This window comes from Neofelis nebulosa, chromosome 13 (genome assembly GCF_028018385.1).
Source record: "Neofelis nebulosa isolate mNeoNeb1 chromosome 13, mNeoNeb1.pri, whole genome shotgun sequence".
NCBI lineage: Eukaryota > Metazoa > Chordata > Mammalia > Carnivora > Felidae > Neofelis > Neofelis nebulosa.
The window spans coordinates 56,827,758-57,312,269 of record NC_080794.1 but is presented as its reverse complement, the minus strand read 5'-3'; the positions used below and the strand labels follow the sequence as shown (position 1 = coordinate 57,312,269).

At 39.2% G+C, this 484,512-nt stretch overlaps 4 protein-coding genes, 1 long non-coding RNA gene and 1 other non-coding gene across 17 annotated transcripts; 1 reads left to right on the top strand and 5 right to left on the bottom strand.

The window, feature by feature from the left end:
• Positions 1-40,568: 40,568 nt before the first annotated feature.
• On the bottom strand, positions 40,569-44,324 carry LOC131493080 (uncharacterized). The gene is made up of 2 exons (XR_009252449.1): positions 43,595-44,324; positions 40,569-43,136 (listed from the first exon to the last, which is right to left on the bottom strand). It is a non-coding gene; the product is annotated as an uncharacterized LOC131493080 (long non-coding RNA).
• A 6,682-nt stretch (positions 44,325-51,006) lies between these two features.
• LOC131493079 (uncharacterized) lies at positions 51,007-54,264 on the bottom strand. Its single transcript, XM_058697165.1, has 2 exons — positions 52,759-54,264; positions 51,007-51,168 (listed from the first exon to the last, which is right to left on the bottom strand). Exons 1-2 carry the CDS (start codon positions 53,546-53,548, stop codon positions 51,047-51,049), a joined length of 912 nt encoding a protein of 303 aa, XP_058553148.1. The 5' UTR covers positions 53,549-54,264; the 3' UTR covers positions 51,007-51,046.
• A 25,570-nt stretch (positions 54,265-79,834) lies between these two features.
• On the bottom strand, positions 79,835-138,430 carry MARCHF5 (membrane associated ring-CH-type finger 5). The gene is made up of 6 exons (XM_058697164.1): positions 138,299-138,430; positions 119,980-120,182; positions 94,215-94,345; positions 84,035-84,218; positions 83,737-83,903; positions 79,835-82,771 (listed from the first exon to the last, which is right to left on the bottom strand). The coding sequence occupies exons 1-6, from the start codon at positions 138,331-138,333 to the stop codon at positions 82,655-82,657; spliced, it is 837 nt and encodes a 278-aa protein (XP_058553147.1). The 5' UTR covers positions 138,334-138,430; the 3' UTR covers positions 79,835-82,654.
• Positions 138,431-138,544: 114 nt separating this feature from the next.
• On the top strand, positions 138,545-334,263 carry CPEB3 (cytoplasmic polyadenylation element binding protein 3). Of its 11 annotated transcripts, XM_058697158.1 has the most exons (13): positions 138,736-138,901; positions 139,538-139,623; positions 170,844-170,957; positions 171,183-172,192; positions 208,624-208,783; positions 218,301-218,357; positions 235,829-235,852; positions 249,968-250,135; positions 252,270-252,359; positions 279,407-279,525; positions 294,086-294,200; positions 304,164-304,345; positions 328,416-334,263. In XM_058697158.1, the coding sequence occupies exons 4-13, from the start codon at positions 171,194-171,196 to the stop codon at positions 328,641-328,643; spliced, it is 2,142 nt and encodes a 713-aa protein (XP_058553141.1). In that variant the 5' UTR covers positions 138,736-138,901; positions 139,538-139,623; positions 170,844-170,957; positions 171,183-171,193; the 3' UTR covers positions 328,644-334,263. The 11 variants fall into 11 exon arrangements, with proteins under 11 accessions (XP_058553146.1, XP_058553141.1, XP_058553143.1 ...); XM_058697160.1 differs by lacking the exon at positions 139,538-139,623; XM_058697162.1 differs by lacking the exon at positions 170,844-170,957.
• LOC131494214 (U6 spliceosomal RNA) lies at positions 154,729-154,835 on the bottom strand. The gene has a single exon (XR_009253260.1). It is a non-coding gene; the product is annotated as a U6 spliceosomal RNA (small nuclear RNA).
• A 23,492-nt stretch (positions 334,264-357,755) lies between the features above and the next one.
• BTAF1 (B-TFIID TATA-box binding protein associated factor 1) lies at positions 357,756-477,822 on the bottom strand. Of its 2 annotated transcripts, XM_058697151.1 has the most exons (38): positions 477,520-477,822; positions 463,801-463,924; positions 457,077-457,191; positions 454,001-454,147; positions 446,107-446,270; positions 443,519-443,655; positions 440,030-440,159; positions 439,703-439,771; positions 438,534-438,623; positions 437,788-437,883; positions 437,515-437,691; positions 436,078-436,218; positions 434,706-434,830; positions 432,095-432,215; positions 413,350-413,454; positions 412,026-412,175; positions 411,568-411,710; positions 411,125-411,299; positions 409,461-409,664; positions 399,177-399,603; positions 397,804-397,994; positions 396,386-396,539; positions 396,198-396,307; positions 393,988-394,189; positions 392,832-392,980; positions 385,414-385,566; positions 385,064-385,185; positions 384,786-384,953; positions 375,446-375,523; positions 375,188-375,317; positions 372,779-372,920; positions 372,560-372,690; positions 370,524-370,649; positions 368,789-368,941; positions 363,287-363,498; positions 361,671-361,830; positions 361,122-361,292; positions 357,756-359,313 (listed from the first exon to the last, which is right to left on the bottom strand). In XM_058697151.1, exons 1-38 carry the CDS (start codon positions 477,531-477,533, stop codon positions 359,170-359,172), a joined length of 5,550 nt encoding a protein of 1,849 aa, XP_058553134.1. In that variant the 5' UTR covers positions 477,534-477,822; the 3' UTR covers positions 357,756-359,169. The 2 variants fall into 2 exon arrangements, with proteins under 2 accessions (XP_058553134.1, XP_058553135.1); XM_058697152.1 differs by lacking the exon at positions 463,801-463,924.
• Between the last annotated feature and the right edge of the window lie 6,690 nt (positions 477,823-484,512).

The window sequence follows — 484,512 nt, the reverse complement described above, 5'->3', positions numbered from 1 at the left end:
TTGGCCCAGGACCATTCAGGAAACACAGATTCAAATCTCCACTCTGATCTTTAAACTCTAGACCTCATTGTTCCATTTCCTATAATAACAGCTACCAAGTCCATTAACATACTGTGGGACAGAGTACAAAGGCATTTGCTTTTTTTTTTTTTTTTTAAGGGCATTGGCTTTTGCATTTATATGAAACTTCACCATTTTCACATGCACCTTCTTACTTACTATCCCAACCTTTGCCTGTTTTGGAGAGACTGAGACCAGACCTCACAGTTGAGGCCCCAGTCCAGTCCACCATGGTTTCCACTCTGCTGGGCCACCTTGTGGCCAATATTAACTACTGCCTGCAGGGTCTGCCTATCAGGGTTGATCCAGACCCATGCCCCCTGGCCTGCTAAACCCTGAAATCATTTCAGGCTCTCCTGGTGTCCCTGGAGTGATGAGAGTATCTGGAATTCTTCAAGAAATTCAGAAAAGGGGTGTGAAGAGTAGTAGTCAAGTTCACCTGTGGCCCCACCACATTTAGATCATTTTTTGCAGTCTTTTTTCTGTGCGTAGAGGAGGGGGTCATATATTCAGTGTCACAACTTTTTCCTTCAATAGTCTATAATGAAATTGTTCCACATAGATACTCCTGAGGCAAAAATGTGATCTTGGTTTTTTTTGTTGAGTGTTTGGTGTCCTGTACTGTAGTTTATTAAATCCTCTTTGTAGGATGTTGAAGGTGTTTTCAAACTTTGATCCATGATCCTTGTACTGAATATGTGTGTGATTTCCTGGTTATTTCTTTAAATTGCTGGGTTATAGAATATGAATATTAACCTTTTTCAAAAATTTTTTATCTATAGAAAAAGTTGTGAAAATAATACAATAAATTCTCATGTATCGTTACCCCATATTCACCAGTTTTATGCCTGCTATGTATTGCTCCCTCCCTCTTTTAAGTAGGTTGCAGACATCACGGCTCCTTACCCCTCGGTTTGTCGCCAAGTATATAACAAAGTCCGTGTGTAGTAAGGAATTTGGCCTGACCCAAAGGAAGCCCCGGCCTTTGTCCCCTTTGTATTTGTTTACATACAGTATGCTGGTAAACTTGACAAATGAGATAGATAAATTTCTTGAAAGACACAAATTACCAAAACAGACATGAAAAGAAATAGAAAGTTTGACTATCCCCGTATCTGTTTAAGAAATTGAATTACTGTTCTTCCCACACAGAAAATTCTAGGCTCAGATGTCTTCATTAGTGAATTCTATCAAACATTTAAGTATAAAATTATACCATCTTACGTAACATTTTAGAAAACAGGAAGAAACCCTATTAACAAAATATTAACAATTTGAATCCAGCAATGTATAAAAAGGAATTTTTATACAGTTGATTTTCAAATATACAAACCTTATTTGATGACAAAGTGAGGTTTTCTCAGGAATGCAAGGTAAGTATAATATTTGAAAATCAATTAGTATTGTTTACCATAGTAACAAAATTGAAGGAAAAAACATTTAAAAAGTTCAGTAAAAGCATTTTGCAAGGTTCATCATAAAAGCTCTCAGCAAATGAATAGAAGGGAACTTTTTCAATGTAATAAAGGAAACTTATAGAATACCTACTGGTAACATCATATTTAAGGATGTAATATTGAACACTCCCCCACCCCACCCCAAGACCTGCACCAAGATGAGGATGTATGCTTTTAAAATTCCTAAGGGCCAAAAAAAAAAAAAAAAAAAAAAGCTACTACTACTACTAATTTAAAAGGTTGCAGGAGATAAATCAACATTAAATCAATTGCGTATCAGGGCACCGGGGTGGTTCAGTCGGTTAAGTGTCTGACTCTTGATCTCAGCGCAGTTCATCATCTCATAGTTTATGAGTTCAAGCCCCACATTGGGCTCTGCGTTGGTGGCACAGTGGACCATGCTTAGGATTCTCTCTCCTCTCTGCCCCTCCCCAGCTTCTTGTGTGCTCACTCTCTCTCAAATAAACGTAAAAAAATTTTTTTCAAAAAAATCATTAGGAGTAAATTTATTCATTTATTTTTAAGAAAGTTTTTTTTTTAATTGTTTAACGTTTATTACTTCTTAGAGACAGAGCATGAGTGGGTGAGGGGCAGAGAAAGAAAAAGGGAGACACAGAATAGGAAGCAGGCTCCAGGCTCTGAGCTGTCAGCACAGAGCCTGATTCAGGGCTTGAACTCGCAAACTGGTGACCTGAGCCGAAGTTGGACACTTAACCAACTGAACCACCCAGATGCCCAGGGGTAAATTTTTTTAAATATGAAAACCTGTACACTGAAAACTTCAAAACATTACAGCAAGAAATGTTTAAAAGACTTAAAGAATATATGTGTCACATCCAAGGATTGGAAGACAGTATATATATTTTTAAGTTTGTTTATTTTGAAAGAGGGAAAGAGAGAATCCCAAGTAGGCCCCATGCTGTCAGCTCAGAGCCCAACATGGGGCTCAATACCATGAACCAAAATCAAGAATCAAACACTTAATCGACTGAGCCATCCAGGAGCCCCTGGATGGGCTCTCTCTCATTTTGAGATAGCACAGCCGGGGAGAAGCAGAGGGAAAGGTAAAGAAAGAATCCCAAGCATGGTCCACACTGTCCTGTGGAGCCTAATACTGGGCTCAAACTCACTAACCCAAGATCATGACCTGAGCTGAAACTAAGAGTCGGACACTTAACTGAGTCACCCAGGTGCCCCCAGTAAGACTGCTTTGTTTTGTGTATTTTTGAGACAGTGTGTGTGAGCAGGGGAGGGCAGAGAGAGAGGGAGACACAGAATACAAAACAAAATCCTCAGGCTCCAGGCTCCGAGCTGTCAGCACAGAGGCCAACGCAGGGCTCAAAGTCAACAGACCACAAGACCATGACCTTAGCTGAAGTCAGACACTTAACCGACTGAGCCACCCAGATACCCCTCTAAGACAGTATTTTTAAGGTATCTGTTCTCCCCCATTGATTCTAAGCAATGCTTACCAAAATCCCAGCAGGCTTTTTGGGCAGATATTTATGAATTGATTTTGAAGTTTACATGGACATAGCAAAGAATCTTGAATAGCTAAAATAATTCTGGAAAAGAAGAACAAAGTTTTTCTCTCTGATAGCAAATATTACATAAAACTATAGTAATCAAGATAGTGTGGTATTTGGCTAAGGATAGACCTATATATCAATGGAAGAGAATAGAGAGTGTACAAGTAGATCCCCAGGTTGATTTCAAATGATTTGACAAAAATGCCATGGAAATTCAATGGGAGAAAAACTGTCTTTTCAACAATGGTTGAACAATCAGATATCTTTATGGGGGAAAAAATTGAACCTCAAATCTTACCCAACAGTATATACAAAATTAACTCAAAAAAGATTTAAACAAAAGCTAAAAATATAAAACTTCTATGGGGCAACATAGAAGAAAATATTTTTGAAGTTTGGTAGACAAAACTTTCTTAGAGTGCAAAAGGCACTAGCCATCAAACAAAAAATGGACAAATCGAAGCTTTTCAAGTTTGAAAACGTCTTCTGTTTAAAAGATACACATAAAGAAAATAAAAAGCGACTGACTGGGAGGAAGTATTTGCAACACTTGAAGTCAGACAAAGTACTTATATATAAGAACACATAAGAAGAGCGCCTGGCTGGCTCAGTCAGTGGAGCCTATGACTCTTGATATCCAGGTTGTGAGTTCAAGACCCATACGGGGTGTACTGATTACCTAAAAATAGAATCTTAAAAAAAAAAGACTACATAAGAAACTGTTAAAATCAGAAGATAAAGTTCTGGTAAAAGAGTCAAATAGATTCTTCACTAAAGGAGATGTAGTCAATGGTCAATTTGTACATGGAAAGACACCCAACACCATTAGTCCTCAGGGAAATGCAAATTAATACTGATAGGCGAAGCAAAACTACAGAGAGAAGATCAGTGAGTGCCTGAAGGCTGTAATTAGGAGGTAAGATCAAAGGACATAAAACTTTTAAGAGAAATGGAAATGTTCTATAAAAACAATGTTTCTATAAAAAGCGGGAAGACGTATTTTTGAAACAACCAAAATGAGACAATTCCATGCAGACTAGAAGAACTAAAATGAGAAATACTGACAATACCAAGTGAGGGCTTCTAGTGTGTTTGTTTCGTTGTTTGCTTTTGGGGTGTGTGTGTGTGTGTGTGTGTGTTTAGAGAGAGCACAAGTGGGGGAGAAGAGCAGAGGGAGAATCTTAAGCAGGCTCCATACTCAGTGCAGAGCCTGCTGTGGGCTCAATCCCACGACCCTGGAATCACGACCTAAGCCAAAATCAAGAGTCAGATGCTCAACCGACTGAGTCACCCAGATGCCCCTCTACTGCGTATTTTTAAAAAACAACAAAATATTTATTTTCCTGCTATGGAGTAGATGCACTTGTTCTTGTAGCAAAAGGTCATATTTTGGAGAATATTTTGGAGCAGCTTTTGACAAATGTAAGGTATGGTGAGTTAGAGTTGATAATGGAAATATTTTATTAAAGTTAACATTAGAAACCAAGTGTTAATAGTTCCACTTGATGAAATGGCTGATAGGAAGATATTTTAGGGACAACTTGAAATTCTGTAGGTAGTACTCAAAATGGTTTGTAAGGCAAGTGTGTTACAATTATTCTAAATACCCTATAGGAGATTATTAGCCAAAGAAATCCTGCTGTGAAGTCTTTTTTGTAAAGGGAATGATATGTTTCAATACTTAGAATAATCACTTTCAGTCTCTTTTACAAGTTTAAAATTTTATTTTTTATCATAGAAGGCTATATCTGTATGTGCTAGAAGTCATTTAGCAAGTACTTAACAAATACTATTTATTTATTTTTAATGTTTATTTATTTATTTATTTATTTTATTTTAACGGTTATTTATTTATTTTTGAGAAAGAGCAGGAGCAGAGGAGGGCAGAGAGGGAGATGGACAGAGAATCCGGAGCGAACTCCACACTGACAGCAGTGAACCCGATATGCGGCTTGATCTCATGAACCATGAGATCATGACCTGAGCTGAAGTCAGACGCTCAAACAACGGAGCCACCCAGGTGCCCCAAGGCTGTTAAAATCGAACTTTCTGGGCTCAGACCTTGTTTGCAGCAACATGGCTAAACCCACCAAGAAGGTCAGAACTGTCCGTAAATACAGGACCTGTTAGGGTGCCTCCCTCAGGAAAATGGTGAAGAAGATGGAAAAAAAGCCAGCACACCAAGTACATTTGCTTCTTCTGTGGCAAAACCAAGATGAAAAGATGAGCTGTGGGGATCTGGCATTGTGGTTCCCGCATGAAAACCATAGCTGGTAGTTCCTGGACCTACATCGTCATTTCTGCCATCATCAGCTCTTTCCCTGGCTCTCAGTAGTGAACAAAATCTGTTTTCATCACTTTAAAGCCCGGCTTCATTTATCTTTGACAGCCTCATGGTATGGACTTCGATCTTCAGCCAATCATGGGAATCTAAATTCAGATACATTATTTCTATGCAGTTTATACACCAACTTAGTAGTATAACGATTGATGGTTGCCAGTCCTGCGAAAACGTAGGGCAGTTTGGCTAGTGGCCTAGGAAGTGTGTGGCTCAAGAATGCAATTTTATACTCAGACTTAATTCCCTGGTATTATGACTCCCCATATCATTTGAGGACTCTCTTTGTCCTTGGATGATCATTCTTAAACGTATTTGACTATGAGTGACCATTCACAACACTAAAAATCATTCTTGAGATACCATATGCACATGGATTATTTGTTTTAAAAAGTTACAACTCATCTTTGAAATTTTAATAGGAAATAGAGATTTTAAAATCTAGTCTAAGATAAAATATGTGGGAGTTTCAAGACATACATACCATTGATTGAGGAAGATTCAGTAGACCAGAGGTTGGAAACTGGCCTGTCACCTGTTTTGTCAATGAAGTTTTGTGAACCACAGTCATGCCCATGATTTACACTGATATTTATTTACATTACATTATGCCCATTTACTTATGATGACTTTCAGGTTATGATGTCAGAGCCTAGCAGTTGTGACAGAAACCCTATGGTCTGCAAAGCCTAGATACCACGTGGCTTTTTACAGAAAAAGTTAGCCAGCCCCTGCGATAGACCAGCCATCATAAAGATGCCAGTTGCTAAGTGTCGTGTATACACGAGGTGCCAAATGTGTGTGTTCATCATCAGGTGGTCTTTCCTGCCACTTCCTGGCGTATTCTTCTGGATTAAATGAGGTAGCACCACAGCGTCTGGCACACAGGTATGTTTATTGAGCTTTATTGTTTATTGAGTTTACTATCTCAGGTGTGGCACACTTATTTTTAAAGGCAAATTATGACAAAGTGAGAGGAATGACCTAAAAGTATAATATTTTAAAAGGAAATTTCGATTAAATGTTAGCAGTGCTAACAACATCTGTTAATTCAAAACATCACTATCTGTGGAAAATGTTTTGGGAAAGCACTGCCCTAGGTCCTTGCTACTCAAAGTATGGGCATCACCTGGGAACTTGCTAAAAATGTAAGGATCTTGGGCCCTACCCAAGAATACTTTTATTAACAATAATTAATAGTTATTAGTCTGCATTTTAAAAAGAAGCCCAGGGGATGGGGTGCCTGGGTGGCTCAGTCTGCTGAGCGTCCGACTTTCAGCTCAAGTCATGATCTCATCATTTGTGGGTTCGGGCCCCGCGTCGGGCTCTGTGCTGACAGCTCAGAGCCTGAAGCCTGTTTCGGATTCTGTGTCTCCCTCACTCTCTGCCCCTCCCCTGCTTGCATTCTGTGACTCTCTCTCTTGAAAATAAATAAAAACATTAAAAAAAATTTTTTAAAACGAACAAGAAACCCAGGTGAGTCATCTGTACAATGAAGTTGGAGGAGAACTACTAGGTTTGTGTCATCTATGAAAACTCTCCCACTGAGGCGAAAAACACAAGGAAGATTTAATTTTCATAAAACTATTTTTTTAATATCCTATTTTGGTTTTTTTTAGCTTTTTTACTGAATTGCGTAAAAATGGTATATAGCTCAATGAATTATCACAAAGTGAACACACCTAGGTAATGACAACGCAGGGCAAGAAATATATCATCCTTTCTTTCCCCTTTGCAGTCACTCTCTCTCTCTCTATTACCTAGAGTAGCAACCATTTTTGTCTTCTTATGGCCTAGATTAGTTTTGCCTGATTTGGGCTTAATATAAACAAAAAAAATTTTAAATACGCGTCTGATTTTGTACAACATTGCATTGGTCATATTTACACATCTATTGTGTGTAGCCATAGTTTTTCCACTTTTATTGTTATATAGTATTCCATCGTATGACTATATCATAATTTACTTACCCATTCTATTGAAGGACATTTAGGTTTCAAGTTTAGGGTTACTTATAAATAACAGTGCTATAAACATTTTTTTTTGAGAGAGAGAGCGAAAGTGCATGCACATGCGAGCAAGCCAGCAGGGGAGAGGCAGAGAGAGACGGGGAGAAAGAGAATCCTAAGCAGGTCCATGCCCATCGTGGAGGCTGACCAGGGCTCATCCTGTGAGATCACGATCGGAGCTGAAATCACGAGTCGGACACTTAACAGACTGAGCCACCCAGGAGCCCCTGCTATAAACACTCTTCAACATGTCTTTGGGTCCACGGGGGTGCATTTCTGTGGGTGTCTCTAGGAGTGAAATTGCTACGTTGTGTACGCATATTCGACTTTAAGAGACGCTGCCAAACCATTTTCCAAAGTGGTTGCACCAATTTACACTCTTACCAGCCAGGTGTGAGAGTTGCAGCTCTTTGCCATCGCTTGGTATCGTCAGTCTTTCCAATTTGGGCCATTGTGTTGGGTGTGGAAGGTGTGCCCACTGCGGCTTGAGTTTTTATTTCTTTGAATATTAATGAGGTTGAATCTCTTCATATGTTTACTGACTATTTCAAGAATCCCTTTTGTGAAGTCTCTTGCCAATTTATTATCACGTTGTCAGTCTTTTTCTTAGTGAGTTATAGGAGTTGTATATATTCTGGTTATGAGCTCTTTTGTCTGTTAGATGCCTTGCAAGTATTATTTCTTACTTCTGGCTTCCCTTTCACTTTTTTCATAGTATTTCTATTTCTAATTGTTTTCAGTCAGAGTCAGAACCACCAGTCAACCACTGCCAGCAGCAAACTTGATCTTTTTTTGTTTTTAGGTTTATTTATTTATTTTTAGTAATCTCTACAGCCAATGTAGGGCTTGAACTCACAACCCTGAGATCAAGAGTCGCATGCTCTTCCAAATCAGTCAGCCAGATGTCCCAGAACTTGATCTTTTTAATAACTGAATTTTTTATCAGTAATGCATGTAGCATGATGAAGGCTGAGCTGCTATCCATGGGAATTAGTTTGAGAAGATTTTTAAAAAGATAGCAAGCTGAAAACGAAGATGATTCTGGTAATGTAAGATTTAAGCAAAAAGATGAAAGGAGGGGCACCTGGGTGGCTTGATTTCAGCTTGGGTCATGATCTTGTGGTTTGTGAGTTCAAGCCCCAAGTCGGGCTCCACACTAACAGTGCGGATGGAGCCTTCTTGGGATTCTCTCTTTCTCTCCTTCTCTCTCTGCCCCTCCCTCATCCCAATCTCTCTCTCTCTGTCTCAAAAATAAGTAAACATTAAAAAAAAAAAAAAGATGAAAGGAAAAGCAGGGTCTGAGAGGGCAACTACGATATTCTAGGACTCTGTGTTCTTAGGGGAGTATTATCACTCACGGGAAGAAAAAAATGCTCATTTAAATTTTTATTTTATTTTATTTTAGAGAGAGAGGGAGAGAAAACCAGCAAGTGTGAATGGGGGAGAGGGGCAAAGGGAGAGAGAAGAGAGAATCTCCACACTGAGTTTGGAGCCTGACATGGGGGCTTGATCCCACAACCCTGGGATCATGACCTGAGTTGAAATCAAGAGTCGGACCTCAACCAACTGAGCCACCCAGGTGCCCAAGAAAAAAAATACTCATTTTAACAAGTTCTTGAGAGAATTAAATGAGAAAATATGTAATAAAGTTTTCAGCAAATACCTAACATCAAAATCAGATTGAAACTACCAGGGACCAATCTGATTTTGTGTGTGTGCACATGTGTCTTTTCTCAGCACATTCAGCCTCTTACACAGAGTAACACAGGAAGTAATTTAGACTTCTTATATTCTTGGCAACACTTGCCACTTTCCCCTCTGGAAGGTGGGAAAAGGTCTCTGGAAGAGTACAGAATAGATTACCTGAATAGATTACTCTTTTTCCTTTATGGAAATTTTATAGGAGGAATGTCCAGTATTTACCAATTTACACAATTTACAGCTTCTCTTCCTCCGTGGTTCTTAACTTTAGTTGCACATTAAAAAAGTACCTACATATCTTTTTTTTTTTTTTTTTTTTTAGATTTTACTTTTAGGTAATATTTATACTCAACATGGGGCTTGAACTCATGACCCCAAGATCAAGAGTCACATGCTCTACCAACTGAGCCAACCAGACACCCCACCTACATATCTTTAAGAAATACTGAAGGGGCACCTGGGTCCGACTCTTGATTTCAGCTCAGGTCATGATCCCAGGGTCATGGGCTCAAGCCCCATGACAGGCTCTGCGCTGAGCATGGAGCCTGCTTGAGATTTTCTTTCTTTCTCTCTTTCTCCTTCTCCTTCTGCCCTTCTCCCCCACTCACACTAGTTAGCTCTCTCTCTCTAAAATTTAAAAAAAAAAAAATTCTGAAGCCTGGTCCTTTCCCAGGCCGGACTGAATTGGTCTGGGGAGGAGCCTGGTATCCTGATTGTTTATAAGCCCCACTGGTGATCCTGAAGTGCAGCAGGCTTGAGAACCATGGCTGACGTTGCAAAGATGGGTTTGTCCGCCAGATGGAGACAAAGCACTTCTCTGTGCAAAGGCTCCACACATATAAAGCCCATTCTCTGACTTTACATCTGTACCAGCTCCAATTTATGTAATGTACCAACCAGGGCAAACATGTGGGAAGATAGGTAAAATTATCCATGGTACCGTTGCTTGCCAACCAAAGATATTCTTGCCACCACTGGGGAAAATTCCAGGAACCAATTTAAAAAATAACATGTGGCTAAAAATATATTCTATTCCCCCAATTACCTGAGCTAGCATCTAGAAATATGTTCTATCCTTTCTGAGTTCATTTTAATAAAATAGACCATATGAGCCGACACCAAGACTGAAAATAAAAAAGGATAGGAATACAATAATAGAGTGGAAATTTTTGAAATATGACCACCCCCAAAATTACACAAATAGAAATTGACATCCGTATGAGTAAATTAGTTTAAGGTATGCTCACAGGATTTTAAGAAATATGTAGATATAATAATGTAACTTACATTTATTCCTAAGTCTGAAATACTTGATTGGCAAGTCTTGGCTTTCATTTCTCCCATCTCTGAGCTCTATCATAGAAGCTTTAAAAGCTACAGGCTTGTTTGCTGTCCTCTTGTAGCTGCAGATGGTCAGTGAGATGTAGGTAAAAACCAATGAGGAGGGCTTCCCTTCCAGAATAAAACGACAAAGACACAATACAAGAAATTTCTTTTCTCCCTTATTCCTCCTTGTTCCTGCCCCCATCTTCTTGGGGATACAGAACTTGTAGGTGAAACAATTATCACTGTCCGTGAGATGACAAGTATGAAGACAAAGACAAGATAACTAAGGAAGACAGGCAGGAGGAGCCTGGATCCTTCCTTGATGAACATTATCTGAGCCAAAATGCATAATTGAATGTATTACCTGACTATAGAGTAAATGTTTTCAAAAGAATGAGCTAGAAAGTCTAGGAAATCCCCCCACCCCACTTGGCATAGCCTGAGATTTCCTCAGGGTACCACCAGATCAAAGCACACAGAACCCTGCTGTGACTGAACACACAATCAACAGAATAGAAAAAATAAACCAAAGAGTAATAGGCAACAGGTGTTTATATCAACATAGGCCTAAGTTGGTCTTAAGGATAGATGACTAACAACAGTATCTAGTTGGGAAAAGAACTGGGAAGGAATAAGATTTCTACATTTGATTGAGCAGAATGACATTTTGCTATTTGATGGCCACGATATTCAGGACAATTATTCTTCGGCCCAGAAAGGGAGGATTTCATGGAGGGCATTTCACAGAATTCAGGGGCTGTTTAGAGAACCCTCAGGCAAAATAGGGGGGAAGACATTATAGGCATATAATAGTGCCTTGGGAAGGTCATTAAGGCACAGGTGGGCCCTACCTGGGGCACAACCTTGAAATGTGTCCCTGAGCTGTGTCATATGCCAGCTCTGTGAGCAGCCCAGGGGGCAGTGACAGTGTATGTCTAGAAGACAAAGGTAATTGACTAGGAAGGAGGAGGAAGTAAATCCCTTTAAATGTGTAACAGTCATGAGGGTTGGTCCCTGAGGCTCTTCTCACTTTCATACTTTATTACTTGCTAGAAACTCACATCTTTATATCCAAACCTATTCTGACCCCAAGATTCAAACTCATTTCCTGCTGCCTCTGATTATCCACACCAGGATCTTTTCAGACTGGCAGTATCCAGAAGGGAACTCATTCAATTGGTGTCTTTTTTCCTGTATGCTCCCATTCTCATTATATAGATAGATAGATCCTATCTATCTATCTATCTATCTATTTACCACTATTTAATTACTACTTACTGTGTGCTGACTCTGTGCCACCCCCAGAGCCAGTGCTGGTGACGCCAGGGCCTGCAGACCTCACGTGGTTCTGCCCCTACATTTTCAGTCCAAGAGGTAGGCTGCTACTGAACAAGTAAGCACACAATATTGACATATTTCAATCTGTGATGACAAAGGAAGGCGCACAGGATGCAGTCTGAGATTAGGGGAACTTTATGTCTCTTTCGGCAAAAATTTCACTCACCTGGTCACCCAAGCTAGAAAACCAGGCTTCATTCTTACCCTTCCCTCTTACCATTCATACACAACCAACCACATCTCTCCTATTTGATCTTGTAAATATTTCTCAAACCCCAAACCTCTTTCCCTTCCTGATTACTCTCGGCAAGACTGTCTCTGTCTTCTGTATGGACCATGCACCGCTGATGCCAGACTTTGTACACTTTTCCCCTTGCCCTGCACTCCACCCCCATCCCTTCCCAGACTGCTCCAGACAGCGTTATCCAAAACCTACATCTGACCGTGCTGTATTTCTGCCTAAAGCTTTTCTAGAGGTTTCCCATTTTATGTCAAAAATCAACCTACTTTTTAAAAATTAATAGATTTTATTTTGGGAAGAGTAGTTTTAGGTTCATAGAAAAATTGGGCAGGAAGTACAGATTCCAGAATATTCCATTCTCCCCATTCCACCCCCAACATGATTTAGTTTATTATTAACTTCTCACATTAGTGTGGACATTTGTTATAAGTGATGAATCAGTATTGATTCATTATTATTAATTAAAGTCCAGAGTTAACATTAAGGCTCACTCGTTTGTGTTGGATATCCTTTGTACAAAGAGTTTTTGTACAAACACGTGTCCATCATTACAGAACCAAACAGAATAGTTTCACTACCCTAAAAATCCCGTGTTCTACCTATTCATCTATCCCTCCCCAGAACCTCTGTCAACCACTGATCATTTTCTATCTCTAAAGTTTTGCCTTTTCCAGAGTGTCATAGTTAGGATAATACAGTATGTAGTCTTCAGAATGGCTTCTTTCACCTAACAATATACATTTACGTTTCTTCCAAGTCTTTTTTTGGCTCAATTTCTTTTTGGTTCATTTCTTTTTATTGCTGAATAATATTCCATTATTGGATGTACCACAGTTTATCCATTCACCTGTTAAAGGACATCTTGGCTGCTTCTAACTTTGGGAAATTATGAGTAAGACTGCTGTAAACATGCATGTGCAGCTCTTTGTGTGGAATGAGTTTTCATCTGGGGAACTACCAAAGAGCATGACTGCAGAATCATACAGTAAAACTATGTTTAGCTTTGTAAGCAACTATTGATCTAGCTTCCAAAGTGGCCATCCTCTTTCACTCTTCCCACCAGCAATAATAGAGCTCTTGTGGCTCTATTTTCAGGCCAGCATTTGGTGTTCTCAGTGTTTGGATTTTAGCCATCCTAATAGATGTATACAGTATCTCATTGTTTTAGTTTGCAGTTTCCTGATGACATTTGATGTTGAGCATATTTTGATCTGCTATTTGCCTTTTTTTGGTAAGGTATCTGCTCAAATGGTTTGTCCACTTTCTTTTCTATTTTTAATGTTTATTTTTGAGAGAGGGGACAGAGTGCAAGCCAGGGAGGAGCAGAGAGAGAGGGAGACACAGAATCTGAAGCAGGCTCCAGGCTCTGAGCTGTCAGCACAGAGCCCGATGCAGGGCTAGAACCCATGAACTGTGAGATCATGACCTGAGCCGAAGTCTGACGCTCAACCGACTGAGCCACCCAAGCGCCCCGAGGATTGCTTGTTTTCCTATTACTGAGTTTCAAGAGTAGTTTGTACATTTTGGTTATAAATCCTTTACCAGATATGTGTTTGGCCAGATATTTGCCAGATATTATTACCAGATATTTTCTCCCTGCCTATAGGTCGTCATTTCATTCTCTTAATGGTGTCTTTCACAGAACAGACAGTTTTAATTTTAATGCAGTCCAACTTATCAATTTTTTCTTTCATGAATCTTGTTTTGGGTTTTGTATGTAAAAAACTTATTGGGGAGTCTGTGAGTTCAAGCCCTGCATCGGGCTCTGTGCTGACAGCTCAGAGCCTGGAGCCTGCTTCAGATTCTGTGTCTCCCTCTCTCTCTGACCCTCCCCCACTCATGCTCTGTCTCTCTGTCTGTCAAAAATAAATAAAACATTAAAAAAATTAAAAATAAAATAAAATAAAATAAAATAAAATAAAATAAAATAAAATATAAAAAACTTATTGCCAGCCAAGGTCACCTCAATTTTCTCTATACTATCATCCAGAAATTTCTATATTTTACAGTATGAAGTATGGTTCATTTTTAAATTTACTTATTTTTTAGTAATCTCACCAACATTGGGTTCAAACTCATTACTCTGAGATTAAGAGCCACATGCTTTTTCGACTGAGCCAGCCAGGTACCCAGTATGGTTCATTTTTAGCTAAATTTTGTCAAAAGTGTAAGGTTTGTGTCTAGATTCAGATTTTTTGGCATGTGAATGTTCAGTTGTTCCAGCACCATTTGTTGAAAAGACTATCCTTCTCCATAGTATTGCCTTTGCCCCTCTGTCAAATACAAGTTGACTATATTGATGTGGCTCTGTTTCTGGGCTCTGTATTCTGCTGCATTAATCTATTTGTCTATTCTTTCACCAATACCACACTGTCTTGATTAATGTAGCTTTGTAACCTCTTGAAATCAGTAGTGTCAATCTTCCAACTTTATTCTTTAATATTGTTGGGGGACACCTTAGTGGCTCAGTCAGTTAAGCGCCTGACTTTAGCTCAGGTCATGATCTCAGAGTTCGTGGGTTTGAGCCCCATGTCAGGCTCTGTGTTGACAGCTCAGGGCCTGGAGCCTGCTTCAGATTCTGTGTCTTTCTGCTCCTTCTCAGCTCTCTCTCTCTTGCTCAAAAATAAATAAAATGTTAAAAAAAATTTAAAAAAAATTTTTTTGGTTATTCTGGATCTTTTACCTTTTTGTATAATCTTTAGAATCAGTTTGTTGTTATTCACAAAGTAACTTGCTAGGATTTTGATTGGGATTGTGATGGATATGTAGATGAAATTGAGAAGAAGTGATATCTTAACAATATAAGTCTTCTTATCCATGAATATGGACTATCTTTCTGCTTATTTAGAACTTCTTTGATTTCTTTCCTTAAAATGTACAGAACACTTCACCCAACAACAGCAGAATATACATTCATCTTAAGTACAAATAGAACGTTCTTCAGAATAGATCATATGTTAGTTCACAGATCAAATACCAATAGATGTTAAAAGACTGACATCATACAGAGTATCTTTTCTGATCACAAGGAAATGAAACTGAAAATCACTAACAGAAGAAGAAAGTGGAAAACTCTCAAAGGTTGAGGAAGAAATCACACTGGGAAATTAGGAAATATCATGAGACAAATGAAAATACAATATACCAAAAATTATGGGATACAGCACAACAATGCTAAGGGAGAAAATGATAGCTGTAAATACATATATTAACAAAGAAGAAAGACTCAAATCAATCACCTAACTATACACCTTAAACAATTAGAAAAAGAAGAGCAAATTAAGCCCAAAGATAACAGAAGGAAGGAAATAATAAAGATAAGAGAGGAGATAAATAAAATGAGAATAGAAAAACCATGGGGCGGGGGGGGTGGAGAAAAAGAAATGGAGAAAATTAACAAATCCAAAATTTGGTCCTTTAAAAAGATCAACAAAATTTGTGGGCATAGAGTTGTTCATAACATTCCTCTGTTATCCTTTTAATGTCTGTGGGGTCAGTAGCAATGGCCTCTTTTTCCTTTCTATTAGTAATCTGTGTCCTCTCTCTCTTTTTCTTGGAAAGGAGCCAGTAGCTTGGCTAGGTTTATTGATTTTACTGATCTTTTCAAAGAACCAGCTTTTGGTTTTCTTGATTTTCTCTATTAATTTCCTGTCTTCAATTTCATTGATTTCTGCTCCAATTTTTTTTTTCTGCTTCAATTTTTAAAAATTTATTTTCTTCCATTTACTTTGGATTTAGTTTGCACTTCTTTTCTAGTTTATTAAGGTGGGACTTAGATGATAGATTTTAGATCTTTCTTCCTTTCTAATATATGCATTCAGTGCTATAAATGTCCCTCTAAGCACTGCTTTTGCTGCATCCCACAGATGTTAGTAAGTTGTATTTTAATTTTCATTGAGTTCAAAAAATTTTTTAAATTTCTTTTAAGACTTCTTTGACCCGTGTGTTGTTTAACCTTCTACTATTTAGGGATTTTCCAGCTAGCTTTCTGTTATTAGTTTCCAGTTTAATTCCATTGTGTTCTGAGAGCATGCTTTGTTTGATTTGTATTCTTTCAAATTTGTTAACATGTGTTTTATGCCCAAGAATATGGTCTATCTTGGTGACTGTTCCACATGAGCTTGAGAAAAATGTTATTCTTGCCCTGGTTGAAGTAGTCTATAAATGTCAATAGACCCCATTGATTGATGGTGCTGTTCAGTTCCTTCAACTGTAGGCTTACTGCTTTTCTGCCTGCTGGATCTGTCCATTTCTGATAGAGGGGTGATGGAGTCTCCAACTTTAACAGTGGATTGGTTTATTTCTCCTTGCATCTCTACCAAAACTTGGCTTAGCTCTTTTGATGCTCTATTGTTAGGTTCAACCACAGTAAAGGTTGTTATGTCTTCGTGGTGAATTGACCCCCTTTTCATTATGCAATGCCTCTCTTTATCCCTGGTAATTTTCCTTGCACTGTCTCGGTCCCGGAAGCCCTGCACTTGGCCACTGCAGAGTCTGGCCTCGGAAGGCTCTTCATCCCTTTTCAAAGGAATGGATTGTCCCTCTTTGTCTGAGGTTGTTTTAGATGACCTGCTGTCATAAACAGAGGAACAGCCAGGAACCAGTCATGAAATGTCAAGTATCAGTGTCAGAATTCCAGGCCTTAATCGCGTCCACATCCACTCCCAGAGGGGTCTTTCCCCTTGGCTTACACTCTCCACGTTCTGCAACCACCGCTTGCAGTTCGGCCCAGAGTATTTTTACCTTCAGTGGGCAACTTGCAATGAATTTTTCGTTGTGCAAAGTGCTGGCGCTTCAACGCCTTCTGCAACTCCGCCAAACTCCGCGGCCCTGAGTTCCCAGTCCGAGAGCTGAAGCTGCCGCCAAGAGGACATCTTCATCTGGGCGTGAGGCGGGCGGGCGGGCAGGAGGGCGGCGGGGCCGGGCCTCGCGCCCCCTAGCGGCGGTTAAGGATATTGATACGTTATGAAACCGCCATTGAGAAAGCCAGTCACCCTGTGGATGTCCACCAGAAACCATTCAATTATCGCAGAAGGACTGGATCTTATTTTGGGTACCTACCTGGCAATCTGTTTAACATTGGAGAAAGAGGTTGAATTTTTAATATACTCTTTACCAAAAAAGTGAGAATAACTAATTTCTAGCAATGAGGCTGCAAGTCCAGATTTGTGGGTGGCATTTTGACGTGATTTACTGAGGCACTGAGGTTTTAAGGTGCTGGGACGTGGGCTTAGACTTTGGAGCCAGACAGATGGGTTTGAATTCTGGTCAGACATTTATTATTTGTGCTACCTTAATGCCAATTTCTTTATCTTTAAAGGATGGCTCAATTATGTCTATGCAAAGGGCAGATCGATCTTGGTGAATAATAGTGGACTATTATCAAATTAATCAGATGGCCACCCCAATTTAGCTGCTGTTTCAGATGTCTTTTCACTGTTGAAGCAAACTGGCACATTATTTGGTGCCTAGTAATATCTAAGTCGGAAATAATTTACCTCCTGAATGTTTGCTTATATATATAAATAATACATGTCATTGTAAAGAATTCAAAACATAGGGGCGCCTGGGTGGCGCAGTCGGTTAAGCGTCCGACTTCAGCCAGGTCACGATCTCGCGGTCCGTGAGTTCGAGCCCCGCGTCAGGCTCTGGGCTGATGGCTCGGAGCCTGGAGCCTGTTTCTGATTCTGTGTCTCCCTCTCTCTCTGCCCCTCCCCCGTTCATGCTCTGTCTCTCTCTGTCCCAAAAATAAATAAAAAACGTTGAAAAAAAAAAGAATTCAAAACATATAAATATAATCAGAAAGAAGAAAGTAAAGGTAGCCTGAAAACTACATCCTAAATTACTCACCAGTATTCAGGGAGCCTAGTGGACAAGAGGGCCAGGGGGTCTCACTGTCTGGTATGCAGATGCTCACTTGTTGCTGTTTTCAGCTCAGCTTGCTGACTGCATGGAAAGCCTTGGGCCCTGAAGTCCAGAGCTTCATTTGTTTGATGAACATCTCCAGAGAGTAAACCTCCAATCTTCTGCCAGTGGGGAATGAATATAGGCTTCTAACCACTCCGTATTCATACTTCCAGGGACTCCCCTGATTTTTTACCCACCTGTTCTCTCCCACCACCTCCACCCTACCCCCACCCCATCCAGGGTCCCTGGTGCCTCCAGTTCCGAGCTTGAGAGGGGCCGGCTGCTGCTGTCCTGGGCTTTGGTTTCCTCATGTTTGCTAAAAAGTCACTACTCCTACCTCTTGCTTCCAAAATGTTATTGCGGTTGTCTCCTTGCCACTTCTATTTACCCTTGTGGTTTGACCTTTTAATCTAAGTTACAGGCGGGAGTAGAGGTAAATGTTCATGTCCATTTTCTGATGATTAGAGGGAAGTGTTTCAAAATTCGTATGTTTTAGTTCATTATTTAAGTGTAATCCGGTGCCCTAGATCCCTTAGAGCAGAGTAACCATTTTACTGTGTGTGTGTATTGAAGATAAGAAGGCATCAGTGCTAACTTGGATGCTTAGTGGAAACTTAATTTTATACTATTACTTAATGACAGTTTTAATCTCCCTTACTCCTTTCCCCTCATATTTTATACATAGTTAAGTTTTGAAATCTATCCTTTCACATATTGACATAAAATCTATGTCAAAGTTTTTTTCTTTTCAGGAACAAATAGAACCTGCTTTGCCTCGAATGTAAAATTTTTTCAACATACAGTAAGACCTCTTTGTTAAACATGTTTTTGTCCTACTTACATTAAGAAAAATTAAACCTTAGGGCTCAGTCAGTTAAGTGTCAGACTAACCAGCTCTTGGTTTTGGCTCATATCATGATCTCATGGTTTGTGAGTTCAAGCCCCACATCAGGCTCCATATTGGTGGCACAGGGCCTGCTTGGGATTCCCTCTCTCTCCTTTTCTCTGCCCCTCCCCTGCTTGCTCTTTGATCTCTCTCAAAATAAAAAAAGAAAAACTAAACCTTAAAAGCTAAGAAAAAAATTGTAAAGAAAATAAAATTTATCAAAGCTCTCACAGATGGAGAGTTATAAAAATAAATCTATAATGATTTCCATTTTTATTCCCCATTTCCTTCTGATAGAATGTAAAAGTGCTTATGTCCATTTATGTCTGTAGTCCAAACAAATAGACCCAACCAATGTTAAGTGCCAATTTAATTCAAATATAGTTGTTTGTTTATTCCAGATTCTCTTAGGTACAAATAATAGAAATGTCTCTCAAACTAACTGGTATTAAAAAGTAATTTGTGGGGAGCCTGGGTGGCTCAGTTGGTTGAGCTTCCAATTTTGGCTCAGGTCATGATCTCACCACGGCTTGTGAGATCAAGCCCCGCATCAGGATCTGTGCTGACAGCTCAGAGCCTGGAGCCTCTTCAGATTCTGTGTCTTTCTCTCTCTCTCTGTCTCTCTCTGTCTCTCTCAGCCCCACCCCCACTCACACTCTGTCTCTCAAAAATAAATAAACATTAAAAAAAATTTTTTTTAAAAAAAGGTAATTTGCTGGAATACCTGGGAATTTCAAGGGTTTACTCAGCTCTAGTAAGAGTTGGGTCAAGGGGGATGTCAAATGATATTGTCAGGATTTGAGTGTTTATTCTATCACAAATATTGTTTTATAAAATTTTTATATGCTGTTGACAATATTAAAACAAATATCTAAACAAGTGTTTTCATTTAAGGTGGTTCCCTCAGGAGAGTAATTTTTCTCTTGAATTTTCCTTCTGGTAGTGTGCATTAGAGCCACAGAAGGAAATCAGTCTGGTAATCTCCTAATCATAGGACATTTGCTGGGCCCCATCCGATACACTTTTTCTTATGGACAATTGTGTGTATATTGTTTTAAGGCTGCTTAGCATCCGCTGGCCCTTGTATGTCATTGTTGAAAATGACAAATGCTTCCTTCCCTAGGTTCCCTTGCAGCTACAGCATGGTCAGGTGACTTGCATTGACTTGGAAGCAGGAGCTAGGGACTCAAAGAGGTAGGGACCGGGAGCCTCCCCTTGGACTGGGTTCCTAGGGCAGTCGTGGCCACGGGCCCGGGGTGGGATGCAGGGTACAGTGCTGGAGGGGTGGATGGTGCAAGCTGTAGAGTCTTTGCCTCGCTGGTGGTGGTAGGGATGTCCACACCTGATGAGTTGTGCCATGCGGTAGTGGGCATTGATCCGGTGTTTCGTAGAACCTGACTCTCCATGCACACGGGCGATTTGGTGATCCGCTCAGTATCATGGTCATAAACCCCTTTTCTGCCGAAATCAATCTGAATTAGTTTCTGTTGCTTACAGCTGAGACCATGAACCGACGGGCCTCCTCCTCCTCTGTGATGTGTCTCCTTTAGCTCTATACTGCACAGTCTGCATCTTAGATGACTTCTTTTGGCCTCTGCTACTTGGCCCTTCTGATATTAGCTGGAAGAGGGGGTCTGGGAGAAGAGATAAGAGGATGGAAGGCCATACTGGGCCTGGGAGGCAGACGGCCCTGCAGGAGGCCCCTGGGAAACCAAGCCCCGAGGGCTAATTCAGCAAGTACAAGCTGCCAGTCACAGGGCCATGTTCCTCTTCACCTTTGCTTCCACGACCTTGGTCCAATCCACCATCTCCACTCACCTGGATCATGGCAATATTTCCTGGTACTTCCCCACTTCTGCCCTGGTCCCCTAAACACTTTAGCAGACACAGGGATCCCACTGAAACATCAGTCAGCTTAAGTCAATTCTCTGTGAAAACTCTAGTGTCTCCCGATTCCTCTCAGATGAAGTCTTACAGAGTCCCTTCCCCCACCCAAATATTCTTTTACTTTCTGTTCGATCCTCAGGAGAACCTAAGTGCTGGAGGGACGCTGGGTGGGGTGGGGCCCTGGCTGGGGTGCCCCAGGAGCCAGGCCATGCCCTCCTGGACCTGTTGGAGCATCGGGGAAGTTCCACAGCGCAGGAGTAGGCAGGGCGGGGAAGGGGAGCCCTAGATCTGAGCCTTATTTCTCAAGGACAGAAACAGCCGAGAAATAACGAGGGATGCGGCAGCCACCAGCCGGCGGCCATAACCATCCATTCCGACACCAGGAGCGAGGCTAGCAGACCGGGGGCCTCGGTGGCCGCTGGCCTACGGCCTCCAGCGCGCACAGTGGGGCCTTCCTTTTGCACCGGGAGGCTCCCCACTGTCCCCGGTTGCTGGTGTCGCCGCCACACGCAGGGAGGGAGGCGACGGGGCCGCCCAGCTGGGCTCCCTCAGCCTCGTGCGCTCTCACTGGCGCCGTGTCTGTCCCCCCGCAGGGTCGGCTGCCCTCCGCACAAGGCGGCAGAGACGACGCGGCAGAGGAGCAGCGCCCCCAGGCTGCGGTGTGGCCGTCCCCTCCCGTCCCGGCGGCCGCCTCCCGAAGCGGCTCGGGAGCCCCGCGGAGCTGTCACTTCAGTCACCTCCATCCTGCACCTGCAGCGCTGGGAGCCCCGCGCGGTCGCCGGGGGGGGTCTTTCCCTCGGTGTCACCAGCTCCGCGGCCGCGCCGGGAGCGAGGTGTCTTCCCTCTGTCTTTGCTTTCAGGTTCTTTTAGGTTCCAACCGGCCACCCTTGGACAAAGGTTCCTCCTAGAGATTTGAACTGAAACTTCCCGAAGACGCCCCCAGTAGCCCCCTGTGGGCAGCGGCCCTTGAGGGGAGAGGCCAGGGTCTCAGGGCAGAGGCTCTGGGTCTAGCACCTGCTGGGCTGCCCAGCGTGGGGCCTTCCCTATGGACACCGGGTCTCCACCATCCCTACGACAGTGTGGGTAGAGGGGAGGCCACCGGGACCTGCTGGGGGGCCGTGCTGGACGGTGGTTCCTCGCGGGGGACTCGGCAAGGGCGCAGCCCAGAGGCCTGCCTGGGCCTTGGGTTCCTGTAGGGGCCCTGAGGGACAGTGGCGGTGGCAGAAGCGGAAAGCCTCCGCCCGGGACCTCGGCTGGCTTAGGTTGTCTTGGCCGTCCTGCATGGAGGCCTGGCCCAGGCCGCTCTCTCCCAAAGTGAGGAATTCCTGCCCGGATTCCTGCTGGTGGAGAGGTTGGTGACAGGGCAGGGGGGACAGGGTGGTCTTCCCCTCAGGCGGGTAGGCAGAGACCCCTGTGCGTCCCTCGGAGGTAGGGACAGGAGCCGCTGTTGGTTAGATCAGCTGAAGGCTCAGGCTTCAGGGCGGGAGGTCGCCCTCGGGTCTCTCACCCCCCGGGAGCAGGTAGGTGGCCATCGCCTCATTGCACTTCTGGCCTGTGAGTCCCGGGTCTCTCCTTCTGGGTGTAACCCACGGGCACACTGAATTCAGCCAGCCCAGGTCCTTGTAGTCACAGAGGGGCTCCACCTGGGCCTTCAGGCCCTCAGATTCATGACCCACAGTAACCCACAGAGTCTTCCTAGTATCCCCCACCTGCCCCTCTTACCGGGTGGGAAAGAGCAACTTCTCCAGCAGATTTTCACCTTCCACGGGCTAGAATGGAAGGTGCTGTGTTCTGCTCAGCACCGGCTGGCATAGCTTCTTGAAGCTCTGTCCCTCAAGAGGCAGAAATGTGTTGGCCCGTGTGTGTTGAAGGACTCCCTGGACGAGCGGGGGGCGGCACACGGGGGCTGCCACAGAAGGCATCCGGCTTGTTGGAAAAGGTGAGCTTGTTGCTGAAGCCGGAGTTGGCAGTCGCGATACTCATACCTGCATCTAAGGGCAGGTTTTCTGCCTTTAAGTCTCTATGGACAGTGCCTGTCATACTTAGTGACAGGCACGGACCCCTGGTGACAGTCTGCGCAGAGGACGCTATGTGATGGAATCTGCCTTCAGCCTCTTCTCTCTCCGACTGCCGTGGGCCACCGGGTGCTCGAACACCTCTCCTCCACCAGTGCCCCTCCTCACGAGGCCGGCAGTTTCCGCAGCCCTGGTCACTTTAAGTGTTTTGCCGTGTGGAGGTGATCTGCCCTTCACGAGTCCTGCTTTGTGGGGTAGTCTCTGGAGGCTGGTGGAGTTCTGTGGGGTCTCAGCAGTGATCTTCATGGCCATCGTTTTCCCGGTCAGGACGTGCTGGGCCAGCCTCACCGCAGCCCTGTTACCCTGGCCAATGGCTTGAGGACACTGTTGTCTGAGTCTCTCCTCGGCAGAGGTGACTGAGAGGCCCCACAGCATGTTGGGCTTAATGCTGCACTTGGAGTCAAGGTGTCAAGGTCGGCTCACATTTGGGAAAAGCTGGTGACAAGGTTGGTCCAGATCACCTCAAAAGAAAACCAGTTCGAAGTTCTCCTGAGGAACTGATCTTGGTAATGGAGTCAAAATACGATGACAGGATGGGGCGCCTGGGTGGCGCAGTCGGTTAAGCGTCCGACTTCAACCAGGTCACGATCTCACGGTCCGTGAGTTCGAGCCCCGCGTCAGGCTCTGGGCTGATGGCTCGGAGCCTGGAGCCTGTTTCCGATTCTGTGTCTCCCTCTCTCTGCCCCTCCCCCGTTCATGCTCTGTCTCTCTCTGTCCCAAAATAAATTTAAAATGTTGAAAAAAAAAATTAAAAAAAAAAAACAAAAAAAAACAAAATACGATGACAGGCAAAAATAAAGAAAAGAAAATATCAACAAACTAAAAAAAAAAATTGAGTAAAAAGAATTTAAAAATGATAACAGTAAAAAGAAAAGAAAAAAAAAGAATGGGGCAGGGGGGAGGAGCCCCCAACAACCAAAATAGACCAAAATACCAAGGAGAAAAGAAGCTAACTTTGGTCGAAGTCCTTGACGTCACTGAAAAAACAGCTTCCTGAGCTGGTAGCAATAACCTAGGCCCAACTAGGGATTTTTTTTTTTTTTAATTTTTTTTTTCAACGTTTTTAATTTATTTTTGGGACAGAGAGAGACAGAGCTGAACGGGGGAGGGGCAGAGAGAGAGGGAGACACAGAATCGGAAACAGGCTCCAGGCTCCGAGCCATCAGCCCAGAGCCTGACGTGGGGCTCGAACTCACGGACCGCGAGATCGTGACCTGGCTGAAGTCGGACGCTTAACCGACTGCGCCACCCAGGCGCCCCATGGGATTTATTTGGTTATTGGAATTCCAAAAACAATAGCTCCATATGAGATCATAGGAAGAAACAGATCTGTCAACAAGATTGGGTGGGGATCATCCACGGTGACCTCACTTTTTGGTCCCAAGTGAGACCTTTGACTTTTAAAATTATTGAGGACCCCAAAGAGCTTTGTTTATATGGGTTATGGCTATTGATATTTATCTTACTAGAAATTAAAACCTGTGGGATGTTCAGTGCCTTTTTATTTCTAGATTGAAAAGCTACTAATTTTGGCTTTTAAAGAGCTTACAATGTCTACATTTAAAATATTCAATCCCTTTTTCTTTAAATTATTTCAAAATGGTACCACAACTTAACGGGTGTCATGATCCTGTATAAAAATGTTCTGTTGGATAAGATACAATAAGGTATCTGTAATGCTGAGGGGAAGATAGCTGTCATCATGTATTTCTTTTATAGTTTTCCCATTTCTTGGGAGTAGATTCTCACCCAGGAGCTGGAAAACTCACCATGTCAGTTTCAGTGTCTTTAACCTTAGAGGTTGCAGGTGTGAGCTGAGAAAGCACATCTTGTACTCTTTCTTTTCCAGGCAACAATACCCATACTCTGTATTGCTTTTATTCAGCATGGGATGGGGGATAGGGGCATCTGCATGGTGAACATGTCATTGCTTACCTTTGAGAAGGGAACTAAGATGCGTGATTTTTTAAAAAAATGTTTTGGGGCGCCTGGGTGGCTCAGTCGGTTAAGCGTCCGACTTCGGCTCAGGTCATGATCTCGCGGTCTGTGGGTTCGAGCCCCTCGTCGAAATAAATGTTAAAAAAAAAATGTTTTATTGAAGCGTAATATACAGAAAAGTGCACACATCATCAGTGTGACACTTGGTAGCTGTTCACAAATTGAACACATGTACTTAACTAGCATCCAGATCAGGGAACAGGACATTATTAGCTCTTCCCCAATCTTCCATCCTCCTTTCCAACGACTTTCACAGTGGTAACCAACAATCTGTCCTCTACCAGCACAGATTAGTTTTGTTTGTTTTTGAACTTTACATAAATGGAGTCACAGGATTTTTTGTGTCTGCTTCCTTTGCTCACTATTTTTGTGAGATTCATCTGTATGGATTACTTTGTTATTTTAAATGCTGTATAGTATACTACCCATTGTTTTTGCTGTTACTGAGCCTTTGGGTAGTTCTCAGTTTGGGGACGTTAAGAATAGTGCTGTTGTAAAAAAAAATTTAAAAAAAAAAAAAAAAAAAAGAAAGGGGCGCCTGGGTGGCGCAGTCGGTTAGGCGTCCGACTTCAGCCAGGTCACGATCTCGCGGTCCGTGAGTTCGAGCCCCGCGTCAGGCTCTGGGCTGATGGCTCGGAGCCTGGAGCCTGTTTCTGATTCTGTGTCTCCCTCTCTCTCTGCCCCTCCCCCGTTCATGCTCTGTCTCTCTCTGTCCCAAAAATAAATTAAAAAATGTTGAAAAAAAAATTTTTTTTAAAAAAAGAGAATAGTGCTGTTGTGAACATTCTTGTTCCAGTCTTTGGTGAACATTTACATGGTTTTCTGTTGGATATATACCTAGAAATGGAATTGATTGCTTAAAAGGTATGCATGTTTTGAGTTTTAGTAGACACTGTGCCAACTTACTCAACCACCAGCAATATATGAGAGTTCTTACCTCTCTAATAACTAGTATTGTTTGTCTTCTAATTTTAACCTTTCCATGGGTGTGTGATAGCGTAGCATTGTGGTTTTAATTTGCAGTTCCCCATGATTAAGGAAGTAGAAAACCTTTCATATGCTTATTGATCATTTCCTTTTCTGCAAAGTGCTTGTTCAAGGCTTCTGCCCATTTTTCTATTGGGTTGCCTGCATTTTTCTTATTGGTTTATAAGTATTCTTATATAGTTTAGGCATAGATTCTTTGTTGGATATGGCCTTGTAAGTAGTTCCCTTCCTCCCCATTCATCCCTGTTACTCTCTGATGCCATCTCCTGCTATTTTACCCATTGATCATCCTTTTCCAGCCATTGGCTTCTCATTCCTTGGGAACTTGCTCTGCCCCAGGCACACTCCCACCTCAGCTTTACACTAGTTCCCATCTCTGCCTGGAATATTCTTTCCCAGAGATTCACATAGGTCTCTTCCCCATCTTCTTCAAGTCTTTGCTCCACTGTCCCTTTCTTGTTGAAGCCTTCCCTGATCTACCTATTAGGTCTCACAATACTCTTCATACATCTATCTGCCACCCTTATCCATCACTTAAAAAAAAAAAAAAAACAAACTTTGTACCAACAAAATTTTCAAACATATATAAAATTAGAATAGTATAAAGACCTTTCCTCATGTATCTATTATCCAGATCAACAATTAGCATCATTTTGCAATCTTACTTCATCCATAACTATTTCAGTCTATATCTTTAACAGATGAGTACTTTTTTGAGGGAACACAATCATCACACCATTATCAAATCTAACAGAATTAATAGTATCATATAATGTTAAGCTACATTCAAATTTCCCAGTTGTCTCAGAAAGGTTATAATTGATATGTTTGAATAAAGGTCCACTCAGTCGGTTAAGCGGCTGACTTCGGCTCAGGTCATGATCTCATGGTCTGTGAGTTCGAGCCCTGCGTCAGGCTCTGTGCTGACAGCTCAGAGCCTGGAGCCTGTTTCAGATTCTGTGTCTCCCTCTCTCTGACCCTCCCCCATTCATGTTCTCTCTCTGTCTCAAAAATAAATAAACGTTAAAAAAATTTTTTGAATAAAGGTCCAAAGTACACACATGGCTTTAAATTGCTTCCATGGCAATATCACCATCCAAAATGCTATATATTTTACATATTTTTTGCTTATTGCCTATCTCTCCCAAATGAACACCAACTCCAAGTGAGGAAGATTCGGGTTTTGTTCTTTGCTAATTCTTCAGCACCTAGTGGTCTTGAATAAATGTTTGTAGAATGAATGAACACAGTTGGCAACATGGACCTAACAGCCTAAAGAGTATGCGTGTTAATCTGTTGCTTTCCAGCTCTAAAACTTTGGACAACTTCGTGAGCTTCAATTTTCTTATCTGTAAAATGGGCCTAATGCTGACTCTGCAGAACTATTATGGCAATTAGACAAAGTATGTGTACAGTGCCTGGCATCCAGTATACTGTTATATTCATTGTAACTGCCTTTTTAAGGCATAAGCAGATGAAATGTGTCTATAAGGAATTTAAGGAATTAGGCCTTGCCCAAAGAGGTCTGGCTTTTGTCCCTGGTTCCTGGGAGGTAACCTTTAAACCCTTAGAATTTCCCAACTGTCTGTTATTCATGGTAGGCCCCTTAGCTCATCCCTGATAGTTTATGCTAAGGTGACTCATAGTAGGCTGCTTAGGCCATATGATATGAATCTGACCTCCAGGGAGTGGAGCAGGGCTAGAGACTGAGCTCGAATCTCATGGGCAATTAGTCACTCATATAAGGCCCCAATAAAAATATAGACACTGAAGCTTGGGTGAGCTTCTCTGGTTGAACACAATATCAATGTTAACACCAGGAGGGTAATGCATTCTGAGGACGATGGAAGCTTCACATTCAGAACCCTCTTAGACTCTATGTGTCTCTTCTTTTGGATAATTTTGATCTGTATCCTTTCCCTGAAATTAACTACGAGTATAATAGCTTTCAATGAGTTCTGTGATTTCTTCTAGCAAATTGTTCAACCTGAGGGTGTTTTTGGAAACCTGAACTTGTAGTTGGTGTCAAGGCAAGCAGGACACCTAGGTTCTAGTCCAGGCCCACTAACTGGCTGTGTGAACTAGGACAAACCATTTGGCCCCAATGGCCTCAATTTGCTCAAATGTTAAATGAGGAGGATAAACCAAATGATCTCTTGGTTCCTTGTTAAATGAGGTTCTTTTCTTCTCAGTGAGTATATGTCTCTGTCTCTCACATGCAAATACACACACACACACACACACACACACACACACCCCTGTGTGCAGAAGCTAGTCATTGTTGGGTGAAGGCAATAAAAGTCCCTCTTCCTGGAGCAGTTGAGTTGAGCTGACCTGATGAATTAATGAATTGACTCTTTCCTGTTCCTGGAGAGAGTCAGCTGTGTTTGCTTCCTGGGTTGACAAATGTATGCAGATGCTGGGACCACAGGGCCATTGTGACTAATGAAGTGCACTGTGCTTTCTTCACATGCCTCCTGAGGCCCTGCACAGAGATTTGCATCACACCAACCCTCCTGACCCCACCTCCTCATCTATCTCATCTTTTCCCTCCTAGTCTCCCGCTCATCTTCCACATCTCACTTAATGCCTTGAGGGAAGAGGGGCACCTAGGGTTTCCCTGGGAACCCCAGCTACTCCAGAGCCAGGATTTAAGTCTTGCATATTATAACACCTGCTACCAATCCTTGAGTACTTGCTATTAGCCAGGCAGAGCCTTTTCATAATTCACGCATTTCATCTTCTTAGCCCTGAGGGAGAGAGATTATTATCCTCATTTTACAGATGAGGAACCTGAGGCCAAAGTGGTTCAACAAGTAGCCCAAACACACTCAAAGAAGTAAATGTGAATTCAAATCTGGTGGATCCCAAAGTCTTATTCATTCTGTTGTTCTTTGGGCCTCTTTGACAGTGGGGTGGCAGACTTGAAATTGGAGCTGGTATGGTATGGGAGGTTGATTCCCGTCCCAATTTTTTCACCTCTCTGTATCCACATCTTTGGTAGTATCCTTCCATAATGGCCTCACAAGTTGCTTCAGCCAACAGATGGTGGCAGAAATGCCAGGTATAAGCTTAGGTCTCCAGAGCCCTTACATACTTATGTTCTCTCTTTCTTGGGTCTCTCTTACCACCTACCAGAGAATAATGGAGCACATGAGGGGCAGCCCAGTCGTCTCAGGCTTGTGGGCCATCTAAACCAGCCTGCAGACCTGCCTAAACGCAGGAGAAAACTCAACCACAATCAGCAGATCTCACAGCTGATAACAGTTGCAGAAATGATCCCAGTCAAGACCATAAGTACCACCCAATGACCTATAGACTTACTTGTGGGCAATCATAAATTCTTATTGTTTAAAGCCATTGGGTTTGGGGTGATTGGTTATGTTGCAATAACTAACTGAAATATGAAGAAAGCCTAGTTACAAAATTCAATTTTTTTAGAGCAGATAGAACTTCTAAAGTCCTTAGTTCCTCTGATTTCTTCTCTGGGCCCTTAACATTCCCCTTCCGTGTGTTTCTTTATACCATGTCTCCTCCAACTCAAAAGTAACCCAGCCCCCGGCTGGCCATTGAGATGAATGTTCCAGTCTTTCTGTACTCTACTTGTTAGCCTGCATGTCCTTCCTGCTCCACAGTAGGTCACCCTCCTCTCAGAAGCCCATGGTATTTCCTTCTTTTTAAGGCTGAATAATAGTCTGCTGTATGTATATGCCACATTTTCTTTATTCATCTACCGATGGCCTCTATAACTTGGCTATTGTGAACAGTGCTGCAGTGAATGTGGGAGCACAGATACCTCTCTGAGATTTCACACACAGATGAACCTGTGGACATTATGCTACCTGAAATAAGCCAGTCACAGGACAAATCCTGAATGATTCCACTTACATGAGGTACCTAAAACAGTCAAAATGATGGAAACAGAGAGTACAATGGTGGTTACCAGAGGCTGAGGGGAGGGGAGAATGAGAAGTTGTCATTCAACTGGTATAAAATTTCACTTATTCTGGGGCACCTGGGTGGCTCAGTCAGTTAAGCGTCCAACTTCAGCTCAGGTCACGATCTCGCTGTCCGTGAGTTCTAGCCCTGCGTCCAGCTCTGTGCTGATAGGCCAGAGCCTGGAGCCTGCTTCAAATTCTGTCTCTCTCTCTCAAAATAAACATTTAAAAAGTTTTTTAATTAAAAAAATGTGCTAAGAAGGTAGATCTCTTAATTGTCCTCGTCACAAAAACAAAACAGAATAAAACAAAAGGACACGAAGTGATTGTGTGTCTTATTACTTTGATTATGGTGATGGTTTTGTGGATGTGTGCCTATGCCCAAACTCATCAAACTGTATACATTAAATATGTGCAGTTTTTTATATGCCAAATATACCTCAAGGGAGCTATTTTAAAAAAAAGAGAGAGATTGGGGCGCCTGGTGGCTCAGTCGGTTAAGCGTCTGACTTCTGCTCAGGTCATGATCTCACGGTTTGTGGGTTTGAGGCCTGCATCAGGTTCTGTGCTGACAGCTCAGAGCCTGGAGCCTGCTTCAGATTCTGTGTCTCCCTCGCTCTCTGCCCCTTCCTGGCTTGCACTCTCTCTCTCAAAAATAAATAAACATTAAAAAAAAAAAAAAAAAAGGAAGCAACAGCCCAAGAAACAGGTGAAGCCAGTTCTGTCAGCACCACCCTATGCTGTGGGCTTTCAATAAATTGGCCTGTTGGTTCATAGGAAACTGGTGAAGCTGTTTCTCTTCCTCTCATCTTTAGCGTTGGGGAGACAAGGGTGGCTGCTGGAGAGGATACCAGAGTTCGAGGAGCAGCAGCCTAGGAAGCAAGGGAAGCACCGTCTCCTTCTCGGCCTTCAAGCCTGGGCTTCGGTTCCACATCCTGCCTCTGGAGGCCCTGCTGGAAGTAAGTGCTGCTCTCAGGGCCCTGAAAGTAGCTGGTGGCCTAGGCCTCTGGATCAAATCCCACTTCCTCCCTGTACTTGTAATCCCTCCCATTCTTTCTGGGTCAAGGAACCCCCATTGCCTCAGATGTACCCTGACCACAGGTTCCAGAACTGCCAAACTGTCTTCTTCAGAGACCTTTGAGCTAAAGCAGAAAGTGACATCACATTTCAATAGGAGCCCTCTGGTTTTTGGTCTGCAAGGGAGGGAGGGCAAAGCAGGGAGGAGACCACTTAGGAGGTGGAAGATAATGGCGCCTTAGATTTGCCTTGGGCCAGGAAGGGGCCAGCAGTGCAGGGAGGTGTGGCTGGATGGTGGATATGTTTTGGGAGTAGAGCCAGCAGGATTTGCTGATGGATTAGCCCTGGGGAGTAACAGAAGGCTTCAAGATCTGGGGACTGAACTGACTGGAAAGGCGGAAGTTAACAGAGGTGGAGGAACGGGAAGAGCAGGTTGGGAAGGGTTGGTGGGGAGATAAGGAGCTCCCACAGTTGGCCTGGGAATCCAGAAATCAAAGCCCTGATACCAGTTCTGCCAGGCACGTGTCACAGCGCTTACTAATCACTTCTATGGACTAGGCCCTCTTATTGGCACTGGAAACACAACCTTCTGTTCTTGTTGCTGCGGCCCCAGAGTGCAGATTCAGTCCTTGCTTTTCAGATGAGAGGAAGTGGGCTCAAAGAGGTTAAGTGATCTGCTGCCTGGGGGGCACATAGCAGAAGAGCCAGGGCTCACACCCAGTGCTTCTGACTCCAAAGCCCCTGCTCCTGAGCAAGTGCAAAACCGCCTCCTGATTCCTACGTTCCTGTGACTTGCTGGATCTAATTAAGGGGTCAGTGGGGTAGATCGCCATGTCCTGACTCTGTAAATGTGCCTGATGTGGACCTACGCCTCCCCGTCTGAATGAGGACGTTTAGTGCTGACACTTAGTGCTCCGGCTTTGGGAAATAGCTGTGGTGAAAAGCAGGACAAGGAAAATGCCAAGATGACCCACATTCTCAGCTTGAGAATATTGTGATGTATTATGAATGGGTCCTTCTGAAGTCTGGTTTGAACACCTAGTTAAATAATTCATTCTCTGATATGAGGCATTTTGAATGATAGGCTCTAATGGAATAACATTATTTCTTATGAATTGGAACATTCCATTAAATAGGATATTATATTCTTTTCTGCCATCTCTAGCTTTCTCCTTGTGGGGGGGGGGGGGAACAATCCTAGGTTTCTCTGGAAAGCAGACGTTCCCAAGCCCCTCACAGGGGTTTTTTGGTCATTAATTAGCCAATCTTACTGGGAACAGGAGGGGAAACAGAATCTTGTAGCAGGATTTTCACTCCTACATTGAGACCCGACCGTCGGTAGGGAACATGTGTTCAAGATTCTGGTCTCTGGGCTGGGAGAGACCTCTGTGTGAATGCTGGATCAATGGCTTACTAGCTAGGGAACCTGTTACAGGGACCTTGAGAAAACAGTTCCCTTGTGAGTTATTTAAAAGTGCATTGTTTACTTTCCAAATCTTTGTGGAATGCCTACATTTTCTGCTGCTTTTGCTTTATAACTCCATTCCATTGTGGCCGACAAACATACTTCCTGTGATTTCAATTCTTCCGTATTTACTGCGACTTGCCTTCTTTATCCTGTTGCTGTTATCCTGCAGGATGCTCTCACTGTGCTTGAGAAGAGTGTATGTTCGGCTGTCACTGGGGATTCTGTAATTGTCTGATCAGGTTGGAATGTGTTGTATGCGTATCCTCACTGATGTCCTTTCCGGTTGTTCTAGCTCTCATTTCAATTGTCAGCTTTTGTTTCCCCGCATGTTGTGAGTCTTTATTATTAGCTGTGTATACAATTATAATCATTTTATCTTCTTGATGTAGTGACCCTTTTATTATGATGACACGTCCCTCTCTGTTTCTAGTATTATTTCTTAAAGTTCATTTTGTTTGGTATTAATATCGCCATTCCAGCTCTCTTTTGGATGCTGTTTGCCTGGTGTATCTTTTCCCATACTTTTTACTTTCAAATTATTTTTTAATTTATTTAGTTATTTTGAGAGAGACAGAGAGAGACAGAGAGAGAGCACACACACGTGTGAGCAGGGGAGAGACAGAGAGGGAGAGATAGAATCCCAAGCAGGGTCTGCATCAGTGCAGAACCTGACAGGAAGCTTGATCTCACAAACTGTGAGGTCATGACCTGAGCCAAAATTGACCTGATGCTTAACTGACTGAGCCACCCAGGCACCCCTCAAATTATTTGTCTTTAAAACAACAGTGTGTTTCTTCTATGGAGCATGTGGTTGCTTTTGCTTTTTTTTTTTTTTAATGTTTATTTATTTTTGAGAGAGAGAGAGAGCGTGTGAGTGGCATGGGGTGGGGGGGGCAGCAGCAGCAGAGAGAGGGAGACACAGAATCTGAAGCAGGCTCCAGGCTCTGAGCTGTCAGCTCGGAGTCCGATGTGGGGCTCGAATCCATGGACCCTGAGATGATGACCTGGGCCAAAGTTGGATGCTTAACCGACTGAGCCACCCAGGTGCCCCAGATCTTGCTTTTTTAATCCAATATGAGAATTCATGTCTTTTTTTTTTTTCTTCAGTTTATTTATTTATTATTTGAGGGAGAGAGAGAGAGAGAGCATGTGCAAGTGGAGGAGGGGCAGAGAGAGACAGGGAGAGAGAGAATCCCAAGCAGGCTCTACACTGGGAGCCTGATGTGGAACTCAGTCTCATGAACCATGAGATCATAACCCAAGCCAAAATCAAGAGTCAGATACTCCACCAACCAACTGAGCCACCCAGGCACCCAGAGAATTCCTGTCTTTTGATTGGGGTATTTAGTCTATTCATATTTAATGTAATTATTAATACAGTTGAATTTTTAATCAGCCACTTTACTATTTGGGTTTTTTTTTGTATGTATGTATATGACTCAGAACATGCAGGGAAACAAAAGCTGACAATTGAAATGAGATATTTTATGTATTATGTATTTATTTTGTATATATTGCTCATTTTCTGACTTTTGTATTAAACGAATATTTTTAGTGTATCTTTTTAATTCTTTTGTTGGCTCTTTCTGTTGATTTTTTATTTTTACTTTTTTAAATGTTTATTTATTTTTGGCGGGGGGGGGGGGGACACAAGTGGGGGAGGGGCAGAGAGAGAGGGAGAGACAGAATCTGAAGCAGGCTCCAGGCTCTGTGCTGACAGCTCAGAGCCTGATGCGGGGCTCCAACTCACAAACCGTGAGAACATGACCTTAGCCAAAGTCAGATACTTAACCAACTGAGCCACCCAGCCTCCCTTAAAATATATTTCTTTGGATTATTTTCTCAATGGTTGCTCTAGGACAGTGGTTCCCAACTAGGGGTGGTTTTCTCTTCCAACCTGGACATCTGGAAATATCTAGAGACTTTTTTTTTTTTGCCACAGCTGGGGGATAGGGGTATGCCCCTAGCAGGAAGAGGTAAGGAATGCTGCTAAATATCCTGCAATGCAAAGGACAGCCTATCACCACAAAGAATTATCTGGGCCAAAATGTCAATAATGCCAACAGTTACAATACACATCTTAATGTATCACATCTGCTTACAATTAATACTGACTTAATTCTGGTAAAATATAGAAATTATATTCCTGTAAAGCTCCATTTCCTCCCCCTCCTTTGTGTTATTGTCATTAAAAAAATTTTTTTTTTAACATTTATTTTTGAGAGACAGAGAGAGGCAGGGGAGGGGCAGAGAGAGAGGGAGACACAGAATTCGAAGCAGGCTCCAGGCTCCAAGATGTCAGCACAGAGCCTGAAGCGGGGCCCAAATTCACAAACCACGAGATCATGACCTGAGCCGAAGTCGGGCGCTCAACTGATTGAGCCATTGTTATTGTCATTTTTAATACATCTATATATGTTATGAATCCAACAATACAGTATTTTTGTTTTTATTTTATTTATGCATTTTCAAAAATATTTATTTTTGAGAGAGAGTGTGAGAAGGAGAGAGACAGAGAGAGAGCATGGGGGAGGGACAGAGAAGGAAGGACAGAGGATGACATGAAGCAGGCTCTGTGCTGACAGCTCAGAGCCTGATATTGGGCTCCAACTCACGAACCGTGAGATCATGACCTTGAGCCAAAGTTGGATACTTAATCAACTGAGCCCCTAGGCACCCCTATTTATGTATTTTTAATACAGCTTGTATTTCTTTTTTTTTTTTTTTAATTTTTTTTTTAACGTTTATTTATTTTTGAGACAGAGAGAGACAGAGCATGAACAGGAGAGGAGCAGAGAGAGAGGGAGACACAGAATCTGAAACAGGCTCCAGGCTCTGAGCTGTCAGCACAGAGCCCGACGCGGGGCTCGAACTCACGGACCGTGAGATCATGACCTGAGCCGAAGTCGGACGCTTAACCGACGAGCCACCCAGGTGCCCCACAGTTTGTATTTCTTGAATAATTTTGAGGTATAACTTAGGTCCCACAAAGTTTACATGCTTAAAGTGTATAAGTCAATGGTTTTATTACATAATTATATTCTATAAGAAATTAAGAGGAGTGGGGCGCCTGGGTGGCGCAGTCGGTTAAGCGTCCGACTTCAGCCAGGTCACGATCTCGCGGTCCGTGAGTTCGAGCCCCGCGTCAGGCTCTGGGCTGATGGCTCGGAGCCTGGAGCCTGTTTCCGATTCTGTGTCTCCCTCTCTCTCTGCCCCTCCCCCGTTCATGCTCTGTCTCTCTCTATCCAAAAATAAATAAAAAACGTTGAAAAAAAAATTTTTTTAAATAAAATAAAATAAAATAAAAAAAAAAGAAATTAAGAGGAGAACAGAAAAGAATTTATATTGATATACTCTTTTAAATTTGTCCATATATTTAACATTTAGGGAGCTCTTCATTTCTTCCTGTGGATTCTACTTACTTACCCTGTGTGAATTCCTGTAAGCCTGAAGGATTTCTTTAGTATTTCTTTCTACTAGCAACCAATTCTCTCAGATTTTCGCTTTCTTTTGTCTTCATTCTTACAGACTAATTTTGCTGAATCCCTAATTATTTGTTGACTTCTTTTTTGTACTTTATGCCATTTCACTGCCTTTTGGCCTTGCTTCTGATGATCTCAGTCATTAATTATATTCTGGTTCCTCTGTACATAATGAGTCTTTTTTTCTCTTGTTGCTTTCAATATTTTCTCTTTGTTTTGGCTTTGAGCAATTTGCCTATGATGTTTCTAGCTATGGACTTTTTTGTGTTTATTTTGGGGTTTATTGAGATTTTCGTAAAATTTGGAACGTTTTTGGCCATTATTTCTTCAAGTATTTAAAAAAAAATTTTTTTAACGTTTATTTTTGAGAGAGAGACAGAGACAGAGCACAAGTAAGGGAGGGGCAGAGAGAGAAGGAGACACAGAATCTGAAGCAGGCTCCAAGCTCCAGGCTCTGAGCTGTCAGCACAGAACTCAACGTGGGACTCAAACCCATGACCGTGAGATCATGACCTGAGCCAAAGTCAGACGCTTAACCGACTGAGCCACCAAGAAGCCCCTCTTCAAGTAGTTTTTATGTATCTCTCTCCTCTCTCCCTGGGACTCTCATCACATATAAACTGGTTTGTTTGATGTTTGCACAGGACTTTGAGGCTCCATTCATATTTCTTCATTCTTCCCTGCCTCCCCCCAGCTTTGTTCATCAGATTGGATATTTTTTATTGATCTATTTTTGTTCAGTGATTCTTCCTCCTGCCCTCTCAAATCTGCTATTGAACCTATCTGGTGAACCAAAAGTTTCATTTTGGCTATTTTACTTCTCAACTCTAAAATTTCCATTTGTGGGCGCCTGGGTCGCTCAGTCAGTTGAGCTTCTGACTTTGACTCAGGTCATGATCTCACAGTCTGTGAGTTCAAGCCCTGCATCAGACTCTGTGCTGACAGCTCAGAGTCTGGAGCCTGCTTTAGATTCTGTGTCTCCCCTCTCTCTGACCCTCCCCCATTCATGCTCTGTCTCTCCCTGTCTCAAAAATAAATAAACATTAAAAAAAATTAAAATAAAATAAAATAAAATTTCCATTTGTTGGGACACCTGGGTGGCTCAGTCGGTTCAGTGTCTGACTGCAGCTCAGGTCATGATTTTGCAGTTTGTGAGTTCGAGCTCCATGTCAGGATGTGTGCTGACAGCTTAATGCCTGGAGCCTGCTACAGATTTGGTGACTCCCTCTCTCTCTGCCCCTCCCCGGCTCATGCTCTGTCTCTGTCTCTCTCTTTTGTTTTTTGTTTTTTTTGCCAATATATGAAGTTTATTGTCAAATTGGTTTCCATACAACACCCAGTGCTCATCCCAAAAGGTGCCCTCCTCAATACCCATCACCCACCCTCCCCTCCCTCCCACCCCCCATCAACCCTCTGTTCTCAGTTTTTAAGAGTCTCTTATACTTTGGCTCTCTCCCACTCTAACCTCCTTTTTTTTTTTTTTTCCTTCCCCTCCTCCATGGGTTTCTGTTAAGTTTCTCAGGACCCACCTAAGAGTGAAAACATATGGTATCTGTCTTTCTCTGTATGGCTTATTTCACTTAGCATCACACTCTCCAGTTCCATCCACGTTGCTACAAAGGGCCATATTTCATTCTTTCTCATTGCCATGTAGTACTCTGTTGTGTATATAAACCACAATTTCTTTATCCATTCATCAGTTGATGGACATTTAGGCTCTTTCCATAATTTGGCTATTGTTGAGAATGCTGCTATAAACATTGGGGTACAAGTGCCCCTATGCATCAGTACTCCTGTATCCCTTGGGTAAATTCCTAGCAGTGCTATTGCTGGGTCATAGGGTAGGTCTATTTTTAATTTTTTGAGGAACCTCCACATTGTTTTCCAGAGTGGCTGCACCAATTTGCATTCCCACCAACAGTGCAAGAGGGTTCCCGTTTCTCCACATCCTCTCCAGCATCTATAGTCTCCTGATTTGTTCATTTTGGCCACTCTGACTGGTGTGAGGTGATATCTGAGTGTGGTTTTGATGTGTATTTCCCTGATGAGGAGCGACGTTGAGCATCTTTTCATGTGCCTGTTGGCCATCCGGATGTCTTCTTTAGAGAAGTGTCTATTCATGTTTTCTGCCCATTTCTTCACTGGGTTATTTGTTTTTCGGGTGTGGAATTTGGTGAGCTCTTTATAGATTTTGGATACAAGCCCTTTGTCCGATATATCATTTGCAAATATCTTTTCCCATTCCGTTGGTTGCCTTTTAGTTTTGTTGCTTGTTTCCTTTGCTGTGCAGAAGCTTTTTATCTTCATAAGGTCCCAGTAGTTCATTTTTGTTTTCAATTCCCTTGCCTTTGGGGATGTGTCAAGTAAGAAATTGCTACGGCTGAGGTCAGAGAGGTCTTTTCCTGCTTTCTCCTCTAGGGTTTTGATGGTTTCCTGTCTCACATTCAAGTCCTTTATCCATTGTGAGTTTATTTTTGTGAATGGTGTGGCAAAGTGGTCTAGTTTCAATCTTCTGCATGTTGCTGTCCAGTTCTCCCAGCACCATTTGTTAAAGAGACTGTCTTTTTTCCATTGGATGTTCTTTCCTGCTTTGTCAAAGATTAGTTGGCCATACGTTTGTGGGTCTAGTTCTGGGGTTTCTATTCTATTCCATTGGTCTATGTGTCTGTTTTTGTGCCACTCTGTCTCTCAAAAGATAAATAAATGTTAAAAAAAAATTTTTTTGATTTCCATTAGTTTTGTTTTAATCTAGTTGATATTTTTGATTGATATTCATTATTCACTGAATTATTGTCATTATATTTTCTTTTAATTCTTTAAATGGTTTCCTTTAATACTTTGAGTATATTCAAAATTGTTGCTTTGAACTCTTTATCTGCTAATATCAACATTTGGGCTTATTGAGAGTCAGTTTCTTTTTTTAATATTTATTTTTGAGAGAGACAGAGACTGCATGAGTGGGGGAGGGGCGTAGAGAGACATAGAATACCAAGCAGGCTCCTTGCTGCCAGCACAGAGCCTGATTTGGGACTCAAACTCACAAAACTTTGAGATCGTGACCTGAGCTGAAACTGAGAGTCAGATGCTTAACTGACTGAGCCATCCAGATGCTCCTCTTTTTTTTTTTTTTTTAATGTTTATTTATTGTTGAGAGAGACAGAGAGACAGAGCATGAGCAGGGGAGGGAGAGAGAGACAAAGATACACAGAATCCAAAGCAGGCTCCAGGCTCCGAGCTGTCAGCCCAGAGTCTGTTGCGGGGTTCAAACTCATGAACTGCAAGATCATGACTTGAGCTGAAGTTGGACAGTTAACTGACTGAGCCACCCAGGCACCCCCAGAGTCAGTTTCTAGTGAGAGCTTTATTTGCTTTGTGTGGAGCACATTTTCCTGTTTCTTTGTATATTTTGTAATTTTTTTTTTTTTTTGTTTAAAGCTAAAGAACATTTAACATATTATAGCACCTAAAAATTCTGATTTTTTTCCCCCTGAGTTCTTCTTCTTTTTTTCTGAGTGCATCTTTTAGTTTATTTGTTTTACTTTATTTTGGTTTGGTTTTAGTAACTTGCCTGGAATTAATCTGCAGAATCTGTTTTCCTTACAGCATATAGCAACTGACGTCTCTGCTCAGTTTTTAATTCTTAGTTTTAGCCTGCCTTCCTAAGGAAACTCCTGTGTCTATATAGGTTAGTACTTAGCCATTGATTCAGGCAGACATTGTGTTTAAACGCCTTGAACTCATAACACATTCACCCTCGAGCACTGTTGGGTCAGCGTATGGGGGTGGAGAGAGCACTCAAAGTTCTGGCAGTTCTCAAATCTGCCTTGGTTTTTACATTTCCGTTCATGATTTCCTAAACATGTGTGTAGTTTCCCAGTCAACCAGAGAGATATAAGATCTTATTTAGGCCTCTTAATGCTCTATCATTTCCAGAGTCTTCCTATGAAATTTCTGGCTGATGCAGCACTCATCACAACTGAGACGACAGCCATAGGTCAGTAAAGCTACAGATTTTCTATGTTCATTTTCTACTGAGCTTGCTACTTTCACTGACAGTGTTACCAGGCATGGACTCCTCTCTCCCTACCAACTCCAGTTTGTCCCTGCTGGCACCCAAACTGGTTTTCAATCCCTGTCCTGCCCTGGTAAAACAACTGCACCTGCCTGGCTGGGTGGTGGGCTGAAAGTAGTCCTAGGCAAGAAGGCTGCAGCTTCCTGTTATTCTTACACAAAGTTCCAGCAGTTCTTTATGAATAAATATCTCTCAATTTGTTGTTTGCATGTGGATGGTTTCCAGAGCCTTGACATGATTTGATAATTTGATTTTGATAATTTTGTCAGTTGTCTTAAGTTTATTTATTTATTTTGAGAGAGAGTAAGAGAGAGAGGAGGGACAGAGAGAGAGGGAGAGAGAGAATCCCAAGTAGGTTCTGTGTGGCTTGAACTCACGAACCGTGAAATCTTGAGCAGAAATCAAGAGTTTAACCTACTGAACCAACCAGGCGCCCCTATGTCCAGTTTTATTCTTGTGTTTTGGGAGGGAAGATTGCCTAGTTTTTCATATTGTCATAGCTGGAAGTCTTATTTCTGTACATTTTAAAGTTTTTATAACACTTTTTTTTTTAACATTTATTTTTGAGACAGAGAGAGACAGAGCATGAACGGGGGAGGGGCAGAGAGAGAGGGAGACACAGAATTGGAAGCAGGCTCCAGGCTCTGAGCCATCAGCCCAGAGCCTGACGCGGGTCTCGAACTCACGGACTGCGAGATCGTGACCTGAGCTGAAGTCGGACGCTCAACCGACTGAGCCACCCAGGTGCTCCCATTTTAAAGTTTTTAATACCTGTGGTCAAACTGATCTTAAACAGGCTTTACTTCTGTAATGCCCCGATTTCGATTCCGAGAGACCACCAAGGAGCCGATACCGATGCAAATGCACGAGGGTTTATTTGCAAGCTGGAGCTTGGGCCCAAGTATACCTGACACAGCGGAGCAGGGACTTGGACCCCTAGGTTAAGAGGCATAGCAGTTTTATAGGGGCCAGTGGCCAATGAGATTGTAACACACACAGAAAGTTGCATAGTCATGTCAGTCCACACGCAGGTGGCCAATTGAATTACAATTTACCCTATAGTAACTGTTTGAACTAGCCTATCACTCTGGTCAGAATTGGCGCGCAAGTTTGGTGGGCAAAAGGCGGGGTTTATATTCTTTGACGGTTAGGGGTTCTGTATTGACTAGGGTGGGGGAGTGTCTTAAGCAATAAGTAGGTCATGTGGAGGTTATACATGAGATGGTGGGTGTAGTACAAAATGGAGTTAGTCTTGCTCTGCTTGTCCAGGGGTAGGGGATTTTTGTTAAATTCCTTGGGTCCCACATTCCCCCCCTTTTCTAGAGGATCCTATGTAGGACCCAATCATGGGTTCTGGGTTTCTGTCGAGAGAGTCAGTGGTTGGTATTGTTGCCTGAGTACCATGAGTTGAACCGTATTGACTCGGTCCCTGACAAAAGCCACTAGTCTATTGATGAGGCAGGGCCCAAAGGTCAGAAGGAGGAGAAGGATGATTAGGGGGCCGGCTAGGGAGGACAATAAGGTAGTCAGCCAGGGGGAATGATTGAACCATGATTCAAACCATCCCTGTTGCTGCTCTCGCTCTCATTTTCACTTGGCTAATCCTTCCCTTACCTTAGCCATTGGTTCTCATACTATCCCTGAGTGGTCAGTGTAGAAACAGCACTCTTCGTTCAGGGCAGCGCAGACTCCCCCTTGTTGTAGAAAAACTGGGTCTAATCCCCTCCTATTTTGGAGCACCAGTTCAGACAAAGACGTTAGGGATTCTTGGAGGTGGGAAATGGAGGTTTCTTTGCGTTCTAGGTCTATATCGATGGCAGCTCTAAGGCTACTGTAGTGGGAGGCCTGGGTGGCTAGTGAGGCAATACCTGTCCCTGCGCCAGCCAATCCAATTCCCAGTAGGGAGGCGATGGTGATAGCGGAGATGGGCTCCCTTTTATTTCGCCCGTGGGTATCTGCGCTCTTCCACTGAAGTACCTGCTCATCTGAATGGTAGATGATTCTAGGGAGTAGCTGAGCCAGCACACAGAAGCCCCCAGTTCTGTTTATAACCTGACCATGAGCGCAGGGAGTTAAACCCTCGGAATAAGCCTACCAACTGTCTTGGGGTGGTAGATAATACCCTGTATTATTTATAGACTGTGTAACGTTGCACAGAGCCTGGTGGTGGCGTGGAGGAGTGCCTATACAGGGTCCCTGACCTAACACGGACTGCAAGGTGAGGCCTTTACTACCAGGCTTTTGGTTCCACCTGCAACCATTAGGGTCCCTGGTCGTGTTATATTGACCCATTATTGCTATACCCTCATAGAAGGGGGGGCGGACGTCATTGCACAGCCAGCAGGATCAGGTTAAGATTGGGCTTAGTTGTGTTGAGGAATTTGTAAGCCTTGGACATCAGGGCGCAAAGAGGGTGCTGAGAAGGGTCGAGGGGGAGGAGAGGGGAGAGGAGAGTCAGGACTGGGGTGCCCCCACTGGAGATGTTGTGGGCAAGATTCAGAGGGGGTGCTGCAGGTGTTGCCTGAGGTTGAGGAGGCACTAGCACAGTGTTGGGACCTATCCCTTGGGTCCGACTTTTCGGTTTCTCTAGTTGTCTGATCATGAATAGGACTCTGTTATCATACCTGCTTTGGTGAAGCTGGAGTCCCCACGGAAGTCCTACCCCCCAATTTGTTTCTTGTTTCCCAGTCTCCGTGAAGGAAATGGTGACTGGATTACAGTAAGGGCATTCCGAGCATGAGGGGTGCGTAGTATTCAGTTGGATTTTTATGAGGCCCAATGGGTTTTGTGACAGCCAATTGCATGTCCCAGTTTGTTTGCAACCCTATGTTTTGCAGAAGTAGTCCATCCAGCCACCGCATTTGGAGGCCTTATTATGTCAGACTGAAAGAGGGCCGGACACACGTAAAAACAGGTATCTCGGAGAGCCGTCTCGGCCCTCTCGGTGCCACATCCTGGTATTCCTATTCTGCCTTGGTGCCAGGGGTCCTGACTGAATAGTTCACACAAGTCGATAGTCAGATTAGGCCACCAGGTCCCTCTAGGGTGTAGCTCTGACAGCTGGGTTACTACCTGATTAGAGCTTGGGGTGATGATTTGCCAGGTTAGATTAAGTGGTTAGTGGGGGTTGGGTTGGGTTTAGCCACGAGGGGATACAGCGCAAGTAATATTAGCGGGGTAAGTGGGAACGACACAGCCTTAGCTTTAAGGGATTGTCCTTGTTGGGCTGACTCTTCCATTCTGGAACAAAGTCCTTGAGGACGGCGTGTGGATCAGCTGGCCAGACGTGGGTGTAGTGGACCCAAGAAGTTATTCCATCGACCTTGAGAGCGGTGGGCGTGGTCACGATCACAATGTAGGGTCCTTTCCAGTGAGGTTGGAGTGTCTGCTGTTGGTGCCTCCGCACGTACACCCAATCGCCTGGTCGATATCAATGGGGGTCAGGAGGTGGCCCGGTCTCATAGAGGGGTCTTCAGCTTAGGCCACACCTGCTCATGGGCTCTTTGTAACATTTGGAGGGAGAAAAGAAGCTGTTGGTCATTGAACTCAGCAAGCACTTCGGGTTCAAGCCAGGAATGATAGGTGGGGGTATACCAAACATGATTTCGTAGGGAGTCAGTCCCATCTTATATGGTGAGTTTCTCACCCTATATAGGGTGAAGGGGAGGAGAGTGACCCAGTCCCCGCCAGTCTCCAAGGCTAATTTAGTTAAGGTCTCTTTTAATGTCCTATTCATCCTCTCTACCTGACCTGAGCTCTGGGGTCTGTAAGCACAATGTAATTTCCAGTCTGCCCCCAGTATTTGTGCTACTCCCTGTGTTACCTTAGAAATGAACCCCGGTCCATTGTCGGATCCGATTCTGGCAGGAAATCCATACCTTGGCAGAATGTCCTCCAGCAGCTTTTTGGTCACGATTTGTGCTGTTTCATGCTTGGTGGGGAATGCCTCTGTCCACCCTGAAAAGGTATCTACGAAAACTAGCAGGTACTTGTACCCATACTTTCCAGACCTTACCTCAGTGAAATCTACTTCCCAGTATGTTCCTGGGTGGTCTCCCCTGAGTCGGGTTCCGGGGTTAGACCCATGGGTGGTGGCGTTGGTTAGCTGGCATGCATGACAGCTTGCCACGATCTGCTCAATCTTTGCACAAGAGTCCTTAATAATGATCTTAGCATGTCGTATGAGGTCTTCCATCTTTCTTGTTCCCATGAGTACTCCGATGCATTTTGGATAGGACTTGTCGTCCTAGTTCCTCTGGCAGGATGATGCTGGAGTCTGCGGCCCTCCACCAGCCATGCAAGCATTGGGTCATAGGCAAGCGTTTAATCCGTTGTTAAGTCAGTGTCAGTATAGTTGGGGGTGTCCGGCAGGGTCGGTGCCCCCGGATCGGGTAGCGTGGTTGTTAAAACCTGGGTCACCGAAAGGGCCGCTTCCTTTGCTGTTGGGTCGGCTAGCCGGTTTCCCCTGGCTACTGGTGTGTCTGCTTTTTGGTGGCCTGGACAACGGATGATAGCTAGCGCCTTGGGCAGCCAGAGGGCCCTTAGGAGCTCAAGAATCTCTGTTTTGTTTTGTTTTTTAATTTTTTTAAATGTTTTTATTTTTATTTTTGAGACAGAGAGAGACAGAGCATGAATGGGGGAGGGTCAGAGAGAGAGGGAGACACAGATTCCGAAGCAGGCTCCAGGCTCTGAGGTGTCAGCACAGAGCCCGACGTGGGGCTCAAACTCATGGACCTCGAGATCATGACCTGAGCCGAAGTCGGACACTTAACCAACTGAGCCACCCAGGCACCCCTCTGTTTTGTTTTTAATAGTCTTTCCCTCTGCTGTCAGAAGCCCTCTCTCTCTCTCTGTAAAGGGCTCTGTGGATATGAGCGGTGGCAAAGGCGTACCTGCTTTCGGTGTAAATGTTTATTCATTTATCTTCTCCCATGGTTAGTGCCTCGGCCAGGGCGATCAGTTCTGCCCATTGAGCTGATGTTCCGGCTGCCAATGGCTCTGCCCAGATGATCTCTGTCTCTGTGGTTATGGCTGCCCCCGCGTATCTGATTCCTTCTCTGACAAAACTGCTGCCATCCGTATACCAGGTGGTGTCCGCATCCGGCAGTGGCTGGTCCCGAAGATCAGCCCTGATTCTGTGCACCTGTGCCAAAATCTCTTGACAGTTATGCAGAGGGGGGGTCCCAGTCTGGGTTAGGGAGTAGCGTTGCTGGATTCAGGGTTGTAGGTGGCTTGAATAAAATTCTGGTGGGGTTTAGCAGTAGGCTCTGATAATGGGTCAGATGAGCATTGCTGATCCAGCAGTCTGGGGGCTGTTTGAGTACCCCTTCAATAGCATGTGGGGTGGTAACGTATAGCTCTTGCCCCATGGCTAGCTTGTCTGCGTCCTTGACCATAGTGGCCACTGCGGCAATAATTTTTAAGCATGGGGGCCATCCAGTGGCCACCGTGTCCAGCTTTTTAGAGAGATAAGCTATGGGTCTTTTCCAGGGACCTATGTACTGGACAAGGACCCCTTTTGCCACCCCATCTTTCTCGTCTACATACAGGTAGAAGGGCTTGGTTAGGTCAGGCGACCCAAGAGCTGAGGCAGACAGCAAGGTCTGTTTAAGGTCATTAAAGGCCTCTGTCCATTCAATATTTTGTTGGTGCCTGGTGGCCTCATAGGGGGGTCTGGCCATCTTGGCAAAACCTGGAATCCATAATCAACAGAACCCTGCCGACCCCAGGAATTCACTTACCTGATGGACAGTTTGCAGCTGTGGGATCCTTAGGACGGTTTCCTTCCACACATCCATCAACCATCTGTGTCCATCCTTTAATTTGTACCCTAGGTAGCTCACCTCTGCTCTGCAGATTTGGGCCTTTTTGGCTGAGGCCCGGTATCCTAGAGCCGCTATAGTCTGGAGTAAGTCCTTGGTGCCTCGCAGGCAAGTGTCCTGGTCCTCCACCGCCAGCAGGATATCATCTACATATTGCAATAAGGTCAAATGAGGGTGCTCAGAACGGAACTCACCCAAGTCTTCATGTAAGGCCTCATCAAAGATGGTTGGTGAGTTTTTGAATCCTTGTGGTAGTCGAGTCCAGGCGAGTTGGCCATTGATGCCTTTCTCGGTGTCCGTCCATTCAAAGGCAAAAAGGTCTTGGCTCTTGGGTGCTAAAGGCAGGCTGAAGAAGGCATCTTTTAAATCTAATACTGTATACCAATTTTTGTCTGGAGGCAAGGTGGAGAGGAGGGTGTATGGGCTTGGGACCGTGGGGTGCACATCCATGACTCGCCGGTTGACTTCCCTTAATTCCTGGACTGGCCTGTAATCGTTAGAGTGCGGTTTTCGCACCGGCAGCAAGGGAGTGTTCCATGGCGATTGGCAGAGCCTTAATATGCCTGAGTCTAGTAGTCGCTGTATGTGGGGCGTGATTCCCGTTCGCACTGCGAGAGGCATGGGGTATTGGTGGACCCTGACAGGGTCTGCCCCTAGTTTTAGTTCTATGTATATAGCCGGTCAGTGTCAGGCCAGCCCAATTCCCCCAGTTTCTGCCCATGTCTGGGGAAATTCCTGTAGCCAACGGTCAAAGTCAGTCATTGGGGCTGGGGGCGTCTGGTGGAGACGATATTCGTCTTCCAAACTCAGGACAAGCACCTGAATCAGTTGCCCTTCTTTGTCTAGGATTTTTGCCCCTCCGGGGTGGAAGCAAATTTGTGCCCCCATCTTGGTGAGCAAGTCCCAACCTAACAACCGGTAGGGACATTCAGGGATGACCATGAAGGAGTAGGATACCCGGCCCATGAAGAGGTCCACAGTTCTTCAGGTAGTCCATGAGTACTGTTTGGTCCCCATGGCCCCTTGCACCCATGAGGACTTGCTTGCCAATTTCCCTGGGGTTATAATAAGACCGAATGTTGTGCCCCAGTGTCCACTAGAAATTCAACTGGTTGCCCCTCCACTCTGAGAGTTACCCTGGGCTCAGGGAGGGGTACTGAACCCCGACTCCTCTAGTCCAGGTCCTCCATCTCCAATATCTTGGCAGGGGCCTTAGATCTTTTGTTAGGGCAGTCTTTCACCCAGTGGCCCTCTTCCTTGCAATAAGCGCATTGGTTTTTGTTTAGTTTAGGGCGCTCCTGTCGGGGACCAGGGCCATCCTCCTTACCTGTCCTTGAAGTCAGCTTCTTGAGGTGCCTCCGTTTTTCCTGTGGGTCATCCATGGTTGTAGCCAACAGGATCTTAGCCAGATTTCGGGTCTGTCGGTCGCTTAGTTTAGTCTGTTGCTCCTCCGGGCTTTCTCTATTATTGTAAACTCTTTCTGCTACTATTATTAAGTCCTGCAGGCTCTTCTCTCCTAGCCTCTCCACTCTTTGTAATTTCGTTTTGATGTCTGGAGCGACCTGATTAACAAAAGCCATAATTGCAGCTTTTGTTTCTGGGGCTTCTGGGTTCATAGGGGTGTACTGCCTAAAAGCCTCTGTGATTCTAAGAAGGCTGCTGGACTCTCATCCTTACCTTGTCTTACATCATATACCTTGGCCAGATTAGTAGGCTTGCCTTGAGACCTGCCATTAGAGTCTGGCGGTAGACCTGGAGTCTCTCCTTACCTTCAGCTGAGTTGTAGTCCCAGGTAGGGCGGGATAAGGGGAAGGCAGCGTTTATGAGGTATGGGTTTTGAGTCGGCTGTCTGTCCTTTCCCAGGACAGACTTCTGAGCTTCCACCTGTATTCGTTCTCTCTCTTCAGTGGTGAAGAGAACCTGCAAGAGCTGCTGACAGTTATCTCAAGTAGGCTGGTGGGTAAAGAGAACAGTATCTAAAAGCCCAATTAAATCTTTAGGGTTATAGGAGAATTTTGCATTTTGAGTTCTCCAATTATATAAATCACTGGTGAAGAACAGCCAATATAACATTGGTTGTTCTCCAGACTCGTTGGGAGGCCCCATGGCGTGGAGGGGAGGGGCGGTGGAGTTGGCCGGCCCCATATTTGAGAGTGGGGCCACCAGGTGGGTCCGTCCACGTGTCCCTGCTGCTGGCCCACACACAGGAATTCCTTCATCAGGGAGGGGTGGTGCCCCTCCTGCAGCCCCTGGTGTTTGCAATGGAGGGGCGGAAGGGGGAGGGCGAGCCTGGTAGGGCAGCAGATGAATCAGGTCCTCCGGAGAGGAATCCTGCAAGACCAGATAAAGGGGCGTTTTGGCCTTTGTGTCAGTCTCCTCGGCTTTCTGCAGGGCTAGAATCTTGGTAGGTCCTGCTTTGGGGGCTAAGAATGGTGTTAGCCAAGAAGGGGGGTTTTCGATCATGTCCTGCCAGACCAGGATGTAGGGCACCTGGTCAGGGTGGCCATCCGGTTTGTCCTTGAAGATTACGGCCTTGACCTGCAAAATAATAGGTAGGTGGAAAGTTCCTTCTCAGGGCCATCCCACGTCAAAGGTTGGCCATTCTGATATGCAGTAAGTCTGAAATTTCCCTTTTCTTATGTCTGTGCTCAAATTATGAGCCCTTTCCTTAACGTCCGAGAACTGGGATAGCATAAGAGACGGGGGTAGTTTGGGTCTGCCCCATTTCAATCCACACCAAGACACAAACAGTTATGACAATTAACAAGGACACAATAACACGGACAAACGTTCTAATGCAGCCGCGGAGACAAAACAGAGAGTAAAACAAAGGACTGGCTGTCTGTAATGGCAGCCGGCCCTCCTCACAGATGAGGACTTCGTCCTCCTGGTGGGGGCAAGGGACTTCTCCCAAGACCCCCGGTTGACGGCTCGCTAGTGCATCCGCTTAAGCCAATGCTGACCCAAAGACTGTTTGGAATTCCTACAGGTAGAGATACAGTATAGAGCTCTCAGAAAATATGCGCGCGAAAGGTAGAAGAAGTTGAGTGCACTCACCAGACGTGGGACCCTCCGGGTGGGGTCCTGGGGGGGGGGGTCTCTCGAATCCCGGACGAGCCCCCAAATGTAATGCCCCCGATATCGATTCCGAGAGACCACCAAGGAGCCAATACCGATGCAAATGCATGAGGGTTTATTTGCAAGCTCGAGCTTGGGCCCAAGTATACCTGACACAGCGGAGCAGGGACTTGGACCCCTAGGTTAAGAGGCATAGCAGTTTTATAGGGGCCAGTGGCCAATGAGATTGTAACACACACAGAAAGTTGCATAGTCATGTCAGTCCACACGCAGGTGGCCAATTGAATTACAATTTACCCTATAGTAACTGTTTGAACTAGCCTATCACTCTGGTCAGAATTAGTGCGCGAGTTTGGCGGGCAAAAGGCGGGGTTTACATTCTTTGGCGGTTAGGGGTTCTGTATTGACTAGGGTGGGGGAGTGTCTTAAGCAATAAGTAGGTCATGTGGGGGTTATACAGGAGATGGTGGGTGTAGTACAAAATGGAGTTAGTCTTGCTCTGCTTGTCCAGGGGTAGGGGATTTTTGTTAAATTCCTTGAGTCCCACACTTCTATCACCAAGATTTTAAAGGACAAAAAGATAGACTTTTACATTTTATATTGGTCTTAGTTATCCAGATGTTGCCTAATACTAAAGGTGACATTTCACTTGGTTTTAGTAGTAAAAGTCATTTCCTTTAACGCAGAATTGTTATACATTTAGCAGTTTTTAAAGACTTCGTGTAGCATGAACAGAAAATAGAGAGCGACCTAAAAAGTTTCAAATAGTCATAAATAAATAAACATTGCTTCTTGCTTTTTCTGCCCCCACCTTGGTCTGTATCTCTTCAGTTTCCATGGGAATAATTACACTGGCTTAAGTTCTTTCGAGAGATTGGGACGAGTAAGAAGTGAGTGTCTTTAAAAGGTCATATCTGGCTCTACTAAGGTTTGGTGAAATGAATCCAGATTTTACAAGACAAATTGGTTTTGGTAGTGTAATGATATGTAATTTTTAAAAGTTTTTAAATGTTTATTCATTTTTTGAGAGAGAGACAGAGAGACAGAGACAGAGTGTGAGTGGGGGAGAGGCAGAGAGAGAGGGAGACACAGAATTTGAAGCAGGCTGCAGGCTCCAAGCTGTCAGCACACAGCCCGTGGTGGGACTGGAACTAGAGAACTGTGAGATTATGACCTAAGACGAAATCAGACCCTTAACTAACTGAGCCACCCAGGCGCCCCAGTTTAATGATATTTTAAAGATAATGCATACATAATAATTTTTTAAATCTCAAACAATACCAAAAAAAAAAAAAAGAAAAAAAGAAAGAAAGAAAGAAGGAAAAGAAAGAAAAAGGATGTTGTAAAGAGTCTTTCCTTCAACCTTGACCCTCGACTATTGTGTTTCCAGTTCCCAACCCCAGGGGCAAAAAGATTACCAATTGTTTGCATTTTCCTTAGGAAGTATACCAGGTAGATTCAAGAATGTCAGTGAGTATATTCCTTTTTTACACAAAAGGTAATATTTTTTTGAATTTTGCACATTTTTAAAATTTGAAATAATTTCAAGCTCAAAAATAAAATTGTAGGGGTGACTGGTTGGCTTAGTTGGTTGAGCGTCTGTTATGCCCAGAATTCGTGATCCCCAAAGACCACTAGGGAGCCGAATCCGATGCAAAAGCAAAAGAGCCTTTATTCGAGCTAGCTCGAGCTCAATCCCCTACCTGCACCGACGCAGCGATGAGATACCAGGGAGAGAGAGTGAGTTTCAAAAGCACAAAGGTTTTATTGGGGCCTAGGGGCAGTTGGTGAGGTAATGGCTGTGGCCTCAGCCGATTGGCTGGGGAAGGGTTGGAGTCCTGTTACGCAGGTCGCTGGGCGTGTTTTGATCAGGAAGTTTGAACAGGTGAGCGGGAGGTTACTCAAGGGGAGGAGGCGTGGTCTAGGTGAAGGACACAGAACAAGATGGAGTCGGCCAGCACAGGCCCGCCCTTTCATTCCCCCCTTGTCATGTAGCTTAGGGACCCAATCATGGGACCGGCTGCATTTATAATGACAAGGGGAACAGAGTTTGGAGGTTTACGCAAAGTTCTGGGAAGCAAGTTTCCCTGGGGTGGCTCTGGGAGGTCTGATTAAGTATTGTCCCTGAGCTGGTGTCTATGATCTGCCAGGTGATGTTTTGGGGGGTGTGGGGACTCCCGGCAGCATGAGCAATGACAAGCAGAGTTAACAGAGTTACCAATATTAGGTGGGTCAAATGCGCTGTAGCTTGAGCTTGAGTGGGTTGTGTTGGTCCCGACTGATGGCCCATCACGTGACGAAGTCCTTCCAGATCGAGGAGGGGTCCGCTGGCCGAACGTGGGTGTGATGGGCCCAGGTCGCTATGCCGTCTACTTTGAGAGTTATCAACACCATGATGTAGGGTCCCTTCCAGCGCGGCTCAAAGGTCTCTCAGTGGTGTCTCTTGACGTAGACCCAGTCTCCCGGCCTGTACTGATGAGGTGTCGCGGTCAGGCCAGCCTCGTAGATGGCACAGAGGCGTGGCCAAATGTCCTCGTGCGCCCTCTGGAGCCCTCTCAAGGAAAGAAAAAGTTCTTGATCTTTAAACTCAGCAATAAGTTCAGCTTGAAGGCTGGGAATAACAGGGGGTGGCCTGCCAAACATGATCTCGTAGGGAGTAAAACCCAGAGTGTAAGGAGTGTTTCTAACCCGGTAAAGGGCGTACGGTAGGAGAGTCACGCAGTCCCCGCCAGTCTCCATGGTTAATTTGGTAAGGGTCTCTTTTAGGGTTCTATTCATTCTTTCTACCTGTCCTGAGCTCTGGGGCCTATAAGCACAATGTAATTTCCAGTTTGCCCCCACCGCCTTGGCTACTGCCTGTGTTACCTGCGAGATAAAAGCTGGTCCATTGTCTGATCCTACCATGGCAGGAAAACCATACCTGGGTAAGATGTCTTCTAGTAGCTTCTTAGCCACCGTCTGAGCCGTTTCATGCTTGGTTGGGTATGCCTCCACCCAGCCAGAGAAGGTGTCTGTAAATACTAAAAGATATTTATAACCATACTTTCCTGGTTTGACTTCAGTGAAGTCGACTTCCCATTGGGCTCCCAGTCTGGTGCCTCTGAGCCTGGTTCCTTTTTTATTTGATGTGGCTCTCGCGTTGGTGAGTTGGCAGGTCTTGCAGGCAGATACAACTTGCTCTATTTTGGTGTCCTGTTGGTGAATCTTGATTCCGGCATGTCAGATTAAGTCTTTTAATTTTCGGGCCCCCATGTGAGTAGACCGATGCATGTGCTCTAATATTGAGACTCCGAGCCGGTCTGGCAGCATGAGCTCCTTGTTAGGTTTATACCACCATCCCTTTATCTCCTGGGCCATGGGGAGTTTCTTGATCTGCTGTAACTCCTCCTGGGAGTATTTGGGCTGGTCTGGTAAAACTGGGTCTCCTGGGTCCGGTAGTTGTATGGTCATGGTGGGGACTGAAGTAAGGGCTACTGCCTTGGCTGCCTGGTCAGCCTTTCGATTACCTCTAGCTACTGGGTTATCAGCTTTTTGGTGCCCTTGGCAGTGGATAATGGCTAGCTTGGCAGGAAGCCATAAGGCTGTAAGCAGGTTAAGTATCTCCTGCTTATTTTTTATAGTCCGTCCTTCTGCCGTCAGTAACCCCCTCTTGGTGGTTCCTTTACCTTTTCTTGCGTCGTCTGCCAGCCGCCAGAGACGGCGGTCTCGTTCCTCGGGGAAGTCAGCAGTGATAGCTAGTAGTATTCTGGCCAGGTCTTGAGTCTGCTTACTGCTGGCAGCTGCCATGGCGCGAGCCTGCTTGTCCTCAGGAGGCTCCCGGTTGTTATATACCTTTTCGGCTACCACCAGTAAGTCCTGCAGACTTTTTTTCTCCTAGTCTATCTATTTTCTGTAATTTCTCCTAATGTCTATGGCCGATTGGTTTACAAAGGCCATGATAACAGCTGCCTTGCTTTCCGGAGCCTCTGGATCCATGGGGGTATAGGTACGGAATGCCTCCATGATCCGTTCTAAAAAGGCAGCCGGAGATTCATCTTTTCCCTGTTGTACATTTCCTACCTTGGCCAAATTGGTTGGCTTTCTAGCAGCCATTCGGAGACCCCCCATTAGAGTCTGGTTGTAGACCTGGAGCCTCTCCTTACCTTCTGCCGTGTTGAAATCCCACTGGGGCCGAGTTAAGGGGAAGGAGGCATCTATCTGAGCCTGGTTGGTGGTGGGATTCCCATCTGCGCCCGGAACTAGTTTTCGGGCCCCATTGAGGATTCTTTCTCTTTCTTCAGTCGTGAACAGGACCTGCAAAAGCTGCTGGCAATCGTCCCACATGGGCTGATGGGTAAAAAGAACAGAGTCTAATAAATCAATAAGCCCTGCCGGTTTCTTGGAAAACTTAGGATTCTGAGCTTTCCAATTGTAGAGGTCACTAGTGGCGAAAGGCCGATAGTGATGGGGCTGATTCCCCTCCGCGTCTGGGGGTCCGGTGGCTCGCAGGGGCAGAATAGTGGAGTAGGCAGTGGAGGCGGATTGCTCCCTCTGAGCCCTTTGTCTGGTAAAGGGCAGGCTTCCCACTGGAGCGTTTCCGCCTCCCGCTCTTGGAACAGCGTCTGCCTCCCCCGGAGGGGGAGGATGGTGTTCTTCCGGCATCCTAGAGGGGTTATACGGGGGAGGAAAAATTAATTCTTCTTCAGTACCCCCCTGTAAGACAGGGTAGAGGGGTGCTGAAGGCTGAATAAGACTTTTCTTCTTCTTTGTCCCCTGCAAAGCAAGAATGGGTTTTGGTTCCGGAGGGAGCGGGGCTAGGAAGGGCTTAAGCCAAGAAAGTGGGTAGAGGGGTAGTCTGAGTCTGTCCCATAACGTCCGTCCAGTAAGTCCACAGAACAAAACAGAGAAACACAAAAACAGACAGAGGGCCCCTAGAAAGTCTTCCAACTCCATGGAAGCAAAACTGAAAGCTAGCTTAGACCTTTGAGGGGATTCCACGTCCCTCCAGAAGGGAGAATTGGAACGTCTTCCGAAACTCCCGGCCCGTGGTCCTCCAGTGCGTCCACTTAGACCGCGTCAGGCACTACCAGAATTAAATGAGCCCACACAGAAAAGACAGAACAAACAGACAGACACTAACCGTGGCCAGTCAGGCTCTCCGGGTCGGGGGTCCGTCGGGGGTCTTGGGGATCCCGGACGAGCCCCCAAATGTTATGCCCAGAATTCGTGATCCCCAAAGACCACTAGGGAGCTGAGTCCAATGCAAAAGCAAAAGAGCCTTTAATCGAGCTAGCTCGAGCTCAATCCCCTACCTGCACCGACGCAGCGATGAGATACCAGGGAGAGAGAGTGAGTTTCAAAAGCACAAAGGTTTTATTGGGGCCTAGAGGCAGTTGGTGAGGTAATGGCTGTGGCCTCAGCCGATTGGCTGGGGAAGGGTCGTGGCCTCGGCCGATTGGCTGGGGAAGGGTCAGAGTCCTGTTACTCAGGTCGCTGGGCGTGTTTTGATCAGGAAGTTTGAACGGGTGAGCGGGAGGTTACTCAAGGGGAGGAGGCGTGGTCTAGGTGAAGGACACAGAACAAGATGGAGTCGGCCAGTGTAGGCCCGCCCTTTCACTTTCAACTCTTGATTTTTGGCACAGGTCATGATCCCAGGGTTGTGGGATGGGTTCTCTCTCTCTCTCTCTCTCTCTCTCCCTCCCTCCCTCCCTCCCTCTTCCCCCTTCCCCTGATCTTTCTCTCTCTCTCTCTCTCTCTCAAATAAAAATAAATAAATAAAATTGTAGGGGTGCCTGGCTGGCTTAGTTGGTGAAGTGTAAGACTCTTGATTTCCAGGTTGTGAGTTGGATCCCTACGTTGGATTTAGAGATATTTAGAAAAATAAAATAATAGATAAAAACAAAAAAATTATATAAGTAGTACAAGAATTCTTGCACATCCTTTCTACAGCTTACCCATAGGTTCACATCATCTGTAACCACAAAGCAATGATCAAAACCAGGAAATTAGAATTGATACAACACTATTAGTAATCTGACTTTATTCAAGTGTTTCTGATGATCTCTTGAATTATATTAATCTGGCCCAGGATCAAATTCAGGATTATACGCTGCATTTAGTTTTCATGTGTCCTAATTTTCTCCAGTCTTGGAGAGTTTCTCAGACTTTTTTGTCTTTTGTGACCTTGACACTTTGAAAAGCACTGTCCAGTGATTCATAAGGTATCTTTCAATTTAAGTTTACATGTTTCCTCATGGTTGAGTTCAGATTATACATTTTTTTAAATTATTATTATTATTATTATTTACATTTATTTATTTATTTTTGAGACAGCACAAGCGGGGGATGGGCAGAGAGAGAAGGAGACAGAATCCGAAGCAGGCCCCAGGCTCTGAGCTGTCAGCACAAAGCCCAACGTGGGGCTCGAACCCACAAACCATGAGATCATGACCTGAGCCAAAGTTGGATGCCCAACCGACTGACCCACCCAGGTGCCCCAGGTTACACATTTTTTTAAAAAGGATACCACAGAAGTTAATTTGTATCTTTATCATTGTATCAAATCAGAATGCCAAAACCTAATATTACTAATGATGTTAACTTTGAACTGTTAGATAAGTGGTATCTGCCATATTTCTCCACTGTAAAGTTACTACTTTCCCCTTTGCAAGTAGTAAGCATCTTATGAAGAAATACTTTGAGATTATGTAAATATCATACATTTACCTACAAATTTTAGCATCCATTGATAATCCTTGCTTGCAACAATTATTACTATGGTATTTGCCAAGTGGTGATTTTCTATTTCAATCATCCCTTGAACTTTTTTTAAAAAAATGTTTTATGTATTTTTGAGACAGCATGAGCAGGGAAGGGGAGAGAGGAGGACAGAGGATCTGAAGCAGACTGCCCTGACAGCAGCAAGCCTGATGTGGGGCTCGAACTCAAAAACCACAAGATCATAATGTGAGCCGAAGGTGGACACTCGACTGACTGAGCCACCCAGGCACCCCATCCCTTGTACATTTTTAAATTGGCATTCTATTATAAGGAAAAATTTTCCCTTTTCCTGCATTTTAAAGTTTATCCAACTACTTTTTTTTAAAGTTTATTTATTTATTTTGAGAGAAAGTGAGAAAGCACACAAGCAGGGGAGGGGCAGAGAAAGGGAGAGAGAATCCCAAGCAGGCTCTGCACTAATAGCGTGGTGCCTGACATGGGATTCAAATTCACCAATCATGAGATCATGACCTGAACAGAAATCAAAAGTCTGATGCTTAACCGACTGAGCCACCCAGGCGCCCCTATCCAACTACTTGTGTCACCAAGGACTTGTACTTATTTTACTGTGAGCAATAATCCATCGCCATTATTACTCATTTCATTGCTCAAACTGTACCCAGATTTGGCCATTGGGAGCTCCTTCAAGTCATCTCCTGACTCTCATTCTTTGTTCTCTTTTAAGTCCCGATAATTTTGAATAATAATTAGGATATTGTACATTTACACTTGACAATCTCTAAAGCAATTTCACAATTCTGTCCTATGATGCTTGTCCGATGAGATTTATATTACTTCACCACAAGATAGAATTAACTGCTTGTGCCATCCAAGCCTCATCAAGGACAGGTCTGCACCCAGCTACCCGCAACCACAGTCCACTGGACCAGGGATGGGTACTTGACTTAAACAGCCATTTCAAAGACCAGCTAATATTTTATAACTTATTACATCCTTGCCCTGATGGGCACAAAATGATCAATCAAATATCCTCTTCTAAAGTTGATTTAAGAGACTGGAAGTGTTATGGTTAGTTGTCGGGCACTCAAACTGGAAGGTAAGGGGCTCAGAGAGAAAAGAACGGAGGAACACAGAAGCAGAAACCACCCAAGAGACACACTCACACTGCCCCCAAGAGAGGCAAACAGAAAGAAAAGGTTCCCATGAAGCCCTGCTTGACCTCACTTCCTGTGCTTAGCTTCTATGTGATCTTTCCGTCTTCCCACTCAGTATCTGCACATACACATTTTACCTGATGTGGCTTGGGTAAACTTTGATTTCATGTATCCAGAGATTGTGGACTAGAACAAACCCATTCTAAAGTGGAAAGCCAGGCCTTGAGGTATGAAGCACCTTGTTCTGAATTCCACAGCTGGTTGGCTACAGAACTAGAACCTGAGTCCCAGACTACTGCTCTGTTCTCAGCAAATCTGTAAAACAACTTTCAAGGGTGGTATTTTAGAACACTTTCAAAGTTCTGATTGTATTCCTCTAACCTACAAAAGAATGAAGAAACATGAAAGGCATTTGAGCCCATGTTCTGGGATGGGAATTTTCCTCTGCTAAATCTCATCATAAATGTTCTTTACCCAAAAGATAACCATGGATCATATTAATTATCAAGGTTCAGAGAGAAAAAGTTGTTTTGAAAGATTTGATAGGTTCAAAATATTTCTATGCTAGTGATTGGCAAGAGAAATGTTTTGATTTCTAGTATTGCCAAAGCTTGTCTCCCTAAGTAGGATCAAAGTCGACAGAATTTGCCCCCTGCCAACCAGCCCTGATGCTTGTCTGACAGAAATCTGGGTAGACAGGCTGCAGTGAGGTACATCTTAGAGTCCCAGGGCATGGCATGAGCCCCAATTCACCCTTCCCAACTTCCCCCACAGGATCAAGCAATATCACTACAAAACAAAACAAAACAAAAAATAGATGAGAGCAGCAAGTCATGGTCCCAAACGGGCTCTGAACCCTTCACAATCATCTCATTCTTACTCCGTAAGAAGTAAGAAAAAAAAATCAGATTATGAAAATCTCCTCAAAGTTGGGCTGGAGTAGGCCTAATAAATCAGACCTCCTTAAACCATGGTGGCAGGATAGGGAGATTTTAAGTAGACTGTCTATTTTGCTCAGAACCCATTTCCCCAACATCATTATTATAATAACTCCAGAGAGATTAAGCAGTTTGTCCAAGGGGCCCAACTAATAAATGGGACTTCTAAAGCCTTAAACATGCTCTTAACAACTACACTGTATTTATTGTACCAGCACTAGCCAAAGCCCTACCAAAACAACCTTCCTTCATTTTAGGGAATAGGGATAAGTGATGTGATGACAGCACATTTGTTTCCAATCCTTTTCCTGTACGTACACATATTTTGTATTTTTATAGATATTATGGTGCCTACCATAATATGTAGCCTCCTTACTCAACACCATATCAGTGTTTTCTCATAGAAAAACGTTTCAGACACTATTTCTTTCTTTTTTAAATTTTTAAATTTTTACTTTTGAGAGAGACAGAGTGTGAGCAGGGGAGGGGCAGGGAGAGAGGGAGACACAGAATCCAAAGCAGGCTCCAGGCTCCGAGCTGTCAGCACAAAGCCTGATGTGGGGCTTGAACTCACAGCTGTGAGATCATGACCTCAGCTGAAGTCAGATGCCCAACCGACTGAGCCACCCAGGTGCCTTATTTGTTTTTTTTTTTAAGTTTTTTTTTTAATGTTTGTTTGTTTATTTATTTTGAGAGAGAGAGAGGTGTCAGCAGAGGAGGGGCAGAGAGATAGGGAGAGAGAATTCCAAGCAAGTTCTGTGCTGCCAATGTAGAGCCCAACATGGGGCTCTATCCCACAAACCTCGAGATCATGACCTGAGCCGAAGTCAAGAGTCAGTCGCTCAACTGACTGAACCACCCAGGTGCCCCCAGACACTATTTCTAATGGCTGTATAATAACATCCCCCTAGAGGATGGTCCCTCTTTCTTGATTGTCAGTCTCTTTTGATGACTCAGAATATTTCTCTCTTAGCACTTGAATACTTTTTTTTACTGTTTTATTTTGAAATATATGGAAAAGTCCAACAATGCTATTGTATAGTTTAACCAACAATCAAAGGTGAGCTCACTTATAACAATTTCCCAGGCCAAGAATCAGATAATAAAGCAGCCCCCAGAATCCACTGTGTCTCCCTCTCTACTCCAAACTTTCAGCTACAACATCTTAAAAGATGGGTATAATAATGATGTTCATGATCTAATTACTTTGCACCACATTAGAGGAGCAACCTTTGTCCAAAAAGGGACAAATTGTTTTCCTGGGCTTTGCATATAGCTCAGGGGCATCTGATCCCCCAGAATTTGTTAAAAATTGCACATCCCTTGACAGTCATTCAAACACCATAGCTTTTGCCTTAACACTTTCCGCTTAGACTCACTGGCTTTCAAGTCATTTCTAATGACCATCCTCAGATGCCTAGATCCACTTGTCCTGCAGTCTGATCTTGCGTGCCTAAAAATAGCTTTATTTTATGTTTTACCCTGACTTTTCACATCTCCCTAGAGGTCTCTCATCTGGGCCCTTACTCCTTGTTTAATTACCTCTGTCCCAGAACCTCTGCCGGGCAATTCTACCTTCTCCCATAATGCAAACATTAACCCACTTCAACATCCACTAATTGGAACTTCTTTTCCTACCCTAGCCAGACAGGGTACTCTCAAAACCACATGGAAAAGGCACACACACTTTTGTCATGCTTCTCCACTCCTGTATGTACGTTCTACTTAGAGAAATGATGCTCTGGAATTATACCACTGGGGGTTATTGCATCCAGTCCTGAAGACCTTTTGATCTTTTAGTATTTTTTGTTATGGATCTAATACTCCTGGGAGTGTGACTATAATACACCGTCACCACCCTGCAGTACCATAGAAGGAAGCAAATTGAGCTCAGTGTGCTGCTGGAGGGGTCACACTGCCCAAGCTCCTCAGAGAGGACAAACATTGTAAATGTCAGACAAAAAGCTGCAGTGAAACCAACCATGGAAATAAAAATATCAGGGACAGAGTAAAAGTAACTATGTTTTTCAGATAGAAAATAAAAACAAAGAACATCTGTTAATACTTTGGTAACATTCAACGTAGGAACTTAGGACATTTCTCCTGGTATATTGATATTGGTCCTGCCTGGTCCCCTGGGCCCACCCATGCTTTTGAGTCTTCTTTGGTCAAATGATCTTTAGGCCATGGTTGGATGAGGTTTCATCCTTGTTTACTCATTATTTGAAAACAGTGTCCAAATTAGAGTCCTTCCTCCCTGGCAACCTCTTAGCTTCTTTCCATTGTTCTCACTCTGGCCCCAGCTCTTCTCCTCCATATTGCCTCTTCTCTTGCTTGGTTCAAAATTTGGAGAAGAGAATTCTCAGGAGAGGATACATAAGAGTCACCAGAGTCCCAAGAAAGGTAGTCAGATTTGGTTGCAAGTGACATTAATCCGACCTAAACAGGTTTAAGCAACAAAGGTATTGTATTGGCTCTCCTATCTGAAAAGTCCAGGGGAATTTCTGACTTTAAACCCACTTGGCTCAGGGGCTCAAACAAGGTCATTTATGCCTGGCCTCTCTCTATCTCTCAGGTCTGCCAGCCTCTGGGCTGGCTCCATTAAAATGAAGGGCCTTACCTCACACCTCCCAACTCTATCTGTGGCTCACGCTGAGGCACCTCACAGTCAGTAACTGAGGTTGGGAAGTTGATATAATTTAGATGTTCTAGACCTGGGCCAGCCTTGCCCAAACCTGAGAATGGAGAGGAATGACTCTCCTTTTGGTACATTTTACAAAGATTGGGGAATGAAAGCTAACAAAAAAATCCAACAGATGCCTACTGCATAGGCTTAGCAATAAGCATACCCTAGGAAAGTGATTTCCAAGCTGTAATCCATGGGCCAACTATCAGATTCATCTGGGTTCTTGTTTTGGGTGTGTTTGTTGTTTGTTTGTTTTTAAGGCAGAAGCTGAATCAGAATATCTGGGGATAGGTTGTGAATTACTGCTGCAATTCATAACGTTCCTTCAGGACCAAGGATAGCGGTCTACATGCCCTACTCTGAACAGACCACCGTGAGTCTGTTATGCTCACCCAGGAGAGGCCTGGGGGGAACAGGGGATAGGGTTCCAGGATAGGAAGAAAGTCTCCAAAGAGGGCCTCCTCTGTAAAAGCCACTTGCTAAGGCAATGCCAGATGAAGGGATGTAAAGCTGCTCATTCCGGAGCTCAAATCTTACTTTTACTGTTCAGAGCCTTTGTGCTGCAAAGCCTGGTTCTTGCTATGTCCCTTGGCAACTGGATTCAAAGTCTTACAAAACTTTAATCTTCATCATCCCCCAATATAGCAATAAATCTACAGCTGCTCCTTTTGAAAGAGGCACCACTGAGAAAAGAATGCAGCTGCTCGCTTAACAGTCCATCTTTATCCAAAAAGTTGTGTAAGAGTGGGGGAAAGGTTTTAACATTCATTAGTTTAAAAAGATCAAGGGTGAGGCACCTGGGTGGCTCAGTCGGTTGAGCATCTGACTTCAGACATGATCTCGCGGTTTGTGGGTTCGAGACCTGCATCGGGTTCTGTGCTGACAGTTCAGAGCCTGGAACCTGTTTCAGATTCTGTATCTCCCTCTCTCTCTGCCCCTCCTCTGCTCACGCTCTGTCTCTCTGTCTCCAAAATAAGTAAACATTAAAAAAAAAATTTTAAATAAAAAAAAATTAAAAGATCGAGGGTGTTCTAGCAGAGGCCTCTCTCAGATCTCTCAGATGTCAGAAGCCCCTAAGAAAGCAAAGCTAGAGTAAAAAACCCTGACCTACTGCCGCCAGGAACTGTCTGTTCACAGGTCCTGAGGATGGATAGGAGGTGGCACTTTGGTGGAGACCAGCTTGTGCTGGAATTCCAGGGATGCCTTTTATGGATCTCCTAGAGTCCATTCCTCACTCATCCTGCTCACTGTTAGAAGCACCCCAAGTTTCCTGTTGAGAAATTGCGTCTTCCCCAGGAGGAAGTTGATCAGAGATTGGATGTTTTTTAGGGGCTCTGCCCAGTGCTTCCCAAATTGTGGCATGCACAGATCTGGGCAATCTGTTGAAATGTAGATCCTGATGTAGAAGTCCAGGGTGGGGACTGAGATTCTGCATTTCTAACAAGCTCTCAAGTGATGCTGAAGCTGCTGGCTTATGTATACATTCTAAAGTGCTTGGCAGTCAGGTGATTCCAGATTCTGGAAATCAAATCTGAGTTGAGTGTTGAAAAGCTTGGCAGAGCTGAGGCCAGACCTTCCTGCTCTTAGACTTGGTTCCTGCCTCTGCCCCTTGTCACCCGCAGGATCCTGCCTGCTTCTGGTCCAGGCTGTCCAGCCACCCCTCCGACCCTGCTGCCAACATCCCTGCCTAAAAAATTCCCTTCCCTTCAGTCAGCCAGCTTTGGTTTCTGAAGGATGCAAAACAGAAATCGCATATGATGTGGTTTCTGAGCCTCTGTTTCCAAGCTATAAAAGTTTCCCAAGTTATAAGCTTCTCAAGCTTCCTTATAGTTTTCCACACTGTGAAAGAGGTAGAGAATCCCCAGTGAGAAGATACTCATAATACTAAAGTGACTAAGACGCAGGCTAATCTCTATGAGGTCCTAAGTGGAGCCCCCCCCCACTCCCACCCTGCAAGGAACCCTCACAGCTCTGCCTCCTCTTCAGGCTCTGCTAGGGCCAAGTAACACATTAGGATAAAAGAACAAAGGAAGCTATTAAAACTTTCAGTTAAGAGATTGATTTTTCTAATTGCCAGTTAATCTCTTTCCTGGTGGGCCTCAGAAGGCCTATTCACTCTTATTTAAAGCACAAATTGTTTGGATTTTCTCATGTAAATAGTTTAATTTAAAATTCTTCACCTGTGAGGGGTGCCTGGGTGGCTCAGTCGGTGGGGTGTCCGACCTTGGGTCATAATCTCCTGGGTTTGTGGGTTTGAGCCCCGCGTTGGGCTCTGTGCTGACAGCTCAGAACCTGGAGCCTGCTTCAGATTCTGTGTCTCCTCCTCTCTCTGCCCCTCCCCTGCTCATGCTCAGTTTCTCTCTCAATAATGAATAAACGTTAAAAAAAATTTTTTTTTTAAATAAAATTCTTCACATGTGAAAAAGCACTTCCATTAACTGACATGTCAGGTAGAGGAAGTGTCTTTTTAAGTGGTAATGATATAAATTTTCTTAAATAATTACTATTTCTCAATTTACCCTGTTTTTGCTTTCTTGAAAAGTGATAATTACTATAGGATTATTTATTAATCTTATTGATAATAAAAATTAGGAGCCAATACTTAATGAGTACTTAGGTGTGCCAAGTAATGAGCTAGCTGTGTTATCTATGTATCCCAGTCTCTCAGCATAGAGCCTGGCCTGGAGTTGGTCCTTAGCCAAGGATGAAAGGTGAATGAGTGCCGTATAAAATCTAGCCACAATGTAGACTCTTAGACTTGTGTTCTAATCTTGATGCAACTGTTGACTAGTTTGTTGGCCTTGGCTGAGTTACTACACCTCACTCAGCCCCGTTTCCTCACCTATAAAATGGGCATAATCATAATTATATTTAGTTCTCAGGATTTTATAAAGATTTAATAAGGTGACATAGGTGAAATGCTTACTGAAGTGCTTTGCACATGGCAATAAATGATAGGTATACAAATTGCATTTCTCCTTCAAATTTCCAGTTTTAAGATGAAGAATAAAAGACATTTCTTTCCCAACCCTTGTAAATCAATCCAGAACAAAATGAAACAAAACCAATGAGGAACAAAACCACAAAATGCATCTTTGATGAAATTGTAAATCCAACTACTCTGTATGAGTTCTGAGAACAGAAAGCAGATAATGGAGTGGTAACTGATTTAGCAGGGTAGAGGAAAGGTAAAAATACAAGAACTTGAAGAAGGGAAAACTAATGAGGGAGATTGAGAGACAACACCTCAGAAGACAGGGATGAAAATAAGGTCAATTTGAGACTTTACAAAAACCATTTAGACTAACACCACCTGTAGCAACCAGGCAAATCTCCCTCCTTCACTTTCACAGGATATTAGAGGTGTATTCTTTGGAGGAAATTAACCTGAGAAATTCAGGACTGAAGAACATTAAGCACATGGAAAGCAGCAATGAGTACAGTAGTAAGGGCTAGATGACAAATGGGAAGAGTAAAGGACAGACTGCTGTCACTGGTGAAGGAGAGCCCTAATTTTCTCCCTTACCTGCTCCTGAGAACACCAGTAGCCTGGTGTGTTCAGGCCTGACTAGATTGGAGGACTGTTTTGGAGAAACACCGAATGGCCTGAGATAAAAGATGTAGAATATTAGATTGGATTGTTGGTCCCAGTTCTTGACTCCTGTGTAAGAAAGTTCATCTCCTCATTCATGTGGTCTCATGGTAAGTAGAGTGTACTGTCTCACTCTTCACTTTGAATTTGGCTGTGTGAATTGCTTGGCACTGTTAGCAGACATGAAATGACCAGAGACTCGAGAGAGGCTTGCATGGTTGGTTTGCTCTCTTGGTCCCCTGCTTTACCATGAGACAAATGCATACCATGGTCTGAGGAGGATGAGAGACATGGAGAGCAGACATGACTACAACCCAAGGCTTGGAATCAAGCCCAGCACAACCCAGCCTGCAGTTGGAAGACACAAGAAATAAATGCTTGTGTTATATGCCATTGCAATTTTGTGGTTGTTTATAGGGGAAAGAAGCTGACCAATACAGACACTGACTTATGGAAGTCCTCCCCAAAAGCTGGCTTCCTACCTTTTCACTACACAGGAAGGGGCACCAATTGACAAGCACCTCCCATCCCCACACTTCCAGTCAGCTTTTCAATACACTAATTTTACACTTTATTTATCTATTTATTTATTTTAAAGTAAGCTCTATATCCAGTGTGGGGCTTGAACTCATGACCCCAAAATCAATAGTTGCATGCTGTATCTACGGAGCCAGAGAGGTGCCCCTAATGCATTAATTTTAAATATGAAAAACAGCCAAGGATCACCACCCATTCAAGGAAGAGAACTCAGAGGAAACAAAGCAATGCAGAGAGCAGAAAAATCATATTTTAATAGCTATAATTAATATACTTGGGGAGATAAATATATCCACAAGACAAGGGCAAAGACAGGATGTTATTGCTATACGGAAAAAAAGATAGAAATTCCAGGGAATAATAATGAAAGAGTTCTTAGAAACTCAAAATAGGATAATCAAAATGAAAATTGCAGTAAAAATGTTGGAAGTCAAAGCCAAGATACCCTTTGTTTTTAATTTTTTAGAAAATGTTTATTTATTTTGAGAAGGGAGAGAGGGGCAGAGAGAGAAGGAGCAAGAATCCTGAGCAGGCTCTGCACTGTCAGTGTAGAGCCCAGTGTGGGCTCAAACCCACAAACTGTGAGTTTATGACTTCAGCTGACATCAAGAGTCAGATGCTTAACCAACTGACCCACCCAGGCACCCCAAAGCCAAGTAACTCTTGATAAATAGTTAGATCGGGAGAAGATAAGAAAATGAGAAGATTGATTCAGGAAATTCAATGCCTGACTAATAGGAATTGCAGAAAAAGTGATCAAACAAAAAGGAGAACATTATCAAGAAATGATTCAAGGGGTGCGGGAGGCTCAGTCAGTTAAATGACCAACTCTTGATTTCAGTTCAGGTCATGATCTTGCAGTCATGAGATCAGCCTCATGTGGGGCTCTGTGCTGGGCATGGAGCCTGCTTAAGATTCTCTCTCTCCCTCTCTCCCTCTGTCCCTCCCCTGCACAGGCTCTTGGAAGGAAGGAAGGGAGGGAGGGAGGGTGAGAGGGAGGGAGGGAGGAAGAATGGAAGGGAGGGAGGGAGGAAGGGAGGGAGGGAGAAGAAAGAATGGAAGGAAGGATTCAAGATTGAAAAGGCCACCAGGTGTCGATCATATGGTCACAAAACTTCAGAATACCGCAGATAAAAAGATACTTTTCTAAAAGCATCTAGAGAAAACACAGGTCATGGTCAAAGGATCAGGATTTGATGGTATTGGCCTTTTCAACATCAGCATTAGAAGCAAAACACAATGAAGTAATACCTTAAATTTCTGCAGAAAAATGATTTCTGAGCCAGAATTCATTCAATCAAGTGTAAGCGCAAAAACATTTAAAAACATACAAAGTTTAAAAAATTTTCCTTTTACTAGATGTACTCTGCTTTAAAAAAAAAAATACAAGACATAAAGAAATGAAGATATCACCAGATCAAGGAAATAGGAATCTAGTGCCAGGGCTGCCTAAATGGAGCTTTTGTGTGAACCATAAACAACTCTCCCTTCTGTAAGGATGAGTTAGAAAAAGGGTCCCCTGTAGCCAGTTGCAACTGCTAGGATGCACAGGTTGGTAAGCTAAGGAAGAACTAAATTTCTACCTCATTGCCCCCTCAGCTGGGCACAAACTGAGGATTTACCAACATGGAGAGTGAAATCCCAGGATTTCAGTTGTGGCAAGCTAAGATAACAGGCCTTCTAGTTTGGAGCAGGAAGACAAAAGACTCAAGGAGAAAAGTATCTAGGAAAAGAATGGAAAGAATATATTTGGAAGAATGGAAAACATTACTGATAGGCATGTGGCAGGTAGTATAGAATTTGAGTAAAATTTTTAATAACTATATACAGGGTCAGGCAAAAAATAAAGTTTTTGCTTACTTCTCAAATAAAAGAGGCAATTATAAACTATAGGAAAAAATAAAGGGATAACAGAAAAACCAAGGTATGATTCAGTAAATACATTTATGTAGTCATAATAATGTGATATAACTATATATTGGGGGGATGAAGAGAAGGGGAAAAGAAAGTGTTGGCTTTTTTGAGAGAGCTAATTCCTATACACCAGAGTGAGAAGTCAATAGATAATGGTTTAAAAAAAAAAAAAAAGATAAAACAAGAAATGGCTGTAGATTATTTAGAAATATGGGGGTGCCTGGGTGGTTCAGTTGGTTAAGTGTCTGACTTCAGCTCAGGTCATGATCTCACAGTTCATGAGTTTGAGCCCAGCATCGGGCTCTGTGCTGACATGAAACCTGAAGCCTGCTTTGGAGTGTCTCTCTTTCTCTGCCCCTCCCCAGCTCTCTCCCTCTCTCTCAAAAATAAACATTTTTTAAAAATTAAAGAAGAAATATGAGGGATATCTGCGTGGCTCAGTCAGTTAAGCATCTGACTCTTGATCTCTCAGCTCAGGTCATGATCTCATGGTTCATGAGATCAAGCCAGCTTGGGATTCTCTCTCTCCCTCTCTCTCTCCCCCTCCCCCTCTCTCCCTTTCTTTTTCTCTCTCAAATAAATAAATAGATAAACATAAAAAAAAAAGAAATATAGAGGTTGATGCCAGGAGAAGTAGCTGAAATGTTGAGGATCTACCTTGGGGGAATGAGACTTGGAGATTTGTTTTTTTACAGATATAACCATGGGTTACTTTGATAAAAATAAAAACTAATTTTAAAATTGATTTTCAGGAGAAAAATTGATTTCCAGGTCCAGATGTGAAATAACTGCATGTGGTAAGCTATACCTGGAAATATTTTTTATCAAAGTGAGGACCTACAGTTGTCAGGCCAAACTCTGTGCACTTGCTCTCACCAGGACTTTAGGCAAACAACATATTTTTTAAAATTATTTTTAATGTTTATTTATTTTTGAAGGACAGAGGCAGAACCTGAGCAGGGGAGGGGCAGAGAGAGAGGGAGACACAGAATCTGAAGAAAGCTCCAGGCTCTGGACTGTCAGCACGGAGCCCGATGCGGGGCTCGAACTCACAAGCTGTGAGATCATGACCTGAGCCGAAGTCGGATGCCCAACCGACTGAGCCACCCAGGCGCCCCGGGAAAAAAACATGGCACCCCATGCTTTATGCCTTCTACTTTTTGATAGCTCAGCACTTCCTGGGACTCTAGAGGACTCCTGTGGGCCACTGGGTGTCTAAATGTCCCTATTAGCAATTCCACATGTATACAATATACAATATACATGTATCACTGGTCAGAGCCTAGTCCTACTTCTTTAATTAGTTTCTGGGCCTCGAGGAAGCCCATAAAATTCACTTTGACTCATAATCTAGTTGACTACTGGATTAAAAATCACCGTACAGAGTCCTCAGAAGAATCACAAAATGTTTGTATTGGGTAAAAATGATAAATGTAGTATTATTGAGTAATGTATGAAGGAAGGAAAACTTTTTAAAAGATAAGTCAGTTTGTCTTTAAGAACTCATTTTGAGGTTAAGATGGTAGATGTTTTTTAAAATTATAGTTAAAACCATTTGGGGGACCTAGAGGGAGTAGTTTGGAGTAGCTTTGAAAAGAAATGATCAAAGAGGGGTGATGAACTGATTAAACAGGGTTTGATCAGAAAGTTTATATTTCTGATTAATTACTATAAAAAGGAGAGCGAGGACCATTAATTCACAAATAATTACACACTGGTGTGAACAACCAACCAAATTAGGGCCAGGAGCTACTGGTGAAAGAAGAGAGTATAGCAAAGTCTTCAAAGCCTCTTAGAAGTCTTTCAAATAGATAAATTAAATTAATGGCTATATTAACTAGAAGTTAGAGGTTCCTTGTAAAATAGACCACAAGCTCCATAAGAGCAAAGGTCATGTCTTGTCTCATTCATTGCTGGAGCGTACAGGAAAGCCACATAATTATTTGTGGAATAAACGAAATACAATATTTGCTCTAAATGCTATTTTTTCTGGGTTAGTAATACAACTACAGGATTTTAATTGTATGTATATCAATGGATTCCTTTTTATATAGAAGTGAAGAAATAGGGTTATAATTCAACTGTCTAAATAATAAAAAAAATTGGGGTTTCTTGATTATTCAGCCAAAGCAATCAAATCCTTGCCACTTATTAACCCTCTTTTGTAGCAGTCTGAGGACCGAGGTAGCACATTAGTTGTAACCTTAACAACCTTTGTCAAACATTATATCACTGTAATGATGTACTACCATATACCCACCAGCATGGCTAAAATTAAAGACTGTTGATTGAGGTCAGGATAGGGTTGCCTCTGAGTGGGGGATGTATTAACTGGGAAGAGAGCTTTTTTCTAGGGTGATAGAAATGTTCTGTGTGGAGTGGATATTGGTCACACAGAGGTTATACATGTATAAAAATCCACTGAGTTGTTACCTTTAAAAGTTTGCATAATTTATTGCACCTACTTATAACTCAAAAAATGGCCTCAAATTCAAAATCATAGATATGTGGTAGATTTCCCAAGGAATGATAGAACAGGCAGAGGGAGGTGAGTAGAGCATTTAATGTATTTAATTTCCATGTTCTCTGTTGCTAAATTGAGAGAATAAAAAGTGTAGAAACTAACAGAAGACAAGTACATCTGGAATTGGTTCATAAATGAGCCATCTAAGCAAAAAACAGTTGAAATTGTACCTCTTCGTCTCTGAAGACTTAAATACTTGTTCTCCTCTGTCCTGGAAGACCAACTAACTGAAAAAATTCCCTAAGAAGGAGGCGGTTTTCAGAATGCCCATTTATTGAGCTGCAGTGAGAATTGAAGTTCCCATATGGACAGACCTGCATACTTGTGGCCTTATAATCAGCACATTCTGGCCTAGTGATCAAGCTACAGGGAAAGACAAACAGATGATTTTATTAATTCACCATGGGTGTCATCAAGGCCAGGCTGGGACATCCAAGATGTAGGTAGCATCTTCTTAAATTTTTTTTTCAACGTTTTTTTATTTATTTTTGGGACAGAGAGAGACAGAGCATGAACGGGGGAGGGGCAGAGAGAGAGGGAGACACAGAATCGGAAACAGGCTCCAGGCTCCGAGCCATCAGCCCAGAGCCTGACGCGGGGCTCGAACTCTCGGACCGCGAGATCGTGACCTGGCTGAAGTCGGACGCTTAACCGACTGCGCCACCCAGGCACCCCGGTAGCATCTTCTTTAGGCTGGTCTCTGCAGGCCTCAGAGAGCTGTATGGTGCACATGTCATCAGAACAAGAACTGCTGGATAGCTCCAAGTGTATTAGCCTCAGGCTGAGGGGCCCTTCTTCACCACAGGGATGCCCTTAACAATGGAACCAGAAATACTTGAAGTCCACCCCCTGACACCCCCCATCAATGACTAATGGCTGTCACTCTGTGTCTCAGTTATTTATTGCTGGGGGGAAAAAGTCCTCTTTTATTTTGTCAGGAATTTTGGGTGTCAGGAATTGAGGGAAGGGCCCAGCCACATGTGTTGTCTCTGATCCACATGGCATTAGCTGGGACAGGTTGGGGCAGGCAGGGCTGGAAGATTGATTTCCAGAATGGCTTCGTAACTCACATGTCTGCCACCTGTGTGCTTCTTGTTCTCTCCCATCCGGTGTAGCATCTCTCCATTTAGCATCTTACCCTGTACAGATTCTCTACACAGGTTGGGATGAATTTGAGGTGTGTGTGTGTGTGTGTGTGTGTGTGTGTGTGTAATAGGAAATATTTAAGTTGGAAATTCAGTGAAGCAATTTGCAATATGGGCTGGAGATATAAACTCGGGAATTATTATCATATTATAGGTGGCCAATCTTCTAATAGATGGTCAGGAGTTTGGATGTGTTTACTTAAATGAAGAAGCCCTAGGACTCTGCCCTGAGGCTCTTCAACACTTAGAGGCTGGAGAGATAAAGAAGATCCAACAAAGGAGACTGGAAATGAGCATCCAATGAGGTGGGAGGAGAATCAGAAGTGTGGTACTCCAAAAGGCAAATGAAAAAAGTCTTTCAGGATGAAGCTATAACATTGTCAAATATTTCATGTAAATTCAGTAAGGTGAGGACTAGGAATTGAGCATTGGATTTAGCAATGAGGTAACTAATGACCTTGATTAGGATAGTTTTGGTGAAGGGGCGCCTGGGTGGCGCAGTCGGTTAAGCGTCCGACTTCAGCCAGGTCACGATCTCGCGGTCCGTGAGTTCGAGCCCCGCGTCAGGCTCTGGGCTGAGGCTCGGAGCCTGGAGCCTGTTTCCGATTCTGTGTCTCCCTCTCTCTCTGCCCCTCCCCCGTTCATGCTCTGTCTCTCTCTGTCCCAAAAATAAAAAATAAAAAATAAAAAAAACAAAAAACAAAAAAAATGTTGAAGGATAGTTTTGGTGAAGTATGGGATGTGGGGTTTAGGTAAAATTGTGATTGAAGTGGGTTCAAGAAAGAAAGAGGCAAATGTCTATCAATGGATGAATGGATAAACAAAATGCAGTATATTCATACAATGGGATATTATTCAGCCATGAAAAGAAAGGAGTACTGAAACATGCTATGACACGGATGAACCATGAAAACAGGCTAAGTGACAGAAGCCAGACACAAAAGGTCCCATATTATAAAATTCCATTTAAATGAAATCTCAAAAACAGGCAATTCCAGATAGAAGTTAGATTAATGGTTTCCAGGGACCAGAGGAGGAGGAATTTAGAACTATTAGGTACAGGTTTTTGGGGGGTAGATAATAGAAATGTTCTGGAATTAGTGGTAGTGTTTGCAGAACTTCATGAAAATACTATATGCTTCAGTATAAACCACTGGGCTGTACACATTTAAGTGGCAAATTTTGTGTTATATAAATTGAATCTCAATTAAAAAATTCTAAGGGGTGCCTGGGTGGCTCAGTCGGTTGAGTGACCGACTTCAGCTCAGGTCATGATCTCACGGTTTGTGAGTTCGAGCCCTGCATCGGGCTCTGTGCTGACAGCTCAGAGCCTGGAGCCTGCTTCTGATTCTGTGTGTCCTTCTCTCTCTGTCCCTCCCCCGCTTATGCTCATGCTCTGTCTGTCTCAGAAATAAACATTAAAAAAAATTTTTTTTAGCTTTAAGTACATACTTTTTATTTTTTTTTCAATATATGAAATTTATTGTCAAATTGGTTTCCATACAACACCCAGTGCTCATCCCAAAAGGTGCCCTCCTCAATACCCATCCCCCACCCTCCCCTCCCTCCCACCCCCCCCCCCCCCTCAACCCTCAGTTTGTTCTCAGTTTTCAAGAGTCTCTTATGCTTTGGCTCTCTCCCACTCTAACCTCTTTTTTTTTTTCCTTCCCCTCCCCCAAGGGTTTCTGTTAAGTTTCTCAGGACCCACCTAAGAGTGAGAACGTATGGTATCTGTCTTTCTCTGTATGGCTTATTTCACTTAGCATCACACTCTCCAGTTCCATCCACGTTGCTACAAAGGGCCATATTTCATTCTTTCTCATTGCCACATAGTACTCCATTGTGTATATAAACCACAATTTCTTTATCCATTCATCAGTTGATGGACATTGAGGCTCTTTCCATAATTTGGCTATTGTTGAGAGTGCTGTTATAAACATTGGGGTACAAGTGCCCCTATGCATCAGTACTCCTGTATCCCTTGGGTAAATTCCTAGCAGTGCTATTGCTGGGTCATAAGGTAGGTCTATTTTTAATTTTCTGAGGAACCTCCACATTGTTTTCCAGAGTGGCTGCACCAATTTGCATTCCCACCAACAGTGCAAGAGGGTTCCCATTTCTCCACATCCTCTCCAGCATCTATAGTCTCCTGATTTGTTCATTTTGGCCACTCTGACTGGCGTGAGGTGATATCTGAGTATGGTTTTGATTTGTATTTCCCTGATGAGGAGCGACGTTGAGCATCTTTTCATGTGCCTGTTGGCCATCCGGATGTCTTCTTTAGAGAAGTGTCTATTCGTGTTTTCTGCCCATTTCTTCACTGGGTTATTTTTCAGGTGTGGAGTTTGGTGAGCTCTTTATAGATTTTGGATTCTAGCCCTTTGTCCAGTATGTCATTTGCAAATATCTTTTCCCATTCCGTTGGTTGCCTTTTAGTTTTGTTGCTTGTTTCCTTTGCTGTGCAGAAGCTTTTTATCTTCATAAGGTCCCAGTAGTTCATTTTTGCTTTTAATTCCCTTGCTTTTGGGGATGTGTCGAGTAAGAGATTGCTACGGCTGAGGTCAGAGAGGTCTTTTCCTGCTTTCTCCTCTAGGGTTTTGATGGTTTCCTGTCTCACATTCAGGTCCTTTATCCATTGTGAGTTTATTTTTGTGAATGGTGTGAGAAAGTGGTCTAGTTTCAACCTTCTGCATGTTGCTGTCCAGTTCTCCCAGCACCATTTGTTAAAGAGACTGTCTTTTTTCCATTGGATGTTCTTTCCTGCTTTGTCAAAGATTAGTTGGCCATACGTTTGTGGGTCTAGTTCTGGGGTTTCTATTCTATTCCATTGGTCTATGTGTCTGTTTTTGTGCCAATACCATGATGTCTTGATGATTACAGCTTTGTAGTAGAGGCTAAAGTCTGGGATTGTGATACCTCCTGCTTTGGTCTTCTTCAAAATTACTTTGGGTATTTGGGGCCTTTTGTGGTTCCATATGAATTTTAGGATTGCTTGTTCTAGTTTTGAGAAGAATGCTGGTGCAATTTCGATTGGGATTGCATTGAATGTGTAGATAGCTTTGGGTAGTATTGACATTTTGACAATATTTATTCTTCCAATCCATGAGCAGGGAATGTCTTTCCATTTCTTTATATCTTCTTCAATTACCTTCATAAGCTTTCTATAGTTTTCAGCATACAGATCTTTTACATCTTTGGTTAGATTTATTCCTCTTATTAATTTTAAGAGAATTGGGGACACCTGGGTGGCTCAGTTAGCGTCCGACTTTGGCTCAGGTCATGATCTCACAGTTCGTGGGTTTGAGCCCCGTGTTGGACTCTGTGCTGACAGCTCAGAGCCTGGAGTCTGCTTCTGATTCTGTCTCCTTCTCTCTCTCTCTCAAAAATAAACATTTAAAAAAATAAAAAAAAAAAGAATTGGAGGGTAGAATCAGGGCAAAGTTTGAGTAGCTTTGCCGTAAGAAGAGTAGAAAAATGACAGTGTCTAGAAGGGGAGTGGGTCATTTTTTTTTAAAGATGGAAATGTGTGTGTGTGTGTGTGTGTGTGTGTGTGTGTGTGTACACATGTGTCCATATGTGTTAATATTTCATTAAAAAGGGAAAATTTTCTTAGATGGCCTTGGATAGGAACACTGTTCAATATAAGAAGAGGAAAGGTAGATTAAACTATATATGGGTGAGTGTAGGTATAGTATAGAGTTATGTGTAGATATGTACTATATATGGATGAGTGTAGATGAATGTAGATATAGACGTCTGCAGTTGTGAAAGATTTGGAGGAGTTAATGGGTTTTCTTCTGACTGCTTCTAATTTCTCAATGAAGCAGGAGGCAAGAAGAAAGATCATTAGTTGAGAATGAAGATGGTCAAGGAGGTGTTAGAGATTTTAAAGAGAGAGAAGAAAGTGTGAGGAGGTCATCTACTGGATGTGAGATGCTGAACAGACAGGCAATTATAAGATAGTCCCTGTTTCCTTACATCTTAACCCATACTTTTAGATAGCAAGAGTTTTGAAAATTTTTTTTTTAACATTTATTTATTTTTGAGACAGAGAGAGACAGAGCATGAACGGGGGAGGGGCAGAGAGAGAGGGAGACACAGAATCGGAAACAGGCTCCAGGCTCCGAGCCATCAGCCCAGAGCCTGACGCGGGGCTCGAACTCACGGACCGCGAGATCGTGACCTGGCTGAAGTCGGACGCTTAACCGACTGCGCCACCCAGGCGCCCCCCTTTTGTTGTATTTTAATGGTTAAATTTTTCATGTTTAAATTTTTGTTCCATCTGGAGTTTATTTTGGTAAAGGGAATTTCCAGATGGCTACCAGTTGTTCCAAGACCATATCCTGATTAATCTATCTTCATTTTTACTGATTTACATGCTACCTTTTTCATATACAAAATACCCATTTATATTTGGGTCTGTTTCAGGACTTCCGGTCTTTCCAATGTTTTGTTCATTTATATGACAGAACCTAAGGTTTAAAGGTTCCCTTTTTCATATATTTGAGTATATGATGCTGGAATGTCAATACTACTCTCCTTTTTCAGAATTTTTCTAAAGACACTGTGTCTATGTCCCTTTCTTCCCATCTGTCAAGTTCATATTTATATTCCAGGATCCACCTTTAAGAAGCTCCACTTCCTTGCTATCTCTGTAACTCTTGTCATTACACTTTTTACTCTGTATTGGGATTTATGTTTTCCTTTCTGTCCTCTCTACTAGACTGTGAGTTCTATGAGGGTAGAGGAAATGTAACCCGGGGTAATTAACTTAAAATTAACAATATCCAAAACAGGGTTACCTCAGTTACCTCAGTTGTAGTATAAGTTATGATATAAAAACAGTATATTTGGGTTGTTATGAAGATTAAATGAGTTAATACTCATATCTAGATCAGTGCCTGGCATATAGTAAGCAATAAATGTTGGATACTACCATAGTCATCAGTATTATTAATTCTTTATTTTTTAAAATTTATATCCAAGTTAGCATATAGTGCAACAATGATTTCAGGAGTGGATTCCATAATGCATCTTACCCATTTGGCCCATCCCCCTCCCACAACCCCTCCAGTAATCCTCTGTTCTCCATATTTGAGAGTCTCTTATGTTTTGTCCACCTCCCTGTTTTTATATTATTTTTGCTTCCCTTCCCTTGTGTTCATTTGTTCTGTGTCTTAAAGTCCTCATCTGAATGAAGTCATATGATATTTGTCTTTCTCTGACTGACTAATTTCACTTAACATAATATACTCTAGTTCCATCCACATACTTGCAAATGGCAAGATTTCATTCATTTTGGTTGCTGAGTAATACTTCATTGTATATATATATATATATACCGCATCTTTTAAAAAAAATTTTTTTTAACATTTATTTATTTTTGAGACAGAGAGAGACAGAGCATGAACAGGGGAGGGTCAGAGAGAGAGGGAGACACAGAATCTGAAACAGGCTCCAGGCTCTGAGCTGTCAGCACAGACCCCGACGCCGGGCTCGAACTCATGGACCGCGCGATCATGACCCGAGCCGAAGTCGGCCACTCAACCGACTGAGCCACCCAGGAGCCCCTATACCGCACCTTTATCCCTTCATCCATCAATGGACATTTGGGCTCTTTCCATACTTTGTTTACTGTTGATAGTGCTGCTATAAACATTGGGGTGCATGTGCCCCTTTGAAACAGCATACCTGTATCCTTTGGATAAATACCTAATAGGTCTATTGCTGGGTCATAGGGTAGTTCTATTTTTAGTTATTTGAGGAAACTCCATACTGTTTTCCAGAGAGGCTGCACCAGTTTGCATTCCCACCAACAATGCAAGAGAGATCCTCTTTCTCTGCATCCTCACCAACATCTGTCATTGCCTGAGTTGTTAATGTTAGCCATTCTGACAGGTGTAAGGTGGTATCTCATTGTGGTTTTGATTTGTATTTCCCTGACAATGACTGATGTTGAGCATTTTTTCATGTGTCTGTGAGCCATCTGGATGTCTTCTTTGGAGAAGTATCTATTCATGTCTTTTGCCCATTTCTTCACTGGATTATTTGTTTTTTGGGTGTTGAGTTTGATAAGCTCTTTATAGATTTTGGATACCAACCCTTTATCTGATATGTTGTTTGCAAGTATCTTCTCCCATTCCATTGGTTGCCTTTTAGTTTTGCTGATTGTTCCCTTTGCTGTGCAGAAACTTTTTATTTTGATTAAGTCCCATTTGTTCATTTTTGCTTTTGTTTCCCTTGCCTCCAGAGACGTGTTGAGTAAGAAGTTGCTGCGGCCAAGGTCAAAGAGGTTTTTGCCTGTTTTCTCCTCGAGGATTTTGATGGCTTCCTGTCTTACATTTAGGTCTTTCATCCATTTTTGAGTTTGTTTTTGGTGTATGGTATAAGAAAGTGATCCAGGTTCATTTTTCGGCATGTCGCTGTCCAGTTTTCCCAGCACCACTTGCTGAAGAGACTCTCTTTATTCCACTGGATATTCTTCCCTGCCTTGTCAAATATTAGTTCACCATACATTTGTGGGTCCATTTCTGGGTTCTCTATTCTGTTCCATTGATCTGAGTGTCTGTTTTTGTGCCATAGTATTATTAATTCTGAATTTCCTGTGCCTAGATACTAAGTTTTCAAGAAATATTGACTCAACGAATGAATGAATACATAAATACAAGAAATGAGTAGTTAAGCCTTTGGGATATGTTAATTCCCTGCTTTAATAAGTTCTATCCATTTTTATGGGCTGATAACTTTGCGTCAAAACACACTCATTGTGTACATTGCTGGACAAAACTAGCTGCAAAATGTTCTATCAGGAATTAATCTTATGGGATGCAAAATCAGCCCAATAAGCATTTATTGAATACCCAAGGAAGAACCACTTGAGGGAGATGTAAAATTACTTCTCAAAAAACAATCATATCAATCTTTAGAAAGAAGAAACTATTGTCATACAGCTCAAATATTATCTTCAAAGAGAAACAGAGTCCTATTTGATTTTCAGTACTGTCCTCAATGGCAAAATTTAATTTTTAATTACTTCAAACATAATGTAACGACAGGGGTGCCTGGGTAGCTCAGTCAGTTAAGTGCCCGACTTTGGCTCAGGTCATGATCTCAACATTTGTGACTTTGAGCCCTGCATTGGACTCCATGTTGACAGTGCAGAGCCTGTTTGAGATTCTCTCCCTCCCTCCCTGCCCCTTCCCCTTATGTGCTTGCTCTCTCTCAAAACACATAAACTAAAAACAAAACAAAAAAACCCAATGTAGCTACATAGTTAGAAAAAAAAGTATAAAAGGTAACAGTAAAGACTCTCTCTCCACCTCAGCCTGAATCCTCTCAGTTCTCAAATCTTCTATAGACTCGTTTTCTAATGTGTCCTTCCAAAGATTTTTTTAAAGGAATAAACAAATGTTTATATAATTTTCCCATCCCATTTCCTCCTAGTGGTAATATATTATAAGCACTGTTCTACATCTTTTAAAAATATATATACATTAGAACTATCTTCATATCAGTAGGTAAACAGCTTTCATTCTTTTTTTATAGCTCTGTAGTATTCCATTATGGATGTTCCCTAATTTATTCAACCAATTCCATACTTAGACATTTGATTCCATTCTCATTATTAAATATACCATGAACAACAAATAACTTCATAGACATATTGCTGTACTTAGGTGCAAATATATCTTAAGATAAACTCCTGGAATTGGAACCACTGAGTCAATGAATACATATATTTGTAATCTTAACAGATACTAATTGCCTTCCATAACAATTTTTATAGCCTAGCCAGAATATATGAAAATGGCTCATTTATCATCCTGGATGTTATGCTGTTAAATCACTTATGGACCTTTCTGTGAATCAAATATATCAGGATTGTTTCCTTGTGGTAGGGGTGGGGCAGAGTGTCAGAGATTGACTAGGAGGGGCACAAAGAGGGGCGTTGGGTACATTGCCAACTTACTGTCTCAGTTGCAAATCCACCCTTCTTTGCCCAACTTTGTGACTCTGAAACTGGATCCTGTAAACATTTTTCCTTTGGAACATTAGGCTTTTTCAACAGAAGGCACAGGAGTGACAGCACAAGGCTGTTGTGTCAGGAAGACTCCTTCCTTCTAGATTCCAGCCTCCATTATGACCTTTTAAACATTGGAGCTCAGCAGCCTGTACATGTCTAGTTGCGTCCTCCGGCCTCTCTATCCCCACCAACTCAGCTTCTCCACACCAGTTCCCACCTGCCCTCTGGCAAGTTCCTCTGAAACAACTGTGGTAGCCGCACCCTTTTCAAAGTGTCTGAATCTCAGCCTTTTAGGAAAAGAGACCCTCCTTCAGCTTAGAAGCAGTAGCTGTTTTGCCCCTGCTACTTTTCTTTAAAGTTGTCTTCATTTACTTCGTATCAGCTAACAATTTTTTATATTACATTTTTCTTGTTCAAATAGCTGATGTGATTTCTGTCTGACTGTACCCTGGCTGATGTGTTACATGTGATCATCTTGCAAAAATTCGACTTCTACTTAAAAATTGTGCACTTTTGCAGGTCTTATTTTTGGTATACAATTATCTGAATTGGTAAATACACAGATACATACAAATACACTGATAAATGTGTATTACTGAAGGATCATGAACATATTACCTCTTAGTTCCTGTTATAGATCGTTCCTTGCTAATTTTAAGCTAGAGACAGTCCATATTTAAACAGGGCACATTTTTTTTTTTAATTTTTTTTTTAACGTTTATTTATTTTTGAGACAGAGACAGACAGAGCATGAACGGGGGAGGGTCACAGAGAGAGGGAGACACAGAATCTGAAACAGGCTCCAGGCTCTGAGCTGTCAGCACAGAGCCCGACACGGGGCTCGAACCCACAGACCGTGAGATCATGACCTGAGCCGAAGTCGGACACTTAACCGACCAAGCCACCCAGGTGCCCCAACAGGGCACATTTTCTAAGGGTTCAAAGTATTCCACAGTTGTCTTAGATTATACTCTTAAAAATTAAATATCTCAAAGTAGTCTTATTCTCCATTTTACCCCAGGACTTGAGAATGTCTGGAGCATAGAGGAATTCAACAAACACCTGGTTAAGTGTAGTATATATTGCAGACATACGGTAACCTTAGCAGGCTGTTATCAGGAAGAGGCTTAAATCCACATGGGGTTGACCAGAATGACAGCCTAACCTCTGCTGCCTGTCCAAAGCTTCTACAGACATTCAGTTGCAAACCCTTTCTCTCTTCCCTTTGCTCAGAATCTTTGTTCCAGGAAGGCAGTTAAACAAGACATTTTATCACTCTGCCATTTCTAATGGGTGTATAGGGTGGCAGGTCAGAGAAGAGGCAACCCTGAGATCCCAGGAGACCAAAGGAAGGTTATGGGCAAACCAGCCTCTACTTAAATTGGCACAGATTGTTGCTCTGTATATCAAACTGTTGTAGAATGTTACCTCACTTAATTCTAATAACCAGGGATAGGTTTTATGATCTTAAAGTAACTTGCCACACAAATATCAGGATATGTATCTGGGACTGTCTGTCGTTTCTCTTTTGCTAGTCTCTCAGATGGGGGCAATGAAATAACCTAGGGAAAAAAATCTCCATGGATGGAAGGGCCTTTATTTGATGTACTCATTCTAGAAGATTCTAACCTTCAGAAACTTAAATTCTTAGTATCTCAGAGGAAGCAACTTTTTTAACGTATCCCCAGCCCACTTGAATACACTTTAAGATACCCTGCAGCATGAGACCACCCACAGTTCTTGTGTGGTTGCTTGTCTAATCATAGTGCAAGTGGCTGAGGGGGTATATATTTTAAAAATCAGAATGTAGTTGGAATTTGGGCTAGCTTACTTGCAAAATTAAGACAATTCCTCTTCAGTTTTTAAAAATTCAGATTATTTTTACTAGAAGTCTCACTGACATCTTGGTAACTAGGATAAAAAAAACCTATATAGGTGCAGAATTAACATTTTTGGAGTTGTGCAACAGACAAAGTACACCTAGAGAACATAAAAATTCTTTATTTAACCTAATCCAGCCAGTATTGATAGTCTGCTATATTAAAAACAAGACGTTTAAAAATTACAGCACAGTTAGCAAGGCAGTGACTAATTAAGTCACCAAATTTAATTTTATATTCTTCACAGTCATTTGATAATCATGTAATGAGGAACAATATTTTCGGCCACTTTGGAGATAAGTTAACTTCTGCAAAGAAGAGAATTCTACTAGTTGTCACTGAATTTTATAAAAGAGGTTTAAAACATTAAAGTTTATAGAAATAACACAGTAAAGCAATGTGAAATTAAACAGGAAAACACAAAATATACCCACCCATCCCCAAAGTCTGTGACATCCCGTTAATCTGTCCCCTAACACCATTCTCTTACCTCTCCTTTCCCTTTTCATAGAGCATGAACAGACTAACAATTAAGAAACAGCTACTGCTCTGTAGGGGCTATTTCGAGCCTAAAGTGCCTCTATTCCTTTAATTTCTCAGTTAATCCTAGAAATGGTCTTCTGAGATAGAAGTATTACTTGCATTTCAGAGATGAAGAAAACTGTAGCTGAGAGAAAGCTACTTGGCCAAGGTATACATCCAGTTATTAAAAGCAGAATCAGAATTGGAACCCAGGTCCATCTAACTTTAGTCAGCCCATGCTCTTCTATTGTTCATGGTGGTGCAAGCCACCTTTCTGAAGACTGGTACACAGAACTTTCTGAGCGAAGGTTTTTGGGATTTAAAAGTCTTCAATTCCAGGGCTAGAGGCCACTCTGGTCCCCAGGCACTTGCAATTCCCTCCCCATAGCTCTAGAAAACCCTCCCTGCTGCCCCCAAAGGATTAGAGTTGTTTCCTTGGCCCTCAAGAACCCTGATGCCAATAAACCCAAAAGCAGCTACTCCCCCCCCACCCCCCCAAGATCTTGGGCATGAAAGTAGTAACTGGGGAACAGTGTGCTTGTATAATTTTATTAAAGGTTGCCTAAAAGCTGTTCTATATAACAAAATTATGCAGGAAATATCTACTATGTCTTTTTATATTGAAAATTAAAGAAAAGCCAATATATTTTATAATTACAGCAATATAATCTAAGTTATTTTTATATATACTCATAGATTTTATATTTCCCCTTTACAACTGCAGCAGTGTTCTTAATAAGGCTCACTGTCAGTCAAATATTCCCTTCCTCCCAAAATAATTACAACTCTGAATGTTCAACAGCCATTCACATAAACTTTATAAGACAGGATTAAGACATTCATACTATAGAAAGGTACCAGTCTTAAATTACTAAAGTTAACATACATTATTGCAATCTAACATAGCTCAATCTATATTTGCTACACTCCTAAAGAGAAGTGGCCATGTATCAGTAAGGGAAACGTTTATTATTGTCATGCATTATATACTGTGAACAAGAAAATAAATAGGGTTTTTGGAACTATCTTTTAAAAATTTTAGTTAATGAAAATGACTGCAAGACCATTCAGATTGAACATTAAAAGGGCCACTATTAAAAATGGCTTAAAATAAATAATTGCTTTTTAAAAAATGAACATAAAAACTAGTTAAACAGTGATTAAGGTGCTAGCCTCATCAACACGACAAGCAATTAAAATCTAAAAACATTAGTATTGGATTTAATAAATGGACTTAAGCCAAAAAACAATAACCTCAATATTTACTCAAGACTTCTTGTTTTCATAATGATCTTCTTGCTGACTGATATAAAAACAAAGAGCTCAAGTAAACCTCACCTTGGTTTACTCACTGCTGGTTTTCTATCTGTTGAAACTAGATGGTAAACTGCATAAAAGCAGAAACCAAATCTGTCTTGCTCACCACTGTATCCCACAGCACTTTGTACAATGCCTGGGCAAATAGGAGGTGATCAACAAATACCTGAATAACTGAATCAATGAAAGAGAAGAGTAAAATAACTTTATTGATTTTTTTTTGCAAACCGTTCTCTGTGCTCAAACTACTATAAACTGGCAGCTCTAATTTCTAGAAATATGGATTTAAAAACTGTACTCCAGTGATTGAAGGACCTGACGACTCTCTCCCTTTCTCTCTCTTACATGCATGCACGCGCGCACACACACACACACACACACACACACACACGACTACATGAGTCAAAATTACATTATGAGCTATGAGATGTCGACATTATATAAATAAAATTTAATAGTGAAAAAGTGATTTGGAAGCCCTGTGAATTTTTACCCTACACATTTTGGAGGACGTCACATGGGTTAAGAAAAACACAACAAAATTGCATTTGTTCAGATAATCATTTGAATGTTTACATACATTTTTGGTTTGTTATTTTTTATAACTAATTTACATTTCCTCATATTAACATATATTCCTGTTTAGCATGTAATCAAATTATGCCAGTGAGAAAAATCCTCATAGTACCTTCATTGAGTTGCTGATTCTAAGAAAACACTGAACATGAACATGTACAAAAGAGGCATCTGAATAAAACAGCATGTGCATTTTTAAATATTTGCACAGTTTGATCTTTACATTTCTGTCTGGAGAAAATATGAACAAAACCCAGGTCTACCATGCTAAGATAATGGTTCAGATGACTGCCATAAAAGAAGTACATACAAAACAATGAAAACAAATCACAACCTTAGGTTCCGTGATTACTGAGAGGATTTCCCCCGCCCTAAGTGCTTTATTCTATTTCTTAAAAATATGAGCAGCAGCTTATCATAAGTCTCCACTACTGTGCATTAATGATGGAATCAACAACACAACAGACTCATAAGGATGATAGGACTGCAGAACAACTAGAAGTCACAGTTTTATGCTTCTTCTTGCTCTGGATAATTTAGAATTTTGCGGTGTGCCTGACGTAAATATTGCTGTTGTTTGAAGTAAACCTTGAATGCTCCTTTTATGGCAACAAAAGCAATTCCACCCTAAAATAAAAATAAAAAGCTTTTTATAATGCAGATTTAGAGAAACATAACATAATTTTACTTAGATCAGAAACGACATAGCCATTGCTGCTAATTCAGATGAACGCAAATGAGACAGTTCTCTTTTCTACTTAGGGGGTAAGACAGGCAGGATCACTACACTCAACAGAGATACCTTCCCTGTTTTTTGTTTTTTTTTAATATTTTTTTATTTTGAGAGCAAGAGAGAAAATCAAGCAGCCTCTGTGCTGCCAGTGCAGAGCCTGATGTGGGCTTGATCCTACGAACCGTGAGATCATGACCTGAGCCGAAATCAAGAGTCGGAGACGCTCAAATGACTGACCCACTCAGGTGCCCCCTTCCCTGTTCTCCTATTGAGGTAATCTTCTCTCCACTTAGCTTGACGTCCATTCTGATATAGCAGGGAGAAGGCTTGGGCACATGTGCAGGCTATCAGAGAAGGGAAGTGGGAGGAATAACAATGATAGCAAATAATACAAGGGCGTATTATGTGCTAGCACTTCAAATGAACTATTTAATCCACCACATAACCTTGATGTAGCTACCAATATGATCTTCATTCTACAGGCACAGAGAAGTGAAGAAATTTGATTTAGGTTTCTCAGCAAGGCAGTATCTGTGATAGGATATGAACCAGGCAGTCTGATCCTAGAGCTGAAGCTATTCACCAAAATCTTGTTGGCAAGGATGGGTGTGATAATTCATGCCTATTCTAGGAGAGACATCACCTGCAGCATAGTTCCGGAAGGCCAGAAGTAATGCAATGGATCTTCCCCTCTTTCTTGCTATTGGATAACAGTGGGGATCAAATAGAACTTCAAGGCACAGAAGCCACAGAATGAGTATTTATGAAGTCCCACTGTTTTGTTTTTTTTTTTAAACACAGTTCCTTCTCTTTTGTATAGTCACGTGGAAAAAAAAAAAAGGTATTAAAACCATCTTACCAAGATTGTCCTTTGTAAATTAGAGTTAACACTACTGAACATCAGTTTACCAACTATTGTTGCGATAGTAGGAAAGACAAGGGCTCCACACAAAATTCGGGTAGCAGAGACGTGATCTGCTAAAGGATTAGCCTCAGCTGGAATTCGAGGAACAGGACAACCAATCCCTGTTAGGGGGAAAAAAGAAATGGAGGTATTAGTGCTAACAAATCACAATAGCTAAAATATCTTCACATGTTAAGATTCTTCCACAAGGTTAACCTGGTGTGCTCATTATAACCACAATTCAGGGCCTTACCTGGAAATATACTGTTCAAAATTTGTAGTTTATTTGAGTATTTGCGCCATAGTCTAAGCACGTAGTCTTCCCAGCGAATCATCTTGCCTAATATCAGCATGACAGGAATAGTAGGAAGTCCAATTAAAAGGAATAAAGGATCAGCTCTTTCCATAACATCCAGACCTTCTTTATGGCCTACAACCTGTGAAACAAACAGCATTCACTAGAATAATTTCCTTATCTAATGAAAGGCTGCATGCTTGAGGGGCGCCTGGGTGGCGCAGTCGGTTGAGTGGCCGACTTCAGCCAGGTCACGATCTCGCGTCTGTGAGTTCGAGCCCCGCGTCGGGCTCTGTGCTGACAGCTCGGAGCCTGGAGCCTGTTTCCAATTCTGTGTCTCCCTCTCTCTCTGCCCCTCCCCCGTTCATGCTCTGTGTCTCTCTGTCCCAAAAATAAATAAAAAACATTGAAAAAAAAATTTAAAAAAAGAAAAAAAGAAAGGCTGCATGCTTGAGCTGAATTCATTTTAGAGGAAATGGTAAATTTTGAAATAAAAATACAAAAAGTTTTAAAAATATATCAGAAAGTTATCAGTCCTGATTTATTTATGTGTCTCTCATTCAAAGGAAAAAAACCTCCTTCTTATTATATTGGAATAAAAGCTTTAAAAAATAGTGGGGTGCCTGGGTGGCTCAGTCGGTTAAGCATCCAACTTCAGCTCAGGTCATGATCTTGTGGTTTGAGGGTTTGAGCCCCATGTTGGGTTTCTTGCTGTCAATGTGGAGCCTGTTTTGGATGCTCTGCCTCCTCCCCTGCTCATACTCTCTCTCTCTCTCTCAAAAATAAATATTGAAAAAAAAAAATGGTTGGGGGCACATGCACCCCAATGTTCATAGCAGCACTATCAACAATAGCCAAAGTATGGAAAGAGCCCAATGTCCATTGATGAAGGGATAAATATGTGGTATATATATATATACAATGGAGTATTACTCGGCAATCATAAAGAATGAAATCTTGCCATTTGCAACTATGTGGATGGAACTAAAGGGTATTGAAAGACAAGTATCATATGACTTCACTCATGAGGACTTTAAGATACAGATGAACACAAGGGACGGAGGGAGACAAAACATAAAAGGCTCTTAAATATGGAGAACAAACAGAAGGTTACTGGAGGGGTTGTGGGAGGCAGGATGGGCTAAATGGGTAAGGGGCGTTAAGGAATCTACTCCTGAAATCATTGTTGCCCTGCTAATTTGGATGTAAATTAAAAAAAAAGGTTGACCCACATTGATTACATTTCAATAGAGGGAAAGGGATTTCTGGTTATTTTATTCCTTTTATTTGATATGGTTAGACTAGGCTATAATTCTAGGTCCTGTTTGTCCTCCAGCAGAGCATCTGTTTTTCTGCTCTTCCTACTAGGGTAAGCATAACCAAGGGGCAGAACCAGCCTTTAGGAGATGGCCCAAAAGTTCACTTCTCTTTGGTTCTTTCTCCATACTCAGTGATCTCTGGTATAGAGTGATTTTTCTGGCTGGCTAAATGCTTGTTCTACAGACCAAATTCTGCTAAAATTCAATTCTAAGATCTACATTTGAGTGACTGCAGTTTTTGCTACAGGTTCCAGTCATTTTTCTGATCTAGGAACCCTAGGGTATCCTAACTCTAGGGTAATGAAGCTAAAACAATCCTTTCCCTCTCATCTGGGTTTCAGGGTTATTTCTCCACTGGTTTAGATCCCAGAGGGCAAGAAGGATATGATTATTTTTTTTAAATGTTTATTTATTTTTGAGAGAGAGAGTGAGCACGAGGGAGGGGCAGAGAGGGAGAGAGAGAATCCCAAGTGAGCTCTGTGCTATTAGCTCAGAGCCCAGCTCAGGGTTTGAACCTATGAACCGTGAGATCATGACCTGAGCTGAAACCAAGAGTTGGTCACTCAAATGAGCCACCCAGGCACCCCAGGATATGATTCTTACTTGTGAATCTCCATACATTCCCCTCCCAGGAAAATTCTTTTTACTCCATCTTGGCCTTATATTTCTCTCAACATCTCCATTTTATTGGTGAGCTTCTTAGTTTTAACTGGAGAACTTCCCTGAAAATTCTCTTTCAAATGTCTCAAATGATCTTCCCTTTAGCCAAAGTCTCAATCGCTTCCAAATTAAACCTATTTCTCTAAAGGATTATTTTTGGCAGTTATGACAGAAGAGGACGATTTCAGAATCTTGGGCTTTTAGCCCACCCAGGTATCACAGTGAGGACAGCTTGCTAGGAAGACACTACTATAAAAACTCCAAATAGTTTTTCTGATCACACTTGAGGAGTAAGCCATGAAGAGAGGACTGGAAAGAAACTGTCTCTTTGAAAGCGAGGAGGTAAAAGGAAGGAAGGATAGGCAAGAAGGGAAGGAAAGAAAGAAGGCAGGGAAAACTAAAAGTGCCAGGTATACTCAGGAAACAAGCTCATGAAAAAGTAAACGGGTTTTTTTTTTTTTTTTTTTTTTTTTCTTCAAAAACGAGATGCTCTTCCCGCGTCAGGCTCTGGGCTGATGGCTCGGAGCCTGGAGCCTGTTTCCGATTCTGTGTCTCCCTCTCTCTCTGTCCCTTCCCCGTTCATGCTCTGTCTCTCTCTGTCCCAAAAATAAATAAAAAACGTTGAAAAAAAAATTAAAAAAAAAAAAAAAAAAAAGGGGCGCCTGGGTGGCACAGTCGGTTAAGCGTCCGACTTCAGCCAGGTCACGATCTCGCGGTCCGTGAGTTCGAGCCCCGCGTCAGGCTCTGGGCTGATGGCTCGGAGCCTGGAGCCTGTTTCCGATTCTGTGTCTCCCTCTCTCTCTGTCCCTCCCCCGTTCATGCTCTGTCTCTCTCTGTCCCAAAAATAAATAAAAAACGTTGAAAAAAAATTAAAAAAAAAAAAACACGAGATGCTCTTCATGTCAACTATCATAGCAAATTTTTTTACTACTACATAGCAAATTTTTCACTACTACAAGGACGTGTGAAATAAGGTCAAGCTGAGAATGGTAAGAACAAATTGAAATTCTAGACAACACACTCAATCCAGGTAAAAATATTTTATAAGTACATGGAGAACACCAAAATGGATGCTTTAAAATCTGAGCTAGGGATATAGTCCAGGTTTGTGCTTCATTATCTAACCACAGTGTAATATTAAAAGGCAGGAGGCCAGCCTCTTCTCAGTGGCCAAAAACCAGGTATAGGTATCTAACATTCTTCTGTCTCCTTGTAGAAACTTGACACCTTGTATGTGAAGGATGACTGTTCTGAGTTGCCCTAAAGTGAAAGAGTCTGGTTCACAATACAGTTGATCCTTGAACAACATGAGTTTTGTATATAACTGGTCCACTTATATATAACTTTTCTTGATTTGTCAGTGCCCCTAATCCCCATGTTGTTCAAGGGTACACCATATTTCATAAACCCTAATCCCATACTAGGGACAAATGTGGATTAGCCCAGAGATTGTGTATTTACCTATGCTTTTTGAGGAATATTTCATTTTTATATCATTTTATTTTTTTTTCTTTTTTAATATTTATCTTGGAGAGAGAGAGAGCACAAGTGGGGGAGGTTCAGAAAGAGAGGTAGACACAGAATCTGAAGCAGGCTCCAGACTCTGAGCTGTCAGCACAGAGTCGGACAAGGGGCTTGAACCCACCAGCTGTGAGACCATGACCTGAGCCGAAGTCGGAGGCTAAACCAACTGAGCCACCCAGGTGCCCCTCGTTCTATTATTTTCAGTTTAATCACATATAAAGTTACAACTAAATGTGATTTAAATATTCTCAAAGTGCTAGCAAATAAATTCAGAAATCTGAAAAATCCCTTTTGTGGGTTATGCTATTTTTAAACTTTGGGGTTTAGAAATATAAAGCAGAGTGAATATTCAGGTAGAGACTATAGTAAGGCACAGTTTATTTCTCATGGGTAGTGGTAAAAACCTTACAACCAGGTATCTCAGAGTGAGGAAACAAAAAAGGAAATAGGGCAAACTGAGCAAAAGGTCCACTGCCCAATTTCTTATACCTAAAGTCGACAGAGATGCTTTATACTCAAGCTGGGCTCACCATGCACGCATACCTACATGCATTCATTCAACTGAATACTGACTGTGTGCCAGAAATAGGCCTAGGTGTTGCGGATAAAATGGTGAGCTAAACAGATGTCTTTTGGAGAGGAGAGAGACAAATCAAACAAGCATGCAAATATAAATGCTAAAATGGAAACAATAGTGTAACTATAGTATACCCCCTGCTACTATAATCAGACTCAAGGGCAGTAAATGAGGACTGAGTAAAGCAATGGGGCTGATTTAACTTTGGTCAAAACAAACCCAGCATACCTTGTGTATCATCAGGAACATTCTGGTTTTATGCTCCAAGATTTCAAAACAGGTTATTTTTAAGACTTCAATTTGGGGGTGAGATTCAGGAACTATAGAATGTCTTCTCTAAGAATTTGTTATCTGTGTATAAAATAAAGGCCTAGGAATTGTAGGTTTAAAGAAAGGTTTGTTGGGGCGCCTGGGTGGCTCAGTCGGTTGAGCGCCGACTTCGGCTCAGGTCACGATCTCGCGGTCCGTGAGTTCGAGCCCCGCATCGGGCCCCTGTGCTGACAGCTCAGAGCCCGGAGCCTGTTTCGGATTCTGTGTCTCCCTCTCTCTGACCCTCCCCCATTCATGCTCTGTCTCTCTCTGTCTCAAAAATAAATAAACGTTAAAAAAAAAATTAAAAAAAAAAAAAAAAAAAAAAAAAGAAAGGTTTGTTTCTCTGCTTGAGGCCTAAAAGCTAGTTCTTCATATCCAGGAGTTCACCAATGTTGAAAGGCTAAGAGTTTTAACCTGATCTTTTTTTTTTTTTTTCTAATTTTAGAGAGAAAGAAGAGTGCAAGTGGGGGGAAAGGGCAGAGGAAGAGAGAGACTTTAAAAATTACTTATTTATTTATTTACTTACTTACTTACTTACTTACAGAGAGAGAGACATGGGAAGGGCAGAGAGAGAGGGGGGCAGAAAGAAAGGGAGACAGAATCCCAAGCAGGCTCTGCACAGCTCAAACTCACAAACCATAAGTTCATGACCTGAGCTGAAACCAAGAGTCAGCTGCTTAACTGACTGAGCCACTCAGGTGTCTGAGAGAGAGACTCTTAAGCAGGTTCCATACTCAGTGCAGAGCCTAACAAGGGGCTCAATTCCATGGGATCATGACCTGAGCCAAAATCAAGAGTCGGATGCTCAACCGACTGAGCCACCCAGGCACCCCCTAATCTGATCTTTTAAATCACCTCCTTTTAGGACCCTACTTTTATTTTTTAAATTATTATTATTATTATTTTAAAATCTACCTTTTTTTCCTAAGTTCATTCACTTATTTTGAGAGAGAGAGAGAGACAACAAGCATGGGGGAAGGGGCAGAGAGAGAAAATTCTAAGCAGGCTCCCGCACTGTCAGTGCAGAGCCCGATGTGGGGCTCGATCCCACAAATTATGAGATCATGACCCAAGTAGAAACCAAGAGTCGGACGCTTAACTGACTGAAACACCCAAGTGCTCCTATGGCCCTACTTTTAAATGGGAGAATGAACAGTGATGAATTAAGAGGTTTTCTTAGTCAGACTTAAGGATAGTTAAGTGTAGTATATGAGTTAAGAACTGACAATGCTTATGGGGGTTATTTTTACACCAGAGGGAAAAATGGAACGGAAATGGACATGAAGGTGGTTGTTCCAGAGTAAAATGTTCCCACTGCCTGTGGAACAAAGTTTCACTTAAGGAGCCCTAGATTAGGGACAGGGGTCCTAACGCTTCTTCCTTACTGTGTGGTATTTGAACACGTAAACTTGCCAAATCTGTAAGCTAGGAATAATTAATAGTATCTAGATCACACGATTGATGCAAGGTTTAAAAACATCAGTGCTGGAAGGTGTTTAGCCCAGTGCTGAGGGAAAAAAGTTACCTATCACATTGTCTTTTCTTTCTTTTTTTTTTTTTTTTAAACGTTTATTTATTTTTGAGACAGAGAGAGACAAAGCATGAACGGGGGAGGGTCAGAGAGAGGGAGACACAGAATCTGAAACAGGCTCCAGGCTCTGAGCTGTCAGCACAGAGCCTGATGCGGGGCTCGAACTCACGGACCGCGAGATCATGACCTGAGCCGAAGTCGGCCACTTAACCGACTGAGCCACCCAGGCGCCCCTCACATTGTCTTTTCAATAAAAAGATAAACAGAAGGTCTCAAGTTCCTCACAACTAATTGGGATTGAACTTAAGACTGGCTCGTGGAGAAATAAATGGGAAAAGAATAGTGGTCTGATTCCTTAACCTAATATACTTGTACTTTAGAGTAGTCGGAGAACAAAAGAAAAAGAAAACCGTCAAGGGTTAAAAAGAAAACCCTAGGGGCGCCTGGGTGGCGCAGTCGGTTAAGCGTCCGACTTCAGCCAGGTCACGATTTCAGCCAGGTCACGATCTCGCGGTCTGTGAGTTCGAGCCCCGCGTCAGGCTCTGGGCTGATGGCTCGGAGCCTGGAGCCTGTTTCCGATTCTGTGTCTCCCTCTCTCTCTGCCCCTCCCCCGTTCATGCTCTGTCTCTCTCTGTCCCAAAAATAAATAAAAAACGTTGAAAAAAAAAAATTAAAAAAAAAAAAAAAAAAAGAAAACCCTAAATACTGCTGATGGTATAAGTGGGGCACATTCCCTAACAAATATGCTCAGAAAGGTAAAAGTCTTCCCAATACAATTAAATCATATGATACTACCTATCTACCGTCTGTAATCTACTGTAATCTCTCTCATTCAGGGTTTAAAAAAAAATCTTTCCAAGTACCACAGTGTATATGAAGATTATTTCTAAGTGGTAACACAAAATATATGTATCATCATAATTTTAGTCTTTTTCTTTACCATCACCATTAACCAACATGTTCATTTTTGTCTCCTTGCTTGTATCTCCTCTACAGATCCAAATTATTGCCTTCAAAAGTCAGCTCCAGACTTACTTTCTATGAAACTTCAAACGATCTTTCATTGTACTGAATTAAAATACTGTTTATGTAGTCTTCTGTACTCTTCATATTTGTTTACATAATGTTATAACTGTTCTCCAGTTGTTCACTTATGTACACCTGGTCTTAGAACTATATTCCTTGGGCCTGGGAATCATTAACAAATTTCTTTTAAGATTGAGCGACGCTTGGAGTCTCTGGGTAGCTCAGTTGGTTAAGCGTCTGACTCTTGTACAGTTAGTGGCTTTAAGCCCCACATTGGGCTCCATGCTGGCAGTGTGGAGCCTGCTTTGGATCCTCTCCCTCTCTCTCAAATTAAAAAAAAAAAGATTGAGTGAGCCTAAAATCTTTCCTCAAAAAGAGCCATCCTATTTCTTGTAGTCAATTAGGTATTAAGAGAAATCACTCAATCTCATGGGGCCTTAGTTTCCTCATCTGCAAAAAAATATACATATACATCCGTATTGTACATTCAATAATGTATATATCTGCTCTAAGTTTTTGTGTCTTCGTCAGTACTAGTGAATCACCTAAACCTCCCTGAACTAATGATGTACTCATTAATCAAAACTGGAGTTTTAATTTATTTTATTTAATTATTGCAGAGAATATAATCAAATAAACCTGCTACTACCTGACAGAACTAGTCATATAAAAAAAAACCCACGATATTTATGAAAGCCCTTTAAGTATTAGTCTCTGTGTATATGCTATAACAGGAATACCTAAGTGTAAGACAGTCTCTACTTTCAAGGAAATTACTTTTTAAAAAATATTTGAGAGAGAGAGAGCAAGAGAGAGTGTGAGTGGGTGCAAGCAGGGGAGGGAAGGAGAGCGGAGAGAGAGAATCCAGTGCAGAGCCCCACGTGGGGCTTGATCCCACAAACTGTGAGATCAAGACCTGAGCCAAAATCGAGTCGGACGCTTAACCAACTGAGCCACCCAGCACCCCTCAAGGAAATTACCTTCTAATAGGAAAAGCAAAGGGCTGAATATAGGAAAAATTAAATAACTTCAGTAATCTATATCAATATCACTTGGTCAGCACACGATTTGCTGCCATTTAAAGAATGACAGTGGCAGGAGTTGTCTGGTTAGTTTCAGGAGGGAAAAGCAGCTGAACTAAGCCTGAAAGGAGTTCAGATTTGGAGAAGTAGAGAAGGGAATGGAGAGACAGGTATGAAGCAGGGAGGGTGGCAAAAGTCAAAGGACAGAGGTAAAAAACTAAACAGGAGCAAAAGGATAGGATGCAGGGGACAGCCCAATAGGCCTCAAAGTAGAATGAAGTAAGACTATGAAGGATTTGGCATAACAAATCAGGTCAAGGAAATAGAATCTTTTTTTTTTTTTTTTTTTTTAAACGTTTATTTATTTTTGAGACAGAGAGAGACAGAGCATGAACGGGGGAGGGTCAGAGAGAGAGGGAGACACAGAATCGGAAGCAGGCTCCAGGCTCTGGGCCATCATCAGCCCAGAGCCCGATGCGGGGCTCGAACCCACGGACCGTGAGATCGTGACCTGAGCCGAAGTCGGACGCTTAACCGACTGAGCCACCCAGGCGCCCCTAAATAGAATCTTTTTTAAGTCAGTGGTTCTTAATCTTTTTTTTTTTTTTTTAATTTTTTTAAACATTTATTTTTGAGACAGAGCATGAACAGGGGAGGGGCAGAGAGAGAGGGAGACACAGAATCTGAGACAGGCTCCAGGCTCCGAACAGTCAGCACAGAGCCCGACGTGGGGCTTGAACTCACGGACCGTGAGATCATGACCTGAGCCAAAGTCGGACGCTCAACCGACCGAGCCACCCAGGCGCCCCAGTGGTTCTTAATCTTTATCCATTACACTCATGACAAATGATGGTTTACTATATGTAATTCATTCTAGTGACTATATCCAGATTTTGGGGGTATCCTCAACGCTTCATGAAGAAACCTTGCAATACTGTTTCACCATGACTAAACAACCAGAAAGGCTACTTACTATGGACCTGGCATAGGCAAGTTATGTGCAATTTCTAGAATATTACATAGTCTGTAAACTATTACTGAGTTACTTATGAAACACTTACCCAATCTAACTGCTGCATAGGAAAAGTCCTACTTAAGACAGAGGAGACAGCTTGGAGTAGATGTTGCAGGGATTATTTTAGGAAGATTAATTTGGAAGGATGGACTGACAGAAGAGAATGAAATTAGAGAAACCAATCAAAAGGCTCCTTTAGCCATACGGTATGATAGGGGAGTGACAACAAAGTCAGGTGTTATAAAGACTGTAGAAAGGAAGCTACGGATATAAGATATCAAAATGGAAACTGCTTGGATTTGGTCAGTGGACTGGAGATAGGGCTACGAAGCAGAAAGTTAAAGGTAATCCTAAGAATGTAGGATATAAACTGAGTAGATGGGAAAATGATAGTAGCAATCAGAGGTATAGAGAAACTATAATATTATAAAATATAAATAAATTTAGGTTTCAAATTGAGGAAAAGACTAGTTTGATTTCAGAAATCCTGAGTGTGAAATCACAAGTGGTCACATAAGGACAAGGGTCAAGCTGCAACGGCAGGACTGCTTTTGAGGATAGAATAGGGCAAAAGATGTAGATCTAACCATAAAAGGCACACAGCTGATAGCTGGAAATCATTAGGGAAAAAGTATAAAGAGAGGAATCAAGGGCCTGGGACTAAATCTTGAAATTTAAGTCTAATAATCTTCACCAATAGTTATTGATTGTAGCAAAAAATGGGAAGTAACTAATTTCTAATCAACAACAGACTGGTTAGTAAATTGTTCTAATTCCATATGTAGAATGGTATGCAGATTTCTCCATACTTATAAAAAGGCGGGTGTAGTTCTAATATGCTTCCTTTTAGGGGAAAAAAAAAATGTTTGTGTGTGGGAGAACAAATTTATTTTTTCTTGCACATGCACAAAGAAAGTCTAGAATATATTACATAACTAATATAAATGGCTACCTGGGGAAGTGAGGGGGAACCTGGGCAAATGGACAGGAGTAAGAAGATGACTTTTCACTATATAGTTTTTTTTAATAGATTTTCTTATTTTTAAGCCTTGAGAATATTACTTGTTCAAAATAATTTTTAAAACTCCTAACAGAAATCTAATAGATCTTCACATTAAAAGTAGTATCACTGAATAGAGTAAAATACTGAACCTGCATCACTGTCACTGCTCCATAAGTCACAGCTGTCCAATAGATAGAGCCAACCATTATTCCCGCTGCAGCAAATGGACACGCTTTTGAGATCAGTCTATCTGCAAGATCCAAGACGTAAACAACTGGACCTATAATAAAAGAAAGTAATATTTCAACACAAGACAGATATTTAAAAAATGACTTGTTCAATATTTCCCAATCATCTAAAATGTTGTTATGAAGTTGGATGTTCTGATGCTTTAGAGGTAACTGTTATAAATGTGATGGGAACCTAGATTTGAATAAATTTAGAATTTCTCAGTTGTCTTGATGAATAGCTAAGTTCTGCTTCCTAAATTCTAGGAAATAGCTTCTTCAAATTTTTATCTTTATCAGTAAATCAAATAAAGCCTCAAACGCAGCTGCTTCTTATGAAAAAAATAGTTCTCTTACTTATTTTATTCACACTGGCTACTGCAGAATGAAATGGCCATTTCAGAACAGTTCCTGCCCATAATTATATTCTCTAGTACTTGGTAAAAATATCACTTCTTTGACTTCACTCATTACTTCCTTGGTGCAATATGTGAAGGTAACCAATGCTATTTTCTTGTAGTTATAAGAAGTCAATCTATCTTACGTTGATGTTTCAATATGCAACATTTAGTTGAGTATTATTCTCTACAAACATTTTCCCCCCAAGTTTTTATTTAAATTCTATTTAGTTAACATATAGTGTACTATTAGTTTCAGGAGAATTTAGTAATTCATCACTTACATGTAACACCCATCTAACAAACTTCTTTAATGATCACCATGCCAGTTTTTAGGACATTCCAACAGCTGTATGTGCCAATTATACTTCTATTATTAAATGCTTACTGTGAAATTTGGCTACTACCTTTCTCTGTAAGTTATTTAGAATAGCTATATTTGGAGGTATTCTAGACTGCTTTTAAGCCCAATACAATTTAGCTCCAGAATTTTTCAGAATAGTGAAAGGGTCTCAGGACTGAATTAGAACAAGGCCTAAAGAACTGAGTATCTGAGTTTAATCAAAGAAATATAAAACCTTGATTTAGTAATCATATTTGTTGAATACCCTCCACATACAAACTATCACTTGAGACATTTTCTTAGAAATGTGTAAGAATTATTACCTACCTTCTGAGGGCTTACAATCTATGAGGATGCTGTAGAATGTAAAAAATTATTTTTATTGTAGAAAGAAATTAACATAGCAATATGAGATAAATTAAACATGTATGAACAAGCATCGATCTATAGAGCCTTGATCAATACTTCCCCTGATGGCTAGAGCCAGTAACATTACTAGTCACTGTAAGAGAGACCCCATTGTGAAGTAGAAAGAACATTGGGAGCCACATTAAAGGACCTATGATTTCAATTTAGTGTATTTACTATCTCCTCTAACAATAGTTAGCACTTCTTAAGTCTACATGATACCAGCTGCTGTGCCCCAGGCATTACATGCATCATTATTCAATCTTATAATGTATAGTTTTATCCTTAAAATATACAAATTTGCTAGGTTAAGTTTAAAACTCCCTCAGAAGGCACAATAGAAGTCATTTTAGTGAGTCACCAAAGATCTGTCAAATGCTGGTACTAAAAGTTAAAGACCATAAAGTATATATAAAACCTCCACACTTCAACTTTCATATTCTCTACTGATAATCCTTTAATCAAAAATTGAAGCCACAAAAGAACAAGTCCAGACTCTCCACAGCACATGCAGCCACCACCAACATCACACCTATCTGATGTCAATCCCTCCACTGACATACCAGATCCCATCTCTTGCCAACTCAAAGCCACAGCTCCAGCAACTGTTTCCTACATCATTTCCTCTCTACTCTTTGTTGGAATGTTTCCAATCAGACATATTGTTTCTTCTATCTTAAAAAAACCCAAATTCTTGTCTTGATCTTTCTTCCCCCACTGCTTGATCTTTGCTCCCTTTACAAAATTCCTCAAAAGACTCATCTGTTTTCACTCTCCTTCAATTCTCCTCTTGAATCCACTCCACCAAAATTGCTCATAATGGTCACTAACAACCTATGAACAGCTGAATGCAAAAGGGAGGACTATTTGGCCTAACAGAAGTATCTGACATGGATATTCCCTTCTTCTTCCTCATATATGGTTCTTCGTTGTACTTCTAGGACATCATCATCTTTTGGTGTTCTTTCCATCACCAGTCATTAACTTTTCAGTCTTCTTTCTTGGTTCCTCCTCCTCTTCTTGACCTCAGTGAAACCCACCCTGCCAATTTCTACCTCATGATACTATTTACTCTGCATTATTTTTCTTTTTTCCAAAGCGCTTACCACCTAACATACTCTAATTTACTCATTCTATTTCCACCTGTGAGAATAGGGGCTGGGAAACTATGGGCTAGGCCAAACCCAGCTGGCTGCTTTTGTAAATAAGGTTTTATATGGAACATGCCACGTGCAAAAGCCTAAAATATTTACTGTCTGGTTTATAACAGAAAAAGTCTGCTGACTTTTGAACTAGAATATATGCTCCAAAGGGAAAAATAACACTTTTGTTTTGCTCATTGATGAATCCCAATTCCTATGATTCTAAATATTTGAATTCTCTACTAAGGTACTTATGTAAAACTATGTCATGAAAATCTTTCTGTACCAAGCCCAAGTTAACTATAGGGCTATTTTCTACCGAGTCAGAATCAAAATTGGTAAGGAAAGAAGGTATTTTGCATGCTTCCAATGTAACTCCTTCTTCCCTCTTTTCAACAGGGTACATCCATTAGTAGATAGGATGAAGCAATATAATTCCTAACATGGTAGTCAATCACTATCACTTTTATCTATCATGAGCATGGACAATTTAGAGATGTTTGAATTGTCTTCCTTTAAAGATTTCAGAAGGTTCAATTTTCTTCCTGAATCCACGGGTGTGAATTCTTTTTGTACAAGCAAAACAAACAAAAAATCCACTTACTTCTGGAAATTTTCTACTCATTCCTTGGGTCATATACAAAAGATGTGCCAGATTACATGAAGACACTGGCTGTGTTTCATAGTCCTTATTTCCAGTTTTTCTGAAATAATCTTGTCTAATCTTTTGTCTTTATTTTTCCTAAAACTCTCCATGCTCTTCCAGATAGACTAGTCCAAGAATAGTTTAATAAAGATAAATGCCTAATAGTAAACATACCAACAGAACAGTAAATTGCCATGCAGGGGAGGTATTTCTTAAAGATTATCTAGGCAAGCTATTTAGTGAGTAAGAACAATTACTGAATTTCTCTGGATGACAATCCCTGAGTCACTCTTCTTACTAGGAAGCTTACCATATGCTACTATCTCATAACTTGGGATCGAAAGAGAAGTTACTAGATTCTTCTTACTGTCAGATTATAGCACAGAGAGTAGTGGGAAGTGAGGAAAGGCAAGACTAGCCATTTACAACCTCAATTCTAATGAAGAGGAAGAAGAGTAAATGCACATCACATAAGTTAAATACCTAAGGGCATAAAAAGACTTCAATATTTTAAAAGGCATTTTGAATTTTTAATGTCTCAGTGGGCTTCACCACTTACTTTTTTTTTTTTTTCACCACTTACTTTTCAATGTACTGTATTTACACAATGGATGGCAATTGAAGAAGCTCTGTATAAATGTAAGTTTTGAAAACCCAATAATTTAAAGGGCACTAGGGAAGCTCGCAATTAAGAGAGAATCTATTGCGAATTCTTTTGTAAAATAAAGAAGCTTTTGTAAAGAAAATAACTACACCCTAGTATTCTGGATAAATTCAAATTTTCACATTTCAGATATGAATGACATCAAACAGCAAGCTGAGACCTAATGGAGAAACTCTTAAGTCCATGTCTACTGAAAAATAAGTAATCAGTTTTATCTGGAAGACACTGCAAAAGGAGATTTGTTGCACCAGTGATTTAAATTCAAATTCATGTATGCATGGTGTTAAAGGTACATCTTGGAAGATAAGAAATTAATGACTGAAAGGCAGAAAATACTTAGGGCTCAACATCTATGGGCACTGCTCACTGTAATACCCAGAATTCCCATGGCCTTTCTCTGGGACAGAAAAGTATCCTTAAAAAAAAAAAAAACCTCTGACCAATTCTTGAAAAATAATTTCTACATGTTGCCAGAATGCTATAAAGTTTCTAACACAGAACACAATTTAATGAGAAAAAATAGATGTTTCACAAGATAACCTTGTATAAATTCCTGAGAAGATAATAGCTTTACTGAACTCCAAAGTTTCTGTTAAGTGGCCAATAGTTCATAAAAGAGATTTAATAAGACAGACTGTTTGCAAAAGCTATTCAAGTTTCCAGGTTTTTGTTGTTGTTGTTTTTGTTGTTTTGCTCTGCATTGAACTAGTTTTGATCTAGACCCAACTTAAATGCCAACTTGCTAAGCCAAAACAACCTCACCTTCAGCTTCAGAACCATCCAGAACTGCAGATTTTGGAGGCCACCAAGAGTCCAACAATATAGTCCTAAACTCTCCTTGCTCCAACTCTTCTTTTTGTTGTGTTCTATTTCTGGAATGTCCTGTCCCTACTTTAAGTCTATATGAAACCCAACTTCCCAATGAAAACTAATCTAACCTGACAGAGGTTGACTAATTGCTCTACCCCACCCTGTTCATGTCCCATGAGGCTTCCTTTAATACTATCCCATAAAATGCACTTACCCCTTTGCTTGTACATAATGTTAGTACTTTATGTTCTTGTTCAATGTTTGTTCAGTTGTCTCAATATCCTTATGTCTGTCCATGTCAGCATCATCATAGATTGAAAACTCCCAGGGGGCAGGGGCCAAGTCTGTTTAACTCGTTTTGTACAGTGCCTAGGATAGAACCATGTACAGATAGGTGCTTAAAAAAAATGCTTTTGATGATGATTGGTATCACTCTCAGGGACTCTGTAGGCCACAGCTATCTCAGCACATGGTACTTGGCAGTACATTAGGGCACTTTGGCCTGTTGCATAGGATATTAAAATATAATGGCATAGGACCTAGCTGCAGCACTCTGTGGCAAGTATTTGACTCAATCCATTGTTAAAAAAGGTCCTTTAATAGGGGTGCCTGGCTGGCTCAGTGAGTGGAGCGTGCAACTCTTGATCTTGAGGTTGTGGGTTCAAGTCCCATGCTGGGTGTAAAGATTACTTAAAAATAAAATCTTAAAAAAAAAAGTATATGGTCTCAAGTCAACAAATGTGGATTTTATTGAAGACATGAAGTAATACCACAACAACCATCTCAGAAGTTAAAAGTATATGGAACTCCTGATGGGACAGTAAAGAAGTTTAACTCTTTCTCACTGTTTTAAACATTAGACTTCAGAGGCCAGGTTCAAGAGCCTCAGAAAGCTTATGTAAATGTCATCTTTGATTGCTCTGCTGGTAGGGTGAGGTTTTACCAATTTTATGCAGGAATAAATATCCTACAAACTCAGGCTATCAATTATTTTGCTTAGTAACAAGAAGTTAGACATTAAATTGTAAACAGGTAAGAATGTTGTTGGGCAATTTTTTAGACAACCAAACTAGTAATAATTGGCCCCAAATCCTCAAAACAAAACAAAACAATGCTGAGGAATAAAAGATCCAGAGTCAAAGCAGATGAGTACCATTCCTGTGTGTGTGTGTGTGTGTGTGTATATATATATATATATAGCATAATACCATGAATAGTAACTAAAGATCATAGTAATTCTTAATTACATAGTCTATGCCAAAAGAAAGCTTAAATTTATCCTCATAAGAGAATAGCCCATAGAATTCATTCGTGGGCTATAAAGTCAACTACTAAGTACCTATTAAGCACCTACTGTACACATAGCATTCTACTTTGCATTAAAATAAATGTAAATGAAATTTATACACCAGCCTCTGCCTCCAAGGAGCCTCCAATCTAGTTAAGGACAACCAATAAATACACATTAAACAACTGAAGAACTTTAAGGAAAATTTAGTATATGTACATTAGTATGCACAGACTTTACAGATACGTGAATGAAATTTCAAGTAAACATTATAGGGGGATGAGGATTCAGAGTTTTTCAATTGATATATACATGTGTATTTTACTAATTAACAGAAGTGAATCTTAGAAGTCTATGATCTGAAAAGGGGCATTCTAAAAGACCTTCTAACTGGGGCAAAAGACTTTCTTCAACAGGTTTATATAGTTTTAAAAAGCTAGTATACCAGTAATATCAGGGTTAATTGACAGAAACCCTGACTAGGGTTCAAAGATGCTGACACCCTTATAGGAAGGAAGTTCCTGATGACAGACATGCTAAATGAAAATGAAATTTCAGGAAAATTAATCTTATAATAGATTATTTAAAGTCAATAAACTAGAATAGAATCCGCCAAGATTTTGTATACAAACCAAATGCAAAGAAAAAGTAACAATCCAGAGAAAGTAACAATCCAGAGAAACTTAATATAAAGAGACAGCTGAATTAGGAAAAGATCAAGAAACATCAGAGAAAATGCAATGTGGTTTTTTTTTTTTTGAGAGAACAATGACTAAGGTATTAAATTCTTTGAATTTCAAAATAAAATGTTGAAAAAGTTCTTTAAGGTGTGATAAAAGAAGCATCACCATCAATTATCATTAGTTAATACATAAAAACAGATGGCAATATTGATTATGCATATACTATGCCAAAAATTACTAATGAGAAAACTACTTTTTAGAGAATAACAAAAGGTTATCATAAGATTCAGGTAACTATAACCCTGAGGAAAGTCAACCTGATATTACTATTTCATTTTCTTCTTCCCTTTATATAGAAGCTCATATTAGGCTTCTTAGAGCCAACATAACAATGTGGTCATAAGAATTTGGTAGGGTCTATTGTGTGAATTTGTACAAATTGGTATCCCTGGACCTCAATTTCTGTATCTGTTCAGTAAGGCTATTAACTACCTCAGAATTTATGTGAAAATCAAGATAATGCATTTGAAGTCTTAATATAGTGCTTAGTATTACATAGTAACAACCAATGTCAGCTATTAGTTCTTTCAAAAATGGCAAACTAAGTTAGATATGAGAACTTAGAGACAGGAGGTATAATCCAAGACAGATGTATGAGGAAAAATTTATGGCATAAGGTTCTAGTATAAAAATAAGACTCCTTCAGGAAATTCTCAAGTAAGAAATAAAGGATAGATGTGCTTCAAGGTCTGGGACAAGGTTGGGGGGAGGACAATTCACAGAGCCAGGAAATCTGGGAATGAAGACGGAGATGGAGGATATAAGGCTTACAGAATTTAGATCTATAATGAGTATTTTTTTTTTTTTTTTTAATGAACTCATCCATGGTTCAACCAACACTGGGACTCATATATTTTTAATTTTTTTAAATTAACTTTATTTACTTATATATTTTGAAAGAGAGAGGGGAGAGAGAGAATACCAAGCAGGCTTTGCACTGCCAGCGCAGAGCCTGATGGCAGGCTTGAACTCAAAAACCATGAGATAGTGACCTGAGCCAGAGTTGGACACTTAACTGAGCCACCCATGTGCCCCAGTAATTACTTAAAAAACATTTTTTAAACTTTTATTCATTTTTTGAGGAACAGAGAGAACATAAGTGGGGGAGGGGCAGAGAGAGGGAGACCCAGAATCCAAAGCAGGCTCCATGATCCGAGCTGTCAGCACAGAACCCAATGCGGGACTTGAACCCATGAGTTGTGAGATCATGACCTGAGCTGAAGTTGGACGGTTAACCGACCGAGCCACCTGGGCACACTGAGTAATTACTTTAAAAAAAAAAAAAAAAATTCTATAATTATGTTTTGGACCTATAATTCAGCTATCTGTATTTATATGCAGTGTGCACTCAGAAAGTCTCACTCTGTTCAAGATGCTTCTTAAAAAAAAAAAAAAAAGAAAAAAAAAGATGTTTCTTAAAACTCATCTACTTTTAAATCTTCGGTAACAAGACGGGAAGTGATTTGCATCCAGTAAATGCAAAGAAATCCTGTTTTGAAGGTATCCTAGTCATTTGCCTCATAAGAGGGTATATAAATGAGAGCCAAAGAAGACCTAATGAGTACAAAGTATAACTACAAACTTTGAGAACAGGAAGTATTCAAAGACTGAATCACTATGGAATGGAATTTTTGTTTTTAAATTCATTTTGATACAAAAGCAAAGTAACTTGGATACAAAAGCAAAGTAAAAATAAACACTTCTCTAATGGCTAAGTGTAAACATTACTAAGAAACTTATTAATATGAAGTACCTGAATTCTTAAGTCTATAGACTGGTTTTCAAGTAGTGAAATAAGCCAACAATATATTTTATGAGAGCATCTGGAAAAGTAACAGGTTGAATTCATGTGAATAATACAGGGCCACATGTGGTTATAGGAAAACGATGTCCCTATTAGAGAGTAACTGATAGCTTAGGAAATATTAGAAATTGAAATTACCATAAAATTGAAGCCTTGAAAAAATTTAAAAACACTAATGCTTATTTTATAGCACCCTTTTGCAATCTATAGCATTCTTACTTGCTTTACAATGGTTCAGCTATCTTATAAAGACATATAAATTAAAACTATGAGATTATCTTTCCTTACCTAACAGATTGGCTAAAATTTTAGTTTGTCAACACATTCTATTGGCAAAGCAGTGAGCAAACAGTACACTACGGGTGAATATATAAGTGGTATTAATACCTACAGAGAGGAATTTGGCAATATCTAGCAAAAGTATACATCCAATTCACCCTTTGACTCAGCATTCCTTTCTCAGTTCATCTTTCCATAAATATTCCAAACTAATAAATGAAGAAATAAAGAATTGCAGTATCATTCTTCTGTATCACCTAAAAAAATAATAGATCTAGAGGCAATGAATGAAAAAATTACCAATCTTTGCTAAAACCAGTAGGTAGAAGCTGATAGGGAACCTAATCAGATGCATCAGGTTGATAATACCTGTATGCACCGATTATAGTTTTACCATAAAAAGGACTACACGTTTTTTTTCAGGTTTATTGAGATATTTTTGGCATACAACAAACTCAAGGCATACAATGTGATGATTTGATATACATATATATTAAAAAAAATTTTAATGTTTATTTTTTGAGAGATAGTCAGAGACACAGTGTGAGTGGGGAGGGGCAGAAAGAGAGACACAGAATCCAAAGCAGACTCCAGGTTCTGAGCTGTCAGCATGGTGCCCAATGCGAGGCTCAAACCCATGGACTGTGAGATCATGGCCTGAGCCAAAGTCAGACAATTAACCGACTGAGCCACCCAGGTGCCCCTGATATACATATATATTACCAAAATAAGGTTAATACCTCAATCCTTTTTTTTTTTTTAAATTTATTTTTGAGAGAAAGAGAGACAGAGTGAGGGGGAGGGGCAGAGAGTGAGGGAGACAAAGAATCCGAAGCAGGCTCCAGGCTCTAAGTTGTCAGTACAGAGCCCAATGGGGGGCTTGAACCCACCAACCGTGAGATCATGACCTGAGCCGAAGTCAGATGCTCAACCGACTGAGCCACCCGGGCGCCTCTCAGTCCTCTTAATTACCATTTTTGTGTTGGTAACATTAAGATCCACTCTCCTAACTGTAGTTAATCATAGTCACCGTACTGTGTATTAGATCCCTGGAACCTACTCATCTACTAGATGAAATTTTGTACCTTTTGGCCAACATCTCCAAATATCCCTTATCCTTAGGCAATCACCATTCTACTATTTCTATGAATTTGGCTATTTTAGATTCTACAGGTAAGTGACAACATACAGTACTTGTCTTTCTAACTTATTTCATTTAGCATAATGGCTTAAAGATTTATCCATGCTGCTGCAAAAGGCAGGATCTCCTTTTTTAAATTTTTTTTTTCAACGTTTTTTATTTTTGGGACAGAGAGAGACAGAGCATGAACGGGGGAGGGGCAGAGAGAGAGGGAGACACAGAATCGGAAACAGGCTCCAGGCTCCGAGCCATCAGCCCAGAGCCTGACGCGGGGCTCGAACTCACAGACAGCGAGATCGTGACCTGGCTGAAGTCGGACGCTCAACCGACTGCGCCATCCAGGCGCCCCAGGATCTCCTTTTTTAAACAGCTGAATATTTCACTGTATGTATGTGTGTATATATCTGACTTTTAAAAAATTCTTTCATCTCGTGATAGACACTTAGGTTGTTTCCAAGTCTTGGCTACTATGAACAAAGTTGTGGTGAACATGGGGGTATAGGTATCTCTTTGAGACCCTGATTTCATTTCCTTCAGATATCTGCTTAGAAGCAGGGTTGTTGGATCAATGGTAGTTCCATTTTTTATTTTTTGAGGACTCCACATTGTTTTCCACAGTGTCCACACCAATTTACATTCCCATCAACAGTGCAATGCATAGGAGTTCTCTTTTTTTTGATAATAGCCATTTTAACAGGTGTGAGCTAACATCTCATTGTGGTTCTGATTTACATTTCCCTGATGATCAGAGATGCTGAACATCTTTTCATGCATTGGTTGTATATCATCTTTGGAAAAGTCTGTTCAGGCCTTTTGCGCATTTTAAAATCAGATTGTTATTTTGCTATTGAATTGTATGGGTTCCTTATATACTTTGGATATTAACCCCATATCAGATAGATGATTTGCAAATATTTTCTCCTATTCCATAGGCAATTGCCTTTTCATTTTGCTGATTGTTTCTTTTGGAGTGCAGAATCTTTTCAGTTTGATACAGTCCCATTTGTTTATTTTTGCTTTTGTTACTTGCAGTTTTGGGATATCCAAAAATCATTACCAATGTCAAGGAAGCTTCCCCCTATGTTTTCTTCTAGAAGTTTTATAGTTTCACTATAAGCCTTTACTTAAATACATTTTAAATTAATTTTTATGGTGGTATTAGTAAGATGGGGTCTAATTTCATTCTTTTGCATGTGAACATCAAGTTTTCCCAACACCATTTATTAAAGAGACTATTCTTTCCCCATTGAGTATTCTTGGCTCCTCTGTCAAATATTAGTTGAACATCGTTTATTTCTGGGGTCTCAATTCTGTTCCAAGAGGCCTATGTGTCTCTATGACAGTACCATATTGTTTTGATTACCACAGCTTCATAATAAAGTTTGAAATCAGGAAATGTGGCGCTTCCTTCTTTGTTCTACTCAGGATTGCTTTGGGCATTTGGGGTCTTTTGTGGTTCCATACAAATTTTAAGATTATTTTTTCTACTTCTGCAAAAAAGGTGACTGGGATTTTGGCAGGGATCTCTACTGAGATAATTATAATCATGATTTTTATCTTTCATTCTATTAATGTGGTGATTCGCACTGATTTACAGATGCTGAACTATCTCAAGGATAAATCCCATTGGGCCATGGTGTTTGATCCTTTTAATGTGCTGTTGAATTTGGTTTGCTAGCATTTTGCTGAGAATTTCTGCATCTATATTCAGCAGAATACTGGCTTGTGGTTTTCCTTTCTTGTAAGCCTTATATGGCTTTGATATCAGGGCTCATAAAATGAATTTGGGAATTTCTCTCCTTTTCAATTTTTGGAACAGTTCAAGAAGGACTGGCATTGATTCTTCCTTACATGTTTGGTAGAATTCACCAGTGAAACGATTTTGCCCTGGGTTTTTCTGTTGGGGGGTTTATAATCTCCTTGCTGTTGACCTGTTCACATTTTCTATTTCTTCATGATTTGGTCTTGTTAGATGGTATATTTCTAGGAATTTAACCTTTACTTCTAGGTTATCCAATTTGTTGGCTACAATTGTTCATAGAAGTCTGTCAGGATTCTTTGTATTCCTGACATGTCAGTTGTAATATGTCCTCTTTGAAAGACAACTACACATTATATGCCTCAGGTTGTGATGTAGTAAGAAGTACACAGGACTATGAAATATTCTTGCAAAAAAAAAAAAATCGTATTTAACTTCACCGATGAGATCTAACCACCATTATAAGAAATGTAAGGGATACAGCAACATATTACCCAAGTACTCTTGGGCCATAATAATAAAATCCATAAAATGGGAAATTCTATGATGATAAATTATTTTTTTTTATTTAATGAAAAAATTACAAGGGAAAAGCTAAAATACTGGGGTTTACAAGTCACACTAGGCCTGAGGTCCATACAAAGCTGGAGAGCTGACTCTAAGGGTTATATGAACCATGAGTGAAAGGGTAAACCAGAAAAATCCACATGACAACAAAGTGAGCCAACAAAGAAAACTATCTTATCTTCAAGAAAAGTAGGGGCCGCCCGGGTGGCTTGGTCAGTTGAGCGTCTGACTCTTGGTTTCAGCTCAGGTCATGATCTCCTGGTTCATGGGTTTGAGTCCCGCATCAGGCTCTGTGCTGACTGTATGGAGCCTGCTTGGGACTCTGTCTCTCTCTCTGCCCTTCTCCAGCTTGCTCACTCTCTCAAAAATAAATACATTAAAAATTTTTTTTGCAAAAAGAAAAGTATGATGAGGACAGTTTCTTCTAAAAATCTGTAACCATAGTCAACTGGCATGCAGATTTCAGGTTAGAAATCTGTCTGTGCTAAGGGAGAAATCCCAAATGCAAATCCTTTCTGGAGTTCTTTCACCTTCAGGATATCCAGTCCACAAATATGAACACAAATGTGCACCTAATTCCCACACTCAAGAGAAATGAAGCATCATGAACAAGAACCAGAAGAAAACAACAGTTTAGGTTACCAAAGACTTTAGATAATGGAATTATCAACCCAAACATAAAAAACTATAAAATAAAATACAAAGTAACTTATAAATGAACAAAAAACATGAGACTATAAACAATCACCAGGTGCATTAAAAAAAAAAAAAACTAGAACTTACAGAAAACAAAACCCCTTGCAGATTATGAAGAGAGAATTTAAGAACTGGGTAACAGTTAAGAAGAAATTATAATGCTGTAGCACAGAGACCAAAAGACGAAAATCCATAAAAGAAAATAGAAATGTCTAACATTAACTCTAATCAGAGTTCTAGAAGAATGGGCGGAAAAAAAGCATAGGGGTGCCTGGATGGCTTCGTCAATTAAACTTGCAACTTTGGCTCGGTCATGAGCTCATGGTTTGTGGGTTCTAACCCCACACTGGGCTCTGTGCTAACAGCTCAGAGCCTGGAGCCTGCTTCAGATTCTGTGTCTCCCTCCCTCTCTCTCTCTGCCCCTCCCCTGTTCATACTCTCTCTCAAAAATAAATAAAACATTAAAAAAAAAAATTAAAAAAAAGAGGGGCACCTGGGTGGCTCAGTCCATTAAGCATCTGACTTCTGCTCAGGTCATGATCTTGCGGTTTGAGTCTGAGCCATGTGTTGGGCTCTGTGCTGACAGCTCAAAACCTGGAGCCTGCTTCAGATTCTGGGTCTCCTCTTCTCTCTGTCCCTCCCCTGCTCATACTCTGTCTCTCTCTCAAAAAATGAATAAACATTTAAAAAAATAAAAAAAAAAGAAAAAAGCATAAAACCTAAAATTTAGTATGGGGGGACCCAGTTAAGGGTCAAACTCTTGATTTTGGCTCAGGTCATGATCTCATGGTCTGTGAGTTCAAATGCTGCATCAGGCTCTGTGCTGTCAGCAAGGAGGCTGCTTGGCATTCTCGTTCTTTCCCTCTCTCTCTGCCCCTCCCCTGCTTGCTCTCTCAAAATAAATAAACTTAAAAAAAACTGCTACAGGGGAAAATACAGTATCAGAGGGAAAAACACTTCAATCCGGAAGATGGCCAAGAAAAGGGAGAAGGGAAAAGTAGAACAAATGGAACACACAAAATGTGACAGTAAAAACCCAACTCTATCAGTATCACAAGAAGTGTAAAAACACAGAACTGAAAATAAAAGGATAAGGAAAGATAAACAGGCAAATACAACATCATCAAAAAAAAGCTGATATATAGGAGGAAAAGAGTAACTTTACAGTGGAAAAACCTGACAAACACCATCTTAGCCAGATGACCAAGGTCAGTATCACCAGTGATAAGTAACGTTGATGGTATTTGTCTTTGCTATGATATGATGAAAATGGCACTTCTCTGTGGTCTTGTTCCCTATAACGCATAACCTCAACAGACAATGGGAAAAACATCAAACAGATCTGAATTGGGGGACATTCTACAAAACATCTGACCATTACTTCTCAAATGTGTCAAGGTCATCAAAAACAAGGAAAAGTCTGAGAAACTGTTACAACCAAGAGAAGCCTACGGAGACATGACTAAATGTAATGTGATATCCTGGAACAGAATGAAGATATTAGGTAAAATTAAGGAAATCTGAATAAAATATGGACTTTAAATTAATAACAATGTAGCAGTATTGGTTAATTATAACGAATGTACCACAATAAGACATTAATAATAGAGGAAACTGGATGTGGGATGTATGGGAACTCTGCTATTTTTATAATTTTTCTATAAATCAGAAACTGTCCTAAAAGTTGATTTAAAAAAAAGATGTAGCTATGTCTATTCTATATTATCATGTCTATATTATACACAAGTGTAAGACAAAAAAAGCATTATTGTAGATAAAATAGTCATTACTTAATGATAAAGTGTTGAACTCACAAGGATATTTTATTTCTAAACCTGAGGAGTAGGTGAACAAGTGATGGTTTATTAGTCTTTATTTCTCATATGTAGTTATGATATAATCTTTTTCAACAAAATATTTTATAATAAAAGAGAAAAAAATACCTGAGTGAACAGTCTGCTGAGCTTTGATCAATGTTAAGGCAGCAGATATAATTAGTTCTGTATATTGATAGCAGCATGCTGGCAAAGGCAATGGAAAAGCGGGCACGCCAATACACTGTTGGGAAGATTAAATAGGTATAATCTCTACAAAAGCCAATTTGGTGATATCTATTAATGTTATAAATGCATGTACTCTTTGACCCAGCAATTCTACTCTAGTCATTTATTTTAGATATATTTGCATGTGTGCATAAAATTATTTCACAGCTGTTTATGACAGCACTGTTTGTAGTAGTAAAAGATTAGAAACAGCCTTTATGCCCATCAACGGAAGACTGTTTATATAAATAATCACACATCTGCGATGGAATATTATATAACTGTAAAGAAAGAAAAAGCTCTTTATACACTAATATAAAGTGGCATCTTCCATATATTGCTAAGAAAAAAAATACAGAACATAATATATAGGGTATTTGTCTAGAATATTTTGACATATAATCTAATTGTGCTCAATATTGTGTTTGCCTCTTCATATTTACTCATCTTTCTCCACCCTGCTTTGCGCACAATTCGGCAAACTGCATCTTCCAGGCAACCCTGTCCTCTAGCTTCTGATGTGTCTGAACAGTAAGTAGAATGGCGAGAAAATCAGAGGGTGGTAAAAGTGCTTCCCTCACTCTAGGCAGTTTGTATTTCTTTCTCTAAGACCATAGATCCTGTTAAACAGCTTCTGCTAAAGCTCTTGTCAAGTTCTGTTAATAGCTTCCCTTCCCTGCACTTTCAGGCCTAGGAGTGGAAATAGTTTCACACAGTTGCTGATCCTTGGGTATTTTCCTATCTCTTGTTTATTTTTTTAACTCTATCCTAATATTTATAGCTTTTCAAGGATGGGGTGAGGTGAGGGAGAGAGAAGAAGGAAAAAAAGAGAAACACTGAGACTTCTAACAATGGTTGCCTCTGAGTAAGAAACTTACCAGCATTTTGGCTGGTGAACGTGGTAAAAAGACTTTCATTGCACACCCTACTCTTTTGAATTTGGTCCATGAGAATGTATTATCTAGAGGGAAAATATATAAAGTAAACTGAAACATTTAAAAGACACAAAAGAAAATACTAAGAGATACTCTCGTTGGGGTATCTTTTCTTTCACACATTTGCTATCTTTTGCCGTGTCCAGCAGGGTAAATGTGGACACAAAGAAAAAAGAGAATAGATCTTTTGGTGCAAGCATCTAGCCATCATTTTGCTTCCTGGTCATGTTTCTCCTTCAATTCTAATAGCATCAAATCACTGAAAATAATAAAAATAATTTATTAGCAGTATCTCAAGTAAATTCAAATTCACACCATCCCTATTCCTTCTTACAGTACCTGAAACTACTTCTTATTCATATGTGACCTGGTAGCTGACTCACTGAGTGACAGTAACAAGAAATTCAGCAGTTTAAAATCTTGGCTCCTTCACTTACTTGCTAGAAGCCCACGGGATTCTATTAAATAAATTTGCTGAATTTGTTCTTACCTAACTGTGCAGAGCTTTTGAGAAGTTTAAATAAAAGAGCATAGGCAAAGTGACAACAAAGTGTCTGGCAAATAGTAGGAGCCTGTTAGCAAATGACAGCTATTGATATCACTATTATTATTGTTAATAAAGTAACATTACAAAATAAATTTTATTTGGTAGGTTCTCTAGGAAAGGTTTCTCCCAGGAGTCATCCTTCATCATCCGTAGTGAATATCTTTCCCTAAGTTTTACACTTCACTTAATATTTGCTAACTACTTTTTGAGGGTGACTGTTATCTTCAACTCTATACAGAAGTTTGAATTAATGTTTACTTGAGAGTAACAATAAAGAAGAACAAAACTAATAAAAATTTAACTTGAGGAATCTAAGGGGGTGCCTGTCTGGCTCAGTTGGTAGAACATAATCTCAGGGTCCTGACTTCAAGCCCCATGTTGGGCATGGAGCCTTAGGGGAAAAAAAAAAAAAAAAAAAAGTAATCTAAGTATATACCAATAATATACTAAGACATAAAATAGCAAAGGTGGCAACACTAACATCAGTTAAAATCAACTTTAAGACAAAAATTATTAGAAACAAAAAAGGAAACTTAAAATTTTTTTTTTTTTTTTTTTTAGCGTTTATTTATTTTTGAGACAGAGAGAGACAAAGCATGAACGGGGGAGGGTCAGAGAGAGGGAGACACAGAATCTGAAACAGGCTCCAGGCTCTGAGCTGTCAGCACAGAGCCCGATGCGGGGCTCGAACTCACAGACCTCGAGATCATGACCTGGGCCGAAGTCGGCTGTTCAACCGACTGAGCCACCCAGGTGCCCCAAAAAAGGAAATTTTATAATGGTAAAAGGGACAATCCATCAGTAAGACAGCACAATTTGGAACATATATACATCTAACAATAAAGCCTAAAATAAATAAAGCAAAACGGACAGAACTGGAGAAACAGACAATTCAACAATAGTCGGAGACTTCAATATCCCACTTTATTTTAAAAGAAAAAAAAATTTTTTTTTAATCTTCATTTTTGAGAGACAGAGTGTGAGTGGGGGAGGGGCACAGAGAGAGGGAGACACAGAATCAGAAGCAGGTTCCAGGCTCTGAACTGTCAGCACAGAGCCCGACGCGGGGCTCGAACTTATGAACTGTGAGCTCATGACCTGAGCTGAAGTCAGATGCCCAACCCACTGAGCCACCCAGGAGCCCCAATATCCCACTTTCAATGAAGGATAGGTAAAAGATCAACAAGGAAATAGAGAATATTTGAAAATACTATGAACCAAACGAGATATTTACAGAACACTATACCTAATAACAGAATACTCATTCTTTTCAAGTGTACATGGAACATTTGCCAGAATAAATCATGTTAGGGCATAAAACAAACCTTAATGTATTTAAAAGGACAGAAATCAAAGTATGGTTTTGTATCAAAATAGAATAAAATTAGAAGTCAATAGCAGAAGGACACTGGCAAGTTTATAGGTATGTGAAACTTAGAACAACACACTCCTAAATAATCAGTGAGTCAAAGAAGAAAGCTAAGCAGTCCTTAGACGGAAATTTATAGCTGTAAATGACCACATTAAAAAAGAAGAAAGATCAAGAGAACGGGAAGACAAGCTACAGACGGAGAAACAATATTTGAAGACATAACTTGATAAAGGACTTTTGTCCACAATATACAAACACTTAAAAATCAATAGAAAAGAATCTGATTTTAAAAAGATCAAAATATTTAACAGACACTTCACCAAAGATATAAGATTGTAAATAAGTACATGAATAGATGTTCTATGTATCATTAGGGAATTGCAAATTGAAACAATGAGATACCACTAAACATCTATTAGTATGGTGAACATCCTAAACATTGACAACACCAAATGCTGACAAGGATACAGAGCAACAGGAACTCATTGCTGGTAAAAATGCAAAATTTCAGCCACTCTGAAAGGCAGTTTGGGTTTCTTACAAAACTAAGCATATTCCTACCACATGATCCAGCAAACATGCTCCTTGGTATTTACCTAAATCAACTGAAAACCTGTGTCCACACAAAAACCTGTACATAGATGTCTACTGTTATTTATTTTTGAGAGACAGAGCATGGGTGGGAAGGGCAGAGAGAGGAAGACAGAGAATCCAAAGCAGGCTCTGGGCTGTCAGCACAAAGCCTGATACAGGGCTTGAACCCACAACCATGAGATCATAACATGAGCCGAAGTCAGATGCTTAACCGACTGAGCCACCCACGTGCCCCTACTGTAGCTTTATTTTTAAATGCAAAACCTGGAAGAAAGCAAGATGTCCTTCAGTAGATGAATGGATAAATAAACTGTGTACATCCAGACAATGGAATATAATTCAGTGCTAAAAAGAAATGAACTATCATGCCATGAAAGACATGGAGACATTTTATATATATTACTAAGTGAAAGAAGCCAATCTAAAAACGCTAATCTAAATGCATCCCGTATGATTACATTTATATGGCATTCTGAAAAAGGTAAAAATATGGAGGTAGTACAAAGATCTGTGGTTCCCAGCGGATAGGAAGGAGGGAGAGATGAATATGTGGAGCACAGGGGATTTTCAGGGGAATAAAAATATTATGTATTATACTATGATGTTGGATATATGTCATTATACATTTGGAAGAATATACAACCATCAAGCAAATCCTAATGTAAACTATGGACTTTGGGTGATAATAAAGTGTCAATAATATAATGAAGTATCACCAACTGTGACAGATGTATCACTTTGGTGAAGGATGTTGATAATGGAGAAGGCTATGCATACAAAGACGCAAGGAATATAAGGCTATCTCTGTACCTTCCTCTCAATTTTGCTGTGAACTTAAAACTGCTCTAAAAAATTAAGTCTACTAAAAAACCAAAAACTTAAACCAATAACCTAACTTACTTTAAGAAACTAGAAGAGAGGAGCACCTGGGTGGCTCAGTTGGTTGGGTGGCTCAGTTCATGATCTCATGGTTCCTAAGTTGGAGCCCTATGTCAGGCTCTGTGCTGAAAACTCAGAGCATGGAGCCTGCTTCAGATTCTGTCTCTCTCTCTCTCTCTCTCTCTGCCTCTCCCCAGCTCACACTTTGTCTCTCAAAAATAAATAAATGCTGGGAAAAAAATTTAAGAAACTAGGAAAGAAAAGCTAACTAAACCCAAACCAAACAGAAATAATAAAGACTAGTGTGGAAACACATGAAATAGAAAATGGAAAAATGGAGAAAAATCAATGAAGCCAAAATTTGGGTCTTTAAAAAGATCAACAGGGGCGCCTGGGTGGCTCAGTCGGTTAGACGTCCGACTTTGGCCCAGGTCACGATCTCATGGTCCGTGAGTTCGAGCCCCGCATTGGGCTCTGGGCTGATGGCTCAGAGCCTGGAGCCTGCTTCTGATTCTGTGTCTCCCTCTCTCTCTGCCCCTCCCCCGTTCATGCTCTGTCTCTCTCTGTCTCAAAAATAAACGTTAAAAAAAAATTAAAAAAAAAAATAAATAAAAAAATAAAAAGATCAACAAAACTGACAAACATTTCACTAGACTGACCAAGAAAGAAGAAAAAGATTCAAATTACTAAAATCATGAACGAAAGGGGGGACATTGATATTAACCTTACAGAAATAAAAAGGATTATAAAAGAATACTACAATCATATGCCAACAGATGAGATAATCTAGATGAAATAAATTCCCAGAAAGACACAAATTACTGAAACCGACTCGATAAAAAAATAGAAAATCTGAACAACACTTTGTAAAGTGAAAAGATTGAACTAGTAATCCAAAAACTTCCTATAAAGAAAAGCCCAGGACTATATATGGCTTCACTGCCACCAAACATTTGAATTAATGACCAATCATTCACAAACTCTTCCCAAAAAAAGTAAGAGGAGGGATCACATCCCAACTCATTCTATGAGACCTGGATTATCCCAAAACCAAAACCAGTGAAAGCAATCACAAGAAAACCACAAACAAATATCCATTACGACTACAGACAGAAAAATCCTTAACAAAATACTAGCAAACAAAATTCAGCAATATCTAAAATGTATTAGGGGTGCCTGGGTAGCTCAAGCAGTTAAGCATCCAATTCTTGATTTTTGCTCAGGTCATGATGTCACAGTTTGTGAGATTGAGTCTCATGTCAGAGTCTGCTTGGGATTTTCTCTTTCCCTCTCTGTCTGCCCCTCCTCCACTTGCTTTCTCTTTCTCTCAAAATAAACTAAAAATAGGGAAATAAAATGTATTAAACCACGATCAAGAGGAATTTGGGAATTTGTCCACGAATGAAAAGTTGGTTTAACATATGAAAATCAATCACTGTATTATACCATAATAATAAAGGAAAAAGAACACACAATCATCTCAACAGACTCAGAAAAAGTATTTACCCTTGCATGGTAAAACCATTTCACAAATAAGGAAAAGAACATTCTCAATTTGATGAAAGCCAGACGAAAAGCTCAGAGATAACATACGTAAGAGCAAAAGACTGTTTTTCTCCTAAGATTAAAAACAAGACAAGGATGTCTGTCCTAAACGAAGTACTGGAGGTTGCAGCCAGAGCAATTAGGCAAGAGAATAAAATAAAAGCAAACAGACTGTAAAAGAAGAAGTACAACTCTTTCTATTCACAGATGACATGATCCTGTATAAAGAAAATGCAAAGCAATCCACTTAAAAACGATCAGAACCATTAAATGAGTTCAGCATAGTTTTACGACACGAGATTAAAATACAAAACTCTATTTTGATACATCTGAATAACCAATCTGAAAATAAAATAATTCAATATATATAATACAGCATCAGAAAGAGTGAAATACTTAGGAATAAATTTTATAAAACAAAAGACCTGCACACTGAAAACTATAAAAATGTTGAAAGAAAGAAAAAGAATCTAATGTGAAAGTCTCTGGTACTCTCCTGGGTATCAAGAACTCTGCCCTTTGAACTCTTCTGTTTGGCTAAACAAGAGTACTACCTGGTCTTAAACTTCATGGATATGCTTTAATAAAAGACAAACCTTTTTTCAGCTGGTATCCCCTTCATGTTTTAAAGTAATGTTTCTTAAATTTAACATGTACATAACTTATCTGATGATGTCATAAAAATGCAGATTTTGATTCAAACTGGGGATGGGTGGGAGGAGGGGCCGAGGTTCTTCATTCCTAACAGCTCTCAGATGATTCCAATATTGCTGGTTCTCAGACCACACTTCTAGCAGTTTTTAAGTAATTGCATACATGCAACCGGCCTAACTCACTAGGAGAAAGAAACCATAAGATGGGTGGCAAATCGTGAGAGGAATGAGTCTGATGGATCTTTTAAGGTTTTCATAACCAAACACAATATATTCCCTATCAGTAATTAACACACACTTGCCACCACCCCTCCATTGTGGCCACCACTGATGCAGCTAGCCAGCTAGACTGAGGCTAAATCCATATAAAACTTATAAAACCTGTTATACAAAGATCATCCCACAGAACTTTAACCGTCACCTCTTACTCTGCATTTTTTCTCTAGTATTCCTTTGTCTAGTCAGTGTCTCTCACGTGTTATTTGGAGACCAGTGGTATAGTCCCAGGAGATTACTCTATCAACTGGTCTACAGACAATTTGATGAAAAAGTAAAAATTTTGATCACCAAACATTTCCCAAATTTGAAAAGATAAGGACTTTAAAGAAAATTCTTTTAAGTCTTTAACTGTTATGTTTCCAGGGTCACACATACTCTACAAGGATACTTAAGAGGAGACTGTTTTGGCTAACAAAGCTTCACATCATGAGAACTGTTCACATTGGTTAAACATGTATTTTGTTATTATTATGTGTTAAATCTCAAATTTAAGAAAAAGAATCAATGCCTCAAAGGTTCACTGAAGAGCAGAAGTGATAAAAATACATTTAACTCAGAATGTCATAAATGATAAATGATATACTATCAGAGTTTAAATAATGTGTTCTTGGAATGGACTGTGGCCAGTGAATTAGAATTAGTTTGCACAGAAGACCTCCTTGTTCCCATTGTACTGTGACACATTATTAAACGGGGACTGAAACATTATAAAACAGGGACGAGACGCCACTGAAGCATTCACAGAATTTTCAACCACTCCAGCCTGCGATCAAAGCCTGCATTATGAATTTTGTCACTGAAAACAAAGATAAAAACTGTAGTCAAAGGAACTTCCAACTTACTTTAACAAAAACAGGCATAAATGGTTAGTGAAACATTAATCACGAATATGCTAAAAGAAAACAATCTGCTGGCAAAATTCTATCATCAGATGACACTACTGGACATTTATGTTTGGTACACAGTAAGAACAATTACTATTACAGATGTATATTCTTAAATATTTTGTTTTATGGCTGGAAGAAACCACTAGTGTTCAGAATATGAATCAACTCATGGCATATACACCATGTAAATCAAGAAATATATGCAACTTTTAACTGATTATCAGTGAAAACATGAAACAGAAGGGATTTTCTTTTAACCAACAATTATTTTTGAACCTTGACTTGAAAAGGTATACTGGGATCAGTATGGCCAAGCAAGAGGACTAGCCATGTGTATAACAAGAGTATGGCACCTGAAAGCCAATTCACACACGGCTTCATTTATCGACAACAGCTGGCATTTGCCAGTAAGCTGCCTATTCTTGAGTTAGTGTTAAAAACTGCATGGCTAAATGGGTAAGGGGCACTAAGGAATCTACTCCTGAAATCATTGATGCACTGTATGCTAACTAATTTGGATGTAAATTAAAAAAAAATGTTACAAAAAAAATTGCATGGCAAACTATGAATATAATTCAAACTGCAGCCCTTGAGCAGGTATCTTCAGCATGTTATCTCGTCAAGAGAAAAGAATGCTAATAAAAACTATTCAAATGAAGTATACAAACTTTTTTTCACGAAAATGACAGTCAGTAAATAACTTCTACGATTATCTGTGGTTTACTCAAGTGGCAGATCTCCATGGCCAACAGTAGAGTGAAGAGCGTGAACTTGTCATTTGAGGGCAAAATTCTTAAGGTATATTAAGAGCAAATCATGATACAAATGCCTCAACCAAAAGAAGTCTGACCTTTCCAACATCTAGCCATTTTCTCTCCTTGTGGCAGAAAAAAATCAATGTCTTAGTATTAGGTATACCTAACAATCATATTCAATCATCACGCTAGACCTAAAAACTTTTTTTTTTATTTTTTTTTATTTTTTTATTTTTTTTAAATTTTTTTTTAAATGTTTTTTATTTATTTTTGGGACAGACAGAGACAGAGCATGAACGGGGGAGGGGCAGAGAGAGAGGGAGACACAGAATCGGAAACACGCTCCAGGCTCCGAGCCATCAGCCCAGAGCCTGACGCGGGGCTCGAACTCACGGACTGCGAGATCGTGACCTGGCTGAAATCGGACGCTTAACCGACTGCGCCACCCAGGCGCCCCAAGACCTAAAAACTTTTTAGAAATGAATACAACCAAAAGGAGAGATTTACCAGTGCTACCTTCCAAAATGAAATATTCAGTGTCACTGCTGAGTGCCACTCATTTGTCAACTCAGTGCCTCACCTAACACTGTATGTAGTTTTCGATGAGAATTCCTGTAATAATTTTTGTATCCATCCAAATATAAATATCTAAAACACCTAACAGAATCATCCTATACTTCCTATTCCCAAAAACCTATAGTTGAAAAGTGAGATTAGTAGAATTAAAGAGTTGGAAAAAAAAGTTAAATATGAAAGCTTAACTTTGATTTTAGTGAGCTAGGTATCAGTATGGTGAAAGAATACAGCAGTAATTAATTGCTTTTCCTGATGTTTAAATTACTTTAGAATACTGCTTTAATATTATTAGTTGACTCTTAACACCGGTTTGACCTGCATGGCTCCACTTATAAGTGGATTTTTGGGAATAAATTCAGTGTACAGTACTATAAATGTATTTTCTATCATAATTTTCTTTTTTTAATTTTTTTTTCCAACGTTTTTTATTTATTTTTGGGACAGAGAGAGACAGAGCATGAACGGGGGAGGGGCAGAGAGAGAGGGAGACACAGAATCGGAAACAGGCTCCAGGCTCCGAGCCATCAGCCCAGAGCCTGACGCGGGGCTTGAACTCACGGACCGCGAGATCGTGACCTGGCTGAAGTCGGACGCTTAACCGACTGCGCCACCCAGGCGCCCCACTATCATAATTTTCTTAACATTTGCTTTTCTCCAGCTTACTTTATTGTAAGAATACAGTATATAATACATACAGCATATAAAATATATGTGAACTGGCTGTTTATGCTAGCAGTAAGGCTATGAGTAGATAAGTTTTAGGGGAATCAAAAGCTGTAGGTGAATTTTTGACTGCACAGTGTTAGTACCCCTAATGACTGTGTTCAAGAGTCAACTGTATAATGGAGATGTGTGACTTACTCTTTTGTCTTTATTTAAAATCCATGGTATATTTGAAGACCCATCATGTGGTCCACAAATTCTAAATGTTTGAGAAACACTACTTTCTCTACTACTTTCCTTTTATAAGAAGCTATTATTTCTTCCTATGAATTATGCTAGGGAAATTTTGTTTACCCTTATTATTAAACTTCTCACATTAGAAAAGCACTTCATTATCTGCATTTACATTGCCTATTTTTATTTTTTTTTTAAAAGAGGGTCTTACTTCAGTATGTATAGCCTCTAGGAAAAACAAATCTAATAATTATTTCAATTTCTCCTTGAACCCTACTCCCCTTGAAAGTCATTCTTTCCATCTGACCTTCCCAGAACCTGAACTGCCTTCATATACCTATTATAGCCAAGGTGATATTAAAAATGTTTAATAACTGGTATAAGCTAAACACCAGAGACACCATAATCACGTGGCTGTAATGGAACGTGGTAACTAAATATCAGCCTTACTTACAGCTTCCTTTAAATCATCTGCTCTACTTTTTTCAATGCTAGCCCCATTCTAAAAGATCTCTGGTTATTACTTCCCTGCCCAAGTTGCAGAAAGAAGAAAGTAGTTTTCATGAAGGATAACCACATAAATTGGAATCCAAAAATGAGATTAACACTGTCTATTAAGTCTTTAACTTCCCTTTTATTCCTTAATAGAAGAATTAAGGATAAGTATTAGAAAGAACACATTGTTGTTTTCTTTCTCATACATCAATGGTCTCCAAAGAATAAGGCTCTTCTGGTCAGCTCTTTATTATAGTTTTGTTATTTGATTTTATCCACAGAGTCAGATGTCCCAGTTTTTTATCCACTCAACCAACATAAAAACATTTAATACACAGACAAATGGGTGGGTTTGAGGATATATTAAGGATAATGTAAACTATTAGCAAAACAAAAAAATAACATTTAGAGAGGAGATAACAGAAAGGGAATAGAGAAATTTGCAAAAAAGCAAAGAGACGGGTCACTTTTAAATAAACCTGAGATCATAGAGTTAAAAAACAACATCACATATATCTTTGTTGTTTTTCATGATCTGCTTACCCAACTTTGGAAAAACTATTAAGTATTCAGCATTGCATTGAGGACATGCCACTCTGGCTGTACTGTTTCCTCTTTGTTTTTCATCTACCCAACGCTGTAGACAAGCCTGGTGAACCCATTTTGTAGATCCTCTGCACCTGCATGGTCTCACCCATTCAGCTGTTCTATCATCTTCATCAGTGGCAAAACACACCCAGCAACTTCTGTAAATTAAAGAGAAATAATGACGTTATCTTTAAGACCCCAGCCTCCCTTCCACCGTAGCACTCACTTAATGAGATAAGCCTACTATGTTATAATATAGAACCTCTACTTTACATTCAAATACCAAGGTGACAAAACAATCAATAGATTTCCAGTTGGAGTTTCTTCTTTTTGGTTTTTCCTTATATTCTTCTGCAGAATCTTGTTTTCTGAATTTTCCTTTTATGTAATTCCATCTTTCCAATAATTCTTCACCTTCTCTTATGAATCAGAGTGCAAAAAGACAACCCTCAAGCTGCTTTTGTTTTAGAAGACCCTAATAATTCTTTGGGTAAGCACAGAAATATGTGAAATTCAGTGTTTTCCCCACTTCAACAACACTAAACCTCTTCAACTTGGAAAACTAAAGGATTATACAAATAATTTCACTATGGTCTCATTCAATTTTCAATGGAGGGGAAAAATAATTTCTCTTTCTGGTAAAGAATGACTATGTGAAGAGGGAAAGATTATTAAGTCTTAAAAAAATAAAGGGGGAAGAGATAAAGACATCAGAATAAACTGTTTTAGGATAGTGATATAGTAAATTTGGGCCTACATGTTTCAAGTATGAATGACTTTCTTTTTTCTGTGGAGTTATATTTATTATATTTGAAATCTAGAAGTCTCAACTCTGAGATGTTTATATTAAAAATGCAATTGAGACGGTTAATTTTAAAACATATTCCAGGGGTGCCTGGGTGGTTTAGTAAGTTAAGCATCCAACTCTTGATTTCAGGTCAGGTCATGATCTTATAGGTCCCTGAGATTGAGCCCCACATCAGGCTCTATGCTGACAGCTTAGAGCCTCCTTGAAATTCTCTCCCCCTCTCTGCCCCTCCCCCACTCACAAGTGCTCTTTCTCTCAAAAATAAATGAAACTTTAAAAAAGTTAGAAAAAAATGTTTCCCATTTTGCTTTTCTTAGAGTGTGTGCACATGTGTGCAAGTGGGGGTGAGGTGCAGAGGGAGAGAATCCCAAGCAGGCTCCTTGCTCAGCAGGGAGCCTGATGTAGGGTTCTATGCCACAACTCTGGAATCATGACCTGAGCCAAAAATCAAGAGAAGGCTCAACTGACTGAGCCACCTAGATGCCACCCCCCCCCAAATTTGGTTTTAAGAATACCTGAAGTCTAGGGGCACCTGGGTGGCTCAGTCACTTGGGCATCCGACTCTTGATTTCGGCTTAGGTCAAGATCTCAAGGTTTGTGAGTTCAAGCCCTGGGATGGAGTGTGCTTGGGATTCTCTCTCAAATAAACTTAAAAAAAGAGAGAGAAAGTACCTCATGAAGTCTAATTTTTTCTTGTGGAATTAGGTTGCAATTCATTATTTTTTCTCCCAATTGACACAAGTTGGCACTGATTTTCATTAGGGCAAATACAGTTTAACTCCATGAGACCATTCACTTCTCCCCGCCCCCACTGAAGTGTGTACAATTAGAAACTGCTAACTGAAGCTTGTTATCTACTGTGCACTTAAAAAAATTTTTTTTTAACATTTATTCATTTTTTTGAGAGAGAGACAGAGCGTGAATGGGGGAAGGGCAGAGAGAGAGAGGGAGACACAGAATCCGAAGCAGGCTCCAGGCTCCGAGCTGTCAGCACAGGGCCTGATGCGGGGCTAGAACTCACAAACCGCGAGATCATGACCTGAGCTAAAGTCGGCCGCCCAACTGACTGAGCCACCCGGGAGCCCCTCTACTGTGCACTTTAAAAAATGTTTTAATGTTTATTTTTGAAAGAGAATGAGAGAGTGCACAGGCACGTGTGCACGCACAAGCAGGGGAGGGGCAGAGAGAGGAGACAGAGAATCCGAAGCAGGCTCCAGGCTCCAGAGCTGCCAGCACAGAGCCTGATACGGGGGCTCAAACCTACCAACAGTTGAGCTCATGAACTGAGCTGAAGTTGGACACTTAACCAACTGAGCCACCCAGGTGTCCATCTACTTTGCACTTTTCATTTAATTAAATAAATTGCTTCTGTCAGAACTAGCTTAACTATGCTCAATGGGAAAGACTAGTCAGGTACTGTAGATTCATGAAGTCTCCAGTCCTTGTAGAACAACATATATTTTAACTGGGTGCTCCAATTAAAAACTTCCAATTAGAACAGGTAAGAAAACTTCCTATTTTTTTTTTTTTTTTTTAAAGTAGGCTCCATGCCCACTGTGGGGCTTGAACTCATGACCCTTAGAACAAGAGTTGCATGCTCCACTGACTGAGCCAGCCAAGCACCCCAGAACAGGGGAAAAATACTTAATTCATAGCAACATCCAAAACTGTGACTTTATTCAGCTTTCAAATTCAACCAGGTTTCATACGACCTAGGTAAAAATGGGAGGTAGGCAGTGTTTGTTTAGCACCATGACCCACCTCAGTCAAGCTGTCTCAGCCCTCATACTACCTTATGGTTATCTAAAAGTGCCCCTTCCTCCTCTCCATCTTTTAAATTTTATTGTGGGGAAATATACATAAAATTTACAACTTTTAAGAGTATAGTTCAGTAGCATGACGTACATTCTTACTGTTGTACAACCATCGTCACTATCCACAGTTTGGGTATAACTATATAATTTACAAAGTTTTGCATACATTTCAAATGACAAGTATAAGCAAACAGACTTGGTTAACTGAGGTGTTACAATATATGTGCCCCACAACTGAGGAAATTTTGTATTTGTTTACCTCTGGGAAATGAGATATACAGTTGTGATAACAAAACAGGCATAATACCTAGAAACGTTCTAGGTTCTTCTAAGATTTTCATTTCAACAATGAGCAGCATATGTAGCTAAGTACATCTAGACCAGCATAATTAATCAGCATTAAGGTGAATCGAATAAACCCAATTTCAGTCACCAGGAAAAAAATAAAACGTAAAAATATATCTCCTCAGAACCTTAGTACCAGGCTGAACCAAACGAAATTGCCTACATTCATCTGTTTTAGACCTACATAAATGGCAATCTCATATTTCAATTTAACGCAATTACTTGTATAACTATATTCCCCATAAATTCTCGTCAGTGTAAGTTTATCTTTCTTAAACATTTTTTAAAGTTTATTTATTAAAAAAAATTTTTTTTAATGTTTATTTTTGAGTGAGAAAGTGAGACAGAACGTGAGGGGGGAGGGCCAGAGAGAGGGAGACACAGAATTGGAAGCAGGCTCCACTCTGAGCTGTCAGCACAGAGCCCCACGTGGGGCTCGAACCGTGACCTGAGCTGGAGTCGGTGGACACCCAACCGACTGAGCCACCAGGTGCCCCTTATTTATTTATTTTGAGAGAGAGGGAGAGTGCTCGCGCAAGAGTGAGCGAGCGCACAAGCAGGGGAGGGGCAGAGAGACAGAATCCCAAGCAGGCTCCGTGCTGTCAATGCAGAGTCTGACAGGGGGCTCGGCTCGATCTAGCCAACTGTGAAATCGTGACCTGAGCTGAGATCAAGAGTGGGACATTCAACTGACTGAGCCACCCAGGTGCCCCTTTCCTAAAATTTTATTATGAAAAATTTCAAACTTTCAAAAAAAGCTGAAAAACTGTTCAGTGACTACCCTTTTTCTCAATATCTACATTCTACAATTCTTATAATTTTGCTTTATATGTCCTTTACTCCATATTCATTTATCAATCTTACTTTTGATGTACTTCAATGTTGAGGCATCAGTATATTTCACTCCTAAACACTTTTACAGTTTTACTTTTTAGAAGGTACTCAACTGACATTTAAAGCAAGCACTTTCGGATGTTTTCTAATTTCACAACTATGGTAGATAAGGTAGTTGAACGGTGATTTACAGTGGAAACTCATTAGGAGTTAAACCTAATAAGAATTGTTAACACAAATAACCTTGTTTTGTTTGATTCATAGTGATAGTATACAGTTTACAAATTTGGGTTTTGAAGCTAAGCCTCATACAGATTAATTGAAATTATCTTACAGATGAGATATTAAAAGAAACCTTATTGATACCAATACTCTCAAAAAAGTGTGCCTGATTTTCAACATCTACCATCTTACCACATCCATTTTCTCTTTATTTCAACTGTTAGTGTTAATCTGATGATGGTCATTTGAGATCAAATAGGAAACTTCTGATAACACTAAATCACTTCATCTAAAAATTATAGTTTAGATACAGATAAATATGAAATGGAAATTTCTAACAATAGTAGAGACATTGCCAGCAACATTTACTGAGTATTCACTGGGTCCATGTGGCTGCACAAATAAAATAAATGGAAGATTGTATCTATTTGGAAAATCCTATAAATTAACTGGGGTCACATCCAACAAACAGAAGATTTAATAAGGTTCCAGAGATTACCATAGGCATACCTTAAGGAGAAATTGAAGGATCAATTTGGATAGATCAGAGAAGGCTTCAGGGAGGAGGGATAGTAGAAATTAGCAAAGGCAGGGACAAATGATTACAGAGATTCTTGAAACAAAGTTTCCTGGACCAGCAGTTTCAAGATCACTTGGGAACTTGCAAATTCTCTGGTTCCACCCCAGATCTACTTAATCTGAAACTCTGAAGAAGCGCCTTGAATTCTCTGAAGGTGATCCTGAGGTAAAGTTTGAGAACTGATGGTATAGAAAAATGGCAGGTAGGGAAAAAAAAAAAAAAGGCAAAGAGATTGGTGAAAGCAAACCATTATGAAGGAGACATTTACTAGATTTGCTTAAGTCAGAAATAAGCGCTTTTTTCATATAAATAACAGTATAGAACTATGTATGCTGACAGTGCTCTTGCAACCATGGTGAATTCCTAAAAACCGGCCGGACTTTCTGCAAGAAGTGTTGCAAGCACCAACTCCATGAAGTGACACAGTACAAGGAAGGCAAAGATTCTCTTTATGACCAGGAAAAGTGGCGTTTATGACAGGAAGCAGAATGGCCATGGTGGGTAGCCTAAGCCGATTTTCCCGAAAAAGGCTAAAACTACAAAGAAGACTGTGCTGAGGCTTTAATGTGTTGAGCCCAACTGCAGATCTAAGAGAATGCCGGCTATTGAGAGGCAAGCATTTTGAACTGGGAGGAGATAAGAGAAAAGGGCCACATGTCACATGGTCCAGTTCTAAGCTTCATATTTTAAAATCTTGAGGTTATGTTCACTTCAAAAAAAAAAAAAGAAAAAAAAAGTAACACTACAGAAAATGCTAATTTCTAAAGAATTTATTGATTTACAACCTTACTACATATAGGAGTTTACTCTATTTAATTTGGAAAGAACATCAGTCTGTGATATAAGGGCCAGATAGATGGGAATATATAACCATATAAAAATAAAAATGGTTACATGAATGTTTTTAGGCAAACAGTCTATATTATATAGGACAGAGTTACTAGTCTTCAGGGTTGGAAAAAAGGAGGGGAAGGAACAAAATATGAATGTGTATGAATCCTTTTTTTCCTCATTTAAAAAAAAATTTAATATTTATTTATTTTTGAGAGACACAGAGTGTGAGCAGGGGAGGGGCAGAGAGAAAGGGAGACAGAATCCGGAACAGGTTCCAGGCTCTGAGCTATCAGCATAGAGCCGGATGCGGGGCTCGAACTCACAAACCGCGAGATCATGACCTAAGCCGAAGTCGGACGTTTAACCAACTGAGCCACCCAGGCGCCTCTTTCCTCATTTTTTAAAAACTTCTGATAGACTGACCAGGAACAACAGCTGAGCAGGTCTTATAATTATGCTTTCCCTCTCTGATTCCCCATATCCTACTCCCTTTTTGGTGAAATCTATTTCAGCTATTTATTCTCTAATTCTCTGCCTTCTTTTAGTGAGAAAAAGAGGGGACTGAAAATGACAGGTTTATTCTCAAGATCTTAGAATGAGAGAGTAGAAGCTTATGGTTTAATGTACAGCACAATTTCTCCTCTTTTTAAGGAACAAACAATGTCCCACCCTTCCCTCTAACATCAGTCCTGTATGTGGTTTAGGCAGTTAGTCCTCCCCTATCCCCAGCTCCAGGAAAAGTAATCCTTAGACTGGTTTAAGGGTGTATCCTAACTCCAAATTATAGTGATTGGAAGACTGGGCCCAAGAAGCTGGTATTATCAGAGTGAATCTTAGAATTTTTGCTGGGAAAGCTGGTACACAGGCTTTCTCTTTTCTACAGAGCTTTAAGGCAGGAAGGTGTGAGGCTAAATGAAGGTGTAATGCTATTACTGCCAAGAGAACCACCATGTGCAGCCTAAAGAAACCAGAGGAAGCTGAAAGATGGAAACTGATGGCTTTGAGACATGGATCAAGCTGTGCTTAAAGCTAAATATACTCTTACACTGTTCACTTACATAAAGCTGTGTGTGTGGTTTTAAGTTTAACCAGTCTGGGGCAGATTTCCCAACGGGTGCGACTCAAACAATCTTGATAGTGTGAAAAATTAGATAGAAGAGATGGCCCCAGAACAATCATAGGATATAAACTCCAAACAGCTTTTATAAATACACAGTATTTTTTGTCAACACCTTTGTTCTCTACTGTTCAGAACTTGAACAGATAAGTCTTAAATACACCTAATTTCTACTGCAAGTACTTTGAATCTTGCAAGCTTTTCTATTTTTTACACTGGGCAAAATACGTTCTTGATTTTGCTACTGGATCAGGTCATTTTTTAGATAAACACAGATAAAAAAGATAAAACCCAATATGTTCAAATTAAAAATTTTTACTGATAACACCATAATATTTACATTCAGGTCAATATAACAATTCTACTTGAATTCAAGTTATTACAATTTTAATGTTATGAATTATGGGATACATTTTGAATATCCTAAAAGGTGAGAATAACTGGCTCTTTCCCATTTCAAAGGACAAAGCCAAAATCTTTTCGAAGTCCACACCCTAGAAAAGGTTGTAATTTCAGACCAAACTTTAAGTTTCTTTTTCTTTTTTTACTGTTTATTATTTTTTTTTTTAATTTTTGAGACAGAGATAGAGCATGAACAGGGGAGGGGCAGAGAGTGAGGGAGACACAGTATCTGAAACAGGCTCCAGACTCTGAGCTGTCAGCACAGAGCCTGACGTGGGGCTCGAACCCACAAATTGTGAGATCATGACATGAACCAAAGTCGGACGCTTAACCGACTGAGCCACCCAGGCGCCCCTCTAAGTCTCTCTTTAAGTCATTCCCCACCCACCTTCAATCCTCCAATCTCTTAGAAAGTGGTATTCAATGTGATGCACAAACATCTTTTGAGAATTTACTAGAAATACAAATTCTCAGGCCACCCAAGACCAACAGAATCAGAAACTCTCGGGGAGGGACCTGATACTACATTTAAAAAATATCATTCAAAAACATTTTAGGGGAGCCTAGGTGGCTCAGTTGGTTAAGTGTCCAACTCTTGATTTCAGCTCAGGTCATGATCTCATGGTTTGTGAGTTCACCCCTCCCCCACGCTCTGTGCTGGCAGTGTGGAGCCTGCTTGGGATTTTCTTTCCACAACCCCCCCCCCGGCCCCTCCCCCACTAGAGCACTCACCCTCTCTCTCCAAATAAACTTAAAAAATTTTTTTTAATTTAAAATTTTTATTGTGGTAAAATACACATAAAATGTATCATCTAACTATTAAAAATTTTTTTTAATGTTTATTTTTGAGACAGACAGAAAGCAAATGGGAGAGGGGCAGAGAGCAGGAGACACAGAATCAGAAACAGGCTCTTAGGCTCTGAGCTGTCAGCACAGAGGCTGACATGGGGCTTGAGCTCAAAGGACACAAGATCATGACCTGAGCCGACGTTGGACGTTTAAGGCATCCAGGCACCCCACTATTTTTTTTTTTTTTTTTTTTTTTTTTGAGAGAGAGAGAGGTAGGGGGAGATGGATAGAGGGAGAGAGGGAATTTTAAGCAGGCTCCATGCTCAGCGCAGAGCCTGACACACGGGGCTCAATTCCGTGACCGGGAGATCATGACCTGGGCCAAAATTAAGAGTTGGACACTCAACTGCCTGAGCTACCCAGGCACCCCCCACCCCCCATCTTAACCATTTTTAAGTGTGCAATTTAGTGGTATTAAATACATTCACAATGTTGTACAACCATCACCACCACTCATCTTGTAGCTCTTTTACCTTGTAAAACTGAAACTCTGTACCTATTAAACAACTCCCCAATCCTCCTTTCCCTAGTCCCTGACAACCACCATTATAGTGTCTTCATGGTTTTGACTATTCTAAGTACCTCAAATAAGTGGAATCATCTAGTATTTGTCTTTGGCTTATTTCACTTAGCATAATGTCCTCCAAGTTCATCCATGTTGGAACACACTGCAAAATATCCTTCCTTTTTAAGGCTGAATAATACTCCATTGTATGTATATACCACATTTTGCTTATCTGTTCATTGTTCAATAGATACTTGGGTTGCTTCCATATTTAGCTACTGTGAATAACACCGCTATGAACATGGGTGTACAAATATTTGAGACCCTGCTTTCAATTCTCTGAGGTATATGCCCAGAAGTGGCACTGTTGGATCACACAGTATTCCATTTTTAATTTTTTGAGGAACTGCTGACAGTGTAACAAGCCCTACAGATGATCACAATACCTAAAGTTTGAGAATCTCTGCTATAGTCATTCCTCTTTATTCTTTTAAGCCTCAAATACTGTATTCACCATAACACAGAAATGAAATTTCATTTTATACCCAACATAAAAATTTTAAAATTATTTGGTTTTTAATTTAAACCACTTCTCAGCCTTTTGGCTAAGATCAAGTGTGGTTTTTAATTTAAACAAGAAGTAAAATGCTCAAGATTTTTTTTTTCTCCTAAGGTAAAGAGCTAGCTAAATGTGGGGAAAAGACTATGCAACTTCAAGGTGTTCTATAACGGAGCAAAGAACTTGGGGTGTGGAGCCAGACTGTTCAAGTTCAAACCCCTGTTTACCACTTATTATAGGTGTAACAACAGAATCTCTTGTATTGTAAGGCAGGGGTTCTTAATCTGGGGTCCATGAAAATTTATCCCAGAAAATTTGGATGGGGAAAGAAATTACATCTTCACTTTTGCTAACCTCTAAATAAAATTTAATTTTCCTCCAATGATGAATGTAAGCAAACCATAATAATATTAACAGTACAGCAATTAGAAATTACAGTATATTGACCAGAAATTTTCATATTATTTTACAGCTACCTGTGCAGATCCCAAAATAACATTTACTCATTGCAAATCTGAATGTAGTTATCAGATCAACCAATACAGCTTGTATTTTAAGGTATTAAATAAAGCTCATATTACTTTATCAGATTTTTAACAGGTTGATTGGTTTCATTTATTTTCCTTTTTTGTTTGTTTGTTTGTTTGTTTATTTTTGAAAGAGAGAGAGGGCAAGTGAGGGAGGGGCAGAGAGAGAGTTGCAAGCAGGCTTCACACTGCCAGTGCAGAGCCTGACACAGGGCTTGGACTCACCAATGAATGATAAGATCACGACCTGAGCTGAAATTAAAAGTTGGGTACTTAATGGACTGAACCACCCAGACGCCCCTCATTTCTGATACTATGTATTTTGTGTTCTTTTGTGTTCTTTCAAAACATTCTGAGCAGGAACCCAAAACTGCACACTGTTTTGTCTCACGATTAAAAGTTTCACACCCCATGTATTCTGAAACAGGAACTGTACCATCAAGAAGAATAAAAATCCCTTTATGTGTCTGTTCACACAAGTGGAATGGAAGTTAAAGTATCTGAATTCATCAAAAGATAAAACCACAATCACAACACATTACCAAAGGGTAAAACTGAAGGGAAATACACTCCCATCAAGCATATACATGCCATCCCCTTTGTCTCTGATATTCAGAAACTCCCCAAGAGTAATTATTTCCATCTTAAATAAACAAGGAAACAAAAGCCTAGAAAGGCTAAGTAATCTGCTCAACGTCTTACAGAGAGGCACGTAGGCAACCTAGGCCTCAACTCCAAAACATTAGCTTTCTTCACTGCATCATGCTGCCATATGTATAGTGAATTCTGAGAAATGTTTCCACTTCTTATTTCATAGAAAATTATAGCCAGTACAAGAAATTGTTTCATTTTTTCTAAGGTACTTTTAAACAGCCATAAGGAGCTTTCACCAGAGATCTAAACCCCTTCCAGTCTATTTCACTGTGCCATATAAATATTATGTCTCATCAACTGATGTTGATACAACTGATACAACAGTTGTATCATGTAAAGGACTGCTACAGAGTCTAGAGAAGAGGGGAAAAATATTTCTGAGATGGTTAGAAAAGCTTTATAAATGAGGCAGAACCTAAAATGGGTGTTGAATGATGGATGGGTAGAACTTTGAAAGACAAGATGCTAAAAAGAACATCTTGTGTTCAGAGGACAGTGAGCAAATCAGTTTGGCCTGGGCAACAAACATGTATGTACTATTATTAGTTTTTTCTTCCTTTTTAAGTAGGCTTCATGCCCAGTGATGTCCCAATGCAGGGCTTCAATTCACGACCCTGAGATCGAGACCTAAGCTGAGATCCAGTTGGATGCTTAACCGACTGAGCCACCCAGGTGTCTCTGTACATACTCATTCTTAAAGAGAAGCAAAGGTTTAAAAAGGTAGTTGGTGCCAGCCATAAACTCAGTGTCTTAAACATAATAGGGAGCACAATACATATGATTATGAAGGGTCTTGAAGGCCAGGCCAAATAATTTGAACTTAAGCTTAATAAGCAATAAAATACAGGTGGTTGAGCAAATGAGTTGGTTCTTTAAATTGTGCTTCTGCTGGGGCGCCTGGGTGGCGCAGTCGGTTAAGCGTCCGACTTCAGCCAGGTCACGATCTCGCGGTCCGTGAGTTCGAGCCCCGCGTCAGGCTCTGGGCTGATGGCTCGGAGCCTGGAGCCTGTTTCCGATTCTGTGTCTCCCTCTCTCTCTGCCCCTCCCCCGTTCAGCTCTGTCTCTCTCTGTCCCAAAAATAAAAATAAAAAACGTTGAAAAAAAAAAATTTTAAATTGTGCTTCTGCTAAGATTATTCTAAGCACTGATATGTCATAAAGGATGAAAAGAAAGACACCGATTCAATAATGTATCCAAGGTACCAGACCTTTGTGGGTAAAAGGGATAGGAAATAGTTTCCATTCTCAACGAACTTCCAGTTAAACATGCATGGTGGTGGTGGTATCAGGTGTGTGTGGAAGGCTCTAAGACATGGGATAGATGCGTTAACAAAATTATAATACAATGTGATTTTCTATAATAAATGCACAAAAGTTCTATGGAAACACAGGAAGGAGTAACTCACTCTGTCTGAAGGAGCTGTGCAATGCTTCAAGGTGATATTTGAGCTTAAGCTTAATATTCTAAAGAAGAATTCTTTAATTCTAAAGAAGGGTAAGAGTTAGCCAGGTGTTAAAAGGGAGGAAGTCATCTAAAACAAAAATAAGGAAATGACATTCAGAGAACAATGTAGTGGAATGCAGAAGAGTATGATTAAGGTAGGTTGAGGCTGAATTACATTAATAGATCTAAACCCCTTCACTAGATCTTGAAAGTTTACATTTTATCCCATAGGTGATGTAGACTGGCAGGTTTTGAAGCATGGAAATGATGTGATTATAATTATGCCTTGGCCAATCCTGGTATCACACTAAGTCAAACTAGAAGAGAAAAAGTAGAGCCAGAGAAAGAAGAATCTACAATATCTGATGAGTGAATCTGGAGAGAAAGAAGCAAAAAGAAAAAAAGTGGTGGACTAGAAGGATGGGGTCTAATCAAAGAACAAAAATTGGGAAGAAAAGTAAAAGCCAGGGAAATATCAGTTTAGACACATTAAGGTGTTAGTAATAACATGTATATACAAATGGGAATGTCTATTGGCCAGCTAGGAAAGAGACACTAAAATGTGGGAAAGCGGTCAGGAATAAAGAAGCTCATCTGGGAGTCATTCAAACAGAGGTGAAAGTGAGATAATAAGTGGGTACACTTCAGAGAAGAATGGTAAGTGTGGAGGCTTAAACCATACTTATGTGATTGAAGGGAGAAAAGGTAATATATGAGGGGAAAATAAGCAAAAGATAGAAAAATAGTACAGTATAATAGAATATAATTTCAAGAAGTTAGAGGGTGGTGGTAATCAGTTTCAACTTTATTACGCATATACCGAGGATACGAAGACCAAGTAAAAACGATATTAGATTTACTGATTAAGAAAGTATTAGTGATCTTTAGTATACTTTTAGTAGAGCTAAGAAAGGGGAATGAAAGTCAAATTATAAGGAGAGCTAAAGAAGAGAAAATAAGGACCTAAATATCATAAACAGGGGAATGGATTAAGAAAAAAAGAATGTCAATCCAATGAATATTATATATACATTCTCTTTAATTGCTGGGTATCATAGAACTCAAAACTGTATTTAAAAAAGCAAATTGTAGACTGATACATTCAAATTTTAGAAACAAAATCACGAATTATATATGGTATACCTGAAAACATTAAACAGGGGCATCTGGGTGACTCATAGGTTAAGTGTCTGACTCTTGATTTCAGCTCAGGTCATGATCTCATGGTTCGTGAGTTGGAGCCCCATATCAGGCTCTGCTGACAGTGTGGAGTCTGCTTGGGATTCGTGCTCTCCTCTCTCTCTGCCCCTCCCCTGCTCTCTCTCTCAAAAAATAAAATAAACTAAAAAAAATTTTTTTAAATAAAAGCATTAAACAAAGGAGCCTGGAAAAATATAAACCCATTTATAAGAGTGAAATGGGGATGGGGAGAAGATATGGGACTGATGAGAGTAGTCAAAGGAGATGTTTTCTGTAATCCTTCCACTTTTAACATACAGATGAAAGCAAACATAACTAATTGCTATGGTTTTTAATTCCAGGTATTGGTCTGTTAATTGTCAAAATGGGATAGAGATGTGACTGAAGAGATACCAACTGACACAGAAAATGAGAAATTGCTTTAATGCAAACTAAGAGATAATTATACAAATCTGAAAATAATATGGCATGTTCCTATCAGAATAGTCTACATCTTCTAAAGGGATGTACACTTTTGGTTGATAACGCTTTTAGAGTGAGGATTCTAATTCACTTTGTAACTGCAGGAGAGGGACGGGGAACAGATTATTCTCCCTGCTTTCCCTCCCATCTGACTGTTTTGGGACACCGGCTAAGTGCCTTGCCTACTCACCAGGTGCCAAGTAAGTGATGTAATACAACATCAACAAACTCCTGAGTATTACTGTGAGATGGAGTATACTTAAGTCAAGTTTTCAGAAGGATCACTCAGTAGGCCCAAGCTTCAAATACAAGATCCATTCCTGCAGTTTGTTACAATATTCTTTGTACTCTGTATACATTTAATCCTAATTTTGAGAAACATAAGAGAAATCAAGAAAACAGATGGTGACAGAGTAATGATATAAAGGGTTTGAGTTTATAAACTTTTCTATTTTTTAATGTTTATTTTTGAGAGAGAAAGAGAGAGAGAGAGAGAGAGAGAGAGAGAGAGAGAATCTGAAGCAGGCTCCAGGCTCTGAGCTATTAGCACAGAGCCCAATGTGGAACTCAAACTCATGAACCACGAGATCATGACCTGAGCCGAAGTCGGATGCTTAACTGAGTCACCCCAAAGGCTCCCCAAAGGGTTTGAGTTTATAAATGCTTATAATTTCAAGGCAATGATTTGTGATCCTAAATCATTCATGATACTAGAAAACCACCCCCTTTCCACTACTCTCAAAAATTGCTTGCCCACAACAACTTAGTTTTTTTAATGTTCTTTAAAATTTATTTTTGAGACAGAGAGAGAGTGGGCAGAGGATACCAAGAGGGCTCTGTGTGGACAGCAGAACCTGATGTGGGCTCCATCTCGCCAGTCGTGAGATCATGACGTGAGAAGTCCGATGCTTAACCGACTGAGCCACCCAGGCACCCCTACCCACAGCAATTTAAAAGATTCAATAATAAATTTACACAGGACATGTGCTTATTGTTACCAAAATGAAAGGCAATCAAAATATCTATATATACTCTTTTCACCTGCAAATACTGCAATAAAATTTATCAAGATAAATAATTGCTAAATTAAATTTATTCACAAAGGACAAAGCAGTTCAACTTCAGCTATTAATAAGTTGCCATTGGGGAGCCTGGCTGACTCAGTTGGTTAAGCGTCCGACTTTGGCTCAGGTCATGATCTCATGGTTTGTGAGTTCGAGCCACACATCAGGCTCTAGGCTGACAGCTTGGAGCCTAGAGCCTGCTTCTGATTCTGTGTCTCCTTCTCTCTCTGCCCTTCCTCTACTTGTGCTTGGTCTCTATCAAAAATAAATAAATGTAAAAAAAAAAAAAAAGTTGCCATTAGTTAAAAAACCCTGAAAGACTAAGTAGTATAAACTGAATACACAATCCATGTTACAATGAAACACAATCTTCATTTAATTTCACAGTTTATTGGAACAAACCTCACTAGAATTTAAGCTCCATACGAGCATTTTCGGTTATGTTTACTACCAAGGATCTAGAGTGGTACTGGGTATATGTAGGCACTCAATATTTACTATATAAATTCAATAAATACAAATACTTAATAATTCACTATCAAATACCTAACTTTTAACCTAGAGGCAAAAAAAACAACTTATGCGTTGCACACATTTCCTTAGTCTTCTCAAGGACAAAATCTGCATCAGAAAAACAAACATATAGGCAGGTTTCGGAGCTAAATTCTGTCCCTCAAAAACTGCCACCGGGGCACCTGGGTGGCTCAGTCGGTTAAGCGTCCGACTTCGGCTGAGGTCTTGATCTCACGGTCTGTGAGTTCGAGCCCCGCGTCAGGCTCTGTGCTGACAGCTCAGAGCCTGGAGCCCATTTCAGATTCTGTGTCTCCCTCTCTCTCTGCCTCTCCCCTGTTCATACTCTGTCTCTCTCTGTCTCAAAAATAAATAAACGTGGGGCGCCTGGGTGGCGCAGTCGGTTAAGCGTCCGACTTCAGCCAGGTCACGATCTCGCGGTCCGGGAGTTCGAGCCCCGCGTGAGGCTCTGGGCTGATGGCTCGGAGACTGGAGCCTGTTTCCGATTCTGTGTCTCTCTCTCTCTCTGCCCCTCCCCCGTTCATGCTCTGTCTCTCTCTGTCCCAAAAATAAATAAAATACGTTGAAAAAAAAATTAAAAAAAAAAAAAATAAATGTTAAAAAAAAAATTAAAAAAAAAAAACAAAAAACCTGCCACCCAAAAACCAATTATAAGCCCTAATAGGTTGACATATTTTAATCTGTTGGGCCTGTCAGTATTCCTCAAATGAATCAATCATCTTTGTTTTTTTTTTTTTTTTTTCAACATTTTTTATTTATTTTTGGGACAGAGAGAGACAGAGCATGAACGGGGAGGGGCAGAGAGAGAGGGAGACACAGAATCGTAAACAGGCTCCAGGCTCCGAGCCATCAGCCCAGAGCCTGACGCGGGGCTCGAACTCACGGACCGCGAGATCGTGACCTGGCTGAAGTCGGACGCTTAACCGACTGCGCCACCCAGGCGCCCCTGAATCAATCATCTTTGTATTCAACTTGTATGCAGGGCCAGCCCACATTAAGATGACAAATATAAAGGAAGGGGGGGGGGGATTGCCACAACTGTTGGTTATATGAGAATCTTAAGCACCTTCTGTGTGCCTAATACATAAAATAGCATTTTACTGTTTTATAAAGTGCTTACACGTGTTCTCATTTGATAACATCCTGTGAGGTAGGATATTATTTTATAAGTGAGGATGGATAGCCTCAGATTTAAGTGCAAAAATTCACATAGCTGGTAAATGGCAAAATGAAAATTTCAAGATCACTGTCTCTAAAGCCCAAACTTTTCTTCAGGAATCTCTACTCTTACCATGAAACAATCCCTTAGGGTTTACAGCAGTGGTTTTCAACCACATCAGAAACACCTGGAAAGCTTTTAAAACTACAGATGCTCAGGCCCCATCTTTCAGAAATTTGTGATCTGATTGGTCTCGAACAGAGCTAGGCATCCATCCATAGTTTAAAATGCTCTCCAGGTGATTCTAACGTGAAGCTTGGTTGCAAACTACTGAGATAATAAAAGTCTTCGTCATCTTAACCTACCTTGAGGTATGTCAAAAAGGTACAAAAGATGAAGATAAGCCAATATTATAGTCATCACCTTCAATAAACGGAGTCAGAATTGCCAAGTTTCCGTTGAGAAGTTCTGAATGCCTTATGAGCACTCCTTGGCTTTTTACTTCTATGGAAATCTCTAAAGAGTGTATGAAAGCCAGGTCACTTTTGCACACAAAAATCTTTCTAAAAGTCACCTATGTAAGAGTGAAAGCACCAGACACTCAAAGGAAAAAAAAAAAAACAAAACTAAGTACAACATATCCCGCACCAGAATAGGGTCTCATTTGATTGAACTGGCAGGGGCGCCTGGGTGGCTCAGTCGGTTGAGCGTCCGACTTCGGCTCAGGTCACGATCTCGGGTCCGTGAGTTTGAGCCCCGCGTCAGGCTCTGTGCTGAGTGCTCAGAGCCTGGGGCCTGTTTCAGATTCTGTGTCTCCCTCTCTCTCTGACCCTCCCCCGTTCATGCTCTGTCTCTCTCTGTCTCAAAAATAAATAAACGGTAAAAAAAAAAATTGATTGGAACTGGCAGTGGACACAGGTGGTCTTCTCTGGGCATATGTTAGTAGTCCTACGCAATTTGCCAGTATGCTGAATTAGAATGAAGGAAAAACCTGCTAACTTATCACACCCTGAGGCAACTGGGGAAAACGACACAAAAGTTCATGCATTTGTTCATAAAACAAATATTTACTGATGACCTACTGAGTACCAGGCTCTGTTCTAGAATTTAAGATAAATAATGAGAAAGTTTCTGCTTTCTAGGAGCTTATAAAACTACTTATATTAAAAAAGGGGTTAGTCAATACAACCTGACAACCCGACCTGAATGCTGACCTTAAACAAAGCTGAATTAATCACTGGGTCACCCCTAACTGAATAAAGTCCACAATATGATTTTTATCAATTCTGGTGTCTCAAATTCTAAGCTCCAAAGGAAATGTCTGTTCTGTCACTCTGGGAGGAGATGTACTCTTGGGTGATTTTCGTTCTGGGTGTGGCTGATCCAAACAGCATTTAACTGGGTATAATCTCAGTTAAGGGAGGCCTTTCATTTAACGTCTTATTGGTAGAACTTTACTCTGTACAAAGAACTGTACCACCTGCTTAACAAGGTGGCAAGTGGTCTGACAATTGTAAGCAACTGCAAACATTATGTATTAGCCTGTAATATTCCCAGGACTTTAAGACCTGGCGAGGGAGAAAGGTGGATTGAGTCTCCAAAAACTCATGGAAGAACCCATGAACTAGAATTTGAACAGCAGAGGGCGGTGCAACCGACTTCGCAAAAAAGAGTTTTACTGTCTGGAGCCCCCCAGGAATGGGCCACTGGCCCCAGTAAAAGACGAAACTTTCTTAGTGAACTCAACGAATCATAAAATGTGCTAACTGTTCAGTGTTGTACTCATGTGGCTGTTTTCCACAACCTCTATTCTGGCCGTTAAAGCTCCCTTGCGGATACTCTTGCCCTTCCAGTTTGGGGGTGGGGATGGGATGGGGGAAAGGAGGAATAAAATCAGACTATCAGGCTTCTCAAAAGAATGCTTACTTACCCTTGGTTTTTGCAAAGAGTCTTAAAATCGTAGGGGATCATTCCCCTGAAAGATAGTCTGGTTGTTGTTGCCGGTGACATCGCTGGCAAACACGTTACAACATAGTTTTGGGGGGAGGGGAGGGGAGGAGTGTAAGAAACAGAAAAAGAAACTAACGCCGTGGGTTAACCCAAACCCCCCTCACTTGAAAAGGGCGTTCCAACAAAACTCGACGCCACTCCCTAAGTTTCGCTTTAAGTCTACGCATCCGAGCCGCCCGCTCTGTCCTCCCCGAGCACGGACTCCAAACTTTCTGCCCCTCACACGGCCCCCCGGCCGTGGAACTCCTCCCGGCACGCCGGGCTCCGCTTACGGAGAGCCTCGAGGCCGGGCGCGGGCAGGACCAGCGCCAGACGAGGGTCTGCGGCTCGCTTTCTCCCCCAAAGCTGCCCGTACCTGTCTAGCATCTGCTGTAGGGCTTGGTCCGGCATCTTCGGCGGAGCCGGCGCACTCGGCCCTCCCCAGTGGACCTGGTCAGGGCCGGGCCCAGGGACAATAGCACTGAGAGGCGGCGGAGTAGGCCTCAGTCCGGCGGCAGCCGCGAACCCGCTGCCCAACCTCCCGGGGTGGCTCCGCGAGCCCGGAGGCGGCGGTGCGCGTCCTGCGGGCGTCCGGAGGAGGCGGTGGAGAGCGAGGAGGAGGAGCCTGGGGCGGGGAGGCGGCAATCGCGGCCCGGGTTCCTGCCCGTCGGCCCGGGGTTCCGGTCCATGGACCGCGGGCGCCGAGTTGCTGCTGGCGGAGGAGCTACCTCTGTGAGGTAAGAGTCACCGCCTCCGTGCGCGCCGGGGTCACGACGCAAGGCGGCCCAGAGCAGCCTGGGAGATGTAGTCCTCGGACCGTCCCCGCTGGAGGCTGCACAGCCCGCCCCGACCACCGCCGCCGCGCCCGCAGCCGCCCGGCCGGCGCCCTCCCGTTTCCTTCCTCCAGGGGGAAAAATGTCCTTCGGGCCGCTTTCCAGGAAGCAGCAGGATGTGCCTCTCCACTGTCAGTAGCAACAAGGTCAGCCCTCCCTGCCTGTTCTTTTCTCAGCTCTTGCCCTCAGGTGGGACCGAGCCAGGTGAGGGGAGGGGGCTGAAGGGCCATTTCTCTTCAGGGTCCCCAGCCCTGTTCGCGGCGTCGGGGCGGGCCGTGGAGGGGGTGGGGGTGGCAGAAGTGCCTTCGGAAGCCCTCGGCGCTGGGGCCAGGCTCTGCCGCGTCTGAGCTCGTTTTGGGGAGTTACACAACCCCCGCAAGGGGACGGATGCACTGGTGCGGGAGGTTATTCCCAAGGGGGCGTGGGGGCCGCCTTAACCAGATGGTTCCCACCCGAGTTTCTCACTGTGTGTTTTGGGGGAGTGGTGGGGGAGAAAAGATTATTCTCTCCCTCTCTAAGAGCCTTCTATAATGTGCTTGGTCTTTCAAGGGCTCGCCGACAGTCTCCAAATGGAACATGTTCGTGAATAAACAGCTCTTGCTTACTCAGCTGTGGGTTGTCAGGGGTGTTTGTTTCTCTCTGTGCTGCTGGTCACTGTTAACCATTTAGAGTCGCTTTGACACCTCCAAGCAGGTGGATGTGTGTGTGTGTGGGGGGGAGGGGGTGGGAATCGAAAGGGAAAAATCATCAATCACTAGATGGGTTATTCTCTGACGCTCTAGGGACAGCTTTGGCGGGAGGAAAGAGCTGTTGGCTAAAACGAATGCGTCTTTTGGACGACCTGTGGCGTTCTCCAGTGCTGTGATTGGTAGGACGTCTGGGTAGTTTTCCCTTGATTATGCCTAATTTCTGCCGCAAGATGTTTGATTTGTCTTGCAAGATGTTTGATTTTTCTTTAAAGTTAAAGTGTGTTTTTTACGCTCTTTTTAAATGTGGAATTTTACAATCAGCTCTTAATTGTTTCAAGTTTGCTTCCTGAATATATTTGAACTAGAGTGTACACTGCCAGAAAAAACAACAACAACAACAACATGTGAACAGAAGTTTATTTGGCCTCCAATTTCTGAAAGATGCTTTTATGAGAGGCTTTGGGAATTTACATGACTATTTATAATTAACGATTCACCTTTTTCTCACGAAATGTAAAACAGGCCCCCGCTAGTGGAGGGAAATAAGAATTTAACTTACTCAGGGTTTTTGGTATTTTAAATTCCTATTTATTGCTCCTCCTACTGGGTAAGCCTTCCCTTACTGTGTATTTATCTCTTAAGTAGTTATGCACCGCAAGGAGATGGATGTATATATCCTGCTCAAAAAATAGAATTTAATCCTAGCATATTGATTAAGTAGGCTAGCGCAAACTCCCATCTAGTTTTATGATTTACGCTAAAAGGAGTTCTCACCTCATTTTGGAATTTATATTTGAACCCCCACTTACAAAGTAATACGATACAGTCTGTTCATAACAAAGCTGTGTGCAGATTAACATTATCTTTCAAAAGGGTTTTATATTAGAATTTTCATGAAAAGTCTGTTTCCTGGCTGTGTCAAAAATCCTTCAAAATAGAAAAAAATATAAACGTTACTCATCTTAAAAGTGATTAGCATGTGACCTAGTAATTCCACTCATTGTTATTTATCCAAGAGAAATAAAAACACGTCTAGACAAAACTTGTATGCAAATTTTCATAGCAGCATTTTTCCTAATAGCCAAAAAAGTGGAAACAACCTAAATATCCATCAACTGATGAAAGGATAAATCAGATGTGGTATATCTATGCAATAGAATGTTATTAGATGATAACAAGGAATGAAGTTCTGATTCTTGCAACATGGATGAACCTTGAAAACGTAGGCTAAGTGACAGGAGCCAGTCACAAAAACCACATATTTATTGTATGTTTCCATTTATATTAAATTTTAAAAATAAAAAAATTCATAGACAAATAAAGTAGATTAGTGATTACCTAGGGCTGGCGCGGTGAGAGAGAAAAGGGGAGAGACTGCTAATGAGTACAAGGTTCTTTTTGGGGTGAAGAAAATGTTCCAGAATTTGAATGGTGATAGTTACACAACATTGTGAATCATATCCCAGTTTAAAAAATAATATAAAACAAAATTAGATTCTAGTGATGATGGTAAGCTCTTTATACTAAAAAAATTGAATTGTACACAATATGGGTGAATTTTATGGTATGTAAGTTATATCTCAATAAAGCTGTTAAAAAAGTAATTAGCTCCATATAAAATGTTCATAAGGACATCTCATGATTCTTTACTATAGAGTTTTAATTTTTAAATATATTTTAGTTAGTATGGGTAAAAATCATGATTGATAAAACTCATGAAATAAATTAATTCCTTGTATTTGAAATGGGTGACACGTATAACCTAAATTTCAATTTGTCTGTCAACTTTGTTTTCCTCAGCTCTTGGATTTAAAAATAAGACTCAGAATAATTGGAATTACAATTTAGTCTCTGATCTTGAAGGAAAAAAGTCTTAATTACTTAGATCTGAGTCTCACCAGAGGGGGGAAAAAGTTGAAATATACTGCATTTTATATAGGGTTAGAGGCTTGTGGTAAATGATATTCAGGCAAGAGAGTTATGGAATCCTAGAGAATATGGAATATATTAATAATTTTGTAATGGGTTTAGAATAAGCTGAGTACAGAAGTGCTCTAAATATGTCTGGAAATTTAAAATAGTATATTACTTTAATGTTCTTCCATCACCCTTGTTTTGAACTGTCTGCCAAAGGGGCTCTGGAGATATTATATGGAGAAATAGTATAAAATAAACAAGTGCCCTCCAAGGAGAGTTGTCATTTGCTAAATTTGGTAATAAACTGCAGGCTGAGTCCACATTACAGGCCAAAGAGAGTTCTTCATTAATTCACTCTGCACATATTTACAGAGGACTTATGATGTGCCTAGGTACTCCAGTAGCCAATTAAACTACTGTTTTAAGAACATACAAACTCCCTAATGATGCTTATACTAAAAAAATAAAACAAGGTAATTACATATGAAATATTACATAATGATATGTGGCATCATATAATGAAGTACCAAATGAATAGCGTGGAAATATGAAGTGATTTAGAGGTTTAGAGGCATCTGTTAGGGGCTGGTGTATTAAAGAGAACTTTATGAAATAAGGGCAATTTAGGCTCTACCTTGTAGCAGTAGGAAGAATTGTAGGTGAATAAGTGAATTGTAGGTGTATGTAGATGAGGAGGTGGAGAAGGGTCTTGGGTCTGGATAAGGATGAAAAGATGTAGAGAGAGGAGTTAACCTCTGTTATTGTAGGTCTCTGTTGAGTGAGAGTGAAAAATACACTGTTTGGCTAAGTAGGGAATAGATAAAAAGGCCTTGAATCTATTCTTTCAACAAATATTTATTGAACGTGCACTATTTATGTGACAGGCACGAATAAGATAGGCACTGGGGATACAATAATGAGCAAAAGCAAGCATATTGCTTACCTTTGTAGAGTTTATAGTGAGAGAGAATCACATCATTTTTTTAAATTTGCAAATGTACATAGTGTTACGAGAGATTATAGCTAGGGAATTGACCTAGATAGGGAGGTCAGGAAAGTGTCTCTCAGGAAGTGTCCATTATGCTGAAACCTGAGGAAGAGCAAGAGTTAACTAGAGAAGAGGAGGAGGAATGAGCAATCCAGGCCAAAGAACAGCATGTGCAAATATCCAGGGAAGGAAAGGCCTGTGATGAATGGGGGGCCCTGAAACAAAAAGGGAACTTGGGGCAGGATGAGACCAAAAAGGTGAATCAAGTGATAGAAAATGAAGAACTTTGTAGACTAATTTGAGGAATTTTGCCCTTATCCTAGAATCCTGCTGGGAGGAGTAGTTTAGATATAGGAAATCAACTTTATTCTTTAGGAATAGAGAATGGGAAGTTAACTTATGGTTCTTAAGCCTGCTGTGAGTCAGAGACTCACCCTGGAAATTCTGATGTGCCTTGTCATTGTGCCCAATTAGCTGTTTTGTTTTGTTTTGTTCTTTAACAAGTTCTGTAAGTGATTATTAGACCACTGGTATCTGAGGAAATACTGCAGTGGGTGGAGAGCCTACGTTTAAGTCTTAGCATTGCCACTCAGAAACTCAGCAACTGTGGGCAGGTTACTGAATCTCTTTAAGTCAAGTTTCCTCATCTCCAAGGGAAAGAGCTGTAGCATTTACTTCATTGGATTGCTGGGAGGATTAAATGAGAAAATTCATTTAAATTGTTCAGTACGGTGCTGGGCACATGGTAAGAGCTCTATTGGTGTTAGCTCTTAATCATTACTAAAAGTTCTTGAATAAAGGTGAGAATGATTTAGGGGGATTAATTTTGAAGTAGTATGCAGGATGAATTGGAAACAAAGACAAGTTAGATCTCAGTAACTTGGCCATGGTCTGGAACTGTTTTCAAAAGTTTACTTTAACACAGCTATTAGTTCTTGAAGATCCTTGGATAGGCTAAGTAGTTCTTAAGTAGATAATGTCTCTAAAGGACTTTTATGGGGGGGACTTTGGTCCCCAGAGTACATCTTACTGGCTTAGAATCTATAGGATTACTTTGAATTGGCTTAATTCTGGACAGAGGCTTCACTGGCCCTTGTAGTGGACAGCCTAAAACCTATTTATCTTTATTTGCTGCTTAGAGAATAGAATCCTAACAGCTTATATCCACTCTAATGCAGTAGATGTTTACAAAGAGTAAATAATTTTACATAATATCATCATGCACTAACTTGCCTTCTTCACTTCTTCATAAATATGGTGGAAGACCCATTACTTTTCATTATCTTTGCTTAAATTTCTCTTTGGGTTATGTGTCCCTGGGATATGCAATGGTGTGTCAAAGGTAGACAAAAATCACAGATAACTTGTCACATATTCCCTCTTGTATCCCTCTTGTGTCCCTGAAGTATCAGTTTTATGAGAAAATGTACATATAATGAATTTTCTTCATTTTCAAACAAACATGGATGTCATAGAGCAGCAGTTCTCAAAATGTGGTCCAGCAGATCCCTAGGGCTACTTGAGGTCAAGATTATTTTCATAATAATACTAAAACATTATTTGCCCTTTCACTGCATTGGCATTTACTTTGATGGCACAAGCAATGATGGATGAAACCTCTTGTGCCTTAACACCATTAAAGGCATTGGTACTAACCTGTACTAATGGTTATATATTTTTCACCACCATGCACATGCAGTAAAAACAAACCAAAAGTTCACTTAAGAATGCTCTTGATTAAGCAGTAAAAAATATTTGATTAAATCGTGACCCTTACATACACACATCTTTAATATTCTGTGTGATGAAATGGGAAATGTGCACACATCTGCATCCAAATATGATAGTTGTCTCAGAGAAATACAAATGATTGAGATGCAAACTGAACTGGCTGCTTATGACAGACTATTTTTACCTGAAAGACTGACAATAAAGAATTTAAACTTTTGTGCTATAAAGAATACTGTTAAGAAAATGAAAAAAAAAAAAAAAAGAAAATGAAAAGACATCCCACAGAGTGGGGAAAAATTTTGGAAATCATGTGTCTGAAAAGGGACTTGTATCTAGAATACGTGAGATTTATTACAATTTAATAGTAGAAAGGCAAATAGCCCAATTAAAAAATGAACAAAAGAGCTGGATAGACATTTCTCCAAAGATATACAAATGGCCAGTAAACACATACAGAGATATTCACCAACCATTAGAGAGATACATTACCATTAACCAACATTAACCATTAGGGAGATACAGTTCAAAAAAAGGACAAATGTTGGTGAGAATGTGAAGAAATTGGAGTTCTAGTACACTGCCGTTGAGAAGGTAAAATTGTCCAGCCACTTTGGAAAACACTCTGGCAATTCCTCAAAAGGTAAAACCTAGTTTCCATATGACCCAGCAGTTCCACCCCCAGGTATATAACCAAGAGAAGTGAAAACATGCCTACATAAAATCTTGTACGTGAACATTCATAACAGCATTATTCATAATAGACAAAAAGTGGAGCAGCCCAATGCCCATCAATTGAGGAATGGATAGATGAAATGTGTTGTGTCCATGCAATGGAATATTGTTCAACAATAAGAAGGAATGAAGTACTGATACATGCTACAACATGGATGAACCTTGAAAACATTACACTAAGTGAAATAGTTCCAAATAGCACATGTTCTAGGATTCCATTTCATGAAATGTTAAGAGATAGAAGATAGATTATTGGTTACCTAGGACTATGGCAGATGGGGTCTTGGGCGTGGTGACATCTAAGGTGTGCAGGAGGTTCTTTCTGAGGTGATGAAGGTGTTCTAAAATTGATTGTAGTGAGGATTGCAACTCTGAATACGCTAAAAGCCGCTGAATTGTATACTTTAATTGGATGAATTACATGTGTTTGTATTATATTTCCATAAAGCTGCTATTTAAAGTAACACCAGATCAGGGGCACCTGCTTGGCTCTGTTGGTAGAACATGCAACGCTTGATCTTGGGGTTGTGAATTCAAGTCCCATGTTGAGTGTAGAGATTACTTAAAAATAAAATCTTAAAAAAACATCAACAATGGCACTGGATACTAAATGTACTCTTGATCTTGGGGTTGTGAGTTCAAGTCCCATGTTGAGTGTGGAGATTGCTTAAAAATAAAATCTTAAAAAAAATAATAATGGCACTGGGTGTTATATGTAAGATGAATCACTAAATTCTCCTGAAATCAATATTACACAGCGTGTGAACTTACTAGAATTTAAATAAAAACTTAAAAAAACAAAAACAAAAACAGAGTTTACTCATTTCTTACTGTTTTTTTTAAATGCTGTTTTTTGAAATGATTATTTTTGAGGGCTAGAGAGCACAAATGTGCACATAGGGGAGAGGCAGAGAGAGAGGGAGAGAGAGAATCCCAAGCAGGCTCCATGCCGTCAGGGCAGAGCCCTATGCAGAACTTGATCCTACAAACTGAGACCATGACCTAAGCTGAAATCAAGAGTCGGACCCTTAAGCAACTGAGCCACCCAGATGCCCCTCCTTATTATTGGTTTTAAGAGCTCTTTATACATTCTGGACAGAAGTCCTCTATGAGAGATGTGTTTTTATAAAGTTTATTCTTCCAACTCACATCTTTTTCACAGGAATATTTTTTGAAGAATAGGAAATTTTAATTTTGATGAAGAAAATATATCATTTTTTTCTGAAATAGATCACGCTTATAGCATCAGGATTAAGTATTTTTTAATTCAAATGTGAATATATTCTATAAAAGGGGAGTGTTCTTAGAACACTGAATTTGGTATCAAACAGATCTACTTAAATAGGAAGTGAGTAAATAGATACTCTGACCTTGAGTAAATTGTGAATGTCTAAGCTTGTTTCCTTGATATAAATCTTTGGTGTAATATCATGACTCCTCTATGGAGTTTCTGGCAGGATTATAGTAGAAAATAAATGAAAAGGAGGAAAGAGTGTTGAACAAAACTAAATAAATAAATAATTTAAAAAATTATGAAATGACACCAGATAAAACCTTAAAATCCATTATTAGTTGGCTGATTTAATAACATATGACACACCCATAGAACATAATAATATATAGCTGAGCTATTGGAACAAATGAGGTATTTCTATACAGGCCATAAGGAAAAGTTGCCAAAGATTTAGTAACCATCAGTTAGGATTTTTTTGTTGTTGTTCCACAGAAATCAACTACATAATTCAGCCTTTTAGGGGACATTTGCTAATGTGTAGAGACATTTTTGATTGTTACATAAGGGGATTTTACTAGCATCTGATGGGACCAAGGATGCTGCTAAATGTACTGTAATACACAGAACAGCCCCTCACAACAAAGAATTATGTAGCTCAAACTGCCAGTAGTGCTGGGGCGCCTGGCTGACTCAAGTCAGTGGAGCCTGCAACTCTTGATCTTGGTTTGTAAGTTCAAGCCCCATGTGGGGTGTAGGGTTTACTTAAAAAATAAAATCTTAAAAAAAAAAAAAGTGGTGCTGAGGCTGAGATATTCTGAACTAACTTAACTGAAGGGAAATTCGTTGAAAAGATATGAGTTGCTTAAGGCAAGACCAGGCTAGGAACAGTGAAGTAGGAGCTACACCAGAGAATATTGGTAGCAAAACATTCCATGTTTAAATGGGTACAGCACTGGAATGAATAAACTACAACTGTTTTTATTCTGCTCACAGTTCAGAATCTAAGGAGGGAGGATCTAATCAATGTTCCTTGCCACTTGGCTAAGGGCAGGCAGTATACTGTAAGTGAATGAAGGCAATTCCTCAAAAGGAAGTACATTCATTAGCAAATACTTATTGACCATATGTTTATGTTTCAGGTTTTATTTAGGTGCTGTGGATAGAGTAGAGCAAAAGAAATGAAAAGATCCTTGTGGAGTTTATATTATTAAGAGGCTAAATCAGGGCAAATCTTTAAGTAATAAAGAAGGTAGAATAGTTGCCAAACATCAAAACCAATAAATACTACCTATATATTAAGTGAAAAAAGCAGGTATTATCCCACTTATTTTTTTTTTTAATTTAGGATGTATATGTAAGATTTCTAAAAGGATATATAGGAAATTGTTTTTTGTTTTTTTTAAATATTACCTCTGGATAGTGAGACTGAATATGGGGAGAAGAGTCTACTTTTCATTTTATTACCTCATAATATTTTCCTTTTCACCATGAACATGTATTTTATAGTTAAGGTTTTATTTAATTAGATTAAAAAACAACAGAAGAAATCATTGCAGGTGAAGGATGATTAAAAGCTTTTAAAAAAATCACAATATTGTGGTGCTCTGCTTATTATGGAAAAGCAGAAAGGAAGAAAGAACATCTGACTGGAAAGTGTGGCCTGTAATCATTTAACAAATATTTATTGAACACCTAGCTGCCTTAAATCTTTTTTGGAAAAGGTGGAATATAAATATCAAACATCAGCCATGTGTGAGGCACACTGTGAGGTGCCGTATCTGGAACAGGATTGAAATTTGAAAAAGATCTGACAGCTGCCCTCACTGGTGCTTGTTGGCATCTACTTATTGACCACCAAATATGTGGCATGTGCTGGACCCTTTTTATACACATCATTTCAAATCCTAACAGCAATCTTACCAGATAGGTATCTAGGTCTCCCATTTCACAGATGAGAACATTGAAAATTGGGAAGATGAAGTCATAGCAAATAATGGCATAGCTGACATTTGAATCCCAGTATATCTGACTTTACTGGAGAACAGTGTGTGAGTATGTGAATAGTTAAATAACAAGTAAAAAGGAAAGTAAAAAAGCAATCACATGACTACCCTTGGTTAATTTTTGAAGAATTTTACAGATAAGTATTCCAGGAGCTGAGAGATGGAAAAAGAAGTTGCTCATATTTGGAGCAGTCTGGGCAGGTTTCCTAGTTGGAGGAGTGGTTTGAATTGGGTCTTGAAGGAGTATATAAATATGTGAAGAGAAAGGCAGCGTGTCAACTTTTACTGAATGCCTGCTCGAGGCTAGAAACATCTCATCTCAGCCCCATATCCCCATTTGAGAGATGAGGAAACAGAGGCCTCACCTTACCTCCACCCCCTGCCAGGGACAGGCAATTAATAGGCATTAATTTTTGGCAATTGGATAGGTGAAAAGAGAAATTTGTTGTTATAGCCAAACACCTCTATTTTATAGCTTCTGGCTTTTAGTCCTGGGTAAGATGAGTTAATGGTAGAAGAGAAAGTATACATAATAAACTAATAGACCAGGATATACCCTTTTGGGAGAGTAGATATTCAGCGTAAGTAGTTTCCCTCTACTTAGGGAGTTTTAGGCCTTTATGAAGGTGTTCTATCTAATTTGAGCTTCTACAGCTGAAATCTCAACTTGGTAAGTCTTAGGAGGGTCATCCATTCAATCATTTATTCAACATTTCTTGAGCTCCAACTATGTACCAGACACTGTAAGAGATATTGGGGATACAAAGATATGAATAATACATGGTTACACTGTTTTTATTTTATTTTATCTATTTATTTATTTTTTTTTTTGAGAAAGAAAACAATGGGGGTGGGGAGAGGTACAGAGAATAGAGGGAGGGAGAGAATCCCAAGCAGGCTCTGCGCTGGCAGTGCAGAGCTCAAGGCAGGGCTTGAACCCATGAACCTAACCATGAGATCATGACCTGAGCTGAAATCAAGAGGCGGATGCTCAACCAACTGAGCCACCCAGGTGCCCGTATTACACTATTCTTGTCATCAGGCTGCTTACAATTTAACGGAAGAGACATGTAGTCATATATACAATATATGGAAATGTGAATCAGTATTTTTGTACATACTCTGAAAAACCTAGGAGTCCTCCTTGAGTCATTTTTCTCCTTTACCTCATCCTCCTACCCCTCAGTCAGTTACAAAATATGGTCCATTTATCTCCTAAATATTTCTCAAATACATTTATTTCCATTCTTTCTGCCTTCACCTCAGTCCTGTTGACTGTGTTCTCTTACCTTGTACTATTTAACAGCCTCAAATTGCCTCCCTGCATTCACTTTAACCCCTCTCCCCCTTCAACTGATTTGACAATTGGCCTTCTAGTCTGCTCTTTCTTCCTTTGACTCTCCAGTAGAGTGACTTTTTAAGAAATGTAGAACTAAAAAAAAAAAAAAAAAAAAAAAGGACTGATCATGTTATCTGCTTAAAATCTTTCTGTGGGTTGTTTAAATCCTGGTGAGAAGGAGCCAATGGAAAGCATAAATTTAAATTTAGCAATTTTGGAGAAAAGGGGAATAATCTATATATTGTACCTTCTAGAATCTAAGCTTCATGAGGGCAGGGACAGGGACCCTATCTGTTCAATGTATTTTCAAAATTTTTATAAATGTTTATTTATGTTTGAAGGAGAGAGACAGAGTGTGGGGGGTGGGGGGGAGAGGCAGAGAGGGAGACAGAATGTGAAGCAGGCTCCAGGCTCCGAGCTGTCAGCACAGAGCCTGAAGCAGGGCTGGAACTCACAAGCCATGAGATCATGACCTGAGCCTAAGTGGGAAGCTTAACTGACTGAACCACCCAGGCGCCCCTGTTTTGTTCAATATTACATCCCCAATGTCTGGCACAGAGCCTGGCCCATGGCATGTGTTCAGTAAATATTTATTCAAAAAAAGCAAGACACTTCTAAGGCTAGAATGAACCCTGTAATGTTTGGTTGGAATTGGAGGTATCAATACAAACTTATGATTTTATAGATATAAATAGATCTACACAGAGGTATGCATACATACACTTTCTAGCTCTATCTGCTCAGAGAACCTGAAGCAATGACACCCCAGAACCAGTGAATATATCTAGTGGTATCTCCAATAAAGGGAACCCAAGCTCTTTAGAGAAATTAGCTCTTTGCTAATTCTAAACTGGCTCAGGAAAAGTACATGAGCCTGGAAAATCTGCGGTGACAGAAAGTAGGGATGTGCTCAAAAAAAGATGGGAGCATGTCAAAAAGACCTAGGAATCAACTTGAAGGGATTCTAGTGGAATAGGGGACATTTTGAGTAACAAAATACTAATACTAATGAATCATAACTCATGGAATAAAATATGAATCCATGAGTCATTACTGATAAAAATAAATGACTAAATCAGGGGAGAAGGAAAAACTCTTCCTTAGAGTAGCATTCCAGATAATGTAGAAGAGTTGATAAAGAGCACAGATTACCATTTGCAAACACCACAGAAATAATTGATACAGGCAAGAATCATTAATGGATGCTAAAATTACTGGGTGAAATTATGTTGGGAAACAGAATATTCACATAGAAAGTGTCTTCCCAAAGATATTTAAGTAAAAAGTGAATAATAGCTTTACAGTGGAGAAATCTGGCAGACCCTACTTTAACCAAGTGATCAAAGTTAACACATGGGACAAATCCACACCCTGTTCCTTCTGAAATGATGCACTGAGCAGGACACAGTATCCCTTTTGTGGTATTATTGCCAAAAATGTATAGCCTGAATTTGATCACGAGGAAACATTAGATGAATAATAATTGAGGTACATTCTACCTAATAACTGGCTGGTGCCATTCAACAGTGTCAGGGTCATGAAAGATAAAGGCTGAGGAACTATCCCATATTAAAGGAAACTAAGGAGACGTGACAAGTGAAAGTGTGATCCTGGATTGGATTCTTAGAAGGGACATTAGTGGGGTGATTGGTAAAATAAGGTATGCAAATTATGTAATGAATCAATGTTATATCCTGATTTTGATAATTATACTGTAGCTATTTAAATTGTTAACATTTGGGGAATATGGTTGAAAAGTATAGGGAAATTATTTTTTATAATATTTTTGCAATTCTGAAATTATCTCAAAATTAAAAGACGAAAAAGACCAAAATAAAATCCTACTTGTAATGGTTTTATATTGCCCTTGCTTACTTACCAGTTTCCCTTACTTACCTAAGCTCTAGAATGCTGGCTGGCTACTGGCTTTCTTCCCTAGTTCCTTGAGTACAATGTGCTGCCTCCTCTTCAGAGCCTAAAGGTAGGAGGAACCTTGGTATTCTTTTTGAATGGAACACACTTCTTTTGAACTCTTTAAGGCTCAGCTTGTTTACTTACACAATATATTTTTTTTAATTTTGGAGAGGGAGAGAGAGGGCACGAGCTGGGAAGAGGGGCAGAGGGAGAGAGAGAGAGAATCTTATTTAGACTCCACACTTAGCGAGGAGCCCAAGGTGGGGCTTGATGTAGTGCTCAATCCCATAACCCTGGGATCATGACCTGAGCCGAAGTCAAGAGTTGGATGATCAACCGACTAAGCTACCCCTCAGCTTGCTTACTTTAGAAAACATTTTGACCCCCAATCCATGTCCTGACATCATATGGTTTCATAACATCTGGTACTTTTTCATGGCATTTTTATCACAGCTTCTATGAAATTATTTATCATGATATTGACAAAAGCCTACTCACTGGAAATTAATGTTTATAAGAGATGGAGGGATTGTGTCTTCTTGCCTAAAGTTATTTACCTAAAGCCTTACAGTGACTATTTGAGGAATTAATACAAGTTATGAAGTGGAACATTCCCATATCCCCTGTAACAACTTGGATGAAATTGGACACAGGAGACATTTTAGGTTTGAGGAGATGAACATGGGGACCAGAATTGGTGGCAGTGACAGGAAAGGATAGAGGAGTCTTATCACAGAAGGAGCCATATGACTTGATAGAAGGAAGAGTAAAAATTGATGCAAATTTAATCACCAACTGCATAAAGGTACACAGTTGAAATGGCACTTGAGTCACTTTTCCAGCAGTATGTTTTAAAAGTATGTTCCTAAATACTGGAACATGAAGTCTGTTTATTTAAATTTTTTTTCCTATGTTTATTGAGAGAGAGAGAGAGAGAGAGAGGGAGGGGCAGAGAGAAAGAGGGAGACACAGGCTCTGAAGCAGGCTCTGAGCTGTCAGCACAGTGCCTGAGATGGGGCTCAAGCTCACAGACCCTGAGATCCTGACCTAACCTGAAGTCAGACGCTCAACTGCTCAACCGACTGAGCCACCCAGTTGCCCCAAATTCTGTTTATTTTTAATAAAAATGTTGTGTGCCCATGGTAAAATATTACATAATAAAAGTATTTTAGTGAAAATACTAATTAGCACGCTAATTAGTATATTTGACACACTAAATTTTACTAGAGTATTTTAATTAAAATACGGTATACCCATGTTAAATTAATACTATGCACCACGACAAACATTAAACAGTAAACCGACTACATGAGAATACCTGAATGTCCCTCTGTAGTGGATGTTGTGATGCTACAACCGAGATCGTCTCTTCATAGGGAAGGTGCTTATCACATAGCTGATGGGAATATTGGCTCCTGGTGATGTGAAGCTTTGCTTTGTTTTGTTCTTACTGGGCATTGCTTTAGGATGCAGGGAACTGCCTCACTCTAGGTTATGCTCCTGGGAGCCCACAGCCAGTGATAAGATGCAAAGACTTAGCTTCCTTGCCTCATTTGAGGACAAGTCTGAGGGCTGTCTCAGCTCCAGAGCTCATCACAAGATGGACTGAGTACTCAGTTGTAACCACTTTGGGGGTCAGTGTATCTCTCTGACTCTTCCTGCCTTCCTTAGTTCATTGCACGTATATTTTTCAGTTGTGTCCTATCCTCAATAAATCATTTGCATGCAAAACTTGGTCTCAGAATCTGTCTCCAAGGAACTCAACCATTGACACTGTCTCATCTGGCTACCCCCTAAAGGTTGCCATCATTGGAACCTCTTTATGTATGTGTCTGGATCATTCCCCACCCCCGGTTTCTAAAAAAAGTCTCGAGAAATATACAAAAAGAGTACCCAAAGTATAGGTACAGCTTGATGAATTTTCAAAATTTAGCAATATTTTTATTAGAGAAAGAACAAGGAAATGATTTTGGATAGTGTGAGAACCACTTACATTTACAACTTCCTTGTGATGGGAATTTTGAGAGAGAGGGGTGTGTTGCCAAGGGAAGTTGGAAGTTTCTCAGATTTTTAAAAGAGCAGTTATCTTTTGGTTGACTGCAGTGCTCTCTGAAATGAGAGGAACATTCTAAGTCTACTTTATAATACATTTAGGTGAAAAGGGGAAAATAATGAATATGAGGAATCAGAGGAGAAACTGTGAATCATTTTACTAGGAAGAGAGTGGTAAAGATGATCTTCCTGAAAGTCAAATATCTATAAATCAAAAATGTCAAAATATTGCTAAAAATTTGAGTAACTAAGATTTTCCTATGAATCAAACTTAATACTATTTATAGCTCAACCTAAGTTCTTCATACAACTCTTTTGATTTTAAAGTAAAATTTCAAGAATCCATCCATGATTTTGTTCATCAGTGATAAACATAGCTTTCACTGAGGGTGTTAAGTTCACTTTCTATCTTTACCACCACCACCCTCTTTGCTTGCCTGGATGATACAATAGCTGGCCTCCTAATCAACTATTTCTTGGTTTCCACTCTTTTTTTTTTTTAACTTTAAAAAAATTTTTTTAATTTATTTTTGAGATAGAGACAGACAAAGCATGAACAGGGGAGGGTCAGACAGAGAGGGAGACAGAATCGGAAGCAGGCTCCAGGCTCTGAGCTGTCAGCACAGAGCCCGACGCAGGGCTCGAACTCACGGACCGTGGGATCATGACCTGAGCCGAAGTCGACGCTTAACCAACTGAGCCACCCAGGTGCCCCTTGGTTTCCACTTTTATCCCAAATGCAATCTGTTCTCTACAGAGAACCACAGTGGTCTTTTTAAAAGCTTAAAGCAGATCATGTTACTGCCTTACTTAAAACTGTCCAGGGATTTCCCATCACACTTAGAAAAAAATCCAAAGTCTTAACTTAGTCTAAAAGACCCTACATGATCTGGCTCCTGCCTACCTTTCAGATCCCATCTTGTACCACTTTCCTCGTTGTTTACTTGCCCTCTAGCTACAGTAAATAGCTGTTCCTCTAAAACAGGTCAGAAAACTAAGGCAGGGGCCAAATTTTGCCAGAGGCCTATTTTTATACTGCCAGAGGACTAAGCATGATTTTACATTTCTAAAGGATTGTAAAACAACTGTAACAACTGGAACAAAACCAGTTATATACAGGAGAACTTCTGTGATTTACAAAGCCTAAAATATTGACCATGTGGCTCTTTTACAGAAAAAGTTTGGCAATCTCTGCTCTAGTCTTATTCCTCCTCCATCAGGATCTGTTCATTAGCTGTTCCCTTTCCATCCTATGCCACCAGTCTTTGCTTGGATGGGTCCTTTTAAATTAAGGAGCAAGTTCAATTCATGGAGACCTTTAATGAGAGAATCAGATTCTCTCAATCACATCACCTTTTTCTTTCTTTTTTTTTTTTTAATATGGAACGCTTCACGAATTTGTGTGTCATCCTTGCGCAGGGGCTATGCTAATCTTCTCTGTATCGTTCCATTTTTAGTATATGTGCTGGCAAAGCGAGCAGACGTCACCTTTTTTCTTTATAGCACTTACATTTATCTGATACTTTCTTATTTATTTTTATTTTTCCAACAACCATTCCTTCCTTCCCCTATGCAGGAAGATCTTTTCTTGTATACAGCTTTTGAGCCTTCTTGATCTTGTATTTAGATGGAAGAGAGCAATTGTGAATGCTGGGAGCCTACTACATAATAGGTGCTCAATAAATGTGTTGAATGGATGAATTTGCAAATTATTTCTGTAAGTGAAATTTAGGACTTTTTTTTTTCCTTTGTCCTCTCTTTTGTAGGGAGTACCTGCAGTGCAAACAGCAACTAAGAGCCACTTAATTTTATTTATTTTTTATTTTTTTAATTAATTAATTAATTTTTTTAATGTTTTATTTATTTTTGAGACAGGAAGAGACAGAGCATGAACTGGGGAGGGTCAGAGAGAGGGAGACACAGAATCTGAAACAAGAGCCACTTTAAAATGGAGAGGCAGGGGCACCTGGCTGGCTAAGTGGGAAGAACATGCAACTCTTTGATCTTGGGTCATGAGTTTGAGCCCCACACCCCATGTTGGGTGTAGAGATTACTTAAATAAATAAACTTAATAAAAGGAGAGACAAAACAAGGTCTTTCCCTTAAGAGATTAACTCTTTTCCTCCTCTGCTCTCCCTAGGAGAGGCCATTGCTGGAAGGGTGTGGGATGTTTCAAAGGGATGTCCCAAGGACTTCTTATTTAACAAAGAAAAAGGGCACCTAGGTGTCTCAGTCGGTTAAGCATCCAACTCTTGATTTCAGCTTAGGTCATGATCTCATGGTTTGTGGGATTGAACCCCACATTGCGTTTTGTGCTGACAGCACGGAGCCTGCTTGGGATTCTCCCTCTCTCTCAGCCCCTCCCCTGCTCTCACTCTTTGGGCCCCTCCCCCACTCTCACTCCTTCTTTAAATAAATAAATAAATAAATAAATAAATAAATAAATAAAGTAGAACTTTTCTTCCTTTCATCTGTTTCTTTTAAGAGAGGAATTTTTCAGAATAACAAGACTAATTGAGGTCTCATTCTCTAAGATACTCTCAGGCTTTTGGGTGAAGATGGGTTTAACATTAAAGGAGATGGTTTAACATTAAGCTGAGCCAGGCCTGGGCTCAAAAGAAAAGCCAAGAATGCTCTAATAGGGCTTGTTCTAGGTGATCATATGGAGGAGAAGGATAACTCCAGGTGCTGGATTCTTCTGGAGTTTCTTTAAGATTGTCTGATCACATGTTTTCAGTTTTGGTTTGGAAAATACACAGTCACTAAAGGAAGAAGCAATGGGAGGCAGAAGCCTGATTGTAAAGAAGAAAAGGTGGGCACTGGAAGTCCTCTGGGTGTGGCAAGAGGTAAGGGATAAGAGTTAAACTTTAGAGCTTGAGTTTTAGAATCAAAATAGACCTGGGCTTATTCACTGACTGGATATGTCACCTTGGGCAAATTATTTAGCATTTCTAAGCCCTGCTTTCCTTATCTGAAAAATGAGTATAATGATAGCTTCTGTCTTTTTAGAGTTATTATGAGGATTAACTGATAAGGCATATAAAATGCTTAGCTAGATGCCTACATAGACTAAGTGATCAGTTAGTATGAACATCATCATCATTGTCATCACCAAATGATGAAGAAATTCTCTCAATCCACTAATTTTGAAACTAATAAAGAATAAAATCTGTATCCTATAGCAATTTAAGGATATGTCTCACTGTACTCGGCTTCCATGGTAGAGAACACAGGATATAGAAAGAGGTGGGCTATGAAATGTCTGGATAACAAGATCAGTGTTGCTACAAGAAGCATGGGCTTAACATAGGTCATTTGACTCTCAATATTAAGTGGAAAGGAGACAAATCTGTACTTGAATGTAGATATTCCAGGTAAACCTGTCTGCCTGTCAGTATTAGCTTTGGATTTCATACATTGACCTTTACTACTTTACAGTTTATTAAAAATGCCCTCATACACACTAATATAATTCTGACTTAGGTAGGGCAGCCATTGTTATTATCCCTATTTAATTCTAGAGGAAACAAAGACTAAGAAATTGAGAACATAGGTTTTAGAATCAGATTGTGCGGTTTGAATCCTGGCTTCTTCATTTCCCAATGGTATAACCTAGGGTAAGTTACTTGGACTTCTCAGAGTCTCAGTATCTTCACCTGTGAAATGGGGATAATGAAGGTACATAATCTCTTAGGGTTGTGTGCAGTTTCTCATCATGTAAACAAAGTACATGGCAAGGCAAATAGATGTGCCTAATATTTGTTTTTGTTATCTCCCAGGGCCAGGCACCTAACAAGTGGTAATTCTGGTATCTAAATTTAGATAATTGGATTTCATATCCAATGTCCTTTCCATACACGACCTCCCATAATATTAATAATGTTGATTCCCTGCCACTGTGATGATGTACAATCCATTAACATTAGGGCAGATGGTCCAATTTGTTTTTTCAGAAGTGATGGGAGATCCATCTATAGTATCCCTCTTGGTACAGTTGGCACACTTATCTGATTCTCAGTTTCCTCAGTGAGAGAACAGTTATGGCCTTAGGACAGAGCTACACCAAAAAGCTCTAGATTTTGGTTCAGCTGTTTGCAGCAAAGCGCTGAAGATACTAGTCTGACCACATGAGAAGTCAGAGAGCCTGTATTAACTGAACCAAAGGGAGACTTGTAGTGTAGTTGAAAAAGCATGCACCTAGTGAGTTGGAAGACTTGAATTCTAATTTAGATCCACTACTTATTAACTATATCTTGAAACGTCTTTGAGCCTGAGTTTCCACATCTCTATTTTGTATTTTTTCTAGCTTTATTTAGGTACAATGGACATCTACATGTTTAAAGTGGGGATTCCAACAGTTATTCTTGGGGCTGTCACCTGGTCATACAGTCCCTTTATGGAAATTAGGAAAAGGTGCCTCTTCTTCCAAGCAGATGCAGCTTTACATTAAGGTTCATGAGCTGAGTGAGCAGAACATATACTAGATTTCATTCTCCACTAGCCTTCTGGTGCATTGCACAATGAGGGACCTCTGCTGTCTCTCCACTGCACAGGGCCGTTAACATCAAGTGAGATAATAAAGGTGAGGAAGCTTGGTAAAGTGTAATCCCGTCTGTCAATGTAAGGCAAATCCTACTTGGTTTCAAATATTAGGACCCAAGGGTTACCTGGGTAGATATACTGACCATTGCCCTTCCCTTTGTTTCGATGATCCCTCTGATCACTAACTTGTACAGCACCTATAAATTACTGGCTTTTAAAGCAGAGATTATGGCAAAGAAAGGCTTTCTACATCATTTTCAGGCCTAGACCGGTCTTGCTCTTGAGATCCCTGAAGACTAAAATCAGGTTTTTTTGATGATTCATTCTCTTGAAGACATGCTGTTTTTAGAACACCCTAGAGTGGGACTGGGTCTTGCCCATGGGTGGAATTTGGAATCCTTTGGTTAGAGCTTATCTCTGGTTTTCAGGCAAAGGTCATTGTATAAAAGGCTTGTATCAATGGGAGAAAGAAAAGTTGCTGAGCCACAGTTTGCCCTCTTTTCACAGCTTTGAAGCCCAAGCTGTGTTCTGGGCTCTGTGGATCAAATAGGACAAGAGGATCTGCTTTTATGAGTCACTAACAAAGAGACAGCTTTAGAGTCAGACAAACCTGAAATTAGGTACTAGATCTGACATTTACTAGTTTTACAACCTTGGGGAGGTAAATCACCTTTCTAAGTTTCCATTTGTCATCTGGAATTAGGGATAGTAACAGTATTTATCTAATGGGTTTTTTACGTGGATTAAATGAACTAATACGTGGAACGCACTTAGCATTTTGTCTAGCACACAGTATGTGTTACATAAATGTTAGCTTTTATTACTGAGCTCCCTGCAAAATACCAGACTTTGCCATGCCTTCCACCAAGAAGCCTAGGGTTCAAGTTGGGGATTAATATAATTATACCAGAAAAGATAAATAGAAATACAAAGCAACAAATGTGTGATACGGATAGGAACTGATGTTAGGAACTGGTGTTTGAACGAGGCTGTGAAAAAAGGTGAGATTAAGATAAGTAGAAAGGATGAGGAGGGCATTCCATATGGGATCGGTAACAACAGTAAGCTTCAGGACCCTGAGTAGACCAACTTGCCTGGAGAAGTGGGGATAATGCTATCTGGGAACATAGGTTGGGATTAGAAGAAGAGAATCCTAAATATAGGGTAAGTGTTTGACTCTTGTTCTATAGATAATGATGAGTGACATGACGAACCTTGTGCATGAAAATGTCTAGCAGGTGTTTGGAAAGCTCTTGGGAAAGTGCTCAGAGCCAAAGCTAAAACTTTGGGGATAGAAGTTGAAACTGGCAGCCAGCTCCTTGAGAGGTGCCTGTTGATTACATTTAATGAGGGTGGCTTTTGAACAGCATTTAAAGTGAAATGGTGAACCTGTCAGATTTGAAGACAACTTAAAACATTAATGGGGGTAGGGTTTGCTTCTCTGAAGTCTTCTGAAAGTACATGTGGCCTGTCAGAATAATTTTTTAAAATGGAAATTTGAAATATAAAATATAGTTATTATAGGGAGAGAAAAATGACCTGTATAAAACTTAACCATATTTCCTGAAATATTTTCAGAGGGTTCTTATGACTGAGTAACCATGACAAGAGTAGGAAAATGAATAAGCTCTAGTTGACTAGAGGGAGGGGTGCTGTATCATATCAGTTTATAAAGGGAGATGACATTGTAGTGAGGGGACTCAATTTGCAGTTCAGTAAAATCTAAAAATAACGTGGGATACTTTTTTTTCCTTTTAATATAGTTGACACACAATGCTACATTAGTTTCAGGTGTACAACATAGTGATTGGACAAGTTTATACATGGTGCTGTGCTCACCACAAGTGTAGCCACCATCTGTCACCATACAGGCTACTACAGTACTATTAACCATGTTCTTTATGCTGTGCCTTTTATTCTTTATTCCTGTGACTTTTATTTTATGCCTTTATTCATTCCATAACTGGAAGCTTGTACCTCCTACTCCTCTTCACCCATTTTGTGGGGCACATCTCTTAAGAGTACAAATTTAGTTATTCCATAAGTTCACAAATTTTTTCTTTAAGATTTTATTTTTAAGTAATCTCTACACCCAACACAGGGCTTGAGCTTACAACCCCAAGATCAAGAGTCACATGCTTTACTGACTGAGACAGTCCGGTGCCCCAAGTTCACAAATTTTTGATGCATAAAACTTTTTATATAAAAATACGTAGGCCACTGTGCATTATTTAGACCTAAGATGAATACAGATACATAATATATATATGAACATTAGAATTTTTTTAATGTTTATTCATTTTTGAGAGAGTGACAGAGCGCAACTGGGGAAGGGGCAGAGAGGGGGAGACACAGAATCTGAAGCAGGCTCCAGGCTCCGAGCTGTCAGCACAGAGCCCAACGCAGGGTTCAAACCCACGAACCATGAAATCAAGATCTGAGCCAAAGTCAGATGCTCAACCAACTGAGCCACCCAGGCACCCCTTTAAATTGAGGTATAACTGACTTAGAACATTATATTAGTTTCAGGTGTACAAAATAATCAGTATTTGTACATGTTGCAAAATGATCACGATAATAAGTTAACATCCATTACCACACATCATTATAATTTTTTTTCTTATGATGAAAACTTAAAAAGATTTTTTTAATGTTTATTTATTATTGAGAGAGCATGAGCATGGGAGGGACAGAGAGAAGGGGAGACAGAATATAAAGCAGGCTCCAGGCTCTGAGCTGTCAGCACAGAGCCTGATGTGGGGCTTGAACTCACAAACTGCAAGATCATGACCTGAGCCAAAGTTGGACGCTCAACCGACTGACCCACTCAGGTGCCCCATCTTATGATGAAAACTTTTAAGGTCTACTCTCTTAGCAACTTTCAAATATGCAATGTAGTATTATTAACTATAGTCACCATGTTGTACATTACATCCTTAGGACTCATTTTACAACTGGAAATTTGTACTTTTTTGTCCACCTTCATGAATATTCAGTTTTAAAATAAAATTAATTACAATTGAAGTCTAGAAACGTAGGAAATATAGATGAAGGCTGTTGATGTTTCTTTTTCTTTAATGGAATACATGTGCATACACATTGGCATGACATTTGAAATGGAATCTCCAGCTAATAATCATAGGCTCTAAGTATACAGACTTATATGTAATATTTCCTTATCACATGAAGGTATGATGACGAATGACAAAATATTGAATATACTGGGATGCTGAAAGAGACTTAATTTTATTTGACATATCAAAAGAATAGAAACTTCCACATTAGGTTATTATCAGAACAGTAACTATATTCTTTGTTATATACACTAATCATGCACTGTTTTCATATTAGAACTTAATTTCTGTAGGAACCATAAACTTCAACCTTTTAAAAATAATTTGTTAATATGTATCAAAAGCCTTAATGTTCTGCCTTTCAAACAAGTAATTTTTTTCTTTAGAAATATGGCTTAATGTAACAATTTGAAACAGTGAAAATTTGTAAGCAAACTAAATGTCCTGTAATAGGAGAAAGAGTAAATTAACTCCACCAAATTTTAGTATGGAGTATCTTCATTAAATGTTATAATGTCATCAAACCTAGTGTTTTTGAAATACTTTTAATGGCAAGAGAATTTCTCTTCACCTAATGTTAAATAAGTGCTTTCAGCCTCTGTAAATTGAGCTAAAAGAACTTTGTTCTTTGATTTGGTCAACAAACTTTTATCTAATAAACTTTTATTTTATCTCTAAGTTTTAGGCCCAGTGCCTGGCTTACAAAGATGAATAGAGTCCTGATCTTGAATCTTTTCTAGGAAGGATAGATGTACAAATAAATAATTATACTAAAGCATGAAGAATATTTTAATAGAGGTATGTTTGTATTATGGAGGGATATAAAGGAGGGAATGGGCAATTCTCACATGGCAAGGGAAAGCCTCAAAGAGGTTTGAACTGGGTTCTTTTGGGTGAGTAAGAGTTGGTTATCAAGAGGTAGAAAGGTATTTCAGGCAGAAGGAATATGTGCAGAGGCATTATGGTAGAAGAGCTTGGCCCGTGCAGGGACCTGTAGTAGTTAGGTATGGCTGGGAAGAAGAGTAGAAGAGTTAAGTTTGTATTTTATCCTCTTGGCAGGGGGAAAGTAAAGAATTTTAGGAAGGGGCATACCATAATAAAATTGTATTTGAGTGATTACTTGGGCTTTAGTGTGGAGGCCACATTTGAAAGGGTACTAGATGAGAGACATTAGGGTAATACTGCCATAGTTCAGATGTAGTGTTAAACTGGCCGTGAATGAAGAGGAGGGGATGTCAGGCAGAAATTTAGGAGGCCTAAGTAATAGGTTTTAGTGACCAATTGGACTTGTCCCTCAGTGAGTGAGAAGAGAAAAGACAAAACCATGTCCAAATTACTACCTTCAGTGACTAGATGGTTGGTGGTCCCATTAAGTAGGAGAAAGATAAGTAAACCAGGAATAGAGGCAAAGGCACGTGTGAGAAGAGGTGCTGCAGGATCCTGAGATAGAGAAGTTGTTAAATAGTTGTTTGGAGCTTAGCAAAAAGATTTGATCTGAAAACCTGGATAGCAGTGAACTCCTGTTTCCCAGTTCATGAATATAACATTGTCCAGGGAGAGTGTAGAATTAGGAGAACCCTGAGGGAAGATCTATCTAGTATCCAAGAGACAGAAGAAACTTAAGAACCGAAGAACCAGGAAAGCAGTGTCTTCAAAGAAAACAGAACAGTCTGGAGTTAGTTTGCTACTGCTGTGTAACAAATTACCTCAAGCTTAATGTCTTTTAAAAAAAAAAAATTTTTTTTTAACGTTTATTTATTTTTGAGACAGAGAGAGACAGAGCATGAATGGGGGAGGGTCAGAGAGAGGGAGACACAGAATCTGAAACAGGCTCCAGGCTCTGAGCTGTCAGCACAGAGCCCGATGCGGGGCTCGAACTCACGGACCGCGAGATCATGATCTGAGCCGAAGTCGGCCGCTCAACTGACTGAGCCACCCAGGCGCCCCTCAAGCTTAATTCTTAACACAAGCTTATTTATGACTTACGGTTCTAGGGATCAGAAATCTGATGCAGCATGACTGGGTCCTCTGTTTAGGTTGTCAAATCTGCTTTCAAGCTCATTCTTGTTGGCAGAATTGCAGTTACAGGACTAATGTTCCTGTTGTCCTTCTGGCCTGGAATCTTGAAAGGCCATCTTAGAATTCGGCTTATAAGTGTTTTATGAAGGATGAATGGCAAATAAAATAAGAATTGAGAAGTGTCAATTGGTCATTGGTAAGTTTAGTAAGATCAGTAGCACGAGCACTTTTTAGCAGGATGGTAGGGGCAGAAGCCACATGCAGTTAAGTTTGGGAATCAACTGGAAATGAAAGTATAGCTGGGATATAGGGGCTTCTTTCAAACACCCTGTCGTGAATGGGATGGAGAATGTTGGGAATAATAAACTAATGAACTAGGTCTCAAGGAAACTAGAAGGAATAAGCTCTAGACTACAGGTGGAGTGATTAATTGTGGACCTGTAGGGGAACTCAGCTTCCTCTGAAATAGAAGGAAAGGAAGTATGGAGGGGACTACAGATAAGTTTGTGAAGGGGGTGGGGGGAGGGTCTTGGTGCTAGGCAGCTGAGAAATTGAGGGCATTACTGTCTAATGGCCTCAGTTTTCTCTTACAAGATCAATAAAAAAAAAACAGGTGAAGTTCTGGAATTGCTACTTTGTAGCTAGGAGGCCTTTCATAAAATTGTTGATGAATGCATGAACCAAAAGCTAATGGAGAGGCAAGAAACATAAAGAACTCCAGGTGCTCTCCAGATTGCCCACCAAACCACATCTGGCTCACCAGGCTCCCTTTTTGCTCCCTTTTCTCTTGTTATGTTCTCAAACTTAGTCTGAGCTAGAATTGCTTAATAGATCCTCACTCAGAGGATGTGGATTTCCTGCTTATAAATTGCCTTGGGCTTTAACAATCTTAAAATCTTTCTAGGTTACCTAGAGGATATCTAATTTACCATAGTTGACCAAAATTACTTTTCCCTCCTTAGGTTGCGAGGTATTTGAAGTCAAGGGACTTTGGATTTTTTCATCTTTGCATGTAGCACCCGTAGGGACAGTCCTGGCATGTAGGGAGTCCCCCATTTATTTCTCTAGCTCCATGACCTAGACTTAAGGCTCCTTTTTTTATTTGGCCATATTGTGCTATTTTTTTCTCTTTAACTTAGAGAAGATAGTCAATCTTTACAAGTATATATGTAAATTTTAGAAATTTAATGGAAATATAACAAAAATACAGAAAAGTGCTTATATTATAAATGTCTGGTTTGCTGAATTTTCAAAATAAATACACCTGTGTAACAACATCCAGTTCAAGAAAACAGTATATCACCAGCATCTCTGCAGTCCTTTTTATGTCTTCTACCAATCATTATTTCTCTACAGAGGTAACTACTATGGTGACTTCTAATCCATAAATTAGTTTTTAACATTCTTTTTATTTATTTATTAAAAAATTTTTTTTTAACGTTTATTTATTTTTGAGAGAGAGCGCCGGTGCAAGTTGGGAAGGGGCAGAGAGAGACTGAGACTCAGAATCTGAAGCAGGCTCCAGGCTCTGAGGTGTCAGCACAGAGCCTGATGTGATGTGGGGCTGGAACTCATATGAGTCATGAGATCATGACCTGAACCAAAGTCGGACACTCAACCAACTGAGCCACCCAGGTGCCCCCATAAATTAGGGTTTTTTTTAGAACTTTATATAAATCAAATCATATGGTATGTACTTTGCCCTGTTAGGCTTCTTTCACTCAGCATTGTATGCATGCAGTTCATCTGTGTTCTATGGAATTAGAGTCTATTCATTATCTTTGCCTTATGATATTCCATTATATGCATCTATCACAAATTCACTTATCCATTTGATTGTGGATGGATATTTGTGTTGTCTCCAGGTATGGGTTATTTCTGATTGATGCTGCTTTGAACATGTCTTTTGGTGAACGTATGTTTGCATTTCTGATGGCTATATATCCAGAGGCAGAATTGCTAGGTTTTAAGGTATGTGAATGTTTGCTTTAGTAGATCCTGCTAAATAGTCTTGCAATGTGGTTGTATAGCTATACTAAATTATACTTCTGCCAGCAGTGTTTGAGTTGCTCCCACATCTGTGCTAAGGTATGGCATTATCTGCCTTTTCCAATTTTAGCATTTCTGGTTTTATTTTGTATTTCTTTGATGATTAGTGAGGTAATCATGTACTTTTTTCATATACTTTCTTTGAACATTTGAATGTCTTTTGTTGAAGTCGCTTGTCTTTTTCTTTGAGATGTTTACTATTAATTTGTAAGGGTCCTTTATATATTCTAAGTCTTTTGTTGAAAAATATACATATTGCATATATTTCTCTCCTTCCAAGAGTTTTCACTCTAATTCTGTCCTTGGTAAACAGATGTTCTTAATTTAATTTGTTTAGTTTATTAAATTTTTCCTTTATGGTTATTGGTTTTGTGACCTGTTAAAATTGTTGCCTACTCCAACCTCATGAAAATATTCTCCTATGTTCTTTTAAAGGCTTGTTTACCTTTTACGTTTAGGCCTACAATCCATCTGGAAATGATTTTTGTGTATGGTGTGGCAAGGGTGAAAGTCTTTTTTTTTTTCCATATGGATATTCAGTTGACTGCAATATCCTTTATTGAAAAAAAACATCCTTTCAATACTGCAGTGTTACTGTTTTCATAAATCTGGTGACCATACATATGTGGATCTGTTTCTGGACTTTTTATTTTATTCCGTGTGTCTTTTGCTTATCCTTGTGCCAATAACCGTAGCCTAATTACTATAGCTTTATAAGTCTTGATATTTAGTAGTGTAAGTCCTCTAGGTATATTATTTTTGCCATCTAGGTTGTTTTGGCATTCTTGGCCCTTTGCACATAAATGTAACTTTAATCCAACAAATATTTTTTAAAAATTTTAATGTTTTTATTTATTTTTGAGAGAGAGACCGAGCGTGAGCGGGGGAGGGGCAGACACACACACACACACACACACACACACACACACACACACACACACAGAATCCGAAGCAGGCTCCAGACTTTGAGCTGTCAGCGGGGCTGACAGAGCCTGATGTGGGGCTTGAATTCATGAACTGCAAGATCATGACTTGAGCCAAAGTTGAATGCTTAACGGAATGAACCACCCAGTCATCCCAATCTAACAAATATTTACTGAATATCTGTTTACTATGTGCTAGGCACAGTGATAGATGTTGGGAATATAGCTGTCAATAGGATAAGCCTGGTTCTTTTGTTATAGTTGGGAAAGCCACTCACAGAGTGAGATGAAAAAATGGCCTAGAGGGGTGCCTGGCTGGCTCAGTTGGTTAAGCGTCCTACTTCGGCTCAGGTCATGATCTCGCAGTTCCTGAGTTTGAGCCCCGCATCGGGCTCTGTGCTGACAGCTCAGAGCCTGGAGCCTGCTTCAGATTCTGTGTCTCCCTCTCTCTCTGCCCCTCCCCTGCTCGCACTCTGTCTCTCTCAAAAATAAATAAAAAATTTAAAATATTAAAAAAAAACTGGCCTAGGGTAGGGGCGCCTGTGTGACTCCATTGGTTAAGCGTCCTACTTTGGCTCAGGTCATCATTACACGGTTCATGGGTTCGAGCCCTGGGTTGAGCTCAGTGCTGACAGCTCAGAGCCTGGAGCCTGTTTCATATTCTCTCTCTCTCTCTCTCTCTCTCTCTCTCTCTCTCTCTCTCCCCCTCTTCCTCTCCCTCTCTCCCCCTCCCCCCCCCCACTTGCACTCTCTCTAAATAAATAAACTTGAAAAAAATAATTACTACCTATAAAATCTTGACATTAGTAATTTTAAAGTCTATTTTTTTTTTTAAAATAAGTCTTCATAACGATTTTATGAGGGAACTTTCTTTTACTTAATTGAAGTACTTGAAAACATAGAAGTTTGGTAGGTTAGGGAAGTCTTCAGGAATAAGATTAACGTTGAGTGATCCTGACAGACTCTGGAATGCAAATGATAAATACAGCATGTTGGCAGAAGTAAGGCTTTCTTTAGGAGAGTAGAGGAATAGAAAAAATGGGGAATATAAAATAAGTTCACGGTAGGAATAAGAAGGCCATTTAGTTCTTTTAAAAAGAGGTTTTCACAGGTTGATTCACAATAATTTTTTTCCTCTTAAATTGTTTTGTTTTTTTCCTTAGAAATAACTAGAAACAAAGACCACTAATGCTACAAATTAGTAGTCTCTGGTAATACTATAATTCCAATTGGTGAAGAAAGGAAATAGAGAATTAAGACAGTTTGAAATGATGCTTAATATTTTTAGTTCCAAGTTCAATCAGTATAGTCATCAACTGACATTTACTCTGAACCCCTTGGGTGAATGGCATTGAACCAAATCCCAAAGAAATAATATCTTCTGCCTACATGAGCAAACTGGTAGTTGAACTATTGCTCTCAGAAGCTATGGATAATAAAAGTTGATGTTAATATGCTGTGAGATTCCAGCCTTGGAGTCATAAGGCTAAGATAGAAAAAGTATACCCCCCCCCCCAAAAAAAATCTTGATTTGAAAAATAGAAACTGTATTTACTTTTTGTTTTGAATAAAGAAGTCACTGCCCTAGGCAATGAAACACTAAATTTCAAATTATTTTTTAAAATTTCACCAAATATTGTCTTAGCTTAAAAGAGTTGAATTTTATTTGATTGATCATTGTATGAATAATGCAAAGTAAACTTTCATTTTGACAAGTAAAATAATGAGGTGAGTTGATTCAGAGCATGTCAAGTAGAATTGTAAGTGATTTATGCCTTCATCGAAAACTCAAATACAAAGAAATCTTGGTGGATGTCAAAAATTTGTGACTGAAACCTATTTTTACCTGATCTCCATGGTTAATATCATAAATATGATGATAAAGGTATTTTTCATTCTGTAATATTAAAATGTTTCTTTTTAAGGATGGTCATATTTTAAGCATTTATCTTTTCCTAGTAGTTTCCCCTCCCCTTGCCCTCTCCATCCAAATCTCTTTTCTTCGGATAGGGTTCCTATTGCTGGCTACCCAGTCATCACCATGCTAATACCATTTAAGGTAGCTCTGATGGGTTCATTTATTTTGAGTCCTTCAATTCAGTTTCTCTTTTAACCTGGCTTCCTAAATCAAGTTGACAAACCAATTTATTTTTCTCCCTTTTCATTTCAACAATTTGTGATTCAGATTGGTAGGAAAATATAACGTAATCCGAGCACAACCTCTTCCCCTTGGAATCAGTATTTTCGAGGCTTCCTCCTTTCCTTGGCGGAACGTGCTTAAGTCAGGCAGAGTACCTAGTGAAGGACTTCAGCCCCCACAGTTCCTTGTGCGCGCATGCCCTCTCCTCTTACAGTTGTCAAAGTGCTTTTGCCAGAGCGGTCACATAATCAACCTGAAAGAAGAAAATAAATACTGTACACTTTTTAATTTTATCGATCCTTAAAAACTGGACACTCAAAGGTAACTGCTGCTAAGAATTTGTTACTTGAGATTGGGTGATTGCATGTGAAGGAAGATCTATTGTGTGTGTGGTGGGGGGAGGGGAAGGAGGTATCTATTTCTCGGACTTTGCTGTAAATAAGAAAAAAGAAAAAAAGAAACACACCCAAACAAACTATACGAGCAGTTGCCGAGAGACACTGTATGTTAACTTTGTAAATGTTATCTTAATCTATTGCTTTCCTTTTGTTTAAAAGCGTCTTATTTATTAAAGATGGGTCTTGACCTTGACAGAATGAATTTATGCAGAAAGTGAAATTTATATCTTTAAGGAGTGTTGTGACGAGAAATGGGTGTTCCTGGTATGTGGTATGATAAAAAAATTTTTAATTCAATAAATATATTAATTGTATATTATAAAATATTCTGAGTCCAGCTTACTTTTTTAGCTTTTTTGCTATATAGAACAGCATTAATTTTTCTATCAAGAGCATGTAGTTTAAACTGAAGGCATTACAGAAAGCATCAATACAAGCATCGGAAAAGCTGAATATTAAAATTATAATCAAATGCATATTTCAGCCATGATGATATGGCTATTGTAAAGACGATTCTAGCCCACTGGAAGCAACTCAGACCCCAGATTATAATGGTTTACTGCAGCACTGCTTAAACCAAGTCTGAAAATGTCTTTCTATGTCCATTTTCTTTGGCAGCGGTAGAACTTTGTGCTGTTGTGAATCCAAGCTTTGCTTGCCTCTTTGTGTGGTATTTTACAATACAGATCAAAGCCATTGTTTTAGACCAAGGGACCTGAGAAACATAAAATCAATCTTATGTAGGTTTTATTGGTAGTAGCTGACAATTTGTGAGGTATATTGGGCTGGGTTTTTATGGGGGGGGTTGAAGGGGAGGAAAGAGTAGAGAGTAAGGTGGCTATGAAGCATTTCGTTCAGCCCACTATTTTTTGACTGTGTATGAAACTTTAAAATGAATGAGTAACCATTTTAAAGATAGTTTTTTTAATAAAATAGAACTTTTAATTCCATTTCTTGATCTGAATATTTTGCTTAATGGCTAACAGTGGTGGCATCTCCATTTTCCAATACATTTATTTTATAACATTTATCATGAGGATGTCCAAAGGCAGAGCTTCTGTGTATATCTGAATGTCCTTTCACAAGTGTTCTGAGAAAGATGCTTCCCAAGTATCTGAGTTAATTAACTGCATTATATATATATTAATAACTTTGTTGCAATTATACTGAGTCATCATCTAAAAATAATTGTATGTTTGGTCATTTGCTTCTTTAACATCTCAAAATATTTGTTTTCAGAGTCTCAGCACTTAATATTCATATATTTAAAACACTTAATATGTTCTAAAGGACAGACTAACTCAGTGATAACTATGTGTATGGAAATCTCCTGATTTTGAGTGATTACTATTTTCATCCTTGAATGGGAAAACAGGCTGTATGGCAGAGGTGAATATAGCCCTTCTATGAGAGATGGAAAATACCATACACTCCTTATATGGCTAAATGAAGCAGTGATGGCAATGCACTATAATTACAACGTATGAGAATTTGGGACTTTGTACTATGCTATTTTTAACGCTTTTGCTAGCATAATTCAGGGTCTTCAAACCATAATCTTTCATTGCTAATACCAGTGATAAGAGAATGGATTCTAAATTTGCCAAAGTCTTGTGACCAAGGCAGCATCAGGAGGATTCAAAAATGAAAATCTGGCAACCTCATAAGTATCTTGACTTTCTACTTAAATCTCAGGGGGATTTTTTTTTTTAAAGCTCCGCCCCTACCCCATCTCACTGTCAGTCTGTCTCTCTCTATCTCTCTCTCTCTCTCTTTCTCTGACCTCAAACCCAACCAGAACATTTCTCCACTCTGCACAGAAATTCTCAGGCTCCTGTTGAGACCTGAACCACTGAGAAGCCAAGAAATTTCTTGTGTGACAGAATTGGAGACAAGAAGATTGGAGAATAAGCAGAAAAACTCCAATCCTTGGAGTAACACGAAGCAAACACGAACGTTTCAGTAGATTTTTTTTTTTTTTACCTCTTTTAAAACGGTGGTTTTTTATGTCTCCTAACAAAATGGAGTAGCTGCAGCTACTGGGAGGCCAGAGAATGATTGTGCAGCTGAATCCTCCTCCTAACAAATGCCAAGGATTTCCTCCCTCGCGGTTCGCTGCTGCTAAATCAAACAATTATCAACGCAAGAAGGCAGTTTGCTAATCAAGAGGGATAAGACGGCTGTTTCTTTAAAGTGCGGAGCAGGGAAGGGGGAAGAAAGGGTCGTGTGCGGTGTCTTTTTAACCTTGCTGAAGGACGCAGCAGTATTTATTGACGTATGCAAATAACTGGGGGAGGGTGGTGCTTGGGAAAAAACAGGAACCAGAATCAGTTTCTCATTGCAGGGTGAACGCTCTGAGTTCCGGTGAAGGGAAAAGAGACGTGGCGAAATTGCTGTCTTTCTGTCTTATAAGCACATCTCTCACTAATACAGAAAAGGAACCAAGACATCAGAAAGGGTGAAGACGCTCTCACAGTATTTTTAGAGACCTTGCACGAGCCCCCCCCTCCCGCCCCCATTCCCAGCCCGACCTGTTCTTCTAAATGGGAGATTATGGATTTGCATTGCAATTGGCTAGTAGCGGTGGCACTGGATTTTCGCAAGTAAAACACCCGCCCGCTTTAGCGAGGGGCATTAACGATCACATTAACAATAACGCGTCTCTCTTTTTTTCCCGTTTCAGCTGCGCAAACCATGCAGGATGATTTACTGATGGACAAAAGCAAAACCCAGCCCCAGCCCCAGCAGCAGCGGCAGCAGCAGCAGCAGCCCCAGCCCGAACCCAGCGCAGCCGAAGCCCCGTCCACGCCCCTCTCCTCAGAGACCCCCAAGCCGGAGGACAGTAGCGCAGTGCCGGCCCTCAGTCCCGCCGCGGCCCCGCCGGCCCCCAACGGTCCTGACAAGATGCAGATGGAATCGCCGCTCCTGCCGGGCTTGAGTTTCCACCAGCCCCCTCAGCAGCCGCCGCCGCCGCAGGAGCCCGCGGCGCCGGGCGCGTCGCTGTCGCCGTCCTTCGGCAGCACCTGGTCCACGGGCACCACGAACGCGGTGGAGGACAGCTTCTTCCAGGGGATCACCCCAGTCAACGGGACCATGCTCTTCCAGAACTTCCCGCACCACGTCAACCCAGTCTTCGGAGGCACTTTCTCTCCGCAGATCGGCCTGGCGCAGACCCAGCACCACCAGCAGCCGCCGCCGCCGGCGCCGCAGCCCGCGCAACCCGCGCAGCCCCCGCAGGCACAACCCCCGCAGCAGCGCCGCTCGCCCGCCAGCCCCAGCCAGGCGCCCTACACGCAGAGAAGTGCTGCCGCGGCGTACGGCCACCAGCCCATCATGACCAGCAAGCCGTCCTCGTCCTCGGCTGCAGTAGCCGCCGCAGCCGCAGCCGCCGCTTCGTCCGCCTCGTCCAGCTGGAACACGCACCAGAGTGTGAACGCCGCCTGGAGCGCGCCATCCAACCCGTGGGGCGGCCTGCCGGCTGGCCGGGACCCTCGCCGGGCGGTCGGCGTGGGCGTGGGCGTGGGTGTCGGGGTGCCCTCACCGCTCAACCCCATCTCGCCGCTCAAAAAGCCCTTCTCCAGCAATGTGATCGCGCCGCCCAAGTTCCCCCGCGCGGCCCCGCTCACCTCCAAGTCCTGGATGGAGGATAACGCTTTCCGGACGGATAATGGTAACAATCTGTTGCCATTTCAGGTAATGCTCCATTGCACCTGCACACACCTTCTACCCCGCTTCTTTGCCCCTTCTTCCCTGCCATTTAATCGTCCACTGATTTTTGTTCTTTAAAAAAAGGCATCGATGTCCAGCTCCCTTCTCCCCTTCCAAAGCCTCCATTTCACCGGGGCTGCTCTAGTTCCGGGGACAAGGGTGGGGGAACATTGTGACTGCTTGAGGAATCCTGTTTAAGCGCCCTGATAAGATAGAAAAGGGCCTTTTTCTTTTGGTTTATTTTTTCCTTCACCGTGCGTGTGCCTCTTATTTTGACCTTATTTTACAAGTAAAGGTGCAAGGTGCTGGCATGGTCCCAGGATGAGTAGACTGAGATTCCTGTCATTTTAAGTAGCTACACATTTCAGGTTATGCAACCTGGGTTCAGAGTGCCGCCTGAAAGCCATCCACTCCTAAACTACCCTGGGCCTACTCTTAAAGAGGTTAACAGCCCTTGAGTGGTGCTATTTCAGACAGTTGCATATGCTCAATTAAACTAATGTGAACACATGTGTTTATGTCTCGCTAAGGTGCTGGCATCATTAATAGCAATCAGCATATTGCCCCTGCCGGGAAAATTATGAGTGTGAGATTCCAATAAACTCGCGAACTCCTCCAGGGACCCAGTTGGGAGAATGGAAATTCTAGGGGTAACTCTTCCGATGTTACCTAGAAGAAAGACTTAGACATTGTTTTTCTAGAGCAAAGAGACAATAGGACGCGACCTTCAGAGCCATATTGCAATGGAGTCTATTTGCTAGCTAGCACTGAAATATTTAAAGCTGCAGTGTCCTTCAGTTGGGTTATTTAAGAAGACAATGCAGATCAATTACACCATTTGAAACTGGGCAGAGTGAAAGTCTTGCAACTTTAATGAAAAATGAGCCTTGTGTCTTGGTGTTAAATACCAGTGAAAAACCCAGGAAATGCCCCAGACAAAAAGGTTGAATGGAGTGTCCTTATTCTGTTCTTGTTTTCTAATCCAGCCCACGACCACATCAGTTAGTTGGCAGTGTCCTGAACATCTTGAGTTGGAAAAGGGGTGGTGAGGGTGAGTGTTCACTGGGAGCTTTTGTTCTCAGGCAAACATTTATCCTTCATTTACAAATTGATTTGGCTATAAGCTTCTAGGCTCAGTTAAAGAAAAGAAGAAAGGAAGGAGAGAGGAGGGCTTTGGACAAGACCCAATTTGGGTGGTCAAGGAAATGAAACAAATGCTTTGAGCATTGCTGAAAAATGGCAGAACCGACATTTGACAGAGGTAGAAAGCATCAGGTGCAATTGGAGCCTTCATTTTGTTCTTTACGTTTCAGATGTGATGTTTGGGGTGGCTCCCATCCATGAAGGAGGAGATAGGGTTATTGAGAAGCACATGATTCTCTAGGCCAGAGCAAGGATTTTTAACCTTGACAGTTCAAGGGGGTTCATGAAAGTTGTGTGTATGAGAGTTTTTCATGAGAGAGGATCTTGACAAATTTTCACCGAGGTCCTTTAGGCATGGAGGATTTTGATATTAAGGTGTATTTCTTTCCATTGTTCTAAAGTTTGTTTTAATAAAATGAAGAGACACTGCGAGATGGGATTAGTTTGGTAAAGAAAAGGAGGAATCTGCTTTCTGGAATTTCTCTATGTGCTTATTTTTGCGGTGAGGGGATAGAACAGGGAGGCCGCATTTGGTAGGAGAGCCCTTTTTCTAACAGTTCCTCTGTCACTCCCTATCCAAGTCCAGTCTTAGAAGTTAACCTGAAATATGATAGAAACGTTTAGGGGTGAGAGCTGATGGTGTAGACATCATTTATCTTTTTCTAAGAGTTGAATATGAATACAACTAGCTTTTGATAATTGTCTCTGGAAATGAGGACTGGGTAGAGATTAAATCCATAAAATTTCCCTCAAACTCATGACACTACTCATGACAAGTAGTGTATGGATTGCCAGCCATTTACAGGCTATGCTAATGAGAGCCAGACAGACTGGTTTGACTTTGGTTTGTCTTTTCATCCGTAGTGGTGCTGTTGAGTAGGCAAAGACGGCCAAAAGATTTGACTTTATGTCTCCCTTCTTTGTCTTACTTAAAATGGAGCTTCAGTATTTTGAAGCAATAGTAGAACCAAATTAGGAGTAACCTGGTTGTTCTTTGGTTTTGGGTTGGAATATTACAAGACTTAAGTATATCACATATGTTTAAAAAAACTAAAAACACCTTGAGTTTTGTGTTTAGAATTTTATATGTCTGTGCATTTATTTAAATCATTTTTCTGTGAAAGGGAGAAAATATCTTTAAAAAAAATTTTTTTTTCAGTGTTTATTTTTGAGAGACAGAGAGAGAGGGAGACACATAATTTAAAGCAGGCTCCGGGCTCTGAGCTGTCAGCACAGAACCTGATGGGGCTCGAACCCATGAACTGTGAGATCATGACCTGGGCCGAAGTCGAATGCCCAGCCGACTGAGCCACCCAGGCGCCCCAAGGGAGAAAATATCTTAAGTAGTCCTAGAAACTTTATTTTACAGACTCTCAGCTAAAAGGGGCTTGCAACAGTGATCTATTGTAATGTATCTTAATATGTATTTTTGAAATCCATATCCCCTCAGTGCTGCTTCACCCTCTTTTGCCAACCAACACAATAGATTTTTTTTTTTTTTCCCGGAGCTTTCTTCTGTGGTTTATATTATAAAAGCAATAACTGTATTTGAATGTGGTTTTCCAAACTAGATGTTCCTTACCCCCTTCCCTCAATTCTAACAAAGTCGATTGGTTTCCCTGAGTTGGGGTGGCTTCTTCCTTTGGGTTTACTTGTATCTAAAAGCCGTTTCATTCCTGTAAATAAGGAAACTGAGGTCCTGAGCGGTATAGTGACATAGCTCTAGTCTAAAGGTTTGGCTAATTTTGTTGATGTGTGTCCTTAACTTCCCTGTAGCATTAGTGCTGTCAGGTAGAATTAATTTTAAGTCAGGTTCGCTTTGGGCTCCATTTAAAGGGACTTAGTTATGGAACTATCTAGTGAGGCTCTCTGTCTGGCTGATGCCTCTTGGCATCATGTACTTTCCGCTAACTGGCTCAGGAACAGTGAGGCACTCCACTGGGGGAATTCTAAATATGCATCATTCTGTATTTATATGAGACAGAGAAGCTTGGGACTGTAAAAGGACTAAAGCAGAGATGTTTTCTATATGTAGTGAATGTGGATTTTTGTCCAGAGAAGTTTAGAAGGGACTTTTAAGAATACCTATTCTACCATTCTGTTTATTTTCCAGAGGAGGAAATTGAAATCCCAATATGTGAAATTCCTTGCCCAAGTTTGGGTGGGTAGTTTGTATCAGAAGTAGGCTTTGGAGGCAGATTGCTTAGGTTTCAAAATCTTAACCCTGCCAGTCACTTGCCTTGTAATCTTGAGCAAATTATGCAGACATTTTGACCCTCAATACCTTTATCTATAAAATGGGAATAATAATTCCTTGCTTCATATGAGTTCAAAAGAGCAACTGCATTAGCACAGTGGTTGGCTCATAGTAAAGTATCACATAAATGTTGGGCTACAGTTACTGTTATTGTAACGGTGACCAGGAGTTCTGCATGATCTTTTCATAGTATGGATTACTGATTTCTCATACAGAGCAATCTGAATAACTGTAAACTTCTATACAACATCGTTTGATCTTTTTTTCTGTCTGAAGGTACCCTCTGGTTACTGTAACAATATGGTGACCCACCATTTACTTACAGGCCAGGCCCTGTGCTAAACAGTTTAGGTATAGTTTCTCATTAGAACTCCTTTGAGGTTCAGGACTGTTATAATCCTCATTATACTTGACAGAGAAATTGAAAGTTAGTACATTTACTTCATTTGCTCACAGTCACACCGCCAATAACTCTCAGAGGTGGGATTTGAACCCAGGCAGTGTGCCTCCAGAGCCAGTCTCCACTCTTAATATCTTGGGTATAATAGCTCCAGGACATCAGTTAACAGTGCAGTGTAGAGGCAGGAGACTGGGCTGAATCTGTACTTGACCTTATGATATACCCTAGAAATAGTGCTTTTAAAAAATTTGTATTGATGGAAATGGAGGAAGAAAAATATGGTGTCATATATTTACTACCACTTTTTTGCAACAGTAGTCAGTATTTCCCTCTATTATTTATTTACTTAATTTATGTATTTTTGAATATTGTATTTTTGGGGGGGAAAATTTCAAATCATATTTTGTTTTCTTTCTGCATCTCTGTTTTTATTCCTCTCCTCTTCCCTCCAAATTGAAAGACTTTTTATTTTTTGATGTAAGTCTAACTAAATATAGTGTTAATTTTGCTAGTGGGTTATCTATAACAGAGGAAAAATTCCTTATGTGAATTAATGGGAATATAGATTATTTTTAAAAATAAGTATGCTTATTTATAATTTTTAGGAAACATTAATATTTTTCAAGTCAATGCTCCTTTTTATTTCACAAGCCATCTTTTTAGGAAGTAATATAAATTGTCTAGTTTATGCTTGCTTTTGACTAAGGTTAGTATGACCTAGATTTAAAACTGGAGACTCTTCGGTTGATGGTTTCTTAAATACTGCTTTAATGCAAAACCACTTAAGGTCCACCCAACCCCACAAACTGTTTCAGAGCCTATTATGGCATGGTTACTGTGAATGCCAACAAAGCTACATTATCTATATTCTATTTAAAAGACAGGTTGGTTAGGAAATATTAGAAGGTTTTCTAATGCTACTGAAAACATTAATCTGATAATATAAACAGTATACTTCAAAATTGCTTTTCAGTGTTGAAAAGTAGTTAGCTTTAAACTTTTTATGACCTTGCAGTGAGTTGATACAAAAGTATGCCTTCAGAAATGTAATGTTTTTAGATACTCTATAAGATACAATTTTCTGCTTAAATAGCTTTCTCCACTGGTTGGCCTATTTTGCTTTTTTCAAGGGCTATATAAGGTGTAATCCTTGTCCATTTGGAACTTGTCATTGCTCAGGTGGGTTTTGTAGTGTTTTGATCTGCAAGTGTCAGAAGATTATGGCTTTGTTTTTTACAATATGAAAAGTTTGATTAAGTCTTGTGGATTTTATTGAGGAGAGAAATGGAGAGGAGCATAGAGTAGTGGACAACCCATGAAGCTTGGAATGAGAAAGACACTGGTTGAAGCCACAGCTCTGTCATTGGTGATTGGGTCACATCATTTAGCCAATGATTCTTTTTACCAGTCAGCAAAAATGGAGAGAGAGCACCCATCTTCTGGGTTTGCTTTCAGAGAATGTGTACAAAGTTTTCAGAAAATTAGGTACTGGTATGGCTCTTAGATGTCTGCCTAACTACCTCTAATTATAGTCAGTTAGAGTTTAATAGAGGAAATATTGTTGATAATCAGTAGTCCAGAGTTAAACAGTAGTTGATGGCATCTGGAAATGGAGAAGGGCTGGAAAAATGTGTCTGGCAGGGATGGAAGAGCAGTGAAAGGCTCTTTGTATATTATGGTGACTGCCTGACCTAGAAAGGTAGTAACTACCTGTTTTTTGTAACTACCTGCTTTTTGTAACTACCTGCTTCTGCTTATGGCTGACTCACCAATGCAAGCATAAGACTTTTTCTCGCTCTGTGAACATTTTAATTGGGGTTGGGAGAAATGCCTACACTTGTAATTTCCCAACTGCCAGCAATGTTGATTTTGGTAGTTTTGGAGCAATAAAGGCTCCAATTTGAAGCTTCTTATTACCGCTTTCCCGAAGACCTTGCCTGGCTCTCTGTAGGAGTCCATGTGATTGTCAGAGATAGAATTCAGTATACAGCCCCAAGTTTGGATCTTGGGAGTTGGGGAATATAACCAGCACTGCAAAGGGGCTTTCCTGGAGAGATCATCATGCTTGCTGTAGTAGCCAGCCTAACAAGGGATTTCCTACAGCTGGTCCGTATTCCTTGTAAATGGCTTGATCTGTGGGGGTTCTGTTATGTTTTGGTTCTATTACATTTAGTTTTCATATCCTTTAGTGTTCTTTACAGATGCTGAGCATGTAAATTTCTTAATATGAAACCATTTTACTTTTGCATTTTGACTTAATGTGAAATAGAAAGGTACTACTGAATGAAAATAATACAATAAATTAGTATCTTGGAATCCAGCCTACTTTTCTTTCCCCAGAAGCTTTATTATATAATTCTTAGAAATAACAAATACATAATATGAATCCTTATTGGGATACTTCAGAGGAGAAAAACAGAAATGGGCACCAAACAGCCTTTATATCATTTTTAGGTGATCATAGAATTAATACACATGGAGGGAAGGAAACATTGTGTACTGATTTTGTATGCATAAAACTGTTGTACAGCCAAATATCTTCATTTGTTAGGCATTCAAACTTATTTCAAAGTCAAGATCAAGTACAAGAGGAAAAAAAAAATTCCCTTTCTTTGGTAACTCAGTGCAACTAACTAAATGGTCAGTGCCATCAAAGGACCAGTGTCTGGAAGTTCACAAGCACCTGACAGTAGCTACTCATTAAATGAATGAATAAATATTTGTTGTTATTATTTTCTAATTTTTAAAAAAATGTTTATTTTTGAGAGAGAGACAGAGTGTGAGCAGGGGGGAGGAGCAAAGAGAGAGGGAGACACAGAATCAGAATCAGGCTCCAGGCTCTGAGCTGTCAGCACAGAACCTGACGCAGGGCTTGAACCCACAAATCTTGAGATCATGACCTGAGCTGAAGTTGGACACTTAACCGACTGAGCCACCCTGGTGCCCCTGTTACTATTACTTTTAATGTTTATTTTTGAGAGAGAGAGAGAGAGAGAGAGACAGAGTGCGAGCACGGGAGGGGCAGAGAGAGACAGAGACAGAATCTGAAGCAGACTCCAAGCTCTGAGCTGTCAGCACAGAACCCAACATGGGGCTCGAACTCACAAGCCATAAGATCATACCTAAGCTGAAGTCAGACTCTTAAACGACGGAGCCACCCAGGCCCCCCAAATGAATGAATAAACATTTAAACACGAGGTGCTATAGTTTTTTTTCCCTACAATATAGTATACTTAACATTTTTGAGACAGATTTGCCCTTATACCATTTCTCTACAAGGTGGTAGGATTATGTCCATAGGGTATGGAAATAGGTTAATGTATATAATGTCACAAAGGACATCTTCAATTTGTAAAAATAGAAAATATCATTTGTGTTCCCAGGTTTAAGGACATCTGATAGTTTCTGGGATATGACTCTCTTTGTAGGTTTGGTATGTCAAAAAGCAAGCAGAGTTCTTGTTTTGACATAAAAGGTTTTGGGAGCCAATGCATGGGAACACTAGCTTGCATCTTACAAGTTAAATTTTTCTTTACCTCCTCACTGTTAATCAACTCATTCTTCTAGAGTTAATTTATCCTGTCATGGTCATCTGTTTTGTTCCTTCTCAAATTGTTATTAATACTACAACTGACCAGAATGAGGGTCAGAATAATTTTGACAATAGCACTTAGACATATTAAGAAGAGAATTCTTTGATCTAAGAGGTTGACACAGTAGGTTGCAGCAGGTCCATTCAGTCATTCATTCATTTGAGGAATGTGAGATTGGAAAGCAGAGAGGTAAAGAGCCAAAGACTATCTTTTTTTTTTAAATTTTTTAAACGTTTATTTATTTTTGAGAGAGAGAGAGAGAGAGAGAGAGATGGGGGAGGGGCAAAGAGAGAGGGAGACACAGAATCTGAAGCAGGCTGCAGGCTCTGAGCTGTCAGCACAGAGCCTGACGCGGGGCTCAAACGCATGAACTGTGAGACTGTGACCTGAGCCGAAGTCAGATGCTTAACCCACTAAGCCACCCAGGCGCCCCAAAAGACCATCTATCTTAAATACATGGTAGGGTTTGGTAACTGATTAGGGCTTAAAATACTTCAGAGGAAACATTTTCATGATCTGACAGTTTAACCCCCTACTCAAAGTCCAGGAGACCTAGTTCTTAGGTTTCAGATACACAGCAATTAAAAAGAACAAGAAGTAAATGTGCCCAGCACCTCTCTTTTGCAATCTGCTGTGGAAAATTTCCTTTCCTCTTTTGGACTAGAGAAATATAACTGAGATATGCAGTGGATTAAAAATAGTGAAGACCAGTAATGTTTATGAGATTGGGGGAAAGGCTGAGATACAGTTTTTGGATATGAATCTGTTTTTATGTGTTTGCATTTGGTTTTGTGGGTAGACTAGTCACCTCTTGGCTACATTGTTATTGAAAGCAATTGTGATCAATAGAATCCTGAGTTCAGATAAGTAGTTAAGAAGGATAGCATAGGTCGTATTTTTGTTAACTACAAATCTATTACAGAACTCTTAGATCAAAGGGATGAGATTTATCTTGTTGAGTTTCTTTTGGGGTCTTCACTCAGTCATAATCCATGTACTCCAGCTTTTTGGTATTGTATTATATATATTATATATACACATGTATATATTATATACATGTTTGGGTTTTTTTTGAGAGAGAAAGAGAGAGCTTGCACATGTGTACAGGAAGGGGTAGAGAGAGAGGGAGAAAGAGAATAATTTTAAACTGGCTCCATGCCCAGCTCTGAGCATGAGTTCATGACCTGAACTGAAATTAGGAGTTAGATGCTTAACCTGCTGAGCCACCCAGGTGCCCCTTGGGCGTTGTATTGTTTTTGATGTCTCCTCTCCAAGTAGATACAGTTTAAAAATACAGGGGACCCTGAATGCCAAGTACTGGCCTCACCCTTTTCATGGAAATTATCTTATTTAATCCTTTACTTAATCCTTACACATTTTTGTGAATTAGAAATTATCATCCCACTTGAAACTCAGAGAAGATTACCTGACTAGTAAGGTGATGGAGCAGGAGTGGAAACTTAGGTCTTTTGACTCCATCCATGTCCAGTTCTTCCATTCTATCCCTGCTTGCCTCTTATCTTGTCACTTACCATCTTTCAATATGCCTTTGATGTTGCACTCTTTCCCCAGATCTTCCCTGATACTCCTCATCCCACGTTGCCTTTATAACACTTGTCACTCTCCAAAATGAGCTGGTTTATTTTGTTTTGTCTCTCCATACTAGAGTGTATCCTCCCACAAGGGCAAGGACCTTTCCACTGCAGTGTCCACAGGGGTTGTGACAGCCTGGGATATTTTAGGCACATGGTAAATATTTGTTGAATGTGTTAATGATTTACATTTCGAAATGATTGATTAGGCATTTATTGGTCATTTGCATGTAGCTGCATGTAGCTAGCAATGTAAAAGTAATTTTACTTTATAAACATTAAACTAGCCTCTATCAGAGATAAGGCACTAGGGATTAAAGCTGAACCAAATCCTGTCAGACAGCTTCCCAGACAAACATGAATTAAAATATAGAAGGTAGGGATGCCTGTGTGGCTTAGTTGGTTGAGTGTCTTACTCTTGATTTTGGCTCGGGTCATGATCCTGAGGTTGTGAGATTGAGCCCTCCATCAGGCTCTGTGCTGAGTGTGGAGCCTGCTTAAGATTCTCTCACTCTAGCCCTCTGCCCACCCACCCTGCTCGCTCACTCTCTCTTTCTCTAAAATGAAATGTGTGTGTGTGTGTATGTATATACACAATATACATATATATGCACATGTATATATATATATATATACATATATATATACATACAGGTATATATACATATATATATACATACAGGTATATATATATATATATATATATATACATACAGGTATATATATATATATATATACACACACATGTTTATGCATGGATGAGTTTATAACTGTGTGATATACACAACAAAGAGAGTCTATACTTGAATCAGAGGAGGGAATGATTAAACCTTTGTGTCTGTGTGTGTTTGTGTGTTGAGAAGACTCCAGGAAAGTCTTCACAGTTTAAAATATTTTCAGTTTTTCTGATTTTGAAAGTAATCCATGTTCACCATTAAAACTGAGGGAAAAAAATTGCTCATAATCCTATTATGATAAGTAATAGATAAGTACTCCTGTTTTAGTGTATTTCTGCCAGTTATCTCTTTTATGTATATGTAAAATGTATTTATGTCGTTGAGATGATTCTGTGTTAACAATTTATAGCCGTATTTTTTAGCTTTTCATATCATTAAATTTATAAACATTTTTTATTACTGCGTAATATTCTAACACAGCAACATAGCAATCCATTAAAATTCAACAAGTCACTTTTTAAAAATGTTTATTTATTTTGAAAGAGAGAGCGTGCATGTGCACACATGTGAGCAAGGGAGGGGCAGAGAGAGAGGGAGAGAGAGAGAGAAACCCAAGCAGGCTCTGTGCTGTCAGCGCAGAGCCCAAATTGGGGCTCAGTCTCACAAATGTAAGATCAAGACCTGAGCCAAAATCTATAGTTGGACGTTTAACCAGCTGAGGCACCCAGGCACCCCAGTAAATCATTTTTATATTTGGAGGATTTAGGTTGTTTTCAGTTTTTAACTATTAAACATAATGCCGTTATGAACATTTGGGGACATTTTAAAGCTTTATTTAGAGCTGAATGGTCAGGGTTCCATAGGCACACCTAGGGGATAGGTTAGGGGTTGCAGCAAAGAAGATTTGCTTTAAGCAGAGGGAACAGCAGGTATACAGGAAAGAACAACACAGTGTGCTGTGAGAGCAGATGGTGCAGAGCAGGGCAGGGATGAGGCGAGTGAGAAACGAGGTTAGAGAAGCAGGTAGGGGCCAGATCACAAGGACATTCCAGCATTCATTACCTTCAACTTTGTCCGGTAGGGGGACATTCAAGGATTTTTAAGCTGAGAAAGATAGCCATTTTAAGGCTGTTAGGTTGGTGAGTGAAGTGATCACATTTTTGTTTCAGAAAGATTATTCTGAGCTATAGATTGTCAGGGACCAAACACAGGGTAGCCAGTTAAAATGTAAGGATCTAAAGTGATTGAGAGGAAAAGACAGACTTGGGAAATAAAATTAGGAGGCCAACTGGAAGCACTGGTGATTGCTTGGATATGAGGAAGAGAGAAGGAGGAGTTTAGAATGACTCCCAGGTTTTAGTTCAGGCAGCTGGAGAAAATGATCTAGAGGTGAAAATGCTCAATAGTGGCAGATTAGAATTTTCATGACTCATAAGCCAGGTGGGTTTAGAGTGGAGGAACTTCAGAAGGGAAAGCTATGTGTTGGGAATATTTGAGCAAGTGATTTGACATCTCTTATCCACCCATGCTTTTGTGTGACTCTCAATGTGTGGGAAGGAAAACCTTATTAAGATAGATTACTTCATGGACTGCTTATTAGAACACTAAATCTGAGAGAAGAAATAACTACCATTCTAAGTCAAGTGCTTTTACTGATTCTAGCCTGATTTTTTGTTGTTGTTGTACCCTGAGAATTAGAGTATATGTTAGCTGATTAGTCATCTTGTTTATGAGTTACAGCCTGGCATTGCAAAGAACTACAAGGAATTGTTAACCAGTCAATCAAAGGGGAGGATCACAGGCAATAAGAGAAATGAAACCTGGAATCTGTTATTTTTATGTTGAATAAACTCTCTTGAGATGTAGTGGATATTATTAGACAGTCTGAAATATAATTAATAAGGTCTTAACAAAGTTGATATTAGACCATTTGGTATTTAGTTGGCTGTACTAATATGGGTGTAAACATGATAAAATGTTTAGAAGCTTAGGATCCATAGAGCCACAAGGAGATGTCCTTTGTGGGAGGGTAGAGGGTGGAGGGGAAAGGAAATGGGGCCAGGGTATAGGAACCACCAGAACTGTAACTTGTTTATTTCTTTGTATTTCTAGGGAGAAAAGTGGGCTGTACCATTCATTAAATTTCCAAAGGGACCCATAACTCAAAAATAGTTAAGAATCATAGATTTAGAGTAAAAGCACTGCTACGTGGCACCCAATAAACCTTTATAAAGTTTGAAGCCTTTGATGTCTCATAAAATTTTTCTCCCTTTTCATATATTCACAGAGAAATTCTGCCTAACTTTAATTTAAGAACTTTCTAAATAAAAGGGTCCCAAATCCTCTTTTATCTAGCTTTCTCTAGAGCATTCAAAATACTTTTCATCATAAAAATAGTTTTTGGGGGGCACCTGGGTGGCTCACTTGGTTGGGCATGGGCATCTGACTCTTGGTTGCAGCTCAGGTCATGATCTCAGGGTTGTGAGATGGAGCTCCACATAGGGCTCTGCACTGAGTGTGGAGCCTGCTTAGGATTTTGTCTCTCTTGGGACGCCTGGATGGCTTAGTTGGACGTTAAGCGTCCAACTTCCGCTCAGGTCATGATCTCACTGTTTGTGAGTCTGAGCCCCGCATCGGGCTCTCCACTCTCAGCACAGAGCCTGTTTGGGATCCTCTGTCTATCTTTCTCTCTACTCCTCCCCTGCTCACATCTTCTCTCTCTCTCAAAAAATATTAAAAAAAAAAAACAAAAAGATTTTCTTTCTCTCCCTCTGTCCCTTTTCTCCACTTGCTTGTGCTCATGTGCACACACACTCTCTCAAAAAAAAATAATAATAATAATTTTTTGGCATTCATTTCATTGGTTTACATGTATTAAATTAAATCACAGAATTACAGTAATACAAACATTAAAAATGGAAACTCTCTCCCTCTCTCTCTGCCCCTCCCTCTCTCTCTCTCTCTCAAAATAAGTAAATAAACTTAAAAAAAAGGCTTAGGGACAAACCCACCACCTCTAGGTAAGCCTGCAGCTCATCTGATAGGACAGAAATTTCTGGGCTAATCTGTGACAGGTATTGAGTATACTGTGGATATTTTTTATAGGGAAGATGTAACTCATGGGTTAATCTGGAAAATCATTTAATCAAAGCTTCAACTATAGTAGATGCTTGTGTATTTTAATAAATGGCTAGCAAGTTTTAATTCAAGAGAGGGACGTTGTTTCATTTTGGTATAGGAGGTACAATTTAGAAATACTGGCTTTCAGAAATTGCTTGTATACAGATGACCTCCTCTCCTCAGAGGAATATTTGTACTCTCCCATTCACTTCTTTGTCATTGCTATGACCTCAGAAGGCCCATTCCTATTACTGTAACTTAATGAAGAAAGTAGAGCTAGGGGAGGGGATAGAAGTTGAGGGTTTGTGTGGTAGAGGGACCATTGGCCTTGGTCTCAGTGATAGACCTGCAGCTCATTGTAGAGAAGTGTATCAGACCTTGAGGTTTCACATAGAAATAGGGTGGCTGCTGATCCAGGGTTTTTTGTTTAGCTTTGTAACCAATTAACTGCTTATAAGCTAGTGTGGAAACCTATCCATCATCTATTTCCTGGTTTCTATTGGTACAGAACATTTTAACAGAGCGTTTTGGAATACAATTTAAGATGTGTGATATCAAGTCCTGGTAAGCGCAATTGACCAAACTTTTGCCAGTTCTCAACTTTTTCCAGCATCGTGTTCTGCATATACCTAAACTAAAAGACCCTGTTCTGTTTGTTTGTTTGGGGGAGGTAATTGCTGTTTTTTGATTGGTACCTTAAGTTAAAGCTTTGCCAGGCTCCTCATTGTCATCGTGCTCATTCAAAGGGTAAAAATTATCTGGAGAAAGAAAAAGACTTTATTACTTAAATCTATGTAATGGCAGTATCAAAATACTGAAACTGGTTAAAAAATAGTTGCTCCTTAAGCTACAAAAACACAATCTAAATACTTTGAACCATTTTACAATGCTGATGAAACATTATTTTGCAATGTTTGTGAGATTAAACTTTGTATTGATTTTAAGCAGAATGAAGACAGATGAATTGTGTTAATGCTTCAGGCTACTGCAAAGTAAAACTTTGATGAATGGAAATTTTTAAATTCCACTTCAAAGGCATTATGAATTTAGCATTTTAGAAGATTTGAGCCTGGGTGGGGAGATAGATTTTATCGTTATTTGCCCTTGAATTCCTTAACATTCCAAAGACATGAGCTCATCTGAAGGTAGCAAAATTATTTAGTTAACATTTTAGGGCTTACTGTGTACTTTCTACTTATTTGCCAATGTAGATGATCCTATTTGACCCACCAACTTTGGTATGATCTAGCATATGAAATGTTATTCCATTGTAGCTATTTTAAAGTTGGTGAATCATGCAAGTATAGCACAAGATTTTCATTTTAAAATACAATGGGGTATTTGATATTCTAATTTAGGCCTAGATTCTGTTAAATGTGGAACACAGAGACTTAAGGAAAATTATAGCTTAATATCAAAAATGCAAGGCCTGAGTGAGGAGGAAAGAAAGAAAAATCTTTTGATAGTGAATATATTGCTTCACGCTGAGGGACATAATGGAGGGTTGAAGCAGACAGGGGAGTTGGAGTGACACATTCTGTTAGAGGGACATAAATAATAGAGAATGTATTGAATACTGAGACGTCAAAGGACATTGAAAGACATGAAGAAGATTTCAACGAAGAGGACAAAGCTAGGTAAAAGGATGCTTCAGCTTTTGTTACAACAATTAAATATTCAAAAAGGCAGCCATTTTATACTGTCCAGGAAGTTAAGCAGTTGCTCATTTGATATTCTGGTTTTATGCAAGCAGGCTATAGGCAAGTAAGCTGACATCAGGGATTTATATTAAGAAGTTTCTTCTAGGAAATGTCATAAGCAAGTTCAAAACACAATCTTTTAATCTCCTGTGGCATGATCGTAATATTTATGATGCCTCTAAGACACTTCACGTTTGTTCTAAACCATCAAAGAAAGACCGTGTGTTCAGCATAATTTGCATTGTGTATATTATTAATGATCCAGTCTGATGACTTCTTATGGTACTCAGTTACTGTAAAAAGTCAACCTATGTAGAAAAGAAATGTGTAGATTTATGTTCCATAGAGACAGCTCTATAAACCATCATGCTGTGTAAATTTCTTATATATTCTTTTGTATATTTTTTATCTCTATTATAAATCCAAAGAAATTCATATGCATCATACGTGGCAGTGTTGTTAACTGGAGTTTGAATTCAGTATTTAAAAGGTACATACTGTGTTCTTGGACTAGTGTTAAGTTTAATGGATGACACAAATTATCTGAATCCTGTCCTGAGGAACTAACATACATGCAACAGAACATTATATGAAGCAAGTAACAGATTGTGTGATGTGTCAGTTGCAGTGAACAGCCAAGGAGGGGCAAGAATTTGGCCTAGAATGGTTTAAAAAAAAAAAGTAATAAAATTAATAGAGAGGGCCCTTGTAGCTCCCATTTTGTAACATATAAAGGATTTAGCTAGAGAGAATGAGAATCCAGAGTAAGAAAAGAAAAATGAGTAAGAAGTGGGGTTATTGAGGGGCGCCTGGGTGGCGCAGTCGGTTAAGCGTCCGACTTCAGCCAGGTCACGATCTCGCGGTCCGTGAGTTCGAGCCCCGCGTCAGGCTCTGGGCTGATGGCTTGGAGCCTGTTTCCGGTTCTGTGTCTCCCTCTCTCTCTGCCCCTCCCCCGTTCATGCTATGTCTCTCTCTGTCCCAAAAATAAATAAAAAACGTTGAAAAAAAAAAAAAAAAAAAAAAAAAAGAAGTGGGGTTATTGAGCAGAACTTCCTGACTTGAGTAGGAGACCTTTAGATCTTACTGGGAGATAAGAATGATTTGGATTTTTTTAGGATTAAAAAAAAATACATTTTTATTTACTAGATTCTACTTGATTTTAATCGAGTGCCTTACACCGCTCGGCCACGCTACTGCTGACTTTCTGTTTGATTTTAAAAAGCACTTAAGATGTCTTTGTACAGGGGTGCCTGGCTGGCTCAGTTGTTAAGTGACCGACTCTTGATTTCGGCTCAAGTCATGATCTCACAGTTTCGTGGCTTCGAGCCCCACATCGGGCTCTGCGCTGGCAAGCATGGAACCTGCTTGGAATTCTCTCTCTCCCCCTCTCTCTGCCCTCCCCCATTTGTGCTGTCTCTGTCTCTCTCAAAATAAATAAATAAACTTAAAAAAAAAAAAAAAGAGATGTATTTGTACCTACTAGATTGCAAGAGAACATAGATTAGAAGTAGCTGAGAAAGATGACATAAAGGTAAAGTAAGAGTGAGGATTCAAAGTGGAGTCCAGAATGAGACTAGTACTGATGATGCTTATCATGACAGTGCCAGTCTTGAATGTCTGGTTGAGGAATGTGGATTCTTCTGCTGACTGTGGGAACCCTGAAGAACTAAGATCAGGGCAGTGGGACAATAAAAATAGATATTTAGAAAGACCAGGAACATTGATTGGAGAAATGTGTGTGCCTGCCACAGTACAACCTGGGGTCAGGGAGGGTGGTGAGAAGGCATGATAGTTATCTTGGATTTAGCACAAATCTAGGAGGGTATAACTATGAGAAAACTTACAAAGGAAAATATGTCACGAGTGCTGACTGATGGATTAGAGGATGTGAAGGAGAACAAGATCATTTTGAGCTGTTATGTGTAAAACAGTATCTACTTTTAGGCTTTTTTTTTTTTTTTTTTTTTTAATCTTTCTCTTTCCTTACATGGCTTTGCTCCAGCTAAAACTAGGTGACATTGTATTGCCCACAATGTTCCCCATAGAGGTCTCTATCCATTAAGAGGATTGAGGAAGAAGAAAAGAAAATAGTCTTACCCCTTCTCTCTTTTTGGGACTTCCAGAGCCTCAAACTGCAGCCTTCTCTCTGAATTTTATCATTTGAATTTCAAGAAGGCAAAACTACGATTGCTTATGCTCATTCTTAAACTACTGATAAGAATATTTCCACTTCTTGACTCTGTCCCCACAGTAAATTGAGTGTTATGGCACTGAGGGGCTATTCAAATGAGAATGAGCAACAGGCATGCAATTAAAATTGGGGAAGTAGAACCGATAAAAGGTCAGGCTCTGGGAGTGAATGAGAGCATCTTTTTATGCTGCAGTATTCCCTATAACTTCGGCTCCACCTCTGTAGAATTCATAAAAGGGTCATCTTATCTTTTCAGCAATTTATGTTGACTTAACTGTGGATGGAACCCTTGCAGGTAGGCTGGAGAACGGTTTGTGCTTGTAATGTTTTTTTACATTAAAACATATACCCACATCTCTCTTTAATATGTATGTATGTATACACACACATATACATGCACCCTTGCAGAGACTTGAGTTGGAGACATCTTGAATAGACTATGTAATCATGAATTAATGATGTAAAAGTCAAAATTTCTCTTTGATTTTGGAGTACTGTTTTTCATTGGTCATTCATTTTGTTTTACTTTAGAGAAAGAGAGCACGCAGGAGCCAGGGAGAGGGGCAAAGGGAGAGAGAGAGAGAGAGAGAGAGAGAGAGAGAGAGAGAGAGAAGAGAGAGAGAGGAGAGAGGACAGAGGAGAGAGAGAGAATTTTAAGGAGGTTCCATGCTCAGTGTGGGGCCCAATCTCATGACCCTGGGATCATGACCTGAGCCGAAATCAAGAGTAGTATGCTCAACTGACTGAGCCACCCAGGTGCCCCTATCATTGGTTGTTCTTCATCATGTTCTGTTAAAATGAATTTAATTTGATTTAAGCATGCATTGGTGGTAGAGAGACTTAAGAATACTGAAAATCAAAGTAAAGCAGCCAAAGTTGCAAAATTGATTGTGGATCATCATATTGATAAATCAAGCAAACGTGGTACTATTTAGATTCTGCCATGATGGTTTTTTTCATTAATATATGGTTCACAAGTTGGGAAAGATTTTTATTCTGATGTTGTATATTAGGTCGCCGTAGGTTTTGGAGTGTATCTGATGTCTTTATTAAAAAAAAAAAATATTTGAATTTACTGATGTGGAGAGCACTGAGAAAGTTGAAAAAGTAAATGGTGAAAATAAGTTTGGGTGGGATGGATGACTATTTGGGGGTAAGCAAAATATGTGTTACTTTACATTAACATGTGTTCAATGGTGAAAAGTTGAAAATTGAGTCATATATATGATTTTCTGTTTAGTGATTTGGGGTAAATTTAGTTTTTCATAAATATGGCCTACTTAAGTAGTTGTAATTCTGGAGTTTAAATGTGACCACTGATAGGAATCAAAATGGCAGGGTGTAGGGGCGCCTGGGTGGCGCAGTCGGTTAAGCGTCCGACTTCAGCCAGGTCACGATCTCGCGGTCCGTGAGTTCGAGCCCCGCGTCAGGCTCTGGGCTGATGGCTCGGAGCCTGGAGCCTGTTTCCGATTCTGTGTCTCCCTCTCTCTCTGCCCCTCTCCCGCCCGTTCATGCTCTGTCTCTCTCTGTCCCAAAAATAAATAAAAAACATTAAAAAAAAAATTAAAAAAAAAAAAAAACAAAATGGCAGGGTGTAATTCACTCAACTGGGGAGAGTTGGTGGATTTCAGCTAATTGGCCACATTATAATCTGCTCTAGACTAGGGAGTTTACCTTGGCTATTGGATTTAAAATGGTGTTCCACTAAGTCCTGAGACTAAAAAGTAGTAGAGATGACCACATTTGCTTTGTGTCTCCTCTAAAACCCCACCCACTTTTACTCTACAGAGCCAGTCAGGAGTTGGGTACCAAATCATGAAAATAATAAGAGTTCTACAGCATCTGAAAATTTAGATCAGGGTCCTAGCCCATTTATAAGACTCAGAAACAGCAGTGAAACTGATATACCTGTTTCTAACTTAAATGTTATGATCTTCTACTCTGGCATAGCAGGAACGATAGGGCCCATGTGATTTGCTTTTTCATTCTTCTGAAATAAGGTAGATTGTTACAAGTGTGTATTTTAATTTAGGTAATTTAAATCATTTAGAACAACTTACATACACTGTTGACCCTTGAACAATATGAGGGTTAAGGGCCCTGACCCCCTGCACAATCAAAAACCTACATACAACTTTTTTTTTTTTTAATGTTTTTATTTATTTTTGAGACAGAGACGGAGCATGAGCAGAGAAGGGACAGAGAGAGAGAGGGAGACACAGAATCTGAAGCAGGCTCCAGGCTCTGAGCTGTCAGCACAGAACATGACCTGAGCCAAAGTCGGACGCTCAACCGACTGAGCCACCCGGGCGCCCCTACATACAACTTTTTTTAAAAATTTATTTTTAACTAGTTTCTACACTCAACATGGGGCTAAAACTCACAACCCCAAGATCAAGAGTTGGCATGCTCTATCAACTGAGCCAGCCAGGTGCCCCACCCACATAAAACTTTTGACTCCCTTAAAGCTTAACTAATAGCCTACTGTTGACCAAAAGCCTTACTGATAACAAACAATTGGTTTAACACATATTTTCCATGTTATATGTTTTTTTATTTTTATTTTTTCCTGTTATATGTTTTATATAACTGTATTCTTACAATAAAGCAAGCTATAGAAAAACAAATGTTATTAAGAAAATCATAAGGAAAGAAAATACATTTACAGTACTATACTATATTTATTGAAAAAAATATAAGTGGACCCATGCAGTTCAAGCCTGTGCTGTTCAAGGATCAGTCATAATTACTTTTTTCTGATGGTTCCTGTTCATTATGCATCCTCAATATAACTTACTGCATTTTACAAGGCTTATTTATTAACTTTGCCAAAGCCCTATGCAAAGACCACCAGGAAACCTGTTGATCATACAAAGCTGGCATTCCTAAACTTGCTGAATAGGCTCCACCTTGACAGAAGCTCAGGAGGGTCTTAGAAGGGGGGAAGGGGAATTAGGGTACTTAAGTAGGGGCTAAGGTTAGTAATTGGGTGCTTTGAGGGCAGAAATTACTAAACAAAGTTTGGGCAGGGATTATTGGTTACATAGTAAACTGGTTTAGTCGCTGGGCTAGTCAGTGGTCTTAACTTTGGAATATAAGAATTCAAAGCTGAGTTTCTGTTAAATATGTAGCCCAATAAAAATAGACCACAAGGCACATATGATAATTTTAAAGTTTCTAGTAGCACAGTTAAGAAGTAAAAAGAAATAGGTGAAATTAATTTTAATAATATATTGTATTTAAACCACTTTATCCAGAATATCATTTCAACATGTGATCAATATAAAAATTATTAGTAAGATATTTTGCTTTATTTTTTCCATACTAAGTCTTCAAAATCCAGTGTGTATTTGATACCTACAACACATCTCAATTTGTTCTAGCAATATTTTAGTTGCTTAATAGCCACATGCAGGTAGTAGCTACTGTATTGGACACTGAAGATATATAGACCTGTTTTAGAACAAATGGGTCTGAATGAGCTGATACTTAAAGCCATTTGATCTTAGATAATGTTCTGTGTCATGATTTGGCACAGTTTATCTGTACATGAAGTCATAGTATAGTTTTATAATTTGTGGTTTCTGTTTCAAAATGAAACAAAATGAAACAAAATGTACTTTTATGCATAAATCTGAGGTCTTCCATTAGCATGCCATTATTAATAAAACATGTTACACAAAGAGATACAATATGAATTTACAAGGAACATGTAAGAGTTTTCTTGTACACTTGATAGATTGTCTACTAGATTAAGTATTTGCTTCCAGTAGGCAGAATATTTCAACACATTTTTTTTTTAATTTTTTTTTTTAACGTTTATTTATTTTTGAGACAGAGAGAGAGACAGAGCATGAACAGGGGAGGAGCAGAGAGAGAGGGAAACACAGAATCGGAAGCAGGCTCCAGGTTCCGAGCCATCAGCCCAGAGCCCGACGCGGGGCTCGAACTCACGGACCGCGAGATCGCGAGATTGTGACCTGAGCTGAAGTCGGACGCTCAACCGACTGAGCCACCCAGGCGCCCCTTAACACATTTTTTAAAGCTATTGAGGTTTTCGAGCAACAAATATTGTTCAGAAATGGGTAGATATATATATATTGTACTGCTGCTGTTTCTGTTGATTTTATGTGGTGCTTTCTTTACAGTTGAGAAAAACATTTTAAATATGTTCTCATTTTTATCACTAAAGATATTCCTAATTATTATCTTTGAGTTTTATGTTTACATGCTATTTTCTTTTTTAATTGTATTTTAGAGAGAGAGAGTGTGAGTGGAGGAGAGGGGTTGGGGCAGAGAGAGAGAGAGAGAGAGAGAGAGAGAGAGAGAGAAAGGGAATATCGCAAGCAGGATCCATGCTCAGTGTGGAGCCTGATGCAAGGCTCAATCCCAAAAGCCCAGGGATCATGACCTGAGCCGAAATCAAGAGTCAGACACTCAACTGACTGAGCCTATGTTTACATTTTAAATGAGATTGTTTTTATTTTTATTTATTTATTTTTAATGTTTATAAATGAGATTGTTTTTATTTTTTTTAATTTTTTTTTTTAACGTTTATTTATTTTTGAGACAGAGAGAGACAGAGCATGAACGGGGGAGGGGCAGAGAGAGAGGGAGACACAGAATCAGAAGCAGGCTCCAGGCTCTGAGCCATCAGCCCAGAGCCCGATGCAGGGCTCAAACTAACGGACCGCCAGATCGTGACCTGAGCTGAAGTCGGACGCTTAACCGACTGAGCCACTCAGGCACCCCAATGAGATTGTTTTTAAATAGGATAGATGAGTTGTCCACAAAATCATGAAATTTTTCAAGTGAAAAGCATTTTAAAAAGTACTGTATATCCACTGAAGCTTTGTTCATACCTTCAGTTTTTCAAGTGACTACAGATTGTTCAGTAATTTAAGTATTAGTCCTTAAAGATGTGCGTGTGTGTGTGTGTGTGTGTCTATGTCTATGTCTATGTCTGTGTCTGTGTGTGATGTTTTCCTTTCTTTCTTTTGGTCTTCAATAACTTTCCTATCTTATATTATTTCAAAATAATCACTGCGGATTTTTCATATGCCTTCTGTCTATTCAGTTCCACTTAGTTGGATGTAATTTATTTGCCGCTTGCTTTCCATAGTTTTCAGCCTATAAATTATGCCTGACTTTTACCTCAGTTCATCATTATTTCATGAAGACAGAATTGAAGTTCATTGTGGACTTGCATACCGTGGTATATGACCATCTTCACTTTCCTGTATGATGGTGGAGAAAAATGGTATTCATTTGCTTATTTTATTTATTTCACACTTATTTGGTGCTTGCTTTATGCTGTGTAGTGTACTAAATGCTTCACAGATATTGTAGTAACATCCATGTGAGGTAGGTATTACTGTTATCCGCGGTTTTATTGTTATTATTACTCACTTATGAGGATACTGATCCACAGGGAGGTTGAATAACTTGTCCAATTCTACTGAAATTTAAGTGCCTATGATGTGCTGTGATTTACTTACTATGTACCTAACTGCTGAGCACCAGAGCATTAGAATTCTGGCTGTCACTGGTCATCCCAGTGAAGAGACTATCTTGTATATACAGTTGTGCAAATAGTGAGTTCTGTCTGTGCTTTGCTTTTTATATTTTCATAGCTTTTCTCTCCTTTTTCCTTCCTCAAATCATGCCTTGAAATTCCTCTTCATTTTTGCTTTTAGAATATTGTATATACCCTATAGTTTCGTTGAGTGAGGGTAATCATAACACTGCCTGTCAGCTTGCTTATTTTTTCCTCTGCTTCTAGAAGGCACAATATATTCCAGGGATGATAGAGTTCATGGAAAGAGTACTGTCTATGTGTTTATACTATAAAGTATTTATGTTTACATATAAAATTTTTTACATTGGTATCTCACTTCTTAGGTAGTAAATGTTTCCACAACATTTTGGGAATAACAAAAATTTGTAAATTGAATCAGTTTCAGAACTTCCAAATAGCTATACCTTAAAAGGAGATCCTAGTTTAATTGCTTTTCAAAGGCAAATTACTGCTTTATGTTTTTCACTGAACTATTTCCCCAGAATAAGGTTTGGCACACAAATTTAAGTAAAACATTAGGGTTTTTTTAAGTTCTTTAGTAGGGTCTGGAATTCAGCTTAATGAATAAGAAGCCATAATATAAGAAGGTACATTTCTTTTTCACTCTTTCTCCTGCCACACGCATCAGGATGAATAGAAAAATAATGGTTAGATAATAACAGAAATGAGAATTATTAACTAGGAATGATTCTCAACCTAGAAACAGAAGAACACAATGATTTTAAGCCTTTGAATTGCCTGGGTTTAACTCCTGTCTCAGATACTTTTTTTTTTTTTTTTTTTTTTTTTATTTAAATTTTTTTTTTTTCAACGTTTTTTTATTTATTTTTGGGACAGAGAGAGACAGAGCATGAACGGGGGAGGGTCAGAGAGAGGGAGACACAGAATCAGAAACAGGCTCCAGGCTCCGAGCCATCAGCCCAGAGCCTGACGCGGGGCTCGAACTCACGGACCGCGAGATCGTGACCTGGCTGAAGTCGGACGCTTAACCGACTGCGCCACCCAGGCGCCCCAGTGTCTCAGATACTTTCTATATGATATCTTTGTGCCTTAGTTTTCTCGTTTGTAAAATGGAATGACAATATTATTTACCTCCATAGGCTTTTGAGGAGGAAATGGAATAAAACATGTAAAGTGCTTGAAACAGTACCATATAGCCAATATTGATTAGTTCTGTTGTTATTTAATTCCAAGAGTCTTTGACAGCCCTGTTGTTGGTTTAATAGGAGGAAGGTCCTGGGATATGTTGGAGTGGTATAGGTCATGCTAAATAAGGCTCAAAAGAACACCTTAATGAGGTTCATATGAGCAAGAATGTGTGTGAAAATTCTTTATGAGATGTAAAGTAGTTTATAAATAAAAGGTAATAGGAAGAAATTAGATTATTTATAACCTTAGTATGCTGTAGAGTGAATGCTTGCAGATCTAGCTCAATAATGATAATATTCCCCTCTAGACCCCCAGAGTTGAATACCAGGAAAAAGATTTAAGGCCACACACACCCAAAAGTCTTTAAAATAAAGTTGGGGGGCACCTGGGTCTCTTAGTGGGTTAAGCATCTGACTTTGGCTCAGATCATGATCTTGCAGTTCGTGTGTTTGAGCCCCGCGTTGTCTGTGCTGACAACTCGGAGTCTGGAGCCAGCTTCAGATTCTGTGTCTTCCTCTCTCTTTGCCCTTCTCTCATTCACACTCTGTCTCTCTCTTTCTTAAAAATAAATTAATGTTAAAAACTTAAAAAAAGATAAAGTTGGACTCTGTGGTGGTGGAATATTATTCTGAAATTGTGCTTATTCACATGTAAGTTAACCTGATACTGTCCTGTAGAAAGGTTTTATTTAGTAAACGACATCCTTAATGTCCATGTATTTACAAACAAATGTTATCTATTTGTAGCCTGTATATAACCTATATATCTTCTGGAGAATTTCTTCTTGGGTCCTTCCAAATTCCTTGAGAAGTTGGGCTCAGATGTCTGTGCAAGTCACTGTGCCTCTCCTTTTCAATCTCTCCATCATTTGTGCTCCCATAATTCCAAGCACATAGCTGTGTCATTGCATTTACCTCATTATATGGTAATGATTTGTAAACTAGACAGCTGGCTTCTTGTTATATATGCCTCTCTTAATTTTTTAATCTTTAATGCTTGGCACATTAAAGTTCCCAATAAATCTATGTGGAATAAGTGAAGAAAGAGTAAAACAGCCCTCAACACCCACAGCAAAATTTTGTTAGCATTAACATTTGAAAGTAATAAAGAAAGCTGTTCTTCTAAAAAACATTCTGTGTTGTGGACATTTTGGAAATTCTGACTGAACTTCCCTTAATCTAAATTGTTGCATTTTATGTTAAGATCTCTGAAGTACCTTAAAGTAGCATTACTAGAATTATACAGACTTTATTTTAAAGTGAATTTTTTAAATCTTCTAAATACCAAATATTTTAATAAATGTAGATGCTTTTCATTTAGATGCTTTAGTATGTTCATCTTAAATGTGATAACATTTAAATTGAAGATTAGGTTAAGGATTTATAAATGTTCTTTTCTTCCTGGAATGCTTACATAACAAATAATTCGTGTGTAGTCTTCTTCAAGGGCACCTGATTTGTATGAAGGACTGCATTTAATAATTAGTTTCCTCATCTGTAAAATAAAGATTGTAATATCTACCTTTTAGCACAGTTGTAAAGATTAATTTTTAAAATAATTTTTTAAACTTTATTTTGAGAGAGATAGGGAGACAGAATACCAAGCAGGCTCCATGCACTGTCAGCGCAGAGCCCAATGTAGGGCTCGAACCCATGAATCTTGAGATCATGACCTGAGCCGAAACCAAGAGTTGGACACTTAACCGACTGAGCCACCCAGGTACCCCAAATAAAGTAATCTAAGTAAAGTACTCAGCACAGGTTTTGGCACATATTAATCATCCAGTCTATGGTAGCTATGACAAATTATACGAGGCTTGTTATGAAAAGCAGTATACACATCCATTTCTCCCTCCCTAGAGGCACATTGGTGGAGGCAGATTGATATTTTTAGAAACCAGCATTATCTTCTATCGGAGACGGGTTGGGCCTAAAGGAGGCTAAGGGCGTAAGCCTGCTCAAATTCAGAAATAATGAAGCTTTAAAAATGGTTAAGGCAGTTTGGGCTTTTGACCATACTATCCTATTATATTTGGTTACTTAATCTGTTTTTATTACTGTTCCTATCTGGAATCAGAATTGTACAGTAAACTTGAGATGTAGGCTTTTGTTTGTTTTCCCTTCTCCTTCCATTAGAAGAAAAGGGTTCGAAAACGAGAAAAACTAATGTGCTTCTCCTCTTCTGGTCCCAGTTCATCAACTTGGAGTGAATTTTTTTGGTATTTACCAAGTTCCCTGCTTAAAAATAAACACACATGTACATTGGTGACCTCTCCAGTCGTGGCAGGGGAGTGACAGTGAAGAAGTCCATCACTCTTAATCTGTGTGTGCACTGGGCATGGCATCACCTTGGTTTCTGAAAGGGGGAAGAACCTTAGCTGCTAGATCAAATCGGCACAGTTGTTCCTTTATTGCTTTCATTGCCATAGGACTGTTTGCATAAAAGCAGCTGTGTTTTGCTGCTCAGGTTTTAAATACAGGGACCATAGAAGATAACAGGGACCACAGCAGAAGTTTCACATCGTGGCCCCTGTCAGATGCCAGTGAATCTGTAAATTTCTGCTGTGTAACTCCCCATTTATCCACTCAAGTCAAACAGCAATTGAAATGAACAGCAGCAGGGTGGGCAGACTTTGGTATTTGTGGATTCAAATCAAAGGACCATTGAAATGAATGGGAGCAGGGCCTCCTTTGGTGTTTATAAATGTAGGTATCTTTTATGGCCTAATAATAGTTCTAGGTAGATACTGGAGCATATCCTTCTTAAAATGTGCCCTGGTTACAAATGGGATGAGCTGGGTCTCTGAAGACACAGCACATCATTCTAAGACTGGAATCTCTGAAATATAAAAAATTCAGAAACAGTGGGAGACATGAGAAGATGCTGTTTGTGGGTAATGTCATTAACTGCTTGTAGGTCTCTGCAGGAGCTTTAAAGACATCCTTAGAAGTGTAAATGACACACATTGTAACAATGGATGGCATTAGTTATTTGGCAATAGTTGCCTTTTGAGCTTTACTACTGTCTGGTTTAGGTTTTATTGCCTGAGTCCTGTTGTGGCTCCTGAATGGAACAGCTATAGTCAAAACTTTGCCTTCCTCCATTCATAGCTGAGGAAGGTTGTTATATCTTATGACCTATACCTAAAATAGATGATTTTCAGGTGGTATCATCGTTCTTATTAAAGCATTAGAAAAACTTAAAAAAAAAAAAAGGCATTAAGATATAATTAACATACTATAAAGTTCATTGACCTTTTAAATTTTTATTTAAATAACATGGTTTTTAGTATATTTACAAAAAATATAAGTCACTAATCACTCTCTAATTCTAAAATGTTTTCATTGCCCGCAAAAGGGAAACCACATAACCAATAGCAGTCAATTCCCTCGACTACCCCAGCCCTAGTCAATTACCACTCCACTTTCTGTCTCTATGGCTAATGTGCCTATTGTGGATATTTCATATAATTGGAAATTATTCAACATGTGATCCTTTGTGACTGGCTTCTTTCCCTTATAGTGTTTTCAAGTCTTATCTATGTTACATCACATATCAATACTTTGTTTCTTTTTATTGCTGAATAATATTTCATTATGTGGATGTAGCAAAATTTGTTTATCAGTTTACCAGTTGATGGGCATTTGGGTAGTTTCCAGTTTAGGGAAATTATGAATAAAGTTACTTTATAAAGTTGTTATATGGAATGCTACTTGGCAATGAGAAAGAATGAAATATGGCCTTTTGTAGCAATGTGGATGGAACTGGAGAGTGTTATGCTAAGTGAAATAAGTCATATGGAGAAAGACAGATACCATATGTTTTCACTCTTATGTGGATCCTGAGAAACTTAACAGAAGACCATGGGGGAGGAGAAGGGGGAAAAACAAGTTAGGGAGAGAGCCAAACCATAAGAGACTCTTAAAAACTGAGAATAAACTGAGGGTTGATGGGGGGTGGGAGAGAGGGGAGGGTGGGTGATGGGTATTGAAGAGGGCACCTGTTGGGATGAGCACTGGGTGTTGTATGAAAACCAGTTTGACAATAAATTTCATATTAAAAAAAATAAAGTTGTTATAAACATTTATATACAGTTTTTGTATGGACATGTGTTTTTATTTATCTTGGGTACATACTTAGGAGTAGGGTTGCTAGGTTGTATGATTTAGGGTAAGATTTAACTTTTTAAGTAACTACTAAATTGTTTTTCTCAAGTGGCTGTACCATTTTGCATTCCTACCAGTAATTTAGGAGATTTCTGGTGTTCTGTGACCTAGTCAACATTTGGAATTGTCAGGGGTTTTCTTGGCTTTTTAGCCATTCTAATAGGTGTGCAGTTCTTTGTTAGTTTTAAATGAAAAAAATCATGTAATTTGAAACCTTCAGAAGGATGATTTAAGTGCAAAACAAGCATTTACTGTATGCCTGTGATGTGCCCTCTGCTAGTTAATGGGAATGTAAGATATGTCTCTGCTCCCATAGAATTTACAATTTGTTGATAGGCATGTAAAGAAGTAATAACAATACAGAGTTAGTGCTAATTACCTGGAGTTAAAATATTGGGGCAGAGAAGGAGAGTCTCAACTATACCGTGGAAAGGTTTTGACATTTATGATTAGTAAAAAGAAAACAATATGAGGAGCTATATGCACTTAAAAAAAATTTTTTTTTTTCATGTTTATTTATTCTGAGAGAGAGACAGAGCACGATCAGGGGAGGGGCAGAGAGAGAGGGAGACAGGAAGTCCCAAGCAGGGATCTGCGCTACCAGCTCAGAGCCTGATGTGGGGCTTGCATTCACCAACTGTGAGATCATGACCTGAGCTGAAACCAAGAGTCTGATTCTTAACTGACTGAGCCACCCAAGTGCCCCAAGGAGCTACATGTACTTTTGCCTAATGTTCTAAGATAGGTTTTGGTTGCAAAAGTCAAACTCCCCCCTACATTATCATGCCTTATAAACTAATGCCTAATAAACTGCTTGGGATGATATTCTGCTGACTCACAACCTAGTGATTTGGGGTAAGCTAGTCATATATACACAATAATCAAGGAAAGGGGCAACTTTAACTTTTGTAGTTCCTTGAAGCCTGCTTTTTTGACCATTGTATTTATTTCTCTCCCTTTCTGTATCCTCCCTAGGTCTGCCTTTCTGCCTTTTACCCAACATATTGCTAACCTGTACATCTGCTCCTATTTTTTTTTTAAGTGCGTATATACATAGCTCTGAACTGTTTACCATAGTCAGAGGTCATAGCAGTAAGCATTTGTACTTTTTGTCCAGTTTACCTCTTCACCATTTGTCTAGCTAGATCTGGCCTTCATATGTAAGTTATTTCAAGCGAATAAGGTGATCCCAAAGTCATGTTTTCCAGTGTCTGATAAACTGGGCTGCTTATCTGAATGTATGTGGCACACCAGTGAGAAGAGCTTTGAAGGAAGATTGGGGATGGCAGGGAGCTGGAAGAGGCTAGGTGAAAATTGCTGATTGTGCTTCAGGTTGTCGTGCTCCTCTGGTTGTTGGGTGAAACTATCCTCTTGCTTTTGTTAACTTGCCCCCCCCCCTTTTTTTTTTAAAGAACCTTGGTTAGTTCTTGGTTAGTTTGCTGTTAGCAACAAGGAAAAATATAACCTAATAGAAAAAGGTTAAACTGGAATTAGTCAACCTCAAGAAGAAAAAGATGAGGAAGTCATAATTTCTTTGTATACCCTAATTGTATCCCAGGCTATGTTGAAGGGTCTGGAGAATTCTTATGTGGAAGACTGGATTTAACAATAATCCTAAAGAATGTTAAAATTCATAGCAGGTGCTGATCAGTTATTTCTCTTCTGAGGATAAAGAAGGAGAAGGCTCAGCTTTGTAAGGACTTTAGGTTAGATACAAGGAGCATTGTTTACTTGCTATTGAGTGACAAGAAGAATCTATAGTCATGCTTTCCAGAGGGCTATTATTTTGTCTGTGGGGACTGAAAGACTTGGTACTCACTGAGTATGGGATAAAAATCTGCATTTGAAAAGTTTTTGTTTTTCCCTTTCCTTCATATGAGTGACAGGTTTTCCTTTATTTGGGAAAGGTTTTAATCTTAGGGCAAATGTATGTCAAGCTGCTCAATAGTAAAAGTTCAATTTGATGTAGGAATCTCATGTTTTTGATAGGTTCTGACAAATAATGGCAGTAATTAGTTTAGAACTATAAATTTCTAGATTTCTATTTTGTGATACATAGAAGTTTTATATTACTGTTCATCTAATTGTTTGCTGCCCCTATCTAGTATTCATTATTAAATGTCCTGTCTATTCTTTATGATACTCTTAAGCAGATTCTATGCTTGAAATAACTGCATGTTGAACTTTTGGACGTATTGGCTCTTTGGTTTTTACCCAGGATTTATAAGTTCCATAGATTCTTATGTTTCATTGTTAGTATCTTTCCTAGAAACTGGAGGTCAGAAAACCATTTTGCCAAAGTAGACCAAGCATGGAAGGGATGCGCTTAAAGGACCAGAACAGAAAATTTGAGAAAACTGAGCATTTACTTTGTAGGAAGGATGTGTATATGGTTGGGTTGGTGAGAGACAAGAATATATATATCCCATATATATATAAAAGAGGCCTACCTCAGAAGCACAATCCTGGTCCAAGAAAGCAATTGTAGAACAGTAGGCATACTTCTGTGTTTAGGGGAAGAAATAACATAAAACATTTTTCTATGGATGTGTGTGTGTGTGTGTGTGTGTGTGTGTGTGAATATATTTTTAAACATCTCAAAGAATACATGCCAAATGTACATAGTCATCTGAAGAGCGCAAGAAGGCAGGATTGGAGACTAGCTTTTAATGTAATGGTCTTTTGTTTCTGTGTGTTCAGGAAGAATGTGTTTATGTGTTAGTTATGTGATTAAATACTCATTTAAAATAGGTAAAACAGGGGCGCCTGGGTGGCGCAGTCGGTTAAGCGTCCGACTTCAGCCAGGTCACGATCTTGCGGTCCGTGAGTTCGAGCCCCGCGTCAGGCTCTGGGCTGATGGCTCGGAGCCTGGAGCCTGTTTCCGATTCTGTGTCTCCCTCTCTCTCTGCCCCTCCCCCGTTCATGCTCTGTCTCTCTCTGTCCCAAAAATAAATTAAAAAAAAACGTTGAAAAAAAAAATAAAATAGGTAAAACATATTAATTACCATTAAACAGTGTTTATAGTGTAGATAGGGACCTGAGGTAGTTTCAAATAATATAAATTCATTAGAAAATAAGAGCAGTAGGATGGAAATTCAGAAATGGCTAATTTTGTGGGTTAATCCCTTATGTGTTGAATGTATTTAACTTTGAAATCTTTTATCCATACATATGTTGAAACCATATGATAAATGTAAAAGCCTTCCTTCAGGAATGCCTCCTCTTGTTTTTCTATATTATTGCACGACCCCATTTATTCTTTCCTAGCCCATTCAAACATCTAACCACCTTTTGCTTTTTGATCCTGTCTGTGTCCCTTTTTTTGCTACCAAGTCCCCATTGTTCATGGAACACAAAGCAACTGATCAGTGGAGAAACATTGGAACATTACTGGCCTGGACTTGAAAGTCATAGACCTGGGTTCACATCCTGATTTCTGTCCAGCTTTGTGACTTTGAGCAGTTATATAACCTTTGTGAACTTAGCTCTCTCCTCTGTGAGATGGAGATAATGCTGGCCCTATAGGGTTGTGCTGAAGATTAAGATCATGGCTCTAAAGCAGTTGGCCCAGTTCCTGGCACATAGTAGGCATAATGATTAATTTTATCATTTGGTTCCAGAGCTGCTTTTTTTCTCAGATGTTCTTGGGTCCTTGCAGCCTTCTACCTTGTATCTCTAGGAGAGGATATGTCTGGGGATAAGCCAGAAAGGGTAGAAAAGGGTCCTAGATTTTTCTCTCAAGAAAAAGGCAGGTGAGTGGGATAGGACTGATAGAGGTGGGCTTGTGGCTCTGCTGGAGTGTAGATCAAGCTACTTCTTGAATTTAACTGTCCTTTGAACAAGAGTTAATCGACTAAGGGTGGATGAGGATTATATTAGGTTGCCTATGTAGCAGGGTGGTAGTCAAAGAGGCCTCTTTCTGATTGTGTTAGGATTAGGTTGAGGGGGGTATTTGTGAAAAGGATTAAAGGTTGAGGGAGTAGGAGGAAGTCAGGGAGGCAGTAGAGTGAGAGTCCTTAAGAGTACAGTCTAGATTTGAGTGGATTGGAACCTTGGCTCTGTTGCTTACTGCTCTGTAATATTGGGCCAGTTACTTAATCTCACCAAGATTTAATTGCTTAACTTACAAAAGGGAGGTAAAAGTTACCTACCTCATAGAGTTATGAGAGATTGCATGTAGCATGCTTAGGATAGTGGCAGGCACATATTAAGTACTTGATAGATTTACTAATATTAAGTCAAGTTGAGGGAAGAATAAAAGCAGGGCTAGTGAACTGTACAATGGGAGTGTGCTACCTCCATGTACAACTAACTGATAACATTTGCCATTGGTTATCTTCAAAGAAAAGGAGTCAATAATGGGATGCATCATTTATAAATGTAATGTTCTAATACTTCCCGGTGTGTTTGCTTATTAAAAACAAATGAAAAAAAGATATTTTCCTTATTTTCCCTCTATAGGGAAACAAAGCTTATTAAAAATATTTTAAAGGTTAGTTGTCACTTGTAACTCTTGTTGTTGAATGATAAATTATGGTCTAGTTTTCTCTATGTATAATTTGTTTGAATTTTGCTGCAAATTTTATAGCTTTTCTATCCTTTTTGTTCTGTTTCTTGTAGGCTTCCTGGTTAATCAGTTGTTTTTAGTAATGTTTACTTATAAAACAAAGAGGATGAATAGAATGCTGCAAATATAAATCAATGAGGCATAGATAAATAAATTTTAATGAGAAAATAAGTCTCAGCGCTGAAGTTTGTTCACTTCAGTGAACAAAGCCTGTGCAAATTCTGTCCTGCATTTCGCATATCATGTTTTCATGTGTTGAGCACTAGAGAGCCTCTTGGTTTTTAAATATATGTCCCAGTACTCTAAGGTGGCATCCTAGAAGTCTCTTTGTGTTCTCCCTAATATTCCAGTAGCCACCACTATACAGATGCCTTGTTGTACATTGTCATTAGGTACTAAAAAAAAACAACAACAACAAAAAAACCAAAGGGAAAAATCATCATTATTTTATAGATGAAGATAACCAAGGCTTAGAAACTTGTTCAGAATGACATGGCAGCCCATGGCAGAGCCAGAATTAGAAAATCTGATGTCTGATTTCAGACCACCAATTGCTGTCCTAGCCCACAATCCATTGGAAGACTGCAAAGCTAACCCTTGGCAAAGTGGCCAGGCTTGTTTATTTCCTGCTGCTATCCTTCCAGTCCCTCCCTCACTTTACTGTCCCATTTTACCGATCAGATGCAGGTGAAAGGGTGTACCTTAAAGAGTCATCCAGTCCAGTGGCTCTCAAATATAGCCAGTGAAAAGAGTCTCCTAGGACATTTATTTCTTTTCAAATTGTGGTTAAGTTGGTTTTAGCTGGAGCCCAGGAACCTACATGTTAACCCTTCTACATGTGATTTTTGACAATCTGACAAGTTTGAGAACCATTTCAGAGGCATAAGTCCCCACCAAAACACCCCCCTCCAATTTTCCTGACAGATAGTCATCTAATATCCGATATTGTCTTCTGATGGGAATTCACTACCATCTTGCCAAGAAGGTCATTTCGTTGGTAGTTAACTGCAATGCAGTGCTTCTTTACTGTCCTGTATGGATTAGATCAAGTTCTTCGGACAGATGTAGGTATTGGCTTTGAGGTCAGATCTAGGCTGGAATCTTCTCTGAAGCTCACCTTCCTCATGTGTAAAATGTGTATGTTGTTATCTATCTTGATGGGTTATATCAAGAGTTAAATGAAAAAAATAAACGGTCCTGGCTGGAAAAATCCTTGAATGCCTTCAAACAGTCATTTTTTATAGTCCCTTCATGTTATCAGCCTTTAAAAAAAATTTTTTTTAATGTTTATTTTATTTTATTTTTAATGTTTATTTATTTTTGAGACAGAGAGAGACAGAGCATGAGCAGGGAAGGGACAGAGAAAGAGGGAGACACAGAATCCGAAGCAGGCTCCAGGCTCTGAGCTGTCAGCACAGAGCCCGATGCAGGGCTCGAACTCACAAACTGTGAGATCATGACCTGAGCCGAAGTCGGATGCTTAACTGACTGAGCCACCCAGGCACCCCTTTAATGTTTATTTTTGAGAGAGAGAGATAGAGACAGAGACAGAGCAAGAGTGGGGGAAGGGCAGAGAGAGAGACACACACAGAATCTGAAGCAGGTTCCAGGCTGTCAGCACAGAGCCCAATGTGGGGCTCGAACTCACGAACTGTGAGATCATGACCTGAGCCAAAGTCGACCATTTAACGGACTGAGCCACCGAGGTGCCCCGCTTATCAGCCTTTTTTGAAACAGCCCCATGTCTGCAGGACTCTAGTGAGAAGTTTCAGGACCCTGAAAATATGTTAGAAGGCTCCCGGACCTCCATTCCAGGATTGTCAGTGCCAGAAATAGGTTGTCATTTTGACTTCTCATCAGCACACTTCTTTTTTTCACCTGTGGCTTTTTCTCTGGACAAAGAATATGGTACCTCTTATGGAGACAGATAAGCCTGCATTTCTGGAAATTCAGCTTTATTCCCTAAGTAATTGGAGTTTCCACTGATAACTTGAACCCAGAGGAAAACAAATGATCTGCAAGAAGACCTTAAAGGTAAAAGACAAGACCTTCTTGAATTATATAAAGAGCAAAATGGAGAGCCAAAGAAAATATTCCACGTCTCTTTCTTATCCAACAGTAGACAGTTGATGAGTGTTAAAAAGAAAAAAATGAGGTGAAGGTAGCAAGTGGGGGGGGCAGTGGCAGTAAACTAAGAAAAGTTGAGTGCTTGCCTTTCAGCAAACACAGTGTGAGAAAAATAAATATGTAAATTCAACCTAATCCTCACAGGTAAGATCCCATTTTACCAATGAGAATACTGAAGACCGTTAAGGATAACTAAGACAAGCCTCGTACCTGATCAGATGGCAGGTCTAGATTCAGAACACCTAGGACTTTACAGGATGTGATTTAAAAAAAAAATTACAATACACACATTCATGTTCTTTAAGAAATAGACTTGACTTAGTGTCTGTTGTACTGTACACATTCTCCTGTCAAAACACCTGTAATTCTCTAATTTTAATGGGTTGTGTCTCTTTCTACTAGTTACTTGCACATAGGGACTAGGTTGCAGCATTCACCTCTGAGTCACCAGGGCCTAGTAACAGGACTTGGCCCTTGACTTGTGCATTAAAGGACTGTAAAAATGGGGCACCTGGGTGGCTCAGTTGGTTGAGTGTCCGACTCTTGATTTCAGTTCAGGTCATGATCCCAGGGTCATGGAATGGGGCCCTGTGTTGGGCTCTGCGCTGAGCATGGGATATTCTCTCTCTCTCTCTCTCTCTCTCTCTCTCTCTCTCTCTCTCTCTCTCTCTCTCTGCCTCTCTCTCCTGCTTACGCATTCTCTCTCTAAAATAAAATGAGCAAGGTGGCTCCATTTGGGGGGAAAAAAAAGGTTTGTAAAAATGGAATTTCTGTCTCTGGCATTTGAAAACATCTGTACCCTCCACCCCTACTCCTCATCTCTGAGTTAAAAATATATATATATAGTGTTATAAGAGATATTAGACATACTCTAAGTTCAGTCTTCACATTTGTATAAAGGAAGGAATTTCAGGCACAGACTGGAGAGGTAGATCATGATGTACCCCAAAGTCCCCAGTTGACAGTAGTTATTCTAGTACTCTTGCCTCCTAGTTCTCAGTTCAGGGCTTTTCTTAGCACCTGCATATATACATACCGCATTCATTTAATACCCCTCTGATTTTTCCTTTATGCTCAGTGCTGAGGAAATGCCACTTTCCTTTCTGCCTCCCTAGGTAGATAGATACACTGCTATGCTTTCCAGAAGCCAGAAGAAAAACAGCTTCTCAAGAGTTAACACTTAAGCTAGAAAATGGTCATTGAAGTTGAGGTTTTTACCTGACAGTCATTTATTCTGTTCATTGGAGACGATAAATGATCATGTGCATGCTGGATCAGCTGTTCAGGACCCTGAAAATAATCTGTCATTGCAATAGTTTGATTTGGTGTGGTTGTTGAAGTATGTGTTTGTTTTGCTTTTCTTAAAAGCCAGTTAAATCTATAATGTTAAGTTAGGCTATGAGTTGCACTTCCTTTTAGCTCAGACTACTAAAAAATGATTTGTACATGATGGTCTCCCATGGGCTTGATTGAAATGTGGGTGGAACAATGATTTTTTTCTTCAGTTAGTGTTAGCTCTGTTTTCAAAATGTTTTTGACTCTAGTATCATGAAAACACTACCTAGAGTTAAAGTTTTTTCAGGTGAGTGCATTTTAAAAGGTAATTTTAGTAGTACTTTGGACACATTTTAAATTTTAGAGAGTATATCCAATGTATAGAACTTATCAGTAGTAATTATTAAAGATACCCAATAAAATTACATCAAAACTACAGCCACCTTCTGAATTTTCAGAAAAGCGATTCTGTTTGTAGACTAAAAGTTTTTAATTATGGACTTACTCTAGATAAAAAAAATTCTGTATTCATTTGAATAGAATGTCTATTTGACAGTGGAGGCTGAAGTGAAGGGCCGAGGGCAAAGCCAATTCACTGGGCTCTTTGGAATTTACTCTTTTAGTTCATTTGAGAGAAAGTCTGAAGTAGCAGGACATAAACATTAAAGAATATGGGGAAGAAAGAATGCAATTACAGAAACTTGTGTTAAACTTACACAGTGCTGAGGAATGCCAAATCATCATTCTTAATGAAAAGAATGTGTGTTATTAGATCTGGAACTTTTATTCATGTTATTAATCCATGGCAAGAAGCAAATGATGTAGTATTAATTTTATGTAGTAATTTTATTTATTGTCTTGTTCTGTGTTTTTATTTTTAGGACCGGAGTAGGCCCTATGACACTTTTAACTTGCACTCGTTGGAGAACTCCTTAATGGATATGATAAGGACTGATCATGAGCCTCTGAAAGGTAAACACTACCCTCCCAGTGGCCCACCAATGAGTTTCGCTGATATAATGTGGAGGAATCATTTTGCAGGTTAGGAATATTCATATGTCCATTCCTTGCTTGGTGTTTTAAACAAAAATCAGCTTTTTAATAATTGTGATTTTTTTTTTCCCGTTTGTTTTTGTTTGCTTCTGTAAAGCACTGTGGAATGTGTTTAAAGTTTTTTTGTTTTTTGTTTTGTTTGTTTTTTTAAGCTGGGTTCAGCTACCTACAATAATCAAGGTTGACTGCTTTAATCATAATGTCTGGCAGAAGCATGTGTTGGGTAGCATGAGACCAGAAGGCAAGTTTTCTGGACTTTGTGCATTTGGAATCCTTTAGCTGAACCTGGATAATTCATTTAAGTCAAAGTATACTGCAAGGAAATATGAGACTTAGTAAATCAGTCTCCAAAGACTACTTCAGAAAACTTCATAGGAAAGAGTTCCATTTTGTTAAAATATAATCACTTTCCTAGTGTAGCAAGGATCATGACACAGACTTAAGAGCCAGCCAGTGATTCTTTGAACAGTCTTAAGACTAAAACAGAAGGAAAATGTCTTAAAGTGTGTAAATGTTTTGGGTTAAATATAAGGCAGAAAGTCCCAAGGTCAGCCATATTAGGACTTCCTATTTTTAGAGCCCCTGTAAATTCAGGTTAGCAGTTGATGTCACATTCATAATTACAGATAGTTCTTTTTATGTGCTGTAGGGCTTTTTAGGGGCCCTGTGATATTTTAAAATACTGTAATGGAAATTTCCTGTGGAAATATCCACTACACTTGGATTTAGAGCCAAAATATCTGAAAACTGGGAAGAGTTGGCTACAAGGATGCCCATCTTTTAAGAACCCTTATGTTCTCCGGAGCTGTGAAGAATTTGATCTCCTCTGGTTCTCTCCAGGCTTTTTTATATAGGGTGTGACTGACTATGGCCACCTGATCATCATTTCCTCAAGCCACCTCAGAAATCCATTTCATCATTTTCTTGTCATACTCATGATTTTCTGCTGCTTTCCTCAATTTCCAGTGAAAAGAAGGTAGTTAACAGGCTATGAAGAAAATAAAGCATTTTGAGAAAAGCTGTATTTTAAAAGCTGTAGTCTACTTCAGAAGTAGAAAAAAAAAAACCCCTCTCATTTATTCATTGTTATATTTAGTCACTGTTACCACGTCTTTCCTCAGTTGAAAGATTAGGTATATGGTAATTTAAAGCCTGTTTCACTTAGAAGTGAGAATGGTGTTAAAAAAAAACCCTAATGATATTCACAGACTATTTTGTGTTTTTAGTGTCTTCTAAGGCTACATTTGTCTTCCTTCTCTACCATGAACAGCTATAAGCTTCTCCTAATTATTCTAAAATATTCAGCCCTTGTTCTTTATGCATACCTGTTTTATCTTGGTCTGAATTCTTCCAGCAATAAAAGATTATGAAAGGATCTTACAATATAGTCTGTAAAATAATTTTCCAGAATTTTGTGAATGTTGTTTACATAGGAGCTATCCTGCGCTGTTGAGAGCAGCACTGGCAAAGTGTAAGGAAGGTCCTTCGCTACAGGATAATGTATATTTATTCCAGTTTTGGTGGCCCCTTTAAAAAAAATTTTTTTTTTGACGTTTGTTTATTTTGGAGAGAGACAGAGCATGAATGGGGGAGAAGCAGAGAGAGAGGGAGACACAGAATCCAAAGCAGGCTCCAGGCTCTGAGCTGTCAGCACAGAACCCGATGTGGGCTCGAACTCACAAGCTGTGAGATCATGACCTGAGCTGAAGTCGGATGCCCAACCGACTGAGCCACCCAGGCGCTCCTTTTTTAATGCATATCCAGTTGCCTCTACATATATTTCTCTGCCACACTTGGAAATATGAGGTTTCATCTGTGAAAGTCTTCTGTATTGTACTTATAATATGTCCTAATAAGTTGGAAGGCTCATAATATGTACTTTTTTATAGCTTCAATATGCTTGCAACTTTTCTGTTCATTATACCACCCACCTTGATTTCCTGTGAATGGACTGCTTCCCATGGTCAATTACTTCACCATGTCATTGTCCTCTGGTTAGCGTGTTGAGGCTTCCTGCTTCCCTTTTCCAGCCGGGAGACTTTTAGACCTAACTTATGGCACCGTGTATTGGATTCTTATTACTTCTAATAACATAATTATGATGCTGGCATTTTAAAGGAAATATTTTAAATAATTTTTGACTTTAAAAATGGAGAAAATTATAATAAAAATGTAACTGAAAAAAGTAAACATTGTGATAGTGTATCCTTATTTTTCTGCATCCATATTTTTGGATATTTTCTGTATCCATATTTTTATCTGGTCTTTATAATTTATTAAAAGGCCTTCACTTTGAACACTTAGGTTGTTTCCAGCTTTTTCTCCGTAATAGGTAATGCTGCCATGAATGAGTTCTTGCACCTAGTTTTTCTTTAAGGTAAATTCATAGACAAGATCTCTGGGTCAAAAGATGTAAACATGTAGGTGAATGGAACTTTAAGAGAAAGGTAGTAGGCTAGGGGACTTACCATATGGCTTCTCTATGAGTCTGTCCAGAAATGCTTCCCTCTATTCCATCCTGTTTTTCCTCCTACCTTTAATATATTCTTCTCCCACTTGAACGTGGGAACACTTTTTTGAGGGTCTCAAAACTCAAGTTACAGAATCATATTTAGGTTTTTTTGTATGCTTGTTTTGGTTTATTTCCTGGAGCTCAGTTTTCTTCCAGGGGAAAAAAATACTTCCTTACTCATTATAGGAAATTCAGATAGTACATAAAAAGACAAAAAGGAAAGTGAAAAAATAATCTGAGGCTTACTACCTAGAGATAGTAAAGATTATTATTTTTATTAACATTCTTCGAGGCATTTTATATTCTCTTTGTAGGAGATTAAATTTCAACTCGGCCTTTCTGACTTTGTAGTCATTCAAACCTGGATTTGAATCCTGGCTCTGCCTCTAGTTGGCTATCGATTTAGATAAATTAGTCTCTTCAAAGCCTTAGTTTCCTCATCATTGAAATAAAGTACCTACTTCATGGAGTGGCTATGAAGGTCAGATAAAGTTCTTGACACTAGAAACTATGATTTTTTTTTGCTGGCAGTGGTAGTGGTGTGCCTACTGCCTAGCCTAGATAATGAATTAAACCTTATATTCCTACAATATTTACTTCCTTCTAGCTAGACTGCCGCTCTATGTTAAAAGCTTTTAAATGCAAGTTGTCGAAATTTTGTATTTGCCATACACAGATAATTTGCCATAGTAATTATTGAAGGATAAACATTTTGTCATTATCAAAAACCACCTAAAGGAGAAAGAAAAATAATTCTCTTAAGTTGTGTTGGCTTTCCAAAATTGTGTATCTAAATAATGTGAAGAAAATATAATAAAACAGGATATCACATTCATGAAAAATAAAGTACTTCATGATGTATTTAAAGTGAACCTGATGAGCACCTGGGTGGCAACAGTCGGTTAAGCATCCAACTTTGGCTCAGGTCATGATTTCATGGTTCATGAGTTCCAGCCCTGTGTTGGGCTCTGTGCTGACAGCTCAGAGCCTGGAGCCTGTTTTGGATTCTGTGTCTCCCTCTCTGTCTGCCCTTCCCCACTTGCGCACTTTCTCTCTCTCTCTCTCAAAAATAAATAAACATTAAAAAAAAAAATAAAGTGAACCTGATGAACTATATTCACAGTGATATTTCATCTTAGAAATGTATGCAATAAGAAATCCCCTTATTCAACTGTACTGTTGATTTCGGTGGGGAAAAAGGGTTAGTGGGAGAAATGATAGCATGGGAAGTTCAGGAAGTAATAAGACTTGTGTTTTAGTAAAGAGCTTTAACAGCTTTTCAGTCACATTTATACTTCTAGGTCAGCCTTGAAGATGTTTGTAGGAAAATTTAAAAGGTCCCTACTTCTTCCCCCATGATAAGAATGTCAAGTAATGTAGAGGGAAAGTCAAATTGAGCTTTCTTCACAGCACCTGAGAAATATGTTTAGTAGTGTTGATCAGATCACAGCACTCTTGTTAAAATAAAAATTAGACAATTTTTTTTTTTTTTTGGCTTCTTAAAGATCTCAAACAGTCCTGGGTTGTAGCAGAGTAACACTCTAATACTTACCTATTGTCTCTTCCCATATTATATATGACTTTTCCTATTGTTCATTTTTTAAAAGTTTATTTTTATTTACTTGAGAGAGAGAGTACAAGTGGGGAAGATGCAGAGAGAGAGGGAAAGAGAATCCCAAGTAGACTCCATGCTGCTGGCTCAGAGCCCAAAGCAGGGCTCAAACTCATGAAACTGTGAGATTGTGACCTGAGCTGACACCAGGAGTTGGACACTTAAGGAGGGGTGCCTGGGTGACTCAGTTGGACCTGAGCTGAAACCAGGGGTTGGGGGTAGTGCCTGATGAAACATTTCTAGTGCCTGATGAAACATTTCTATATATTTGAATTTTCTCTTTCCTCACTATTCATGGAACTGAAATTTGAAAAATGAAAAGAGCAGGTGTCAGTTGAGAAACTGATATTGAAGCGTTTGGTTTTCAAATGTATACTGAATCTGGGGGAAAAATAGCTATCTCCTGATAACAGTGCTTTAAAACATTTAAATTGACAGAAGCTTGGAAGAAAGAAATGCCACCCTTTTTGGTACTATGGAAGCATTTTTCTTTATTCATCACAATTTAAATTTAGTGTTGTACAGCCTTTCACAAAGTTGGCCCCTTTTGTGGAATGTTGAGGTTCCCTTGTTTCAGAAAAAGTGCACCTTCATTACATTTAGTTTGTTCCAGAAATATGCTGTCTCTTTACTTACTTGCATTGGTGCTCCAGTTCTATTTTTGTGCTACCTCTGGCCCATATCAGTTTGTCTTGTATAAAAGTTAGCAGCGTCCAGAAATTGTTTGGGACATAGATTCTGAGTTAGCAAGAAGTGATTGTTCTGGTTCTATTCAAGAGGAGGACAGTAAATACAAGCTGAGTGATTTTTTTTTTTTTTTTTTTTTTAGTACCTCCCATTACTTTACCCAGTGGTCCTTCTTATACAGCAGTGTAATCACCTGAGAGTTTTAAAAGAAAATTCTAGAAATTCTGATGTTAACTGTTTTATAGAGTAGAGCCTGAAATGAGGAAACATAGACACAAAGGAACGAATAACATGCCAAAAATTATCCACTACTGGTATGAAAAGAAACTAGGATTTGACCTCAGGTCTAAGCTCACGGCTTTTGTTTCTCAGTTCTTTGGAACATAGTTAGAATATTTTAGTGCCAAACTTTTTATCATTTTTCCTTAAAAGGGCTTTAAAACACTATTTTATTGTATTCTTGCATAACATTATTGCATCTTGTGGATTCTTTTCCTGAAGGAATGTATCTTCAATTTTATAGAGAAAATTGGTGGAAAATACAACCCAGCGGAATATGTATTTTTCTTATAACGTTTTCTAGAACACAGCACTTACATTCTATTATGTAAAAGTCTCTGAAGGACTTGACTTTTTAGAGCAAACGGGGATGGTTAAAGAAAGATACAGTAGTTGTTCCTTATCTCATAACATATTGCAGAAGTAAAGAGGTGGCTTTCATAATTAATTATGAAATTCATAAAAATTTCAATTTTTATTTGGGACATATAAAAGTATGGGTTGGTTGGACTCTGAAACTTTGAATAACAGTAGAGGTCATTTTTTATGACTAGCTTCTTAAATATGAATGTGACTTGAGCTTATGAGACTGTGGTTTTTACAGTCTAGATAAACCTGTGTAACCCTATTCTCCAGCCTCTCCCTCTATCCCCTCTTACCCCGATTTATCAGACCCTGTGCAGTGGGGAAAGTGGGACAGTCTCAGATTTCCACAGCGTCATTTAACTCCGTAAAGCCAAGTATGCCTTTCAGTTTTCGAAACCTTATATTTTACACTATACTTAAAAGATAGCTGGCTGACAAGAACAATTTAAAAATAGCAGACCATGGACAGGTGACAAAATGTCACGCTGGCAGCACCAGACTGCATTAACAAAAATCACCAGATGTCACACACTTGATTCTATTTTCACAGCTGATTAAACAGCAGTATTTGTTGGATAAAAGGAAGAAAAAAATAAATGGCCTCATCTGAATTTGGAATCAGTTTTTCTTTTGCTGCTATATATTTTCTCTCTTCTTCAAAATCTCATAATAACTGTAAAATTTAGGATGCAAAATATATTAAGAAAAAAATAAAAAATAATTCTAATTTTAGAAAAGAACTTTTGCACATATATACCTCTTAAACTGGAAGACTATAAGTCAAAATGTTGGCAGAGCTTGTCTTTAATTGGTGATCTTAGTTTTTGCATTTTTCTGTATTATCTAATTTTTCACTGATGAAAATATATTGGATTTTATAATCTAAACATTAATTTTTGAAGAGGTAAAAAAAGTAGCTTAAAGAAGCCATAAGTTGTTTTGCTACAAAGAATTTGCATTTAGTTGGGAAACAATTAGATTGTATTTAAATAATTGGTTCTGATGGGTCTGACATGACAGAGTTTCTTATAAAATCTTTTGTGGATGATGTTGATCCAAAGATCCACTGAAGTCAAGGAGGCCAACAGAATTAGGGAGGATACCAGGAAAGGCAAAAAGTTTTCTGCTTTTCAGCAAATACTGATGCCTTCATGTATAAAACATCACCTACGCCTTTTTTCTTTTTCTTTCTTTCTTTCTTTCTTTCTTTCTTTCTTTCTTTCTTTCTTTCTTTCTTTCTTTCTTTCTTTCTTTCTGCTACATCTTTAGAAAGATTGAATTGGAAGTAATCAATGTGGGCTAGAGGATAATAATTGGAAAACTACTGAGCTTCCTTTCGGTTTCATCTTTTCAAGCTGAAGAGTCCTAAGATCTCATGGAAAGGGTCCAAAAAGGACCCAACTTCTGGAGAACTACAGAAAGAAGCACCCCTCTAAGTGTGGGAACACCAGTAGTTCCAGAAACATATAAAAACTATTATTTGATGTAGTGATTGTAAACCACATGCTTTTTTTTTTTTTTTTTTTTTTTTTTTTTTTTTTTTTACCATAGCATAGGAAATAAAAGAAGTTGAATGAGAATCAAGTAAATTTGGGCTTGCTTGGTTTTCTTGATAACGCTTCATTATTCTAGGGAACACCTCTAGCTTTTTAGGAACCACACCCATGTCTGAGTATTCCTTGGTCAGAGATTGAACAGATTCTCTCTATGTGCCATTTCCTTATGTTTTGTTAGGCAGTGATTTTGAACTCTTGCTGGGTTTTCAGGCTTACTTTCCAGTGACTATTTACTGTTAAATTTGAGTATCATCTCAATACAATGAGTAAATCACATGTAGTTCTTATGGATATTAGTATTTGGGGGTAACGAATCCAAATCAGGTTTGATTATCTAAAAATAATGGAGAGAATATTGATGCAGCTAACTAAAACCAGAATGTAAACTCTCCCTGTTGAGTCAGTCTTCTTCTCATGACGAATTTTTGTATTATAGGTTCTGATCAAGGTGGTGGTAGGAGATAGCACTTGTAGCCTCTGGGGTAGATTATAATTTTTAGACTCTAAAATGGCTTAGGAACTGGGAAAAAATAAGACACATAGAGTAGTTACATACATAGATACTATTAAATGTGTCTTTGAACGATGGGTAGTTTTTGAAACTACTAATACTTAGCTTCTAGTAAACGTGAAAAGATCTATGAAATCAATAAAAACATAAAGTAGGCAATTCTATTATTTAAAAAATGGTTGTGTACTAATAGGAAGATTTTTCTCTGGAAAACATTAAAATATATTCTGAAAACTAATTTTACTATAATATAAATGCTAACAAGAGTCTCCATAAAATTAGACATAGATGTAATGTCTTCCTCCTAATAAAGTTTAAAATAATAAAAACTAAGTAATTTTTATTGAAAGTCCTATAATGCTTCATAGTAAAATTAGAATAGTCCCATCAGAATCCATCAATTGTTGATGATTTTTCTATTTTTAATTACTGTCTCTCATATACACACACACACACACACCCATCAGTAGTAGCAACGTTACGCTTACAAGAGTTTTGTTTTTTCCCTGCCTTTTAATATGAAATGACCTTTCACAAATTACTGTGACCTGAGGGCTTTTAAGAGATCAGGGTGGCCTTGTCTAGGCAAAACATTAATTTGACTGAGAATTAATGATTCTTTCTTTTTATTTGAAGCAAATGCTCTGTTTTGTCCGCTGTGATTCTTCTCTTTTGGGCCAGAAGAGCTACTGATGTTTGCTTCCAGTACCCCATAACAGAGATCAACACCAAATGATGACTGACCTTTTGCAATTATATATAATAACACTGTATTGGTTGAAAAATCAATCACCATATCATCATATCTCCATATCTCCAGCTTTCTCTGACCACCCCCCCCTACTGTTGACGTTTTTTTTGGATAGTAGTAATGACATAAAATGGACATTTTTCTGAGAACTTTATGACAACCCTTCACATAATTGGACATGAAGACCTTGCAGAACCAAGTTCACGTATGTTAGCTTTACACAAAAGCATGGTTTTAGTAACGATTTTGTATTTGGTCAAATAAACAAACTATACATTTTTTTTCTATATCAGACTCTCTGTTTCTTTATTCTTTTAATACATCCACCTCCTTTTCCCAAATAATTCATGAAAAACATACCAACTGTTTTACATCTTCCACTTTTAACCCTGGAGGCTATTGAGTTAAAACATCTGATTCAGACTTATCATCTTCTAGACCAGGGGTTGGCAGACTTTGTAAAGGGACAGAGAGTAAGTATTTTAGGTCTGTGGTTCAGATGGTCTCTGTGGCATATTCTTTGTTTTTTAATTTTTTTTAATCCCTTTAAAATGTAAAAATGATTCTTAGCTCAGAGGTATAGAAAAACAGGCAGGTAGCCAGGGTGGGCAGAAGTTTGCAACCCTGTTACTGTAAGGATGAAGGTCTGGAGATGAGCGTTCTACCCGCGGTCATATAACTAGTTAGTAGTAGGGGAAGCATAAGAACCCTAGATTTTTAGGCCATTGTTCCCCACTATCCCTGTTATATAAATTTTACCATATTTCTTCGGGTTGCCATTCTGATAATTATGTTGCATTTTTGAGCCACTGTGAAACCTTTATCTTTTTATTCCCACTAAGCTTCAAGTTTAAATACTTCTTTGAATTTATTATTTTGCTGCTTGAATTTGAAGGGCAGTATGAATGGTTGTTTAAATAAAATGCTTAATCCAGTTGGCATGTTTAAATTGGAATGCAAGAAATGCTTTAAAATTTCACACTGTTATAATGGAAGCTTCTTTTTTGTTTTTATTTATTTGTTATTGAGATTTTGGCTTTAAGATTTTTTTTCATTTGTATGTTTTATGATTTGATTTAAAAACCATTGTAACTGCTATGGCCTTTGATAGCATTGTTCTAGATTAATCTGTTATAGCTTTTTGTAATGTCCGTCTTTTACTATGTATTTGAAATGATTATATTAAGCATTCTTTTCTTTGTGCTTAAAATAAAATTATTTTATTTTTCAGGACGCATGGGAATAAATTTCCATCATCCAGGAACAGATAATATTATGGCACTTAACAGTAAGTCTTCATATGAAATGTTCTGTAAAATTAGCAGACAAGTTTACAGCATGTAATTTCCACTTTCCTAATTGTTCATTACATTTCAGCCTTCCACTTAGTCCAGGATAGACTGTTATTCTATACCTGTGGTTCTCAAAGTGTGATGCCTAGACCAGCAGCATCAACATCATTTAGGAACTTAAGAAAAATGCAAAATCTCAGGCCCTACTACAGACTTGCTGCATCAGAAACTTTAAGGATGGGGCCAAGAAATCTGTGTATTCACAAATTCTATAGGTGATTCTGATTTAGGCTACAGGTTGAGAACTGCTAATCTATACCAGGGGTTGATGAACTACAGCCTTATGAGCCAATTGTGGCCCACTGCCTGGTTTTATAAATAGTTTTATTGAAACACAGCTACACTTATTCATTTATGGATTATCTATAGCTGCTTTTGTGCCATAATGGCAGAGCCTAAAATGCCTGAACTATTTACTGTCTGGCTCTTTACAGAGAAGTTTGCTGGTCCCTGGTGCATACCATTGGGGTGGGGGAAGGAGGGAGGAGAGGAAGAAAGAAGGCAGGCAAAGGGAAAGAGGGAGTAGGGTAGAGAATGTGAAAGAATAGATCAACTTATTTATACATAACTGAGAATTTTCTCATTTTGGTAGATAGCCAACAGGTTCTTCAAAACTGGACATCAGGAGTCTCCCATTAGTGGAATTTGCATGGTATAGGTGGTCAGCTGCTTTGCAGGTTAGAAATGGTTTGTCAGTGTAATTGTTGGGTTGAGTTCTGGAGCATCAAAATCTAACCAGAAAGTCATTGTATTAGTTAATCCTGGATGAAAGGTCTGGCTAATATTAGTTCTCCTTTCTAGTGTCTGTGGACCAAGTAGCTTTGCAAAACAGTCTCTAAATAGAAATTGTCAGTTGTCAGAAGGACCATAAAAGCCATTGAATCCCTCAAGACTTAGGTTTTTCCCCCTATTAAGTGAGTGACATCAGATTATTCCTTGTCATCCTCCCAGATATACAAGCTGACTGTAGATACACATAGGACACATACTGGGTAAATCTAGGGTTATATACAATATTACCCTTTTCCTTCCTAAGATTGGAGTTGCTTAGGGCAGATTTTAGGTTACCTCTAAAATATGCATTCCACATTTCTTTTAGTTCTGACATGTAGCCTCCTTCCAGGGGCCACTGCTAAGAACCACTGGCATTGCTTGATGATCAGGTCCCAATCCACTGCATGTATATTTGGTTTTAAATAGCTAGTATCCACTCTTCTGGAGGGTCTTGGGAATAGTAAAAATTCTAGAACTACCCACCTTTCTTTTCTACTTTTTAAAAGAAAGGTCAATTTACCTTTAGATTATGGTACCTGTTTTTTTCCCTAGAAGTAGGTTCATTGGGGTGAGGATTAATAAACATGCTTAACTTGCTGAGCCTCAGCAATTTTGTGAAACTTTGTGAAAACACTTCAGTTAGGTGATGGGATCTAGAGTTGAATGTAAACGGAAAGAACAGCATGGTAGTGTGTCTGCCTGAAGGAATGAGTGTGTATTTTAGAAAAGACCTAATTTGCTATGGTGTGAGTCGTCTTCTGCAAGAGGAAGAGGATGTAATTTATGATTGTTCTGTGTACAAAATGAAGCTAAAAGACACTTTTCTTTTGAAAGATTTTAATTCTCTTTGATTTGATTTTCTTTAATTCACTGCTTTCAAATAAATTTTGTTTATGTTCTTTCCAGTATGTGCATGATGCTTAAATCCACCTTTTAGCCTCTAAATTTCCTCATCTGTAGGAGAAGGGGACTGAATTAGGTTCTCTCTCTCTCTTTTTTTTTTAATGTTTTTAAATTTATTTTTGACAAAGAGAGAGACCAAGCGTGAGCAGGGGAGGGGCAGAGAGAGAGACGGGAGACACAGAATCTGTGGCAGGCTCCAGGCTCTGAGCTGTCAGCACAGAGCCTGAGGCAGGGCTCTAACTCATGAACTGCGCAAGATCATGACCTGAGCCGGAGTCGGCTGCTTAACCAATTGAGCCCTGAATTAGGTTCTCTTTAATGATTGTTTTCAGAATGAAGATTCAGTGAGTCTGTAATGTTTTTTTTGTATTTATTTTATTTTTTAATTTTTTTAATGTTTATTTTTTGGGAGAAAGTGTGAGCAGGGGAGGAGGGGCAGAGAGAGAGGGAGACACAGAATCCGAAGCAGGCCCCAGGCTCTGGGCTGTCAGCGCAGAGCCAGACGCGGGGCTCGAACTCACGAACCGTGAGATCGTGACCTGAGCTGAAGTTGGATGCTTAACCAATGGAGCCACCCAGGTGCCCTAAATTTTTTTTTTTTTAATGTTTATTTTTTTGAGATAGAGACAGAGTGTGAGCAGGGGAGGGGCAGAGAGAGAGGGAGACACAGAACTCAAAGCAGGCTCTAGGCTCTGCACTGTCAGCACAGAGCTCGATACAGGGCTTGAACTCACAAATTGTGAGATTATGACCTGAGCCGAAGTCTGATGCTTAACTGACTGAGTGACTCAGGCGCCCCATGTAATATTTTCTTAAAGTACCAAAAGGATCATTTTGCCAATACCTATATCAAATGTTGATGAGTTACGCATATTTGCAGCATTATGGCAGATATCAGAGTGCATCTGTCTTCAAACGACTCTGGGTGCTGCCCTGTAGGATCCTCAAAGTAAACCATAAAAGCAACCAGAACTCGACATCTGCATTACTGTCAGTCCTCTTTCAAAGTGGACTCCAGCTATTTGGAACAAATAAAATATCATCCTTGGTAGGTAGATACTTGTGGGACCTACAGATTTTGACAGATTTGCTGTGATAAGGCTTTTCTTCCCTTTTGTGCGGTTGAGCCTAGCTCATCTAGTGACATACATATATGACACATACACAAGCACAACTCCATGTTGTCTTTCCTTTTATGCCTACCATTTGTCAGCCCAACAGATATTGTCCTGGGACTTGTCTGTCTCCCTTCCCCTCAGCTTTCATATAGGAATAATTGAAATCGCGGAAACTTTATTGGTGCTTTTTGAAAGGGACTGGGTTGAACTGTATTTTCAGACAAAAAGGGACTGGCTAAGAAAATTAAAGAGAATTGGATCAATGCTTAAATTAAAAAAAAAAAAAAAAAGAAATGTCAGTCAGTTGTGGTTCCTTCTTTCCTACCCTTTTTTGCTTTACAAAATCTGTGCTTCCTAATTCTGTACATAATGCTGCCATTCATTGTAAGTCAAAAAACTTCCATCCTTATTTTATTTCCTTGACTTTACCAGACGCAAATTTCTTCTAAAGACATCATGTTCTAGGGGCGCCTGGGTGGCTCAGTCGGTTAAGTGTCTGACTTTGGCTCAGGTCATGATCTCGCGGTCCGTGAGTTCGAGCCCCGCGTCGGGCTCTGTGCTGACAGCTCAGAGCCTGGAGTCTGTTTCAGATTCTGTGTCTCCCTCTGTCTCTGACCCTCCCCTGTTCATGCTCTCTCTCTCACTGTCTCAAAAATAAATAAATGTCAAAAAAATTTAAAAAAAAAAAAAAAAAAAAAAGACATCATGTTCTAGGTTCTCCTGACTTGATGGGCATGAACAGGAGTCATGGTGAGCATTCTCACTTCTCAGTACCACTTCCCAGCTTTGAATGGGCCAGTTTCCCGTGTTGTGGTGTTTTTAGTGCATGCCTTCCAGTTATCCTTTCCTCTGAGAATTGCCACTGCTCGTGTCATCTAGAAGATAGAAAATCGGGGTGGAGGATAGGAAAGCAACTTTAGAAAACAGTGAACCTGTAGACATGTAGGGTCTGGAAGAATTAGCAAGATTTGTGTAAGCCAAAGAATCTACTGATTTTCCCTATTCAAGACCATGAATCTGGTAAGAATTAGCCGGCTAACCTTTGGGGAGGAAACTAAGGGACACATCTAAATTTTGGCTTTTCCCAAAAAATATTAGGTCCTCAAGTATTATAGAGTATGGGAGGGAAGGGAAGATTGGGGGAAGAAATTCTGATCTGTCAGTAAGACCTGCCACTTGTCTGGTATTTCCAAAATAAAATTAGTTCTGAAACAACATGTCCCTTCCACTTAAACTGGTAATAGATTTTTTTCTGTGTAGTAATTCTTTCATTCTCTTCACCTTAACACCAAAAACACTAGAAGTTTGCATAATGTATTTTTATTTTTCCTGCTGGAGAAGGAAGGCTAGTGCAAGTGCTTCCAGCTATATATGTAGTAGTTCTATCAGCTAGATTTTTTTTAAAACAGAAACAGTAGCTTTTGTTTTGTTTTGTTAAATTCTTAGGTATAGAGTTGAGCTTAGCAATTGTGGGCTTGTATAGGGTTAATGTCTGACTTGATGATTTTTCTCTATTATGATGATCCTCCGAAAAGGATATTGGTGCTTTCATGATTAGTTAGGTGAATCAAAAAGTTATGGTCAACTTAATGTTCAAAACCAGAATGCCTGGTCTTGTAATTTACTCTAAAAAATAATCATCGCCAAGAGTATCCACTTTCTTTTTTGACTGGTCAGCTCTTCTTTTTCGAAGTAGAGAATGGGCCTGGAAAACCAGTTTAGTATCAGGAGAGTTGCTTGATGAGTATGAACTTAGAAACAGGAAGAAGTGTTGCTAAAGGGTAGGATCATTCAGCTTCAAGAAGGCATCCTCTAAGCAGCTGGAAGGCGTGTAAAACCTGAGGATGGAGCAGTAAGTAAAAGAGCATCGCCAGGAAAAGCATCGTCTAGAACCAGGCAGATCTGGTTCCATTTCTTACAAGCCATTCTTCCAGCCACATTCTTAACTCCTAGGCCTCTGGTTTCTTCACCTGGAAAATGGAGGTAATGGTCACTGAAGTGGCCATTGATAAATCTTGTAAAGCTTAGCATCATGCCTGACTAGGTGATAATGCTTTGGTGAGCTGCTATTGTGATTGCTCACATCAGCTTTATTGTTGCCTTTTAAAGTTTTTTTTTTTTCTTGCATGTTCCAAAACATGAGTTTATATTATATTGGTTATATTTAGATACATGTTTTCCTGATTGGATTTAAGGCAGCAGACCTACAAGTCAAAGGACACAAAGTAAGAGCTTAGGTCTTGGAGGAGTCATGTGATGAGGATGGCAACTAGCCGAGCAGGTTTCTGAATCTAAGTCTCTCCTCGTTTAAAAACCTATTAAAGGACAGTTAGGATACTCTGACTACCTCATTGTTTTGTGAGATTTAGATGAGATTTGGTACATGTACAAATAAGGTGTTATTACTGCTGTACTTGGATAGTAGGAAGCAAAGTCTTATTCAGAGAAGATATGCCAGAGAATGATTTTGTTTTTAGACAATAGTTTTGTGATGTAACAGTGTTTCAATTTTATTTAAATTAAAAAAGCTTCCATGGCATTTGTTTTCTAGTATCTTTCAGCTTGTTAACTAGAGTCTATTCCAAGATACAAGGCGTGAAGATTTAAAATTTTTATATCTTAAAAAAACCACAAAGACATTCACCTGCTTGAGAAACTCCGAGGTCACCAATTGTTCAACAACTTATATATAGCTGACACACCAGGAAACTTGCAGCTTTAGTTTATGCCGTCTTCCACTTTTTCCCTCTTATTAATGCCTTGAATCTGTTTTGGAAGATTTTGCTTATATTTCTGTTTGAACTCTGGGCGGCTAGAGCATTTGTTGAATTGAAAGAGGAAACGTGAAAAGGTTTCTCTATAAACTTTCAAGTTGGGCAGAGACTCCTGTGTGGTTGCAGGCTTCCTCTTCCTCCTCCTTTCTTTCTGTGCTGGGAGCCAGCTCCTTGGTGAAGGGCTCAGCTGAGAGGAAGTGGCAGAGGGCGAGCTGAACACATGACGCTTTTATGCCAAAATGGGAAGAGAGCCAGGTTTTCTAGAATTCCAAATGGAATTTTCCCAAGTTTGAAGAGCACATTGTATTCCTGTGTACCGTGAGTGGATATAAGTAAATAATTTTTTAGCAGAGCAATAAAATGGTGCAGGAATTATTTTGAGATTCTCAGATTGAAGACATGGTCTCTGAGTATTTTGAACTTTCATTTTTTTTTTTAAGTTTTTTTAATGCTTATATTTTAGAGAGAGACAGAGACAGAGAGAGCAGGGGAGGGGCAGAGAGAGAAAGAGGGAGACACAGAACGTGAAGCAGGCTCCAGGCTCTGAGCTGTCAGCGCAGAGCCCGACATGGAGCTCGAACTCCTGAACCATGAGATCATGACCTAAGCCGAAGTCAGGCGCTTAACCGACTGAGCCACCCACGTGTCCCTGTATTTTGAACTTTTAGAAGACAAGATCTAGTGCTGTTGGCTTCCATCTGAAGAGATTTAGAAGTAAAATCATTGTACAATTGTGGCATGAATATATTATAAAAAATGGCTAATTTAAAAATGAAAAATAGTAATTATAGGGATATATAATATTCTATAACTTTTAAGTTTATAACTTTTAAGTTATAACTTCAACTCAAGTTTCAAACTATTTTGAGTGGATGCTGTTTATGAATGTGGTAGGGGACCTAAAGGCATTGCTGTTTTGTTTTGTTTTGACCTTCTCATTTTACAGAGGGGGCAGCTGAGGTTCCAGAGACTGTGAATTGTGTAGGGTGACGTGAGGGAGTCAGGAGCAGAACCTTTTGCCTTCAGGTTGAGGGTAATAACTTTTGCTTTAAATACTTAACTATTAAGAGTGATTGTATTATTTTTATGCTAGTTTAGCACAAATACATTCTTGTCTTTGGGAAAATTGTTTTTCTAATATTACTTGTCACCCTAATTTTGCTCTGAATACTAAATAAAGCCTCTTTTCCTGACAAATAGAGTGATAAACCTGGTCTGCATGTCCTGACATTGAACATTGTAAGTAAGCGAAGCCTGAAATATTCTTGACTTATTAATTGGATTTTGGAAGAAGTTCCTTGTGTGTGTGAATATGTCTAAAGTGCTAGGAATTGGGTGCTTCCAACCCAGTAATAAAGATGTAGGAAGCTGAAAAGTTACCTACTTTCCCCTGCAGACCTCCCTGTTTGCTTTCTCCACTTGTGTAGGCAGTAGAACCTGGACTTACCATTTATAGGATTCATCACACTTATAATTGACTATTTAATGCTGGTCTTTCTCTTTAATACGTGTGCTTTGAGAGAGCAGAGATTAGCTTTTGTTCACAGCTGTTCACCAGCTTCAAGTACAATGCCTAACCTATTCAGTAGGTACTCAATATTGGAGACCAGCAGAGAGGGAAAGATAGCTCCAAGAAATTGTGAAAAGCATAGTGTAACAGCCTTAGAGAATATCCAGTCCACCATAGTTCCTTTATAAAAATTTGTTTTAATACTTCCTTTTGGAAGATGGTAATAACATATTTGGATCTAGCAATTAACAGTTTATTAAGTGCTTTCGTAGACCTCTGTGCCTTTGTAATGCATTTATGGGTTGGCAGGGCATGGTCAAAACCCACTTTCCTGAACACCAGTTTTATCCCCTGATTCTTCTCTTATCCAAACAAAACATGGGTATGTGATGGGGTAGCATATGAAATTGACATGCAGGTTTTTAAAAAAAAATTTTTTTAACATTTATTTATTTTTGAGACAGAGAGAGAGAGAGCATGAACAGGGGAGGGTCAGAGAAAGAGGGAGACACAGAATCTGAAACAGGCTCCAGGCTCTGAGCTGTCAGCACAGAGCCCGATGCGGGGCTCGAACCCACGGGCCGCGAGATCATGACCTGAGCCGAAGTCGGACACTTAACCGACTGAGCCACCCAGGCGCCCCTGACATGCAGTTTTTAAGATAAACCTGGAGACTTTAAGGCGTATCCTAAGATTTCAACAAGTTTTAAGAATGCTTCATTATTTGTTTCCCACTGCTTTGGGGGAAGTTTGATAGAAAAGCTGAGAATCGTGTCATTCATTTCATCTTTAGCGCAGCCTTATTTAAAACATGGCAGGATCTTCCTTTTCTGTAGAAGGTAAAGGAACTTGCTGATGTCATACGACCAACTAGTAGCCATCTATGGCTTGGACAGAGAGATTATTCCTTAATCTAACGTGACTTCTACTCTTGGGTTTTTCCCAAAAAGATCACTCAGGTTTCATTTAGCTTCTTTAGGTAAGAGTTAGCTAAATAATACTTTATTGATTGTGGAGAATGAATGTACCTCTGATCAGTTTTCCTTTCAAAACATAGTCTCCCTTGTTAATGGCAGGAGTTTTAACTACTCTTTTACTCAGACCTTTAGTATGTGCAGATGAGTGTCTTAAATTTGAACAACGACTTGGTATGCAGATGATCCCTAGGTAAAATTAAGGAGGTGAAACTTTGCCTTCTTTTCTTTGTTATCCTATGCACAATATAGTGGGGATAATGCAGTGTTGGGAGGGCCAAACGGATCTGAATTTAAATCCTGGATCCATCACTTACTTGCTCTGTGACCTCGGACAAGTTACCTAATTTTTAAAATTAAAAAAACATTTTTTTTAATATTTATTCATTTTTGGGAGACAGGGAGATGGAGTGCAAGCAGGGGAGGGGCAGAGAGAGAGAGGGAGACACTGAATCTGCAGCAGCTCCAGGCTCGGAGCTATCAGCACAGAGCCCAGACACAGGACTCAAACCCACAAAGTGCAGGATCATGACCTGGGCCAAAGTTGGATGCCTCACCGACCGAGCCACCCACGTGCCCCTGTTTTTTTTAATTTTAAATGGAGTTTTTAATCCCTTCTTTACAAACAGTAGGGTCAAGTGTGCAATGCTCCTGTTACCAAACCTGGCAATAAATGCACACTTAACAAATGCTAGCCTCTGCTTCTTCCCTCTTCTACCTCTAGTTTCTCCTTTCTTCCCCTTTGGGTTAGCGGTAATTCTTAATTCCAGTTATACAATCAAAATGGGAACAAAAATAGAAAATACCTGTGACCCAACATCAGAGACTGTAATTTAATTGATTTGGGATCAAGCTTGGCTGTGAGGTGTGGGCAAGAGGTGGATGGAAAAGACCACAATTAGAATTTACCTCTTGGGAGATCCAGTGCTGCTCCTCCGACTCCTTGCCGATGTCTGTGCATGAAGGCATCATGTAGCATAAGGACTGTGCTATGCACTCCCTCCTATTCTTTCTTCCCTGTCGAAGCTTGGTCTGCCTTTATTGTTCTCTAAGATTTTCCCAAGTTCAGGTCAGAAGAAGAAGCTGTTTTGGGGAGGTCAGGGCAGGGGTGAGGGGAATGAGCAGCTCTCCATGTTGCGGGAGCTCTTCCCAAATTCTCAAGTCAGTTCCTTTCCATAACTTTCTTCCATGAAGGAACCCTCCTTCCCGCATGAGAAGAGCCTTATTGATAGGGAAGACACAAGGAACAGTGACCAAGGGGCTGGGCCTTTGGTTCTGCTTATGCTCCTGAGCACACTGGCACCCATTTTGTTTACCCTCTCTTCTCTCTGTATAATTTCCTGCTTTATTTGGAGTTCAAAAATGTAGAATTAGCAAGTGTTGGCTGTCCTGAACAGTCTAGAAATTGAGCATTTATATAAAGTTTGAAGAGACCTCATGAGATTTTGACATAGTGGTTCAGAAAAGATGGTTTGTTGAGAATATATGCCAAATATTTGGGTGCATACCTCTATAATAGGCCTGACCTGATCTGGACACATTGATCTGTGTAAAATATAATATACTCTGGCATGTGATTAGAATTCTCAGGACTTTTCTTGATATCTTCCCCTTTTTTTGGGGGGGGGAGGGGCAGTTATTCTATCATTTAGTATTGTTCTACTGAAATAAAAGTAAGGTGATAGTTACTCGCTATGGAATGCTATTAGGCCACAGATGTGAAGGGCATAGACATCACCTGATGTGGGGAGATGTGCATGCACATTCTCTCCAAGTAGGGATAACAGAATAATGCAGAGATTCTTTAGGTTTGTTTCCAGAGAAATCTTGTCAGATACAACAGACTTAGATTGATTTTCTTCTGCTTTCACGAGGAGTTTAGGAAATGAATTTAGAAGTTCTGAAGTGATACTTTGATAACATACCATACACTGAGATTCCATAAGTAACCTATATGGTAAATGTACTTTGGAGACTAACCTAATACTGGGTGTGAATGGACACTGCAAGATGGTATAGAGAAGCCTTGAACTTACATTTTGGGCAAGATGGAAAAAATAATAGTGGATGGAAATGGACAGAGGAGTTCAGGGGTTCTTACCGGGTGGAGAATAGATGTCAAGACATGGATATCTAGATTCTTATGCAAACTAGATAAGTACTTATATTATATTGATACTATGGGAAAAGTGGACTGAATTGGTGTGACTAAGATGAGGATTTGAAACGTGGTTGGGGTCAGATGGTGAAGGGCCTTGTTTTCATGAGAAGCTTGGACAGACAAGTGTCTTCCTGGAAAATTACGTTCATCCAAAGGAGAATGTTCAAAATGATATGGATTATGAAAAACCATTTATTACGAAGAGTAATTAAATGTATTTTTGTTATAGAAAAGGGAAAAACAAAAGATAAAGCAATGACCCTCAAATAAAACTGGGATTAGGCTGGGATCTATTGTTAAGGAAAATAGAGAGACACATGTTAGAAGGAACTTTCTACCTTGTAAGAAGGGTCCTACCATAGAGTATAGATCTTTAGTTTTCTAATCTTGTTCTGTGGAACCCCAGCATCCAAGGAGGTACTTTAAAGGCCACTATGGGGGAAGGGTACATGACAGGTTGGGCTCTGGATCCCGGTGCTGCTCCGGGGAACAACATATTTCATATCTGTTGGAGTTTGTTTTGGGGAGGACAGGGAGTTCTGCTGGGAAAAAAACAAGACTGGAAGAGGCTGAAGTGAGTCTCCTTAGTCTCATTTTAAGGTATTCTAGCTGAACTAGGTCGAACACCTTTGTTTTGGTTACAGAAGTAATTCCTGTTTTGTTTGGGAGATTGACTAAAAGTCTAGGGTTCCTATAAGATTTTTTAGGCAGTGAAGTAGAACATTGCAAAAATTCAATTGTTTAGGATGCAGGATACAGTTACATATGTTATTAATGACCATTAGATTTTCTGACCAATCCATAAAAATGACTATTAAAAATACTGATTTTAATTCATAAAGTAACAGCTTTAAATGTAATGACTACCAGAAAACAATAGTGCTGTGGTAGTAATAATGAAATAAAACAAAAAAATGGGGGTGAGAAGTTCCTTTTTTTATTAAACTTGGATTATGCTACTAACAGCAAATACTTTTAAAGGATGATGGGGGTGCCTGGGTGGCTCAGTTGGCTAAGCATCTGACTGTGGCCCAGGTCATGATCTCGTGGTTTGTGAGTTTGAGCCCGGCATCGACCTCTGTGCTGACAGCTCAGAACCTGGAGCCTGCTGCAGATTCTGTGTCTTCCTGTCTCTCTGCCCCTCACCTGCTCATGTTCTGTGTGTCTCTTTCTCACTCAAAAATAAATAAATATTTTTAAAAAATTTTTTTAAATAAATAAAGGATGATGAAGTTGTAGTAATTCTAAAGGGAATTGCCAAGTGCTTTCAAGGACTGAAATACTGGCTCTTCAGTCTTGATAGCTAAGATTACTTTACTAGGGCTGCATAGGCTGGATGGCTTGAACAGCAGAAATTTATTTCCTCACAGTATGGAGGCTGGAAGTCCAAGATCAAGATGTCAGCAGGGTTGTTTTTTTCTGAGGCCTGTCTCCTTGGCTGGCAGAGGGCTGGCTGCCTTCTTGCTGTGACCTTACATGGCCTTTTCTGTGTTTCTGGGCATGCCTGGTATCTCTTCTTTTTTTTTTTTTTTTTTTTTTGGTATCTCTTCTTATAAGAACACCAGTCTTACTGGATTAGGACCCTATCCTTATGACCTCATTTAACCTTAATTACCTCTTTAAAGATCCTGTCTTCAAATAAGTCACACTAGGGATTAGCACTTCAACCTATGTATTTTGAGGGTACACATTTCAGTCCATAACAACCGATGAATTGATAAATTGTGGTATTTCCATACTATGGAATGTTACTCAGCAATAAAGAGAAACAAAATATGAACACATGTAACAGCATGGATAAAGCTCAAAAACATTATTCTAAGTATAGGAAGTCAAACACATTGATTGTATTAATATGAAGTTGTAGAAAGGGCAAACAAAACAGTACAGAAAGCAGATTAATGTTTGCCAAGGACCATGGTTTGGGGGATTGGGTCAACAGCAAAGGGGCACAAGGAAGTTTTTTAGGAAGATGAACTGTTCTGTAGGATAGAACTCAGTGGTGACACAACTATATATAATTATCAAAACTGGCCAAACTGTACATTTACAGGGAATTAGTTTTACTGAATGTAAATAATACCTCAACTTAAACAAAGAATAAATGGTTTAGAACCAATGTGGACTGGATTCAGTCCCAACTTTGCATAGCTGAACAGCGTGGAGCCCGTCATCCTTTCTGGGCCTCCGTTTACCCATCTGAAAACGTATATTATGATAGCTGCTCATGTTACTTTTTAGGATTGCAAATTGAATAGAAAGATTCGTCTGAGAAAAATGGGTAAGAATCAAAATGAGAAGACTAGGAGGAAGAGATTTTAAAACAGTCCAAATACTTTATGTGAATATAATAGTTGAAAATGTATCCCATCCTTTCAAGCATCGTTTTTACATGTAAGTTCATATTGTTTATGGAAAAATTGATCTCTTTTCAATTATAATTTGCCATATCTGAGAATCATTGGGCTAAAACTGTCTTCCCTGTCATTATAAAGACAAAGATAGAGAAGGAGCATTTATGGAACAAACTCTATCACTCCTGCTTTTTGGGAATTAATCTCATACAGAAGGGGGAGCATTTTTGTACTACCTTTGAGATCTTAACCCATCTTAGGTGGAGTTTTTTGCATGACTAATACTTAGACGGAAGCTGAAAGGGACCATTAGATGTTTGAATAGAATTTAATTTTACATACTGAAATGGTATTCAAAACATAAGTTCATAAGGTGTTTTTAAGAAACTGATTTTATAACAAGGAAAGTAATTAACAATTTGTTCCTGCAGTTGACTTTTAACAGTCTTGGCAAATATTTCCAAGCCAGTTTTTTAAATGTTGTACTAAGGTCTTTATCTTGTTCATTTGTTTTATATCAGTATAGCATCCTAGGGACTGCTTAAGTTCCTGAAATGGTGCATGCTACTTTGATACACAATAGAACAGAGATCCTTCTCTCTCTGGCCCTCTTCCCTTTGTCTCTCTATCTCATTTTTGAACCTCTGTGGTGGAATCTGTATATGATGTTACTTTGCTTAGAGAAACTTTAAGTTTGGGTGAATCTATGTAGCTGAAGAATTAGTTTAGGTTTTAAATCAGATCATAACATGCCCTTGAGGAATCACTTGTATGACTGCAGCCATTTAAGACCCAAGTGTAGGTCAAGTCATAAGAGTAACAGGTAATTCATTTTACTTTATTGCCTCATATGCTTAATAAACCATAACATTAACATGAGAGTACCATTCACAATGTACTAGTCATTGATCATGTAAACTTATTTTTAGAGTAACTCTGTTATATCTCATTGTAAAGTACATGTACCTTTTTATATTTATTCTGATACATTAAAAATCTTTAATTTTTCAATTTTGAATTATTCAAATTTATGACTTTTTAAAAAGATTTTTTTATTTTTAAGTAATCTCTACACGAAACATAGAGCCTGAACTCACAACCCTGAGATCAAGAGTTGCATGCTCTACTACAACTCTTACAGCCAGGCGCCCCCAGATTTATGACTTAAAGACTATAAAAATGTTAGCATTATGGACTTTCTCCATTAATCTTATAACCTTTTATCCCAGTGAATCAATTTAAAAATAAAATTTTTGTAATGTTTTCATTTTTATTAATAGAACTATAATATACATCCAAACAATGCACAGATCATAAATATATAACTTGATATACTATTACAGATTGAACGCACCCATATAACCAGTACCTGGATCAAGACCAAAACATTACCATCACCCCAGAACCCCCCTCAGTCTGCCTTCTAGTTAATACCCTTAGCCAAGGGTAACAACTACCACAATTTCTAAAAATTAAATGTAATTTTTTGTGAGTTCTAAAAGTAATATATGTGAAACGGTGAAAAGAACTTTATCTGTAATGATGATGATGATTAAATAAGAATTAAAGTTCTTAGAGGCACTGCTTAGGATACATATCATGTCTTATATCTGGTATAAATCCATACTAGCATATAATGTACTATACAAATGGAATTAGTCGTATTTACTCCCCCCCGCTTTTTTTTCTATGTGGGATCATTTTGTGCAGACTCATGATAAGTTTATGTATTCAGTATTCTTGTTTAAAAATCATATTTGTTCTCAAGAGAAGGCATTACTTTTGTGTTCCCAGATTTCTCTCCTTGGTGTTCATTTCATTATATCTCCCTTAGGGAAGAGTTTGACTCTAATTAGTCTATTTGCAAGTGGCCCTCGTATGAGCAAATCTTTAATCACCCAACAGAGGTGGCATACATTCTAAAGGCCATCAAGGCATTTGTTACTCCTTCCCTTGATTACACACACAGCTAACAACATATATTTGTTGAATACCAACTTGGTATAGAGCATTCTACCAGGTGCATTAGAGGATAGTAAAAGATATACAAGATAATGACCTTGGTCTCTAGGCATTTAACAGTATAGTGAGGTGGTTGCAAGTGTGGACTCTGGAGCCAGAATGCTTAGATTCACCACTCACCACTTCCTAGCTGTAAGATTTTAGGCAAGATACTTAATTTAGTGTCCCATTTTCTTCATCTATAAGAAGAGGCTAATAAGAATTCTTATTTCATAAAGTTATGGGGTATATTAAATGACATTGATACGTGCAAAGCTTTTGAACTGTTCTGGAACATAGCAAGTACTAATTAAGTGTTAGCTGCTATAATAATAATCACCATAGGGATGATAGATAAAATTCTGAAATTAGGACCAGGGTTGCACATAATTAAATTACACAATGAATGATGAAAACAAATTGAAGCTTCTCACAAAACTGCTTTAAATTGGTTGCCTATCCCTTATGCTGTCTTGCCCCTGTATCAGTCACCAAGCTGACATGAACCAATTTACTGTCTTTTTGATAAGAAATGAAAAAAAAATCCATAAAAATCATGAACTGTTTAAAGAAGCTTTGATTAAAACTCCCAAGTATGCTTTTGCAAGCCTTACCCATCTCCTCAGCTCAGAATGCTCCTCCTCACCCCCGAGACTGACTGGATCTATTCACTTCATGTTCTCTATTACCTGAAAATTTGGCAGTTGAAGACTCGAGTGAACAGCATTCTCCTTATCCTTTGGGGTGTTAAGGTCTGATGAGTCATTTGTACCTTGGTATTGTAATCAGATTCTTTTTCATTTGAGCATCTGGCCAAAAATCAGATATAATGAAAGCATGGGAATTTGTTGTTTGGGAGAGAAATGAGTAATTTTGAAATACAGAATGTTTTATTTCCTCTCTAAATAGAGGTTTGTGGTGGGGGTTTTGGGCAGTATGACATCATTGGGGATGGGGGAAGGGACAAAGAAATAGGTGTACAACATCAAAGCATACTTAATCTCTTAAGCATACAAAGTCCTCTTAATCTAATAGTGCTGTCTATTAGTATTAACTCATCCCTATTATTATAAATGAAGTAGGCTTTTGGGGGGCCAAACTAGGAAACTACCACTTACTGCATGGTAGTTATGTAAGGAGATGAATTTTACATGGGGAGATATTTATGCAAGTATATTTATGTGGGGAGATGAATTCCAGGTTCCCAACAATGAAAAGGATAAAAATTCCTTAATTTTTACTTTTTTTGGAATGCGTCCCTTTTGTAAGTGATGTAAACAGTACTGCTGTGTAAATTCAGAAAAGGTTGTGTGGTTTTTTTTTTTGTTTTTTTAAAATTTTCTTTAACATTTATTTATTTTTGAGACAGAGAGAGAGCATGAACAGGGGAGGGTCAGAGAAAGAGGGAGACACAGAATCTGAAACAGGCTCCAGGCTCTGAGCTGTCCGCACAGAGCCGGACGCGGGGCTCGAACCCACGGGCCGCGAGATCATGACCTGAGCCGAAGTCGGACGCTCAACCGACTGAGCCACCCAGGCGCCCCAAGGTTGTGTTTTTTTTAATTGAAGGTTATAGTGATGGGAGAAGTTAGGGAGAAAGTAGGGCTTGAACTGGAAAATTCTTTTTAATATTTATGTAATGGGAAAGTGAAGGGGCCAAATGTGTGTAGGCGAGGGTATGATGTCTGAAGAAAAGTGGGAACTAGTGGGCCAACTGGTATTTCAACTTTCTAGCTGAAAAGTCTGAATTGTTTTTCTAGGAGAGAAATCGTTTTCTTCAGTGCTACCTTATACTGCAAATGTAACCGCAAATTATCACTGCTTCTTGTTTTGATTTGTTTTAAGCTAATATTATAACATGTCATTGACGCTTTAAAAATGGATTAAATAGAGTTCTCATTTGTTTTATAGAACCTGAGTTTTCAAATTCGAAAAACTTTCTACTTTGAAAGTTATTTTAGATGACAGGATCTCCTTGCAATATATATATATATATATGATACCATAGTCTAGCTCTAGTAAATGTTGTAATAATGCATTCTGTGGGCCTTGAGTTTTGAAAGGGAAGAAAATCTTCAAAGCACTTTATTTTTCAATATGCCCTGGGATGTACCCAGTACTTAATCCCTTTCTACTTTTTCAGTTCACTTCTTAGGTGAAAAAGATATGGTTTTCCCCCCGTTTGTGATACTGTGTGGAAAGTAAATGGGGAGACCAAAGAGACTTCACTGAAATTTTCACACAGACACATCACATTCTGTAGAACCAGAGTTAATTGTGCATTAAATTTCTATATAGTTTTTAGGGGACTCTATTTGTGGGGTTTATATGTAGGTGTGTGTGTGTGTGTGTGTGTGTGTGTGTGTGTGTGTGTGTGTGTGTATGCGCATGTGTGAAGAAATTCAGAGTGACCACCATACACTACAGTTTTTAATTTAGAATGAATGTTTTCCTTTAAAGTGATGTCTGATGGTAATACAGCACAAATGAAGATTGATTAATCAGAAAAAAATTTAAAAGAACTCTGTCTATATCTGATACAGATAATGGACCACAGCATAAATCCTTATAAGACTATGTAACTTAAGCACCCATTGTATCTTTGTCAGTGGCTGCCATATCCAGGTGAATTTCTCTTTAAGATTATGTTTTAACTTGTGCTTCATAAAGGTTTTTCTTTTTTTTTTTTTTAAATATATTATCTCTGCAGTCGAGTTGAACAGTATCTCCAGATTAATTCTGAAAATACTTAGGAAAGGTTTATGTGAATATTTTTTTATTTCTAAATTCACCATTTTGATAAAGATACCCATGGTTTTCTTCTGTGTTTACATGCAGCCAGGAGCTATGGGCGGAGACGAGGTAAATTTTTTAATGAGATCTTTTGCTTGCCAAATTGTGAGTAAATATGAGTGTGTGTGTGTTTATACCTGTGTGTGTGCAAAACAATAATTATTGTGTGGTATGATGTTCTAGCTTATTTTAGCAAAATAATTCTCATCACTTTCATTATAGTTGTTTTTTGTTGTTAGTTGGTAGTTTGTTCTTTTAATCCTAATATAGACATAGCAAAGACTATTTCTACCTGGAAATTTTTGTTATGTGATTTATTATGATCTTGAGAGAATAAAGGCCAAGCATAATTTTGTGTGTGTGTGTGTGTGTGTGTGTGTGTGTGTGTGTGTTTTATCCACTGTGCTCTTTTCATACTATTTAGAAAGCAAAAGTTAGGTTTTAGAGGGCAGTTCTTGATCTTAGTAGATTTACTGGTGAATTCTTTAGTGTTAATCCAGAAGCAGATTTACCTTGAAGGTAAAGAAGCTTAAGTTGTAGGGACCCTCACTTTCTTTCTTTTTTTTTTTTTTTTTAATTTTTTTTTCAACGGTTTTTATTTATTTTTGGGACAGAGAGAGACAGAGCATGAACGGGGGAGGGGCATAGAGAGAGGGAGACACAGAATCGGAAACAGGCTCCAGGCTCCGAGCCATCAGCCCAGAGCCTGACGCGGGGCTCGAACTCACAGACCGCGAGATCGTGACCTGGCTGAAGTCGGACGCTTAACCGACTGTGCCACCCAGGCGCCCCGGGACCCTCACTTTCAAGGGGACTCCCTCTTTACCTTATTTTTGTGTTCTTTTTCTTGAAGCAGATCCCCAAATTGTATAGGCTCTAAGCCCCATAAACTTGCATTGTCTCCTGATCCCACCCAAACAAAATAATACTGCTTTTATTTGTATAATGCCATTACCTTTCTACAGCATTTTTCTATCTGTAATTCATTCAAATAATTTTATTAAGTTGGTAGGGTAAGCCTAATGTAGTGTTTTGAAGGAGTATGAGATTTAGGGTCAAAGACCTAGTTTGTAATCACTGCTTTATTGCTTCTGTCTGGTATCTTCATCTGTAGATTATGAGGTAATAAAGCCAATCTTGTCCAACTTTAGTGTTAGTGTTTAGTTTAGTGTTAGTTTAGTGTTAGTGAAGTTATAGTGTAAAAAATGGGAGAGGAAAACCTATTTGTGTACACTAAAAGCATTCCACCAGTATAAGCTGCTTTGGGACTCACTTGCAGAAGCTGGGAGAGATGAAGTGATTTACTTGCTATGTGGTCTCAAGTTAAAGTCAGAGCCAGATCTGGAACCTTTGTCTTTTGGTTGCTTATTGAGTGCTGTTTACCTTTCATCAGGCTATCTCTGATGTTGTAATTGAGTTTTGAAGAGAAGTTAATAATATTACATTCATAGTATTTTATTATTGATTCCACAGTAAATATTTGTTGAGTAGATGGATATTGGCAGAACCTAATAAGTATTTGAACTACCATTGAAAACTTCTTTCATGATGGAATCGTATCATCAGTTTTGTTTTCAAATCGTGGTGAAGAAAAACATTTGTGTAGTTGATTATTTTTTAGCTGTAGAAATTACCATTTAATATTTTTAACCTTCTTGTTTATAAATTGAAAGCATAGATAATAATATTACTAGAAATCATTCTGTACTATACATATAGTTTTTCATGTTGGTAGAAAATTGATCACTCTTGAGAAGGAATAAGGAAAGGACACTTTTTAAAAAAAATTTTTTTTAATGTTTATTTATTATTGAGAGACAGACAAAGAGCGTGAGCAGGGGAGGTGTAGAGAGAGGGGGAGACACAGAATCTGAAGCAGGCTCCAGGCTCTGAGCTGTCAGCACAGAACCCGACGTGGGGCTCGAACTCACAAACTGCGAGATCATGACCTGAGCCGAAGTTGGTCGCTTAACCAACTGAGCCACCCAGGCACCCCAGGAATGGACACTTTTATACAGAAAACAGACACCATCTGGAGGGTAGACAGCAGGGACTAGTGTCTCCACTTCTTATGTACCGATCAGTTACCACATCTTGCCAGAGTTTTTCCTCTAGTGTCTCAGGCCTCATTTCTATTGTTTCTTTCTTTCTGAAACACCACTTTGTCCATGTCATGCTCCTCTTCCATTTAGGACCCCCATCATCTGGCTTCTCCCAGTTTCACCAGCCTCATTGTCTCCATTTTTTCCATCCCACCTTCCCCTATCAGTCTCCGTACTTTCCCACAGCCTGGCCATTGTAAGTACTATCCACCCTTCCTCTCATTTCCTTATCTAAAGCCTATCCTTAGTTCATGCATTTATGCCGAATTTAAGCCTTCTCTCTCCCAGGAAGCCTTGCCCAGTGCCTTGTAGGCAGCCTTTTCCTCTGCTTCTACTGTCTTACATTCTTCCTGTTTTTTCTGTACATTCTGATTCTTCCACTGGAGAGAAGTTCTTTGAGGACAATTGTGTCTTATGCCTAGTACTGTGACCTACATGTAATTAGCACTTATTAAATGTTTATGGATGAGGATTGTTTTTGAAGTAACACCCTACATCTATGCAGACCAGAGTATAGCATCATATTTTTAAACAAATTATTTTACTTTTGCAAATCATAGTATATTAAATACCAGACATCAAGAATATTAAGATCACTTGTAATTTCTAAGGTCCTGAAAAAATTACTCTTCTATTTTCTTGTTACCTTCCCCATATCTATTTGTAAAGTTTGACTTAATTGTTTTCACAAGCATGGTCGTATTTGCATCAAGTGTTATGCTAAACACTGCCTAGAATGACTTGGTCCCTGCTCGCTGTAAGTGTGTAGTTTGCTAGTTGTCAATGAAGAAGATAATAATGATGAGAGAGTGTGTGTGAGAGAGAGAGAGAGAATATTAAAAGACTGAATGTTGACTTTCTGTAATGACAAAAGACCAGGTAGAGAATTTTCGTTCCATGCTTTTATCTAGTCTTTTATTTCCAAAGCTGAAAAAGAAGTCATCTTACTTAAATGTAGTGACATAGCCATGTGAGATAGGGCAGGTGTACCACATATTTATTCTCATTTCCTAAAATATATACTCATTTGGGTCACTGCTGCATAGTATAAATTTTAAAGTGGCAGATTTCCTCATACTCGTTTATTTGTGTGATCAGGGATTATATTAATTATTGATTTCTTTCCTCTAAAGTTTAGACTTTCCCACAAAACCATAAAAAGTGAGCTTGCTGGAATTTAAATAAAGATTTAAGAAAACTCATTGATGTATGGCACTTTATGATTAAGATTTAGCTATAACTCATTCTATGCATTACATATACATGTTGGTAAATATTTTAGGAGTAGAAAGCAAAGGGAATTATTTGTGACAGTTTTGAGATCTCTCAGTAAGGATTAGGCCAGTGGAATCTTTCACCTCTCCTAATACACCTGGGAAAGTTTTCTGGAATAGGTAGAATTTCAGGAACTATTTGGATAATGGAAGAGGAATGGGAAGCAAACGTTTCCAGGTATGTGATTCAACTTAAAAAAAAAAAAAAAAAAAAAAAAAAAGCTTCAAGGTGAGATTGGCATGGCCAGATCCTTGGAGCCTATGTCTCTGAGTGTATGCATTGGGAGCCAGCTGGAGAGGAAAATTCACAGTGAAATGGTCTGTGATGCCCTGATGAAGGGTTTTTGAAACAGAGGGTAAGACTCCTAGACACAGATATGTCCGGCTTTAGGAAGAGGGTTTCATGATCAAGTAATGAAAACAGGAGAGTGGTTGGACATCAGCTGAAGGCTTAGATAGGAAAAAAGTCCTGGAGGGTAGACCTTGGCAAATCAAGCACTTCCAATAGTGTAGTTGAAACAGAAGTAGGGAGGCAGAATTAGATGTGTAAGAATAGGACTACTTGGCGATGAAAAAGAATGAAATCTTGCCATTTGCAACAGTGTGGATGGAACTGGAGTGTATTGTGTTAAGTGAAATAAGTCAGACAGAGAAAGACAAATATCCTATGATTTCACTCATGTGAAATATATATATGTGGAATATAAGAAACACAACAGATGAGCATAAGGGAAGGAAAGGAAAAATAAGCTAAAAACACAGAGGGGGGCAAACCATAAGAGAATCTTATACAGAGAACAAACAGGGTGGCTGGACGGGAGATGTGTGGGGTGATGGACTAAGTGGGCAATGGGCATTAAGGAAGGCACTTGTTGGAATGAGCACTAGGTGTTATATGTAAGAGATGAATCACTGGGTTCTGCTCCTGGAACCAGTACTACACTGTATGTTAACTAACTTGAATTTAAATAAATAAGTTAAAAAAATTTTTTTAATGTTTATTTATTTTTGAGAGAGAGACAGAGCATGAGCAGGGGAGGGGCAGAGAGAGAGGGAGACACAGAATGTGCAGCAGGCTCCAGGCTCTGAGCTGTCAGCACAGAGCCCAACAAGGACTTTAACTCACAAACTTTGAGATGATGACCTGATCATGACCTGATCATGACCAGTCGGATGCTTAACAGACTGAGCCACCCTGGTGCCCCTAAATAAATAATTTTTTTTTTAAATTAATGATTATATATAAAGTATTTAAATATCCAAGTGTATTTCCCATTATACCCATTTTTGTTTTAAAGATGTGTTTCATTAGACAGATGTTGATTTATCTTCCCATATTCCCCTATAGAATCAAAATGATTCCAAATAATTTTAATATTTTTTTCTGGAGTATTCTGGCATTCTATAAGCTTTGATATATCTCTTCCTATACACTGCAGACCCTGTTAGAAACTAGACCAACAGGTAGTGTCATACAAGATATTTGACTACACATTTCACACCTGTTTAAAATATATGTTACCTTTTTCATATGAGCTTTTAAGGTCTCTGGGAGACTTCTGTCCATAAGTAGACATGTTGGTTCTGCCAGTACTCTTGATGTTTAACAGAATTTCTTGAAAAGCAGCAAGGAAAATATAAAATATTCTTTTAAACAATGTAAATGAGCAAATACAAAGAATGATCAGTTACTTTACTAGTTGAGTTACTATTATAAAATGTACTTCTGTGTATATTTAATCCATAAAAATCTATTGACATGATATGAGGTATTAATCTTAGGTAATAACAGAGGTTCTAAAAATCCAATGAAACAAACTTGGGTTTCAAGTTGAAGTTGGGTCTTTTTGCCAAAAGTTTGGTGAAGGGAGGAGAGATCATCTCTGTCAGTGAGACCATGATACAGACATGGCATCCTGCTAATTCAAACATGGTTATGTGAGTTTTCTTGTCTAAAGGAATGGATGGTCCCTCAGTGAAACACGGACAGCTGAAGAAATTCCTGTTTATGGTTATAATATCTGAAACGTTACTGCTTATAGTAATAGGGAGATTTGAGCACAGGAAATGGTGAGGGGAATAAGATCACTGGTGTTTTGTTTTTGCAAGAAGTTGGTCTGGGAGCGTTTTAAACAATGACACAGGGGTTCTGAGCTGTCCACCCTAATTGCATTTGTGTGCTTGTGTGCTTACTTGGAGTTGGATGCAGTGCTAGACTCTAGATGTGTTCTGTCTCCCTACAGAATGTTCATTCTAGTAGGAGAGGGACAATAAATAAGTGAAAGAAACATTTCCATACTCGATAATTGTGAAGAGTGCTAGGCAAGAAAAATGGGAACTTCCCTCTAACCTAGGATAGTTTTCTCTGAAAAGATGTTATTTAAACTGAAACCCAAAGGATGGGAAGACAGGTATCTTTAAAGGAAAATTTCTATTGTGGAAATTTTCAAACATACACAAAAATAGAACAGTTTATTGAACTCTGTACCCATCAGTTAGCTTCAATGATTATCAACATTTTTGCTAATCTTGTTTCATATATCCTCTCTTTTTTCCCCTCTTTCTTTAGAATGTTTTAAAGGAAATTCCAGAAATTTTAAGACAGCTATTTTAAGAGGCTTGTGGCAAAGTACTGATAAATACTACAACATTGTTAAACTTTGAAAACATACTAAGTGAAAGAAGGCAATTACAAAAGATCAAATATTGTAAGATTCCACTTTTATGAAATATCCTTTCTATTAATATAGAAAGTATCAATAGTAGACTACAGTAGTCTATAGTAGTAGACTAGTATTGCCTAGGCCTGAGAGAGTTCAAGGAAAATGAGGAGTGGCTGCTAATGGGTTAATTGGATGAATTGTATGGTAGGTGAATTATATCTTAATAAAGCTTTTATTTAAAAATTGTGTGGGGGGTGGGGGGGGGTGGTGAGGCATGAAAGGGCTTTGTGTATTTGAGGAAGTAGAGACCAGAATGACTGAGCTTGGTAGGAGAGAGAGGAGGGTATATTAAGATGAAGTTGGAGGAAGGAAGGAAATATGATCTTTCTGGGCTTTAGCTCCTGGTAAGGATTTTGAACTTGGTCCAAGTACAAGAGGAAATCTATGAATGTTTTAAAGCAGGGTCAAATGATCATATTTATGTTTTTAAAAGAGCACTCTGGCTATTATTTAGAGCAAAGTGAGAAAGTGGGTTGTCTAGTTCAGAGTGAAGGTAGTAGTCTAGGCAAGAGGTGATGGCGTTTTCGGATACAGTGATGGCGGTAGAGTTGGAAAGACATGAACAAATGGAAGATATATTCTAGAGGATAGAATCAACCTTTTCTAATGGCATTAAATTGAATAATTGAATGTGGGCAGTAAATAAGAAGGAAGACTCAAAACTGATGTGCAGGTTCCAGCTTGAGCAACCAGATGAATGCAATGCCATGTATTGAAATGGGACCAGGAGAGAACAGGATCAAGGTGGATGTCAAGAGTTCATTTAAAAACATGTTAAGTTTGTGATGCCTAAGACATACCCACATGGTAATGCCAAGTAAGATGCACTTTAATATCTGTATGTTAGGGTATTGTGGAAGATGTTTATGTAATGCAAGGAATTCTGCTCCCAGAGATTTGAAAACCATTCATCTAGTTCAAATCTCTCATTATGTAAATGAGACTCAGATGTGTGAAATGTTTTGTCCAAGATTACAAAGTAAAGCTGGAACCTGACTATCTTGACTTTCAGGCAATTTTTTTTTTCCTTAGGGGAGTCATTCTTCATAATTCTTTAAAAAAAAACAAACAACTCCTGGGCACATGGGTGGCTTAGTCATTTAAGTGTCCAACTTCAGCTCAGGTCATGATCTCGTGGTTTGTGAGTTTGAGCCCCGCATCAGGCTCTGTGCTAACTGCTCAGAGCCTGGGGCCTGCTTGGGATTCTGTGTCTCTTTCTCTCTCTGCCCCACCCCCCACCCCCACCTCGTGCATCGCTCTCTCTCTCTCAAAAATAAATAAACATTAAAAAAAAATACTCCTCAAGTGACTAATTTCTGAGCTCCTTGCAAAACTAAACAGGCTTACAGTGGAAGTACTGGGCCACAAATAGGGTGAAGCTGCTGGATTGACTACAGAAGCTTTGGTGGGAGCTGAGAGGTGAGGTCTGGGCAGCTTTGAGAACTATCATGGTCAGTGGGCTCTTGTTTTCCCATCGTAAGTTGCAGGAAAGGGAGCCTCCTAAGTAAGCAAGAGTTCTTCTCTCAGATAAGCCTTCATGCTTAACTAGTGCTTTGTGGGTTTCATATTTGGCACTTTTCTTACAAGGCTCTTTTAGCTTTAAGTTGTCTCTGTATTCAGAGATGATTTGTTCCGTTACTGAACAAAAAACTACATTCTGGTTATTAATTGAAAATAGATATCACAAAAGCAGAACCATTGGTGGAAAGAAAGCCAAATGGCCAAATTGCAGCTGTTGAGAAGTGTTCTCCTGCTTCTCTTGAAATATTCAATATGAATGTTTTACATGGAAGTATCAGATTCTTTTTTTTCTTTTTTAATGTTTATTCATTTTGAGAGAGAGAGACAGAGTGTGAGCAGGGGAGGGGCAGAGAGAGAGGGAGAAACACAGAATCCAAAGCAGGCTCCGGGCTCCAAGCTGTCAGCACAGAGCCCAATGCGGGGCTTGAACTCATGAACCATGAGATCATGACTTGAGCCAAAGTTGGACACTTAACCAACTGAGCGACCCAAGTGCCCCTGGAAGTATCAGATTCTAAAGCAGATTTATATGCTAGGCACATAAAAGTATAATTTTGGGGAAGTAACATGGCTTACTTAAAATGTTTTGGTGGGGCGCCTGGGTGGCTCATTTGGTTAAGCCTCCCACTTCGGCTCAGTCATGATCTCACAGTTTGTGGGCTCAAGCCCCTCATCGTGCTCTGTGCTGACAGATCGAAGCCTGGAGCCTGCTTCGAGTTCTGTGTCTCCCTCTCTCTCTCTGCCCCTCCCCTGCTCACACTTGCCCTCTCTCTTGCTCCCTCCCCCCCCCCCCTCAAAAATAAACATCAAAAATAAAAATGAAAGACATGTTTTGGTCTTGGGCAGTGTTTTTCATTAAAGAAAAATAATGTCAGAGAGATGCTAGTTAGTGAAGTAGAGCTTCTCACAGGACATGATTTGGGTGTAGCCTCTTAAAGTTTCAGTTTCTAATAACACATATCTGGAAACTAAAATTTTATCAGTCTTCCCAGGGATGATTCGTCTTGGGGGGAATGGATTTATGCCAATGAAATGAATGCACAAATACTAATCGCATGAGGAACCCTGGACAAATCAGAATACCAATGTTTTAACTTAAGGAGATGAACGTAACAGAAATACAATTTTAGTGGCTGATTATTTGTCTACTAGTTTAAAAGTCACAGTGGTGCCTCTTCACGGTAGCAAAGTACTAAATTAATTAATAGAACAGTCCTTCAGGAACTTATAATTAGAGCATAGGGAAATAGATGGTTTTCAGGCTATGGAAACATCAAAGGAACAATTCTGTCCCACAGAGGAGTAATCCTACCAGTATGATAAAATCCTTTTAACTTCGTTTGGTCTACACTTGTGTCTTTTAAATGCTTCCTACGGACTGACGATTTGTTCCATCAGCACCGAGGCAGTTACGTTACAGTAAGGTTGACTAGATACAGATTTTACATTCTGTTGCTGAGGATGTACTTTCTTTAACTTGACTGAATTTGGATGTTTCCCAAGGCTCCATATACTTGACACAATATCACTTTCAAGTGGATGCCTGCTACAGACAGTTAATCTCCATTTCACTCTTAAACTTGAGTGTAGGGATCACTGGGGAAATTTGTTAAAAGTGCAGATTTTCAAATTTGAACCCCATGCATTCAGATTAAGTAGATCTGGGGATTGGGCTCTGAGACCTATATTCTTAGTTCTTATCCACAGAGAAACATCACATACATGTGAATTCTTAGCAGTGTCATTTCCAAGGGCAACTTTATCACTAAAGTCTATGGTACTCTAAATACTACTAATAAGACAGAGGTTCGGTTTTAAAACCTTGACAAGTTTCTTATGTACCCATAACCAATTTTTAAAATAGTCCAAATTTTTACAATTAGCTCTTGATTTTATTTTCTTTGCCAGAATATTTTGGGAAGCTGTGGTTATGTTGGCCATGCACAAAGAAAGGTGTCTTTTTTTCCAGAATGCCTTGAATATCTACTTTGTCTCCTTCTTCACTGCTCTTGTTCAAGATTTCCTCATCTCTCATCTGGACTGTCCCAGATTTCTTCAAACTCTTGTCCTATTCCCTCTTTTCTTTTCTTTCTTTTTTTTTTTTTTTCCCCATCCCCTCTTTTCTTAGGTGCAAATTACTGGTGAGGGTGATGGGGGCTATTGTAGGATGTGGGGTAGAGGGAGTGACAGGGTCACAGGCATCTCAGAAAAGTCATTTTTGACAGGATGGAAGATGATTAGATGGCAATATCAGTCTCCAGGAAGTGATTGAAGTTAAAAAAAAAAAAAAGGTAGTATTAGAATGAAATATTAAATTTGGAAAATGGGGAAATTTCCTATTACTTTTGTAATATAGAGTATAGAATATAACACTTGAACATATAGAAGCAATGGAAAGGGTCTTAATTTCCTAGGACATGGTTTCACATCTTGCTATTGTCACACCTGTGTGTTGTATTCCAGCATACGCTTGCAGTAGTGTGTGTTTGCACATACTGTCACCCTTTTCTGGATGCTGTCTCACTTTTAATATTTACTGAATCCCTTTTATGTGCCCTCATTAGGACAAGAAGATAACAGTAAACGAGATTAAATTGGTCCCTGTCCTCATAGAGCTTACATTTTAATGGGATTGGGGAATGAGATACCAAATAAAAACCCACACGATAGTATAATGGTAATTAGGAAAAGTGTTAGGAGAAGTGCAATGAGTGGATAGAAAAGGGAACTAACCTAATCTAAAAGGTCAGAAAGGTTCTGCCTTGAGGAAGTGACTTTTCACCTGAGATTAAGGATTAAGTGGGAATTAACTAGAAAACTGGGGAGTTGGGAAGAGAGTATTTGGGCAACAGGGAAACACCTTGTCCTTAGTGCCAGAGGCAAGGAGGAATGACCAGGAAATTCAAAGGAAGTCTTATGTGATTGGACGTTGGTGAACCAGAGGGAGAGAGGCAGCAACTGTGATATAGGAGATGACAGAGGCCTACAAAATTGACACTGATGTTTTTGTACTTTATCCAACACCAATGGAAGGTTTTAAGGATAAAGGTGAGTGCGGTTATGTGTTCAGACTAATATTTGAAAATGGTGACTTTGGCTGTTTTGTGGAGAAAGCATTGTAGGGTTCAAGATAGACATCAGTAGACTAAACAGGGTGCGTTACAGACTCATTAAACTATTAGTTCAGGGCAGAGATGATAGTGATCTGGACCCCCATGGCATTAGGACTGAAGATGGGAGAAGTGAATGGATTGATGAATTATTTCATAGCTTGAATTGATAGGATTTAGTGAGTGAGAGATTAGGTTTGGAGTATGAAAAGGAGATGTCAAGGAGGACTCCTAGATTTCTGGATTGAATTGGATGTGGAAAATAGTCATTTCTGTTGAGATTGCAGGGAATGCTAGAGGACCTAGTTTGGAGGGAAATACCAAAGCTGTTTTGAAAGTTCTTTCTCTATGGATTCTTGTTCTTTACCTTAGAAATTCCAAAGCCCACAAGATTCTGCTCAAGGTTGTCTTCCTATGAAATCACTTTAAAGGTCTCTCCCCATCCCATCTCCTGTAGGGCAGTAAATTGTGCTCTTGGTAAATTCTTCTCTTAGTACTTAATTCTCTGTTTTATAATTACGCATTTGCCTGTCTCTCACCAGACTTCTTTGTCAAGAACTTTCAAATAACTATCTTATTTGGTGATTCTAGAATATGGATAAATATTTCTTTGGGTGTTTTCCACTGAACTATATATATTTGAATGTTTCCTTTATCTTAAGTCCATGTTGATTAAGTTATTTTACTGTGGTGCTTTTCCCAACTGTTTGTATTCTAACGTGGATTGTGAATGTCTGGGAAGGGCATACGGTGTGCACTATTTATTTGTCTCCCCCCACCCCCACCCCCATCAGCCTTTGTTTTCTGAGCATTTAATGTTACTAGTGTTGAGGGTAAGAGGTAAGGATAGGAGTACTGTGTGGGAAATGCTGATTTGGGTATGTTCCTGTCACAGAGCAAGCATATAACTCTCTGAGTGTAGACTATGTGAAAAGCAAACCTAACAGTTGTGGGAGCACATCCCTGGATGTCTTTGAGAAGGTCATTTTGCCTGTAGTTCCTGCAAATCTATTTCTTTTACCCCCATTGATCAAAATAGACATCAAGGGATGAGAATTTACTGCCTATTGTTTGTTCCTGCCAGGCTAAGAAAGCTAGGTGACTGAGGTGACAAATTTTATTCTGTTTCTTTGTAGCTAATCTGGGAAGAGCTGAACAAAAAATTCTTAGGTCCTTTCATTTATTAACTCCCAACATCAAAATAGAGCCTTTCTTATACCACCTGGGTTGTTCATAAAATAAACAGAGTTATATTAGTAGCTATTTTTTTGTAAGAGATACAAATGTCCAGTATTTTTGTAAGACTATTTATATTCTGTTTTAGAGAGTTGGCTGTAGTGACGCAGAATCTAGCTTTCAGGGAAATATAGACAGGATAGACTAAATGGGGAAGACACTGTTCTTTTTTTTTTGAAGAATGTATGAATTTATTTTAGAATTTTGAATTTATTCAAAAGTTCGAGAGCTCAAGAAGTTCATTTTTAGAGTGTAACCTAATGGAAAGTTTCACCAGGAACTCACTGACTCAAACAGGAAATATATTTGTTTTTAAACTTAGATTTTATTTTGTAATATTGGGTGGCATCATTGTGTTACATTTATTAACAGACTAACTGCTGGTATCTTTCTTATACTCGTGTGAAATGGGTAGATGCCTTTTCTGTATAAACTCTACTTGGCCATAGAGTTAACAATGAAAATAATTTTTTTGAGTGATATAAAATATTGTTTAGGTTAGTAGGGTGGAGATGTCATAACCACATCTACATCTGTACTCCCACATCTTAATTTATGTGTTCTCATTTACGTGTTTCACCTGTTTTTTTTTAAATATATGAAATTTATTGTCAGATTGGTTTCCATACAACACCCAGTGCTCATCCCAACAGGTGCCCTCCTCAATACCCATCCCCCACCCCCCATCAGCCCTCAGTTTGTTCTCAGTTTTTAAGAGTCTCTTATGCTTTGGCTCTCTCCCACTCTAACTTCTTTTTTTTTTTTTCCCCCCCTCCCCTCCCCCATGAGTTCCTGTTAAGTTTCTCAGGATCCACATAAGAGTGAACACATGTGGTATCTATCTTTCTCTGTATGGCTTATTTCACTTAGCATAACACTCTCCAGTTCCATCCATGTTGCTACAAAGGGCCATATTTCGTTCTTTCTCATTGCCACATAGTACTCCATTGTGTATATAAACCACAATTTCTTTTTTTTTTTTTAAATTGAAAGTATTTATTTCCGTTTGTCCATATTTTTTGAAGCAAAACCACATGGTAAGCAATAGAATATTTTATTTTATTTTGTTTTCCAATATATGACATTTATTGTCAGATTGGTTTCCATACAACACCCAATGCTCATCCCAAAAGGTGCCTTCCTCAATACCCATCCCCCACCCTCCCCTCCCTCCCACCCCCCATCAACCCTCAGTTTGTTCTCAGTTTTTAACAGTCTCTTATGCTTTGGCTCTCTCCCACTCTAACCTCTTTTTTTTTTTTTTTTTTCCTTCCCCTCCCCCATGGGTTTCTGTTAAGTTTCTCAGGATCCACATAAGAGTGAAACCATATGGTATCTGTCTTTCCCTGTATGGCTTATTTCACTTAGCATCACACTCTCCAGTTCCATCCACGTTGCTACAAAAGGCCATATTTCATTCTTCCTCATTGCCACGTAGTACTCCATTGTGTATGTAAACCACAATTTCTTTATCCATTCATCAGTTGATGGACATTTAGGCTCTTTCCATAATTTGGCTATTGTTGAGAGTGCTGCTATAAACATTGGGATACAGGTGCCCCTATGCATCTGTACTCCTGTATCCCTTGGGTAAATTCCTAGCAGTGCTATTGCTGGGTCATAGGGTAGGTCTATTTTTAATTTTTTGAGGAACCTCCACACTGTTTTCCAGAGCGGTTTCACCTATTGTTAATGCAAATGCTTATTCCCAAATTGGATTAGCTTGAAATGACAGGGAAAATTCGATCATGTTTAGTCCTGCACTCAGAGAAGTTATCAACCTTTGTTGTCAGTTTAATATTCCCTCTGCTGTCAGGGCCAGTCTGAACCTTTGAACAAATAAAAATATGTGAATAAAGACTACTTTTCTATTTATTTTAAGAAATGTCTGGGGAAAAGAAAAATAACTGCTGAATACTGTTAGCAGCAGTAATATGGACTGTTTTAAAAGGTAGTGATTTTTAGCAGCAAAAACAGCTCTAATTTTTTATTCTTCTCGCTATCAATCCAATTATTTCCGTGCTGTACATACCTTTACACAAAAATGGTGGTATTATCTAGACCCTGTAATCTGCAGTCGCTGATCCTATTGTAAAAGTCACAGTTCAGGATACTTCTTTTATTTTTTGTATGATTCAGTCTACACTTTGGCTCCTAATAAAGCATCTCTTGTCCAAGAAAATAATTTTAACTGTGGAAACTTCCACGTTTGTTTCAGGTCGGTCTTCTCTCTTTCCCTTTGAAGATGCCTTCCTGGATGACAGTCATGGCGATCAATCCTTGTCATCTGGCTTAAGTTCTCCCACTCGCTGTCAAAATGGAGAACGAGTAGAACGTTACTCCAGAAAGGTGTTTGTTGGAGGCCTTCCTCCTGATATCGATGAAGGTATGACGCATTCATTAATGACTTTATAAAGGCCAGATTTGTTCTTCGTGTGATCTGACCCTGTCTCTCCTCTCCAAGCAGCTTTAGGACATTCATATTTTAGTGTTCAGAGGATGAAAATATATGATAGATGGGGAAGTAATAGATTGTGCACTTCAGGTCTGCTGTTCAAATGTGTGTATATATAGCAGTCTCCCAACAGTTTCTTGTTTCCTAGGCCTTCATTTGGGGATACGTTTTAAAATAATAATGAAAGTTAATATTTATGAAACTCTCCATAGGCCCATTATTGTGCTAAGCGCTTCACATTACATTATCTCATTTAATCCTTATAGCTATCCTATAAGGCATATCCTACCAACTCCATTTTATAGATAAGGAAAGAGGCTCAGAGAGAGACAGTTTGTCCAAGGTTGTGTAACTAATGGTGCACCTAGTGCTCAGAATTATTCTGATTCCGGTGCTTTTGCTCATATTTATCACACCATCCCATCTCATATTTTAATATATCGATTAGTAAAAAGCACCCTTTGCCTTTAAAAGAATGAAAACTAATTAGAATTTTTCTTAATATTTTTGAGATACCATCAATCCAAAAGTGAGTTTTCACTTATGCTCGAAGCCAGTCAGCACATAGTAGGTTGTCAGTAGATATTTGTTGACTGGACCAATGAAATGTAATTGTGACAGAATTAGCCTGAGGGAAAAAACAACTCTAGTTCTGGTAGGTTTTGGATCTGCTATAAAAATATTGTTAAAACAATTGCTTTGTCAGTATTGTTGTAGCTATGGCATTTCTCTAATTTATCATGATTTTCTTTTTCACGGTGATAAAGGAATAGTCTCTGAAAGTAATTTTATCTTAGGGGCACTCTGGGAGGCTCAGTTGGTTGGGCGTCTCGGGTCATGATCGTATGGTTCGTGGGATCCAGCCCCATGTGAGGCTCTACCACTTGTGTGCATGTGCATGTACTCTCTCTCACTCTCTCAAAATAAATAAACTTTTAAAAAATATTTTTAAAAAGTAAAAATAATTTTATTTTAGACTTATTTCTTTAAGGTTGTACAGAGCTGGAGACTCATTTTCCTCCAAATTATTTTTATACTGGTGTTAATCTCATCTATCAATTGGATTTTTTTAAAGACAAAGTTTAGATCATGGCTGAGAGAGTGGCAACTTAAATCTGAGTGTGGGCTAAGTTATAACCTTCACTTTGAGTCAGAAGTCAGAAGGAAAAGGTAAATTTATTGAGCTATAACATTGGAAACATTTTCTTCATAGGATGTGTCATAGGTAAGTATGAGAGAAATAGATCATTGGTTTCAACTTTTTATCATCAAATAGAAGTACCTACTTTTTGCCCCTATTCCTCACCAAAAGAATTGTATCTATTTCTTTTTTTTTTTTTAAGTTTATTTATTTTGAGAGAGAGAGAGAGAGAGAGAGAGAGAGAGAGAGAGAGAGAGAATCAGTGGGAGGGAAGCTGAGAGAAGGGTACAGAGCATCCGAAGCAGGCTCTGTTCTGACAGCAGAGAGAGAGCCTGATGCAGGGCTCTATCTCACGAACTGTGAGATCATGACCTGAGCTGGAGTCAGATGCTTAACCGACTAAGCCACCCAGGTGCCCCAAAGAATTGTATCTATTTCTAAAATAATCTCAGAGAGTCATAATCTTAGATTACTAATAATGATAACCTAAGATTAATAATGTTAGATCTTTTAGAGTTTATTTTGCATAAGGGAAAGCACATTTTAAATATTGTAATCTTTTGCTTTTGCCTTTTTTCTAAATACAGAACATTCCTATTTGTAGAGTCTTTTTTTTTTTTTTTTAACTTGACTGAGAGGTCACCTTAGTTAATGACAGATTTTTTTTCTTCCAAACTCTTTATGTCAAATTTACTGGCAGTGAAGAGCAATGAATTATAGTTAGAAACACATTTTGCACGGTTGAAAGTGAATAACCAAATGTACCCAGCAGACAATTGTATTTCACTTAGTAGGTTTGATTTCTGTAAAAATGCTTTAGAAATAGCTCTCAAAACGTTTTTTAAATAAAAAGACATGCTTTATGCCATTCTGTTTGCAATATTTTTTTTTCTGTTATGCTAAGATTCCTTTTTTGTTTTATAGATGAGATCACTGCCAGCTTTCGCAGGTTTGGACCTCTCGTTGTAGACTGGCCTCACAAAGCTGAAAGCAAGTCGTATTTTCCTCCTAAAGGTAATGCACTTAAAATGTCTCCACTGCCTGCCTGTTGGAGAGCTAGCATGACAGTTCAATAAAATTATGACAGCCTTTTAATTCTTGAAATAGCAGTTGGATTTTTTCCCCTAATTAAGAAAATATTTTATTGTTGATCATCTTTTTGTGTCTTACTGTTTCCACTTGGAGACTGTTCCCCCCAGGAGCACACTCATTGTTTTAGGGCATCTATTTGTTATATCAGCGGTGAGATTTTGTGAGTCTTGTGTGAGTGAACCTTGTGCTAAGTTTTCATTATTTGAGAGGAAAAAAATCTAGGATTTTGAGCAATGTCAGTGAGTGGAGAGGGAAAGATTATTTAGAGTCACATATTATTTGTATCCCAGTGTCCTCTGGCTTTATAGGTCTTATAAAACCCAAACTTTGAAAACTTAGTGGCTGAAAAATGACATTGTATGAAATTACCTTTATTCATGTCTGTCTTCAAAAAAAAATTTTTTTTAATGTTTATTAATTTTTGAGAGATAGAGACAGAGTACAAGCAGGGGAGGGGCAGAGAGAGAGGGAGACACAGAATCAGAAACACGCTTAAGGCTCCAGGCTATCAGCACAGAGCCTGATGCGGGGCTCAAACTCCAAGCCCTGAGATCTTGACCTGAGCTGAAGTCAGACACTTAACCGACTGAGGCACCCAAGCACCCCTATTCATGTCTGTATTTTAAGTGACTTAGTGTGTTGAGGGGTAGAAGGCAAACTAGCAAAGAACTCTTCACGTGAACTCTTCCCTTATTTTTAGTAGGCTTTTTTGATAATTTACGAAGACCTGAAAATATATTACTTTGTTCATAGTCTGTAATTTCTGCAGAATTCAGGAAACTTTTCTAGTGATATTAGCTCTGGGTAAACTCCTAGAATTACATGGAATAGTGTTTGGGGTTAAAAAGGAAGTTTTCTTCATCTGTAGCTATATTTCAAAGATGTATTTCATCTCCAAAGAATTGTTTTTTTGATATGTATTATTGTGTAACATTATTCCTTCAAGAAGATGGAGTCAAAATACTTATCTTTCCTGTGCTTTGTACAGGAATGAAATTATAGCTTAACCTGGGAAAGGTGCATGGCTTCTTCTTATGTCTGGTTTATTAGGTTTCTTTGCCACCTATATTTCTCCTCATTCTCTCAACAACCTGTGAAAATATTTACTCACTAAATATAGGGATGTTTACTTTTAACATTTCCTTTTTACTTCTCTTCAAGAATTTTTAAAGTTAAAAAAATAAGTTTCATATTAAGCAGAAAAGATAAAAATCGCCAGCTGATTATTCCATTGAAGGAATGTATTCACCACCTTGTGGTACATGTATAATAACACTGTGTAAAAACACATGTTTAAAACATGTTTCTAAGAGTGCTAATAATTTCTTGAATCAGAGTAGTGTTATTTCAGTGAACGGATGAGTTCACCACCACACTGTGCCGCAGGTAATATGCTCTGTAAAGTCACATGTATTAAAAAATATTCCTAAGAGTACCAGTTGCATTTGAGCATCAAGACAGTGTCATCTCAGTGAAAGAATGTGTTCACTACACTGTGGTACATGTAGCATGCTATCTAAAATTACATGTGTAAAAGATATTTCTAACAGTGCTAGTTGAAAAAAAATCATGCTGAGAAGGTATAAAAACACCTCTAGTATCAAAGGTGTCAGGTGATCTGATCATCATGAAAAATGAAGATGGGGCGCCTGGGTGGCTCAGTCGGTTAAGCGTCCGACTTTGGCTCAGGTCATGATCTCACAGTTCGTAAGTTCAAGCCCCACACGGGGCTCTCCACTCTTAGCATAGAGCCCATTTCGGATTCTCTGTGTCCCTCTCTCTTTGCCCTTCCCCCGCTCTCTCTTTCTCTCTCCCTCAAATATAAACAAAAATGAAGATAAACCTGTATAGTCATGTCCAAAGAAAATTATCCAAATCTATATCTGACATAATCACTGTATACATTTTATTAAATATCCTTCTGTTGTCTCTTTATGAACATAAACATTTATATGAAATTTTGCAATTACGTAAATGGGATCACGCTGTGCATGCTGTTTAATAACCTGCATTTTCCCCTCAGCAATGTCAACATCTTTCTGTAAGAGACCTACATTATCTTACTGACTTTATTTGATTTAATCCATCCTGTTAGTGGACACTTAAGTTGCTTCTAACTGTTTTGTCTCAGGGATCACACTTCAGTGAACATCCTTATGCCTTCATCTTTTTGTCCTTTATCATTACCTCTTAGGGTGAATTTCCAGAAGTGAGGTAAATATTTTTTTAAACAGATTGCAAAGCTGCCCTTAAGGAAAGTCATATATGGGGGCGCCTGGGTGGCTCATTCGGTTGTGTCCGAGTTTGGCTCAGGTCATGATCTCACAGCTTGTGAGTTTGAGCCCCATATTGGGCTGTGTGCTGACAGCTTAGAGCCTGGAGCCTGCTTTGGATTCTGTGTCTTCCTCTCTCTCTGCCCCTCCTCTGTTCTCACACACACACACACACACACTCTCTCTCTCTCTCTCTCTCTAAATAAGCATTAAAAAGTTAAAAAAAAAAAAAAAGAAAAATCATATACGTTTATGTTCCCATCAATATTATCTGATTTGTAAAACTCAGTTTTATTGAATCTGAGGAAATGACTCTTTTTCAATCTTTGCCAATCTGATGGTTAAGATAACATCCCCCCCCCCCCCACTTTTGGGCATTCTTTTCTCCTTACTGGTCTTTGAATTTGTTTTACTTTTTTTGATTGACTTCTCATTTCTGTCTGGACTTTATATTGGAGTAAGGCACAGGAAGCGATCCAGTTGTATTTTTCCTGGTAGCATGCCAATCATCTCAATAGTCATTTATTGACTAATACATTTTTTTCTCATTGATTTGAAGCATTAGAAATAAGTGTTGATTGAAACATTATCTCTCTCTCTCTTTTTTTTTTTTTAAGTTTTTCATTTTGAGAGAGACAGAAAGTATGAGCTGGGGAAGGGCAGAGAGAGAATCCCAAGCAGGCTCCATGCTGTCAGCTCAGAGCCCAACGTGAAGCTTGAACTCCCTGATTGTGAGATCATGACCTGAGCTGAAATCAAGAGCCAGACACTTAACCAGCTGAGCTACCCAGATACTCCTTGGAAGGCCCTCTCTTCTCTTTTTCAGTGGAATGCATTAAGTTTTTCTGGAATCACTCTGTCCAGTGTGATAGTCACTAGCCACATGTAGCTAATGAGGGCTTGAAATAGGACTAATTTGAATTGAGACATGCTATAAGTGTAAAATATACACTGGATTTTGAAGACTTAGTTTTATAAAAAAAAAAAAAAAAGTAAAAGATCTCATTAGCAATTTTGTTTTCATGTTAGAATAAGTTTTTGATATATTGGGTTAAATAGAAAATATTAAAGTGAACTTCATCAGTTTCTTTTTACCTTTTAAATGTAGATATTAGAAATTTTTGTTTTCTATTTTAAAGTTTATTTTGAGAGAGAGAGAGAGAGAGAGTGTGTGTGTGTGAGAGAGAGAGTGTGTGTGTGTGTGTGTGTGTGTGTGTGAGAGAGAGAGAGAGAGAGAGAGAGAGAGAGAGAGAGAGAGAGAGAGGAGGAAGGGGTGAGAGAATGGAAGAGAGAGAATCCCAAGCAAGCTCTGTGCTAACAGCCCAACTCGGGGCTTGAACCCATGAACCGTGAGTTCATGACCTGAACTGAAATCAGGAGTCAGACGTTTAACTGATTGAGCCACCCAGGAGACCCTAGAAAGAAAATTTGGTTTTAATTAATTAATTTATTAATTACACCCAAGTTAGCATATAGTGCAACAATGATTTCATGAGTGGATTCCTTAATACCTCTTACCTATTTAGCCCATCTCCCCTCCAGCAACCCTCTGTTTGTTCTCTGTATTTAAGAGTCTCTTATGTTTTTTCTCTTTCCCTGTTTTTATATTATTTTTGCTTCCCTTCCTTTATGTTCATCTGTTTTGTATCTTAAATTCCTTATATGTGTGAAGTCATATGATATTATTTGTCTTTCTCTGGCTAATTTCGCTTAGCCTAATACCCTCTAGTTCCATCCACATAGTTGCAAATGGCAAGATTTCATTCTTTTTGAGTGCCGAGCAATACTCTATTGTATATATATATACCACATCTTCTTTATCCATTCATCCATTGGTGGACATTTGAGCTCTTTCCATACTTTAGCTTTTGTCGACAGTACTGCCTTAAACATTGGGGTGCCTGTGCCCCTTTGAAACAGCACACTTGTATCCCTTGGATAAATACCTAGTAGTGCAATTGCTGGGTCGTAGGGTAGTTCTATTTTTAACTTTTTGAGGAACCTCATACTATTTTCCAGAGTGGCTGCACCAGTTTGCATTCCCACCAGCAGTGCAAAAGAGATCCTCTTTCTCCACATCCTCGGCAACATCCGTTGGTGCCTGAGTTTTTAATTTTAGTCATTCTGACTGGTGTGAGGTGATATCTCATTGTAGTTTCGATTTGTATTTCCCTGATGATGACTGATGTTGAGCATTTTTTCATGTGTCTGTGAGCCATCTGGATGTCTTCTTTGGAGAAGTGTCTATTCATGTCTTTTGTCCATTTCTTCACTGGATTGTTTGTTTTTTTGGGTGTTGAGTTTGATAAGTTCTTTATAGATTTTGGATACTAACCCTTTATCTGATATGTTGTTTGCAAATACTTTTTCCCATTCTGTCGGTTGCCTTTTAGTTTTGCTGATTGTTTCCTTTGCTGTGCAGAAGAAGCTTTTTATTTTGATGAGGTCCCAGTAGTTCATTTTTGCTTTTATTTCCCTTGCCTTTGGAGATATGTTGAGTAAGAAATTGCTGGGGCCGAGGTCAAAGAGGTTTTTGCTTGCTTTCTCCTCTAGCATTTTGATGTCTTCCTGTCTTACATTTAGGTCTTTAATCCATTTTGAGTTTCTTTTTGTGTATGGTGTAAGAAAGTGGTCCAGGTCCATTTTTCTGTATGTTGCTGTCCAGTTTTCCCAGCACCATTTGCTGAAGAGACGTCTTTATTCCATTGGATATTCTTTCCTGCTTTGTCAAAGCCATGTGTTGGCCATATGTTTGTGGGTGCCCCTAGAAAATTTTAAATTACATATGCAACTCATATTTCTATTGGAAATCACCTCCCTAAAACAAGGATCAGTAAACTACCTGTTTTTATATGGCCTGTAAGCTAAGGATGGTTTTTATGTTTTTAAGGGTTATAAAAACACACATGCAAGAATATGTAGCAGAGACCATATGTGGTCCTCAAATCCCTTTGAAGAAAGTTTGTTGACTCCTGCTCTAAAATAGTTTAGGGAGCTACTCATTTCGCTTCTGAGACGTCCAGTGACCAAAGAGGCAGCCTATATATTTTAAAGGAAGTCTGTATAGATATTAAATTTTGCTTTTCAGCTGAGTCAGATGCTTCCCTGAAATCTTTACCTACTGGTTAATTGTGTGCCATAAAGTAAAATATACTTGGTCCTTTAAGTACCAAGTCATTATTGTACCATTTGTCTCTTGGTACTTAAAGGACTATGAGTTTCTCTTTAAGTCTTCTCTTTTGAAAGATAAATATTTTCACTTCTCTCAGTAATACCTTATGTCTAGTGGTTTCTGTATCACCATTTTTCTCATCTGCCTTTTTTGTATATGTGTCATGTTTACAATATCCTACTTAAATTTGTTATGGAGAATTGAAGAGAGAACATTTGGGTTGGTCTGGGCAGTACAAAGTTTAGTAGTTTTATTAATTCCATGGTTTTTGATGCTATTCCTGTATAATAGCATATTAATAAAGAACTATGGAACATTAAATCTGGTGCCTTTATTCTACACCAGAGGTTGAGTGTTGAGATAGGCTGGTGACATCTAGGGGTCTCCCAATTCTGATCTGCAAGCTTGCATAGCAGATTGCCTTTCATGTGATTAGGGGTTAGGAAGACAAATAATTATTATACTGTTGGCTCCTGTTGTATTTTGCTTTCAGCTAAAATCTGAAGGTTGACCTGTTTTGAGAGGACCTAAAGAAATTTGATGTTATTCCAAGATTGAAGTAACTTTGAGAATCCATGTCCGTTACTTTGAATGTTGGGAACATCTAAGGAGTTCACCCCTACTATTCTTTTTTTTTTTTTTTTAATGTATGTTTATATTTATTTTGAGAGACAGTACTAGTGGGGGTGGGACAGAGAGAATCTCAAGCAGGTTCTGCACTGTCAGAGCAGAGCCTGATGCAGGGCTTGATCCCATGGACTGTGAGATCATGACCTGAGCTGAAATCAAGAGTCAGAAGCTTAACCGACTGAGCCACCCAGGTGCCCTTCACCCCAACTGTTCTGTGCCTTCTTAATAATGTCCCCTTGTGCTATTTCTCCTTTTCCTTAAATTCCTTAGGTTTTAATTCAGATCCATGCCTTTTTGTTAATGCCCTTCATGCTGAGTGTACTTTTCTTTTTTTTTTTTTTTTTATTTTTATTTTTATTTTTTTTTTTAAATTTTTTTATTTTTTTATTTATTTATTTTTTTAACGTTTATTTATTTTTGAGACAGAGAGAGAGAGACAGAGCATGAACGGGGGAGGAGCAGAGAGAGAGGGAGACACAGAATCGGAAGCAGGCTCCAGGCTCTGGGCCATCAGCCCAGAGCCCGACGCGGGGCTCGAACTCACGGACCGCGAGATCGTGACCTGGCTGAAGTCGGACGCTTAACCGACTGCGCCACCCAGGCGCCCCCTGAGTGTACTTTTCTTTAGGTTGCCCTAGGTTGGCCATTACGTACAGTTTGTTTGGCTATACATTTTGGTTTATGTGTAAGTAGAAAGCAAAACATAAACCATCTATTGAACCCTTCAGCGTTTCTCTCAGAAAGTATATGCCTAATGAAATACATATTCATTCATCTGGCAGGTTTACCTGTAGAGATATGCAGTAGGGTTTGTAAAACCATAACCATTTCAGTGGACTGTGGAGAGCTTAAAATCCATGTAGAGAAACAGTGTCCAGGCACATCAGTTGTCCTCTTAAGTATTGTCTGGCCAACACAATAGGAGGTAATGGAGTCTGGGGCTCTCTCCAGCACACAGACCACCAAGGTATTTGATCAGCCATTTGAGGATATGCAAAGTCCTGTGGATCGCTTTGTGTGTAGGCCACAGCAGATAATTCCTTGTTCTCTAGAGCACCACTGAGAACATGAAAGGTGGCGGAAGGCATGGAAGTCAGAATATGTGTTTTCATATTTGGTCTCAGACCTTATAACTTGTAATCCTGTGGGGAAAATAAGAAATTAGTCAACTAATTACAAAAATAAACACAATTATAAACTGTAATAGTTCTGTAAAGGAAAAATAACGAGTACAGTGACTCTAAAAAGTGGGCCTCAATTTAGAGGAGGGATGTAGAGAAAGCTTCTCTGAGAAGATGACAGCTAAACAGATCTGAAAATTCAGTACTTAGTCACAAAGTTAGGGAAGCTGTTTCCCGAGTGGAAGAGTACCATATGGGAAAGACTGAGTATGAAAGGGCTTTAGTACCTTTGAATAAACGAAGTGTGGTTGGAGTGTTAAAAAAAGAGAAAATGATGTAAAAGAAAGAGCCTCAACACAGAAGGATTTATTTTTCTTCCCTAAATTGACTTCATCCCCACAGAGAGCGGACACGAAGGCATTTGTGTGGTGTTTGTCTTTGGGGTGGAGGAAGAATGGAATTGAAATATCAGTTTAAAGTACTTTCAAATAGCTATTGATAAAATGGAAGTAAAATCTTGCTTTGCGTTTTCTACATTTAGTTCTTGATGATGAAAAGAAATCCAACGCTAGTCAAATTATCGAGGAAAAGTTTTCTGAGATCATCTTTGCATACTTTTTAGGTCTGCATTAGCAAAGTTGAAATTGTGAAGTCTGGAAAGAGTGGTTCTTCCATATCTTAGGGCATGAACCAAATCCCACATTCATACAGAATTGTAATAAATGACATTTATGTTTATAATAGCTTGGCTACAGGTAATTTGAAGACAGTTATTGAAAAAGAATGGCAAAAGAACAGAATAAATGCAAACAGAGGGCTTAGGTCCTGATGCACATGATTATGCAGCATTGGGAATATCAATCCATCAAATATTTGTTGCTTGTCAATCTATGGAAGAGTCTATATTTGGCCTTATAGGGGATCTAGAGAAGATTGCAGTTTCCTGGAGGAAACATGGAAACAACGGATATGAAATATTAAGTCATGGTAAAGAACATGGGTTCTAGAACTAGATTTGTTGGACTCCTCTACATATTAGTTGTACGACCCATAGGCATGCTGTTTAACCTTTCTGTGCCTTAGTTTCGTCACTTGGTAAAAGAGGGATAATGATAGTACCTATTTCAGAAGGTCATGATGAGGATTAAAATGAGTACGTAAGTCCATGTGGAGTGACTAAAGCATTCTCTGCATACAGTAGATATTATGAATGATACTGTAATTTTTTTTAAATACAGATCAATGTATGGTTAATGACAAGTGAGCAAAAAATACTCTCTGCATGCAGAAGAGAAGCAGATTGCTGTGGGCTCTACAAGACCTTGATCTTCAAAACTAGGCAGGAAAAGAATAGGCAGGAATTGCAGGGGGCTGGAATTATGATAATTAGGATGGCAACTCTTTACTAAGGGCTTGCTATGAGCAAGGCATTGGGTTACAATTTTCTAAATTATATTTAATCTTCCCAGCTGCACAAGGTAGGCACCTTAGTGTTCCCATTTTATATAGAAGAAGAAACAGATTTAGAAGAGGGCAGTTTGTCCATGATCATGTGTTAAGTGACAACAGGTTAGCCTCAGAGCCCAGCGCTCTTAAATATTGCACTCTACTATTCTCATTTGGGAATAAGGACAGCCCATAGGTAGGCAGCAGGCTTAATTAAGGCAGGATTATGTGGTAGCTTGACTGCCAAGCCTAGGACTTAGACTGAGTAACCAGTGATGAAGAACACAGGCTCTGGAGCAAACTGCCTGCGTTGGATTCCTGTTCGCCTACTTGCCATATATGTGTCTGGGCTGGTTATTTTCCTAATTCTCTACTTAAAAAAAAAAACCTACAAAATGGAAATAATAATAGTATCTAATTCTGTTTTGAGGATTAAATAAGAAAATGCACGTAGAATACTTTCATATTACCCAGATATTGAAGTCTTTTTTTTTTTTTAAAGCAAGGGAGAGGTTGGGATATTTTTCTTCGGTTTTGGTGTTTAGCCAGGGTCAGAAAAACTATTTAGGAATTTCCTGTAATCTAGCTTATAAGAAGTAATAAGGACCACAAAGACCCAAGATATTAGCATGGAGGTATTACTGGATTGGTGGCAGTAAGAGACCGGTGGGAATGATCAGGATGGTGGCAAACTTGATGTTAGGGTTGTGTTAAAATTTCTTCCACTGAATGGGGGCGTTATAGTTCTCTTGAATGTAGGGGAGTCAATTGAGAGAAAACTAGTTTGGTGTGGTGATGATTTGACTAAAGACACATAGAGTTTGGTATGTCCTCACATCTGATCTGAGAGGAAATTACTAGTGGGCAGTGAGATTGCAGTTACATAGTTTGGGAAAAGAGACTGGCACTGGGGGCACACATCTCTTGAGAGTCATCTTTTTGGAGAGGAGGGAGAAGATGAAAAACAGGTAATACGTAAATGTTGTTAGGAACCAGAAGGAAGAAGAGAACACATCAGGAGAGACCTGGGTGAATGAAGTACTAGGAGTATGTCTGTGGCCATGGAGGCGAAGGAAAGAAGCTTCAAGAAAGAACATCAACATCATTAGCTATTGCAGGGTTACTAAGAAGATCTCCATGGAATAGAAATAAGTGTGGGCCTCTTGTCAAGTACATGATCATAGGAATTCCTATTGTTATCTTAATTCTAGGTCTTAGTATACATTGTAATGAAGTAGGAAAACCAGAGCAAAGCAACCTAGTTTGTACTGAACAAGTGTTACCTTTATAAGTAAGAATAATCCTGCTTCCCCAGCAGAACCAACCGCCATCATTTTTTGTTTCCTTCCAGTCTCTCTCTATTCATACATATCCTTTTTTGTGGGCGGGGAGGGGGGGGTGTGATTATAGCAAAGATACAGTTTTCTATCCTCCTTCTTCCCTGCCATGTTACTACATAATTTTCATATTTTTCAAGAGTCTGCCTTACCTATTGTTATACCATAGTTTACTTGCTTATTGGTCATTTAGGCTATTATAAGTAATGCTCCTGTTAATATGTCCTTGTATGTGGCTTTTTCTTTCATAGTGTTTTCTTTAGGATAGATTTGCCGAAGCTTAACTGGAGTTAAAGAAATGAAAATCTTAATGACTCCAGATTGCATATCACATGGCTTCCCAAAGCAAATTTCCCTATGTAGTTTATACTAATTTGGACATCTGCAGCCCCACTTTTGCTTACTTCTAAGTTAGATAGATGGTACGTTACAGTTGTGGACTTACCTTTTGCCTGTATGTTTGGAATATAATGGACTCCTGCAGAAGCCAGAAACCACATTGGTATGAATCTTCTAATGGAAGCATTTAAACCTTTCCTCTCAGGTCTCATCTGTTGAATCTTGGTCATCATCTCTGGTTCTCTCCCTTACCCACTCTGACTACACTGACTTCTTTGCTGTTCCTTGAGGCCCACTCAGGTCCCTCAGGGCTTTAGTACTTTCTTCTGTCTGAAACTGTCTTTTCCCAGATTTCTGAATGGGCTATTCCCCTCTTCCCTTAGACAGACCTCTACTCAAATGTCACCTTAACAGAAGTATCTTTCCTGATTTCCTTACCTAAAATAGAAGTCTTTTTATATTCTATCTTCTATCTTCTTGCTCTCTTTCCCTCTTACCTTCATTTTATTTATTTTTTACTTCATTTTATTTTTCTTCAAAGTGCTTATCATGACCTGGAAAACTTATGTGTTTTTCTGTCTGTTTTCTGGATCAGAATGTAATTTTTATGAGAGTAAGGTGTTTTTATGTTTTGTTCACTGCTCTATGCCCAGTACCTTGCATACCTGCCTCAGTAGCTGGCCCTTAGATATTTGTTAAATGAATGAATTTTATCTTTGCAAATGATGAGCTCACTCCTAGAGTACTAGAGCAGAAGTCTATCACCTTTTAGAGCTGGGAAGTTCCCTAAAGATCATTTTAATACAGTCTTCATTTTAAAATGAGATTCGAAGAGGTGAGGTGTCTTTTCCTAAGAGTGCACAGCTGTTATCAGACAGACTTGGACCTAGCAGACCAATAATTCATGCTGTTTTATCTGGTGAATTATAAAGGAAATAGTTTTTATTTGTTTGACTAGTATGTATCATGTGTGGGAAAGGAACATTGGTTTAAACTTGGACTTTATAAATTCTAAGATTTAAACATAATTGATAAAGTATGCTGTTATTTACAAGACTGGATTTTATATAAAAGTTAGCAACGTAAGTTGTATGACCCATGAAATAGTTTCACAGCTATTAAAAATGAAAGTGCTGCTTGGCTTTTTCCTGAATTCTTCTGTTCTGTTGGTCACACTCACATAACAGTATTTCCAAGATCTGGTTTAGGCTGATGCTGGAGCTAGGAGCATGGGATTACATCCCGTATAGCTTAACCATGGGAGTGTGCCCCTTGGGTGATGCCACACCATTATTGCACATAGGTGCACTGCTTTGTAATTGAGTTCTTTGACTACAAAGGTCAGAGGTTCTCTTGTACTACGTCAAATTAGGGATGTGGTGAAAGCCGCAGAGTAGAAGCTGTGGTAGAACCAGGTATCATGGAGGTGTCATGCTAGGGAGTCAAACAGTGGGAGCTATTAATTCTTCGTTGTTCATATTCTGCCATTATCATGACTCAGCTTTTCTCTGCATGTGTGCTCGTCTCAGATTGTACTTCCAGTGGGAAAACTGTTTTTATATTTCTAGTAGAATTCCAGAAAGACGGAATCTGATTGGCCTAGTTCATTTTTTAACACCTAGGTGTGACATAGGCCATCCTAAAGACAGTGGCCATAGAGTCCTTGACTGCTTAATAAAGAAACAGCTTAGTTGTGCTTCTGTGAACGTCACTGCTAGGAAGATAAGTTGGGCATGAAAAGATTTTATGATGATAAAAGGCTCTTCCTGGGAGAATAGCCCATGTCCAAAGTTGCTGTCACTAGAGCTACAAAAAATTGTCTGCCCACCCTGAGCCTTCTACCCTTCGTTTTATACTACTAAGCAGCTGCTCTTGATAACACTAGTAGTCTCACCTCTTGCAGTGGGACTGGGGCCAGGGAGAAGAGCTGGCATCTCCTGGGCAGTGAGTACAGCTGCAGTACCACTGTTTACAGAGACTTCTGGGACAAAGGTGAGGACAGCAGCCAGCTGCAGATGTTGGACAGGAGATTAGCCACGTGGCTCTAAAACTGTGTTCACAAGTTGGTGATGCTGGCAGTGGAGTGCAGGAGGCTGTCCCAGCCCAGCTGGGCAGCCAGTTTCAGTTCTGGCAGTCCAGGAACACAGGATTCAGGTGCACAGCAGGGTGAAGGGAACAGTAACAGGCATGCAGATTTATGCAAGAATGACACATACCTTTCAATCTGCTGATTCCCGCCCACCTTGAATAAAGTGTGTACTTCTGAGTGGCTGTTTTTTCTGGTGATCATCATGTATTTCTTCTGCACTGGCCAGGCTGGCTTGACTGCTGGTCCTAGGGACCAGGTCATGCAGTAATGGAAGGGTATACAATACCAGCATGGTTTGTGAACCTGGCACAAGCCAGGCCACATGGGTTTCAGATTAGCTTTTCTGCAGCCAGCTAAAGAGATACTGTTTGAAGAACAGGAAAGAAGACTCTACTTTAAATGGACAAAAATAAATCATTGTGAAGCTGTATAGGCTGGATTCATGGCATCTATTTCTTTGTCCTTCAGTTTATCTAAATCTGGCTTTGGAAAGGAAAGTTTTCAAACTTCACATTTTTTTCCCTTGTAGTATAACTTGAATGGAAATAAGTCAGTGTTGTTTTAGGCCCGTATTCCAAGTTTTTCCACCTTCTGAGTTACATAAACTGATCCAAGTTAGGAAACGAAAGGGTTTTAGCCTGTACTTAACCTTTTGCAGTTTGTAAGCTTTTGAGTAATACTTTGCTTTTTTTTTTTTTTTAAGCAGATCCTAGCTTATAATACTCATACTCTTTAGTGAATTCCATATTTTAATATTTAATTGATTGAATTTCATTCTCAGGAAGGATTTTCTTATAAAATCATGGAAACTGTACTGCAGGGCAGCAAGAGTGGGCTTTTTGTTTTGTTTTGTCCTGTTTAGACAACGGGCAGTATCCTATTATTGCTTTTAAAATCTTAGCCCACCCTCAGTTTAAACTGTTTTATTAAACACCTATCTCTTTTGCATTGTATTGAAGGTGAATAGTAAGAGTCTTTGATTTCAAAGCAGTTATAGTTTGAGAGACTGTATAGAAAGGAGTAGGCAGGGGAACCTGGGTGGCTCAGCCGGTAAAACATTGACTTCGGCTCAGGTCATGATCTCATGGCTCATGAGTTCGAGCCCTGCATCAGGCTCTGTGCTGACAACTCAGAGCCTAGAGCCTGCTTCGGATTCTGTATCTCCCTTTCTCTGCCCCTCCCCCGCTGTGTAAGGAGACAAAGCCTGAGCAGCCATATAAATAACAGAACCATCTTGTGCTCTGTCACAAACAGTATCTGTTGTGCCAAGTCCAGGCAGAGGTGCTATGAAAGGGGCGGGGCGCACGGGGAGATGCTTGTTGAGCTCAGAGAAGCCAAAAACACCCCTGATGAGAACTTTGTTTGGAAGAGAGTAGCTTTCAGGAACTGAAATGGAAGGCACGAAGTTGACAGGCTGAGGCTGAGTGAATGTTTTAGCAAAGGGTGTAGATTGGGACAGAACTTGTTGACAGGAATTGGATCAGCAAGTGAGACCAAGAGAGGATAGGTTAGTTGAAAAGGTTTGGAGGGGCGCCTGGGTGGCTCATTGGTTAAGCGTCAGACTTCGGCTCAGGTAATGATTTCATGGTTCCTGGGTTCAAGCTCCACGTCTGGCTCGAGATCTGTGCTGACAGCTCAGCCTGGAGCCTGCTTCAGATTCTTTGTCTCCCCTCTCTCTGCCCCTCCCCGACTCACGCTCTGTCTCTCAAGAAAATGAATAAACGTTAAAAAAATTTAATTTAAGGGGCGCCTGGGTGGCGCAGTCGGTTAAGCGTCTGACTTCAGCCAGGTCACGATCTCGCAGTCCGTGAGTTCGAGCCCCACGTCAGGCTCTGGGATGATGGCTCGGAGCCTGGAGCCTGTTTCCGATTCTGTGTCTCCCTCTCTCTCTGCCCCTCCCCCGTTCATGCTCTGTCTCTCTCTGTCCCAAAAATAAATAAAAAACGTTGAAAAAAAAAATTAAAAAAAAAAAATTTAATTTAAAAAAAAGGAAGAAAAGGTTTGGAATGGGAAACTAGGAGGATCTGGTAAAAAAATTTGAAAGCTGAGAACAAAGACTTGGGTTGTCTTTTAAAATAAAACGGAAGCTTTACTCAAGTCTTCCATCTTGAGAAGGAGAAATGGTGGCAAAGAGAAAACCTATTGGCAGCAGCATCAGGAACTCACCAGAGGGTTATTAAGGTACGCGGAGGAGGGGAAATTAGATTGTCAAAGTTCAAGCCCTCTACAAGCAGGGTTGGGCCAAAGCTTCATCTATAGGGAAGTGCCTAGACTAAAAGTTGTCTGATGCTGAATGAGGGAGAGTAACAAGCAGTGGGTCAAGAGCTGGGGGTTTGTGGACTCAGATGTGGGCCGCAGTTACTGGCTATATGACACTGAGCTAGTTATTTAATCTCTGAGCCTCAGTTTACTCATCTGAATGATACTCATTGGGTTATTAAATGGATTATGTGAAGTCTACATACACACCGACACAGTACTTAGGCTTAATAGGTGTTAAATTATATTAGTGTCCTTCCCCCAGATAAAAATGTAATGCTCAGTAATAATAAAACCACCTGACTAGTTTGACCAGTTTCCTCCCCCATCCCTAGTCTGGTCTCTGTTTTCATGGTCAGGTGCTTGTTAGAACTGACTGTGACTAGAATTGACAGACCAGCAGACTTCACAAGGACCTCTTTATGTAGGAAATGTGAGGTTATGTAAACAGAGCAGGTTTTAAGCCCAAATGCCCCAGGTCACTGCCCTGGACTGCAGGACTTTACTAAGAACATAGGAAGTAGATTGCCAATTTTCAACTCTCAGGTGGTTCTACCCATCAAACTTGTTTTCTTGTTCATTCCCACCTGCCCCTATCCCTGCCTGCCAAGCCAGAAATCCACAAAGAAACATTTACTAGTGCAATAGAAAACACAAAACAGGCTAGAACCAAAATGTTTGAGCTTCAGCCTTGTATAGTAAATATAGTCAAAGAAATATGTTTAGTTCTGAATCCACGGGAAATGTTCAGGAATCCAAGGACTTGGGCAGTATCTGCAGAGTCATCTCTACATCTTTTTTTTTTTTTAATGTCTTTTTTTTTAATTGATTTCTGAGAGAGAGAGAGAGAGACATGAACTAGTGGGGGAGGGGCAGAGAGAGAGGGAGGCACAGAATCTGAAGCAGACTCCAGGCTCTGAGCTGTCAGCACAGAGCCTGAGTCCAACTCAGGGCTTGAACCCAGAAACTGTGAGATCATGACCTGAGTCAAAGTCGGACACTCAACAGACTGAGCCACCCAAGTGCCCTTCTACATCTTAACTTAGGCTAATTCCTTCCCTTGGAATGTCCTCCATTTTTTCAACTATGTCATACCATCAAGATCTGCTACCACCTACAGAAAGACTTCTCTGATTTCTCTATCCAGGTCTTCTTCACTGAAAGATATGTCTTCTTTCTATGAAGTCCAACTTCTACAAATACTTAAAAAAATACTTCTTAGAATCCTTAATGCATTGTTCCTAGATTAGAGTTCTCTATGTATTTATTCTTCATGACTTTCTTATACTAGCTTATTAATTCCTTGAGAACAAAGTCTTGCTTATGTCTGAAGTGCCTAGAGCACATAGTAAGTGTTCAGTAAATTTTGGAAATCAGATGTTTTCATCCAAGAGGGAAAATGAATAGGGAATACAGTTCAGAGACTTACATTGTTCTCCAGGCAGCAGGCCGGGAGTTGGTGAGGTGCTTCAGCTCTTCCCACCCAGTGCCCTCAATCCTGTACTCTAATTAATGATCTCTAGTCTCTGTTTTCCAAATGAGCCAACCCTTTGACCTTGTGTGCCTTGGCCTGCACTGTCCTGAACTTGGAATGCTCTTATTTCCAGGAAGACTAATTATCCTCCAGTTCATACGTGGCCTTTGTTCTATGGCTTTCCCTGATGTTTGGACACCTCTGCTCCATTTGTCTTTCATCAGTGTTCTGTAGGACAGACACACCCCCAACATAATACATTTCATGGTGTTCCTTAGTTATTTATTTATAGGTTGGAATTTTCTAGGACAGGGTTCTTCCTTGGCTTCTTTGTCTTTGTAGCTTCCTTGCCTAGCTTCATGCCTTATACCTCATAAATATTTTTGGTTCTATTGAATTGAATCCAAAGACAAAGACGCCTGAGGCAAACCAGGTAAGTCTTCTGACCTGATTGCCAAGGTTAGTAAGAATGTTTAGAACAGACTTCTGTGGCAAAAAGTGTCTGAACTCAGGCAGCTGTGGCTGGAGAGGTGCCCTTCAGGCCTGTCTAGGAAGGTCACAAGAAATCAGGGAGCCTGGATTCTGTGCAAGGAGAGATCTCTTTCTCATTCTGTGTGTGTGTGTGTGTGTGTGTGTGTGTGTGTGTACGCGCGCGCGCGCACGCGCGCATGTGTGTGTGTCTGTTCAGACCATGGATCTTTCCTTCTGGGACTGATCTCACTTAATCAGAAACTGACTGTCCCTTGGTCAGCTGTTTTATGAATGTAGCAGTGGTTTGGGGCACTGCCCTACAAGCTGAAATTGTTTTTCCATTGCAGTTGATACTTGAAACATATAAATCACTAAGAGCGTTAGTTGATTTTAAGAACTGTTGGGTCTTTAAAAACACCCAAACAGCTCTTTAGAGAATGGGAGACTATATTACTGTCTTCCCCAGAAAGACCTTGTGATTTTTAATTTTTTCCCTACAAATTTTTATTTAAAAAAATTTCAAGCCTACAAAAAAGCTGTAAACTGTAGGAATAATGCAACAAACACCTATGTAGGCTTCCTCTAGATTCACCAGTTGTCAGCATTTTGCCACATTTGCTTTCTCTTTTTTTCTCTTTCTGTGTGTATAGTTTTCATTGGTTATAGACATCAAGACCTCTCACTCCTAAGTGCTTCTGCATATGTCTCCTGTAACAAGAAATATCCAGATTGTTCTAGTAATGTCCTTTAGAGCTGTTTTTTTATCCAAGATTCAAACATTTAGTCTTAACATCCAAATACAGTCTTCATTTAGTTGTCATATCTTTCTACTGTCTTTTAATTTATATAGTTCCCTAAGCTTTTTATCTTCTGTATCATTTGATGGATCAGTGTCAGATGTTTTATAGAATATCACTTAATTTGGAATTAATCTGATTGTTTCCTCATAATGAGATTCAGGTAAAACACTGTCAGCAGGAAGAGTATGTAGATGATGTGCTGCACTAAGAAGGACATAGTACAGGAGTACTTGTTAAGTCAGTTAACATAGTGCATGTTAAATCAGTTTGCCCTATTGTTGGTGATGTTAAGTTTGATCATTTGGTTAAGATGTTGTCTGCCAGATTCCTTCTTTTCTTTTCTTTTCTTTTCTTTTCTTTTCTTTTCTTTTCTTTTCTTCTCTTCTCTTCTCTTCTCTTCTCTTCTCTTCTCTTCTCTTCTCTTTTCTTTTCTTTTCTTTTTCCTTTTCTTTCAGAGAGAGAGAGAGAGAGAGAGAGAGAGAGAGAGAGAGAGAATCTCAAGCAGGCTCTACACTCAATGCAAGCCCCAGCACAGGGCTCGATCCCATGTCCCTGGGATCATGACTTGAGCCAACATCAAGAGTTGGACACTCAACTCTCAGCCACCTAGACACTCCAGGATTCCTCCATTTTAAAAGTGCCTTTCCCTCCCTTTGCAAATACTGAATAATCTGTAAAATGATACTTTAAGAGTATGTTGAATATCTTGTATCCCTTCCCAAATTCACCCAGTGGTTTTAGAATCCACTGATGATTCTTGCTTAAGTCAATTATTACTGGGACGATGATATTCATTTTGTTAAAATCTTATTTAATTTAGTGAGATCTGCTCTTTAACTCCCTCAAGTACCTTCGTTCTAAATACACAACGTAAAAATACATTGAAAGCCAATAAGCATCTTTATTAAATATGACAATTTGACCTAAATAAAACTAAATCTAAACTTCTGATGATTTTGAAGTTCATCATTTCAATTCTTCTTAATATAGTTTTGTGGGCTTTATTTAGAGCAAATATATATGCATAGACCTTATATTTTAGGACTGAAGCACAGGTGACCACTTTCTGCTACTTTCTACCATTTCTGTGAAATGATCACTGTAACAAAGGTAACAATAAATATATAATAACTAGGCCAGCCCCTATTTGCTAATGATATTGAAATTTTTGCCTCATCATTTTTAGGTGAGACAGTATAATAGATAAAGATGGATAATGAAAAAAATGGATAAAAAAATATAATGGATTAAGAATGAGGACTCCAAAAGCTGATGTAGGTTTTAATTCCAAATTTAATCTCTAGGTTTTAATCTCTGAGGTATCCCTTAACCTCTTGGAGCTTCAGTTTCCTTGTCTGTAAAATGATAATAATAACACCTGTATTTACCTCATAGAATTACTGTGAGGATGAAAAGAGCTGACAGATGTAAAGTGTTTATTATTAGCAAAGTGCCTGGCGCACTGTAAGCACTTGGTAACTGGTGTTTGTGGTGGTGAAGTTGGTGGTGATTGTTATGGGGATCAAGTATAAAATATTATAACATGAAAAATTATTTAAGAGCTCAGAAAGCATTGTTTTTGACAGGTAGCGAAGAACATTTTGGAGGTTGTTATACTTAGTGTGTTCTCAGGTATTAAGAGAAAAATAATCTTTTAATTAAATTTGCCCTGCAAAAACCTGGCCAAATAAAATGGAATAATCCCAATTGAGTCCCCCCTCCCCCCACAACCCCATACCTGCCTGTTCCTCTTTACCCTGGAGAAGTGTGGTCAGTCCAGGCTTGTCCAAAAATCCCTCACTGTTGTACCCTTCCTCCCCCAACCTATTTGGCACCAATGGGAAAGGGAAAGCAAGCAATTTCCTGCCATCCATTCTGCCCAACCCAGAGTCATGATGCTGATAGTGCTAAGAATTCCTATTCCCTTGGAGCCCATAATTCCACCCACAGACTGGCTCTGAGTTGAGGACCTCCCATAGCTCACAACATCTCTGAAGCCCCGCCACACTCCTCAGGTATGTGGCAAACAAGACCGCTATTTCTGAAACTTGAGTTTTTTTTTTTTTTTTTTTAAATTTTTTTTTTCAACGTTTTTTATTTTTATTTTTGGGACAGAGAGAGACAGAGCATGAACGGGGGAGGGGCAGAGAGAGAGGGAGACACAGAATCGGAAACAGGCTCCAGGCTCCGGGCCATCAGCCCAGAGCCCGACGCGGGGCTCGAACTCACGGACCGCGAGATCGTGACCTGGCTGAAGTCGGACGCTTAACCGACTGCGCCACCCAGGCGCCCCTGAAACTTGAGTTTTATGATCCTCTTATCTCTTACTGGCTCAGAGGGCAAGGGAGAACAGGAGAGCTAATAATTTTTTTGCCAAGCTTATATATATATATATATATATATATATATATATATATATATATATATATATATATATATATATATACCTTTCATACTAATAGAAGAACTTGCCAACAGTGACAGTTTGAGGAGCTTGATTTGTAGGCATAATAGGCTTTTATTTAAAATTTTTTTAATGTTTATTATGAGAGAGAAAGAGACAGAGTGTGAGTGGAGGAGGGGCAGAGCGAGAAGCAGATGCAGAACCTGAAGCAGGCTCCAGGCTCTGAGCTGTCAGTACAGAGCCTGACATGGGGCTCAAACCCACCGACCGTGAGATCATGACCTGAACCAAAGTCAGATACTTAACCAACTGAGCCACCCGGGTGCCCCAGATAGTCTTTTATTTAAAGAATGTATTAGAATCAGCAAATAATATCACATCTGATAATTCTGTCTCCTGGTGGAGATGGCTAGTGATATATGAAAGCAAAATATTCAGTCACTTTTATCCTTTGTTTATGGTAATGTTCAGCCTGTTATTCAAATAGCTTTAAAGTTTCTCTTTAGTATCTAGATTACTGCACTTTATTCACCAAACACTTGGAAATGCCCAGTGGAAAGTGCATATCATTAATTTGAACTCTAATTTTTATAACGAGATTGTATACAAAACTCAGTTTTACATATCACACAAGTAACTGAAAACGCAGAAAAAGAAAAATTGACACTTGCACAATACCTGGTTTACAAAGTACCTTTATGTGTGTTATTTCATAACCTACAACATCTCTGTAAGATAATGAGGACAAAGACTTATTTTTTTTTTTTCATTTTACAGAGAAAAGAGCCAAGACTCAGAAAGTTTAAGTTGATTTTCAAGTTCATGGTTCGATCACTTGCTAGGTTACTTTGAACAACTTTCTTAATCACTCTGTGCAATTTCTTTAACTGTAAAACAACTAAAAGTAATGCCTACCTTATAGGATGTGTGTGATGATGAAAGAACGCACTCAGAATAGTGCCTGGTGCGTAATAGATGCTCAATAAATGCTAGCTATTATTACACACAGCTAATAAATGTTAGGACTTAGATCTAAATCCAGACCTTCTGACTCCTAGTCCAGAACTCTTTTCATAGTACCATGTGGAATTTGACTTTTCGCAAATAATTGATTTAATTTTCATCTCACATTGACCTTGTTATTCTAGAAGGAATCTTTTTCTACTTTGTTTGCTTTGACCTTAAACTTCTGAACATCAAAAGGGAACTATGTTTGAAGGATTCTTCATTCCTGATTTGTTTTTAATACTCTTGATTTCTGTTGTCATCTGGGTTTGGTTGACCTTGAGGTGTCAGAAGGTGTTTTTAGTAGGTGAAGGTACTGTTCATGAGTGATTTGGGATGTCTCTGGTGAATTTTGTTTTGGTTAGAAAGCCCAAGGTAGGAAGTAGGTTGAAGGAAATTGTTGAACTTGAGTCACACCGCTTTGTAATGCTAAGAGAATATTGTCGTTACTGCGAGTGGCAGCTTGCTGGTGAGGGAGTAGAGATGATTTATTATAAAAGCTGACTTGCTATAAAAGTTATCCTGAAGAAGTTGGTTAAATGTTATGGGCCACCGTTTGGGAAAGGAAAAGAAGCTGTTTGTAGATATTTTTCTCAGTAATAATATTTGTGGTAGGCTTTTACTTGCAACTCCTCATTGTTTATACTCTAATGCTAATGGTGACATTTATGGCTGTGAGAGAGGCATGACTGAAGATCTGTCCACTTTTGTGGTAGCTACTCAGCTACTATGGGGAGACACTCCCTCTCCTCTGATGCCCAAGCTGAGATCCGTGCAGGATTTGATGTGGAAGATTTCAGAGGGTGTACAGTGATGTGCCAGAAAAATGCGGTCAGCCTGGTGGCCTTCTGGTGGCAAGGAGCTGGAGAAAGCCTCAGCTCAGTGAGCATGCCCCATCCCCAGGCCTTTTTGATATGTCTGTGCATAACGTACACAGATGGGGCCCTCTCCAAGAACAATATAGCCTGTGTGCCTCTTAGGACCTTTGTGGACCATCTGTACCAGGATTTCACATGGTGAGCCAGGAGGTTTGAGAGGACATGCTGAGACCTCCTCTTTATGATTTGCATTTTTTAACCCACTCATCTCTAATATTCACTTTGGCAAGTGGAATTAATGTTCTCACATTAAATGAAAACACTGAATTTTTAATAGATTCCTTGGGGCTTGGTGATAGTTTGATACTGTTTCCAACAGAGAAAAGATATGAAGAAATGATATTTTTTTCTAGTTTGCAGTTAGGTTTTATTTTTCTTGCCTAGCCACCTGCTGAATCCTCTGACCCATCTAGCCTGGGAGCAGAGCCCAGAAAACAGCTCTGGGTCCTATCACTTAGGCAGCCTCCCTGTTGTATCTACATACCCACTCCCATGGGCTTGGTGCTGTCCCCTGTGCGCTGGCTTCAGCCAGTTGCATTAGGCCACTCTTGGTGTGCCAGGTAGTGGTTGATCTGTTTCCTCTGTGTTTGCTTAGATGGTAGTGATTGACCTTTTTGTGCTGTATTCGCTTGGATACTTTGTATAGTTTCCCAAAGAATTGGGAAAAAAGATTTTTTAAAAAGTACCCATTATTCATTATCTATTGCTACTGTCATTAGGTGCTGCCCGGGACTCCCAAGAGCTTTGCTTCTAGGCCAGTTGATTAACATCTTTGTTTGATGTGTGAGAATCTTCTGAATTTGGAAGTTCTTATCCTTCTCTACCATTTACACCTTTCTGGCACCAGAGTAGAAACATATTGGTGATGGTTTTTTTTGTTTTGGTTTGGTTTGTTTTTTTTTGTTTTGTTTTGTTCTTTTTTTTTTTTTTTTTTTTGAGATGAGTAGCAGGGCTGGGAGTGGAGGTGACAGCTGAGAGACTTAGCAAAGCTAGAGGGGTTGCAGAGAGGCCAAATAGTTGGATACTCAAGCTTAGACTAGCTCATGATGGGCCTTTGCTCAGCTGCCATTCATGAATGCCAGCATGGCAGCAGATGCTAGAATTGGTCCCTTGAACGTCTGTTAATCTCTTTGAAGTCTTTGCTGATTCTCTCAAGTCAGAGTCCTTGCTCCTCTGGGCTACCATGGCACTTTTTGTTCCCACGTATCTCCTTCAGCTTTGTAGCAAATAGTTAATTGTCTAAATGTCTGTTTCTTCTACCACATAAGTCTCTTGACAGTAGGAACCTACTCTCTTCCATCTCACTTTTCTCCTAAGCCATAGATTATATCCTACTTGTAATAGTTGCTCAGTAAATCTTACTGAATCAAAGTGAACAAACTGACTGTCTCTGTGGAATTTCTGCAGCTAGTATCCATGTTTATTGTATACTCTGTCATGAGATAGGAGTGTATCCTTGGAGAAAGAAAGCATCATCATCAGAAATAACATGTAAATATACGTGTAAATATAACACGTAAATAACCCTACGTTATTATTGGGCCTTTTGGGGGAGGCAGCTTTTGTTGGGCTATAATTCACACACCATACAGTTCCCCCATTTAACTTGTAAAATTCAGTGGTTTTCCGTATGTTCACAGAGTTATGCCACCATCACCACAATCAATCTTAGAAAATATTCATCATCCCCAAAAGAAACCCTGTACCTATTCCCTCTAGTCCTTTAGCCCTAGACAACCATCAATCTATTTTTTGTCTCCATAGATTTGCCTATTCTGGACATTTTATATAAATGGAATCATACGATATTTGTGCCTACCTTTTCACTTGGCATAATATTTTCAAGGTACCTCCATGTTGTAGCATGTGTCAAACCTAAAGCTTGGTGGAAGTTAGAGGGCAGGTGATGCTTGTTTTTTGACTAGTGGTTGTGGCTCAGGCCAGTGATGAGTCTGCCTGCTCTCAGGAGGACCAGATCTATAGGTATACTATGCAGATATTGTGGGTTCAGTTTCAGACCACCACAATGAAGCAAATATTTCAATAAAGTGAATGAAATGAATTTTTTAGTATCTCAGTGCATATAAAAGTTATGTTTATACTGTAGTCTGTTAAGTGTGCAATAGCATTATGTCTAAAAATCTGCATGCCTTAAATAAAAATGACTATTGCTAAAAAAAAAAAAAATGCTAACCATCATCTGAGCTTTCTGTGAATTGTAATTTTTTTTGGTGGAGAATCTTGACTCAGTGTTCATGGCTTCTGACAGACCAGGGTGGTGGTTGCTAAAGGTTGGTATGGCTTTGGAAATTTCTTAAAATAAGACAACTTTGTCACACCAAAACAAATGATTTCTCTGTGGCACACAATACTGTTTGATAGCATTTGACCCACAGTAAAGCTTCTTTCAAAATTGGGGTCAGTGCTCTCAAACTCTGCCTCTGCTTTTATCAGCTAAGTTTATGTAATATTCTAAATCTTTTGTTATCATTTCCACAATCTTCACAGCATTTTTACCAGAAATAGATTCCATCTCAAGAAACCATTTTGTTGTTGTTGTTGTTGTTCACCCATGAGAAACAACTCCTCATCTGTTATGGTTGTATCATGAGATTACAGCCATTTACTTACATCTTCTGGCTTCACTTCTAGTTCTCTTGCTGTTTCTACCACGTCTGCAGTTACTTCCTCCACTGAAGTCCTCAGCCTCTCAAAGTCATCCATAAGGGTTGGGCTCAACTTCTTCCAAACTTCTGTCATGGTGATATTTTGACCTCTTCCCATGGATCACGAATATTCTTAATCACATCTAGAATGGTGGATCCTTTCCAGAGGTTTTCCAGTTTGCTTTGCCCAGATCCATCAGAGGAATCGCTGGCAGCTACAGCCTTATGAAATGTATTTCTTAAATAATAAGACTTGGAGCACACCTGGCTGACTCATTCGGGGATGCATGTAACTCTTGATCTTGGGGTTGAGTTTGAGCCCCTCATTGGGTGTAGAGATTACTTAAAAAAACAAAAACAAAAACAAAAATAAAAAATAAAAACAAACAAGGAACAAACTTAAAAAAATAATAATAAGACTAGAAAGTTGGGGGTGCCTGGGTGGCTCAGTTGGTTGAATGTCCCACTTCGGCTCAGGTCATGATCTCGAGGTTCACGAATTCAAGCCCCACATCGGGCTCTGGGCTGACTGCTCAGAGCCTGGAGCCTGCTTTGGATGCTGTGTCTCTCCCTCTCTCTGCCCCTCCCCTGCTCACACTCTGTCTCTCTCTCAAAAATAAACAAACATTAAAAAAAAAAAAAAAAAAGACTTGAAAGTTGAAATGGCTTCTTGATCCATGGGCTGCAGAATGGACATTGTGTTAGCAGGCATGAAAACAATATTCATTTCATATTACATCTCCATCAGCGCTCTTAGGTGACCAAGTGCATTGTCAATGGGCAGTAACATTTTGAAGGGAATCTGTTTTTCTGAGCAGTAGGTCAACAGTGGGCCTAACATTTCAATAAGCTATATTGTAAACAGATGTGCTGTGAACTAGGCTTTATTGTTCCTGTATTATAGAGCACAGGCAGAGTAGATCTAGCATGATTCTTAAGGCCTGTAGGATTTTCACAGTGGTCAATGAGCATTGACTTCAACTTAAAGTCACCAACTGCATTAACCCCTAACAAGAGAGTGAGTCTGTCCTTTGAAGCTTTGAAGCTTGGCGTTGAAGCTTTGCTATGAAAGTCCTAGACTGCATCTTCTTCCGATAGAAGACTGTTTCATCTACATTGAAAAACCTGTTTTTTAGTGTAGCCCCCTTCGTGAATTAACCTTAGCTAGATCTTCTGGATAACTTCTGCAGCTTCTACATCAGCACTTGCTGTTTTACCTCGCACTTTTATGTTATGGAGACAGCTTCTTTCTTTAAACCTCATGAACCAACCTCTGCTAGCTTCCACCTTTTCTCCTGCAGCTTCCTCACCTCTCTCGGTCTTCATGGAATTGTAGAGAGTTAGGGCCTTGCTCTGGATGGGGCTTTGGCTGAAGGGAAAGTTGTGGCTGCTCTGATCTTCCATCCAAACCACTAGAACTTTCTTCATATCAACCATAAAGCTGTTTTGCTTTCTTATCATCATGTGTTCACTGGAGTAGCACTTTTAATTTCCTTCAAGAACTTTTCCTTTGCACTGCAACTTGGCTAACTGGCTCAAGAGCCTAACCTGTGGCCCCTCTCATCTTTCAACATGTCTTCTGCACTGTGCTGAATCATTTCTAGTTGCTGATTTAAAGTAAGAGACGTGCGGGGCGCCTGGGTGGCGCAGTCGGTTAAGCGTCCGACTTCAGCCAGGTCACGATCTCGCGGTCCGTGAGTTCAAGCCCCGCGTCAGGCTCTGGGCTGATGGCTCGGAGCCTGGAGTCTGTTTCCGATTCTGTGTCTCCCTCTCTCTCTGCCCCTCCCCCGTTCATGCTCTGTCTCTCTCTGTCCCAAAAATAAATAAAAAACGTTGAAAAAAAATAAAATAAAATAAAAAATAAAGTAAGAGACGTGCAACGCTTCCTTTCACTTCGAGGCAACTATAGGTTTATTAGTTGGCCTGATTTCAGGGGATTGAAATTATGTTTGTGTCTCAGGGAACAGGGAAGCCCAAGGAAAGGGAGAGATACAGTGGAATGGCTGGTCAGTGGAGCAGTCAGAATACACACAGTATTTAAGTTCTCTGTCTTCTATGGTCCTAGTTGATGGCATCCCAAAACAATCATGATAATAAATCAAAGATCCCTGATCACAGATCACCATGACCAATATAATAATAATGATGAAAAAGTTTGAAATATTGTGAGAATTACCAAAATGTGACACAGTGACACAAAGTAAGCACATGCTTTTGGGAGAATGGCTTCCATAGACTTAATTGACTTAGGGTTGCCACAGGCCTTTAATTTGTAAAACAAACAAACAAAAAACTCAGTATCTGCAGAGCACAATAAAGTAAAACTCAATAAAATTAGGTATGCTTGTATTTCATGGAAATTCCATAGAGGAGTTCTCAACTTGCTTCTCTGAGCAATTATAAGAATTGAGACCACGTCAGTGAGTACCTAATCCAATGCCCGGCATATGAGGGTCTCAATGATGTTACTTCCCTGTGTCCCATTTCAGGTTCTTGGATTCTAGTAAGAATCTGCCGAAGTGAAACAACAGATAAATTTTTATTTGATACTTTGAGTTTAATTTACTGATTTTTCCCTCTATCCTTTTGTTTTTGTCCTCCCAAGGCTATGCCTTTCTGCTGTTCCAGGAGGAGAGCTCAGTGCAAGCGTTGATAGATGCCTGCCTGGAAGAAGACGGGAAACTGTACCTGTGTGTGTCAAGCCCCACCATCAAGGATAAGCCAGTAAGTAATATGTAGCCAGCTGTTGCTTTTCCAGAGCACATATGCATTTGGAATAGCTGAGCGCCTCCTTTTTGTAATGGGAATGCTGGTAACTAGGATTCTCTTACCCGGGGTGACCTTGCTATGCAATAGAGCTGGACTACTGTTGATGAGAAGCTAATAACAAATTACTCAGTATTTCATTTTATACCTTTGGGACTGCGTGTAAACAAATGTGTCCTTGTCTTTCCCTTTACAGCTCTTTTAAGCTAATTCCTATTCAGTAACTCTGAATTGAAGTAAACAATGCTCTAAGCAGTTTTGGCAACTGGTTTCTGTCATTTTGCAGATCAAGGACAGGAGTAATTTATTATTTTTTTAAAAAAGATCATAATTGGCAATGTTTATGCCCCTCTGAATGCAAGGCATTGTGAGTGGTACCTACAACTGGCTTACCTAGAGCTTACACTCTAAAATGGATAGCTACAAACAGGGTGGGAGAGGGAGAGGGCAAGGACAGAGAACATGAACCCCAGACCATAAACAAATGTACACTTATACAGAGTTCATGGTTAAGAGGTTGTGGTTTCTGAGCCAAAGCATGTGAGTAAGTCATTGGGTAAGAGATGAAGACTGCCTACTTTCTCCTGACAGGGGTTATCAGTGAAGAAGGGGCAAGGCTGTATTCAGAACAACAAAAAAAGAAATTGGTTAGCATGGCAGATAGAGGATTGAGGGAATTCGGAAGGGGATGAGTGTGTGTCAAGAGCTGGTGCTAGGAGTGGGAAATAGAGTAAAAATTGTGATATGGACCAAGGGACCGAGGCAGGAATCTCTCCCGGGGCTTGCAGCGTCCCCTGTTAGACTTACACCAAATGTGGGGCTTGCTTGGCAGTTAAGTTTATTCTCAGAAATGTGCATGGGGAAAGAGTTGGGGTCAGAAGTAGAAGTCTTCTAAAAAAATTTTTTTTATGTTTTATCTTTTATATTTGAGAGAGAGACAGAGAGACAGCAAGCAGGGGAGGGGCAGAGACAGAGATAGAATCTGAAGCAGGCTCCAGGCTCTAAGCTGTTAGCACAGAGCCCGCCCGACGCTGGGCTCAGACTCACAAACCGTGAGATCATGACCTGAGCCAAAGTCGGACGCTTAACCGACTGAGCCACCCAGGTGCCCCCAGAAGTAGAAGTCTTGACTCTAGCATTTAAATTATCTGCTTGGTTCAGAATAAGTCACCTAATCCTTGCAGGATCTTAGTTTCCTCATCTATAAAATGGCAGGAATAATGGTTTCTCTCTGCGATGTTGAGCAGCTCAGATAAGAGGAAAATGAATGTGAAAGCACTTGGTACTTGTGCAGATGTAACTGGATGATGCTGTTAGAGCCGTATGGTGCTATAGTCAAGAGAGCAAGATTAGAGCTTATTACATAGTAACATCTACTGAAAAGAATGGTGGCATCTAGAGCAGGGTTTATAGTTGGCTGCAGAAGAATGGCGCTGGGACTTGTCCACCTATAAGGGGGAGACTGCAGCATGGAAAGCAGAGGAGTTACAAAGAATGGAGATATTGGGTTATAGAATAATCGATGCAGAAGAAGAAGCAAGGATTTTAGCAAGTGTGACAGTGCCACCATGTATTTCACATTCTGGGGCCATTACCAAATTTTTATAGCAGTTAGCAGACTTGGATAGAGTAGCAATGCAGTTGGGGAAAAAGAGTAGGGAACCTTTGCTAACTTCAGTCTTAATTTAAGCTGAGGAAAGGCTGTGTACACTGTGGCTAGAATAGGAGGGTGTAGTGTTTCCTCTGAACACATAATGAGAAAGCTGGAGTAACATTTCTAAATCTCTTTGGAATAGTGTGAGATTAGAAAGACCGATCCCAACTTGGCAGAGTCAGATGTCTGAAAGGTAAATGGTTAACCTCCAGAGAGCCTCTGCCACCATAAGAGAGGATTAGAAATAGATTTATACATTTAAAAAAAAAAAAAAAAAAAGAAAGCAGAGTGATAGAGATCCACATGAAGATAATTACGCCCAAAGTAGACTAAGAAGCTGTTGAATTGAGGGGAGGAGACCAGAGACGAGCAGATGAGCTTGTGTACCTTGGAAGTATCATGTCACTTGCTCTGTGGGAAAAGGAGGCTAATACGCCTTCTCAGGGCATGCCTTCACCAGGACTGGACATCTTTTGAGAAGGGAATGAGCAGTGGTGGTTGCAGATGGAGGTGGTATGTTGATTGTTTTCCCTCCAAATACATTTATTACCCTGAGCATGAAGGACATTTGAAAGATAATTAGTGTAACTATCTGTTTTGGAAATGTTTATGGGGAAACTAACTTTCACTGTTTGTGTTTCTGCAAATTTCTGCCTTATTGCAGTTTTCATTTTCTGAACTCAAGTGAAACAGTTTTATTGGAGCTTGGTGAATTCTGAATGGTGGCTGCTGATTACGTATTTCTTTAACCCAGGCATACTCAGAATTTCCAGCCTAAACAATGTGAATAAAACTCAGGATGGGAAACAGAAAAGTCCCCAAATACCTATAATTCTAATGAACTGGATCCCATTTTGGGTTCCAGCTCTTTTGGCTCCATTTTTGAAACCTTCTCTTTGTTGGCTTTAGCTCCACATCTATCACTCCCAGCCTCATTTGGCCACACTTCCCCACCCAGGTTTCAGTACATTCCACCTCGTTTTGGATGCTCCCACAGAAAGTGAGAGCTGGGTTGAACTATTGGGAGTAAATGAGGACCTTGGCAATAACTCAAGGTAAAGTCAACCTTTGGAACTCATTCACCAAACCTTCTGAGCTATGGCTTTTTCTACTTCTTGGCTTGGCTACTTTTCAGGATCCTAGTGCCCTCATTCTGTTATTTAGTTCTCTCTGATCCTCTCTGGAGTTCTCCTTGGAAATACACAATGTTCCAGAATGACCTCACAGATTTTCTATCCATTGACGTTCTCCCTTATTCTGTTCCCCCAGATCAAACCCCCTTTACCTTTGTGTGGATTAGGTTAATCAGATTGTTTTCCTAATACAGAGCCTGATAGCAAGGTTCCCTCTCACCTTTCTAAGATTGTGTTTGTTTTTTAACTCAACAAATCCCAAATCAGTGGATTCCAGATAGTATTAGGAGGTATTTTTGGTCAGTGATTACCTTTCATTAAATAACTCTACTTAGACTACCCTATGTATGTATAGGTCTGATCCTTAAAGATGACAGAAGACACTATTTATAGCTCGATTAATTGACTTCTCAGTTCCAAAGAGTGGGTAGACAAATGGGCAACAGCAGGAACTATTGCAAAGCTCCTAGATGTGTGATTTTGACCTCTTCTCCAGCAAAAGGAATTCCGTAGCTCAGATGTTCCAGGCATCCCAGAGGGTAGCTGTGTTCTTGTCCAGGCTTCCAGTGAAGTGGACAGACATTGTGACAGTGGTCCCTTTTGTCAAGGTGACTCCACTTTTTGAATGTATAAATAGACTGAACCTGAAGGTACAAAGCAGCAAACTGATAGAGCAGGAAACCTGTTAGAGTCTAAAAGAGATAGGGACTAAAAATCAGTAACCTTGAAGAAGAGGTGTTGAAGGAGATTTTTATGACTCTTACCTTCTAAAACACTTTGGCCAGAGATGTGGGATAGTAAACACCTTGAAAGGAGTATTATAGAAGTTTCCTGCTTCCTCCTCCTTACAGCTTATAACATAATCACAATTTATAAATATCCTGAAATATGACAGATTGATTTTCTATACAGTTGGCCCTTGAGCAGTGGGGTAGGGGTGTTAGGGGTGCTGACACCCCACGTATTTGAAAAATCCACATATAACCTTTGGCTCCCCATAAATATTATTAACTACCAAAATCCTACTATTAACCAGAAACCTTAACAATAACATATACAGCTGATTAAACCTATTGTATATATATTATATACCATATTCTTAGAATAAAGTAAGCTAGAGAAAAGATAATGTTATTAAGAAAATCATGAGGAGAAAAATGTAGTATACTGTATTAATCAAAAAAATCTACATATAAGTGGACTTGCGTGCTTCACACCTGTATTGTTCAAGGGTCAACTGTATATTTAAAACTGTCTTAGCAAACCGAAGTGTGCTTGTGTAAGGTCACTTGTGGAGCCTGTTGCTCAGGTAACATGGTCATCCACTCAAAATTTGAAAAACAAAAATTGGAAAAAAAAAAAATGTTGGGAGCAAAGAAGCTGGAAACCAGTTGGATGCTGGCTCAGTTTTTTAATTTTTATTCTGTCCAATCTGTCTATAATTCTGTCTTTCCTATTGCCCTTTATGTATCAATAGGATCTCCAGCACTTTGAATCACTCCTCTTTAGTACAAAGACAGTCCAGATCCCTTTGCCTGGGACTTAAGACTTTCCCAGTCTGATTTCAAGTTTTTTTTCCAACCTTTCTTTTTTCTGCTTTCCTTCTGAACCCCTTTTCCAGTCAACTGAAATCTTTCTGCTCCCATTTCAGTTTCTGATTGCTACACTTATTTTTTTTAATTTTTGATTTTTGCTACACTGATTTTAAGACCCCTCTCAAATGCCGTCTCTTTCCCGAAGCCTTCTCTGATCACTATACCACCTATAGTGACTCACACCTACTATTATAGCTATCTTCAGCCCACATTCAGCCATATTTTTAAAAAATAATGTGCTGGCCTTCCTTTATACCATGTTTGAGGGACTCCTATGGGCAAGGCATTAGAGCTGGTTACTATGAATCAGACATAAAATCCTGTGTTCAGAAAGTTAATAGTATAATGGGTAGATAAAACAAGTATATAAATGAATACACAAACCTATAGAGCCTGGCACATAACAGTTTTTTAAATATTTGTCAAATTTAGGAAAAATATCAAATACAATGAAGATAAGATTAAGTGCTTTGGAGAGTTTATATATACCTGGAGTGATAAAAGAAAGCTTCTTGGATGAAGTGTCATTTAAACTGGGCCTTGAAAGATGAAAAGGGTTTGGAGATTGGCCAGGGGAGAGGTGGAGGTGTGGAAGTGTGGGAAATAGACATTTCAGAGAAAGGCAACAGCATAAACACAGAAAAGAGAAACTGCAGATTGCGTGGAGAACATATAGGTTGGTTAGATGGAGTACAAATGTGTGAAAGGGAGTAGAGGGGAATTAAATTGGGAAAATTAAGTAGGGGCTAAGTTACAGGGCACCTTGATTGATGGCCTCAGCCTTTGGATTTGTGGTATATTTACTTAAACTCTTTTATTCTCCACCTACCACCTCCTAAGACAATAACTATAATTTTATCTTGGCTCAGTCAAATCAGATTCACTATAACCCTCCTCAGAAACCTTCAGCATTTCTGATCTTTATTTTATTTTATTTTTTGTTCCTTTTGGTCTAAATTTGTGGTTTGGGCACCTTCTATCATAGTAATTTCTCCAAAGGAGGAATTTCTTCTCTAAAATGAGAGAAATACCTCCTATTCATAACAAATCCTTCCCCCTCTCCCCAGTCTCTGAATTTGCAATTGAGTTTCTTAGTGTTTGAGTCTTTGGAAGCTATAATCCCTTTCTAGAGAGGTCTAAAAGATGCTGTAGTTCTGATCTACTGAAATGGTTTCTAGTGTGTAAAATAGCCAGTACCATCCTCCAAGGGACCATATTTAGTGTTTTCCAAAGTGTGTTATGAATTACACTTGTCCCATCAGACACTGGTCTCTTGAGAAGATCATTGACAAAAGGTTTGCTCGTAGCAATGATAAGTGTCATTTGTTGATAACTTACTTTGTGCACTTTATATCCATTTGTTCCTTTAATTAAAGGTCCCATAGCCGAAAACATTTGGGTAAAATTGATATATTAAGGTTCTGAAAAGTCTTGCAGTAAATAAATTTGTATAATATTTTTTAAGCCACCATTTGATATACCTGTTTTGGGATTATACCTGTGAAGATTTTGGTAGAATTAGTATTCCATGAAGTTCATTCAAAGAATAGGCTTCTTCCCAGGAAAAACTTAGGTAAGTAGAACTTTTATGTGAACGTTACTGTCAAGAGTTTTAGTGATCAGCATGCCAGTAACAACATCCTTGTCCTTGTACCATGGAGCTGCAAACACACATTTATGTAGACATTGGACAAAATTGTCTGGCTGCAGAGCACAATTGCTTGAGACTATGAACCTGGAAGTTAAAATAGCTGAAAATATGGTGCCAATTTCATTACTAAATCATTTTCTTCAGCTTTTCTAAATGCTAGTTTTATTTGCAGGTTTAAGAAGAATCTATCAGTCATTTCTTAACGCATTGAAAATGAGTAGAATGAATTTAGAAAAGAGAAGTTAACCATTCACAAATCAAAATGCATTTTGACTTGTTCAGGAGACTCTCAGGAAGCATGACTGGTGGCCAGTAACCTGGAGGACAAGGAGTCTTACAGGCAACAGGACATCATTGCATTGGAAAGAGTGTGTGTGTGTGTGTGTGTGTGCGTGCGCGCGCGCACACACACACACACATATACTTTGCGTCAGATAAACCTGGTTTTCAGTTCTGAGTTCACTCTTTTAGTCTTAGTTTCCTTATCTCTAAAGTGGGTATAATGTTTGTAGCATAATAGTTATAGTGAGTTCAAGTGTGACAGTGTGTTAAAATGCCTAGCATAGTTGGGAATGCAAGCTGGTACAGCCACTCTGGAAAACAGTATGGAGGTTGCTCAAAAAACTAAAAATAGAACTACCGCAATTGCACTACTAGGCATTTATCCACGGGATACAGGTGTGCTGTTTCAAAGGGACACATGCACCCCAATGTTTATAGCAGCACTATCAACAATAGCCAAAGTATGGAAAGAGCCCAGATGTCCATCAATGGATGAATGGATAAACAAGATGTGGTATATATATACAATGGAGTATTACTCGGCAATCAAAAAGAATGAAATCTTGCCATTTGCATCTGCGTGGATGGAACTGGAGGGTATTATGCTAACTGAAATTAGTCAGAGAAAGACAAATATCATATGACTTCACTCATATGAGGACTTTAAGAGACAAAACAAATGAACATAAGGGAAGGGAAACAAAAATAATATAAAAACAGAGAGAGGGACAAAACATAAGAGATTCATAAATACGGAGAACAAACTGAGGGTTACTGGAGGGGTTGTGGGAGGGGAGATGGGCTAAATGGGTAAGGGGCAGTAAGGAATCTACTCCTGAAATCACTGGTGCACTATATGCTAACTAATTTGGATGTAAATTAAAAAAAAAAAAAAATGCCTAGCATAGTGGTGTAGTGTATGTGCTCAAAAGTGCTAGTTTCTTCTTTCCTTCAAAAGGAAATCCTCTATCATGCCTGTGTTTTCTAAGTGATGTAGGAACAGCAGCAGCAACAATGAGCACTAGGTAATTCTGATCAATGAGTAGGTCCCAGTGGGGGCGGGGAGGGGGGGACATCAGAAATTGTGCTGATTAGGCCAAGCCCTGAGGCACCCACTGATGACCAGATACACTCTATTTCCATTATCCCTGGAAGGAGGCTTTCAGTAATCTGAGAGCTATAGAAGGGCAGATTCTGGACATCTTGTGGCATCAGCATCTGCCCCTCAGGAAAACCTTTGTTAATTCACCAGAACACTGATGAGCACAGAGCACTCACTAAGGGTTGGGCACTTTGCCAGGCAATTGGGACCCACACAGAGATACGGTCTCAGCCTTAGAGGACCCTAGCTCTCCACCCTAGAGCCCAGTGGAAGGAAATAGACATGTAAATACCAAGTGAAATAAGGAGTCAAAATATGATAAAAGTATTATGAGGAGTAGTTGTGGGGTGGGGGCTCAAAGGCAAAGTGGTCAGATGTTCCTGAGGGAGTCAGGAAAGCCTTTAGAGAGAAGATATTCCCTTAAATCTTCTGGTTATAAGTATGGTTATTAATCATTGCATTTAATTGATAATGGCTTTATAAGTCCAGCATAGAACAAGGCTGTACATCACCATTTTCAGGGCACAGTTTATGCATGGTCTGCTTTTTCTACTGGATGCCCTTATGAAACAGTATGCAGAGTGTTATATGAATTGTTCAAAAATAGCTGAAGGGCTGTAAGCCTGTGTCCATCAGGTAGGTTCTGCAGCTTACTGAAGATGGCAGGGGTTTCCTTTCAGTACCTGAACTGTTTCCTCACCCTGACGGTAGACCTGGAGCATTCTGGGAGGGCATGAGAAAATTTCCTAGGGTTACTTTTGGCGCCCACTGTAGGAAGAATCCTGCCTATTTTGATGAAGCTCTCTGGGGCCTGCGATCTATTTGTATCTCAGGAATGGGAGGAATAGTCTGAGTGTGAGAGTTACAGTTTTTTGTTTGGAGACCCAGTGGAGTTCTGACTGTAGGCCCGAGAGCAGCCCAGGGTTCAGAAGTCTTATCAAGAGCAATGAAACCATTAGCTATGAGGTTCCTTTCTGGCCACTTCCCCCAGAGGATACAAGGAGGGTATCTCCCCGTCTCCATCGGGTGGAGAGCAGCACTTGAGAATAATAGGTAGCATCTAAACTCCTGGAAATTGGCTGACCTGTTTGTTAGGGAGCTGTATGGTAAAAATTAGGTTGAAATGAGATGCCAAATATGAATGTTCTTTGAAGGATCCAAACCACAATTATTGCTGTTGTGGCTATTAGTTTTGGTAGTTAATAATAATAAAAACAACCCCTTATAACATGAAAGAGATAAAGATGCCTCACAAACCACAAACTAGTTTATTTGTGATACTGTGGGGCACTCCAGTCATTCTGTGAGGTCTGTGATGCTTAAAATAGAATTGCTGACAACTGGGGTGGGCCTGAGTTCATTACCAGCCGAGCTGTTGCAGCTGTATGTCAGCGGCCTGGAGTTCAGCTGACTCATCCTGGCTGTCAGAAGAGCGGTGATACTGCTGCTTGCTGGGGAGAGTGGTCCTGATGGTTCTGCAGTATTGCTTTTGTGGTTCATGTAGGTTGAAAGGATTGTAGGACTAGGGAGAGAAAAATGGAGGCCTTCTCCTGAAGAGCTTGAGTAGGAGTTTAAAGGGTATTGAAATGAGAAAGAGGAGATGAGGGTGAGGAGGCTAGGCCATGTGCTTTATGGGAAATTTATGGGAAAGAAAACAGCAGGAAGGGGTTGATCAGGTAGTTTCTGGAGCTGGCCAGCAGATTGCACTGTTGACTCTGAACAGTTTGGTTGCTTTGCAGAGCTGCCTTGAGATGAATAGATGAAAAGGAAAGCACTGTGCAGTAGGATGATCATGTGTTGGATGTTTGTAACCAGGAGATGACCAAACAAGACAAAATATAGAGTGAGATGTTCAAAGTGAGCGCAACATACTATTATTTATTGGTAGGTAAATGTGTAAATTCTAAATACTGGTATAAACTGAGAGAATTCTAGAGCCATAGGGTGGCTTGGTCATGTCTGGAAACTTAAAGCCCTAAGGTTTATGTTAAAAACTGTTTTATTAAAGCTAAGTGTTTTCTCTTACCCTGTTATTAAAGATATAATAAAAATGCATTTTATATTGAATGTTAATTTAGGGGCTTTTGCAAATTTTCAATGAATTTGCTTTTTACACTTGATCTTAGCCAAAAGGCCGAGAAGCAATTGAATTTGCTTTTTAGAAAATGTTATAGCTCCTTGTCAGAAATAAATGACCCATACTTGACCCATACTTTCTTATTTTTTTTTTCCTAGCACTTGGCCTGATCTTATCCCTATTAATGACTTTTAGTTTTAAGTAGGATGAAACTTCAGTTTTTACATAGAACTATAATTATTTTATTCCTCATTAATATCAAAATAGAGAAACATCTCTTTTGTGCAGTTCAGTCTGAAAACGTTCAGTTCTTTGAATAGCTATTCATTATTTATATTTACTGTATTCTTAACCATTTAAAGTTAACTTCTACAAGAGCAACCCTTTTAGAGCAATAGCAGGAAATAAGTGAGAAAAGGCCTTGATTAGAGTGAAGTTTCTACAGTATTTTGTTCAGTTGGTTCAACCTTGTTATGCCATATTTTGATACATACTAAAAGTAAGATATAATTGGGCAGTATTATCCAAAGTGTGTGTATTAATAGGTGTTGTGAAAAAGTTGGTTCCATGAAAATAATTTAGGAAATGCTGGGTTAAAACAACATTTGAACAGATTTCTTTCCTGTAGAACCTCTTAGAGCTTTTGGTTAATGTACACCAATGGGTGCCCTGAAACTCCAAGAAGGAAGAGATAGTATATAACTTTTCCTAAGCAAGGCTTGTCTGGCAGAGCCACCTTACAGACTGACAGTTCACAGAACATACACTGGGAAACCTTGAAATGGAAAATGAGCGCGTTCAGTACTATTTTACGTTTCTTGAAGAGTTACTATATGGCATAAATTGATATATTTATAGCATCACCTTTATCTTTAGTTTTTGCCTTTTCCTTAAAAAGATTTGCCTTTGGAGATAAGCAATTACACAATAAGATTATTAATTCTTAAGAATTAAAAAACAAATAATTCAGCCAAAGAGTAGTTTCACAGTCCTCACTGAGCTTCTGTAGGAATACATGCTTAAAAAAGAAACTAAGGAAAGACCAACCATTTTAGTATTTTCTCCTACTTTGAGAGCTGTGTGGTAAGTAAACCTTTCTAGTCTGAGATCACAGTCTGGGGCCCACAGGATAGATCTGGGCTGCAGTTAGTTTTTTTGTTTTGTTTTCTTTTTAAATTTTTTTTAATGTTTTATTTATTTTTGAGACAGAGAGAGACAGAGCATGAGCAGGGGATGGGCAGAGAGACAGTGAGACACAGAATCCGAAGCAGGCTCCGAAGCAGGCTCTGAGCTGTCAGCACAGAGCCCGATGAGGGGCTCAAACCCATGTACCGTGAAATCATGACCTGAGCTGAAGTCAGATGCTTAACCGACTGAGCCACCCAGGTGCCCCTGCAGTTAGTTTTGTTTAGCCTGTCCCAGTGATTTTAACATTTGAATTCATTCTCAACATTTTAAAATCTTGAAGTTTCATGTAAAAATCTGAATTTCTAGCTAAACTTGAAAAATGGAAAAGTCTTACAACACATTCACGAATGATAACTACTTGTCTGCTTCCTTTAAAAGGAACGGTTTACTCTAATGTGCCATTGCCTGCTTACCGACTGCTGTCCTGGGGACTGGCAAATTTATGCTATACGTCCATCCCTACAGACGTTTGGTTTTGTGTAACTCCTGCTATAAGGACATGGCATGGCTGAAGGGCTAATGGGTGGTGCCTCTTTCTAGAGTGATCTTTATAAGCAAATGTGGTCTCCAGGAAAGAGTGTTGGAATCAATGTCGGGCTCATTTAAGGGAATTTTCACCATGTCTGATAAAGCCCCTGTACTTGTCCTCAGGACATTGAGGCTCTTACTGCCCAGAGTATAGCCTATTTGACACATACTAAAAGAGTTGTTTCTCTCTCTCTCTCTCTCTCTCTCTCTCTCTCTCTCTCTCTCACTCACACACACACACACACACACACACACACACACACACACACACACACAGTGATCCCTATATATGTAATGGTTGTTTTACTGAGAGAAATTTATGATGAATTAAAACAGAATTGTAATTTCATCCATTCTCAAAAATAATTATTAAAGAAACAAAGATAATCAAAAAGAAGTTCTCTTATTTATATTTCACCCCTTTGTGTAAAATATTTGAGTCACCTTAAAAAGTATGATATTCAAAAAGTAGAGAAATATCTCTCTATATAAATCAGGACCAGAAAATGTATTCGAAGAGTAAGTCAGAAAGATAAAATATGAATATCAGGCCCTGAGGGCTGAGAATTAACTTAGAAGGTGGAGAACATACCTTGTGTGAGAGTGGGCTTATATTTCAGAGATAATCCAGGGTGAATGGAACTTCCCAGTGCAAAACAGTACCTCAGTATTACTTTTGCTTAGTGTGTAGAATGTGCTGATGTTGAGCACTCTCAACAATAGCCAAATTATGGAAAGAGCCTAAATGTCCATCAACTGATGAATGGATAAAGAAATTGTGGTTTATATACACAATGGAGTACTACGTGGCAATGAGAAAGAATGAAATATGGCCCTTTGTAGCAACGTGGATGGAACTGGAGAGTGTTATGCTAAGTGAAACAAGCCATACAGAGAAAGACAGGTACCATACGTTTTCACTCTTATGTGGATCCTGAGAAACTTAACAGAAACCCATGGGAGAGGGGAAGGAAAAAAAAAAAAAAAAGAAGTTAGAGTGGGAGAGAGCCAAAGCATAAGAGACTCTTAAAAACTGAGAACAAACTGAGGGTTGATGGGGGGTGGGAGGGAGGGGAGGGTGGGTGATGGGTATTGAGGAAGGCACCTTTTGGGATGAGCACTGGGTGTTGTATGGAAACCAATTTGACAATAAACTTCATATATTGAAAAAAAAAAAGAATGTGCTGATGTTGGCCTATGTTGACATTTCTCTGATTCTGTATGGGTGGGAGCTCTGAGGAGCTGTTTTCTGGTGGCAGCTGGGAAACGCAGGTTTTGTGAATACGATTTAATCATTACTGTCCTTGAGTCTTCTTCCTGTACTTTTACCTAATCTATAATACAAGAATAGGCTAAGGGAATGGGTTATGTGTGATGTACTGAGATGAGGGTGCGGCGGGAGAGGAGGCAGTAATGACGGCTCTCAGCAGGAAGGTTTGAGATCTTCTGCAGAGTTCTTTTCAGCAGCAGTAGTGTACAGCTATTAGAGAAGGCTGCATTTTCTGTACTTCTGATTAAATGAAACCAGAACACCATGGATACTACAAGGGAATTGTTTTCATTTGTGAAACAAAGTGACCCACAATTAAATTCAGTTATTGTAGAGTGATTGGAGTTGCCTTACCAGGTCCTGAAGCTGCCTTCAATTTATCAGGGATGAAACTGGAAGAAGAGAAGACTGTGCAGAAAAAGATACGTCTTACTTTTTTGTTATTGGTGATTTTAGGATCTTTGTTTTTATAATGTAAAGAAATTATGTTTTTAATTAAAAAGTAATGGGTCCTCATGAAGGGATTTAAAAGGGGTGCTTTACGGTATTTGTGAATCTCCCTTTGTGGTAAATGTCAAGGGAACGGTAACGTAGTCACACAGACCAGCAAATGTTATGAGGAAAAACTAGATTTTTCTTTTTCATATGATAAAGGTGGAACAAATGCTTCAATGTTAACAAAATTGCAGACAGGTCCCTGTTTTCAGGGTCTAGGGAAGAAATGGAGATTTTACTGCTTCTGGATAACTGATGAGGGCAACAACGTCGTAAAAAGCAAAAAGTTAGGTGGGGGTGAATTTTGTAGCTGTCATAAGGAATGTATGGACTGTTTCTGACTGAGCAGTGCCAGTTTTGGAGTTGACTCAAGGTGTTTTGAAAGCGTAATTGACAGGTTTACTACCTTTCAAATGGGAGTACTTCTAGATATATAAGTCAGGCCACATGAGAAATCATCTTATGCGTTTTTTTGCATTGTGTTGACAGTTAAGCAATGGGGAAGATGAAGAATTGTGTTGATACTAAGGAAATGAAAATTCAGCTGTTTAGTTTCCTATCCTAATCTGTGAGGGTAAAGAAGAGGTGTGTTCCATAAAGACAGACCCGGTTCTCTGCTTCTACAGACCTAGACCATTTCCCAGAGCACCTGGCTGGCTGAGTGGCTCCTTGATTCTCAGGCAGTGCCGACGCTCACCTTTTGATGTGGGAGGGTTTTTTTGTTTTTTGGTTTTTTTTGTTTTAAGCTCTTCTGTGGTGATTGAGTTAGGGATTGAAACAAATATGTTTTAAGGTTAAGATTCTGATGAAATACTTTATTTTTTGTAGGCAGGAAGTCAGAGTACCAGTGAAGAGATATTACCAAATAGAAAGAAGTATGTTCATAAAGATTTCTTTTTCTACTCTTTGAAAAGTTACTTCAGTTTCTAAAGGCTCACCTTTATTTACCCAAACTTGTTTAAGAAAATCATATAAATCAAAAATAGGTAACACTGTGTGCTTCAGTATTTGATACTGCCGTTAATTCCATGCTAACTTGATGGGTTAAACCACATTTCTTCTGTTTGGGTTAAACCACATTTCTGAAGGATAAATGTTTCAAGCTTAGGGGTTGATAAGAATTTAAAAGCCAGACTTATAGATAATTTTTAGAAAATATTCCTAATGTTCCTGTTCCCTTTCTTTAGGTGAGCTCTTAAAAAGCTAAGTGCTAAACTGTGACAGGTTGTAAACAGTCTATCATGTGTTAAAATGGATCTGATTTAGAATGCAGAGTCTGTCTCTAAAAGACTGCCTTTTCTCAAAACCGCAGGTCGTTTCTGAAGGTTTATGTCTAGAGTGTTGAGTATAGTATCTGTAAGTAGATTCCCCAAGAGTTCTGTTGAAAGGCACTTAATGCAGATTACATAAATTAATAACTGGATTTTGTTTGGGTTATGTATGTTGTAAAATGCACAAATCAGTGGGTTTGTCTTTAGTCACCTTATTCTCATTTGGGGTTGATGGAAATGAAGTAAGGACCAAGTAAACGACTTTTTTTCAGGTGCAAATTCGACCATGGAACCTAAGTGACAGTGACTTTGTAATGGATGGTTCTCAGCCTTTGGACCCCAGAAAAACTATCTTTGTTGGGGGAGTTCCACGACCCCTTCGAGCTGGTGAGTGGAAATAGTAACACCACAACAACAAAACCACCAACAACAAAATCCCCAATATGTATGTAGTCTTCAATATTTTCTAGGTTTCTGATCGACTATACACAGTCTCCAAAAGAAGTTTCATTGAGCTGACTGACTCTTTCAGGATTAAACATTTTCTCCCCAGATGGTTTATTTTCTTATGGTACAAGAGTGAATTTCATTAAACTGTTACTTTGACAGGATGAATTCTATTTAGTGCTGTCATATTCAACCACATATTTTTAAAATAATAACAATGCATTTGTCAGTATGCGTTCTTATGCGAGTCAGCATTGTTATGTGTGACAGAAAAAGCAGTGACCCCATCAGAAATCTGTCCACCACAGCTGTGTACCCCTCAGTGACAAGCCAAACTGCTGCTCTGCTAGAAATTGTGTCCCTGGGAATCAAACTGGGAATCTTCCTAAGTGAAACAGTTCCTATTTTTTCTTATGCACTTTGAAAAATGACTTATGTATTTGAGCGTTTTTATTATGACTTTTTAAAAGCTTCCCTGTTTTTTTCTTTTTTAAGTTCTTTTCCAATGATGAAATAATTGTGCCTGCTGAAATCAGATAGATCATAATTGACTGGGGCATTTGAAGTGATGCTGAGCTAATGAGTTCAATATTTAAATCCAAAGACAGATCTAATCAGTTGGGGATCAGTGTTCTACCAGTAAAATACAATAAAATTATTTGTTAGAACGGAGTTTTTAAAGTGCTTAAAATAATTGAGTTTGCTTTTCAAAAATAAGATGACAAGATAATGTTACCATTGCCATAGCAGTTGCAAAAGTGCAGTGTGATCTCTGTTATTTGGAAGCAAGCAGACATAGCTCTGCCTAAAAAAAAAAAAAAAAGAAGACAAGAAAAAAAGAAAAAGCAGTGACCATTAAAATCAAGTTGTGAAAAAAGAATTATAAAATGTACCTACAGCTATTTGTCTCTGACTTTGATAACTTCTTAATTCTAAATGTCAACATTTCTAACACATTTATTCAAATCTCAACTTCAGTCTGCTCCTCAAAGCTTTCTGTAGACCCATATAAAGACATATCCATAATTCCATTTTGAAAGACATTAAAACACATTAATTATGACTGTGAAGGTTGTAACTTTACAGTTTTTCAGAAAGCCAAATATCTTTAGGTCTTGTTCTCACTCTAGTGGAAAAGTGTGCCGAGGGTAAGAAAACAAAGCGGCAGAGATGTCTCGCCTTGATCCACTGTTAGAGAATAAAGTCCAGGAAGCGCTAACTGGGATGTGAACAGCATTATGAGATGAGGGCAAATGCAGCTCTTTGTTTCTAAACTTCTTGTGCTTTAAAAAAAAAAAAAAAAATGTGGGTGGGGGCATGGAATATTCCTGTCTTTTTCTAACTGGTGTTATGTTTGGGAGTGGAAAGGGAGAAGAATCCCCTTTGACAGTCTTTTACTTGTATAGGTGTTCTTAAAGAATAGATATTCATTGCTAGCATTCTAGTTATTCTTTTTTTGCAGCTAACTACAAGCACAAATTAGTTTTAATATTCTAGCCCCTCTCCTTTTGTAGATGGGGATCTGAAAAAATAAATTCTGAAAGAAAAAGTCCCACATTTATAAAAATAACAGAACTGGCTTTAGCCTTTTATGTCTGTTTTTAAGTCACAGACACAATAGTGTATAAGCTAAATTCCTTTTTTTATTATTCACCATTTTCATTATTATTCACAAGATGCTGCAAGTCCTAGGACTAGATAAGAATTATATTTAGTTGTTTAGTCAGAAATGGGATTTTATGTTCCCTGCCCTACCTGCTGTAAGTCTTGAGGTACTCTTTCTTTTTTGAGCTAAGCTAAATTTTTTGTTGTAAAATTGGTTTTTTTTTTTTTTTTTGCAGTTTTGTGGATAATGTCTGCATTCACTTGATCTAATGAAAATGTTCCCCTATGTCAACACCTCCCATAAGAGTAGCTAGTTTCTAGATGGCTAAGCAATCTGTATTAGCATCTTAGAATTTCACTGTCTATCTAAGACTTTGAGATTGGAATCTATGTAATCTAAACAAAAAGAGTTAACATCTGCAGCTTTTATCCACGTGCATAGAATTGGGTTTCTTTGGAACACACTGAGCTTTGTGGACTGGTGTGTGTCTTGGAATAGAGGACTATTTTTAAAGGAATTCATTTTGACTTTGCTAGGCAGTCTTGAGTTGAATACAATGCAGTTCACTTGAACAATAAACATTTATTGAGCATCCACGTGTTACTGGCACAGAGCAAGTATGCGTCATGCCAAACTGAATGAACATCCCACTGTCGTGTTAAATAGGTCATCGTCTACAGAGAGTCAAAGATTTCAGAAAAGAAGAAAACAAGAAATGTATTAATAGTAGTATCCAGAAGTAATTGGATACTAAATTGTGCTTTTTAACACACTGGATCTCAAATTTGGTTTTTAAGTATTTTAGGACATTTATTGTTACTTCTAAGGGAGTATTGTGGTCATAGAATTCTGAAAAGTCTTAAAGCTATCTCAGGCACTATATACAAGGTGATCCTGGACTAGACATAGTTGATAGTATTCAACACGTGAGATTTTTAGGTATCCAGATCAATTTTCACCTTACCTGGGGCCAAAAATTGTCCTTTAACATGTTATAATGAATAAAATGTAATAACTACAGTTATTCCTTTGAATTTTGTGAGGCTTTTTCTCTTTGATATCTTACCATTGTAAGACAGGGACTATTATTCCTAATAAGTTATTCTAAATAAAGTCCTTATCCTACCAAACAGAAACACACAAACCCTCCTAAAGAATTAAGGCAACCTGTTTTAAGCAGTATTGCCCTGGCTGAGTATCAGTAGATCCTTCCAGTCTTTTTGATAAGCCTTCCTTTTTAAATTTCATGTTGGGAGGGGAAAAAAATCATAGGTCTAGAAAATTTAACCCTGAAAATGGGAAAATATCCATGGAAAATCTAGATGAGTTTACCCAGTTAGATTGCTGGATTGGTGGTTGCTCTAGGTTAAATAATACACATTCCTACTCTCTTTGTCCCTCCCTTCCATCCCTCTTGTCAGTGACAGTGGCAAGCCAAAGACGGTTTGCCTTAAGTCTCTTGGTGTTTCTCAGGTCTTGTTCTCCTTCCACTCCCCACCACTTCCCACCCCCATCCTTGGAAAGGCTATAGGTAGACTCGCCATGCCGTCATGTGGCTACGGTCTGCATATTCTTCAGAGTCAGTGCCAGGAAAGGGGTGGCCTGTCTGGTTCTCTACCTGCTTCCACCTGAAAGTACAAGAGCATGTTACCAGTCTTCATTCAAGTAATGTGAACAGCACATCTTCCTGAATCTCAACACAGAAATAGCCCTGTTGTATATCCCTGTGGCATTAGGACCTATTTTCCTCTGAGAGGAAATAAGTGCCAGGCTTGGGGATTATGAATAGGCCATCAGGAAAAGGTGGAGAATGAAGCTTCTGGTCCCTGTACACACCCCCAGTTTAGAAACATGAGTTTATGACCCCAGATTCTTGGCTTAGATATCTAATATGAAGATTGCCTCGGTGATCAAGCTTTGGGACCCATCCACTTCTAACTTTAATAAGGCTTGGAACACCCTCAGACTTCCTCTCTCATTAGGGACATGTGAGCTGATCTTCCACATCATGACTTCCTTCTGACAGTTTATCTGATCAGGTCCTGCAGAACAGATCAGTCTTGAGAGATTGCTCACGTGAGTCCCTGGAGCCTGCCAATTACTCATCATCTTTGGGTCTCCTGTCTTTCCTATTGTTCTGATAATTCTTTCCTGTCTTTTTCTCCTCTACTAATATTCTGTAATGGACCCTGAAGTTCCCTTCTCCATCTCCCCCCACCCCGCCCCCACCCCCACCCCACCACCTGTACTGTGAGGATGACTTTTCTGGGAGGAAAACAAAACAATACAAAAAATTTGAGGTAAATATTCAGTGACATATGACATACATTTAGCAAGCATCTTGAATTTTTCTAAGAGCACTTATTTTAGACATTCTGTACAAACATTCTGGTAGTTCACATGTATTAGGAATCACATCCTGATTTGTGATTTAGGAAATAGTATTGGAACCATATCCTTTTTTGTTGTTACTGTTCTGTGAAGTGGTAAAGCCAGGTTTCTCAGTGGGAACAAGTCCCAAGTTCAGTATGAGTTGTCCCAGATAAACTCCAGATTTGGCACACTGACTTGATTAATTGGATTGCCTTTAGGGTTAAGGATTTTTTAATGCTAGTCGTTCTCCCCCTCAAACCCTTACCCACAGCTGGTGTCAAACATTGCCGTATCATTGGCAGGTTGAATAACATTAGCGTACAGCCAAAGACTGGGAGGAACTGGTGCTTCTGGAGCAGAAACCAGGCCAAGTTAATATTAAGCAAAGATTTATGAGTAGAGAGAAAAACACCCCCTGGGCAAAACTAAACATTAGAGCACCACTCTGTGCTCAGCAGTGTGTTCAGAGCTCTCATGTACGTTTAATCGTCATGATAACGTTGTAAGTTGTGGACTTTTCATTTTAGAGATAAGGAAGCAGAGTTCAAAGGGGGGCGATTGGCCAAGGCCACAATAAGTAGAAATGCCACGATTTAAACTCAGGTCTCCAGACTTCCAAGTTTGGAGCTCTTTGTACAGAAGGAAGCGGCTTTATCAAGCTGAGATCTGAGATGTTGTCTCAGTAACAGTATTAACAGTCAACTGGATACCAGTCTGATTTAATCAAGTTTGGTGCTCATTCCCTCTGACTTAGTTGGTTGTTCATACAGTTATTTGAAAATATTCTTAGTGGAAGTTTATGAGCATATTTTCACCATTTAAAATGTGTGAACTGCCTTGCTAACTAATTCGGCTATGGTAGAAAACCTAGACAGTCCAGCTTCTAGTTGAATCTTGCTTTCTTTCAGAAGTCCAGATCTCTTTGTCATCCCGAGGTGCCTTATGCCTCTTTCCTGTTTGCTTTGTACTTATTTCCACAGAGAAGAAGCATGGCTTCTAGATTCACAGTTTAGAATCTGGAAAGATGAATGTGTTGATATTTCCCTTGGGGATTCTCATTCCTGCTCTACCCCATTTGGTTCTCATAGTATCTCAGACTTAGGCATTGCCTATGGCTGGCTTTGAAATCTAGTTAAATGATAGGAACAGGACCCTGGTGTGGGGTAGGATGAGGGAGTCATCATGATTTTCTCTCTGGTGAGCTAAAGTCCCTTTCAGATCTCTGTGAAGATTCAGAAGCAAATCCAAGGAACAGGGGTGCCTGGGTGGCTCAGTCAGTTAAGCGTCTTACTTTGGCTCAGGTCATGATCTCATGGTTTGTGAGTTCGAGCCCCGCATCAGGTTCTGTGCTGACAGCTCAGAGCCTGGAGCCTGCTTTGGATTCTGTCTGTCTGTGTGTGTGTGTCTGTGTGTCTCTTTCTCTCTGCTCCTCCCCCGCTCACACTCTGTCTCTCTCACAAATAAATAAACATTAAAAAAAAAAAATCCAAGGAACCATAAGTGGGGTTTAGATTCAATTTCAGAGGCACAGTCTCCACAACCCAGAGGAATTCTTAGATTTCTGTATGCTACACACAACTGCAATATTCTTGTTTCCCTCTCCGGTTGTGACATAGTGAAGTTCATCTCAAGAGCCAATCTATAGATCAGAGTTATAGTAGTTTTGTTGTTACCATTCCTGAGATGACTTGAATTGTCAGGAGCACAAAGTGTCTCATCGAAAGTACAAAATGCCATTGGATATGGCTACCAGACCTGCTGATTCCCCACCCTTGTGGTGACCAGACAGATCCTGTGAATACTGTTTGGATAGGAAGGGAAAAATAAAAAGTCGTCTGAAGATTCCTGACTTCCACATGGACTCTGGATGCCTGCTGTCACTTCCATCTGTCTGAATTCCAACCTCCACCTCTATTCCCTGCTCTGGTAGCCTCATCTTCCTCAGGTCAAATGTTAGGAATGTGCCTGGGAGCTGTCTGCCTTCTACAGAGGATGGTTTAGAATGAGGATTCATTGTCATGGGCTTAGTAGAGTTGGCTGCATTTTTCCAATAAGACACATCCTTGATCAAAACTACATTTCATGAGCAGGGTTGAGATCACAAGATATGGATAACCCCATGAAGGTTTTAGTTGACTTCTGCCAGATCCTGCTTTTCTTCTGTTTTTCTCTCTTCTTCCTAAGTAGTCAGAGTGGTAGTCCTCCTCATGGCTCAGCTTCACCCACATCAGAAGAAGGGAATTTATATTAACTTTCCTGTATTAACTGGTGATACTCATTTTAAAGAATCCTTTAATACCTAGTCTCTTGGGGTGACTGGGTGGCTCAGTCAGTTAAGCCTTTGACTCTTGATTTCGGCTCAGGTCATGATCTTGCAGTCATGGGATTGAGCCCCATGTCATGCTTTGTACTAACAGTGCAGAACCTACTTAAGATTCTCTCTCTCCCTCTCTCTCTGTCCCTTCCTTTTCCTTGCTTGCTTGTGCACATGTGCATGTGCTTCCTCTCTCTCTCTCTCTCTCTCAAAATAAACATTTATAAATAAATAAACAAACAAATAAATAAAGCTAGTCTCTAAACATAGTTTTAAATTTTGACGTCTGTAGGTGAATTTTATGTTCTATATAAAAAAATGTTTTAGATCAGAAATTTATAGGACTTAAGAAAGTCTTGTTCTGTGTTTCTGTTAGCCACCTGTGTAGTGGATGAATTAAATTGGTCTCTCTCTTTTTTATAATGCTGTTTTTACCAAGCACGGCTACTTTTCTCAATAATTAGAAACTCTGTTTAGTACTTAAATGACACCAATCTGGTGTTAGAACCCAGCATGAGTTTAGCCTGCAGCAAGTGTGCTTGTAGTGAAGAGTAGCTGACTGAGTAAAGGATTAAATATAAACAGCAGTTGTTTGACTGTTATTTACTTTTCTTCAAGGGTGATCACAGTATTAGACCTTCTGTAGTTAAAACAGAGATTAGGGTAGAAAGAGGGATGGGAAATCTTCAAACTCTTTCCCCAAACAACTCTTTAGTCACCTTGATTTCTTGTAGCTTCTCAACAAGTTGTCCTTCACTTGAGTGAGATTTCATTGCCTTAAACATCTGCCAATTTTGGTGGCCAAGAAAATGACTGTATAAAAGTGTACAAGTAGAAAGGATTTATTTATAATTAGCTTTCATAAAAAAATGAGTGAGGGTTTTTGCTTTATATCAAAAGTACTTAACTGCCAGCAATATCAGTCATGACCTAATCTTTGGCATGTGAAGATGATTTTCCAGCAGCTAGATTCACCAAGTAATAGAATGTTCGTGCTGTGGAAGCACCTTCTCTTCCCAGCTGCAGGGGGAGGGGCCAGGAAGCAGGAAGGAGCCCACCGGAGCCCCTGCACTTGGCCGGGCCTGGAGTACGGGGAGCCAACTCCGTTCGCTGAAGGCTGCAGGGGAACCAGATGCCTGTCGGCCTCTGGTCAGATGGTGGGCGAGGTCCCGAGCCAGGTAGGTAAGCTGGGGATGATGTCCGAGGATCCCTAAAATTCCTTTGGAGACCACTGCGCTGTAAAAGAGCCTATGGTTATAGTAACTCTTCTCCTTAGCTGGGGCTTCAAGCTTTCAGGCAGTATACCTTCTCTCTAAATGAGTTGCTTTCATGAGTCCTTTCTAAGGATGGAAGACAAGTGGCATTCACTTCCTTGCGGACATTCTTCTCCTGGCTGTTCACAGGCTGAGGGAGTGCTTGCTCTCTTATTCCATTCCAGGGGAAGCTAGGTCTTTGGAAAATTAGCGTTTAATTTCCACTTCCTGAGGTTGCTTATTTTATTAAGCCCCTTGACCAATAAGGGAAATTGATTCATGACTGCAATTAATTATTTCTACCTCAGTGTCTTAGTCTCTGTTCCTGAAGTAACATTAGCCATGTGAGGAAGTCCTCAAGCCATCAGAGGTTTTTGGGCTGAAGTATGAGGACTTACTGAACTCTGATATTCAGGGTATGTGCATGATTCTTCTTGCATTGCTTGAATGAATGTGATTCCTGGATCCTGCCCCACGACTGCAATCACAGTCTACTTGGGCTCTAATCAGCATGTTCTTTGGTTGATATGACTCAGTAATTCTGATCATAATGGGATAATTGGGATAGCTTTTGGTTCTATCTTTATTTTTTTTTTTTTTTTTTTTTTTTTTTTTTTTAAATTTTTTTTTCAACGTTTTTTATTTATTTTTGGGACAGAGAGAGACAGAGCATGAACGGGGGAGGGGCAGAGAGAGAGGGAGACACAGAATCGGAAACAGGCTCCAGGCTCCGAGCCATCAGCCCAGAGCCTGACGCGGGGCTCGAACTCACGGACCGCGAGATCGTGACCTGGCTGAAGTCGGACGCTTAACCGACTGCGCCACCCAGGCGCCCCCTGGTTCTATCTTTAATAGCACTTATTCTTGGGCTTAGTGATTGCCTACTTATTTTCTCACCTTCTGAAAATTCCAAAATCTGTTGGTTGCAGATCATTCTTCTTAAGAACAGTACTTAGAAAACAATCACCAGCATTATGGAGAGAAATCTTGAAAAAGTTCAGTAGAAAGACAGCCTTTCTATCATGGCAACATATCTTTTCTTACCAGTTCAGCGGTGTCATACTTCAGGAACCAGTAGTGCCTGGCTTTCCCTCTGTTCATAGAAGTCTGGTGGGGTTCTTATGCTATTTGACTCTCCAGCCCTTGTAGCTGCTGCAGAGTTCCTCCTGTACCTCAGGGGGTTGTGTTGCTTTCCTTCCCCCCAAACACTGATTCCTGTGCAAGTCTGTTATGTGATGTGATGGTCTTTGCACACTGGCTATGACCCAGGCCATCATCCACCTACCCTGTCTTCTCCTTTCTAAATACCGTATCTAGGTGTTTGAGGAAAGTGGGTTCTTGGGTCGTTCCCCAGGGGTAGGGATAAGTCTTTTGGACTTAAGTCATATGAGTAGCCTGAAAGGAATGTTCATACGTGGAGGAAGTGCCATCCAGTATCAAGTAAACAGTTACCTTCAGGAAATTTGGATCCAGGTAAGTAACTGCTACATGTCTCTCCTTGACATGAGGATAATTTTAGAATATCAGACCTTTGGAATGGTCCAATTTTCAAATGCCTTCTGTATAGGTGTTTTGTAAATATACCAATATAAAGGTATATTTAGAAGAAATGTGGCAAGGAGTGCAGACCAGACCTCTGGATTCATAGCCGAGTACAGGAAGGGTATGTTTTTACTGCCTTTAAGGCAGCTTAGTGTTTCCTGATACATTGTAAGTGCTCAATAAATGTTCATTGTTGCTATTATAATTATTACTATTATTATTATTATTATTTAGAATTCAGTGTGAGAGGCTAGTGTGGAGATTTCTCAATTGGGATAGAATATACTAAAAAACCATTTTTTTAATTGTAGAGATTTACCTAAAGGTTATAAATATATTGCCTTTAATTAAAGAGAGGAGTTAATTCTTTCTATAGCTTAATCTTAATATAGCAGTGTGACTTTAGTAATTGCTTTTAGTCTTAGAGGTCAGTAAATAGGGCTGTTTATAATTAACTTGGTAGGGCATCATTTGAAATGCTTTGCCTACCCAGGGCCCACTCCAGTGGACTAAACAGAAAGTGGAACAGGAGGATTGCTGATAGATGATTCCTTTTATACTTTTGCTGAAGTTCCGATTATGTAAATTTGTGTGTGTGTGTTGTGTGAATTTGTAATTTTTTTTTTCATTTTATTTGTAAATATGAGGATCTCCCCTGCCTGAGTTTGTTAAGACTGATGTGGACACTCTTCATGATACTTAACATGGGTTTTCCTTTTATTAATTATACTGCATGACCCTTAAACAGTTCCTCCTTCTCCTGGGCAAAAGTGCCTTCTAAACATTCATACCAAATTGTGTTTATTTTCTTGCAGTTGAATTGGCAATGATCATGGACCGTTTGTATGGTGGTGTCTGCTATGCTGGCATCGATACGGACCCAGAGCTGAAGTACCCCAAAGGTGCTGGCCGCGTGGCGTTCTCCAATCAGCAGAGTTACATTGCAGCCATCAGCGCTCGCTTTGTGCAGCTCCAACACAATGACATTGACAAACGGGTAAGCAACTGCTTAGGCTATAATTGCTAGGGGGAAGAAATGCAGTTTGTTTTCTGGGCCCCTGGGGAGAAAATCACCTTGTGATCAAAAGTGAGCAGCTCTACCTTCCGCGGTATGAGTCCACGAGTCCCTCCCTCTAGACTGCCTGAAAAAGAGAGTACCCATGAAATTTAAGGCGTTAATGAACCTTCTGCCTCACCCATCCCCAGGGTGATGTTAAGCTTATGAAAATAACCCTGCAGAATTAGCATGCCAAACTGGTACTGTTCAAAAGATGATGCCAACGGTGCGTTAACAAAGGTTGCAAGCTGGTGCTCTCAAATAAGTTTGGACTAACGTTTAATGTTAATGTTCAGGAGTGTACATAAAATTTTGAAATTCTGGTTTCTCTTAAAATTGCAAGACCACACATGATAGCAATCATTGGAACAAAATAGCTGCTACCCTTTCCAGTCCCCTCTCCAACTCCCTGTAGTCCTGCTTGTATGGTATATGCATATGCATTACCTGCCCTTTTGCACCATGGTGTTACCTGCCTGGCCATTAGGCAGGTACCTCTGATGTAACCTCTGATTTGCTACCTCTGATGTAAAGAGGGGACATGCAATAGAGTTGTAGGGGGTTGGTGTGCTCAGTTGGTTTTGTGGACAGACGTAGGTTTAAATCCCTTAGATCCCAGCTCTGCCACTCTTTGGAAGTTTGGGGGAATAGAAGGTAGCAGGAGATCATCTGACACCTGTATTAATGAAGGAATAGAGCAAGTAGACTAGTTCAAGTCTTGAACACCTCCCTGTGCAGTTGTACTGTGGCTGTTAACAGCTTCCAGCAAAGGATGTTGTTGGGGCATACGTTGGACTGGAATAAATTAAAGTAGTATAAATATATCCTACTGTGAAGTTCCACCTGTACTCTCTATGGTCAACTTTTGACTAATTTTGTGTAGCAAACTTAAATTTCTTGGAAGGTGGAAGTTTCAGTTGGTGATGGATTTTTAAATATTCAGCAAGTTATATTTTTATTAAGACATTTACCTGATCAAATTAGAAAAGCCAGTGCCTAAAATAATTAGTTGCTACATTATTGGGCTCCTGAAAAGTAAGTAGTGGTGGTTTGTTTGTTTTTGTAATTAAACTAAATAAAAGAACTCTTTTTTCAGAATTTTGAAATTCTTTGAATTAATGGAGACTCCGAGGTGTGATAAAGATCCAACTCCATTCCTAGCTTTCAGGCACCCACAGCGTTCTGAGCTTCCCTTTTTAGAGCAGTAATCCCCCTCAGACTGTCAGCTCCACGAAGATAGGCTGTTGGTGTCTGTCTCTCTCTCTGCTCCATTTCCGGTGCTTACCCATTGCTTGATGTACAGCTACGGTAATAGGTGCTCGATAAACCTTTGTTAAATTGACGAATGGCTATACTTGGAGGATTTTCTTAAGTACTGCTGCTGGTGCCAGTGAACCTGCTTGTGCCTGTGCTTTTGTGAGTCTGAAAACACCAGATTCTATTACATTTAGACTGCTATTGCACCTGTCACTGGTGACCCCAGGCAATAAACTTAACCTGAAGAGCCTTAGATTCTCATCTGTATGCTTTTCCCCCTGTGAAGCCAGAACTAGTGACTAGACAGGAGGTAGGTACTAGAAAAGATAAAGAAGCCTCCATTTCCCAGGGTGCCTGGGTGGCTCAGTTGGTTAAGTATCTGACTTCGGCTCAGGTCATCATCTTACAACTTGTGAGTTTGAGCCTTGCATCGGCCTCTGTGCTGACAGCTCAGAGCCTGGAGCCTGCTTCGGATTCTGTGTCTCCTCTCTCTCTCTCTCTCTCTCCCCCCCTCCCCCACTCATGCCCTGTCTCTCTCTCTCTCAAAAATAATAAATATTAAAATAAAAATTAAAAGAGAAAAGAAGCCTCCATTCCCAATGCTTCTATCTTCCCTTTGCCCCCAGGCTAACCTCTAACCTACTCCTTACCAGAGGGAAGTACACTTGCCCCTGGAAACATGGCATCTCCGAGCCTCTTTTAAAATCACAGTAAATTCAGATACTGTTTGTTCTATTGACAGCCCCTTCCCCTTCTGCTATACTCAGCCCTTTAGCACATCTTCCCACAAGACATAGAACCAGGCTAAAAGAGAAGTGGCTTTGGTTTTGTGAGCTTGATGATGGGCCATGCTTATGAGAATGTATCAAACTCCCGAGGACTTGAGAAAGCCATTGACTATTTTCTTCCCACTGCATTTGAGTTATCCGTACCTTCCATATCATAAAGTAGTCCTTGATAACCATTTAGAGTAGCAGTTAATTGTAATGGGAAGAGTGTGGAGTTTGGAGCTAGAATAGATTTCAATACTTTTAAATTTCTGCTGCACTAGTCACTGATGACCCCAAGTAAGTTACTTAGTGCCAGGAGCCTTGGGCCCTCATCTGTAACTCCCTCCTGGGGATGGTCTGAAGACTAAATGGGATTTGAGGATTGAACATCAGCCAGAGCTGTATGACATTTGGATAGATATTTAGTAACTAGCACTTGATGGTTAACAGTATGCATCTTGCTACAAATGCACTCAATACTGATGTTAAAATCATGTAGCTTGAATTTTATCAGTTGCTCTGCTGAAGATGTAACGAAAAGACCACTGGTTAGTGTAAAGAGCACTGGCTGGGTTTATGTCTGGTCTCATTCCCAGGGGGCTATGTGATTGTGGGCACATTACTTAAATGCTGAGCTTTGGTGTATAAGGCAGTAGTAACAGCCCTGTGAGAAGCCCAGAAGAGAGAGTGGACAGAAAGCAATATATACAATGTAACACATCATACGTATGTACAGTGGGACTGCTGCTGTCGTCACAAGAATGCCACCTCCATCCACATCCTGTCAGTTCCTTCAGTGCCCTGGGATGAGAGTCATCTAAGTGAGAAAATTGCAAGTCATTCAAAGTGGCCCGGTCCCTCTTCTCTGGCTCCTGGCTCCTGGCTCCTGGCTCCTGGCTCCCTCTTCACGCCCTTTGTTTGCTTTGACCAATATGGAGACCATTTTCTTTATCTTAGAGACGTAAGCCAGCTTCCGTGCTGAAATAGGTTCCTTTTTCACTGTTCTGTGAACATTCCACTCCCTTCCCCCAAATTGTTGCTCTGTCCTCTTGTTTCCTTCTTACTTTGAACGTAGCCAACAATACCTTATTTTTTTTGACTCTGGCATTTTGAGCCTCTGTTAACTGCACCCTTCTTAGATGCTTTTTAAAGTTCATCCCTAGTTTTATTTTTCTTTATCTTTCTCTTAAAGCTTAAGTTTGAGCTTTCCAGAGATCTCCCATTATATATAACTATATCAGTATTTCCTTAGGTAATGCTCTTTTTATTTCTCAGTGGCTCTGTTCTTCATTGTCTGCAGAAAATTTATTAGGCACAACCTTCTTTCCTGAATAACCCCTGTAGGTTTTTGGCAATAGCTAAGGTTTTGAAATTTGCTGTCCTAAAAGTCAGGAAAATGTATCTTTCTGTGCCCATAATCCCTTTTCCTTGATATTGCAAATTCCAAAATGCTATAGCCTTATTCTCCTTCTTTCTTATATTAGCCTAGAGTTGCCTTTAAACCAAGACTTGACTATCTTAAATAGCATCGACCTTTATTACCTTTCTGGTCAGAGGAACTTCATTTGCTGTCGGTATCATTATGAATGCAGATATAATGCCTCAGTGAATTAAAAAAAAAAATAACCTATAGATAACATTTTTTAATGTTTATTTACTTATTTATTTTTTTATTTTTTAAACGTTTATTTTTTTTTGAGACAGAGAGAGACAGAGCGTGAATGGGGGAGGGGCAGAGAGAGAGGGAGACACAGAATCGGAAGCAGGCCCTAGGCTCGGAGCCATCAGCCCAGAGCCCGACGCGGGGCTCGAACTCACGGACCGCGAGATCATGACCTGAGCCGAAGTCGGACGCTCAACCGACTGAGCCACCCAGGCGCCCCAGTGTTTATTTATTTTGAGAGAGGGGGAGAACAAGCAGGGGAGGGGCAGAGAGATGGGAGGAGAGAGAATCCCAAGCAGGCTCCATGCTGTCAGCGCAGAGCCCGACATGGGGCTCAATCTCATGAATCGTGAGATCACAACCTGAGCTGAAATCGAGTCAGACGCTTAACCGTCTGAGCCACCAAAGTGCCCCTATAGATGGCATTTTAAGGACCGCTTGCTTGCTGTCTGCAGGCTCTAACCCCTTCATTTTTGGGCCTGTGTGGAGAGTGGGAGAGGGCCGCCTGCAGAGCAGCAGTGCCAGCAACTTGGGAAGTTCTGGGACTAAGGTGTGCTCGCAGGTTGCACCTTCCCTAGGTAAACTGTGGGAGGCACACGAAGAAGAATTTGGTGTATTTCCTTTACCTCTTTTGTATCCAGCCAACTTTTCTCAAAAAATACCTCTCTTTTGAGAATTTAACCATTTATGTATCTATTGTTGTTGTTGTTATTGCTGCACTTTGGCTAAGTTTTTAGATGGAGTGGCTCATGGGGAAAATACAACCTTTATAGATTTGATTTCTTCTCACAGTCTTAGTGACCTTTTGGCTTGCTTATCGTAAAATACAATATGTCAGTATGCAACATCTGTGGGATCTGTCAGTCCTGTACTTTGGCACTTTTCTCCCTCTCCCGTCGTTTCACTCACCCAGAATGCCCTCACTTTTTAAGGAAGAGGTGGCGGTTTTGGGTTTTGTTTTGGTAGCAGCTTTACGTAGATATAATTCACATGCCATACAAATCACCAATTTAAATTGTACAGTTAGGTGCACCTGGGTGGCTTAGTCAGTTGAGCCTCTGACTTCAGCTCTGGTCGCGCCCTTGCGGTTTGTGGGTTGGAGCCCCACTTCAGGCTCTGGACTGGTGATGCGGAGCCTGCTTGGGATTTTCTCTCTCTCCCACTCTCTCTCTCTGCCTTTTCCCTGCTTGCGTGCACTATCTCTCTCTCTCTCTCTCTCTCTCTCTCTCTCTCTCTCTCTCTGTCTCTCTCTCTCTCTCTCAAAAAAAAAAAAAAAGCCTTTTTAAAATAAAATGTATAGTTAAATAATTTGTAGCATGTTTACATAGTTGTGCAGCCATCACCACAGTAAGATTTAGAACACAGGAAGAGGTATTGAACCGAACAGCCTTCAAGCCCGCAGTACGAGGATCAATTGCACAGTAACCCCCAGTGGGGAAGGGGGCGGAGACACTGCATGTATCCTATTTATTTATTATATGGAGGAGATCCTCCTTATTTAGCCTGTACTCTGTGAAGTCACAGGAACGAGATAGCCCCGGCTGTTGAGGCAAACTTGTGACCCAGGCTGCAGCTATAATTAGAGTCCTCCAAGAATATGTGACTTACTGAGTTGGCTGGTAAATCTGCGTTTCAACAAACTTCTTGCCGTGGTATGGCTGGCAGTGGGAGGACTCAGAGAGGTGGAAGGGTCTGCTAATGGTGCTCCCTTACAGAGCTGCCAGGATCTTGACTGCAGCCTGTGCCCAGAGGTCTGAATGGGAATGCTTGGCACACGGGTGGCACTCAGTGAGTGTATAGGATAAATCGGGATGATATATGGGAGAACAAGGACTGGAAGCGACCATGGAAGGCTGTCAAGGGTACTGGATGAGTCACTCTCATCTGTCACCTGGACATCTAGGGGAGCTTCCCCACTGTCTCTCCACTTTGCATAGCCAATCTTCAGTTCATTCTTTACATAAAAACCAGTGTGATTATTTATTTGCTTACTTGCTGTATTTTTTTTTTTTTAAATAGGCTCCACGTCCAACGTGGGGCTCGAACTCATGACCCTGAGATCAAGAGTCTCATGTTCTACTGACTGAGCCAACAGCCTCTTTTAAACTCGTAATGTGAATCATGTCTTCCCTTCCTTTAAACCACTTGGTTATGTTCTATTGCCATTGGGATAAAGGTCAAAATCCTTAATTCATATTGCCTACATGACCCTTCATGCACTACATACTTCTTTTGCCTTAGCGCTCTCTTCCTTGTCTTGAGGCAGTCAAGGCCTTTTTCTCTCTTTTTTAAGGTCATCTATACATACTTTTTTTTTCCTCCCTGCCTAATATCCATTTTTCCTTCGGGTCTCAGCTGAATTGTAATATTTTTAGGAATCTTTTCTTCAGTGGAGCTTACATCTCTTTGTAAGCTCATTGTTTGATCATTGTCATGATACCGTCTACCATTCCTTTGTGGCCTTAAATACCTCTGTGATGAAATATTGTTTCGTTTAATGTCCTTCTATCCTATTAAACTGTAGAACTCATGAGGGCAGTGACTGTGTGTCTTTCATGTTAGCTACTTAATACTTGACACATAGTGGACACACATTTATTAATTGTTTTTAGATGAATGAATAAGTTGTTGAATGAATGTCACCTGAGAGGTAGCCCAGGTAGGAAGCCCTTAGACAGCAACCTTTGGCATATCCAGCTACCCACAAAAGGGCACTTTTGCATGGCTTTCTTTTCCTACTTCATTAAGAACACTCACTTGTATAATAAATTTATATTTTGACATTAAAGCTGGACTTAACCTTAGACATGATGTGGTCCAACCCCTTTACTTTGCAACAAAGGAGAATCTAAGAGAGGCTTGGAGACTCTCAACATACCTGTCCGTTAAGGGCAGAGGTGCCTCTGCTCATGGGGGTCCCTTCCTGAACCTTGCTGCCCACCCAGGGTCTAATGTCTCTTCATACCCATTTCTTCCATGAAGTCCTTTTTCCACAGACCTTAGACTCGGAACCCCTGAGTTAGATCACAGGTCCTTTTGTGGGTTTTATATATGTTCCAACAGTTCATGTAACTTCCCAGGTGAACATATTTTACACAGAACAGGGCGCATCTGGAGTTCATTATCAAGATTTTCTAATATATCTGTAAGCCATTTTTAAAACATTTTTAGATGTTTATTTTACTTTTGAGACAGAGAAAGAGAGAAAGCACACACGCATGAGCAGGGAAGGGGCAGAGAGAGAAGGAGACACAGAATCTGAAGCAGGCTCCAGGCTCTGAGCTGTCAGCACAGAGCCTGATGTGGGGCTTGAACTCGTGGACTGTGAGATCATGACCTGAGCCGAAGTTGGACGCTTTTTAATGTTAGCAAAATGAGCTGGAAAATGTTCTGTGCCTTTTTGCAGTTCTTTTGCTTTTGCTTTTCACTTTTATGTTGTCTTCATATGATACCTTTTTCAAGTGAGCAGGAACCAGGGCAGCTGCACTGGATTATAGCATTTGGTGGAGATGTTTGGCGTTTTAAATGTCATCATGACCCTTACTATGGGAACATTATTATTATAAATGACACAAGGGGTGAGGAAAATCTAAATGGGCATTAAGGAGGGCACTTTTCAGAATGAGCACTGGGTGCCATATGTAAGAGATGAATTGCTGGGTTCTACTCCTACAGCCAAGATAACACTGTATATTAACTAACTTGAATTTAAATTTTTAAAAAGGAAAAAATAAAATATACAAATAGATACAAAAAATAAAAATAATAATTTTAAATGACACAAATATAATTTTATGCCTTAGTTTTTACTTCTAATGAAACATTGTTAGTATCTTGAAATAAATCCTTTAAAGGTTAGGGGTCCCTGGGTGGCTCAGTTAAGTGCCCAATTCTTAATTTCGGCTCAGATCGTGTTCTCACAGTTCGTGGGTTCAGGCCCCATGTCAGGCTCTTCGCTGACAGTATGGAACCTGCTTGGGATTGTCTCTTTCTCCCTCTCTCTCTGCCCCTCCCCCACTTGTGCACTTGCTCTCTCTCTTTCCTCTCTCTCTCTCAAATAAATAAACATTAAAAAAAATTTTAAATTTTAAATGTAAACCTTTAAAGGTTACATTATGCATATGCTATGGATAATATTCATCAGTTATCAGCCAGTTGGTAATTTGTCCCCGTGTTGACAATATTAAAGTTATGTGATGCCCAGCACAGCAGCTCCTGATGTCTCTGCCTTGGCACACACGAGGCATGTGACGCCCTCTCCCGGGTAACAGGTCCCTGGAGCACTAATAGAGTGGGGGATTTATGGTGTATGACCATCAGCACCTTAGAGGGGTAAACCCCATGCCCAGCCGTGTCCTTGCCACCCAGAGAACCATGGGGATAGTAAAAAAGTGTTGTGGCTTGGCAACTGTAAGGTCAGAGTCTATACTCCTAGCTCCTCTCCCAGTCACCACGTGGCTTTGGGCAGTTTACCACCTTGTAGAAGCTTGATTTTATTGATTTTATTTTCCAGTGGTAGTAAGAACACCAGCCTGTCTTACAGTTTATCATGCAGTTAAACAGTGTCAGGTGAAAGAAGCACTCTGGAAAGTTATTTGGTGGCACTGATGTTGATTTGTATCATTACTGAGCCTGGCCTATTCAAATTGTGCGGCTGCCTAATCATACGTCCAAGGCTAATTCTTGACTCTCTATCTTTTTTTTTTTTTTTTAGTTTTAAAGCACCTACTTAGTTCCACTAAGAATCTTTAATATAGAGACAGTGAAATAGTTGAAGTTGACACTAAAAAAAAAAAAAATTAGCTGCCAGTCTGCCAACATGTTGGTTGGATATTAGTCAAGACACACATAGAGTCTCTTAAGTCCCTTTTATAGATGTAAACATCTAAATGCATTTTCCATGTAAAGGATTTAAGGTTTTTTTTTTTCTTCAGTCCAGAAAGAAGTGGGTTTTTTTTTAACCAGTATCTTTTCTCTGATAATGAAAAGATTTCGAACCTCAAGTTGAGTAGAAGGTTAGGATTAAATTTTGCTTCTAATCCACGAACAGTGCTTCTGTGAAAAACTGGAACAGTTTAAAGTATTTAAGTACAATAAGGGCAGAAGAGGGCACCTGTACTCATTCTGTCTGTTTTAATGGTATTTTTAGAAGTCACACCAGATGAACACTTAAGATATGAAAGCTCTGGTAAATCCAGTTTTCCTTATAACTCAAGGCTAGGTCACTCACATATGAAATGTTTTTGTAGTGTGAAAAAGTGAGATCATTAAAAAATAGGTAATCCTAATATGGCCGTTTCTCTATCCTGTCTACTCTGTGTGGTCCTGAGAAAGTTTATAAGGATAAAATCAGTAGAATCTCCTTTAGCCTAACAAAAGCATATTTGATCGATATGAACAATTTCTTTTTAAAAATCTGATGGTCTTGGGGCGCCTGGGTGGCCCAGTCGGTTAAGCATCTGACTCCAGCTCAGGTCATGATCTCGCAGTTTGTGAGTTCAAGCCCCGCATCAGGCTCTGTGCTAATGGCTCAGAGCCTGGAGCCTGCTTTGGATTCTGTGTCTCCCTCTCTTTCTGTCCCTCCCCAACTCGTGCTCTGTCTCTCTTTCTCTCTCTCTCAAAAATAAACAAACATTAAAGAAAATTGTTTTTAAAAATCTGGTGGTCTCTCCCCAACTATTATTTACCACAACTCAGTCATTTGTCTTCTAGAAATTTGTAAGTTAGATGTTTATAACTTGAAATGCATCATGCAGTAGACATAGGTTAAAGTCTGCCAACTCAACCCACAGAGGCCTTCTTACTAATAGAAAGGATACTAGGCTAGAATCAGCCAATCTGGAATTTAGTCCTCACTATACCACTTACTATATAACTTGAAGGAAGGATAAGTGTGTGTGTGTGTGTGTGTGTGTGTGTGTGTGTGTGTGTGTGTGTTTTCATGAAAACAATTTTAAAAACTTAAAGCACCCTGTCAGTATTTAGTGGTACTGAGAACACACTGATATACACGAAACCATGAATAATATGTGAACTCTTCTGGAAGATACTCATTAGACAATCTAACTGCGAAATTTCACATGATAAAATGGGTTAAATATTTCAGGCAAGACAGGGGTAACACTGGTTGGTTATCTCAGTTTTTGAAACAGAAGGAGCTCTCTGTAGGCAGGTCTGGCCTGCCTAGGAATCTGTCCCTAAAATAAGTTCCCCTAAACCACCATTCCCTATATTCTCTGTGAAACATGAGTCCCTTTTGATTTTAATATCTATTTTACAAAAAATATATATATATATGTATATTTTCCTGAGTCAAATGTGTTTGGAAATGCTTTCTAGAAGAAAGTTAAATAGCCTGGTATATTCTAGGACTTCTTAGAATCTTGTATATACCAGTCGTTGTAAAGATTCCAGGAAACAATACGTAGTTTTTCACAAATTTTTCGATCATGGAACTCTTCTAAAATGTACCATCTCTTGGGAATAACATTCTAGGGAACCCAGTTGAGAAAACACTGTGTTTTCAGCTTCTTTTCTTCTTTGTCCTCAAATTTAGAAGTTGAATAAGTAGGGATTGTTTTTCTCTTTCTTAACCCCTTTTTCCCAAGTGTGTCCTACCCACCATGTATTTTCTTTCTTATTGTGGTGAAAAAGCATGTAAGATCTCCCCTCTTACCAGTTTTTAAGTGCACAATAACAGTATTGTTAACTATAAGCACAAACTGTTGTACAGCAGATCTCTAGAATTTTTTCATCTTGCCTACTGAAAGCTGATACCCTTTGAACAACCCCCTTACTTTCCACTGTTCCCAGCCCCTGGCAACCACCATTCTACTTCCCGCTTTCTAGGAGTTTGACTACTTTAGGTCTGTCATATAAATTGACATGTCCAGTATTTTCTTGGTAAGCATCTTTGCCATAGGTAGTTTTGCCAACAAGCGTTTTCACCACATAACCAATTGGCCTTAAGGCAATTTTTCCCTAAAAGGTGAAAAAATAACTGGTTGGCAGTTTGGGTTGACAGTTTGGTTTATTTCTCTATTGACGCAGTACTCCTGTTTTTTTTATTGTATAAATCTTAGCCCTCCGAATGGTCTACACAGTGACACAGTTTTGAACTCAGATTTCCCATTGACCTTTGGAATGTCTGTCAGTAAACATGTGACAGTCTGCCCAGAACTAAGAACGGTGTAGAAGGCTTTCACAAAGCAATACAAAGTTCACTTATAAATACGCATCCCATTTTTTGGAAACTTACAGCCTCTCATAATGAAGGAAGAAATTTCAGTGAAAAAAAAGTGATGCCAAATGAGATGAATCAATAAGAAAAAAAAAAGTTTAATACTCTGAACAAAAGACTTGAAGTCAAGTGCTTAGGTACAATCCACAAAATAAAATCAGTTATTTATGCAGTATTGCTGTGTATTTACACTATAGGTTTGATTGTATTCAGATATTTTGTATTTCACAATAGTCATTCTTTTTTTTGTTGTTGTTGAGACAGAGCATGAGCAGGGGAGGGGCAGAAAGAGAGGGAGACACAGAATCCGAAGCAGACTCCAGGCTCTGAGCTGTCAGCACAAAGCCTGACGCGGGGCTTGAACTCATGGACTGTGAGATCATGACCTAAGTCGAAGTTGGACGCTCAACCAACTGAGCCACCCAGGCGCCCCTCACAATAGTCATTCTAATTTTGTTACCATTTTCATATTTCATGATGTCCTTTTTAGATGGATGCTCTTTTGTTTTTTCATGATTTTATTTTTTACAATAAAATTGCCTTGTAGCCAATTAGTTACACAACAAAAATGTTTTAACAAAAATGCTTGGGGCAAAGATGCTTATGGTGGAACTACCTAGAAACATAAATAGATTCATGCAACATTCACCCTTCTGTGATTGACTTACTTCCCTCAGCATAATGGCCTTAGGGTTCATCCATGTTGTTGCATGTGTCAGGATTTCATTCTTTTTTAAGACGGAATAATATCCCATTGTATGTGTATAGCACAATTTCTTTATCCATGTCTGTGGAAATTTAGGTTGTTGCTTCCACATCTTGGAAAAGAAGAATAAGGCTGCAGTGAACGTGGGCCTGATTTCAGTTCTTTTCAATAAATACACAGAGGTAGGATTGCTGGGCATGCATTTTCCATCTCCAGAGAGTTGGGGTGGGGACAGGGAAGAACAACTGTGTATCCGTGGTGGTCAGTTGGGACACTGACTGGGTGTTTGATGATCGCCTTTTGTAGTTACAGTTCTTCGTCTTTTTGATGACTTGAGACTATCTATTGTATCTCTCTCACGTACCAGTCTCTATATAAGAACGGTAATCAGTAGTTTTGAAATCAATCCACCATTGATAAATAATGTTCCCTTGATGATTTTGTTTTAGTTTAATGCTGAGGACCAGAGACTGACTTTTGGTTAGCTAATTGGAAGCTTTCTGATACTTTTATTTAAGGAACATTGTTTGGGGTTTTTTGGGGTTTTTTAAAGTTTATTTATTTTTAAGAGAGAGAGAGAGAGAGCATGAGCTGGGGAGGCACAGAGACAGAGGGAGAAACAGAATCTGAAGCAGGCTCCAGGCTCTGAGCTGTCAGCACAGAGCCTGACGTGGGGCTCAAACTCAGTGACCGTGAGATCATGACCTGAGCCGAGGTCGGACGCTTAACCCACTGAGCCACCCAGGCGCTCCTATTTAAGGAACATTGTGAGAGCTCAGCCATAGTGCATAATATTTGCTTGGAATAGCATCCTTTTAGAATAACTATTTTTGATTTAATGAGATGTTACCCATCGCACCTTTCTTGCAAGCACTTCAAGTACCTCACGTATTTAATCTTTTTTTCTCTCTTCCCTAGAAACATGTTGGGCCTGAATTTTAGCCACAGACTATCAAAGGATTTATATTTTTAGCCTGCATGAAGATGAATATGACCCAGTAACCATACTAACAGAAATGCTGATGACACCACACTTTGTCCTCAGCCACAGCTGGAATAGATAACGGTGACTCAATAGCTAAAGAAGTACAGGTTCTGATGACCTGTTCCCAGACTATTTATGCTCCAAGCCTTAGTCTGGGACTCCTACAGCCTGGCCTTTACTTCGCTGCTCCTATTGGCCCCTGCTGGAGCTGGCTTGAAAACTTCCCAGCTGTAGCTATAGCTGTGTTTCATTTGACCCTTTGAGAGGAAGCAACGCCCAGAAGTGAGTTCAAATATCGTCTGAACTAATCCTTCCTGGGCTTATTTCAAAGCTCTGGGAATCGCAGAGCCTTTGATTAGAAATAGTTTTTTAATGGATTTCGGGTCATCCAAAGAAAGATACTCTTCTCTGAACAGCATGGAACCTTTTTTGTCTTGTCTCTCCTTCCTAGTCTTGACCCCTGATCTCTCCTGTCCTGATCTCTCTTTTTATATCCTTTCTCTTGGAATTGGGATAATTTTTTTATTTTTATTTTTTAATATTTATTCATTTTTGAGTGACAGAGCAGAGGAGTGTGAGCGGGGGAGGGGCAGAGAGAGAGCGAGACAGAATCCAAAGCAGGCTCCAGGCTCTGAGCTATCAGCACAGAGCCCGACTCGGGGCCCAAACTCACTGACCACAAGATCATGACCTGAACCGAAGTCACACACTCAACCGACTGAGCCACCCCGGCACCCCTGGGATAATTTTTAGTATGAAAACTCTTTAGAGTGATTAAATGTTGTTCTTTCCTGCTCATATTTGAGCATAGAGGCTGTTTAGGAGCATACTCATGGGAAAAAGACCATCGCCATTTTTCTAAGAAGTTATCTCAGTAGGACATTCAAGTTCTTTAACCCCAGAAGTCAGAGAATATCAGTCAACTAGCAGTTTCTTAGGGGAAACTGAGGCCTGCAAGACTGTGAAATAGCCAATTAACAGATGGAGCCAGGGCACTCTGCACTTCCACATTTGTTCTGGGGTGGTGGTGACACCATGGCAATTATGCGTTTCGCAGATCTTTAATGATTTTCTTACCCTTTGTTCCCCACATGATACACTCTTCCGCCATTAGAACATGGTTTGGGGCTGATTTATATCCTCACCTCCAGCCCCATTCCCAAACAGCATGGAAGAGAACCAGACTCGGGGGTCAGTCTATGGATTGTGTGGGAGCCTGTCAGGTGGCCCTTCTTTGTTTCATGAAGACGTCACTTTAAGGCCAGACAGAGCCCTCTTAGATCCCTGTGCACTCTGTAAACATGGCAGAGGTGGCAACATAAGCATTCTCGGAACTATGGAAAAAGCACAAGGACGATTTTAAAACCTTTCTTGTCCTCACACTTGAGAATATGAAAAGTAGTAAGTCCCATCCTCTAAAAGGTAAAAAGAAAGTTCAAACCGCTTCACGTATGTTTTTGTTTAATCTACCCCAGATTGCTTCTAAAATTAATAACTGTGAATATTTGCTATATCTGGAAGGTTGTGGATGACTTTGTTGCTAAGGAAAAGCCATTTTCACATTGCTGCTTTAATTTCCTAGGCATCTGTCATCTGCTTTCTAAACAGCAGGATTCCAGCTCATAGTCAGTTGGAAAACGAAAAATTTATGTCCAAACAATCTTAGTATTGCCTGCTGGTAGAGGACCTGCTTTAGCAGCTGTAAAGACACTATGTTTAGTGGGAATGTTAATGAGGTTACTATGGTTTTTAGGCATGGATAGATGTACTCTGTGACACATGCCAAGGACATTAGGAGCACACAGTATTTAAAAGCGTTAGCACACCGAATAAAATGGTTTTTCCAGGAAGCATGTTGCTCCAGATGATAAGAAATGGCCTACCTGACTTCTGAGCAAGGCTTTACGTATGTCCCTGTTAAGTTACACCTCTTTCTCCAGTTTGTCCACTGTGACTCCATCATCTAAAATCTTGCTTCTACTCGACTTCCAGCCCTCTGTAAGCGTGTCTCACCCGCCTTGGGGTGGCTGCGTATCTGACAGACTTAATTTGATTGTCCCTGTCACCACTGGACAGACTATGGCAGGGGCCGTTCTTTAGCTGTTCTTAATAGGACATTTAGCACATCATTCAAACCAAGCTTAACCTTGACTTCTGTCCCCCTTCTCATTACTACAACATTTCGGGGCCAAGGAGAGGGAATTTTGGATCTGTAAATCATTTCTTTTCTCCCTAGGTATCTCCTCTCTGCCACCAAGAGCTATTTCGTCATTCCTTTATTTATATTGGGAGGTCATTTTGTTGACTGATATCAAAAAAGCTGCAGACAGAAATATTTTCTCTAGCTTGTTAGATACAAAACAATGTCAACATTGAGAACAGTGTGTTCAAGTATGGCTTTCTCTTTGCCTATATCATTCTAAATATATTATTTCCCTTATCCATTTATAGCCACTTATCCAGGTTCCACATCAGTCCTTCTTATCCTTATTGGTTATCACAGTTTATGAATAAGTGCACATATTCATCAGAATCCGTGGGCATAGTCATCTCCATTAGATGCATGGAATTCAGGTATCTCCTTGTAGGAAGTTTTCATCTCTTATACCTGTAAATCCCTTTGAAGCAGAGGGTCTATTTCATGATATGACTGGTTCTGCATAGAACTGTAGTATTTGGACTTTAATAATGGAGTGTAGATCAGTAATGTCCCAGTAGATTAGTGTCTCCACGTATTACAGCTTATTGATACTCCAGATGATTTAGGCGATTAATAGAGAAACACATTTTCAATTTAGTAGTTACATATCTGTTATTGGGAAGAATAGGATTAATGTGGATAGTCAAGTAAAACATCGTGTAATAGTAAATAGCATTCAGGTAAGGCGAAAATTACAAATGGTTTGGGAGTGCCTTTAAGAAACTCTCAGATCATAAATTATATTAGGGAAGAACTACATCTTATTCTCCATTGTATTTCAGTTTTTAATATGATGGCTTACAAAAACGAGGCATTCCGTATGAGTGAATCCACTTGAGACAAAAATCACTCTTTGGCGTAGGAATACCTACCAATGTCCTTCACACATCTACTTCTCTCTGTTGATTTAAATTGTCAGAGATACTGCTTGACTTTTGCCCTTTAAGATGGTGCGGTAGCCAACACGAACATCTGTGTTTGTGAATCGTTTTGAGTCATTGTGTATGTCTTATCTTCTGGGCAAGCCTCTACTCTTTGGATCAACACCTTCATGCAGGTGCTAAAAGTGGCTTTACGGTGAGATCATGACGTGAGCTGAAGTCAGATGCTTAACTGATGGAGCCACTGAGGTGCCCTGTGTTGGGCTCTGCGCTGACTGACATTTCAGAGCCCAGAGCCTGCTTTGGATTCTGTCTCCCATCTCCCTCTGCCCCTCCCCCTGCCTCAAATATAAATAAACATTAAAAAAATATTTAAATAAATAAACATTTAAAAATTTTAAAGCTTTGATTTAAGAAAAAATGGAAGTTGCAAATTTATAAAGGGTCATCGAAAGCATTATTAGAAGTGATTGCAGACTGACAAGTTTAAAATTTTTTTTTTTTAATCTTCACTTTTGAGAGACAGAGACAGAGCATGAGCGGGGGAGGGGCAGAGAGAGAGGGGAGACACAGAATCCGAAGCAGGCTCCAGGCTCCGAGCTGTCAGCACAGAGCCCGACACGGGGCTCGAACCCACGAACCATGAAATCATGACCTGAGCCGAAGTCAGACGCTCAACCGACTGAGCCATCCAGGCGCCCCCAGACTGACAAGTTTTAAAGGGGACGACAGAAAAAAGTGAAAACTGCCCCCTGCGTTGATTTACCTGGCACTGCTCTAAAAGACATTCATAATGCCCCATGCTTCAGATGGGGCAGAATAAATAGTACATTTTAGGAAGACTTCCATGAAAAAAACCCCTCAAAATTCAAGATGTTTGAGCACTGAAAAGGAAAAATGCTCTCTGGAAAAGTAACTTATGAGGAATCCATTATTCTCTAAGAAAGCTGATTAAATAAGGCATACTGTGTACCTCTGGCCAGGAGCCATGACTGTGGAGTTTCAGGACTAATCTGCCTAGGGATTGTGTTGACTACATCCATCAGAACTCCTTAGTTGTTAAGGAACATTGTTGCCGAGCTCAGCTGGACGCCTGAATAGACAGAAGGTGCAGTTTTATTCATATTACATTTTCAGATATCAGCACAAACCTATTACTTGACCTTACATTTGTTTGTTCAGTGTTTTACACTTGCAGTGAGTGTTTGTATCCATCATTCCACTTGATCTTAACATCTCTATATTGTAGAAATCCTTTTAAATCAACAGGTCGAGCATTAATTCAGTCTTGTTCATGGCTGCATGATATTTTATGGGGTAGATGTACCACATTTTATTCATTCTTCTATAGGTGGACACTTACTTTTTTTTCTACTTTTTTTTTTTTTTTTTTTTTTTTTTTTTTTTACCATCATGGACAGTTCTGCAATAAATATTCTTTATATGTATCCTCTCATCTGGGGTTATATTTCCAAGCATTGGGATAGTAGCATTAACAACAACCAGCAATGGAATTATTGGCCAAAGAGTGTATATAGTTTTAATTTTAACGATTTGCTAGTTTGCTTTTTAAAAACATCGTACCGCGGCACCTGGTTGGCTCAGTTAGTTAGGCATCGGACTCTTGATCTCAGGATCATGAGGTTGAGCCCCACATTGCGTGGAGCCTGTTTGAGATTCTCTCTCTGTTGCTTTCTCTCTCTCTCTCTCTTTCTCTCTCTCTCTCTAAAATTAAAATTAAATTAAACTAAATTAAAATGTACCAATTCAGGGGCACCTGGCTGGCTCAGTCACTGGAGTGTGCAACTCTTGATCTCAGGGTTTTGAGTTCGAGCCCCACATTGGAAGTACAGATTACTTAAAAATAAAATGTTAAAAAAATTTTTTTAATAAAAAAAAAAATGGGCACCTGGGTGACTCAGTTGGTTGAGAGTCTGACTTTAGCTCAGTTCATGATCTCACAGTTTGTGAGTTCAGGCCCCAGGCCGGACTCTGCTGACAGCTCAGAGCCTGGAGCCTGCTTCAGATTCTGTGTCTCCCTCTCCCACTGCCCCTCCCCTCCTCACGCTGTCTCTCTCTCAAAAATAAATAAACATTAAAAAAAAATTTTTAATGAGAGCACCTGGGTGGCTCATTTGGTTAAGCGCCCAACTCTTGACTTCATCTCACACCATGATTTCACTGTTGTGACATTGAGCCCCACGTCAGGCTCCAAGGTGTGGAGTCTGCTTGGGATTCTCTTCCTCCCTCTCTCTCTGCCCCTCGCACATTCCCTCTCTCTCCCTCTCTCTCTCAATATAAATAAACATTTTTTTTTAAATGTTGTGCCAATTCACATTTCTATCCACAAGTGGTAAGTAGTAATCACCTCCTTTAGGTGTTTGCTGATCTGATGAGAATAAAGCTATAATTAATTTTCTTTTTCCTAATGTGAACATTTTTTAATGTGGATTGCTGCAAATTCTTATGTGAATTACTGTCTACCCATTTTCCACTGCGTTGTAGGTCTTTTTCTTACCAGTTTTTAAGAGTTCTTTGTATGGTATGAATTATAGTCTGCAGTTTTTTTCCAAATCCATCATTTGCCTATTGACTTTTTTTTTACGGTATCGTTTGCCATTTAAACATGTTTTATTTTTACATAAAAATAAAGCTTGAAACTTCTAGGTTTCTAGTTCTTATCTACAGGGTCTGACTTACGTATAATTTGTACATATAGACCTAGTTAGTTTGGGTGTTTTTTAAGACTGTTTTCTTTTTTTTACATTTTATATAGGTCTTATGTCTTTATGGTTTGGTTCATTTTTTTTTTTTAATTTTTTTTAATGTTTATTTATTTTTGAGACAGAGAGAGACAGAGCATGAACGGGGGAGGGTCAGAGAGAGGAAGACACAGAATCTGAAACAGGCTTCAGGCTCTGAGCTGTCAGCACAGAGCCCGACACGGGGCTCGAACTCATGGACCGCGAGATCATGACCTGAGCTGAAGTCAGCCACTTAACCGACTGAGCCACCCAGGCGCCCCTGGTTTGGTTCATTCTGAGTAATTGATCACTTTTGTTACACTTGTGAATAGAGTATTTTCTCCATTTTTATTGCTAGAATGCATTAGGCTACTAATTTTCTTATAAGTCTTCTTGACACAGAAACAATACCTTGACTAGATTCAGAATTTGCAGAACATGTCTTTTTCTCTCAGACTAATAAATAGTAATCCTTGGTGTTCTGACTTCCAGTGTTACCAGTGAGAAGTCTGATGCCAGCCTGTTTTCTTTCCATCCTTGGTAGCAGAAATAACTAGCTCTTTTCACTTCAAAGCATGTTAACATTTTTCTCTTTAACTTTGTTATTTTTTTTAATTTTATTTTGTTTATTTATTTATTTTGAGAGAGAAAGAGCACAAGTAGGGCAGGGGCAGAGAGAGAGGGAGAGAGAATGAATGAATGAATCCATCCATTCCTCCATCCCTCCATCCCTCCATCCCTCCCTCCCTCCCTCCCTCCCTCCCAAGCAGGCTCCTCACCACCAGTGCAGAGCCTGATGTGGGGCTTGAACTCCACAGGAACTGCAAGATCATGACCTGAACCGAAGTTGGATGCTTAACTGACTGAGCCACCCAGGCGCCCCCTCTCTTTACCTTTAGAATTCTAAAATTTTAGCTACAAATTTTAGCAGGATCTGCCTGGTGGTATATATTTTTTTCTCATCAGTCCAGACGAAACCTGTGGTATTTTTGATATGCAGTTTCAGGGCTCTTGTCAGCTTATTACTTTTCCCTTTATTATTCCTTCTTCTGGAACTTTTGTTATTCGACTGTTAGGTTCTCCTGAATCTATTCTAAAATTTCTCATCTTTGCTTTTACTATTTGAAATCATTTTTTTCTCAGAGCTTTGAAATATGCCTACCACTTGACCTTCTAGGCCACTAAACTGGACCTCAGCAGTGATTATCCTGTCTTCAGTTCAGCTGATAACTTAGTCAAAAAATTATGGTTTATTTTTTTTAATATGAAATTTATTGTCAAATTGGTTGGAGAGTGTTATGCTAAGTGAAATAAGTCATACAGAGAAAGACAGATACCATATGTTTTCACTCCTATGTGGATCCTGAAAAAATTATGGGTTAGATGTTTTAACTTCTTCATCGTAAAAAAGTTTGAATACGTACAAAAGTACAGAGAATGTTTTAATGAACCCCATCATCCAGTTACAGTTGTTAACATGCAGTGTTCCTATCCTCCAGTTTCAAAAGTCATTAACTTTTGGCCAATCTTGTTTCATTTACATCTCTACCCACTTTCTCATCCTCACCCCAGGTTATTTTGAAGTAGATCCCAGGTCATATAATTTCATCCTGAAATAATTCAGTTAAATAATTCAGTATGTATCTTTAGAAAAAGAGTTCTTTAAAACACAAAATTGGGAGTACAAGGTTTCCTTTTGGGGTGATGACAATGTTTTGGAACTAGATGGAGGCAGTAGTTACCTAACACTGTGACTATATTAAATGCCCATGGATTGTTCACTTGAAAATGGTTAATTTTTGATGACTTTAACCTCAGTTTAAAAACATTAAGCTCTAAAAAAAAAACAGAGGAGGGGAAAACCCATATAACTACAATACCATTTTTACACCTAGGGTGTCCCCTTTATGCTAGATTTTAATCTCCGTGTGTGCTCTTTTTATATTTGTATGTATTATAAATGGCTTTCGTCTTTCTCCTCCAGCAGCTCTCTTCTGCTGAGTGTGAATGCTATTTGTTGAGACCAGTTCTCTCCCTGACCGAGGCTTATTGGGGATCACATCTGGTTGCTGGAACACGCTGAGTATAGGTATCTCTAGGGTGGTAGAAGCAAAGTGGTCCCAAGCTCATGGACTGAAAGTGGAAAAGCAGGATGCTACCAGTTCCCTGAATGCCCTGCCTTCACCAGTAGGCCTCGAGCTTCAGGGCAGAGGGGATTTATTCCACCGGTTTGACTCCTTCTTGGCATTCAGATGTAGGGAGATCAGGCCAGATTAGATATACTCTTACAGCTAATAGCTCCATTCCCCCAGAGGTCCACAATCTTTGTAGACCACCTTCTTCCTTCCACCTCCTTCTAGGATAGTGGGCCTGCCAGTATCTTGTCTTGCTCCAGGACTCTGTCCTCAAGTTGTTTGAAGCTCAGGAGAGATGCTGACCAAGGCAGGACTATAGATAGGAAATTCCAGAGGAGCAATATGGAGTGTTAAATTCAAAGGAGGAAGGAGCTGGGGCACCTGGGTGGCTCAGCTGGCTAAACGTCTGACTTTGGCTCATGTTGTGATCTCCTGGTTTGTGAGTTTGAGCCCCATGTTGGGCTCTGTGCTGACAGCTCAGAGCCTGGAGTCTGCTTCAGATTCTGTGTCCACCCTCTGCCCCTCCTCTCTGCCCCTCCTCCATGCTCTTTCTCTCCCTCTCTCAAAAATATTTAAAAAAAATTTTTAAAGGAAGAAGGAGTAGCTCCCTGTGGGACTGAAATAGTTAAGGAAGGCTGGGCTTGTAATTGATTTTTGACAAGGTTGCCAGTACCATTCACGGGTAAAGAAAAGTCTCTTCAACAAATGGTGCTGGGGCAACTAGATGTCCACATGCAAAAGAATGAAGTTGGACCCTGGCCTCACACTAAATACAGAATTTACTAAAAATCAACCTAAATACAGAAGCTGAAACCATAAAAAGGTAAATCGAACTTCATCAAAATTAAAAACTTTTGTGCATCAAAGGACCTTGTCAAGAAAGAAAAACAGCTTACAAAATAGAAGATATTTGCAAATCATATATCTGATAAAAGTCTCGTATCTAGTATATATAAAGAACTCTTATAACTCAACAACAAAAAGAGTACAATTTAAAAATAGGCAGAGGATTGTTCACTTCACGAAAGACAGTAGCCTTTTATAATACATACAAATATGAAAAGAGCAATTAAGGAGATTCAAGTCTAGCACAAAGAGACTTTTTGATAACATTTTTTAATAAAAAAAATTTTTTAAGTTTATTTATTTAAAGAGACAGAGCCAGGGACGGGCAGAGAGAGGGAGAGACAGCATCCCAAGCAGGCTCCACGCTGCCAGCGTCCAGCCCAGGGCGGGGCTCCAACTCACAAACCACGAGACTGTGACCGGAGCCAAAATCCAGAGTCAGATGCTTAACCGACTGAGACACCCAGGCGCCCTGCAGTGGAGAATTCGAATGGCTTGGGACCAGGAGAGGGACATTGTGGAAGTAGATTCATTGAAATGCCAGCAGCTCATAGTAGAATTGAGCCAGGACAGGCCTGGAGCTCTGTGGCCAGTGTAGAGGCTGTCAACATGAGGTGGGACGGCCAGGAATAGTGTGGAGGCGGCAGGACTGAGACTCAGGTGTCATGCTTGGGCTATGCCACGCCTGTTCTGTGTGCTTTGTGTTATTTAACTCATTTAATCTTCATAGGAACCCTATCAAGTGTGCATTCTTCTCCCCTGGTGTATAGATGAGGAAACGGGCTCAGAGTGGCCTCATGTAAGAGAAACTTGCACAGCTACTACTATGGCCTAGATCCAAACCCAGGCAGGTGAACCCAGAGCTACCACAGTTTTAATTATGATGCAGAGATCAAGGCAAGAGATTTTTCAGAAGCCCCTTCACTAACTTGTCAGGTTGAGGAGGGGGAAACTGGAGGGAGGGAACTAGAGTCAGAGTGAGGACATTTCCACCTGAGTAACCGGGAGCCGATACAGGTCTTCTCAGGTGGATCTTCCAAGAAGGAGTGGCTGGCTGGCTGGCTGGCCGACCGGCCTGTGCACTGGAGCCCAAGGCTAGAGGAGGCCAGCAGACGACTCTCCAAAGGGGAGGAGAGCCAGGAAAAGTAGAGTGTCCGATTCTAGGTCAGCCCTCTTTGCCACCTGCCCCACGCTGTCCACCCTGCTGCCCCTCTCCCTCACCTGCCTTGTGTCCTGCTAGAAACTCCTGGCTACACCCAGAAGCATCTTGAATCGCCAGGCAGTTAGCCCCCGTCACGAAGCCATAGGTCCTTGTCTCTGTAGCCACAGCCGTGGCTCTTCCCCACAGTGGCCCGGAGGGCTATGTGGGAAGGGGCTGATCACGGACTTGCCACCTTCATGCTGATTTCTAACATTTGAGATAAAAACCTGAATGATGTCCCTTGTCTGAGATCCTAGGAAGGGGACCTGGGGAGAACTCCAGTAACTCTGTTCTCCCTTGCTTCTGGCTTCCACATACCCAGCATTGCTTCGTTTAAATTATAAAACACGCCCTAAAGGGCTGTGACGAAAAGCTCTTCTCTATTGAAGCTTCCAGTTTTGGGGGGAAATTAAGGCAATAAAGTCCAAAAAAGTGTAAAGTCTAATTATTGTAGCTAAGATTTCACCGGCCCCCTCCGCTTTCCCCTCCAGTTTGCTGTATACGGTATTGGGATGTTAGACTTTGGGAAGCCTTGTCAGTAAAACACTGAGGCCCAGAGCCTGACTGTAGTATCACATCTCAGCCTGCCCTGGGAGCCAGTGTGACTCTTCCCCCCCCAGCCTGGCTGCCACCAAACCAGTCCCCAACTCTGTGCCCTGCCTTCGAGGGCCTATGCGCTTTGTCCCAGCTGCTGCCTCTCCCTGACCTGCTCTCTCTCATCCCACGTGGCCAGGTGCTGCCTGGCCTTCAGGATTCAGCTCGTGTGCTTTTACATACACTACCTCTCTTATTTTTTTAAATTTATTTTTATTCTTTTTTAAATGTTTATTTTTGAGAGAGACAGAGTGCGAGCAGGCAAGGGGCAGAGAGAGAGGGAGACACAGAATCGGAAGCAGGCTCCAGGCTCCGAGCTGTCAGCACAGAGCCCAACGCGGGGCTCAAACCCACGAGCTGTGAGATCATGAGCTGAGCTGAAGTCGGACACTTAACCGACTGAGCCACCCGGGCACCCCTATATACTACCTCTCTTAATCCTCACCAGTACCCTGGGAGGCAGACGCTGTACCCGTTTTGCAGACACATAGATGTGTGTGTGTGTGTGTGTGTGTGTGTGTGTGTGTGTGTGTGTGTCTGGGTATAAAGTGTGCCCACTTCACAGATACACGGATAGAGCACACAAAAGCACAGAGACAGGTTAAGAATTCGCCTGTGATCACACAAGCTGTAAATCGAGCTACTGAGTTCAGAGTACTGATTTGCACTCTGGTTCACCCCTTTGTCTGACTGACACACGTCATTAAGCTGTATCGTAAAGTCTCAAAGAAAGAAACATGAGGAAGCTTTGCTAAACAGTTTTTCCTGTCTTTCCTCTTTGGGTCCAGGTGGAAGTGAAGCCATACGTGCTGGATGATCAGATGTGTGATGAGTGCCAGGGCACGCGCTGTGGTGGGAAGTTTGCCCCGTTCTTCTGTGCCAACGTCACCTGTCTGCAGTATTACTGCGAATACTGCTGGGCGAGCATACACTCCCGCGCCGGGCGGGAGTTCCACAAACCGCTGGTGAAGGAGGGAGGCGACCGCCCTCGGCACGTCCCGTTCCGCTGGAGCTGAGCCCAGGGCAGACCCAGCCACAAGTACTGGAGTAGATAACAAGGAGGGAAAAGAGAGGGCACTGCCTCAGGGCTTACAGTGTTCTGGAAATCTGTGCATTCGTTCTCGATTTTTAAAGAAGAAATGGGTCTTTTTATTATTACTATTATTTACAGTCATATTACTGAACTCAGTGTCCAGTATAATGCAGAATTGCAGAGTGTATAACGGTACTGATTTGCACTTTGATTCACACCTTTGTCTGCTTGGTACCTTAATTTCTCACCCCTGATTTGTCACTCGTAGACTGCCATTCTCATCAGCGGCCATCAGGTTGATGTCTGTGATTTTTTTTTTTTTTTTTTTTTTTTTTTTTTGCTGTTGTACGTTGTTGTTGTTGCTGTGTTGTTGTTGTTGTTGTTGTTGTTGTTGTTGTTGTTCCAATTGTTTTTGAACTGGAGCATGCACTTATTTTCAGAAACTTAGAGAGTCGCCCCTAGGAGAAGACTTACCAAAGGCAATACTCGTGAGTAGGTGGCAGATGTAGCAAAAACTTCACAACAATTCAGCAATCGTTAGTTGGGGTCATTTAGAGTAAGGGTAACCCTTCATGAAAATAGGCCTTTAGTTTTCTATTTTGACATGTAAGGATACCTCATAAGCTGAATCTTTATTTTTCCTTCATGTTTGATTTTGTTTTGCTGAGGATTTTGGTTAGATCTTTTAGTGTTATGTAAATTTATGCTGCAATAGCTTTTGCTGCTATTAAGGTGGTATTATTAATACCATAATACTCTCTTCAGGCTAAGGTATCAATTAAAAAAAACCCAACAACACACTTCTGTGATTTAGGGATAGAATCAGCTGCCGAAAGGAGATCAGAATAGACTACAGAAAGCTTCAACGGAAGGTCACTATTTCTGACTGCATGTTTACTTAATCAGGTTGCTGCATGCAATAAATTTTATATCCAATGTCTAGTATAAAACCTTCCCACAATGCACAAATTAAGAATCTATATAAGCTATAAAATACTGATTTTTTTAAAAGTTTTTTTTCACTCAAAGAATTGGTAATTGACTGGAGGAAGGCATGCCTCAATAAATGGAATGCTTCTGAACTAGGAAGAGCCCATAACAGAATGACCTATATTACAACCAATATAAAACCTAGGTGTAGGATATCTTAAAGCAAATTTGTGGACGGTAGATGAAGTACTTTGCGGTGCTCTGTTATATATTGTGCAATTTATTTTATATAGTAAAGTGATTATGTCTAACTGTGATCAAACTTAACTGTTTAAAGCCTCTGTGTCAGACATTAACGAACTTGACAGTTCATAACTGGTATATTATTAACTAACACATGAGCTCTTAGTTACAACCTCCTAGTGCTTGCACCATTTTACATAGCTTCAGACCTTGTCCAGAAAACCAAAGAGCTCATCTTAGCTTACAAACACTAGGAATATATACAGTATATAGAGATAAGTTGTCAGATTGACAAGCTAGGCACATTTTAAGAAAGTTGCGTGATGGCGATGCTAAAGAAATGTCTATCCACAATAAGACGGCCTGGGCAGGGCTGGTTGTCTGGGTGAGAAAGTAACTACTTAATTCCCTGGATTTATCCTGTAAAGCTTGAATAGAACTAAGGCCTGCTAGTACTACCGTGGACATTTTTTTAGCCTTCACTCTTGGGCTGCAGATAGTAATATATAAACACACACAATGATTGTGAGACTATGTAAAATCTTTTTTCTTTTTTCTTTTTTCTTTTTTTTTTTTTTTTAATCTTCTTCCTATGTTTTGGAGTTCTGGGGACAATCTGACTGGATATGACACTGCAGAATAGATTTAAGTCGCTGTGTTTTTATGTGCTGTGATGTCCTTGTCCTGTCTCTTAAGTTAATATGGCTTGTTTTTGTTTTGTTGTGTTTCTCCAGTGTTTAGTTGCAATTACCAGCTTTCAAGCTATAGTTTGTTTTCAAAAAGGAAAAACAAAATAGTTTTTTACTGGATTAAAAATGCTTATTAGAATTCTCCCCTTTTGAAGTTACCTCTGGGCTTTTTGGTAATAATTGCTTTTTTCCAGCCCAGCTGTGGTTTTCTGTTTGTTTGTTTTGTTGTTTTTTTTTTTCTATGTTTGTGGTTTTTTTTCATCTGTACAAGAAATTTTGTTATGCACTACTACTTTTTGTATTCTAGACAGTTTTCAAAAGTTGGCTGAAGATTTTTTTGTTTGTTTTTAAGGAAAAAGGCATGCTTTCTGACTGACATGATCTTTTGCAATACCTCAATTTTGAAATATAGGAAAGAAAATGATATTTTCTAAGTAAGTTTATTCAGAAAAATATATATTAATTTAATTCTGCAAGAAAAATGATTTAACAGATGGTAACTTTATTTTTTTCATGCTTATTTGTGTTTTTTGAAAATGAAGAAGTTAGAGCTTTATAACTATAATATTAAAGATCATATCTAACCTACAGAAATCTACCTAATTATGTGAAAGAAGCAAAACTTTTTGAAGAAGCACCCCTCTTTCATGTACTAAAACAACACTGAGATTTAAAAAAAAAAAAAAAAAAAAGCTGGAAGCTTGTACAGCGGGAAGCTGACGGGAAGGTGAGAACCATGGTCACCAAGAATAGGTTACAAAGAATAAACTCCCTTTGGTGCTGAAAGTTTGTGGATAGATGGTGGAAACTACTTTCCCTTCATTTGTATATTTATAATCAAGCGTTGATTGTGCACGACTGACCAGGATTGTGAAAGAGTTCTTCTGTTTGTATTTTTTTAAAGAGAACTTTTTTAGTTTATTAAATTATAACATGTTCCCTTTTGTTTTGTAAATAAATGTGCCCCCCAAGTTGTTAATGTTATATTAAAAGAGAGGGTCCTTCAAAAAAAATTATTTTTTAAAACACAGAGGTGTTCTGACCTGCAACTTGACTGGGAAGCCCCTGGGTATCACAGGTCCTGTTGTGGCCTTTCCTTGACGTGACACTTGAACTAGTCGATTTTTTGAAGGCTATAACCTAACCTCGACTATTTGTTGTTATGTGCAATACTGTTTGTACTGTTTGTATAAAAAATAGAAAAAAAAAGAAAAGAAAAAAGGCATAAATCTTTATTGCAGATTTATTTTCATTGCAAACTTTAGACATTGTGATTCACTGAAATCATTTTTCTACTGTCAAATATGTACCTTTTCTTCATGCTGGTATTTTTTCAATAGTAATGTAGCCTTTGTACTGAGACAAATTTTCATTGTTATTTTTAGAAAGATTTTTTGCTAAGAAAAAAATTAAACATATTTACATATTTTTCATTTTATTTCGTATTTTCTTTAAGGAGTGCTTTCTCAATCATTAATAGAGTTGTTTCTGGGAGGGACTTTCATATCTGGTCAATGTCATAATATTATTTTGTATTTTTACTTGGAATAAATTAATTTTATGATGCTAATTCTTTAAAAGTTTATTTTTTTCATTTTCGGTTATTTTTGAAGCTAAAACCTTTGTAATATTGTTACTAAAGTGTCTAGTTTTTTGAAATGCAAAGCTTTATGTATTAACTTGCTGATGTGGTTTACAATAGTGTGACAACGATGAACATGGTTGGTTATGTAAAGTGATTGGAAAATGTAATGGATAATTGGGTAATAAAATGACAGAATGAGCAGAACATGTGAGATTTTGACAAGCCTTTTCCTTTATTCCAGTGGTTTAGTGTAAGACTAGGGATGTCACAGTACAGTTCTCTAGGGATGTCACAGTGGATTTATACAACACCAGGTGCAGTCAGATCTGGGGCCCTGATAATGGAGTCACCCCCACCGAAACACCACCAGGTTGAAAACCCGGCTAGGTCAACAGAATGATTCATTGTTTTTCCCCTCTAACTCTTCATTGTGTCCTGTGTGCGTGCACGTGCGTGCGTGTGTGTATGAGAGAGAGAGAGAGAGAGATCGGCCACCAACTGCTGTCCCTGTGTGAGACGGTGCCTTCTGCCCAGGCATTTACAGTGGTGACGACTGAAAGGGGAAGGAAGCCGCAGAGAGGGCGCCACCTTCTGTGTAGTTAGACTTGGATGGCGGGGTCTTCCCCGACCTCCCTCCCTGGCCGGTGCCGGCAGCGTGCTGAGGAGGCACACTCGGACGTCACCACTGTCTATGGCCGTCACCACTGTCTATGGCCGGTCTCAGACTTCGTCTTCCTCCACCACCCCACCTGCCCCCTGTGATGGTGCCCCTTGTTTGTCCCTTACCATGGCAACATCCGGCCACTCCGAGCATGATCTCTCTGCCCTCCCGCTTCTTTTCCGCCACCCACCTCACCTTGAAGCTGTGCTGCTGAGGCAGCGTGTCATTGTCACGGCACCTAAAATTAAAGCACGCTAAAAAAGTTCTACAACTGCAAAACTGGTGTTGCGTAAACAGAACATTCAATGACTTGCTCTAGATGGATGGTGTGTTTCTGCTAGTCCTTGATGGCCTCTTCGGGCTCCGTTGCCACGGAGGCGAGGTTATCAAGAACTTGGAGAAACGTGTGTCCAGAGTTGGCTCTTGGGTATGCTCTATGTATTCAGTTTTGTAAATAATATATAGATTAGATCAAGTTGTGATGTTAAATTTTAACTCAAATTGGGTACTACTGGTCGGAATTTTACATTAACTACAAATAAGTGATTAGGAACAGAAGAAAATTGGAAAATTCTTGCTTAGTGGTATAAAGATTATGCTTAGATTTCTGCCTATTTCTTGTGTTTTATAGCTTGTTAGTGAGGCATGGGCTAATGCAGAGTGTACTGCATTTATGCAATTAGCAAATAACTGCTAGTTTTCATTTTATCTATTATATTAGCAACAAAATGGCATTTAACTGGGTAAAGCTCCTACCTAAATATTGAGTATTGTGACATCTCTACTTGCAAGGTTTGAATGAAAGATTAGTCACAGATTAGTGAAAAAAAAAGTATCTTTTTGTTAAAACTGGCTTATTTGTATGGATTGTTGCCTTTTCACCGGTTTGTATGGTATGTCAGCTAACATTTTCTGTTGTTGTTTTTTTTTTATAATAACCAAACTTCTCTATCTCAGCTGCAATAGTGTTCCATTTTACCACAGAGTATTTTATAATTAATGCTGTTGACTTTATACCCCAAAATGGGTCAAGAAGTGGATATGTGATTTGGGGACGTTTAAATTTGTATGATGGAATTAATGGCAACAAGTAGAAAACTCGGGTGCTAATACAGGATAACTTCTGCTCTTTTTCTTTTCTGGATATAGTTCTGTTGGGGGTATAAAGTATTAGGTATTTGTATTTTTGCTGTCAAAACAATGGACATAACTTTTAGAGTGTTCACAGCTAAGATCTCTGTATTTGTTTTTCAACTAACAACTAATTTTAAATGTATTGTATCTTTTATTACCTGTTCTCTTAGATTGTTTTTGCTAGTAACCCTTACTCAGCTTCCGCCTTTGGGGCTTGGACTAATATTGCTTGTATGGAACTGCAGTACTGTGACTACACACGGAGCTCAATGCAGCTATTGCTTACAACTGCTTAAACTTTGTAGTTTGGACTTCATTTTTTTCTGTAATAACAACTTATTAAATATAGTTGTATGAAGTACTGACGCTTGTCATCCTTTGCATTTGCTAAGGAATAGCCTGGAGTATATGGATTGCATCTGGGAACATTTGCGCATTCGAATGTGCTTGATTGGCCTTGGGGGGGGGGGTGCTGGGGGACGAATTCCAGCAGATTAATGCAAAATTCGCCTTTTCTCTGACCCACTTTTTTTTTTTTTTTAAGCACATTTGAAACAGGAAGGTGTTTGTTAACACAATGCACGTGTATTTAAGGCAAGGTTTTTAGAGGGGCGGTTGGGTTTTTATGCCAGCACTTGAAATCAATTTTCCGCAAAATCAGAATCAAGAAAAGGCAATGAAAACCTAAGTACGCCCCTTTTGTCTTAATTTTTACACTAGACTCTCTCTGATCACTGCAGAAAGTGGGTCTTTAAAATCCCGTATCTCCTTTGGACGCGCTAGAAGCTCTCTCGTAGGCACTAAATTTAATCTTTTTAGAAAATAGATCACAAGTGGCTGCACGAAAGAATCCCTCGGAGAGCTTTTAGAAACTGCGGGTGCAGGCGTCGTCCCACCCCCGAGATTGGTTTCACTGGTCTGGGGTGGGGTCTGGCGCGGTGTTTTCAAGCTCCCCGGGTGTCCGCCACGACCCAGGGCCGTACGGGGGCGCCCGGAGGCGCCGGTGGGACTTGCGGCGGCGCAGCGCTCGTGCCCCTAGGGGATCCCAGCAGCGGCTCGGAGCCCGCACGCCGAGCCACCCCGACGAGAGCGCGCAGAGCCGCGCGGGGCGCTCGGCTCCCGGAAGGGGCGGGGGGCCGCTGGGGGCGTCCGCAGGCTACCTCCGTCCCCGCTGGGACCGCGGCCTCGGGGCGCCCGGTCGCGCACACGCGCTGCGGGTAAGCTAAACCGGGCCGGTGCGCGGTTGCCCCCGGCGCCCGGAGGGGCGGCTCGGGTCGCCGGGCCCCGCGTGCGCCGCCAGCAGAGCGCCCCAGAGCCCGGCACCGACGCGGGAGGCCGGAGTCGGAGCTTGGCCGTGAGGCCGCACTTGACCTTTGGACCTCAGGATCCCTCTTGCAGCCCCCTCCAAAACAGGCAGAAGAATATTAGGTTTCAGGTCCCTTTTATATTTGATTTCCTAAAAATATATCCTCCGACACTACCAAATGGAACACGACTTTCAGACTCCTGGGCTGACTCGGACCCCAACTTCGTCCCCTGGCAAAAAAAGATTCTGCTGTCCTGACTGTTGGGAGTGGAGGGGGAAGAAGGGAAGGGAATGGTGCCTTTGTGAGCGGGAGCCTATTACTTCTAGGGGTAGAAATCTGGAGTTCCCCCCCCCCCCGCGCTTGTTTGACGGTCGCCGGAAGCAGCCTCCAGGCTCGATAGTAACCCCGCTGAGCACGTGTGCGGGACGCGCCCTGGCTGCCAAAAGCTGGGGGACTCCTCATCCGCAAACACAGATGAGCACTCAGCTTTAAAATTGGACTAGAGTGACTTCGCACCTGACCCTTGGCACAGCCATGGGTCACTTGGGCACTCTCAAATTGGTAGACTTAAAAATTCTATTTTAACTGGAACAGCTGTGCTAAATAGGTTAATGATCCCGAAAGCGGGTGAGGGGAGTCCGGTTGATGGGTCCCACCTGCTATTCACCGGGCTGTTGAGAAGAAAACCGTTTCCTCTACCCATTTAGGTTCAGTGATGAGGAGCCTCGGAATTCACTGACGACAGGCAGATTAACAGGAGAGAGGACAGCTTATTCGTATGATGTGGGTTACGGTATTCAATACCTTTAGACTACTCCCAGGTGTATGAATTAGGGGTGGGGTTTCTAACCTAACTTAATGGAAGAAAGGGAGGGGGAGAAAAGCGCTTCAAATGGTGGCTTTAGGAAAGAGCGGGTTTGCAGGAGAAGAAATGAGGAAGTTTGTGATGAGGTGTGTTGATGCAGGTGTGAGCGCTTCCCGCCTTCTTTCCCACCAGCGAAACCTTCCTCGGAGAGGCCGGCGAGGGCAGCCTCGCTCTCCGGAGTTGGTGCCTTTAGTCAGGTAAGGGAAGCTCTGACAGAGCTGCGTTTTCTTCTTTTGAATCTCACATGCCTTCATTTTGAAATCCTCTTCAGATCAACTCTGGGGGACCCAGGGGGTCCCCACAGATAGACAGCTGGAATGAAGCCACTAGAACAGATAACTGGAAGTCACCCTGACTCTGTCCGGTACCCGGTGTTGCGGACCGTGGAATGAAATCCTGAGTTGGGCGTTGTTTGGATTTAGGTAAAGAGGGCTTGGCCGGAACCGCGTGTGCGCTCTCCTCCGCGTTTCATTCTGGCCCGCAAGGGGCAGCCCAGGTCTCCTTTTCTTTGTTGTCACCGGTCAAATCTTTAAGGCGGTTCGAACTGTCATTTCGCTTCTACGTGGAATCTACAACACAAAGCAAAACAAAACCCAGACTCACAGATACGAGAACAGATTGATGGTTGCCAAACAGAAGAGGGGACGGGGAGAGGGGAACGAAATGGGTGAAGGAGATCAAAAGTACAGACCTCCAGCTACAAAATAAGTCATAAGGATGTCACACACACCATGGGGAATATAGTCAGTAATGTTGGATTGACCCCATAAAGTGACGGAGGGTAACTAACTCCGTCACTAATATGGTGACCATTGCACGCCTGAAACAAATGCACCGTGTCAATAGTATCCCTTAGTAACGAGGGGCACCTGGGTGGCTCAGTTGGTTGAGCGTCAGACTCTTGCTTTTGGTTCAGATCATGATCCAAGGGTCATGGGATCAAGCCCAGAGTCCCGCTCCATGCTAACAGTGCAAAGCCTGCTTCAGACTCTCTCTCTCTCTCTTTCCCTCTCTGTCCTTCCTCCCACACATGCGCTCTCGCTCTCTTAAAAAAAAAAAAAAAAAAAAAAAGTTCCAGCTGAATTGTTAAGTATATTGGAAACATTCCAACTTCTCACCTTCAGTGCAGGCCTAAACCAACGAGACTCTTCGTAAATCGAAGAAAAACTCCCAAGGCAGTTTGGATCCCTAAGGCGAGGAGTCGTTTTGGGTGCTAGGCCTCCCCTTTCAAACACACGGCCCTTTTGTTCAGTTTCATCACTTATGAAAACCAAAACACAGGGGTGCCTGGGTGACTCAGTCACTTGGGTGTCTGACTTAAGCACCGGTCATGATCTTGCAGTTCGTGGGTTCAAGCCCCATGTGCTAACAGCTGTGCTAACAGCTCAGAGCCTGGAATCTGCTTCGGATTCTGTGTCTCCCTCTTTTTCTGCCCCTCCCCCGCTCACGCTCTCTGTCTCTCAAAAATAAATGAACATTGAAAATATTTTCAAAAAAAACCCAAAAAACCACCACAGTTTGGGGGGCCTGGGTGGCTCAGTTGAACGTCCAACTTCGGGTCAGGTCATGATCTCACTATTTATGAGTTCGAGCCCCACTGTCCGCACAGAGCCCACTTGGGATCCTCTGTCCCCCCTCTCTCGCTGCCCCTCCCCTGCTCATGCTGTCTCAAAAATAATAAACATTAAAAAAAACACTACTGGGGGCGCCTGGGCGTCAGACTTCGGCTCAGGTCATGATCTCACATCTCATGAGTTCTAGCCCCGAGTCAGGCTCTGTGCTGACAGCTCAGAGCCTGGATCCTGCTTCAGATCTGTGTCTCCCTCTCTCTCTGTCCCTTACCCACTCGCATTCCGTCTCTGTCTCTCTCAAAAGTAAATAAACATTAAAAAAAACCAAACAGTACCGTTCCAATCAATACCCATACGAATGAATAAAAATGAAAATACTACGTGTCAGGGAGGCTCTAGATAAGCCCTGGTAGGAATGTAAAGTGGTGCAGCCATTTGAGAAAACTGTTTTATAGGAGCTAAATGTGTGTATAACCTATGACTCAGGTTTTTCACTCCTATGCCCAACAGAAATATGTAGCATGTTCTCAAAAGACAGGTACAGGAATGATCCTAGCATTGATCACATAGCCCCAAACTGGAAGCTGTCCACATGGCCTGCAACATTAGAATGGATGATTGCATCATATCCACAAATGGAATGCTCTAGAGCAATAGGAGGATGAAGATCTTTAAGTTTGTACAGCATCACAGAAGGATCTCACAAACTGAATGTTGATCAAAATAAGCCAGACACAAAAAGTATATAACAGAGGACTCCCATTTATATAAATGGGCACAGGAGTTACTGAAAGGAGGCACGAAGGCAGCTTTTGGGGTGCTGGTGACTTTTAGTTTGTGAGAACTCATTGACCTCTGCACTGCCAATCTGTGCATTTTTCTGTTCAACGGTGCATTTTTTTAAAAACAGTTCTGCAAAAGGTAAAACTGATGCTTGGGCAACTTGGAATTCTTTACAGGCAACTTCCGTAGAATCCACTTTTCAGACTCCCGAATAATCAGATTAGATTTCCAGTGGTCTTTGCCAGCAGTTGTCCCTCTGGACTGGCCTGCTTTCCCAGTCCCCCAGACCTCAATTTCCCTGTTCCCAATCACCCTCTTCCCACCTCCAGGCTCCTTTCTGCCCTTCTTTAAGCCTACCAACATCCGGGAGCGGGTTGACTTTTTAAAAAATTTTATTTAGTCAATTTGCAGGAAGAGGTAGAGAAATAAACTTAAAAAAAACTCCACCCACTGATCTCTGCAACTGACGGCTGAGCATCACACATTGAAAGCCAGTTACTGTCTCGGTGCCTGTGTTGCGTGACTTCTACAAAGTCTTGTTTGGGGCACCTGGGTGGCTCAGTCAGTTAAGCTTCCGACTTGAGCTCAGGTCATGATCTCATGGCTGGTGACTTCTAGTGCCATGTCATGCTCTGTGCTGACAGCTCAAAGCCAGAGTCTGCTTCTGATTCTGTGTCTCCCTCTCTCTCTGCCTCTCCCCACTCTCAAAAATAATAAACGTTTAAAAATTAAAAAGAAAAAGGAGTAGTCAGAGGAATGCGCAGGCAAGGAGACAAAGCCTGAGCAGCCATATAAATAACAGAACCATCTTGTGCTCTGTCACAAACAGTATCTGTTGTGCCAAGTCCAGGCAGGGGTGCTATGAAAGGGGCGGGGCGCACGGGGAGATGCTTGTTGAGCTCAGAGAGGCCAAAAACACCCCTGATGAGAACTTTGTTTGGAAGAGAGTAGCTCTCAGGAACTGAAATGGAAGGCACAAAGTTGACAGGCTGAGGCTGAGTGAATGTTTTAGCAAAGGGTGTAGATTGGGACAGAACTTGTTGACAGGAATTGGATCAGCAAGTGAGACCAAGAGAGGATAGGTTAGTTGAAAAGGTTTGGAGGGGCGCCTGGGTGACTCAGTTGGTTATGTGTCCCCAGTCTTGATTTTGGCTCAGGTCATGATCTCACAGTTCCTGGGTTCAAACCCCACATTGGGCTCGGTGCTGACAGCTCAGAGCCTGGAGCCTGCTTCAGATTCTGTGTCTCCCTCTCTCTCTGCCCCTCCCTGCCCTCAAAAATAAATATTAAAAAAAAAAAAAAGTCTTGGGGCACCTGGGTGACTCAGTTGGTTATGTGTCCCCAGTCTTGATTTTGGCTCAGGTCATGATCTCACGGTTCGTAAGTTCAAGCCCCAAATCGGGCTCTGGGCTTACAGTGCAGAGCCGGCTTGGGATTCTCTCTCTCCTGGTCTCTCTGCCCCTTCCCTGCTCATGGCCTGCCTCTCTCTTTCTCTCTCACTCTCAAAATAAAGAAATAAACTTAAAAAAAAAAAAAGTCTTGTTTAGCATTCAAGATCTGTTGGCCCTACTTCCAAATAGTCTAATTTTTTTAAGTTGGGTTGATATTTTTTTAACATTAAAACTTCATTTTGTTTTTTTTAATATGATATTTATTGTCAAATTGGTTTCCATACAACACCCAGTACTCATCCCAACAGGTGCCCTCCTCAGTGCCCATCACCCACTTTCCCCTCCCTGCCACCCCCCATCAACCCTCAGTTTATTCTTAGTTTTTAAGAGTCTGTTATGGTTTGGCTCCCTCCCTCTCTAACTTTTTTTTTCCCTTCCCCTTCCCCATGGTCTTCTGTTAAGTTTCTCAGCATCCACATAAGACTGAAAACATATGGTATCTGTCTTTCTCTGTATGGCTTATTTCACTTAGCATCACACTCTCCAGTTCCATCCACGTTGCTACAAAAGGCCATATTTCATTCTTTCTCATTGCCATGTAGTATTCCATGTGTATATAAACCACAATTTCTTAAAAAAATTTTTTTTTAATGTTTATTTATTTTTGAGACAGTGTGTGAACAGGGGAGGGGCAGAGAGAGAGGGAGACACAGAATCTGAAACAGGCTCCAGGCTCTGAGCTGTCAGCACAGAGCCCGACACGGGGCTCAAACCCACGAACTGTGAGATCATGACCTGAGCTGAAGTCGGACGCTTAACCGACTGAGCCACCCAGGCACCCCTAAACCACAATTTCTTTATCCATTCATCAATTGATGGACATTTAGGCTCTTTCCATAATTTGGCTATTGTTGAAAGTGCTGCTATAAACATTGGGGTACAAGTGCCCCTATGCATCAGCACTTCTGTCTCCCTTGGGTCAATTCCTAGGAGTGCTATTGCTGGGTCATAGGGTAGATCTATTTTTAATTTTTTGAGGAAACTCCACGCTGTTTTCCAGAGTAGCTGCACCAGTTTGCATTCCCACCACAGTGCAAGAGGGTTCCTGTTTCTTCACATCCTCTCCAGCATCTATAGTAAAACTTCATTTTGAAATACCTATAGATTCAGATACTGTTGTAAGAAATGACCGAGACCCCATGTATTCTTTACCCAGTTTTCTCTTAACATCTTGCAAAACTAGATTAAATATTACAACCAGAATATTGACATTTATGCAAAGAGCATTTCCATCACCACAAGGAATAACACTCATGTTGTACCCACTTTTCTCCCATTCCCACCTCCCCCCCTTAATCCAAGCAATGACTCACCTGTTCTCCAGTTCTAGGACTTTCTCATTTCAAGAATGGTATATAGATGGGAGCATACAATTTATAACCTGGTTGGCTTTTTTCAATCAGCATAATTCTCTAGAGATTCGTCTTGGTTGTTGTATCAGTAGTTGTTTCCTTTTGATTGCCAGGTGCTATTCCATGGTATGGATGTACAGACATTGTTTCACCATTTGTTGAAGAACATCTGGATTGTCTCTAGCTTGGGACCATTACAAATGAAGCTGCTATACAAACATTCATGTCCAGGTTTTTGTGTGAATATGTCTTCAGTTTCCCTGGGATAAACGCCCAAGTGTGCAATTGCAAGGTCATATGGTAGTATCATGTTTAGTTTTTTTTCAAAAAATTATTTTAATGTTTATTTATTTTTGAAACAGAGAGAGACAGAGCATGAATGGGGGAGGGTCAGAGAGAGGGAGACACAGAATCCGAAACAGGCTCCAGGCTCTGAGCCCTCAGCACAGAGCCCGACGTGGGGCTCGAACCCACGGACAGTGAGATCGTGACCTGAGCCGAAGTCGGACGCTTAGCCGACTGAGCCACCCAGGTGCCCTGTATCATGTTTAGTTTTTAAAGAAACTACCAAATTGTTTTCTAGAGTGGGTGTACCTTTTTACATACCAACCGAAATGTGTAAGTGATCCAGTTTGTGTCTCCTGCAGCATTTGGTTTTGTCACTCCTTTCTAGGCTGGCCATTCTGTTGGGTGTGCAGTAATACCTCATTGTGCTTTTAATGTGCATTTCCCTGATGGCCAGGAATGTTGGACATCTCTTCATGTGCATTTGGATCTTTGCCATCTCTACATCCTCTTCAGTGAAATGTCTCTGTTTTTGCCCATTTTCTAATTGGATTTTTTTGGTGTTGTTGTTTTTTTTTGTCATGTGCCTATTTTTTAAATTCATTTTAAGTTCACAGAAAACTGAGCAAATAAGACAGAGTTCCCATGGACCCCATTCAGACCCCCTCCCAAGTTTCCCCTATTAAAATCTTGCATTAGTGTCATACGTGTGTTGTAAGTGATCAATTTTGACAAATTAACTGAAGTCCATAATTTACATTAGGGTTTGTTCTCTGTATTGTACATTTCTCTGGGTTTTGATGAATGCATCTTGTCATGTATCCATCATTATAGCATCATCCAGAATAGTTTAACTGTCCTAAATATCCCTTGTGTTCCAGCTATTCATCCCTGCCCCACCCCCATCCCTACCCCTGGCAACAACTGATCTTTATACCATCTCTGTAGTGTGAGCCTTTTGCAAAATGTCGTATAGTTGGAATCACATAGTATGTAGCCTTTTCAGACTGGCTGATTTCACTAAGCTGTATGCATTTAAGATTTTTCCCATGTCTTTTCATGGCTTTGAGCTCATTACTTTTTTAGTGCTGAATAATTATCCATTGTCTAGATGGACCACAGTTTACCCACTCACCAACTGAAGGACATCTTGATTGCTTCTTGTTTTTGGCAACTATGAATAATGCTGCTATAAACATCTATGTGCAGCTTTTTTGGTGAACATAAGTCTTCAACTTATCTGGGTAAACACCTATGAGCATGATTGCTGGATCATCGGATAAGACTATGTTTAGCTTCATAAGAGGATGCCAAACTGTCTTTCAGAGTGGTGGTATCATTTTGCATTCCTACCGGCAATGAATGAGGCTTCCTGTTCCTTCACAATCTTGTCAGCATTTGGTATCTTTGGTATTTGGGATTTGCTATTCTAATAGGTGTGTAGTGGCATCTGATTGTTTTAATTTGCAATCCCCTAATGATGTATGATGTTGAACATCTTTTAATATGCTTATTTGTTATCTGTATTATCTTTGGGAGAAGTATGCTCAGATCTTTGCCCATATTTTACATTGGGTTGATTGTTTTCTTATTGTTGAGTTTTAAGAGTTCTTTGTATATTTTGGATACAGGTCTTCTGTGCATTTTGCAGATATCTTCTCCCAGTCTGTGGCTTGTCTTCTCCTTCTTTTAACAGTGTCTTTTGTTTTGGTGCCTGGCTGGTTCAGTCGGTTAAGTGTCTGACACAATCTTGGGTCAGGACCTGATCTCACAGTTTATGAGATGGAGCCCCACGTTGTGTTCTGTGCTGACAGCCAGAGCCTGCTTGGGATTCTCTCTCTCTCTCCCTCTCTCTCTGATCCTCAAAATAAACATTAAAAAAACAAAACCAGTGTCTTTTGCAGGGCAGAAGTTTTTAAGTTTAATGAAGTTCAACTTAGTCATTTTCTTCTCTCATGGACCATGCTATTCATGTTGTATCTAAAAACTCACCACCAAACCCAAGGTCATCTAGATTTTCTTCTTTGTTATTATCTCAGAAGTATTATAGTTTGGCATTTAACATTTAGGTCTAAGATGTCTTTTGAGTTAATTTTTGTAAAAGGTGTAAAGTATCTGTCTAGATTCACTTCTTTTGCATGTGGATGTCCAATTGCAGCATTATTTTTTGAGAAAACTGTCTTTGTTCCTTTGTTAAAGATCAGTTGACTGTATTTGTGAGAGTCTCTTTCTGAGCTTTATATTTTGCTGTGTTGATTTGTCTTTTCTTTTGCCAGTACCACCCCATCTTGTTTTTTTTTGTTTCTTTACTTTGAGAAAGAGTGCATGTGTGAGAGAGTGTGCACAAGCAGGGGAGGGGCAGAGAGAGAAGGAGAGAGAATCCCAAGCAGGTTCCACACTAACGGCACAGAGCTTGATGTTGGGTTCGAATTCACGAATGGTGAGATATGACCTGAGCCGAAACCAAGAGTTGGACACTGAACCGACTGAGCCACGCAGGTGTCCCAAGTACCACCCTGTCTTGACTACTGTAGCTTTTTATTGTCATAAAGTCAGGTAGTATCAATCCCACAATTTTGTTCTTTTTAAGTATTGTTAGCTATTTTAAGTTTTTTTTTCTTTCATATAGAAACTTTAGAATTGGTTTGTTAATATCTACAAAATAACTTGCTGGGATTGGGATTGCATTGACTCTATAGGTCAGATTGGGAAGAACTGACATCTTAACAATATTGAGTGTTTTTTCATGAATATATGACATATCTGTTTATTATTTCATTAGAATTTTATAGTTTTCCTCATGCAGATTTTGCACATATTTTTTAGATTTATAACTAAGCATTTCATTTTGGAGGTGCTAATACTAGTAGATACAAGAGCAATGAACTTTTTAGCCTTATATCCTGCAACCTTGCTATAATCACTTCCAAGAGGGTTTGTCGATTCCTTGTCTACAAACAACCCTATATCATCCACAAAGGAAGAGTTTGTCTTCCTTCCGATCTGTGTATCTTCTATGTCCTTTTCTTAGTGTATTAGGTAGACCTCCAGTATAATACTGAATAGGAGTGAATGGTGAGAGGAAAGACATCCTTGCCTTATTTTTTTTAATTTTATTTATTTATTATTAAATATAATTTATTGCCAAACTGGTTTCCATACAGCCCCCAGTGCTCATCCCAACAGGTGCCCTCCCCAATGCCCATCACCCACTTTCCCCCCTCCCCCACCATCCTTATTTCTAAGCTTAGAAAACATCTAGATCATCGGCATTAAGTATGATATTAGCTGTAGGTTTTTGGTAGTTGTTCTTTATCAGGTTGAAGTTCCTGTCTAGTCCTGCTTTGCTAGTTTTTATAATGAATGGGGGTTTTATCTAATGCTTTCCTACATCTGTTGGTCATACGATTTTTCTTCTTTGGCCTGTTGATGTAATGGATTCTATTAATTGATTTTTAAAAATTTATTTATTTAAATTCAAGCTAGTTAACATACAGTGTAGTATTGGTTTCAGGAGCAGAACCCAGTGATTCATCACTTACATATAACACCCAGTGCTCATCCCAACAAGTGCCCTCCTTAATGCCCATCACCCATTTAGCCCATCCACCTACTCACCTCCCTCCAGCAGCCCTCATTTCTCTTTATTTGAGAGTCTCTTATGGTTGGCCTCCCTCTCTGTTCTTATCTTATTTTTCCTTCCCTTCCTCTATGTTCAATTGTTTTGTTTCTTAAATTCCACATATGAGGGGCGCCTGGGTGGCGCAGTCGGTTAAGCGTCCGACTTCAGCCAGGTCACGATCTCGCGGTCCGTGAGTTCGAGCCCCGCGTCGGGCTCTGGGCCGATGGCTCGGAGCCTGGAGCCTGTTTCCGATTCTGTGTCTCCCTCTCTCTCTGCCCCTCCCCCGTTCATGCTCTGTCTCTCTCTGTCCCAAAAATAAATAAAAAACGTTGGAAAAAAAAAAATTAAAAAAAAAAAAAATTCCACATATGAATGAAATCATGTATTTGTGTTTCTCTAACTGACTTACTTCACTTAGCATAATACACTCTAGTTCCATCCACATTGTTGCAAATGGCAAGATTTTATTCTTTTTGATTGCCAAGTAATATTCCATTGTATTTATATATTCCACATCTTATTTATCCATTCATCATATCCATTGATGGACATTTGGGCTCTTTCCATAATTTGGCTATTGTTGATAGTGCTGCTATAAACATTGGGGTGAATCAGCATTTTTGTGTATGAATTGATTTTTGAACGTTTTCTCAGCATCTATTGAAAGGATCATATGGTTCTTGTCCTTTCTTTTACTGATGTGATGAATCACACTGATTGTTTTGCAGATATTGAACCAGCCCTGCATCCCAGGTATAAATCCCGCTTGGTCATGGTGAATAATTTTTTTAATGTATTGTTGGATCCAGTTGGCTAATATCTTGTTGAGGATTTTTGGACCCATGTTCATCAGGGAGATTGGTCTATAGTTCTCTTTTTTAGTGGGGTCTCTGGTTTTGGAATCAAGGTAATGGTGGCTTCATAGAAAGAGTTTGGAAGTTTTCCTTCCATTTCTATTCTTTGGAACAGCTTCAAGAGAATAGGTGTTAACTCTTCCTTAAGTGTTTGGTAGAATTCTCCTGGAAAGCCATCTGGCCCTGCACTCTTGTTTTTTGGGAGATTTTTGATTACCAATTCGATTTCTTTACTGGTTATGGGTTGAGTTTTGAATGTTGAATCAGCCCTTTATGCCTGCAATAAAGCCCACCCACTTGGTCATAGTGTATAATTCTATATATACATTGTTAGATTTGATTTGCTAATATTTTGAGGATTTTTGCATCTGCATTTTGCATCTGTGAGAGATTGGTCTGTAGTTTTGTTTTTTTTTATAATATCTTTATCTGATTTGTCATGAGCATAATGCTCTCCTCACAGAATGAGTTGGAATGTGTTCACTCTACTTTTATTTTCATTGTAGAAAATTGGTATCATTTTTTTTCTTTCAATGTTTGGTAGAATTCATCAGTGAAACCATCTGAGTCTGGTGCTTGCTGTTTTGGAAAGTTATTGATTGATTCAATTTCTTTAATATATTTGAATCTATTTAGAGTATCTTTCTCTTTGAGTTTTGGTGCATTATACCTTTCAAAGAATTTATCTGTTTCATGTAAATTATCAAATCTGTGGGGATAGAATTGTTTATAATCCTTTATTATCGTTTTGATGTCCATGGGCTCAGTAGTGGTAGCCTCTACTGCCTCTCAGTATTTTTTTTTTCTTTCGTTTCTTTCTTTTCTTCTAGCTAGACAAAGGTTTATCAATTTTATTGATCTTTTCAAAGAACCAACATTTTTGGCTTCATTGACTTTTTTCTCATTTTCCTGTTTTCAGTGTCACTGTATTTTGCTCGAATTTTAATTTTTCTGCTTGTGCTAGTCTTATATTACTCTTCTGTCTATAGCTTACTGAAGGGGAAGCTTAGGTTTTGATTTTAAATCTTTCTTCATTTATAATGTACACATTAAATGCTATTAAGTTCCCTCTATGTGCTGCTTTCATTGCATCCAACAAATTGATGTTGTATTTTCATTTAATTCAAAATATGATTTTAATTTTTCTTGAGATTTTTTCTTTGACCCCTGTTATTTAAAAATGTGTTGTTCAGGAGTGCCTGGCTGGCTCAGTCAAGTGGAGCATGTCAGCACAGAGCCTGACACGGGGTTTGGTCTCATGAACTGTGAGATTATGAACTGAGCCGAAATCAGGAAAGAGTTGGTTGGATGCTTAGCCAACTGAGCCACCTGGGCAACTCTGAATTTCCTTCCTTTTTAAAGGTAATATTTCATTGTTGGTCTGTACCACATTTTGTTATCCATTCATCCATTGATGTACTTTGGTTGCTTCTGTCTCTTGGGTTTTGTGAATTATGCTGCTATGAAAATGGGTTTGGCAAATATCTTTTCAAGATCCTGCTTTCAATTCTGTTGGATACTCAGAAACAGAACTCCCAGATCATATTGTAATTATATGTCTAATTTTTTTGAGGAACCACCATACTGTTTTCCATGGTGGTGATACCATTTTATATTCCCACCAGCAGTGCACAAGGGTTCCAATTTCTTCACATTCTTCCCAACACTTGTTATTTTCTGTTTGTTTTGATAGTAGCCATCCTAGTTGGTATGAAGTGATTCCATGCCTTTACTTTTAATCTGTATCTTTATATTTAAAGTGGGTTGTGAAAACAAAGAAACAAACAATGAAGTGGGTTTCTTGTAGATAACATGTAGTTGGGTCTTATTTTTTAAATCTATTCTCTCAGTCTCTGCCTTGGTGTGTTTAGATGATTTATACTTAGAGTGATTATTGGTACAGTTGGATTAATATCTACCACATTTTAGCTGTTTTTTATTCATTGTTATCATTTTTTGTTTCTTTAAAAATTTCCCAAACTCCTTTTCTACCTTCTCTGGATTCTTTTGAGCAAATTATAAATTCCATTTTCTTTCAGTCTGACTTATTTTACAAAATTTTTACTGGTGGCCCTAAGGTATGCAGTTTACATTCACACTACTCTAAGTCCACTTTGAAATAACACTGTACTGTGCTTCCCGAGTAGTGCCATATAACTTATAAGAGAGTATTTCCAATTCCTTCCTCTTGTCCCTTATTACATGGCTGTCACTCATGTTACTTATGTTATCTATAGTTAAAAGTCTGTTTCTTGGTTTGCCTCTCTTTTTTTTTTTTCCTCCTTTCGTTGTTTCTTTTATTCCACATATGAGTGATATCATACGGTATTTGTCTTTCTCTGACTGACTTATTTCACTTAACATTATAGTCTCTAGGTCCATCCCTGTCATTGCAGATGGCAATATTTCATTTTTTATGGCTGAATATTTCATTGTGCATATACACATCACATCTTCTTTATCCATTCATCTATTGATGGACACTTGGGCTCCTTCCATACTTAGGCTATTGTAAATAATGCTGCAATAAGCATAGGGGTGCATGTGTCCCTTTGACTTAGCTTTTGTATTGTTACTATTATTTTGAAAAGTTTTCTATTAGATCAGTTAAGCACACAAAGAGTTAAAGGTGTTATTTTACCTTTATTTATTCCTTCTCGTGTTCTTCCTTCCTTTACAGAGATTTAAATTTTTGTCTGAGAACTAGTTTTTATCTTTATTTCTCCTTCACTTTTTATTTTAATGTTTATTTTTGAGAGAGAGAGAGAGAGAGAAAGAGCATAAGCTGGGGAGGGGCAGGAGAGGGAGACAGAAGATCCGAAGCAGGCTCTGTCAGCACAGAGCCCGATGCAGAGCTCAGACACATCAACAGTGAGATGATGACCTGAGCTGGTCAGACACTAAATCAACTGAGCCACCTAGGTGTCCCTATTTCTCCTTCACTTAAAAAAATTTTTTTTAAATGTTTATTCAATTTTTGAGAGACAGAGACAGAGCACAAGTGGGGGAGGAGCACAGAGAGAGAGAGAGAGAGAGAGAGAGACAGACAGACAGACAGACAGAATCTGAAGCAGTCTCCAGGCTCTGAGCTGTCAGCACAGAGCCTGACACAGGGCTCGAACCCACGAACTGCAAGATCATGACCTGAGCAAGTCAGCCATTTAACCGACTGAGCCACCCCAGCACCCCTCTCCTTCACTTTTAAAGGTTAATTTTGCTTGTTACAGAATTGTAGGTTGGTGGGGTTTATTTACTTTCACCACTTTACATATTTCACTCCACCCGTTTCTTGCTTGCATGGTTTGTGAAGAAAAGTCTGATGAATTTTTATCATTTTCCTGTATAAGTAAGGAGTTTTCCCACTTGGACTTGTTTCAAAAATTTTTGCCTTTGGCTTTCTGCAGTTTAAATATGATAGGCTTAGGTATAAATTTTTTTGGTATTTGTTCTGCCTGCTGTTCTCTGAGCTTCCTGGATCTGTTGTTTGCTTCCTGGCATCAATTTTAAAACATTCTCAGTCATTATTACTTAAAATATTTCTTTTGCTTTCTCTCTCTTCTCCTGACATCGCATTATGCATATGGTACACTGTTTGTAATTGTCCTTTGATTCTTGAGTGTTTTTCTCTTTGCATTTCTGTTTGTGAAATTTCTATGGACATATCTTCGTTTACTGACTCAGTGTCAAGTCTGTTGATGAGCCCATCAAAGGTATTTTCATTTCTGCTAGTGCTTTGAGTTTTAGCATTTCCTTTTAATTCTTGTTTTAGTTTCTTGGTTTGTATTATTCATCTATTCTTGTATGTTTTTCACGTGTTCCGTTAAAGCTGGTGGCATGTTAATCACAGTCCTTTTAAATTTCTGATGATTCCAAAATCTTCATCATATGAGTTTGGTAGTGTTGCTTTGTCTCTTCATGTTGTGTCTTTCTTGCCTTAGCAAGAAATTTTGTAATTTTTGTACAAAAAAATGTTGTAATTTTTTTTGTTAAAAGTTGGAGATGATGTATTGTTGGTGGGCCTTTAGTGTAAGATTTTATGTTTAGGCTGAGTTAGGTTCTAATGTTTGCTGTAGTGTGGATGTTGGGGCCTTCAATTTCCTCTAGTGTCTTTTTGTCTTTCCTCTTTGGATTTCCCTAGAAACTCTCTTTTTTTGTTCAACAGATAATTATTGAGATGTAATTCATATACCATACAGTTCACCCTTGTTTAAGTGTATAATTCACTATTTTTTTTATATATTCAGATAAATGCAACCATCACTACAGCCAGTTTTAGAACATTTTCATCACCTCAAATTACCTATCACCCACCTATACCACCCTCCTAACCTTAAGTAATCATTAGTTTTCTATCTCTACAGATTTCATATGAATAGAATCATATAATATGTGGTCTTCTGTGATGTCTTTGATGCAGCATAATGTTTTCAAGGTTCATGCATGTTGTAGCATGAATCAGTACTCCATTAATTTTTGTGGCCAAATAGTCCATTATATGGATATACCACATTTTGTTTTCTGTTTGTCAGTTAACGCATGTTTGGGTTGTTTGTATTGTTTGCCTATTATGAATAATGTTGCTATAAACATTTGTATACAGGTTTTTATGTGAACGTGTTTTTATTACACTTGTGTAAATTCTGGAGAATGGGATTGGTGGGTCATCTGATAAGTGTACGCTTAACTTTGTAAGAAACTGCCAAACTGTATTACAAAGTGGCTGTACCATTTTGCATGCCAAACAGCAGTTTACAAGAGTTCCAGCTGCTCTGCCTCTTTGTCAACAGTTTGAATTGTCAGTTTTAAAAATTCTGACCTATTCTCATAGGTGTGTAATGGTGGTGACGTAGACCCCTACACTACTGGAAAAGGTGCTGCCTGTCTTTTCATGTGCTTATTGCCTTCCGTAGATCTTCTTTGGTGATGTTCTGTTCCAATCTTTGCTTGTTTTTAAATTGGATTGTTTAGGGGTGCCTGGCTGGCTCAGTTGTTAGAGCCTGTGACTCTTGATTTTGGGGTAATGAGTTCAAGCCCTAAGTTAGGTACAGAGATTACTTAAAAAAAACAACAAAAACAGGGGCGCCTGGGTGGCTCAGTTGGTTAAGCGTTTGACTCTTGGTTTCAGCTCAGGTCACGATCTCCCAGTTTCGTGAGTTCGAGCCCTCCACGATGGGCTCTGTGCTGGCAGCATGGAGCCTGCTTGAAATTCTCTCCCTCTCTCTCTGCCCCACCATCACTCATGCTCAAGACAAACAAAAAAAATAAAAACAGCAAAAACTTGGGTTGCTTACTGAGTTTAGGGAGTTCATTATATATTCTTGATACATTCAAGATATAAGCCTTTTATAGGGTGTGATTTGGAAATATTTTCTCTTTGCCTCTTCTTTCTAAAGTGTTTTTCAAATAGTGGAAGTTCTTGATTTTTTTAAAAAGTGTAATTTACAATTTTTTCTTCAATGAGTCATGTTTTTGGTATCATATCTATAAAATCTGTTGCCCAATGCAACATCAGAGAAATTTTCTGATGTTTCCTCTTAAGAATTATAGTTTTTGGTTTATCCATGTACATGATTAATTTTGAATTAAATTTTTCATAAGATATAAGGTATGTATGGGGTTGTTGGGTCTTCTTTTTTTAAGCATAGGGATATCCACTTTTTGAAAAGATGGATCTTTCTCCATTGAATTGCCTTGGCACATTTGTAGAAAATCAATTGACTATATAAAGTGTGAGTATATTTCTAGGCAATCAATTCTGTTCCATTGATCTATCTTTAATGCCAATACTACACTCTTTTGATTACTACACATTTATAATAAGCTTTAAAATCTGGCAATGTAAGTGTTCAACTGTTCTTTTTATAGTTTTTTATTACTCTGATTCTTTTGCCTTTCCATAGAATTTTAAAATCTGTTTATTGATTTCTACAAAATATCCTGCAAATACCTACAAAATATCCTCAACAATATTGAGTTTTCAATCCATGTAAATGGCGTATCTCTCCAGTTTTCAAGGTCTTTTTGGTTTTTTTAATCAGTATTTTGTAGTTTTCAGCACACAGATTATTTTTTTTACAAATTTTTTAAGACAGATCTATTTTATGGGTTTTGGTGCTATTATATAAAATCTGTTTACAATTTTTAATTTTATATGGCTAGCATATACATTTTTGTATATTGACCTTGTATCCTGTGAACTTGGTAAAGTCTTTTACTTCTAGTAGTTTTTGTTTGTTTAGATTCTCTGGAATTTTATTAATAGATGATGATTGTAAATAGTTTTAGTTTCTAATCTGTATGCTTTCCTTTTATGGCCTCATTGCACTAGTATATTTTTGATCTATTTTTATGCCACTCTCGTGGAGGAAGTAGATACAATGTGTGATTTCTTGAAGCTGGCCAGGACTTGCATTATGGTTCAGCATATGGTCAGTTTAGTAAATGTTCCTCATAAGCTTCCAAACAATGTATTCTGCCATTGTTGGGTAGATACCTTTCTGTATGTGTCAATCAAGTCACGTTTGTTAATTGTATTAAATCTGCTTGTTCTACTGAAGGAGGGTGTTAAAATCCTACTGTGACCTTGGAGTTGTCCATATTTTTTTTAGTTTTGTCTGTTTTTGCATTATGGATTTTGAGGTTATCAGTTTGGAGTTGTTCTAACAGGTTAGCTGAATCTCATTATTATGAGCTACTCCTTTATTGCAAATAATATCATTTGCTTTGAAGGCTACCTTTTTTTTAACAAAAAAATTTTTTATTTATTTTAAGTGAAACAGCACAAGCAAGGGGGTGGGAGAGAGAGAGAGGGAAAGAGAGAGAATCTGAAGCAGACTCTTTGTCATCAGTGCAGGGCCTGATGTGGGGCTCAAACTCATAAACTGTGAGATCATGACCTGAGCCAAAATCAGTTGGTGGCTTAACTGACTGAGCCACCCTGGTGCCCCCCAAAGACTATGTTTTCTGAAATTAATGTAACTATACTGGCTGCTGACTTTGGTATCCTCCCTCCTCAATGGTCTTTGAGCTTCTCCCATTGTGTATGGTACAGAGTAGAAAATAACAAATGATGTGCAGATGACGGCCATTTAATTTTCTATTTTAAAATAAAGTTTATTTTGAGAGCAAAAGAGAATCCCAAGCAGGCTCCATGCCATCAACCCAGAGCCTGACGCAGGCCTCGAACTCATGAACAGTGAGATCATGACCCGACTGAGCCACACAGGCACCTCAAATTTTCTGTTTTTCAAATGTGAGATAACCATATAGGTGATTTGTATTTCCCCAAACAGTGTTTAATTTTTGAGTCTTTATATAAATGGATTCAAACTACACATTTTATCACTCTCTTGGAGACTTATCCATGTTTTCTTACACATTGATTTTTCAGTGCTGTATAGTATTTCATTATATAAATAACCTCCTCATACCTTCAAATATTATCTTCCAAATTTGTTTCTAGTCTTGACCTTTCTTTTGAGCTCTAGACTCCTATAATTACCTGCTTACTCAACATCTCCACTTTGATACATAATCTCAAATTTAATGATCAAAAGACAATTCTTGATTTCCTACTCTTGTTCTCTCCCAAATTTCCTCCCTTTTTAGTCTTCTAGATCTTTCCATTACATCACTGCTGTGCAAGAACTAAATCGAGATGGAAACAAATTGGGTTTTATGTTGAGGTACAGGCAGAAGGACAGATTTACTGGACTGGGGTAAAAGATGGTGGGATACAACTAGAGAAAGAGATGGGTAGGGGCCAGAACCTGTAAGGCTGGTAGATTGTGATAAGGAGTTCATAGTCTGAGTGGTCAAGAAGCTGCTGGAGAATTTGGCAAGCTGGGAAGACTAGTTAAAATACAGTCATTCAAGAGTCAAAATGATGGGAACCACAGGAGTAGTAGAGAAAGGTGAACAGATTTGGAATATATCTTAGAGCTAGAAATGGTAAAACCTGCTGATGGATTAGATGCATCAATCCATTAGTGCAAGAAACAGACATAGGTCAAAGGTGACTTCTCATAATGTCCCTTTCCTTCTTCCATCTCCCAGGATGCTTTTTCATATTTTCTATTCATTTCAGTATCGCATTGTATGTGATTTTGTAAGATCAATCTCCCAGTTCAGTCTCTCTCCAGTTGTGTCACATCTGCTTTGAAAACTATCAAAAATTTTTTTAAAGATTTGATTTTGGGGTGCCTGGGTGGCTCAGTCAGTTAAATGTTCGACTTCAGCTCAGGTCATGATCTTACAGTTCATGAGTCTGAGCCCTGCATCAGGCTCTGTGCTGACACCTTGGAGCCTGAACCCTGCTTTGGACTCTGTGTCTCCCTCTCTGCCCTGCTCATGCTCTCTCTCAAAAATAAACACTAAAAACAAAATATTAAGTAATCTCTACACCCAACGTGGGGTTCGAACTCTCAATCCTGAAGTCAAAAGCCATATGTGCTTCCGACTGAGCCATCCAGGTGCCGCAATAACTATTTTTCATTTATTGGATCTTTTTCAAATTTGCCCTTTTTATATTAATCATATTACTTTATGGTTGTTAAGATTAGTCTTTTTTTTTTTTTTTTTTTTTTTTTTTTTTTGAGAGCCAGAGCATAAGCTGGGAAGGGTCAGAGAGAGAGAGAGACACAGAACACGAAGCAAGCTCTAGGCTCCAAGCTGTCAGCACAGAGCCCGACATGGGGCTTGAACCCACGGACCACGAGATCATGACCCTGAGCTGAAGTCAGACACCTAACCAACTGAGCCACCCAGGTGCCCCAAGATTAGTCTCAAAAAAAAAATTGGGGGTGGGGGAGCACCTGGGCGGCCAGTCATTTAAGCATTCGACTTCGGCTCAGGTCATGATCTCATGGTTCCTGAGTTTGAGCCCCATGTTGGGCTCTATACTATCAGCACAGAGGCCGCTTTGGATCCTGTGTCCCCTCTCTGCTCCTCTCTCGTGCATGGAATGATTAAAATTTTTTTTCAGGCTTATTTTTTTGAAAGCATGAGTGGGGAAGGGGCAGACAGACGGAGAGACAGAGAATCCAAAGCAGGCTCCACACTGCCAGCACAGAGCCCATCGTGGAGCTCGAACCCACAAACCATGAGATTATGAGCCAAAGTTGGATGTTCAACAAAGTGAGCCACTTAGGTGCCCATATATTTTAATTGGCCTTAATTGAAATTGTTTCCAGAATTTTACATTTCTTTAGATATGCCACATAGCAGTAATTCTTAAACTTTTCAGTCTGAGGATCTCATTACATTTTTTTTAAATATTTTAAAAAATCTGCATTTTTGAGAGACAGTATGAGTGGTGGGAGGGAGAGAGAGAGAGAGGGAGGGAGGGAGGGAGGCACAGAATCTGAAGCAGGCTCCAGGCTCTGAGCTCTCACAAGCAACCCTCAGTTTATTCTCTGTATTTAAGAGTCTCTTCTGCTTGTCCCCCTCCTTGTTTTTATTATTTTTGCTTCCCTTCCCTTATGTTCATCTGTTTTGTATCTTAAATTCCTCATATGTGTGAAGTCATATGACATTTGTCTTTCTCTGGCTAGTTTCACTTAGCATAATACCTTCTAGTTCCATCCACGGAGTTGCAAATGGCAATGTGTATATATACACATACACACACACACCACATCTTCTTTATCCATTCATCCATCAGAGGACATCTGGGCTCCTTCCATACTTTGGCTATTGTTGATAGTGCTGCTATAAACATGGGGGTGCATGTGCCCCTTCGAAACAGCATACCTGTATCCCTTGGATAAATACCCAGTAGTACAATTGCTGGGTTGTAGGGTAGTTGTATTTTTAGTTTTTTGAGGAACCTGCATACTGTTTTCCAGAGTGGCTGCACCAGCTTGCATTCCCACCAACAATGCAAAAGAGATCCTCTTTCTCCGCATCCTTGCCAACATCTGTTGTTGCCCGAGTTGTTAATGTTAGTCATTCTGACTGGTGTGAGGTGGTATCTTATTGTGGTTTTAATTTCTATAGGAAGTCTTTCTTGAAGTAGAAGGCAATTTTTGTCATCTCAGAGATGAGGACTAACACTGATTTGTGTGAATAGCAAACATTTTGTATTAACTGGCAGAACTCAACTTTTTGCTTTATAGATTGACATGGAGTGCTTGGGCACTTGATAATAGATGTTCCTGCAATCAATTTCACTTTAGATTACACCAATGCCAGTGTGTATTCTAGGAAATTGAGGTCTATCCTTAATTAGGACATATACAATTAGGATTAAATATCTGTAACCGATATGTAATGGAATAGTAGCTGCTTTTCTATAATTTCTATTACACTCTTATAGTTACACCACTTTTGCCTCTAAGTGGTTGTGTTCTCAAACAGCTCCACTTTTTAGAATATTTTATAAAACTTTTTATATATATATATATATATATATATATATATATATATATGGTGTTATTAGAAGTGTTTACTTTTGAATAAGCTTATATGACAATCCAGAAGGAATAAGGCTATACTTTACTGGTTCATTCAGTCTCAACATCAGAGACTTTCACTCTTGTTACATTATAGGCTCTTGTTGAAAGACTAGAATAATTTTTGGAGAAATTTTTGTGGATACATAAACAAAAATTATATCCAGAACGCCAAATTTTAATGTTTCTTTAGTGCTAAAAATGTAAGCTTTTCATAAAGGAAAAACTGATGACTGATAATTATTGAAAATTTCAAGTTAAAAATAGACACACAAAAAGGGAACTAGTACAATGGCTATCCATGAACCCATTACTCAGCTTAAAATATTATCAACATTCTTTTATGCTTTTGTTCCCACATGCACACTTTTTAAAAAATGTTAACTACCACATCCTTGTAACTCCACAAAATTAACAGCTGTAAATATCTTTAATCATTCACTACTCAGTTCAGTTTTCCCTATGTATCCATTACTCTTCAGCTATACTACTGTGACTGTAAGTGGATCACTTGATTGAAAACACTTCTTACCTGTTTGTGTTTTTATTTGGAAAGCTGGAATGTATGATTTAATTTTAATTCAAATGGTTATTTTTTTAATGTTATAGTCACACTAAGTCTTCCTCTGACCTCCGACCCTTCTTGTTCCACTGAGAGGCAATCATTTATCATTTTCCTGCCTGGGCTTCTAGAAACATTTTACTCTTGGGGTACCTGGGTGGCTTAGTCGGTTAATCATCTGACTCTTGATCTTGGCTTGGGTCATGATCTCACGGTTCCTGAGATGGAGCCCTGCATTGGGCTCTGCACTGACAGTGTGGAGCCTCCTTGGGATCCTCTCTCTCTCTGCCCCTCTTCCACTCACACCTTGCTCTCTCAAACTTAAAAAAAACTCTGAGATGAAAATGACCAAAACAAAATATAATTCTAACTTCCAGCCTATCTGACCTTTCAAACTGGAAAAAGACCTTTAACTTTTATGGTGTGCCCCTTCCTGTCTATATATTGCTGCCTATGTAGTCTTAGAAAACATCAGTTACTATGAGCTATGTTAAATAGCTGGCTTATGGAAACGGCAAATAATAAAAATTAAACTCAGGTAGACTTGTTCAAGCTACCCAGTGCTAGGTACAATGGATGTTCTAGATAAGAGTTTCCTCTTGCTCTTCTACAATCTGAATTTAAATTCTAAACAATGGAGAAGTAACCATTTAGTAAGGAAAGTGTTGAGCTTTTTAAAACTTTTATATGTGAACTACTAATTTTTCTTCTTCTAGTGATATTTCCTACAAATAACACACAGTGCATATATTTTACAGTTTCAATCTTATTTTTTATTCTCCATGGAATGCTAGATTTAATGTTATAGTATGGTTGTCAAAGCTACTGAAATGTGACAAATGTCCATGTCTAAATGCTGCAGAACAGTATAACTTTAATGATTTTAAACAAAAAAGTTGTTATTTTACAGCTGAGGTCTGATGGTTTATAAACCGATGCCTATGTGTATGGCCAGCCACAAACCTTGGGGATGTTTATTACCTGTACATGTATATACAAATATATCCCATACATATATATATGCACACAGGCATGTATTAATTTACGTGTGAAATTTATAAAATTATATACATACACATACATGCATATCTATACACATATACCCACCCTCACCATTGAGGCTCACTTTTCTAACACTAATCAGCTTCATGCCCAATTATTATTGCTGCCCATTATATCTACATGATTTTAGTGCCAATACCAAGCACCTTGCAGGATGCAGGATAGGTACATCTGTGCATATAGATATGTGTATTTATGTATGTTTGTGTATATAAAGGATTTATTTCTCCCTTTTATGCTTCAGTCATGCATTACTACAATAAACAGTCTTTTCACCATAGGTTTGGAATTCTAAACAGTGTAAAATCTACTTCTGGAAAACTGTATATGTTCATAGTTACAAAAAATATATTATATATATATGATTGAAACCTACTGAGTACATATGTTCTCTGAATCGGGCTATATCCTAGCCATTAGATAAATTAAAAAACACCCTCTTAATAGGATGTTATGATAGCCTTAAATAGACCATTACCTGTATTTAGAATAGTTGATATATTTTAAAAGTTGACAAAATGATGTTAAAGATTTGAAAAACACTATGCATCTGCATTAAATATATAAAGGTTTCCACCAAGGGCCAGGTTCAATTCATTGTCTAAGATTTTCATGTTCCAAGAGTGACCAATATTGTAGTCATTATTCTTAAAATTATGGCTCATTAAGGCTTTTATACAAAAAAAAAAGCCCTATTTTTAATCATTTATAAAAACAAGTTCTATTTAAAAGAAAAAATGTACATGAACACTAAAGTACTCATGGATATTATCCTGCACAAAGGGACTATGTAAAGACAGGAGGCTCGTTCCCAGTAAGAACACCTCATGGTAGCACATGTAAACCTGGTTTGGTTCCTCTGCTCTGCAGCTATTCAGCACGTAAAATTTAAACCATTTCACATTAACATTTAAATTTAATACAGTGCAAATATTTGAGAATAACTTGTTCCCCCCAGTGAAACAAGAACCAGCGTTATGCTGAATATTCTTCAGATCTATTTACACATTGAGCTAAAAGTTCACCATAAACTTTGAAATTTGCTGAATATCAGCAGAAATGTAACTGAACTAGCAGCAATTGCATTTACAATATTTGATAGTTACTTGAGAGAATGCATAAAATTTTCCAGGCTGTACTCTGAATCATATTGCTCTTGATCCCAAAGATCACTCAGGTTTTCAAGGACTGATTTCATACTTGCTTTTCCAGAAGTAGAGGTGTCGGCCTTTTCTGCTTTGCCATCCTTAAAAAAAATTGGCAGAAAGATAAAGTGAAAGATTATTAACTTCAGAAATTATAGTTCCTAACATTGCACTCATTCATTAGAATTAAACACTTCAAGCAATGTGCAAGTTCATGATCTCCTAACAATTTTATTTTAAGCTTTTTATTTAGGAAGAATTTCAAGATTATAGAAGAATTATAAGAACATTCCAAAGACCTCATTAATTGTATATGTATCTATTAAATATATAAATTGTCAGCATTTAAGTTGTGGATATTATGCCTTTTTATCCCTAGATAGGATTTAGCCTGTATTCTTTTTTTTTTTTTTTTTTAATGTTTATTTATTTTTGAGAGAGGGAGACACAGAATCTGAAGCTGGCTCCAGACTCTGAGCTGTCAGCACAGAGCCTGATGTGGGGCTCAAACTCAAGAACTGCAAGATCATGACCTGAGCCAAAGTCAGATACTTAACCAACTGAGCCACCCAGGTGCCCCAAAATCAACCTGTATTTTTAAGAATAAGGATGTTCTCTGACATAACCAAAGTATAATGATCAAATTAAGGGAACTTAACACCTATGTGATATAGTCCATGTTCAAATTTTGCCAAATGTCACAATAGGATCCTTTATGGTAATAGCTTTTGCTTCCCTAGAACATCCGCTGAGTACAGTTCTGCTCGCTGAAAGTCACCCATAAGAATATTCTTTCAAGCAGAATAAAAACTATTTGAAAATAGCAATCCAGGGGCACCCGGGGGACTCAGTCGGTTAACTGTCTGACTTGGGCTCAGGTCATAATCTCACTGTTGGTGAGTTCGAGCCCTGCATTGATAGCGCAGAGACTGCTTTGGATCCTCTGTCTCCCTTTCTCTCTGACCCTCTCCAACTCTCTCAAAAATAAGCAAACGTTTAAAAAAAAATAGCAATCTAGGTTTCTTTGAGCCTTCTCTTTTCTAGGTTATACATATCTTGTTCAACCTTACTTATATGACATGACCAAAGAACCTGCCTCCATCTGGCTATCTCTTGAGGACTTAATTACTGTTGAAAATGTAGCACCTAGCACCAGACATAATATTCTAAATGTGGGCTGTAATGGAACTCCTTTCTTTCATATTTGAACATTACAATTCTGTTATTACAGCTAGTTTGATTATATAAGGCCACTTCTCACCATAATTTATACTGTGTGTACATTTGACTTCCTGAACCTATGCAGGACTTTAAATCCAATCCTATTAAGTTCTACATTATTAGACTGAATAATACTTCTGGCTGCTGCATCCTTTGGTTATGGATTGTTATCCAATATATTAGTTCCATCATCCACAATAACAATAATGGCTATCTATGATTTTTGAGAATCTCTACTAGGTACCCTTTCTAAGTGCTTACCTATACCATTTCATTTTCTCTTCACGACCATGCAGTGACACAGACATTTTTATCCTCCCAAGAGCAAAGATATCTCTGAGGGAAGAAGTTAATTTGCCTAAGGTCACTAGCTAATAGGAGGCAGGGCAAGAAACACAGACCCAGGTCTAGCTGACTCCAGTGATAGTTGTCTTTTAGCAGGAAAGGGCTAAAAAAAACCTTGAGGCAAAACACTAAAGACGGCCATCAGAAAGTCCAAACTTCAAACATCCCTTAGTATCCTGAAGAATTTTATCTGGACATCAAAAATCCCCTCAAAGGGTTGCCTACTTAATACTAAAGTGAATGCCTTTTGCCACTCACTCTAATACATCCACCAGGCAGTCCGAGAAGTTTGTGAACACCTTAAAGATAAAGCAAATTGTATAAGTTTGTATAAGTTCTTTACCTTATCAAGAGTAAACAGATCAAGAAGTTGATCTGTCCCCATACTCTGCAAACTAGAATTCTCCTGGCTAATCACAGTATTCGCGATGTTCATCTTAAATTTTTGCAAACCCATTATTTTCTCTTCCAACGTTCCTCTGGTTATCAATCGGTATACGTTAACCACACGTTTCTGAATGAAAAAAGAAGTTAAGTAGCTGCAGCACAAATAAACTGATAAACTTTGAGGTTCACCAAGTCAGGGGGTTTGCATACCTTAACTAAGTACTTGTATCTAATTAGGGTTGGGTTTTCTTTCTTTACCTGGCTTAATGAGCTTCAAATCTTATCATTTTGCAGAGAATATTAGGAATGGACAGTATCCAAGGTTTCCTCAGCACAAGTACCTTATTTAATGCATGAGGAAGTGGTGGCACAGTATTAGGTGACTTGCCTAAGGTCACAACACTCAGCATCAGAGAAGGAACTTAAACCAAGGCTCCCTGTCTTTTTTGGGATGGGTTATTTTTCCCAGTGCAGAAGTGAACACTGGTCAGTGATGACTTTTTACCTGCCCAATGCGATGGGCCCGGTCCATGGCTTGTAGATCACGCATAGGATTCCAGTCGTGCTCCACAAATACTACCGTGTCAGCGCCAGTTAAGTTAAGCCCTAGGCCACCAACATGAGTTGTAAGTAAAAGAACATCTATGGATGGATCATTGTTAAACCTAAAAGTATAGATATTAAAAAATAAAATTAATACATTTCTAAGGTTTCTATAACAAACTGGACTGTTAAATAACAATTAAATAGCACAAATGAGAACACTGCTTTAAAAATCTATGATAAAGGTACACCTGCCTGGCTCAGTTGGCAGAGCATGCAACTCTTGATCTCAGGGTTTTGAGTTCAAACCCCACACTGGGCATAAAGCTTACTTAAAAATATATGATGTGGACATTTTTTTAAAATATACATAACACCTTCAACAGTAGAAAGAATATATTCTAGAACATTTCAGATATTTCACAAACAGAAATAAGTCTGGGTTGTGTTTTAGGATGCCAGGTAAAGAGTAAATTGCAAAAATGTAATTAAACACTAATGAAGACAAAACCCAACTATGAACCTTTAACATGTGTAGACAGAAGAGAAGAATTGGGGAAAAGGCTAGATCAGTCAGGAAAATTAGAGAATGAGGTGCTTGCTACAATTGTGTTTTGACATCTAATAGCTTCTAGAAACATTATTACCTGACATTATTGCCAAGCTACCACTTACTACATTCTCACTATGAATCAAAAGGGGGGGCTTTAGACTTTATATACATTATGGTATTTGTTTAAAAAGCTGTATAAAGATATTATTACTATCCTTATTTTTGATAAATAAGACCAACAGAACATGTCTAGAGTCAGGAGTCAAAGCTGGGTCTGCCTACCTCCAAAGCCCCTTTGTAGGTTTCTAATACTACTGTGCCTAACAATCTCTCAAGGATGCTTACGAAAAAATGCTCACTCTTAGAAGTCAGCAGGTCTGGGACAGAACCTAGGAATCTGCATTTAAAAACCCAACGCCTGAGGTTTCTAAAGCACAGAATGCAAACCACACTTAAACACCACACTGGAGGTGACTGAGTATCTCAGGTGGCTAAGTGTCTGACTCCTGATCTCAGCTCAGGTCTTGATCTCAGGGTTGTTGAGTTTGAACCCCGTGTTGGGCTCCACGCTGGATGTGGAGCCTACTTAAAAAAATAAAAGAAATACCACACTCACCAATTCGGCTTCCTACCTGGGCCAGCTTCCAACTTGTTCTCGGCAGAGACACACACAGGGATCAGTCAGAGATCTTAGCTAAGCCATCTGTTTGCTTCTTCCTACCCTAACTCCCGAAAAAAGGTGACGGGAGAAAGTAGTTGTCTCTACTTTTTGTTGATGCCTTAAATTTCTTCCGAGCCCTTCATAGTGCCTCCCTAACACTGTCACACTTTTTTTTTTAAAAAACTAAAACTATTCAATTATATTTTTGGAGTTCTAAATTTTAAAAATGATTTAGTTGGGCTGAATTATACAGTAACAAAACACATGTGCAGATATTTAGCCAAACAATGTTTCATGAGGCAAACTTCTCTATCAGTGACAACTGACTATAGCTTGATTTCTAAGAGTTTTAGAAGCCACTTACCGTGAAACAATGGAATGCCTCTGACCAGGAGGTATGCTGCCATCTAATCTCAGATAAGTGACAGAGGGTAAGTGAGGTTTGAGAAGATCATGTTCTACTATATCAAGCATGCTTTTAAGCTGACAGAAGATCAGTATCCTGTGCTGGGCCACAACAGACTCTGTGCCACTCTCTGAAGTGCTGCCATTTCCCAAACCACAGTCCAACAGCAACTTGAAAAAAAGAATCAGTTGTTATATAGGTGTTTAATAAAGTACAATCAATCTCACTGTGACAAATACTTCCCCTTATGCTAAGAAAAGGTTAAACTTATCTGTCACCTGGAAAGCACATTAGCACTCTGAGCTGTAATCTGTCATCCTGAAGCCTCTGGAACTAGTTTTGAGGTGCTCAGGCTTAGAATCTCCTGGTTACCTTTTCAGGAGATTCTCTAACAGGTCCTTCTCCCCCTTCCTGAGTTACTTGAGGCTCACTAGAGTTTCAATAAATGTTTACTGAAAAAGATGATCCTTAAGCAAAACAGTTCATGAAAAGTTATAAAAGAACAGAGTATAAAGAAAACAATGCAGCTAAATCTGGCCGAAATCAAAATTCCAAAAAAGAAAGAATTATCAACCAAGATCTTTAACAGCAAGAACCATGCTGCTATAGATCTTTTGTACTTCCTGCCTACTTAAATTGTTCAGTGCCTGGCACATAGCAGCTGCAATAAATAAATGTGCCTGGGTGGCTCAGCTGGTTAAGCATCTGACTCAGGAATATGGCTCAGGTCTTGATCTCACTGTTTGTGAGTCTGAGCCCTGCATTGGGGTCTGTGCTGGCAGCTTTGGATTCTCTCTCCCTGCCCCTCCCCCACTCGTGCGTACTCTCTCTCAAAAATAAACTTAAAAAAAAAAAAAGAAAAAGAACTAAATGAACAAAATCCAAGAGAACAATGTTTGTATCTGTTTGTGAAACTAAAATGCCTAGTATTAATCTTCATCCCTAAGGACCTTAAGATAGTGAATTCTGCCCAAAATGTAAGAACTCAACGCAGGATGCTTTCTCCTTTCTACTAATGAAGGTTACTTAGAGAGCCAAAAGCTCAAACGGGAAAGATAACCAAAATCCAAGCAAACTCCCAAGTTCCAGGTAAAACTCTCAGAATATTATGCAGAAAAAAAGTTAACATAACAGACTGGAAAAGCTTTTCTTAGAAAGCCCAGCTTGCAAGGTATGTCCTTGGCTGAAAGAAGTCTTGAAACTTGGGTTTTGAGAGTCTGCCCATTGTTTTCTACCTGATGAGGGTGGCTTACTGTGCTTAAACTGTTATGCAAACAATAGGATTATGCTGAGACCTGCTTTCTTTCTGGGAATCTAGAATTTTGGTACATACTAGGCAAAGGGAGTCTACAGGATCAGACCCAATAAAAGCTTTGGGCGTTGAGTTTCTAATGAGCTTAACTGGTACGCAACACTTCCTATGTACCGTCATCATTGTTTTAAGTGTTGTCGTAATTTGATCCTAGGGGAAGAACAAATGTTCTTTCTCTTCTACCTTTGCAGCCCTTAAGTTGTAAATTTTAATTAGACTGCCCTAAGCTTTTCCTCCCTCCTTGACAGAGAGTATACATATGGTATACTACCAAGGAATTTCTCTAGATGGAATAAAGAAATCTGATAAATGTAATTACCTCTATCTCTTGCCCCTAAGTCTGTAATCAGATTACTATTTAAGCTAAGTTGATTTTTAAAAATCTGAGGTATTTTAGGAGAGTATAACTAGGTGGTGCCCAGTATAAAGAAATGTGATATCATCAGTGGAACATTCTATATAGTTTCTATAAAAGAGGAGTTCTGAAGAGAATTTATCAGAATGTCTGTGTCACACACATTCAATTATCTTTAGTCCCTTGGGCAGCAACATCAAACCTTACAACCAGTCACTTTAAGAATGTCCACCTAAGACTGTCTCCAAGTCCACACTTACCATACAATCTTCCTAGTATCTTCTTCCAGGTAGCTATCCTACTGGATGTATGGATATATCATTTGGCATAAATATTCTTGTCTGGCAGCAGAAATGGCATTCTGGCTTTCCCAATAATCTCTTATAACCTGAGTTTGCCCTGAGAAGACTGATGAACTCCAAGTATTCTGACAAAATCTAGTTTGCAGCCTTGAAGAGTTGATTACTATTCTCTAGAAAATGGTTACCAGAGCCACTTGATATGGGTATCTGAGAGGCCAGCTGCCTCCCTAGAGAGCAATTTAATTTTATCTTGCCCTAACTTCAGCACAGGCTAAATTATGTGAGGAATAGCTTGAAAACCCTGGGGTAAAACAGTTTCTGGATTCTTTTTTGATCTTCCACTTATAGTGCCCAGAACTCTAAATGATACTCAAAATTTGGTGTGACTGGTATAAAAGACAGTGAATCTATGATGCCCTCATTTTGGCCATTATTCCACTGTTACTAATCCAACCCAAGATCATACAAGATTTATTTACTGGCAACTAATTCATACAGTAGATTTACAGTGAACCTACCATCAAACTCAACTTTATTCTGTGAAATGTTCGCCAATTAATGTTTTTATTTATTATTTTTGCATGTGCGTGTGCGAGCAGAGAAGGGGCAGAGAGAGAGGGAGACAGAGGATCCCAAGCGGGCTCTGCTGCTGGGGCTTGAACTCACAAACCATGAGACCATGTCCTGAGCCACAGTCAGATGCTGAACTGAGCCACCCAGGTGCCCCTATATCTAAGTCTTTTAAAATTGACTTTGCTTATCTCCGTTAAATTTCACCTACAGTTTGAGTTCATCATTTCAGTATCCTGAAATTTAAAAATTCTGGCATTATTAGATAATTCTGGCACTAGTACTTGCTGATATACAGGTTTCTATATTTCTAGTGCCAGGTTTTTAAAAAGCAAATAAGACTTCTCCCCTAATTCAGAGAACAGACATATTTTAGATGAAAGCAAGCTTGTTTTCTCTCCCCTAAGATAGAACTTTTGTTCCCAATGGCTGAAAAGAACTGAGAAAATAGAAAAGATGGATTCTACAACAAGTCTTATAAGTATGGCCAGAAACAATCTGGGCCTAAGTTGTACAGTTCCTAAGCATCTTAATTCCAGACACTTCAGCTTCAGAGTGACAATAAGCTTCTAAAATGAAAGATCAGTTTAAGTAATAGCTGCAGAGAAAAATGTGCAAAAAGATAAACTAAAAATAATTTAAAGCCTATAGTATAACTAAAGTGTGGATGAAATGCAAATGATTTTGGAAATCTAATTAGCTGATTCCTTGACTAAGTATATCTTATAACTTTATCAGCTATGTTAAGAAAATCATGAACATTTTATGTACAAAATTAGTTTGGCCAAATAAGAAAACGATTCCATTTACAGACAATCTAAAAGCAATACTCATTCTATCATTTTATGATAAAAATCCAGTGTTTTACATTTAGTGATATAAGGATACATACCTGGATGTCATATATGTCATTATATAACATTTTCTATGCTAACCCAAGTGAAACCTAAAATCTTCATTTATTAGTTATTCTTCATGAAATTTAGGCCAGAATAACTACAGAAAGCAAAAACAATGACTAAAGTCCACATTTTACAGTAAGCTCTTAATTTTTAAGAATAGTTAGAACTAAATGGTGTTAGTTTTAACATTTGGTGCTTGCAATTGGTTCTTTTAAAAACCAATTATTTCTGATATATTTATTTCTGAAATCTTAGAATTTTCAAAAATTCTGTTTTTGAAAGCTACACTAAGACAGCGACATGAAGAAAATGGCAGAGTAGGCAGCTCCCAAAAAAACTCAGAGATACACATTGACAAATATTATAATCAAACTATTGAAAGAGAATCTGAAAAGCAGCAAGAAAAAAAGTGAATTCATCATGTAAAGGGGATCCTCTATAAGATCAACATTGGATTTCTCATCAGAAACCATGGAACACGTTACTAAAGAAAGTCAAATAACAATCTACAGAATGGGGGAAAATATTTGCAAAATTATGTATCTGATAAGGGCTTAATACCTAGAATATAAAAGAACTCTTAGGGGCACCTGGGTGGCTCAGTCAGTTGAGTGTCCAACTCTTGATTTTGGCCCAGGTCATGACCTCATGGTTCATGAGATTGAGCCCCACATGGGGCTTCATGCTGACAGCATGGAGCCTGCTTATTAGGGTTCTCTCCCTTTCTCTCTGTCCCTACCTTGCTCATGCACGCTCTCTCAAAATAATTAAATAAACTTTAAAAAAAAAAGAAAAAAAGTCGTCTTAAAATTCAACCAAAAGACAATTTAAAAATGATCCAAAGTTAAACGGCATTTTCAACAATGAGCTAGCATTTCATACCTACTGGGATGGCTGCAATAAAAAAAATAGTAAAGTACGCATTGGCTAGGATGTGGAGAAATTGGAATCATGGCACATTGCTGATGGAAATGTAAATGAACAGCCATTGTGGAAAACATTCTGGCAGTTCCTGAAAAAGTTAAACACTGAATTGGTAGATGATCCAGCAATTCCACTCCTAGGTTTAGTTCATCCAAAAGAACTAAAAAGAGGGGCTTAAACTGACACTTACAAGCCAACGTTCTCTGCAGTATTATTCACAATAGCCAAAAAGGTGGAAACAACCATTGTGTCCATCAACACATGACAAGATTTGGGACTCCTGGGTGGCTCAGTTGGTTAAGTGTCCAACTCTTGATCTGGGTTCAGGTCATGATTTCACAGTTCATGATTTCAAGCCCCGCACTGGACTCTGCCACTTGGGATTGTTTCTCTTTCTCTCCATCCCTCCCCCACTTGTGCTCTCTCTCTCAAAACAAAAAAAAAAAAAAAAAAAAAAGACTAAACAAATGTGGTATATACATAATAATAATAATAATAATAATAATAATGGAATGTTATTCAGCTATAAAAATGAAGTACTAATACATGGTACAACACAAATGAACCTTGAAAACCAATTGAGGGGTGCCTGGGTGGCTCAGTTGACTAAGCGTCTAACTCTTGATTTCTGCTCAGGTCATGATCTCATGGTTTATGAGAATGAGCCCTGCATCAGGCTCTACGCTGATAGTGTGAATCTTGTTTGGGATTCTCTACTTCTCTCTCTGCCCCTCCCCTGTTCACGCACGTACAGGCACGCACTCTCTCAAAAAAAAATAAACTAAAAAAAGAAAACCAAGTGAAATAAGCCAGTCACAAAAGTACAAATATTGTATGATTCCACTTACATTAAATATTTAGAACAGGTAAATTGATACAGATATAAAGTGGACTAGAGGTTACCAGGGGTTAGAAGAAAGTAATGGTATATATTATACTATACATATTTACCACAGTTTCTAAAAAAGCTGTACCAAAAATTGAACCAAATTAAAAAATAAAAGAAATGGCAGTACTATTTTGGAAAAGTATATTTATACGTGTTACAGATCAAGAATGTGTAACACACATCGAACATTCATGAAACCTACTTACTTGTTTCAAAGCTGAGAGTTTAGGGGCATGTTGAATATCATGAAGAGAAGAATTCTGAATTGCCAGTTTTTCAGTAGTACTCTTGAACTCTGGATGTTGAGGTGTCAAGACTAATGCTGGATGGTTGCACAGTTTACGTAAGTACTGTAATGCCTTTAAGGGGGGAAAAAGTATATGCAAGTCCATACATACCACAAATGTCTACATCTTAGTAACTTTTCCTATTTCTACGCTATCCGTAGAAAATGCCCTTTGTCCTCTTCTTGCTCCTCCTACTCATTCTTCATGAATCAGTTCAATGTCTCATCTGTGACGCCTTCATCTGTGCTTCTTGTGTGAAGTGTATGAGAGCATTTATTGCATCAATTGTACAGTTTGTGTCTCTCTCCCTCACTAGACAATGGACTTCTCATGGCAGAAAGACCTCTTTCCTGCCCAAAGTGGGATAAATGCTTACAGATGCTTCTGGAATAAGGCAACATTTCCTAAAGATTTCCTAAGGGTTTCTCAAACTTCAGTGGGTATAAAAATTTCTTGAGGACCTTATAAATCTGCATATCTCTCCCCTACACAGTATTCTAATTCAGCAAGTCAGGGAGAGGAGAAGGCAGAGCAAGGTGGTTATTTCAAGTGGTTGTGTTTAAGAATCAGAACCCTATAGGGTCCTTCTTTCTTTTCTCTAATTTTGCCACATTCTTTCTCTCTTGCCTTTTACTTGGCTTATGATTTGGGTTTTGAATTTCGTATTGGAAAGCTCTAGGGGCACTGGGTGGCTCAGTCACTTGAGTGCCCGACTTCGGCTCAGGTCATGATCTTACAGTTCGTGAGTTCGAGCCCTGCACTGGGCTCTATGCTGACAGCTCAGAGCCTGGAGCCTGCTTTGGATTCTATGTCTCCCTCTCTCTGCCCCTCCCCTGCTCTCTCTCTCTCTCTCAAAAATAAATAAACATTAAAAAAAAATTAAAAACAAACAAACAAAAAGCTCCACTGACAAGGCTCAAGAAACGGCTGGACACGATAATAGAAACTGGGAGAGGTATAAGCTCTTTACCCCTCTTCTGTCTTAAAAATGTTACAGTATTTAATTTATTGGTGGCAAGGGAAGGGGGGGGGGCGGTTCTATTGTGGAATATTTCAAAAGGGACAGAAAGCCTAAGCTGACACTTTATCTTTTTGATTTGCTATTCCCTTGAGCACATGAGGCAGCACCTGTCTCATGACTTCTGTACTTTTGGTATCCTCTGTCTGGAATCGCTTCCCCTCCACGTATCTGCATGCCTCAATCCTCCTTCAGATCTCTGCTTAGGTGTCACCTTCTCAGTGAGGCTGCCCCTGATCTCTCTACTAGAAACCAATCTACCCAACTCTTATACCGCATAACCCCATACTCTAGGGAAGGAGTCTGTTTTTTCCACTGCTTTAGTTAACCCCTGAGCTTACAAAAGTTATTGCCCTATAGCAGGCATTCCGATATTTTTTTTTAATGTAAAGCAAAATATTCTCTAAAACTCTTTACTGGCAATATACAAAAAATATTGCATTTTGTATATTTTAGTATTAAATTACTTATTAATTATAAATATGGAAATAAATTAGTACTCTTCTCTATTTTCAAGAATGTATACACAATACTGAAAAAAATTTAAATAAGCCCACATTTCAGTATTCCATGTAAAAACTGCTGCACTGAAGAACATGATTCTTGAAGAATTAAAAAAGAGATTGTAATCTATACCTGGAATACATGGCCTGTGGCTTTAAGCTTTGGTTTTTCAGTTTCTTCAGAGAGTGCAGCTGAAGAAACTGTTTCATCAACGTCACACTTAGCACGAGACTTAGCAAAATCCTCATAGAGCTGAACCTGTAAAATTGCCCCCGCAAAAGAAGTATATTTATTTTCAATTGTTCAAAAACATAGCTAGCAAATGACAGTAAGAGCAATAATTTAAACCAGCCCTCATTAAAGAAATTATAATACCTATGCTTCACTAATGATTACAAATTATCCACTGCATCTTGGTAAATTCCTTTAAAATTACATTTAGAAAACAAGTGTAGCACATTAAGCTTGGATGCTAAAATATTAAAAACTAGTGAAATAGTCCTAGACTCAATTTTTCCACTCTGTTGAGGAAGATAAATACATTACCAATAAAAGAGAACCTGAATCCTTACAAGTAAATGAGAAAATCTTCTCTAAGTGAAGTTTTGTGGTACCCTATAGGTACATTCCAAGAGACCGAGTTTTAAAAAATACTTCTGCTGAGGTGCCTGGTTGGCTCAATCAGTAAAGCATGCAACTCTTGATCTCCGGGTCATGAGTTCAAGCCCCAAGTTGGGTATATAGATTACTTATATAAATAAAACTTAAAAAAAAAAAAAAAGTACAGAGAAGTAAAAGAATACTACTGCTACCTAAAAGGAGAACTCATAAAAGTTAAAGCATTACCTAAGGGTCCTGGTTCCTGCCTTGTACATGCTAAAACAATATGAAAGAAAAGAAAATCTAGAGTGCTAAAGAATAGAAGTCAGAATATAAAAACCTGTGGATGCTAAGTAAAGCCAAATGTCACTTCCCTCCCAGCTCTTCCTCCAGGCCACTTAAATGTTTTATACCACTGGCATATACCATGGATTTTCTTTTTTAAAGATTTCATTTTAATCTGTATACCCAACATGGGGTGTGAACTCACAACCCTGAGATCAAGAGTTGCATGCTCTACTGATTGAGCCAACCACGCACCCCTACCATGGATTTTTTTTTTCATATGGCACCTTTTCTTTATTGTATTTACTTCAAAAAGTCTTCAGCTCATTGCTCCTAAAATATTCCTTTCAAAAATACTAATCCAATTTTTATACATGAGAAATGGAAGCCCAGACATATGACATAGATAATATAAGTGATCACAGAGCTCTCAGCATCTAGATTAGTGTGCTGCTAAGCTCTAAACTCAAGTTATAGAGGGAGGAGAAGAAATAAGTTTCTGGGTGTACCTGTTTATCTTTTATTCATTTTACCATACTAAATCAAAATACTGAAATGGATTGATGCATACTAACCCAGAACGTAAGGTTAAAAGAAAATTCTGATTATATAGGCCATGTCTCCCTAATACAAGGGATGGTTTCCCCTTACAAAATACTATATAAGGAAAGGCATACAATAAATTCCTTTGATAATAGTCTCTGTACAAAATTAGATCTGTGCAAAAGCTCAGTCTTATTTCAAAAATTTACTGGCAATGCGGTTAATGCTTTTAGAGGGGTGAGGTCCCACTTCCCAGGTTTGAAACTCAGTCCTGATATATATTAGCTATATAATCTTGAGCAACTTACTTAATTTTTCTGAACTTTCCTTTCTTTGTTTGCAAAAATGGGGACTGACAATACCTATAATGCTGTTGTGAAGATATGACATTACAGGCAGATTTTTGGCCCTTATAAACACTGGCTCATCTCATCATCAGATTAACCTTGCAACTTTTCCGATTAATTTGACATATAAGAAAGCAACTATGATACTTGCTTTTGTTTTAATGCCATATTCAAATGCACTTATCCAAATGTATATCCACATGTCCAAAGAGATTCATTCAGGTCCTAGCTCTCTCTATTTGGAACAGAATAGTCCTAAAGTCTATCAAAGTAGAAGCTAGATTGGAGTAATAAAAGCCAAAGTCTAATCCCCTTTATTCAATTTTTGTGGCTTATTCAAAGCACTCTCCTAATAAACATACCACCAACAACCACAATCACTGGATTTCTAACCTGGAGAGGACTAAGAGTACAATAGTAGTCTTGAATAATTTTGGGTGGAAGATCCTGCAAAACATCTTCTTTCATTCTTCTCAAAAGAAATGGCAGGACTTGGCGGTGGAGTGCATCCATTGCAAGAACACCTGTTAAAAAGTAAGAGAAAACAGCTTCAAAAAAGATAGGAATAAGTTATATTCACTTGTATAGTATATAATTATATAGTTTTCATACCTGCTTCTTGTTCTCGACTAGAGCTTCGAGCATCCCTACTTGCTAATATAGGTTTACCATATCGAGCAGCAAACTGGCGTTCAGTCCCCAAAAATCCTGGCATGAGGAAATCAAATAATGACCACAGCTCCAAAACGTTATTCTGAATATAAAAAAGGAACACTAGTTAATCTTTTGTACTGGGATGATTTCCTTACAGTTGGAATATTAATGAAAGCCCATTATGAGGACATACATGAGGGGTAATCAACTACATTTTTATATATATGGTCTAAGTCTGCATTTTAATTTGATAAAGTTCATATCAGTAGCCCTGAATTCCTTCAGGGAATTCTATCCTATCTGGAGAGAATTTTGAAGTCTCCTCCACCAGAATAAGCCTTGGTCCATAGTGTGTAAATCCTATTGGTGGCATCTATCAAGCAATAAATAGAAAAGCAGAAAGATGAATATGCTTCTGATTCTTTTACCTTTGACACTAAACATAACATCAAGATTTAAAGAATTTGGCCAACATCACCATTTTTTTTATTTAAAAAAATTATTAAAAAAAATTTTTTTTTTTCAACGTTTTTTATTTATTTTTGGGACAGAGAGAGACAGAGCATGAACGGGGGAGGGGCAGAGAGAGAGGGAGACACAGAATCGGAAACAGGCTCCAGGCTCCGAGCCATCAGCCCAGAGCCTGATGCGGGGCTCGAACTCACAGACCGCGAGATCGTGACCTGGCTGAAGTCGGACGCTTAACCGACTGTGCCACCCAGGCGCCTCTAAAAAAATTATTTTTTAAATGCTTATTTATTTTTGAGAGAGACACAGTGAGAGTGGGGGAGGGGCAGAGAGAGGGAGACACAATCCGAAGCAGGCTCCAGGCTCCGAGCTGTCAGCACAGAGCCTGACGCGGGGCTCGAACTCACAAACCATGAGATCATGACCTAAGCCGAAGTCGGACGCTTAACCAACTGAGCCACCCAGGCGCCCCCAACATCACCGTTTCTTAAGGAAACCTAGAAGAGTTTGGTTATAGGTCAAATCTATCCAATATTCAAAGTAATAAGGAACAGGCAAAGGTTCTTTCCAATTATACTACTGAAGTTTCATTTGTAAAAAAAAGAAATCAGCACTTTTTCATTTTGGATGCATTCTCAATATGTTTGGATCCTAAGGTACCAACCCACCACCTTACCCACTTCCAGAAGCCCTCTTCACCCTGCTCAGGCTATGATTCATTATGGTGGGCTGCCCTGCCATATGGATACCCTTCTAATCCCACTTAGGCTCTGCCTCCTAACTCCAGGCTACCATGGGTCTTCAGTGCAGAAACCCTTATAGCTTCAGAGCTAAAATGTTCAGTATGGGAGGGGAGAAAGAAAGAGGGCCTTTAAGGAAACAAAAAAACCAAACTTGGTGTGAAAGTAATATTGTGAACAATTAAGTGTTCACTTAATGATCAAAACCCTAATACTTAGAATAATCAGTCCATTAACAAAAATAAATGTAAAAGAAAAGTAACAAAGATGTAAGCTAAGAAGTGTTGATTTTTTTTTAGTGTCAGAAGGAATCTTAGAGGTAACTTGGTGTTCACCATTCCACTAACTGGAGAATGATGAAGGGTATTTTCCCACCAGAGTTGGCTATCCAAGTTATGTGTGAACATTTGCAGCCAGTTCCCCTGGAAGATAACAGAATCTCTCAAAAGTATCAGAAGACTTCTATAAATTTACCCATCTCTTTCCTTTTCCAATACAACCTTCTACAATCTTTTCCAATTTTCTCTTAACTCCAGGTATTCACACCTCTACTATATGATGATTCCCCTATGAATCAGCTCTAAGTTTTCAACATTAAATCAGACTGTGGTGTAATACCACAGAAGTAGAATGGCCAGTGTGGAATCAACTCTGACCAGTTTCCCATATTTTGGACACAAGACTTCTATTTACATACCCTAAAATCACATTTTACTATTTTAATTCTAGTATAGTTAACATGCGGTGTTGTATTAGTATCAGTTGTACAATATAGTCATTCAAAAATTCCATACACCATCCAGTGCTCTTCATATTGCTTTTAAAACCTGGTTTGTTCAGATGCTATTACATACCAAATGAACCATTATGAACCAAATGAACTACTGGAATTTATTCCTATAAATGGAAGGAAGGAAAGAAAGAAGGAAGGAAGGAAGGAAGGGAAGGAGGGAGGGAGGAAGGAAGGAAGGAAGGAAGGAAGGAAGGAAGGAAGGAAAGAAGGGAGGAAGGAAGGAAGGAAATAAGGAAGAGAGGAAGGAAGGAAGGAAAGAAGGGAGGGAGGGAGCAGGCAGGCGGAAAAACGTGTCTTTAATTCACTACCAAATGTCAAACCTTCTTTCCACATGGCAAACAGTGGGGGAGAACAGTAAATAATTACCTGGATTGGTGTTCCAGAAAGAATAATCCTATAATTAGCAGTCAGTTGTTTTACAGCTTTTGACAATTTTGTTTTTCCATTTTTGATGACATGGCCTTCATCAAGAATACAGTAGTTAAATTTAATATTTCTAAGGGAGAATAAACAAAAAAATTTAGCACCTTTTAATATATTGCAGGAACTATATAAAGTCTTTCAGACAGGAAAATATTAACACTCTTCGTAAGTTTTTCTAAAGAAAAAAATTTTAATTCTTACCTAAAGAAATCTATGTCATTCCTCACAACATCGTATGAAGCCACTATCAGATTGTGCCTTTTTACTTGATGCTGTAACCTGCATTTAAAAATAAGTAAGATTGGGAAATGAGGAACCTGCAAAGTCTGTAATAGAGTTTCAAAGAGGGAAACTACAGCTACCATCTTACAAGGTGTTTTCAATGTGCCCACTAAGCCCAGCATTCTTTTCTGCTTATTCTACATCCATGACCCTGATACCTGAAGACCGTTCTTCTTTTGATTTGGCCTTGTTAGCCTACCTCAGCCGATTAGAAAAGAGATGGGTACCTGATTCAAAATGTAGTGGACACTGTAACTTTATGTCCTCACACCTCTTCCTTGAAGGCACTATTTTGTGCTGGGGGGTGAGGGGAAGCCATCAATTACATGTCCCCATAATCACCAAAGAGATGAAACACTGAATCAGGTTGGGCCATTCACAATATTTTATCCCCTGACCATAAAGACTGGTTTGGGAGCATGACCCAAAGCAGTTAGTCATTTCTAGTATTGATATATTCGTGATGGGAGAGGGAAGATCTCTGTTCACGACAGTCGCCAAGTTAGGTGAATGTAGGCCTCAGACTGTTTATCGTCATCTTATTCATTGAATGCACAGACCAATAAAACAAGTTATGTATAGAGAGGAAGAGCAAATGAGAGCAATTTAGATGTACCTGAAGCAAGAATTCACCCCTGAAATTCTCAAAGTTAGTGAATAAACGTACTTCCTGTTTGCTTAAGTTTGTAAATGAATAAATTCTAACTAAAGACACTACAGTAAATTCTTTATAAGAGTGTAAGCTGTTGCCTATTTAATTAGCTGAGTGACCTTAGACCCAGGCCCCATGTTTTATTAGACTTTTATCTGCCAACAGAGAACAAAATTAATAACCATACCTCATGTGGTGACTGTGAGAATACACAATACACAATTTTACATAAATGTAAAACTACTAAGAATAATGCCTGGCTAATAAATGCTGAATATGTGTTAGCTATTATAAATACAGAGGGGTGGCAAATTTATGGACTAATCAGCAACCTATGACTATCCATGCTTTAAAAGATGAACTGAAGGACTAGAGTTAAGATGGTGGAAAAGTAGGGGGCCCTAAGCTTGCCTTGTCCCTCAAACACAGCTAGATAAATATCAAATCATTCTGAACACCCAAGAAATTGATCCTAGGGCAGACAGAACAAACTGCATATCTACAGGTAGAAAAATGGCCATATCGTGGAAGGTAGGAGCTATAGAGAATTGATCTGGGGGAGAAAAGAGCAGCAGGTGCTGCAGAGGGGAGGGAGCCCTGAACACTGGAAAAGGAGAGAAAGAGAGGATGCAATAGTGCAGAGAGGATTGCACAAAAAAATTCTTTCCCCACATCACTGACTGGGAAAAGAAGAAGGGCTGACCACTTTTAGAAGTCCCCACCATCGCTGGGGTCATGGCCTTAGCAGTGCTCTGGTGGGGAGGGAGGGTGGAGGCCTGGGAGTGGGCAGTGTAGTCTGAGGATGCCCTGGGTCACACAGGGAGAAACAGTTGCCCTTCCTGAAGTGCATTTGAGAATGATGGCACAGCCTCTTAGGGTACAAGAACTGGCTGTGCCAATGTGCTGCCCTAGCATAGCTGTTCACTAGCATAGAAATAGAGACACCTGCTGAAGGCAGCAAACCTTGGTGCCAGCTTTTTGCTGTGCTTTATCATACACCACAAACCACTGTGCAGTCATGCAACTGCTTTACTGAGACAAACCAGCACTGGCCACAGCATGGTGAGACCCTCCCCCAGAGGATTGGTGCAGGTCTCTAAAATTTGGAGTTTTGAAACTCAGCCACACATCTGAGATAAATAAAACACAGGAGTACTGTGCCACTGACAGGCAGACAGCATGGACACAGAGTGAAGGCAGGGATCTGACAGAAGTTGGGGATATAAGAGGGGTGATTGTTTGCTCTTTTGTGAGGGCTTCCTGAAGAATGGCAGGCACAAACTCCCTGCTGCGAAGACGAGAGAGTAGGATGACGCCACTTCACCCCTGCCCATCAGCATGACCCACTTCAGTGAGCTATACAGAGCTCACTGTATAGCTCCCCAACAGAGACTGCTTACACCAAGTACTGCCCCCCTGCACCCTGCAGGTGCATCTCCATTTGGGCAAGGTGCCTCAGAATCAGCGCAGCAGGTCCCTCACCCAGAAGACCAGCACAAACCTCTCACACACACCAACTCTACTGATCACAGAATGCTGCAAAGCCTCAGTTCTAGGGGAAATAGGTACAGTTCTTTTAACAGGGAGACCAAAACACACCTAGTTAAAACTTGCCACACAGTGGACAAGGTCCAAACATCCCTCCACTGCAGGCAAGGAGACACTCTGTAAAGAATTGACCTGAGGAAAGGAGGAGCCAAAATACAACAGTAGACTGCACACTCTGAAACACCTCCTGAAGCACCAGGCCCAAAACACTATAGGATCTTTTCTTAACATTCCCATTATTCTCAGGAGGAGGCTATAGCAGGCTTTCCTAACAATCACACACACACACACACACACACACACACACACACACACACAAACAGTAACCTAGACAAGATGACAAGACTGAGGAATTAACACCAAAAGAAAGAAGAGAAAGAACAGGGAATTAATCAAAAGAGATATAGGTAAAATGCCTGAACCAGAATTTAAAATAACAACATTAAGGATACTAGTTGGGCTTGAGAAAATCATAGAAGATACTAGATAATTCCTTAATGCAGAGATAAAAGAACAAAAAGCTAGTCAGGCTGAAAATAAAAATGCTATAACTGAAGGGCACCTGGGTGGCTCAGTCGGTTGAGCGTCCGACTTCGGTTCGGGTCATAATCTCATGGTTCGTGAGTTCGAACCCCATGTTGGGCTCTGTACTCACAGCTCAGAGCCTGGAACCTACTTTGCATTCTGTGTTTCCCTCCCTGTGACCCTCCGCTGCTCGTGCTCTGTCTCCCTCTCTCTCAAGAATAAACAAACATTTTATTTATTTATTTTTTAACGTTTATTTATTTTTGAGACAGAGAGAGACAGAGCATGAACGGGGGAGAGGCAGAGAGAGAGGGAGATACAGAATTGGAAGCAGGCTCCAGGCTCTGAGCCATCAGCCCAGAGCCCGACGCAGGGCTTGAACTCACGGACCGTGAGATTGTGACCTGAGCTGAAGTCAGAGGCTTAACTGACTGAGCCACCCAGGCGCCCCTAAACAAACATTTTTAAAAAAGAAGGAAGAAAAAAAAAAAAAGCTAGACCTGAGATGCAAAACAGACTGGCTGCAATGACAACAAGGACAGATGAAGCAAGGGAATGAATCAGTAATATAAAAGAAAACATTATGGAAAATAATGAAGCTGAAAAGAAGAGGAAAAGAAAAATATTGGATCATGGATGTAGAATTCAGGCAATGCCTTAAGGCAAAATAATATTCCTATCATAGGAGTCCCAGAAGAAGACAGGGGAAAAGAGAGAAGGTTTATCTGAACAAATTATAACTGAAAACTTCCCTTATCTGGGGAAGGACACAGACATCACAATTCAAGAGGTTCAACAATTCAACAAAAGCAGGACCATAATAAAAAATATCATAGTCAAATTCACAAAATACACAGAAAAGGAAAGAATCCTGAAAGCAACAAGGGGAAAAAAGCCATTAACCTACAAAGGAAGACAGAATAGGTTCACAGCAGATCTCTTCTGTCAGGCCAGAAGGAATGTGGCTTGATATACTCAACATGCTAAATAGGAAAAATATGCAGCTAGGAACACTATCCAGCAAGGCTGTCATTCATAAAAGAGAGAGCTTCAAACACAAAAATTAGAGTTCATGACCACTAAACTAGCCCTGCAAGAAGTATCAAAGGGGACTCTTTGAGTGGGAGACCAAAAGCAACAAAGATTAGAAAGGAACAGAGAACATCACCAGAAACACCAACTTTATAGGTAACACAATGGCACTAAATTCTTATCTATCAATAATCACTCTGAATGTAAATGGACTAAATGCTCCAATCAAAAGGCACAGGGTATCAAAATGTATATATATAAAAAAACCATAATCCACCTATATGCTCTCTGCAAGAGACTCATTTTAGACCTAAAGACACGTGCAGACTGAAAGTGAGGGGATGGAGGATCATCTATCATGCTAATGGAAGTCAAAAGAAAGCCAGAGTTAGCCACACTTATATCAGACAAATAGATTTTAAAACAAAGATTGTAACAAGAGATAAAGAAAGGCACTATATCAGAATTAAGGAGCCTATGCATCAAGAATATCTAACAATTATGAATATTTATGCTCCCAACTTGTAGGTACCCAATCAATTGTAACAAACATAAACTCACTGATAATACAATTATAGTAGGGAATTTTAACACCCCACTTACAGCAATGGACAGATCATCCAAGCAGAAAATCAACAAGGAAATAACGGCTTTGAATGACTCACTGGGCCAGATGGACTTAACAAATATATTCAGAACATTTCATCCTAAAGCAAAATACACATTCTTCTTGAATGAACATGGAACATTCTCCAGAACAGATCACATACTGCATCACAAATCAATCCTCAACAAGTACAAAAAAATCGAGATCACAGCATGCATATTTTCAGACCACAGCATTATGGAACTTGAAATCAACCACAAGAAAAAATTTGCAAAGCCCTCAAATACATGGAGGTTAAAGAACATCCTACTAAAGAATGAATGGGTTAAATAAGAAATGAGAGAAAAAATTAAAAAAATACATGGAAGCAAATGAAAATGAAAACATGACGGTCCAAAACCTTTGGGATGCAGCAAAGGCAATTCGAACAGGGAAGTAAACTGTAATACAAGCTCACCTCAAGAAATAAGAAATGTCACAAATATACAACCTAACCTTACACCTAAAGGAGCTAGAAAAGGAATAGCAAATAAAGCCTAAAGCCACCAGAATGAACAACAGAGAAACAAACAAAATCTAGGGTGCCTGGGTGGCTTAGTCAGTTGAGCATCCAACTTCAGTCAGGTCATGATCTTGCAGTTTGTGGAATTGAGCCCCACGTCAGGTTCTGTGCTGACAGCTTGGAGCCTGGAGCCTGCTTCAGATTCTATGTCTCCCTCTCTCTCTGTCCTTCCCCTGCTCCTGCTCTTTCTTTCAAAAGTAAATAAACATTAAAAAAAAAAAAAAAAAAGACCAACAGAACAGATCAGTGAAACTAAGAGCTGGTTCTTTGAAAAAATTAATAAAATTGATAACCCCCTAGCCAGACTTATCAGAAAGAAAAAAAAAAGGACTCAAAATCACAAATGAAACAAGAGAGATCACTACCACCACCACAGAAATACAATTAGAATATTATGAAAAATTACATGCCAACAAACTGGGCAATCTGGAAAATAGACAAATTCCTAGAAATTCACACACACTACCAAAACCAAAACAGGAAGAAACAGAAAATTAGACCAGACCCATAACCAGCAAAGAAACTGAATCAGTCATCAAAAATCTACCAACAAGAGAGCCCAACAAGAGAGCCTGGGTGGCTTGATCGTTAAGCGTCCAACTTTTCATCTCATCTCAGGTGTGTTCTCATGGCTTATGAGATCACTTGCATCAGCCTCTGCACTGAGTGTGGAACCTGCTTGGGATTCTCTCTCTCCTTCTCTCCCTGTCCCTCCCTAGCTGGCACTGCCTTTCTCTCTCTCTTTCTCAAAAAATAAAGAAGCTTAAAAAAAAAAAAAAAAAAAATCTCCCAACAAACAAGAGTTCTGGGCCAGACGGCTTCCCAGGGGAATTCTAGCAGACATTTAAAGAAGAGTTGGGGCGCCTGGGTGGCTCAGTTGGTTAAATGTCCAACTTCGGCTTTCATGGTTCATGGGTTCAAGCTCACGTCAGCCTCTGTGCTGACAGCTCAGAGCCTGGAGCCTGCTTTGGATTCTGTATCTCCCTCTCTCTCTGTGACCCTCCCCTGCTCACACCCTAACTCCCTCTCTCACAAAAATAAACATAAAACAAATTTAAAAAAACAACAACAAATAAATAAGAGTTAATACCTATTCTTCTCAAACTATTCAAAAGAATAGAAATGGAAGGAAAACTTGCAAACTCATTCTACAAGGCCAGCATTACCTTGATTCCAAAACCAGACAAAGACTCCACTGAGAGAAGAATTACAGGCCAATATCGCTGATGAGCATGGATGCAAAAATTCTCAAGATACTAGCATATCAAATCCAACAGCACATTAAAAGAATTATTCACCATGATCAAGTGAGATTTATTCCTGGGCTGCAGGGCTAGTTCAATATTTGCAAATCAATCAGCGTGATACACATTAATAAAAGAAAGGATAAGAACCATGTGATCCTGTCAAAAGATGCAGAAAAGGCATCTGACAAAATACTGCATCCATTCTTGATAAAGCCCTCAACAAAGCAGGGATAGACAGAACATGTCTCAACATCATAAAGGCCATACACAAAAGACCCACAGCTAATATGACCCTCAGTGATACGGTCAGGAACAAGTCAGGGATTTCCACTCTCATTACTATTTAACGTAGTACCGGAAGTCTTAGCCTCAGCAATCAGAGACAAAAAGAAAAGGCATCCATCCAAATCAGCAAAGAAAAAGTCAAACTTTCACTATTTGCAGACGACATCATGATACTTTACATATAAAACCCAAAAGACTTCACCAAAAAATTGCTAGAATACATGAATTCAGCAGTCGCAGGATGTAAAATCAATACATAGAAATCTGTTGCATTTCTATACAGCAATAATGAAGGAGCAGAAAAAGAAACCAAGGAACCAACCCCATTTACAAATGCACCAAAAACTGTAACATACCTAGGAATAAACCTAACTAAAGAGGTAAAAGATCTGTACTCTGGAAACTATAGAACACTTGAAATTGAAGAGGACACAAAGAAATGGAAAACATTCCATGCTCATGGATTGGAAGAACAAACATTGTTAAAATGTCTATACTATCCAAAGCAATCTACACATTTAATGCAATCCCTATCAAAATACCAACAGCATTCTTTGCATAACTATCATCACAAACAATCATAAAATTGGTTATGGAACCACAGAAGACCCCAAACAGCCAAAGCAATCTTAAAAAGGAAAAGCAAAGCTGGAGGCAACACAATTCCGGAATTTGAGGCTACATTACAAAGCTGTAGTCATCAAGACAGTATGGTACTGGCATAAACATAAGCATACAGATCAATGGAATAGAACAGGAAACCCAGAAATGGGCCCACAACTATATGGTCAACTAATCTTTAGCTAAAGAGGAAAGAATATCCAACGGAAAAAGTCTCTTCGACAAATGGTGTTGGGAAAACTGGACAGCAACATGCAGAAGAATGAAACTGGACCACTTGCTTACACCACACACAAAAATAAATTCAAAATGAATGCCAGACCTAAATGTGAGTCAGGAAACCACCAAAATCCTACAGGAGTAAAACACGCAGCAACCTCTTTGACCTCGCCAGAGCAGCTTCTTACTAGACCCATCACCAAAGGCAAGGGAAACAAAAGCAAACATGAACTACTAGGGCTTCATCAAGATAAGAAGCTTCTGCACAGCAAAAGAAACTATCAACAAAACTAAAAGGCAGCCTACAGAATAGGAGAAGATATTTGCAAATGACATAACTGATAAAGGGTTAGTATCCAAGATCTGTACATAACTTATCAAACTCAATACCCAAAAAACAATCCAGTTAAGAAATGGGCAGAAGATATGAATACACATTTTTTCAAAGAAGATACGGATGGCTAACAGACACATGAAAACTGCTCAACATCACTCATCATGAGGGAAATACAAAGCAGAACTAGGATGAGATACCACCTCACACCTGTCATAACAGCTAAAACTAACAACACAGGAAACAACAGATGTTGGCAAGGATGTGGAGAAAGGGCAACTCTCTTACACTGCTGGTGAGAATGCAAACTGGTGCAGCCACTCTGGAAAAGAGTACACACACAGGTTGTTCAAAAAGCTAAAAATAGAACTTCCCTATGACCTGGCAATTGCACTATTAGGTATTTACCCAAAGAATACAAAAATACATATTCGAAAGGGTACATGGACCCCAGTGTTTACAGCAGCGTTATCAACAACAGCCAAATGATGGGGAGAGCCCAAGTATCCATCAATTGATGAATGGATAAAGAAGATGTGGTGTATACATACAATGGAATATTACTGAGCCATCAAAAAGAATGAAATCTTGCCGTTTTCAATGACATGGATGTAGCTAGAATGTATTATGCTAAGCAAAATAAGTCAGAGAAAAATACATGATTTCATTCACATGTGGAATTTAAGAAACAAACAGATGAACACATGGGAAGGGGGAACAAAAAAAAAGAGAGGGAAGCAAACCATAAGAGACTCTTAAAGATTGAAAACAGAGTTGCTGGAGGGATGTGGGTGGGGGATGTGCTAAATGGGTGATGGATATTAAGGAAGGCACTTGTTATGACAGCACTGGGTGTTATATGCAACTGATAAATCACTAAATTCCACTCCTGAAGCCAATATTACACTGTTAACTAACTAGAATGTAAATAAAAATTTGCACACACACAAAAAGGTAAACTGAGATCAATGGAAATTCTGCTCTTCAAAATTTGTATTAGGGGGGCGCCTGGGTGGCTCAGTCGGTTAAGCGTCCAACTTTGGCTCAGGTCAGATCTCATGGTTCATGAGTTTGAGACCCACGTCAGGCTCTGTGCGGACAGCTCATGGCTAGAGCCTGCTTCAGATTCTGTGTCTCCCTCTCTCTCTCTGCCCCTCCTCCAATTGTGCTCTCTCTCTCAAAAATAAACATTTTTTAAAAAATTGTATTTAGGAACATAAGGGATGTACCAGTTTAAGAGAGAAAGGGTAAAGCTAATTGAACTCTAACACTGCTATGGTCTCAGGACAGCCAGAGCAGCCCTTATGGAGCAAAAGCATTTTGGGGATGAGGGAGCTCTTAGAGAAAGAGATGCTGTGATTACAAGGCTCCCAAGAAGGGCATAGAGAATGGCTTTGGTTCCTAGGTCCAATACTTAGAAAATCCAACTGACTGTTAACAATGGCTAAAGTCTCTAAACTCTAAGTATCTCACTGATTTTATCTTTATAACATACACTCATCTTTCTTAAATAAGTTGAGTTTCTGACAACCAAAAAGACTAACTAGAAGTCATTTTTAATAAATTGTATTCTTCTAAAGTGATTCTCAAAACAGAAGATTAAATATTTTTGTTGTAGAGTTCTTACCTTATTCTTTCAGTAGGAGGTCCAGTATAGTGTAATGGATTGAGATATTCTTTGGAGCAAAATTTACCTACTTCATCCACCCAGTGACCTGTTAACGTTGGCGGACAAACCACCAAGGAAGGAAGTGGCATACATTCTGCCAATTTTGATCTTGCATATTCTTGGGCCCTTTACAACAATAAAACACAATAAATTAACCAGTTTTTGTTTGTTTGTTTTGTTTTTACATTTCTCAGCATCTAAAACCCCTTTTCCAAAAAAATAACATTTTAAATTACCGGTGACAGTGATCTCCTGCTAGAATGCAGATTGACTGTAAAGTTTTTCCTAAACCCATGTCATCACACAGAATTCCATGAAGTTTATACTTATTAAGAAATGCTAACCAGTTCACACCATCCTGAAAGGTTAGGAGAAAGAGGAAAATTATAAATATGAACAGATCATAAAAATTTTTTTCTTATAAAACACATTTGCACAGACCAAAAATCTGTGTTTTTATAGGCAAAGGAGTAATAAACGGGTAAAAGACACTAAACACAAGAGTTTACTAAATAAAATTTTAAAAACTCTTCAGGGTACATTGAAAGGAATAGTCACTATTCATTATATAAGTATAAAACTTTACCTGCTGATATTTTCTGAGTTCAGCATTAATTGGTACTGGTATTTTGTAATTTTCTAATTTTTTCCCATCTAATAACTGCTCCAAAAAGTGTCGTTCCTTGGCTTTCAATTGGATTAGTTCTTCTGACATATTTGGAGGGTCTGGAATGCCTGCCTGAAGTGATTTTTTAAAGTGTATTAAAACTATTTACCACAGTTAATTTGTTCATACTCAGATTGTAAAATAACTGCAAGTCTTATCAAAATGTAAATACAGAGAAAAATAATTCAGAAATAGTAATAGTTAAAATAATAGTAATAAGTAATAATAAATAATTTTAAAGACTGGACAACAAATAGAGTTTAAATTTGACAGGTATTAAAAGTGTTATCAGACTACTAAATAAGCACATGAGGTATTTTAAAGAATACACCTACAACTTATGTTCCCCACACCAGGCATTACTTGATAAAGAGGCAAACAAGATTGTATAACTTATTTTAAATAAAAGGCTGTTACAGGAGCTTCTCAATTTCAGTGTTATGATGCTTTAGGGTATCAGTTCTCAAAATGTAGTCTGCAGACCCATCAGGATACCCAAGACTTTTTCAAAGGATCACTGAGGTCAAAACCATTTCATAATAAAGGAAAGACATTGTTTGCTTTTTTCACTTGGCTGACATTTGCACTGAGGCTCCAAAAGTAATGGTGGGCAAAACTGCTTATGCCTCAAAAAGAATCAAGGCAACATCACTAAATGTACCAGTAGTCACTGTGTTACAGCCATGTATCAGCATTTTTTTAAAAGCCAATTTCAGTTAAGAATGTCCTTATTAAAGCAGTAGGGGCACCTGGGTAGTGCGTCAGGTGAATGTCCAACTTCGGCTCAAGGTCATGATCTCATAGTTTGTGAGTTCAAGCCCCCATCAGCCTCACGGCTGTCAGTGCAGAGACCACTTCGGATCCTCTGTCCCCCTCATTCTGCCCCTCCCCACTTGAGTTTTTCATCTCTCCCAAAATTAAACATTAAAAAAACAATGTCCTTAAAGTAGTAGAAATAACTTTATTAGACCTTAACCCTTGAAGGCACATCTTTTTAACATTCTGTGCAAAAAAAAAAAAAAAAAAAAAAAAAAAAGCGAACTACACATAAAGCACTTTTGTTGTATATCAAAATATAATTACGTTGAGAAAAAAGCACTTATGAGATTGTTTACATTGTGACCTGAGTGAGCCATTTTTCACAGAACAACATTTTACTTGAATGGACTGACAAACTGTTATTCTGACTTGGCTGTCTGGCCGACATTTTCTTAAATATAAATTTGTCACTTCAAAGAAAACAACTGACATAAACTTGTTGCCAATGATAAAATTCAATCTTCCAAGAGAAACAGCACTGTGAGCTTGAGCTTAAGTATAAGCTTTCCAATACTTAAGAAGAATTTTCTGTTAGTGATCTAACGAATCTGATTTTTTGCTAATTTATGACAAAATATTGTCAACCTTTAAAAGATTTACATAACTCACTGAATCAGTATTTTCCAAGTGACCAATGATGATGTTAAAAAACATGTATGGGCATAAGTTCTATTCATAAGTGTAAGATAAACCAATAAATATGAATGTAGAGAGATTTTATATTCAGTGATAGGATTTTTAGATTCCACACTGCACATAAATGTAATAACCTTTCTCTTTTTGAGTTTTGGTATGTTATCAGATAAAAGAATGTCCACAATTATTTAAAAAGCTGTCAAAATACTGCTCACTTTTCCAACTACCTATCTCTATGAGGCTTGACTTTCTTCATATACCTCAGCCCAAGAAACATATTGCAAGAGCCTGAATGCCTAAGTAAATATAACAATCCAGCTATCTACTATTAGACCAGGCATAAGAGATGTGCAAACATGCCAAACAATGTCACTTTTCTCACTAGCTTATTTTTTAGAAAAAAAGTTATTTTTCATTTAAAGATGTTATTTATGGCAACATCTAATGGGTTTATTAAATGAAATAATAAATCTTTATTACGTTTCTTAGTTTTAATTTCTATTACAGAAAATATGATAAAAGCTCTAGGGTTTTCAAGTTTTAAGAATATAATGAGGAGCACCTGGGTGGCTCAGTCAGTTAAGCATCTGACTTCAGCTCAGGTCATGATCTTGCGGTTTGTGAATTCAAGCCCCACATCAGGCTCTGTGCTGACAGCTGAGAGCCTGGAGCCTGCTTTGGATTTTGTGTCTCCCTCTGTCTCTGTTCCTCCCCCACTAGCACTCACTCTCTCTCCCCCCTCTCAAAAATAAAGATTATAAAAATATATTTAAAAAATTTCATATTAAAAAATTAAAAAAGCTAAAAATATATAAAAATTTTTAAAAAATAAAAAAATAAAAAATATATATTAAAAAAAAAAAAAAGAATGTAATGAGACACTCAGGCCAAAAAGCTTGAGAACTACTGCCATATGGGATATGTTAAGTTAAGAAATGTAAAATTCTGGAAACAGAATATCAATTAAGGTCAATTAAAATATAGGGGTGCCTAGGTGGCTCAACTGAGCAGCTGACTTCGGCTTAGGTCACGATCTCATAATTCGTGAGTTCAATCCCTATGTTGGGCTTGCTGCTATCAGTGTGGAGCTTGCTTTGGATCCTCTGTCCCTTTCTCTCTCTGCCCCTCCCCCGCTCATGCTCTCTTTGTCTCAAAAATAAACATTTAAAAAAAGGTCATTTAAAATATATATTCCACATCACATGAGAAATATATCGGAGGAATGAGGTATGCACACTGAGTCTTAAAAATGACTACCTGTTATATTTTCAGAAAGTTTAGGAATTAACAACTGTATCTAATAAAATAGAAACTAACACTTTAGAACATCTAATAGCCTAATGATGGTCATCAAAATGAGGCCTCTCATTTTGTAAGCACAAATGCTTTACAAAATTGTCAAACATCTATCTTCATGGAATTTTTTTTTTTTTTAATTTTTTTTTTTTCAACGTTTTTTATTTTTATTTTTGGGACAGAGAGAGACAGAGCATGAATGGGGGAGGGGCAGAGAGAGAGGGAGACACAGAATCGGAAACAGGCTCCAGGCTCCGAGCCATCGGCCCAGAGCCTGACGCGGGGCTCGAACTCACGGACCGCGAGATCGTGACCTGGCTGAAGTCGGACGCTTAACCGACTGCGCCACCCAGGCGCCCCAATCTTCATGGAATTTTTAATGACAACCAGCCATAAGGCCATATAAGTAGATACATTTCCTAACAATGAAACTCTAAGCTGGGAAGTCATAAATATTATTCAGTGCCAGGAACTCTTCCTATGTATATATTCCTCATTCCAATTCCTATTAAATCACCAACAGTTACTAACAGTGCAAGGAATTAGAGCTTCTGTCAAAATTACTTTTGAATCCTTCTCAGTATATATTTCAGAAAAGTACATGTTCTTCCTGTGAAGATGTAATAGAGGAAATCAAGACAGTGTAGAACAGGAATATACTTGCATGATATTCTTGTTTCTATTGCTACATCTTCAAACTCAGTAATCTTTTCTTTTGTAGCATCCATTCTCCCATTAATCCCAGTGTGTTTTTATTTGTAATTGTATTTTTCATCTTAAGAAGTTCAATTTGGTTTGTTCTTCCTTCTTCCACTTTACTCACTACATTTATGCTTTCCTCTACCTTCTTGAACATATAGAATGTATTTTAATATCCTTATCTACTAATTCTATTATCTGGGCCATTTCAGGGTCTGTTTCTACTGACTGACTTTTCTGCTGGTTATTGGATATATTTTCATACCTGGCCATTTTTTGGTGAGTGCCAAACATCATTTATGTTGTTGGGTGCTGGATTTCTTGGTGTTTTGGGTTTTTTTTAAATATTTTTATTTATTTTTGAGAGAGCATGCACACACAAGTGGGGGAGGGACAGAGGATTCAAAACAGACTCTGTGCATGATGCAGGGTTCGAACTCACAAACCGCGAGATCATGACCTGAGCTGAAGTCCAAAACTCAATCAACTGAGCCACCCAGGTACCCCTTCTTTGGTTTTAATATTTTAGAGTTATTTTCTGGGATGTGTTTTAAAGTTACTTGAAATCAATTTGATCCTCCTTTTAGGGCTTATTTTTAAGCTTTGTTAAGGTAGATCCAAATCCGCCTTCTGTCAAGGGCTAGTTTGATCTCACTACTTGGGCAATATACTTCTAAGAATTGTGCTTAATGCTCTAAATGGGAGGAAGTCTTCTGATTCAGTTTTGTGGAAACACAAATTATTCCTGACCATGTGTGAGCTCTGGGAATTGTTCCACCTACTCCTTTCAATCATTTTTTCTCCCAGTCTCAAACATACATTCTCACACATATGCCCAGATGAATACTCAGCCCTGGTGTGGACATCTGGAGCTTCTTCTCTGCAACTACTTCTTGGGTCCTTGCAAATTCTAGCAATCTTGTCCTACCTACACTCTGAACTCTTGACTATTCAAATAGGTGAAACTGTGAGGTTCTGTTTAGGTTTCACTTCCCTGTCCGATGGCCTGGAAACTTACTTTAGGCAGTAAGCTAGGGCACTTCATTTGTTTCTTTTCTCTCATGATTTCTATCCTATATTGCCTGCTCTTCAGTATCGAAAACCACTGTTTGATTCATTTTGTCTAGTTTTCTACTTATGGTGGGAGGATATATCTGGTCCTGTTTTATTTTTTAAAGGCTTTACTTTTAAGTAATCTCTACATTCAAGACGGGGCTTGAATTTACAACCCTGAGATCAAGAGTCATATGCTGTACCAACTGAGCCAGCCAGACACCCCTGATTCCTGTTTTTCTATCATGGTGAGAGTGTAATACAGATCACATCAAAGAGAGTTTGACTAATCTTTTCTCAACCTCTAATGGTCAGAGTCTCTTTTCTTTGCCAATCTGATTATCAAATATTGTTAGTATCCCCTTAAAAACAATTGACTATCTCCTCACAGTGGATTGGGCTGTGTTTTGGGTCACTTCCATTCTAATCCATAAACAGCTATTAAACTGATTTCCTAACAGCTATTAAATTGCTTTCAGCTGTTAGATTAATGTTCCTAAAACATTTGTTCATCATCTACTCCTTTGCTCAAAGGACACATGGTGGTTTCCTATCACTCACTGATTCCAAAGTGGAAAAGGGCCAAGGGGACTAACAATTTAGTTTACAAATAAGATGATGCAAGGTCCAAGAATTAAAAAATATGAGTAAGACCTAGGAAGCAAAAATGGAAACTATTCTGGAAATGACTTGTGTCTTTCAATATAGTAGTCTAGTATTTCATTTTTTTGGTCATGGTACTTATTTTAATACTTTTTATTGTGGGATAAACTATTCATATAGACAAATATATAAATAAATGTACAGTTTTATAAAATAAACAACTTTATAACCATTACCAGATGAATAAAAATAGCCCTGCCATAATCCTAGAAGATCCCATATGTTCCCTCCCAGTGATAACCAACTCTCCTTTCCCCAAGAGATAATCACTTTACTGACTTTCATGGCAACCTCTTTCTTTTCTTTATACCTTTACCACCTAAGTATGCATCCCATGTACTTTTACTTATTTTTGAACTTCATAAAAATGGAATCTTATGTTAAAGATTAGTACTGTTGTGCCTTTACTTTGTTCATTCTTTTGCAGTATCATCATCACCATCACCATCCAGTTAACATATCTACTCCACTGATGATGAACATTTGAGTGGTCTTAGACTACTATAAATAATACTATGATAAATATTCTTAAAGCTATGTCTTGGCACATGTGTATGAATTTCTCTAGGCTATATATCTGGGATGAATTTGCTGGTTATTGGATGGGAATCTTCAACTTCAGCAGATATAGCCAAACTTTTTTCACAGAGGTTACCCAATTTATGCTCATACTTCGCTGGTAGGAACACAAAATGGTACAGTTACTCTGGAAAAACAGTCTGGCAATTTCCTAAGAATTTCAATATCATATGACCCTAGTAATCCCATTTTTAGATATCTGCTCAAAAAAACTAAAACATATAGGTGCACCTGGGTGGCTCGGTCAGTTAAGCATCTGAATCTTGATTTTGGCTCAGGTCATGATCTCATGGTTAGTGAGACGGAGCCCAGGGCCTGCTTCGGATTCTCTCTCTCCCTCTCTCTCTACCCCTCCTCCACTCACATGTGCGCATGCTCTCTCTCACTCTGTCAAAATAAATAAACATTTAAAATGGGCGCCTGGGTGTCTAAGCTGGTTAAGCACCCGACTCTTGACCTCAGCTCAGGTCACGATCTCATATGAGATCAAGCCCCGCGTCAAGCTTTGCACTGACAGTACAGAGCCTGCTTGGAATTCTCTTTCTCCCTGTCCCGCCCCCAGCTTAAGTACTTTGTCTCTCTCTCTCAAAATAAATAACAAAACATTTAAAATAATTTATAAAAATAAACAAAAGTATATACCCACACAAAGACTTGCAAGTGCATGTTCAGTTTACTTGTAATAGTCAAAAGATGCAGGCGCCTGGCTGGCTCAGTCAGTTAAGTATCCGACTTTAGCTCAGATCATGATCTCATGGTTCGTGGGTTCGAGCCCTGCATGGGACTCTGTGCTAACGGCTCAGAGCCTGGAACTTGCTTCGGATTCTGTGTCTCCCTCTCTCTCTGCCCCTCTCTGTTCTCTCTCTCTCTCTCTCTCTCTCTCAAAATAAACATTAAAAAAACTTAAAAAAAAAAGTCAAAAGATGGTTAATAATCCACAAGTCCATCAACTGCCATCAACTGGTGAACAGATAAACAAAGCATGGTATATCCATACAACGGAATACTATTTGACCATAAAACAGAAGTAGTGATACATACTACAACATGGATGAACTATGTATCTACTTATTCCCTCAATTATAAAAATCCCATCAAAATATTTTAAGCAGCTTGGCAACAAAGTCTTGCCCCTTCCCTTGTTTCAAGTCACTTCTTTTTCCTGCCTTGGCTATATATATTATTTCCAGCCTATGAGTATACTCCAAAATTCTCCAACTGACCTTCTAATCTGCTTTCTCCACACTCCCACAGAGACTTCACTTGCTTTTTAAGCTTTCAGTTATCATCTCTCAATTTACCTTTCATGTAAACTTCAGCACAGAATCTTTACCTAGCTGTTACCAGGGATACTTAGGAACAATTCTATTTCTAGAATTGCATCAATGAGTAAACATTCTTTTAGAAACCACAGTTTTACTTAAAACCCTGTGTGAAAAAAATACCCATTAAGGTAAAAATTTTTAATGCTTGTAATGTGAACATACTCCAGAGGTCTGTTTTTAACCTGACATTGTTTTAAGAGAGTTACAATTATTACAAATGAAAATATAGAAAACATGAAGTCCATAAACTGAGTAACTTCAACTTACCTCAAGTGGCATGAGTCTAATTAGTGTTGCAAAACACTGTGTAGCCATGAATCTTACACTGTCTGTCTGATCACTCATTCTTCCCAACACAGGCACAACTAAAAGGACAATATACGGAACAATACCAACATCCAGCTGTTCCATTACACCTGAATAAGTTATTAAGGAAATTTTCAAGCTGTTCTGAGGTAATTATTTTCAAGTTGATATACCAAGATTGTAACTTCTAACATGCTTCCTCACTTTCTCATCTATATCATGAGGGAATAGACTCCCTCAAGATCCTTGATTCAATTATAACAGCATTTGTACACTGTTGCTCTTTTGTAAACATCATTTAACTTTCTCTTAGGACTATAAAATTGTTTTTCATCTGAGAAATGCTAGAGGTTTCAATCAGGTTTTTCTCATAGAGAAATTCTTTCAAGTTTCTAAAATTCCAACACCAAAATAAAGTGAGTTACATTGCCAGCAAGGGAGCACAATTCAATGTCACTCAAAGATTAATTCCAAATTTCCCACCAGGATCTTGACAATCATAACTGGACATAGCAGGGCCCAGTAAGTTCAGTCCTCCTGCAATCTTCAGCATTTCTGAACCAGAGTTTCTATTGATTTGATCTCCATCCATCTTTCTTGCTCTTAGAAATATCTTTCAGATACTTCGAGTTAAAGAACATCAATGGATGCTGTACCAATAGCAAAAAGCTTGCTTATATATTTCCAGTTATTTAGTAATCATTTTCCACCCACATAATGAACTTTGAAAACATATTTATAATACACAGACTACATACACAGTACCTAATTAGTATTAATAAGACACTAATTATAAACCAATAGATCGGTTACTAGAAATATGTTTCATAAGTATATACAATTATTTTTGCCGTATATACAATTATTTTTGCCTATTAAAAAGATCTCTTAAAATAGTAACTCTTCAAACATTCTGTGTGAAAATTTTCATAATGTAAATATATTTGTAATGTATTTATAATATAATATAAAGATACTTTCATGTGAAATGTAACAGTTTTCTTTTGGGAACAACACAGGTTATTTATGAACATACTTTAATAAGTCAATTTTATTTCAGTCATCCTTAAATAAAATGAATATAATTTCTAACATTTGTCAAATTAAAAAAGGATACATGCAAGTGCTTCAATTGCACCCTCTTGTTTGATGTTGTCATCAATTGCCCCCAGCCATGGAAGAACCTTCTCCAAAAAAATATTCATGGTTTCCATGGTAGCTATTTTGCTCATAACGCCTACACAACGAGCAGCCATGTGCCTCACTGCAGTGCTGGGGTATTGAAGGCACATATAAAGATGAGGCAAATGCTGTACCAACTAAAAACAAAAAGTTTAAGACAATCAGAATATTCATTAGGGGGTGTTTAAAATATACCTATAATAGCCCATACTCAGAGGTTCTCAATATTCTAAATGGCTCTAAATCCAAGAGTATCTCCAATTACCTCAAACATTATTGTCAAAACATCTTCAATAAAAAATTAATCTAAAACTAAATTAATATATTAAAACTCTTCTTAAAAGACAGGTGCAGGGGGCGTCTGGGTGGCTCAGTCAGTTGAACGTCTGACTCCACCTCAGGTCATGATCTCACAGTTCATGAGTTCGAACCCCACATGAGACTCTCTGCTGTCAGCATGGAGCCTGCTTCAGATCCTATCTCCCTCTCTCTCTCTGTCCCTCCCCCACTCACACTCTCTCTCTTTCTCAAAAATAAACATTAAAAAAAAAAAAAAAGATTCTTTCTCTCTCCCTCTGCCTCTCTCCCCCGCTCGCACTTGCTCTCCCTCTCTCTAAAAAAAGAAAAGGTGCAGAACTTCACTCTTCATTTTCTTCCCTTAAGGCAGCAGGGTTCACATCAAAAGGCACTAAGATTCTCCCCTTGGGAGGGGAAATGACACCACACACCACCAGTCCCCTCCCAATTTGGTAGCTCTGGCTTAGGTTTAAGTACTTACTTTTTTTGTTTGTTTGTTTTAAGTAAGCTTCATGCCCAATATGGGGCTTGAACTCATGACCCTGAGATCAAGAGTCACATACATGCTCTACCAACTGAGCTAGCCTGGCACCCCTAAATATGTACTTCCTATTCACTGAGTTGAGTGATCCTGAACTCGTTCTAGGCACCATCCTTTGGTAAGTACTTTCCACTTTAACTTCCTGGCTTACCACAGGCATTATGATCACAATAGCATGACATATCTCATTAATAAAAGCCTACTGCATGGAACACCAGGATTTATGTTGATTAAGAGGCAGGTACAGGCTCAACAGACGAGCCTTACAGCCCTGATGACTGTTAAGCTGATCATAGAAGGGTGAGAGCATACAGATTCTGCCCTTCTCTACTAATGATAAATCAACAAAATTTAACATGAAAAAGACAGAAGTTCATTACTATATAAATAGAAAAGATTCGTTCTTCTCTCTCTCCTAGATTCTCCCTTTTCTGTTAACATGAATAAAGAACAGGAGCTAGCGCACTTAACAATGCTATATAATGCCGAGCTTCCCACTGCAGTTACATGGAAAGAATACGGTTTTCTTCTATGGAAAAAACAGATATTTAATTCTCTATTCTATTTTTCTCCTGCCACAATTTTTTTTGTAAGAAATATTCATTTTAATATATAAAGTCTACAAACCAGTGTTCTTTCTTTGCCACTGACTAGCTTTATCTCAGGCAGGTAACTTCCTTCTACCTTTATACTTAGAAAGAATTTTTATCACCTGTTAATTAAGAGTTATATTATTACCATGGCATAAATTAATAGGGCTATAACTTCCTTTCTGTTTACACCTGGCTTCTGTGTCATCAGAGCCCTATTCCCACTGCTCTGTATTCAAAGCTCCCAAAGTGGGTTTTCTTTAACGTCTGTGCACCTAGCTCTGACTCGAAGCCCTTAAGAAATGTGCTGTCCTCTTATGTGGATCCTGAGAAACTTAACAGAAACCCATGGGGGAGGAGAAGGAAAAAAAAGAAAAAAAAGAGGTTAGAGTGGGAGAGAGCCAAAGCATAAGAGACTCTTAAACACTGAGAACAAACTGAGGGTTGATGGGGGGTGGGAGGGAGGGAAGGGTGGGTGATGGGCATTGAAGAGGGCATCTTTTGGGATGAGCACTGGGTGTTGTATGGAAACTAATTTGACAATAAATTTCATATAAAAAAAATGTGCTGTCAATAAAGAAGGAATCTAGTTATAACACATAAAAGAAAAGGCAATTACTAGGGATGACATCAAAGTTACATTTTTTAAGCCTTAAGACTTTTTAATAAAACTATTTGTTTTATTAGAAAAAAACTACACTTGCAGTAGTTAGTTACCAAGGGATGAAGCTCAGAATCCATTGATGCTGCTGCGGTTTCAAAAACTTGCAGAGAATTCACCAATTCTTGGGCAGGACCATCTCCCTTTTCCAAGAGGGACTTTCCATCTATTAAAATATATTGATTTAAGTGTGTATCACCTTGCAAATAATTTTACAAAGTCCAACTCAGAAAAACGTACACACCAAAATTATTTATGTTGATTGTATTCCTCAATGGTCCAACCATAGCATCCCAGAGATGTGGCAACTTCACTGCCATTTCACCACCAAAATGCTTCACTATAGTTGTCAAGGCAAATTCAGCTCCTCTCCGCTGTACCAGGTAAGGCTTCTGGGCCTAATATGAAATGTTAGTTGAAAAGAGAATTTTGGAAAAAACTATAATGCATTTGAAATTCTATTAAGAGAATTTAACCAATTAAGCAACCAAACATATTTATCATTATAAACATATTTATCACTATAAACACCTTTCAACAATTAAATTTACATGAACATAAAACCCCAAACTAGAGTTTTATATCCAAAGTAAAATAATTCTTTGGAGCTGGAAATAAAGAATATGTGCTGTTTCTAGAGATAGTCCTAAGTGACATGTTCTTTAGTTCTTCTCCCTTCCCAAAGAAACTTAGCAGTTAGAAGATAAGGAGAGAAGATGATCTGTCCTTATATTTATATTCACTTAAGGGATCCTATAAGAGCATCTGTTTTATCTAATCACAAGATTAATTGCCTCTTACTCAGCAATAATTTCAATATAATACAAAAAAAAACCCTGCCTCCCCAAAAGAGGCATATATTTTTACAATTATTTTTAACTAAAAGAAGAACTATGCAAGCCACAGAGATATAAATATCAAAGCCACAGTAAATTTTTTATTAAAATTATGTAATGAATAGAATAGGTGAAAAATCACTGATAGAAGATTTTAAAACAAATATAGGTAATAAGATTTTAATTTAAAAAGGAAACTTAAAATAGGTCTATATGTTACAGAAATATATTAAACACATGTCTTTTAGCTTTGATAATTTATTGCTGAACTCAGGTAAGTTTCTAGGTCATGCAACCAAAAGAGCTACCTAGAACATTCATTTCACTGTTAATAATGGAACTGCAAAAATTTCAAAAACCAAACACTTTTTAAGTTATCTTTAAAGACGATAATACTGTAGAACAAGTAGACCAAACAGAAAAGAAAGCCAAATAGATATTCACATATATGAAGCATGAGCTACAACAAAGGTGCCATTATAAATCAGGGAAAGAAGGATTCAATAATGTGATAACTGGCTGTTCATGTGGAAAAATAAATTTAGATCCCTACCTCACATCACACACTGTGAATTGCAGGCTGACTAAAAGTCAAGCAGGCAATAATTATTTGACACTTACAAATTAAGTATCAACAGAAATCTGTAAAGAAGCTTGCAGTTTTTCTGGATCATGTTGTGAAACTACTATGAAAGATTATTAATTCCAGTTCTTTCACTTTGAAAAATATAAAAATACAATACTGGAGGTTCATATGACAATTTAGCTCTCAATCTGTAAGATATGTTTAAAAATCAGAGTAGTCAAAAACAAAACACCTATTTACCTCATCAAGTTCAACAAGGATGTTTCCACTACTTCCTGCAGGAAGATCAGCTATTTGAGCTTTTACTGCTTTGGGGGTAGGACCTCGCCTACTTGTGATAGCAAAAGCAGCTTTCTGATGCCTGTAGAGTGTAATTATACCTCGGTGCTTGGTGACTGTATGGTGCATCCCATCTTTTTCAGAGTTGGATCCTAAAAGGAAAAAAGTTAAATAACTTTTTAAGGATAATATAGGTGACCAAATGCTTCCTGCTCCAAAAGAGATACAACATATTTTTAAAACTATGTCTTTTAAGCCTCAATTTCTAAAAGCCAATGACATTTTCTTTAGACAATGAAATGGTAGCAGAACAGTCAATAATTTGTAACATTAATTGTTTTGATATTTGCATAAGACTATACTTAATACAAAGTTGTAGAATCATGTTAACAAGAAATAGAACACACAAGAATGATTTGGGGCCTTCAGTTAAAGTATATTAATTTTTAAAAAATCAACGACTGCTTCTAGGCATAAAAAGAAACATTAAAAACATTGCAAGAAATGTCTGTTCTCTCTAAAAGAAATGTCCATAGTCACCATAAATTCAGAGACATCGACCACTGCAAAATATTACTGGCTCAAATAGCATAAGGGGGTGACAGGAGTGGGGCTGGGGAAAGACTGTCACCCTATTATAGTTTTAAGATGTTAATATTCAAAATGCGACTTTCCTCTTCCAGTTTGTTCACATATTTTTCAATACATATACCATACCAAAGTTGTAAATTTATTACATTTTGAATAACTTGCTTTTCCAAAATCCTACTAACAAAAATAAATAAGTAAATCATATTGGACTAAGGCATGGAAAGAAACATTGGTCCTTGATACTAGCCTATAGAAAGCAATTCTTATTTTCCAGATGAAATCAGAATGGCTACACATTATTTACTAAAGGTAACAGAGTTCACTTATCTTACAAAGCATGCACTAAAATAGAGAAACAAGAGTTTTATAGAAGAATTTGTATTCAACATTTGATACAATTAAGTTTCTAGCCTCATTAATAGTAAAATCCTATAATGATGTTCTTGAAAGAGAGGTTAAGGGTTAACACCTGTCTCACAGACTTCAGTCATCTTATATGAAATATCAGGGGTTTTTTTTTAGGTCTTTTATGAATAGCTTATTTGAGTTTAGAGGAATATATGTGTGTGTGTGTATATATATGTATATATTTTTATATATATATTTATATTTATTACCAATATATACAAAATGGGAAAAAGCTCTCACATAAACTGGATTTGTGCTTAAATGATACCTACAAGTCAATGAAAACAGATGTAAATGGTTAATTCTCTATCCCAAATGAAGGTTCAGACATATACCTTTAGAATTGTCTTGGCCACTCTGTGTTGGTACTGGACATGTGACACAAGGAGTTAGATATGGGTCCACACAAAGTGAGCTACAGAGGTTTTTAATAATTTTTGAATTGGGGCAGGGTGTCCTTGTTGTGCACTGCTGAAGGAGTTTTGCTATGCACTGAGCTGCATAGTTTTGCACTAGTGTATTCTCTTCTTTTTTAATTGTTTCCATTAATGGTTTTATGATAGGATTTAACTTCTCCGGAAGCTGCTGCAAACTCACAACTGCACACGCAGCAAAAGTATGCACTCTCAGTTGCAACACTTGCCACTCCTGGTTGGTCTCTGTAACTGTCATTTGGACCTGCTGTCGTTTACTATCTAACTGCTGTAACACTTGAGGATTTAAATCGAAAGATGATGTGACTTCATTAAAAACAGTAGTGACCTATTAGAAAAAGAGAAATTAAAAATCATTAATGACATCAACCCCAAATACTCTGTAAACCAAAGGGCAACAGCAAGCTGTTTCAATTTTAAGTTTCACAAAATTTAGTATTGCTGGTATTCAGTAAACTAAAAAAATGTCCAAACCTCCCAACTTTAAACTTGATTAATTTAACATTAGCACTGTATTCTCTAGGACAGTCTCCATGTAACACTATTACAATACCATTGACTATACTGCTTATGCTACACTGTAAACCTGAAACTAACGGATCATTGTGCATCAGCTATGGACACACACAGTCTACTGAGATCAACAAAATTACCTATCCTTTACACATATCTGATAAGTCTAGGAGAACATTACACAGAAGGCCAACACAGTAGTTTGGTGAAATGAGAAAACTATCAACAAATATAAACTAACCGAATTAACAAATATCAAAACTCACAAATGTCCTTTCAGGGAAAAACTCTTCTTCTCAACTTAAAAACTTTGGGGGCAGCTACTGATAATTGGCTAAGTATTGCTAACTGGATTATTTTCATTCTTTCTTTGACCTCTCTTCCAGTAAAAATGCCCAAGTAGGAGGGGGCAAAAAAGGGAAAGAAATTGGCACACTATTCACAAATATTTTACTTACCAAGAGCTGCCTAAAGCTATAACCCTGTGACATCAGACTACTTTACAAGCCACATTAAAAGACTGCTCAATACATCTTTAACAACTCTGAGATATAATTCATATACAAAAGACCCATTTGAAGTGTACAATTAAAAAGAAATAAAGTGTACAATTAAAATGATTTTTATTTTGTTAGAGTTGTACAACCATCACCACAATTTTAGAACATTTTCATCATACCCAAAATAAAATTCATACCTGTTAACAATCATTCTTCATTGCCTTCCAGCCCTATGCAACCATTTATCTATTTTCTATCTTTATATGTGTGCCTATTCTAGATATTTCATATGAATGGACTAATCCAGTACATAATCTTTTGTGACTGGTTTCTTTCATTTAGCACAATGCTTTCAAGATTCATCAGTATTGTAGTAATGAATGTAGTATTCTTTCCCTTTTCTTGCCAATTAATATCCCACACTATATGGAAATATACCACATTGTATTTATCCATACATTAGTTGATGGATACCTGGGTTGTTTCCACCCATTAGCTATTATGAAGTTATTTCATGAAGGTTAATGTACAAATTTTTGTGGGGACGTGTTTTCTTTTTTTTAAATGTTTATTTGAGAGAGAGAGAGAGAGAGAGCGAGCGAGAGCGAGCGAGAGCGTGAACGCACGAGCAGGGAAGGGGTGGGGGCAGGGGAACAGAGGATCCGAAGCGGGCTACACTGACAACAGAGAGCCCTACACACAGAGAGCCCTACATGGGGTTCGAACTCATGAACTGTGAGATCATGACTTGAGCTGAAGTCAGACGCTCAACCGACTGAGCCATAGAGGAGCCCCATGTGGGGCCATGTTTTTTAAATTACCATCTAAAGACTGTGTGAGGGCTTGCATAACAAAAATAGTCTTCTTCTTTGACAGGTAACTGTAATCACAGAGAGGCCCTATAAATAGGTCCAGTCTAAAGACTACTGGTCAGAGAAGCCTCCTCCATCAGGAGAACCTAATTTTTCAGACTTAGAAATTATCAATTCTGGGACTCCTAGGTGGCTCAGTTAAGTGTCTGACTCTTGATTTCAGCTCAAGTCATGATCTCATGGTTTTTGAGTTCAAACCCCACGTTGGGCTCTATGCTGACAGTGCAGAGCCTGCTTGGGATTCTCACTCTCCCTCTCTCTCTGCCCCTCCCCTGCTCACTCACTCTCTCTCTCAAAATAAATAAATAAACTCTAAAAGAGAAAGAAATGATCAATTCTAGTATGGGCAAGACTGATAATGCTGGCCTCTTATAAAAAACAAAACAGGCACACAAGTAAGATTTTATCATTATAAAATATGAAATTTTTTAAATTGAGCTCTATCTGCTTGACCTTGTCAGTTTCCTCACTACACAGAAACATAATCACATACCACTTCTAGCTTATACTTTCCACTTTGTATTATCTGTTTTATTTATTCAACTTCTGCATAAGATTTATTGGAAACAGGACCTCACTGCTAAAAGTTTGAAAACACTGTCCTAAATGTAATATGCTTTTGTCAATTTTTAGTGATTCTAAGCAGCTAAGGAAAAGCTTTCCAATCAGCCCAAGTTCATTGATTCACTCAGTACTCGTGTTTATTGAGAAATACTAAAAGATGAGTAAGACCTAATGTCTTCATAACCTCAAAACAATGTAGAGACTAATATGGGAGACAGACATATAAGTAAATAAGAAAACACATAACTGAGGTAAGTGCAGGCTGCCATGAGACACATTGGATGCTTAACTCTTCTCAGGTGATAAGATAAGTGGAGGCTTGTCCCACCGAAGTTAACACTTGTGATGGGTTTTTAAAGAATGGGGTAAGTCAGGAGTTGTAGGGTCATCTTGGCAGACTGAGGTGAGGATGGTTAAGTGAGGCATTGTCCAGGGACCTAAGAACAGCTAATCATGGCCTGAGTACAAGGTATAAATGGAAGAATGTCAAGAGATGAATTCTGGATAAGCATAGAGGATGGAGGGTAGGGAATTCCTGATGAAAGAAACAGGAGCTCAGATTCAGAAGGGAGAATGAGTGAGGCACAGAAAGTGAGTGAGGCACAGAAAGTGAGTGAGCATATAGTATACTTCTGCAAGAAAGCTAACTATACTTAAGTGGAGGAAGTCTGAGAAATAATAAGAGATGAGGAATTTATTTTTAATTATTTTTTTATGAAATGTATTGTCAAATTGGTTTCCATACAACACCCAGTGCTAAGAGATGAGGAATTTAAAGGTGTGAAAAGAAAAACAAAAAAGCTAAAATCAAGGAAAAACAAAAATAATGTTAAAAAAAAATTTTTTTTTCAATGTTTTTTATTTATTTTTGGGACAGAGAGAGACAGAGCATGAACGGGGGAGGGGCAGAGAGAGAGGGAGACACAGAATCGGACAGGCTCCAGGCTCCGAGCTGTCAGCACAGAGCCCGACGCGGGGCTCGAACTCACGGACCGCGAGATCGTGACCTGGCTGAAGTCAGCCGCTTAACCGACTGCGCCACCCAGGCGCCCCACAAAAATAATGTTTTTAAGCAGGGGAGGGATGCCTTCAGAGTGGCACTAAAGGACTTTACAAGTCTAGCACAACATGCAGGATGAAATGGACCAGAGACCACCTAGAGCCTCAGAGATGAGTCAGGACCTAGTCATGAAGTACTATGGCCCTTGACTGGGTTGTCGCAATGAAAACAGGGAAAAGATGAACATATGAGGCTTTTTGAAAGAAAATGGTAACAAGATTTGCAACTGTGGATTTAAAAAGGAATTTTACTGTTAAAAAAATTCCAGTTTTTGGGGCGCCTGGGTGGCTCACTCGGTTGAGTGACCGACTTCGGCTCAGGTCATGATGTCACGGTGAGTTCAAGCCCCGCGTCGGGCTCTGTGCTAACAGCTCAGAGCCTGGAGCCTGCTTCTGATTCTGTGTCTCCCTCTCTCTCTGTCCCTCCCCCGCTCATGCTCTGTCTCTCTCTGTCTCAGAAATAAACATTACAAAAAAAATTTTTTTTTAATTCCAGTTTTAGTTGTGTTAAAGCTGAAGTGACAGTGAGATATCCAACTAAAAATGCCTAATAGAACAACATCAAGAGATCAAGAGAAGATAGCAAAGCACATGGGTAAGAACTAACTTGTGAGAATGATAAGAGATAAAAATCTTAGGGAAACGCTCATGTTCGGAAGGTAAGAGAAAAAACAGGATTCAGTGAAAAATTTAAAAAGCAGTGGCTCTTAGCCAAGGCTAAGACTAACCTTTTAAAATTGCCCTTCTCCCAAAAAATATAAATAAAAAAATAAAATTGCCCTTCCTGGGTAGGGAGATGGATGAAATAGGTGATGGGGATTTTGAGAAAAACACCTGTCATGATGAGCACTGGGTGTTGTATGGAATTGTTGAACCACTATATTTTACAACTGAAATTAATGTAACACTGTATGTTAACTAACTGGAATTAAAATAAAAACTTAAGCAATCCCTATCAAAATAACACCAGCACTCTTCACAGCTAGAACAATCAATCCTAAAATTTGTATGAAACCAGAAAAGACCCCAAGTAGCCACAGCAATCTTGAAAAAGAAAACCAAAGCTGGAGGCATCACAATCCCGGACTTCAAGCGGAATTACAAAGCTGTAATCATTAAGACAATACAGTGGCTTAAGACATTAAGACAATACAGTGCCAGTAGGCACAAGAACAGACACTCCGATCAATGGAACAGAATAGAGAACCCAGAAATGGACCCACAAACGTATGGCCAACTAATCTTTGACAAAGCAGGAAAGAATATCCAAGGGAATAAAGACAGTCTCTTCAGCAAGTGGTGCTGGGAAAACTGGACAGCGACACGCAGAAAAATGAACCTGGACCACTTTCTTACACCATACACAAAAAAAACTCAAAATGGATGAAAGACCTAAACACAAGACAGGAAGTCATCAAAATCCTCGAGGAGAAAGCAGGCAAAATCCTCTATGATGTCAGCCGTAGCAACTTCTTACTCAACACGTCTCCAGAGGCAAGGGAAACAAAAGCAAAAATGAACTTCTGGGACCTCATCAAGATAAAAAGCTTCTGCACAGCAAAGGAAACAATCAGCAAAACTAAAAGACAACCGACAGAATGGGAGAAGATATTTGCAAATGACCTTATCAGATAAAGGGTTAGTATCCAAAATCTGTAAGAACTTATCAAACTCAACACCCAAAAGACAAAGAATCCAGTGAAGAAATGGGCAAAAGACATAGACACTTCTCCAAAGAAGACATCCAGATGGCAAACCAACACATGAAAAAATACTCAATATTACTCATCATCAGGGAAATACGAATCAAAACCACAACGAAATACTACCTCACACCAGCCAGAATGGCTAACATTAACAACTCAGGCAACAAAAGATGTTGGGGAGAATGCAGAGAAAGAGGATCTCTTTTGCACTGCTGATGGGAATGCAAACTGGTACAGCCACTCTGGAAAACAGTATGGAGGTTCCTCAAAAAATTAAAAATAGAACTACCCTACAATCCAGCAACTGCACTACTAGGCATTTATCCAAGGGATACAGGTGTGCTGTTTCGAAGGGGCACATGCACCCCAATGTTTATAGCAGCGCTATCAACAACAGCCAAAGTATGGAAAGAGCCCAAATGTCCATCAGCAGATGAATGGATAAAGAAGATGCGGTGTGTATGTACGTATATACATACACACACACACACATACACACACAGTGGAGTATTACTTGGCAATCAAAAAGAATGAAATCTTGCCATTTGCAACTACGTGGATGGAACTACAGGGTATTATGCTAAGCAAAATTAGTAGGAGAAAGATATCATATGACTTCACTCATACGAAGAATTTAAGATATGAAACAGATGAACATAAGAGAAGAGAAGCAAAAATATAAAAACAGGGAGGGTGACAAAACATAAGAGACTCTTAAATACAGAGAACAAACAGAGGGTTGATGGCAAAGGGATGGGCTAAATGGGTAAGGGGCATTAGGGAATCTACTCCTGAAATCATTGTTGCACTACATGCTAACTTGGATGTAAATTAAATAATTTCATTAATTAAAACATTTAAAAAATAATAAATAAATTTTTTAAAAAATGGGCAGAGGTTCTGAACAGATATTTTTTCAGAAGGCATACAGATAGCCAATAGTACACGAAAAGATGCTCATTATCACGAGGGAAATGCAAATAAAACCACAATGAGATATCATTTCATGCCTACCAAATGACAATTATCAAAAAGATAAGAAATAACAAGTGTTGGCAAGGATGTGGAAAAAGGGAACCCTTGTGCACTGTTAGTGGGGATGTAAATTGGTGCAACCACTATGGAAAACAGTATGAAGTTCCTCAAAAAATGAAAAATAGAACTACCAGATTATCCAGCACTTCCACTTCTGGATATTTATCTGAAGAAAATGAAACAGTAATTTGAAAAGATACATGCACGCTTATGTTCACTACAGCATCATTCACAATAGCCAAGATACACAAACAACCTAAGTGTCCATGGATGGATGAATGGATAAAGATGCAGTATGTATCGACAATGGGACACTACTTTGCCATAAAAGAGAATAAAATTTCCCAACTGCAACAACATGGATGGATCTTTAGGGCATTATGCTAAGTGAAATACATCAGAGAAAGACAAATACCTTATGAGTTCACTTACTGTGGAATCTGAAAAACAAAGGAACAAACAAAACTAATAGAGAGTAGACTGGTAGTTGCCAGAGGGGAAAGGGATAAGGAGGAGGTGGAATGGGTAAAGGAGGTCAAGAAGTACAAACGCCCAGTTCTATAATAAATAAGTTATGGGAATGTAATATACAGCATGATGACTACAGTCAGTAATATTGAACTGCATATTTGGAAGTTGCTAAGATAGTAAACCTTAAAAGTTTTCATCATAATGGGGTGCCTGCGTAGCTCAGTAGGTTGAGCACCTGACTTCAGCTCAGGTTATGATCTCACAGTCTGTGAGTTCGAGCCCCGCATCGGGCACTGTGCTGACAGCTCAGAGCCTGGAGCCTGCTTCGGATTCTGTGTCTCCCTCTCTATCTACCCTTCCAATCCCCCCCCCCCCTTCTTAAGAATAAATAAACATTAAAAATTTTTTTTTTAAGTTTTCAGCATAAGAAAAAAAAAGTTGTCAGAAATAGTAGGGAGGGAAGAAGGGAAGCAGAGGCAAAATGGATAAAGAACGACAACAATCAGAAAAACAACTTTATAAAATAACAATTCAGGAAAAAAATAGCAATTTTAGCCTTCTCTCACAGGTGAAAACAAATTCCAGTATATAATTTTTTCTAATTAGAAAAGAGGATAAGAAATGAAGACTGCTGTTTCACAGGAATCAACACAAGTAAAGTGCCTCAGTTCCTGATCCTATAACTCAAAAAGGAAGAACTCATTTACACCACCTAACTTTAAGAACTTAGTAAGTACAAAGTTACAAAAATCAAGACATTGGTGATGGCATGAGAGACAAAGGGACTGAACAGAATACAGATATAGATCTACACCTATACTTGAACAAATTTTTGACACAGGTGCCAGAGAATTCCAATTGGGACTGGGAACAGAAAATCTTTTCAATAAAAGATGCTTGAAAAAATGGTTATCTTTGGGGCACCTGGGTGGCTGTTGGTTAACCAATGCTGGCAGTGCAGAGCCTGCTCGGGATTCTCTCTCTCCATCTCTCTCTACCCCTCCCCCACTCAGGCTATCTCTCAAAATAAATTTTTAAAAATGTTTCAAATGGTTCTTTTTGAAAAACAAACAGAATTCAATTTGTACTTCATAGTAAACATAAACATTAATTCAATATGGATGATAAATCTAAATACAAAAGCTAAAACTGCAAAACTTTAGAAGAAAATGTATGTAACTATCTTCACAAATTAGAGATAAGAAGGGGCGCCTGGGTGGCGCAGTCGGTTAAGCGTCCGACTTCAGCCAGGTCACGATCTCACGGTCCGTGAGTTCGAGCCCCGCGTCAGGCTCTGGGCTGATGGCTCGGAGCCTGGAGCCTGTTTCCGATTCTGTGTCTCCCTCTCTCTCTGCCCCTCCCCCGTTCATGCTCTGTCTCTCTCTGTCCCAAAAATAAATAAAAAACGTTGAAAAAAAAAAATTAAAAAAAAAAAACAAAAAAAACAAAAAACAAATTAGAGATAAGAAAAGGTACTTTAGGTCACAGAACACAATAACCATCAAAGAAAACAACTATTAAACTAGACTTCATCAAAATTAAAAATATCTGCTCATCTAAAGACAATTAAGAAAAAGAAAAGGCAAGCCACACACTGGGAGAAAATATGCAGGAAGCATCTATCTAACAAAGGATTGGTATGTCAGGATATATATAAAAACTTCTACAACTCAGTAATAAATAGGACAACCTAATTAAAAACAGGCAAATGATTTCTACAGACATTTCAGACAGGAAGGTCTTCAAATGGCCACTAAGACATAAAAAAGTGTTGAACATATTAGCCATCAAGGAAACACAAAGTAAAAATCACAATGACACTATCATACAACGACCAGAATGGCTTCAGTGAAAAGGAGCAACCATACCAAATGTTGATGGTGATGTGGAACAACCAGAACTCACACATATTGCTGGTAAGAAGATAAAATGATATAGCCGCTTTGGGAGAAGGTCTGCAATTTTTTATAAAAGTAAATAAACAACCACCCTAAAATTCAGCAATTCTACTCACACATATTTACCCACGAGAAATGAAAATATATGTCTACAAAGACACTTGTACAAGAATGTTTATAACAGCTATTTCATAATAGCCAAAACCTTGGAATAGCCCAAGTGTTCATTAACAGGAGAAGGGCTTAACTGTGGTGTATTTATACAGTGGAATAAAACTAATCAATAAAAAATGAATTATTGATATATATAACATGGATGAATTTTAAAAAATCATACTGAAAAAAAACTCTTAAAACCAAACAGCACAGAGTTTATGATTCCAATTATACAAATTCTAGAATCGGCAAAAGTAACCTAGGAGGGAGGAAAAATCAGAATGATGGTTACTTGAGGGCAGGGACAGGCAGGGATTGACTACAAAGTGGTGACAGTACTGTCTGTATCTTGATAGGGATTTGGTTTTCATAGGTATCGTCATCTGTTAAAATTCATCAAATAGTTTAAGATTTGTGGACTTCATAGTATTTTACCTCACAAAAGAGCAAAAACATAAATACTGAATTTTAATGATACAGGTACATATATAGATAGATCAGTTTACTGATATCTGTAACTAATTTATAAATGCATCAAAAAAGACAGACTGATGAGTAGACAGTGCAAATATATGTCATAAAGCAAATTTAGTAAAATATTAACTCTGCAATCTAGTTGGGGAGTATATGAATGTTCATTGTGTAATTCTCTTACCTTCTCTCTCTTGTTTTAAGTTTTCGTTAAAAGTTTTCGTTTTAAGTTATCTGTTCATCGAACATGAGGGCTGAACTCATGACTCAGGAGTCACATGCTGCTCCAACTGACCCAGCCCGGTGCCCCTCCCTTACTTTTATGTTTAAATATTTTCATTATAAGTTGAGAGAGGGCTTGAGAAATACTCAGGAACTTATACAGAAGCAGTTTATTCTATACTCTGCCAGTATTAAGCAAAACTGAGAAATGACCAAAAAAATGGAACAGGTTTTTCTAATAAAGGTACGTTGGTTTGTTAGAACCTGAGATTTAAAGAAAATTCCTTCCCCCTCCTCTAATTTAAAAAAAAAAAAAAAAAAAAAAAAAAAAAAAAAAAAAAAAAAAAGAAGGGGCGCCTGGGTGGCTCAGTCGGTTGAGTGTCCGACTTCGGATCAGGTCATGATCTCATGGTTTGTGAATTCGAGCCCCGCGTTGGGCTCTGTGCTGACAGCTCAGAGCCTGGAGCCTGCTTCGGATTCTGTGTCTCCTTCTCCCTCCCCGACTTGTGCTGTCTTTGTCTCTCAAAAATAAATAAATGTAAAAAAAATTTTAAAAAAGTCAATGCAATGAAAACTTTTCTGAAGGGCAGGAGTGACAGGCTATCAAGCCATGGATAGATTCAACAAATTAGTGTTTTTGTGGTAAATATCACATAACAAATTTCTAATCTTTATTTCATGCTCTATCTAAAATTAAGAAAGTTACTTCTTTACTCACCAAGTCATTAGCTTGATCTATTGTAAAAACATTGTTGTTTACTCTACTACCAACTTCAATATGTGCATCAGTTAATGATGAAATAAGCTGTTTACATTCATTCTGCATTCGTGTGAATGGAACGGCAATTTCATCATAATATAAATGTTCTGAAAGGATATCAAGTAAACGTGGCTGCACAGCTAGGGTAACAGCTTTACACTCCTAAAATATAACAGACAAGAAATATTCAGGACAAATATATAAACATAATTCTAGAGATGCATACATTTTCACTTGCAAACTACAAAGTTCTAAATTCCTATTCATCTTGAATCTATGTTCTGTTACCTCCCAGAACATCGTTAGTTGCAGAGAAAAGGTATCACACCCAAACTACTATAATTTTAATATGAATCACTATAGAACATGCACATGGAACTATTATAATTCCATTAAATTTTGCACCTAATCACTCCTACTTTACTCTGAATTTATACCAAGTTTTTATGTATATAGCACGGACTTAAAAATATAACTGTAAAAAGAAATCAGTCAGAAAAGAACACTTAGCATGCACTAAAAATGTTATTTAAAAACTCATTATTAGATTTCTTAACAGTTGAACCCATAGCTTCACATGCCATACTGTAGAAATGGATATATATAATTTAAAAGCTACTTACCTGCCCCCAAATTTAACTAACCCTTCCCACTCTCTCTGGTTGTTGCCTGCCCCAACCAGAGGGGGAATGGCCTCAGTGGTGAGCCATGAGGGGTTCTGTGGGATCTGGGTGGTCAGCCTGGGCTTCACAGAGTAAGTCCAGAGAAGCTCTGTGAGGGTCCAGAAACCGAACTGTCAACACTTGCTGCTGAGTCTGAGAGGCACAAAAACACAGCATCACTGCCTCTCCAGCACACCGAGTCCTGCCTAAAAACAGATGAGCCTTGCTTCTTTCCAGAGGCAAAGCTGGGGTCTCAGATGCAACAGAGCATGGCTCAATTACTTTTAGACATAGCTTTGACAAACTGCTAAGAGGCAGTAACAAGAAACTCTCACAGCAAGTGCAGACAGTTAAATTTCCAGAATTCCAGTTAATGGAATAAACAAAGCCAGCAGGAAGTTTCTTTGATTTACAGAAGTAAGTCTTACACAAAATCACATATCTTATTAGAAGTTAAAGGTTAAAGGGGCTGCAAGAGAATGGCTTACTTGGAAACATGAAGACTTTAGTTTAAAGATGGAGGTTTTATTCTTCCTGTGACCAAAAATTCTGCCCTTGCTACTACTCATACAAATCAATCTCAAAGCCTCTTATCTTTTGTAGTGTTCAGATATTAAGGAATGAATGACCAACAGTTTCTGGACTGCTTCCACACATACACATGACTGTTTTGGAGGAACATTTCTTAACAGATTGTAGTATCAAGAGCAAACATTAAGTATGGTCATAGCTAGTAGTCTCAGGTACGAAACTGGGGGTTCTAAGAAAAAAGTCTAAGGTTAAAAGCAACTGGAAGAGAAATAATGGTTCACTACAATTTAGAATACTTTTCTAGAACTGTCGGGTTTTTATATAGACAAAATTTTGTTCTGTTTATAAAATATAATGAAAATAATCTTAACAGCTAATGGAAATTGGTTTACTTAACTTGTCTTCATTACTTTTGGGGAAAAATCTTACCTTTTGTAAAGCAGCCCATTCACAGATTACCAATGCAACACTAATTCTCTGCAAGGCAGATTTGGAGTTCAAATAGAAGAGTAGTAACTGGCCAAGGGATTCAGCTGGCTTAATTTCTTGGGTTACCACATTTACACCTGGATCACAAATACAGCAACAAAGTGCTCCTAACAACCTAGGAGGGAGAAAAAAGAAGTTACTATAGAACTTACTTGAAGTAAAGTTTTCCCTATTGAAGCTATAACTTTTCACAACAAAGATATAACTCCTCTTTCATCTTCATAAAAAGATATAAATCTTATTTAAAACTTCAAAAAAAAAAGAAAAATGTTTAATTACACTTTTTCTTACTCTGTAACTAGTGTGATGGAGGAAGTATTGACAAACACATCAGAAGAATATTTTGGTTCTTTTAAAAGGCTTCTCAATTTTTGTATACTCACTTGGCTGCCATCATTCTGGCCCGCATAACCACAAAATCCCTAGTGGAGGGATCTTCCATGATGGTCTCTGCACCTGCAATGTACTCCTGAAGGACTTCTTTAGTTTGGCTTTGGCCTTGGCGTACCTTACCACATGTTTTTTCCTAGAAAGAAAGGTGGGGGGAGGAGGGGAAACTAACTATAATTAAAGATTAATCATTAAAATTTAATAGGCAACTCTCCTCTATACGCAAAAATACCCTCATTTGTTATCCCAGTAAAATACATTTCTTTTCCCAAAATTTTAATGGATAAAAACTACTATGCATTTTGTCAAGGTCCTCATAAAACAGTAATTTGTCCTTACATTAAATTAATTAAATTACACTTAAGATAAAGCAATACAAATTTCTTACATAGTTTACTATATTAATATTTAGACCTAAATATACAAATACATTATGTCCCTTTACACTCACCTTGGCTCTGGCTTTGACTTCTAGCAACATATTTAAGTCAATAGGTAAATGAGAAGGCTGCATCATCAAGCAAAGCCAAGCACCCATCCAGGGACAAGCAGCTGCTACCACATAATGAACTGAAGCTTTGCTCAACAGTTCCATCCAAACCTACAAAGTGAAAGAGAAACATGAAAAGTGAAATTTTTCTAGTATGGGGTAATAAAATCTAATACTTATTTTTAGGGATACTGAGTTAAAAAAAAAAAAAGGTTGGAAATAGCACAGAGATCAATTTTAAAAGTCAATAGAAAACCTTATTTTTAAATGCTGCTTTTTGATAGTTTTGTATATTAACACAAAAGCAAGTTTTAAGGAGAGGAACACAAGAGTTTTCTTCAGTATTTTGCAAACATCATTTAAAATGTAAGATACCCATAACAATAAGAGTTGTCAAAATCTCAGCTGTTGAAATCCTTTGCATGTATCATAAAGCTCAATACTAATGCAGTCCTATATTCAACATACACTCTTCAACATCTAACAGTTCCTGATAGATGTCCTCTGCTAAAGTTAGAGGTGGTAATGTCCTAGTATAAATTAAGAACAATGTAAGTCTTGATTCATGATCTTAATAAGGTACCTTTCTTGATGCATAACATTAAATGTAATGAAAAGCCTGTAGAAATAACACCACTGTTAACCCAAGGCTGTTAACAATGAGCCACCTCAGAGGCAATAATTCAAGGCTCAATTAACAGATTTGAAAGGTCAAACAGTACCATTTCCCTTTATGAACAGTTAAATATATCAAATAGCTCATCTTTAAAGATCCCAATACACCTTGCAAATAAGGGGGAAAAGTACAAATCTAAACTAAAACGATCAGACTCTGTGTATTACCAATGAATTCCAAAAGATACTTCACAGGATCAATAAGCATACTTACAAACAGCAAAACAAGTGATAAAGAAAAGTCTTTCCTTCATTTTACTTTCTGTACTGAGGCTATCAGAAAGTGCTTAAAACCCTTGCCTAGTAGATTCAACTATTATATTCCATAAGAAGACTATTTTCTTGTCATATCTTGCCTGGCCTGAGGATACCCATGTCAGACTTCTGAGCTATAGAACTGTGAAGTAATACATTTATGTTGTTTTAAGCCACTAATTTGTGGTCATTTGATATGGCAGTAATAGAAAACTAACAGCGATCTCTGACTTTTCAAATGTTTTGATTTCTAATTTCTTAAAATTCCTGACCAACAACAGTATAGCGATTGTGGAAAATTTTTTAAATCTACCAAATCACTGGGGAAAAGAGTACAGATATATTCACTGTGTACCTTGTGAATGAGGTCCAGAATTTCCTGGCTGCTTTCTAATACACAAAACTGAAAAATGTGTCGTAGCATATCAGGCAGAATAGGTATAAGCCAAGATGAAGAGTTCTGAAAACAAAAACAGCAAATCTATAGTATACAATTCTTGGGTGTTAGCTTATTTAAAGAGTTATAAGTCAAGTAATACAACTGTTATATGGCTTTATCAAAAAGGTTCAACTGGGTGATAAGTTTTTACAAGATTTTGGAGCAAGAGAATCCTATTTCTTATTCCAAAGATTTAGAGAAATTAAATACCATCAGAGGAACTAGTATTTTAAAAATGCAGATTCTGTAGTAGCACAGCATAAAGTCTGCTTAGTAGAAAATATAAGATAAGGCTGGGAAAATATTTGGAGGCCAAATTCACTTCACCTGACAAGTGTGCAACCATCTCCTTTTCAATATGGTTGCAAAACGTAATATGGTTTTAGCTATTAGTATGATCTTAAAAAAATCACAAGGTATGCCTTAGCCCATCCAGGGCCAATCTGTCTATTGCAGATCTGAAAGCTGGCTGACCTATTTTCATTAATTTTGCACCTGTCTTCTAGCAGGCAATGATTTAGGCAGGAAATCTAATGCTGTTACTTTGTATTTACAGGTCTCTTTAATTAGACTGGTGGGGGAACGGGGTGCAATGAGGAGCTCATTATTATTTTCACTCCTTTAGAGATTATCCTTCTCGGAATTCCTCTCCCGCAACTTTTTTTAAGTAGTTAATGGACCTGTAGTATGCTACTAACTAGGACTCTACTAATCAAAAATTTCCCCCCTAATCTTAGGGAAAGTCTGCAACGTTTTGATGACCATTTAGCATTAATCCAGTACAGTGTAAACTAATAAACAGAAAAATTCTTGCCACAATCTGTTTACTTCACCAAGTTTAAATTAACTATAACCTGGAACACTATTACTAAAGTTATATGTGAATTCAAGCTTAAGAATGGCTTTTGAAAAAAATGTTTTGGTCTAGTTAAATAATTAACATAACAATTATTAGCATTTATGTTAGTGTTACATGCAGTCCCCAACATTTCTGTAGTGAGCATCAGACAGAGGGGAGTGCATCTGTGGGAATTACTGAGGAAAATAAATGATGGTTATTTAGTGTGACACAGATGGGGTAGTTTCTTCCCAGTTGCTTTATTCAGATTGATGTTCCCTGCTATGTACTGCCTTCCTAGAACTCAGAATAAAGAGAATTGATGGCACACAGAAATCAAATTATAATACAGTTCACTGTACCTGAAAATCAAGGTGAGACTTCTAGCCATCTATACTCCCTCACACTCTATCCTCCAGCCAATTTCCTTTCACCTCCTCTTTACTGCCATCATGTTCTCTCCAGCTTCCAGAGTTTCACCTGCTGCTCCTTCCTTTTACCCCGCTCTTCACTGGTTAAATTCTACTCATCCTTCAGATCTCAGCTTAGACTTCACTTTTAGCAGGACCTTCCCTGACCTTCACTCACCTCACTGGCTAGGATCCTGCAGCATCGTCTACTTCCTCTACCAGACACTCACCTCATTATGTTATTAGAGCTTGTCTAGTTGTCTGGGAGTTTCTCCTGTCTTGTTTAGTTTCCTATTTTAAGCTCTATAAAAGGGTAGAGACCTGTCTCTTTCTGGTCAGTATCTAAAGAATTGTAAACACATATTAGGCACTAAAATATTTGTTGAATAAATCCATATTGCTTAGAGGAAAATGGTCCAACGTCACAGACAGTAATGTGTGAAATTTCCCACAATTAATAGTTGGTAATAAATCCCTAACTGGCAAAACTGACAGGGTAAGATCTTGCCATTTTTCTTTTGCTACACCCCTTCCGTCTTCCCACAAGCATGCCCACAAAATGAGTAGATGTGGAAAAAAAGCAACAATCTGATCATCACCTCCAGGAACACCTGATTTGATTTCCTGCCTGGAGGCAAATTCATCATCATTTATATCCATATCAAATGATCTGGGGTTGCAGGGAAGGAGATTTGAAAAGAAGTTACAACAAGGTGATGAATCACACTGAGTTCTTCCACAAATTTGGTCTGAAATCCTATTTTGGCCCACCACAAGAGAAACACACACACAAACGCGCACATGTGCGCCGAACTCTTACACAATTTATAATGCTCTATTCATTTGTCCAATCAATATTTATTGAAAGTCAGCTAAATATTTAACCTCTGCTCTTGCTTTTTAACACCTCTGTAATATCTGGCCCATACCTAATTATGCAAATATTCTCTAATGCCAATCTTATTTAAGTGTATTCTTTTGGTCTTCTACACATGCCTATGTGAAATTTCTTATATCTTGAATCCCCACATTCCAACTCAATTTCATATATACCTTCATGCTAAATATAAGCTTCTTGCTAAAGTTTGCCTTTCAAACAAGTCAATGCTGCATGTAACTGAGATTTTAGAATGACTCATAAAGTGGCTGTGATGCAAGTGGAATGGAAAAGTTGACCCAGTCAGCAGAACAAAAGATTAATGTCTGGCATATTTTTCTAGATTGATGAGTCAAGTTCCAGCTATAACTCTTAGTGGTTACAACACTAGTTACTCTAGATATTCCAGTAAAGTAGTTCACTGAGAGACATAGAGATCCATAGACAGCACTCTTGTATGTACACACACAGTCATAAGCTAATGAGACAAAACATAAAGGAAAATCACATGGTAAATTCCTTCACTTTCATTGCCAAACTACTAGTTTAACAAAAACAGTTACACTTTGATGTTAAATCCTTACCAAATGAAACTAGTTTGGTATGCTTAAAAGTTATTCTTTCATGCTCCCTAAGAAGCCAGGCTTGCCAATACTTCCAAATGTTAACATCACAAACGCTATGGTATGTCACAGAGAAGACTAATGGTAGTAAGATTTCATAAATAACTGTATTAACTGTCGTTTTATTTAAGGATATTTTAGAGACGTGTATGCCTGCATACACAGTCATTATGGGATAAACCTTAAGATTAAGGGCATCTTTGTCATAAAGTCTTCTGGTTTCATAAAGTAAAACATAACAAAAAATTACTAAAGATAATCAGAATCCTTTCAAGGAAATAGAGGCATCAGTCTTTAAGAGGTACAGTGCAGATTTGGCCTCAACACTGCAGTTATTGAGAGGAATGGATTGAGAAGTTAGAAAATGAAACCAGTTTCAGCAATAGAGTTACCAGCAATTTAAAGAAGAGTTCATTTCACTTTGTACTTAAGATGACTTAATATACAAAAGTGAGAAAGCAATTCAATAGGCACTTAAATCCATTTTGTCTCCATGTAAAATTTGTAATTTTTTTTTTTACATTTTTATTTATTTTTGAGAGAGACACAGAGCACAAGTTGGGGAGGGGCAGAGAGAGAGGGAGACACAGAATCTGAAGCAGGTTCCAGCCTCCAAGCTGTCAGCACAGAGCCTGACATGGGGCTCGAACTCACAGACCGTGAGATCATGACCTGAGCTGAAGGCAGACACTTAACCAACTGAGCCACCCAGGCGCCCCTCCATGTAAAATTTAAAACTGAAAGTCAGCCAGAATTGGACCAGATTCTGAGCCTGAAATCAGTAACTGTGAGTGGTGCAGCTACAAGAGCTTGGGAAAGTTTAATTTTTGGTCACCAGTTCCTTCATCGGCAACACAGAATGGCAGTAGCCACCCATGTTACATGCTTACCAGCATTCACAGCATAAAGGCCTCAATAATAACTTGGATTATTACTATAATATCATTCTTACACCTCAGTATATAAATAAGATTGCAAATTATTAGAAAAGAATTCCCAGAACTTGAAGTATTAATTATTGTTCTTACTATCTGTACTATTAATTATTTGTACAGCATTAACATTTTAATAAAGCACTTTCATTTACATTATCTTACTTAGCCCATATAAGTCTAAGGAACACTGGGTGAAGATTATCACCAGAACAGTTAAAGCAACTTGACCAAGATCATAAATTTAACAAACAGTAGAGCCAAGGTTAGAGTCCAGATTTTTTATTTAGTTAAGGCATCTTTTCATTAAGCCACTGAAGTAATAATAGTCATAGAAAGCAGCTCAGAAAAAGGGAAGTTCAAGTGAGAACAGATTTTTTTTTTTTTAATGTTTATCGATGTCACAAATAGTGAGATTATGACCTGAGCCAAAATCAACAGTCAGGCACCTAACCAAATGAGCCACCAGGTACCCCAATGAGAATAGATCTTTATCATCACCATACGTCGTCTATCATCTCTCACCCAAATTCCTGGAGCCAAATATATTTTGAAATTCATAATTTTTCAAATTTTATAACAATACTGAGGTTGTATATACTGCATGCTATGTAATATCCTCAACAGGGCCTGTGGTGGCACCCAAATATGTTATTATTTCTGAAGCAAAATTTGTGAATGGGCGTATTTACTAGGATAAAGACTTAAAAGTTTCTCTTCAAGATGAGCAGGCTTTCCACCAAGTGAGTAGTTTGAGAAGTTGGTTCACTTTACAAAAAAAAAACTTCGGATTTCAAAACTGCAAATAAGAGATCATGAACTTGTATTATAAGACAGTTTGCAGGTAGCTATGAAGCAGTCAATAGCAACCATCAGGTAATGCTGTAGAGAAGAATACAATAACAGATACAACCATCGGACATAGTTTACTCTGATACTTTCTCAGCAAATAATGTTGCTGAGATCATAAAAGTAATAATAACCATTAAGTTTTCACTGCATCATGACTTCAGGTAATAACAACAAAAAAATCACAGTGAGTTATAGAAGCTGGAATTGTTTAGTGGCACTAGAGAACTGCCCTATTCCCTGAAGGAAAGATACAGAAAGAAAGGGAGATAATATTTTGGAAGGACAGTGTATATGTGGGGGAGAGGGGACAAGTGATGAGCCATGTGCCAAAATACTCTCATGAAAGGAATCAAAGGCATCCAAATTGGTGAGCAAGAAGTAAAACTGTCACTATTTGCAGATGACACGATACTATATATAGAGAACCCTAAAGACTTTACCAAAATCCTACTAGAAATGACAGATGAATTCAGTAAGCTTGCAGGGTATAAAATTAATATACAGAAATCTGCTGCATTTCTCTGCACCAATAATGAAGCAACAGAAAGAGAAGAAAATAATCCCATTTACAACTGTACCAAAAATAATAACTAGGAATACAGTTAACCAAGGAAGTGAGAGACCTGTACCCTGAAAAATAAAACTGATGAAAAAAACTGAAGATAACACAAATGGAAAGATATTCCATGCTCCTGGACTGGAAGAACAAATATTGCTAAAATGCCCATAACACCCACACCAATCTACAGATTTAATACAATCCCTAAAAAAATACCAACAGGGATAGGGGATGGGGGAGAGGGGAAAGTAGGTGATGGGCAATGAGGAGGGCACTTGTTGGGATGAGCACTGGGTGTTGTATGGAAGCCAATTTGACAATAAATTATATTTAAAAAAAGAAAGAAAACTGAAATTAAAAAAGAAAAAAAAATACCAACAGGGAGTGCCTGGGTGGCTCAGTCAGTTAAGCGCCTGACTCGATTTTGGCTCAGGTCATGATCTCACAGTTCATGAGATCAAGTCCTATGCCGAATCTGCACTGTCAGAATAAATAAATGTCAACGTAAATATTTTAAAAAATATACCAACAGCATTTTTCACAGAACTAGAACAAACATTCCAGAGCTAGAACATTCCTAAAATTTGTATGGAGCCACAAAAGACCCTGAATGGCCAAAGTAATTTTGAAAACAGAACAAAACTGGAGGTATCACATTCCTAGATTCCAAGTTATACTACAAAGCTGTAGTAATCAAAACAGTATGGTGCTGGAACACAGACACATAGATCAATGAAACAGAATAGAGAGCCAGAAATAAACCCATGATTATATATTATATGGTCAATTGATCGTTGATAAAGGAGGCAAAAATATGCAATAAGAAAAAGTCTCTTCAACAAATGCTGTTGGGAAAACTGGACAGCTACATGCAAAAGAATGAAACTGGACTACCACCTTCTTACACCATACACAAAAATAAAACTCAAAATGGATTAAGGACCTAAATGTGAGCCTGAAACCATAAAAATCTTAGAAGAGAGCACAGGCAGTAATTTCTCTGACACTGGCCATAGGAACTTTTTTTTTTTAGATAGGTCTCCTCAGGCAAGGGAAACAAAAGCAAAAAATAAACTAAAAGCTTTTGCACAGCAAAGGAAACAATCAACAAAACCAGAAGGCAACCTTCAGAATGGGAGCAGATATTTACAAATGACATACCTGATAAAGGGTTAGTATCCAAAATATATAAAGAACTTCTAAAACTCAACACCAAAAAAAAAAAAAAAAATACAATTGAAAAATGGGCAGAAGACATGAATGGACATTTCTCCAAAGAAGACATACACATGGCCAATACACACATGAAAAGATGCTGAACATCACTCATCATCAGGGAAATGTAAATCAAAGCTACAGTGAAATATCACACTTGTCAGAATGGGGGGGGGGGGGCGGGGGGTCACAGAAGGAATGACTGGTCATGTGTCTGTGAGGGTGCAAACTTCCTGTTCCGTAGACCAGAGACACCATTTTCATCATTAGGCCACCAACACTGATCAACCCCAGTGAGCCAAACAGTGCCACCAAGTGGAGAATGAAGCCATTACACCAAGCCCCACCTCCCTGAGCCCTCCAGGCACCTCTACTCTAAGGCATGTGGGCCTGAGAATCAGAGTAGCAGCTCCTTCTCCCAGAAGATCAGCACAAATCCCTTCCGCTGTCTTAGTCAATTGACCATAGACTGCTGCAAAGTGCCACCTGCAGGGCAAAGGAGATCTAGCTTCATTTGGGTTTTTTGTTTGTTCATTTTCGTTGTTGTTGTTGCTTCTGTTTTGGTTTTGCTATTTTTGTTTTCGTGGATACAGAAGGAGCAAAGTTTATTTTATTTTACTACTTAAAAAATGTTTTCTCTCTTCTTTTTTTCTTTTTCTTTTTTTTTTTTTTCAACGTTTTTTATTTATTTTTGGGACAGACAGAGACAGAGCATGAACGGGGGAGGGGCAGAGAGAGAGGGAGACACAGAATCGGAAACAGGCCCCAGGCTCCGAGCCATCAGCCCAGAGCCTGACGCGAGGCTCGAACTCACAGACCGCGAGATTGTGACCTGGCCGAAGTCGGACGCTCAACCGACTGCGCCACCCAGGCGCCCCTCTCTTCTTTTTTTCTATCAAGCTTCTCTTAATAAGCAGACCAAAACACACCTAGGATCTAACTTCCTTTATTTGATTTTTTTAATTCTTTAATTTTTATTTCATTCTAATATTACTGTTTTTTCTTCCTCCAAAATGACAAGACAGAGAAATTCACCTCAAAAGAAAGAACAGGAAGAAATGATGGCCAGGGATTTAACTAATGCAGATATGAATAAGATGTCTGAACTAGAATTTAAAACAACAATTATAAAGATACTAGCTGGGCTTGAAAAAAGCATAGAAGACACCAGAGAATCCCTTTCTACAAAGAAAAGAACTAAAATCTAGTAAGGTCAAAATTTAAAATGCTATACATGAGAGGCAATCCCAAATGTAGGCCATAAAAACGAAGATGGACAAGCCAGAAGAGCAAATTATCAGTACAGAAGATAAACAATGAAGCTGAAAGAAGAGGGAAACAAAGGTCAGGGATCATGAAGGCAGAATTAGGGAACTCAGTGATTTATTAAAACATAACAACATTCGGGGGCGACTGAGGGGCTCAGCTGGTTAAGTGTCAGGCTCTTGATTTCAGCTCAGGTCATGATCTCACAGTTTGTGGGATTGAGCCCCGCGTCAGGCTCTGTGCTAACAACAAGGAGCCTGCTTGGGATTCTCTCTCACCTTCTCTCTCTGGCCTTCCCCGGCTTGTGTGCTCTCTCTCTCTCTCAAAACAAATAAACATTTAAAAAAGTAATAACATTCATATTATATGAATCCCAGAAGACGAAGGGAGAGAAAAAGGGGCAGAAGGTTTACGTGAGCAAATTATAGCTGAAAACTTCCCTAATCTGGGGAAGGGAACAGACATCAAAATCCAAGTAGCACAGAGAGCTCCATTAAATTCAACAAAAGCCAGACATCACCAATATACCATAGTGAAATTCACAAAATACACAAAGAAAGAATCCTGAAAGCAGCAAGGGGAAAAAAGTCATTAACCTAACACTGAGAGACGAATCAGGTTTGCAGGAGACCTGTCCACAGAAACTTGGCAGGACAGAAAGAAGAGGCAAGATAAATTCAACATGCTGAATGGGAAAAATATGGAACCAAGAATACTCTATGCAGCAGGGTTGTCATTCAAAATAGAGTAAGAGAGGGGCACCTGGGTAGCCGACTTCAGCTCAGGTCATGATCTCACCGTCCGTGAGTTCAAGCCCCATGTCGGGCTCCGTGCTGACAGCTCAGAGCCTGGAGCCCACTTCAGATTCTGTTTCCCTCTCTCTCTGCCCCCCTCACCCCCACTCATGCTCTGTCTCTCTCTGTCTCAAAAATAAATAAAAACACTAAAAAAAAAAAAATAGAGTAAGAGATAGAGTTTCTCAGACAAAAACTAAAGGAGTTTGTGACCACTAAACCAGCCCTGCAAGAAATTTCAAGGGGAATTCTTTGAGTTGGGAGAGGAGGGGAGGGAAACTAAAAGCAACAAAGACTAAAAAGTACCAGAGCATCACCAGAAACACCAACTCTACAGGTAACACAATGGCCCTATTTCATATCTTTTAATAATCACTCTGAATGTAAGTGGATGAAATACTCTAGTACAGGGTATTAGAACAGATTTAAAAACAAGGTCCCTCTATATGCTGCCTACAAGAGACTCATTTTAGACCTAAAGACAACTGCAGACTGAAAGTGAGGGGATGGAGGACCATCTATCATGCTAATGGACATCAATGAAAGCTGAAGTAGCCATACTAATACAAGACAATCTAGATTTTAAAACCAAAGTTGTAACAAGAGATAAAGAACAGTATTATATCATAATTAAGGGAGGGGTCTATCCATCAAAAATATCTAACAACTGTAAATATTCATGCCAGCTTGGAAGCACCCAAATATATAAATCAATTAATAACATAAAGAAACTCATTGATAATAATACAATTATGGTAGGGGGCTTTAACACCCCACTTACAGCAATGGACAGATCATCTAAGCAGAAAATCGACAAGGAAACAATGGCTTTGAACACACTGGACCAGATGGAATTTATTTCATCCTAAAACAGAATACACATTCTTCTCGAGTACACACGGAACATTCTCCAGAAGAGATCACATACTGGATCACAAATCAACCCTCAACAAGTACACAAAGATTGGGATCATAGCATGCATATTTTCAAATCACAGTGCTATGAAACTTAAAGTGTACCACAAGAAAAAAATTTGGAAAGCCCTTAAATACATTAAGGTTACAGAACATCCTACTAAAGAATGAACAGATTAACCAGGAAATCAACGAAGAAATTTAAAAAATACATGGAAGCACATGAAAATGAAAACATGACAGTCCAAAATCTTTGGGATGCAGCAAAGGCAGTTATAACAAGGAAGTATATCACAATTCAGGCCTATCTTGAGAAGCAAGAAAGGTCCCTACACAACTTAATCTTACGCCTAAAGGAGCTAGAAAAGAGACAGCATATAAAGTCTAAACCAGCAGAAGAAGGGAAATAATAAAGATTAGAGCAGAAATAATTGATAAACAAAAACAGAACAGATCAACAAAACTAAGAGCTGGTTCTTCGAAAAAATTAACAAAATTGATAAATTCTTAGCGAAACTTACCAAAAAGAAAAGAGAAAGGATCCATATAAAATCACTAATGAAAGAGGAGAGATCACAACCACCAACAGAGAAATATAAACAATTATAACAAAATATTATCAAAATTACATGCCAACAAACAGGGCAATGTGGAAGAAATGGACAAATTCGTAGAAACTGACAAACTACCAAAACTGAAACAGGAAGAAATAGAAAATTTGCACAGACCCATAACCAGCAAAGAAACTGAATAAAAATCTCCCAACAAATAAGAGTCCTGTGCCAGATGGCTTCCCAGGAGAATTCTACCAAACATTTATAGAAGAGTTAATAAATATTCTTCTCAAACTGTTCCAAAAAAAAAATAGAAAGAAAACTCCCAAACTCATCCTATTGATAGGGGTTTAGTATCCAAAATCTATAAAGAACTTATCGGGGTGCCTGAGCGGCTCAGTCAGTTAAGCATCCAACTTCGACTCAGGTCATGATCTCACAGTTCCTGGGTTCGGGCCTGGCAACAGGCTCTGTGCTGACAGCTCAGAGCCTGAAGCCTGCTTCAGATTCTGTGTCTCCCTCTCTCTCTGCTCCTCCCCTGCTTGTACTCTCTCTCTCAAAAATAAACAAACATTTAAAAAAAAAAAAAAAGACCTTATCAAATATCTAAAAAACAAATAACCCAGTTAAGAAACTGGCAGAAACATGAATAGACACTTTTACACAGAAGACATCCACATGCCTAACAGACACATGAAAAGATTTGCTCAACATCACTCATCATCCGGGAAATGCAAATCAGAACCACAATGAGGTACCACCTCACGCTTTGTCAGAATGGATAAAATAAACAACACAAGAAACAACAGGTATTGAAGAGGATGCGGAGAAACCCTCTTGCACTGTTGATGGTTATGCAAAATGGTGCGGCAACTTTGGAGAACAGTATAGAGGTTCTTCAACAAACTAAAAATACACTACCCTATGATCCAGCAATTGCTCCGTTAGGTATTTACCCAAAACACACAAAAATACAGATTCAAAGGGGTACATTCACCCCAATGTTTATAGCAGCATTATCAACAAGGCCAAACTATGGAGAGAGTCCAAATGTCCATCAACTTATGAATGGGTAAAGAAGATGTGGTTGGGGCACCTGGATGGCTCAGTCAGTTCAGCATCCGACTCTTGGTTTTGGCTCAGGTCATGATCTCACAGTGGTTCGTGAGTTCAAGCCCCACATCGGGCTCTGTGTGGAGCCTGCTTGGAATTCTCTCCCCCTCTCTCTCTGCCCCCTGCCTCTGCTCTTGCATGCGCGTTCTCTCTCTCAAAATAAACTTAAAAAAAAAATTTATTTATGCACATGGAATGTCCTCCAGAATAGATCACATACTGGGACACAAATCAGTCCTCAAGTACAAAAAGACTGAGATCATACCATGCATATTTTTAGACCACAACATGGTGAAACTCTAAATCAATCACAAGAAAAAATTTGGAAAGGTAAACAAATACTTGGAGACTAAAGAACATCCTACTAAAGAATGAATGGGCCAACCAAGAAGTTAAAGAGGAAATTAAAAAGTACATGGAAGCCAATGAAAGTGATCATACCACATCCCAAAACCTCAGGGACACAGCAAAGGCAGTTTTAAGAGGGAAGTATATAGCAATCCAGGCCTTCCTAAAGAAGGAAGAAAGGTCTCAGATACATAACCAAATTTACACCTTAAAGAACTGGAAAAAGAACAGTAAATAAAACCCAAAACCAGCAGAAGACAGGAAATAAAGATTAGAGCAGAAATCAATGCTACCAAAACCAAAAAAACAGTAGAACAAATCAATGAAACCAGAAGCTGGTTCTTTGAAAGAATTAATAAAATTGATAAACCACTAGCCAGTTTGATCAAAAAGAAAAAGGAAAGGACCCAAATAAATAAAATCAAGAATGAAAGAGCAGAGTTCACAACCAAGACAGCAGAAATAAAAACAATAATAAGAGAATATTATGAGCAATTATACACCAATAAAATGGGCAATCTGGAAGAAACAGACAAATTCCTAGAAACATATAAACTACCACAACTGAAACAGGAAGAAATAGAAAATTTGAGCAGACCCATAACCAGTAAAGAAATCGAATTACTAATAAAAAAACATCTCCCCAAAAACAAGAGTCCAGGGCCAGATGGCTTTCCAGGGGAATTTTACCAAACATTTAAGGAGAGTTAACACCTATTCTCTTGAAGCTGTTCCAAAAAATAGAAATGGAAGGAAAACTTCCAAACTCTATGAAGCCAGCATTACCTTGATTCCACAATCAGACAGAGACCCCACTAAAAAGCACTAGTGACCAATTTCCCTGATGAATATGGATGCAAAAACCCTCAACTAGGTATTAGCCAACTGGATCCAAAAATACGTTAAAAAAAATTATTCACCACGACCAAGTGGGATTTATACCTGGGATGCAGGGCTGGTTCAACATCTGCAAATCAATGTGATTCATCACATCAATAAAACAAAGGACAAGAACCACACGATCCTCTCACTAGATGCAGAGAAAGCATTTGACAAAATACAGCATGCTTTCTTCATAAAAACCCTCAAGAAAGTAGGGGTAAAAGGATCATACCTCAAGATCATAAAAGCCATATACGAAAGACCCAATGCTAATATCATCCTCAGTGGGGAAAAACTGAGAGATTTCCCCCTAAGGTCAGGAACAAGACAAGGATGTCCACTCTCGCCACTGTTATTCAACACAGTATTGGAAGTCTTAGCCTCAGCAATCAGACAACACAAAGAAATAAAAGGCATCCAAATCAGCCAGGAGGAGGTCCAACTTCCACTCTTCGCAGATGACATGATACTCTATATGGAAAACCCAAAAGATTCCACCAAAAAACTGCTAGAACTGATCCATGAATTCAGCAAAGTTGCAGGATGTAAAATCAATGCACAGAAATCAGTTGTATTCCTACAGACTAATAATGAAGCAACAGAAAGAGAAATCAAGGAATCAATCCCATTTACAATTGCACCAAAACCCATAAAATACCTAGGAATAAATCTAACCAAAGAGGTGAAAAATCTATACACTGAAAACTATAGATAGCTTATGAAAGAAAATAAAGAAGAGACAAAAAAAATGGAAAAATATTTCATGGTCCTGGATAAGAAGAACAAATATTGTTAAAAATGTCAATACTACCCAAAGCAATATACATATTCATTGCAATACCTATCAAAATAACGCCAGCATTCTTCACAGAGATAGAACAAACAATTCTAAAATTTGCATGAAACCAGAAAAGAACTCAAATAGCCAAAACAATCTTGAAAAAGAAAACCAAAGCTGGAGGCATCACAATCCTGGACTTCAAGCTGAATTACAAAGCTGTAATCATCAAGACAGTATGGTACTGACACAAGAACACTCAGATCAATGGAACAGAATAGAGAACCCAGAAATGGACCCACAAACGTATGGCCAACTAATCTTTGACAAAGCAGGAAAGAATATCCAATGGAATAAAGACAGTCTCTTCAGCAAGTGGTGCTGGGACAACTGGATGGCGACATGCAGAAGAATGAACCTGGACCACTCTCTTACACCATACACAAAAACAAACTCAAAACGGATGAAAGACCTAAATGTAAGACAGGAAGCCATCAAAATCCTCGAGGAGAAAGCAGGCAAAATCCTCTTTGATGTCAGCCGTGGCAACTTCTCACTCAACATGTCTCCAGAGGCACGGGAAACAAAAGCAGAAGTGAACTATTGGGACCTCATCAAGATAAAAAGCTTCTGCACAGCAAAGGAAACAATTAGCAAAACTAAAAGGCAACTGACTGAATGGGAGAAGATATTTGCAAATGACATATCAGATGAAGGGTTGGTATCCAAAATCTATAAAGAACTTATCAAACTCAACATGGAAAAGACAAAGAATCCAGTGAAGAAATGGACAAAAGACATAAAATAGACACTTCTCCAAAGAAGACATCCAGATGGCAAACCAACACATGAAAAAATGCTCAATATTACTCATCATCAGGGAAATACAAATCAAAACCACAATGAGATACTACCTCACACCAGCCAGAATGGCTAACATTAACAACTCAGGCAACAAAAGATGTTGGGGAGGATGCAGAGAAAGAGGATCTCTTTTGCACTGCTGATGGGAATGCAAACTGGTACAGCCACTCTGGAAAACAGTATGGAGGTTCCTCAAAAAATTAAAAATAGAACTACCCTACAATCCAGCAACTGCACTACTAGGCATTTATCCAAGGGATACAGGTGTGCTGTTTCGAAGGGGCACATGCACCCCAATGTTTATAGCAGCGCTATCAACAACAGCCAAAGTATGGAAAGAGCCCAAATGTCCATCAGCAGATGAATGGATAAAGAAGATGTGGTGTGTGTGTGTGTGTGTGTATATATATATATATCCTCGAAGAGAAAGCAGACGCAGACACACACACACACACACACACACACACACACACACACACAGTGGAGTATTACTCTGCACTCAAAAAGAATGAAATATTCCCATTTGCAACTACGTGGATGGAACTAGAGGGTATTATGCTAAGCAAAATTAGTCAGAGAAAGATATCGTATGACTTCACTCATATGAGGAATTTAAGATACAAAACAGATGAACATAAGAGAAGGGAAGCAAAAATATAAAAACAGGGAGGGGGACAAAACATAAGAGACTTTTAAATGTAGAGAACAAACAGAGGGTTGATGGAGGGGTTGTGGGAGATGGGATGGGCTAAGTGGGTAAGGGGCATTAAGGAATCTACTCCTGAAATCACTGTTGCACTATATGCTAAGTAACTTGGATGTGAATTTAAAAAATAAATTAAAAAAATTAAAAAAATTATTTAAAGATGTGTTATATACATATACTCTACAATAGAATATTACTCAGCCAACAAAAAGAATGAAATCTTGCCATTTGCAACAACGTGAATAAGCTAGAATATATTATGCTGAGTGAAATAAGTCAATCAGAGAAAGACAAATACCATATGATTTCACTCATATGTCAAATTTAAGAAACGTAACAGATGAACAATGGGGGGCATAGAGAAGAGAGGAAAACAAACTACAAGGGACTCTTAATGACAGAGAACAAACCATGGTTTGACAGAGGGAGATGGTGGGAGATGGGCTAGATGCTTGATGGGTACTAAGGAAGACACTTATGATGAGCACTGGGTGTTGTATGTAAGTGATGAATCACTGAATTCTACTCCTGAAATCAAAATTGCAATGTATTTTAACTAAAATTTACATTTAAAAAATGCAAAAATACATACATACATATATACATACGTACGTACGTACGTACATACGTATAAATAAGGGAGGATTAGGGGTCTTTTGTTTTTTGTGGGGTTTTTTTGGGAAGACTAGTTTTTAGCCCTATCACCCAAATCCTCCTGGTCCTTCAGCACTTAGTCTAACCTTCAGTGCTGCTTCCTGACATCTCTCATTTTCTGCTCTTCCATTATTTAACTCTTTTATTAAACTTATCATGGAAGGGGCAGCTGGGTGGCTCAGTCAGTTAAGCTTCTGACTTTGGCTCAGGTCCTGATCTCATGGTTCATGGGTTCAAGCCCCACATCAGGATCTCTGCTGTCAGCATAGAGCCCGCTTCAGATCCTCTGTCCCCCTTTCTCTACCCCTCCCCTGCTCACATTTTCTCTCTCAAAAATAAATAAATGTTTAAGAAAAAAACTTATCATGTAAGAGTCTTGTCACAATCACGCTGTAAATTTTTACAAGGTAAAAATAAGAACCATGTTGGATTTTTAAAAAATTTCTCTGAATAACCTGCATAGAATTTTATACAAATTTATTTAACAAATATTGGAGAGCTCTGCATAAGTGGTGGCTGACATACTACAAATCACAAATAAAGAACAGTAAGAGTTCTGGTATATGATCAAGAGTCCTCATCAATTTTTTACATATACTAGGGCCAAAGTTTCATTTACAAGCCAGTAAAGGCAAATTCAAAAGACAAAAATAGTTGAGTCCTAGATAAGAAAATCAACACCGCAGAACATAGAGATGTTTTCACAACCATGTAATTTTAATAACCAATATCGACAATCATTTAGGGGCTAAAAAATAGAGAAGAGGATTTAGAACAACCTTGGTATCTTACCTAAACTGTAAAAATTTTGAAATATAAGAGGAAACACCACATTATAAGACTAACAAGAGAAGTCAGATTGAGATTGACAGATTAGAGAGAAAAAAAAATAGGAAAGAGCAATTGAAAAAGAACAGTTCAGTCACTGACAGCAGCACCTCTCATGTATCACAATATTCCCACACTATACCATAGTAAGCACCATATAAAAACTAATAACCAACAAACAATATTGGTGGGCTGATTGATCAAAAAATATTACCTTATGTTTAATACAGTTGAAGATCATGATCAGGTGTGTCAATCATTTTAATGTTAACTATTTTTGGTTAAAAAGTATGTTTCAGTTATTTAGAAAATCCATTTATATATAATACTATAAATAAATTACTAAAATACCTAACTTAAGTAAATATATTACCAAATAATTAAAAACCACTGAAGTTAAAAAGAGGCTGCAAGTAGTTTAATCACCTTAATAAAAAACAGAAAGACTTAAAAGAACGATGTTGGACGTGTATCCAAAATACACAAAGAAATCTTAAAATTCAAGAGTAAGAAAACTCAATCCAAAAAAAAAAAAAAAAAAGGAAAAAACCTGAATAGACATTTCAGCAAAGAAGAGATACAGATGGCAAATAAGCACATGAAACTATGCTCAACATCACATATCATTGGAAAACTGCAATTTTAAGTAAGATACCGCTACACATTTATTAGAAGGGCTAAAATCTACAACACTGACAATATCCAGTATTGGTGAGGATGCGCAGCAACAAGAACTCTCATTCACTGCTGATGGAAATACAAAATGGTATAGCCACTTTGAAAGACACTTTCTTATAAAATTAAACATCTCCTTATGCTCTTTGGTGTTTACCTAAGCACACTGAAAATTTGTGCCCATACGAAAACCTGCACATGAATGTTTACAACTTTATTCATAATTGTCCAAAACAGGAAGCAACCAAGATATCCTCAATAAGTGAGTAAATCAACTGTGGTATGCCCATACAATGGAACATTATTCAGTGATAAGAAGGAATGATCTATCGAGTCACAAAAAGACATAAAGAAACCTTAATTTCACATTGCTAAGTGAAAGAAGCCAATCTGAAAAGGCTACATATTGCATGACTCTCAACTATTTGACATTCTGGAAAAGGTAAAACTATGGAGACTTAAAAAAGGTAAGTGACTGTTAAGAATCCGGAAGGAGGAAAAGAGGGGTACTTAAGTGGAGCACAGGTCTTTTTTTTTTTTTAAGGCAGTGAAACTAGTTTATATGATACTGTAATGGCAGATACATACCACTGTGCATTTGCCAAAACCCATACAAAACAGTATGAAGAGTGAACCCTAATATAAACTATGGACTTTACTTAATAATAATGGATGAATATTGGTTACCAAGCATAAGAAATGTACTACACTAATGCAAGATGTTAACTATAGGGAAAAGTGTGGGTGGGGGAATATGGAGGCATATACGAACTACATACTTTTCACTCAATATTTTGGTCAACCTAAAACTGCTCTTAAAAGTACATCTGTTAGAAAAACAATAACATGAAATAAGGAAATCTGTTAACTTTAAGAGGATTAACCAAAGCAAATTTAACCTTACACCAAAAACATTTAGACAAAAACCACAAAACAAAAATGAAGTGAAAATTCAAAACAACCCATGCCAGTGTGTCTTATCAGCCCATGCCTCATCAAATGAGGATTATAAAACACACCTGATAGACCTCAGAAGATTCTGATTAGATCAAATAAAAAAATACAGCAAAACAAAATTTATAGACACTGATTCAAAGAAGTACAATACAATCCCATGCTGCAGATTAAAGCAAGTCTACATGGAATATTTCTAATTCACAAAGAAATGTGTGGTTAGTGAACATAAGAGAGACATTTACCCATCCTAGAATCTACTGTCTTAAAAAAACAAAACAAACAAACACAAAAACCCACTGCTTTTTAAAGATCACTGGCTCAAACTGTAGTGCCAACAAATAACAGCATGTCCTAAGAATGGATTATGATACTTCCCTACATTCTAGTATTTCGTTTGACCTATAGTTACTTTAAAAATAGAAATGTTAAGTCTTTTATAGGCAGGGCAAAGATTCCTTAGGTCAGCACAGACTCCATTCACATACTGATATTACGTGAATGATCTCTCTAGGCACTTCATGTTGTGACTTCTGATGTTTACTACCCTTGGAAATACCATGTGCTTAAGATTATTAATTCTTAAGAGAGGCAAGTGCCTAGTAATTTCATCATCACTCTTTAGAAGTCATACTGTAGAGCTCCAAATGTAGCCTCCTAACCTGGGATATGTTCTGCCAACCACCTATCTGACAACCACATGAAGCAAGCTAAGACTGAATAACAGATCTCTGAAACAAAGAGACTATTCGATTGATCTTTCACTCAACAAGTATTTGTTGAAGGCCTCCTATGTGTTAAGCACTATTCTAAGTGCTGGGAATATGACCTAGAACAAAATATTAAAATATTTCTGCCCTCATGGTGATTATATTTTTATATGTCTACATGGTCACCATACCATTTCTACTAGCCCAGCATCCTCCTGATCTTTGGATATGTAGCAAAGGTAACCAGACTGATTGAGTTTATAAAATGATTCTATGTAATTTCAGTATCACTACACATAGTTATTAGTTCTTACCTGGTCCTGTGTTGATAATAACGTAAATAGAGTCTCCAATGCTGCTCTTCGAACTGATGATATAGTGTGATGCAAAAAAGGCCAGACACGTGGAACTAGAACTGTGAGTGACTGCTGAATACTAATAAACAAGACACAAATTAGGCTTACTCATTTTCAGTTGAAATTCTATTGATACATTTTCTAAATATGTCCTGTAGACCTCATACCTTTTTTGATGAATAAATTCTAAAAAGGTAGTATTTTCATATGAACGTTCATTTAACATCCTCATTCAAAACTGTTATTATAGCACCAGAACACCCAGAGCAAATGCAGTCATAAATATCAACATTAAGTTCTATGGTACTAATGCCACGAATTACCTTTGTCAAAGTAGAACTTTCCAATATAGCTGCCCTTTTTTCAATCTGTTCTTAGGAAAATGGAACATGTGTCTTAACTGGTAGGCTACACAAAATCAAGATTAATTTTTTCTTCTTTCCCATGGCTAACCCCAATCAGTAACCATTAGATGCACATAACTTATATTCCCCATTGGGGTCATCTCTGCCACATTATCAAATGAGCAAGAGGTGGCATGGTAGTAGCTTCGAAATCTGTCATCCTGATTTAGCATTACTAAAGTTAGGAAAACTCAGATTATCTTCCTTCTCACAATTAGAATTTAAATGGAAAAGCAAGCAAAGCCACTTCTAGGCTAACAACTTGGACCATAGAATTCCTGTCGTATCCATGAGTCATTTATAAAAACTACCTTGAATTAGGAAATGATTTAGAAATAGCATTTGAAATATATAACTCTAGAAAAAGGCATGAATAAAAAAGAATATGGCAGGTGTTAACTGTATGTTCTTTTGTGGTTCCCCTCAGGTCTATATTTTAGCATTATTTTCATCACTTGCAGGTTTGTATGAACATCTCTTCTCACATTTATTTACATGTTTAGTAAATTTACTTATAAAATTATTAAACACATGAACAGAGACAAAAAACAGACTCAAACTATGTAAAAGCATTATAACAAGGTCTTGTTAATAGAGTAACTTTTAACTGTTCATGCTCCAAATGACATGCTGCATTTCTTCTTACATAGCTGGAAAGTATCTGCCAAATATCATAATATGTGAAACAAATTTCCTAACAGGGCAATTTTGAAAAATAAATACATAAAAGCTACATTATTTCACACATTATTGTATTTCATACATTATTTCTGAATTAACAGAATTTTTACTACTTCTTTCATTTCCTTACGTTATCTAGCTTTCCTGACACTACTCAAAGATTTTTTTTTTTTTTTTTTAAGTCCTAAACCCTTTATTTAGGACAGTGGTTAACACAGGCTCACAACCCAAACCCACATCACCCTGTTTTTAAATAAAGGTTTACTGGAACACAGCCATATTCATTCCTTATGCGTTGTCTATGGCTACTATTGAGCTACAATGACAAAGTTGAGTAGTTTTGACAATGACCATATAACCCACAAAACCAAAAATACCACTATCTGGGCTTTCACAGAAAAGTTTACCAACTTCTGATTTAGGGTAATTAAAAACTCTTGCATTCTGCAGCTTGAGAAGGGCTTTCACACAGATGGAACACATTTAATCCCTATAGCTTTCACTACTAATTGAAATACCTGAATATTAGGAAATCTCATAAATGCACTACCAATTTTTCTCTTCGTTTGCTTTTACAGGCATTTATTTTGCAATTCCAACTTGTAGGTTGTCCTACTGCCCTAAATTTACCCCTGAAGTACTCTCAGCAGGGCCAGTATTACTTGAAACATTCTGAACATGTTTTTAATACATCTATGATTTTCATTAGAAATAGACTTACAGAGCCAGAAATCATTTATAATCATGAGCATATGCACATTCACTAAACATCCTCTCTAGGCTAAGAACAGTAATTAATTTTCTCATCTGTGATTTTTAAAGTTGCATGTGAATTTTTTCTTCTGTATCTCCAAAGAAACGATTAATAGAAATAGTATTACTCAGGAGGCAATCTAAAAGGTAGGGAATACATTAATTAGCTGAACTTTATTTCAAGTATCAGGACAGGAAAATAGGTGACACTTTTTGATTTATGTTTTTGGCTTCACTCAACCTCTGTCTTTGGACATTATACTGCATTATTATGTATTATTCCCTTCCTGATAATTATTGAAATCAAGACCAAGAGTTGAAATGAACATTACAAAGAAAAAGTTCACTGAGGAGCAAATTTTGGAAAATGTAATGCTGATGTTCAATGATAATTCTATTAGCTAAATGTCTCTAAAGCTAATGTTCTGTATTCGGACTGGATATGAAAATAATATGCAATGATTAAATTCTTGAAGTTAACTATCACAGGATGAACAAAATGAAGAATTATATAACCAAAGTACCCCAAGGATAAACATGACCTTTTTAAGCTCCTGCCCCTACTATGCTGGTGGCTAGAGAGTAAAGAAAAGGCCAATTTGAAAATAGTAGTCTTTGGCATTTCCAACTCACTTTAAGTGCTGTACTTAAAGATGCCAAACTATTTTATTTTTAGGATTATCTGGAAATGTACGTAAACATTTTTTACTTTACTAACTACAAATAATTACCTGCATTGTTGGACCTGAGGATAAGTTAATAAGGATGAAAGAAGAGTCATAATACTATTTGTTGAAGCAGTAAGATCATCTAGTTCCAGAAGAGCATCCCATAGTGTATTTATAATGAATGGTACCTACAGGATCAGTTATTAAGAAAACAGTTATTTTACACAATATACTCACAAGCCATGCAAAATTGTAGTCACTACTGATTCAAAAACATATACAATCCCCATGCCCTTGGATAGTGTCAGTTTTGAGCAAAATTAAAGAGGAGACATTATTTGCCTTTAGTAATTCTCTACCCCTCTTTAAATGCCACTCAACTCGGGGTGCCTGGGTGGCGCAGTCGGTTAAGCGTCCGACTTCAGCCAGGTCACGATCTCACGGTCTGTGAGTTCGAGCCCCGCGTCAGGCTCTGGGCTGATGGCTCGGAGCCTGGAGCCTGTTTCCGATTCTGTGTCTCCCTCTCTCTCTGCCCCAACCCCCGTTCATGCTGTGTCTCTCTCTGTCCCAAAAATAAATTAAAAAAAAACAAAAACGTTGAAAAAAAAAAAAAAATGCCACTCAACTCTACTTTGGCACTTCCCTTCCTACCCAGGCTTATAATGGGAGGGAGAATTTAGGAAATAAGATAGCCAATACTCCTATTTTATGTAAAAAACTAAAATTGGAAAACAATATAGTGTACATACACCAGACATGACCTTCTCTGTAAACTAATATACTTAAAACAACACTAGTCATCATGAAAAGATAAATTTAGTTTTTGACTTTTTAAATAAATACTGCTTGCTGCACTTCCAAATGCTGTATACATGTTATGGTTTTGATAATAAAAAAGAAAGACATTAAAAGAGGCATTTCAAAAAATGAGACCAGATTAAAACAACTTAAAGCCAAAACCAAAATCAAAACAAACACAAATCCCATATGTCTAAAAACCAGGAGTAAAATAAAGAAGAAATGGTTGCTTTCTTCTCAAATAAGTTCCTTATATACTCGGTACACAAAAGGGAAGTAGATTAATAGAGAAAATTCACTATTCCAAGGATAATATATAATTGAGATTGTATACGTCAGAGGACTATCTGTTATATGAAAAATGGAAGGACAGGATGTCTGGCTGGCTGAGCATGTGACTCTCAATCTTGAGGTTCTAAGTTCAAGCTCCACATTGAATGCAGAGATTACTTAAAAATAAAATCTTCAGTACGGAAACCAATTTGACAACAAATTTCATATTAAAAAAATAAATATATAAATAAATAAAATCTTTTAAAAAATTGGAGGAGAAAAAAATACTGAATATTTTTCCTAATACTCTATACCCAAGTGTAAACAAGCTCTATAGAAGAAAATGCAAAAATATTTAATTTACCTTCTGTGTCTGAAGGTCTACAAGGCTTTCTACCACAGGTACTAATGATGCTGCAGCAACAGCTCTGACATCATCATCAAAGTCCTGAAGTCCTTCAATTATTCTAGTTAAAACTTTAGGCAATAAAGTATTAATTACATCCTGTAAAACAGTACATCAAAACAGATTAATTTTCTGTAATGCAATTATTGTGCTTAAAATTTGTTTTATTAAATTTACCATATGAAAGCACAAGTCCCAATCTTTTTTTAAGTTTACTTATTTAAGTAATCTCTACAACCAACGTGGGGCTCAAACTCATGACCCCAGGATCAAGAGTCACATGTTCTTCAACTGAACCAGCCCCGTGTCCCAAAAATCCCAACCTTTAGGGGCACCTGGGTGGTTCAGTCAGTTAAGCATCTGACTTCGGCTCAGGTCATGATCTCGCGGTTCTTGAGTTTGAGCCCCGCATCGGGCTCCATGCTGACAGCTCAGAAGTTGGAGCCTGCTTCAGATTCTGTGTCTCCCTTGCTCTCTGCCCCTTCCCCACTCACACTCACTCTCTCTCTCTCTCTCTCAAAAATAAATAAAACATTTTTTTTAAAAGTCCCAATCTTTATTAAAAAAGAATCACATAAACAAAAAAGAAAAATAACAACAGAAGTCTATTTGTAACTAATCCCATTTGAAAAACCACAACTGGGGCGCCTGGGTGGCTCAGTGGGTTAAGCGGCCGACTTCAGCTCAGGTCATGATCTCGTGGTCCGTGGGTTCAAGCCCCGCGTCGGGCTCTGTGCTGACAGCTCAGAGCCTGGAGCCTGTTTCAGATTCTGTGTCTCCCTCTCTCTGACCCTCCCCCGTTCATGCTGTCTCTCTCTGTCTCAAAGATAAATAAACGTTAAAAAAAATTTTTTTTTAAAAAAAAGAAAAACCACAACAGTATCAAGTATCTATTAAATGTGACTTAAAACATCAGATAACGTTTTTGAGGTAAAACTATGAACTCCCTGCGTGAACACATACAGATACATACCGCTGTGCTGGACCCTCAATTTCTATTTCTTATTCAACACTAATGACAACCAAAAGGGGTGTGAGAGAAAAGGGCAGGAAAAGCTCTCCTTACTTCCTGCTCTCCATACTTCAATCTATTCTCCTTTCAACCTCCCTAAATAGAGCCAGCCCCCAGAATCTATTTCTGGGATCATACACAAGGAATCACCCTGAGAATCGGTCTTCCTATGAAACAGGAACAAGTATTCAAACCTAATGAACCATCTTTTGATTCGTACTTAAATTCTTACAGTACCACCTATCTCTAAGCTACTACCTCAAGAAGGCAAATCTTGAAATGCTGGCTCATCTGTAACACTAAGAATCTAAGGTAATTTCATACAATAAAAATAAGAGGGAAAAAACCTCTCCCATACATGCTTCAAAACCTGAAGTGTTTACCTGACGAACTGCCAAAGCATACTTTATTCCTAGCAGACCACCATGTCTAACTTCCCATTGTTCTTGAGTAAGTAATTTAAGAAGCACATCCACAGTCTTATGAACTCCTGTTTCATTCATGTGTTTTAACACCACACCTAATGTCTGAGCACAAGTTTCACGAACTGGTGCCACAACCTATGAATAAGAAAGGAAGAAAACTCATTTACAAAAAAACGTATTTTGTTGAATTTGAAATTTGATCGGACAAAGCCTCCCTTAGGTGATACTTACTTCATCAGAAACAAAGTCTCCAAATCTGTCTAATGCAAAAACACAAAGGAGTCTAATAACTAAGTCTTCCAACCACTCTTGATGCTGCTGAATCATCTGTTAAAACAATCATTTTTAATTACCAAAATCATACTCTGTATTGGGGGTTGGGGACACATTAAGTCCAAAATCAAAACTAAAATATTGGGACAGACGGGTTTTGCTGTAGGAACAACAACCAAAATACATAAAAGTTCCAATTACTACCTTTAATATTAACCACATCGTGTTTATTGATTAATTAGGTTCAAATATACTACACCAAGATCTTTAAGATTCATGAATTCTATTATGTTATTTGCACTCCAAGAAATTAAGAAACTACTAAAGGTTGCTCTAATTTCAATTATATCTGTCATGTATCTATTATCTATCCTATTACCTGTGTTTCATGCTACACCAGTCATATTGCTCAATGACCTCTAAGTATCTTCTTACACCTCCTACTCTACTTTCCAATCTTTTGTATCTTGCTCTTATATATTTTTCCACTCAATGTTTCTGAACAAATCTTTCCCATGAACTCATTCTTTCTCTGTTAGTAAATAGACTTCCTTCTGACCTTTAAACACTTTTCCTCATGTTTACCTTTCCATATTTATTTATTTCTCATTTCTATGTCATGGCACAACTCTGTAACTTCCCTGTCTTGAGAAAAGAAGCAAACTACTAAAATCTGTTGATAACTGATCCTTTACTACACTTACCTCTTCTAAAGTGCTATCTCCCATTTTACCACCACTTTTTCCATGAGCTTTAAGGATTTCCCGAAGTCCAGTGCCTGCACCATGCCGAACCTAAAAACAAATAAGACGCAAATGTCAAAGGTTAAATGCTTAAGAAACTGAGTTTAACTTTTCTTCAATATGAAAAAGGGATTCTAGATTTTTAAGAAATCAGAATAAACTAAAGTGGCACTTCAAAAAAACGTGTTCTTCTGCTATCCAAGAAAAATTACATGCATTAGTTTCACAATTTTGGTTATGTCGAATTTTTCTAAAATCAAGGTAAGAAAGTAACTAACCTAAGATCCTTCTGAGATATTAATCTATTTGGCTATGATTTCCCTACCTTTTACCTGCAGTTAGCATTATCCCCAGCAAAAGTGAGGAAAGAATCATGTTGTTCCCTATAGCTCCAATATTAAAACTAAGTTCCAAAGATACCAGTATAAATGTGAAAGGAAGACAATTCAACTGTCTCATGACTAATGCTTCACTGTCACCCTATATAGCATTCTGAAGCATCATCTGGAAGGGAGGAAACAGACCACTGGCACCTCACCCACCCACTTACTTATTCAAGACCCAATTTAAGTTAACACTTGAATAACTTTAAACAGATGTACATCAAGGAGCAGAAAGACCACTAAAAGGTATTCCACAGCAGTGGTTTTAAATTACCCAGGAGCCAACTGAAGTAGGACAGAATGCTTTGAGACCACCAACCCTCAACTTCAATCAGAGGAACCTCAGTTTCATCTCTTTTAACATGCTGGGATATGATCAAGATTTTCTCTGAAGAAATATTTCTGAGACTAAAAAGCTGGTTTGGAAACTATTACTCTTAATCAAATTGTCCTCTTAAAAAGGAAGTTTTTACTATTTGGTAGAGATATGCAAGTCTTTATACCACAGCTAAAAAAATGAAAAGAAACTAATAGTTCTCTAAAGATATATGATCAAAAAGGGTACGAAAGGTGAAAATCAGTCTAAAGTTTTCCACTTAGAAGGTGAGTGATATGAAGTGCCCAGATCAGTGGGAAGAATAGGGACCCTAAAAAAAAATGTTTCACATGGTTCCTTCATTAGCAAAAAAAAAAAAAAAAAAAAAAAAAAAAATAGAGCTGAGAGAAGCTGTAATGATGAAATCTTACCTCCCAGGAAGGATTAAAAAGGTCATTGCAAAGTTCTTCACAAAAGCTTTCTAAAGGCCATTCATTTGTCTGAGTAAGAAAAACAGAATTACTACTAATTCAAAAGGTCTGTTTTATGCTAACAATTTAAGTAACTTAATAAAAGTGTATTTATTTGTAGGTCTAGTAAAAATATGCTTTAAAAATTTTAATAATTAAAATTTTTACTAATGAAGTAAAGATACAATAAAATTTCTCTCAATGGATAGATTGAGACACCTACTGACACATCAGTATGAAAAAATTATAAACAATTTCAAAAGACACTTTAGGGTATTTCAATAGTACCTCTTCAAGTAAGGAAGAACTGTCTGGAATATTATCAATCAAAACTTTGGAATCATTTGTAGACTGATTAATAACAACATTTGCTATTTTTCGTCTCTTTTCTTCTGGTTCCCCATCAGTGCTATCATTGCTAAAAAATAAAAGTCACCATTTTAAAAAGTGAATAAAGAATAATGTGAACCACAGTGAATGTAAAAGAATACATCATATGAACATTTGTTTTGCCACATTCATGGTTTACTTAAAACTTCATATATCAAATAAGTAAGATCAACCATGTAAAAAGTTTTGAGCAAAATATATTCCCCTACTCTCACTAATGAATGTAAAATAGGTTCATGAATTCTTGCTTTCAAACTGAATCACAAATTTAACAGTCTTTCTTTCTTCCTCTCTTCAACCAGCTCTTCTTTTCATTTTAAACTCCCTTGGCCTAACAACCTAAATCTGGCCCAGCTTAACTTTTCTAGGCTTTTCTACCCAAGAGGAAACTAATACACTGAGTAACACACTATAGTCCTACTAGCTCTTTAAAAAAGAGATAAATGACCAATGAAAAATGTGTCCAGAAAATCTGAAGAAATGTTACTTTATGACTAGAAAAAAAATATTGAAGCTAGCATAATAATAAAACATAACAAATGAGAAGACAAAACCACTTTATTCAGTATTAACAGAAAGGACAATCAGCACAGTTGAGGTACATACAGCACTATTTTCTAAAATATCCCCCGTATCTTAATAATGTGACTTATTTGGCCAACCATTTTTTCTAAAGGTGATGAAAGAGGGGCACCTAGGTGGCTCAGTTGGTTAAGTGTCCAATTCTTGGTTTCAGCTCAGGTCATGATCTTGTGGTTCATGAGTCTGAGCCCCACATCAGGCTCTTCAGCTTTTCGCTGATAGTGCGGAGCCTGCTTGGGATTCTCTCTCCCCCTCCCCCACTTGTGCTATCTCTTAAAATAGACTTATATAAACAAACAAAAAAATAAATGTGATGAAAGAAATCTAACCTTCCTCAGTCTCATTCTCTATTACTCTTCCCCTAATTCTCTCCAATCTAGAAACACTGGTTGGCCACCTTACTCCCCTTCAACTTGTTAAGCATTTTTCTCCTTCCAGACATTTGCCCTTACGTTCCCTCTATTTGGAATGTCTTTTCCAAATATTCATAGGACTCGTATCCTCACTCCTTTCAGATCTTTAAAGAAAAGTCACTTCTGTGAATCCCTCCCTGACTATCCTTATCTAAAATTTCAAATGTTCTCCCCACAACACATTTCACATGTTCCTTCCTTGTTTTATCTCCTTTTTCCTACTTAACTCTTATCATTAACATGATATATGCATATATGTGTGTGTGTATACGTACATATATATATTTACTTATCTTTTAATTTTTTTTAATGTTTATTTATTTTTGCGAGAAAGAGACAGAGCACAAGTTGGGGAGGGGTAGAGAAAGAGGGAGACACAGAATCTGAAGTAGGCTCCAGGCTCTGACCTGTCAGCACAGAGCCCGATGTGGGGCTTGAACTCACGAACCATGAGATCATGACCTGAGCCAAAGTGAAACTCTTAACCAACTAAGACACCCAGGTGCTCCTATATTCTTTTTTTTAAATGTTTATTTATTTTGAGAGAGAGGGAGAGAGAGAGAGACAGAGTGTGAGCAGGGGGTGAGGTAGAGAGAGAAGGAGATACAGAATCTGAAGCAGGCTCAGGCTCTGAGCTATCAGCACAGAGCCCAAGGTGGGGTTTGAACTCATGAACTGTGAGATCATGACCTGAGCTGAAGTCAGATGCTTAACCAACTGAGCCACCCAGGCACTCCTACTTATCCCCTTTAAAAAAAAAAAAAAAAAAGATTTTATGTTTAAGTAATCTCTACACCCAACATGGAGCTTGAACTTATAACCCTAAGACTAAGAGTTGCATGCTCTACCAACTGAGCCAGCCAGATGCCTCTACTTATCTTCGCCCTTATTCGTTTTTTCCTCCAGAATGTAAGTTCCATGAAGGCAGAATTATCTATTTTATTCACCAATGCATCCTAAGGGCTTAGAACAGTATCTAGCACTCAGAAGGTATTCAGTAAATATTTGTGTAATGAATGAATCATAAACTCTGAAAAATAAAGTCTACTATTTCTATATTCAAATATTTGGGTAAAAGTGTTTATACAAATAAAGCCAATAGAAACCTATTAGGTTACTATATTCAATCCTAATAAGTCGTTTACTTAAAAAACTCTGTAGTTTAATGAAGTTCAATTAAAATTTCATACTGAACAACTTAACAAGTAAAAATTTATACCAAGTAGATGTTTATTATTTACTCCCTTTGCACCTAGTTTTTAAATAAATACTGTAAACACTTACATTTTAGCTTTATATTTATAAACGGAAAAAACAAAAGGTCCTGTCATCTGCAAAAAAAACTTTGTAAGTTTTCATGTGTTTAATTACTCAAACATTTCTAGAACACCATAAAAGATTCTGATTTAACAGAGCTGAATGGGGCATTTTAATGAATGCCCCATTCAGCTCTGTTAAATGAAAATGAAAATCTGCATTTTAACACACCCCTCAAAGTGCTTCTGAACAAGGTTGTTTTGAACCACTCTTTTAGAAATGCTGTTCCAGACCATACACAGATACCACTTTTATTAATTCATTAAAAAAATGTGGACAGTGATTTTATCCAGAGTTCTTTCCTACAAGATTAAGTAAATAAACGTGGATTACTACCTCCTATTTGGTCTAGCCATCAGGCTAGAAGACAGATGATGTAACACTGTGACAGTTCTATACTAATCAATATTCTTAACTTGTGGCCCTTAGGGGCGCCTGGATGGCTCAGTTGGTTAAGTGTCCGACTTCGGCTCAAGTCATGATCTCGTAGTTCGTGGGTTCGAGCCCCATGTCAGGCTCTGTGCTGACAGGTCAGAACTTGGAGCCTGCTTCGGATTCTGTGTCTTCCTCTCTCTGCCCCTTCTCCCCTTACACTGTCTGTCTCTCTCTCTCTCTCTCTCTCTCTCTCAAACATAAACATGAAAAAAAAAACAAAAATAAAAACAAACTTGTGGCCCTTAGACCACCTCTCTGACTTCACTCGGTCCTACCCTCACCTCCGTCTACTCATCCTAGATATACTGCCTTTCCTTCTATTTCTTGAATAGTCTATGATTAAGGCATTTACATTTGTTCCCTCTGCCTGGAATGCACTTCCCTCGGAAGATCTTCAGCCCCCATTCAAAGGTCATAATTGGTAAGGAAAAATAAATCTGCATATGTGGATTATTCTGGGGAAGCTGTCCTAGTCCGTAGTAATAATAAATAATCTCTGACAATTCAGCAAGACAATCCAAATGGTACTCCACAGCTAAAGACAATGTCAGCAAATGTTTTTAAAAATCAAGCAGACACAAATTTAATCTATAAAGCATCACTGTTTTAAATGAATAAGCAAAAAAAAAAAAATTACTACCTCTTTTCATTAGTTTCCACTGCATCTCTGGATCTCTGTTTTGCAAATAACTTGGCCATTCTTTTAGCTTTGTTCTTTTGTCTACTGCTCATTCCTGCTCGAAATTCTGAGTCAATCAATTCAGCTGCCTGGAGAGTCTAAAAGAATAAAAGAATGCTGAGTTTGAACTTTTGAAGTTAAAATAAATACCCACAGCCTCAGAAGAGTACTAAGTCTATAAATTTCACTATATCCAAACTGACCACAGTTTGACAGCTTCATGCTATTCTGTTATATGGTTATTACCATAATTTCACTCTTTTATTCCTTATTTCCTATTCTTCCAATTCTCAGCAGATGTTTGTATGTTTCTTAACTTTTTTTGTCACCGATGTAGCACAAATGTATGATCGTAACCCACAGATAGGGTTTTGAAAAGGTGATACTTCAAAATGACCACAGTAATAAAGATGTGGTGGTACACAGATACAATGGAATATTACTCAGCCATAAAAAAGAACCAAATCTTGCGATTTGCAACAACTGGATAGATCTAGAGTATAACACTATGCAAAATAAGTCAGAGAAAGACAATCACCATGATTTCACTCATATGTGGACTTTAAGAAACAAAACAAAAAAAAGAAAAAGAAAAACCAAAAAACAGACTCTTATTAATCATAGAGAACAAATTGATGGTACCAGAGGGGAGGTGGGTGGAATGGGTGAAACAGGTGAAAAAGATTAAGAGTACACTTACCTTAACTCCAAGTAACATAGAATTGTTGAATCAATACATTGTACACCCAAAACTAGTAACACTGTATATTAACCATATTGGGTTTAAAATAAAAACAAAACAAACAAAAAAACTGTAATACCACCCTAAAGTTGTAAGAATAAAGAATATTAATTAATATTCTTAATTAATATTAATTAATTTCAATATTACCTATTGAAAAAAAATTATAGGCATAAGTGATCCAGCATCCTATAGTCAACTTAACTCATATTGCTCCTTTTCTCTTAAGCCATCACTATCTACTGTTTTTTGCTGTCTTTTCCATTCATGGGAGACATTATAAAGGCTTTCTATCCTTTCTGCCCTTAACTGATTTAAGATTCAACTAAAATTCACTTTGACCACTAATTTGGGTCACTGGTATGGATACCCCACTACGGTCTTAGTCCAGAGACCAATGGCGCATATACAAGCAATGATAAACCTATGGCAACAAGTAACATTAAGCACCTCCTCCCAAAGGTCCATGACATATAAGGCCAACCCAACTTGGATCTCACAAACCTCAAAGTCTCTGCTGCCCATCCTACATACAACTATTCTGTCCATACCCCATCTTCTCTAATATACTTGGCTCATCTTTTTTCTTATACCATACACGATAACCACACTATGATCACATTACTACATTTTTGTTCCCTTTATTCTAGTTTTATTTTTTATTTACACCTCATGCTTCTCTTTGCACCTCATTTCTTTCTGTTTCTTTATAGTTGTCATATTTTCTGCCTCTTTATACTCTTCTTTTTTCCTCAGGAATGTTCTTTTTTTTTTGTCTGCAAAAGTTATTCATCAACACATACTCCATTAACCCTAAAGAAAGGTTCGAAAATTCTGATGGTTTAGAGGACCAGTATAAAGGAAAAGGCCAAAAGAAAGACAAGATAAGCGTTTCATGACTGCAAAGCAAGAATTCTTAATAAGGACCAGGAAACTCTAAAAAGATTCTGCAGTGGCAAGAGGAAAGAATACCAACCCCCTTGAATGTTAATATTTCAGTTGCATGTGAATTTTTCTTAGGAGAGAGCCACAGCTTTTTTACTGGAGCTTAAGCAGTTTGGGACATTAAAAAAGCAGCAGCAGCTTGTGAGCATCCAATGGGAATTTGAAGAATGGAGAAAAGGGAGAAATACAGAGCAAAATTATGGTACATCCATAAAACAAAAGAGAATGAAGCTATCAAAAAAATACATGATCAATCTGTATATACTGATATATTCAGCTACATGAAATGGGAAAAGATAAATATGGCTTAAAATACAAATATTTGTGTCTGCATGTACAAGTAATTCATGAAGGGTTGCCTGTGGGGCACGGGGACATGCATGTCCATCAATTATTAAAAACTTTTTACTTCATATTGTATACCTTTTTTCATTGTTTGAAAATTTTCTTATCATATCTGTTACTTTGCCAAATAAAAGAATAAATCACTGCTCTAAAGATTTCTAATATCATACTAGCCCTTACTATCCTCTACTCTCTCAAACATTTACTCTTTTTTTTTTTTTCCACTGAAGAACAAAGGAAAAAGCAATTGGTGCAACTGGGATCTCTCAATAGCAGTGGCTCCAAAAGGCCCACCACAGCTTTTATCTAACAGTCAATCCAGAGTTTATAAGGTAGGCTGAACTTCTATCTCTTTAGGATCTGTTACCAGAAATCCAATTCATGAAGACACTAAATACTAAATTATGGTGGAACAAGCCACAATGAGCAACAGCATTTTTTTTCATTGCAATAACATGGCAAGATGAAGCAAAACCCTTGTATTACTTGCAGTCAAATAACCAAAGATTTTACCTACAGGTTGTTTATTTACAAGGGCTGTTGAAGTTGGAGTATAATCCAGATCTTCATCATTGAAGAGTTCTTCAGTACTCATTCCAATGGCTTCTCCCATATTAAGACCAAGTTTCTTTTGTAACAGTTTCCGTTGGCGTGCTATCCTCTCTTTAGGATCCACTTCACCTTTAAACAGAAAAGAAATACATTTCCTCCAAATCAGGTAAGAAGTTTTCTAATCAATGAAGATCAAACTTGATTAAAAGTAAAAAAATTTTAACTATTAAAACACCCCTCTCAGGAGGTGGCTCAGTCAGTTAAAGTCCAACTCTTAATTTCGGCTCAGGTAACGATCTCACGGTTCATGGGACCGAGCCCCATGTCAGGCTCTGTGCTAACAGCGCCGAGTCTGCTTGGGATGCTCTCCCTATCTCTCTCTGCCCCTCCCCTGCTAACACATGCACTTTCTCTCAAAATAAGTAAACATTTAAAAACAAACAAAAACCACTCCTCCTGACAATAAAACAAATCATACTCACAATTTGAACATGTCATAAACTCTATTATCTAACTATGATTGAAAAATAGTGTTCTAGGGGCACCTGGGTGGCTCAGTCGGTGAAGTATCCAAATTCGGCTCACGTCATGATCTCACAGCTTGTGAATTCGAGCCCTGCGTCAGGTCTGTGCTGACAGATGAGAGCTTCGAACCTGTTTCAGATTCTCTTTCTGTCTCTCTCTGCCCCTCCCCGTTCACATACTATCTCTCTCAAATATAAATAAACATTAAAAAGAAAAATAGTGTTCTCACTAACAAAACATTCTAGGAATTTTCACTGAGATCCCACCATTGCCCCACTATCAATTATCAAGTATATATAAAAGGAGATTCATGCTTATGGAAATAAACCAATTTTATTATTTATTCATTCATCCATTCTCCACACCCATCATGGAGCTTGAGCTCACGACCTTGAGATCAAGAGTTGCATACTTGGGGCACCTGGATGGCTCAGTTGGTTAAGTGTCTGACTCTTGATTTTAGCTTAGGTCATGATCTCATGGCTTGTGAGTTCCAGTCCTGCACTGGGCTCTGCGCTGGCAGTGCAGAACCTGCTTGGAATTCTGTCTCTCTCTCTCTCTTTCTCTCTCGCTGCCCCCTCTCCCCTGCTCATGTTCTTCCTCTAACATTAAAAAAAAAAAAAAAAAAAAAAAAAAAAAAGAGCCTCCAGTCTTTCTAGTTTGAGGAACTAGAGGAAAAAGAGTTAAAGTTCACTATAGCCACTGAAAGGTAAAGAAAACCCAAAAAAGAGAGAGCCAGAGAGAAGACCCAAATTCTGTAAAACCTCAGCCAAAACTCTAGCTTAATTATAAACTATGTGAGCACATGGCAGACTCCAAACAGTCCAGCTAAAGCTAAAAAGTGAATTGAGATTTGAGCTGTTGTCCATCTCAGAGGAATTGCAATTTGAGTTTCACATACTTAAATGCCTGCTAAAACAAGCAAAAAAAGAAAAAATCAAACCCAAATCCTTTTTCGAAAAATATAACGGAATCCAGCCTAAACAATATATATAGCATTTATCACGTGAGGGACAGAATTCAAAATTAAGCAACATACAAAGAATCAAAAAATGTATCCCACTCTCAAAAGAAAATTAAGGAAGACCAACTCTGAGATGACCCAGATGTTAGAATTAGAACACATGATTTTTAAACAGCGAGTTTAACAATGGTTAATAAGGAAGATACTGTCACAATGAGAATATAGAATACCTCAATAAAGAAACAAACCATAGGGGCACCTGGGTGGCTCAGTCGGTTAAGTGTCAGACTCTTTTTTTTAAGTTTTTTTCCTTAATGTTTCTTTTTAAGAGAGAGACAGACAGAGTGTGTGAGCAGGGGAGGGGCAGAGAGAGAGGGAGACACAGAATCCAGGGCAGGCTCCAGGCTCCAAACCGTCAGCACAGAGCCCAACGCGGGGCTCAAACTCACAGACCGCCAAAGTCGGACACCTTGAACGACTGAGTCACCCAGGTGCCCCAGCATCTGACTCTTGGCTTTGGCTCAGGTCATGATCTCGTGCTTTGTGGGTTTGAGTCCTACATACAACTCCAAACTGACCATAGGGAGCCTGTGTGGGATTCTCTCTCCCTCTCTCTCTGCCCCTCCCCTGCTCATGCTCGCTCTCAAAATAAAAAAAAAAAAAAAAATTAAAGGTAAAAAAAAAAAAGAAAGAAACAGAAACTATAAAAAAGAAGCTGAAAGAACCATATACTTGTAAAGGGTGAATTATATGATGTGCAAAATATGCCAATAAAGGCATTTTAAAAAAAAAAAAAAAGTAGATCTGGACTGAACTATACAGAATCTGAAATTTTAAAAATCAGAGTGGGCCTAACGTCTGAATGGAAATATCAGACAAAGCATAAGTGAATTTAAAGATGAGAGGAATAAAAGTACCCAATATGAAGAACAGGGAGGGGGGAAAAAAGACCTAAAGAAAACCTGAAAATGAGATTAAAAAAACAATTCTACTTACAATATCATTACAAGCAAAACTTAAAACTTATACTCTGAAAACTACAAAAATCCTGGTGAAAGAAATTAAAGATCCAAGTAAATGAAAAAACATTCCATGTTCATGGATCATAACACAATTACTATCGTTAAGACTGTAATACTTCCCAAACTGATACAGAGTCACAATTCCTATCAAAATGCCAGCTGACTTTTCTGGAGACACCGAAAAACTGATCCCAAAATTCATATGGAACCAGAAACATCCATAACAATCCTGAAAAACAAAACAAAACAAAACAAAACAAACTGGAGGCTCAAGCTTCTTGATTTTAACACTTATCACAAAGCCAAAGTAACCAGGACAATGAGATACTGGCATAAAGATAGACATCAGTGGAACAGAACTGAGAGTCCAGAAATAAAACTATAGTTCTATGGCCAATTGGTTTTCAACAATGGTGCCAACATCATTAAGTTCTTTTCAAAAAAGGTGTTGACACAACAGGTTAACTACATGCAAAATAATGAAGTTAAACCCTTAACCTCACAACACCACAAAAATTAACTCAAAATGGGTCAAATACATGATAATATAAGAGCTAAAGCTCTAAAACTCTTAGAAAAAAACAAAGGAGTAAATAACCTTAGATTTGGCAACAGCTTCTTAGACATGACATCAAAAATTTGAAAAAAAAAAAGAAAAAGATAAGATGCACTTCATCAAAATTATTAACTTTTGTGCTTCAAAGGCTATCATCTAGAAAGTAAAAAGAGAACTCGGAATGGGAGGATATGTTTGTAAGTCACCAATAGGAGATTTGTACTTAGAATATATAAAGAACTCTTACAACACAATAATAAAAGACAAGTATCTCATTTAAAAAATAGGCAAAGGATGTGAATAGACAGTTCAAAGAAGATACACAGTCAATAAACACATGAAAAGATGTTCAATGTCATGAATCATCAGGAACATGCAAGTCAAAACTATAAGATATCACTTCACATTCACTAACTAGTATGGTTATAATCAGTCAGTTAAGAACAAGTGTTGGCAAGGACACGGAGAAATCAAAATCCTCATATACTGCTATGGAATGTAAAGTGGTAGAGCAAGTTTAGAAAACAGTCTGGCATTTCCTCATATGGTAAAACATAGTTACCACATGATCAAGCAATTGCATTCTTGGGTAGCCATACAGGAGAAAGGAAAACACGTCCATACGAAAACTTTTACAGTAAACCCCTGGATTGCGAGTAACTTGTTCTGTGAGTATTCTGCAAGACAAGCAAACATTTCTAATAAATTTTAACTTGATAAATGAGCAATGTCTTGCAATGCTAGTAGTACATGACACTGAACATCACATGATCACAAATGAGCCAAAGGTGTTCTCTGTTCTCTCTCTCTGCAGGATTGTGGGTGATGGCCTCCCACTCTTGGATGCTCAGTCTCAGGCTGCGGTGTTTGGCAGAAATCAGCGGGTGCAAGCCCTATGTCAGGCTCTGTGCTGACAGTTCGGAGCCTGGAGCCTGCTTAGGATTCTGTATCTCCCTCTCTCTCTGCCCCTCCCCCACTTATGCTCTGTCTCTCTCTAAAAATAAACATTGAAAAAAAAATAAAAAAGAAATAAAGAAGAGAGTAGCTTAACACTACATCACAATGCCTATGTCATTCACCTTACTTCATCTCATCAAACAGGCATTTTATCATCTCATATCATCACAAGAAGGTGAAGTACAATACAGTAAGATATTTCAAGAGAGATTTCTATAACCTTTATTAAAGTATACTGTTATAATACTTCTATTATTAGATATTGTTATCAACCTCTTACTGTGCCTAATTCATAAACTAAACTTTATCATAGCTTTGTATGTAGAAGAAAAAATGGTATATACAGAGTTTGGTAATATCTACGTTTTCAGGCATCCACTGGAGTCTTGGAATGTATCCTTTATGGATAAGACTACTGTATAAAGTTCCAGTTTTGAAACACAGAAAGAGTTCTGAAGATCAGCTGCACAACAGTGTAAATGTACTTAATATTACTGAATTATACATTTAAAAATAGTTAAGATGTAAATTTTGTTATCTATAGTCTACCACAAAAAGCTGACACATCCTATAACAGGAATAAAAACTATAGAGGGAATCAAAATGAAGTACTTTTACTACAAAACGGATAAACCTTGGAAACATTCTGCTAAGAAGCCAGTTGCAAAAGACCGTATTTTAGATGATTCCATTGATAAGAACTGTCCAGGATAGGCAAATCTAGAGAGACAGAAAAATGCTTAGGGCCCAGAAAGGGAGGGAAGAAAGAAGGGTGTAGGAGGTTGACAGCCAAAGGATACAGGGTTTCTTCTTGAGATAAGGAAAATACTCTAAAACTGACTGCACATATCTATGAATATACTAAACACCACTGAACTGTATGCTTTAAAAATGAGTGAATTGTATGGTATGTGAATTATGTCTCAACAAAGCTATTTTTTTAAAAATTTAAGGCTGCTCTACCTGGAGAGAAAAACACTAGGCATCCAAAAGCGAAGACTGCTGGATCACAAGTCCATGACACACAGAAGTCCAAAATCAGTCCTCTCATTTCAGGCAAAGTCCTACTGCAGAAAGTAACCCACACAACTGCAAAGGAAAATCAGACTAGCACCTATACAAATCATGTATGTGTCCTTCATATATGAGGAAACAAACAGATGAGACATTTAAAGAAAATCTAATTAGAGGATTTTAAATGAGCACTGTTGAGCATACTGTGACTTATCATCATTAAAATCCAAGTTCCCCCAAAACTGGGGTTCCCAATCCTAGTTACATATCAGAGTCACCTGTGTAGTTTTTTCTTTTAAATACAAAGACCTAGAGCTCTCCACAGACCTATTAAATCAGAATTTCTAAGATAAGACCAAACACGTATTTTTTTAAGTGACAGGGGGACACTGACTTTTACTCCTGGATAAGGACCAATGATCTCTGATATGATGACAATAGTAAAATTAGTAAGCTTACTGTTGAGAGAGAACTTTTTTCAAATTGGAAAGTTTTTGAAATGACTTCTACCTCCCACATTAGAAAAACTATGCTTTTCTGGAACTTAACCAAATTCTCCTTTTAATTCTCTCCAAAAATAATTAAACTACAATTGACCCTTGAACAACACACAAGGGTTAGGGACACCAATCCCCCAAGCAGTTAAAAATCTGTGTAACTTCTGAGTCCCCAAAAACTTAACTACTAATAGTCTCCTGTTGATCAGAAACCTCACCAATAACATAAACAATCGATGAACATGTATTTATATATTATACACTACATATTCTTACAATAAGCTAGAGAAAAGAAAAGTGTTATTAAGAAAATCATAAGGAGGGGTGCCTGGGTGGCTCAGTAGGTTGGGCCTCTGACCTTGGCTCAGGCCATGATCTAGCCATTCCACAGTTTGAGCCCTGGGTCAGGCTCCTAAGAGCTGGAAGCCTACAATCTGTTTCAGATTCTGTATCCCCCTCTCTCCCTCTGCCCCTCCCCAATTCATGCTCTCTCTCTCTCTCTCTCTCTCTCTCTCAAAAATAAAATAAACCTTAAAAAAAATTAAAAATTAAAAGTCATAAGGAAAACATAATTACAGTACTGTACTATATTTATCAAAGAAAAAAACACATATAAGTGTACCCACACATTTCAAAAACCTATGTTGTTCTGAGGTCAACCAAAGATCTTTCAACAGAAACCATACTGGGGTGCCTTGGTGACTCAGTTGAGTGTCTGACGCTTGACTTTGGCTCAGGTCATGATCTCGCAGTCTGTGGGATTGAGCCCCCAGTCAAATCCCTGCTTGGGATTCTCTCTCTCCTTCTCTCTGCCCCTTTCCTGCTCCTTCTCTCAAAATAAATAAACTTTAAAAAAAAAAAAAAAAAAAAAGAAGGAAGAAAGAAACCATATTAAGAGTTAATAGGTATTTGTCTTTTTTTTTTAATGTTTATTTATTTTTGAGAGAGCAGGGGAGGAGCAGAGAGAGAGGGAGACACAGAATCTTAAGCAGGCTCCAGGCTCTGAGGTGTCAGCACAGAGCCTGATGTGGGGCTCAAACTCAAGGACCACGAGATCATGACCTGAGCTGAAGTCGGACGCTTAACCGACTGAGCCACCCAGGCGCCCTGTTTGCCTTTTTTTTTTTTTTTTAAGTGTAACAAGTGAAGATCACTTCATTAACTTAGCTAGACAGATATGCTTTGAGTAATAACTAATTTTATTAGCAACAAAAACTGTTCTCTTTTGGTCTTAGGCAAAAGAGCAACTTATTTACTTACAGAAATCCATCAAAAACATCAAGGTTTTTTCCACTCAAAGCATGAATCCTGAATGGCCAAAACATTATTTTACATCCAGATGGATTCTATAAGTTTAAAGATAATGGGACAAGTACCTACCCAACATTTATTTTTTCATTTTTAGTGTTTGCTTTGGTCACCAGCATGAGTAGATCCAATTATTTAAAATTTAAAACACATGATAAAAAAGAAAACTGTCATACAGTCTCCCAAATGTCCAGAATTGTGAAAACAGTATCACAATCTGTACTAATCCAGGCTTTTAAAATCTACTCAACTGGGAGAACCTGGGTGGCTCAGTCGGTTTTAACCATCTTGAGTTCGGCTCTGGTCATGATCTCATGGTTCATGAATGTGAGCCCCATGTTGGGGTCTGCACTGACAGCACAGGGCCTGCTAGAGACTCTCTCTCTCTTCTTCCCTCTCTCCTTCTCTCAAAATAAATAAACTTGAAAGAAAAAAATCTATTCAACTGAGGCTCTTGGGTCACACTTTATAATTTCTCTAATACATAACAAAATGCCTGTTCAAATACTAGTATGTATTTTTTTTTTAATTTTTTTTTTAATTTTTTTTTTTAACGTTTTATTTATTTTCGAGACAGAGAGAGACAGAGCATGAACGGGGAAGGGGCAGACAGAGAGGGAGACACAGAATCGGAAGCAGGCTCCAGGCTCTGAGCCATCAGCCCAGAGCCCGACACGGGGCTCGAACTCACGGACTGCGAGATCATGACCTGAGCTGAAGTCGGACGCTTAACCGACTGAGCCACCCAGGCGCCCCTACTAGTATGTATATATTAACAATGCACAGATATAGTACAAAGTCACTGAAAAGAAAATATTCATATGGTACATTAGATCCAAATATTTTTGGTTATCTTCTCCACCCACAGGGCCTCCACCTCCCCAACTGCAAACTTCAGTCAATTTACATTTTGTAACATCTATGTTGATTTTGCATGGGTGATATACAGCATGCCAAGTAATAAATTAGTCTGAACACACACATTTCAGATTTTCTTCTATCGGACTACTACATACCTGATTTTTCATCTTGTACTTCAAATTCTGCACCAGCAGATCCCAAAAGTGATGCCCCATGCTGTAACAATCTACATATATCAAATCTGTCAAAATTCAAGCGATCTGTAGCAGGTGAATCTTCCATAGCACTTTCTGAAGTAGATTCTAAAAGAGGTTGAAAAATATTTAATTTGATTATAAAGTCAAAGTATAGAATGAAAGAAAACAGCATCATGTGGGGTGGTTGGGTAACATTTTAAGACAAGTAAAAGAGAATTAAGTAGAAAAGCTACTGTGGATTTACTTATGATCAGCTCTTATTTACGAATAAACTATTTAGTTGGAGCCCCCCCACTTCTACAAACTATCAGAATGCCAGTGGGTGTAGGTATAGCTGTTTTTGACTACAAAAGCACATTATATGAAGAAATGCATCCCATATTGAAAAACGTATGCTAAATGCCATACTGTCTCCATTTACTGTTTAACAGTTTGAAAATACCAACGTAATAGCCTGAGTTCATTATAGTGCAAAATTGGAAGACAAACATATTCACATACTATATTCATATATAATAAGCTAATAAGCATCATTCCTCCCTATATCTATATCTATATCTATATCTATATCTATATCTATGACACAAAGCAAACTATTCATTCAATAGGTCTCCTCATAATATGAGCAAATTATAATCTCCTGGTAAACTGCAAAAATCATACATCCATCTGAGGCCTAAAAGTATCCGTAAAATGTTTTGTATTCCTCCCAAAAAAGGTTATGCCATGATGAATTTGAAAATCTATTGTTACTGTTCACTGACTTAATAATTTACCTAGCAGGTATTTGCATATAATTCATCTATTAAACAAAGCATAATTGCTTTAAATTTTCCAGTGATGATAAGCAACCTTACCATAAATTTTAATGCTGGTGTAACTAATTTATTATTTTATAAAAAGAATCTGAGTTCTAATATCTCTATATACCAAAATAAGCATGGAAATAAGCTGAAAAAGAGGAAGCTCTTTTCTAGAACAAGTTATAACTTCTGGTCATGTATTTCATTTGATGAGGGAAGACTAATATAATCATTCAAAATAACAGGTGCTAGATAATTAAAGCAAAAATTTTAGACAAGCTAAAATGTATAATAAAAGTGAAGTTATCAAAGTGACTTGAAAATTAAAACAGGTTGCACCATATTCTCAATTAAAATGTACACCGTTACAATTTTTTATGAAATTTATTGTCAAATTGGTTTCCATACCACCCAGTGCTCATCCCAACAGATGCCCTCGCCAATACCCATCACCCACCCTCCATTCCCTCCCACCCCCATCAACCCTCAGATTATTCTGTTTTTTAAGAGTCTCTTATGGTTTGGCTCCCTCCCTCTCTAACCCTTTTTTTTTCCTTCCCCACCCCCACGGTCTTCTGGTAAGTTTCTCAGGATCCACATAAGAGTGAAAACATATGGTACCTGTCTCTGTATGATTTATTTCACTTAGCATAACACTCTCCAGTTCCATCCATGTTGCTACAAAGGGCCATATTTCATTCTTCTCATTGCCAAGTAGTATTCCATTGTATATATAAACCACATCTTCTTTATCCATTTGTCAGCTGATGGACATTGAGGCTCTTTCCATAATTTGGCTATTGTTAAAAGTGCTGCTATAAACATTGGGGTACAAGTGCCCCTATGCATCAGCACTCCTGTATCCCTTGGGTAAATTCCTAGCAGTGCTATTGCTGGGTCATAGGGTAGATCTATTTTTAATTTTTTGAGGAACCTCCACACTGTTTTCAGAGTGTCTGCACCAGTTTGTATTCCCACCAACAGTGCAAGAGGGTTCCCGTTTCTCCACATCCTCTCCAGCATCTATAGTCTCCTGATTTGTTCATTTTGGCCACTCTGACTGGCGTGAGGTGATATCTGAGTGTGGTTTTGATTTGTATTTCCCTGATGAGGAGCGACATTGAGCATCTTTTCATGTGCCTGTTGGCCATCCGGATGTCTTCTTTAGAGAAGTGTCTATTCATGTTTTCTGCCCATTTCTTCACTGGATTATTTGTTTTTTGGGTGTGGAGTTTGGTGAGTTCTTTATAGATTTTGGATACTAGCCCTTTGTCCAATATGTCATTTGCAAATATCTTTTCCCATTCTGTTGGTTGCCTTTTAGTTTTGTTGATTGTTTCCTTTGAAGTGCAGAAGCTTTTTATCTTCATGAGGTCTCAATAGTTCATTTTTGCTTTTAATTCCCTTGCCTGTGGAGATGTGTCAAGTAACAAATTTCTGTGGCTGAGGTCAGAGAGGTTTTTTCCTGCTTTCTCCTCTAGGGTCTTGATGGTTTTCTGTCTCACATGCAGGTCCTTTATCCATTTTGAGTTTATTTTTGTGAATGGTGTAAGAAAGTGGTCTAGTTTCAATCTTCTGCATGTTGCTGTCCAGTTCTCCCAGCACCATTTGTTAAAGAGACGGTCTTTTTTCCATTGGATGTTCTTTCCTGCTTTGTCAAAGATTAGTTGGCCATACTTTTGTGGGTCCAATTCTGGAGTCTCTATTCTATTCCATTGGTCTATGTGTCTATTTTTGTGCCATACAAATTTTTTAAAGCATACATTCATTTTTAACTATCATTGCAGTCAGAAAAATAATTTCCACTACAAGATATCTAAAGGACACATAAGAAATTAAAGACCCCTCCAAATATCCATATATAACTGTGCTTAAATTTAAAAAATAATTACACTATTCTCCCAGTAACAAGAGAAAACACTTTCAAATATTTACACTGCACTGATTTAGTTTCCTTTTTTTTTTAAGGACATAAATTCGTTGAGGGAAGCAATAATCTCCATAAATCAAGCATAGAATTAATAATTTAAAAAATATATATGAAAATATAATTTATCTAATATCTTAAAGCATGGTGACAATCAGCTTATTCAATGTCATTTCCCGACAAAGCTGTACCTGAAAATTAAGGCTTTAAATTAAAACTGTAATTTTTAAAATATAAAATGTATAGTATAATTAATTCTACAGTTAGATTTTTATTGCAAACTACTTTTACCACTTAAAAGCACCTTGTCTGGTTCTTGGTATTGGATTCCACTCAGGTACATTTTTCACTATAGCTTCAACAGCCTGTCCTGCTGCAATGCGGGTATCCCAATTTGTACTCCTTAAATATATCAACACCTTAAAAAATTAAAAGATACAACAGTTACTCCAAAAAATATTGTTTGTTCAAGGTAGTCAGAACAGAGAAATACAAATTTACTTGTTGTTAATTTATAGTTTAGTACTTGGGCTTTATATATAAATTATAGATATATATGTGAATACATATAAATACATACACCTTGGAATTACTGTTTACAAGATTCTATCATTCACAGGAAATATCACTACACCTTAAAAAAGGGAAACAGGAAACTTTTATTTAAAAAATACTTAAGTGTTGGGGCACCTGGGTGGCTCAGTCGGTTAAGCATCCGACTTCAGCTCAAGTGATGATCTTGCAGTTTGTGAGTGCGAGCCCCGCATTGGGCTCTGGGCTGGAAGCTCAGAGCCTGGAGCTGGCTTCGGATTCTTTTTTTTTTTTTTTTTAATTTTTTTTTTTCAACGTTTTTTATTTTATTTTTGGGACAGAGAGAGACAGAGCATGAACGGGGGAGGGGCAGAGAGAGAGGGAGACACAGAATCGGAAACAGGCTCCAGGCTCCGAGCCATCAGCCCAGAGCCTGACGCGGGGCTTGAACTCACGGACTGCGAGATCGTGACCTGGCTGAAGTCGGACGCTTAACCGACTGCGCCACCCAGGCGCCCCGCCGGCTTCGGATTCTGTGTCTCCCTCCCTCTCTGCCCCTCCCCCGCTCATACTCCGTGTCTCTCTCAAAAATAAACATTAAAAAAAATAAATACTTAAGTGCATTTAAAAAATAACCTAGCTTTTAACATACTAAAAAGTACAATGTGTATTTTCATGACGTCCCATTACTTATTGCAAAGAGTTAAAAAACTAGTATAAAGAATAAGGGAGGGGCGCCTGGGTGGCGCAGTCGGTTAAGCGTCCGACTTCAGCCAGGTCACGATCTCGCGGTCCGTGAGTTCGAGCCCCGCGTCAGGCTCTGGGCTGATGGCTCAGAGCCTGGAGCCTGTTTCCGATTCTGTGTCTCCCTCTCTCTCTGTCCCTCCCCCGTTCATGCTCTGTCTCTCTCTGTCCCAAAAATAAATAAATGTTGGAAAAAAAAAAAATTTAAAAAAAAAAAAAAAAAAAAAAAAAGAATAAGGGAGCCTGGGTAGCTCAGTCAATTAAGCATCTGACTCAGATGCTTAATTTCAGCTCAGGTCATGATCTCACTGTTTGTAGGATGGAGCCCCATGTCAGGCTCTGCTCTGACAGAGCCTCCTTGAGATTCTCTCCCTCTCTCTCTGACCCTCCCCTGCTCATGCTCTCTGCCTCTCTCTCACAATAAACATTTTTTAAAAACTAGCAGAAAGAATAAATGAGTTCAGCAAGATTGGAAGTTATAAAATCAATATACAAAAATTAATTGTGGGATGCCAGTGTAGCTCAGTCAGTTGAGCTTCCAACGTTTAATTTTGGCTCCTCAGGTCATGATCTCACACAGGTCACAATGTCACACTTCCTAGATCAAGCCCGGGGTCTGGGATGTCTGGCTCTGGGGTGACAGCTCCAAGCCTGCTTGGGATTCTCTAGCTCCTTATCTTTCTGCCCCTCCCCCACCAGCGAGGGCATACACTCTGTCTCTCAAAGTAAATAAACATTAAAAAAATGAACTGTATTGCAATACACTTTCAATAAACAACTTGAAAATAAAAATTTTTAAATCACATTGTTTTTTTTAACATTTATTTATTTTTGAGACAGAGAGAGACAGAGCATGAACGAGGGAGGGTCAGAGAGAGAGAGGGAGACACAGAATCCGAAACAGGCTCCAGGCTCTGAGCTGTCAGCACAGAGCCCAACGCGGGGCTTGAACTCACGAACTGCGAGATCATGACCTGAGCCGAAGTCGGACGCTTAACCGACTGAGCCACCCAGGCGCCCCTGTTTTTTTTTTTTTTTTATAGAGAGAGTCTACCCGCACGAACTGGGGAGGGGCAGAGGGAGAGAGAAACTTAAGCAGGCTTCAGACTGAGCACGGAGCCCTGTTGGGGCTGTAGAGATCCCACAACCGTGAGATCATGCATGACCTGAGCCAAAATCAACAGTTGGACACTCAACTGACTGAGCCACGCAGGCCCATAAAAATAATAATAGCATCAAAAAGTATAAAATACTTAAAAATAAACTTAATCCTCAGATCAGTTTTCTAGGTGTGCAGGATGGTTTAGTGTTGGTCTGGCTGTATTTCATGGACACGAGACACACAAAAAACTTCCATGCTGTTCTGCCATCTTGGCTCCCTCCTTAAAAATAAACTTAAAATGCAAGACTTGTATACCGAACATTACCAAAAAATTCAAAATAGCATCAAAAGAAATTAAATAAAATCTAAATACAGTCAACAGAAAAACACCTCATGTTCATGGATATAAAGATTTAATACTGTTGGGGTGCATGGGTGGCTCAGCTGGTTAAGCATCTGGCTCTTGACTGCAGTTCAGGTCATGATCTCATGGTTCATGAGTTCGAGCCCCACATCAAGGTTGACAACACAGAGCCTGTTTGGGCTTCTCTTCCTCTCTCTCTGCCCCTACCTGGCTCATGAACACACATGCTCTCTCACAATAAATAAACTTTAAAAAAAAGAAAAAGATTTAATATTGTTAAGATAGTAATACTCCCTAAATTGATCTACTTATTCAACAAAATTCCTATCAAAATCCCAGCTGACATTTTTGCAGAAATGGGCAAGTTGATCCTAAAATTTATATGGAAATGCAAGGGACCCAGAATCACCAAAACAATCTTGAAAAAGAATAATAAAGTTGGTATATTCACACTTCTTGATCTCAAAACTTGCTACAAAGTGGTAGTAATCAAGACAGTGTGGTACTGGCAAAAGAACAGGTACACAGATCAATGGAAAAGAACTGAGAGTCTAAAAATAAAATTGTGTCTATGGTCAACTGACTTTTAAGAAGAATGCCAAGACAATACAATGGAGAAAGAATAGTTTTTTCCACAAATGGTGCTGGGGCAATAAAATGATGACTGTGAACACCTACCTTATCCCATACACAAAAATGAACTCAAAATGAGCCATAAATCTAAAAATAACAGCTAAAACTATACAATTCTTAGAAGAAAACACAGAGGTAAACCTTTGGGACCTTGGATCAGGCAAGATTTCTTAGATTGATCCCAAAAGCACAGAGATATGGAAAAAAAAAGGATAAATATGACTTCATCAATCTTAGTAACTTTTGTACTTCAAAGGATACATTTAAGAAAGTGAAAACACACACAAAAGAAAGAAAGAAAAAGAAAGAAAGAAAGAAAGAAAGAAAGAAAGAAAGAAAGAAAGAAAGAAAGGGAAAAGACAACCACAGACTGGAAGAACATATTTGCAAATCAAATACCTGGTAAGGAGCTTGTATCCAAAATATATAAGGAACTCTTACAACTCAATATTAAAAGAACAAATATCCCACTTAAAAATGGGCAAAGGATCTAGGCAGTTCAGTTAGTTTATGGTCAATAAACACATAAAACAACATCACTGTCACCAGGAAAATGCAAGTCAAAACTATAATGACATATCATTTCACACTCACTAGTATGGAAATAATCAAAGTCAGTTAATAACAAGCACTGACCAGGATACAGAAAAATTAGATCTCTCATAAACTGCTGTTAGGAATGTAAGACTATGGAGCCAGTTTGGAAAACAGTCTGGCAGGTCCCCAGAAAGTTAAACGTAGTTACTATATGATCCAGCAATTCTATTTGCAGGTATATACCCAAGAGAAATGAAAACATACACCCACACAAAAACTTGTATGTGAATTTTCACAGAAGCATTATTCATCAAAGGCCAAAAAATGGAAACAACCCAAATGTCCATCAACTGATGGACAGATAAATAAGATGTGATAGATCCATATAATATATTCATATCATATCCATACAATGGAATATTATTTGACAACAAAAATGGGGAAAAAAGGAAGTAATGAGACACACTTCAATATGAAAGAATCTTAAAAATATTATTTTAAATGAAAGAAACCAGTCATGTTTATATAAAATATTCAGAATAGGCAAATCTACAGGCAGAAAGCAGATGAGGTTGCCTAGGGATGGGTATGGGAGGAGTACTAGAGAATGACTGCTAATGGGCATGAGGTTTCTTTTGGGGGAAATAAAAATATTTTAAAATTAGATTGTGGTGATGATTGCACATATCTAAAATCATTGAGGGGGAACCTGGCTGGCTCAGTCAGTGGATCTTGTAGGTCTTGGAGTTGTAAGTTCGACCCCTACACTGAGTATAGAGATTACTTAAAAATAAAATCTTTTTTTTTTTTTTTTTAACGTTTATTTATTTTTGAGACAGAGAGAGACACAGCATGAACGGGGGAGGGGCAGACAGAGAGGGAGACACAAAATCGGAAGCAGGCTCCAGGCTCCGAGCCATCATCCCAGAGCCCGACACAGGGCTTGAACTCGCGGACCATGAGATCGTGACCTGAGCCGAAGTCAGACACCTAACTGACCGAGCCACCCAGGCACCCCAAAAATAAAATCTTAAAAAAAGGTAAAATAATTGAATTGTGCACTTTACATGGGCAAATTGTATGGTATGTACATTATATTTCAATAAGTTTAAAAAACAAAATCAAAAGGCAACAGGAAAACAATGAGGGGAGAAAAAAAGAGGATAGGAGGTGAGAAGGTACTAAAGACAAACTTTGCCTCTTTTGGAATTATTTGATGACAGCCAGCAAGCCGGGACCTAAGTTAAGAAGACCAGAACTCACCTGGAAGGCTGGAAACCTTTTCTCAGTTCAGCACAAATTAGTTTTGCTCACTGTTTCCAGTTTCAGCTCATTCAGTCCTCAATCTCTTCCCTTGGGATGAGAAGAAATGGGTATACCTCTCTATCCCCCTACCTTACACATGAGTATAATGCATCTAATATGCATTCTTCTCCAGGGACACCTGGATGGCTCAGTCAGTTAAGCATCTGACTCTTGATTTCAGCCCAGGTCATCATCTTGTGGTTTGTAAGATTGAGCCCTACATCGGGCTCTGTGATGACGGTGCAGAGCCTGCTTGGGATTCTCTCTTTCCCTCTCTCTGCCCCTCCCCTGCTTGCATACACACTCTCTTGCAAAATAAATACACATTTTAGAAATTAAAAAAAACAAAACAAAACAAAACATGCATCCTTCTCCATTCTGAGAACATGGAGCCTGTGGATGTCAAACCACTGTCTCTTCGTCTACATACTGTTTAGAAAGTATTGATAATATCTAACTGGGAAATATACTGGAAAAGACAGTCACTGTCAGCCCTCATGATAGGAACTATGTAGTACAGATTTGTACATTCACAACAGCTTAGAACTCCTACTCATATGAATCAAAGAGAGACAGATGAGAATGAAAGGAGGGAGTAATACCAGCAGGAAGAGAGTTATCTTGGGATTTCTAATGTCTGGGCTATTATATTGCTCTCCCACCCTCCTCCCTACCCAAGCTCCCCAATACACAAAGCGCTCCTGTTTTTATTCTGCATGCCAGAGAATTATTAAGCACGTGGAATGTATTGCTTACTATCATACATGCACACTTCTACAAGTCCACAGAGTTCAATAAATACACAGCCATTGCTTAGGGAAAGAATATGGGCTAGGATTATGAAAACATTGATCCATCAAAGCAGAAAGCCTCCACTTTCAAAACAGGTGATAACTAAAAATGTAATGACAGAGGCTCCTGGATGGCTCAGTCGGTTAAACATCTGCCTTCCGCTCAGGTCATGATCTCACAGTTTGCGAGTTCAAGCCTCGCGTCGGGCTCTGTGCTATTGGTTCGGAGCCTGGAGCCTGCTTCAAATTGTGTCTCTTTATCTCTCTGCCCCTCCCCTGCTCACACTCTGTCTCTGTCTCCCAAAAAATGAATAAACGTTAAAAAAAAAAATTTTTTTAATGTAATGACAACTTGCTTCTCATATATTTCAATCATTTCCCATGAGTACTCAATCATCTGAAGACAACTATAATTACTAGCTGTTAAAAACAGGTTAGACCACTAATGAACTAGATTAACAACTTAGCTCATTACCAAACTGGGTCAGATTAAAATTTGTGCCACAGGCAAAAAGTTCTATGTTGTCAAATCCCTTAGACAATTAAACCTGATACCAAAAAAAAAAAAAAAAAAAAGCCAAAATATTTTAAATCTTGTGACAAAAAGATGAAAGTTAAAAAAATATTTGGAGACACAGTAAGATATTTAATGGACTCTGAAGACCACAAATGTGACTAAAATAAGACAATTTCTGGGGCACCTGGGTGGCTCAGTCGGTTAAGCATCCGACTTTGGCTCAGGTCATGATCTCACAGTTTGTGAGTTCGAGCCCTGCAATGGGCTCTGCACTGACAGCTTGGAGCGTGGAGCTGCTTCGGATTCTGTGTCTCCCTCTCTCTCTGCTCCTCCCCTGTGCCTACTCTGGGTCTCTCTCTCTCTGTCTCTCAAAAATAAACATTAAAATTTTAAATAAGTAAATAAATAAAAATAAGACAATTTCTATCATTATATTCCTACCCACAGATAAACTTCTACAATAGCATTATACTAAATGGAAAAAAAAAAGGGGGGGGTTCTTACTTTAGATAAAAGATTATTTAGTTCATGGGGATGAAGCTTTACCACTTCTCCAAGTTGCTGTGCAGCAGCTTTTCTTGTAACTGGAGTAGTGCCAGTATCCAGTAAGATAAAAAGACGGTCAAGCCTAAAATAACAAAAATATAATGATTATTCTGAAACATGTTTCCTCATAGGTGTAAGCTTGAGTCAACAAATGTATTGAGCATTTATGAAAGAAGACCTATTCTAGGGTTGCAGGAGAAATCTCTACACTCAAGGAACTTGCAATTGGGGGTAGGGTGAGAAGGAAGGCAAGTACACAAATAATTAGAATACAGTGTACAATAACACATATTCCAGAAAAGAAATGCAAAGTGCTTTGAGTGGGAACAGAGGAAGTAAATACTATATATCCCCAACTGTATAATATTGAAAAGGCTTCATAAAAGAAATAGTATATGGGATGGACTTTCATAGGTCAGCCATGAAGGTCTTGGTTCAAGAAAGAGATGGGACTAGAGCTCTATTTTAGGAAGATTAATCTGGCAGCAGTGTGAAGCATGAAATGTAATGGAAGAAAACTTTTAGAGAATTTTAGTCTAAAAGAGCAGACCTAAACTACGATCATGACTAGAAGCCTAGAAAGAAGTTGGGAGAGACACCGCAGAGGCAAAACATACATAGTGTAATAAGAATGTCAAGGAAATGAAAGATTTCTCAGACTCTGGATCTTAGAAAATGAAGAGGTCACTTAAAAAAATGGGAACTAGTAGAGGAAATATTGTGGGAAATGACGACAAGCTTACTAGTGGCGGGGACAGGATAGCTACAAGAAACCAAAAAAGATAGTTGGAATAGAGATGTGAAGTTCAGGAAAAACTGAGACTGCAGGTATATAGGTATATGAAGTCATGTGTGTAGAAGTGACAAATGTGGCAATAAACAAAATCTCTGAGGAAAGAGTTTCCAAAGGCATACAGCATACTGGCACAAATTCTAGAGTCACAACATCACAGTTCAAACTCCAGTTCTACCATTTAACCAATGACTAAAGCTTGGAATATCACAATGCCTTATACCTGGAACAGGTGAGGAGAAGTGGAACACTATGTTCTTGTGGTTTTGGGATACAGGAAAATCCTAAGGTTTTAGAAAGGAGAAAGGCCAAGTCACAAGTAATTACCACCAGCTGTCCACCTATCATATATAGGTCTAGCTTTCCTATCACACTACTAATCAGGCTCAGTAATGCAAAGTGAATGCCAGAGGTAATGAAAAGAGCCTCATACTTCATATAGGGAATAAATGGGTACTTTAAAAAAATACAGAGGATGGTAAAGTTATATCAACTGCCTAATCCTACACAAAGGGAAATTTAAAGAATACATTTTCAAATTTTATCTAATGAGAAACAGAAAGCAAGTAAGGTCCCAAAGCTAACCATGAGCATTAAGTATCAATAAACTACAGTGAAGCTGGTATTTTACTTCTGGGATTACAGGTATTTTTCTTTCACAAAGAGCTAAAAAATTACACAACAAAGCTCTAAACGTCTTTTGTAAGATAAACCTATAAGGGGCAAATGAAATGGGCTGGATTGTTCTTTTCTTTTCTCTGGTAGTATTTATCAAACTAGCCAGTCACTAATAAGCACAGAATCATTATAACTAGTAAGAAATAGAACTAAAGGGGCGCCTGGGTGGCGCAGTCGGTTAAGCGTCCGACTTCAGCCAGGTCACGATCTCGCAGTCCGTGAGTTCGAGCCCCGCGTCAGGCTCTGGGCTGATGTCTGGGAGCCTGGAGCCTGTTTCTGATTCTGTGTCTCCCTCTCTCTCTGCCCCTCCCCCGTTCATGCTCTGTCTCTCTCTGTCCCAAAAATAAATAAAAAACGTTGAAAAAAAAAAAAAAGAAATAGAACTAAAATCTTTTTCAGTCAAGAACAGTAAGGGTACCTTGAAAAGTTTTCAACTGCTTCAGAACAAAACACTAAGAGGTAAGGTTCAAATTTATAGTTAAGGGAATATAGAAAGGACAAATTTCAAGAAAAATATGTGAGGTAATAAAAAAGCCAGTGATAACAAAGAAAAACAGAAACACAACACAGTTTTTGCTTCTGATACAATGAATGGCACACAGAGTGATTATAAAGAAACTAATTTTTGTAAGACACACAAAAATGAACTTACTTTATATATACACCATGTATGGACACAATCCACCTGCTGAGACAATTATTCTCCTCATTAATTCAAGGCTGTCTAAATACTTGCCTTTACCCATTTATTCATCAGGTTTTGCTACAGATTTGGTGAACAGTGACTCAGAAATAGTGGGACAAAAGAATAGGAGAAAAAAAAATTTTTGACAACTGGTGTTATTTAAAAAATTCTAGGACTGTCAGACCTAAATCCCTTCCCCATAAAATGATCTTCCCCCCATCCCACACATAACTCTCAGAATGCCCCTTATTTTCATGTTTAAATCAAGTTGTGATATTAATGTTCATGAGAATCATCTCTGAGCCTCCACAACAAATACTTGCATGTTGCCATTACCATATGATTTTGTCAATGAAATTTGCAAAAAGAGATTTCAAACATCTATGAACAACTTTCTGTAATTATCAAGACAAAAATTCATTTTAAATATTCTATATTAAGGAGTATCTGGCTAGCTTAGTTGGTAGGGCATGCGACTCTTGATCTCAGAGTTGTGAGTTAAAGCCTCACGTTAGGCATGGAACCTACTTAAAAAAAAAAAAATCTTTGTATATTATATGGTAGGCAAAATTATCAAAAATTAAGTTTTATTACAAAGAATGGTTAGTCTTAGGTCAAATTTATGCTACTCTAAATGGACTTATATTTGTATATGCTGCATGTCTTTTTTGTAACAATACTGGGCTCTCTTATATGTATACAGTTCATGTAGATTCAAGACTTTCCTGTAGAAAACTGTGGTAAACTGGAAAACAAACTAGACTGAAAGTTAGGAGACCTTTAGAAGTCTTATTGCTGTCACATGTTGGAGGATTCAGGGAAATTTACTTCATTTAACCTCTTATTTTGGAGGGTAAAACTAGATAATTTAGGCATATTTTAGTTTCACATCACTGTGGGGTTTTTTTTCCCTTTTTTCTTATGTAACGTAATATTTGTCATATCTCTGACTTATTTGATGTGAAGTTCCTTAGACCTCACCTCTGGAAAGATTTCAACTACTTCATTAATTCTTTTTCCAGGATGGAGATTCTGCTTTTTATGACCAAAAGCAAAGCTGGCTGCAAAATGAACACTGTAAGGAAGTGACAATACTACCCTGTTTATAAAGTTAAAAGAAAATGGACAGATTGTAACATTTTCCCCCATCATTTCCACCTTCCTCAAGACGCCATTACCATTCCTCATTCCTTAAAAAAGGAATGCACTACTTCACTGAGTAGATCTCTAGGCTTTGTAACAAATCTCAAGTTCTCCTCACTACCTCTAAAGATTGCTCGTTACCCTCATCCTATTTCAAATGGAAAGACAGTCCTCACTTCTCTTTAAGGTTTAGATATTGTCCCACTGTTTCCTTGATATCATCCTCTTCTAGCTTCAATCATCCTTTCTCTAATACCTTAAATCACTGCCTTATTAATCTATTCCCTTCTAGCTTTAAATATGCAAAAGTGTGTCTCTAAAGAGAAAATAAACGGCTTGCTCCTCATCTCCTAGTTTACTTTTTCTTTTTTCCTGCCACGCATCACAAACAAGTGTTTAAAATCACTTCTTTTAGGGATGCCTGGGTGGCTCAGTCGGTTAAGCGTCCAGCTCTTGATTTTGGCTCAGGTCATGATCTCGCTTCAGGCTCTGCACTGACAGCATGGAACCTGCTTGGGATTCTCTCTCTGCCTCTCCCCTGCTTGCACGTGCTCTTTCTCTTTCTCACGCACTCGAAATAAGTAAATAAAACATTTTAAGAAATCATTTCTTTCCTCACTATACACAATTTCATCCTTATCAGTCAAGTTTCTGTTCTTCTCTTCTACTAAAATAGCACACCTGATGGGTCACCAATAAACTTGTAAGCTCTAAATCCAATTTTTTTAAGCCCAATTTTCTTGACCTTTCTATAACATCTGATATCAGTAAGTACCCCATTTTTAAGACATTTTTCTTCCTGAGTTTTCACAACTTTATATTACCTTGTTTCCATCTGAATTCTCAATTTTTCCCCTGGTTTCCCTCTTATTGCTCTCCCATATTCAATCCTTAGCTCCTTACCCCACCAGTTTCTCCCTTAGGAAACTAGGTTATTTGTTTAAACTGTAACAAGGTACAAATAATCCCCAAAACTAGTCTATCTAGGAGCTCTAGTGCCACACTTCCAACTGCCTGGTGAGCATAACCCCCTCGTAACATGATCTTATTGCTAGATTTATAGTACTCTTAAAGTACTCTTTGATCAAATTACTACCTTACCCTAGAACTGTCAATGGCTCACCCTTACCTATCAGACAGTAATCAAAATCAAAAAAGTATCTCCCAAACATGGGCCTTTTTGGTTTCCACAATTTCGTCTATATCATTTCTTCCACTTGGAATGTCTTTTTTTGGTTCAGTTCTTGAGCTAGCTACCACCCATCAAGACTTAAAATCCTTTACCCTTTTGAAACGATCTCAGACTACTGTATCACAGAGGTGAACTCCTGTAATCTACACAAATTCTCATCTTGAGTAGCCATTTTGGTATTTATTATGTTTTGTTTTATGGCACCTCTTACATTAATTTGTCACATGATGTCTTATGCTCGTTAGGCTTCACCTCCTTCAGTGATTCTTTTTGTCTCCCACAATACTTTGCATAGTGTCTCTGCAAAGTCTTTGCTTAGTATTCAAATATTTGCTTAGTTGGTATTTACTAAAATTAAAATTACAAAGAAAAGTACACATTTCTTAGGGCCAAGTTTAGGCACCATTTTTAAGCAAAAAAAAATTTGTGTGCTAAAAAAAAGGGGGGGGAGGTGGTGCTATATTAGAATTTTTTTTGCTTCCTTTGAGAAATACCCTTGATCTGTAATACCTATATGAAAACAAGTTGTAAAAACAACAACTGATGCTAAGGTAATGCTTCAGTAAGTGGTAAGATCAGCACAGCAGTACTTCAGCATTCTGAACATCAAGGCAGTTATGCCTGCTCCAAATAGCAAGCTGAAAGAGACCATGAAATGGGTACTGTATTCCTTCAATAATCTCCATACTTTCTCAACTTTCCTTTAGTCCCCTCTACCCAGCTTCACTGGAACCACACTCCTGCCCAAAGACCTTCAACTCCTCTCTAACTAATGCTGATCCTCTCTCACATCCATATAGTTCCTCCTGCCTCTCCTTTCTGCAAAGCCTTTTATCCCAATGCCATGTCATGTAACTTCTGCTCTTCCATCAGCCAACTGTCCAGGGGGTAGTAGATCAGCTCACTCTCTCGTTTAATCCAGGCCTATTTATTCTCACATCTTCCACCTTGGTAGTAGCAAAGCTTGCCTCCCTGAATAGAGGAATGGGGATAAAAGAATGCTTCCTTGGGTTTTGTTTGTTTGTTTGTGGAGTTCTCCCTTCATCTATCCAAAACAGCAGAATAAACACCACACAAAAGGAAGAACAAAGGGATGAGCAGACCAGGATCTGACAAGAGGGCAGTATGATCTGTTACCCTGGGGTAGCCAGCTATGAGCAAGCAGGGTAAGCATCAGGGTCAGGACTCAATGGAAAAGGCTGGTATAGTGAACTGGTGGGGGAAGGAGAAGGGGCATGAGCCAGGGTCAGTACCATGTTGGAGGGCAGATAGGGCCCTTGGTGAGGGAGAGATGTGATGGAAGCTAAGTGGTCAGAAGAGAAAGGAAGTTAAAAGAAGGGCTAATTGAGGAAACACAGTACTTACACCAATACTTTTTGAGAGAGAGGGAGCGTGCAAGTGGGCAAGCAGGGGGCGGGGAGGGAGAGGAGGAAGGAGAGAGAGAGAGAAGCAGGGCTTGTGTTCACCAGATTCGGGACTCAAACTCACAAACTGTGAGATCATGATCTAAGCAGAAGTGGATGCTTAACCGACTGAGCCACCCAGGAGCCCCACAATATTTCTTATAACTAAACCTTCTCTTGCAGAATAGCTAGTAGGGGGGAAAAATGCCATTCTTCATTCTTTGAAGGACAGACAGATGGAGCAGAAAGAAGTAATAGATGTCAAGCTGTATGAAAGGTACCAAAGACTGAAAAAATAAATAAAACATAAGGCAATTATATTTGACAATACCTACTGGTTATGAATTTACTGATAAGAAATCTGGCCCATTTTCAATTTGGACTTTAATTCAGAGAGAATTATACAAGACATGATTCATGTTTTGTTTACCAACCTGTGACTACAGGCAAGTGCTCTAAAGGCTGCCTAGAAAAAAGAAAGTACATGGAAGTTTGTAAAGGTTATTCAGGCAGGTGCAACCTAACCCCTCTTCTCTTCAGCTGTTTGCATAATGAAGTAAAGATATAAAAAGATATGGAAGAATATCATAGACATTTTGAACTATATCCTAGGTTACTACTTCATCACTCATTTATTAAACGAGTATATGCTGGAGCGCCTGGGTGGCTCAGTCGATTAAGCAGCCAACGTTAGCTCAGGTCATGATCTCACAGTCTGTGAGTTCAAACGCTGCATTGGGCTCTGTGCTGAAAGCTCAGAGCCTGGAGCCTGCTTGCTGACTCTGTGTCTCCCTCTCTCTGTCCCTCCCCTGCTTGCTCTCTGTCTCTGTCTCTCTCTCAAAAATAATAAACATTTAAAAAAATTATTTTAACAAATAAAAAAATAAAGAAGTATATGTTGTGTTCCCAACTCCTTGGTCATTTGAAGATTAAAGCGGGGAAGAAAAGGTATAGGCGCCTGGCTGGCTCAGTCAGTTGAGCATGCAACTCTTTTTTTTTCCCTCCTAATTCCAGAGGCTTTACTAAATGATTATTTCTTCAGTATGTCAGTTTTTTTGTTTATTTAGGGGCATGACATTGAGCCCAACTCAATCTTTTTTAACACTGTTTTTTACTACTGTTGTGGTTTAATTTAAATCCAAGTTAGTTAACATATAGTGTAATAATGATTTCAGGATTTCAGGATTAGAATTTAGTGATTCATCACTTACATATAACACCCAGTAGAGCATGCAACTCTTGATCTCGGCATTGTGAGTTGGAGCCCCAAGTTGGGGGTAGAGATTACTTAAAAAAAAAAAAAAAAAGGCAGGGGGTATAAAAATAACTTCTTCAATCTACTTCCAACCTCAATATTCTCAGAATTTAAATTAAGCATCTTTGAAAAATAGTATAAGGTCAACTAGGAGAATACCTCACCTTAACGAAGAGAATGATCAGTCAAGTCTGTCCAGTTTGTTACACATTTTCACATTTAACAAAAGTCCAGTAAAATTTAAAACAAACTGTTCGAATTTTTTACTTTTCTGTGTGACTTAGGAAATAAGAAAGTAAATACCTGATATGAACACTGTATTATAAAGTCTCACATATTATTATTAAACAAGAAAGTTATGGTCAAAAGAAACAACTTCCAAGAAATTCTCTAGACCGCTGTTTTTAAATGTATACCTTCTAGATCATAACGTGGGTAATCTGAAACTATGTTAATGGCATATTCTTTAAACCAGAAAGATTAGTTAAGACCACAGACAAAACTGAGAATCAATATGAAGATATGAAACCAAACCAAAGCCAGGTGGAAGGCCAGGTGCATGCTAGAATAAATTGCATTCCCCCACTACCACAGTAGAACATGAATTTCTTAAAATGGGGATTCCGTTTTTGTTCTGTTGTATTTCTAACACCTAGAACATAGAAAGCATTCCACAAATACTCATTAAATGAATGCTGAAAAAGTACAATCAAACTGAGTTATTTTCTCCAGGACATTTTTTTCTAACCTCCATTCTTGATCCATCCATCAAGCTACAGTCTTTTGCATTACTTTATCTTAAAGATAACATCTAGGTTCAATAAAACTATTCTAGACCCAGCAATGGCACTACTAGGTATTTATCCAAGGGAGACAGGTGTGCTGTTTCAAAGGGACACATGCACCCCAATGTTTATAGCAGCACTATCAACAATAGCCAAAGTATGGAATAAGCCCAAATGTCCATCAGTGGATGAATGGATAAAGAAGATGTGGTATGTATGTGTGTACATATATATACACATATATAAACACACACACACACGTGTGCACACACATATACAATGAAGTATTACTCAGCAATCAAAAAGAATGCAATCTTGCCATTTGCAACTACGTGGATGGAACTGGAGGGTATTATGCTAAGTGAAATTAGTCAGTCAGAGAAAAACAAAAATCGTATGACTTCACTCATATGAGGACATCAAGAGACAAAGGGAAACAAAAATAATACAAAAAACAGGGAGGGGGACAAAACATAAGAGACATAAATATGGAGAACAAACTGAGGGTTACTGGAAGGGTTGTGGGAGGGGGGATGGGCTAAATGGGTAAGGGGCACTAAGGAATCTACTCCTGAAATCATTGTTGCACTATACGCTAATTTGGATGTAAATTTTAAAAATAATAATAATTTAAAAAATAAATGTATTTGTACCAAAAAAATAAATAAATAAAAATAAAAATTCCAAGATCCACAATTCCAATGGAAAAAAAAAATAATAACATCTAGGTTCTTCAGAAGGAATATGTTATTTTATAAGTTCATACAAAATTGTGCACTTTAATGGCTAAAACGGTGAATTTTATGTTACGTGTACTTTATCACAATTTAACAACAACAAAACCCTTTGAGGAATAAACCAAAGGAAACTATACAGATTGAAATGTAAAAGCTTCTATATACCTCTTCTCCCTCTCCTGGCTTTTTTGTCCCTAACTTTTTTTTAGTATGAAATATTTGACATATTGTAATTTACAATAGTTCCTTCTGTCAATCCTATAATGAATTGAAATTAGCAGTAATGGAGGAAAAGGACGAGCAAACACAAGAAACCTGTGCTGTCCTAGAGATCATGAGTATCATTTAGCATGTCAGTAGGAAGGATCCACTGGAACTTCCCCCACATTAAGAAACTTCCTTTTATTTGGCAGAACAGGACTGTTGAAACACGTTTCTCTGAAGTATCAGCAGTACAGAGAGAATTAACAAAACTGAGCAAAGTTCTGATCAAATGTAGTAATTTGTTTCTTCCATAAGAGGGTATGATCCCTTTTTTCCAGAAACTTCTCTGAACAGTGCATCATTTTCAAATGCAAAAATATGTCACAGACTTCAGATACAAATAATGCAGAGTCTAATAATGCAGGCAAATCATAATTACTGTCTAGACATTTTAGACATGACCTTTATAGTTTAGATCAATGAGGAAAAATTCTCTAAATTATATTTTTTAATTTATATGATCAAGGGAAAAATATGTTCATATTAGCTAGTCAAAGTACAAGGGTCAGTTCAACCAACTGTGGCATAAACTGGCAAAGGTATGATAAACAACCTTAAAAAAAAATCCTGTAGTAACTTGTGGAAGGTAACATTAACGCCCACGGGTTCACCACCTTCTGTAATGAACATAAGTCTTAATTTCTCTAAGGTTGCCTTTACTGTTGATGGCCCAACCAAGTGATAAATGTTACTGGGAGAAAGGTTCACAAGGCAAAACAGCAGCATTCAAAGATTTAACAATTATTATTTCAGCTGTTGACAAGCAACACTGAAAGCTGTAATGTATATTAATGTCTTTTTGCTGAGGTTGGTTTTGTGGGAGCAAGTAGCTCATGAATGAGCTTAGCTGACTTTCCAGCATTCACATCTTAAGGGCAACATTGTTCTCAACTCCTACATTAAGAGTCTAAAGGAAGGGATGCCTGACTGGCTCAGTCAGAAGAACATGCAACTCTTGACCTTGGGGTGTCAGGGTCATGAGTTCAAGCCCCACAATGGTGTAGAGATTACTTAATAAAAACGTTTAAGAAAAGAGTCTAAAGGAATCGTACATTTTTCAGTAATACTTCTCTGCATTTTACAGAGAACTTCAAATACTACAATTGTATTTGCATTTTTAGAGTATCAAAGCTTGTTTGTAAGACTTAACTCTCCCACAAATCAATAGTTGGCCATGTATTTGATAATTTTGCCACATTCTTACAATTCAATGTACAGTAAAACAAGGCCTTTATAAAACTGTAAGTAGGGTCTAAAAAATTTAATCACAAAGTACAAGGTTGTATTATATCGAATTTGCATTATACAAGACCACATTATCATAGAATTGTACTATATTATAAACTTTTCTTTTTTTTTTTTTTTTTTAAATTTTTTTTTTTCAACATTTTTTATTTTATTTTTGGGACAGAGAGAGACAGAGCATGAACGGGGGAGGGGTAGAGAGAGAGGGAGACACAGAATTGGAAACAGGCTCCAGGCTCCGAGCCATCAGCCCAGAGCCTGACGCGGGGCTCGAACTCACGGACCGCGAGATCGTGACCTGGCTGAAGTCGGACGCTTAACCGACTGCGCCACCCAGGCGCCCCTATTATAAACTTTTCTGATAACATTATGTTTTTAAAATTATAATCCTGGCTGATATTCAAAGCTGTGGTGAAAGTTTGTCCTCCTGGGGAAAAACTATAGCTAAACTACAAGGACTCACTGAAAAACACTGGAAATATTCTACTATATACATAAACTATGGTAAAATCATGACAGCTATTAAAACAAGAAACAAAATCACTCATTCATTTAAAAAAAAAAAAAAAAGTGTATAGGACACTAAGAGCCAGGCACTCTGCTGGGAATAGAAAGATCAGACATATTTCCTTCTCTCCAGAGTGCATGTAAATCCAAGCAGGGAGAATAATTAAACAATTACAAAATATGATATTATGACTGACAGAAGTACATATTGGTGCAAGTAACTCAGATGAAGTAAAACTAGAAAAAGCTTCCCTAAGTACATATAAGCTTAGACCCAAAAACCAAGGTTAGACTTGGGGTGGGGGGTAGGAAAGAAGTGTTCCAGAATGAAAGAATGGGAGGTGAGAACACAGATTCAAAATGAAAGGGAAAGAAGAGGAGAGAGAGCAAGAGAGGGAGAGAGAGAGAGATGCAAGAGATACAGAGAACCTGATATAAGGTGATGAAGCTAAAAAGGTGAAGCAGGAACAAGATCACAAAGAATCTATTTTGTACTCATGCTAAGGCAAAAGAAAACAACTAAAAGGTTTTAAGCAGAAAAATGACAGTAAAATTTGCATATTAGCAATAATATAGCTGAAGTGAAGAATAAATTACAGGGGCACCTGGGTGGCTCTGTCGGTTAAGCATCAACTTCGGTTCAGGTCATGATCTCGCGTTCATGAAATCAAGCCCTACATCCGGCTCTGCGCTGACAGCTTGGAGGCTGCTTGGGATTCACTCTCTCTCCCTCTTTCAAAAATAAATTTAAAAACTTAAAAAAAAAGTTACAAAAAAAAATTAGAGATGCCATGGGAGGCAGGAAGACAAGTGGCTGCTGTTGTAGGTGTCTTGGATTAGAGATGATGGTGGTAGGAGCAGGATTGTGGTAACTGGTATGGAAAGAAAGAAGACTGGCCAGAGAAAGACTGGAAAGATAGATTAACAGGATTGGATTTGGTGACTGGTTGGATGGGGGGAGAAATCGTTTATTATTCCCAGATTCCTGAACCTGACAATTAGAGGGAATGATGGTACCAGCTAATCATTTCCCTTCTGCTGGAAATATTTACAAGGTCCTAAAAATATTACAGTGCAAAAAAATGTTTTAGATATGATTCTGGCAAATATGACTTTTACCTCTTGAGCTATCTTCCACCTATTCTGCATAAAATATCAAAATAAGTCTGTATTCTACAAGCACACACCAACAGGGGAAAAAGGAAATTTAATTAGTAAAGAAACGTGCTTAGTGTACAAAGAAGGCCAGCTTGAAATTAAAGTTTGCTATTCAAAGTGAATCTGCAAATTAAAAAGGCAAGGACTGATGGTATCCCAAAACACAGACACAGTGTCTCAAAAGTTTCTTCCTTGAATGATCATATGACCAAAATATACACAGGAATAGCTTTTTCATACAACTAGGACAGGCTTTTTTCTCAAAATTTTTAAAAGTAGAATTTAACAGAATTTTGGCAAAGAATCTACATTAAAAAAGAGCACCACTCTTTGAAATCCAGTATCAAGAACAAAAGACAGCAGCTTTCAAAACCCATTCATTCAGAAATTTAGGTGCCCTAAACTTCTGTAAATAGATTAGCATAGGCCAAGCAGATTAGTCTCTTTTTAAATACTTTCCTTTTGTCTCTACAAAACTACATCCAATACTGTGAAAACGTGGTCTGCTCTAAGAGAAATTTCAAGAGCTACTCATTCTCTTAAACATTGTATCACCTGTTAAACAAATCTCATATTAAGTTGATGTATCTATGTATTTATAATGTATACATTTACATGGGAGGTAACAAATTAGAAGATACACCTTCCAGTACTTGCAAAAATTTTAAATGCCATTCTATTCTTTCAAGGCAATTTTATATATCCCAAAATAAGAATTTCCTCACACTGAATGGATTCAATTAATCTATGAAATAAAAATTAGATGCTCCATACTACAGGTACCTCGCAACCCCCTTAAATTAACTCCCAGGGACTTCTCCCACACACGATCTCATCAGTTATCTAGGGAGTCTGGGAGGGGTGGGTTCTTCTCTTCACTTGCAAAACAGACAGAGCTTGAGTATCTATGGTGTCAAGGAAGGTGTCCAATTAACTGTAAAAAAATGAATGAAAACTATTTGTTTTCTGAACTACCCTTGCTTCCTTTAGCCTAAGTGGTAGAAAGACCCAGTTCTCACGAAAGCTTACTTTATCAACTCTAGTGAATGTGGTGATTCCTGACTGCTACCACAGGGACTATCCCCCTACTTACACTTCCAAAACCAAACCTCTAACAAAGTTTTCCCACCATCCTATCATACTGAAGGAAAGGACTTTCCTCCCATAGCCTTACGTCTTATTGGTTGGTCTGCAGGTTTCCTAGTCTTTCCTGTTGATAGGCAACATTATTTTAAAATAATTTAAGATCTGTGATAACTTTCACGCCTTAGTTAAGAAAGACGGTGCTATCAGAATAACTTGCCAAAGATTCCTGACGGCTGAATGTTTGTTGAACAAAAGAATTATACCGTAAGAAAAAAGTCCTCATAAAGAACATATCCCTAAAGCCACAGATAATTTCTAACATAATTAGAAGTTCATTTAGACAACAGTAATTCAACGCTCCCAGACCTCGACAGTTATTACCAAGTTTTCCCATGAAATGGAGGTTAGGGATCTGCCTTAGAACACTAAGAGAGGTAACAGGCTCTAGAACTGAAAGAAGGAAGAGAAACCAGAGAAGAGAAGCATGGTGAGGAAAGAGAAACACTAGCTCTAACGTGGCACGGGGTCTATTCAACAAGAAAAAGACATTTTGAACCGATTTACGAGGAGTAACTCGAGCCCAAACCCTCGCAGACGTTGGGGCGAACTCCGAAGTCTGTGGAAGAAGGCGCCCGAGCCCAGTGACAATGGGAACCGACCCTATCTAGGTAGGAGTGGGGACACCGAGAGGGGACCGTGCCTCGCCTGGGCCACCTTCCCGTCCGCTCGTCAGGAGCGAGACCCACCTGGAGACCGCCATGGCCGGGCGCCGGCGGTTCGGAGCTCCCCGCGAGCTACGCGCCGCGCCGCCGAGGCGCTAGTTTCCAGAGAGCAGAGCGGCGCAGGCCCAGGCCGCGGTCAGAAGGGAGCGGCCGGTGCGGCGCGGGGTGTCCCGCCGCGGGCCCTGGAGCATCTGCCCCGCCGCCTGCCCGAACTCGTCCCCGCCGCGGCCGGGGAGCAAGGGTCTGAGGCGGCGGCGGAGGCGGCAGTCCTCCGACCCACACGACTTCAAACCGGGGGCCCCCAGCCCCGCTCTTTGCTGACGCAGGCGTCGGCACGCCGGACTGAGCGTCAGCGCGCCGGAAGTGACGTCAGCTCACCGCCAGGGCCTTTGCTACGGAGGGTGAGGCCGAGGAGTGCGAGCAGTTTTTGCTTGGCGGCATGCGCCTGGGAGAAAACGTTTGTGGTCATCTGTTTGTCATTAGCGACGCAGGAAAGATAAATAAGGGTCCCCTTATTTCCTAGAAGGGAAAGAAGGCGATTTAGCCAAGGTTCTGGAAGTTCAAAAACTTGGTTTCTAATTCCTTTACTGCCCTCACCCTCAGCCCACCAGATTGCTAGAGAACGCAGGATCCGAAAGACCTTGGGCATGATGCTCTGCTCCAGGTGGCGATGCCAGTGGGAGGGTGAAAGCAATAAAGATCTGCAGTGGCACTTAGGACACGGCTCCGGTGTTTGCCATATTTGCCAGAAGTTCTGCGTAGCTATTGTAGGAAAGGTCTTCCGCCAACCATTTTGCCAAACCAAGTTTGACTTCTTACCTGTTTATGTTGTAGGTACCATAATTTTCTCAACCAGAGGTAAAAATTTCCAGCCCTCTTTTTTTTTTTTTTTTTTTTTTTTTTTTTGCTAATGTGGCTATTCAGTCCCTTAGTTCGTTTTGATTTCAAACATTCTTCTGTCACTTAGTGCAGGTCCTTACCACCTTAAACTTGATTTTTATGATAGTGGCCAAAGTATTTCTCCAGCTTCTGTAGCCGAGCCCATCTTAGAGGCCACAAGCAGATGAATATTCAAAAACACTGCTTTTATCGTGTCACTCTGTATATAAAACTTGTCCATTGGCGTCTCATTACCTGAAGACTCTATGTCTCAACCCCTGAGTCTGGTTTTCATCTATAGAATGAAGCTAGTGAGAAGTACTGTAGAAGGTTATGGAAATAAAATGAGGTCATGTATCTAGGGGAGCTTACAAGAAATTTGTAAACCACAAATTAGTATATTAAGGGGAAAGAAACTAACAAGTGCCTGCTATGTAGTAGGCATTTGGCATGCATTATCTCATAATTCCTAGGCCAACCCTGTAAAGTAAATTTTAATCTTGAATTTAGAGGTGAAGAAACTAACAGAAAGTTTAAATAATTTGCCCAAGATCCAAGTTAGTAATATTTACTGTCGTTCATTTATTCAACAAATATTTACTTGGCACCTGCTCTGTGTCAAGACACTTCACTAGGCACTGTTTGTACGTTAGACAACATCTGATTAAACTGATGTTTAAGTATCTTCACATTTCATGGTCTTTTCACACCCGCCTTCTCAATGTATTTCCCACCACTGAAACTGACAAGCAGGTACCTACTTAACTGATTATGCACTACATTTATTTATTCAGCCAAAATTTAGTATCTACCACTTGCTGACCTCTACTAGAGATTGAAGCTTCAAAAGAAACCAAAACAGACAGGGTGCCCACTCTGGTTGAACTTACACCCTAACGGAAATAAAAAGAGTAAACAGATAAACAAGAAAACATCATGTTTACAGGGCTCCTGGGTGGCTCAGTCGGTTAAGCATCCGACTTCAGCTCAGGTCATGATCTCACAGTTCATGAGTTTGAGTCCTGCATTGGGCTCTGTGCTGACAGCTCAGAGCCTGGAGCCTGCTTCAAATTCTATGTCTGTCTCTTGCTCTGCTCCTCCCCAGCTCATGCCCTGTCTCTCTCTCTCCTTCAAAAATAAATAAAAACATTAAAAAAAAAAAAACAACATCATGTTTATATTCCATGTAAAACCAAATGCTGGGATAAATTAGACTCTAGGATGATTAGACTCTAGACTGGGTAATAAAGGAAAAACCAGGAGGCACCTAACCTGAGGCATGAATGGCGGAAGGGAGCCAGCTGTGTAAAGATCCGGGGAGACTTTCAGGTAGAGGATACACCTAGTGTAAAAGCCAAAGAGAAGTTTACTGTGTTGGGAAACAAACTGGGAGAGATAGAAAGGGGGCATCGTAAGGAATTTGGATTTCACTCTAGATGCAGTAGAAAGTCATAGGAGAGTTTTAACATGTGAATAAAATGACCTGATCTATATTTTAAAAATATGACTCTGTAATAATCCAAGAGGTGAGTAGATACATAGTTCTAAATGACATTTAGAAGAGAGGAAATGACTAATATCATGGGTTTGTAAGGGATGGTGTAATAATCAAATATATTGATATCAGACTGACTTGACTTTAAATCCTTCCTCACCACACTTAACAGCTGTGTGTCCAGGGGAGTCATGTAACCTTTCTTAGCTTCAATTCTTTCATCTGTGAAATGGGGATAATAATAGGACCTCTTAGGGTGGTAGTGAGGATTAAATGAGATAATGAATAAAATGCATTTAGCCAAGTGACTGCCACAGTAAGCACGCAAAAATATTATTAATGACATCGATTATTCTTTTTGTTAACTATGTGACCTTGAGCAAGAGACTTAACTTCTATGTCTCCATGTCATCGTCTGTGAAATGGGGATGATCATTATACTGGTTCACAACACATATCTGAAATCCCTGTCACGTGGTTTTCTGAATTTAAAGGTTTTTTTAAGATTTAGATTTAGATTTTAGGTTCTGATTGGATTTAGTAATCCAATGCATATACCTTATATTATGTCATACCCCAACAACTCCTAGGGCAACACCCTATAATCAAATACATTTATAGCTCTGCAGCAAAATGTATGAATAGCCATATTAACAGGAATAAATCAAAGACTGTAAATAGCTCTATGCCAGGTCAGGCCAGGTTTTGCTGCCAAATTAATTTTTTTAAGTATGGTTTTTAGATCCTTTTCAGTTTCAGAATTGTAAATAATGGATTATGAACCTGTACTCTGTAAAGTTATGGTAAGGATTAAATGAGTGATACATGATACACTTAAAAAATATTAAGTGCTAAATAAATATTAGCTCTTATTTTTTACCAGCAGAAAGGTGGTTTCAAAAATCAATGGAAAAAGAACAAACTATTGAACAAAGAATGATGGAAAATTGGCTCTCCATGTGCAGGGAAAAATCAAATCCCTACTTCATACCATATCCCAAAAGAAATCTCAGATGGATTAAAGTTTTAAAAGTGAAAAACTTCTACTAAAAGTAGAAAAAGTTCTATACTAGGGGTGCCTGGCTGGCTCAGTCGGTAGAGCACGTGACTCTTGATCTCAGGGTTGTGAGTTTAAGCCCCAGGTTGGCTGTAGAACTTACTTTACAAAAAAAAAAAAAAAAAAAAATAGGGGCATATGGGTGGCTCAGTCAGTTAAATGCCGGACTTCGGCTCAGGTCATGATCTCATGGTTCGTGGACTTGAGCCCCGTGTCAGGCTCTGTGCTGACAGCTCAGAGCCTGGAGCCTGCTTCGGTTTCTCAATCTCTCTCTCTCTCTCTCTCTCTCTCTCTCTCTCTCTCCCCCCCCCCCCCACTTGTGCTCGCTCTCTCTCTGTCTCTCTCTCAAAAATAAATAATCATTAAAAAAAATTTTCTTGGGGCGCCTGGGTGGCTCAGTCAGTTGGGCGGCCGACTTCGGCTCAGGTCATGATCTCGCGGTCCGTGGGTTCGAGCCCCGCGTTGGGCTCTGCTGACAGCTCGGAGCCTGGACCCTGTTTCAGATTCTGTGTCTCCCTCTCTCTGACCCTCCCCCGTTCATGCTCTGTCTCTCCCTGTCTCAAAAATAAATAAAACGTTAAAAAAATTTTTTTTTAAATGTTTTTCTTAATAAAATAGGGTTGCCTGGGTGGCTCAATCGGTTAAGCGTCCAACTCTGTTTTGGCTCAGGTCATGATCTCATGGTTCGTGAGTTGGAGCCCCACATCAGGCTCTGTGCTGATAGTGCAGAGCCTGCTTGGGATTCTCTCCCTCCCTCTGTGCCCCTCCCCTGCACGTATGCTCGCTCTCTCTCTCTCAAAATAAATGGATAAACTTTAAAAATTTTCAATTTCAAGATCCTCAACCTCTGTGTCCATGTTTTCCTCCACCTGTTTATCTCGACCATAGGCATGCATATGGACCTATGGTTGGAGTATTACTCTGGTTCTCCTTTTATACCTCCTTTCACAATTGCCTTTCTCTCAGTTGACTAACGAAAGGCATAGTTATCATCTATTTCAAATCTCATTTGAGATTTTATATAATATTTACTACATGTACATTTTTATATATTTTTATTTATTCTTATTATTTTTAGTTTTTTCCATACCCAATGTGGGGGTTGAACTTAACACCCTGAGATCAAGAGTCACATGCTCTACAGACTGAGCCAGCCAGGCACCCCCTAAATTTTTGTTTTTAAAATTTAAGCATGAGGCAACACTATGTAGTCCTAATAACTTTGATGTGAAAGTCTAGTTAATTTAACTGGATAATCTACACTTTTCTGTTCATATCAAACTCCTTTTGATCACATGAGAAGGAAGGATAAAATTAGTGGATGTATCATTCCACTATCTTCCCAGCATCCCCTGCAGTTATAGTGGCCACATGACATAGTTCTGGCCAATGAGATATAAGTCTGCTAAGAATTAGTGGGAAGACTTTCTTCTTTCTTGAGACAAACATTACCTCTTACTCCTTTGTTTTCCTGGATTTATGATGCCTGGAGGTGAAGCAGCCATCGTTCCAGGTCTCTCAGAAAAGGTTGTCTCAGAAGCTGACTCTATTCTTATCCTCTGGGTAGTCTAAGGATAATTCCATTCCCTTTGCCAATGGTTAGTTTAGTTATGATAGGTGTGTGACCTAATTCTGCACACTTTGTTGTAAAGTTTGCTGTCAGCTTCTAAGAAAGTCCTTTCCTGTTTTTAAAAAAGAGACTCATGGAAACCAATTTTCCCCCCACCCCACCCTGTCCCCTTTCCTTGTGTGTTTTGCTTTCGTAATATACAAGTTTTATGGTTTAGTGAGTTCAAGTTTACCTATTTTTTCCTCAATGGCAAATATGATAAGAGATGCATTAAGGAATCCTTTCCTATCCCACGATCAAATATTCTTCAATATAATTTCCTGATAGTTTTAGAGTTCTGTTTTTCTTTTCTTTTTATTTAAAAACATTTTTAATGTTTATTTATTTATTTTGTGAGAGAGAGAGAGCACAAGCAGGGGAAGGGCAGAGAGAGCGGGAGAGACAGAATCCCAAGCAGGCTCCACACCATAAGCACAGAGCCTGATGTGGGGTTCAAACTCATGAACCATGAGATCATGACCCGAGTGGGAACCAAGAGCCAGAGGCTTAATCAACAGAGCCACCCAGGTGCCCTTGAAATTGCATTTTTTTAAAAATCTACTTAAGCCTATACATTTCTTGAAAAGTTTTTAGGTATCCTTAGTGGTACATATACTCTAGTTCAAAGACCACTGCTCTAAGGAAGCATTCTTGTACACAAGAAGATCTCTACAAGGGTGTTTACTGCATCATTGTTTGTCATCTAGAAAACCTGGAAATGATTTAAATATCCGTCAGTAGAGTGATGGATAAATTAAATGTAATATAGCCATATAGTGACATGCCAACAGCAGCAATTAAATAAATTAACTAGATCTACATATGCCAATATGGATGAAGCTTGGAATGCCTGGGTGGCTCAGTCAGTTAAGTGTCTGACTCTTGATCTCAGCTCAAGTGAAGATTTCACAGTTTGTGAGACTGAGCCCCATGTTGGGTTCTGCTGTGACAGCGCAGAGCCTGATTGGGATTCTCTCCCTCCCTCTCTGCCGCTCCCCTGCTCTCTCTCTCAAAAATAGATAAATAAACATAAAAAAAATAGATGAAGCTCAAAACCATAAGTAAAAAAAAGCAAGATATGGAACAATATGCACGATACCATAAAATTTCTATAAATTCTAAAAACTATACTTACAAAGCAATAGTATTTATATTTTTAATTATGAATTCTTTTAAATACACAGAAAAATAGAATAAAATCCACCCATGTACTTATCCTCTGGGTTTAACATGTGTTAATATTTTACCATATTTGTTTCAGATAAATTTTCAAGAAATTAAAGATGTGGGGCGCCTGGGTGGCTCAGTCAGTTAAGCGTCTGACTTCAGCTCAGGTCATGACCTCACACTCTGTGAGTTTGAGCCCCGCATCGGGCTCTGTGAGGACAGCTCAGAGCCTGGAGCCTGCTTCAGATTCTGTGTCTCCCCCTCTCTCTGCCCCTCCCCTGCTCATGCTCTGTCTCTCTCTGTCTCAAAAATAAATAAAAACATTTTAAATATTAAAAAAAAAGATGTAATCAAGGTCTTTTACTCCTCTCTAATCCCATTCTTCTCCCTACCTTCTCAAAAATAACTGTTAGGAAGTTTGTGTGTATACTTCTTGTCCATGTTTTTATCGTTTTGTTATATATATATATATATATATCCATAAACAATAAGAAGTGTCATTTATAAGCTCATTTTTAATTAACCAATTAATTAACATTATGTTTCTAAGATCTAGTCCATTATACAAAAAGCCATAATTTATTCATTTCTCTACTGACTGATATTTAGGTTTTTCCAATTTTGCATTATTATAAATAAAGCTGCAATGAATATATTTGACATGAACTTTACATGTATGTGTATAAACATAAAAAGTTATTACAAGTGGATTGAAAGAATACACCCCAACTTATGATAAAAATTCTGGGCATAGGGTGGGAGGAAAATGGGATTCGATAGGAATAATGAAAATATAAGAGTTATGTAACA

Bases quoted from the DNA above. Each gene is read 5' to 3' on its own strand.
- LOC131493079 (XM_058697165.1), bottom strand. From the start codon at position 53,548: ATGGAGTTGGAAGACTTTCTAGGGGCCCTCTGTCTGTTTTTGTGTTTC. The intron at 51,169-52,758 runs GTAAGGAGAGGC...TTTCCTTGAGAG, and splicing joins GGATTTCAACACGGCAGAAG to GGCTCCAGAGGGCGCACGAG.
- MARCHF5 (XM_058697164.1), bottom strand. From the start codon at position 138,333: ATGCCGGACCAAGCCCTACAGCAGATGCTAGACAG. The intron at 94,346-119,979 runs GTAAGCAGATCA...CTTTTATTATAG, and splicing joins AATAGTTTTTCCAAAGTTGG to GTCCAGTTGTTTACGTCTTG. The intron at 83,904-84,034 runs GTAAGGCCCTGA...TCCCCCTAACAG, and splicing joins TTTGAACAGTATATTTCCAG to GGATTGGTTGTCCTGTTCCT.
- CPEB3 (XM_058697153.1), top strand. From the start codon at position 138,872: ATGTGCCTCTCCACTGTCAGTAGCAACAAGGTCAGCCCTCCCTGCCTG. The intron at 235,853-249,967 runs GTAAATTTTTTA...CGTTTGTTTCAG, and splicing joins GAGCTATGGGCGGAGACGAG to GTCGGTCTTCTCTCTTTCCC. The intron at 252,360-279,406 runs GTAATGCACTTA...TGTCCTCCCAAG, and splicing joins GTCGTATTTTCCTCCTAAAG to GCTATGCCTTTCTGCTGTTC.
- BTAF1 (XM_058697151.1), bottom strand. The intron at 454,148-457,076 runs GTGCTTTTAAGT...AACCTCTTTTAG, and splicing joins AATACCAAGAACCAGACAAG to AATCTACTTCAGAAAGTGCT. The intron at 397,995-399,176 runs GTATATGTCTGA...TTTTCCTTTTAG, and splicing joins TGGCCAAGACAATTCTAAAG to GATCCAACTCTGAAAAAGAT.